At 36.9% G+C, this 576,716-nt stretch overlaps 2 protein-coding genes, 1 long non-coding RNA gene, 2 other non-coding genes and 2 pseudogenes across 10 annotated transcripts, besides 5 other annotated features; 1 reads left to right on the top strand and 6 right to left on the bottom strand.

The window, feature by feature from the left end:
* Positions 69,292 to 73,441: an enhancer, noted in NCBI's record as "VISTA enhancer hs1601". NCBI's record gives its function as "enhancer in: nose[7/9]" and the evidence as "EXISTENCE:transgenic organism evidence [ECO:0001131][PMID:17130149]".
* RN7SKP231 (RN7SK pseudogene 231) lies at positions 75,283 to 75,520 on the bottom strand (annotated as a pseudogene).
* Positions 142,628 to 143,196: an enhancer, noted in NCBI's record as "NANOG-H3K27ac-H3K4me1 hESC enhancer chr8:92539517-92540085 (GRCh37/hg19 assembly coordinates)". NCBI's record gives its function as "activates a minimal SCP1, AML or CMV promoter by ChIP-STARR-seq in naive H9 embryonic stem cells {active_cell/tissue: H9 hESC(naive)}" and the evidence as "EXISTENCE:reporter gene assay evidence [ECO:0000049][PMID:30033119]".
* On the top strand, positions 206,346 to 206,450 carry LOC124902088 (small nucleolar RNA U13). Its single transcript, XR_007061218.1, has one exon. It is a non-coding gene; the product is annotated as a small nucleolar RNA U13 (small nucleolar RNA).
* Positions 224,391 to 224,958: an enhancer, noted in NCBI's record as "NANOG hESC enhancer chr8:92457755-92458322 (GRCh37/hg19 assembly coordinates)". NCBI's record gives its function as "activates a minimal SCP1, AML or CMV promoter by ChIP-STARR-seq in naive H9 embryonic stem cells {active_cell/tissue: H9 hESC(naive)}" and the evidence as "EXISTENCE:reporter gene assay evidence [ECO:0000049][PMID:30033119]".
* Positions 272,330 to 460,989, bottom strand: SLC26A7 (solute carrier family 26 member 7). 4 transcript variants are annotated; one of them, NM_001282356.2, is made up of 20 exons: positions 460,943 to 460,989; positions 451,480 to 451,595; positions 420,641 to 420,946; positions 381,239 to 381,349; positions 374,782 to 374,954; positions 352,105 to 352,269; positions 336,038 to 336,190; positions 332,253 to 332,335; positions 329,934 to 330,081; positions 327,019 to 327,132; positions 318,598 to 318,675; positions 317,489 to 317,584; positions 308,026 to 308,132; positions 306,947 to 307,013; positions 303,768 to 303,905; positions 300,652 to 300,700; positions 281,047 to 281,147; positions 276,634 to 276,688; positions 276,446 to 276,549; positions 272,330 to 275,423 (listed from the first exon to the last, which is right to left on the bottom strand). In NM_001282356.2, the coding sequence occupies exons 3-20, from the start codon at positions 420,831 to 420,833 to the stop codon at positions 275,388 to 275,390; spliced, it is 1,971 nt and encodes a 656-aa protein (NP_001269285.1). In that variant the 5' UTR covers positions 420,834 to 420,946; positions 451,480 to 451,595; positions 460,943 to 460,989; the 3' UTR covers positions 272,330 to 275,387. The 4 variants fall into 4 exon arrangements, with proteins under 4 accessions (NP_001269285.1, NP_001269286.1, NP_439897.1 ...); NM_001282357.2 differs by lacking the exon at positions 332,253 to 332,335 and having other exon boundaries at positions 420,641 to 420,866; NM_052832.4 differs by lacking the exons at positions 451,480 to 451,595; positions 460,943 to 460,989 and adding an exon at positions 421,072 to 421,166.
* On the bottom strand, positions 406,536 to 410,080 carry LOC105375637 (uncharacterized). The gene is made up of 2 exons (XR_928403.2): positions 408,308 to 410,080; positions 406,536 to 408,040 (listed from the first exon to the last, which is right to left on the bottom strand). It is a non-coding gene; the product is annotated as an uncharacterized LOC105375637 (long non-coding RNA).
* On the bottom strand, positions 451,228 to 567,866 carry LRRC69 (leucine rich repeat containing 69). Of its 3 annotated transcripts, NR_148895.2 has the most exons (11): positions 567,641 to 567,866; positions 551,933 to 552,261; positions 543,325 to 543,397; positions 540,068 to 540,186; positions 539,649 to 539,726; positions 537,180 to 537,375; positions 534,746 to 534,817; positions 480,862 to 480,963; positions 469,693 to 469,872; positions 463,654 to 463,792; positions 451,228 to 451,595 (listed from the first exon to the last, which is right to left on the bottom strand). NR_148895.2 is itself a non-coding variant. In NM_001129890.2 (8 exons), exons 1-8 carry the CDS (start codon positions 567,821 to 567,823, stop codon positions 451,485 to 451,487), a joined length of 1,044 nt encoding a protein of 347 aa, NP_001123362.1. In that variant the 5' UTR covers positions 567,824 to 567,866; the 3' UTR covers positions 451,228 to 451,484. The 3 variants fall into 3 exon arrangements, 2 of the variants coding, with proteins under 2 accessions (NP_001123362.1, NP_001341399.1); NM_001129890.2 differs by lacking the exons at positions 463,654 to 463,792; positions 539,649 to 539,726; positions 540,068 to 540,186; positions 551,933 to 552,261 and adding an exon at positions 545,866 to 545,992; NM_001354470.2 differs by lacking the exons at positions 463,654 to 463,792; positions 534,746 to 534,817; positions 537,180 to 537,375; ... (2 more) ...; positions 543,325 to 543,397; positions 551,933 to 552,261.
* Positions 464,926 to 465,000, bottom strand: MIR4661 (microRNA 4661). Its single transcript, NR_039805.1, has one exon. It is a non-coding gene; the product is annotated as a microRNA 4661 (primary transcript).
* Positions 472,827 to 473,336: an enhancer, noted in NCBI's record as "H3K27ac-H3K4me1 hESC enhancer chr8:92209377-92209886 (GRCh37/hg19 assembly coordinates)". NCBI's record gives its function as "activates a minimal SCP1, AML or CMV promoter by ChIP-STARR-seq in naive and primed H9 embryonic stem cells {active_cell/tissue: H9 hESC(naive and primed)}" and the evidence as "EXISTENCE:reporter gene assay evidence [ECO:0000049][PMID:30033119]".
* CPP (ceruloplasmin pseudogene) lies at positions 510,563 to 513,207 on the bottom strand (annotated as a pseudogene).
* Positions 550,717 to 550,917: a silencer, noted in NCBI's record as "peak7106 fragment used in MPRA reporter construct". NCBI's record gives its function as "represses an SCP1 promoter by STARR-seq MPRAs in K562 erythroleukemia cells {active_cell/tissue: K562}" and the evidence as "EXISTENCE:reporter gene assay evidence [ECO:0000049][PMID:32103011]".
* Positions 567,867 to 576,716: the final 8,850 nt, after the last annotated feature.

Raw genomic sequence — 576,716 nt, 5'->3', positions numbered from 1 at the left:
CCTTGTGAGTTTTATAATTATTGTATTTCCAAATTGTTATATTGACTGGCACATATTAGGCAACAAGAAAAGATTGCTCATTGGATGAACAAAAGAAGAAACTAATGAAAATAATATCACCTTTCTGGTCTGAAAGGCCAGTATTTCTGTGGTGAAGAGCATTGGTTTTAGAGGGAGAGGACCCAGTTTCAAAACGTGGTTCTGCTATTTATTAGCTATGTGACCAAAGGCAAAGCCCTTAAACTCTCTCTCAGTTTCTTCATCTATAAAATGAGGATGATAATGGCTACCTCATATAGCTGTTATGAAGGTGAGATGAGGAAATGTAGGTATAGCAGGGTGGATTTCGTCTTCCTTCCTTCCATTTACCTATGCTACAGCTGTGAAGGGGGCCACTTTTTCATAATAGGATACAGGAATACGTTAGTCGGAGGCTAATCTTGACTATATTCAAGGTCTGGTTTTCTTTCACATAACAGGAAACCATCCTACATTGTGGGTTCTTCCCACTCTTTTCTTCCATTCTCAGGATCTATAGCCATATCTGGAGGGGAAGTCCAGAGAAACAAATGACCATCTTATTGAGGGTCCCTAAGACAATCCTTTTTAAGAGCCTCTTAAGCAGTAACTATATAGATAAAATTCTTTTCTTCCTTTGGTCAGAAGACTGTGACCCAAATTAAATAAAGTCTGTCAAAACTTATATTTGAAGAAAAATGATCCGGCATCTTTATAATACAGTGATAATGCAATGTCAGAAATAAAGAAGATTTGACTTTTTGCAAGATAGTTGTAAAGAATTGAAAGCCTAGCTGATGCCTGGTTGTTCTTGCAAAAATTTGGATTGTGATCAGGTAGCCCTATACGGGGAAGAATCCATGGCAGCTGAAGTGACAGGACACATATTCCAGTCTCTGTTCTTGCAGTTACACCTTCTGGTACCTGCTGAAAGAATTTTGTTCCTTATCTCCCTGGAGGAGAAAGATGTAGCACTTCTCAGAGACACACAGGGACTTGGATAATGTCCACTAACCTTCTGGTGGTATCAGCGCAACCTCAGGAAAACCTATACTCTTAGATGTAGGTATGAATTAGCTCCTTTTCTACATACTGAGTCTAGAGAAGATGGCTGGTAACATTCAGGCTAACATTTCTTCTCTTTTTATGGGTTATGTTTCCTGAGAAAAGACCCATATTCTTAGAAAGAATATAACCAGTTCTCAATTCCATCATCGGAACCAGGAAGTTAATCTTCAACAAGAGTATTACAATGACTGACAACTTATACAGTCAATTTAGCATAAGAGGAGAAGATCCTCCTGGGCGTGTGGAGGGAGGAAGGCAAAAGGAATATGGTAAATCAGCTCAATAGTTGCTGAATGAGGAGAAGTAGATGGTCCAAGACAGCGGGGGAAGTGGGAGTTCTGTATTGATTACAAGAAAGTGTAGGAAAACCATTCTGCAGTTTTTAAGCCACTGCGGACCCTATATGGTTAGAATATGCCACCTGAACTCTTGCAGTGCCGATATTTTGTGTAATATTTCTTCCTTTGTTGTCTTCTCTTTCTTCTCTCCTATCCTCTCTCTCTTTCCCATTCTCTCTTTTTTCTAACACATATCCACACAAAGACACACTCAAAACATTACTATACACAACAAATACATATCAATAATGACTAATTGCTTCAACAGGAGACCTTGCATCCTAGTGCTAAAGGCCTCCACCTGCTCCCTAGTTAAGCAAGGAGATGCTTGACACGAGCTATGTTCACTAAGAAACAACTTTTCTGGACATCTCAGCCAGCTGGAAGGATTTTTGTCCTGATAATTGATTTTAAACACCATTGCTTCTACTGGCAACAAGATTCCTCCCTACTGAAACACATGAAAAGAAAATCATGTATCTAATCACTTGTATTCGGGGCATTGCTTCTCCTTATCTCAACTATGAATACGTAGCCTGGAGAGAGATCTTGTAAGGGATGAGGGGAGGTGACTTAGAGTCTCCTCGGTGTACTCAGTTGTCCAGCATTTTAAAAAAATCTAGTGAAATGACTTAAGCTTTGCATCAATAACACATTTCTTAGACTTGGATTCTGTGGCATTGGAATCTGCTTTATGATGGAGATGTAGAAACTTGGTTAAAATTATCTCTTCATGTAGATAAGACAAGAAGCTATCTACCTCCCATCTACTGCTAAAATCAATGTTTAAAATTCAATAATTATATCTTTTCATTTTTAGCATTACCATATTTGCATTTTAAGCGTAACTTCCTGGTGATGCAATGAACATTCCTGAAGCAAGATGGAAATTTATAAGAATACAGACAGGTCCTTTGGATGCCTCAAACCCCACAGAAAAAGCTGTGAGCATTTCCTCAGAGAATACGTTCAGCTTTGTCATCCTCTTAGACCAGAGACATAATTAATTAATCAAACACATCTGAAAACATTTTCTGATTCAAATTAAAATAAGGGTAAAATTATTCCTATATTTTATGAATTCATTGAATTAGTAATGAAATAGGCTTAATTCTGACTTATGCAAACTGCTTTCTAACAGAATGCCTGTTTTGGTGCACTACAAGTTTTTTGGTTATTAAAAGCACTGTTGAAGAAAAGATCCACATTCAGCGTTGTGACTCTGGACTGAGAATTGGACCTGGAGTATTTCAGCATTCAGTCTCAGTGTGCCTTAGCAGGATCAATCAAAAAGAAAAACTGAGTGATAGAACTCACCATCTGAACAAAATGCTTCTCAGATTAAAAGATATTTTTTTTGCCTTGTCTCAATCTTGAAAATAACTTTGAGATTGGAAATTTGTACTTGCATGAAGTAAAACCAAATGTGCCATATGATCCTTTATGAATTAAAAAGTTCAGGATGAAATCTTGATAATGTAAAGCATCTTGAATGGCTTATGGACTCCTAAGTTTACTGAGAAAATATTACAGGAAGAGTAAGGATACCAGGTTCCAGAAACCCCTTCATGATTAGACTCTTTTCTGGTATGATGACAGACGTCCCTCTGCCACCAATTACATGGTGTAGGAAGTTCACGCCTGTGTTTGTTCACCTTGGTATCCCATCCCTCAGTAACTACACTGTGAATGGACAGAGTGATCCTCAATGTTTACTGAATGAATAAACAAATCAAAGTAGAGAACTGCACACAAATCGAGCTTCCTGCCCCCCATCTTTGCTTCTGAGATGTCAGACTGGAACAGTCTTCAAGTCATACTCAGTTTCAGCTCTCTGTGGCTTTGCTGCAGCTATTTTTCTTGTGAAAATATCCTTTCTCCCTTTCTCTCTGTAAAGCAAAATGCTAGTTATCTTCCATGATTTGACTGAAGTTTAAATTTCTCCATGAATATACACCCTTCCCCACTCTGTCAGTCAACTATGGCTCTTTCATTTATACATTTTATTGAAATTGTGATTAGAGGAACACATGATGTATCTGTCTTTAGTATTTTCCTAAACCAACTACATTGGAAGCTACTTATGATCACACATTGTCTTTAAAAAAAAAAAATCCTAATTGCCATACATAGCACCTTGAGGATGTTAGGACACATTTTAAGTGCTTGAATAATAAGCTCTTGCTGATTCATCTTTGATATATCTTGTACCTATAGAACTTTGTTCATTCATTTAATTTCTGCATCTATTTATTTATTCTTCCAGAATACAAGCACAATAAAGGCTGTATCTTTGTTCTGCTGTATTGCCAGATCCTAGGAAAGTGTTTGGCAAATTAGCAGATGCTCAATAAATATATATTGGTTAAATAAATTGTCAATAATTTCAACATGGTCCCATTTCCTACAGTTTACTGTCTAGTTGGGGATACAGGTAAGTAAACATGCATTTATAGTATAATATGTTGAGTGCTACCATGAGGAAGTAGGAGCTATGGGAAGATTGGAATGATACCTGAATAAGGGAAAGCAGGCATCAGGGAAGTCTTAAAATAGGGCCATGATCACTGCCACGAGATCTGAGCAAACACAAAGAATTATTATAGAAAGGGGAAAGGTAATATGAAAAGTATTCTGGGTGGAAAACACAGAATATGAAAAGGCAAGAGAGCACGCCTGATGCATTTGAGGAACTAGAAGCAGCTCATCGTGACTGATATAGAGAATGAGTAGAAGGAGGGTTGTAGAAGCAATGAGAAATGAAGCTGGAAGGTCAAGGAGACCAGATTATGAAGGGGCTTGTGAGACAATAAATTTGAGCTTCTTCTTCAGGGCAATGGAGAGGGCACCGAATAGTTTTAAACAACAAAAATAGATGGCTGCCATTTCCCTTTCCAGAAATACAGATATTGTAATTCTCTTGTTATTTCATGTAAATATATTACCATGGCATTTTTGTTTAACTGAATTTTCATATTGAAATTTAAACTCATTCTGTCTTCTGTGCATATCCTTAAAAATTACTCCTTTACATCACTCTAAATAAGTCCCATCAAATGCTACAACTCACTTATTGAGGCCTATGTTGTTATTAAAGACTTCGGTGTCTTACAAGTTTTGCTGTGCAACACATGCTGCTCTATTTTGGTCTCGAGTTGGACAAACTAAGCAGGTTGTGTGACAAGTATTCAACTTTCATGTCTTTCACTCCTAGCTCTCCTTTACATCAGATCCTTCCCACTAAGATATAGTCTTTCTATGAAGCTATTCTTTTTTAAATCTTTCCCACTTCTCTTTTCACAACTTAGCTCTCGAATGCCACCTTCTTGTAAATTCTTCCAGATTCTCAACAAATTCCTCCCTGTGAGAAAGAACTAAAACAAAAAAGCTGTTTACCATTAGTGATTTTATTGTTACTAAATCAAAAAAACAGTTGGGTCAACACACTTATAAAAACTGAAGAAGTTGTAAACAGAAAAATGCTCAAGCTTTTGGATGCTTCACCCTTTTTTGATTTAGTACTGGTGATGCCTTCTCATATTACATGAGTGGGGCAGACTCTCACACCCCACATCAGCCCTACTGAATTAGAACCTGAGTTTTTCCTGAGTTTTTGTGCGTGTGTTCTAAATTTATTTTTAGAGACAGTTACATTCTGTTACCCAGGCTGGAGTACAGTGGCACAGTCATAGCTCACTGCAGCCTGGACCCAAGCAATCCTCCTACCTCAACCTCTCAAATAGCTGAGACTAAAGGCATGCATCACCATGCCCAGCTAGTTTTTTGTTTGCTTTTTTTCGGAGATGCAGGTCTCACTCTGTTGCTTAGGTTGCTTTCCAACTCCTGGCTTCAAGCAATACTCCCTCATCAGTCTCTCAAAGTGCTGGGATTACGGGATGAGCCACTGTGCCCAGTCTAGAACCTAGGGTTTAACCAGATCTTCAGGTGACCTGCAGGAGTATTAACATCTGAGAAGCCCCACATCAGTTGTATCTGCAGTGGGCAGCAGCATTGGGTGAGGCTATTCCAGGTATAAATAGTATTTTGTTCTTCTTGACACTCTGGAATAGCCCTTGCTCCTGCCCATTTTAAGTTTGTCATGTCGATTCTGTGAGTTATTGATATTCTTCCAATAACGCTTTTTTTCTTTAGAGTTAGTTTCTATTACTTGCAATTGATCAAGTCCTAATTGAAGCACAGGTTATTTTAATTTTTTTAAAAAGTGTGTCTCTAACCTTTCTAAATTTTCCAAAAAGTGTATACATTCTACTTTTATAATTAGTAAAGCAAATAAGTCATTTTAAAATATATGCCTGCTTTTAACCAGAGAGCTCTGAATCTACATTGTATTGCTTTGGATCTTTATACTTAGATAATAATTTTAAAATAAACAAAACAACATTGTGTTTTGGTGCTATGCCCTCTGCCTACACTGAGATAAATCAGGAGCAGCTGTGGGACATTTATTATTGCTTTTGAATGGATGTGTTTGAGGATATTGTTCATGAATTTCATAGTATCTCCCTTCTGAGGACTGTTGGAAAATTTCTCTCATGCCTAAGTGCCAAGAAAAGCTAAACACCTCCTGAAAACTAATGTTTTACATTCAAATAAAATTGTGAATCCCAAAAATTGATTGCTCTTCCAAAACTTCTTAATCATTAGAATCACCTGAATTGCTTGTTTAATGACTTATGAGCACTAAATCAGAATATCCAAGGAAGGAACCTGGTAATTTTCATGATCAATCAGTTGTTTTTTCTTTGCTTTTAGTGGTTTGGTTTGAAATTCTGGCTGCCCTTTAGCCTCACCTGAGAATCTTTTGGAACCTACAATGCCCAGGCCTCACCCCAGTTCATTTACTTCAGAATCACTGAAAGTAGAATTAAAAAAGAAAGTATCTGGTAATCATAACTTGCAGTCAAGCTTGAAAAGCACTGTTTTGGCTGAATTGGTAGCCCACCCAATTTTCTTAGCCAAACAATATGCATTCTAAAATTAAGTTTATTCCATGGCTTCATTTCACTATTCTGCCACTTTTTTCCATTTTTTGTGACTATATATATATGTATAGGTATATATGTTTATATTTTAACATAGGAGGTAGATGAATGAGTGAATGAATGAATGAATGAATGAATGTACTGAGTAGCCAAAACCAATTATTAAACATTCTGTCACATATACCAGAACATCAGGAAATAAATACAACTGTTCCCAAGAAATTTCTCTCCTTGATAACTCTCTAGTTATCCAGTAGTAAATGCAGAGAATCGAGGAAATCTGGCAAGACGAAGAGGCAGAAGCCTAAGAAAAGCTGTGCCTGTAAGGGGATTCTGGGGTCCAGGGCAGGGTCTGGGTGCTGTGGGATGTGAGAAGAGAAAGCAAGGGTAGAGCTGGGGGATGGAGAGCATCCTTCTGCTGAAACAGCAGCTGTTCCTCCCTGTGGGGGAAACCCACACTCAGTGCTGCCACCTGACTCCTGATGTCCTGCATGATGCTTTCTGATACATCAGCATTTGTGACACATGTTCAGGCCAAGGGCACATTTAAGGGGCTTGAAGAACTTTCATGCCCATTTATAACCTTCAGATATTCATGGAACTCTCTCATGATGGCTCATTGCCAAGCCCTGCTAAGACCAGCACCCATTATTGTGATAATGGCTGCCCTCACAGGGCACAATTTATTTCTTGCCCGCACTCTGTCAACAAGCCCCTATCCTCCACTGATTAAGGATGCTTTCAACATGTCTTTTAACTAGCAACAGCATTTCTGAACATAGTCCAAGATCATGACCCAATTCTAGAAGTAGTTGAGTCATCCACCTCTGGTTTAATCTATCTGCTGCTTTACTTTCAAGCCAATAGCCATATGGAATGAATCAATAATAATAATAGTTAACATTTAAAGATGCTCCTCAGCTTATGATGGTTTGACTTATAATTTTTATTTTACAATGGTGCAGTATGAAAGGGATATGCATTTTTATGCTAAACGCACCTAATAGCAATAACTTAAGGACACCCTGAGAATCACCTTGTATGGCAGATGCACCTGAAAGTGTGTTCCGAGCTAGGGAATTCGGGAGTGGCCAACCTGGAGATTGGTTCCTTGTTTATGAGGAACATATGAGCCTCTGGCCTATCCCATGGAACACAGGCCTTACAGGGGATGGAGGCCCTGTGTTTGGGTTGAATGAAGGTTGCCAGGTGGAAGTGGTTAGGGAAAGGGTGCTAAGTGAAAATGTTATATAGAAACTTCATGCCTTTTCAAGTGGTTGTATCCTTCTGCCCAGCCCATCACCACATGGCTATGTGGTTATCCTGTCCAACTCACTGCCATTGAACCCTCTCTCCTGCCTGTAAGCCCCCAGTAAAACCCCCTGTCTCATTTGCAGGCTCTGGGTCTCTTCTTCGGCCTCTTAAACCTGATGCCATCCACACTGGAGTCAGTAGGGGTTTGGCACAACAGCATTCAGTAGAAACTATACTTCAAATTTTGAATTTTGATCTCTTCCCAAGCTAGAGATATGCTGTACCTTACTGTGTCACTATGCTAGGCAGCAGCAGGGAGCCACAGCTCCCAGTCAGCCATGCTGACACATTACCATGAGTTTATTGGGACATAATCCCATCACAAGTCGAGGAGCATCTGTACTGAGTACTTACCTTGTGGCAAGCATTTTGCATGTATTAACTCATTTGATCTTCACAAACCTAAAAGGGGTAGGTGCTAAGATGTTACATCCACTTTCAAATGAGGAACTGAGACACAGAAAGGCTAAGTAAATTGCCCAAGGTTGCACCATAGTGGTAAAATTGCTGTGAGTGGAGCCCCAAAGTCTGCATGCTTAATCACTTCCCTGTGATCATGTCATCGCTGCACATCACACAGACGACAGCATGGGTTTATCTAACTCACCACCTGGGAATTTGCTTGTTGCTTACTATACTACTTCCACTAAAATTTATCCTTGTGTCGTAACTACAGCACTTACTTACATCCGTTACCCAAACTGCCTCGTATCACCCTAGCAGAAGGCCAGCAAGATCCTGGGAGAGCCACTGGCTATTCAAGGAGTTCTTAAAATCTCCCTTTGGCTTGCCAAAGAGCAGTATAAAGCATACAACGACAGGCACCAGGTCTCAGGAGAGAAAATCTGACAGTGAGATGCCATCTGTTTCTACTCCTATCTACACAGACCATCTGCTCTTGCTCAAAATACTGCACAACTGCTACTTAGGGTCATTTAAGGTCAGAGGAATCATCAACCCTTCAACTGTGTCTATCCATACACCCACCTTGTCTTCTACTGCTGCCCGCCATGCCTGGTTCACCAAAGCCCCACACTTCACTGCCCAGGCCTGCATCCAACCCTGAAAGCTAAATGGAGAAATGAGAAATGAGAATGTGTGGTAGGGGAAATGTTAGATTCCCATTAGTCTGAAGGCTGACTCCAGCAGCAAGTAAAATTGGAAGTATGGGGTTGAAAATTAGTCAAGAAAACCTTCCTCCCACAACATGAACATGGGGTCAAAAACTTGAGATTCCTGTTTAGGCAAAGAAACACTAAAGCAAACAGGATGGAATTGTCTATCCTATGCCTGGCTGTATAAACCTGTCCTCCACCCATCACACATTTGCTGGCCCAGAAAAGCTAGCCTCAAAATTTAGCTAAAATTCAAAGCAATTCAACAGGAACCCTCTTGTTTCACACATCCCCTCCCCTTCATCTGCTTGTTCCCAGCCTCTCTTCATTCACTGCCTTTCTGCCATGTGTACAGATCTGCCCTCCAATACCAGGCACTGCCTCTGGCCCTGCCAGTATGTCAGGCCATCTCAGTTGGGTTCCCCAGAAGCACGTGCTGAGACAGAGTTTATGAGGGGTCAACACCTCTGAGAGGAAGGGGAGGAAATAGGATTAGGATGCAGGATAATTTAAAAAAATTTTTTTTTGAGACAGGGTCTGGCTCTGTCAGCCAGACTGGAGTGCAGTGGTATGATCTCGGCTCACTGCAGCCTCGACCTCCCAGGCTCAGTTGATCCTCCCACCTCAGCCTCCTGAGTAGTTGGGACCACAGATGCATGCCACCATGCCCAGCTAATTTTTGTGTTTGTTTTTTATTTATAGAGACAGTGTTTCTCTGTGTTGCCCAGGCTGGACTAAAACTCCTGGGCTCAAGGAATCCACCCGCCTCAGACTCCCAAAGTACTGGGATTACAGGCATGAGCCACTGTGCCTGGCTTGTAGGAGAAATTGAACTGTGTACAGGCCCCAAAAAGGCTCCACTAACTCAAAACTCTGGAAGGTATATTTCCCATCAGAATTGCTCTTATTGGGCCAAAGCGGTAGGCATTTGCTCCTGCCTGGCTCAGTCTGCAGATGAGGGCTGCCCTGCAAAGGATGTGGCTTTGGGCAAGGTGGCTGTCCTTAGCTGAGGCAGCCACTAAAGGAGCTGACAACTGAAGAGACATGCTGACTGCCCTCTCTGCATCTGGGCAGTGCATCTCCAAGTCTACCACAGTGGCCCTTTCTTAGGCTTCTCCTCAATGTGAACCATCAAGTCCCAGGTTGTGGAATTCTCACTCAGCTTGTTCCTCCAGCCCCATCTCACACTGTATCCAGTGAAGACTTCATGCTCTGGGTCCTAGCTTAGAGAATCTGGGCAGTGGAGGGACTGGAGAGTGGGAGATTCAAGCCTGAAGAGGATGAACTCTTTCAGAATGAGTTCTATTCTGCATTCAGGGATTCATCTTGCTGAGATTTTAGAAGGGGCTCTTGGGATTGGTTGTGGTTTCCTGTGCTTTCTCATTTCTCTCATCTTCACTTAGACTTTTCTTCATACCTACTTCCTTGAAGAATTCTGGGATGCTCCTCTTTCTAAAGCCTTTCTTTAGTTCTGTCATCTTAAATGGGCCTCTTTTTTAGTTTTGAGATGGCTCTTTTTTCAGAACTGGTTTAATGCATCTCAAACTCTTCCACCAAAGAATTCCTAACTTCAGAGAAAGAGTATGTATACTTCTGGGGGTCCCAAAAGGTTAGCTCAGAGCTGCTTTCTCTAGGCATAGAATTTCTTTGAAGTCTTTGTATTTTATCTTAAAAATTCATGTGAATTTTGCATTTTGCATTCTACTCTATAAACTGTATGTTAATATTAAAATACTGCTTTAAATTACTTACTAGTGAATAAATTTATTCAGGAAGATATATCAATTTATGCATGGTTTCTTGTACCTTATGAAATAACCTTGCATATATCAACTCTAAATTCATAGAACTAGGAGATCGTGCTTCTGAAGCTTGGATATAAATATGGCATACAATCTTAGAATATGAATTTAGAATATGTTTTTAATATCAACTTACATGTACTGAATTATGTTTACATAATAGTCTATATTTTAACGTGTATTCAACATGAAATTATATATGAAAAAGATCAACATATTTCTTCTAAAAGGAGAGAGTGAATTTTCCATCAAATCAAAAACTAGATGTTCAATTCGACTAAATATCAATAAATAATCTTTCCAGGTTATGCTATATAAGCTGAAAACATCATCTAAACACAATTTATTAAAGACATTTGTATGAGATAATAAACACTATATTTTAGAATTAGAGTTTTTTGATGACCTGCCTTAAGAATATAATTTATAAATCCTTCCTCTGCAGAAATATCTAAAATATCAAGACTTCAGACTCCACAGAAACAAATGAAAGTTATATTATTTAGGGTTATTTCTATTGTATTTTTTCAACAAATGAGTTTTTTTATAAGAATCAAACAGTGTTCATTTGTTTATTTAGCAACTGTTGCACATTATTGAGTACCTACTGTGTATCAGGTTTTACACTACGTGCTGGAAAAGAGTGAGGAACAAGGCAAACTGGGTCTTTCTTCCAGGTGGCACCTTTTGCTGGTGGGGAGGGGATATAGCTGAGAATTTCAAGGAGTAATCTTTGGCAAGGTTCAAGAGAGCAGGTGTTCTGAGATATTGATAAAAGACAGGCCTATGTGCTTTGAGGATCACACAGGTAGAGAGAAGACTTAAAACCCTCTTAAAAACACTGAAAAGCTTTAACAAAAAATATGCTTAAATGGATGACCCTCTAGTCCTTAATATGGATGATTCAAGGGCATATATAAAGGTGAACGTTTTTTAAAGTCTATTTTGCATATTTCAATTAAGTAAATACTCAGTGTGCATAATATGGTTTGGCTCTGTGTCCCCACCCAAATCTCATCTTCTAGCTCCCATAATTCCCATGTGTTGTGGGAGGGACCTGGTAGAATATGATTGAATCATGGGGGTGGGTCTTTCCTATGCTATTCTTGAGTGGGTCTCACGAGACCTGATGGTTTTAAAAATGAGAGTTTCTCCGCACAAGCCCTCTCTTTATGCCTGATGCCATCCATGTAAGATGTGACTTGCTCCTTCCACCATGATTGTGAGGCCTCCCCAGCCATGTGGAACTGTAAGTCCAATAAACCTCTTTTTTTTTTTTTTTTTTTTTTTTTTTTTTCTGGAAATTGCCAGGCTTGGGTATGTCTTCATCAGCAGCATGAAAACTGGCTAATGCAGTGCATTTATTGTGCAAGCTCTGGAGGATATAAAGAGCAAAATAATCTCAGGGGTTTTATGTTATTGTTCACACAGTTCCTTCCCCCACAAAAAGACTCACCACTAAGTGGAGCAAGAGTGCCCAAATTTTAATGCCTGAACAATGCCTGAAAATAATGTCTCTACTATTTTATGTGATTTATTTTATTTTTTTCAAACACATTGAACTAATGTTTGTTGAGAACCTACTCTGTGCAATGCACTCTCCTAGGTGCTGGATCTTCAGCAGAAAAACAAAACATTGTTTCTGCTTTCTCTGAAGCTTATCATTTACTAAAAAGAAAGGAAGAAATAATTACAAAATGCAAAAGGCCATGAGCAAGACAACAGTGTATTTTGATAGAGAACAATAGAATTGACCCTTTTAGATAGGATGTTCAGTGAAGGCCTTTCCACAGTGGAGATATTTTATCTGAGAACTAACAAAGGAAAAAGAGCTAGCCCTGAGAAGAACCCACACAAAAGCATTTCAGACATAGGAAACGGCATATACAAATACTCCCACATGAGAAGGCCCTTAAAGTGTTTGCGGTAGAGAAAGAAGGCCAGTGTGGCTGGACTACCATGGATGAGGGAACGAGTAGTACATAATTGGGGAAAATGAAATTGAAGACAAGATGAAATTAAGAAGTTCCTAATTCATTTTCAGTGTAACATTTAAGAGATTTAAGCAAGGAAAATGATGATATGACATATATTTTAAAAATATCAATATGGTATCTACATAGAAAAGAGATTTAGGGGAAAAATAAGGCCAGGAGAGACCCATTTGAAATATCATTGACATAGCTCCAGGAAAGGTGTGGTTATGATTTGGACCAGGATGGGGGAAGAAAGAATGAGTTTGGGGTCTATTTCAGTATAACTGGGACAATTTGAGCTGAGTAGGGGAGAGAAAAACTGGCTCTTACAACATATTTTATCTGGGAGTCCTTTTAGGTGGCACCAAATACTGTAATAGAAAAGACCAGGGAAAATTTTGGTTGAAGGAAACCCCTCAAATTGTTTTCAATCTGTGATGCTTGAAAAACTACCAAATAGAAATATCAGATAGAGAGATGTATGCACAAGACTAAGGAAAACTTGGATTGAGGATTAAATTTGGGAGTCAGAAGCATCAAGCTGGTATTTAAAGGAGTGGAGAAGGATGAGGTTCTCTAAGGATTGCAGAAAGAATGAGAAAGGACTCTGAGAAATAGCAATATTTAAGGGTCAGATAGAGCAGAAAAAGCCAGTAAATGAAGCATCCAAGGAAAAGCCAAAGATAGCCGTAAAGAAATAGAAGTTAACGTTATCACAAAAACCAGAGAGTCAACTACTTAAATAGAAGGGAGCGATCAACACCATTGAATGCTTCTGAGAGAGCTAATAAGGGGTGAATAGGAAGCGTCCATTGGGTATGTTAACTTGGAGTTCATTTGTACCTTGATAAGAGCAAACTCATTAGAGAGCACTGGCTGAAGTACACAGGAGCTGGCTGATGAGTGAATGGGAAGGGAGGAAGCAACAAGAACAAAGCCTGGAATGTACAGGAGATATCTATGAACAATGAAAGGCTGACCCGTCTGTTCAATGTCTATTGCAGAGTTGTTTAGGAGCAGGTGACAGACTGGGTAGGCAAGAGTGACACCAGATTGCAGGAGACTATAATTGCACAGCGGAACAATTAGTGTAAGTAATAGTAATTATCAACCTATAGTCCTCAGGTAGTTACAGATAACTCTTCTGCTATTTCCTAGGTTTGTGACTATGGGAAACTTACTTAGCTTCCCTGTGCCTCAGTTTTCTCATCTATAAATTAGGAATAATACTGAAATCTACCTCAAAGGCTTGTTATGAGGACTTAATCAAACAGTATATCCAAAAGCAAAGTCTTTCCCATATTAAATATTAATATTCACTAACTAGAATTACCATTATTATTAGTACACATAGGATATACAATTAAAAATAAAATATTTGTGATAGTGAAACAGAGTATTTCATTTTTAAAAAAAGTTATAGCCATTGAACAACTTAGCTCTGGGAAAGAAAGAATATTTGAGAGAGGTTCAAAGGTGTCAGTTTTTCCATTTTCTTCTGTTCTCAGCCCCTGGTAACCTCTATTCTATTTTCTGTCTCCATTTGTGTATTCTACAGGTAAAATTTTAAAGTAGCTAAAATTTATTTTTGGAAATCCCTCCCACTGACTCTTTACAATCCACAGAATCCAAAAATCTGGAAGTAGAGAGTGGTTGGTGATGGTTGCACAATGATGCACAACTATTTAAAAACCATTTGGTACTTAAATGTATATTTAAATAAAATCTATTTAATTCCACTGAATTGTTCACTTAAAATGGTCAAAATGTTAAATTTTATATTATATATATTTTCAGCAAAACAAAACAATATTTATCTAGAAAAATAAGTTAGTTGTATTTTTGGCATATAAAAAACTGTACATATTTAATGTATACAACTTGATGAGTTTGGAGATTAAGTACATACTCATGAAACCATCACCACAATCTATGCCATAAACCTAACCATCACCTACAAAATGTTCCTCCTGCCTCCCTATTTATTTATTGGTATTAATGTGATAAGAGCTCTTAACAGAAGATCTACCCTCCCAGCAAAAGTTTAAGTATATAATACAGTATTACTTACTATAGGCACAATGTTGTTCAGTAGATCGCTAGAACTTTTCAACTTGTGTCACCAAAACTTTGTACTTATTGACTAATACCTCCCACTTCTTCCTCCCACCAGCCCCTGCAACCACCATTTCACTCTCTGCTTCTAAATTTGACTATTTCAGATTCGACATATAGGTAGAATCATGTAGCATTTGTCCTTCTGTGTCTGAATTATTTCATTTAGCATAATGTCCTCCAGGTTCATCTATGTTTTTGCAAATGGCAGGATTTCCTTCAAAAAGATGTTAGTTTTAACCTTGCTTCTGACAAGGCCAGGTGACCTTAAGGAAGTCATTTCAGCGCTCTTTGGAAGTCATTTTACTCATATATGAAATGGAGTTAGGCTTTTTTTTTTTCTTTTGGTTTCATTCAACCTCCAAATTCTGTAACTATCACACTAATGTAACTTTTAAAAATGGGTGAAATAATAGGACAGAAAAGACTAGATATAACAATAACATACTTTATTGTGAGTAAAATTTAAAAAAAAACAAGCTCCTGTAATGTTTTCTTATATGCATTTTAAAAATTTGGCTTATTTGCTAATCTTAAACATTAAATTACTATTTATGATTGTTCATGGGATTAGAGCTTATTACATAGAGCTGGAAATACAGTAGCCACTAGGTACATATGGCTTTTTACATTTAAATTAAAGGGCTGGGGCCAGGGGTGGTGGCTCATGCCTGTAATCCCACCACTTTGGGAAGTGGGCAGATCACATGAGGTCAGGAGTTCAAGACCAGCCTGGCCAACATGGTGAAAACCCATCTCTACTAAAAATACAAAAATTAGCCAGGCATGCTGGTGGGCACCTGTAATCCCAGCTACTCAGGAGGCTGAGGCAGGAGAATTGCTTGAACACAGAAGGCAGAGGTTGCGGTGAGCCAAGATCGAGCCACTGCACTCCAGCCTGGGAGACAAAGTGAGACTGTGTTTCAAAAAAAAAAATACATAAATACATAAAATTAGGTAAATAGAAACAAGTTTAGTTCCTCAGTTATGCTAATAGTATTTAAGGTGTTCAATAGCCGCATGTGGCTACTGGCAGATATAAAGTATTTACATCGCAGAATGTTCTATTCGACAGTGCTGATTTAGCAGATCTCCCATTACTTATATACTTCTGGACATTTTTCATGAGACATTTCCTTTCTTAGCTTTATCTTTCAAATAGTATCAGCAAATGACCAAAGCTATAACAGATGCTCGGGTGTCCTCTGAGAAAAAAGGGCCACCACCAAGCTGTCATCTCCTTCTCATATTTGTTTAATCTTTCTTAGGATATGCACCTAAACAGTATATTTTTAAGCTGAAATATTCTATGGTAATTCTTCCAGAAATGTTATTCTTTAATTTGAAGCAGTTTTTCAATGACTTCTATTTCTTTTCATTTAATTGCATCTATAAAAACGTAACATAACATCGTGAAATTCTACAAGAGGAAATCAGAAGTTGAAGAACTATTGCTGTCATCCCATATGTGTTTGGAAGTAGACTTTGTAAGCACAGGGATAAGACATAATCTCATTTGTTTTATGATATGACAGAAGCCAGTCGTGGCTTAATTAATTCAGGGTTGTTTTCATTTTGGTTGGATGGGACAGATCTGTTAATAGAAATGATGTATAAATAAAGAAGATCCAGAAAAGGATGTTGAATATTGGCGGGGAAGGGGGAAAGGCTGACAAGAACTAAGGTCTGCAAAAAATCATCTTTCCATGAGAAACAAAAACTGGCTGCAGACAGATGCTTATAAGACCTCAGCTTTGTTGAAGAGAACAGCTTTATAAATAGATGCACAATAACAGCAGCCAGCTGTTCAAAATAATTGCCAGGCGATATTTGGTGATGACAACCTGAAGAAAGTCATCAATGCAATTATTTCACACCAGATCAGTCCAGCAGATCTGTTGAACCCTCCTGCCTATTTTGTGTGAGATACTCATTATTCTTGCAATGCCAATGTTACCTGCTCATTTTTTTTCTATAATAAACAATGACTTCAATGCAATTATATTGTTGTAGCATTATTAATGTTTTAATCAGGGGCAATGAACTTAGTGGGTTAGAGTTTCAAATATGTGACACTAAGGTTCAGCACACTAATGTCTAAAGAGAAATGCACTGTCCTAAAATAAAAGACTGTGTTCTTAACACCAGTTAGTCATTTCAGAAAAGCACACCAGCTGGTTGTTAAGGGCATCCTGGATTTAACATTAAAGAAAAGCAGGACAATACCCTGTTGTTAATGTCTTGACCACTTTATCATGATATATATAGAAGAATGTTTACATAATTGTATGTTACAATATAGTTTTATAAACCCAATCAGTAGTTCTCCAAGTGCATTTATTTTATAACTACTAATGTTCATCATTATTTGTTCATTGCCTTCCATTACCTCTCAAATGTTTAAACTTTCCTCCTCCCCGCTTTTCCAGCCCCACTCCTCTTTTCTCAACCCTTTTTTTTCGAAGACCCAGTAGTTACATAACTATCATTTTCTATGACTCAACCATAGTTTCATCAATTTCTCAGGTCTTCGTTGTCAGGGCTTCTGCGTTTAAATGTCATGTTCTTTGAGTAACATCCTCACGACACTATTCCTGAGATGTTTGCAGAATAGTGTTTCATGTGCAGTTTCAGCAAGCATTTGTAGAAGATCTGCTTCCTTCTTGAAAACAAATCAGGTTTAATGACACAACAGTGTGGGGCAGATATTCAAGAGTTAAGTGTAAAGGCTATTCATTCAACAAGTATTAATTCAGTGATAATTATATGTGTGGTGGAGATAAGATACGGAATTCCAGTGGGAGATTTGCTGGCTAAATAAAAATAAATGCTCTTTTGAACTTTAAATTGTGCAAAAGCAGTAGACCTTTAAACTTTAAATTGATGTTGGAACAATATATTTACCTGTATCTTTACCTATCTTTTTCTTACTCTCATCTCTACCTACAGATTTATTATTCCAGAATAAATATTTTGGTTTGGGGGACGTCGATTACATTGAGTAAATATTTCCTGGGTATCCATTATGAGCAAGACTGTGCTGGAGGGCGATAAAATATAAAGAAGTTAAAAAACAATTATTCTGATATTAAATTAAATCTAAATAATTGGCAAGATATACCATGCTGATAGGATAAAAGACAATATAGTTAAGATGTCCATTCTCCTCAATTTATCTATAAATTTAAAGCAGTCTAATAAATACTCCAGCAGACTTTTTTGTTGAAATTACCAAATTGATGATAAAACTTATATAGAAATGCAAGTGACCTAGAACATATCTATTCTAAATCCTTTGTATGTATGTAGATGTGTGTATTATGTATTTTATACACACACAAATCATATAATTCTTAAAAGATAAAACTCTAGAGTTAAAATATTAATCAAGTAAGAAATCATTATTTTAATTATATTTTCAGTTGGCAATAACATTTACTTATTTCCACTATAGCTGATAAAATAGATACTTATTTTTTTCCTATAATTTCTCCTTCAGAACTTCCGAATTTTGTTAGCAATATTACTATTTCTACATTGTCAAGATTTATAACATCTTTATTCTGTTCTTTGACCATAAGTCCACAGTTACTTAGTCTTTAGTTCTATATTTAATATGATTTAGTGCTCACTGCCAATATTTTCACCATGGAATCTTCCTACCTCAGCTTTTTATTTTGGTATATTACTTGGTTGGCTAGATTTCACCCGAGACTGATCCTCCCCTCCCGTCCCGTCCCCTCCCCTCTCTTTTCTTTTCTTTTCTTTTCTTTTCTTTTCTTTTCTTCTTTTTTGATGGAGTTTTGCTCTTGTTGCCCAGGCTGGAGTGCAATGGGGCAATCTCAGCTCACTGCAACCTCTGCCTCCCAGGTTCAGTGATTCTCTTGCCTCAGCCTCCCGAGTAGCTGGGATTACAGTTGCCCGCCACCATGCCCAGCTAATTTTTGCATTTTTAGTAGAGATGGGGTTTCACCATATTGGCCAGGCTGATCTCGAATTCCTGACCTCATGATCTGCCTGCCTCAGGTTCCCAAAGTGCTGGGATTACAGGCGTGAGCCACGGCGCCCGGCCAATTTTTTTTCTTCAATAAGGTTAGAGGTACAGTTTCCCCTGAACTTCTGCATGTGTCATAATATTAGTCTGTTGACCTTACATCTGGAAGAAAAGCTTTCAGAATTCTAAAATTCTTTGGTCATAATTGTACTCAGATATTTGTAGACATAGTTCCACTGTCTTCTGGAAATGGGTTTGTGAGAATTTGTAATGTTTTTCCTGTTTGTGACTTTTTTTAATCACTTTTCAAAAGTTATTTATTTATTCTCAAAATTTGGAAATTCACTGAATACTCAATAAGGTTAGTGTGCCTTTCAAGTTGCAGATTCAGTGCTTTATTTCATAAGTAAGTTTTCTTCTATTATATCTGTTACATTTAAAACATCCATTTTGTCTTTGGTTTTCAAGAAATGTAATCTCCTTTTAATTCATATTTATCATTTTCATCTTAATTCTTCTTAGTTTTTTATTTTGCATTTCATATTTTTATTTCTGTCTCTTCTTCATGTCTTATCGTTTAATCAATGTTTCTGTATTTCTGTTATCTTTTAATCATTACGTTCATTTCTTTTCTGAGTTTTACAAGCTTTTTTTTGCTTCCTGCTACTGATTTTTTAAATTTTCTTTTTTCTTTCCAATTGAACCATTTTTTGTTGTTGTTGTTAGAAAGATATGACTGAAATGTTGAATAACTTTTTCTCAACTCTTTCTCTATTTCTAGGTGAAATACTTATATTTGCTAATTTATTTGCTTTTTTAAAATTATACTTTAAGTTCTAGGATACATCTGCAGAATGTGCAGGTTTGTTACATAGGTATACACGTGCCATGGTGGCGTGCTGCACCCATCAGCCTGTCATCTACATTAGGTATTTCTCCTAATGCTATCCCTCCCCTAGCACCCCACTACCCAACAGGCCCCAGTGTGTGATGTTCCCCTCCTTGTGTCCATGTATTCTCATTGTTCAACTCCCACATATAGTGAGAACTTTGAGTCTTTGGTTTTCTGTTCCTGTGCTAGTTTGCTGAGGATGATGGTTTCCAGCTTCATTCATGTCACTGCAAATGAAATGAACTCATTCTTTCTTATGGCTGCATAGTATTCCATGGTATATATGTGCCACATTTTCTTTATCCAGTCTATCATTGATGGACATTTGGGTTGGTTCCAAGTCTTTGCTATTGTGAATAGTGCTGCAGTAAACATACATGTGCATGTGTCTTTATAGTAGAATGATTTATAATGCTTTGGGTATGTACCTAGTAATGCGACTGCTGGGTCAAATTTTTATTTCTAGTTCTAGATCCTTGAGGAATCTCCACACTGTCTTCCACAATGGTTGAACTAATTTACACTCCCACCAACAGTGTAAAAGCATTCCTATTTCTCCATATCCTTTCCAGCATCTGTTGTTTCCTGATTTTTAATGATCGTCATTCTAACTGGCATGAGATGGTATCTCACTGTGGTTTTGAGTTGCATTTCTATAATGACTAGTGATGATAAGCTTTTTTTGATATGTTTGTTGGCCACATAAATGTCTTCTTTTGAGAAGTGTCTGTTCATATTCTTCACCCACTTTTTGATGGGGTTGTTTTTTTCTTGTAAATTTGTTTAAGTTCCTTGTAGATTCTGGATATTAGCCCTTTGTCAGATGGATAGATCGCAAAAGTTTTTTCCCATTCTGTAGGTTGTCTGTTCACTCTGATGATAGTTTCTTTTGCTGTGCAGAAGCTCTCTAGTTTAATTAGATCCCATTTGTCAATTTTGGCTTTCGTTGCCATTGCTTTTGGTGTTTTGGTCATGAAGGCTTTACCCATGCCTATGTCCTAAATGGTATTGCCTCGGTTTTGTTCTAGGGTTTTTATGAATTTAGGTTTTATGTTTAAGTCCTTAATCCATCTTGAGTTAATTTTTGTATAAGGTGTAAGGAAGGGGTCCAGTTTCAGTTTTCTGAACATGGCTAGCCAGTTTTTCCAACACCATTTATTAAATAGGGACTCCTTTCCTCGTTGCTTGTTTTTGTCAGGTTTGTCAAAGATCAGATGGTTGTAGATGTGTGTTGTCATTTCTGAGGCCTCTGTTCTCTTCCATTGGTCTATATATCTGTTTTGATACTTGTACCATGCTGTTTTGGTTACCGTAGCCTTGTAGTATAGTTTGAAGTCAGGTAGCATAATGCCTCCAGGTTTGTTCTTTTTGCTTAGGATTGTCTTGGCTATATGGGTCTTTTTTGGTTCCATATGAAATTTAAAGTAGTTTTTTCTAATTCTGTGAATAAAGTCAATGGTAGCTTGATGGGAATAGCATTGAATCTATAAATTACTTTGGGCAGTGTGGCCATTTTCACGGTATTGATTCTTCCTGCCCATGAGCATGGGATGTTTTTCCATTTGTTTGTGTCCTCTCTTATTTCCTTGAGCAGTGGTTTGTAGTTCTCCTTGAAGCACTGCTTCATATCCCTTACAGGTTGTATTCCTAGATATTTTATTCTCTTTGAAGCAATTGTGAATGGGAGTTCACTCATGATTTGGCTCTCTGTTATTGGTGCATAGCAATGCTTGTGATTTTTGCACATTGATTTTGTATCCTGAGATTATTTGCTTTTTGCATATATTTATTTCCTCCTCTCTCCCCAACCTGGTATTTCTGCCATGCCTCCCACTATTGTTTCCTTTCTACCTACTAGGTAGTAGAAATGAATCTTTAAATGAGTACTGAACTCAGAACACTTATTTGCCAGTTAAAGTCAGAGGAAAATTCAATCGATTTAGCTTGGTTAATACCCAGATTTAAATTAAGTTTGTGTTATTCCATGCCCTGTAACCAAATTTGTCATTACTTTGTCCTGATTGCCTATCATCTTCAGTCTTTTCCCATTCAGGAAGTTGGAGTGGCTTATAGCCCTTAGGTAATATGCTCTCTGATTTATAGTCTTATTTTCACTGCTTACCCTTCTTCCTTTATTATACCTCCAGCAGATATTTTACGTAATTATAAATGTTATAATATTATATAATACATCGTAAAAAGATATATTAGTATGAGGTGTACTTTAATCCCATCTCTCCTGATAAACTGTTTATCAACTTGATTACTGTAGGAACATTCTCCTCTTTTTCTAAGACCTTTCTAAAACCCTCTATTTTATTGCCTTAATCAAAAGTTTAATATATGGGCTTTTAGGAACTTGGACACTTAATTTTAAGAAATCTCTTCCTGCCTAAAGAATATAGGAATAGATGTCAGTACTATTTCTCTTTTGGTCCAAGTTTCACAGTATTTGGCAAATATTCTTCATATTTCATAATTTATGGTTATGGATATGTTTTTGTTTCATTGATGATAAGCCACCATCCTTTTCATTATGTACCCACTGTACCCCCTAAATGCTTTTGCTATACCACTTTTAGCCCCTTGGTACACAGAAACTTTTATTCTTTTTTCCTTGGTTGAAAGGACAAGGCAATGTTTTACCCTAGAGCCTGCCTATTCTTACAAATAAGATAACAATCTTCATTTCTCATTATTCACTCATGTTAAAGACTAAATGCTACAAACATTTGAAGAAAAACACAATCTATTGCAATATTTGTACAATCATAGGGCTAGGGATTATTCTAAGAAATTAAAATAGCTGCCTTCTAATTGTTTTAAATAAATGTTACCACTATAACCTCCACCACCACCTTCGTCATCACTTCTAGCTAAATTTTCATTAACTCTTTGCTATGCACCGTGGACAAGGCTGTTATGTGTATCATCTCACTTAATCCTCACATAGATTTTATAAGTCTGGTTCTGTTATTACAGACTGCTCTAGTAACTTATATCAATTTTTGGTGTCTGACTCTAGAGCCTGAAATCCTAATCACTATATTATGCTGCCTTCTGAAAACCAAAATAAAGTAACATGAGACTCCACACTTTTCACAGAACTCTCACATTTATTCCCGCTATGCACTTGGTATTTAAAATATGAATTTTGCTTTGAAGAGGTGAAAGGCACTTTGAAATACTTTGGAAGATCTGGGAAATGCAAATCAAAACAACGAGATTACAACTCACACCTGTTAGGATGGCTACTATTAAGATAAAAAAAAGATAAAAAGTGATGGGGGCCAGGCGCAGTGGCTCATGCCTATAATCCTAACACTTTGGGAAACTGAGGCAGGTGGATCACTTGTGCTCAGGAGTTTGAGACCAGCCTGGCAACATGGCAAAACCTTATCTTTACTAAAAATACAAAAATTATTCAGGCGTGTTGGCACATGCCTCTATTCCCAGCTACTCAGAAAGATCACTTAAGCCTAGGATGTGTGATCATGGTGTGACCATGGCTCACTGCAGCCATAATCACATCACTGCACTCCAGCCTGGGTGTGCGCACACATATGCGTGCACACACACACATAAAGTGTTGGGGATGTGGACAAATTGAAACCCTTGTACACTGTTGGTGAAAATGCAAAATGGTACAGTCACTATGGAGAAGAGTATGGAGTTTTCTCAAATATTAATAATAGAACTACTGTATTATCCAGCAATCCCACTTCTGGGTATACATCCCAAAGAAAGGAAATCAGAATCCAGAAAAAATACCTGCACTCTTATGTTCATTGCAGCATTATTTACAATAGCCAAGATATATGGAACAACACAAGTGTCTATCAACAGATGAATAGATAAAGCAATGTGGTATTTACATAAAATGGAATATTACTCAGCCTAAAAAGGGAAAAAAGTCTGCCATTTGTGACAATATGGATGAAACTTTAGGGCATTTTGCTAAGCTAAATAGCATCACAGAAGCACAAATACCGCATTATTCCACTTATATGAAGTTTCTAAAATAGTCAAACTCAAAGAAGCAGAGAATACAATAGTGGTTTACAGAAACTAGAGGGAGAGGTAAATGGAGAGTTGTTGTTCAGTGGGTATAAAGCTTCAGTTATGCTAGATGAATAAGTTCTCAAGGTCTGCTGTACAACATAGTGTTTGAAGTTAACAATAGGGTATTGTGTACTTCAAAATATTTTAAGAGGATAGATCTTATATTAAGTGTTCTTACCACAAAACAAACAAACAACAAAAAAACAAAAGGACACAAGGAAACTTAGGAAGGTGTTAGATGTGTTACCTTGATTATGGTGATGGCATGTGAGTATTTGCATACGTCCAAACCTATCATATTGTACACATTACATATGTGCAGTTCTTTGTATATCAATTATATCTCAATAAAGCTGTTAAATAAATTTAAAAAATATACCCCTCATGGCATTTATGGGTTAACAGGATAAATCTATGTTAAATTTCTAAATAAAAAAGTAAATACCTAATTATAAATTTTGATTTGAAAAGAATAAAAAATGCATTGGAGTAACTAATTAATTATAATAATTATTTGTCAAACACCAGGCCCTGTAGTAAGCATTACAACCACATAGATGAAAACACAAGCATGATCTTTACTCATGTGGCACTCACAGCATTCATTTGTTTTTCTTTCCTCCCTCCTTCCTTTCTTCCAACAAAGAGCTAGGGCAGTGGATAACAGGGGACTGTGTGTGCCTGAGCAAGTAGGGGAAGGCTTCTCAGTGGAGAGACAAGCCTAGCTGGACTTTGAAGAACAAGTAGCTCTTCATTAGATAGAAGAAAAGAAAATGGCATTTCAGGCAACTAGCAAAGCGTGGTAAAAGACATGGATGCAGGGCCCTGCAAGAAATGGTAAGGGATCTGAGGAGGGTGATCATACGAGATGAAGCTGGTGATACCTGGAGGGCAGATTGCAAGGGCCTTGAAGGTCATGGTAAAAAGCACTATGAAGGGCTCGTTATCAGGTGGGATTTTCTGGAAAGAAAACTTGCTGAGATAAATATTCTTTCTTGGCTTCTCATAAGTGTCCAGGCACAGCAAAATCAATTCATAAAATAGCCTGAGATTAAAAACAAATGAGCCCTTGAACCAGGCACCCAACAAGCATCAATAATTTCAACTTTAGAGGAGAGATTACCTTTAAGCATGGACAGTCATCGTGGAATTTCATAAATCTCCACTAAACTTTTCTTAACTTAAAAACTAATGGTATTAGCAGTTGCACATAATAATGTCTTCCTAAACTACCAGGAAAAGAAACAACTAACTCCTAGGGAAGAAATCAAGATCTTATATTATCACAAAGAACTGTTTCTAATCCATTACTAACTAGAATGGCATGGGAAATGCAGTGGCCTTTAAGAAATCTGGTTTATGCCACTGTCTTTTCCAGGCTGAAATTTCTTGTTATCAGTTTTTTTTTAAATTTATTATAACTCTTTCATAATCACACTACTTTGGAAGCTGTGGAAATACCTAGGATTGCCACGAATTTTATCATTGACTTATTCTTGGCTCTTCATTTGAATTTTTAAAAAGCTGAGATAAAAATTTAATTGTATTTATGTGACAGTAACACAGGAATACATTCTCTTTCGGCAAAATGTTGAGTGGAATGCTGTGCTTCACTCCATTTTTATGCTTAGCAGCCTTGTCTGTGTGGGTGGAGGCTTCCTTCTCAGAGCTCATAGAGTCCACAGCTGTCCAAGGATGGACTTCGGGGGAGCAATAAACACCGTCAAATTGCACTCAAAGTATTGTGCATTTTTCCAGGGAGAGAGCCCATAGTTTTCATCAGACATTCAAAGGGATCTTGGCCACCCTCTGCCCCGCCACACACGCACACACACACACACACACACACACACATTTAAGTGCCATTAACAGAGAGGAAAAAAGTGCCTGGGCATTGTTCTTCCCCATCTCAAACACAGTGGAAAGTAGGCCGTTATCTGCCCATGCATTATGAATACCTTGTGTGAAAAAATGGTCCTTAAATAATGGCAAAACTTAGAGTTGTGAAAGGGTCCTGTGCACAGCTCAATAGCTGTAAGCCTCTCCCTCCAGCTGTGTAACAGATGCTCTTAAAGCCCTGAGGAACTACCTCTGGTAGAAGTAGTTGCTGTTTCAAAGAATATGACAACAGACAAGTATGCTTGCCTGATATTCTTTCTTAAAATTGGGTGGAGCAGTACATATGTGTATAAGAGGATAAATATGTCTGAAATGTGGTAGATATTGTCCATGTTACCTCTTTCTAGAGGAAAGAAAAGAAGTAGCACTGTTTTAACCTATTAAAGTATTTCACCACAAAGCTATGGTGTTAGTGACCAAAATAATCACTGTTCCTGAAAAGCAGGCTGGCACATCTTCTCTTTGGCATTGCCCTTATTAACATCTGTTTGGAGTTGTGTGAGCTCTGCTTCTCTGAATTCCAACTACATGAGTGATCCATTAATTTTATTTTGTTCTGGGAATGTCTAAATGTTTTTATTATAAACTCCTGCAGTTCACTTAACCTTTGTAGGATGGCTGTGCTCTTTTGTGAGGCTTTTTGTGTGTGTGGAAGCCCTAGTATGATAAACAGATTCAAATGTTACCATGATTCTCACTGAGACTAGTATAGACTTTTGAAAGACTGTGTGGGTACAAGCTCTGAATTTACTGAATTGTCTAAGGGTCATTCTAGATTCTGACATTGATGACAAATTGTAGGAATGTAATTATTGGTGTTTATTTGTAGAGAATACTTATTTTCAAGGCACTTATCTGATATTATATATAATATTAGATATTTCACTGTGGTTTAGCATATCAAATTTTTACTTTGCTTCCATATGATTTTGGCTATGACCAAACCAATATTCAACTAGCACTACTATTATTTTCCTTAAATATTAAATTTTGGCATGGTGGTAAGTTAAGAAACATCTTTCATAAATTTTGTAGCCTACCTTATAAATGTTAAAGTATGACATTTGATATTTTCTTGTAATTCAAGCTTTTAAATTTATAGTGGTGCTGGTACCTCTCCACTCTTTCTTTGTTTGCTTGTACATATCAGTACACCATGGGTATGGTCCAGGAGTCATGTCATTTTCTCTTTCTGTCTCCTTTATATGCTTATTTCTCATTGGTGGAGTGAAACAGAAAATTAGGTTATGATTCTGAACATCTTTCTTCTGATGGTTAGAACAGATTTCTGGAGTTAATGTATTTGTGTTACATTAGGCTTATTTTTGGAATGACCTGCCACGAATTATGGGCACAGTGTTCTTTTTTTTCATCTAAATATAAAAATTAGTATATTTTCTTGCTAAAATAATCCCGAGAAGAAAAGCTCAAAGGGAGTCTGAGCACCTTGTGCTCAGGAAGGAAACATGCAAAGTCTAATGTAGTTGTGTCAAAAGGAAACAGAAGCCAGCTTGAAGGAGGTCCTACTGGCCAAAATTCGAATAATTTGAAGAGGGATAAGAATCATGACTTTAATGATTATAATCATAGAATAAATAAAATCCATAAGGCTAAAAGGAAAGAAAGGAGGAGGAAGCTCATTAGCCTCAATTGGAGATGATGATTACAATAATCCTTTAAATACTGGTAATTAAAGAGAACTAATAAGTACCTATTCTGCCTTTTATTTAGATGAAGTATAGTTTTATCCTAGTTGATATAATAAGTTTTTCTTTATAGAGCAAGGCTAGGTACTAATTCTATCTAGAATGAATGACAGAATTAGAAAAATCAACATTTTCTAACCCTCAATACAGTAATTAATTCAGGAAAGATCACCAGTGGATGCTAAAATCATTATGGGAAAGGCAGTCAGGGGAATAGATAATTCACACTCTGCCAAAGTGTCACTTCACAGACTACTTGCCAATTGCAATGGGAAAAGTGCAACTTTACAATGGAGACATCTGGCTTTCCCCATCCTAACCAAGAGATCAAATAGTGGGACAGACCTAATATTATATGTCCCCTGATGTGAGGCAATTTGAAGTAAATATAATCATCTAGGAAATACTCTTTCAAAAAATGTTAGCAAGAACCTAATCAATACTTTAAACATAAGTTACAATTTACAGAAAATAAAGGGATGGAGAAAGAAATTACGTGACAACACAAGATCCAGAATGAGACGTATTTTACAAGGGAATCAGCCTTGTTTGGTCATGTCTAGACATAAAAAACAGGCAGGAAGACTATTACTGTAAATGAAAAGACACTAAAAAGACAACATACCCAAATGCACTATATGAAAGTTTATTGATCCTGAATTTTTTTTTTTTTTTTTTAGATGGCGTCTGCCTTTGTTGCCCAGGCTGGAGTGCAGTGGTGCCATTTCGGCTCACTGCAACCTCTGCCTCCAGGGTTCAAGGGATTCTTCTGCCTTAGCCTCCTGATTATGACTTTTTTAAAGTTATAGAATACACTTAAGAACAACTGGAAGAAATTTGAATATGTACCTCTATTTGATGTTACTAAGGAATTGTTGTTAACTCCTTACATATGATAATGGAATAGTATGGCTGTAAATGAACATGTCCTCATTCTTTAGGAGATACATCCTGAAGCATCTTGATGTCTTTCATTGATTTTCACATAGTTTATTTGAAAAATACAAACACATTTATAGCTACATTAAGCAAATGTGGCAAAAGTTAACAGTTATTGAATTTAGATGTTGGGCATATGGATGTTCATTGTTCATTTAAACATTTCAGTATTTACAAATGTATAATATAAATTTGGAAACAAAAGAAAAATGACATATGTGTTTTGTGTGTGTGATTCTATTTGTGTATATGTATGTGAGTTAATCTCCAGAAATTCAATAAAAATCTTTGTCTCAGAATTCTTTGTACATTCATATGATGCCACTTTGTAGGGGGTTGGTGGGCCCCCAAATCAACTTGTGAAGCAATGTCAGCTCATTTTGGATGAAAGTGTCCTCCTTCCTCTCAAATCTGAAATGTATGCACAGAATTTATATGGTGTCAGCAGAGTGATGGATGTTCCCAGTACTAGGAAGGAATTATAGACATATGTTGCAATCATAACTATATAGACTGCCATGAAATGAGAAAGAACAGGGCATGGCAGTGAAACCTGGGATGAAAGTAGAGATCAGAAATCCAAGAGCTGGGAGAAATTGTCAAAGTGCATATAAAGGGAATTAAGAGAATGAAGAGCATAAGGAGGCAGGATGTATGGAAGCCATGTGGCATAAGAATGTGCCATATGGTGTTGGAAGGTGGCAAAGAAAGGGCAAGTACCCTGAAGAGATAATGAAGGAAAAATCACATTGACGAGGACCAGACGGAGGTCAGCACAGCATAAGTGGGTGGCATTCCTATCACAAGATGATGGGAAGCCTAGAAACAATTCAACGCTAGCAGGATGATGAAAATAAAGGAATCAACTTGAGCTGGTGAGTGGGGGATTTTGAGGTCAGGAAAAGTCAAATGATTTGAAGCCAAGTCAGCTTGGAATAGTGAAACACTGTGAGTTTTGGAATTGGGTAAATCTAATTTTAAATTCTGGCTCTGCTGTTTTCTACCTGTGTGACCTTGGGTAGCTTACTTGGGGTCTCAATTTCACTTCTCAAAATTCACAAGTCAGAATTTTAATTAAAGATAGTGAGCAAATAAAAATAGGTGAACAATGAGCTTTTCATTTTAGCCATAGAATGAATCAATCAGATGTGATAACTTGATACATGTAAATTTGACTGTGAACATTACAATCACATTAACATAATAGCAATTTAGAGAGGATCATATCTATTAGGAGTTTTGATATTATTATTCCTCTCTGACCATGGGGGAGGGTATATTTCAGTAGAGCTGAGGACATTCATGAAACTAAGTTCTCATACTGGGTAAAGTCCCTTGAACTGACCTCACTCAGCATTCATTCATTCATTCAACCAATATCTATTGAAGACATGTTATATGCACCAATAATTATGCTAGGCACTGGAATTATACTAATTAGGCAAGATGCCTGTCCTCCAGGGATTTTTACTTATAAATTCCTTCAACAAACATTTATTGAGTGTTTTTCCTATCTATACCTTTATTGAGCAGCTTTTATGCACCACATTCCTAAAACTATTCACACATATTTCTTTGTTTCCTTCAAGTTTTGCTTTTGATAGAACCGAGGCTAAGAAAGTGCTAGAAATTCTGCTACATGAAAGAGATGACTGTGAATAAGTTATGTTAAAAATACCAAAAGTTTGCAGTCTGGTAAACAGAATACACATGACAAATGCAAGGTAAAATGTAATACTCTAGAAGAGTCACAAATAAAGGTCAGAGAAAGGAGAGATCACATACATCATTCAACTGTTAGTTGGGGCAAACCAGTAGGAAAAAAACTTGATGGAAAAAGTGGCATTTGAGAAAATTTTAATAACTAGATAGAATTGCAAGGAATTAAGACAGTATATTCGTTTATCTAGGCTGCTGAAACAAATTACCACAAACTCAGTGGTTTAAAACAACAGACAGACAGCAGTGGCTCATGCCTGTAATCCCAGCACTTTGGGAGGCCGAGGCAGGTGGATCACGAGGTCAGGAGTTTGAGACCAGCTTGGTCAACATAGTGAAACCCCATCTATCTCTACTAAAAATACAAAAAAAATTAGCTGGGCGTGGTGGCAGGTGCCTGTAATCCCAGCTACTTGGGAGGCTGAGGCAGGAGAATCGCTTGAAGCCAGGAGGCGGAGGTTGCAGTGAGCCAAGATCATGCAGCTGCAGCCCAGCCTAGGCAACAGTGCGAGAATCCATCTCAAAAAAAAAAAAAAAAAAAAAAAAAAAAAAAAAAAAAAAAAACAGACATTTTGTCTCACAGTTCAGGAGAGCAGAAGTCTGCCATCGAGGTGTGGGCAGGTTTGTTTCTTTCTGGAGGCCTTGAGGGAGAATCTGCTCATGCCTCTCTCCTTGGCATTCCAGGGCTGGGAGACATATTATTCCAATTTCTGCCTCTATTTTCACATGGCTGTATCCTTGATATGTCTCTAGGTGTCCTCTCCTCTTCTTCTAAGGATACCAGTCATTGAATTTAAAGCCCACACTAAATCCAGGATGATTTTATCTTGAGATGTCCCAATAAATTACTCCTGCAAAAACCCTATTTTCCATAAAGTCACATTCTCAGTTCCAGGTACATGAGTTTTTGGAGAACACCATTCAACTCACTACAGATGGGAAGGGAGACCTGGTTAAAACTAAAAAGCACGATCAAATGCACTTTTGGCATATGTTCACAGCAAGGAGAGTCTTCTGGTCTGTCTGGAAGGTACATAGAATATAGAAAAAGAGTAGGAGATGGGGCCACAGGGAACCCTTTCATTCATCAGTACTCAAAGTCAGTGTCACATTTTATGTGAACTCTTACCTGAACAATCTTTTTCCTGCCTCCCCGGAGTTAGTTGCTTCTTCCTTGGTGTTCTTGATCTCCTTTGTCCTTACCTCTGTTACAGCACTCACCACATCTTAATGTAATTCTGTGTACACATATCTGGTTTTACTAGGCTGACTGAGGTAAAACTCTATGTCATTTGACTTGGTGTTCCCAAGGCCTCACACAGTGCTGGACATACAGTAGTCACTCAGTGATTACTTGTGGAAGGGTGAAAGGAAGGAAAGAAGGAAGAACCAAGGAAAAAAGGAAGGAAAGAAGGAGAGGTAGGAGGGATGGACAGATGGTTAGGCTTGCATTGGCCTATAGAGGACACTGAATACCAGCTTAAGACTTCATGTGTTTTACTCTGTAGGTAAAGGACTGTCTCCACAGCTTTCTAAACAGAGGATAATAAATTAGAACTATACTTTAAAATGAAATATCTGATAGTGATATTTAATATGGATTGAAATTAAAAAAACCTCAAAAGAAGGAAGAAGTTTGGAGGAAATTGAAATAGAACAAAGAAAGGAATTGAGGACCTAAAATAGCCCCTCTACATTATAGATGTAAATAAATAAAATCGTGGTAAAATCAACATGCATGGTAATTGAACTGTTGTAGTTTCATTAACATAAAAATTAGATGGGGCTGGGATGGTGGCTCACACCTGTAATCCCAGCAATTTAGAAGGTCAAGGCAGAAAGATCGCTTGAGCCAGGAGTTCGAGACAAGCCTGGGCAACATGGTGAAACCCTGTCACTACAAAAATAAAAATACAAAATACAAAAAATTAGCTGGGCATGGTAGTGCATGCCTATGGTCCCAGCTACTCAGAAAGCTGAGGTGGGAGGATCATCTGAGTCCAGGAAGTCAAGGCTGCAGTGAGCCGTGATCCCACCACTGCACTCGAGCCTGGGCAATGAGAGTGAGACCCTGTTTCAGAGAAAAAAATAATCATAATAAAAGGTGGCAGAAAAACATAACTTTTGTGTGGTAATAATGAATTCACCTTGAAATGTTTTAAAAGTTAGAAAGAACATTCCAAAATCCACATTTTACCATTAAACTAGATATTCAGGAATAAATTTGAAGGCACCAAGTTTGAAGTTTTGGATTGGAAGTCATTTAAGGAGAGGAAAAACATTCAGGTGAGATTGAGCTGAGGATCCCTAGGAAGAGAATAAAAAGGAGAAGATAAATGGTTTGTGGAGAGAACATTAAATGTTGCCAATATGTAGGAAAGAAGAACTTGTAAAAGATTCAGAGGAGCAGTAAGAGAGTTTGGTTCATGCCCTGCTACTGCTCAGAGAACTTCAAGTATGTCCATTTATTTGTTTAATTAACTACAATATACTGATCTTGGCTTTTACTTTTTTTTTTTTTACAGTATGACCACCCTGAATTATGAACAAAAATCTACCTGTAGATTGGTCCCTGTAAAATTTTTTTTCTTGACTAATATGCTTTGAGAAATAGGTACTGCCCATGTCTATGTTGGTACTTTTCAATTTTGGTTTTATAATGAAAAGATTGCATTTTGAATAGATGTTTCAAAGTAGATATTGAAGGCTAGATCAGGGCACGAAAAGCAAAATTGTGGCACATAAGCACTTTGTATTTAGAACCCCACCTACTTTGGGATGTTCTCTTTTGGGAACTTCTTCACCCTATGTACTTAAAGAGCTCTCTTAACATGCAATAAGTAAAGGAGACTGGCCAATGCCCTTATACAAAGGAGTCAGCAGACGTAGCTAGCAAAAGTACAAGATGTTGACTAGCACTATCCCATCTTGTGCCCAGGGCATCATTAATCAGTTATGGCCAACATTCCCACTGAAGCCTCCTAGGAATGTGTTTTAACATAACGTTCCAGGCGATCAATAAGCAGAGAGATTAACCCAAAAGAAGAATGTGTTACTATCAAAATTTCAGAAATTAGAGAAAAATTTTACTGGACACTATCCCTCAAATCAAACAATGTGTATGAACTTAACCTGAAGAATAAGCTGTAAGGTGAGGGTGCAGGAAGAAACCATTAAAAGTAGAAAACATCGATTTGGTCTTCAGTCAAATTTAAGGTAAAAATGAGCCATGAAACTGTTTTGGAGTAAAAGAGTTTAGAAATACTGAAATCTAAAAGACAAAAAAAAGGGGAGAAATAGAAAGATCAGGTGGAAATGTTTGATACCAAAAGAGGTAAAAAAGGTGAAAAAGAAGCATAATCTTATGCTTTAAAAGAAAACAAACATCAAAATTTCTGAGTTTCAGAAAGTATACATTGGCATGTACTGGCCTTCTGATACTCAGCCCATTGAAAATGCTAAGGTGATCCTGACTTACAGCAACATTCATCTTGAAGGTCACTAAAATTTATTCATCCATCTGGCCACACATAGAACTGAAGATTAGTTTTGATGTTTAAAAAAAGCAAAAGTGTTTCTTTATTGCTTTCACTAAAGCTTTTACTTTTAAGTGAATTATTTATAGCTAATTCCTTATTGAAAATACTGTAAATTATGGCAGTCCTACAAATTGTGATATGGGTTATTTGTTTTATCATATGTTGGCTCTTCTTCATTAGTTATTGAGCTCTCACAACTTGTCAGGAATGTTAGCCACCCTCATCCCTTAACTGAAACAAAAAAAATGGCTGCTTGGTTTGGGATCCATTTACGTCAGGGAAAGGGAGGTAGGAAGGTTGAAAGTTCAAGGGAGCTCCTCACATTTCTCAGAAATCTTCTTTATTTCCTATTGCAAGAAAACCTACTAGGTTTTAATATACTCTAAAATTAATTTACTACTTTTTATAGCCTCCTTTACCACATGAAAAAAATCCAAAAACTGTGTCCTGATTGTAGCTAAAGAGTCAGTGTGACACAAAATCTTTCCCTTTTCTGACTGTGATGTCAACCTATCACTACTGAATCCAAGCAAAACTCCAAAGGCACTCTCTGCTCCTAGACTTAATGGAAGAATTTAACAATCCAGTCTGCCGTCCTGGTGTTTTCTAGTTGCTCAGGGCTGGTTGTCAGCAGCTCATTTGGCAACCCGGTAGGAGAGGTTAATTAGCAGGGAGAGTTGAAGAGTGCTACCCAGAGGGAGCAGGAGTGCTGTGCCCACTGAGAGCCTGGAAGACAAACAAAGAAGTCGGGAAGTATTTATTTTCTCTGTTGGGGAATCTTTTTCTCCATGGGACTTGAGTTCAAACAGGGGCCAGCACCTTGTTGCCTCCACATGAGAGACACAGAATCAAAGTGCCCTGAAAATGAATGATGGTTAGAAAGGGGATCAGAGGCTTGACTTGCACTCAGGAAGCCAAAAAGGTTTTGTTGCTCTCCATAGTAAAAGGCTATTGATTGCTGCAAGTAAGAGCTTGCTGTTTCCTGAAGTTTAAGTTTATTCAGTCTTTTGCCCTTTGAGAGTCCCTTGCTGTTAAGAACTACTATGGAATTTAGCACTTGTTTAATATAAAATGAATTATTTGTGATCAGCCATGACTGCTCTCTCAGGCTACAAATCTGTTGCCAAGGTCAAAGTGAAGGATGCTTTACATAATGTAGATTTTACTGAGTGGCCATCTTTGAAGTGATCTTAGCACAACACATCCTGGCATGCTCATTGCTGTCTTACCTTTAAACTGACAGACTGGGTGCCAGTACAGCAAAATCTTTTTTGAAATTTTCCACTATTGCTCAAAAGTTATCATGGTCATTTTAAGCTGGAAAATGGAGGCAAAAGTAACAGGGAACCAATGTCTTCTACACAGACAGTGTCAATTCTGTTTGCAATCATTGGTAAGTGTACCAGTGTGGTATCAGAGAAGAGCGTTTAATCATGCCTATAGCTACAATTTCTTTAGCAAGAATCTGGGCATTTAAAACATAACCAGAAAGAGCCACAGAGGCTTTTTGTAGCTTACTGTTCTCTGTTTCTAGTTTATTAGAGAGTAGTTTTTTTGAGATAGTAAGTTATTTTTATTTTTTCAGGTTACAAAAGTAATATCTAGTGATGAATATCATTAATATTTTGACAACATATGCCCTTTAAATATTTTTTCTCATTTTTAATGTTACTTTACCAAATTGGAATATATGTCCTATTTTTAGTCTATTAGTGGTTATGGTTATAATTTTTTAAATATTCAAGTTATTTTCATAATTATAATGAATTAGGTTTCCACTCTGGGAACCTAATTTTATCCCAATACCTTTTTCTTACATCTGATAACTCTCCATTTTTATTTATGCCAGATTATATAGATTCAGATTATAATTATAAAATTAATGATTTGATACTATGCATTGTCTTTTCTAGAATAATGTCTGGTGTTTATTTGCATTAAGCTTTAATACCATATTAGAAACAATCATTGGGACTTAACTATGTTTATCCAGTTTCACTGCTCACTCTTAATCTCATATAACAACTTTCCCATTTTCAAAATTCTTTATATTTTCTTCTATTAGTCAGCCAAAACTTATCTTCAATTAACTATTTCAGGAGAGGTGTACAGGTGATATGCTTTGGAAGTGTTTGCAGTCTGAGAATGCCTTTCTGCTGTCCCTACTACAGGAACCACTGGGCATAGAAGCCGTCTGTGCTCAGAGCTTGGAGGATTACTACCTCAAGGAATGTTCTAGAGAAAACTAACAGTAGCCTGTCTTTGGTGTTTAATAATATGTTAATTTTTCTCTGCTTGGATACTTGTAACATTTCAAGTTTTATTCTTGAGAAGAAATCAGCCAAAAAACAAACCAACAACAACAATGAAAAACCAGCACACACAGAGGCTCCTTTTGGTTCCATGAGTCCTTCTGATCTGTGACCTAATATTGTTTCCTCTCAGGAAGATTTTCTTCTACTCTTTCTTTTATTAATACCTTTGTATCATACAATCTGTTATTTATTTGTAAGATTATTATTTGTATGGATTAAGCCTCTTGAATCCGTATGTCAAGTTGTGTAGTTTTTATGCCTTTGTCTCTAATTTTTAGAAATACTTAAGTTCATTTTCTACTTCACTAATTGGATTTTCTTTAGTATTAATTCTGCTACTGTCTTCATTATGGAATTCAGGGAATATTAAATATGAACTCCTTCTGTATTTTAGATTTGGGTTTTTTTAAAAAATAGATTTGTTCCTCATTCTTATTGGGGGGATGGGGGTTGGTAGCATGAATACCCAGTATTGGCTCACAGCAATACATTGAGAGATTCTATCCTCTACTGGTGCAAGTGACTGTCTGAAACCTCTAGATCCAGATGAAAAGAGAAAAAGAGAATACATTTCCCGTAAAATTGCAATAACTGTTCAGAAAGCCTGCAGTCTTGGAGGAAAAGAGAGAGAGCTGAGGCAATAGGCAGCCTCAGCAGGGAGTCCCTCCTCTGTGCTGAAACATTGCTTCTTTGTTCTTTTCTGTTCCCATGTAGCCACCTGCTGAAGAACAAGCTGCAATACTGCCCATCTTCTGTTCATCACAGTTGCCAGGCCACAGCCCAGCCTGCAGCTCTTCCCAAAGCTTTGCATGTGGTAGCCCTGTGAGTAGCCTTGCCTGATTTAGCAAATAATATACATGCCTATGCCTACGCTACTGTATCTACAATCTTTAAGCAAGAGTCTGGGCATTTCCATGTAACCAGAAAGGGCCACAGAGGCTGTTTATGGCTTACTCTTCTCAGTTTCTAGCCTATTAGATAGTAGTATTTTTAAAAGTTTCTTTCGTATATCACAAATTTTTCACAAGACATACTTATTACCCTTGCTCCCTTCCCGCACCCCAAATATTGCATGGGACATACTTATTACCCCTGGTCCCTTGCCCCACCCACTAAAATCTATTGTTTACTGGAAAGTCAACTTTAACTAGGTGTCCTATACTTGATCTGGCAGCCTTACCCACGAACCATAGTATGCTCTTGTCTTTTTTGAATTAAGGAGGTGTTACAAGGGCTGTTCAAGGACTCCACCTAATTCCTTAGGATGCTGGCCTTTCAGAGGACTGCATGGCATTGCCCTTCAAGTCTCTCTTCAGCAGACCATTTCAGCACTCTATATGATGGAAATCCCTCAATATTTCATGCCGATATGGCATTGGCATTAGGATGTAACATATTATAGTTTCCAGAACTGATGCAGATTTCCCACTACTTTCGCATTCCAGTGGTAATTGCTATAGGATTCTGGAGGGATGTGTGAGTGTGTACATGAGGTGAGGAGACAGTTGTGATGAATAAAAGGAAGTTAAATTTCTGTTCATATGTTGTCATTGTACTAAAAAGTTTCACCAAGTCAATTTCAACTTTCTAGAGCTCGTGTGCCTAGCAGTGTAGTGCCTCGTTAAAAAATGATTCTTAAATCGAATTGGACAAAATTAGTTATGTGGTCGGACAAATAGGACCACCTTAGGCTGTAACTGATTTAATAGACTAGGACGAATAGCTTTCCCCAAACTATCTCCATAGAGATTTATTTTCCCATCCCATCACTCTTCTGTTTACTACCCTACTACTTGAGCTCATCTACTCCTCTGGGAAGTTAATAAGCCAAAAGAAGATAAATGCTCTATGTGAAACTGCCTGTCAATAGAAAGTGATCATACTAACATTTATTGAATATTTAATATATGCCAGGCACCAGGCTAAGTGTTTTATGTAGCTTACCTCATTTAGTCCTCTCTGTACTCTGTGGAATAGTTACTGACTCTCCCTTTCCAGACGAGAACGCACATAACCAGAGAGGTTGACAGACTCATCATAGGCCACACAGTGAGGTTTGAGTGCCCTTTTAAAAACTCTATTGTCCCATTTCAGAGCTCCTAATTCTCAATTGCCTCTTTTAGAAACAGATGGGACTTCATGTTGGCCTGCTTATTGATTCTTTTCTCCTCTAATTTCACAGAGAGAAACAACTGTGGGCTTAGGGACCAGTATGTGCTACTGATTTCCATTAGCCATATCATTATGCAAGTCACCCCTGCAACAAAGCACAGACAGCTATCAGAGGCAACTTTTCTTTTCCTGTAGTTGCTAGAGTTTTGCTTCCATCTGTAGAGGTTCTTTTATCCACTCACCAACTCACAGAGCATCAAATGACTTTATGACCTAGAAAAAGTACTAAAATGTAGAATGCAGAAGGGAATACAGAGACAGAGCATGGCAAGGAGCCAGTTCCCAAAGCAAAGTGGATGAAAGGAAAATCCCTAATACCTGCTTACAGCTGGAAAAATTATAATTATGTTGCTTATTTACTTTGTGCACTGGTGGCTCATGTTAATTACAGGAGATCCCCTGCAATTTCCCGTGAGGTGTATCAATGGCCCACAACGTCTTCAGTTATTTCTATTGGAAGTAATAACTTTCCAATGTCATAACCATGGGCACTATGCATTATTATTGACACATTAGCTGGTAATGAGACAGAGCACTTAACTCACACCACCACAGTGCATTCCCATGCATTCCTGCTTGTTATGAAAATTTCTGACCATACCTTCTGCTTGTTATTAAAATGAAGGATCATGAGTAGTGTTGCCCAGAGCCAATAAATGTCATATAAATATCTTCATATAATTTTATCAAATTATTTCGCTTTTGATACTTGTCATTAGGCTCCTTAATAGGCAAAACATCCTATGGACAAATATAGGCACATATGTGATTGTTTTGTGCAGAAGACAAAGTTTCAGAGAGGGTACATGAATGAGAAATAATTACTAATTGAGTGCCTATTACAGGCTTAATGTTTTCTGTGCACTATTTAATGCTTAAGCAACCATATGAATCATGTTCCATTGCTCCCTTTTTTCCAAATGCAGAAATGGGAGATCAGAGCAGCTCAGTTATTCACTCAAAGTAACTCAGCACTGTCTAATTCAGAGCTAATCTATCTCTAAAACTTCAAGTTTTTTTCTACTTGAGCCATGAACAACCTCCAGTTCATCATCTATAAAACTTCTCTTCACAAAAGTAAACTGTCAGTTGAGTCTACGATCACTTAGTGTTTTGCTTTTATATTAATCATTCATAATTTTAATTTAAAAATATTTATTGGTTAAGCTAACACTGGCATGGATGCATTTATAAATATAAAGAAAGGAACCACTTTCTGCAATTTACTGTTCGACTAGTCAAGCAAAAGTCAAACAAAAATATATATCACAAGGGCAGTTTGTTTTACTGCATTTTGTAAATGCTAAGTTACTTCGGCCCAAACTTTGTTTATTAGTAATGGAAATCTGAGTTAGAGCTAGATCAATAATCAACCACACACAAATGAGAATACCCAAGGGAAAAGAAACCATGAAGAATGTAAATAAAGGACAGAGGAAAAGCACAGATTATTTTTCTGTTCTATATCTGTGGTCAGAATTATTTCCCCTGTGGTCAAAAGAAGAAAGAAATTCAAGGTTCATCATTTTTTTTTTCTGCAGACCAGAGAGACCACAAGAGACTAAGATGAGCAGATGTCAATTCCTAAAACTCAAATGAACCTTCTTAGAAATTAAACTCATTGTCTTCAATGGGAGGATAAGAGCAGTTAGCCAAAGCTCAAAGCTGATGTAATAGAAATGCTACATGAAAATATACATTTGAAGAGACCTTGAAAGTACAATTTTAGGAGAAATTATTAAACTATAAACTGAAGTGGAACAAGTGCATAAACACATCAGTTTTACTTCCTATATTTTTCTTTGCTTTTCTTTGCTGATTTTTACCTCCCAGAGTCAGTCTGTATTCAAAGGGATAAAAGCTGTATATAGAAAGAGGTCCTACACTTACATTCATAAAATATTTATAACATAAATAGAAAAGAATGTCAATATAAAACTTTATAGTCTTTCACCTAAGGAAGTCTTTAAACACTTACATAATAATAGCAGCTGATATTTATTAAGCTCTTACAAAGGCCTGACCCAATGCAAAGTGCTTCACATGCATTTCATGACAATCATACTCTGGGCTAGCCACTATTTTGGGATTAATGGAGAGACAAAATTCTTCTCTTTAAGAGTAGCTGATTGAGCAGAGGTGGCCAGCACAGCTGGGGTCAGGAGGGCCACTCTGCATATGGAGTAGCATACAGCAGTCAACACCTGCCCTGGCGCATGACGCTCATGAAAGCTGGCTCAATGATAGCTAATTGTCCTATTCAGAAAGAAAGCACACTACAACAAGTCAGAGACAGTGAAACAGAATAGAACCAGAATGTTAGATTCCCTGATTCCTCATTAGAAACTCTGTTCATGTGCTAACGTGCTTATCCACTTATTCATATGTTCAATAGGTATTCACTGAGTGCCTTCTACATTCTAAGTGCTGAGCTTGGTGAGAAGGATGCAGAGATAAATAAGACATACTTCATATTCTTAAGGAGCCCCCGGTCTAGTTAGTTGAACAGGCAATGCTAGATCAAATAAGCCCAACAAAATATAGCTGTAAGAAGGTACAGAGGTATCAGGCCAGACGAAGCAATTCACACTGGTAGGTTATATTAAGAGAAGGGACAGCTAGGTTGAATAGGTAGGCAAAAGTGAAAATAATATTTCAGGAAAATGAAACAGCATTCACAAAGCTCTTGGGCATGAATCAGCACAGTGTATTTTGGGATCTCTAAATAATTCCGGTGGAGAGGGCAGTTTGAACTGATTGTGAAATGACTTACATGCATTTAAAGAGCTTAGATTTTTCTTGCAGAAGATTGTGAGTTAGTGAAAAACTAAGCAGAATAAAGCCATAATCCAATTTATACTCTTGGAAAGTTAATTATGGTGAAAATGTGGATAAAGGATTACACAAGGACACATGCAAGGTATTGCAATAATCATTAAATGAGTTACAGTGGCTTGGCCAGACATTGAAAGAAAAGTTTGCAACACTGCCTATAAATGAATTATGTCGTGAGACATCTTTACTTGATCTACTTTTGAGGTCTTAATTATGCTATGTACGTGTGTGCTTTTGTGTGTGAGGGTGCACTTTTTCTATAAATTTATTTTTTCAGAGAGCTTTAAATAAAAAAGTCTTTAGCATTATTGCCCTAAGCAGCAACAGAAAATTGGAACTAATGAATTCTTCTCTATCTGGTCTCTTAATCAAGGCATCTCAAGCTTAGCTGTTACTAAAATTATTCTGGATTTTTTACTCGTGTTAAATAAAGTAATTATCTCACTATGCAATATGATATATTTTTGAAGACATGCTGCTGATTTACAGTACAAGGAGCTGGCTCTTTGGGCATATTTTTACCCCTGGAATTGGCTACAGACTGCAACTCACTCATCCTTTCAGTGCCCAGTGGCAACTATTTGCCAACTGATTTGTTTGAGATGAGAAATAAATCTGGGCCCTTGGAATTGAATGTTTTTCTTTCTGAGTGAATTGGGCAGATTCATAAGAGACAGAGTGAAGACCTCAGGTCCAACAGGCCCATATTTTAACCCACTAAACTAACTGATCTACACCTAAGCTCAAAATTTCATATTAATATTGTACCTGATGCTTTCAAATGCCTAAAACCAAAATATTTTTATTCCTTTCTTGCACATGATTCCACAAATACTTTGTGCAAAAGATGCTGGTCTGAGTAGCATAACAAGTCCTGAGCATTGGGATGGAGAGTCTTGAAGACAGGCATTCTGCTGCCCTACCCTGACTTTGTATAGTCATAATGCCCTGTAAGGTATTTCTAGAAATATCATAGAGACTTGACAAATGCCTTTGTCCATGAGACTGTGTACATAATACAGAGGAAACAAAGCTTTATACCAACGTATTTCAAAGTACATAAACCACCTACCTCAACTCCATCAAAAATTGAGACATTATGAATACCTACTCTGCACATCTCCCAGCAATGCTTTGAATACAAAATGAGATAATAAATACAAAAAAGCTTTTAGTGTAAAAGGCTCTATTTAGCCAAGCCAATTGTTTTACTCTGGGAGAACAAGGTCTTAGGGAAAAATTGGTGTCTACTTCTCTGAATAGAAAAGTTCCTTGGTACAGGGTTTGGCACTTGTGAAGGAGTTGCTAGATAATTTGTGTTCACTTACACATGGCGGAGGACTCTGAACAGCATTACCACAGCGTTTCTCCCTTACCTTTGAGAGCAAGGTAAAAATGGGAGGCCCCCTGCATCAATGCTACCCTCTTCTACTGGGGAATACAACTGGTTGGGGAAAAAGAACATGTGTGGCTGGGCGCAGTGGCTCACGCCTGTAATCCCAACACTTTGGGAAGCTGAGGCATGTGGATCACTTGAGGCCAGGAGTTCAAGACCAGCCTGGACAACATGGTGAAACCTCCTCTCTACTAAAAATACAAAAATTACCCGGGTGCAGTGGTATGCGCCTGTAATCTCAGCTACTTGGGAAGCTGATGCAGGAGAAATGCTTGAACCTGGGAGGCAGAGGTTGCAGTGAGCCAAGATTGTGCCACTGCACTCCAACCTGGGTGATAGTGGGACTCCGTCTCAAAAAAAAAAAAGGGAAAGAAAGAAAGAAGAAAAGAACTTGTGGCCTTTGCCTTAGGCATCTTTATGAATGCAGAAAAGACTTGAGCACAAGGGCATCCATCACAAGACTAGGCATCCATTGTAAGACTAGGCATCCATCATAAGACTGAGCATCCTACCTGTTCAGCTCAGAACCATGTTCTCTGCAAGAAAGGTTCGAGGCAGTTTCCTCCCAAGTACAGGAGAACTTGTAGGAGTGTTTTTCTTAAACATGTAGAGTTTCAAGCCTAATCTCCTCATATTAAAAACAGCTGCGTGGCCTTGGGCAGTTACTGAACTTTTCTGTGTCAGTTTCTTCATCTGAAGATCCCAACAGTACCTGCTATGGAGTTGTTTGAGAATTACAAGGATTTCTCCTTTTTTGTGTTCCTCTGATTATTATTATTTGTATAAAGTTTTATTTATGAGCTATTACATTTAAAAACACATGGCTTTTTAAAATGCTATCGTCATATATGTCATTTAAATTTTGAGAAGTGGAGACTTTTCTACAGGATCGAGACTCTTGGTTTTCTTTCTCTGCCCAGGATTTTAAATCTTAAATATAAATCTCAGGTCCATCTTTAAAAGCTGTTTTAAGAAAATTCACAGTCAAGTTGCAGTTCCCTCAGGACTGGCATCCCTTCTCACTGCCATACCTCTGCTCCGTGCTGCCTTTCTAGCAAAGCCAGCCTCTGGGTAATCACCACTCAGGCCATGCAATTTGACCTGTGCCGGGCTGGAATGTATTCCTGAGAAGCAGTAGGTAATATGACCTAATTTGGCTTGAGCCTCTCATGAGCTGAGATGAGATTACCAACTGAGTACAATTATAGAGGGTGATTTGGTGCTTCTGACCTACAGTCAGCTGGAGACTGAAGTTGGATCATCTCACCTATGAAATTTCCCCCAGGGCTTCCAGATAATGATTTTAAATGCTAATTACTACATGTAGTCAATGCTCTGATAAAATTGAGAGCATTTTGATTTATGATGGATATTAAGTAAGAGTAAGAATGAAACCCAGTAGATATAAAGGATTTAAATATACTCATAAGGTTTTGGCACTAAAAGAAAACCACAAGACCCTTCCTTTTCAATAGTCATATTTATTTCAGTTCAGACACATGGTTTTTCTTATTACCGCTGCAGATGCCACCATAAAAATTGATGAAATTCTGTCCAAATCTACAGTCTTTGTTTAAATTTTAAAACAAGTGTCTTCTCCAGTTTGGCAGTAATTCTAGACACAGCCAGAGGCAGAGTTGGCTCCTATACAGAAGATTTTTGTTTTTAGAGAGATCCAGTCCTGGGCTAAATGGAATTTGAAAGGCAGCACCAATCTGTGGATACTTCTTCCTAGATCTGCATAGCTGAAAGCACACCAAGGATGATGCAGGGATAGGGACTGGGGTTTCTAGCCTCAGGTTCACCCAACTCTAGATTCTTAGATCATACATTCAGTTTTGTGATATACATTTTGGCATGGAGTGTTAAACTCAACAGTATTCAATAAAAACTCTGATTCTGGTCTTTATTTGTCCCGTAAATGTGGTCAATCACTTGACCTCTCTAAGTTTCAACTTCTGCAAAAATAGGGATTATAGCACTAATTTATCGTATAGTAGTGACATGCAGTAAATGAGTTAAGTGCCTAGCACAAAATGAGTGCTGAATGTATGCAAACAAATTAATTTAATATTATTTTGGGGACATGGGTTTGAGTTTCACTTTTGCCAATATGTACTCTTGGGCAATAACGTTTTATCCTCTAGGCCTCAATTTCCTCCTCTGCCAAATGAGATGATGAAGCTAGATTAGAAGTTCTCAAACTTTGTTTTAAGGAGCTGTCATATCCTACAAAAATGCCTCTAATGGTATGACTTGGGTCTCCTTTTAAAAATATATTTTAAAAACTTTAATAGAATAACATGCATCTATATGTGGGCTATACATCCATATGTATATGGATCCATATGGACATATGACATCCATATGCCAACTAAGTTGACAGAACCTAATAACCTAATAATCTGTAAATATTGTACTTGGAACTTGTAAAATGGATTTATCTAGTGTCCATATTAACTACTGGGGATTTTTCATCAGGTTGCCTTTGAAATAAAGGATTTGATTGCTAAAATATTTTCAAGCCATGGAGCTAATGATCTCTGAGGATCCATCCAGTCTAAAATTCTAAATAATTGATTTCATTAAATTCATGTGAATAAAGACAAATACAAATGTTCCTTGGCATTCCCTTGATGCACTAGATGTCTTGGAGTACTGAAGGCATTTGAAAGTCAACATCCTCCACATCTCTCCCAGATGTAAAACAAATGTTCTTGCAGATTTCTTTGGATGGTCGTTTAGCTATTTAGTCAGAGAGAATATATGTGGAATGGCAATTAATGCAGCAACACCTTCACAATTAGAATATGAGATAAATGCGGATGGCAACACTTTTGCCTACATTTTAAAAAACAAAAATCTGATGATGTCACCATTCTTATGGAAACCTCACCCTGAGCTTTGGAGCCAGATTGATTTTTAAGAACGCTCTGGCCCAGGCTTTGTGGATGAGAGGGATTGTTGTCCTTTTCCATGCTGAAATGAGGGACAAACAGTAAAGATCAGTATCAACTCTATTTCAGCAAGGTTTACATGTACCCAGCCAGTTGCTTAACTAGTACAAAAGGAAAAAGAATTGTCATTGTTTTTTAGTGGAAATTCTTTAAGAATGAAGTTAGTCTTTCTCTTAGGGACTATTTTTGTAAATCAATCTGTAGTTGAGTCCCTATGGAAAACATATTTCATTTATAAACTTTTTTCTGTGTCTTTCTGTTGGGAGACAAATGTGATTGATTTTACAAGACTGACGGTTTGATCAGATTAGTTTATTGCATTAGCCCTTTAAGATCACTATGATTTATTTGTTTTCCATGAAGTATTTATTTAAGTATTTTATTGTTGCTTATCCTTGTATAATTTTTGAAGATTGAAGAAAGAACTGTGAGTATACAAATCAACATTTAATTATGATATTGGGTGAAGGCTATATAAATTGTATGAGAAAGACTCCATTAATATTTACACTTAACCGGGCACACTATGGTCATTTTAAGGTAGTGAAGACTTAGGGGAAAACAAGATGAATTGTATTGTGTACTAACCTATATTTAACAAAGTAAAATTCATGGTGGGAGGGTATTGAGTCCCCCAATTTAAAAGCAATATGCAATTTTTTTCCTACTGCTTAGGTTTGCAGTTAAGTCAGCAAAGTCCTCCATTCACCTAAAAGGGAATAATTCTATAAAATATTCTGGTTCAAAGGTCAAGGAAATCAAATTTACTTTCAATCAGATACTCATTAAGATTAAGCTAATTACAGCATATATTGTGAAGGGCTTTTCCATATTGTCTTCAGAAGAAAAGATTAAACTGTTTAATATTTTTATTTCTCTGGGAAGAAAGCTCCCTTCCAAAATTTGGGTCTGACTTTTAAAAACATTTTAAGGATGCATCACATACAAACGTAGAAACTACATGTACTAAGCTTAAGCATTAAAAAGGCAGAAAGCAAGTCTGTCTTGTTCCTTGCTACTTTTTCTCTGCTTTGCATAGACCTCACACTTAGGATCCATAAATCCTTGTTGAATGAATGGTAGGCATTAGCTGAGAAGGGTAGCATTGCAGTAGAGCAGCTAAGGGCATGCAATTGGGAAACAGAGGCTCTGTAGAAATTCTCACTTTACGAGTAAAGCACATGGCTTAACTTTTCTGAGTTCAGTTTCCTCATTTGTAAAATGAGGGTGATAGTGCTTGTTTCAGAAGGTTGCTATGAGGATTAAATGAGATAACCCCAGTAAAGATGTTAGCCCATGTCTGGCAAGTGGCAAATGTTCAACAAATGCTAGCTCTGAGTATTCTCAGCAAAGCACAGAAAGTTTTCTAGGTAATGGATTTATCTTTATTTTTTATGTTTTCTAGTTTCATAGTGTATTTTGTATTATAAAATTATAAAATATATTAGTCAAATTCTCCCATGTCAAACAGAATTCTCTCATTTTCAAAATTCTGCTGATGGTACACATCTGATCATATAATTATATGATGCTAATGTGTAGTTAAATGCCAAGTACTCCTAATTCCATAGTCTTTCAAGTTTTCCCAAGATGTGAAGATCATTTGAAACAGTTACACATTCAAACCAATAAATGTTTCCAAAGATATATTGAATAAACTATGATCAGAATATACAAACAAACTTATGAATCTAGAATGCACTCATCATGAAAGGCTCAGAGTTAATACAAGCATATAATTTGAGACTGCAGAGCTGTGGATACAATACTAGATATTCTCTGCCCTTGGGTGTATGGTGAGTTCTGGAATAGAAGAGGAAAAGAGCTGGAGATTCTAGACATGTTCCACTAGAAAATCAGGTAGAAGAAATGCTTCTGCAAAAGGTGCTAGAGGATTTTGGCATTCTTTCCTGTTTTTTTTTTTTTCTACATTACACCATGCCAGGAAGTTTTCTCTGTGACTCATGTGAGATTACAATAGCCCCAGTTGTTGAGAAGACCTCCAACAATGACAGATAGAGCAACTGTGTCAGAATCTCCAATTAGAGCTATATAAGCCAGGCCGGGAAAAAGGATGAAGAGATTATTTTCATGACAAGTAACCTACTTGGGGTGACCATCCATCTCAGTTTTCCGAGGACCATCCTGGTTTTAACAACTAAAAGTTCTGCATTCCTAGAAACCCCTTATTGCCAGGAAAATAGGGGTAGTTGATCACTGCCCTCCACATGCTTCTGCCTACACCTGCCTTTCACCATGACCACGGAATGTCTGGCCTGCTTCTTCCCAATCTGTGCTTCCTCTTGGACTGATACTCTCTCACACACATGGATACATTGAGGCAGGGGAACACACACAGGATTCCAAGATGGAAGAAAGGCACTTATTTGGAATTTTCAGAAGGCAGACTCTTGCAGATTCAAAATATAGGTAGGACCCTGGTCTGAACTGTGCCCCCTTTCTCTTTCATAGGGAGCATAATTCAGAAACAGATTTAAGAACTGAAGATGAACACCTGTGTGTGTGTGTGCAGACACAGGCAACACTTCATCTAAAATACAATTTTACATCATAGATACACAATAATACATCATTGTACAAATGTGATACATAACGTACATTATTGTAAAAGTCTTACGATGTTCTAACCCTGAGCTCTGGCCCAATTTTCTGACTAAACATGTTACTTATTGCCACTTCAATAATTTAGTGACAAGGCCTTTGTCTTCTTGGATGAATTCTGTGCACAATTTCCTGGCAAAAAGGCCAGAGTTAGCTTGGAGATACATCTTTGAACAAAAAACATCTGGAGAAATTGAAGAGACTGGTGAGTAAACTAATTAGGCTGTTCTCAGATGTGGAGTCAAGGAACTAATGAATCAGATTTCTTAGTTGCACAATGATCAGACCCCATCCTGTGAATGGGGATAGGTAGACGTTGGCCCTGCTGGTAACAAACTGGACCCCATTTCAGTTTCACACCATTCTTTCTTGAGGTTGTCTTCATTCTCATATGCTTGCAATTTTATTACGTGTAATACCACTCAGAAGTGTTAATGGACTCTCATTACTAGAACCACATTTTAGAGATATGGTTTAACATTTAGCACTGAGCAGAAGAAATTTGATAAGGTAGCCAAGAATTATTCAGTCAATCAGTTACGCCTAAATAGTGTTCAGTATAAAGCTCTAAATTACATACAATGCATACCAATCATTTCCAGTAAGCTTTCTACAATTATATAATGATTTTGGTGCAAAGTTACCCACTTTCATATAGTGGAAACTTCTTGAAGAATATACACATCTATAGATGTTACACTCTTTAGTGGTGGTGTTTCTCAGAAAGTGGAGAATTTATTCAAGAAGACAGGACTCCAGGACTTTTCTGACCCAAATGCCAGGGGTATAAAACTCCTTTGGAAAGAAAATGTTAGCTACCATGCAATATTCATTTTGTACTTTCCAAAATGCTGAAAAACCTGTGTAACACCCAAGAAGCACAGGAAGTAACAGGAGGCAAATTTTGCAAAGCAAAAAGACCACATATAAAATAGACCATGGGATAATCATTCACTTGTTTATTAATTTTATGCATCTATTAAATGCTTGGTACAGTACAAGACACCAGGAAGACTGGGTTTTTTTTTTGTTGTTGTTCTAAAAATCTTATGTTCTAGTAGAGGAGATGAAATTTTTTTAAATAATAAATGATAAAAAGCATGACAATTACTATAAGGAAACAGAGATCAGAGAAAGATTTTCTTGTTCCTCCCTTTCTCTCTTCCTTCCTTTCTCTCCTCTTGCTTCTTTCCTTCACTTTCTTCCTCCTTTCCTTTCTTTTTTACACTGTTCAGAGTTTCATGGAAGGTTTCTAAAAAGAGCTTCAGTTTTGTGATCATAAAATAGTGTTTACGTATGTTAAAACATTCACGGTAAAAAAAGACATACAGTAAAAATCAGCCTTGAGTTTCTTTTCCTAGAAGCACCCCTTTTGCTAGTTTCTTGTGCATCCCTTTAGATATTCAGTGCATGTGCAAATATTTGTAAACATTCCCTCTTTTTCTTTTTACATAAATGGAAGTATCACAAATACGCTGTTTTGCCCTTGCTTTTTAAAAAATTTAATATATTTTAAGACTTTTAAGTATATTTAATTAATGTAATTTTAGTACAGGAAAATCAGTCTTTTGCCATATGTGCTGTAAATATTTTCTCAGTTTATCATCTGTCTTTTGACTTTGTTTAGGTATTTTTACCATGCAGAATTTAAAATATTGTATTTGGTCACATTTATCAATTTTTTTTATGACTTTTGTTTTTTGTCTTTTTTTTTTTTTTGGTAAGCCTGTCTCAAATCAGAGATGAAAAATAAATCCTTCCATGTGTTCTTCAAATGCTTTTATGGTCTTAACTATTTTTTGCGGTTAAATCTTTTCTCCATCTAGAATCTATTTTGGGGTAAGACTTCATTTTAATCCAATGGCTAGATGCTGAACCCCAAACCAATTTTGAAATAATTGATCTCTCTTTTCCCCTCTGATATGAAATGCCAAGAATGTCAGTTTCAGAACTTTTAGAGAAGGAAATAAAAAAATCCCCAGGTGATAGGGAAAACGTGAGACAAGGAAGTCTATACCAGTCTTCTGACTTCTTAACCTATGTCCACTGTTTTATCTCAACATTTTCTGAAAAATCTCCTCTGAAATTAGAAACCCCTCTCACCACTACTACCACCACAGCACTTACTCAGTCTTCACTGGGTATCTGACATAGTGTAAGTATTTTACAGGTATCACACTCAATCGTCACGTCAGCTGGGTAATGTAACTGTCTCCAGTTTTAAGGCGAGGAACCTGAGGGAGTGAGGCTAAGTAATCTTCCTAAGACCACAAATCTGGTAGATATTGCAGCATGAGCCTGAACTAATTAGGCTGTTTGATATTAGGTCCTGTGTTTTTAAACCCTGAGTTGCACCGTATCTCAATAGCCCCACTTGAACAAAAACCCAGGTTTCCTCTGAAAATATTCACTTCCATTATGTCCTTCTAAGTGATAGTTTATTATTTTCCAATACAGCAGGTAAAGAAAGATGGAATTCAAAACTGGAGGCTGAGAAACAACTTTGAAGGCTGTTCCAGAAGTTCAGGGAGACATGTGAAATGTCTGAATTAGTCTAATTAGAATGGAGAGGACAGGATAAGTTTCTGAAATATAGAGGAGATCTAATAGGCCAGATTTAATGGTGGAATGGTTACAGAAGGGAGAAAGAGAGTTCAAGGATGACTCTTACATTTTTAATTTGGGGACTGACCAGCTAAATGATGTTTGGCATTAATTGAGAGATAATTTAGAAGGATAAACTGGATTTGAAGGAGAGAATAAGATGAGTTTAGTTTTTGACTGAAAATACTAAGCTGTTGTATTACAGGCAGTCTATGTGACTCTGAAACCCAGAGATTCAGAAAGGAGAATTAAATTTGGGAAATGGTTAGTGCATGGGTCTAAGTTTAAATTTTGGAAGTGAGTGAGATCACCTGGAAAAAGAACAAAGCATGAGAAGAACTTCAGGACACTTCAGAACTTTGGTGAACATCAGCATTCAAAATGTGGGTGGCATGGAATACTACACAGCCATAAAAAGCAAAATCACAACTTTTACAGCAACATGGATATAGCTGGAGGCCGTTATCCAAAACAAACTAAGCAGGAAAAGAAAACCAAATACTGCATGCTTTCACTTATAAGAGAGCTAAACATCAGCTAAGCATGGACATAAAGATGGCAACAATAGACAATGGGGGCTACTGTGGCAAGAGGGAGAAGGCAAGGGTTGAAAACTAACTATTGGGTACTATGCTTACTACCTTCATGACAGGATCAATTGTACCCTACAACTCATCATTATACAATATACCTAGGTATATTGCACATATACCCCCTGAATCTAAAATACAAATTGACCAAAAATATAGGTAGCTCATTTCAAAAGGGATAGAGAAAAAAATGGAAGAAACTAGAGAATCTAGTGTCAACAAATAAAGTGACCAATAGAATAAAATGTAACTAAAATCAGCGATATCAATAGACAAACACTATTTAGATTGCAATGATGAGGTCATTGATGATTTTAATAAGAATACCTTCAATAGAGTGGAATACAGATGTACAGATGTAGTCATTAAACTCCAAAGAAGAGATTATGTTGAGGTGACCATCCAGCTTACTATTCTATGTAGTCTGGGAGAGAAACAATTGAATGGTAACTTGAAGAGAATGTGAAGTTTGGAGTTTTGTTTTTTTGTTGTTGTTGTTAATATGAAAGACTAGAGAATGTTTATTGGCTGAAAGGAGAGGAACTAGCATAGAGATGAATGAAAGACAATTTGTTTTCATGAAACACAAACAAAGAGCTCAAAGACACAAGTAGTATGAGCAGGATGGCTTCATCTTTTAAAGATGAAGGAAAAGATTTTTTGATGGATGCAAGGTAGGCAGATTTGTATATAGGGGAATTGGCAAATTGAGGGAGATTTGAAGAACTTTCTCTTAATGACCTTGATTTTTGTCATGTAATAGATAAACTTATTCACTGAGAATGAAGGAGCTGGAATGGTGTCAGATGCTTGAGAAGAGCAGTAAAAACTTGTTGATGCTTGATAAGGGCAATAAAAATGTTGGAATGATATATTTCTAAGAATATATAAAAATCATTTATTGGCAGTTCTGAGTACCTAGCTGACAACAGAGACTGATTTTTTTATCATGCCAATTCATAGTGGTATTGTTCTTTTCTTGGTATAGAAGAGAAGGCAGAGTTTGACAATATCGATTTTATGTTGTTTTGAGAAGCTAAAGATGTAAGGAAATTTAGCATATCTGCAAGATAATGAAGATGATAAACATTTTAGTTCAGGGTACAGAAGGAAAGTGATGAGCAACAGGGATAATAAGCTGGAAGACAGTAAAAAAATGATGTCTCTATGAGATGGAAGAGTGATGTAGTAGGAGTTTGAGGGTAAGGGTTACCGTCAGAAAGTGAGGTGGAGTAATTGTTAATGATAACTGAATTGAGAATTTGGTAATGGTTATAGGTGAATTTCAGTGGATTGGAGATGAGGATCACTTGATAAGAAAGGTTCAGGGATTTGAAGGCAAGTTTAAAGGGTAGGTTATTAAAAGAAACTGACTTTTCATAGATTACCATAGTAAAGGAGGAAGATTCTGAGTCAGAGGACTGACAGCGTCCAGGAGGTCAATAATGAGGATATAGCCTAATGGCATGAGTATTGAAGGTGATGGACATCTTTGCCTGTAAATAGAGGTGTAATTAAATGATAAGGAGAGAATCTTCAAGATAAATTGTTTAGTGAAATAAGCATTTCACTGGAGAAAGTTATGCAGATATAGATAGAATTAGACACATAGTGTAAGGACCATTGCCATTTTAACAAAAATATTTGAACTTATGTTGATGTTTTCCATCAACATTGATAATTCATTAACCCTTTTGACACTCCCTCCCAAATAAGACAAGGGTTTGAGTATGTTTCTACTTCTTTCTTGTTGCTCACCACCAGATTGTTAATTTTTTTGTTACATTGTGGCACTATTTTTTATGTATCCTTTCTTTGTGTAGTGGTTTTAAAATATGTCAGTCTAATTCCTTCCCTCTTAAATTTGGCCTGGTCTATAGCGACTTGCTTCTGGTGAATAGGAGCTGGTGGAAGCTATGCTGTATGACTTCTGAGGCCAAATCAGAAAAGAGATACAGCTTTCACCTGGTTTTCTCTTTCTTGGGATAGTTGCTCTTGGAACCTAGTTGCCGTCCTGAAAGGAAGCCCAGGCCACATAGAGAGGCTATATGAGGTGTTCCAGTCAACAGTCCCAATTTTTTAGGCAGTATCAAGTCTCAAAGATGAGTGAGGAAGCCATGGAGATGACTCCACCTCTAGCCATCACTTGACTGCAATCACATTAGCAACCCCAAATGAGAACCATCTAGTTGAGCTGAGTCAATTCCATAATTTTATAGATAATAAAAATAAGTGATAATTTTACATAACTAAGTTTGGGGTGGTTTTTCTGCAGCTATGATCAGAACACGCAACAATTGAGTTAATTCTCACAGTTCTGTTATCAATAAGTGTGTAGATGTAACCATGTATTTTATTGATTTATTTGTATTAATCCATCTCATGTTATCCATTTCTTTGTGTTCTTTTCTCATTCTGCTGAAATATTTATTAAAGGTTTTTTCCTCTCAGAATAAACTCTGTGTCCTTGCATGTCTAAAAAGTATTTGAATGGTAGTTTGACTTTTAATAACATCCTAGGCTTAAAATTATTTTCTTATTTTTGTGACATGTAGTTTTACAGATGAGAGTTCTGATTCCAGAGTCATTTTCACTCCAGGATGGTTGATGTTTCTTATGTATATATTTTTAAGCTGTGGCTTTTGGAAATTTCACCTGATATTCCCTCTGCTTGGCATGTTCTTCTCCCAGATCTTTTCATGGCTAGCATTTGCCTGCCATTCAGCTCTCACAGCAAATGCCAGTTCTTCAGAGGTACCTTCACTGATATCCCAGTATAAAGTAGCTCCACATGGTCATTATTTATTATTACCTATACTTCTTTCTTCAGAGAATTTATTTCTTTTAAACTTTTATTTGTTAATCAATATATTTTATCTCTGATCTTTACAATGTAAGATCCATAGAGGGAGAATTTGGTCCGTCCTGTTCATGGCAGTCCCTAATCCCTAGAATGGAGCCAGGCATATAGTAAATATTACATGAAATCTTTGATAAAGGATGAGTGAATGAATGTATTTGCTTGTATTTCATTTTACTAGATATCCAGCATGATTTTCAGTGTGAAAACTGAATCTTTCTCAGGTCATTCTTCTAAAAACTATCTTTTGATTATTTATTTTCTCATTCCTCTTCTCTCCTAGTATATGAATATTAGATACCGTGGAACTCTTCTCCATATCTCTGAAATGTTTTTATTTTTTATTTCTTTTACTTTTGAGTTTACATTCTTTGGTAATATCCTTTCACTTACTCAGCCCTTCTATTTTTTTTTTAATTTTGCCTAACATGCTTTATTTCCAAGAATCCTTTATTTTTTATTGCTATTTTATTGCATTTCGTTGGTTTTCTTTTGTAGATTCAGAGTCTTTTTTAATCACTCTGAAATTATTAAAAATAATTTAAGCTTTATTCTCTTTTCTGTATATCTCTGTTTCCCCCAATTGTTCATCTTTTGCATTCTTTTTTATTTTATTTGTGTTTCTTGAATGTCTGGTGATCTTCGTTTCCTGTGAAATGACAGGTGAAAGAATACATTGGTGAGTGTAATTTTCTGGGTTGTATTTTCTCTGAAGCTGTATCACTGTCTCCCAAGTAGTTCTCTCCCTTGAGTGAATCCTTGGTACAGTCCTGCTCCTGAGATTTAAGTTGCTAAGAAGTTTTGTTGGGACAAATGGGTTCTACTCAGTAGAATTTTCTGTGATTTGTGTTATTGTTTTATTCTGCTGAGCATATGTAATTCCATCTACTTTCCTCATATAACTCAAATTTATTTTGTCTGCTAATGGCACTCAATAATCTATATCAATAGATATAAATGTATAGATGCAGATATGGATTTGCAGTGAAATGACTATTAACATTTTAACAAACATATTCACACAACATTGATAATGTATTAACCCCTATAACTTTCAACCCAAATAAGACAAAAGTTTGAGTATACTTATTTTTTTTAGCACCGCCATAAATTCTACTTGTAAATATATTTCCTGTCATTTCAGTAAGAATGCTAGTGTAAGTAAAACATGCACAAGTCAACCATCTTTATGTAGACACTACAGCTTCCAGACTCACACGTATATTTTCAATTCACTCGGCACACATCTGTCCTAAACTTAATTCAATCTGGTTTGTGCCCCCAGCAGTCTACTGAGACTGCTCTCCCTACTGCCCCATTGACTGATTAATCTTCAAAACCTGTGTCAATTTGTTATTCTCCAATTGATGTTCAACACTATTGATCCCTTCCTACTTTTAAGATTCTTCTCTCTCGAAGATTTTGTGGCACTATTTTGTTTTGATTTTTTTCCTAGCCATTCTTTTTTTTTTCTATTTTACTGACTTCTCCTGGAAATTACTTAATTCTTTGATGCTACCATGGAATAAGTGGAAATTCCTCTGCTGATGAGTCATTGAACCTATTTAACTCTATTCACTGATCTGCAAATCCTGCCCTGTTCAGGATGGTCACTTTACCATCCCCTAAGCCTACCATGCTTATTTCAGACTCCAAGCATTGGCTTATATTATGCATCCTACATAAACTGCCTGCGACTTTGACTATATTTTCTAATCTTATCCATCCTTATTAAAGGTGCACAAGTCTCCATCTTCTATGAAGCATTCCATGTCAAGCCCAAAGCAGTTTCTTCTTTGAATAGTTATTTTTTGTCTACCATGAACTTCCACTTATCATTAATTCCCTCTAAATTTATATTCCATTTCTGTGGTTAATTTCTGCAAGAGCAGAGTCTGTGTCTTTTTTTTTTTTTTTTTTTTTTTTTCAGATGGAGTTTCACTCTTGTCGCCCAGGCTGGAGTGGAAAGTGGTGTGATTTCAGCTCACTGCAACCTCCACTTCCTGGGTTCAAGTGATTCTCCTGCCTCAGCCTCCCGAGTAGCTGGGATTATAGGCGCATGCCACCACACCTGGCTAATTTTTTGTATTTTTAGTAGAGATGGGGTTTCAACATGTTGGCCAAGATGTTCTGGATCTCCTGACCTCGTAATCCACTGGCCTTGGCCTCCCAAAGTGCTGGGACTACAGGCGCAAGCCACCACTCCTGGCCTGTGTCTTACATTTTTTAAATTTCCTCTCCCTGTATACATATTCTAGTAATGTGAACATAGAAAGCATTAACATTTCCATTGAATAAATAAACAAAAAGCTAAGTGATCTATAACTAGTACTGATTCTTCTTTTAGCTAGTGCAAAAGAGATAAAAAATTGGGAGTTAAGCATTAGATCTGCCTTCGAATAGCTACAGGTGAAAAGTGTAATAGCATTTTAATAATGACTTAATAGGGAAAGCACATTAGCCTGCTTAACAGAGTTTCAAACAACATCTGGGTGTTTTCTTTTTGTTTTTTGGTTTTTGTTTTTAGGTTCTCATTTTACTATGGAGCATTGGAATATCAAAAAATCCTTCTGCTTATTTGGCACAGCTGGTTCCAGGAGAGATGCCTATGACCTACAACTTAATGAAGATTTCATAGCTTCATAAAATTGTATAGAAAAGGAAGACACCTGTTAGGTCAGCTACCTCAAATAAGAATGCTTCCATGCTTGCTCTCCAGGAGATAAGCTGCTATGAGAACTCATTGATTCTGAGTGTAATGTTTCAAATAATTATGATTTTAAAAGAAACTTATTTTTAAAAAAATTTGGGCTTCTCAGCTCATGAAACAAAGAAATCTTTTGCAAAATAGCTATTTTATCTGTTTTATCTATTTTCCAAAATACAGCTTGCTAGAATTTAAGAATCTTAAAAGTGTGTGTAGATAATCAAGATAGATATTAAGTAAAGGAAAATTCATGTAGTATCTAGAAAATATCTTTGTAAGAAACAAAATTATATTGTCATGGAACTTAACTCCCTGATTTTTCAAGCTTTCTGAGATTCTATGATCTAGGTATCAGAAAAGTTTGGTTGACTATCTGGAAATCTGGACACATATGGTTAAATATGCCCAGTTGACTTTATGCACTGAGGGTTTTAAGGAATTTCCATAGAAGTAGGAATTTTCCAAACAACTTTTTGAACTTAATAATTTTTCCATATTTATTCTGTAGAATTGTTTTAAAAAGAAATTGTTTTCAATGAAAGAACATTTGAGTCAGTCTTCATGGTGTTCTCATAATGGTATTTGTTCTTGTTTATGTTCTTGAAATCTACCTAAACATTCATTGCCAAGAGTAAATAATTTAGAGAGATTATCACAAATTCTTTGAGGTAATATCTTTTTCTTTCTACAATTATAACAACTGAGAAAAAATGTCATTCACTAGCAAGGTGATATTACAGTGACTTACAGTGAGATATCATGATGCCAGTATTTGTTGCTGCCTCAGTTCTTTGCAATGAAATAAATGTAACTCCAACTGCCTTGAAGCTGACCTTTTTGAAGCTTAGCTAACAATATTAATATTAAAACCCCATTTTCATCTTGTGTTATAAGGGAATAAAGCATTCAATATTTGCTTTGTTGTCTGAAAAATTCAGGTAAAGCTTTAAGCAGTAAAATTCACTTCAGTAATTTTCTCTAGATTTTTCAAAGTATTTCAAATATTCATGGCTTTCATTCAGCAGAAAACACCAAACAAAATTAAATTTTTTTTTTTTTTGCATGATTTACTGCCATCAGTGTAAACAACAGCCTGTGTAATCACAGTGTTCATCAACTAAAACGAATGGGCAAAGTATGCCCCGGGGCCAAATCTGGCCCACTGCCTGCTTTTGTCAATAAAGTTTTATTGGAACACAGCCAAGCCTATTCATTTACATTTGCCTGTGGCTGCTTACACAGACAATTTTTCTTGCTATCCCAGAAAAGTTGAGTAGTTGTGACAGAGGCTGTATGCCCCCTTAAATCTTAAAATATTTACTATGTGGATGTTTATAGAAAAAATTTGCTAAGCTCTGACCTAAAGCATGGTTCTCTTTTTATTGTTCTATGAGATACTAGATAGTCCCTGGAAGTCAGTTTTGGTAATTTCCTTTAGTATACCCCATTTACAATCCAAAATAAAATGCTTCTGAATACCTCTTATTTACTTCCTGAATATTTACCTTATAACAGCTTTTTGAACTTTTTTACTTCTGTCCATTTCCACTACCAGAATTCTAGTCAAACCTTCACCATCTTTAGTTACTGTGTTATTGTAGTACACTTTTCACTGATTTTCCAGCAGCCAATCTTGCCCCATGAAAATCCATTCTTCATACTGAAAGGTGATATTTTAAAAGTACAGGCTTCATTATCTTGCTCCCTTTCAAAGCGCTCTTCAGTAGCTTCCCTGTATTTGCTGGGACACAAATGGAACCCATAGACCCTGCATCTATCAGTCATATAAACTCTGTATAACCCCAGCCTACTTCTCCAGCTCATCTCATTACTCTTCTTACGTCGTGATCTTTCTTTCTTTCTTTTTTTTTTTTTGTTTTTTGTTTTTTGTTTTTTTGAGACAGTCTTGCTCTGTCGCCCAGGCTGGAGTGCAGTGGCGTGATCTCGGCTCACTGCAAGCTCCGCCTCCCGGGTTCACGCCACTCTCCTGCCTCAGCCTCCCAAGTAGCTGGGACTAGAGGCGCCTGCCACCATGCCCAGCTAATTTTTTTTTTTTTGTATTTTTAGTAAAGACTGGATTTCACCATGTTAGCCAGGATGGTCTCGACCTCCTGACCTCATGATCTGCCCACCTCAGCCTCCAAAGTGCTGGGATTACAGGCGTGAGCCACTGCGCCCAGCCGTGATCTTTCTTTCATTTCCTCATGTTCCTCCCACCTCAGGGCCTTTGCACAAGCTATATTCTCTGTATGAAATATTTTTGTGCCCTCCATCTATACCCCATCTTCTAAAATATTAGTTTTCAAACATCTAGACATCCTTCAAATCTCAGATAAAGCGCTCTTTCCCAAGGAAGCCTTTTTTATATATATTTAAAACTTTTACAGAACCCAGTTTTTTCTTATTTATCACAATATTAAATGTTATTTGCATAAAATTTACATTAGAATGTGCACCCTTCTATAGGCTCTAAAGTTCAGGAGGGCAAGCACCAAGTTTGTTTTTCTCATTGTTTTATCTTCAGCAATCAGCAGGGAGTAGGGCCCTAATAAATATCTGCTGACTGAATTTAGGTTCTAGCAGTGCCTTCTGCAGTTGTTTTGATTCCTTGCCCCTCATGAGCAAGCATTTTGATTTGCCTGAATCCTTGCCATAGACTGCGTTTTCTATCTTGCCAAGGCTTTTAGAAACTGGCATTTAAATTTGAACTACTGTATCCGTATCTAAAGAAAGCATAGAGACGTTAATGATTACGTGAGAGGCACTTTTGTGAGGAAAATCCACAAATATTAGCAAATATATGACTTCTGTGGGAATTACCTACAGAACATTTTTATTTACAAGTTCTCTGGTGATTTCTCTATTGTTGAGTATTTTGGGTATGAGGCATCCAGTTGTCGTGTGCTGCTTTAGTATTATGCCATATATCACCTTTCGCCTACCTAACCCAAAGGGCAATGTAGAAATTTCTATGTCTTTTCATAATGTCTCTAAAAGAGAGAAGCCCACCCACAGGCTTACTTCCAAGGGCATGCATTTCCGAGAAGACACAATAATCCTGAGGGTGTTACACATGTGTTTCTACAGCAAATGAGGGAGTCCAAACATGTGTCTTCATAGTCCCTTGATAAATAGGACAAAGAACACAGGTTTTCTGTCATGCTCTCATCTCACTGTGGAAGCTGAAAAATTAGAATAATAAAGCTTAGAAGGAATCTGAAGAGGTCATTTAATCGATCTTTCTACCTTGAGGCATTTGTACTTAAACCAATAGTAAAAATATGTATGGAATTATCGGGCTGAGGCCAGAAAGAGTAAGAGAAACTGTGCTCTGGGCAAATAAAATATTTATCCAAAACTGAAGCATTCTCTTTTCATTTTGTCCACATTGATGGTATCTCCAGATATATTTGTAAGCAGAATCATCTAGAAACAATTTTTAATGCAAATATCCATTCTACCTACAAAAAATGACTGAAACTATCTGAGACAGAGAAAGGAAGGAGCCTGCTCCATTTTCAAACTTTTCACAATTCTATATTGAGGATTTTACACTGTCCTTCGATAATCCATCTTAGAGAATATCCCCCTAAAGCTACAGTGTTCTTCCTTATGTCTAACATAATCTCTCTGGTTATAATTTAATCCCATCCTTCTACTTTCAGCAGAGAGGAGAGCAGCTGGCAACATACTCTATCCTAATAATCTTTCACATAATTACAGATGGTCAGTTACCAACCCTTAGCTTTTCTTGTCTACACGAAATCAGCTCAGCATTTTTTTTAACCTTTCCCCAGAGGGCATTTGTTCTTTGATATTTTTACACGTTTGTCTGTTATAGATGTCTTTAGTATCTTTTTATTTTTCTTGGTGTTCCTTTTTGCTCAATATTCAACATTATGGAAAACAATCCTCATGCACACTGGAAAAACTGAGCCTGAAATTTTTAAATGGCAGATACTAGGTATAAAAAGCCTATTTTAGGCATACCCAGTCTAAAGGTCAACCTAACTGCATTGATAACAAAGGCAGAACCCAAAGAGAATTTAGCCTTGCTTTGAAAAGGGACTACTACTGGTTTGTTTAAAACCTAATCCACTGCAATTTTTCTCAGTACTAATAGTGACAGTGAAAACATTCAGAGAGTAATTGTCACCCTTTCTTTTAAGAGCTCTGGCAAAGAGAAAAATGTGAATATTGAGAGAAGGAGAGAAATACGGAAAATAAAAGATTATTTTAAATTTGAGAGGCTTGAGCAGAGTTTATGAGAAAAAGACAGGTAGAGAATAAGAAATGAAGAGAAAGTGGGCAACTGCTGAAGTGAACTCCTAATAAGGTACGGGGGAAGAGGGGAGAGGTGCAAAGGTGGAGTTTCACTAACGAAGGCGTCTTTTTAATAAGCAAAATTCTACTATGTCACGATGACTATATAACACTATATTATTTTGCATTTTATTCTCTGATTTTATAAGCAATTCATTTAGACTGCTAATTTCCTAGCAATCTGTTGGGGGAAAAAAAACACAGCTCTTTTTTTCATCTTGAAGCAATTATTTACTACATTTTTATGACAATGTATTTTAGATAATATCTGGACTAAGTAACAGACTCTTTTTCCTTATTGAATTCCTTGGTTAGCTTAGGCTTTAAGCTATTTTTTATTTTTGAATGTTTTTTAACTGTTCCATACTTAAATCATTGTATTTTAATTGTATTATCACTTTAAATATGTAAATGGTCTAATTAGCTTACAATTGTAATTTTCCCTTTCTGAGCATTTATAGTTTTCTTCATGATTTGTCTTTTTACAATTTCTATTTCTTTGCAATTCACATCTTTCTTTAAAACAATCAGGTGTCCCATGAATATAACAAAATACACCAACAATCCCAGAACACCCCCCCAATTTTTAGATCCCCCAAAATGCAACCTGCTATGTGAACAACAGCTTGTGGTGGCCTCTTCCCTCAGGGGTTCTCTTTTATGGGCGATATCAAAGCAAAGGATGTGATTTGGAGGCAACTGAAAGCAAATCCATTTTCTTAAGCTGGATTTTAATTAGTCAAATGGGACATGTTAATATTTTTCACTTGAGGTTCCAGGAGAAGGGACCAAAACACTGAGGAACTTAGCATAGAATCTCATTGGGAATCTCTAACTTCTCTAAAATGTGGGGTAGCACACCCTTTTATTTATTTATTTTTCAACAAAAGTATTAGAAAAGAAAGAAAATAATTGTGAGAGGCTAAATGTTACCCAAGAATATAGTAGCATATGTGGCACAAAGCTGCTAAAGGCTGAAGTACCAGGCTTAACAGCATTTCTCTGCAGCACAGTTGCTTATCAATGAAGCGTGTATGCAGTCTAATTAACATAATTGGAACTACTATAATTATGCTATCATTTTGTTTACTTTAGCACATTCTGTTGAGGTATATGGGTAGCAATATTTGCTATTGAAATATTGCCCCCTTGCTGCATGCTGGTTGTTTAATCATCCTGTTTATTCTACCTTCCTTGTGGTGCTGCCCTGCTACTCAAAGGTGAGTAAAGTGTTAAGTCCTTGTAGCCAGGAAAGCAGAAGAAGAAAAAAACAATTAAACTAATCAGGAGCTCACAGCCACAAAGCTCCAAGAGTGGGCAGTTTTGCAAAAGCACAATGGGAAAATAATACTTCCCAGTTCAGAGCATTCGATCTAATAAAATGATGAAGGAAATTGATTTCAAACAGAATGCATTCATCATATGTGGTTTGCCCCTGTGTTTTAAGCAATTGAAACAAGTTATATCCTATTTTGGAAAACTGAGAATAAAGTCATAAATGCTTCATAGAGCTTGTTCTAAGATATTCATTACTAAAATGGGACCAAAAGATTTTATTTGCTTTGACCTTTTAAGTGAGACTACAGTGAGGATGAGAGAGCTAGCTTCTCCTAGTTCTTGCATTTAGAGGCACTAAAGATTTTATTTTTCCTGATGTCTCAGCAGAACCAGGCAGGAGATAAGAACTTCACAGGGCATCAGGTCCTTGTATGACTGATCCTTTCCAGAATCTTCAAAGAGAGACAGAGAGCAGAAGGCTTGATTTTCAGAATCAGCTTACATGCCTGTTCTATGGCACAGAAGAGGTTACACAGGTGTTTTGGGCCTTTGAAGCTTTCTTTTTTCTCATGTTGTTTCCAAAGAGAAGGTATGGGCTAAAGCATTCCCGATGGTTCCTACCAGAGGCGTCAAGCCAAGGCAAGCAGATGTCAGTGTCACATTCACAGCCAATGAGTGTAATATCTGGGTTTTCATAACTACTCTTCTAAAGAACATAAACAGAACACAGTATAAAGATCAATAAAACTTGGGGAGATATGCTCAATGCCCTCTCATCCCACTGAGTTCTCCAAATGACTCCACATCCTCCTGCCTACATTTCCTGAGCTCCCTGTTAGACACCAAAAGTCACTGAAAGAGCTGTTACTGTGTATGCTCCACCTTAAAGGTACATCACATATTCTTCATCGAGGTTCAATATATAGATCTTAATCATCTACCAGATGTTTTTATTTACTAGTTGTTATTTAAAATAGCTTGTAGGGTTCCTTTTTTATTTCATTCTGATCTCGTTCCATTTGGAAGTCTTTAAATGCATGCAACACATGTATTCCTGAAGCAGAGATTCAGCAGCAATAATCAGGGTTGTAAAAATGGTTTGTGAAATCTACACAGAACTTGCATGAACAAGTTGAACCCTATTTCACACAAATCTTGAGGAATGAATAATGTGAGAACATTTTAATGGAGGATAAGTACAGTGGATGCTGTCAGTGTCTGGCAAGATCCCCTTTTCCTGACTAGTGTATCTACCCCACAGCTTCTGTGAGTGTTGCTGGTTAATAGCCTATAGTTGCCTCCTTCTCTGGAGAATTTCCCTAGGCTGAACTAAGTGTTCTCTGTGAAGGTTACACACACACATGCACACACATACATGCACACACACACAAACACACCCCAGGGCAGCCCAAATTCCAGTAATTGAGCAGCATGGGAGTATAAAGGGTCAGTACCCCTGACAATGGCAAGTCATGCTCCCAAAGCTCCCTGTAGGATTGGCCTAAAGCTGGACACCAATTGAGATGACATTCAGGTTTAAATAAATCTTTCCCCTGACCTATCCTCCCTCCCTCACTGTCTTTCTCTTAAGACTATTCCCTGATGTATACAAATTCTTGGTCTTCTACTTGGTAACCCAACCTAAGACAGTGGGGATATCTAAACAATTTGCACCATTAGCACTGAGGTTATAAATCAACCAAAACATGGTGTTTACTCTGAAGAGGGAACAGAGGTGGAAAAGCATAATACATATACAGAGTCTGGCACTGAGCAGCAATTATATTATTTCTTTTAAAATAGAGGAATAAAGAAACAAAAATTAGTCAAAGACTGTTATGGTTATGTTGAGAGGCAATAACATCCAACATTAAGAACTCAGGCTCTGCAGCAGACATCTGAATTCAAATATAGGTGCCTCCATTGTCTGGTGGGCTGTCCTTGAATAAGTCCCTGAACTTCTTTGTTCCTTAGTTTTCTCATTCAAATATTGAGGATAATAACAGAACCTACTTCACAGAGTTGTTACGAGTATTAAATGAGTTATAAATGTAAATTTTGGCATAGTGTATAGTACAAAGTAAGTACTCAACAAATGAAGTTTTTACAATATCATACACATCCAGAAAAGTCCTTATCAACCACCATTGTAAGTGTTGCATGTGGCACATTCCAAAGGCTCCAAAATGACAAAGTACTCTTCTCTGCTCTGAATCTTCAGGAAGCTGGCTGAGATTTGATATAATGGGTCCAGAAAGCCGCTCCAGGCTTCACAGGACACAGCAAAGTTTTATGCACTTACTTGACAAACATTCTGTATCAGGAACTGTTCTGGACATTGCACATGCAATGATGACCCAACTAGGTCCCTGCATTCATGGAACTCACATTTTAATAGTGGAGAAAAGGAATAAACAAATGAAAGTGGGATTGCCTCAGATAGTGAAGAGCTATGAAATTAGACAGTAATGATCTGGAGCAATGTTGTCCAACAGAACTTTCTGCATGATGGAAACGCTGTATCTGCACTGCCTTGGTGGCCACTAGCTATGTGTAGCTACTAAACACTTGAAATGTGGCTAATGTGACAGAACTAATTTCTAATTTTATTAAATTTAAAATTAAATTTAAGTAGCTTATGTACATTTGGATTTGCAGAAAGGCAAGTGGGAATGCGGAAGCAGACCTCCCTTGTGAGACCATTGGAGTTATGACAAAAGTGGCACTATTCGGAGAACACTTCTGAGTGAGGAATAGATGGATTTTTCAATAAATGGTATTGGGTCACTTGGATGTAAAAATGAAAATACAAAATTGAACTTGGCCCCTACCTCATCACATAAATAAACCAATTCTAGAGACTGTGTACGTGAATGTTAAAAGCAGAACAATAAAACTTCTAGAAGATAACACAGGAGGATGTCTTTGCAACTTTGGCATTTGTAAAGATTTTATAAACAGGACTTACAGATCACTAGCTATAAAGAAAACAATTGATAAACTGAAGTTCATTAAAATTAAAAAAGACCCATTCATTAAGATTCCATTATGAAAATTTTTTAAAAACAACCCATAGAATGTGAGAAGATATCTACATTACATATAATTGATAAAGCACTTGCATCCAGGATATATAAAGAAAACCTACAATCATATCAAAAATACTTTAATAGAAAAAAATGGGCAAGACTTAAGCAAGCACTTCACAAAAGGGGATATCCAATTAAGTGAATAAACGTGAAAAAATGCTCAATCTCATTCGTAGTCAAGGAAATGCAAATAAAAATGCAACATGAACTACCACTTACACATCCATCAGAATGGCTGAAATTAAGAAGACTGATGATTGTATTGGTGAGTATATGGAGTATTTAGACCCATCTATAAGGCTGTAGGAACTGTCAATTAGTATAATCAGTTTTAGAAACCATCTGTGGACTCTGTACCCCAATTCCACTCCTGAGAATACACCTAAGAGAAATGCTTACAAATATGCTCCAAATATGTATACAGTAACACTCACAGCAGCACTAATTACAACAGCCCCAAACAGAAAACAATGAAAATGTTCAGAAACAGAAGAATAAATCGTGGTAGATTCATCCTGTAAATTATTATACAGCAATGAAAAATGAATAAACCACTGCTATATTCAACAGCATGGCTGAAGTTCACAAACATAATGTGGAATGAAATAAACCAGTTGGAAAATAGTGCATACTGTGTGAACAATACATGTGCTGTTTACAGAGTTCAAAAAGAGACAAAACAAATCTATAGTGTTAGAATCAAGGAGTGATTACCATGGGGAAGAGGGAGGCTTCTGGGGAACAGAGGATATTTTATTTCTTCGTAGGTGTTGGTAACACTTAGCTGTGCAATTTTCTATATGTATTTTTTTAATAAAAAGATTATTTTTAAAAGCACATCATAAAACAGAATATACAGTTTGATCCCCTATTGTGAAAATAGATGTGTGTGTGCCCATGCAGAGAACTGAATCCTCTGTGGAGGTTTGGAGAGAATTACTTAGCATTTTTTCTTTTACTTCTCTGATCATATTTTCTAATTCATCTGTAATAAATATTTATCATTTGACAATAAAAACAAATTGTTTCTATTTATAACAACAGTTACAATATTAATAGGAATAACAAAAAAATAAAGTGAATCTTCAGCTTTGACACAGCTCAAGTTGAGAAAATCAAAAAAATTGTTGCTGAAAAGAACAGGCTTTGGGTAGCCGAAGAAAAGATTGGTAGGTCAAAGGAAACGTTTGTTTTTAGAAGATATGAGGGACCTGATTGTCTTTATATACTAAGTGGGAAGAGTTAAGGGAGGCAAGAGCTGACAGATCTTCATTTTCTTTTTGTCACTGTGCAAAATGAAACAACCATTTTTTCCATTGATAATACGTAAAGGACAGATTCAGTCCTAGTATATGCAATTGGCCAGAATCTGCCCTGCACAGCAGCTATTCTTCTTCTTCTTCTTCTTTTTTTTCTTTGAGATGGAGTCTCAGCCTAGGCTGTAGTGCAGTGGCACAGTCTCGGCACACTGCAACCTCTGCCTCCCAGTTCAAGTGATTCTCCTGTCTCAGCCTCCCAAGTAGCTGGGACTACAGGCATGTACCATCATGCCTGGCTAGTTTTTGTACTTCTAGTAGAGACAGGGTTTCACCATCTTGGCCAGGTTGATCTTGAACTCCTGACCTCAAGTGATTCATCATCCTCAGCCTCCCAAATTGCTGGGATTACAGGCATGAGGCACCATGCCTGGCCTTTATTTTTATTTATTTACTTTTTTTTGAGACTGCATCTTGCTCTGTTGCCGGGCTGGAGTACTATGGCGTGACCTCAGCTCACTGCAACCTCTGCCTCTGGGGTTCACACCATTCTCCTGCCTCAGCCTCCTGAGTAGCTGGGACTATAGGTGCCCACCACCACACCCAGCTAATTTTTATATTTTTAATAGAGACGGGGTTTCACTATGTTGGCCAGGATGGTATCAATCTCTTGACCTCGTGATCCGCCTGCTTTGGCCTCCCTAAGTGCTGGGATTACAGGCATGAGCCACCGCGCCCGGCTGCCTGGCCTCTTTTTATGAGCTTTCTTCTCATTTCCAGTATAGCCAGCTACTCCTAATTACCACCTTTGAAAAGCGGTTAATTCGCTGTAAAAAATAAATAAATAATAACCAACAACACCAAAACAACAAACACAACTACACAAAACACCTGTGTTTACTTTGCTTATAGCATAATCTTCAGATATTTTAGCATGATATTCAAGGCACTTCATAACGTGGCACCAACTTTGTTTTCTTGCCTTATTTCCTGCTGCTCACATCAGCCCTGCACTGCTCTAGGCATATTGAAATATGTGTATGCCTCTTGCTGTTTCATATTTGTGTTTTGATCTAGCCCCGTTTCCTACCTGGCAAAATTGTCCTAGTGTTTTCAGGCTCAGCTCTCATGACAACTTTTTAAGGAAATTGTATAAATTCCCCTAGTTGTAACAGCTAACATCTCCCTATGTGTTTTCTGAACACTTCTTAATAGTAAGAGCTTCCATTATGCATCAGGGACTGGGTTTGATACTGTTGAAAGAAAAACTTCAGCCAAATTAAATTTAAGGGAGTTTAATTGAGCAATGAATGATTCACGAATAGGGTAGCCCCCAGAATCACAACAGATTCAGAGAGACTCCAGGGATGCCTCGTGGTCTGAACAAACTTACAGGCAAAAAAGGGGAAATGACGTGTAGAAATAGGCAGTGAGGTACAGAAACAGCTGGATTGGTTATAGCTTGGCGTTTGTCTTATTTGAACACAGTTTGAACACTCAGCAGTGTATGAGTGGTTGAAGTATGGCTGCTGAGATTGGCCAAGACTCAACTATTATTACAGGAGCATACTCCTAAGTTAGGTTTCCAATCTTGTCTACCTATTAAGTTAGGATATGGTTTGTCCACAAGGTCTCAAATATAGAAGTATGGAGTCCTTCTCAGGTCATATTTAGTTCTCTTTAACAAGACCAGTATCACTAATCCCCAAGGCTACTCTACCAAGTAGATATGATTACACCTTTTTATCAAATATGATAACTGTCCAAGTTTACTTAGCCAGTAAGTGGATGGGCCAGGATTTTACCTCGACCTGTCGTCTCTATGTCACTAGTCTAGTGTATGTGTCTTGCTCCCCAACTATATTGTGCATTTGAGGACAACAATCATACCCTATTAGTTTCGTTTTCCCTACCCTGGCACCAAAAAAAAATCACCTATATTATAGTTAAAACTGCTTGTGGAACTTCACTGAAGTAATTTCAATTAGGCTCCTTAACAGGAAGCATAACATCACGTTATGAACTGAACTTCATCCCCACAAAATTCCTTAGCTGAAGTCCTAGCCCTTAGTACCTCAGAATGTGACTGCATTTGGAGATAGGCCCTTTCCAGAGTTAAGTGAGGTAAAGTGAGGTCATATAAGTGGGCCATAACCCAATATGTCTGGTGTCCTTCTATGAAGAGGAGATTGGGAGATAGACATGCACAGAGGGACAACCATGTGAACACACGAGAGAAAGATGTTCATCTACAAGTCAAGGAGAGAGGCCTCAGAAGAAATCAACCATGCCAACACCTTGACCTTGGAATTCTTGCTCTAGAATTTTGAGGAAATCAGTTTCTGTTGTGTAAGCCACTCGTTCTGGTGCTTTGCTATGACAGCCCCTAACAACTCATCCAGCTGCTCTGGCCTTTTCCCCCTAACATGTGCCCTCTCTGAGTCACTGTTCTGCTTTGAATTCCTTCTTCTGGTTCTGTAAATCGTTTCATTCCTGACTTTTTTTTTTTTTTAACCAACCATTCTCCCACTCCTCCCATCACTTTATCTTTCTTTAGAATTGGTATCTTCCTGTATTTTACCCACATATGTGATTTCTCTTTACAGCTTTGCTTTCTTATCAGTCCTGTTTTAGCCTTGCTTACCTGTTTCTGCCTGTGGCTTTTATTTTAGATTATTGTCTGACTACTATTGCCAGATTTAGTAAACAAAAATTAGTTCTTATTTATCTGAAATTCACATTTAACAAGGTGTGCTGTATTTTATCTGGCTGCCCTCTATCTAACCCTTTGCCTGTCCCCATAGTCATCAGTGTCTTTGTTGTGGTATAATTAATTTTTAAAAAAAGAAAATATTTTACTTGCAGTTTTAAAAAATTAGTATCAGGATTTAGAGCAAGGTATTCAGTTCAAATTCTGTCATCTCTGCTGACTTTCCAAGTAGCATGGAGCAATTAACTCATTGTATCATGTAAAGTCTTTCTTCATCTGGAAACGATTAGTGAGTTCCTTATCAGACCTAGCTGAGAAAGGAAAGACTTAATCCCATTCTATTTACAATCTTCAGCTACATAACAATGTGTCAGTCAACATGAACTGCATATACAAGGATTGTTTCATAAGATTGTAGTACCATATTTTTACTGTACCATTTCTATGTTAAGATATGTTTAGAAACACAAAAATATTTACTCTTGTGTTACAATTGCCTACAGTATTTGGTACAGTAACATGCTGAACATGCTGTACAGGCCTTGTAGCCTATAAGCAACAGGCTATGTATACTATATAACCTAGGTGAGTAGTAGGCTCTACCATCTAAGTTTTTGTAAGCATACTCTATGATGTTTGTTCACACAATGACAAAATCGCCTAATGACTCATTTCTCAGAATGTATCCCTGTCATTAAGGGACCCATGACTATGTCTGTCCACCCAGTTCCTCTAAATTGTTGGGCTCTTGGCTATGTTTCAAATTCTTCATCATGCTCCTTCCACCCAGAACTGAGGCAATGTCAAAATGCTAGTTTGTTTCATTTGCCATCTTTATAGCCCTCTCTCTCCCCACCCCCAATTCCAAGGAGTGTTTTTCCATTCATTCCTTTGCTATGAGCTGTTGGAAACATACCCACAAACCATTTACAAATCCCTCCTCATAACTCTGTTCCCCACCCCAGTATTGGCATCTTCTACAAACAATTCTTTTGGAAAAAGAGGCTCGATTGTTTACCAATTTCATAAAGCTATCCTGTAAATAAACCAGTTTAAGTTTTGCTTGTGATTTGCTTTTTATTCAAAGAGCTGAATCAATGGTATGTTTTGTGACTCTGCTTAAGGGAGACACAGTTAAGAAGTTTAATGGAGACAGCATGGGCCATACAGCCGTTGCCCAGCTCCATAGATGTCGATTAACTCCCCAACGTTCCCTTTTAGACAGATGTTCCCTAGGAAACTTGCCAAAACACATGCATGTTCTGTTAGCAGTGAAGAAGTTAAATAGAAAGCCACTTCCTCCCTTCCCTGAATGCATGCTTGAAAATCAGAAACTGTAATTAAATGCATATGTGGCATTTTTCACAATATGTTAGGTTGGTGGTTCTAATTATTATCATACGTACCATATTTGATCTGGTAGAACATGTGAAAATGTTTATATACTTTTACATTATGGTTTAACAACACTTATAAACATTTAGGTACAAAAGGATTATAAATTTTGTTAAAGGCATTGAATTACTGTCAAAAAGAGAGAAACTTTAGCAATTATCCCTGTATTTTTTGCAAACCTTTTGTCACAGAACAAACTGTTTCAGAAAGTAAAACTGTAGGAGAACACAAATTGAGGAAATGAGACAGAAATGTGTCAAATAAACAGAATATATTTTGTAGGAGCAGTCTTTTAGGGCTCTGCAATGATCAGAGAATTTAGGGACCAGGCCTGATTCTGAGCTCATCTGTCTCTTGCTTTACTCACGAAAGGGGAAGAAACAGAATAGAGGGGGTGGGAATTGACCAATGTCACAGAGCAGACTTCTGCCCATGAATGATCAAGAACCTACTATGTTTCAGGCACTATGATACATGAATTCTAATCTTTACAACAAACTGGCTCTCACATTACAAATGAGGAAACCAGTTTAAAAGTTTTAAGTAGCTTTGCCATTGTTGCTTAGCTGATTAAAGGCAGAACCTGGAGTGACAGCCAAATGCAGGTCTGAGAGTAAAAGCTCCTCCTTCTGCATGAGGGTAGGCTTAGTCTGAGATTCCCCTCCAAAGTGTTTGCATAAAGGGTCTTTTTTCCCCCTCCAAAGTGTTAGCATAAAGGGTCTCAATTGTTATGTCTGTGACTTGTGCTAACTTTGTATTGCTCATAGAAAGACGGCAAGTGGTATGCAAACTAGTGTTCGAGCAAATTTGCATCATCAATCCAGAAAATGTCAAAGCTAGAAAGGCCTTTGAAGGGCATCTGGTCTATTCCCTTCATTTTAAAGAGAGCTGAGGTCAATGAGCTGTGTGACTTGGGATGAGCAGCACTGTGCCAGGGTGTTTTGGAAACACTACCCTCTGGCATCATCATATCTCTGCTTCTAGCAGAGAGGAGTTAACAGATATAGGGTACTGTTGTGACTTCTATGGGAATGATCTGGGGAGGTAGCCCCATAACTACTGCACACATAGAGAAATACCTCCCTGGATGTTTAAGCATGTAGATAACCCAGCCAATTTGGGCAGTTTTTTCTATTTTTTTTTTCTTCTTAATGTACAACATCAGTTAATCAAACACAAACTGCTCCAGCTAATGCTGGCTATTTCCTACCTAATTGACAGGTCTGGAGTGCTTACCATAAGGAGTCTCTTCAATCCCCAGTTGTGGTAGCAGATGAGTTTTGTGGTTAGAAGGAAGTTAAGATGCCCTGAAGTCTAGACACAGAGACTCATCTTTAAAGGTGAAATAAGGAGCTGTGGAGAGGGACAGTTATAAAAGCACAGTTCAGGAGTCTGCTGGACTAATAATGACTTGAAGCGACTGCCTTAGTGCTCCCTTCTGACTCAGATTATTAGAGGTAACCACTGTGATTCACAGAGAAATGGGATTAGAGATCAGCCTCCTTCCTTGCTTCCTTCCTTCCTTCTTTCCATCCATCCATCCCCCTTCCTTCCTTCCTTCTTCCTGTTCTTCTAATGCATTTTGAAGTTTGGTGAGACCATAGGAGCCACTTTCATTCGTTTCTAACTGTGAAGCAGATCACAATTACCCATTATAACTGCAAAGTAGCTTTAAAAATCACATTTTAGAGAGTGTTTTAACACCATATGGTTGAGTACTGACAGGATACAGCACAAAGGCAACAGAAAGTGTTTAGTGACAGAAGCATTTTCATGAAATCCACCTTTTCCTTCTCTGGCTTCCCATTTCCAAGGCTGTTTTGGACAGGGATTAATGTGACCTCTCAGGACAGGACAACATTGCTACTAATCTCACAAAGAATGAGGCACGTGTGCTGAAGAGGCCGTGGGGTGACATCCAGACAGCCTGCTCTTTACGTTGTTCACACGCGGAGTGTTCCCTAGTCCATCTCTTTAGTTTAGCCACTCCCCAGGCTCTCACTCTCCATGGTCTTATTTCTTTTATTCTTTCCCCATTAAAGTGCATCCATGGGGGAAAAAGCTAATTAAAAACAGGATATGAGAAACTACTTCAGAAGATGATTCACTACATTCCCAAAGGCACCCAAATTTGGGTCCATCATAGTAGATTTAAGTATTTATTGAGAACCAACTAAGTTTAAGTGCTTACTAAGAGCTGTGCAAAATAAAAAAGTATCACACAAAATACAAAAGTAACTGTAAGGAAGAGGATGGATGTTGATTGGAGTGGTAGGTTGTGGGAATGTGTTGACAAGGATGCTCATAGGAATCTGGCTCACTAGGAAACCATACTGTGCTGCTGACTGGAGATCTTTCCACGGACTCACGTCAATGTCACAGAAGCCTCACAGCAGCCCTGCAGAGGAGAAAGTCATTTTCTCCAATTTACAGACTGGTAAACTGAGGATCAGAAAAATCAGATAATTTTTCAAAAGACGCATAGCCAGAAAGGTAGACCCAGGTTATCTGACTCCCAAGTCATATTTTATAATTTAATTTTTAAATGTGTGTACCACACATCTGAACTTCTGGCCAAGACACTGAGTTGAGTACAGTTGTTTATCCTATAGTGCAAGAGTACTAGAAAGTAGATAGAGGAGACCCAGGAATATGTGACTGGCATCCCTTAAATCAGAGAGGAAAGGGCTAGAGGCAAGAGCAGACCAAACACCACACAATGGAAAAACATGAATTCCACAATGCAACAGGACACCTGCTGGACAAACAGCTTCTGGGCAGGGTGCCCTTGGGCACCTTAGCAGTGGCCATAATGAACCTGCAATGCTACCTTGGAGGAGAGGCAAAGTTACCTATAATGATGGCCCAGTGCTCTGAGGCAAACTTCCTTTCCACTACGCCCAGACTCAGAATACCAAAGCCAGTCAAATAAAATTATGGTAAATCTAGTGTTTTTTTCCCCTTTTTCACTTGAAAATAAAAGAACTGGACAGAGACCCACATCAATCTCAACTCCAAACTTATTTTAGGTCAATCTTGAGTAAACATAGACTGCCCTATGCAAGGATGAGCAAGAAGAAACCAGCACGCTTTTGAAACTATATCACAGTTCTAAAGAAAGGGACAAGCCTGAGATGATTACAAACATCTTCCTTTGAAATAGATTTATTGCAAGGACAAGGATTTCTTTTCTTAAATTCTAACTTGGGTTCTCATATACCCACAAGAGAATAGTAAATCAAATAAAATGCAGTATTAAATCAGAAAGAGAAAATAATCTTGGTTAAGAAAATTTGTGCAATGTGAAAGACATGATTTTGTAATTAAAACTTAAAGTGTTTTCTTTCCATGGCATACTGGATATAAGAGAAAAGGATTTAAAAAAAAAAAAAAAGCAGAGGACAGATTTAATCTCTTAATATATTGATAAGAAAATGGTAAAGAGATATTTTGGATTAAAGATGAGAGGGTAGGAGATGAGATCCAGTGGAATACACAGAATATGTATTTAGCATTTACATTTCTGTGTGTAGGTACCCAATATTTCAGACATCCAAGAGGATCAGAAAATATAATATTTAAGTTATTCTTGAAAGTTGTTCCTGAAAACAACTATTTGAATATAAGCTCTAACCTTTTTATCAAGGTTAATACATAAAATAAATCACAAATCAAAATAAAAATTTGAGAATTAGGGACTATGGGTATAAAAGATCTGAGATGAGCAGTGCGATCAATTAAAAAGAGTCTGTGTAATTTCCACTGTGGCTGTAAGACAATGTAAATGTGAAAATGGTCTTTGAAGACTATATTTATAATACAAATTTGTAGCAATAGCAGTGAAGTAAAATATAATTTATACATGTTACATATGCAGATATGTGTTTTTTGATGTGTATGTAGTTATATGCTAAAAATTTGCATCAGGTAGACCTGGGTTTGGATCCTGGCTTTGCCACTAAGTAAGTTTCCTATGATCTTGCCTGCATACACCCAGACACCTACACATACATTTAACACACTTACAATAGGACAATCCAACAAAATGCTAAAAGTATTTATCTCTAATCAACAGGAATTATGTGAAAATTTTATTTCTTTATTTTTATCACTTCAATAATCAGAAAAATGTTATTAAATACAAGAAAAGTGATATTAAAAATTTAAACTATAATTCTAACTAAGGAACTTCTTTTCTGAAAATCAAATCTGCATAATTAGGAACCTGGGTTGAATTTTAGTTGAACTTGTATTGGTAAGCTTAATAACAACAGATGCCATTCTGTGTTGAGATAAGACTTGGAATTTCAACATCTTATCATTAGGATTACTGGCACTGCTGAATGGGCTGTTAGTTATTGACATCGTGGTCAGCTGGCCTGGGTCTGTCTCCTGCTCCATCCTCACTCAATCATACTATGTTACCCAGAGTGAGCTATGTAACCTCTCTGGACCTCACTTTTCTAACCTGTAAACTTTGAATAATTGGGGTGCTTATATTGCAGGTTGACTGTAAGAACGAAGTCAGATAATGGCTGGTGAGGAAGCTGAAGGTTAAGGAAGCAGAATCAGTCTTCAGAGGGAGAGCTCACCGACTCCAGAGCCCGGCCCTGCTGCTTTTGTTTCTCCCTAGCCCTGGAACCCAGTCATGAGGCTGAGCCCCCTGCCAATTTTTTGAGAGCTTGTTTGGAGGTTCTAGCAGGGGAGTGCAGCTACTCGTATACCCTTGACAGAACACCGGTCCTCCTCTATCAGGATGGTCGTCCTCTTCGACCAAGTGTGCAGCTTCAGGAGGGAGACACATGGAGCAGTGAGGTAGGAAGGGGACACTCGCCTAGTCAGCCGGATCAGATGAATCAACCCTGGCAATCAATGGGGTGACACATGTTGCAGCCAGATCGCCCTCACATCCAGCCGCCTGCCAATTTTTAACTTCATCTTCCTACTTAGACTGAGTTGTGTGTGACTAGTGTTTTAGTACTAACACCAGTATTCTTTCATTTATTGACAAATTATTTACTTGGTGTTTTTTGAAACTATGCATTTGTTGTTACCATATTCTGACCACCTGAAGTTTCTATATGATACAATATCTGTGTATTATGAATACAGTAGCAAAAAACAAATGTGATTTTCATTTTAACTCTGAAAAACCTATTACACAAACATCACAGCCAAGGGTGGTGTATACTTATGGCCTCTCAAGCTCATTTAAAATTCTTATGACAGCACTAAATACTCTCTGTGTAGTTACATGGATCTGTAGAGAAATGGAAGGCAGGTCAGAACTGCTGTGCCTAGAGACTTCAGAATTTGTTTTGCAGTGGTTATATTGAGAATAATCACTTTTCTCATTCTGCACTTGGCTGCTTTGTTTTGGTTTTTTTTTTGTTTGTTTGTTTTGTTTGTTTTTTCTGTCCCTCTTGACCAAGTAGAAGAAAGTCTGAATACTAATGGTTGGTCAATTCCAAGCTATCATTTTGAGGTAATTAATTTGGACAGAAAGCGTAAACCTAGCACTTGTGGGGCTAATTTGAGGTTCAGTTAATTCACCAGATGAATTATTTCATTTTTAAGTAGCTACTTTTCCAAAGACCTATTAATAAGATAGGTGTTTAACCTCTAGATCCACATTTGACTCAATCCTGGGATAGCACCAAGTTTCCTGAATATACCAATAGAATATTTTGGTGTCATTTTTTAAATTTAACGATCATGAGGTCAATTGTTTAATTAATTTTACCTTTTTTTTAGGTTAAAAAAAAACCTATCAGGAACTACCAAGTTAGAATAGAAGAGGACATTTTCAATTATTCTCACATCAAAAACTAGAAAATGCTGTGATTGTTCTTGCCTATGGAGCAATGATGAAACACATAACCTACATTCCAAAAGCATACATTTTATATCAGGGAGCTATATGACCAGTTCCCAAAAAGTACTCCCTCCGAGAAGTATGCAACCCTTAAAATGTTGTTCACAAAATGTTTGCAGCATTATATGAATACTCTTGAAAAACTGAAATTTGCAATCAGCAACTACAAATGTTTCAAGGACATCCTCACAAGGAGAACACCATATTTTCCAACCTGAAACAGCTGTGCAACTACTTGAGGCTGAGTTCCTTGAGGCCCTTTTTGTACTATGAAGTATCACCCAGATGTTGCTACCTGGAAGGCCTTCAGTGACTTGCATACTTTGTCTAACATAATAGGAGAATGACCCAGCTCCTTAGTTCAGAGCTGCAGCACAAATGTACCAGATAATGCAATCATGCAGCATGGTAGCCAGTCACTGGTCTCTGCTTTCACCTTGGTAAGAAATAGAATCATGTTGTCTGACTAAGGATTGGACTCTTGTGCTCCATTTACTTTTGTCATGCTCCACTACCATACGGTTAGTCAAATGGACAGAAGTTAACCTAAACCTCTCCATTCTCCAGAAACACTTAATTCTGTTTCATCTGATTTAATATCAGCACATATGTGCCTTACAAATCTTTGTTAAAGACCACTAACCTTAATGTTCTGAAAAGGGCACTGCTGAATCTGATAAACTTAAAACATGGAAAGATGAAAACCAAGAATTTTCACAAGATTTCTTTCTTTAAATATGGTTTATTAGTGAAGACTGCCAAATGAAGAATGTATCAAAGGTAATGTTACTACAAAGAAGGGAAGTACTCTTCTTCTCCAAACATATGCTTTGCAGCTGAGCCCTGCTCTCAGCTTTGAATCTTGTTTCATGTGGCAGTCTGACTCTCTTCTTTGGCCCGAAGTCCAAGCATCTCTGACCATACCCTCCCTATCTTTCCAGCCTATAGATTCAGATAAAGAAATATTAAACTAAACACACTAAAGTAATTAGCATGAGATTGAGTCTCCATGCAATACAGTGCTCAAATAACATGCTTATCCAAGGAAAAGGTAAAGCAAGTCATTTTTGCTATTTGGAAAAGCATTTGGGGATGTGTGTGTGTGTGTGTGTGTGTGTGTGTGTGTGTGTGTGTGTGTGTGTGTTTTCTTGTCATAAATATTCCTTCCTCATTACTTTGAAAAGTGAGTGAAGTGAGAAAGAAAATAGAAAGAATGAAAGAAGATGGAGAACTTTTGCAAATTGGCAGAATAAAATATGAAGATTCAAAAATGGCATTGACGGATACAGAAAGGAATGTCACAGTACAAGGAAGAGTGGTTAGTGTTTTTAACAGAATTCAATTGAAATAGATGTTACTGTTTCTAGAGGATGAAAAGGTTAAGGTTAGCTTCTATATGTTCTGCTAACCATAGGTCAGTGGTTTATGTCTAAAATAATTGCTGTAGTGTTTCCTCCCCTCAGAATGAGAAAAATATGGAGAAAAAGGAGCACATTTGCAGGCTTGCTCTTTCATGAGGTTTTATGATTCCTCAGCAAGACTAGCCCTGTTCTTCATGACAACGAATCCTATTTTTGCAAGTTGCTTCTCAATGTTCAGAATACTACTCCATTTTATGGAGGAGACGGACTTTTGCATTCTGAACATTCTCTTTATGAAACCCAAGTTTTCTTAGGCTTTGTTATCCTGTGGGTGACAAATGAGATCATACAAACACTTGTGCTGAAATTCCATTAAGCCACGATCCCCATCTGCTTCAACAGAACTTCAGCCCTTCCAGCTCCTCCCTGCTCCACTGTACCTCCATTTGTTCATGGGAGGGTCTGGTGGGTTCATGGACAAGTCTACTTCTGTGGTAGTCATGATACTATACAAGTCATCAGTGCTCCAAGAAGAAACAAAGTCTCTCTATACTTCTGTGGACACCACTCTGTGTGAACATTACTGCTTTCCTGGGACCTACAGGCACTAACCTGCTCCATGAGCCTCTACATCTGCTCTCTCTACTCTTTCCCTAAGTACTTAGAGATTTTTATTGCCTGGGTCCTTTCCTGAGCTCTTTTCTATGGCAGAATTATGAAGATGGTATGTTCCTCTCTGGGTCACTGTTGCAAACATTCTGAAAATAGAGTTGTTTAGGCCACAGTGGGCTATGGCTTTCAGTGAAAGTGCTATTTTAGTTTTATTTACTGAATTCTCTAAGGATTCAGATGTCTCAGAAAATTGGAGCTAGAAATACACTTATGTGGCAGACAATGTAATCAAAATCCATACTCTCTTCCAAATATCTACTCTGTATTCACAAGCTCATCCTACATGTTTTCTCCTTTCCTTTAAGAGAGTCCTCACCCCTCCTACCAATGGGCATCCCTTGAGTGATCCACCAGAGCACCAGATTTGTCAAGGAAATCCTGCACTCTGTTAGAAAATGGTCTTCTCTTCTATGCAACAGACATACTAAGTCCATATATATGTTACGATTCTCTTAAAACTGAGGCCAGTTTCACCTCTATTTTTTAATTGGGTATTTAAATGAGTTCTGAAGAGTCAATAGATTTGATATTCCTCAAACAGATACCATATCAAGATACAAATTTGCAAAGAAAAGTGTATGAAAACCAGTTTCATGGCTATTATTTCCTCACCTAGCTTGAGGTTTGGGTCAAGCATGGAGATGGAGAAAGGCATTTTAGAAAGGAATGCCTTGGAGAGAATTATGATGTGACATGGGCTCCACCATTCTGAGGCCTGGAGAGAGGCGCTTCCCAAGATCTCTCGAATAATGTGATTTGTGACTCCTACAACTGGAACATCTCCAGTGGATTCATGTTCATGCTTTCTTATTAAATATAAAAGTAGAGTGGCTGGATGGCTGCTCCAAGATTGAGAAATGGTTGCAGGGTCAGAAATGGCTTAAGTCCCTATGATTTGTCAAGGCCAAGTTTTCAAGGCCATATGAAATAGGGAGGTTCTGTCCAAGAGGGACACCTAAAGGCCCAAACTGACCTCAGAACAGAGAAGCTAAGAAGTTTGGCCAAACTGGGAAGGATCAAGACCAGCCTAAGGTAGTACCAGTGAAACAAAAACTCTCCTACTTTCCTTATCTGTCCTCCTTCCAGATCACCTCTTCCTACTCCTTCCACCCTCCAAAGTCAGTAGCTATCAAATGGGGAAGAAGGTAAACCAAAAAGAGGGAGGAAGCTGCCCATATATGTGTCCTCTAGGGCAGATTGCTCACTCTAAGAGCTGTACCTACTTGTGGAATAGAAAATAAGGCATGCTCTTGAATGAAGGACCTGAATGCTCTATTTTCTAAATTGAAACATATTTTATGACCTGAATAGACTATAAAGTCCCTGACTAGATAGTCATGGAACTTTCAAATTGTTTTTCAGAGTCATGGAAAACTAACCCCACTAAACAAAGATAAAAGGACAATGAGAATACAAAATAAAGTCACTTTATGAAAATATTCCATTAGTCCATGGAGTTTGCTCAATACACTAGGTATGTCGTTACAAATCCTACATGTTAAAAGGGAAAGTATCACACTCATTATCCTAATATCTGGTTGGATCCCTTTTCTTCTTCTTAATCATTTAAATCTATGTGTAATTCCACATTTCTAATTAAAGCAACTTCCATAATGTTTTCAATCTTACTGATTACACCAGGGTTTTAGAATTATATACATTTTAAGACTATAAATAACTTTAAGAGGATCAAATCCAATGGTTCCCAACATTTAATGTGCAAACAAGTCACCTAAGACCTTGCTAAGACATAAATTCTAATTCAGTGTGTCTGAAGAGGCCTGAGATTTTGCATTTCTAACCAGCTCCCAGTTGATGTTAATGCTGCTAGCCATGAACCATACTTTGCACAGCAAAACTCTATATACATCTGCCCCACTATTATAATATAACCAATAAACTTAAACCCTATAAATAAAGAATTGGAAATCCTCATATGAGGTAATGAAACAAGGAGCAGATTCTAGAACTGGGGCCTCTGACGTTTGCCTCCTTAGGCCATTCACTTCTTCACTGTCATTACTCTTGTCATATGTTATAACCAATCCAGGAGCTTTGTTTTCCAGGTATTACGTGACCTGTGAAACTCCTCATCCATATAAAAACATGATACAGGGTGTACTAGCCACCTGAGTCCAAAAACAATGATGGTAGTTACTGAAAGGTAGAAAAAACTATGAATGTACTCAACTAGACCCATGGAAAGAAAAATCTGACTGAAATCTGACCGCACTAAGAAATTTCACCTAGCTTTGCTGACATGCTTCTACTTGTGCCATTTTTCCCCACCAGGAATACCTTTCATTCTTACATATTCTAAAATGCTTTAATTTATGCATAATCCCTCTCAAGAAGCCTTACCTGAAAGTCCAGACTTAATCACATGACTATTCTCTGTTCTCCAAAGTATCTTGTGACTGCTTCAACTTTAACATTTACTATGTTATTTTGAAATCAGCCATATATATATATGTATATATATATGTGTGTGTATATATATAATATATATATACTTATATATTGACTTATCTATATATTGACTTATATATAATGACTTATCTTGCTTTTGATGGCTGGGACTATATATTATTATTTGTGCTCCTGAGCACCTAGCAAAATTCCTGGGACATATCAAGTGTTCAATAGATATTTTTAGACAAAAATAGACTTTAAGACAAGAAATTTTTCTGTAGACAAGGAGAGAAGTAGTGACTTAAAAATCCAACTGTATTAGGGAGATATAATAATTATAAATGTAGATGTGCCTAGACACTTAAAATATGTGATTAAAAAACTGACAGAACTGAAAGTAGAAATAGACAATTCAACAATAATAGTTGGAGATTTCCATAACCCATTCTGAATAATTGAAAGAGCAACTAAATAGAAAGTCAGCAAGATTATTGAAAACTTAAAATGATACTATTAACTAATTTGACTACCTAACTGAGATATAAAGAACTCTTCACACAACAACCATAGAACATACACCATTTTTAAGTGCACATGTAACATTCTTTAGGATAGATCATATGCTAGGCCACAAAGAAATCTCAATAAATTTAAAAGAATTATAAACATACAGAGATATCTCTGACCAGAGTGGAATTAAGTTAGAATCGATGACTAGAAGAAATATGGGAATCTCCAAATGTTTGAAAATTAGACAACATACTCTTAATCATTGGCCAAAGCAGAAATAACAAGAGAAATTAGAAAACATTTTGAGCTGAGTAAAAACAAACATATCAAAATTTATGTGATGCAACTAGAGAAATGTTTAGAGAAAAATACAGAGCTTTGAAATGACTTTGTCCAAATGGAGAGAATGACATAAGCAAGATAACAGAATAGGAGATGTTACCATCACCTCTCCATAGTGCACTGATTTTGACAACCACCCATTGACATTTGTGTGAGTTCGGTAGTCTAGTGTAGAAGTTCTAGCGCACTGTTGGAGCAAAATATTTGGGAATAGACACATTGAAGAGGGAAGAACAGCTTTGGTTTACCCACATTACCCCTCCTTCAAGGTGGCACAGCTCAGTACCAAGAGAGATCCCCCAAGCATGTGATTCTTCCTATGGGAGAAAGTGAGAGCATAATGAGTAAGCACCCAGGTCTCCGAGCTGTATGGGAATCTGCCCAAGAGGCTCACTACTTTTTTGCCCCATCCAAAATTCTGAGGAGATCAACATAACTGAGTAGCTGGGAGAGGCTGGTAGTAGGAAAGAGAGGTAGGAACTCACAGCAACTAGGGTGTGAAACCCAATAAAGACCCATGAATCCTACTAACTGCCTCATGAGCTTATGTCCCTCCCATGAACTACTTGGGACACTTTGTCTCCAGACCCCCCCAAAAAGAAACTGGCCCATGAGCTTCCCCAAATATCTTCTCTGTGGCTGACTCCCCATCTGCATCCCCTAGACATGGAGTGTGAGCCTTTACAGATGATTCATGAACAAGCACAGTCAGATTTAGCAGGATTGAGAGAAGGCGCACAAACTTGAGCATTTCAGAGCATCACCCTAGGAAAAACAAACAGGAGACTCTCAGCACCAGGCCTACTTTTGTGGGATCCAGACAAGGCGTACAATTTTAAGAATTCCCACCTAAGAGGGAACAAGAGGGATAGAGTGGCTGCATCCATAGAAAAAGTCTAAAAGAGCCTCAGAATCCCAAGCCCAGGTGATTGGTGAAGGTGTTTCTCTCTCAAAGCCAGTTAGTAAAATATGTCTTTACTTCTTCAAATATAAAGACAGCAATTCAAGACTTCAAGAAACATAAAAAAGGAAACATGATACTACCAAAGGACTATAGTAATTTCCCAGTTACCACTGCCCTCCAAATGGAGGGCTAAGAACTGCCTGACAAATAATTCAAAATTTTTTTTATGGAAGCTCAGTGAGAACACAGATTGACAACTCAGTGACATCAGAAAATGATTAACAAAGTGTGAATTTCAAGAAAGAAATTGTCTTAGTCCCTGCTATGTCAAAATACCATGGACTGGGTAATAATATATACATAGAGAAATATATATTGTTCACATTTCTGGAGGCTAGGAAGTCCAAGATCAAGGTACCAGTACATTGGGTGTCTGCTATAGGCTTTCTCTCTGCTTCCAAGATGGTGCCTTGTTGCTGAATCATCTGGAAGGGACAAATGCTGTGACTTCACATGGTGGAAGGACTAGGAGGGAAAAAGGATCAATGCTGTTGAAGGCTCTTTTACAAGGGCATTAAACTAATTCACAAGGGATAAGCCCATATGACCTATTCACATCCTAAAAGCCTCTCCCTTAATACGATTGCATTAGGGGTTATATTTCAACATAAATTTAGAGGGACACAAACATTAAAATCATAGCAGAGTTAGAAAACATTTTTAAATAACACAGAAATTCTGGAGCTGCATACAGTAAATTAAATGAAAACTGTAATAAAGAGATTTCAACAGGAGGCTTGATCAAGCAGAAGAATGAATCTGTGAACTTAAAGACAAGGTCAGTTGAAATTATCCATTGAAAGGATATTTAAAAAGAGTGAAATTGAATGAAGAAAGTTTATGGGGTTTATGTGACACCATCAAGAGAAATACTTTATGAATTACGGAATTCCAAAGAAGAGAGAGATGAGAGAGTGGGGTGGGTACCGAACGCTTATTACATACAAGGGACTCATTACATACAATGGGATCTTCATTAGACTGAGCAGATTTCTCAGCAGAAAACTTGAAGGCTAAAAGTGGGATAATATATTCAAAGTTCTGAAAAAAGAAATCCAACCAAAAATATTTTGCCCAAAAACGCTTTCCTTCAGAAATGAAGAAAAGATAAAGGCTTTTCCACACAAACAGAAGCTGAAGAAGCCTATCACCACCAGGCCTGTTAAAGAGAGTTCTTTACCAAGAACTAAAGTCTCTTGATCATTTAACAAAAACTCATTTAATAAGAGTTCATTTAATAAGAAATGCTAAAGGGAGTTTTTCAAGCTGAAACTAAATGACACTAATTAGCAACATGAAAACATATGAAAATATAAAACTCATTGGTAAAGGTAAATATATAGTCAAATTCAGAATATTCTAGTCTGTAATGGTGGCATATAAATCACTTTTACTCTAGTATAAAGGTTAAAAATATAGAAGTATTGAGAATGACTATAGCAATACTAATTTGTTAATGGATATACAATATTAAAAATACATTAAGAAATTAAAACTTAAAATGTTGGGAGAAGGGAGAGTGAAAGGTACAGTTTTTAATACGTAATTGTGGAAGGTTGTTATCAGCTTAAAACAGACTGTTATAAATATTAGAGGTTTTATGTACACCCCATGGTAATCACAAAGCCAAAACCTATAGAAGATACACAAAAGATAAACAGAAAGGAATCAAAGCATACCACAAAAAAAAAAAAAAAAAAAAAAAAAAAGTGCCCCTCTGGGACGAAGCTCCAGAGGAAGGATCAGGCAGCAATATTTGCTGTTCTGAAGCCTCCGCTGGTGATACCCAGGAAAACAGGGTTTGGAGTGAACCTCCAGCAAACTCCAACAGACCTGCAGCTGAGGGAACTGACTGTTAGAAGGAAAACTAACAAACAGAAAGGAATAGCAACATCAACAAAAAGGACATCCACACCAAAACCCCATGGGTAGGTCACCAACATCAAAGACCAAAGGTAGATAAAACCACAAAGATGGGGAGAAACCAGAGCAGAAAAGCTGAAAATTCTAAAAACAAGAGAGCCTCTTCTCCTCCAAAGGATCACAGCTCCTCACCAGCAATGGAACAAAGCTGGATGGAGAATGACTTTGACGAGTTGACAGAAGTGGTCTTCAGAAGGTCGGTAATAACAAACTTCTCCGAGCTAAAGGAAGATGTTCAAACCCATCGCAAGGAAGCTAAAAACCTTGAAAAAAGATTAGACAAATGGCTAACTAGAATAAACAGTGTAGAGAAGATTTTAAATGACCTGATGGAGCTGAAAACCATGGCACAAGAACTATGTAAGACAAGCACAAGCTTCAGTAGCCAATTTGATCAAGTGGAAGAAAGGTTATCAGTGATTGAAAATCAAATTAATGAAATAAAGTGAGAAGAGAAGCTTAGAGAATAAAAGAGTAAAAGAAATGAACAAAGCCTCCAAGAAATACGGGACTATGTGAAAAGACCAAATCTGTGTCTGATTGGTGTACCTGAAAGTGACGAGGAAAATGGAACCAAGTTAGAAAACACTCTTCAGGATATTATCCAGGACAACTTCCTCAACCTAGCAAGGCAGGCCAACATTCAAATTCAGGAAATACAGAGAACACCACAAAGATACTCCTCGAGAAGAGCAACCCCAAGACACATAATTGTCCAATTCACCAAGGTTGAAATGAAGGAAAAAATGTTAAGGGCAGCCAGAGAGAAAGGTCGGGTTACCCACGAAGGGAAGTCCATCAGACTAACAGTGGATCTATCGGCAGAAACTCTACAAGCCCAAGAGAGTGGGGGCCAATATTCAACATTCTTAAAGAAAAGAAATTTCAACCCAGAATTTCATATCCAGTCAAAATAATCTTCATTAAGTGAAGGAGAAATAAAATCCTTTACAAACAAGCAAATGCTGAGAGATTCTGTCACCACCAGGCCTGCCTTACAAGAGCTCCTGAAGGAAGCACTAAACATGAAAAGAAACAACTGGTACCAGCCACTGCAAAAACATGCCAAATTGTAAAGACCATCGATGCTAGAAGGAAACTGCATCAACTAACAGGCAAAATAAGCAGCTAACATCATAATGACAGGATCAAATTCACACATAACAATATTAACCTTAAATGTAAATGTACTAACTGCCCCACTTAAAAGACACAGACTGGCAAATTGGATAAAGAGTCAAGATCCATCAGTGTGCTGTATTCAGGAGACCCATCTCACGTGCAGAGACACACGTAGACTCAAAATAAAAGGATGGAGGAAGATCTACCAAGCAAATGGAAAGCAAAAAAAAGCAGGGGTTGCAACCGTAGTCTCTGATAAAACAGACTTTAAACCAACAAAGACCAAAAGAGACAAAGAAGGCCATTACATAATGGTAAAGGGATCAATTCAACCAGAAGAGCTAACTATCCTAAATATATATGCACTCAATACAGAAGCACCAAGATTCATAAAGCAAGTCCTTAGAGACCTACAATGAGACTCAGACTCCCACACAATAATAATGGCAGACTTTAACACCCCACTGTCAATATTAGACCGATCAACGAGACAGAAGGCAAACAAGGATATCCAGGAATTGAACTCAGCTCTGCACCAAGCAGATATAATAGACATCTACAGAACTCTCCACCCCAAATCAACAGAATATACATTCTGCTCAGCACCACATCACACTTATTCCAAAATTGACCACATAGTTGGAAGTAAAGCACTCCTCAGCAAATGTAAAAGAACAGAAATCACAACAAACTGTGGTCTCTCAGACCACAGTGCAATCAAATTAGAACTCAGGATTAAGAAACTCACCCAAAACCACACAACTACATGGTAACTGAACAACCTGCTCCTGAATGACTACAGGGTAAATAACAAAATAAAGGCAGAAATAAAGATGTTCTTTGAAACCAACGAGAACAAAGACACAACATACCAGAATCTCTGGGACACTTTTAAAGTAGTGCGTAGAGGGAAATTTATAGCAATAAATGCCCACAAGAGAAAGCAGGAAAGATCTAAAATGGACACCCTAACATCACAATTAAAAGAACTAGAGAAGCAAGAGCAAACAAATTCAAAAGCTAACAGAAGGCAAGAAATAACTAAGATCAGAGGAGAACTGAAGGAGACAGAGACACAAAAATCCCTTCAAAAAATCAATGACTCTGGGAGTTGGTTTTTTGAAAAGATCAACAAAACTGATAGACTGCTAGCAAGACTAATAAAGAAGAAAAGAAGGAAGAATCAAATAAATGCAATAAAAAATGATAAAGGGGATATCACCACCAATCCCACAGAAATACAAACCAACATCAAAGAATACTATAAACACCTCTACGCAAATAAACTCAAAAATCTAGAAGAAATGGATAAATTCCTGGACGCATACACCCTCCCAAGACTAAACCAGGAAGAAGTTGAATCTCTGAATAGACCAATAACAGGCTCTGAAATTGAGGCGATAATTAATAGCCTACAAACCAAAAAAAGTCCAGGACCAGATGGATTCACAGCCGAATTCTATCAGAGGTACAAAGAGGAGCTGGTAACATTCCGTCTGAAACTATTCCAATCAATGGAAAAAGAGGGAATCCTCCTTAACTCATTTTATGAGGCCAGCCTCATCCTGATACCAAAGCCTGGCAAAGACACAACAAAAAAAGAGAATTTTAGACAAATATCCCTGATGAACATCAATGTGAATATCCTTAATAAAATACTGGCAAACTGAATCCAGCAGCACATCAAAAAGCTTATCCACCACGATCAAGTTGGCTTCATTCCTGGGATGCAAGGCTGGCTCAACATATGCAAATCAATAAACATAATACATCACATAAACAGAACCAATGACAAAAAACACATGATTATCTCAATAGATGCAGAAAACGCCTTCATCGAAATTCAACACTGCTTCATGCTAAAAATTCTCAATAAACTAGGTATTGATGGAATGTATCTCAAAATAATAAGAGCTATTTATGACAAACCTACAGCCAATCTCATACTGAATGGGCAAAAACTGGAAGCATTCTCTTTGAAAACTGGCACAAGACAGGGATGCCCTCTCTCACCACTGCTATTCAACATAGTGTTGGAAATTCTGGCCAGGGCAATCAGGCAAGAGAAAAAAATAAAGGGTATTCAATTAGGAAAAGAGGAAGTCAAATTGTCCCTGTTTGCAGATGACATGATTGTATATTTAGAAAACCCCATCATCTCAGCCCAAAATCTCCTTAAGCTGATAAGCAACTTCAGCAAAGTTTCAGGATACAAAATCAATGTGCAAAAATCACAAGCATTCCTATATGCCAATAAGAGTCAGAGAGCCAAATCATGAGTGAACTCCCATTCACAATTGCTCCAAAGAGAGTAAAATACCTAGGAATCCAACTTACACAGGATTTGAAGGACCTCTTCAAGGAGAACTACAAACCACTGCTTAATGAAATAAAAGAGGCCACAAACAAATGGAAGAATATTCCATGCTCACAGATAGGAAGAATTAATATCCTGAAAATGGCCATACTGCCCAAGGTAATTTATAGATTCAATGCCATCCCCATCAAGTTACCAATGACTTTCTTCAAAGACTTGGAAAAAACTACTTTAAATTTCATATGGAACTGAAAAAGAGCCTGCATTGCCAAGACAAGCCTAAGCAAAAAGAACAAAGCTGGAGGCATCACGCTACCTGACTTCAAAGTATGCTACAAGGCTACAGTAACCAAAACAGCATGGTACTGGTACCAAAACAAGGATATAGACCAATGGAACAGAACAGAGGACTCATATATAACACCACACATCTACAACCATCTGATCTTTGACAAACCTGACAAAAACAAGAAATGGGGAAAGGATTCCCTATTTAATAAATGGTGCTGGAAAACTGGCTAGCCATATGTAGAAAGCTGAAACTGGATCCGTTCCTTACAACTTATACAAAAATTAATTCAAGATGGATTAAAGACTTAAATGTTAGACCTAAAACCATAAAAACCCTAGAAGAAAACCTAGGCAATACCATTCAGGGCATAAGCACGGCAAGGACTTCATGACTAAATACCAAAAGCAATGGCAACAAAAACCAAAATAGACAAATGGGATCCAGTTAAACTAAAGAGCTTCTGCACAGCAAAAGAAACTACCATCAGAGCGAACAGGCAACCTACAGAATGGGAGAAAATTTTTGCAATCTACCCATCTGACAAAGGGCTAATATCCAGAATCTACAAAGAACTTAAACAAATTTACAAGAAAAAAAACAATGCTATCAAAAAGTGAGTGAAGGATATGAACAGACGCTTCTCAAAAGAAGACATTTATGCAGCCAACAGACACATGAAAAAATGCTCATCACTGGTCATCAGAGAAATGCAAATCAAAACCACAATGAGATACCATCTCACACCAGTTAGAATGGCGATCATTAAAAAGTCAGGAAACAACAGATGCTGGAAAGGATGTGGAGAAATAGGAATGCTTTTACACTGTTTGTGGGACTCTAAACTAGTTCACCCATTGTGGAAGACAGTGTGGCGATTCCTCAAGGATCTAGAACTAGAAATACCATTTGACCCAGCGATCCCATTAATGGGTATGTACTCAAAGGATTATAAATCATGCCACTATAAAAATACATGCACATGTATGTTTATTGCAGCACTATTCACAATAGCAAAGACTTGGAACCAACCCAAATGTCCAACAATGATAGACTGGATTATGAAAATGTGGCACATATACACCATGGAATACTATGCAGCCATAAAAAACAATGAGTTCATGTCCTTTGTAGGCACATGGATGCAGCTGGAAACCATCATTCTGAACAAACTATCACAAGGACAGAAAACCAAACACCACATGTTCTCACTCATAGGTTGGAATTGAACAATGAGAACACATGGACACAAGGAGGGGAACATCACACCCTGGGGCCTGTCATAGGGTGGGAGGCAGGGGGTGGGATAGCATTAGGAGAAATACCTAATGTAAGTGATGAGTTAATGGGTGCAGCAAACCAACATGGCACATGTATACCTATGTAACAAACTTGCATGTTGTGCACATGTACCCTAGAACTTCAAGTATAATAAAAAAAAAGACATGTGGTATTGCACATAGATAAATGAAACAGAATCGAGTCCATGAACTCTTATATTTACAGTCAATTTGTTTTCAACAAAATGCTAATGCAATTTCAAAGGGGAAAGAATATCTTCAACAAATGGTGATGAAACAATTGGATGTCTACGTGCCAAAAAAAAAGAACGTTACCTCAAACTATAGCAAAAATTAACTCAAAATTTATGACTTAAATGTAAGAGCTGAATATTAATAAATAAATCAGAGGAGGAATTTTTTAATCTTGGAATAAGCAGAGAGTTTTAGAAATAGCATCGAAAACACAACCCATAAAAGAAAAATTGATAAATGGGAGCTTGTCTAAATGATAGACATTTGTATTTTTAGCAACACAATTAAAATAAAAAGAGAAGCCACAGTATGAGAGAAAATATTCACAGATCTAATAGCTGATATAAGTCTTATACACAGAATATTTAAGGAACCCTTAGAACTCGATAAATAAGGCAAACATCTCAATTAAAAATAGGCAGAATATGTGAATAGACATTTAACTATACACCCTTTAGAATGGTTATAATGAAAAAGACAAGTCAATGGCAAATACAATATTACCCCCACAAATTGTCAATTTCACTTTTTTCCAGATTTAAGTTACCCATGGACAGCCAAGGACTGAAAATATTAAATGGAAAAATTATAGAAATAAACAATTTATAAGTTTTAAATTGTGTACCACTCTGAGTAGTGTGATGAAATCTTGCACCTTCCTTCTCCTACCTGGGACATGAATTATCCCCCTGTCTAACATAGCCATGTTTGTTGCTTGGTCGTGGCTCAGTGATCCTCTTTCTGTCCAGTGTTCAAAAGGTCAATGGTAGAGTAATGCTATGTTACAATGCCTATGTCATTCATCTCACTTCGTCTCATCACATAGACATCTTATCATCTCACATCAACACAAGAAGGGTGAGTACAATAAATAAGAAATTTTGAGAGAGGGACCACATTCACATAACTTTTATTACAATATATTGTTATAATGGTTCTATTTTGGTATTTGTTATTGCTGTTAATCTCTTACTTGCCTAATCTATATATTAAACTTTAACACAAGTATGTGTAAATAGGGAAAAGCATAGTATATATAGGATTCAGTACTATCTACAATTTCAGGCACTGACTCAGGGTCCTGGAATGCATCCCCTGCAGGTAAGGTGGGGGACTACTGTATTGGAGATGGGTACTTTAAAATTGTACAGCCGGTTGGAAGACATTTGGTGGTATCGTTAAAAGTTAAACATAAAGCAATCATACAACCAACCAAGCAATTCTGCTCCTAGGACTCTACCCAAGAAAAGTGAAGACTTAGGTCCACACAAAAACATTATGAATGTTCATAATGGCATTATTCCTAGTAGCCCCAAACGGAAAAAAGTACAAATATCTAATTAGTTAATGGATAAATAAAATGCATACAAATGGAATACTATTCAGCAACATAAAGGAATGAACGACCCATGCTTCTACACTTAAGCCTTGAAAGCATTATTTTACATGAAATAATTCAGATACACAAAAAACTAGATATTATATTCTTCCATTTACATAAAATGTCTAGATAAGAAAAATGTGTAGAGACAGAAATCATATCAGTACCCAGGGCTAGAAATGAAAGTGTGGATAAATTGCAAATGGGCACAAGGGAAATTTAGGGGTTTATGAAAAGTTCTAAAATTGGATTGGGGTGATGCTTGCACAACTAAATCTACTAAAAAAACTCTAATAAAAAATATTATTTTAGAGGTTCAGGATAAGGATTATAAATAAGATTTCTTTCTTTTATTATTTTAGCACTTCACCCTACTTTGGTTTAACATACTTGTTAATAAAGACATTAACTGTCTAATCAGTCCAGGATAGCAGTCATTGTATATCCTCTTCAAAAAAAATATGTTGTTGCAACAGGCAAGCAGTTCAAACACTGTGATTGTTCTGTGGGGACCAGCTGAGCACCTGCTCTACATGAATTCCTCTCACCTAATATTTTTATGCTGTTTTAGACAAAGTGTGAAGCAGCAGCGCTTCTCATGCTCCACCTTTATCATGATTAAGTGACTTCTGGTCCTGCTCTTTCCTTCTTTTTAAAAGTGCCAAGGCTCCTTATGAGTGTTAAATTGTGCTCGGCTCCAGGAGTTTCCAGTATGTCATGGTGCTCACTGAGCCAAGAGTTTTAATCACCTCCTCTTCATCACATTGGTGAAGAAGAGACTCTCACCCTAGGTTTATGATGATGGCCAAACACATGAATGCCTGAAACTGGACAGGTAAGGGCAACAACAGTTAGTCACATATACTTATAACCTAGGGGAGAAGGATATCATGTGTCACACAGAGCCCATGGATGTTGCAATTGGGAATATAGTGAACAACCAGTGGCTGTGGGAGGCAGGCTTTGTAGTATCAAGACAACAGGGTGTGCCCAGGCTCCCTGGGAGAGTGTGATTGGCTTGTTTGAATAATTCCATGGGCCAGCAGGAAACTGAAACCTGCTATTCAGGGATAAGTAGGAAGTCCACCTGGTCTGTTTGGTAAGGATGGTTGTTTGGATAAGGGACTTTATTCACGGCAGGAGAGTGGTGAGGGAACTTGCAGTTAGACTGGTTGAAGCCCTCCCTGTTTAATCAGATGTCCAGGCAGCAAACAATATTGAGCTTTAATTTTAGGTCTTGTATCACACTAAGTTAAACACATGGAAAATTTTACTTTCTATAAGTGATTGTATATCCAGAAAAGTGAATCAACAGTCCTGTTCAAATTCTCTATTTAGCTTCTCCATGCCTGCATTTGTAATCACGGTATCTGTGAATTATATAAGTTAGAGAAAACAAACCCACAAGATTAATTACCAAAAAGTCATCTATAAGATGTTTTACATGCTTGCAAAGAAGAGCAATAAACATCGTTTTATATATTATAGGCCCTAAAATATAGGGGAAAAGTAGGTATTTTATATGGGTCTTAAATGTCCCCACTGAGCATTTTGTGCATCTCTATGACCCTACAATACTGTATTGGTGGTTTAATTTCCCTGAGGATGGATGGAGCCATGTTTTATTTGTCATGGTGCCTCCAGCACCAAGCCTAATACCTGGCAAAATACTTCTAATGATGCCTAACAGTTAATGAGAATGCACCATGTTCCAGACAATGTCCTAAACAGTATGTACACATTGTCCCATTTAATTGTCACAACCACCTGTCAGGTAGGTACTATCATTATTTAAGCTTATTATATCGGGGCCAGGAAAATTTTTCTGTGAGGGGTCAGACAGCAAATATTTTAGGCTTTGTGTACCACAGATTGTGTGTTAAGACCACCCTACTCTACTCTTAGACTATAAAAGCAGCCAGATGATATGCAAATGAGTGGGCATGGCTGCATTCCAGGCAGTGGGATGGATTTGGTTCACAGGTCAAAATTTGCCAACCCTGCCTTAGATCATGCTACTAATGCTTGGTGTGTTCAGTAATTGGCTCAAGGTCACACAGCTCATAAGAGGCAGAGCAGGATTTTGTACCCCAAATCCTGATTTGTTTCACTTCAAAATTCCTTTTACTAATTACTATTCTGTACTGTACCAACCTACTGCATTAGTCAATAAGGCTCCATACATATGTGTTGAATAAATAAAAAAGTCTATTATATTCACTTTACTATAGAAAAAGTTGAATCTAATTTTATTAAGTCAGCACATAATCAGGACTTGTGATTCCTATCCTAAACCAAATTTAAAATATAATGAAAAGTTAATCAGTCTGGGATATTTTCACTAGGCCTCTGTCTACTTGTTTAATGGTAAAACAAGTCTATATCTAGTAAGAAAGAGCAGCTGTTAACAGAAGAGACGGCCTACAGGCTTTATTTTCCATTATTTGGATTCTTATCTGTAGTGGCATCACCGTAGTTCACTATCATTTTCTTCAGGTTCTGTCTACGGACGAGCACATTTGACTTTCCTGGGCTGTTCAACCCTAATCCTACTCACATTCTCTTAAACTGGAAATTCAAGTACTCCATAAACTAGGTCTTTTTCTCTCTTAAATTAGTTACAAAATGCTAACATCTTTTTCACACTTTGTTGAAAAACATGCTTCCCAGCTAATACACTATTTTCTAATTTTTGAGCAAAAATACATAGGATGAAGAATAAAAAATTGCTGACACATCTTTAACTGACTATGCCTGAAATAATGGCATTTCTAAGATGGTTCAACTATTATTTTTTATAAACAGGAGGAATGAATAGCTACAGCATTTTTACTTATAATTCAGAGCGCGCTGTTATTAAAAAAAAAAAGACATGGCATCCAGAAAATGTAATTAATTTGATGGTATAAGCCTTCATAAATTATCAAGTATTCCCAGTAGCAGCCATGAAAAACTTAGAGAGAACATGAGCTGCCTTTAAATTGCTAGTTTTCTCACAGCCAGAATTATTTTAAGGTGGTTGTGTTGCTGTTGGCATTAAAAGATGTTTGAATTATTATTACCATTAATGGCTGACTCCACCTTTAAATAAGGTGATAGAGATTTGGAGTCACACACAAGCCAGCATCAATGTCTCAAGGCTGTCATTCTTCTCGCTAATGAACTGCTGCTTACAGAAATTAATTATGGGGGAAAGGTTGCTGTTACCCCCACCAGGAATGAAGTCTCCAGATTCCAAATCAAGTGTTGTTGAGGAGGAAGTGCAGAGCTTCCCGTGGCTCTACCTCCCAAAGCTCTGCTCACGTTGTGCTCCTTCTGCCAGGCACAAACAACATGCTTGACTGCACAGTGGGAAAAAAATGACTTTGGGAAGGAGTTTATCATATTTACAATCAGTATACAAAGCTGTCCCAGAAAGACAGGACAATCCAGTGACTAGAACAATTTATTGGGACCCCCGAAGAGTAGGTTCCAGGCTAGGAGCTCTGGGAGACAATGAATCTACTTTTGAATTTCTACATGGTATTTGCAAAATAAATAATGTTATATCTGACCTCTCCAACCTTTCTAGAAATATGCCAATTTCAATTATTAATAATGTAATGTGTTGCATAATTCTATCTTCTGAAATAATAGAAGACATTGATAGTTTGCAAAGTATTTAGGTAAGATCTGAAGACCATCTATATTACGTTTGCTATTCAGTCATGGGAGAAAAGCAACTGCATTATTTTCTCCATTTGACGGTGGAATAGCTAGCCTTCACAGGAAGTTAATTGATGTGTCATCCTAGAGATATTAAGGCCTAAACTGTGTACCCACTTTTTGTCAATTTGTATGGAAGTTTTGAGTGTATCTATAAGTTCAAGTATTGGGTAGTCTTGAAGTCCTTTTAAATCCTGTAATTTTTTTTTCATTATATAACAAGACATATGTGAAAGGAATGAGGAGTTAGAAAATTAGGAACTTAAATTATGTGACTTAGGGCAAAATAATCAAAATCATAAGACCATTTCCAATATCATTAAAAATATTTTCTAAGTGGGGATGAGAGAAGACGATCTAAGAATAAATCAGCCCACATTAGAGAAGGAATTTCGAGCCTTCAGAGTTAAACTGGCCATTTTCCCAGCAGCACAAGTGCCTACAGCTGATTTGCAAGCAACTTTATAGAGACACTCTTGTCCTCTCACTAGCTGGAAATAAGAGGGAAAAGATAAATGGGCTCTGTGGATCACTTATTTGAGATAGGGTTGCTAGGGGTGAAGAGCACTAATCTGAAGTCATTGATTATTAATATGCTTCCTATTCACGGGCAACGTCAGGGTGATGAGGCTGTAAAACTGAAAATTCTAAAGAATGTTGTTATGAAAATGCTATAACCACCAGCTCTTGAACATTGGATGAAAGAATTTTCATTCTTCTCTTTACGTGTTTACTTATAATTACAGGATATGTCAAATTAAACAGTGACAACAATCACTCAAGCACACACATGCACGCACACATGCACACTGAAATGTACAAAGAATGAATGTGCCCAATTGTATAATTGTATTTTTTTCTGCAAAAAGAAGATAAAACGAGGTCAGACTCTGCTTTCAGAAATCCATCTCTACTGTTGGTCAACAAAAATTTTGTGACTATGCACAGGTGCACCTTCCTGTGTCTCAGGATCTGAAAATCTGATGGCACTGGGTACAGTCATGACTTGTAGAGATATCTGCAGTAAACACAACCATTTATGTCTATCTATCTATCCATCTATCTCTATTTATCACAATATGTGGACCCAGCCCTGTCTGACATGGGTCACTCTCCAGTCAACTATACCGGTCTGATAGTTTTGCAGAAGTTCACTCTTAGCAGTTACAATAAAAGATCTTCCAATTTGCCACAGAAAGCTAGAGAAATGGTGAAGAAAATTTCTTAGCTCACTTCATTTTATTTAAATAAAAGCCACATGTGAAGTTTTCAGTTCTTTTTAAAAAAAATGTCCATTTAGAATCCAATGTACAGATTGTGAGACAAAGTAACAACAAAAGCTGTTTGCTCATTTCTGCTTGCCAACACAACTTCACTAAGTCCCTCACTCTGCAATGACATGCAGCTCTCCAGAAAGATGCTTCAAAGACAAAACAGGAGAGAGCACATAGGCCCCACCACGTCTCTTGCCTGAGTCACTATACTCCTTAAAAGATAAATGACCTGGTTCTTGCCTTGTCCTGCACGTAAGATAACGTCAGATGGGGCTGGTGATTATGCCTCAGTAATTTATAACCAGATGTACTCTTACACCCAAACCTTGATGTGATTCTGCTTTAATGTAACTTCTGAGGAAGTTTGATGTGATTTAGCATGTACGGAACCCCCATCCCCCTCCCTCCTCCACTTGTACATGAGCTATGAACTCAAACACTGCTTTGGAGCAGTCTGAAATAACTCCTAAGCTATAGACCACAGTAAGACTTCCGAAAAAAACTAACTTTATTTCTTTAAAAGCTTGGCTTCTTACTTTAGTCAATAAGATCAAGGAAAAGTGACAAAATAACATCTAAAGAATAGAAAATGAAAGTACCCTTCTTGGGTATTATGAGAAATGTGAAAGTAAAAAGGCCATTTGTATCCTGTGTTGAAGGAAGGAAGTACCTGCTAAATTGTCCTAAATAAAGCCACATTGACCTTGACAGAAGCATCTATAACTACAAAAGTACTTCCGATAAAAAGCACTCCCAATAAAAGTATAAAAAATGAATTGATCAATTTCTGTTTTTTAAATTATACTTTAAGTTCTGGGATACACAGGCAGAATGTGCAGGTTTGTTACATAGGTATACACATGCCATGGTGGTTTGCTGCACCCATCAACCCAACATCTACATTAGGTATTTCTCCTAATGCTATCCCTCCCCTAGCCCCTCACTACCCGATGGGCCCCAATGTGTCATGTTCCCTTCTCTGTGTCCATGTGTTCTCATTATTCAACTCCCACTTATGAGTGAGAACATGCAGTCTTTGGTTCCTGTGTTAGTTTGCTGAGAATGATGGTTTCCAGCTTCATCCATGTCCCTGCAAAGGACATGAACTCATTCTCTTTTATGGCTGCGTAGCATTCCATGGTGTGTATGTGCCACATTTTCTTTATCTAGTCTATCATGGATGGGCATTTGGGTTGGTTCCAAGTCTTTGCTATTGTGAACAGTGCTGCAATAAACATATATTTACATGTGTCTTTATAGGAGAATGATTTATAATCCTTTGGGTATACACCTAGTAAGGGAATAGCTGGGTCAAATGGTATTTCTGGTTCTAGATCCTTGAGGAATCACCACACTGTCTTCCACAATGGTTGAGCTAATGTACACTCCCACCAACAGTGTAAAAGCGTTCCTATTTCTCCACATCCTCTCCAGCATCTGTTGTTTCCTGACTTTTTAATGATCGCCATTCTAACTGGCATGAGAAGGTATCTCATTCTGGTTTTGATTTGCATTTCTCTAATGACCAGTGATGACAAGCTTTTTTTCATATGTTCGTTGGCTACAGAAATGTCTTCTTTTGAGAAGTGTCTGTTCATATCCTTCACCCACTTTTTGATAGCATTGTTTTTTTTCTTGTAAATTTGTTTAAGGTCCTTGTAGATTCTGGATATTAGCCCTTTGTCAGACGAATAAACTGCAAAAGTTTTCTCCCATTCTGTAGGTTGCCTGTTCACTCTGATGATAGCTTCTTTTGCTGTGCAGAAGCTCTTTAATTAGATCCCATTTGTCGATTTTGGCTTTTGTTGCCTTTGCTTTTGGTGTTTTAGTCATGAAGTCTTTGCCCATGCCTATGTCCCGAATGGTATTGCCTAGGTTTTGTTCTAGGATTTTTATGGTTTAAGGTCTTATGTTTAAATCTTTAATCTATCTTGAATTAAATTTTGTATGAGGCATAAGGAAAGGGTCCAGTTTCAGTTTTCTGCCTTCCCAACAGCATTTATTAAATAAAGAACCCTTTCCCTATTGTTGTTTTTGTCAGGTTTGTCAAAGATCAGATGGTTGTAGATGTGTGATGCTATTTCTGAGTCCTCTGTTTGGTTCCATTGGTCTATATATCTGTTTTGGTATGAGTACCACACTGCTTTAGTTACTGTAGACTTGTAGTATAGTTTAAAGTCAGGTAACGTGATGCCTCCAGCTTTATTCTTTTTGCTTAGGATTGTCTTGGCAATGTAGGCTCTTTTTCAGTTCCATATGAAATTTAAAATACTTTTTTCTACTGTGAAGAAAGTCAATAGTAGCTCCATGGGAATAGCACTGAATCTATAAATTACTTTTGGCAGCATGGCATTTTCATGATATTGATTCTTCCTGTCCATGAGCATGGAATATTTTTCCATTTGTTTGTGTCCTCTCTTATTTCCTTGAGCAGTGGTTTGTAGTTCTCCTTGAAGATGTTCTTCCCATTCCTTGTAAGTTGTATTCCTAGGTATTTTATTCTCTTTGTAGCAATTGTGAATGGGAGTTCACACATGATTTGGTTGGCTGTTTGTCTATTATCGGTGTATAGGAAAGCTTATGATTTTTGCAGATTGATTTTGTATCCTGAGACTTTGCTGAAGTAGCTTATCCACTTGAGGAGATTTTGGGCTGAGATGATGGAGTTTTCTAACTATACAATCATGTCATCTGCAAACAGAGACAATTTGACTTCCTCTCTTACTATCTGAATACACTTTATTTCTTTCTCTTGCCTGATTACTCTGGTCAGAACTTCCAACACTAAGTTGAATAGGAGTGGTGAGAGAGGGCATCCTTGTCTTGTGCCCATTTTCAAAGGGAATGTTTCCAGTTTTTGCCCATTCAGTATGATATTGGCTGTGGGTTTGTCATAAATAGCTCTTATTATTTTGAGATACATTCCATCAATACCTAGTTTATTAAGAGTTTTTAGCATAAAGCGGTGTTGAATTTTATTGAATGCCTTTTCTGCATCTATTGAGATAATCATGTGGTTTTTGTCATTGGTTCTTTTTATGTGATGGATTACATTTATTGATTTGCATATGTTGAACCAGGCTTGCATCCCAGGGATGAAGCCGACTTGATCGTGGTGGATAAGCTTTTTGATGTGTTGCTGGATTCGGTTTGCCAGTATTTTATTGAGGACTTTTACATCGATATTCATCAGGGATATCAGTCTGAAATTCTCTTCTTTTGTTGTGTCTCTGCCATGTTTTGGTATCAGGATGATGCTGGCCTCATAAAATGAGTTAGGGAGGATTCCTTCCTTTTCTATTGATTGGAATAGTTTCAGAAGGAATGGTACCAGCTCCTCTTTGTACCTCTGGTAGAATTCAGCTTTGAATCATCTGGTCCTGGGCTTTTTTTTGGTTGGTAGGCTATTAATTACTGACTCAATTTCAGAACTTGTTATTGGTCTACTCAGGGATTCAACTTCTTCCTATTTTAGTCTTGGGAGGGTGTACGTGTCCAGGAATGTATCCCTTTCTTCTAGATTTTCTAGTTTATTTGCATAGAGGTATTTATAGTATTCTCTGATGGTAGTTTGTATTTCTGTGGGATCAGTGGTGATATCCCCTTTATTATTTTTCACATCCAGCCAAACTAAGCTTCATAAGTGAAGGAGAAATAAAATCCTTTACAGACAAGCAAATGCTGAGAGATTTTGCCACCACCAAGCCTGCCTTACAAGAGCTCCTGAAGGGGCCAGGCATGGTGGCTCATGCCTGTAATCCCAGCACTTTGGGAGGCTAAGGTGGGCAGATCACAAGGTCAGGAGATTGAGACCATCCTGGCTAACACAGTGAAACCCTGTCTCTACTAAAAATACAAAAAAATTAGCTGGGCATGGTGGTGTGCACCTGTAGTCCCAGCTACTCAGGAGGCTGAGGCAGGAGAATGGCATGAACCTGGGAGGCGGAGCTTTCAGTGAGCCGAGATCACACTACTGCACTCCAGCCTGGGTGACAGAGTAAGACTCTGTCTCAAAAAAAAAAAGAAAAAAAAAGTCTCCTGAAGGAAGCACTAAATATGGAAAGGAAAAACTGGCACTAGCCACTGCAAAAACAAACCGAATTGTAAAGACCATTGACATTATGAAGAAACTGCATCAAATAACGAGCAAAATAATCAGCTAGCACTATAATGACAGAATCAAATTCACACATAACAATATTAACCTTAAATGTAAATGGGCCAAATGACCCAATTAAAAGACACAGACTGGCAAATTGGATAAAGAGTCAAGACCCATCAGTGTGCTGTATTCAGGAGACCCATCTCACATGCAGAGACACACATAGGCTCAAAATAAAGGGATGGAGGAATATTTACCAAGCAAATGGAAAGCAAAAAAAAAGCAGGGGTTGCAATCCTAGTCTCTGATAAAACAGACTTTAAACCGACAAGATCAAAAAAGGCAAAGAAGGGCATTAGATAATGGTAAAGGAATTAATGCAACAAGAAGAGCTAACTATCCTAAAGATAAATGCACCCAATACAGGAGCACCCAGATTCATAAAGCAAGCTCTTAGAGACCTACAAAGAGACTTAGACTCCCACACAATAATAGTGGGAGATTTTAACCCCCACTGTTGATATTAGACAGATCAACAAGTCAGAAAATTAACAAGGATATCCAGGACTTGAACTCAGTTCTGGACCAAGCAAACCTAACAGACATCTATAGAACTCGCCACCCCAAATCAACAGAATATACATTCTTCTCAGCACCACATAGCACTTCTTCTAAAATCGACCACGTAATTGGAAGTAAAACACTCCTCAGCAAATGCAAAAGAATGGAAATCATAACAGTCTCTCAGACCACAGTGCAATCAAATTACAATTCAGGATTAAGAAACTCACTCAAACGCACACAGCTACATGGAAACTGAACAACCTGCTCCTGAATAACTACTGGGTTAATAATAAAATTAAGGCAGAAATAAATAAGTTCTTTGAAACCAATGAGAACAAAGCCACACCATACAAAAGTCTCTGGAACACAGCTAAAGCAGTGTTAGAGGGAAATTTGTAGCACTAAATTGCCCACTGGAGAAAGCAGTAAAGATCTAAAATCAACACCCTAACATCACAATTAAAAGAACTAGAGAAGCAAGAGCAAACAAATTCAAAAGCTAGCAGAAGACAAGAAATAACTAAGAGCTGAGCAAAACTGAAGGATGTAGAGACATGAAAAACCCTTCAAAAAAGCAATGAATCCAGGAGCTGGTTTTTTGAAAAGATTAACAAAATAGACCACTAGCCAGACTAATACAGAAGAAAAGAGAGAAGAATCAAATAGATTATTATTTTTTAAAATCATGCAGATAGTAAGACAGGTAAAGAGTTTTCCTGAATTTTTCAATTTAGCAAAATACAAAGGATTTGCGATTGTTTTCTATTATTCCATAGAGAATAGCTTCATTTTTCTAGTTCTTCAAAAGAAGTATTTTAACGATTGATGCAGATGGAAGAGGGAGTGAATTTATCAGGCATGGAGAGTATGACTACCAACCAAGAGTGTAGACCACATACAAGCCCCAGAATGGAGTCAAGCAATCTCAAGTCCAAGGTCCTCATTTAAAAGATGAGGACATGTATGTTCAGAGAAGCAAAAGCAATATTTCTCAGACTTTAAGGTTCACAGAAAGCATCCTGAAATCTTATTCAAATGATATCTTCAATCTTGTAGTTCTGGTTAGGACTAGGATTCTGTGCTTCCTACAAGCTTCCAGGTGCTACTGATACTGTGCTTCACGACCCACACTGGAGTAGTGTAGAAAAAGATGCTTTTCCATTTTAGGTAATGGAACAAAAGAGACTTGGCTATACCCTGCTTACCTCTGATTAATTTTTTTAAGTTATACAGCTACTGCCTATATTTGGCAACTGAATTATTTATCCTAGTTATTCAGTAGTATGCTGGCTTTATTCCCATCAGCGAGAAGTAATATACACTTATTTGGTAACTGGATTCTGCAACAGGCTTTCTGAGTTCAATCCCAGTTTTTCCACTTACCATCTATGTGACCTTTATGAATTTTCTACCTTCTCTTTGTCTCAATTTCTTCTGTAAAATAATATTCTTAAGCTAGCCCTCAAAAAATGGTAGACTTATCAAAGAAGAGTGGAGTCTGACTGATTTTGATGGATCATCTCGCTTTATAGATATGAAACTTGAGACCTAGAAGAAAAGTGGGACAGAATCAGAATTAGCATTATTTATGACTGCTTGTGACAGTAGAAGAGAGAAAAGTTCAAGACACAACTTGTTCTGGAGTGGGAGGGAAAATTGCATGTGCTGAACACTGCTTTGGCCTCACATATCAAATAAATAGTATAATCTTCAGTTTTCTTAGCGGTCTTGTGGGGTTGTCTTGTCACCACCATGTTATATGGGAGGAAACCAAGGCACACATGTTAAGTGACTGGCCAGTGGTAGCTTAGCCACAAACACGGCAGTTCCAAGATTGGGACTGGCTTGGCTGACTCCAAAACTTGTGTGAGTCTACTAGGTGTGAGCCTTCTGATGTGGGAAACAGGGGTCTGTGTGAAACTAAGTAGGGCAAGGTTACCAGCACCTTGCAGGGTCATCCTCCTAATCCTTTAACAGGTGATCACACATTGGTGATTGCTCAGCCAACACATCCAAAGTCATAGCAATTATCTTGCTTACCAAGAAACAAGTCATTTTCCTCTGCCTGGATGAATCTTTTTTTCCGTTCTAGGCATCAGAGAAGGAAGAAAAGGGAAGTTTTGGTGTTTCTTTCTGCCCCCAAGCACCTCCAAAATTCTCTCTCTCTCTTTCCCCCTCTTTCTGTCCTCTCATACCTCTACTTTTCCATCTGCCTCTCAAAGGAATGTCACCATCATGTCCCCACATCCCCATATCAGTCTCCATTCTTGCCTAAACCAACATGGTTACAGAATTTAACCTTTCTCAGGATCACCATAAACAATAGAACCTCTCAAAAGTATTGGTGTGCAATTTACAATTTACCCATGACTTCACAGGGGCGATAAGGATTTATATTGGAAACACTTCAGCAAACTGCTTGAAATCATTCTTCTACAGGTTCCTTTTCTCCCACCTTGCAGAGATCCTTGGACCCCATTTCTTACCCCCATGGTAGCGCTCACATTTGCTGGTTTCTTTCTTTCCCCCACTGGCCTCCTCAACCTCTGCCACCTTCCTTAAACAACATCATTTAGGAGAATGCCAGTGGCTCTCTCTCAGACTTACATGTTCACTCCTACCCTGGAGTAAACTACAGCCATTCAATTACAAGGACCTGCCTTTCCTAGAAAGCAGTGAAGTGCCTGTACAAGAAGTTTTCTGGCCCGTCACAAAGTTGATAGGTAGCACCACTAGAATGGCAGGTGGAAACCATATGCAGCAAGAAGCCAGTCTTCCTGCCACCCCACAGCCTTTGCAGTCTGGTGGGAAAGAGCCATTCACTCAATGACTTCACAGTGCTGCAGGCATGGTAAAATGAAGGCCAAGCATCATCTGAAGGGAGAGCCTGTGTCAGGAAAGGCTTCCACAGGGAGGAACTACAGGCAGAAAACTAAAGGATGAGGCAGAATCATCTAGATGAAGATGAAGGAAGGAGGACTACAGAAAGTCCAAAATGTTCTCATTTCTTGATTCTCCATAGGAGGACACCCTTCTTTCCTATAACCCTTGCTCACCAGCTTGCAGGTGATATGTCCTAAGTGGTTTCAAAGCTCATTATAAGCCTTCAAAAGGCAGTTCAGCAAAATATTGATGACTCATCTTAATCCAGGAGGCGGTACCCTGGTATCTCTCTAAACATTATTATACGTCATCTTTAACCTAGAAAAATATTAGTATATATGCATGACTGCGTATGTCTAATAGTTTATTCTTGGAGGTTATGGGGAGCAATAACTATAAATGTCATCTGTTGTAAAACTATATGGAGCTATGCATGTATTTTGGTGATATGTATAATTTGCATAAATATATTTTTTAAAAGATTATTGTTCACAACAATTTTCCAACAATGCTCTATAAATGATTATAATTCTAAGTACTGATGGCATCAACAAATCTATCAGAAGTTTTACTTAAAGTTCCCTCTCCATGACTTCTGTCAGCCCTACATTCAATCAAAATTTTTAGAGGCCTGAACATTTGAGATTCTTCAAAATAATTTTCCAGGGTCACATCACTTTTGAATTCCAGTCTCTGCCCTTTTAGTCTTGATATTTGTTTCTTTACTAGGAAATAATGAGGAAGACCAATGACTTCTATTTCACTCAAGGACAAAGTCAAATTCTTATAAGGATTTGCCAGGTTGTGCTGTGATTCTCTGCTACCCCTCCAGATCCCTTGGACACTTTCTTGCCCTCTGCTTTGTGCCCATCTAGTATGAAAGCTTCATGAGGGCATGAGTTTTTGTCAGTTTTGGTCATTTTGGTATCCCCAGGTAGTACAAAAATGCCCGTAGATCATTACATGAAGAAAAGTTTTTTTAAAAACAACAGAGAATAGTAATTATCATACCTTGAGTCATTAGTGAATCTCAATCCATTGGCCCTTCTCCTCACCTCTTATAGTATCCTGAGACGTTATTAAATAAAAATAGCCTCAAGATTTTATTCATTTTTATATAAATATATATGCAAATAGACACACCTGTCTTGTATCATTATAACTTTATATTGCACTTATCTTCTTTCCTTTTACTGAATAGTAAACTCTTTGAGAGTAAGTGGCTATGTCTGTTCAATTCTGATTTTTCATATGACCTAGAACAGTGCCTGGAACATTACAGACAATGGATGTTTGTTGAATATGTGTGAAAGAACCAAAGTGAGAAAGCCTGAGACAGAGTTAACCTAAAATATAAACTGGGTTCACATTTTCCTGTTAGATAAGACAATCAATATCCTTCCTAAAACTGTAGTGTTGCAGGTCACTCTATGTACCTGGATCACTGCAGGGCTAGTAAAGATTTTCATTCTGATGGCTCAATAGTTGTCACTTCTATTCCCAGGTGGGAGGAGAGCAAGATGGCAGAAGTGACCGGGCTCTCTCTCCATTGATTACACTCTCCAGCAGCATGGCTGTTTTCCCCAGGATGGCAGGTGGCACAAGCGTTTTGCTACTCAGCAGGAGGTGTTGGCTTGATGCTCAGGACCTCTGTGACACCAGCGGGTGCAGCAGAAGGGGAGCTGACTTCCTGATGCAGATTTAACTGATTAAACTGTGAGTCCCCACAGCACCAGTGCCAGAGAGTCCCCTGGGACTGACTGCAGCCAAATTTCTCATTTATAGGTTTCCCTGTTTGTGATGCCTGACATTTTTTTTTTTTTTTAATGAATCAGACTTCTTTTAATAGTTCTATTATGTTATCAAATCGTGAGTATAAGACCCTATGACTTCATCACAAGGTTTAGCATGCTGGCTGAAAATGTTAACTAAACTTGCATTTTTTTTTTTTTTTTAAATTTTTTTTTTTTTATTATACTCTAAGTTTTAGGGTACATGTGCACATTGTGCAGGTTAGTTACATATGTATACATGTGCCATGCTGGTGCGCTGCACCCACTAACGTGTCATCTAGCATTAGGTATATCTCCCATGCTATCCCTCCCCCCTCCCCCCACCCCACAACAGTCCCCAGAGTGTGATATTCCCCTTCCTGTGTCCAAGTGATCTCATTGTTCAATTCCCACCTATGAGTGAGAATATGCGGTGTTTGGTTTTTTGTTCTTGTGATAGTTTACTGAGAATGATGGTTTCCAATTTCATCCATGTCCCTACAAAGGACATGAACTCATCATTTTTTATGGCTGCATAGTATTCCATGGTGTATATGTGCCACATTTTCTTAATCCAGTCTATCATTGTTGGACATTTGGGTTGGTTCCAAGTCCTTGCTATTGTGAATAGTGCCGCAATAAACATACATGTGCATGTGTCTTTATAGCAGCATGATTTATAGTCCTTTGGGTATATACCCAGTAATGGGATGGCTGGGTCAAATGGTATTTCTAGTTCTAGATCCCTGAGGAATCGCCACACTGACTTCCACAATGGTTGAACTAGTTTACAGTCCCACCAACAGTGTAAAAGTGTTCCTATTTCTCCACATCCTCTCCAGCACCTGTTGTTTCCTGACTTTTTAATGATTGCCATTCTAACTGGTGTGAGATGGTATCTCATTGTGGTTTTGATTTGCATTTCTCTGATGGCCAGTGATGGTGAGCATTTTTTCATGTGTTTTTTGGCTGCATAAATGTCTTCTTTTGAGAAGTGTCTGTTCATGTCCTTCGCCCACTTTTTGATGGGGTTGTTTGTTTTTTTCTTGTAAATTTGTTTGAGTTCATTGTAGATTCTGGATATTAGCCCTTTGTCAGATGAGTAGGTTGCGAAAATTTTCTCCCATGTTGTAGGTTGCCTGTTCTCTCTGATGGTAGTTTCTTTTGCTGTGCAGGAGCTCTTTAGTTTAATTAGATCCCATTTGTCAATTTTGGCTTTTGTTGCCATTGCTTTTGGTGTTTTAGACATGAAGTCCTTGCCCACGCCTATGTCCTGAATGGTAATGCCTAGGTTTTCTTCTAGGGTTTTTATGGTTTTAGGTCTAACGTTTAAATCTTTAATCCATCTTGAATTAATTTTTGTATAAGGTGTAAGGAAGGGATCCAGTTTCAGCTTTCTACATATGGCCAGCCAGTTTTCCCAGCACCATTTATTAAATAGGGAATCCTTTCCCCATTGCTTGTTTTTCTCAGGTTTGTCAAAGCTCAGATAGTTGTAGATATGTGGCATTATTTCTGAGGGCTCTGTTCTGTTCCATTGCTCTATATCTCTGTTTTGGTACCAGTACCATGCTGTTTTGGTTACTGTAGCCTTGTAGTATAGTTTGAAGTCAGGTAGTGTGATGCCTCCAGCTTTGTTCTTTTGGCTTAGGATTGACTTGGCGATGCGGGCTCTTTTTTGGTTCCATATGAACTTTAAAGTAGTTTTTTCCAATTCTGTGAAGAAAGTCATTGGTAGCTTGATGGGGATGGCATTGAATCTGTAAATTACCTTGGGCAGTATGGCCATTTTCACGATATTGATTCTTCCTACCCATGAGCATGGAATGTTCTTCCATTTGTTTGTGTCCTCTTTTATTTCCTTGAGCAGTGGTTTGTAGTTCTCCTTGAAGAGGTCCTTCACATCCCTTGTAAGTTGGATTCCTAGGTATTTTATTCTCTTTGAAGCAATTGTGAATGGGAGTTCACTCATGATTTGGCTCTCTGTTTGTCTGTTGTTGGTGTATAAGAATGCTTGTGATTTTTGTACATTGATTTTGTATCCTGAGACTTTGCTGAAGTTGCTTATCAGCTTAAGGAGATTTTGGGCTGAGACGATGGGGTTTTCTAGATAAACAATCATGTCGTCTGCAAACAGGGACAATTTGACTTCCTCTTTTTCTAATTGAATACCCTTTATTTCCTTCTCCTGCCTGATTGCCCTGGCCAGAACTTCCAACACTATGTTGAATAGGAGCGGTGAGAGAGGGCATCCCTGTCTTGTGCCAATTTTCAAAGGGAATGTTTCCGGTTTTTGCCCATTCAGAATGATATTGGCTGTGGGTTTGTCATAGATAGCTCTTATTATTTTGAAATACATCCCATCAATACCTAATTTATTGAGAGTTTTTAGCATGAAGGGTTGTTGAATTTTGTCAAAGGCTTTTTCTGCATCTATTGAGATAATCATGTGGTTTTTGTCTTTGGCTCTGTTTATATGCTGGATTACATTTATTGATTTGCGTATATTGAACCAGCCTTGCATCCCAGGGATGAAGCCCACTTGATCATGGTGGATAAGCTTTTTGATGTGCTGCTGGATTCGGTTTGCCAGTATTTTATTGAGGATTTTTGCATCAATGTTCATCAAGGATATTGTTCTAAAATTCTCTTTTTTGGTTGTGTCTCTGCCCGGCTTTGGTATCAGAATGATGCTGGCCTCATAAAATGAGTTAGGGAGGATTCCCTCTTTTTCTATTGATTGGAATAGTTTCAGAAGGAATGGTACCAGTTCCTCCATGTACCTCTGGTAGAATTCGGCTGTGAATCCATCTGGTCCTGGACTCTTTTTGGTTGGTAAACTATTGATTATTGCCACAATTTCAGAGCCTGTTATTGGTCTATTCAGAGATTCAACTTCTTCCTGGTTTAGTCTTGGGAGAGTGTATGTGTCGAGGAATGTATCCATCTCTTCTAGATTTTCTAGTTTATTTGCGTAGAGGTGTTTGTAGTATTCTCTGATGGTAGTTTGTATTTCTGTGGGATCGGTGGTGATATCCCCTTTATCATTTTTTATTGTGTCTATTTGATTCTTCTCTCTTTTTTTCTTTATTAGTCTTGCTAGCGGTCTATCAATTTTGTTGATCCTTTCAAAAAACCAGCTCCTGGATTCATTGATTTTTTGAAGGGTTTTTTGTGTCTCTATTTCCTTCAGTTCTGCTCTGATTTTAGTTATTTCTTGCCTTCTGCTAGCTTTTGAATGTGTTTGCTCTTGCTTTTCTAGTTCTTTTAATTGTGATGTTAGGGTGTCAATTTTGGATCTTTCCTGCTTTCTCTTGTGGGCATTTAGTGCTATAAATTTCCCTCTACACACTGCTTTGAATGCGTCCCAGAGATTCTGGTATGTGGTGTCTTTGTTCTCGTTGGTTTCAAAGAACATCTTTATTTCTGCCTTCATTTCGTTATGTACCCAGTAGTCATTCAGGAGCAGGTTGTTCAGTTTCCATGTAGTTGAGCGGCTTTGAGTGAGATTCTTAATCCTGAGTTCTAGTTTGATTGCACTGTGGTCTGAGAGATAGTTTGTTATAATTTCTGTTCTTTTACATTTGCTGAGGAGAGCTTTACTTCCAACTATGTGGTCAATTTTGGAATAGGTGTGGTGTGGTGCTGAAAAAAATGTATATTCTGTTGATTTGGGGTGGAGAGTTCTGTAGATGTCTATTAGGTCTGCTTGGTGCAGAGCTGAGTTCAATTCCTGGGTATCCTTGTTGACTTTCTGTCTCGTTGATCTGTCTAATGTTGACAGTGGGGTGTTAAAGTCTCCCATTATTAATGTGTGGGAGTCTAAGTCTCTTTGTAGGTCACTCAGGACTTGCTTTATGAATCTGGGTGCTCCTGTATTGGGTGCATAAATATTTAGGATAGTTAGCTCCTCTCGTTGAATTGATCCCTTTACCATTATGTAATGGCCTTCTTTGTCTCTTTTGATCTTTGTTGGTTTAAAGTCTGTTTTATCAGAGACTAGGATTGCAACCCCTGCCTTTTTTTGTTTTCCATTGGCTTGGTAGATCTTCCTCCATCCTTTTATTTTGAGCCTATGTGTGTCTCTGCACGCGAGATGGGTTTCCTGAATACAGCACACTGATGGGTCTTGACTCTTTATCCAACTTGCCAGTCTGTGTCTTTTAATTGCAGAATTTAGTCCATTTACATTTAAAGTTAATATTGTTATGTGTGAATTTGATCCTGTCATTATGATGTTAGCTGGTGATTTTGCTCATTAGTTGATGCAGTTTCTTCCTAGTCTTGATGGTCTTTACATTTTGGCATGATTTTGCAGCGGCTGGTACCGATTGTTCCTTTCCATGTTTAGCGCTTCCTTCAGGAGCTCTTTTAGGGCAGGCCTGGTGGTGACAAAATCTCTCAGCATTTGCTTGTCTATAAAGTATTTTATTTGTCCTTCACTTATGAAGCTTAGTTTGGCTGGATATGAAATTCTGGGTTGAAAATTCTTTTCTTTAAGAATGTTGAATATTGGCCCCCACTCTCTTCTGGCTTGTAGGGTTTCTGCCGAGAGATCCGCTGTTAGTCTGATGGGCTTTCCTTTGAGGGTAACCCGACCTTTCTCTCTGGCTGCCCTTAACATTTTTTCCTTCATTTCAACTTTGGTGAATCTGACAATTATGTGTCTTGGAGTTGCTCTTCTTGAGGAGTATCTTTGTGGCGTTCTCTGTATTTCCTGAATCTGAACGTTGGCCTGCCTTGCTAGATTGGGGAAGTTCTCCTGGATAATATCCTGCAGAGTGTTTTCCAACTTGGTTCCATTCTCCACATCACTTTCAGGTACACCAATCAGACGTAGATTTGGTCTTTTCACATAGTCCCATATTTCTTGGAGGCTTTGCTCATTTCTTTTTATTCTTTTTTCTCTAAACTTCCCTTCTCGCTTCATTTCATTCATTTCATCTTCCATTGCTGATACCCTTTCTTCCAGTTGATCGCATCGGCTCCTGAGGCTTCTGCATTCTTCACGTAGTTCTCGAGCCTTGGTTTTCAGCTCCATCAGCTCCTTTAAGCACTTCTCTGTATTGGTTATTCTAGTTATACATTCTTCTAAATTTTTTTCAAAGTTTTCAACTTCTTTGCCTTTGGTTTGAATGTCCTCCCGTAGCTCAGAGTAATTTGATCGTCTGAAGCCTTCTTCTCTCAGCTCGTCAAAATCATTCTCCATCCAGCTTTGTTCTGTTGCTGGTGAGGAACTGCGTTCCTTTGGAGGAGGAGAGGCGCTCTGTGTTTTAGAGTTTCCAGTTTTTCTGTTCTGTTTTTTCCCCATCTTTGTGGTTTTATCTACTTTTGGTCTTTGATGATGGTGATGTACAGATGGGTTTTCGGTGTAGATGTCCTTTCTGGTTGTTAGTTTTCCTTCTAACAGACAGGACCCTCAGCTGCAGGTCTGTTGGAATACCCTGCCGTGTGAGGTGTCAGTGTGCCCCTGCTGGGGGGTGCCTCCCAGTTAGGCTGCTCGGGGGTCAGGGGTCAGGGACCCACTTGAGGAGGCAGTCTGCCCGTTCTCAGATCTCCAGCTGCGTGCTGGGAGAACCACTGCTCTCTTCAAAGCTGTCAGACAGGGACATTTAAGTCTGCAGAGGTTACTGCTGTCTTTTTGTTTGTCTGTGCCCTGCCCCCAGAGGTGGAGCCTACAGAGGCAGGCAGGCCTCCTTGAGCTGTGGTGGGCTCCACCCAGTTCGAGCTTCCTGGCTGCTTTGTTTACCTAAGCAAGCCTGGGCAATGGCGGGCGCCCCTCCCCCAGCCTCGTTGCCGCCTTGCAGTTTGATCTCAGACTGCTGTGCTAGCAATCAGCGAGATTCCGTGGGCGTAGGACCCTCTGAGCCAGGTGTGGGATATAGTCTCGTGGTGCGCCGTTTCTTAAGCCGGTCTGAAAAGCGCAATATTCGGGTGGGAGTGACCCGATTTTCCAGGTGCGTCGGTCACCCCTTTCTTTGACTCGGAAAGGGAACTCCCTGACCCCTTGCGCTTCCCAGGTGAGGCAATGCCTCGCCCTGCTTCGGCTGGCACACGGTGCGCACACACACTGGCCTGCGCCCACTGTCTGGCACTCCCTAGTGAGATGAACCCGGTACCTCAGATGGAAATGCAGAAATCACCCGTCTTCTGCGTCGCTCACGCTGGGAGCTGTAGACGGGAGCTGTTGCTATTCGGCCATCTTCGATGCCTGACATTTTTAAGGCTAGGCTGGCAAACAATCCATGAAGACCGCCTCCAGAGAAGAGACTCATATTACGTAACTATAATAGCTTGGGTTTATGGAGAATATTTCTTAGCACTTAACAAGTTAACTCACTTTATCCTCTTCGTGGTCCATGTCTGTGAAACACACAGCAATTCCTGCCTGTTTTCCAGTAGGTGGAGACCAAATGTGCTTTTTATTTATTTATTTATTTCATTATTATTATTTTTGATGGAGTCTCGCTCTGTCGCCCAGTGCAATGGTGTGATCTTGGCTCACTGCAACCTCCGTTTCCTGGGCTTAAGTGATTCTCCTGCCTCAGCCTTCCAAGTACCTGAGACCACAGGCATGCAAGACCACACCTGGCTAATTTTTATATTTTTAGTAGAGATGGGGTTTTGCCATGTTGGCCAGGCTCATCTCGAACTCCTGACCACAGATTATCTGCCCACCTTGGCCTCCCAAAGTGCTGGGATTACAGTTGTGATCCACCATGCCTGGCTCCAAATACATTTTTGCCTAAATAAAAAGTAAAACCTAGGTGTTCTGATTTCCAGTTGAAGATGGTTTCCGTCTAAGGGTTGGAGATAAAATAAAAATTTTTTGAAAGCCAGTGAAAGCGTTTTCTGGAAAGAAGCCAATATAAATCAAAATGTGAAAAGTCAGGTACCATTGCCTCCTCTCTTTACATTTAAAATCTAAACTTCCTGTAGCTGGCGTGGCTCTTTAATGAATTCTCCTTCTTGCTTAGTAAACAATTTTGTGTGTGTGTTTTTAAAAATGTGTATATGCCAGGTTGTATAGTTTAAAGTTGGTTCTAAAACTGTTGAATTTCCTCAAAGAAGGAGGAATTATTATTGGCCATAACTATTGTGTGTTTTTTTTTTCCTTAATTCTAAGGGTCAGAGAAAATTCAGATGACTAAAACCATTCATTTACAGTGTCTTATAATTTTTATTATAGTTTTTTTTATTTTTAAAAAGTTTCTTATGGTACAAAGACATGGAGAGGGAGAATATTTGTAATATAAAAGAAAATTGAACAATGAGTCACACCTTAAAACAAAACAGTGAATAATGGTGGTTTCTTCTTGCATTTTTATGTTTCTTGATTTTATGTAGTTAACGTTCCATGAATGATAGATTTTAAAAATAGTCAAAATTATTCTAATTTTTTTTCTTACTTTCAACATAGATTGAGGGGTTGATTTTCAGTTTCTATCCACTGCAGAGTACAGAAATAAGTAGAAGTGAAGCCAGGATGAAATTGAAAATCCCACTAATATATAGAATCAGCTGCCCAGCGAATGCTCCTTCTTTCAGTACCAGTTTTGCCACCTTCCAGTTTAATTATGTCTCCACATCATAAGGAAGTGTTTGTTCTTTACATAGGTAGTAAGCATAACTGCCAGATATTCATTAGAAATTTTCAAACAAAAGGAGATCCATAGCCCAAACTACGTAAGCATCAATCTTATCTCATTATATGAAAGAAAAGGTTTTTTCTCCTTTATTACTAAGAAAAAAAGTCTCTTGAACACTTTGGAGAATTTATTGTTTGAAAACTTATAGGTAACCTATTTTAACCTTCCAAATAGCCAATACTCCTTTGCTTAGTGTAGGCTTCTCTCCATGGTACTGAGAAAGCAGACTCAATGGTGAGTATTTCCAACATCTTCAACTGCCACTGATTTTTCACAGTCTCCTCAATGCTCTTGTCATTCCAGCACCTCCATCACCTATGCAACTGCAGGCATATTCTTTATTTAACACTTTTTAAAAGCAATATCACTTCTAGTTGTCATCAAGTTTGTATATGTCATAAAAAGTGAGAGGCAATATTAGCATTTTCCTTCAAAAGAAACAAAAGCAGAAAAAAAGGGAAGGATACTGTGTGAGGTCTTATTTGTTTCACAGAGCAACTTGAAGTTACCAAGTCAGAATTTTCCTTAGAAGCATAGCCTCTCCGTATATGAGTCAATTTCCTTCTGGGCACACAGTCACAAAGAACCAGAAGGTCACAACCTTCTTACAGGAGGTTTCTAGAATCTCTAAGGAGTGTTAAAAACAACCGTGGAAAAAACATTTACTTAAGAGTTTTCTATTAACTTGGGCATTTGTAAATTTGTTATGGAGAGCGAAGCGTAGTAACAATGTGTGCTGAGCATACTGGAAAAGGGAATTTCACAGAACTTCTATCAAACAATTACAGAGAGCATTGACTGCCCAAGAGCTTTTAAGCAGTGGTGACATCCTCTGCAGCAGTGAATTAAGCCCCAAGAAAAGTGTTAGTGTTATTTTAAAAATAATCATCAAAAATAACAAAAATATTTATTCCTGGTGACTCATACAAAGCAACAAGAAGAAAAATCACAATTCCAATTTAGACTTCCTAGGAGGCCTCAGGCAATCCTTCATAAATTTCTAAAGATCAATATTTAAGCAGCAGCATGAAAACAAATCTCTACAAATATAGAGATTTTTCTTTTCTTTCCTATTTGTGAAATTGGTACAGGACTCCATAGAACAAAGTAGGAAATAAAATGAAAAATCATTTCCCAACATGAAGAGAAAATAAGGCAATGGGTAGGGGTGGAGGGAGGAAAGATATTTTTATAGATCAAACCAGTAAGCATTACTGAGATCTAAGAGCCAATTACTGTCAGTGCTATTTTCTAAGGGATTTAAAAATACATCTCCTCCTAATATGCCCTAGTACCAACTCTTGAGATGAGAGATTTGAGGCAGACACAGGTGCTATAAGCAGGAGGCCCAGAAACGAATAGAAGGAGCTCACTGGCCATGCCAAAGAGGTGAGTCTATGCCAGGAACATTCTGGATAGAGCCCCTCCCACTCCAGTGCTTAGCAAAGCAAATTAGAATAAGAATCCACAGAATAGGAGAAATTCTCTGCCTCAAATGAAAAACTAAACCAGAGAGGAGATGTCTTCTTTTACCTTTTGGGTCTTTTAAAATTTTTTGAGACAGGGTCTTGCTCTCTTGCCCAGGCTGGAGAAAAATGGCAGGGCTATACTCACTGCAGCCTTGACTTCCTGGGCTAAAGTGACCCTCCTGGCTCAATCTCCTGAGTAGCTGGGACCACAAGTGTGCTCCACCATGCCCAGCTAATTTTTTTATTTCATTTTTTTAGAGATGGAGTCTTGCTATGCTGCCCAGGCTGGCCTCAAATTCCTGGGCTCAAGCGATCCTCCCACCTTGGCCTTACAAAATGCTGGGATTACCAGCATGAGCCACTGGGCCCAGCTGATTTTTTCTTCTCAGTATGCTGTATTGACTCCTTCCTCTGCCCACTGCCGTGCTGAGCTCCCCCATGCCCAGCAGCATGCCAGAATCTCCCAGTGGGGACAGCATGTGTTATAGGGGGAAAAAAAGTCCCCTCAGTTGATTCTCATTCCTGTTCTCTCAGCCCACTCCTTTAAGAACTGTCCACTCAAATGTAGCAGTAAGCCCAGTATTCTAGTCTGTGCCTAGCCCTCTTTCCTTCCATGTACCACACCCTAACTGGATAATTCCATCCATTTCTGTGGTGGGGCATGTTAATGATTCTCTTATGATTATCTCTGACTCTGATGTGGACCTTTAACTTCAAATCAGACATTGCCTCTTTGAGAGACTCATGGGTCCATCAAACTCAGCATGTTCAAAAGGGAAATTAAGATGCTCTGCTGGAAGGGGTAGAAGCCTACTCCAGGTTATTTAAGTAAAAAGTGATTTACTAAAAGGATACAACAAAAAAATGGACAGGCAAGGACAAACATGACATCTACTCAGTCTTCCTTGCCACATTTGTTTAATCTCGGGCCACTTCCCTCATGGGAAGTCACAACATGGTGGCTGCAATTCCAGACATCCAGAGAAAGAAAGGAGATTCATTTAGTTCTTTTCAAAAGTGGGGGCAACTTCTGAAGAAGATCCAGATCAGACTTGACTTTACTACGCATTTGACCAAACCTATTTCCCTGTCCATTTCCAAGCCATGTACTTGCCAATACTTAGCTGTGATTAGAAGACAGTAAAGGAATTAGAGTGTCTACTGTGTATATAACCAACCGAGTACCTCTGTGAAAGCCAGGAACCAAATTTAGTCCCCGTTCTGAGGGACTGCCCTCCAGTTATCAACTGTATCCTCCCTATTCTTATTTTCTATTACCCGTTTCCTCCTTAACTATACATGAGTCATTCTCTTGCTCACACACATCAAACGAATTTCCATCTCAGAGCCTTCAAACACCTTTGCTCTTTAATTCACATCTCTGCCTATATCACCTCCTCAAATTTGTAACCACCCAATCTAAAAGCAGCACCCTACCATTTTCTAGCATTTTACTCTGGTTTATTTTTCTCCCCAGTACCTACCATTCTCAGACATTATTTATACATTTATCTTTTATCTAGTTTTCTACTAGAATATCATTCCATCAAGGTAGAGCTTTTTCTTCTTTGTTAAATGCTATATCAGCAGTGCTTGGGACCTTTCCCAGTACATAGTTAACGCTCAATAACTATTTTTTGACTAAACAAAGAATTTTTCAATTTATTAGTCTTAAATTCTAGGCAGAAAAGATATTGCAAAAGTCAGGGTGAGGCGTTTGCTCGCAGTCAACTGTAGACTGGCACAGGATCATGTGCTTCACAGGTGGGGGGACCATGTACCCCACTTTGCTCTGGAGAATCCTAACTCATTCCTGCTGTTTTGTAGTCATTATTGACAGCTTCTTATTCTCGCTCGCTAACATGCCTCCATTTAGATAATAAATTAGATGAGCACCCCATGCACAAGCAATGCCCCTTCCAGAAGCTATGGAAAGAGAGGCTGTTTTCTAAATAAAGGAGTGTGGGTAGGAAATGAATAGCATATTGAGTACTCTCCCCAATTCTGCTTCTTCACCGGGATTCTCTAAGCCAGAAACCTCACTATCATTCACCCAGATGGCAAACTAAAACTAGTCTCTGCTGGGATGTTCAGTTGTCTCTAAGGATATGTCATGCCCATTCAATCAGCAATTAAACTTTTTTAAAACATACCTCCTTATTATATCTCATAACTACCTCCCCTTTTTTATCCCTAGTGCTAAAATTCAGGCTCAGAAACCTTCTCCTGGACTGCCCTAATATTTTTATTTCTTTTTATTGATAAATGGTCATGTGTTTTAGGGGAAAAAAAAAAGTCCCGTCAGGTGATTCCTGAGCATAATCCCAGTATACCACCTTACTGTGTTGCAGATCCTGTTCAAAGGTGTTATGAATATTAATTCATTTAATCCTCATAGTAACTCCATGCAGTAGGCATTAATTATATTATCATTCTCCCCTTCTAAACATGGAAGAATTGAAGCACAGAGAGGTTGAACAATGCCACACAGCAGTGGCCGTGTGAGGAATCAAGCTGCAGAGTGGGACTCAGCCCTTAAACTGAGCTAACCTAACAGGGATCTCTGCCCATGATTCCACTCCATATCAAGGGAGCAAAGTATAGGTGAAACCTGCAGTGCCTTAGCATGGTATACAAGGGCTTCTGTAACCTAACTTTGCCTCCTCTGCAACCTTGCCTCACCATGACAACCTAGTTTCACCTTTCAGTAAACTTTTGCAGAACATGCTACCTTTCCCCAAATGGGTCATGCTCATGCCTTTTCATGTCTTTTTTTTATTTTGCTGGCAGACCTCATTATACCTAGAATGTCACAATGCCTGGGATACCCAATATAGTAAATCCCAGTAAAACCTTCAAGATTCGGACTTTGTCACTTCCTCTATGAAGCTTTCTTACTCTTCTAATTTATCTAGTTTCTACTATGTCCTATATCAATAACACATTTTTTCACTGTTCAAAGACAGGGCTCATACCTTGGTCATTTTTGAAAATATGCTTATTGCATAAAGCAAACAGATCAAAGAAGAGTAGTGAGATGTTCAAATTCCAGTCATGAAATAAAGCATCCAGAGAGGGGAAGAAAAATATTCCTCACTGGCCCACAGAGTAATAGTTACAAATATTAGGCAAAAGTAACTGTGGTTTCTTATATTAGTTTAATATATATTCACTTCTCCTTTCTACAACAGAGTTTAGCAAACTATGACCTATGGGCTAAATCCAGTCTGCCACCTTCTGTGTGAGTGTGTGCTCATGTGCATGTGCACCACCTGTTTTTTATAATAAGGCTTTAGAGAACACAGCCATGCCCATTCATTTCTGCATGGTCTATGGCTTCTCTCACACTACAATGGCAAAATTGAGTCATTGTGACAGAGATTATATGTCCTGCAAAGATGAAAATCTGTAATATTTGGTCCTTTATAGAAAAAAGTTTGTGACTCCAGTTCTACAATATAATGTTCAGTGACTGTCATGCAAATGCTATTTGATGATGCTCTTCCATTTGTCAATCTAGACTTGCTGTCACAGGATAAGGCTAGAGATCCATTCAGGAAGAGGAGCATGAATAACAACACAACTTCAAATCATAATTTCTATTCTCATTATGGCATAACAGGATTTATCTCCTGTTTTTCTGGGACATAGATGCCCCTTTTAGGTGTGTGGCCCAGACTAAACTAGAACACTCATGGAGAGATAGAGCTAATTAACTCCAAACACCTAAGTATGTTGAGATGATTTCTCTTATATGTCCTTCACTCTGATACTGGACCAGGAGGGGTGACTTTTCTTCATTCTTTCCTTATAGGTATAAGAGCTGAAATGAGCTCCTCACCCCACCCACCCAAGCTCCACTGAGGGGGGATTTGGAGGCAAATGAATGACTGAGAGCACTCATCTAAGGCCAAGAGAGAGAAGTGGAATCATAAAGGAGAGGCAGAGTGGTCCACAGTTTGAGGAAGGATGGTAGTGGTGGCGAAGAGAGGTGGGGACAGCAGGAAAGACTTCCTTATATTTTGAACTTACCTTAATAAGGATTCATAGTTTTCCTGAGGCGAGAAGCAAATTCTTGTTTTGTTCTCTGAAGCCTTGATGTGGGTTTGATTGTCTCACAGTAGGACATTTTCTGCAATGTATCATCCCTTTTCATTCTTCCCGAGGGTGTGGGCACAGCTAAGTGGCTTAACCTGCATCTTTCACTTCAGTACTGTGTTATTAAAATGGCAGTCAATTTATAGAGGGAAAATAATCTTCTGCAAATGGAATCAAAACACTAGATCCATACTACCATTCCTTTACCATTTTCCCAGGCCCCAGAACAAAACAACACTGAATTTGGCATCCCAGGAGAGTTTGTTCACTTTCAGTCCTACAGATATTTGTGTTTATCTGTGATAACATCTGGACATACGTGGGCAATGCTAGCAGGTCTTTAGAAAAGCAGATGTTGTGTGAACCATTTTGCACTACTCACCAGTAAAAGGGGCAGGCAAGCAGAACGGTGCCATTCTTTGCCTGGCATTTGGCAAAAAAGAGAAAACAAATGCATTTTTTACATCTGTTCATGTTCTTCTTTATAGCTTAGCTGTGCCAGCCAAGCAGGCCTGATCAGGCATAATTGATAAATTATTAAAGGCAACTGGACAAGGAGGGCAATGAAAACTAATAATGAAAAAAAGAGAAAAATGAATTGACTCATGTTTGTCAGTTGCTTTGAAAAAAAAACTAAACGGACAAGACAATCTCAAAAAAAAAAAAAAAAACAGTGTTGTTTCAGCAAAACTGCAGTGCCATGGTGACTGAAACATAAATAACTTTGTTCTTTTTCTTTTGCCTCCCACAAATTATTGGGAGCAGACTGAAAAGTTATATTCTTCATATCATGAAATAATAACAGCTACAAGTTATTGAGCACTCTGTAAGGCATTACATAATCTCAAAATCCATATCAGGAATTATCCTCATTTTAGAGATTGAGAAACTAATATCCAGAGAGTAAACAGTCACGTTCGTGATCAAATGGCAGCATCAGGATACAAAAACTGCCTTAAATGTGCATTCTTAGCTGACAGACTACTCCCATGTACACGTCTACTGAGACAGGCATAGCCTGGTAGCAAGAGTTTGGACTTCAGGGCCGGGCACAGTGGCTCACGCCTGTAATCCCAGCACTTTGGGAGACTGAGGCGAGCGGATCACAAGGTCAGGAGATCAAGACCATCCTGGCTAACATGGTGAAACCCCGTTTCTACTAACAATACAAAAAAATTAGCCAGGCGTGGTGGCGGGCGCCTGTAGTCCCAGCTACTCGGGAGGCTGAGGCAGGAGAATGGCGTGAACCCGGGAGGCAGAGGTTGCAGGTTGCAGTGAGCCGCAATAGCACCACTGCACTCCAGCCTGGGCGACAGTGCGAGACTCCGTCTCAAAAAAAAAAAAAGAACTTGGATTTTGGAGCTGGAGAGTTTTGAATCTTGCCTCGGCTACATTGTAGCTAATGGATTTGGTTTAGTTACTTCATATGAAGACTTCAGTTTTCATGGCTGTAAATGAGCAATACAATCCATCTCACTGGGTTTTTGTATGAATTAAATGAGGAAATATATATTTTAAATTCCTTGGATATAGTAAACCCCCAATAACAACTGTCTGTTGTTTTTTTTTTTCCTCGTTTAATCTCACCTTGCGTACCTAGCTTAAACTAGCATTCTGAAAAGACAAACTGTGATACTTAAATGTTCATAGTATAGTTAAAAAAATTGTCTCAAGCTGCTGTCCTTGATAGAGTTTCAAATAAAGTCTTGTTTCCTCTGGTTACGTTATCACATCTTACCACTGGTTACATTACCAATCTTACCAAGCATCTTGGTGCTATTAACCTGAAGTGGGTCAGGATTTCCAAACCATCTTTCTAAACAAATGCTTTAAGGTAAAGTTCTGGGGCAATGAAATGGGGGCTTCTCAGTGTTCTGATAAAGGTATGACTAGCAAATATATGAGAATCCATCCAGCATTTTTATCTTAATTTGGTAATTGAAAAGTCTCTATCACATGCTTTTTGTCTCTTAAAATCTGATAGGAAGTTATACCCTTGTTTTTACTACAATTCCATATATCAAATGGATGTTAAATAATTATTAGTTGACAATAAGAAGCAAAGGAAGAAGATTTGCAATAAATGACTTTAAGAAATTGCTTTCTGGCCGGACGTGTTGGCTCACGCCTGTAATCCCAGCACTTTGGGAGGCCGAGACGGTCAGATCAGGAGGTCAGGAGTTCGACACCAGCCTGGTCAACAGTGTGAAACCCCGTCTCTGCTAAAAATACAAAAAATTAGCCGGGCGCAGTGGCACGTACCTGTAGTCCCAGCTACTCAGGAGGCTGAGGCAGAAGAATCACTTGAACCCGGGAGGTGGAGGTTGCAGTGAGCCGAGATTGTGCCACTGTACTCCAGCCTGGGTGACAGAGTGGGACTCCGCCTCAAAAAAAAAAAAAAAGAAAGAAAGAAAGAAAAAAGAAAAAGAAAAAAAGACATTGTTTTCTGGGTGTGACATCTGTGAGCAATCAGGCAGGGAGTGAGATGAAGTGTCAAGAGTGGAATTCTTGCATTTGTAAGTTCTAAGATGACATTTACCCTTCAGTCTTTCTTTAAGTCCCGTGGGAAACACTTCAGTAGCACTTCCTGTTCACCTATGATAACACCTGAGATGATTAGACAAAGAACGAGGCATAGCTGTAAATGTTCAATAAGGTTACATTTTGTAATATTAATAGTAATAGAAAAGAATATAAGTGGAATCAATGTGCATAAGGAGACTGTAAATGAGACGCCAAGTAGTTCCTTTCTATTTGTATTTGCACTGTTTCTTTTTAGCAGCACTGCAGATAATTATCAGGTATTCAGCCTTTATTTTCAACGGAGTGTTGCCATAATTTAAGCAAATATTCTGAGGAATGAGGGCAAAAGAAGATCTAAACCAGATGAACTCATGAATGATGTGAAACTAGAAAACAGAAATTGCCTTATCACCTTGGTGGTCTGAAAATACTTTCTTCATTGTAAAAGCCATGGGAAACATCTTATCTATGAACTTGTAATTTCCCAATAGAGACATAAGCGTTAAATATTTGTAGGTGTATCTGAGAGGAAACCAAGACCACTGAAGACAGACTTTCCATTTCACCAAATAGTTACTCAGGAACAAACTTCAAAAGAACTCTATATAGAGAAAGTGAATAGAACTTGAGCTCAGTCTCTATAATTTAATAGTGCTGTGTTACTAGTTAAATCATATATCCACTATGAACTTCAGTTGCCCTATATACAAAATGGAGATAAGTCTTGTCCGTTAATTATTTACTGTGAAACATATCACCCCAATCATTAATTTTGTTCAGAAATCTCTAATGTAGGTGAGACCCATCAGGGAGAGCTTGAATTTGTTTTATGCAGCATTATTAGCTGTGGTGAGAGGAAAACTATGGATAACTTGACAGCCAAGGGCTGGAATTATCTGAAGACTCACCATTCATATCTGGTAGTTGCTGACTGATGGTTGGACCACACTCAGCTGGGGCCATAGAGTGTACAGTATTGGTTTCTCTCCACACAGTCCACTCCATCTGATACAGCTTCCTCATGGAAAAGAGACTGTGGTCCAAAAGCAAGCTCTTCTACAAAGCTGTGCTGAAGGTATATACTCTTTTATGACTAGCCTTGGAGGCCATACACTGTAACTTCTGCCACGGCCAGGAGTTTATCCAGTTATGAGGGAAGGGAACATAGACCCATCTCTCAATGGGAGGAATGGCACAGTTACATTATAAGTATGTGTAGGATGAAGGATGTCACTGTGTCCATTTTTGGAGCATACAATCTACCACAATAGTAAAATCTACCATATAACATACATTTCTATTCTACTTTTTTCTTCCAGAAAAGATTCTTTTTACGTGCCTTCCCACATACTTTTACAATTTTTATCAATTTCTCAAAATAAAAGACATTGAAACTTAACACTGAAAATTGTTTCTTTTTTTATTTCTTTCCTTCCTTTTTTTTTTTTCCCCAGAGTCTTGTTCTGTCACCCAGGCTGCAGTGCAGTGGCATGATCTCAGCTCACTGCAAGCTCTGCCCGCCAGGTTCAAGCAATCCTCCTGCTTCAGCCTCCCAAGTAACTGGAACTACAGGTGTGAGCCACCATGCTCAGCTAATTTTTATAATTTTAGTAGAAACAGGGTTTCATTATGTTGCCCAGGCTGGTCTCAAACTCCTGGACTCAGGTGATCCACCCACCTTGGCCTCCCAAAGTGCTGGAATTGCAGGTGTGAGGCACTGTGCCTGGCCTTATTTTCTATCTCATGTTTTTGCTTTTCAGGTAATGGTTTCTTGAGTAAGGATGTGCAGTGTTTTAGTGAACTAAAAGGAAGGAGAGTGACAGGTAGAGAAACTCTTTTGTTGTTGTTACCTTGAATTATGAGAACACACTTTTAGAGAGACTTTTGCTAGTGGGAGAGAGTACAGCACTTTTAACAAGACTAGGTTTGCCTTATGAAAACACCCTTTGTATTTCATACCAATTTGACAAACACTTCTTATGCCCTTTCATTTTTCATGATAGAAGAGCATCAAGCAAGGGCTAGAGTGTCTCTCATTTTGGATAGCAATTGTTATGGGTATTACAAATGACAATGTATATGAAGGTCTCTGACTATTGGTTGGATGAGCAGCTTTTTTTGACAAATGAAAACCAAATATCATCAAAAGAACTAGTTTACCAACTGTCAAGTTAGTATGCCTTATTAATTTTGAATCTCAGCATCCACAATTCTGATCAAGAAAATAACATATAAGACTACTTGGGAGAAATTAAAAGCTCTGGCAGAAGCTCTCCCTGAATGTCCCCAACTCTTCCTCAAATGTCATAGACAGCCTACAAAGAGAGTGTCTTAGATATTTGTCTTCCCATCAAAAAGCTGTTATAATACTCAATGCCAACTATTTAAACAAAATAAACCAGTAAAATTATGTATAATTCTATGACTTCCAAATTCCAAGATACATAATATCACAAAGACTCAATTAAAATCTGTTTACCTCCAAGTTTTATTTTGGCATTGATTTATTAGACAAGAAACTGAGAAAATTCATTGAGAATAGTAGCAAAATGAAGTGCATTATTGAACTGTCAACAAAACTGCCAGGTATATTTTCTAATTTGTGGGATAAGGAAAGAAAATAATGTAGAAAACAGTTTTCATTACTTCCATTAAACTGTTTCTTTTTTTTTGTTGCCAGACCATACTATCTGAATACAGTGCATTAAAGGAGGTGCAGAGACTGAAGATCTGCATTAAGCAGCAAGTACTTCAGCCCAGGTGCCTAGCTTACCCTCTTATATTCAGTTACTGTTTCTGCAGTAGTCATCTCCGAAGTGATAAAGTCAGTGATGATTTTTCTGCTGCTGTCAGCAGAAATAGCTCTAGAGGTTTCTGTTGGACCCTGGAAATCAAGTTTTACTTTGAAAAAAAAAAATGCATTTTAAACAATATAGAGGGAAAAACTTGTCAGTTACATCCTATACGTATGTTGTCCAGTTAAAACAGAAGGGCACGTTTTACCAGTGTAAACATAACCTCAGTAATAATAGGTAATTAGTTAATCCTTATAAATATTTTTAATTACTAATTTCATGACACAACTTAAATAAAGTGATTCTTATCCTGAAAGAAAATGAACATAAAGTAAAGTAGTTTTGAAAAGTGCAGCATCTGGGCTTTATGCAATTTGTTTGCTCTGAGACTTGAAGCTTTCAAATCTGTGGCTACACCCCTGGCACAAATTAAAGATGTAAGAAAATTTCTTCAGTTAATTCTCAGTTTTTCTTGAGGAAAGGAGAGCGTAGAAAAATGAAACCCCCAGATAATACAAAACGTCTTCTGTAGTCTTGCCTCTTGGAAAGAAGCTAGTGGACGTATTATAAGGTACCAGCTCAGCCTGAAATGGGCTATGCTAACTGGTGAGTCAGATGGCTGGGACTTCATTCACAAGCGGAACAGGAATTTTGGAAGGACTCTGTTGGGAGGTATATTAGTTTTCTATTATTGTGAAACAAATTATCACAGATTTAGTGGCTTACAACAATACACCTTTATTATCTCACAGTTTTTGTAGGTTGGAAATTTGGGCAGATCTTCTCTGGATCCACTGCTTCAGAGTTTCCCAAAAGGCTTCAATCAAAGTATCAGCCAGAGCTGTGGTGTAGTCTGAAGGCTCAACAGAGGAAAGATCTTTTTCCAAGTTCAGTGGTATTGGCAGGATTCAATTTCTTACAGGCTGTTAGGCTGAGGATCTCACTTTTTTGCAGGCTGTAAGCTGAGGGTCTTGGTTTCTTGCTGGCTATTGGCCAGAGGCCATCCCAGTTTCTTGCTATGTGGGTGTCTCCACATGGCAACTTGCTTTATCAGAGCATGAAAATCAAGGAAACAAAAGTCTGGAGGCAAAACAGAAGTCATAATATTTTGTAGCCTCATCATGGAAGTGACATCCATTACCTTTGCCATTTTCTATTGGTTAGACGCAAGTCACCATGTCCAGCCCTCACTCAAGGAGAGGGTATTACACATGGGCACGAATGCCAAGAGGCAAGGATTACTGGATACTATCTTAGTATCTGTCTATCCCCAGGTGGTTGAGTCCAAAGGGACTGGGTTGGGAGGAGCACTGTGTTTTCACTCTGGTATTGATCTCTGGACCTGTGCCCAAGTTCTGTGGTGAAAGCCTCAGCAGGCTAAACTAAGAGGAATCGTTTTCACCTGGAAGGATTCAGTGGCACCTCAGAAGTGTGGTGTCCTCTCCTATGTGATAACATGCAACATTGGATTGGGACAAACCATCTACTTCTCTCTTCTGCATGCAGCACAGCATTGCTTTCTCCTCCCAACACATGTGTTCTTTACAGCAGCTTTTCTGCTTCCACAGTGAATTATGGGGAATTCTGGGAGATTGTGTTCTTGGGTGTGGGTTCCATTTTTTGCTTGGCTTTTTTGTTTGTTTGTTTGTTTGTTTGTTTGTTTCTCTTCTTCCCCCACTGGGGAGAGAGAACAGAGAAAGGAAGGGTAAGAGGTTGTCCTTATGCTTTTATGCAACTATAAAAGAGAATGTTAAACATTATAGGAATGGATGACTTTGGTCTGTTTGGGCAGCTTTGTGCATACTGAATACATAGCTGAACACATAATTCTTTTAAGGAATGTATATTCTCTGCTGAGCAATTTCTCTATTTTCTCATCTTCCTTTCTTTCTTTGACTCAGTGACCAAGTTTGTTGGAGGCTTTAAGCATTCTAATTTGTATGCAAAACAATAAGGAAAGCCAAATGTAAATTAATTATCTAAGTTTCACAACAGAAGGTTGGTGGGGGATGGTGCCGCTAAACTGACCTCTACTCTATGTTCAAAGATATGTTTTGAACGATGCTCATGATATTCATATATTATTTTGGGTAAGTGGGAATCTCAGCATATTAATTCTATTCTAATTTGTGAGAAAATTTCTGGCCACTGAAGTGTGACTATTTATCCACACATGAGCATAATACACAAAGAGAATGCTGGTATTGATGTCCAGTAAGTAACAATAGGCTAAAGCAGAAGAATATAGAAAAGAAAAAGGAAGAGATGGAAGCAGAGGAAGAGAAATGTGAAGAAAGTATTTTTTCTTTAGTAATCCTTATCAGATCTCTTTTGAAAGATATACTCAAAGACCATTACAAAATGTTCATACATTTTGCTACTTTTGAACAGTATACTTCAGACTCTTCCTGGAATGAAGGAAAGGATAACAGGAGACCAAAGTCTCAGATTTGTTTATTGAATTGGCCCTACAATTTCTTTTGTATATAGTTTTATAATGAGCTTATGATGAACCATTTTTTCCTGAAAACCTAGAGATCTTGGGATGTTATTTCAGTACCACCTTATGTCTAATATTTATCAAAACAGGAGAGACTAAAGCATTAAAATGTCTAAACTTTATCACACATTTACGTCTGCTGGCAAGACTATAAAACAGTTGTTAATATTGAAAATGAGATGAAAGATGTTCTAAATTTATCTTATCAGCACTGTCTTCCAATGTAATGAGAGTTACTTGACACTATCAAAATGCTTTTCAGCCAGTTGAAATCAGGTCTGAAAAGATGTACATTCATTCAGAAGTCATGGCTCAGAAATACAGAATGATGCCAAATGAAACAGATAATTGTTCATTCACCTGGGAGCCATATTTTGACTGTATTATAGTGCAAGTTGAAAAAAAAATGATATTCACATCAATTTAAAAATCATACTTAAAAGACATCAGATGGAAACCATATATTTTTTTCAATATCCATATATAAATTAATATGTACCATCTGGGTTACATCTGGTGACATAAAAATGTTGTCTTATGAACGCTGAAGGTGTCAGAACCATCAAGCATATCCAAGTTGATTTTGACACATTTGTTCACAAAGGAGGTAATCCTTTATGTGGTAAGATTTAATCTAGAAAGTAAATAGAAATTTAAGAACCCATCTCAACATACACAATTTGATCAAAGATATAAAACACATTAATATCGATGAGATAAACAAATTGCATTTTACATTAGAAGACTGTAAAGCAGGAAAATGAATTTTGAAAAATAGAATCTGCCTTTGGATCTTTTTAGCAAGCATATTTTCACCCATTTTAGAAATAAAATACTGCGTACAGAAATTGTGATTCTCCTATATGGGAAAATCAATATTTAATTCTCGGTCTGTTTGTTTTCAGGTCCATGTTCTACGCTCTATGCAAATTTCAAAGCTACATTTCTGGGACCCTTGGCAGGGTGCTCAGGCCAAGCGAGGATACTGGGTAGAGTCACAAATTACCCATGTACTTCCTTTACATTTGCTTCCACCAGGACTTTAATTCAGTTTAAATCAGTTCAAGGTGAATATCAAGGGAAACACTGAAGAGTAAAAGAAGTAACAAGAGAGTGTGGTGGGAGTTGTGTACCAAAAGGTAACAAAGACTGCTCTACCCAATTGCCTTTGTGGAGTGATGATGCATCTGTTGTGTGTGTGTATGTGGGTTGTACTTTTTTCCTATACTATGTGTTGAAGAGGAGGGACTGGGCTGGCCATTGAGGGAGTGGCCCAATTGGCATATGCTGTGTGCACGGCCATTCAGCAGGAGAGGGAATAGCCAGTGATGGATCACCTTGACAACAGAGCCAGAAGGCTTCCAGGGTCTTCACAGGCTGGTGGCACCATGCTAAATATACTGTAATCTAATACCTGCAACATCTGTGCAGCCTCAGAAAACTGATTTTGGCTACAGCTTGAGGAGGACTACCTTCTGAGACACATTCACATTAAATAAATTCATAAGCCTGATGAAGATAATTTGAAGGCCAATTCATTCTCTTCAGTTCTCTTCAAAGGCTGACAATATTTGCTCTACTCCACATGATCTTTCTGAACTGACCTCCTGCTACCCACCTCATGCACCTTGCTTGAGCTACCCTGACCCCGTGCTCTTCCTCAAACACACCAGACATGCTCACTCTATCCAGGGTACTTTCCCTTATTTATCCTTACATCTTGCTCCCTCAGCTCCTTTTGGACTTCTCAGTGAAGCTTTATTCACATCCTTGTTTAAAATGCAACATCAGAGGAGTCACATCAGCAAGATGACTGAATCTGAGGTCCCAGGCTTCACTTTCTGCCACAGATATTTCAGCTAGCAATTATCCTCAGATGAAAAGAACTTTGTGAAAACCCAAAAACTTAGGACTAAGACTGAGTGTAAACCATAGAACTAAATAAAATTATATCATAAGATAAGAGGAATGATTTCACTTTGACTACATCATCATTTCCCTCCTTCAAGACAACACGACACATAGCGAAGATCCCCTGAATCGACAGTTTCCATAGTGAGTAAAGAGCTCTGGAGGTAGTCATCCAGCTTCTCAGTATTCAGAGACACTTCTCAGGGAGCTCGCCCCCATCTCACCTCAAAGGGAACACTAGGTGTAACAATGGGACTAGACCACCTGGGATCAGATAGAAACACCAAAAGGAGGCTCAAGGATCTTGATGATAGCCCTGTGTTTCTGCCGTTGATGGCATCCCAGCCAACAGCAGAGCTCACCCACAAAGCCAAGCTGGTGGATCCCAGAAGTATAGCAGGACGTTCAAGCTGGCTAGAGCCCTAGGCAGCCAGCCTCCATACCCAGCCTTGGAGCCTACACCAGATCCCCACCCAGGCAAGGAGACACCAGCCACAACACATTTCTGTTGAGCGTAGGGGCTAGTGCCTGGCCTGGGAGTCTAATCAGTAGCCTGGCCGAGACTCAGAGCCCACCCCAAAGCTCCACCCAAGCTAGGAGACACCTTCTATAGTTCCTTTCTGTAGAGCACAGGAATGAGTCCTGCCTAGACCCAGCAGTAGCTTGGCCCAGTTCCAAACCCTATTCCAAGGCCCCACCCAGGAAGGGAGATTCTTGTTACATGCATTTCTGCAGAGCTTAGGGGCTAGACCTGCCCAACCTCTGAGTTCAAACAGTGGCCTGACCCAGACTCAGAGACCATTTCAAAGCCCCACTCAGGCAAGGAGGAAAGCTTCAAATATGCATTGTCCAAAGCACAGCATTTGGACCCATATTTTGAGCAGTGACTCTGCCTAGCCTCAGAGTGCTTAACCTCTGCAAGTACAGCCTGCAGCCTTGCCCAACTGAAAAATGCAAATAGCAGTAATGCTCAGCCAGGGAATATACCCTGTGACCCTGAAGATTGATACCACAGAAATACAAAGGTTCATAAAAGATCACTATGAACAACTATACATCAACAAATTGGATAACCTAGAAGAAGTGGAAAGCTTTTTAGAAATAACCTATGGAGACTAAAGTATAAAGAAATAGAAAATTTGAATAGTCCAACAATGAGCAGGGAGATTGAATATGTAATAAAAAGTCTTCCGTCAAAGAAAAGCATAGGACTTAATAGCTTAACTGAATAATTCTACCAAATATTTCAGAACTAGTATCAATCCTTCTCAAATTATTTCAAAACATAAACGAGGAAAGAATACTTCCGAACTCATTATATGAGGCCACATTCCCTTGATATCAAAGCCAGACAAGGACATGAAAAGAAAAGAAAATTACATGCCAATATCCCTGTTGAATGTAGATGCAAAAATACTCAACAAAATATTAGTAAATTTAATTCAATATTACATTAAAAGGATCATTCACTATGATCAAGCAGGATTTATACTGGGGAGGCAAGGATCGCTCATCATATACAAATCAATAACTGTGATACATCACATTAACAAAATGAAGGACAAGAATGATATGATTATCTCATTTAGATACAGAAAAACCATTTGAAAAAATTCAATATTTTTTCATAATAAAAACTCTCAACAAATTATATATAGAAGGAATGTACCTCAACACATTTAAAGCTACATATGACATCCCATAACTAACATTATACTTAACATTGATGACAAGGATGTCCACTCTTGCCACTTCTATTCAACACAGTAGTGGAAGTCCTTGCCAGAACAATCAGGCAAGAGAAAGAAATAAAACACATCCAAATAGAAAAGAAAGAAGTGAAATTGTCTCTGTTTTCTGATGACATGATTTTACATGTAGATAATCCTAAAGATTCCACCATAAAACTGCTAGAATAAATGAATACAGTAAATTTGCAGGACACAAAACTAACAGACAAGAATTAGTAGTGTTTTTATATACAACAACAAACTATTTGAAACAGAAATCAAGAAAACCATTCCACTTACAATAGCTACCGAAAAAATACTTAGAATAAGTTTAACCAATGAGGTTGTATTAGTTTGTTCTCATGCTGCCTGGGTAATTTATGAAGAAGAAAGGTTTACCTGAGACTGAGACTGGGTAATTTATGAAGAGGAAAGGTTTAATTGACTCACAGTTCTGCAGGCGGCACAGGGAGCACAGTTGGGGAGGCCTCAAGAAACTTACAACCATGGTAGAAGGCAAAGGGGAAGCAAAGCAAGTCTTCACATGACCAGTGGAAGGGGGAAAAGAGAGATGAGGGAGGTGCCACACACTTTTAAACAAACAGCACTGGGGGATGGTGCTAAACCACTAGAAACTACCCCCCAATCCAATCACCTCCCACCAGGCCCCTCCTCTAATTCTAGGGATTACAACTTGACCTGAGATTTGGGTGGGACACAAAGCCAAACCACATCAGAAGTGAAAGACTGGTCCACTGAAAACTCTAAAACATTGATGAAAGAAATGAAAGAAGACACAAGAAATGGAAAGATATTCCATGTTTATGAGTTAGAATAATTAACATTGTTAAAATCTCCATACCACCCAAAGCAATCTACAGGTTCAATGCAATCCCTATCAAAATATCAATGTCATTTTTCTCAGAAGTAGAAAAAAGAATCTTAAATTTCAGATGGAATCACACACACACACACACATATACACAAACACACACACTCCTGAATAGACAAGCCAATCTTGAACAAAAAAATACAAAGGTGAAGGCACCACTCTACTTGATTTCAAACTATATTACAAAGCTATAATAATTAAAACAGCATAATATGGGCATACACATAGACACATTGAATAATGGAACAGAATAGAGAGTCCAGAAATGAACCAACACATTTACAATCAATTGATTTTTGACAAAAGTGCCAAGAACACAAGATGGAAAAAGGAGAGTCTCTTCAATAAAAGGTGCTGGGAAAATTGGATATCAACCTGTAGAAGAGTGAAATTAGACACTTATCTTACACAATATGCAAAAATTAACTCAAAATTGATTAAAAACATAAGTGTAAGACCTGAAACTGTAAAACTACTAGAAAAAATCATAGAGAAAATGTTACATGACATAGGTCTGGGCAATGATTTTTTTGGGATTTGACCCCAAAAGCTCAGTCAACAATGAGAAAAAAATAAACAAATGTGATTACATCAAACAAAAAAGCTTCTGCACAGCAAAGGAAAAAATTAATAGCATAAAGAGATAATCTAGGAATGGTAGAAAATATTTGCAAGCCATATATCTGATGAATGATTAATGTCCAAAATATATAAGGCACTTAAACAACTCAATAACAAGAAAACAAATAACAATTAAAATTTGGGCAAAGAACCTGAATAGACATTTCTCAGAAAGAAGACATACAAATGGCCAACAGATATATGAAAAAATGCTCACCATCACTAATAATTAGGGAAATGCAAATTATAACCACAATGAGCTATCACCTTATACTTGTCAGAGTGGCTGTTATCAAAATGACAAAAGATAACAAGTGTTGGTAAGGACATGGAGACAAGGGAATTCTTTTTTATTTCTTATTGAAAAAAATGGGATACATGTGCAGAACGTGCAGGGTTTGTTATATAGGTATACATGTGCCATGGTGGTTTGCTGCACCTATTGACCCATCTTCTAAGTTCCCTCCTCGCACCCCCCATCCCCTAACAGGTCCTGGTGTGTGTTGTTCCCCTCTCTGTGTCCATGTGTTCTCATTATTCAACTCCCACTTATGAGTGAGAACGTGCAGTATTTGGTTTTCTGCTCCTGTGTTGGTGTGCTGAGGATGATGGCTTCCAGCTTCATCCATGTGCCTGCAAAGGACATGATCTTAATCCTTTTTAATGGCTGCATAGTATTCCATGGTGTATATATACCACATTTTCTTTATCCAGTATATCACTGATGGGCATTTGGGTTGGTTCCATGTATTTGCTATTGTAAATAGTGCTGAAATAAACATACATGGGCATGTGTCTTTATAGTAGAATGATTTATATTCCTTTGGGTATATCCCCAGTAATGGGATTGCTGGGTCAAATGGTATTTCTGGTTCTAGATCCTTGAGGAATTGCCATACACAATTCCACAATGGTTGAAATAATTTACATTCCTGCCAACAGTGTAAAAGCATTCCTATTTCTCCACGGCCTCACCAGCATCTATTATTTCCTGACTTTTTAATAATCACCATTCTGACTGGTTTGAGATGGTATCTCATTATGGTATTGATTTGCATTTCTCTGATGATCAGTGATGTTGAGCTTTTTAAAAATGTTTCTTGGCCACATAAATGCCTTCTTTTAAGAAGTGTCTATTCATATCCTTTGTCCACTTTTTGATGGGATTTTTTCGTGTAAATTTAATTTCCTTGTAAATTCTGGATATTAGACCTTTGTCAGGTGGGTAGATTGCAAAAATTTTCTCCCATTCTGTAGTTTGCCTGTTCACTCTGATGATAGTTTCTTTTGCTGTGCAGAAGTTCTTTAGTTTAATTAGATCCCATCAAGACAAGGGAATTCTTGAGCACTGTTGGTGGAATGTAAATTAGTACAGCCATTTATGGAAAACTGTATAGAGGATCCTCTAAAAACTAAGGATTTGAAACCTGTATGTTGAAGAGATATCTGCATTCTCAATAATCAATATGGAATAAGCCTGTGTCTATCAACAGATGCATGGTTTAAAAAATATGATATGCATACACAATAAAATATTATTCAACTTTAAAAAAGAGGGAGGAAATTTTGTCATTTGTGACAACATGGATTAACCTGGAGGCCATTACGCTAAGTGAAATAAGCCAGGCACAGGAGGACAAATACCACACAATCTCACTTGTATGTGAAATCCAAAACAATTGAACACAAAAGTAGAGAGTAGAATGGTGGTTACCAGAGGCCAGGGGTTAGGGTTCCGAAGATGGGGTCAAAGGGGACAAAGTTTCAGTCAGATAAGAATGAGTTTTTTCAGATCTATTGCACAGCATGGTGACTATAGTTAATAATAATGTATTGTATATTTAAAAATTGCTAAGAGAGTAAATTTCGAATGTTCTCACCACAAAAAAAGTATTTGAGGTGATGAATATATATCAATTAGTTTGATTTAATCATCCACATTTATATTCATATATCATAACATCACTTTGTACCTCGTAAATATACACAATTATAATTTGTCAATTTATAATAAAATAAAAATTACATAGATAAAAAATAAATAAAATTCAATGTCTCCCTACCCTGACCCCATTACCCCTTACCTTCTCTGCTTTTTATTTTTTCTATAGCCCTTATCACCATATGATGTAACTTTATATTTTACTTACTTTGTCAACTTTCTTATTTATTAGAATGCAAATTCTCCTCATTTAATAGAGGGTAAATTCCTTGACGGCAGAGGCTTTTGTCTGTGTAACTCATTGCTGTATCTTCAGAATCTAGAACACCGCCGGACATATGGTAGTAATTGACTTAAACATCTTTTAAAATGTGGTTATTTAGTTAACTATTTTACACAGAGAAATATAACTATACATATGCAAACATATAAATATGATAACTTGTGTTACATGAAACTTTACATGATAAATATTACACTATGTATATCCCGACTACTGTATATATTCAGAGTAGACAATGAAGCTTGGTAAGAATATTAAAAACTAAAAATTTCTTGGAGAGTATGCAACCACACTAAGAAAATAGATTATACATGTAGTAGTGACTAAATCTCAGGCTATAATCTTGAATATGTTCCTCAAAAAAGTAACTTTATTTAATTGTCCTTAATTTCTAGCTTGAGTCTCATTATGCCTGGTAGCAGAATCCATTTCTGACAATTCAGAGTAAACATACTCAATTGAAGGTAGACTCAGAATGATCCAAAATTATTCTCCTTTTCTTTTTCCTTTTGCTTATTTCTAAACCTAAGGAAGTTGACTTATCTGGTCCTTGCTCATCATTTTCTACATTGCTGTCATCTGCTGAAATGGCCCCATTCCCACTTGTTCCCTTTGAATGGCTACTGGCAGCATTCCCTGGCTTCTTTTCATCTTTTATCCAGGACCTTGTCTCATTCTTTCCACTACATTTGTGCCTTTCTGGAGGAGGGTCGGTAGGTACACAGGAAAATTTTTGCAGGCTCTGCATGTCACTCTGAAGGCACAGGAAACTTCGGAGGAGGGTGGCGGGCAGGGGATGTCTTTGAACGCTCTCCCTAGATAAGCCAGATTGCCATTTCTTTTTGACTGCAACTACCTCATTTAGAATGGGGAATATCCCCAAATATCACCTTCCAGAGCCACAGATGGAAAGTGGGGTACATGTTGACTTTGTCTGAGGGCCCAAACCTACATGGTCATTAGTGGTAGAGATGCCAGCTGCCCACCAAAATATCATGTTTTTCTTGCCACAGTTTGGAATTATTGGTGGGATGAGGCTATATAACTGGGGGCTGAGTTTCCAAGTTCCCCTTACATCTAGTTGAGGGTATGTGACTAATTCTTGCCAATTGAATATTAATGGAAATGATGTATCTCATTTCTATGCCAGGATTTATAAGAAGCAGATAAGAATTTTTCAATTTCTGTTTTCCCTTTTAGCTACTGGATTCCAAAGCTCTAGGGAACTGAAGAGCCCCAAAATAGAAGAAGCCTGAGTACCTGAGTCACCACATAGAAAAAAGCTGCCCACCAATCAGACCCACCTCCTTGGACTATTTCATAAGAAATAAAATACTATTGCATTGTGTCTCCAAATTTGGTTGCTGCAGCAAGTATTACCTTAACAAATAGACTTCTGTGGCCCTCCCAAACTGGGTCTGGGAATGGAGAGCAAACACTTTCCTAGTATACACACTGGTGTATTGCTTCTTCTCTCATATACTCCAACCATAGCCCATGGATTATTCATCTAGTCTAAATGTATTTAAAAAAATACCCAGGTGATATTTATTCTTCTATGGGTATTGTTTAGCACAGGGCCAGCTCTGTTCTCTGAGGAAATCAAAGTCTTTGTCTTGTGTTTCAAAAGTATGCTTTGACATTTAAAATTGAGTATTGCCTAGAAAATTTTTCTTTGCATTCTCATTGCCATAATCCTTCTGAGGCAACTGGATGCTTCAGGCCAAATGGAAGTTAGGGAGGATATCTTGTAGTTATGGTAGTTTGAGTAGAGGAGGAGATAAACTTCAATGGAGATCATATCTTCTTACCTCCTCTAATAGAACATCAGGAGGGACTTGCTATGGAACTATACTAAAAGTCTAAGAATCAATATTTACTTTTCTTGAGAGAGTGCTTAGATGAGCTTTGCCGATATCTGCCTCGGTGACCTTCCTTTGTCCTTTTTTGTTTGATCTGCACTTCTGACCAACACATGATTTCTTTAGATTTATTCACCATTGCAATCAAATTATCTTCAATGTTTATAATGGGAATTTATTTGAATTTTTAAGGTGACTGTGTTTATCTGTGTTCTCGTGAACTGTACATTTATGTGATAAAGCATATATCCAAGGATAATCAAATGTCCACTAATTCCATGATTTTGGGAGCAGAAACTGTCTACCCACTCCCCATGTTCTTAAACAATGGCTTTTTTAGTAGGCATGCCTTTCTTTTGTGATTTGGCAACCAACCCACAGCTTCCAGGAGCCGAACTAAATCTATATCCCTAATCTAAATTCTAGGCAAAATCTCTGGAGTTATAGAAGGTCATCCATGATAGCTGTAGACATATATGGAAAGATTACCTTTTATACATTTTTAGTAAGCAAAGGAAAAGGCTCTGATGATGGATACAGAGGGCTGAAATCATATGCAGAGATGCGGAGAACCCTGGCTGTGGCAACTTGTAGGGCTAGGCTAATACAAATGTGATTACTATCACTCAGTACAAGGGTTCAGCTGAGATAGCAAAAATTCAGTTTAAATAATAATAGTCACTTAATTTTTTAGTTTAAATTGTAAAATTTTCTATAACCAGGGGTACCTGTACTTCCAGATTATTCTTTATAAGGAAATGAGCACTGTTAAATATTTATTAGGGAGTACTGAGCATTGTATTGGATTGTTCTGCTTGTTATGTCAACTAAAGTCTTCCTTTAACTTTGGAAATAGGAAATTAATTTAATATCAGTTCTAAGGATTATTCAAATATCTGCATGTTTAACAGGAACTTAAACATCGTTGACCTTATGAAAGTGGGATACATGTTTTTCTTCTAGAAGTGGAAGGGATTGCTTCATGCACTCTCTCTGCACTTCTCAGATAATGAAACTGAGACCCACAAAGGTAAAACACTTGCCTAAGGTTATTCTTTTTCTACAGAATGAAAAACAACCACAAAGAAATGCATATTATGAGAAAAAGAATCACTGACAATAATAGGGAATGTGTTTGTAATATAATCAAGATTGACCATATATATTTATGTATTTAGACACACATATTTATACACACATATATACATGCACACACACACATACATGAAGAATAGAGTGTGCTCTTGCTCTCTCTCTTTCTCTCTCTCTCTTCTCCCAAACCCATTTATGAATATTTGCTTCATTAGGCAAAAAGCATGGAATGTCAGCGTATTAAAATGCATGAAACAGCCTACTTAATTTTTTCTATTTTTAGAATAGTATTTGCCACAGACACATGTTCAGAGGCCTTGACAGTGGAACCACCTAATAAAATTGAAAATAAGTAAATAAAAGAGACACCCAAATATGCATACTGAAGCAGTTTGAATGTTCAGTTAAAACTCTGACACAACAATGAACTAAATTATGGCAATCATTGTTATTTTGCTAAGGACTTTGATGTTCATTGAATTCTCAAAACAACCTGATGACTAACATAAGGATTATCATTTTAAAGAGGCAGAAGCTGAGACTCAGTTTGATTAATGAAACTTTTTACATAACAATTAAATGGTAGACCAAAATTTGAACACAATTTTGTCTCATTCCAAACCCTTTCCCCAGTATAACATGTTACCTTCTTCACCATCCAAAGAAAAGTAAGTTCAGCTTTTTTTAAACTCACTTTCCTTTTTTTTTTTTTGTTTCAGATCCACTTTTTACTATAACAACTTTGCTGATGCACGTTTTGATGCACTTGTCCAGATGTTTGTTAGGTCCCTTGTACTCATGTTCTCTAGTGCACATCAAAGGCATTTGGACAAATAGGCCATCCGTTGCCCTAGTGACTAGAAAGTTAGCACCCAGACGAAGGGAATTTTCCATTAAAAAAACTTTCAAAATCCAACAGTCCATGAAGACAAAGTCTTCCTCAATCATCTCCTTAACTGATCGCCAAAAAGCCATCAAGTAAGAAGGGGTGATCAGCAGTAAAACATAGCAGTAACTTAAAGATGAAAATTATATTTTGAAACATAAATCATCAATGATGTTATTGCACCTACCATTTCTTTCTTTTTCTTTCTTTGAGTATGACACACACAACTATGTGGATGGCCTTAGAATCTAGGGTAGAGGTCACAAGGTGAAACCTGGCTGAGCAGAACAAGTGCTTCCCACCCTTGCTTGCTTTCACACAGCCTCCTAAGGAATCTTCTCAGGCAATGCCCATAAGTCCAATCAGCATCTTGAAGAAGGTTAGTGGACATGAAGAAGAACTGAAAAAATCCCCTTTCTTTCAGACACTTAGCACTTATTTGTAAAGCACAGACTAGGTGCTATTCCTTGTGCCAAGTCAGGGAAAAATCAGTCAAGGCTGCTGCACTCAGGGAGCCTACAGTCTAATAGTCTGTTATGCTCTTTTTCTTATCGACATTCCCATGGTTGAGGTTGGACTAGCACTTCCAACCTGGGATCAGCATTATGAACTAAGGTAGCTAATTGTATGAAATATATGGCAGCATGGCAATTCCAGCTAAGACACAGAAGACTCATGAACTCATGAAAAATAAATTCCAGCCCATTGACATATTAAGAATCACACACTAGTAGCCAATAGCACATTTCACTACAAACCTTAAGCTGCCTTCTAGATGCTGGTATATACTGGAGGATAGAATTCAAAGGTCAGACATTTATCTTTATCACACATTTGTACAAAGACTACTCCAGACAGGTAAACATTTCCAAGTTTAATTTGTTTCCTTCTGTCACCATCAGCTTTAATTATGCCTCTAGACCATTTACATGGTGTTTGTCATGCAAGTACCTTATTAGAAAATAGGATATTGCTTTAAGAACTCTTCCAGGTTTCTTCTCTGCCCATAGCCTATAGCTTTTGACTTCAGCCTGCACACTCTTTCCTCCACCCAAATGTCATAACCACCTCCCCCTAATCCATGAAATCAAATCTCTGAGTGCATGATGTCAAAACAATGTGCTAATGTGGAATCCAGCCACCCAAGTTTGCTCTAAGCACAGCTATTGCGAAATCCAATCTATTTTATCACTCTGTCTTCGCGCTGGATTTAGCAGCTTCATAATTCCACACCTCTGTCAACGAGACACTCATTATGCAGGCTTCTAAACATTTTACTTGGGGAAAGAATAAACAACATATTTAGCACTAATGAGGTGAGATACTGCTTTTACATTTGCATAACTGTTTAATGATTGTGATATCTTCAGCACTTTGGGCTCAGGAAGCTTGCTTTGATTGATGCAGTTTTTCAATGAGAAGCTCCTGCAGACAACCAGCTACTTGCAGAGTGCAGTTTGTCCCTTAATCTGGATGTGGGGCTTCAGAACTATTGCACAATAGAGCTCCATCTTCCATTCACCATGGCTGCTCTACAGGTTACAATATTATTCATGTTGTTTACATTTGAGCATAAACACTTAAAATGGAGTGTTTATCAACCAGAGAAATTTAATCATATTTTTTCTGTATTTTTCTCCCCCTTCCCTCTGCTGTACAATGACTGCAAAACACCAACAATTTTACATATTTTCTCGTGCCCTAATTCATCCCAATTCTTCCTGCCTGCATGAGTCTTTCAAAGATCATTTACTTAAACAAACATTATTTGGTATCATCTTGTAAAATAGAGTTATATATTCCAGACTAAGCATAACTGATAGCAGCAACTTTTGGTCTCTAAATGGGAATAATTTGGGATCAATAGAAGAACTGCAAAATTAATTTCAGAATAGGTCAAATGCAAAGGCAACACGAAAATAATAGAGCCTTGTGGCCAAGAAGAGCTAGATTTGAATCCCAGCTGGGCTACTTAGTAACTCAGTGAACTTGGGCTACTTACTTAATTAATTTGACACTTAAGTTCTTTACCCATAAATGGGTATTTAAAAATATCAACCTCATTTGTTCTAAGGACTGATGAGATAATGCATGTAAAAATGCTATTGTGTGGGGTCTGGTGCATATTAGGCACTCCATACACCTTTGTTCTAATCATTATTATTAAAACACTCACAGTAAGGAGGGTACATATATGACTGATAACCCTATATGGAAAAAAAGAAGCACTGATAGAGCTGACTGTTCACAAGAATACTAGAGAGAAGAGCAGCTTTTCTCTCTGTGTTTAATCCCTAAACTTTGAGAGCAAAGGCTACTCTCAATTCACATCCACACTTTTAACACACATAAAGGACCTTAAAGAGTTTCCAAATTATTCCCCTGCCAGTGGAGAAAGGACCTATTCAATTATGTGAGACAGTCCTCAAACAAGCAAAACAGTCAGTGCCTTGCAACATGATGAAGTTTTAAACCCTAAGTCTCTATGAAAGCCATGCTAGCCTACCAGAGATCACATCCAAAGGAAGACATGAGAGAAGTCTCAAATTAGGCTGGGAGACTCTAGGGAGATATGCAGGGTAGCCTAGCAGACTCTTCCTTCAACAGGTACTTTTTCTACCTCTACTCAGAATACCAGGTATAGAGCCTGTAGACCTACATGTAAATTCGGATTCTATCACTCACCAATCTACAAAAGAGAGCTCTGTCCTTTTTACTTCAAGTAGCTATTGTAAGAATCACATGGGATAATGTAATAAAGAGTGCTTAGTAAATTTTAAAACACTTTACATATACTTAGGCTGGGCACAGTGGCTCACGCCTGTAATCCCAGCACTTTGGGAGGCCGAGGTGGGCAGATCATGAGGTCAGGAGATCGAGACCATCCTGGCTAACACGGTGAAACCCCATCTCTACTAAAAATAGAAAAAATTAGCTGGGCGTGGTGGCGGGTGCCTGTAGTCCCAGTTACTCAGGAGGCCGAGGCAGGAGAATGGCTTGAACCTGGGAGGTGGAGCTTGCAGTGAACCAAGATCGCGCCACTGCACTCCAGCCTGGGCGACAGAGCGAGACTCCATCTCAAAAACAAACAAACAAACAAACAAAAAACACTTTACATATACTTGTTACTCTCTAGCTGAGATGAACAAATTAAGATACTATTTAATTAGATATTCAATTTAAATTTACTTTTGATTTTTCTTAACTAGTAAATGTGGGTCTTAAGAGTAGTAAATTTATTTTTCCTTTATAAATACCTGGGGTAAAATGTCAACATTAGCATTATTAGATAATCTCAGGGCAGAAGACAGAGCCTCAAGAGCCAACCATGCTTAAATACCTGCAGATCACTTTAGTTACTTTTATCCAGAATATATCTGTGGTCCATGAAATGATAAAATAGAGTTAACTATTATTATTATACTGTAAGCTAAAAAAAATACTGACAAAAGGTGGGTTTTACAATGAATGAGCAGAGTTTCTGAAATATTTTAAATTCTACATGGATTTAAATATTTTAAATTCCACATTCTACACGGATGAGATTTAATGAGTTTGACCTCAGTAGGACATCAGAGTCCTTCCCTCAGGGGAAGAAAATAAGTATGGTCCATTAGTACACAATAGGAAATAACATACATTTAAATTTATTACCTAGACTCATTTTACTTCTATTTGTATACGGTATATATTTTGCTAGATAATATTATAAAATCAAATATGCTAGCATAGAACTACAAAAGGCTCATTTTTTTACTTACCCTATCTTTATCATATCTTTCCTTCAAATTTATCTATGTGAATACATAAATCACAGTCAAGTGTCATGAAGCATAATCTGATTTGATTTTAAAATCTACACTGGAAATCATTATTCTGAGCACAATAAAAATTTCTTCCAAAAAATTTCTTTTTTTTTTTTTTTTTGGATTTATCAATCTCTTTTGAAAATAGCTTTTGGGCTCTGGACTGGAGCGCAGCATCCTTCGAGGCTGCAGCCGCCACGGCTGTTGCCGTAAGCAATCCTCCTGCCTCAGCCTCCCGAGTAGCTGGGACTCGGGACCAGCCTCCCGAGTATTGGTCAGATGACATTTACCATCACCGTTTTCTTCTTCTTTCATCATCATCATCATCACCATTGCCACTACCACCACCTCCAAGGCCACTACCACCACAGCATCTCTGTTCCTCCATCAGAGCTCTTCAAGTTCTGTAAAGGCAGATTCTCTAAAGGCATACATAAAATTGGTGGAGCTGTTCCCAGAGGAAGAGGAAGGGGGACAGACTGGAACTTGATGTGATGATGGCCTGGTGGCATCACGTTTTTCACATCTCCGCATCTGGACCCTGCCCAAGCGAAGGCTGATCTAGAGACGGGGTTACACCGTGTTAGCCTGGATAGTCTGGATCTCCTGACCTTGTGATCCGCCCGCCTCGGCCTCCGAAAGTGCTGAGATTACAGGCGTGTGCCACCATGCTCGGCCAACAACAGCTATTTAGGGAGGAGCCAAGATGGCCAAATAGGAACAGCTCCGGTCTACAGCTCCAAGCGTGAGCGACGCAGAAGACGGTGATTTCTGCATTTCCATCTGAGGTACCGGGTTCATCTCACTAGGGAGTGCCAGACAGTGGGCGCAGGCCAGTGTGTGTGCGCACCGTGCGCGAGCCGAAGCAGGGCGAGGCATTGCCTCACCTGGGAAGCGCAAGGGGTCAGGGAGTTCCCTTTCCGAGTCAAAGAAAGGGGTGACGGACGCACCTGGAAAATCGGGTCACTCTCACCCGAATATTGCGCTTTTCAGACCGGCTTAAGAAACGGCACACCACGAGACTATATCCCACACCTGGCTCAGAGGGTCCTACGCCCACGGAATCTCGCTGATTGCTAGCACAGCAGTCTGAGATCAAACTGCAAGGCGGCAACGAGGCTGGGGGAGGGGCGCCCGCCATTGCCCAGGCTTGCTTAGGTAAACAAAGCAGCCGGGAAGCTCGAACTGGGTGGAGCCCACCACAGCTCAAGGAGGCCTGCCTGCCTCTGTAGGCTCCACCTCTGGGGGCAGGGCACAGACAAACAAAAAGACAGCAGTAACCTCTGCAGACTTAAATGTCCCTGTCTGACAGCTTTGAAGAGAGCAGTGGTTCTCCCAGCACGCAGCTGGAGATCTGAGAACGGGCAGACTGCCTCCTCAAGTGGGTCCCTGACTCCTGACCCCCGAGCAGCCTAACTGGGAGGCACCCCCCAGCAGGGGCACACTGACACCTCACACGGCAGGGTATTCCAACAGACCTGCAGCTGAGGGCCCTGTCTGTTAGAAGGAAAACTAACAACCAGAAAGGACATCTACACCGAAAACCCATCTGTACATCACCATCATCAAAGACCAAAAGTAGATAAAACCACAAAGATGGGGAAAAAACAGAACAGAAAAACTGGAAACTCTAAAATGCAGAGCGCCTCTCCTCCTCCAAAGGAATGCAGTTCCTCACCAGCAACAGAACAAAGCTGGATGGAGAATGATTTTGACGAGCTGAGAGAAGAAGGCTTCAGACGATCAAATTACTCTGAGCTACGGGAGGACATTCAAACCAAAGGCAAAGAAGTTGAAAACTTTGAAAAAAATTTAGAAGAATGTATAACTAGAATAACCAATACAGAGAAGTGCTTAAAGGAGCTGATGGAGCTGAAAACCAAGGCTCGAGAACTAGGTGAAGAATGCAGAAGCCTCAGGAGCCGATGCGATCAACTGGAAGAAAGGGTATCAGCAATGGAAGATGAAATGAATGAAATGAAGCGAGAAGGGAAGTTTAGAGAAAAAAGAATAAAAAGAAATGAGCAAACCCTCCAAGAAATATGGGACTATGTGAAAAGACCAAATCTACGTCTGCTTGGTGTACCTGAAAGTGATGGGGAGAATGGAACCAAGTTGGAAAACACTCTGCAGGATATTATCCAGGAGAACTTCCCCAATCTAGCAAGGCAGGCCAACGTTCAGATTCAGGAAATACAGAGAACGCCACAAAGATACTCCTCGAGAAGAGCAACTCCAAGACACATAATTGTCAGATTCACCAAAGTTGAAATGAAGGAAAAAATGTTAAGGGCAGCCAGAGAGAAAGGTCGGGTTACCCTCAAAGGAAAGCCCATCAGACTAACAGCGGATCTCTCGGCAGAAACCCTACAAGCCAGAAGAGAGTGGGGGCCAATATTCAACATTCTTAAAGAAAAGAATTTTCAACCCAGAATTTCATATCCAGCCAAACTAAGCTTCATAAGTGAAGGAGAAATAAAATACTTTATAGACAAGCAAATGTTGAGAGATTTTGTCACCACCAGGCCTGCCCTAAAAGAGCTCCTGAAGGAAGCGCTAAACATGGAAAGGAACAACCGGTACCAGCCGCTGCAAAATCATGCCAAAATGTAAAGACCATCAAGACTAGGAAGAAACTGCATCAACTAATGAGCAAAATCACCAGCTAACATCATAATGACAGGATCAAATTCACACATAACAATATTAACTTTAAATATAAATGGACTAAATTCTGCAATTAAAAGACACAGACTGGCAAGTTGGATAAAGAGTCAAGACCCATCAGTGTGCTGTATTCAGGAAACCCATCTCGCGTGCAGAGACACACATAGGCTCAAAATAAAAGGATGGAGGAAGATCTACCAAGCCAATGGAAAACAAAAAAAGGCAGGGGTTGCAATCCTAGTCTCTGATAAAACAGACTTTAAACCAACAAAGATCAAAAGAGACAAAGAAGGCCATTACATAATGGTAAAGGGATCAATTCAACAAGAGGAGCTAACTATCCTAAATATTTATGCACCCAATACAGGAGCACCCAGATTCATAAAGCAAGTCCTGAGTGACCTACAAAGAGACTTAGACTCCCACACATTAATAATGGGAGACTTTAACACCCCACTGTCAACATTAGACAGATCAACGAGACAGAAAGTCAACAAGGATACCCAGGAATTGAACTCAGCTCTGCACCAAGCAGACCTAATAGACATCTACAGAACTCTCCACCCCAAATCAACAGAATATACATTTTTTTTCAGCACCACACCACACCTATTCCAAAATTGACCACATAGTTGGAAGTAAAGCTCCCCTCAGCAAATGTAAAAGAACAGAAATTATAACAAACTATCTCTCAGACCACAGTGCAATCAAACTAGAACTCAGGATTAAGAATCTCACTCAAAGCCGCTCAACTACATGGAAACTGAACAACCTGCTCCTGAATGACTACTGGGTACATAACGAAATGAAGGTAGAAATAAAGATGTTCTTTGAAACCAACGAGAACAAAGACACCACATACCAGAATCTCTGGGACGCATTCAAAGCAGTGTGTAGAGGGAAATTTATAGCACTAAATGCCTACAAGAGAAAGCAGGAAAGATCCAAAATTGACACCCTAACATCACAATTAAAAGAACTAGAAAAGCAAGAGCAAACACATTCAAAAGCTAGCAGAAGGCAAGAAATAACTAAAATCAGAGCAGAACTGAAGGAAATAGAGACACAAAAAACCCTTCAAAAAATCAATGAATCCAGGAGCTGGTTTTTTGAAAGGATCAACAAAATTGATAGACCGCTAGCAAGACTAATAAAGAAAAAAAGAGAGAAGAATCAAATAGACACAATAAAAAATGATAAAGGGGATATCACCACCGATCCCACAGAAATACAAACTACCATCAGAGAATACTACAAACACCTCTACGCAAATAAACTAGAAAATCTAGAAGAAATGGATAAATTCCTCGACACATACACTCTCCCAAGACTAAACCAGGAAGAAGTTGAATCTCTGAATAGACCAATAACAGGCTCTGAAATTGTGGCAATAATCAATAGTTTACCAACCAAAAAGAGTCCAGGACCAGATGGATTCACAGCCGAATTCTACCAGAGGTACATGGAGGAACTGGTACCATTCCTTCTGAAACTATTCCAATCAATAGAAAAAGAGGGAATCCTCCCTAACTCATTTTATGAGGCCAGCATCATTCTGATACCAAAGCCGGGCAGAGACACAACCAAAAAAGAGAATTTTAGAACAATATCCTTGATGAACATTGATGCAAAAATCCTCAATAAAATACTGGCAAACCGAATCCAGCAGCACATCAAAAAGCTTATCCACCATGATCAAGTGGGCTTCATCCCTGGGATGCAAGGCTGGTTCAATATACGCAAATCAATAAATGTAATCCAGCATATAAACAGAGCCAAAGACAAAAACCACATGATTATCTCAATAGATGCAGAAAAAGCCTTTGACAAAATTCAACAACCCTTCATGCTAAAAACTCTCAATAAATTAGGTATTGATGGGACGTATTTCAAAATAATAAGAGCTATCTATGACAAACCCACAGCCAATATCATACTGAATGGGCAAAAACTGGAAGCATTCCCTTTGAAATCTGGCACAAGACAGGGATGCCCTCTCTCACCGCTCCTATTCAACATAGTGTTGGAAGTTCTGGCCAGGGCAATCAGGCAGGAGAAGGAAATAAAGGGTATTTAATTAGGAAAAGAGGAAGTCAAATTGTCCCTGTTTGCAGACGACATGATTGTTTATCTAGAAAACCCCATCGTCTCAGCCCAAAATCTCCTTAAGCTGATAAGCAACTTCAGCAAAGTCTCAGGATACAAAATCAATGCACAAAAATCACAAGCATTCTTATACACCAACAACAGACAAACAGAGAGCCAAATCATGGGTGAACTCCCATTCACAATTGCTTCAAAGAGAATAAAATACCTAGGAATCCAACTTACAAGGGATGTGAAGGACCTCTTCAAGGAGAACTACAAACCACTGCTCAAGGAAATAAAAGAGGAGACAAACAAATGGAAGAACATTCCATGCTCATGGGTAGGAAGAATCAATATCGTGAAAATGGCCATACTGCCCAAGGTAATTTACAGATTCAATGCCATCCCCATCAAGCTACCAATGACTTTCTTCACAGAATTGGAAAAAACTACTTTAAAGTTCATATGGAACCAAAAAAGAGCCCGCATTGCCAAGTCAATCCTAAGCCAAAAGAACAAAGCTGGAGGCATCACACTACCTGACTTCAAACTATACTACAAGGCAACAGTAACCAAAACAGCATGGTACTGGTACCAAAACAGAGATATAGATCAATGGAACAGAACAGAGCCCTCAGAAATAATGCCACATATCTACAACTATCTGATCTTTGACAAACCTGAGAAAAACAAGCAATGGGGAAAGGATTCCCTATTTAATAAATGGTGCTGGGAAAACTGGCTAGCCATATGTAGAAAGCTGAAACTGGATCCCTTCCTTACACCTTATACAAAAATCAATTCAAGATGGATTAAAGATTTAAACGTTAAACCTAAAACCATAAAAACCCTAGAAGAAAACCTAGGCATTACCATTCAGGACATAGGCGTGGGCAAGGACTTCATGTCCAAAACACCAAAAGCAATGGCAACAAAAGCCAAAATTGACAAATGGGATCTAATTAAACTAAAGAGCTTCTGCACAGCAAAAGAAACTACCATCAGAGTGAACAGGCAACCTACAACATGGGAGAAAATTTTCGCAACCTACTCATCTGACAAAGGGCTAATATCCAGAATCTACAATGAACTCAAACAAATTTACAAGAAAAAAACAAACAACCCTATCAAAAAGTGGGCGAAGGACATGAACAGACACTTCTCAAAAGAAGACATTTATGCAGCCAAAAAACACATGAAGAAATGCTCATCATCACTGGCCATCAGAGAAATGCAAATCAAAACCACTATGAGATATCATCTCACACCAGTTAGAATGGCAATCATTAAAAAGTCAGGAAACAACAGGTGCTGGAGAGGATGTGGAGAAATAGGAACACTTTTACACTGTTGGTGGGACTGTAAACTAGTTCAACCATTGTGGAAGTCAGTGTGGCGATTCCTCAGGGATCTAGAACTAGAAATACCATTTGACCCAGCCATCCCATTACTGGGTATATACCCAAATGAGTATAAATCATGCTGCTATAAAGACACATGCACACGTATGTTTATTGCGGCACTATTCACAATAGCAAAGACTTGGAACCAACCCAAATGTCCAACAATGATAGACTGGATTAAGAAAATGTGGCACATATACACCATGGAATACTATGCAGCCATAAAAAATGATGAGTTCATATCCTTTGTAGGGACATGGATGAAAGTGGAAACCATCATTCTCAGTAAACTATCGCAAGAACAAAAAACCAAACACCGCATATTCTCACTCATAGGTGGGAATTGAACAATGAGATCACATGGACACAGGAAGGGGAATATCACACTCTGGGGACTGTGGTGGGGTCGGGGGAGGGGGGAGGGATAGCATTGGGAGATATACCTAATGCTAGATGACGAGCTAGTGGGTGCAGCGCACCAGCATGGCACATGTATACATATGTAACTAACCTGCACAATGTGCACATGTACCCTAAAACTTAGAGTATAATAAAAAAAAAAAAAAAGAAAAGAAAATAGCTTTTAACTTGGGTAGCATATTTTAAAATGCCCCCATGCCGCCTGCCCCCCTCTCTCTTTCTGTGTGTGTGTGTGTGTGTATGTGTGTGTGTGTGTGTGTGTGTATGTTTATTCACTCATGTTTTTTTGTAGTAGCCAATACAGTAATTTCATTTTTATTTATTTTTATTTTTTTTTTTAATTTTTTTTTTTTATTATACTCTAAGTTTTAGGGTACATGTGCACATTGTGCAGGTTAGTTACATATGTATACATGTGCCATGCTGGTGCGCTGCACCCACTAACATGTCATCTAGCATTAGGTATATCTCCCAATGCTATCCCTCCCCCCTCCCCCGACCCCACCACAGTCCCCAGAGTGTGATATTCCCCTTCCTGTGTCCATGTGATCTCATTGTTCAATTCCCACCTATGAGTGAGAATATGCGGTGTTTGGTTTTTTGTTCTTGCGATAGTTTACTAAGAATGATGGTTTCCAATTTCATCCATGTCCCTACAAAGGACATGAACTCATCATTTTTTATGGCTGCATAGTATTCCATGGTGTATATGTGCCACATTTTCTTAATCCAGTCTATCATTGTTGGACATTTGGGTTGGTTCCAAGTCTTTGCTATTGTGAATAGTGCCACAATAAACATACGTGTGCATGTGTCTTTATAGCAGCATGATTTATAGTCATTTGGGTATATACCCAGTTAATCCAACTTACAAGGGATGTGAAGGACCTCTTCAAGGAGAACTACAAACCACTGCTCAAGGAAATAAAAGAGGACACAAACAAATGGAAGAACATTCCATGCTCATGGGTAGGAAGAATCAATATCGTGAAAATGGCCATACTGCCCAAGGTAATTTACAGATTCAATGCCATCCCCATCAAGCTACCAATGACTTTCTTCACAGAATTGGAAAAAACTACTTTAAAGTTCATATGGAACCAAAAAAGAGCCCGCATCGCCAAGTCAATCCTAAGCCAAAAGAACAAAGCTGGAGGCATCACACTACCTGACTTCAAACTATACTACAAGCCTACAGTAACCAAAACAGCATGGTACTGGTACCAAAACAGAGATATAGATCAATGGAACAGAACAGAGCCCTCAGAAATAATGCCGCATATCTACAACTATCTGATCTTTGACAAACCTGAGAAAAACAAGCAATGGGGAAAGGATTCCCTATTTAATAAATGGTGCTGGGAAAACTGGCTAGCCATATGTAGAAAGCTGAAACTGGATCCCTTCCTTACACCTTATACAAAAATCAATTCAAGATGGATTAAAGATTTAAACGTTAGACCTAAAACCATAAAAACCCTAGAAGAAAACCTAGGCATTACCATTCAGGACATAGGCGTGGGCAAGGACTTCATGTCCAAAACACCAAAAGCAATGGCAACAAAAGACAAAATTGACAAATGGGATCTAATTAAACTAAAGAGCTTCTGCACAGCAAAAGAAACTACCATCAGAGTGAACAGGCAACCTACAACATGGGAGAAAATTTTCGCAACCTACTCATCTGACAAAGGGCTAATATCCAGAATCTACAATGAACTGAAACAAATTTACAAGAAAAAAACAAACAACCCCATCAAAAAGTGGGTGAAGGACATGAACAGACACTTCTCAAAAGAAGACATTTATGCAGCCAAAAAACACATGAAGAAATGCTCATCATCACTGGCCATCAGAGAAATGCAAATCAAAACCACTATGAGATATCATCTCACACCAGTTAGAATGGCAATCATTAAAAAGTCAGGAAACAACAGGTGCTGGAGAGGATGTGGAGAAATAGGAACACTTTTACACTGTTGGTGGGACTGTAAACTAGTTCAACCATTGTGGAAGTCAGTGTGGCGATTCCTCAGGGATCTAGAACTAGAAATACCATTTGACCCAGCCATCCCAAAAAATTTCTTGAATTGAGAAATTAAACAAGTACAGTTTAGGTTCTTTCTCTGGTTGAATTCCTTCTACATTTCAGGCACTGTGCTGGGGCATGGAGTAATGACACGAATCAAACATGGTGCTGCCTTTGCACACAGCTTGGCCTGCTAAGCCTGTGGCCTGGCTAGCACCGTCATAACCCTGGCGTGTGGTATGAAGAGAAAGCAGCAAGTGTGAGCATAAAGATTTGAGAATAAGTGGGAAAGTTGATTAAAAAAAAAACAAAAAACTGGAACTGAGAAAGAAGAAAGAGGAGAGGCTCTAGGCCTCCCAAAACTCTTATTGAGAAAGAATTTCAGCTGTCACTTACTTTTCGTAAATAATGTTTATAGGTGAGTTTTTAAATTTTATAGCTCCAACAAAATGCCAGGTTTAATGTTTCATATTACAGAATACACTGCGAATTGCTACATTAAAATAAGGATTGGCTAGAGACTTCAAACTGTAAAAGTCTGTTTTCATGTCTTTATTATGTTTTGGTATATAGTGATCATGCTGCAGTGAAAATAGGGTAAAACAAACCTTTTAATAAAGGGAGAATTAAATAAAAATTTGGTGCTCAAAACTGTAATAACAAATCATTAAGTGGGTATTTGAGCTTGGACACTATGGAGAATTATTTTCATTTACACTTGGTTAAATGCATGCAATGTTGCTGCAATTTGTTATCACTGAGATGGCTGGCATCCTACAAGCTAGAAATATGGGTTGAAGTACCACTTAACTTATATGTTAAATCTTTTCCAAATCAGTGGCAACGAGTTGCCAATTCTTATTTTAAAAAGGGGCATGAATTAGTTAAAAAAGATTACTCATGATTCATCTGAATGTTATTGTGTTAAAAACACATCTTGGAAATTTACTCATTTTATGGATTTCACTTTCCCCTACAATATTAATAAATAGCAGAGACAAAATCTGGGTTTCTTTAATAAAACATTATGTGCATATCTACAAAAGCATGGAAAAGGCATGGAAATCCACTTTTCTAAGAACTAATTCCTTTCATCCCCTCTAGCTTTCATGCATTGTCCTTTTATGAGCCATCTTCTGTCCCTGCCTGAGGCAGGGTCATAGGGAGTTGGTGACACTCTCATGGCAAGAATAGCACCACTGCTGTTAAGCAGAACATTTTTTATCTCATACATGAATCTTTAAAAATGTGACTACTTATTGGTCTAGTGCCTCTTGATTCTCTAACCTGCTTTCCATTTCTTTTGATGCCTACAATTATCCAGCCTTTATCCTTTTTAGCAACAGTGTCTACTAAGGCTTACTTAAACATACCCAAATTTGGACCTAAGTGCAAGATTGCAAGTTTCCATTCATCCCACTTTCTCTGTGATTTGACAAATACATGGGCAGTTACACCAAAATGTCTGTTACATTTTGCTTTTTGCAAAAAAATAACTAAATGGTGAAAGGCTCATACAGAAAATACAGGCTTCCACAGGAGTTAATACGAAGTCTATTTTCTATAGATGAATTAACTGCCTACCATAAATGGTAAGGAAAGTAACAGATTTGATGATAGCAGCAATCTTTTAGATATACTAAATGCACTATGCATGCGTTTCCACAAGTCAATATGATGTATTGGAAAGAGCAGTACACATTTTGCCTCAATTAAAAAAAAAATCAGTTTGTCCAGGAACACACAACTCATCACAAGTAAGCCATAAGAAAAGGAAAAAAGAGAGGAAAAAAAAAGAGAGAAAACACCCATTTTGTCCTAACTACAGTTGACAGGAGTACCAGAATGTGAAACCCAGAGAAATTCCATCTTCTCCCATCTCACAACTTTCCGAGGCAGGTGTCAGTGCTATTTACATGTGTCTTCTGTTCTTAATCACAGAAGTAAATATTTACAGTGGATGTTTATTTTCTGCAGAATTTGGGGGCTTAAGAAAAGTGTCTACACAGAAAATGTCTCTAAAAGCTGAATGTAGATTTGTGTTTGGTTGGTATTTTATTAATATATATCAGTAGACTTGACTCTAGCTTGAATTTTAAGGCTTTACATTGAGCTTAGTAGGTAATAATTATTCATCATTCTATGCTGTTTTCATGATCATGATGGTCTTTATGGCTAGGTAAGTTTATGCTGTTTTTTTATTTACACTGGCCTGGTCCGTCTCTTGCATGCGGTATTCTAATCATCTCCTGGTTTATGAGGGTGGGGTGGGAAGTGGGTTACTAACCATGAGTTTGCAGTCATAATCGACTGGCATTGGAATGGAGGATTCCTACTGCAGACAACATGAGTTGCTAGAATTCAGTCATAGGCAAAAGCCACTGGGAAGTGTCAACACTGGGACCTCAACATCGCCAAGTCCAAATGCTAGCAGACACAGGGGTCAAAGTAGAAAATTCAGTTTTTTGTCACTGAACCAGCAGTTTATATTGGGAGAACTGGGGCTCATATCATGAATAAAATGGGAAGAAATAAGAAAGTTCCCAAGGCAATTGACACTAACAGGGATGTAGGTAGAGGTAAAAGGTGAGTGTGCCAGGGAGGCTAAAATTGTTAAAACAAAGTAAACACATCTTTGGGCATATACTGATACTCCTGACATTTCTTGGCAGTGTAAATTGTAGCTATTATTTCTCCCAAATCATTAAGTTGTTTTTTTATCCATCACTATATACTTAGAAAATAGAACTGTAACAATTCTTGAACTACTCTAGCTTAGATTAATATGAAACAAGCAGCAAAAAATAAATGATGAATTTTAAGAACACCTATGAAAATTCAATTCCCTGATGCACATTAGATTTACCTAGAGAAGTGGGGTTTTGTTATTGTTGTTGTTGTTGGTTGGTTGGTTTTCATTTGGTTTTTAAATATTCCAATCCCTGGGCTCCACTCAAACCAATTTAGAATATCTGGAGGTTAGTCTCAAACACTAATGTGTATTTCAAAGCTTTCTAGGTGACTTAAATGCATAGGCAAATTTAAGAACCACTGGTTGAATTCTACCAGTCTGGAAGTCAAGTTCAGCATTTTAGGGAAAATTGAGACAAGTCGTTAACTAAATGTTTAAGTATGAAATATGAAATAGAGATGAGATAGTTAAGTTACTAGTCATTGAAAATTATCCTTCATTATATTGATTAATTCATTCAATAAACATTTATTGAATGCCAACTCATACCAAGTACAGTACCAAGGATATGAGCAAAAAGCAAAATCACAAGCATCTTATCATCTTGTATCTTTTAAGGAAACCCAAAACACACAACTCCTTTCTACCTGTGGACCATGAAAAGGGACTAGGGATAGCCCAAGGCCATTTAGGAATTTCTCTGGACCTCTTCATTTGTTTCTATCCTGGTCTTTCATGGATGTTCTCTACTTGACTTGATATCCTCCTCCCTGCAACCCTGATTGAATCTCTGGCCGTTTGAGCCTGCTATTTACATGTGACTGTCTCATCATTTTACTCTTAGATTTCCCTTATACCTTTGGTCTTTATGGTGCTCCCTGACTCTCTGTTCCAGGCTTCCTTGAATAGGTTTTTGCTCTTCAAAGAATTATCCTTTTGGTAATTCTAGTTTACTAGTTAAAAAAGGAGAATTCCATTCATATCTATTTACTCTTATACTTCAGGAAATAAGTTTTGATGAATCTGAGCAATAAATCCATTTTCTACAAGTTATTTATGCAGGAGATCAGTTAGGTAAATCATAACTAATAGGTATACATTGAATGCTTAGAAAACTCAGGCTCGTAAGAAGTGGGTCTCAAATTGGGTTATATGTCAGAATCAACTGGTGGTAGCAGGTGCAGGGGAGGGGTTTGAAAATAGGATTCTTTGGTACCACTTAGAGCAACTGAATTAGAAACTCAGGGTTGGGGGGATGCATGGAAGGTGAACAACCAGTTTTTAAAAAGCTTGCCAGCTAAGTTTCATGCAGGATGAGGGTTTAAAAGCAGTCATAAAAGAACATATGAAGGTGGAAAGAAACCCCATCTTCAGTAACTTTTAAAATTCACTGGAAACCTTAACATGGTCTACACTTCCTTCTCTTCAGCGCACACAGGAAGCTCATAAAATTAATTCCATTGTCCTTAATAGAGAAGAGAAGGAAAAAGAAACTCAACCAAAGGACACTGATTTTTCAAGGTGACCACGGCTTGGATTAATGCCTCACAGTTTCCTTTTGCCATGTATTTTGCCCACAGGCTTTTAAAATTTAATGACATGTTTTGATTGAATTATTTTAAAGATACTTTATTCTTCAAAACTATAACCATAGCTGTTCCATCAAAAATTGTTATTCTTCACAAACTTATATGGCTTTTGGAAAGAAAAAAGAAAACAAAGTAATATCAAAAACAGATCAAGCAGCAATCAATCAATCAGCACTTTTAGTCTGAAAAGAGAAATAAGTGTCATCAACCTCTAAAGATTAACAGGTACCCTTTAATTTATTTTGAAAACCTGGTGACTAGTTGTATAACTCTATCACATCTCCCTAAAAGTATCTGTATTCTTCGTGGACACAGTATGGGGTTTCTCAATCTTTCTAACATCCTCTTTAATTACACAGCAGGCCATTGTGTACTTCACATTCATCCACAGGCTCCCTCCCCAACTAGTAGTGCCATTGTGCTGACCACAGCATGAGGCCTCTCCATTTCTGCAAAATAGTTTTCTCATAGAAATTTCATCTGTAGACTAATGGTTTCACTTCAGATTTTCTTCCTCATGTGGAAATACCACACTTTTACTGTTAGACTTTTTCTTCTTCCCTTTACCTAACCACGGTCCTTTCCTCTGCAGGGAAATACATGGATAAAACAACAAACAAACCCTGCACTATTGGAGTAGTGTCCTTTCTTTGTAGGAAAAGCCTTAAGGTATGTTCATCTTTTATGTGTTGGGAATTCCACATCATTTTTTTCTATTTTGACATGAAAATTTCACATTTTATTCCTTTAAAATCTTTTTAATTAAAAAATAGGAATTCTATAGTTTTCCTAATTTATACATGGCTTTATATTTAGACTTATTCATGTTTGGAATCAACTCTAAGTCAATATTTTTGTCCTGAAATTATAGAAAGGAAATAATTTTATAAAAGCAATTAATAGGCTGGCTTGACTACAAGGTAGAATCCCATTTTCAAATTTTTATTCAAATCACTAATGCACATGGCCTCAATTTCTTAGCAGAAAGGTATTACCATATCAGAATAATTTACACCAATGATTTTGTCTGTATTTTTCATTCTTTCTTTTTTTTTCCTCAGTAATCATCAACTCTCTCAAGGCACTGTGCCATAGTTGCTTATAAACAATATAAACAGGAGTAAGACATTGTTTCTAGCCACAAAATAATTTGAAATTTAAATGGTGTGAAAGAGGTGGAAAATTGAATAAAATAATGACATCAGAATGTGATTAATATCACAAGAGACATACCAAGTGCTATGCAGTTTCTGAGAACCAGTAAAGTCATTTCACCAGAGTAGATAGACACAGGAAGTCTCTATTTATTTAAGATCATCAGCTCTACCATCCTTCATGACTATAGTGAACAAAACTCCTTCAAGATGCATAAGTACTCAGGTACACCAGGTTTGTTTTATAAGGTAAGGAAATTACCTTTCCTCCACAGAAGAATGAGGTACAAAAATCATAGCTGCCTGTATTTGTCTCCTCAGGTCCCTGAGGGTAGGACCTGAGTGGCTCTAGATAGCCTTTCCCTACTGGTCCAGTTGCACTGCCTTTTGATAGCAACACCTTTGTCAGCCCACTTAGCATACTGCCAGTTATTCCTACAGATTGAGGAGGGATAGGCAAAATTATTATCAAAACTGAATCTTAGCTTTGTTAAGGAGTTGGTAAATTTATCTTCAGAACTTCACACTATTCTTTTGGGATCTTTACCACTCTTATTTAGCACACTCATATCTACCAACTTGCCTCAGAAATCCTGGGGCATATCCTATTGAAATATACTTTTAGATCTTCAAATTCACATAAAGATGTGAATTATTGATATTACATAAATTTATGCTATTAGTAATGAAGAGAAATTACTGATGGTAATAAGAGAAACTCATTATCTTCATATATATTTTATAGTTTGCTATTATTTTCTAATTTGCTCCTTGCGATAGCTTTGTAAAGTAGTTATGAAGGTGTTATTATCTATATTTTATTGATGGTGAAATAACGGTAAAAAATTATGTCACTTATCAGAGTGACACAGTAAGCAAGTGTCATTGCTAGTACTAAAACAGTATGTTTTCTGACTCTAAATTCATTGATAAACACATAAGTAATGGTGAAATTTTAGGTGCCCATTCTGTTCTAAGAAAGCTATTTGGAAGCTTTTACAGTTCTTGAAATATTAGACATAAAGACAGTTATTTATTTTACCTTCATATTTAACCAGCACTGGTTATATTACCAGAGACATATAACCTTTCTGATAATGTTCCCTTTGTACTTTAAGTCTGCTGTTTGTCATTCAGAGAGCGTTAAACCAGGAGAAGAAGAAAAAAACACCCCACAGGAAATCAACATTTAAAATTCAAGACTGGAGCATGATTTGGACAAATTAAGGATGCCAAGTGGTATCTGCTGATACCGTAGCTGTCACTCAATAGCTTTCTCAGGATTCTCCTCCAGCAACAAGAAACAAAGTGTCTAAGCTTAGCCAAAGTAGGACCAATGATGATATGGAGTGACAGAGCTTTCATTGCACAAGAGACAGTTTAGCTAGTTCTTTCATTGGACTCGTATAAGACGCATATGGAGCATTCAGTCTATGAATGAAGCATGTGTGAGCTTCAGGGAGAGCTGGCCAAAGCGTTAAAGTGCATGGATTTTAGATAAGTCAGTGTGAACATGTGGTGCCGTGTGAATAAAATGTGATAGTGCCTATCAGAATGAGCCTACATCATATTCTTACTTGACACATTAAGCAAAGCTTTCAGTTCTGAGCCTACTGATGATAGGATTGTGTTCACAATTGTTTGATGATAGCTTGTTCTGGAATTTTATAACCAAAGATCCCATAAGGAAAGACTTAAAGGATGCACCATACACTTGTTAGTGTACTCTGCACCTCCAGGATTGAAGACTCATTTGTTCTTACCTTCAAGCTAAAAAAATCTCAGCTTGTGAAATCCCCCCACTAATATTATAATTTCCATAGAGAACATTTCCTTTCTATCGTCCAGTCAAAAGCACTGGACCTGAGAAACACAGCAACACCACATTCTTGAATTAAAATTTCTTTTCACATGAAATAAAGAGGTGATTGTGTGTACGTGTATGTATGCTACAATACGTTTGTTCATACATACTGAACTAGACAAATGTGGGTAGTATCTACGTTTTTGTTTATTTTTTGATTTGCATCTTATTCTAAACCTCTAATTTATACCAATATAATTCTTTAGTATATTATTCATGGATGATTTTAAAGTCAGGGTTCCTAGAATTGGATTCCCCAGAAATCAGAACCTGAAACAAAGTCTTAAGTGGATGTGCTTTCTTGGAAAATGTGATCCAGGAAATATAAAGGAGAGAGATGGGGGTGGGGGTGTGGGGCGAGGCAAGAAAGAAGGGAAAACCAATAGAAAGATACCTCCTTGAGTTGGCCGTTGCTATGGTGCAACTGCTTGGTAAATCCCATGAGACATTTTGAAGAACCTTATGAAGCACATTTCAGGACTTTATAGGGTAGGAAGGAAGGAAGCATCTATCCATGAGAGCTTTTGTGTCCAATCCATCAAACGTCCGTTCGTTGGAGTGCTTCTAAGCTGTATTTGGGTGAGCATTCAGAAGGTTACCCTACTTCAGCAGTCATGTCAGCAGAGGCCTTCATGGAGGGCATGAGGCAAAGTGTTATCAGAATATACCTGCACGAAACTGGCTGAAGCCACAGCAGAACCGGTTACTCCTCTGGCTCTATAAGAATCTGTGATGGCACATAAAAGGTGTCTGAAATGTGGGGGCTTCATGTTTTATAAATAAGTTAGGTTCCAAATGTTCATTTGTGAGCCTGTTATATGGATGTTTTATTCCTCACATGAACTATCTAAATCTCTATAGCCCTCTGCCTACATAGACATATGTAAAAGAATTCTCAGGGTAATCCACAGAGGCCCTTTTAACCCACGTAGATAAAAATATTTACTACAATGAAAAGTGGTGTTGGAAAATACAATTATACCTCTATAGTACATTGTTTAAGCTGAAGATACTATGTGGAATCTAGTAATTCCTGGGAAACAGCTACCAACAGTCTCATCCAGACCAGGCTGTGCTCTGGAATCACTCTTGCTAGAGTATTAGTGACTGATATCAACTCAGTATCACTGGTGGAGGAAGAAGAAAAAACTTTAGAGTGAAGGATTGAGGGAGAGGACTGGAAAAGATAAAAGTTTTCTAAATGGCTTTTAACAGTCTGCATCACAGCATCTTTTCTTCTCATATTGTTTTATAATACACATTGCTTTTATATTGTTTCCACTCTGACTATAGTCTTTAAGTTTGGATCTGCGAGTCACATTCAAAATAGCATGGCTTAAGACTTTTGTATGAGAACCTTGTGAATTCACAGTGAGTTCTTTATTTTTTTATTCATTAATTTTTAAATCATTACTTGAATGAGAAGTGAAAAATGGTGGACAGTGCCTTGTTATTCTATATTTTTATTGTATTTGTAAATCAGATTGTTTAAAATGTTTAAGATGGAGTAAATCCATTTTTATTATGGCCAAATTTTACTTTTTAATTCTATATATCTTTTGTTTTTATTTGTAAAGAAAATCTGGTTCACTACTTTTAAGTTCTTCTCTAAAAATAGTTTAAGAAGAGACGATTTTCTTAAGCACAGTTATCCCAAGAGGAAAACAATTTCTTTGAAATTTTGACTTCACATTTCACTATTAGATTATGAAAAGTTATAAAAGTTATATCAGTGAAAATGATAGAGTAAGAACATCTATAAGTCCATCCCTTCATAAAAACAATGAAAAGCCTGGCAAAAAAAATGCCAGGAACAACTTTTTTAGAGCTATGAAAACTAAGTAAAAACTTTCAGCAACCAGGATGAAAGTCTCTCAGGCAAAGCCAGCTGACTCTTAGTTAGAATAGCAAGATTTGTGGCATTGTAGCTTACCATGGTCCCAGCCCCTACTCTCCAGCTCAGTGGTGGCCGTGAGAGAAACAGCCTGCATTTGTGGTACAGGTACTTGTACAAGAGGGAAGAGAATTGATCTCATTTATAAAGAATTGTGATTGTTTGACCTGTCTTGTGGCTGTAGCAACTCACCTAACTCATTTTTCAAAAAAATTATTTATGGGCAGATGTATTAGTTACTGTGGTTTTTAGTTATAGATCATAGTTGGGACAAAGAATAGACTAACTGAAACTTGAAAGGAAAGTTTGGGAAATTAGATATGTTGGAAAATAAAGATTTGAAACAGTCTGACATATTCCTGGGAATCTAGAAGTCCATGTGCATGCCCAGGGTTGTGTGCATGCTCAGAAAAAAAAAAAGAAAGAAAGAAAAGAAAAGAAAAGAAGAAAGCCCTCAGCTCTCACCTCTGGCTGACCACTAAGCTCTGTTCATGTAGAAAGTGAAGTCTAGGGCAGAATTGTCAACTACCTAGCTGAATGTGGAAGATGTGTCACAACACACACACACACACACACACACACACACACACTCCATCTGTAAAGACTGGAGAATATGAAAAATGTTTTTTCCAGATGTTTAAGGTAATCTCTGTTCAACTACTAGCTAACCACTAAACTAACAAATAGAGATTTCAGTCACGCCTCACAGCCGTAATAGAGACCTCACCAAGTTATTTCAGAAAATTCAGTAAACATTCAATAACAACTACGACAAGCAGCAAAAACAAATCCAAAAGAGTCAGAAATCTGTTTTCCAAAGCTGCCCCTAATAATATTCAAAATGTCCAGTTTCCAAAAAAAAAGAAATATGAGACATGCAAAGAAATTAAAAAGTATGGCTCATACACAGAAAAAGATAGGGCAGAAGGAAACTGTCACACACAAAAAAAGAAAGGAAGAAACTGTCTCTGAAGGAGCCCATACACTGGACTTACTAGATAATGACTTTAAATCACATATTTTAAATATGTTCAAAGAACTAAAGAAAATCATGCCAAAATAACTAAAGGAACCACAAGAAAAATATATCTTTAAAAAGAGATAGTCAATAAATAGACAGAAATTATAAAAAGGAATCATTAAAATTCTGGAGTTGACAATCATGATAACTAAAATTGAAAATTCACTAGAGAGACTCTACAGCAAATTCGAGCAGAAAGAATTACCAGTGGACAATAACTTGGGTCAACTGAGATTATTCAATCTGAGAAACAGAAAAATAATTTTAAAAATTAAAAGAACCTACAAGACCCTATGTGATATTACCAAGTGTGTTAACATATGCGTAATGGGATTCCTAGGAGAGGAAAGATAGAAAGGGATGGAAAAATATTTGAAAAAATAATGGTCAAAAAGTTCCTGAATTTGAAAAACAGCAATAATCTACACATTCATAGACCTTAATAAACTAAAAGAGATCTAAACCAAGATACATTATAATCAAATTGTAGAAAAAAATAGACAAAGACAATACTTTGAAAGTAGTAAGAGAAAAGCAACTTATCACTTAAAAGAGATATTCTATATGATGATAGCTGATTTCTCATCAGAAACCATGGAGGCCAGAAAGCAGCAAAATGATGTGCTCAAAGTGCTGAAAGGAAAAAAAAAATCAATAGAAAATTCCATATCTGACAAAACTATCCTTCAAAAATAAAGGAGAAATTAAGCCCTTCCCAGATAAGCAAACACTGTGTTGTTTCTTGTTACCAGATCTTTCCTGCAAGAAATGGTAAATGGAGCTCTTCAGATGAAATGAAAGTATACTAGATGATAACTCAAATCCATATGAAAAAAAGAACACTAGTAAAAGTAACTATATAGGTAAATATGAAATTCAGTATTTATTTTTTTCTTGTAATCTAAAAAAAAATCTCATTTAAAATAAGACTTTATAAAACAATAATTATAAAGCTAAGTTGATGGGCACACAATGACTAGAGGCATGATTTGTGAAAAATATAAAGGGGAGGATGGAACTATATGGGAGCAAAGATTTTGTATATTATTAAAACTTAGTTGGCATTCATTCACACTAGAATGTTATAAATTAAGATGTTAAGCATCCTCTCCAGGGCAATTATTAAGAAAATAACTAAAAAATACATAGCAAAAGAAGAACAAGAGAATTAAAATTGTACAGTAAAAAAGATCTCTTTAACACAAAAGAAGGCAGTAATAGATGAATTTCAGGACACAAAAGATAAGACATATAGAAAAGAATAGCAAAATGGCAAAAGCAAGTGATTCTTTATAATTATATTAAATATAAATAGATTAAACTGTCCAAATTAGAGGCAGAGATTGGCAGAATAGATATTAAAAATATGATCCAGCTATGTGATGTCTACAAGAGACCCACTGTAGATTCAAAGACACACATAGGTTGAAAGTAAAAGGTTGGGAAAAAATATTTTATGCAAATAGTCAAGAGAGCCAGATAGTGAAACTAATATCAGAAAAAAGATATCTTAAGACAATTATTATTATGAGACATAAAGAAAGCTTTATTTAATGACAAAAGGGTCAATCCACCAAGATATAACAATTATAAATGTATATGACGTAAAAGTCAAGGCCCAAAATACATGAAGCAAATACTAATAGAGAGACTACTAAAGGAAGAAAAGAAGATTCAACAATAATTGTCAGAGGTTTCAGTACCTCATTTTCAAAAATAGACAACTAGAAAGAATATCAGAAATACTGGACTTGAATAATACTATAAGCCAACTAGACCTAACAAATATATATAGCACACTCCACCTCCAGATAGCAAAATATACTTTCTTTTCAAGTTCACATGGAACATTTTCTAAGATAGACCATCTGTTATACAACAACAAGACTCAATTTATTTAAAAGATTAAAATTATACAAAATATGTTCTCTGACAACAATGGAATGAAATTAGAAATCAATAACAAATGGAAATTTGGAAAGTTTCCAACTATGTGGGAATTAAACAATACATTTCTAAATAAAAGTAGGCCAAGGAAATCATAAGAAAAATTAGAAAATACTTTGAAGTGAATGAAAACAAAAATTAAAAAGAAAACAAAATTATGGGACATCAAAAAAAAAAACAGTTCTTTGAAGAAATTTTATAGCCATAGAAAGATGTCAAATTAACAGCCTAACCTAAATACCTTTTTAGAAAATGAAGGAAAAGAGCAAGCGAAACCCAAAACAAGGAGAAGAGGAAAATATAATTGTCCCTCAGGATACACAAAGGATTCATTTCAAGACTTCCACATATACAAAAGTCTGTGCATACTCAAGTTTGGCAGTTGGCCCTGTGTAACCCACGTATGCAAAAAGTTAGCCCTTGGAAATGTGTTTTTAATCCTGCACATGCTGTACTTTCAATCTATGTTAGTTGACAAAAATCCACATATAAGTGGGCCTACCTAGTTCAACCCAATGGTTTTCAAGGTTCAACTGTAGAAATGATTAGTGAAAAGATAAACAAAATAGATAATAGAAAAACAATGGAGAACATCAAGGAAACCAAAAGTATGTTCTTTGAAAAGATCAACAAAATTGACAAATTTTTGGGCAGACTGGCCAAAAATAAATAAATAAATAAATAAATAAATAAGAGGAATTGAATTACTAAAACCAAGAATAAAGTGGTGACATTACCACAGATCTTACTAATATAAAAAGGTTTCTAAGAGAATACTATGGATAATGGTATGTCAACAATTATATAACCTCAATGAAATGGACAAATTCCTAGAAATGCACAGTCTACCAAAACTGACTAATGAAGCAATTGAAAATATCAATAGACCTATAACAGGCAAGCAGATTAAACTGGTAAAAAAGAAACCTCCCAACAAAAATCTGAGAATCAGACAGTCTCATTAGTGAATTCTACAAAACAAATAAAGAAGGATTAACACAAATCCTTCTCAAACTCTTTTGAAAGATGGAGGAGGGGATACCCCTAACTTATTCTATAACTATTAGTATTACACTGGTTATAAAGCCAGACCAAAACCAAAGCAAAAGCAGGAAAGAAAAACATCACAAAAAAGATAAGAGGAGGAAGAAGGCAAAAAGAGACAGGGAGAGAAAGAAGAGAAGAAGGAGAAAGAGGAGGAAGATGAGGAGAAAAACGGAGAAGAAAACTCTAGACCAATATTCTTTATGAATACAGATTCAAATATCCTCAATAAAATAGTAGCAAACTGAATCCAGGAGCATATTAAAATAACTATACACTATATGTGGAATTTATCTCATGAATGAAGTGTGGTTCAACATATGAAAATCAATCAATGCAATAAATTATATTAATAAAGGTATTTATTATTAATAAATAATAAATTATATTATTAATAAAGGTATTTATTATTAATAAATAATAAATTATATTATTAATAAAGGTAAAGAAGATATGATCATCTCAATAGATGCAGAAAATGCATTTGAAAAAATATCCAACATTCTCTCATGATAAGAAGCCCTCAGCAAATTAGGAATAGAAGGATGTTTTCTCAACCTGATAAAGGGCCCCTATGAAAAATCCACCATTAATAACACACTTAACTAGTGAAAGACTAAAAATCTTACCTCCCTAAGATCAAGAAAAAGTCTGCTCTTGCCACTTCCTTTCAACATTGTACTGAAAATTCAAGCCAGAGCAATTAGGCAGAAGAAATAAACAAAATGCATTTGGATTGGGAATAAAGAAGAAAACTATACTCACAGATAACATGAACTTATATAGAGAAAACCCTAAAGAAATCACAAAAAAGCATGAGAGCTAATAAATGAGTTCAGCAAATTTGCAGAATACAACATCAATATACAAAAATCAATTGTATCTCCATTCACTTGCAATAACAATCTAAAAAAATGAAGTTAAGAATCCATTTACAATAGCATCCTAAAGAATAAAATACCTAGAAATAACCTAACAAAAGAGGTAAAAGACTTATACACTGAAAACTACAAAACATTGCTAAAAGAAATTGAAGAAGACACAAATAAGTGTAAAGACATCCTATGTTTGTATACTGCATTACTTAATATTAGGATATTAACACCTTCCAAAGCAATCTATAGATTTAATGTGATTCCTATCAAAATTCCAGATCCTTTGTTGCTTTAAGAAATGGACACCCTATTCTAAAATTTGTTTGGAATGCAAGAAACCCCATGTAACCAAAACAACCTTGAAAGAGAAAAAGGAGGACTCACTCTTTGAAATTTCAAAACTTAGTACAAAGCTATAGTAATCCAAACAATGTGATACTGGCAAAAGGATAGATCAGTGGAATAGGATTCAGGGTCTAGAAATAAACCCATACATATATCTATGGTAAATTGATTTTTGACAATATTTCCAAGACCATTCAATGAGGAAAAGGATAGACTCTTCAACAAATGGTGCTGTGACAACAACAAACCCACATTCAAAAGAATAAATTTGGATCCCTCCTTCATACAATGTATAAAAATTAATTTAATATGGATCAGAGACCTACACTTAAGAGCTTACACCATAAAACTCTTAGAAGAAAACATAGTATACATATTTTTGAGGTTGGATTAAGTAGTGGTTTCATAAACATGATTATAAAGAATAAGAAACCAAAAATAGACAAACTTGAACTTCATCAAAAGTAAACACTTTTGTGCATCAAAGTTCATTACTAAGAAAGGGAAAATATGGCTGCTTTGTCTATGGAGTAGCCACTCTTTGATTTCTTTACTTTCTTAATAAACTTGCTTTCACTTTACTGTATGGATTCACCTCAGATTCATTCTTGTGTGAGAGCCAAGAAAACTCTCTTGGGGGCTGGACTGAGACCCCTTTCTGGTAACATCCTTCCGCTGAACCACCAAGGAACTATACTAACGTCCTTCTGGTGACCACAGAAGGAACAATACTGAGGAAAACCCCAACCCAAAGCCTAATTTTGGGTATGTGGTGGGGTCCAGTAACATCTTTCTGGCACACCACTGAAGGGATGATACTAAAGAGACCCCCAACCCAAAGGAAAATTATCTGACTGGGCTGACTGGGTAAGAGGGGTGCATATACCTGGGTAAAGGATGGGATTGGGCTACAGGCCCAACTTAGGGGAGTTAGAGTCTCTCCTAAGACAGAGTTGGTTAAAGGTCCCCTGAGGCCCAACTTAGGAAGGTTAGAGTTCTTCCTAAGATTTAGGGGGTTAGAGGTCCCTTTCACTAAAGTCCCTCTTGGCTAAGAATGGATTTGGCACTGTGGGATGTTAACTGCTATTCTCTTTGGATTAACTTGTCTTGCACTCTTTGCTGATGGGTATGGATGACAGAATTAGGCATGTAGAGGACCATGGGACGTGAGGAGATTTTTCCTCCCCAAAAGAGAACACTTAAGAGCTAATGAGACTGCTGGAAAAGATCCTTTCCCAACTGGCAAGCAGCCACCTGAACTTTTGATTCAGTGTCACTGTGATGGGCAGGCCTTTCTCTGGCCTCCCTGAGGCTCCTTGCCTTCTCCACCCTGCCACAGGCAATACTTTTCTCCCTTTCTTTTTTCTAACTTTTCTGTTATTCAGGGTGAGCATCTTGCCCAGAAACCACAAGGTGAAATTCCTGGTCAGAGTTTGGATTAACAACAATGAGGCCCAACTGGAGGCAAGTTTGAGCCTTGCCAATTTGATATTGGGTGCTAAGCAGAGTGGCTAATGTCTAGGTTTTGTCACACATGTTTTGCTCTGGCCTGAATAGAAAATGATAATTTTCCTTTGTGTTGTGGCTTGGCCCCCAGGGCTGTAGTGCAGCCAGCTGGGTCACTACAGCTGCTCAGGGAAAGGGAACCCAGAAGCCTGGCATGCCTGCAAAAGGCTAAGAATTTCTTACCAGTCAGACTTCTGGCCCCTCTCGCTCTCTCCCTTTTTGTGCAAATCGGTTGAATAAATGCAGAAATCACTGTTTATCTCCTCTATAAAGTTTTGATTAATTGGAAAAAGGGTTTGTGAGGCTAACCTTAAATTGTAGTGAATCTGTTGTGTTTTGTGTCTTTCTGTAATGTTCTCTTATAAAGAGGGGTATCTTAGGATTGAACATGGACCTAGGACCCCATAAGCCCATTGTTCAGGATAGCCCAGCAAACTGGTCATTCATGTCCTTCGGAGCTTGACCTTGTAACCACATGGCAGTACTTTCTCTTGGCCTCTGCCATCATAATGGTGATCCACATTCAGGGTTCAATTCCTGGCTTAGGGAATAAGTCCTTTATCATCTGTCTTTCTGTGTGCTTATGTGTTGTGTGTATAATATAAAAGTGCTGTAATTAATTGGCTTAAAAAATAAGAGTTTAAATCAAATATTTTGTCAGAAAAGTAAAAAGTGTAATGCCTTTTAGTTCATGTGACTTTAGTAAACTTTGGGAATTAAAAATAGTTTTGAAAATTATTGGTAAAATAAAAATATCTTCAAAAATATAAACATTTCATCTAAATTATGCAGGTCAGCTAATAGGTTTGCTTAATACTTTAAGATCATAAACTGCTTCTTTGGCTTTTAAAAATTGTTAGCATTAGATTCTAGATAAGGCCTGGGGACATGTGGAATTAGCCATGCCCCCAGCTATGCAAAGAAGGTTATAAAGAAAAGAGATTTTATATAAGAAAGGATCCTGTATGGTAAATTCTTGTCCTAAAGTAAAACAACTGGTTATTTAAAAAGAGGGATGTTTAGGACAAGTCAGAAAGTCCAAGTGTGTCATAGATGGTCTGTGTAAGTCATAAAAGAATTCATGAAAGGGAATTTATGCAGGAAATGTTGCACAATGTAAAAGTTACTAGGCCTCCTAAATGTTTCATAAAATGGCACTATAAATTAACTGTACAACTTGCCTCGCTTTACAGCTAGGTAAGGCCTATGACACCTGGAGTTAGCTATAACCCCTAGCTACACTGGAAAGAATCAGACTATATTGGAACTTCTGTCTGGGTCCTAGGAGCCACACCTAGTACATAATTAAAATCTCTTACTTACCAAGGTTTTAACCAAAAGTAAAAGTCACTAAAAGTTAACAGTGTAACATATAATTGAGACTACTGAAGAAATCATTTTACATGCAAGGTATATAAAGATAGTGAAATGTGTTTTTGGTGAAAGATTATAAGAAGGCATGGAAATGTGTTGTTTCTTTTGTTTGTTTGTTTGTTTTTTTGCCTAGATCAAAAGGTTAAAAGACTGTTTTAAGTCAGAAAAAAGCTGAAGATTTAAGCAAGTTGTGGAAGGTTTCTGAAAAATTAATTGTAAAAGAAATTCTGTCTGTGAACATATTGGCTAAAGTAAAAGGGGCATTATTCAGTTTTCTGTAAGTTGAACACTGGAATAAAAAATTGGAATGAAACTCTTTAACAAAAACTGTAAAGGGTTTTAAAAGATTTCTCCAGAGTTTGGAAACTGTTTGTGAGTCTTAACTTGTGGCAATATAGTTATTTGCATAAGTGCAATTAGAATCTGTTTTCTGGCCGATATGGTGGCTCACGCCTGTAATCCCAGCACTTTGGCAGGCCAAGGAAGGTGGATCACCAGGTCAGCAGTTTGATACCAGGCCAACCAACATGGTGAAACTGCATCTCCACAAAAAATACAAAAATTAGCTGGGTGTGGTGGTGCATGCCTGTAATCCCAGCTATTCAGGAGGCTGAGGCAGGAGAATCACTTGAACCCAGGTGGCAGAGGTTGCAGTGAGCCGAGATCATGCCACTGCACTCTGGCCTGGGTGACAGAGTAAGACTCTGTTCCTACCCACCTCCCCCCTCCCACCCCCGCCGAAAAAAAAAGAATCTGTTTTCTTTTGCAACAGGACACAATTGGAAAAACTGGTTATTTTACCAAGGCTTTGACTAGAATGATGTGCCTTCCCCTAAGGAATCAAATTTGACTTACAAAGCCAATAAAAGCCCTTTGGGAAAACTGGCCTCATACCTTGTGTACACGGTTCTTGTACAGGGTTCTTGATCTGTGGTAAATAGAGAATGTTACATTCTGACAGGCCCAGGAGCCCCAAGCTATCTTGGGATCTCAAGATGAGAGGAATTATCCAACTGATAGGTATTTGAGGGTACAAACTGATGGCTGGGCTTTGCTTTTTTAAAAAAAAGTCTTATCTGAGATTCTTTCTATGGAACAGAGTTCCATCAAAGCCAATTTAAAAAGAGCTTATGTGAAAAATAATGATTATTACTGCACTTTAGACAAATAATGAGGCCAGATATAATAAAGCAAATTGGTCCTACCATGATTTGTTTTTAGTAAAAATGAGAAACTGGAGAGAGAAAAATTATGTTTCAAGAACTATGGTACACTTGTTGTTAGATGCTAGTCTCATCAGCTGTTTTTAAGTTTTTTTCTGCGTTTAGGCTAACCTTTTTTATTCCTGTGAACCAACGACTGATCTCTGACTGCTGCTCAGAAGAAACAAGAGTAATGGGTAATGTAAAAATTGGGGTCAATATCCTAATTCTGGGCACATGCTGGAACCAACTAGCAACCCCATATTGGCTTGGTTCCAGCAGTTACCCAGTTCATGGAAAGCCTTCTTATTTAGTTTACTTGGGATAATTTTACTTATTTTGCTTTACTCTTGTGGAATATATTGCTGTTGTACTTTGTGTAGGAATGCAGAATAAGCTTACTAAATGTTTTCTTAAATTGAACACTTATTAATCTTCCAGGTATCACCTTTTGTGGAACTTGGAGTTATGAATGGCTCTCAGCGTACTGACGTTTTGTGACTGAGCTCTTCTCTCCCCTGAATACAAGAAACCCTAATAGTTAGGCAGGAATATCATCTCATTTATCCAACATGAATAAGTTACAGAAGATGAATCTTCATTCCTCTATAACCTGTAAGGTTAAGGATTCCTTATAAAATGGAGGGGGGGGGATATGTCAGAAGCATCTGAACCAGAGCAGCTCCACCTCAAATAGAGGCTGGGTAAAATAAGGCTGAGACCTACTCAGCAGCATTCCCAGATGGTTAGGCATTCTAAGTCACAGGAAGAAAGAGAAGGTAGGCACAAAATAAAGGTCATAAAGACCTTGCTGATAATACAGGTTGCAGTATAGAAGCCAGCTAAAACCCACCAAAACCAAGATGGCAATGAGAGTAACCTCTGGTTGTCCTCACTACTACACTTCCACCAGTGCCATGACAGTTTACAAATGCCATGACAATGTCAGGAAGTTACCCTATGTGGGCTAAAAAGGGGAGACATGAATAATTCACCCCTTGTTTAGTGTATAATCAAGAAATAATCACAAAAAGGGACAGCCAGCAGCCCTTGGGGTTGCTCTGTCTATGAAGTAGGCATTTTTTTATTCATTTACTTTCTAAATAAACTTGCATTCACTTTACTTAAAAAAAAAAAAGTGAAAATACAGTTACCAAAATGGGAAAAAATATTTGCAAATCATATATCTCAAATTATCCAACTGATAATTTTATCAGTCATGTATCTGATAAAAATATTTCTATAATAAAACAAATAATATAATAAAATTCTTTTCAATTTTACAACACCTGTTCAGAAAAAATAACTTTAACAACTCAACAAGAGCAGCAAAAAAGAATACATTTCAAAATGGACAAGAATTGAATAGCCATTTCTTCAAAGAAGCTACACAAATGGTGAGTAAGCACATGAAAAGATGCTCAACGGATCTGGCAAGATGGTCATATAGGAACAGATCTAGTCTGCAGCTCCAAATGAGATCAACACAGAAGGTGGGTGATTTCTGCATGTTCAACTGAGGTAACCTGTTCATCTCATCGGGACTGGTTAGAGTGAGTGCAGCCCATGGAAGGCAAGCAGAAGCAGGGCAGGGTTTTGCCTCACCCAGGAAGTGCAAGGGGCCAGAGACCTCCCTCCCCTAGCCAAGGGAAGCTGTAAGGAACTGTGCTATCTGGCCCAGATAATTATGCTTTTCCCACAGTTTTTGCACATGGGACAGAGCACCTGGGGACAAGGATGGCAGTGGGCACAACATAAATAGACTTAAATGTCCCAGCCTGCCAGCTCTGAAGACACCAGCAGATCTCCCAGCACAGTGCTCAAGCTCTGCTAAGAGACAGACTGCCTCCTAAGTGAGTCCCTGACCCCCATGCCTCTTGACTGGGAGACACCTCCCAACATGGGTCGACAGACACCTCATACAGGAGAGCTCCGACAGGCATCAGGTGGGTGCCCCTCTGGGACAAAGCTTCCAGAGGAAAGAGCAGGCAGGAATCTTTGCTGTTCTGCAGCCTCCACTAGTGACACCCAGGCAAACAGGGTCTGGAGTGGACCTCTAGCAAACCCTAGCAGACCTACAGAAGAGGGGCCTGACTGTTAGAAGGAAAACTAGCAAACAGAAAGCAATAACACCAACATGAACAAAAAGCATGCCCACACAAAAACCCCATCCAAAGGTCATCAGCATCAAATATCAAAGGTAGATAAATCCATGAAGATGAGGAAAAACCAGCACAAAAATGCTGAAAATTCTAAAAACCAGAATGCCTCTCCTCATCCAAATGATCACCGCTCCCCTCCAGCAAGGGCAAAAAACTGGATGGAGAATAATTTTGATGAATTGACAGAAGTAGGCTTCAGAAAGTGGGTAATAACAAACTCCTCTGAGCTAAAGGAGCATGTTGCAACCCAATGCAAAGAAGCTAAAAACCTTGATAAAAGGTTACAGGATCTGCTTACTAGAATAACCAGTTTAGAGAAGAACAAAAATGACCTGATGGAGCTGAAAAACAAAGCAAGAGAACTTCATGAAGCATACACAGGTATCAATAGCAGAATTGATCAAGTGGAAGAAAGGATATCAGAGATTGAAGATCAACTTAATTAAATAAAGTGTGAAGACAAGATTAGGAAAAAAAAAGAATGAAAAGGAACAAACAAAGCCTCCAAGAAATATGGGGCTATGTGAAAAGACCAAGCCTATGATTTATTGGTGTACCTGAAAGTGATGGGGAGAACGGAAGCAAGTTGGAAAACACATTTCGAGATATTATCCAGGAGAACTTGCCCAACCTAGCAAGACAGGCCAACATTCAAACTCAGGAAATACAGAGAACACCACTCAGATACTCCATGAGAAGAGCAACTCAAAGACACATAATCATCAGATTCTCCAAGGTTGAAATGAAGGAAAAAATGTTAAGGGCAGCCAGAGAGAAAGGTCAGGTCACCTACAAAGGAAAGTTCATCAGACTAACAGTGGATCTCTCTGCAGAAACCCACAACCCAGAAGAGTGTGGGGGCCAATATTCAACATTTTTAAAGAAAATAATTTTCAACCCACAACTTCATATCCAGCCAAAGTTAGCTTCATAAGTGAAGGAGAAATAAAATCCTTTCCAGACAAGCAAATGCTGAGGGATTTTGTCACCACCAGGCCTGTCTTACAAGAACTCCTGAAGATGCACTAATTATGGAAAAGAAAAACTGGTACCAGCCACTGCAAAAACATATCAAAATATAAAGACCAACTACACTATGAAGAAACTACATTAACTAATGTGCAAAATAGCCACCTAGCATCATGATGACGGGATCAAATTCACACATTACAATATAAATGTAAATAGGCTAAATGCCCCAATTAAAAGACACAGACTGGCAAATTGGATAAAGAGTCAAGACCCAACAGTGTGCTGTATTCAGGAGACCCATCTCATGTGCAAAGACACACATAGGCTCAAAATAAAGGGATGGAGGAATATTTACCAAGCAAATGGACAGCAAAGAAAAGCAGGAGTTGCAATTCTAGTCTCTGATAAAACAGACTTTAAACCAACAAGGATCAAAAAAGACAAAGAAGGGCATTACATAATGGTAAAGGGGCAATGCAACAAAAGAGCTAACTATCCTAAATATATATGCACCCAATACAGGAACACCTAGATTCATAAAGCAAGTTCTTAAAGACCTACAAAGAGACTTAGACTCCCACACAATAATAGTGGGAGACTTTAACACCCCACTGTCAATATTAGAAAGATCAACAAGACAGAAAATTAACAAGGATATTCAGGACTTGAATTCAGCTCTAGACCAAGAGGACCTAATACACATGTACAGAACTCCCCACCCAAAATCAACAGAATATACATTCTTCTCAGCACCACATAACACTTATTCTAAAATCGACCACATAATTGGAAGTAAAACACTCCTCAGCAAATGCAAAAGAAAGATAATCACAACAAACAGTCTCTCAGACCACAGTTCAATCAAATTAGATCTCAGGATTAAGAAACTCACTCAAAACCACACACCTACATGGAAATTGAACAACCTGCTCCACAATGACTACTGGGTAAATACGAAATTAAGGCAGAAATAAATAAGTTCTTTGAAACCAACAAGAACAAAGAGACAACATACCAGAAACTCTGAAACACAGCTAAAGCAGTGTTTAGAGGGAAATTTATAGTACTAAATGCCCACTTCATAAAGTGGGAAAGATCTAAAATCTACACCTTAACATCACAATTAAAAGAACTAGAGAAGCAAGAGCAAACAAAATCAAAAGCTAGCAGAAGACAGGAAATAACTAAGATCAGAGCAGAACTAAAGGAGGTAGACACACAAAAAAACCTTCAAAAAATCAATGAATCCAGGAGCTGGTTTTTTGAAAAGAGTAACAAAATAGGTAGACTGCTAGCCAGACTAATAAAGAAGAAAAGACAGAAGAATCAAATAGACACAATAAAAAATGATAAAGAGGATATCACCACTGATCCCACAGAAATACAAACTACTATCAGATAACACTATAAACACTTCTAAGCAAATAAACTAGAAAGTCTAGAAGAAATGGATAAATTCCTGGACACATACACCCTCCCAGGACTAAACCGGGAAGAAGTCAAATCCCTGAATAGACCAATAACAAGTTCTGAAATTGAGGCAGTAATTAATAGCCTACCAAACAAACAAACAAACAAAAAGCCCAGGACCAGATGGATTCACAGCCAAATTCTATCAGAGGTACAAAGAGGAGCTGGTACCATTCCTACTGAAACTAATCCAAACAATAGAAAAAGAGGGACTCCTCCCTAACTCATTTTATGAGGTGAGCATCATCCTGATACCAAAACCTGGCAGAGACACAACAACAAAAAAATTTCAGGCCAACATCCCTGATGAACACCAGTGCAAAAATCCTTAATAAAATACTGGCAAACTGAATCCAGCAGCACATCAAAAAGCTTATCCACCACGATCAAGTAGGCTTCATCCCTGGGATGCAAGGCTGGGTCAACATACAAAAGTCAATAAAGGTAATCTATCACAAAAACAGAACAAATAAAAAAACAAATTATTATCTCAATAGATGCAGAAAAGGCATTTGATAAAATTTGACACCCCTTTATGCTAAAAGCACTCAAAAACTAGGTATTGATGGAATATATCTCAAAATAATAAGAGCTATTTATGACAAACTCATAGCCAATGTCATACTGAATGGGCAAAAGCTGGAAAACCAGCACAAGACAAGGATGCCCTCTCTCACCACTCGTATTCAACATAGTATTGCAAGTACTGGCCAGTGAAATCATGCAAGAGAATGAAATAAAGGGTTTTCAAATAGGAACAGAGGAAGTCAGATTGTCCCTGTTTGCAGATGACATGATTGTATATTTAGAAAACCCCATCATCTCAGCTCCGAAATTCCTTAAGCTGTTAAGCAACTTCAGCAAAGTCACAGGATACAAAATCAATGTGCAAAAATCACAAACATTCTTATACACCAAAAACAGACTAACAGCGAGCCAAATAATGAGTGAACTCCTATTCACAATTGCTACAAAGGAATAAAATACCTAGGAATGCAACTTACAAGGGAAGTGAAGGACCTCTTCAAGGAGAACTACAAACCACTGCTCAACAAAATAAAAGAGGACACCAACAAATGGAAAAACATTCCATGTTCATGGATAGGAAGAATCAATATCATGAAAATGGCCATACTGCCAAAGTAATTTACAGATTCAATGCTATTGCCATCAAGCTACCACTGACTTTCTTCACAGAATTAGAAAAAGCTACTTTAAATTTCATATGGAACCAAAAAAGAGCCCGTATAGCCAAGACAATCCTAAGCAAACAGAACAAAGCTGGAGGCATCGTGCTACCTGACTTCAAACTATAGTACAAGGCTACGGTAACCAAAACAGCATGGTACTGGTACCAAAACAGATATATAGACCAATGGAACAGAACAGAAGCCTCAGAAATAACACCACACATCCACAGCCATCTGATCTTTGACAAACCTGACAAAAACAGTCAATGGGGAAAGGATTCTCTATTTCATAAATGGTGCTGGTAAAACTGGATTCCCATATGCAGAAAACTGAAACTGGACCCCTTCCTTACACCTTATACAAAAATTAACTCAAGATGGATTAAAGACTTGAATGTAAAACATAAAATTATTAAAAACCCTAGGAGAAAACCTAAGTAATACCATTCAGGACATAGGCATGGGCAAAGACTTCATGACTAAAACACCAAAAGCAATTTTTCCAAAATTGACAAATGGGATCTAATTAAACTAAAGAGCTTCTGCACAGCAAAAGAAACTATCATCAGAGTGAACAGGCAACCTACAGAATGGGAGAAAATTTTTGCAATCTATCTATCTGACAAAGGTCTAATATCCAGAATCTACAAGGTACTTAAACAAATTTACAAGATAAAACCAAACAACCCCATCAAAATGTGGGTGAATGATATGAACAGACACTTCACAAAAGAAGACATTTATGTGGCCAACAAAAGTATGAAAAAAAGCTCATCATCTCTGATCAGTAGAGAAATGCAAATCAAAACTACAATGAGATACCATCTCAGCCAGGCGCGGTGGCTCACGCCTGTAATCCCAGCACTTTGGGAGGCCGAGGTGGGTGGATCACAAGGTCAGGAGATCGAGATCATCCTGGCTAACACAGTGAAACACCATCTCTACTAAAAATACAAAAAATTAGCCGGGCCTGGTGGCGGGTGCCTGTAGTCCCGGCTACCCGGGAGGCTGAGGCAGGAGAATGGCGTGAACCCAGGAGGCGGAGCTGGCAGTGAGCCAAGATGGTGCCACTGCACTCCAGCCTGGGTGACAAAGCAAGACTCTGTCTCAAAGAAAAAAAAAATTGAGATACCATCTCATGCCAATTAGAATGGCGATCATTAAAAAGTCAGGAAATGGCCGGGCGCAGAGGCTCATGGCTGTAATCCCAACACTTTGGGAGGCCAAGGTGGGTAGATCACGAGGTCGGGAGATCGAGACCATCCTGGCTAACACAGTGAAACCCCGTCTCTACTAAAAATACAAAAAATTAGCCTGGCATGGTGGCAGGTGCCTGTAGTCCCAGCTACTTGGGAGGCTGAGGCAGGAGAATGGCATGAACCCAGGAGGCAGAACTTGCAGTGAGCTGAGATCACACCACTGCACTCCAGCCTGGGTGACAGAGTGAGACTCATCTCAAAAAAAAAAAAAAAAAAAAAAGTCAGGAAACAACAGATGCCTGAGAGGATGTGGAGAAATAGGAATTATTTTACACTGTTGGTGGGAGTATATATTCGTTCAACCATTGTGGAAGACAGTGTGGTTATTCCTCAAGGACCTAGAACCAGAAATACCATTTGACTCAGCAATCCCATTACTGGGGACATACCCAAAGGATTATAAATCATTCTACTATAAAGACACATGCACACATATGTCTATTGCAGCACTATTTACAATAGCAAAGACTTAGAACCAACCCAAATGCCTATCAAAGACAGACTGGATAAAGAAAATGTGGCACATATACACCATGGAATACTACACAGCCATAAAAAGAATGAGTTAATGTCCTTTGCAGGGACACGGATGAAGTTGGAAACCATCATACTCAGCAAACTAACACAGGAAAAGAAAACCAAACACCACATGTTCTCACTCATAAGTGGGAGTTGAACAATGAGAACACATGGACACAGGGAGGGGAACATCACACACTGTGGCCCATCGGGTTTTGGAAGCAAGGGGAGGGAGATCATTAGGACAAATACCTAATGCATGTGGGGCTAAAAACCTATATGATGGGTTGATGGGTGCAGCAAACCACCATGGCACATGTATACCTATGTAACCTGCACATTCTACACATGTATCCCATAACTTAAATTATAATAATAAAAAAAGATGCTCAACAACACTAGTCAAGAACATTAGTCAGCAAAACAGAAATTATAAACATAATGGGATACCACTTCTTACCCACTAGGATGGCTATAATTTTTTTAAAATCAGAAAATATCAGGTGTTGGCAAGGATATCAAGAAACTGGAAGCCTCGTACATTGCTGGTAGGAATGTAAAATGTTGAAGCCACTGTAGAAAAACATTTGGTAGTTACTTAAAAGTCAAACATTGAGTTCCTATGTGAGTTTTCTTCTAGGTATATATCAAGGAGAAATAAAAGGTATGGCCATATAAAATCGTGTAGATGAATGGTCTTATCACAATTATTCGTAATAGCCAATTACACTAAGTGAAAGAAGCCAGTCACTGAGTGAAAAAGTCACAAATTATATGATACCTTTTATATAAAATGCCATAATACTCAAATTCATTGAGACAAATAGTAGCTTGTTGCCAGGGCCTTGAAAGAAAGGATGGAGTATAACTGCTCAATGAATATGAGGTGCCTTCTGGGGTGATGAAAATGTTCTGAAATTAGATAGTGGTGTTGATTGCACAACATTGCAAATATACAAAAAAAATCACTGAATTGTACATTTAAAGTGATTAAAATGGTAAATTCATATGAATTTTTTCTCAACAAAAATTTAAACTAATAAAGAAACTATCTCAATATTTACAAGTTCTTATTTGTCAGAATTAAAATAAATTATAATAAATAATGAATGTATACAAATTTCTGTAAGTAAAACAAATAATATAAATATAATTCTTCCCAATTTTACAACACCTAGGATATTTTACTCATTAAAAGTGAAGAAATGGATTGGAAGGTTGTATGAAAATCCCTCTGAGACAGCTGCCTGAAGAGAAAGAAAAAGTGGGTTTGCTGTTTAGCATGAGAACTAGGCTATTCCTTTGAATTGAACAAATGTAAACATTTTTATCTCAAATCATTGAATTCTCAGGAATAATGGACTTTAACTATAGCTTCCAGTTATATTCATTTAAATTCAAATTTGTGGCTAAAATCAAAATTCTTTCAAGTAAATTAAATAGAAACACAAATTTATGTCTATATCTCTAGCACTGGAGGTAGAGCTCCTCATGTAATTAAATCCTTCATCATTTGGAGCCATTCTAAGAGTGCACTAATTGTACTCACATTGGAAATTTTCAGGCAATAAATCATGAGCTAGGACTCTTCCTTTTTTATAATTACAACTCTGCTTCAAATATGCTTTCTCTCCGGGCACGCTAATACCTTCAGTTGTTATAGTACACCAAACTCCTTCCAAACTAAATCATAATGGAATGCATGGTACATCCTTCAAGATGTATTTGTTTTAAGGTGTTTGGGAGAGGCTGGATGAAAAAAAAAGAAAGAGCATTAAACCTATTAGAACTGGTAGGGTCTAATACTAACCATTGGTTCATTCATTCATTCACCTGACAAACATTTATTTTGTGATTGCTCACTTTTTAGCTAGCCATTGCTCTTGACAAAGAATTAATGGCTAACATTTCCTGCTTTTAAGGAGACCACAGTATTTTGGGGGACAGAGAAAAAATAGAATTAGTGATAATTTAATGTAGCAAGTACACTAACAGATATATGCCATCGTGAGAACACAGGAGACACACATTGCATAACCTGGATGATGGCAGGAAGGCTTCCTAGAGCAGTAAAGGCTGTTTCTATAGGTAAGACAGGCAACTGGAGGAAGAGCAAAAGGGAAAGGAATTCTAGGCACAGCATACAGAATTAACAAAAACACACAGGCAAGAAATAACACAGAGATCAGTTAAACTGCAAGACGTTTCACATAGAAAGGCCAGATGAAGAAAGGACTTCTCTGCCATACGAAAGGGTTTGGATCCTACTATGTTGATAAAGGAAAGCTACTAAAGATTTTTAAGGCACAACAAAGTACAGACTGATTTGTACTTTACATAGTACACTTTTGAAGGGATATGGAATTTCAGGAGATATACTAAAAAATAGTGGTTTGCATTCTTTTTTATCTCATTGCAAACATCATAAAGACCACAATGCATTGTAAAGACTACAGTGTACCACCATTTGCCAAAGCCATCAATTACTCTGCAATAAATCGTAATATAGATATGGCCAGAGGACAAAGCAGAAAAGAGTCGAGACAAATCTTGGGTAAAGCATAAAAGCATAGACTCTTCTTTTTTTCTCTCTTTGAAAACTTTCATCTCACAAATTGAAACAGTGTCTTATTGTCCTGAACAAAATCCCTCCTTTCTCAGAGGAAAACACCATGAAAATTAATGTCCACTAACATCAGTGTTTGTTTGAAGTAAAGAGTCTATTATAACTCCATTAGGACAGAATTGCTTGTGGCACCAAATTACTGTGGGAAACCAGTTCATGCTCCGCCTTCCCATACACACATTGCTAAGACCCCATAGAGAGTCCATTAGTGGGACCCAGAGTCACACTAGCCTGTAATTTTTCTTTGCCTTAGGAAAACAGTAGCCTGTAATTTTTCTTTGCCTGAGGTTTTAAAAGGGCTGTCCCTGGCTGGGTCTCATGTATGCTATTGTATCCCCAAATCCAACTCATATACCAGTTACCGTCTGTATACTTTCTGAAGAAAAGAAGACTCAATGGAAACAGCCTTTCTTGCTTTGTAGTTTGTCTGTGAGCAAAGACATTCTTTTTATCTGAGCTCTCTTTCTTGATTTTTCATTGTAAGTTTTATTTTAAGCTTATAGAGAATCTCAATTACAGTCAACCCTCACTATCCATAGGGATTGGTTCCAGGACTCTCCAAGTATACCAAAATCCACAGATATCAAGTCTCTGAGCTAAAGTGGCATAGTATTTGCATATAATTGACACACATCTTTCTGCATACTTTAAATCATCTCTAAATTACTTATAATCAGTAATACAATGTAAATGCTATGTAAATAGTTATACTGTATTGTTTAGGGAATAATGTCAAGAAAAAAGTTGCACATGTTCAGTACAGATGCAATTTTTTGTCTAAATATTTTTATCTGAGGTTGATTGAATCTACAGATGTGGCACCCAAAGATACAGAGAGCTGAAAGCACTTGAGTTTAGTTTAATATTAGATATTTTCTGTCATCAAAACTTTTTATGTTATTTTGTAAGCTTTATGCCAATGATATAGAAATTTAACTACAGTGTGTTAAAACAGGTTCTATGCCATTATAGAAAGCCATGTTTTAGTGATCGTGTTATAATGTTCAAATACATTATATTGAAGTACATAAGTCTGATGTTACTTTAAAAGACAGCATTTATCTATTATATTTATGAACACAAAAGGTTAAAATGATGACTAGACTAGGTCAAACATGGATTATGTTTACTCAAATACACAATAATTTTTTGATTATTAGCGGAAAAAATAGATACACATCGTAGACAAGGAAAGTCTATATATTTAAAGGCACACTTTTAATTCAATAACACTTACTTCCCTAAAATCTAAGTTCAAGTTCATGAGTAGAATATCTGAATGTCATGTTCAAGTTCATGAGTAGAGTAACTGAACTCTCCTCTGGGTTAATTTTTGAAGAGCATTGGACTAATGATAAAGCAGCAAAGTCTTCCCAAGTGGAATTTTTAACATATTTTTGGATACTTTAATTTTCCACAATGTTCCTTTTTTTCTTCTCTAATGACTCATTCTTTGAGAGGATAGGAGTTTGTTATAAAAAAGGAGGAAGTATCACAAAATACACTGTTTTGTGTATAGAAGTAGAACTTGTTATGTAAATCAGATTTCACCTCCTGGGACCTTTAAATGTTGGATAACTGACTCTTTTGACCAATTGGTATTGCCACCCAGGAGGGAAGTCCTGATATATAGCAAGAGGCTGTCATGACGAATCAGCAAAGAAAAGAGGCAATGAATAGCGACTGTATCTGATTAGCCATCTGCCAATGAATAGTTAATAATCGGTAGCATTTGGCATAGCTTATCACTCCATTCTGCTTCAACTACACCTTTCTCTTGATTCTAACTCTAGGTTCTCATCCTTTGCTCACTTATTCACAGCATGCTTTCCTATCTCCATCTCAGATTTCCAATCTGTAAACAACAGGACATTTTAGAACTCAGTTATGGGATCATTTCTTTTCTCTATATACCAACAAAGTCTTCCCATGGTTTTAAATGTCATCTTTATGCTAATAACTTTCAGGTTCAAAATCCACTGTTACTTCTCCTTGAAATATATCCACTGTCTACTCATATCCAATTCTGTTTTTGACACCAATTCTTGAATGCCTAAAAGACATCTCAGAATTAACTTTGAAAAACTAAACTCTTGATTCTTCTCCCCTTATTCTTGTTTTTCCCTTATTTGCCCTGTATCAATAAATAGAATTCCATTCTTCCAACAGTTTAGGCCAAAAGTCTTTAAGTCTTCCTTGTTACCTCCCCTTCTTTCACACCCCAGATTTGATCTATTAACAAATCACAGTGGTTTTTACTTCAAAATACTTTGAGAATCTAACCATTTTCACCAATATCAGCCCCTAGTCCAAGCTGAAATTGGTTTTTGCCTGGATATTGAAGTTATCTGCAATTATCCTTCTTGCTTACCTTACTACTGTCTATTTCCCACAACAAAGCTCAGATTATCACTTTTCAGCTCAAATATTTCCCAGATCATTCCATCTTACTCAGAATAAATTCCGAAGTTTTTATTATTGCTTACAGCTGCCTACATGTTCTGGCCCCTTTTCCTTTCTCTGGACCTATCTCCTACCACCCGATTACACCCTGCCCTGGGGCATTGCTGTGTTGTCTTTCTTGCTGTTTTTTGAATGCACCAGGTACTCTTCCACTCTAAGGCCTTTGCAATTGCTATATCTTCTACCTGGAGAATTATCTATACCTAAATCTATGTATCTATGCATCTATAAGATAAATATCATTGGATCTCTGCATCGCTTCATTCAAGTTTATGTTCAAATATAACCTTAAAAGAGATACCTTCCCTGACCACTCTAACTAAATAGCTCACCCCATCCATTCTCTGTCCATATCTCTTTACTTTGATTATTTAACCTATTAGTACTTCAGAGCACTAACATGACAGAGCCTTTTTTGTTTATTGTCTCTCTCCAGCCACCATCATGTATTCCCCTTGGCAACAGAGACTTGAATTACCTGAGAATCTTCAATGACTAGGGCAGTAAATACTAGGTCCTTTAACAACATTTAAGAGTCAATGAATTTGTTATACTTCAACTAGGGAATCTGTTCTACTGGCTTCATGTTAAAAAGTAATTTTAAAAGTTTTGTCTGTTTTGAACAAAAAAGCACCAGCTTTCCAAGCTGTCTTTCAATTTCTCAGAAACCTGCTTAAAATATAAATGGTTATATAAGCTTAAAAACAAGCCTGCTACTTTGGCAAAGAGACAACCGTGGAGTCTCTTGCCATTTATTTGCTGGTGCTGAATTTCATTTCTTCAAACTATTAACTCCTTTACTGGTAAAACTATTCTCACAGAATGCCTCTCAGAAAATATGTTTAATTTTCTGGTCTATGAATATAGCCATATATACATATTACTACTTGCTTTTGAATAATATTATAATAACTTTTAAATCTTGATTAACTAGCCAGATTATTTAGTAGCACTATTTAAGCTTCAGGCTTCTATATATTAAATAAATATCTTGATCCTGTAATTTTTAAGAAATATCTTATTTGTGTGGGCATTAATTAAGACTGAACAGACATTGATTCTCATCCAATGTTATGGTTCTTGAATTAAAAGTTTCAACATCCACTTGTGCACTTCACTTAAGGCAAATTGTATCACTTATTACAAGTGAATAAGGCAAATGCACAGACATGTCCTTGCGGAATATGCATTCTCTGAAATCCCACTTTGACTTGCTTGCAAGAATTTCCCAAATCCATCCAGAGGGTCAAAGGGATAAAAGTATGTGAAGAATCCTACATTATTACACACACGGAAAAAAAGATTCCATAACATATTTGGGATTTTCTGGTGCAGAAATTCAAGGAAACTCTCCTAGAAGTCTCCTGCCCCTGGATATTGTTTGTTACAGATACTCTTCTCACTTGTTGATGACACCTTCCTGGCATTCATCCCCTTGATAAAATTTTATTCTGTTTTCTTTTGTTATGTGTGGGAAAAAGCAAACTTTGACTTCCTTTTCAGGATTCAAATATTATATTATTGTTTGTCAAGTATCCATATTTAGCACCAATTATTCCCCAGGTATGTTTTAATCAAACACAATATACCTGCTTAGTGTTATCCATCACAAGAATAATAATACACTTGGGTTTTTCCCCCATATATATATTTCAGAATCAAACTTAATTCATCTTTGGCAAATAGTGAGTGGTATATGATCCAGATTTTTTTACAGTACCTACTTCTGACAGTAGAGGACCTAAGAAAATCTTCATATAGAATACTTCCAAATAATAATATCCTTTAGACATTTTTATTTAGATACCCTTTTCTGGAATCATTTCTTTGGCATGCCACAGATTTATGTACAATGTACAAACATTAAAACATTATACTTCAATTTCTGCCTTCCTGTCCTTTGTGCTATTCTTGTCAATAATTTTACATCTACATACATGCAGCCAACAAATATATGAAAAATGCTCATCATCATTAATCATTAGAGGAATGCAAATCAAAACCACAATGAAATATAATCTAACTCCAGTCAGAATGACTATTATCAAAAAGTAAAGAAAACAACAGACGCTGACAAGGTTGCAGTGAAAAGGGAAGACTTATGCACTGCTGGTGGGAATTTGTATTAGTTCAGCTGCTGTGAAGGACAATGTGGAAATTTCTCAAAGAACTTAAAAACAGAACTACCATTTGATTCTGCAATCTCACTATTGGGTATACACCCAAAGGAAAACAAATCTTTTCATCAACAAGGCACATGCACTTGTATGTTCACTGTAGCACTATTCACAATAGCAAATACATGGAATCAACCTCAATGCCCATCGATGGAGGACTGGATAAAGAAAATGTGGTACATATACACCATGGAACACTACACAGCCATTAAAAATGAAACTATGTCTTTTGCAGCAACATGGATGCAGGTCGGGGGCCATTATCCTAAGTGAAGTAACAGAGGAATAGAAAACCAAATACTGCCTGTTCTCACTTATACATGGGAGCTAAACACTGAATACACATGGACACAAAGATGCAAACCATAGACACTGGAGACTGCTTGAAATGGGGTGTAGGTCGGAAGATACCTATTAGGTATCATGCTCATTACCTGGGTGACGGGATCATTGTACACCAATCCTCAGTGACATGCAATGTATCCCATGTAAGAAACCTGCACATGTATCCCTGGAACCTAAAATAAAAGAAGAAGAAGAAGAAAGCGTATATTCTCTTTAAAACCTAGATTACTTAATTCCACTGAAAAAATAAATAGTAATTTTACTTCCACATATTATATACCCCATTATACATTGTTACTATTTTTTCTTTAATCAAATATAGTTCAATACAATTTTAATGAGAAATAAGTTTTTATATTTATTCACATATTTACTATTAAAGAAACTCTTCTTTCCCTTGTGCAAATATTTCTATCCAATATCCTTTTCCTTAAGCCTGAAGAACTTTCTTGAACATATCTTTCAGTGCAAGTTCCCAGTGACAAATTCTCTCAGTTTTTGTTATTCTAAAAAGGTCTCATTTAACTTCCATTTTTGAAGGATACTTTTGCTAGATATAGATTCTAGATTAACTTTTTTCTCAACTCTAAGAATATCATCCCATCGCCTTTTGGTTTGCATTATATATAATGAGAAGTCAATTAAATTTGTTACCTTGTATGTAATATATCATTTTCCTCTGAAGACTTTCACTTCGTTACTGGGTTTTACTAGTTAGACTATGATACGTCTAGATGTGGTTTCATTTATTTAATTTATATTCAGTTTAGGTTTCACTGAGCTTTTTGAACCTGTAGATGTATGTATATGACCAAATTTAAGAAATTTTCAACCTTATTTATTCAATATTATGTTATGCCCTACCTTCCTCACCATTAAGGACTTCAATTGTATGTGTGCTAGAGAGTTTATTAATGTCCAACAAGTCACTAAATCTCTGTTCATTTTTTAAATCACTTTTTTTTTAGGTTCCAGTGCTCTGATTCATTGTCAATAAACATTTTCTTCTATGGTATCTATCACGCACTTAAAACTCATTTAGTGACTTTTTTGTTTCAGATATTCTATTTTTCATCTCAAGAAGTTCCATTTGCTTCTTTAATAGGTTTTATTTTTTTCTTCTAATTATGTTCATATTGTCTTTTAAATTCTTAAACATATTTATACTAATTTAAATTCCTTTTCATTCTATCAGTATGTAACAGCTCAGAAACTATCATCCATGGAACTTTTTTGGTACAATCCATGAGTTAAGAATGGTTTACATATTTTAAAGTAGTGTTAAATGCACACACACATACAAATACACAGCAAAACAAAACAGAAAAACATATGATAAAGACCACAGGCAACCTTCAAAGCCTAAAATATTTACATTATGGCCTTTTATATAACAAAATATTGTCCCTTAATTTATACCATTTCTGAGTTCAATTCTGGTGACCAATGTATCTACTGACTATGAGTTTATTGCCCTACTTTTTTTTTTCTTCTTTTTGAGACAGAGTCTTGCTCTGTTGCCCAGGCTGCAGTGCAGTGGCACAAGCTTGGCTCACTGCAATCTCCACCTCCCGGGTTCAAGAGATTCTCCTGCCTCAGCCTCCCAAGTAGCTGGGACTACAGGTACATGCCACCACGCCTGGCTAATTGTTTATATTTTTAGTAGAGATGGGGTTTCACCGTGTTAGCCAGGATGGTCTCGATCTCCTGACCTCGTGATCCACCCACCTCGGCCTCCCAAAGTGCTGGAATTACAGGCGTGAGCCACCACGCCTGCCTGCCCTACTTCTTTACATGTAATTTTTGAATGGATGATGAGAATTGTAATATGGCATTGTTGGTTGTATAAATTTTGTTGTCTTTTATAAAAGAATGTTTTATTCTAGAAGACAGTTTTTTAAATGATCATTCTAAGGATTGCTAGGGCAGGTTTACAGTAACTTTTATTCTAGATTTTGTTCCGTTCTACTCCTAAGGTGTGGCTTTCTGAGGTCTCTCCTGCATGTCCCAATTACTCAAGGAGGTCTCTCTATTTCAGATCATCAAATTGTGAATGTCTCCCAACCCACTGTAATATCTGATTGTTTTTAAATTTACACTCTACCTAGTTCTTCTTTTACTACTAGTTGTTTTTTGCCCAACCTCATTGACACCAGTGTAGAATTCAACCACAGACTTTGCCCAACATATGCATACCAATTTTGTATGTAGCTCATTGTTGATATAGCTTTTATTCACCCATACTCTACAATAATAAACCACTCTCTTGTCAGTTTGAATAATGCATTTTCTTGAAAAACAGCTATGTTGGCCGGGCGTGGCATATATCAGTCATTCATTTCTTTTGATGACTCATATTCCATTGTATGGCTATGCCACATTTTATTTACCTATTCATCATTTGAAGGACATCTGGACTGTTTCCACATTTTCTTTCCATAAATAATGTTAATATAAACATTCTTACATAAGTTTTGTGTGGACATATGTTTTTCTCTTGGGCATATACCTAAGAGAGGCATTTCTGGGTCATATAACTACTTTAGAAATTACCACACTATTTTCCACAGCAGTGACACCATTTTACTTTCCAACGAGCAGTGTATGAAAGTACTGACTTCTCCACAACTTTGACAACACTTGTTATTATTACTTTTTTTTAATCATAGCTATCCTAGTAGATGTGAAATTACAACTAATTGTGATTTTGACTTGTATTTTCCTGATGTTTAACGATGAACATCATTTTATGTACTTACTGGTTATTTGTGTATCTTTGGAGAACTATCTATTCAGATCCTTTGCCCATTTGTTAAACGGGTTATTTGTAATTTAATTATTGAGTTTTATTAGTTCTTTATATAGTTGACCCCTGAAGAACAGAAGTTGTGGTGCTGACTCCTTGCACAGTCAAAAATTCTCATGTAGCTTTTAACTCTTCAAAAACTTAACTACTAATAGCCTATTATTGACTGGAGGCCTTACTGATTACATAAACAGTTAACATACATTTTGTATGTTATATGTATTATATATTGTATATATACAGCTTAATATAAACTAGAGAAGCAAAAATATTTAAAAATAAGAAAAAGAAAATACTATTCATTAGGCGAAAGTGGATTATCATAAAGGTCTTCATCCTTGTCATCTTCACATTGAGTAGGCTGAGGAGGGGGAAAAGGATGGGTTGGTCTGGCTGTTTCAGGAGTGGCAGAGGTGAAAGAAGTGGAGGAGACAGAAGGGGAGGCAGAAGAAGCAGGCACACTCAGTGTAACATTTATTGAAAGAATCCACACATAAGTAGACCCGCACAGTTTAAATCTGTGTTGTTCAAGGGTCAACTGTATATTCTAGATACAAGTCCCTTTTCAGATATAAGATTTGTAAAAAATTTTCTCCCATACCGTGGATTATCTTTTCACTTTCTTTATGATGTCTTTTGAAGCCCAGAAGGTTTTAACTATGATGATGTCAAACTTACCTATTTATTTTTTGTCACTTTAGTGTCATATCTAAAAAACCATTACCTAATTACAGGTTATAAAAATTTATACCTGGCTTTATCTAGGAAGTATAGAGTTTTAGCTTTCAGCTAAAATAAATAAATTTAGGTATTTAATCCATTTTGCATTAACTTTGTATATAGCATGAGGTAGAGGTATATTTTCCTTATTTAGCATGTGAATATCCAGTTGTCCCAGCACCATTTGTTAAAAAAAAAAAAATTCCCCATTGGAATTCTCTTGTTATTCCAATATTATTATTTTTACTTTGGATTTAAAGAAATAATTTCAGGGACCCTCTCTGTCTCCAGACAACACTTAGAGAATTGCTATAGAGAATGGACAGACATATATATTTGTATTTGATATAGAAAGCTCTCAGAAGCCATTTAAAAAGCAAATTTCCAATGTGTCCTAAATCTTCATCCTCCTGAGAGAAACAGGTTATGTAGATAGAATAGCATGACTGTAATTGAACAAAATGTGCTTTCTGTCCCAATGAATGACTTCTGATTTCTCTAAAACATTTAAGCATGTCTTCATCACCTATTGGCCACTTATAGGCTAGGATAATATAATATGACTCTGTAGGATCTAAGTACTGTTTTATATTTGGAGTTTTTACTTACCTAAATAAAGATAAACTGAAAGATACATTATGAAATCCTCGGAGTTATGAGTTTAGATTCTCAAGATAGATAAGACCTCTGGATTTAAATTTTGGTCTCAAAACTTGCTGTGTGGCCTCAGCGTAATTTCCAAAATTTTCTAAGCCTCCGATTCCTCATTCATAAAATAAAGACAATAATATTATTTTATTATTAATATTAATAATCTTAAAAACTCTCTAAGTCTCTGTTTCCACATTCGTAAAATAAATACGAATTTTATTATAAATATTAATAATATCAATATTCATAATAAAACCTTATATTATCAATGTAAGGTATAAAGCAGAGACTGTATAAAGCACTTGGCACAGATTTGGTCATATATTAAGAACTTAATACATATCAGCTGTAATTAATCAACAAACATTCTTTAATTATCTATGCAAAGCACTGTGTTAAATACTGGAAATAATAAGATAAATAAGAATCAGTTCTTGACTCTAAAGCAAGGATTAACATATGCCATCTTCAGCAGCTTCCTATACATTTGCTTAAAGACTCCCTTTTACGGTATGTTTTTATGCTTAGATTCATCCTCTTTGATCTTCAGATACTCCAATGGCTTGTTTTTATCTACCCTCCCAAACTATAACTTTCAAGAAATAACACAAAGTGATCAAGTGTCATTTACACTTTGATATGAACTTATTTACACCAAAGTATATGTTGAGGTTCATTCAGTCATTCATTTCTCCATTTATTCATAAACCCAGTAATCAGACTTTATTGAGCACTTACTAGTCCTAGACACTAAGCAAGTTGGAAATATAAATAAGATCATTTCCAAACTGTAAAAAAGAATATAGTTTAATTCATGAACATGAACCATGAGAATACAAAACAATTTTATAATTAATAATAATTATAAACAAATACCTTAAACGTCCAAAGGAAAATAAGGGAAAATTTGTTTGAATGTATCATATCTGCCCTAGATTATGATCTTTAAGAATTAAAAAAAAATCAATAAGAATGAGTGAAGAATTTCTAACTGGAGGAAACTACAATCGTAGAGTAGGATTTCTATTAGATGAGAAGAAAGAAATGGTACAGGTATTTCTCCCTGCTCCAGAAAAATATTATATCCTAAGCATGCCATTAAGGAAAATCATTTTTATTACATTTAAGATATCTGAGGACTGCTCTTAAATGCCTGTCTTTCCCTTCCCTTCTCTATTCTCTTCCTTTTACCTAACCTTTGCTTGCTCTCAAGTCTACTTTAAAGCATTGAGATAACAGGATTTAAGATCCTCTTCTTTTTTTTCTTAATGTTGTATCTTCACTTTAACACAACTGGTGAAATTGGATTTATTGATATGATAAAGATGACCATGAAGTCATTATCTTAGACACATAATGCACAGCTTTAGGATCAGTTTCTGCTGTCTTAAGTGTTCTAGCACCTACTACACATAGCCTATGAGAAACATGAAAGTGTTCAAGGAATTTGCAGTCCTAGTGAAAGGAACCATATGAGGAGACCAAAAGAAATCTCAGGATCAGATATGTCTTCAAGGTAGAGTAAGATTCAAAGTCCTGACAACCTGAATACTTGACCAGTCACACAAACTAGGTCCTGAACAGATGGGTACAAAGGAAAAGTCTAAGAAAATGTCATATATTTATCACTACTATTAATACGTTTTATTGCAAATTTATATATGGAATACTTGGCCATTAGAAAGTAGGCAGGACTTTATATGATATATAAGGACATATTTTTTCCAAACAAGAAAAATGTACCTTGCCCAGGACAATTTCTTCTTCCCCTTGGTTTTTTTTTCTGTTTTTTACTAAAGCCCATTATGCCACATCAGATATATTAAAGATAAAATACTCCAAATATAAAAATAAAATCAAGGAGTTAAGAATACCAAAATTCCATTTCATATGGAGACAAAGGCTTCTTGTTCTTAGCACGTAAAGATGCAACTCCAGAACTAGGTCTGGGTCTAGATCCTAGGTCTCCTTAGCCATGACCCAGTCAGCACATTGCTTCAAGGAATGAAAAAGCTTGAGCTTCTTTTAAGGTTTAGATTGTGCATCCAACACTCAGCACAAAGTGGCAGACAGTGTTTGTGTTATAGAATCCTAACCATTGACAAGGCTCTGGGATTCAATGAAAGTGTATGGTATTATGCACTGCATATATTCTTGAATTGTCAAGGATGATGGTAATATAATAGTGAGGATAAATAAATGCTAAAACAGAAAAAATATAGCCACTTATGTATCCATTCATGAAATGCAAGCCATCCATTAAATGCAAGTCACTGGAGAACTAGAAAACTGAAAGGGAAAATTTTAGGTTTTACATGAGCTGTGTATAAATAAAAATAATTGAAACAAGTAATTGAATTGCTATATTTCTATTTACTACTGAATTATGTTATAGATATTAAATATATCATATTTTCTTTTTATACATGTTTCTTGATTAAAGAGTCCATCTATGTCTATGTATAGTTATCATAGTTTGTGTCTCATTTAGAAAGTAAGTTGCTTCTAGGCCAGGCGCAGTGGCTCATGCCTGTAATCCCATCACTCTGGGAGGCCGAGGAGGGCAGATCACCTGAGGTCAGGAGTTCGAGACCAGCCTGTCCAACATGGCGAAACCCTGTCTCTACTAAGAATACAAAAATTAGCCAGGCATGGTAGCGGGAGCCTGTAATCCCAGCTACTCGGGAGACTGAGGCAGGAGACTCGCTTAACCCGGGAGGTGGAGGTTGCAGTAAGTTGAGATCGTGCCACTGCACTCCAGCCTGGGCAACAGAGTGAGAATCTTTCTCAAAAAAAAAGGAAAAAAAAAAAGTAAGTTGCTTCTAATATTTTTAATTTAAAAAAGTACCTCTCAACGTTAAAATGTAACTATAAAATATTTGAATAACTATAATTTATAGTTGAGACTGTATGCCAACTTTGAACTATTTTGCTTAATGAATTATGTGATTATGTGATTACTGCCTGACATGTCATGTCTTTGAATCATTATAACCATTTGAAAACAAGTATTTCATGTCATATAGAAGAAGCCTATGAATTAGTTTCTGTTGATCACCCATAGGTTAACGATCACTCCAAGCCTATTAATAAGATTCCTACAACTTTGCCAGATAACCTGCAATTTTATGCATTAATTTTTTATAATAAGCACATGTGTTTATTATGATATCATCTTCAGCAAGGCTTTTATATCAGTTTTTCATTCTTTTAAGTTGAGTTATGCCAAGTTGCTTCCTGAAACCAGAACTGATTCTACTTTGTCCAACAAGAATAAAAAAATCTCAGAATATAAATAGTTTAAAGATACTTTTTTTCCTACTGTAAATGGCACACAGATGGTGCTTAACTGTTCTCTGAATCAATTCCAAAAATGTGCAACATCCTCAATAGGGAGAACTAAAGATGGCTGAGGTTCTATGAAAATCTTTAGAACTTGTGAAGTCTTTTCTAGATTTTAGATTGAAAATTTATTACCTACAAAGTTGTTTGGAGGAAACAACATTTTCCTAGAAAATGACTTTCAATGACATTTAACAATGTCTAATAAAATATTTTAGTTTACTTTGTACATTATTTCATGGATAGGAAGACTTTAAAAACCCAAATACTTCCAACTTCAACCCCACCCTCTGGCTAGCTTGTATGTTCACAGATGGAGCTTTTAACAATTTTATTTGGATTTCGCTCTTCCTTGAAAGATTTATCATTCTGTTTCCAGAATTCTATGTATCTACATGTTTTATTCTCTTGCATTTAATTATTCTCTTCTCTTTCATTTCCCTTCTCATATTTCGCACCTTGTCTTTCTTCCTATCCTTATAAAATAGGAAGGTGATCAAAACAAGGTAGAAGCAAGTAAGTGAATGGGAGAATAAAAGAAAGAAAAAGGAGCAAGAGCAGGATCTGTAAATCGCATGATTCCCACAGAAGGCCTGGAACCCACCTAATGACTCTCATACACAAGTCCATGTCCACATCCAAAACACGACCTAGGTGATATGCCAGTATTTTCCATCGTGAAGTCAAGGATGACTTAGAAAAACATTCCTGGAAATTTGGAGAGCTCAAGAAGCCATAGAAATACATGTCATTCAAATAGAGTAATATTTTGTTAGAGAGTGTCCCAATTGTCAAATGAATATAGAAATTCTGAATTTCCAGAATCAAATTAGGGGCCTATGCTTCCAACATGCAAAAGTTTATGAAGGTTCTAGGCAAGAGGCCAGCATAATTGAGGGTTCATACTACTCGAATCAGCTTTCAAAACTTTCTGAAAATGTGTTTATATACTGAGTATGTTTCTCTTCAATATTACTATGTATCAGTCACTCTACAGGGTTCTATCCTACAAAGATGTGACAAATGGTCCTTGATACCAAGAAATCATTGGCTAACAGAGTCACAAAGAGCTTCTCTTGTCTTCCCCTAAAAGTTTTACAGCTTTCGTTCTTATGTTTAGGTCTATCATTCATAATGTTAATTTTTTTAATTGTCGAAGTTTATATTTTATATAGATATCAAATTATGCCAACACTGTTTGTTGAATAGACTATTCTTTTCCCATTGAATTATTTTATCAAGTTAATTTGAACATAATTAACACATGTGAGTCTATTTCTGTAGTCTATTCTGTTCCATTGATCTATATGATTGTTCTTATGTCAATACCACATTGTCTTTATTAACGTAGATTTGTACTAAGTAAAGCTAACTGCTAACTCACCGATAATTCAAGCAGTGTAAGTGCCCAGATATTTTTTCTCTTTTTCTAAATTGTATAGGCTATTCTAAATTCTTGATGTTTTCATACAAATTTAAGAATAAACTTGTCAGTTCCCCAAAGTAGTCCTGATTTGAATTTGAATGAAAATGCATTAGATCTGCAGATCAATTTGGGAAGTAATATTTTAACAATATTGAGTCAATCAATAAATGCATTATATAGTTCTGTTACTTTAGATATTCTTTAATTTCAGAAATGTTTAATAATTTTCAAAGCGCATGTCTTGCATATATTTCATTGAAGTGATGAGAAGAATTTCATATTTTTTGATGCTGTTGGATATTCTTTTTAAATTTTCATTTTAAATTATTTATCACTAGTATATAAATAAATCAATTGAGTATTAAAATATTAACTTTAAATTTTATGGCCTTGGTAGCTGACACTTTTTAGTGTTAGGTTTTCATAAATTTACATTTGGGATTTTTTTATATTAACAATCATATCATCAGTGAGTGAAGAGCTCACAGTATTTCTTTACAATCAGTATGCATTCTCTTGACTTACTGAAGTGACTATGACCTCTAACAATGTTGACTAGATATGGTCGTATAGGTTTTTACTATTAAGTAAAAGTACAATATTAACTGTAGGTTTAAATATTTTTTGCCTATTTATTCTATCTATTATTGAGAGGAGAGTGTTGAAAATCTCAAACTATAATTGTGCATTTGTCCGTTTGTCCTTGCAGTTCTATCATTTTTCTGCTTTATGTATTTTGAAGTACCATTATTAGGTGATTCAAATCTTACCTTTAGGATTGTTAGGATTGTTATGCTTTCCCGATTAATGGACCTTTTTTCACCATGCAATTTCTTTCTTTATCTCTGTTAATATCCATTTTTCTTTGGATTAGTGCTTCATGGTACACATTTTCCATCCTTTTACTTTTGACCTATTTCATTATATTAAAATAATTTTCTTATAAATAGTATATATTTGAGCCTTTTTAAAATCCAATTTGGCCAGTTCTACATGTAAGTTGTAGTATTTAGACCATTTGTATCAAATATACTTTTTGATAGGGTTGGGCTTAAATCTATAATATGGTTGGGATTACATCTTGCCATTTCTTATCTAGTATTCCATCTGTTCTTCGTTTCATTCTTGCTCTTTTTCTGCCATATTTTGAATTGAGCACTTTAATAATTTTATTTTATCTCCACTATCAGCTTATTAGCTATATATCTTTGTTTTATTTTTTCAATTGTTGCTCTGCATTTTACAATATGCTTTGTTAACTTATCATAGCTTACCTTCACATAATAGCATACCACTTTTTGCACAACACACGACCCTTACAACAGTATACTTCTATTTCTTCCTTCCTATCATTTGTACTACTGTCATATATTTTGCTTTTACATAGGTTATTAACCTCACAATATTTTACTATTCTTTTTGTTATAAAGTGTCATTTATCTTTTAAAAAGGTCAAAAGTAAGGGAAAATAATCTTTAATATATTTATCTACATTTTTACCATTTCTGGGGCATATCCATTCCTTTCCGACGACACAGATTTCCAACTGACCTCATATTATTTCTGTCTATAAGACTTATTTTAAATAACATAGCTTGTGGTGCAGTTAAGCTGGTGATAAATTCTCTATTTTTGTTTTTAATGTGAAAAAATACATATTTTTTATTTATTTTTAAAAGGGACTTAGTTGGGTATAGAATTATTGGTTGACAAGTTGTTTTATTTCTTTACCCAGTTGACATGTCACTTCATTGTTTTTCTCTTTTCTTCTTTTTGTTTGTCTTACTAGCTTTCTGATGAAAAGTCTACTGCCATTGTTAACTTTGTTCTCCTCTATATTTTTCTTTTTTCTTTGGGTATTTTCAAGATTTTTTGTTTATTTTTGTTTCTAAGCAGTTTGATTATGATGTGCCTAGGTATATTCAGCCTGCTAGGGGTTCTTTGAGATTTTTGGAACTGTTGCTTGTTGACTTCAGTAAATTTTGGTGAATTCCTGGCCTGTAACTCTACATGAATTGTTGGGTTCTCACTATTCCCTGTTCTCATTCTGGGATGCCAAGTCTAGGTATTTTGTAGAGTTTGATAGTGTCCCACATTCCTGGATGTTTAATTCTGTTTTCTTCTCCTTTTTCCTATTTGTGTTTCGAGTTGAATTATTTTAAATGACTTACCTTCAAGTTCATTGATTCTTTCCTCTTCTCTGTCTAGTTTACAGATAAGTGTATCAAAGGAATTATTTGTTTGTTAAGCATTTTCAATTTACTACTTTTTTTATACTTCCCAGCCTTCTACTGAAATTCTGTTAATATTTTGTCTACATTTTTGCTGGATATTTACAATATTAATCATAGTTATTTCAAAGACTGCTGAAAATTTTCAATGTCTGGGATATCTCTATTTCCATTTCTACTATTTTGTTTTCTTGCCAATGGGTCATTTTTTTTTTTTTGTCTGACACACACACCAGGAAAAAACAAAAACAGGAATGAAAGTAGATACGAATAAACATCAAACATTGTGTGTCAAGAAACAGTAGAGACTGAGATACTATTATTTGTACCCTGAAATTGATATATCTTTTCTTATCTAAGACTGTTAGTGTCAGTAGTTGAGTCAGTCTCACCAGTAATTGAAATGGATGAGAGTTTTGTAGCTGCTGTAGTTATCTCAGTGCACTACCAACCTCAAATTTCTCCAATGATGGACCACAGTTTCCTTGTGGTTAGTGTGACATGTGGAGTACTGAAGGTTTTATTTGGTGATTTGATGTTCCTGCTCCATCTTCAGCTTCTCTCAAGCCCTACTCACGACATAAAGTCTCTTTCTGAACTCTCGCCTCTTCCCAAGTGAAGATTGCTGATGCTTGCTACTCTCTTCTGATATTTCTAGTATGTATATTGTTTATTTCTTATTGCATGTAGTAGAATACTTGAATAATAAAGATCCAACAAAAAGTGGATTTTATAGCCACTGAATATATGATTAGCTACTGGAATTTAAAGTAGATGCTGAATATTTAAAATATATAATTAAACCCAGAACCAGTATAAACTAGAGACAAAGCCTAAACTAAGATTCTTTTTTTAATGCCTGATATTTATTTCTTTAGAGTTAATATGCTATTTGTCCAGAAATTACCTCATTAAAGATTATGATTTATTAAATTTACCAATAGGCATTTGCATGATAAAATCAATTCAGGTATTAGACTATTAAATCTAAGTCTAGAAAAAAACCCAGAATTTCACATTTGCTTCACATTGGAGGCTGAAATAACCTATCTTGGGCATTCTCTGTGAAAGAGAATATAATCCCCTGAAGTTTACACAAATTCCTTTATTATAGATAGTGGCACAAGAAAAATTCAAACTGGATTACTGCCAAGTAGAAAGAAAATTAAGGATGGGTTTTTTTGTGTTTTTTTTTTACCCAAATGACTCTAATTTGCTTTTAGACATTTGGTGTTTTAACAAACAAAATGTCCATTAAGTCAGGCCATCTGGGAAGTGATTCTGTGCTTGGGACATAAAGTCAAGGATTTTTCTGCCCTGCTATCTTTAACTGGACTATTTGTAATAATGAGGTTCAGATATTCAACATTAGACAAGCTAGTCCCAACAAATGACTTACTGAATATTTTGATAAAGGATCTTCCACATGCTTCTTACTGATATATGTTAGTTGACATTAAACCCCATTTCCTTCCTTCTTTCTTTCATTATTTTTCCTCATTTTCTTATTTGTTCTTCACTGTAATTTCTGCCAAGCCACAGTTTTTACAATACTACAAAGGAGAGCACTATTTTTAACTTCAGTAACTCAAATACTACTTTCATTATATTTATCTTTTTAAACTACGACTTATATACCAAAATTTATTTTTAAATTAAATTTAAATAGATTTTTAATTTAGCCTTACCCTAAGCAATTATATATTCATCAAATTAGTGGTTCTCAAACTTTAGTACACATTAGAATCACCTGGAGGGATTGCTGGGCTTCACCTGCAAAGTTTCTGATTCAGTCTATCTGCGGTGGTGCTTGACGATTTGCATTTCTAAGCTCCCAGGTGATACTGTTTGGGAACCACACTGTAAAAACTACACACTATTTTGTGGTTTTCTTGTGCTTATTACACACACACACACACACACACCACTCACTTTGTAGTATACTAATGTATATTCAACATATAACTATTAAAAGTGAAAGGTTGCTTTGTGAACTACCAAAAAATATTCTCACCTATTGCCCTGTTTTTGAAGGAATTTTCCAGCAGATCTCACTCTATTCTCCTGATAAATCATTCTCTATTTAGTTATTTCTACTTCTTCCCTACTTTTTTCCTTTGATTATAAAGCTCTGAATGCCTGTAATGTTATGTATTAGTTTGTTTTCACACTGCTATAAAGAACTGCCCGAGGCTGGGTAATTTATAAAGGAAAGGGGTACAATTGACTCACAGTTCCACATAGCTGGGGAGGCCTCACGAAACTTACAGTCATGGCGGAAAGGGAAGCAGGTACGTATTAACACGGCAGCAGGCAAGAGAGAAGTGCAAGCAGGGGGAAATGCCAGATGCTTATAAAACCATCAGATCTCGTGAGAACTCACTATAATGAGAACAGTAAGAGGAAAACTGCCTCCATGATCCTATCATTTCCCACCAGGTTGCTCCCTCAACACCTGGGGATTACAATTCAAGATGAGATTCAGGTGGGGGCTACAAAGCCTAACCATATCATTTTATCTGCATGCAGATAAAATGTCTCTTGTCATACCCACACATACAGCATTAATATATCGGGGTTTGGGGTTGCTCATTAGTTGTTTCATAAATATACAGGGGTTTGGAGTTGCCCGTTAGTTGTTAAAAAAAAAAAGGCTTTGTCTCAAGAAACGTAGAGAAAAGCTTAAAAGTACCCAATGGGAAGACTAGAGTTCATCATGCTATTTTGCACAGCCCTTCCTTCTCCACCTCTGCCTCAAAATCTAGCTGAATTACATCATTATTTTGAATCTCAAGACCATAGTCTCTTCAACATATTACTTGTAAAGCACTATTTAAGTAATGGATTTGGAGAACAGCATTTAAGGCTGGTTGCTTATTAATATATGTTGGCAGTGAGGACTATAAGTGCAGATTACACAAATAATATGACAGGGGGATTACTGAGATATCATTCTTCTTTTCATTATTGTCTAATAAACATTACTAGTACTGTTCCAACACTTCAATAAAGCCAAGGTCTGCAAAATCAGAAAGGAGATGGAAAATTCAAGATATTTTCTAGAACCATGTCTAAAATAAAGGCACTCAGTATTATATTTTCACATACAATGTGGAAATGCTCACCCTGCTTACTTTCACCCTTAGGATTTTCCTCACGTTGCCTCACGTTGCCCTTCTCATCTAGAATGTCTTCTTTTCTCACCTCTATCAATTCAAACTTGACCTTTGCTTTCAGGCTCAGCTGGAACACCACTTCTTTAACACAGCCTTCATCAATCTTTTATTCCTTGGTACCCCTAAAGCAATTATAGAATGTATTTTAGCACTTGAATTCTGTTGTATATTTTCAACATTGTTTAATAAATATTACGTTTTCCTCAACCAAAGCAGGGTGTCCCTCACAGCCCCTATAACTGCACTAAGTATATGCTAAGTGATTCATCTTTGTGTTTATATATTCTAGTGACTCCTAAAGAAATATCTAATTATATTGTTTTCCCTATTATTTAACTATATTTCTTATTTGATTCATGAATAAAAATAGTCTGAGCCAAAATTCTACTATTCATTCTATGATCATAGATATGTTTTATATATGTATATTTTACTTATTGTCTTAATTTTTATTTAATTTACTATGACCAGCATAATTTTATAGAAAATTTGTATTTTAAGTCAGTCTTTAATATGAAGTCAATTTTTAGATTAGCTACCTAAATGAGTAAATAGGCTCTTAATAATTCTGACTCCTTCTAAAATCAAGAAAAATATTCCAAATTTTATATCCATAAGAAATTATAAAACATCATATAATTATACTGCTTTAGAAAAAAATACATAACATCAGGAAAAATACAGTTGTACCTATAAAACATTATATAACTAGTTTTTTGCATTTTTCTTTTGTCAACACGTCATTTTGGCATCATGTGGACAACGTTAATGTCTATACAGTGCCAAAACATTTACCATAACAGCCAACTGACATGTGGGGAAAAAAATCAACATAATTTCTTTTGTACACTTGATGCTAAACAACTGATTCAATTTATTTTTTAACATAGAAACAACCATATTAATCAATATTTTGGAAAACATCTATATTCTAGTCCCTCAAATTTAGCCTAACAAAAGATGGGGAGGAAGATGACATATACTTTGTCTCTGCCAAAAGGCACCTTGCCTCTTCATAGAAGCTACAGAGGACTCTCTGGCATAGGGAGACAGTTTTTACCACTGTCAGGTCCAGTGGTAGTCTGTTGAGGAGGAGGGGAAAATGCTTTATCGACCACAAAAAGAAATCGTCTCAAGAAGCTTCTACCTTTACAAATAAAAGCTCAACTGAAAACTGTTGTGATACTGAAAGCATGGTAAATTGATTCAGAGAAGGAAACAGAAAACTTTTTTTTTTAATCAGAAAAGGACACCATTAAGCATTTTTCCTTTATTTAAAGCTACAGAAATAATATAAAGCTAAGCAATCATACATTATATTCTGCTATATTCTAGTTATACCATAACTGTTTTCCTTGCATTTGATAATTCTGATTCGAACCGTTTTCCAATGAGGTGTAAAAACATTAAGGCATAGGCTGGGCGCAGTGGCTCACGCCTGTAATCCCAGCACTTTGGGAGGCCGAGGTGGGCGGATCACGAGGTCAGGAGATAGAGACCATCCTGGTCAACATGGTGAAACCCTGTCTCTACTAAAAATACAAAAATTAACTGGACGTTGTGGCACGTGCCTGGAATCCCAGCTACTTGGGAGGCTGAGGCAGGAGAATCGCTTGAACCAGGGGGTCAGAGGTTGCAGTGAGCTGAGATCGTGCCACTGAACTCCAGCTTGCCAACAGAGACTCCATCTCAAGATAAGATAAGATAAGATAAGATAAGATAAGATAAGATAAAATAAAATAATTAAGGTATAAGCTCTAAAACCTATTTTCCAGAAAAGTAAAACCAGTATCTGATGCTAAAGGAAAATAAATTCTGAAGTCAGAAGACTTGAATTCAAGTCTCTGCTTCCTCATTAACCAGTTCTCCTTCATCATTAACTACTTAGGTCACCTTGGGCTAGCTGCTTTAATCACCTAAGCCTCAATTCTCCTGTCTATAAAATGAGATTATTGATACCAATTTTATCCTTCTATGATGAGGTCAAACGAAATAAAAGAAATATTTTTGTAAGCCATAGAAACTAAAAACTAAACAAGAAATTGGCAGCCCAGATCACCGACTTCTTTGTTGTTGTTATTCATATCCTCAAAGATTAAATGAATCACAGGGCTGCCATGTGCTTTCACATATTTGATATAGCTACAACTCAGTGTCCCCTAAAATATGAATGTTTGGAATCCCACCTTTTTGCAAATGTTTAGTGTCATGTTGGATAAAGCACCTGCATGATTAAGTATGTATTTTCTTTTGATTGTTACTGATGTGTAGGCAGAATCTAAGCACATGTATTTGCATTTGGTCAAGTAAAAGAAAGGTTTAAAAATGCACGAGGAATGAAGGGTGCTAAGCAAAGATGGCAGTCACATTAATAACTAAACAAACAAACCTACTCCAGTGTAATTCAGCAAGTAATGGTGGACAAGAGTGTCAAATTCATAGAATCTTAAGTGCTGAAAGGAAGCTTAGAAATGAAATCCTTCACTTCCCATCTCATGAGAGAATCCCTCCTGCAATTTCTATGACCAGCCAGATCATTTTCATTACATCCCTACATTCAAGCATTTTCTTCTCCACTCTTTGTTTTGGCTGGCCTCACAGCCATTCCTTAAACTGCATGACAAGTTTTTCTAGGTTCCTTCTGATTTTTTTCTTGGAGGAGATATCAAAGAATCTTTTAGGGAAGGAAGAAAGGAATGGATGGTACGAAATAAACCTCTTCTGCCTGCTATTTAGATTACTTTTCTCATATTGAATATTTTCAAAAGTTATCTCAATCTAAGGTAGATGTACACAATCCCAAATCAAATAAATTTATGCTTGTGAACATATGTGTATATTCATAATAATTTTTAATTAAATAGAGATTTTTAGTTGATATTGTGATAGTTTTACTATATTAGGTATTTTCAAACTGTTTAGGATTCTGATAGGTATTCGTAAGTACAGCTGGATTTGTTTTATACATAAAATTAACACACGTAATGTATATGTTGAGAAATTAATTTATAAAAATAAGTATTTCCAGTTTTAAGTTATTATTATTCTTTGGATGCTGTAACATCACTGTTCTTCCTCTTGTTCTATTGCCTTTTACTCAAGTGTAATCAAGGCCTTCACTGGAAAGATAAAACTGTAAATGTTTCTATCTACAGGTAGGAAATTTAACACATTTGCTTTGTCAGGAACTGGATAAAGAACAAGAAAAGCTGAACAAAGGAAAACTGTTTTAATGCATATGCTCCAGGCCTCAGAAGACTTTGAAATAAAGTAGCACTTCCTTTTTACTTTTTTTGTTACGAAGGTACTTTTGTACAGGCACTCTTTTATGAGGTTTCCTTCTCCCAGTACCTCTGGGAATCCTGATACCATTTGTTACATGCTCTCAAATAATATTTTGGAACTCACCGGTCACTTGGAATACCCCACATCTATTGCTGGACCATGCCCCCCAATTCTGAGTTGAGCTTCATTTCATGTATGTCTCAGGGTGCGGGTGGTTCTCCCCTATAGAAGCTTTACTGCAAGTGTAATGGTAAGCTCATCCCTCAATTCTCTAAAGCACAACTGCGCTGTGTAATGCTTAATAAGACTTCACTAAAAGAAACCAGGGACGGGAACTGTATCACACAGAAAACTTGAAATTGGTTGTGGTTGCGTTTAGAATCCAAAGTCCCAAGCCACATGTCAGTCATCTCCTGACACCTTTTCCTGTTTAGATCTTGACCTGCCTCACTGTGGTGAAAATCAACCTTCCTGCCATTCCTTGTCTCCTCCATTTTATAGAGTCCAGCTTACCTTCTGGCAAAAACCAAGGAGAGCTTCCTAAGTACAGTATACATCTTCTCCTGCAGTCTAGACACCAACTCCCTGAGGTCAGAAAGAAAAGAAACAGCTTTTCCTTCCTTCTGACTCCCCCAGGAGTCCCCAATCTCTTGACTGATTTCCAATCAAGTTTCTGCCCTTGATTGACCTCTCCCCAGCTTGCTTCATGGGGATCATGCATTCTTCTTAGGGAGAACTCCACCCCCTACCCACAGGCATTGGTCTCACCCTAGGCTCCTTTCAGGACAATCCCAAAATACAAAATTACCTGTGTTTTTCCCATAGTGTAGCATGTTAAGCATTGGAAAGCTTCCATGTTGTCAAGGAACCAAGATAGGCAACAAAGCTTCGTTTCTGTTTTCAGAATTTTATGAGTAAATGCTTGCATAGAAAAACTCACAAACATAGACATTCCCTAAGCACAAATGAAGAAAGAGTAATGCTAACAAAGGCAATCTTAATCAAAACAAAATGACCAAGGACAGCATTATTATCTCCATCTCAAGTGTCTGCACATGGGTTACTTTCTGGAGTTTAACACTTTCTCAAGAAGAAAATGTAGGTGCTTTTCTCTAAGTCTGAATAAAAGCCCACAAACGCAGACATTCCCAGGGTACAGTGGGGGATGACCACAAAGAGGAGAAGAGAAAATTCCACCCTAGAAATCAGAAATGAAGTTCCAGTAAATTTTTAAATGGCAGATTCTCCAGTTTTAACAGCAACACGGCAAATATAATAATTACTATATCTGCTATATTAATATCAAACATCAATAGAATACTTTGTTTCCATTATTCTTTTTATTACTACTACTACTACTATTAGAAATACTTGGGATACTAGTATCTATAGAAGACTATCTCTGAGCATGAATTTTTAATTATAATTTAGTAAAAGTGTATCTTATTAGAATATTCTTACAGTAGTATGAATATGTTTCTATGTAAATATATTATAATGTTTACTCTGGGTTCATAAAAATGTAAGACAGTTGAATATTTATCACTTGTTCATAACTTTACTAATTTCTTAAAATCATTTGCTAAATTTAAACCTTTAAAAATACTGGATTTTTATTATACCAAGCTTACAAGTAGTCATCATCTCTATTTTATAATAATGTTCTAGGCTGGGTGCAGTGGCTCACGCCTGTAATCTCAGCACTTTCAGAGGCTACAGCAAGTGAATCAACTTGAGGTCAGGAGTTCAAGACCAGCCTGGCCAATATGGTGAAACTCCATCTCTACTAAAAATACAAGAAATTAGCTGTGGTGTTGCATCCCTGTAATCCCAGCTACTTGGGAGGCTGAGGCAGGAGAATCCCTTGAACCAGGAGGCAGAGTTTGCGGTGAGCCGAGATAATGCCACTGCACTCCAGCCTGGGTAACAGAGCAAGATTCTGTCTCAAAAATAAATAAATAAAATAATGTTCTATATCCATATTTTAAAGTATAAGCATATTTTCAGAATATTTTGTCCTTTGAGGTAGGCAGAATTCTAAAATAACTCACAATGAGTAAAACCCTTGTATAATAACCTCCTTTAAATATGGACAGAACCTAGAACTTGCTTCTAAGTTCCATATTCTAAAAACATGGAAAAGGTGTTAGAATAGTCACTACTTTGATTAGCTTACATTTTATGACAAGAATACAATGGCTTTTCAGATGTAATTAAGGTCTATAATCAGTTTTCTGTAAGTTAATTAAAGAGATGTTTACTTGGTGAGCCTAACCTAAACCAGCTCATCTAGTAAAAATCCCATCGAAAAGAGGGTCTAGAGGTAAGGAACTCTCTTTCCCACAGGCTTTGAAGAAGTAAGCTACCACAGATTCTACTGCTCTGAGAAAATTAATACTGCCAACATGAGTTTGGAAGAGGTCATTGAGCCTCAGATGAGAGACACTAGCTGCAGCTGATACCTTGATTACAGCTTTGTGAGATCCTGAGCAAAGGACCAAGCTATAGCAGCCATTCTCAGACTCCTGACCCATGGAAACTGTGAAATAATTAATGTGTGTTGCTTAAGCCACTATGATGGTAGTAATCTGTCATGCAGCAATTAAAAAACACTACTACATCAATAATCAACAAATATTTACTGAGCACCTACTATGTGCCAGTAGCTGTTCTAATATTTGGGATACAATGTTGAAAAGAACAGGGAAAGTCTCTGCCTTCAGGAAGTTTCTATTATGTGTTGAGGAAGAAGATCATTGCTATTGTCAATTTAATGCAATCACTTTTTTCTTTTCTCTGAGTGATATCTGTTATGTGGATTTTTCCAGTTTCATTAGGTTAACACTAGCTGCTGTCAGCAGATGAATACCCAAACACTGGTGACTTAATAATAAAGCATAATTTTTTCTTTACACAACAATTCAGTGAGAATGTTTGCCACATAACATTCCACGTGATGACTCAGGGTGTAGCGCTGCCAGCACCTAAAGGTTCCATGACTTTTGCTTCCAACCGAGGGAAAGGAAAAGCAAAAATAGAGAAGGCACATCTGCTTCTTAATCAACTTGGCTTGGGAGTGGAACACCCCTATTCATATTCCATTTACAGGAGCTAATCTCATGGTGGGAACTGCAGTGGCTGAGCAGCAGCATCTTAGCAGATACTGTGCTTTATGAAAGGTGGGTGGGGGTGTAGATATTTACTAGACATCCACCTGTGTCTGCTGCAATCCTGAATAGCTGGACATTTGTCTCAGGTAGACAAGACCATATTATAGTCATTGAATCAATGAATGAGTATATTTATGTAAATGTTCACATACTGGGGGGACATATTATGTCAACTGAACCTATAGAGACTATAGTGAATATCAATTGTTTTGGTTAGTGCAACAGCCCTTCCCACTTCTGGTAACACACTGTTTTCACTTTGATTATAGCCACAAAACCCACTGCCTACCACCAACTGGAAAACACATTGACCAGGCCTAGTCATTCAGAGTGGACTGGACCATTCTTCCAACAGCAGCAATAGTCTCATGAACCAATCGGAGTCAATTAGGGTTCTCCATGGGGTTTAACACCTTGAAGGATGTAAACAGAGGGCTGCCAGCAGTCATAATGCCTTTCATAAGAACAAGAAGGCCTCGTTCGTTAGAAAGGAAGCCTCAGAGACCATAGGAAAAGACCTAGCTCAATGTTACTTTATTTTATTTTCTCATCTTCATCTATCACACATTGACCTAGCCCAATATTACCTTATTTTATTTTCTCATCTTCATCTATCACACTCATTCTTACTTATAATTTCCCCTGTCAGATTCCTAAAGAATGGGCAGCAAGAAGAGAAAGGAGCTAATTAACAATGAGGAAAGTGTATGAACAATGGAGCAAGCATGTGACAGAAGACATTGGCATGGCTGGGTGACAGGGAGGACCAAGGGAGGGAAGGCAAAATTGCTCAAAAAAATGTAGCTAAATTAGGAAATGTCTTTAAAGCTGGACTTTAAGATTTTTGGCAAAAGTAGTAATGTGGACTCCTAAAACAAACAAGAATCATAAAACTTTTGAGTTAAAATGTCACATAGAGATCATTTTATCACCCAAATGTCGATCAATCAATGAGTGGTTAAAGAAACTGTGGTATATATGTAGCTATATAGCTATGGTGTGTATATATATATGTGTGTGTGTGTGTGTGTGTGTGTATAATTTTATATATATATATATAATGCAATACTACTCAGCCATAAAAAGGAATGAATTCACAGCATTCACGGCAACCTGGATGGGATTAGAGACTATTATTCTAAGTGAAGTAACTCAGGAATGGACAACCAAATATCATATGTTCTCACTCATAGGTGGGAGCTAAGCTAAAAGGATACAAAAGCATAAGAATGATACAATGGACTTTGAAGACTTGGAGGGCGGAAATGGTGGGAAGGGGATGAGGGATAAAAGGCTACAAATCGGGTTCATTGTATACTGCTTGGGTGATGGGTGCACCAAGATGTTACAAATCACCACTCAAAAACCTACTCATGTAACCAACTACCACCTGTTCCCCCAAAACCTATGGAAATTAAAACTTTTTAAAAATGAAATTTAAAAAGAGTTCATTTTGTTAAACACCTTTATTCTCTGGAAAATTAATTCCAAGTTCAGAGGTCAACACTGGGTAGCTGGATAGTAACCTGGCACCCTTGTGGGAAAATGAAAAAGCAAAAAATGGAGTAGTGATCTTTTTTCTAGTTAATAAGTGTGATGAATGGGTTGTCACGCACATGTATGAGTTGTGCCTTCCTCAAACCTTGTTACGACATCGGTACATTACCTATCTGGCATGAAAAAAAACAAAAAGGAATAGTTCAGGTGATGTCAGAGTGGGCTTGGAAAGCAGCCCTGAAGAAAAGGAGGTGGCTATGAAAAGCATTCCATATGGAGTACTGACGTGAGGGAAAGCCACATGCACTGAGATTTCAGGTGAGGAAATGGAAGGAGGTGATACCACTAACTAAAACAGAGACTTGAGTGAGGGTGCCAGTTCTAGGGAAATATCATACATTCTATTTTAGATGTATACATTTAGAGTATGTTGAGTTTCTGAATATAGCATATCACACAGGATAACTTTCATATCGTATATCACCCAGGAGAACAAGTTATAGAGGATATATTCTGGGCTAAGAATTATAATAAGTGATTTACAGATATCATCAAATTTAATCCTCACAACAGCCCTTGGAGGGCTTAATAGGCTGGTTTGGCAGCTTTGCCTTAAGACACAACTACCAAGGGCCAGGTCTGGGAGTAAAGCCAAGGTTCAGGTAACTACCAAGCTCATTCTCTCAACAATGATGTCTCCCATCATTCTGCCTTCCTGAAGATATTTTGGAGGCGTAACAAACATGATTCAGCGGGTAACTTCATATGAGGCCTAAAGAAAGCAGAAGAGTCAAATACTTCCAAAGTAGGGGTAGACATATGAATTTTTAAATCACTCATACAGAAGTGATCATGGATGGTTTGAAAAAGACATTGATCATTTCTCATGTTGCAACAATGTGGTGGAAAAGAGTATGAGGCAAAAACAAGGTCCTGAGCACCCATATCCGTAATTAGATTCTACACAGACAAAAGGGGCTAATCAGGCAGAACAAGGAAACTCAGAAATAGAGGATTCAGACATAGCAGGTATTAAAATATACTGTATCTTAGAAACACAAATTTAAAGAAGATGGATTTGATGACTCAGGTCAAATGCAACAGAAAGATCAAGCTAAAATGGTGAAAAAAATTATTTGGTCATTACTATGCTGTGGTGACTATGGAGGAGGCAGTTCTACTAGTAACATGGAGCCAGTTTGTGATGGCTAAATAGAAAGAGAAATGGAAACAGGGACTCTGGGTCTAACCCTGCATTTCACGTGGATTTTTTCTACCTACTTCTGTATCATCTAATAACTGCATACAATATGTATGTCTACATTTGACACTCTCATCAAAATATTCACTTCATTTAGCGTTTGATTTCTCGCGAGGTTCCGCTTGCTATTCTTAGGTCATGTTAGTCCACAGGCATCTGCATGCTCTAAAAAGGCCAGACATTGCTGTCTATGTTCTAAATCACAGCGACTTAGGCAGAAATCCATTACCAGGGAAAACAGTGGGAAAGAGCTGTGTAGCGATAAAGGAAAGAGGACAGAGTCAATAGTTTTTTAAAGGAATTCCTTCCTTTCCTCACTGTTACCTGTCTGGCCACAAATCACTCACAGTCAGACTGAACTGAGCTTACATGATCTGGCTTTCTGGCAGAGTCCAGATTTGTGCCCCTTCTCAAAGGGGGAATAACTGGGCCAGCTGCAGAAGCAGCTCTCCTTTGGAATTTCAACATGGAATTTTTATGCAGTTCTGCTCGCTCCTCTTTGGTGTTATAAAACAGTCAAGCAAGATGAATATGGCTGGTAATTTATACTAGGAACTTGCATTGAATTATACTTGGATGACTTATTAAATGAAGGATATTATCAATATTACATCTGTCATAAATGAAAAACTCCACGTTTGAATAGATCTGATCCATTCATTGTTTTATGGGCACACTGGCCTCCAGAGAGAGTCACAAATCCAAATGATGTCCCTGAGTGATGGATTTTATGTTCTCTTCCTCAGGCATTGCTAAAAGACATGTGAAATCCTTATGTGAAGTGAGGGTTCCCCTTTGGCCAAGGATCAAAAGAGACTTTCATAGAAAAGTTTCATGAGACTACCTGGAAATGTTCCTATCCAGCTGCAAAGAGCATGAAAGACAAGGTGGTAAATGGCAGCTAGATAAATGTGACTTCATATAAACAAAAGTACATGAAGCCTCTTTTTTCCTTACTAGTCCATATCAAATTGTTTGCTAAAAGAGCCTGGATTTGGAAGTCTAGGCTTCGTCCACTCAGTGAATATTGGTTAACTCATCCATTGTGCTTTGAAACAAAGCCCAGGAAATTAAAAACTGCAACAGTTTCCTCATTTCCTTAGCCAAATTCCCTATTATATATTATATTTCTCTTTGATTTGTCATGCTTAATCTCTCTTTGGTGAACTATAATATCTTCCATACAAAACACAATCCACTATGTTCAAACTCAAGTCTAAAATAAAAAATGGATGACTATCATTATTCTAAGGGCTTTACACATCCTCTTTTATTTAATCCAGAGAACCTCTATGAAGTAGGTTATATTATTATACTAATTTTTAGATAAGAAGTTGAGTAGCAGAAAAAGATTTTTAAACTACCTAATGTAAATGCTTCAGAACTCTAGAACCCTCATTCTTAAATATTATATGTAATTCACCATAAAAGCACTCATACAAGAACATTTCCCAGAGTGCATGTGCATTATGCTACTGATTGAAATGGCTCATCAAGTGCCCAGTGCAACCCATGGAAAGGGAATCTCGCCAAGGCATATTTTTTTGTGAAATTTCACAAGAGGGGTAAGGAGGAGTAACTAAAATTTCAGAGAAAATAAACATCACCTTACAAAGGAATGGAGAGGCATATGACATATCGCATTTTAACAGCAAGTTTCAATGCTAGAAGCTCATAAAGAATATTCTCAAATTTTGGAGAGGAAGTAAATTTTAACCTAGAATTATATGCCTAGCCAGACCATTGATCAGCAGACAGCAGGATTAAAAGCATTTACAGACAGGGCGCAGTGGCTCATGCCTGTAATTCTAGCACTTTGGGAGGCCGAGGCAGATCGCCTGAGGTCAAGAATTCGAGACCAGCCTGGCCAACATGGAGAAACCCTGTCTCTACTAAAACTACAAAAAAAAAAAAAAAAATTAGCTGGCTGTGGTGGTGCATGCCTGTAATTCCAGCTACTTGGGAGGCTGAGGCAGGATAATTGCTTGAACCCGGGAGCCAGAGGTAGCAGTGAGCCGAGATTGTGGCACTGCACTCCAGCCTGGGCGACAGAGTGAGACTCTCTCTCTCACACACACACACACAGACGACAAGCATTTACAGACAAGCGCTGTCTCTGATATTTTACTTATGTATTCTTTCTTAGGAAGCTACTTGAGGGTAAACTGCAACAACGTTTTGTTGTTAATGATTAAACCCAGAGAGAGGAAGGCACAGGATTAAGGAAATAATAACTGCAACAACTGAGAGCACCAACAGGGCATTCTTGGATGATATTGCAGGGATGTCCTTGCCACAGGCCTGGGGAACACTCAGCCAGGACTTGGAGCAAGGATAACAAAGAGCTTCGGCAGAAAGTTCACTAAGGAGAACAGCAACTCATTAGAATATTTTAAAATGAAGCCATATTTGTAAAGAAACAAATTAGCTGTGGTGTTGCATGCCTGTAATCCCAGCTACTCGGGAGGCTGAGGCAGGAGAATGGCGTGAACCCAGGAGGCGGAGCTTGCAGTGAGCCGAGATAGCGCCACTGCACTCCAGCCTGGGCGACAGAGCGAGACTCCGTCTCAAAAAAAAAAAAAAAAGAAAGAAAGAAATACAACAGGAACGTCTCTTAACTGGCAATTACAGCTGTTTCAAAATTACTTTTGGATTCCTTCCCCAGTGCACTCATCATCAAATCATTCATTCCTCTTTCTGAAACACCCCTTCTTTTGTGTTCTCCGAGCCATTGGCTTAAAATATCTCCTTTTACTTTTGTTTCTTTACAAATATGCCTTCATTTTACTCTGATTTTCTGACTAGGCCACCTTCAAAGTATCTTTCTTGTAATCACCTTTTTTTCTGGCTGAGAAGGGTCCTCCTTGTGGGTACTGCACGGAGGAGGAGGAAAGACCTCCTTCCTGCACCCATCTCCACCTTTGGGAGGTCACCTCCAGCCCCACCAGCCAGAGGAGAAAGAGTCTAGATTCCTAAAAAGGATCAGCCAAACTGGCCCAGATATAGAGAAACTCTTTCTGGAAGTTTCTAAGTCTATGTTGTGTATTTTTGGAGGGACTTGGAGAGAGAGAGGAATGGGGAGAGACAGCTTTAACAAAGGAACCAACATTAAAACTTAAGAATAGGAGTTAGGCCAAGTGAGAAGTAGGGAAAAATTTTCAGGCTGAGGGAACGGGTTGGCAAGAAATGAGGAGACCATATCACATTCCAGAAACTGATAAAAAGTTCTGTGTGATTAGATTGGGAAAGATCTCAATTCATGTGTGAAAAACACACCGAAAAGGAGAAGAGCAATTCAGAAAATCTTTGCTGGAGGAACGGACGTTCCAAACCTGAAGTATTCATTCCATGTGAAATAGTTCTGAATCCTTGCCCAAATATTTAGATGTTCCAATATAAAACAAAATAAGAAAACAGAACAAAAACACATGAACAGAGAAACAAGAATGTATGTAGAAATCCACAAAGCAAAAAAAAGGGTGGAAAGCAAATGTGATCACACTGAGTAAGGACAATTTCCATTGTGTTCAAACATGATAAAAATTAGCTGTAGATTTGGAAGACTGAAATCACATTTAGAGCTTTTATAAATTCATTTCGTATTATAAAAGTTATGACTGTTGTATATTCATATTTAAAATCAATCATGGTAGAATTGGTGACCCACAGGGTACCCAGGGCTGTGGCTTCAGGTAATATTCAGTGGAGAGAGTGTATACTGGGGTCATGTCAGAAAATGGATGGCCCCTTCACAATCACGGTCCATAAAACAATGGCTGGGCCGATACATAGAGACCCAAAGTGAGGTTCACTATACTAAGGCAGATAATTTGAGTTACAGTCAAAATAATAAAATCTTAAAAATCGTTCAAAGAAAATTATAACTGCCTTCTGAAATTTGAAGAATGAGAGCCAGGAAACAAAATATGGATTAATTTGGGACATTGTCCAATCTTCACCAGTATTGCATCAAATGAACTGTGTTTCTTAGTTGAGTGGTGTGTGAGCATGTTAGTTTTTCACATGGAAGTTGCATTGCTGGTAATATTTTTCTTATTAATCATGTACCGTATATTTTGGCTGCCTTTGTACTCTGCTACTCTTCTATAATCATGAGATGTGAGATTAAACTTATCAGAGAAGTGCGACAGCCACCACTGTTGACAAGGTAGGCTCAAACACTTTACAGGAGGTCCTATACCCTCCAGAAGGAGACACAAGGGACTTCAATTAATATCAAAGTCACAGTCATAGAGAGTGTAGCTTTCAGTAAGAATAAGTGACAGAGACCTAGAGAAAAGAAGGCCAGGAGGAGGCAGTTTAGAGTTTAAGTAGCATTAGAAGCTTTTGAGAAGCACCTACAGGGAATGGATTTTACTGTGCTGGAGGTTTTGGGACAAACATTAGTATGAAAAATAAAACGTGCGTCCAATCTCGGCATTTATTCCTCGAAAATGTAAGTACTTGATAATTCAGTGACTTGAGGCCTCAGGCATTTTTCCTTCCCTTAGGAATATAATTAACAATTGTTATCACTGAAATAAAATGACTACTAAATGCTTTTATGGTACTCACGAGATAACTATATACAAAGGCTCTAGGATAGAGTGTCTCCCTTTGAAATAATGACAGAACGAAAAATAAGCAGACTAAAGAGCAGTTATATCTTAAAAAGAAAAAAGAGAAGACACACAAACACCAGTTCTACTACTTTTTTCTTATTTCAAGTATATGATAAATTACTTCTACAAAATTAAAGAAGTACAGATTAGCAAAACAGTACATAGGGTTTCTAAAACACAAATTTGAATCATATAATAATTAGCTTTATAATGTGATTTTTCATTTAAAGCATACCATAAATATACTTATTTTATTAACTATACTTACACAAAATAATTTTTTACAATAGCATACTACTCCGTTCTATGTACAACCCATAATTAATATTACCAGTATCTAGAGTAGAAAATTTGGCTTCCTCTTGCTTCCTGCTCCTCTTTATTTATTCGTTTTATAACTAAGCCAGAAGACTTCTCATATTTTCTATCAGTTTTTGAAACTACCAAAGATTTAAAGGAGAACTCTAATCTGTGTATATCAACTATGCTAAACTTTAAAATAAAAACCGTCCTCTCTGGCCGGGCGCCTGTAATCCCAGCACTTTGGGAGGCCGTGGCGGGTGGATCACGAGGTCAGCAGTTCCAGACCAGCCTGACCAATGTGGTGAAACCCCGTCTCTACTAAAAATACAAAAACTAGCTGGGCATGGTGGCGCGTGCCTGTGGCCCCAGCTACTTGGGAAGCTGAAGCAAGAGAATCATTTGAACCTGGGAGGCAGAGGTTGCAGTGAGCTGAGCTCACTCCACTGTACTCCAGCCTGAGGGACAGAGAGAGACTCTGTCTCAAAAACAACAACAACAACAACAACAAAGTCCTCTCCTTAGCCAAAAATTAAAACACTTTTTACTTTCTGAAGACAAGAATTGTCATTTCTTTTGATTAAAATGCTAATCAATCTATGCAATTATCCAGAAGAGATGCAAGTTCAGTGAGATGACCAATAATTCTATTTTATAAAACACTCTATATTAAGACCTATTAGGCATCTACAAAGGACAAGAAGCCTCAACATACTGTCTTTGCTCACAGTTTGTTTCTCTAATGAAACATTAATATTTATGTTATTGAAATAAATAGATTACTTAAGGTAGAGAACATAAAGTCATGTGTTTCCAATCTCAATCTGAGATGGAAGGTTTAAGCCTAAGAATTTATTAGAAAAACATCTAAAAAGAATGATGTCCTCATTTCTGCTTGAATAAAACATTATTTTGAAATAAATATCTTAGATGTGCAAACGTATATGTATGTGCCTTGTAATCTATCTATTTAAAGTATGTCCTTCATTGAGTGGTTTATTCTAATGTTAGGTGAACTGTCACGAGTAAAACTACTAACTCAATGAGCAACTAGGGCTTCTTGAACATGAGCTGCAGACCCTCACTTTCACTGTGACCCTACTGCACTTATAGCCTATGAATACATCTGCCATTGCCCTGAGAGTATATTACACTTCCTTGTTTGTCTTTCTTCCACATTAGACTGGAAGCTCCTTGAGGACTGGTACCTTATCTTTCGTGTGTTCACGTCTTCACTCCCTATCAAAACAATGGAATTGTAACAAAGCTCAACAAGTTTTTGCTGGATGAATTAATCTATGTCATCCTTTCACATCAGGCTACCAAATTGCATTTTTATTGAGTTAACAGAAGTCTTCAAACATGTCTAGTAGAAACAATATGGGCTTCTGAAAAATGTAAAGTTATTCTAAATGTTCTATTTTGAGTTTTATTATACCATTCCGTTTATTTTCTCTCAAGGATTTATGGCTAAGGTAGTCTAGACAGCGCTGTGGACTGAATATTTGCGCCCCTCCAAACTTTATATGTTGAAGCCTGATTCCTAATATGATAGTGTTTGGAGATGGGGCCTTTGAGAGATCTTGAAGGTGGAGCCTCTGAATAGGATCTCCCTCTCTCTCTGTCTGCTCCCTGCCATACACTGAGAACACGGCCACCTGCAAGCCAAAAGAGGGCTCCCACCAGATGTCAAATCTGCCAGCACCCTGATCTTGGACTTCCCAGCCTCCAGAACTGTGAGAAATAAATTTCTGTTGTTTAAGCCACCCAGTCTGTGGGACCTTGTACACAGCCTGAATAGATTAAGACAGGAAAATAGAACACGACATGAGAATGAAAGTGGTTTGAGGTAAAACTAGCCCTTATACTTATTCTATGCAAAATCAAATTGATCCTTCCATATTTGATCTAGTTATTGAAATGGAGGGGGAACAGTAAATTCCTCTAAATCCATTCTCCAGTGTTTTTAGAACTTAATCTTCTATACTTGGGTCAATAAAGCTGTGAAGGTTCAATGATTCTAGGAATAAAGAAGCAAGTAATAAGGTAGTTGTGAGGCTTTGTAGACTATAATTGAAACCCTTACTTTTTAATAGGAAAATTACTTTTACCCACATTTTTCTTTGGAGCTAAACAGACCATTGAACTGTACTTGGATCCTGCTCTTTAAAGTATGCATCAATACTGTACACACCAGGTTTTTGCTAAGATGGCTACACTGCACCAGTATCTAAATTGACATGTAAGGTTGGGTTTTATATTTGAATGTTTCTTTGTAGATAATATGTTATACTGGTTGACTGACCCATACAAAAGGAAATTATTTACTTTATTTCTATTTATTTAAAATATCTTAGATACAATTTGATGGCAAACCATTTCCACTGAAAGGGAAATAGTGACATCTTGTGGAATCATCTAATTTTATCCTAAAGTCTAGTCATTAACATTTTTATTCCTCAAAATAAGTGAAATACATATTCTCTCCTTAGAGAACAAATGAACTTTTGTAAAACTAGCATATGTTATATATCACGATGTTACTTTATGGTACTAATACTAATATTTTATTCCCTTTTTAGACTAATGAGTGATGGATGAGAAATTACCTCATGAGTACAATGCACACTATTTGGGTGATGGTTACACTAAAAGCCCAGATTTCTGCACTACACAATATATCCATGTACCAAAACTGCATTTTTACCCCCTAAATCTATAAAAAAAATTTAATTGAGATTTTTCAGTGAATGTCCAGAGCATTAAATATAGAAAAAAGCAAAACAAAATGAAGCAAAAACTGATTACAGGATTTCAGTCTTTTTACCATTCTAGCCATTTAAACAATGCAACCTGAATGTAGCAAGCCATATGCTATACACAGAAGTAAACATAGATATGTTTATACATAGGTGTTTATAAACCTGTGGGGTCAGACATCATGGAGGAAAGTACAACTTCATTTTATAATGTTCAAGACTTGCCCCAGATCCTCATGAATTTCAAATTTTCAAATACCTGTATAGTGTATTATTTTTTAAGTTAAATTATATACAAATATGAATAGTGACTCACAAAGTGGCCATAAATTGCAGTGCTGAATGGTGGGCCGGCCTGGAGCCTGCACAGCAGCCAGTATTAATGCTCTAAGATTACTAATTGTACTATATATCCTGGAATGTGGATTATGTGAAATTAATGTGAACTGCAAATGCTAAATCAAATAAAGCCAAGGGTCTCTCCTAGATTACATGGAAGGCAGTCTTGAGAAGCAGTTCTGATCTTAGGTTTGGATTCTCACAGATCTGAGCTAGAATCCTGGTTTCACCAGCTGGGTAAAACAGGACAAGTGACTTAGTTTCATCTCAGGGACAGAATTGAAATAGAGTTGTTGTATTAGTTGAAAAACATGGGTAAAGCATTTTAGCAGAGTGACTAAAAAATATCACTTATTTGTTTTAGATATGGTTGTGTTACTTCCTCTCTGTGTTACTATTGTGAACTTTATTGCTGTGTCAGTTTCTTGGAGGGCATTGTTTTATATTAGTAAGAAAGGTCAGAACCACACAGCAGTTGAGAGCTTGGGGTCTAGAGTCAGTTCAAAATGTGGTTCAAATCCTGGCTCAGTCACTCACTAACTGATCTTGGACAAGTGATTTAATTTCTCTGTAAGTCAGTTTCATCATTTATAAAATGGGGTCAAAATTTTCTCTTACCTCATGTGATTTTATTATGAGGATTAAATGTATTAATGCATGTAAAGCCCTTAGAGCACTGTCTGGCACAAGGCAAGATCATATAAATGTTAGCTCTTAGTATTGTGTTATTTATAATAAAATAACACGAAAACAAACAGCACTTTTGACCTACTCATCCAAATACTCTTAAGGGGTGTAGGGGGGAAAGTTGATCTAAGTTTGACTCCTAAATTATGAATAACTCAGAACAGATTATCAGAGCATTTGCTTATTCCATGGCCCCTGATCAATTTGTCTTGCTTATCCATTTATGAATACATATACTCAACTGGAATATGTAATTCATTTTTTCTTCTTATATAGATATGATCACAGCTTGAGTCTAAATTATGTTCACTGCTGGGATTCAAACATGGTTGGGTATTTCTAGCCGACTGGAAGAACAGGCCCAGCTTGAGCTTATTTGTGTAAGGGATTGAAAAGTTTCTTAGGAAATAACCCATCCTAAGAGAAAAAGAAAATTTCACAGACAAATTTGCCCAGTAACAAAGCCTGAGGCGGGTAGGTCTCTGCCACTTGAGTTTGCCCCTAGTTCAACTCGTATAGACTTATATGACTTATGTGAATCCTGAGAAGGAGGGTGCATGATTAGTCATATTTTAAAACTCCACAAGATAATGGGGTTCAAAGAAATCTTTATTTTAGAACAAATATGATGATATATAACAAAAAGCAAGGAGAAACAATAAGGAACGACAGGCTTGTCACAGACATCAAGATTCTCATGCAAACCCTTATCATCAGGACAGTAACAAGTGACAGAATGGCTTTAAAGGCAAGAGAGGCCAAAGCATGGAGTCTTCCTGAAGGAGGGAAGAGATGAGATGACATAAATGGGAGATAAAAAGTAGTGATGAAAAGGACTTAATCTTGAGTAAATGTGAGACACTCTAGAAATAATAGATACAGCTTTGAGAAAGACTAGAGATCTGTAACAGAGAAATGGAGTTAGAGCCAGAGAAATGAAATTTGTGTTTGTATTTTCCAAACTTACCAAAAAGAGGATAGTTAATACATTTTGAACGAAGTAGATTAAAACAGAGAAAAAAAGGAAAAGGAGGAAGAAAAGAGACAGGTCATCTCATACCTGAATATGTGGGTAGAAAATTATGTGAGGTTTTTACAGAATGGGAGAAAATGTTTGCAATCTATCCACCTGACAAAGGGCTAATATCCAGAATCTACAAAGAACTTAAACAAATGTACAAGAACATCAAAACAACCCCATCAAAAAGTGAGCAAAGGATATGAACAGATATTTCTCAGAAGATATTTATGCAGCCAACAGACATATGAAAAAATGCTCATCATCACTGGTCATTAAAGATGTGCAAATCAAAACCACAATGAGATACCATCTCACACCAGTTAGAATGAAGACCATTAAAAAGTCAGGAAACAACAGATGCTGGAGAGGATGTGGAGAAATAGGAATGCTTTTATGCTGTTGGTGGGATTGTAAATTAGTTCAACCATTGTGGAAGACTGTGTGGCGATTCCTCAAGGATCTAGAACTAGAAATACCATTTGGCCTGGCAATCCCATTACTGGGTATATACCCAAAGGATTATAAATCATTCTACTATAAAGACACATGCACATGTGTGTTTATTGAAGCAGTATCCACAATAGCAAAGACTTAGAACCAACCCAAATGTCCATCAGTAATAGACTGGATAAAGAAAATGTGGCACATATACACCATGGAATACTATGCAGCCATGAAAAAGGATGAGTTCATGTCCTTTGCAGGGACATGGATGAAGCTGGAAACCCTCATTCTCAGCAAACTATCACAAGAAGAGAAAGCCAAACATCACATGTTCTCTCTCAGAAGTGGGAGTTGAACAATGAAAACACATGGATATAGGGAGGGGAACATCACACACTGGGGCCTGTCGGGTGTTGGGAGCCTAGGAGAGGGATAACATTAGGAGAAATGCCTAATGTAGATGACGGGATGATGGGTGCAGCAAACCACCATGTCACATGTATACCTATGTAGCAAAACTGCACGTTCTGCACATGTATCCCAGAACTTAAAGTATAATTTAAAAAAAAAGAAAATGAAAATTATGTGAGGTTTTGTGGTTAAAGGGACATGTTAGAGGAAATTTGAAAGCCCTTCTTATGTTTCCAACTAACTCTGTCAATGATCAACTCTATCGTTGGTTAAGTCACTTAAAATTTCTCAGACTCAATTTTCTTATTCATTCATCACTCATGCATTCATTCGACCATGATTTATTGAGCTGTTATTATTCACTAAGTTCTGTGCTAGCCCTAGAAGTGCATATGAATATTTCCTCTATTCAAGGCACTTACATTGTAGTGGAGAACACATGGAAATGAAGCAACTAAATAAGAGATGGAGCAGGCACTGAGGGAAGTTTTTGTGTAGGATGATATGCTTGGGTTAAGTTTTTGAAGGACAAGTAGGAGTAGTTTTGACAAAAAAAGGAAAAGAGCTCTCTAGGTGTGAGCAGCATGTGGAAACACAAGGAGGCATGAAATACCATCACACATTTGGGAAACTGCCAGAAATTCTGTATAGCTGAATCCAAGGGTATGTTGGGGTAATGTCGTGAGTTTGGAACGAAAGTAGTAAATGGAAGCTAAGTCAAAAAAGACCTTGAGTATTAAGCCCATCTACAAAATGAGGAAGTTGTACTACATGGACTTCTGTTCTGACCTCCATGGAACATTTTTCTCTCATGGACATAAAGCCCTTTCTCCTACAACATATGGAACCATTGACACTCAAGATTGGATAAAATTAGCTCCTAATTCCAATGTGACACAGGAATCTTGTCAACATACGTCTTGAGTGATCGTTTGTTCTCTGCTCGAACACCTCCAGTGATTGAGAATTCATCACCTCTTGAGATAGCGCAGACAGCGCATTTTGCTTTTTAGAAGGTAATTACTGGAACTTAAAGTCAAACATGGAAGATTGAACAATTCATTTATCTCCTCTCTTCATTTCCAAAATCCAGGTAAAATGAGTAAAAATTGCTAAACATCTACCAAGAATCTCAATGAAACTTTGGAAGCTGATTTGGAGGAATAGAGAAACTTGAAATTTAAGCCTGCCAGGGGAAATACTAACCATGGAAAAGCTCAGGTACATCTGTAATGTCAGTCTGAATATGGGAGAATTTATTAAGGAGAATTATTTATTAAGAAGAGTCTGACACACAGATTCCCTCCCTCACCCCACGAAGCCAGGAAGCTGTTCTTCCCACCCAGGCAGAAGCGCATTGGTTTACTTTCTAAAGATATTAAGTCGTGAAGATTGTGGACACTCAGACACAAGAAACAGTGGATGGTGGAGGTGAAGCACCTTTGGAAAACAAGGGGACTAAGCCAAGGTCTGTACAGTGAATACTGAGCTCCTTGAATGGCCTTCTAGTACACTGGCCACTATCTACCTCCTTCCCCAATTTCATCTGTGGAAATTTACCAGCCCAAGAGAAATACCTCTGATACTGACATTTGAGGCTGTCTCATAGTATTCCCTCTCCTGAAATAACTTTGTAGTGAGATCTACCATTTGCTTAACCTCATCTGCATGATAGCATTTTAGTGCCTTGCTATAGAAGATACTGTAGTGTATCACCCTGAGTCCTCTTCAGGACTGAGGTGTTACTGTCAACTGTGTGAGTGTTAGTGGCTTATGGATTATAGCTGATTCCCTCTTAGAGAATCGCTTGCAGGTGAAGAGAGATGGCTCTCATAAGATCACACCTCTTCCCTGGAAACAGCCGAAATCTAATGACTTATAGGTATGGGATAAATAAGTCTAGCCCACTTGCTTAATTTGTACCTCTGTGAGGAGACATCCAAACCCCAGTGCTTTCCATGTGATTGTCTGTGAACTGGTTGCAACCATATTCCAATTCAGTTTCTCAACACTTTCCCCCTTAGGTGTTGATTTCAAGGGAATTCCCAGTAAACTTGCTGCACAAACTCTATTTCCCAGAAAACCAAATCTAACACACTCACTCAAGAATATGAAAGGATATTCCAGCATTTTTAATAAAAAACTCTCTAACATGAAAGACAGTCCAAATCAATGCATGGAGAATAAAGGAACTTGAAAGAGACACATAGTGTAGAGAATATTAACATTAATTGTTTAAAGAGGTAAAAATTCTGTATTCATAAAATAAAAAGCAGGATGTTATAAGAACAGAACTTTCAGAAGACAAAAAAGAGGCCCTTGGAATTCAAACTACAGTAATGAAAATGAAAACTCTGATAGACTGATTAAAAGACACATTTGTGGCACTCTCCAAAACATAGAACAAAATGAAAAGAAAGAGAATATGAAAAACAATATGAGAAAATTAGAAGATTGAGAAAGTACAACATTTGACTAATAGGAATTCTAGAAAGAGAACAAAAAAACAAAACAGAAGGGCAAAATTTGCTTTCAAAAAAATTAATAAAGAAGATGAAAGGGCCGGGCTGGTGACTCACGCCTGTAATCCCAGCACTTTGGGAGGCCGAGGTGGGTGGATTGTGAGGTTAGGAGTTCGAGACCACCCTGGCCAACATAGTGAAACCCCGTCTACTAAAAATACAAAAAAATAGCCAGGTGTGGTGGTGTGCACCTGTAATCCCAGCTACTTGGGAGGCTGAGGCAGGAGAATCGTGTGAACCCGGGAGGCGGAGCTTGCAGTGAGCCGAGATCGCGCCATTGCACTCCAGCCCAGGCAACAGTGTGAGACTCCATCTCAAAAAAAAAAAAAAAAAAAAAAAGATGATGAAAGACTTTCTAAGAACTGAAAACCAAGAGTTTCCCAAGTGCCTTGCAAAATGAATGAAAAAGTTCTACACCAATGGAAATCATTGAGAAATTTCAGACTAACAAGAAAAAAAGAGAAGTTACTGAAATCTTCTCAGAAGTGGGTAAAAAAGCAGCATGCATGTAAGGGCTTCGGGTTCTTAACAAAGATCCTGAAAGCTGGAAAACAATAGCATAAATCAATGTCTTCAAAATTTAGAAGTAATGTAATTTCAAATCTAGAATTCTAAGCCCAGGAATATTATCAATCAAACTTAAAGAGGAATAGATGCCCATTTGAAAAATTTAGTTCTCATACATTTATTCTGAAGAAACTACTGCAGAAAAAATGTTCCACCAAATGGAGGAATAAAACAAGAAAGAGGATACTGTAAAAGTCAAAACGGAAGTAAAGGGAATCAGACGGACCACAGCTACATCAGGATGGAAGCCACTGAGCTGAGGACTTCAGAGAGAATTTTGCTGGGAAAAAATAGTGCTAAGAGATGGACCAGTGCATTTTATTGTATTGATTTAAGTTATGCAGCTCTCCTAGAGAGTTTGGGGATGAAATAACACAAATTACATAAGGGAAAAAACAAACAAAAAACTGTTATTAATTCTAAGGAAGACAAATCATTCTATAAGAAAATATAGTCGGCCAGGCGCGGTGGCTCACGCCTGTAATCCTAGCACTTTGGGAGGCCAAGGCAGGTGGGTCACGAGGTCAGGAGATCGAGACCATCTTGGTTAACATGGTGAAACCCCGTCTCTACTAAAAATATTTAAAGAATTAGCCGGGCGTGGTGGCAGGTGCCTGTAGTCCCAGCTACTTGGGAGGCTGAGGCAGGGGAATGGCGTGAACCCGTGAGACAGAGCTTGCAGTGAGCCGAGATCGTGCCACTGCACTCCAGCCCGGGCGACAGAGCGAGACTCCATCTCAAAAAAAAAAAAAAAGAAAGAAAATATACTCATAATACTTTATATGTCTCAATCATAAACTATTTACATAAAGTACATCCTGGTTATTGATTTAAGCAGAAACAGTTATTTAACTAAATTGGGAGAATGGAGAAGGAGAAGGGAGAATAATAGAGAACCAAAATCTCATTTTCTATAGAAGTCATTAGATTTAATTTTTTAAACTAGAATATGCATGACATTTGGAAAATAGAGGGAGTACCAGGAAAGTACGTAAAATAACTCCCTAGAGGTTGCCTGCGGGGAGCAAGGATTAGGGTGGAGAGGGAGAAGATAACCGTAGTTTTTAATTACATGTTTGGCAGCATTTTTTGCCTCTGTAACCAATGTATCATTTTGGTAAGCATTTTTTAAAAGAAAGAATTTCTTTCTTATGCTGACCTAAAATTTGCCTCCCTAAGTTCTGGTTCTAATTATATTCTCCAGGGTTCTACATACAAAAATAAATAATAGTTTCTCTTCACCATGACTATAGTTTTAAGTAATTTAAATCAGAGCTCTAATTGTCCTTTTAGTTTTCATGTATAAGGGCTAAAATATTTCTGTTCATTCAACCATGCTTCATGTGAAATCTTTCCCTTCCCCCACCTGGTTGCTTTTCTCTGTACTCAAAAAATGTTGTCCAGAAATGTGGATGATGCTCAGGATATAATCTGGCTAATTTACAGCAAACTATCACTTCAGTCATTCTGTATAATTCATTAAAGGCAACAAAAAATCACACTGACTTTCTTAGAAGCTAAATCTCATAAACGCTTAATATTAAAAGCAAGTCTTTTCCATGCATATAACGTTTAAGTCACCTATCCTATTGGTAGGATTTGCTTTCTGGGTCATTTTTTGTCTTGGTGAAGGACCTTATATTTTTCTCTGTTAAAGTATGTTTTATTAAAGTCACTTTATTACCAAGTTGAAAAGAAAATATATTTCACTGTTAATTTATTCACAGAAGATATTAGCTGTCTCCTCCAAATTTGTGTCACTCATAAATTTGATAACTATGCTTTCAATTTGTTATTGAATAAAAATAGCGAACAACACCAATCCTAGCAAGGCCGAGCCCTTCAGCCACCAGAACACACGTTTCAAGTTAACAACCATCTGTTAGCCAGCTTTATGTTGCAGGTTGTTCAACCGTTATAAGTTCATCAAATCTGGCCCTGAGCCAGATACACCAAACAGATGACAGTCCTCTATTTTAACCATTTTTTAACCTAGTCATTCAGAAGATAAAATAATATAATTAAATCCATTACTTTCTTTACTGATATGCATTATTATAAAACAAGCAGTTATCAGCCTTCCTACTTCACTAGATGTTCAAAGGGATGTCATTTGGCTTGTCTTATAGTGACAGACCTGGGATGCAAATGTGGATTTTGGCTCCTGACTTCTAGCCCTATTCTTCATTCTTCAGAAGTAGGTGAGCGTCTTGAGATTTATCATCATCATCATCTTAATGTGAGGCTGTAAACTAACCATTTTTAGCCTTCTTTTCCTCTTTTCCTTTCTTTCTTTCTTTCTTTTTTTTTTTTTTTTTTTTTGAGACGGAGTCACTCTTGTCACCCAGGCTCAAGTCCAATGGCGCAACCTCCACCTTCTGGGTTCAAGCGATTCTCCTGCCTCAGCCTCCCAAGTAGCTGGGATTACAGGCACCCGCCACCATGCCCAGCTAATTTTTGAATTTTTAGTAGAGACGAGGTTTCACCATGTTGGCCAGGCTGGTCTAGAACTCCTGACCTCTGGCGATCTGCCCACCTCAGCCTCCCAAAGTGCTGAGATTATAGGCGTGAGCCACAGCACCTGGCCTTTAGTCTTATTTTCATACCCTGGATATGTGAGAGCTCAGTCCTGGAGGTCATGCCATGGATTTTTAAATTGCAGTGGGCAAACCCTGCCCTCCTCAGGCCCAGCCATTCCCATTGCTTTCTGACAACTGACTGAGGGTACAGCTTTAAGCCTTCTGATATTCCTAGGCAAAGAGTCTGTGCTTTGACATTTGCATTTATCTCATTATGTTTGATTGGCATATTGAGATCCATAAACTTGTGGTTAATATATTGCCACGGATTCTTAATTAAGCTGGTTGTGCAAAAAATGCATTAGAGTCTCCAGAGAAATGTATCATCTTTGCCAGTCGTTCGCTTTGAATTTGCCTTGCTGCCCCAGTGGCATAGCATTGGTGCTACAGGGAGGGTTGGGGTCTTGACATAACAGCCATAGGCTTCTAAAACCTGGTGCTGCTATTTCAGTTAGGAGTAGGGAGATGGTTACAACAGAAAGGGGAGACAAGCAGAATATCTAAGTTCATATTCCCCATGGGCAAATGAAACCAAAGAACAAAATATGTGACAGGCAAAGCTGCCAGTTGTCATACTCCAAGGAATTACTAAACATTAATATGCTTACTTTCTACTTATTTTTTTCTATTAGTATTTTAATGAAATTGATACTTTAGGAAGCTGAGACAGAAAGATCTTTACTGAATCAAAGTTATTTATAAACACACCCCAGATCCCTGTGTGCTAGAAGCAGTGGTTTTCAGTTTCATTGCGCAAACCAGCACCATCAGCATCACCTTTGAACCTAATAGAAATGCAAATTTTCAAGTCCTACCCCAGAAATATTTAATCAGAAACTTTAAATACAGAGCCCTGGAAGTTTGTGCTTTACTAAGCCTTCCAGGTGATTGTCATGGACAGATAAGTTTGAGAACCACTGCTGTAAAGAAACTACTCAGCTTTTTGAAGGTGGGAACCTTTCAAAGGTGATTGAGTTTCAAAGCAAAGCAAAAACAACTCGTTAACACTGGTGAGCATACTTACTGGCTCACTTTTCCCCATTCTGCCTGCTTGTCTGTCATCGTGTTAGCATCCCCTGCATGAACAATGCCACAAGGACTCCAGTGTTCATCAGATGTCCTCAGGAGTTCCCTTCAGGAATCAGCATTCCTACAGGAGAAGCATGATGCATTCCCCCTCACCCATGATTCTTACCTGCCCAGGAACACCTACCTTTGCCTTCAGCCTTCTTCTTTCTACCCCATGGCCATGAGCCTTAGGAGGAAATGAAGTTTATTAACTCCAGACACTGTGTATTCATCTCTTTCCCACCTTTCCTCCCTGTCCTGTTCAGGATTCCTTCAGGCATCCCTTTATGGCCTGACTTCAGCAGGAAGCTGCTGTTTAAATGTGGGTCATGCAGCGAGTAGTGTGCCGCTGGGAGCTATGCTACTCTGCTTACTTTGTACCCTGTTGATTTCAAATGATCCTACTCTCAATTTTGCTCCAAACCTCTAGGTGATGCTTCCCTGGCACACAATGGCTGAGACAGCTCAACTCTGCCATGCCTTCTGAGAATCTGTTAAATACAGAGAATGGGTATCGGGCTTTAGTCCAAGAAGGATTTAGGAACATTTTCCTTATTTGTCATATACACAAAATATCCCTATGGCATGCACCCCTGCACAGTAATTTCTTTAGTAGGTATTTGGGTACTTGCTGTAACAAATGTATTTAAATCTTTTCGATCTGTGGATTCCTAGGTTGTTTTCCTTTTGTTACTCACTCAGTGTGCCTAACCTTTGCCAAACAACTGCAGAGCTATGTCCTGGCCACAGGTTTTATTTGCTGCCTTTAGTCATTTTCAATTGCTTCATAGAAGAAAATATGAGGGTAGAAGTCAATGGAAAGCAGGTTTAGGTAAGCTCCATTTGGTCTATATATATTGCCAAGAATACAGCATGTACTTGAAGCAAGGAAGGGATTTCTGTTCTGATTTGGAACACTATAAATCAAATAACTAAGGTTCAGCCACCCCCAAGACTGCAGACATGGTTCCCTCCCAATATTTATTGCTAAATGTCAGAACTTACAAATGCCAACTTGAGTATGCTGCCTGCATCTGGAAAATTATTTCTGGTTTGTCAGAAAATCCAGGGGCTGCTTTTGTTTGATGTTAGTGCTGTTCAGTTCTTGTTTCTGGGCTGTTTGAATGACAATCTTCTCATAGCATATCCTGTCAGAAAGGGTGAGAGTCACCTGGAGAAGCTGTAGACCTCATATTGCATGACACTTGTCTCCATAAATGCCAACTGACAAGCATCTCTTCAGAGGTGCCAACATTTAAATATTTCAAAGAAAGAGGTAGTGAGTGAGGAGATGTTTTCACAGCTATCTGGTATTGTTACTTGAGTTGTTACTTTCTGTGAGTGAGAAAATGATGCATTTGATGCCTACTTAGTGAACATCCCCTATGCAACAGATAATCTGATGGGCACAGCAGACACCAACCCTGCCCTCAAGAAGCTTATATCTTTTAGTACCCTTTGGGAATAATAAAGGCAGACTCCTTTTTTAGTCACTTTGATTCTACCCTCTCCTTCCGGGTATCAAAGCAGCTTAACACTGTGCTTGTTGACAAACACACTGAAGTACTCAGAGGTGATAGAGCTTCTCTAAGCAGCTCCACTTTGCACTGAGCTCTATGGGAAGGAATTATATTGTCATAGCAGCACAGCTATTGGCAAGGCACCTAGAACTCTTAATTGATCATGACGAATACAATCACTAAAGTTAAGGATATACTTTTCAGTAGACTAAGACTTTTCTAAAAATTTTATAACAACAGATCATCAATTTAGATTAGAGCAATATAAACATAATGCAGAACCACATATAACCTCCTTCCCCAGAAAAGCATTATACTTTTGTGTAACTGTATAAATATAACCATTTACAAACATGAAATACGAACTATTATAAGTATATGCTTTTGAATCCAGTTTCTTTTTTTTCTGAGAAAAAAGAAACTAGATTCAAAACCATTTTATATTGTTGTATAATATACCATTATTTGGACATGCTATCATTTTTTTAACCATTCTCCTAGATTAGGACATTTAATCTGTTCCTAATTTTCTTTTCTGTTTTTTTCTTGAGACAGAGTCTCGCTCTCTCACCCAGGCTGGAGTGCAGTGGCACCATCTTGGCTTACTGCAACCTCCACCTCCCAGGTTCAAGCGATTCTCCTGCCTCAGCCTCCTGAGCAGCTGGGACTACAGGAGCGTGCCACCAAGCCTGGCTAATTTTTGTATTTTTAGTAGAGACCGGGTTTCATGTTGTCCAGGCTGGTCTCAAACTCCTGACTTCAGGTGATCCACATGCCTCGGCCTCCCAAAGTGCTGGGATTACAGGCGTGAGCCACTGTGCCCGGCCTCTAACTTTCATTAGTTTGAATACCCCTATAACTTACATTCTTCTACATGATCTTTATCTTCGTTCCTTATTATTTCTTTAGGATAATTACCTTGAAGCAGTTAAATACTTAGGTCAAATCTCAAGAAGACTTTTAAGTCTTTTGGTTACACAATGGAAAAATATTTTCTATAAATGTTATATCAATTTATATTTTCATCAGAAATGTTTAAGAGCACCTATGGAGACTAAGATTTTTTATATTTAAATGAAATACTAAAACATCTTGTAAGTCAAAGAATATATAGGTTTTCTAAGCATGCTTCCTTCCAAATGACATTTTTAACATTATTCTTTGTGCATGTATAGAATATATGATATATGAGCTGCACTACAATAAGACAAATGATTTCCAGAACAGTAATTTTGACCTTATAGATGGACTATGAAAGCTATGATTTTAGTCATAGCAATATGTTCCTTGATTCCCCTTCTTTGCTTTTAAAGCACCCTGTTTCTCCTTTGGAGAATAAGGTCTCTGGTCCTTATAATCCCAACAGGCTTTCATTCAAACTACCATACCTTCGTCTACACACAAGAGGTAGAGAATATTACCCAAGGCCGGCCATTTCCAATATGGTCACATGATTCTGCTAAAGCCAATTAGAGTATTTTCTATAGCTTTTCACTGGAGCTGACAGGGACTCCAAAAAATATGTGTCTGGGCTGAGAGAAGCCATCTTGACTGGCACATTGTGAGAGTTCACCTGCAGAATGAGGTCAAATAGGGACAAGTAGAACAGTGAGCGAGTACCCTAATAATAATGTCTGATTTCCAGGATGAGCTACACCTGAAGTTGGCTTCCTTCCTGGAGTTCTAAGTTTCATGAGACAATAATTAATATTTAGTTCAAATTGGCTGTGAATTTTTTTGATACTCTCAAGCAAAAGAACCCATTTGAATAGGCAGCTATAAACTGTTCCATAGAGATTAAGGAGATATAAAATCTTAAGCCAAGTCAGAACTATATTGAGTAAAATGTGGTTCAGGGGGTTGGTGAAAGAATATATAGTATCATTTTGAACAAAACTACTTATCTAAAGAGTGGAACCAATTCTCAGGTTGAAGAAAATGAAAGGCCTTGTAGAAATGTACTCATTAGGTCTTACACACTACATCCATGCTTCTCTATAGATATGAAGTAAGGAAACTCCTACAGATACTATATCACGTTAGTTACTAAAGAGGGAAGGATCAAATGAGTAGAAAGCAACCTTCACTTCACTAAGTTAGCTTAGTTAGATGAAATTAATATATGTATGTTTCTTGTTGCTTGACTACAATCTTCAAAAGTGATTAAAGTAGCCTGCTTCTCTGTAGCATGTTAAATGGGCCTCTTTAGGACATAAATTATATATAGAACTATATAAGGTCAACATGTTTACCCCATTTAGACTCCATTTGATGTTGTGATGCATTCTTTGAAGGTATGCAATAGTTAAAACATCACAGGGTAATGGAAATAGCACTGAACTGAAAGCCAGAAGACCTTGTATAAGTCCAGCCTTTAGCCACAGCTAGTAGTCATGTAACCTTGATCTAATAATTTACCTCTCTGAGTTCCATTTTATTTATTGATACAACAAGAAATTTAAACTTCACAGGCTATAGCACTAACAGTCAAAGATTCATATGTTCAAAATATAACATTTCAAAATTAGGAATTAGTGTTTTCTCTGGTATATTAGTCCATTATCATGCTGCTATGAAGAACTGCCTGAGACTGGACAGTTTATAAAGAAAAGAGGTTTAATTGACTCACAGTTCTGCAGGGCAAAGGAGGCCTCAGGAAATTTACATTCAAGGCGGAAGGAAAAGCAAACACATCCTTCTTCACATGGCAGCAGGAAACAGAAGAATGGGTGCCGAGCAAAGAGAGAAGCCCCTTATAAAACCATCAGATCTTGTGGGAACTCACTCACTATCACAAGAATAGCATGGGGGAAACAGCCCTCATGATTCAGTTACCCTGCACTGGGTCCTTTCCACCACACATGGGGATTATGGAAACTACAATTCAAGATGAGATTTGGGTGGGGACACAGCCAAACCACCATATCATGTGAAAACTATTCTTTCTTCAATCACCACTTTGGTAAATCCCCTGAGCTCTCTAGACAGAAATATGACACATCTAAATACTCAAGATGGTTGAAAGTAAAAACTAGAAAAAGATATTCCAGACAAACACAGGAAACTGGTGTACCTATATTAATAACATTATTTAACATATAAGTATAATTTAACACATTGTGATAAAGTACATGTATTATACCCACTATAGAGATCAAGAAAGAGAATTTCAGGTGGCACAATCAGGCCCCACCTGAAACACACCAAGTGTCTTTAACTGCTCACAGCGTTTTTCCTCCCTCTCTGGAATATGACAGTGACTTTATGGCAATTATGTTCTTACTATACTTTATAAATTCACTGCCGTTTTTTTCAACTTGGTATAAAACAGAGTCATAGTATAATCATTCTTCTGTGATTTTTCTCCTTTAAGTTAACATTATATTTGAAAGATATTACTGGCACCTACAATTTGCATACTTATATTATCACATAATATTTCATGTTTGCCAGTTACTGATCTCTTATCCTTCATCACCCTACCTCTATAGTACTGGAGCTAGACCTTGTACATATTTCTCCTTTGTCAGCTAGCACAATGTTAAACTAGGTCAGTAGAGAGCACTAGAAGAAAGCTGTAAGAAGGGGCTTTTCTTTCTGGTTCCAGTGAGTTTTCTTCTCACTTCTGTGGTTTACAGCAGCCAGCAGCATCAGAAACTCCCAGTGACACACTCTTCAGTGATTTCAGCAGCACCTCAGTGAATGGTTTTCCAGGGTGTTTCAATGCACCCAGCAGGCAGCTTCCTAGTGAGTTTTGGTGTCACCCCCAGAAGATGATTTCCTGTTCCCCAGGTCTGGCCTGTGGCATTTAGCAAATTCTCTTCACAGGCAGCGGGCCACAGCCACACCCTCTCCATGAGATGTGAAGCTCATCCTTGCCAGGGTCCCTCTTCCAAGATTCTTCCTTCCTTGGGTACTTTCTCTCAGCTCAAAGCTGCCCCTATATCTGCTATTTCCAGGTTGGTTACAGTTTACCTCCCTTGGTAAACTATTCCCTGCTACTAGCTAATAATCTCTTAAAATTAGCAATATAGCTTCTGTCCCCTGATGGAATACTGACTTACAAGTATTTTAGAATAGCCAGATATTCATAATTTGTGTAAGTTTTTACAAAAAACCAACTCTTGGTTTTGTTAATCTTTACGATTGTACATTTCTATACCACTAATCTCTGGTGATATAAATATGAATACTGCATCCTTTCTTCTACTTTGCTTGGATTTCTTTTGTTGTCCTTTTCTAACTGCTAAGATAGATGTTTATTTTGTTATTTTTAACCTTTCTTATTTTCTAATATAGGTATTTAAGTCTATAAACCGCTCTGTAAGTACAACTGCAGTTCCATCATGCATTTTCTATATGTAATATTTTGCTATCATTCAGTCAAAAATGTTACTTTCATTTTCATTTCTTTTTAACTCACAACAGTTAATGTCCAAATACTTAACAATTTTCTAGTTCTGCTTTTTATATTGACTTTTAGCTTTTATTTGCCTTTTATCAGATAATAGTCCCTGTATGGTGGCAATTCTTTAAAATTTTTGAGCTTTTATGGTTCAGTGAATGGGCAATTTTTGTTTTATATATTCGAAGCAATGTTAAGTGAAATTTAAGATTTAAATTGGTATATTTTCCTTATTGAAGTAATCCTTTTTACCTCCCTTAATGTCTCTGCCTAAAATCTAATTTGTCTATTGTTATACCTACAAAATATTTCAGTTGGTTAATAATTTCCTACTATATATTTCCTATTTCCACTTTTTCAACTTTTCCTTATCTTTAGGTTTTAGCTGTTTCTCTTTTAAATAATGTGATTGGAATTTTTAAAATTCATTCAGAAAATATTTATATTTTAATTTAACCTTTATGTTATTATTATTTGTATAAATACTGTTATGTTCAGGTTTAAATCTATCATCCATTGGTACTGCTCGGCCAATATTGTTTCTCTTCTTTATTGCTTACTTTTGTATTGCTTGATATTTTTAGCATTTTCCTCTGTTCCATCTGGCTGTGTTCTTTTAGTGGTTATCCTAGCAATTACAACATTCATATAAAACTAAATTAATCAAAACATTTACTGTCCTCTCAGATAACACAAGGGCCTGAGAATATTTAACTCTATCCCTCTTGATTGATATTTTTGATATTTTTTCATATATTTCAATTCAATAATTGTTGACTCTATTAGATATTATTATAAGTATCTTATATAATCAATGTTTATTTGCATTTGCTCACACTATTACCCTTTTTCCCCCTTAATTCCCTTTTGCATTTCACGACTTCCATCTGGGATCACTATCATTCTTCTTAAGCACCTTTAAAATATCCTTCAGTGAGAGACTTCTATTAATAATTTTTTTCAGATTCATTGCTTTGAAAATATCTTTATTTTACTCTTACCTTTGAAAAATATTTTTGATGGGTGTGAAATTCTAGGTGGACAATTTCTCCCTGGAAAATTAGCAATATCATTCTACTTACAGAAACTTCTCCCACTTTTACAGTTGAGTAAAACTTACAGTTTTCAGTACTTCAAGCAGAATTTGGGTTTGGTCTCTTCAAGTTTTTAAAGGTATTTCCTCTTTTTGGTTTGCCATAATTTTGTTATATTATGGCTAGGCATGGATTTTTAAATTTTATTATAGTTGGAATCTTCTGGGTAACTTGATTCTGTAAATTGAAGAATTTCTCACTTCTGGAAGTTTCTTGTCTGGAAGTTTCTCGGCCTTTATGTTTTTGAATATTATCTCTGCCCCTCCTACTGGGGCTCTAATCAAATATTGCAAAGTCCTATAGTGTCCTCTCACCTTTCTCACTCTGTTTTTCTTCTACTTGTCTCTCCAGGTGTTGTTTAAATTATGGCCAATTTACCAGTTTATTCATTCTCAGTTTCTTCATCCTTTCTGCTGAAAAACATTTCCATCGAGTTTTCTTTAATTATTTACCCACAAGCAGATACAGTAATTGAATACACTCAAAACTCACACAGCTTAAATAATTAGCTCCTCATAGCCAGTCTTGCTTCATTTATATCTCATCTAACTTCTCCCATACCCATAAAAGTGGAAGCAATTCCTATTATGTATCATTTTATCTATAAATATTTTAATGTAATTTTCTGAAATAAATAATTTCTTCAAAAATAATTACAATAATATTATCATGAATTAAATTATAAAACTATTTATATCACCAACTATTCAGAATTAGATTTCCAATTGTCTTATAAATATATTTGGCTTTGGTACCTTCTTACTACTTTCCTTCAAATTCTGGAGCACATTGAGCATATTTATAAGAACGCTTTTAAAATCCTTGTCTGCTAATTTCATCATTTCTGTCATTTCAGGGTCTGTTTCTATTAACTGCTTTTTCTCCTAGTTAGTAGGAGTTATTATTTTCTGCTTCCTTGCATGTTTAGTAACTTTTATTACATTCTAAACAGCATAAATTTTACATAATTGAAACTGGATTTTACTGTATTACTTTAGAGTTGTGAGCTATTCTGGCAGGCAATTAGAGCACTTGTGAATCAGCTTGATCTTTTATAGGCCTTGTTTTAGGATTTTGTAGGGCCTGAGTAGATTGGCTTTTACTCTAACCTAAGTTTAGTCCTGCTACTAACATGTGACCCTTTCACAGTCTCCACTTAATATACTCAACATGGTCTCTTCCATCTACTGGAAACGCAAATGATTTCCAGCCTTTGTGAACTCTTAATATTGGTCAATTTACTCTTCCCTAGTAATTGTTCTTTTTATGATCATTGTTATTTGCGCAGTCATTGGGTTTTACCCTATGTTTGTAAAGGTGGATGTTAAGACAAAGCTTCAAGAAAATCATTATGTAGATTTCCACAGCTCTTGCTTGCATAGCTCTTTCTTCCACGCAGAAGTTCTCTTGCAGAATTTGCTTGAAAATTATTTGACTCTTCATGTTGGTAAAATTTCTGAGCTCTGTTTGGGCTTCCAAACTCTGTACCAATTCAGAAACTGCCACAAGACAAACAGCTGTTGTGATAGCATGGCTTACTGTCTTTGTTTCCATTCACTCAGAGCACATCAGCTTGCACTGATGTCTTTTCAACATCTAAGAAAAGTTATTTTGTACTTTTTTCTAGTTTTCTAGTTATTTACAAAGGTAGGGGAAGTCCTGTAGAGGTTAACCTTTCATAATCAGAAGCAGACATCTTCTTTTCTTTCAACATAGAAATCACAGAAGTTTTATAATATTTAAATAATTCTAATATGTGAAATCTGTTTCTGCTGCTATTACCTCTTCTGCTTCTCGCTCATAGTGCCTTGTTTATGCCTTTTTACATTTGGCAGAATGGTAGGCATTGTATTTTTTTTTTATTGCATAGAAACTTCCTAAAGCCCAGGACAAATATGCCCTATACCAGAGACATCTGATGGCACTACCAGCTGGGAAACATCTCAAACCTGGGGACAAAACTAAAGGGGAATATTGGTCTCCTGTCACACTTTTTTAGATATTTTCTCTTTTTTCTTTCTATTTTCCTACTTCACTGCCCCCCAAGGTATATTTTTCATGTTTGGGGAGATAAACAACGACAGCTTTAGTTATAGGTTACCCTCACCTCCTCAGAGTGAGACATTTTAGGTCCTACTTGAATGTGAGAGGAAGTCTTTAAACTATAGACAATTTTTTTTTTTTTTTTTTTTATGGAGTCTTGCTCTGTTGCCAGGCTGGAGTGCAGTGGCATGATCTTGGCTCACTGCAGCCTTTACCTTCCGGATTCAAGCAATTCTCCTGCCTCAGCCTCCTGAGTAGCTGGGACTACAGGTGCACGCCGCCACGCCCAGCTAATTTGTTTGTATTTTTAGTAGAGACAGGGTTTCACCATGTTGGCCAGAATGGTCTTGATCTCCTGACCTCGTGATCCGCCCGCCTTGGTCTCCCAAAGTGCTGGGATTACAGACATGAGCCACCGCGCCTGGCCAAGAAAATCTTTTATGAAACACAAAATCTTGGGTTTTAACTTCTGTTTTTCTTGTTCCAAGAGGTCCAAGAGTCTGTCACGTTTACCCTCAGCATGAAATAAACTAACAAAAAAACAATTTTAGTGCTCTCATAGTCTGTTTATTCTGCTTATTTCTTTAAGTTTTAACTTTTCCAAAATATTTAATATTTGTTATGGCAGTCTCCCATATATATGTGCTCATTCCACTATATCTTACCATTTTTAGCAAGAGGCAGTAAGCCAAATAATCGAACACACCATTCCTACAAAAACTCTTTCAAACTAATTTTCTAAAAAGCTGAAATCATAGAGGATGAGAGGATTGTTTTCTTTCTTCTTGGCTTTGATCCAATGTGAAGCAGTATTCTAGGTGTGACTGCTCTGAAGACAAAACCCTCCTTCATGTGGGCTGTTCTAAAGTCTAGGTTTAGAGAGAGAGAAAGCATTATCAGGTTTATTTGATTGCAGATCTATAGCCATGTTCTTCAATCACATTTTTCTAAATAAAGCTTATACTTGACCTCTAGCTCTCTATTTCCTACATCTGATTTCTCAACTGCTTCCCAAACTTGGAAAAAAATAGTTATTTATCTACCAAACCCTACCCTCCGAAAGAAAAACACAACTATATATATGTAAAAAAAATTTTTCCATTTAATTTCCAGCTAATTTTATATGAGAAATTATGAAGAGATAGGAAAGAAACAACGCAAGAAATCACAAACAAATCCTGCCTCCTAGCTGTGATAATTTAGGTGGGACAGAGGACTAGTTACATCCTCTTCCTCCTCTCGTATCCAGAAAAAAAAATTGACAATCCCAACTACAAAGTCATATGGTGCACCAAAAATGACTCACTGCACTTTGTGGCTTTACAGTTTGTATGTCCTCAAGATAAGTAGGTTACTTTTTAAAAAATTTCTCAAAACAACTAAGGTCATTATACACAGCAGTATCTCCTTCTAGCACTTTTATTCAGTGATTGCTCTAAACCTCACAAGTTAAATACGCATTTGAGGGGCCATTGCATTCTTTTTTTATTTTTACCTTTTTTGGAAAGAAGATAAGAAAAAAAACACTTTAAAAATAACCAAAGGCATCTCAAGAAGGTAAGGTGATAATTAAGTAAAATTATTAATCCTTAAATACATCTAAAATTATTCACCACAAAATTTCTCCTCTCTATGCACCCTTCAAATCATTCTGGTTTTTGGAGCCTGGGACAGGCTGAAACCAGTCTGAATGATAACTCAGTTACCAATCCACTCTACCAGTTATGCTCTACATGACAACATCATATTGGATAAGTGAAGAGTCTGTGTTAAAGTTTAAAAATGTTTAAAAGTCAGAAAAGTAAACAGAATTAGGGCCATTGATAGCTCTATAGGTCATTAAAAGGATTCTTAAAAACCCTATGCTGTCCAAGAGGCAGCCAACATAAAGACTGTAAGATAGGAGAAATATGATCTATAGACCACGTCTTAGTAACAATGCCGGCAGCAGCCACATTCAAAACCATCTGCAGCCAGTTTAGCAAACAATCTGGAATGCCACCAGGAACAAATTAAAATAGTCAGTCCTAGAAGAAATGAAAGCCTAGTATGGGTGAGTGAAATGTTGCTTGCCGGAGAATGCAAAGCCCGTAATCTTACAATATTCTAGAAGTCATAAAAAGAATTTTTCAACACAAACGTTATATGGAGATTGAAAGTTAAATTGAGGGCCATGAAGAGAAACGTGCATGGCAAAACCGCCATGGCAAGGCAATGAACTCGAATCCCAATCCCAGTGGCTTTGCTGACATAAAGTGCAATTCAACCAGGAAGAGAATGTGTTTAACGCTGCTATGATCTGTAAGGGACACTGCTCACCTGGCCAGCGCTGGAAGCACAATAATGTCAAGGACAATCATCTGCTTGAAGCCAGCAACTGAAATAATGCCCCCTGATAATACCTGAAGTGGACTTTGGTATCAGAACTTCACAAAGATAGCACGATTTGCATTTGTTAAGAATGAACATATTATTTAGTAAATTTATGTTGTTTCTTAAATAGTAATTAAAATTAGACGGGAACAAATATAATCTGCTGAATATTCTGATTTGATCATTACACAATGTATACATTTATCGAAATATTACACTGTATCCACAAATATACACAATTATGTTTTAATTAAAAATAAAACTTAAAAAAACAGGAAAGGGTAAATATGATCACTAACATTTAGTAAATGCTTACTTTGTGTCAATAGGGTTCTATGTGCTTTATATAAAGTCTAAGGTAATTCTGACACCATGAAGTGTTATTATTGTCTTGTTTTCTTTCAACTAAGTGCCAGGATATCCTGTATAATTTCTTTTCCTAACCCCTCAGTGATGCTGCTCAGAGAGAAAATACTATGCCCTGTCATTTGCAATAGCTGGAGCAAGCAATTATTAAGGATGATTGTAAGAATTCTAGCATTGCAGGGAAATGTGTAGAAACTGATGGAATCAAATATCTTGATGACATAACTTTTCTGATGAAGTAATGTCATCATCTCCATTTTACACAAAATGTAAAGAATGCTAAGGCACCATGAAATTTAGTAGCTTATACTTTGCTATTGTAATAGAGACATAATGTGAACTCCACTGCTTTAAAATCATATACAAATCTAACAGAGTGGTTCTGGATTTAGTGCCAGAATCCTAGTCCCAACTCACTCTGGCAGTGATGAAACCCTCCAGTAGGAGTGGCTGATAGAATTCATCTATCCTGAGCTTGCCTTGGTCTCCTTCTGAGTTCATCAAATTCTGTACTAGTCACTGAATAACTCTTGAGTCAACTCTATTCCAAGCCCTCCTCCCTCTTTTGCCACCCCCCATTATTTGTTGTATCTGCAGAAACTAGGGATGCATTTCACTATATACCTGAAATTTTTCACAATTTTTAAGTTTTAAGGATAGAGTCTTCTGCAGAAGAATTTAACATCTCCCACTGATTTCTGCAATACCAGAACCCCCATGCTCATTCTCAGAAGTTGCATCCCCCAATGGCTTGCAGAGTACAGCCTTTTCTTTCATGGCAATGCCACTGGGAAATTAACAAAAGAAGTTACAGGATAAATGTAGCCCAAATAACTTTCTGGTTGAGCTCAACTTCTCCAAGACTTAGCTCATGGCATTGACTTTTTTAGCATTCTACAGGTACTTTCTGTGTTTTCATAAAGTTTATCTCCCTATACTGTAGGAGTTACAAGTGTTGACCAGTGGCCCCATCCTGCTATTTGACATTTTATTTGCACTGTTTGTTGGCTTTACTTGTAAGCCCCAAAAGAATATCAACTGTGAATCATGGTATATTTGGAAGTTACTTAAACCACTTCAGAACACCCATCCGAGCACGGATGGGGAGAGACACACTAACTACAAAATAGTGGTATTTGATTATACTGCACAGGAACCACTGGAAAGGTTAGATGAATATTTAAAGGTTTTTGTTTGTTTTATCATGATTCTCTGAAGAGGAACAGTAACAGGAATAACTCATTGCAAGGAAAAGAGGTTTTTAATGTGAATTTTGAGAATGATTCAAAAGTCAGATAGGATTTAGATATTTTTAAGAAGGATGGGTGCTTTTTAGCTTTGCTCTAAAATACATTTTAAAAGATTGTTTTCAATTTTGAAGAGTACTATTAGAGCTGCATTTTGAGGGGTGGTCTAATTTATGCACACAGAAGGACATTCTGATATTCTCAAAATTTAAGGAATCAAATTTATATAGAGAGATGTTATTAGTGATAATGATAGCAATTTATCTTTGGAATAAAGTTTACAACCGACGTAAAGTTATTTTTTGTCTTTATTGCCTCTTTACACATCAGGCATAATATGAATTAGAATTAAGTGCTTTAAAAGCTAATTCAACAAAATGCCTTTGATGATTATTCCATTTAAACTGAATACCAACTGCTGGTTTTCCAATTTATACAAAATTTCATAGCAAAGGAAGAAACTCAGGAATTAGGCTGAAATATACTGAAGAATAAGGGTTTATGCCATATATTCAAAGCTTAAGGTTTCCTAGGCACATCGTGGATTCTTTACATTCAGTATTTATTTAATTGACTCTATCCTATTAACAGCCCTTTAGAGATGAGGACTTTAACTATGGTAGCCAATAGGCTCATGAAGTTACCATGATAAAGCATAAAGGTAGGTTGAATCCATAAATGTTCAAGTTAGTGTTTCAGGATCCAAGATTCTAGCATAATCCATAGATGACATTGTTGTGGGTACAGGGGATATCTAAATATTTATTTCAGTAACTTAAGTATTCACTTTCATAAAGATGTGAAATTGTATATATAAATACACACTCATAGATTATATATCTATATATATATAAGTGTAAAGGCACACGTATACACTCTGAAAACAACTGACATTTATATTAATCATACACAAAGTTGGGTAAATTTGAAGAAATAAAAAAATCCTTCCCATAACCCAATAATTTCACTTCTAGCTATGTACCTAAAAGAAATAAAAACATATGTCCACACAAAATTGCATATGCGTGTTCATAGCAGCATTGTGTTTAATAGCCCAAAAGTGGAAATAATCCAACTGTATATCAATAGGAAAGAATAAATGAAATATAGTATGTTCATACAATAGAATATTACTTGGCAATAAAACATAATGAAGTATTAATACATGCCACAATATAAATGAACAATAAAAACTTTCAGATAAGTGAAGAAGCTAGTTTGAAAAGACATACTATGTGTTTCCATCTATATAAAATGTCTAGAATAGGCAAATCCATACTGACAGAAAGTAGGATAGTGACTCTAGGCACTAGGGAATACACAGTGATTGCTATTGGGTATTGGGGGTGATAAAACCACCTAAAATCAAAAAGTGACGATGATTGCATAACTATGAATATATCAAAGACCTCTGTATTGTCTACTTTAAAAACGCAATTTTATGGCATATGAATTTTATCTCAATAAAGCTATTATTAAAATATATAATGATCACATGTAGACTAATATTACAAATTTGTGAATTCATGAGAACAAAGTACATCATCAAGAGAAAACCATTGGCTAGAGACATATGACAAATAAGATTAGGGCAACAAGAGCAAAACTACTTCTCAAATAAATAAATAAATAAAATTGTGATGCATATCCAGTCTAGAGGTTATTAACTTTTAAGGATAGATAACTGCTTTTCAAAAGAGAAAATATCATGTGACCAAATAAGCTGTCATGGCAAATGATTGCAAATCTAGCTGAAATTTGATGGTCATTCTAGCAAGCAATTTAAAAATAGTATTATTATATTCATTAAACATGACCAGCCTTTCATGGTAAATGAAGAGAAATTCACTCCATCCAAAAATTCATTAGTTTTTTTTCCTATAGGTAAGTATATTTCAAAGAGGCACACATAAAATTTTTTGTGACTCTTGAAAAAGTCATGATGCACAAGAAGGGAATTGATATTTAGGTGGTATCACTAGTTTTAAAAATAATAAAATTGTCTGTAAGTACCTGGTGAATAGCCTTTTCCTCTAGCTTCTTAGTGCCTTCTCATCTTGTGGACCTAGAACTTACCTTGAGACCCCAACCTTAGACCTCTGTATAAAGTAACTATAGGGTTCAAAACATGGTGTCCACATAATGTCAATTGTAAGTATTCTAAATATAGCCCCTGATAGATGGAACCTGAAGACATTAAGCTAAGTGAAATAAGCCAGTCACAAAAGGATAAATATTGTATAATTCCACTTGTAGCAGGTATCTACAGTAGTCAAATTCATAGAGACAGAACACAGAAGCATGATGTATTAGTCCATTCTTGTATTGCTATAAAGAACTACCTGAGACTGAGTAATTTATGAAGAAAAGAGGTGTAATTGACTCACAATTCTTTAGGCTCTACAGGAGGCATAGCTAGAGAGGCCTTAGGAAACTTACAATCATGGCAGAAGGCATAAGGGAAGCAGGCACATATTCACATGGCCAGTAGGAGAGACAGGGAGCGAAGAGAGAGGTGCTACATACTTTCAAACAATAAGATCTCATGAAAACTCTACCACAAAAACAGCAAGGGGGAAGTCTGCCCCCATGATTTAATCATCTCTCACCAGTCCCCTCTCTAATACTGAAGATTACAATTCAACATGAGATTTGGATGGAGACATAGAGCCAGACCATATCAGGTGGTCACCAGTGTTTGAGTGAACAGAGAATGCGGAGTTATTTAATGGGTATAGAGTTTCACTTAAGGAAAATGAAAACATTCTGGAGATGTCTGGTGGTGATAGTTGCACAATATTGTCAATGTATTTAATACCACAGAACTGCACACTTAAAAATGATTAAAATTGTAAATTTTATGTTATGTATATTTTATTACAATAAAACACATTTTAGACTGGGTGCGGTGACTCACACCTGTAATACCAGCACTTTGGGAGGCTGAGGCAGGTGAATCACGAGGTCAGGAGATAGAGACCATGCTGGCTAACACAGTGAAACCCCATCTCTACTAAAAATACAAAAACTTAGCCAGGCATGGTGGCAGGCACCTGTGGTCCCAGCTGCTTGGGAGGCTGAGACAGGAGAATGGCGTGAACCCGGGAGGCAGAGCTTGCAGTGAGCCGAGATTGCGCCACTGTACTCCAGCCTGGGCAACAGAGTGAGATTCCGTCTCCAAAAAAACCACACACACATTTTAAAGTAGGTAACAAGCACAGAACTTGCTAACTCAAAGACAGCACTGAAAATATTTAAACTATCCATTTTAAATATGTAAAACCCTAAGTTCAAGAAGCATCTTGATAAACAAGCTTGTGATAGGTCCATAACTAGTCACTTAGGAGAACTAAGAAGAGTTGAAGCTTTAGGCAGCACTCGGAAGTTGATATCCTACAAGATCCTGTATTCGTCTGTTAAGGCTACCGTAACAGAATACCACATACTGGGAACCTTCAACAACAGAAATGTATTTTCTCATAGTTCTGGAGGCTGGAAGTCCAACATCAAGATGTCAGAGACTTGGTTTCTGGTGAGGACTTTCTTCTGGCTTGCAGAGGGCTGCCTTTGTGTTGTTTGCTCACGTGACCTGTCCTCTATGCGTGCACATTCCTGGTATTGCTCCTTTTCTTATAGAGATGTCTGTCCTATTGAATAGCATCCTTGCCTTATACCCTCACTTAACCTTACCTCTTTAAAGGCCCCATCTCCAAATACATTGAGAGTTAGGGCTTCAGCACATGAATTTGGGCAGAAGAATACAACTCGATCTATAACAGATCCCTATGTACTTTTACAGACCACTCCACAGTGCTATCATCAAAGGCAAATTGCTGACCAAATTCTAAAAATTCTTTTATGATCAATCTTATGACATTCTTATTTGATAATAAAGCAGTAATGATTGTCTTGTGAACTGAATGGAAATTTTAAAGATAGCAAATTATTTGAAAATGTAGTATATAGTTGTTCTCTGGGGGAAAAGTGTAAGCTCAATTATTAAACAAGGAAGCACAGAGCACTACACCTTTGCCTAGTATCACATCCATCAGACCAGATAAGTGCATCTTCATCCACCATTTGATACATTAGAAATGAAATTGTTATAATAGAACATCAATGTAGACTGCTTTGAAACTAAATTTCAATAAATGTCTTGGCTGCTCCTATGATTCCAACTTACAATGTAATAACATTATGTGTGATCCACATTCTATCCCTCTCATATTCTCTCTTAATTAAAGTTTAAGAAGATTTGATTAGATAGACAAAACAAAAGCTTCTTCAAACCCATAGACTCCATACTTCAAGCATTTTTTGAGTCTTTGCCAGTATTAAATTGTCCAACTTTCAAAAAGCGGTAGGTTGCTAGCTTCCTGGTCATATTGTGGCTCATCTGAACCACCTAGATCTGAGATTAATAGAAACTGACTTGCTCTTGTCACTTAGGATCTGTCCAGTTTTTTCAGTTCGTTTTATTTTATTTTACTTTTTATTTATTTATTTTTTGAGACAGAGTCTCACTTTGTTACCCAGCCTGGAGTGTAATGGCATGATCTCAGTTCACTGCAACCTTCACCTCCTGGGTTCAAGTGATTGGCCTCACCCTTCCAAGACTACAGGTGTGTGCCACCATGCCTGGCTAATTTTTGTATTTTTAGTAGAGATGGGGTTTCACCCTGTTGGCCAGGTTGGTCTTGAACTCCTGAACTCAGGTGATCCATCCACCCTCGGCCTCCCAAAGTACTGGGATTACAGGTGTGAGTCACCGCACCTGGCTCAGTTCATTTTAAATATTTTAAAACCCTAAACTCATATATATCTTATCCGTCATTATAATATCCTAAAAAAGAGGATTTGCCAGTTGAGGTTAATAATTTATATTAAGAAAGCAAAGTTTCTGAATTTACTTATAGGAAGAAACACAATATAGAAAATACTACATTGTCTAATTTCCTTCTCACTACTGCAGCAAACAAAATATTTCTCTCTAAAAGGTGAAGATTTTAGTGAAAATTTTAGAATCTTTTCTAGTGTTTATCTTATTTTATATGTGTATATTTTACAAAGATAAATACTACCACAAGTAAAACATCTTTTTTTATCAAATTTTAGAGTATTGATAACAGATGTCTGCTGATCAAATAGCTGATTTATCTGGTTTCTAAGAAATTAATTGAGCCATCTGGAAAGTTCTCTTACCTCAGAGAAATACCTAGTAATATATGTATATTTCAATGGCAGGCAAATTAAAGGTACTCAGTAGATAATAATAATCATAAAATAATTATTGCTGCATCATTTATTGTTTTGTGATTAATATTCAAGTAAAAATGAGGTGTTCATATAAAATTGATGCAATTCCTGTCCTGAATCAAAAATAATTTAACCCATAATTATTGAATGCCTACAATGTGCAAATCTCAATAAGCACCTCTGAGGAAAAGTTAGTGCATCAAATAATACTTTTAGAAGGGTTAATACCAAAATAAGACTTCTTTTTTTGTTTACTGATTCTTTGGAACTTTTTTTTCTCTCATAAAACTTAAATCCAATTTGCATAACTTGCAAGCGTAATATTTTGAGAGGGTTTTTTGTTCCCTCCAGTGCCCCATAACCAGCACCAAAACCAAATTACTACTGCTATCTCTTTCTTTCTTATTTGGTTCTATCACTGCTGAAAAATATTAAAGACAAAAAGAAATCTGTTCTAAGTTTCTCCAGGAATGTTCTTAAATTTGTCTCACTATTCCTCATCTACCCCTTTTGAGCTTACTGAAAGTGAAAAATAGAAATGGTTGGCCAAAGGCAAGAATATCAAGTTAGGAAGAAGTTGTGCTCAGTTAACTCTTTTTAGCTTATTAGCATTTTACATACATCAGAAGAGGGAGGAGGAAGAGGGAAAGGCAATAAGAGGGAAAGAAAAAGTCTACCTCCTCTGAGCTGTGGTGTCTAGTTTAAAAGAGTCAGCTCTGTTATAGCTCTTCTTTGAAAAATTGCAGTTGGAGATAAGGAAAATCAAAACATCTCCATTCAACATTATGTTTTGTAAAGGATTTCCCCCAAAGATTTTCAGCTTTCATATAGGAAAGAATCAGAGTTCATTGACTCAGATAAACATCTTTGCCTATAGGATTAAAATCAGATGGACTTAGCCCTTTTTCTTGGTTGAAAACCTCAAAAGATTAGAGAAGCGATGTGGTGGTTGACTACTGATGAGATCAAGTGCTGTTTGAGTCCGAGTTTTCCTGCAGTCAATGAAGAAGATATTCTATTATACTTCCATCAAATTTAGCACTGTATTGTATTATTATGCCAAAAAATATCTTCAGATGTGCTAAAAATACAAGAATATTGTTATTGGAATTAAAATGTACCATCTATAATTATTTGATCCCAATCTAGTTGGCTAGACTTATACACATATATTTATCATTTTCAAGTATGGTAAAATAGTGTTAAATCCTGACTTTTCGACCAGGCATGGATATTTTGCTCCATAATGAGGACTCCAGCTTCTGCATAATACCTTTATCATCAAGGTCAGAGGAAACAAGAATGGACTCGGGTTGCAGTCCCTCATATAAGTGGAATTATGTAGTATTAGTCTTTTTGTTACTGGCTTATTGCACTTAGCATAATGTCTTCAAGGTTTATCCATGTTGTAGCATATAAAGGATTTCCTTCTTTTTTTTTTTTTTTTTTTTTTTTTTTTGAGACGGAGTCTTGCTCTGTTGCTCAGGCTAGATAGAGTACAGTGGTGCGATCTCGGTTCACTGCAAGCTCCGCCTCCTGGTTCACGTCATTCTCCTGGCTCAGCCTTCGGAGTAGCTGAGACTACAGGTGCCCGCCATCACGCCTGGTTAATTTTTGTGTTTTTAGTACAGACGGGGTTTCACCGTGTTAGCCAGGATGGTCTCGATCTCCTGACCTTGTGATCCGCCCACCTCGGCCTCCCAAAGTGCTGGGATTACAGGTGTGAGCCACCGGGCCTGGCCAGGATTTCCTTCTTTTTTAAAGCTGAATAGTATTACATGGGGTGTATGTGATATATGTATGTGATATATGTTATATATGTGAGATATATATGTGATATATATAACATGATATATATATATCACTTTTTTTTATCCTTCACCTGTTGATGAACATTTAGGTTGCTACCATCTAGGTTGCTTCTTGGCTACTGTGAATAATGCTGCCATGAACACGGGTGTGCAAATATCTGTATGAGATCCTGTTTTTGATTCTTTTGGATATATTCTCAAAAGTGGAATTTCTGGATCATATAGTAATTCTGTTTTTAATTTCTCGGGAATCACCACACTGTTTTCCACAGTAACTTCACCATTTTATTATACATTTCCACCAATAGTACACAAGGATTCAATTTTCTCTACATCTTCACTAACACTTATTATTTTTCATTTTTGTTTTTTTTTAAAATAGCGTCTATCATAACAACTATTAGTTGATATCTTATTGTGGACTTGATTTGCATTTCCCTAATGATTAGAGATGCTGGTCATATTTTCATATGCTTTTTGGCCTTTTATATACCTTCTTTTAAGAAATGTCTATTCAAGTCCATTTGTCATTTGTCCATTTTTCTTTCCTTTTTTTTTTTTTTTTTTTTTTTTGAGATGAAGTCTCACTCTTGACCCGAGGCTGGAGTGCAATGGTGCGATCTCGGCTCACTGCAACCTCCGCCTCCTGGGTTCAAGTGATTCTCCTGCCTCAGCCTCCCTAGTAGCTGGGATTACAGGTGTGTACCACCACGCCCAGATAATTTTTTGTATTTTAAGTAGAGACAGGGTTTCACCATGTTGGCCAGGCTGGTCTTGAACTCCTGACCTCAGGTGATCCACCCACCTTGGCCTCCCAAAGTGCTGGGATTACAGGCATGAGCCACCACGCCCATCCATTTGTCCATTTTTCAATCAGACTGTCTGTTTATTGTTGAGTTGTGGGAGTTCTTTATACATTCCGGTTGTTAACCCCGTATCAGATATATGGTTTGCAAATATATTCTCTCATTTCATAGGTTGCCATTTTACTGTGTTGATTATTTCCTTTGCTGTGCAGAAGTTTTAAAATTTGATATAGTTCAGTTTATCTATTTTTTACTTTATCCTCTATGCTTTTGGTGTCATCTCTAAGAAATTATTGCCTAGAGCAATATCATAAAAGTATTTCCTTTATGTGTTTTTCTAGGAGTTGTATAGTTTCAAGTCCTGTATTTAGGTATTTAATTCATTTTCAGTTAATTTTTGTATATGGGGCAGATAGGGATTTGAATCCATTCTTTTGCATGAGGCTATCTAGTTTGCCCAACAACATTTATGGATGAGATCATTTTTTCCCCATTGTGTAGCCTTACAATCTTTTTTCAACAATCATTTGACCATATATACAAGGGTTTATTTCTGGACTATTTATTTTATTTCATTGGTCTATATATCTGACTTTATGCCAGTACCACACTGTTTTGACTGTATCATTGCAGTACAATAACATAACCTATAGAAATGATAGTGACAGAACAAGAACTTTGTAGTCTCCTAACATTGTCCAGGAGAATGAGACCTGCTTTTATGAGACTAAAAATTATAGGTCTCTGTATAGAATTTTATAGTGTAAGACAAAAAGATCAAAACAGTCCTCAAAAATATTGGCTTCCACTTTTTCAGATTCTTTGCTCCCCGTGCACCATTCTGAATATAATTTGACATTACATATAGGTTATGCTATTATAAAAGAGAATGTACTAACCAAAAGGTGAAACTCCTAATCTCCCTGTTTGTTAGCTTTCTCATTGTAAATTAACTAATACAGTATGTTAGCATTTTTTTTTTTTTTGAGACAGAGTCTCACTCTGTCACCCAGGCTGGAGTGCAGTGCCACGATCTCAGCTCACTGCAACCTCCACCTCCCAGGTTCAAGCGATTCTCCTTCCTCAGCCTCCCAAATAGCTGGGATTACAGGTGCCTGGCACCATGCCTTGTTAATTTTGTATTTTTAGTAGAGACAGGGTTTCACCATGTGGGCCAGGCTAGCCTCAAACTCCCAACCTCAGATGATCCACCAGCCTCGGCCTCCCAAACTGCTGAGATTACAGGCATGAGCAACTGTGCCCGGCCTATATTAGCATTCTGGTTAATGTATTATCTCATGAGTTTGTCTTCCTGCATCACATTATCTTGGGATACACTGACAAATGGAACTCCTAGATTTACAAACCCAAAATCCAGATAATAGTTTCCTTATCAATTTACTGCTTTGGGAAACTCTCTCTTTGCAGTGACCTGTGAGCTCCTTGAGAGTGTCCGTCTTTCCTTTAGCTAACTTAGTTACTTCTCAGTCAGTGTTTATTAAATGAATGAATGAGTGAATGAGTGGTCAGTCATCACCTTTAAATGATCATCCTATAGTCTGATTAGACAACATGAATTATATTTGGAAGTTCTGCAACTTCTTTGAAGGAGGAATTATTTGAACCGAGAGAGTATAATGAAATGAGGTATAAATAATATTAATCTTTTTATTGTCTTGAAACATTTTCCTAGCATCTTGCTTACTCTATGAAGACAATTCTCACAATAACTTAGGCTTTGATATTGGTATGATTTGGCTCTGTCCCCACCCAATCTCATCTTGAATTATGGTTCCCATAATCTCCATGGGAGGAACCCGGTGGGAGGTAATTGAATCACCGGGGCAGTTCACCCCATGCTGTTTTCGTGATAGTGAGTAAGTTCTCATGAGATCTGATGGTTTTATAAAGGGCTTCCCCCTTAGCTCGATTTTCGTTCTTTGTCCTGCCGCCCTGTGAAGAGGTGTCTTCCACCAAAATTGTTAGTTTCCTGAGACCTCGCTAGCCGTGCACTACTGTGAGTCAATGAAACCTCTTTCCTTTATGTGTTACCCAGTCTCCGGTATTTCCTCATAGCAGCGTGAGAATAGACTAATATAGATACTGTTGCCTTGCTACATTGATCTGAGAGGGAAGGCACTGAAGCAGAAGATAGTTATAGCTATTATTGTAGGCTACGATGACACCCTCTTGAAGTGCTATTGACTCTAATCCCCCATAGGTTGTTGAAGAGAGTGATGAATTGATGGGTTAGGCATATGAGGAAAAGATGTTTACCTAAGATTGAATATTGTGGGGATTGATTGATTTCCAGACAATAAAATAGCTCACTCTTATCATTTTCCTCCATCACAAATAATATTGATTACTAATTGTTCAAAATGTCTTCCCAACTACTACCTTGAATTTTCAATATATTTCAGAGTAATATCAAGTTACATTTTTGAGTAGCTAAAATAATAACCCACTTATTGAGTAAGCTTCCTTAGGTATCATGACCATAGGCAAGAGAATTTTTAATTTAACTTTTAAAAGTAACAATAGAAAACAGTGGCTTTATGGTGATAAAATCTATTTAATATACTCAATTTTTACATTTTTAATACAAAACTAGTGTTAACTAGGATTATGAATGCATTTTCCAACTCTTTAGAAAAAATTTCAAATGCACACACATTTTAGAAACCTTGGTCAACTTGAATTGAATGAAGTATGTTTATTAGACTATCTAAATTTCTCTGTTTTAGTGTATGAAAACTAAGTTGGTGCAGCTGAATTAATCACAAATTCAAGCTAATTCTTTTTGCATCCTTATTAAACAGGCTAGAGTTTCTGTTTTATGAATGTAAACAGAGAAAGGTCAACAATTTCGCTAGGGGCAAGTTCCAGGGCATGGGAATTAAGTGAAAAGTCATCCTTCATTCCCTTGCTGAACTGAAAACAGCCTCAGTCCTCAATTCTGAGTTTTAGATAATGTAGAATGTGCTGTATTCACAAAGCATATTGTTTCTGAGCAGCAATGAAGGTCATTCATTACAGCATTGTCAGCCGACTCTGCAATGATTCTTTGATTAGTGAAAAGTGCTTTTGCATGTTATGCCTTAGGATGTTTCTTTACTGGTTGTTTTTGTTTTGGGTTTTTTTGTTTGTTTGCTTGTTTGTTTCCTCCAAAAGAATTTTGTGGATTGTGTTCACTCCATGAGAATTTTTGGCAAGAGATTTGCTACATAATGTGCCAAAGGTGGTCCACAATAAAGCATAAAGCTTAAATTAATATACAACGTTTGTGTGTTTCTCTATGGGAGAACTGTTATATTCCTTTAGGAGCCTTCATAAAAGACAGCAGAGTAAGTTGTATAGAGCTCTTATTCACTCTTAACTTTTAGGCTGGGCGCGGTGGCTCACGCCTGTAATCCCAGCACTTTGGGAGGCCAAGGCGGGCGGATCACGAGGTCAGGAGATCGAGACCACGGTGAAACCCCGCCTCTACTAAAAAATACCAAAAAAAAAAAAATTAGCCGGGCGTAGTGGCGGGCGCCTGTAGTTCCAGCTACTCTGGAGGCTGAGGCAGGAGAATGGCGTGAACCCGGGAGGCGGAGCTTTCAGTGAGCCGAGATTGCGCCACTGCACTCCAGCCTGGGTGACAGAGCGAGACACCGTCTCAAAAAAGAAAAAAAAAAATTAAGAATGTAACCATTTTGGAAAAAAGTTGCAAGACAGTGGGTGAGTTTGTTATATTTTAAACTTAAACCACTGAAAGCACAATATACGACCCATCCTGCTCTCTAACATACAACAAAACACCAGTTATTTCTTTTTTCTTGCAAGGAACACAGGGCTTCATAGGATCAGACAAAAGGATTTCAAGTGAAGGCACTCCTTAGCTCCAAATCTGTGCAGTAGCTTTAGACGATATGTTTCATTGGATCAAATAATTAAGTGTGGCAAATAAGAAATACTCTCTGCCTCTTGAACTAGGTTGTGATTGATATCCTTCTAATTTCTAAAATTTGGTGTTTGTACTCAATTTTCTGATATTCCAGTTATTTAGCAGATTCCGGGATGGAGATACAATACCTAAGGTCTTCTAGGGCATGTGAAGCCCAGGGTTCTCACTTGTTCATTAATTTATTTGGTCAACCATTGAACCAAAATTTATTGACCCCTTCTTCAAGCTAGTCACCATGCTAGATATTTGAGGTAGGGCTATGGATACAGAAAACAAGCCAGAAATTGTTCCTATCCTCTTGAAGCTTATAAATTAACAGGTTAACAATGAGAAGACATAGACACAGGGAGGGGAACAACACACACTGGGGCCTGTTGTGGGGCAGGGGAAGGTAGAGCATCAGGATAAATAGCTAATCCATGTGGGACTTAATACCTAGGTGATGGGTTGATAGGTGCAGCAAACCACTATGGCACATGATGCTCTTCCAGATCCCAGAATAGTTTCCACAATTGAAACAAAGACTTTAACCCTTCTCTAAATAAATCTTGTGGATCCCTGAGTATTTACTATCCCCAACTATTACATGAAGCCAATAATCCAAAAGAAGTTAGGTCCTGTTCTTTCCCCAGCTTCTTAAAGATTATTGCTAACCTTTCAGCTTACAGCAGCAGCAGCAGCAGCAGCAGCAGCAAACAGCTATTGGCCCCTTGTGATGGAATTGTCACTGATGGGATATAGAAACAGAAACCATCACTTCTCTCCTAGAGCGGCTTATAGCTGAGCTGTCCCTGCAGTGTCACCTACCATTGTTCTTGCTTTATGCCCTCTCACATACTGAGGTCTAGAGCTTATGAATGCTCTAGCTGCCACTCCCACTAGGGTCTTATAGTTCAACAGATTACTGGAATTTAGACTCTTTATCCCAGGTTTCTACTTTAGGGACGTATCTGAACTCAGAAATTTTAGCAGTCAGATTGGCAATAGAGAATACATGAACTCATGTGCAACTGGCTGACAGTGATCCCTGCAGGTCTCATATTAAGACACTTGGGTTATTGATTCACTTGTCAGGGGTTTTAGGAGTGGCACACTAGGCTGAGGGTATGTCATCTGTATCACCCTTCTACCAAAGGCAAGTCTGAAGTACTTACTTATTCAGTGTCTACCAAGAGCCAGGCTCAGTGCTAAGAATTCAACATTAGTACTAATTTCCGTAAACAAATTTCTCTACAGGACAGGTATAGAAAAGCTTTTGTTGCCCAAGGAAATGAATCTAAGATTCCAACCTGCTTCAGCTTTCTGACTGTGGCTCTAATTCCCTAATGGGTCAGATCGGCTACCCTGAAACCAACTCATTTGGCTGGGACTTGTCTAATCTGCCTGGTTCTTGTCTAATCTTCCTGGTTCTTACCAGTTCCCTAGTTCAAGACTGAATACTGTTCCGCAATATTCCAAGACATTCTCAAAGACCCTACTTTCATTAGTACAGACTCTATGAGCCCTGTTGCTGTAGTTTACCTGGCTGAAAATATCACTATCACCTGGAAACCACTGCTGACTCCACCCAACTGCTCTAACTCCTTGAATGATGATGATGTGAATAATATTGATGAGATCCATCAGTTTTGAACTCCTGTTACATATCAGACTATATACTTGGATCTTTAAATTTAGCAGGTAATTTATTCCTTACAGAAATTATATGATATGAGCATTGTCATCTCTAGTTTACAAATGAGGAAAATGAGACTCAGAAAGATTAAGCCATTTGCTCATGGTCTATGACTAGAAACTCAGTTTAGCTTACCCAAAGTCTATTTTCTCACCTATAGGAAATATTGTGATATAGGTCTCCATTGAGGGAATTGGCTTCTCTGATTTAGGGTAAACTATCAACCCAGTTCTCCTGGGTCTCTGACAGTTTTTAACTGAGACATGCATCCTGGGAAACCTCTTATTCTCACAAAAACCGGGAGTGTTGGCCACTCTTTCCATGTCAGAAGCCTTATCTCTGGCCCCTTCTCTCTTTGTGGTACAACATGGCCAGAAGTGGAGCAGTCCCAGTGTAGCAATGGACCTCCCTGGTGTAACCTAGGAAAGATTAGAGGCTTCTAGCCCTCCAATCTCAAGAGTTATACAATTTTGAGACTACTTTCAGAAATGAACTTTAGGCTGCCTCAGTAAGAAAATAGAGAAGTATTGGGAAGCAACGTCCATTTACTTCCTTTTTTATTTCTTTGCACTGTTGATTTGTTTCTTTAGTAATGAACAGAAGAGAATGCAATATTCAGAGGAGCACTAGTTGTCACTCTTGTCAGCCTTCACATCTGAATCAGTTCTTGATGAAATGGCCCACCTTACCTTTCCTAGCCCTTGTTTTGCACCCTGCAAGGAAAGGTTTCTGGAATGCTTTACCATGGATGCCATCTACACTACAGCTTCAGAGCTCACCTGCTCCTGGTAGTGTTCAGGGATCGATGTGTCATCTGGTTGGCAGCAGAGCTTTTTCCAGAAAACAATGAAAGCTTAAGCCTCAGAGTCCCTCACCTACCTGAGTCTTTTCAAAGTCCCAGAGAAAGATTTCAACAATGTGTTCACATGACAGAACATTTCTTTTTTTAAGATTTATAAAAGTAAGACATTTTAACCTCAGTCGATTAAGACTGGTGTCTCCTTCTAGACCTACTACTCTTCCATCATGCTTCATCTTCAGTGCTTGGCTTTAGCAAAGGTCTGGCTATCTTTTGGGATCTGGCGAAGGAGCCTAAGTTGAAAATGTGCCATATTATGTAAAATTTGGAAGGGTGTTTTGGAAAGTTTCAATAAAACAAATAGAAATTATAGATAGCTTATTTGGCTTTATATTTCATCTCTTTCAAGATTTATATATTAATCAAATTTTTAAAACAGATAAAAGTTAATGGAGTCAAAAATATAGGCAAGGAAATCAAGAAGAAATTATGCTGCAATGAGAAATAAATTGTAGCAAAACAAAAACTTACATACTATCAAAAGCAGTAATTCCTTATACAAAAAGATTATTTCAAAATGGAAATCATGAATAGGTATTTGGTTTGTTTGAGAATCCCATTTATGAAAAAGAGCAAGTCACATTAAAACACTGGAAAAAAAGGATTTAAATTACCTGTTAATTTGCCAAACATGAATAGAGACAATGATGATAAAATAATTACTACACCAAAGACATTGACAAACTGGTTAATACCATTTGTCAATTCAAAGATCATTGAAGAGCAGTCATTGCACAAGAAAACTTGAAATGCTCTGAAATAGCCAAGCTAATTACATGGAAGAAATTTTAATGGAGGTTTTCACAATTTTGACAAGCATCTTAAGTGTTCATATGATATTACAAATGCCAAATTAGGAATCTAAAAGATTTTCAAAATTACCAATAAAAAATACAAATTTATACAGCCATGCTAAAGGAAATAGTTTTTTTTAATTTTCCTTTTAACAAATGTTATATAATTGTTATATGAAGAAGTGAACAAAGAGTATGCAGGGAAAAAAAACATGTTTCTAAAAATAGTATGGAAGTGAATCTAGAAGTTAATTCATTAAAAATAATTATTTTTCTGAATTTGGGGGCATTTGTGATACTTGTCAGCTTTTTGAAATATAATTTATTTAACATTTTCTTCATTCTAAATATTTATTTTGCTACATAATTTCATAATCTCTTTCTGACTTAAAGAGGGTATTCTCAATAGTCTAAGCTCCAGATCTCAAAGAGCCTAGACCTGCTTTTCCCTTACTCAAATTGTAAGGGAAAGTATTCACTTACTGAGCTCAGTAAATTCAATCAACCAGGCTGGCCCGGGGTACCACTGTGTGCACAGTCAGAATTTATCTCATATCATTAAAACTCCTACTTCCTATTTTAGGCAGTAACTTGTAATTGAAGTGCTCAGAACTTTCCTGTTTTCAGCACAGAAATTAGAGATTCTCCAAAACCAATCTGAAAATATCCTTATTGGTTCAGAGGAATCCACCATTGCTTTTTCCCACAGTACATTTTAGTACCTGGTTTTTGTTTTTCTGTAAATTTGTAGCCTAAATATAACAGAGCCCCAATAGATGTTCATTCACATATTAATCATTTGCATATATTTAGAAGATTTGATGGTAAGTAAAGTTTCATGAATTTAATCAGAATGATTTTGTAGAACCACCTGGTTTTCTTTATTTACTGTAGTGATTTTATTGTTGTCGAGCCAGCCAGCAGCATTAAAACTCAAAAACTCTAAACATAACATATCAAATAGGCTCAACAGGACTACTGCATTTCTTCCATCTCAGGCCAACTGGTTCTTCATTTAGCCTAGATTCTACTCATTTATCTACAGCGTCAAGGATTGTGACAAACTACATTCTATTGTATAAAAAAGTGAAGCAAATCAAAGACACCATGAATCAGTTTATTTGAAATAATTTCAACCTTTTCTGGAGTTATCAGGTTATTCACTGGTAGGAACAATCAAGTTTACTTGAAGCATCTTATTTATTAGATATAGCACAAGTCTCACAACATTCAAGCTATGTTCAAGTTATGACTTAAAATCCTGATTTTTATCCCAAATGTATGACTGATGATTTCAGACAGATAATGTGGTGGAATGAAAAGGGTAGAGGAGTCATACCTCAGGAGAGAAGACTATACTTCCAAGAATAAATGTTTTAGTACACAAAATTTATATCAGGAAATAAAGCCAATCATAAGATATTTAAAGCAGTCATTGGTCTTAAGGTGGCTGAATTTAGACATTGGAAGCACTGGACTGAGAATCAGACAGACCTCAGTTCAGAAGTCATCTGACATGGGCAGATTATTGAACCAGCTCAGTGTAACTTTCTTCATGTGTAAAAATGGCATAATAATACTGACCTCATAAGGCTATTGAGACAATAAATGGAAAAAATGTATTTAATACTTGCCAGTAACTGGAAGATATTTTTAACTTGCTCAAATAAGATTTAGACAATGATTTTTTACAAATAAAGGTAGTGTCTATACTGTTATCTATGTAAAATACCTTCTATTGTGTATTATATTTTGTTTGCCAATATACAGTTTTAAAATAATTAGGATAAAAGTTAACTTTTTAGAGGATCTTTCCAAATATATTTGTCAGGGAACAACGTGAACCTCATAGAGGAAGAAAAGAAATAAGTTACAACCGTTGCATAAATGCCCAAAGTAGACAAGACAGTTTATTACTCATAGCACAGCCAACAGCAGGGACATCAGCACAGTGGTCCAGATTCCTGTCTCCAAACCCCATGGGCCCAGATGGATGCCACACACACAGTGGGTTGTACTGCAGCTGAGGAACCCAGAGCCAGGGGTCCAGTAGTTACTGAATTAACAGCAAACAAACCAGTCCCTCTTCACTAGGCAGTGAGCAGTTACATTGCAGTGACGCTGTGGTAACCCTGACTTGCTTAGGGGTCTTTGTGACTATGAAGATTACGTACTATCAGGAGATGAATACAGCTTGCAGTTTACACACATGGCAAGAACATGCAGGGATGCTCAGGGCCCATGTCCAGCTGCTTCCCCTAACGAGGTTAATGTCAATGAAGAAAAATAATCTTCCTTTGAAGTTAAACAGTAACTGAAGATGCTGTTATTCACATACTCTGATTCTGATTTTGATTCAATGACCTGAATTCTCTCCAAAATCTACAACATTCCACTTTACAAATTGAAGTTTCCAAAATGGTGAAGAAACTACTTCTTCCCTTCCCACCTATCCAGAATTATCTAGCTAATAAGCTTTTACAATTTAGTGCAATATTTCAAACTGGAATAAAATTATGTGATACAAACCAAGCATTTCATTTGGGGTGTCATGTTACTCTTTAGCATCTACATATATTTTTTACAGATATTCCCGCCTCCATCTTCTACTCAGCCACAGGAGGACATGCTGAGAGATAACACAAAAATACAAAAATCTAGTAACAACATACAAAGTATTAGCAGTTCTAAAATAAGTAGGTTGATTTTAGGTTCTCCCATCGCCTGAGACTTGTAAGTTGTTAACAACCAGAAAATATAGTTTTGTTTGTTTGTTTGTTTCTGCAAAGGTACAAGATAACATAATTTTAAACTTCTACAAAGCAAAAAATTAAAGAGTTTGTAGGATTATGCTAAATACCATTTAACACCATAGATTTTCAAAAGATTAACTGCTTGATACGATGTTAAATATACTTGAATGTGGTCCCACATCTCTGTGCCACTTTGCCAAGTTTCCGTCGGATGTGATTTGCAACAAGCAACATATTAAACCCCCATAAATAGTCATTATAATGTAAACACTGAACACTCCTTATTGTAGCGTGAAAGCGCCTCTCCAAAATATATAAAACAGAAAACAAATCCTTGAATTCCATGTCAGGGCAGAAGGTGGATTTGAATTTGAAGAGATGCCAAATGGTAATTTCGGGCACAAATATTTCAGACAAAGCTGATCTATTATGAGTAATAACAGCATATGTTACTTTATAAGTCAGTTTGCATATGTCACAGGAAGCACACCCAATTAGCATGTGAGGCCATTTGCACTTCAGCTAAGTTATTAACAGTAAATCATAACAAAGTAGGTAGTTAGAATTATACATACTATTTGAAATATACATGAAAATCTCACACAAAAGCAGTAAAAGAGAGAAAAAGAGACTCTTGAATGAATTAAATCAGCAAATTAGCTTTACTTCTATTCGTTCCCACTCTTATTATTATTATTATTTCTGCTTTCTTTTCACATAGGCAGTTGCTATGGCTTTTGACAGTTTCCTTTTAGCTAGCTAAGCCTGGGAGGATTAAAGAAGACATTTGGCCTTTATGGTTTTCTGTGTCTGAATGTGTATGTCCCGAGGAGAAAAGGAACTGTGCAAGAAGCTATTAAGCACCGATGAGCGAGCACCGATTTGGAATGTCTGAGTTATGTTCACTGAAACAGATGTTGTGTCCCAGAATTCCCTGAGCTGCCTCAGGGTTTTGCTGGTGTCAACCCTGTGGTAAATGGGTTTTCATAATGAATTTACTGTTAATTCTCTCTCACACACACAAACCATTAGAATCACATTAAAGAGCTGACTAAATGCCACCAAGACTCAGAGCATGACTGTCTTTTGTTCACTTCTGAAGAAGCTCTGAGAGTCCAGAATCTCAAATCAATCATTCATGATCATTTGGGGAGAGTAACGCCTCCCAGTGGCTGGAGAGGGGCAGACACATTTGTGGGGGCGGTTCCCAGACCCCACTCACTAGGGCAAGACTCCGATGTTCTTCTAGATAATCGTAGTAAAAATTATTGCTCTTGATACCAAATGTGGAGTATTTTAGTGAACTGACCCAATTTTTAAATTATTTTATTTAAACATTTCTCTTTTAAAAAATGTTTTAGTAAATAAAAGGATCAGAAAGCTTTGAAGTAAATGAAGTAAATATATTCAAGATACAAGTATTCCAGATGAACCACTAGTCATGGGTGGAATATCTAGAGAATACAACAGCTGAATATTTGTGCTCTGAAAGTAAGAATAAAAGCAACAGGGAGAGTCCTGAAGACTGTGACAGAAACAAAGATGGAACAGAGCACTAACAGGAGGCACCTGAAGTGTGATCTGCTTTTCAAAAAATAGCAGTGCCACTAGTACTGCTAAAATAACAATAAAAATAATAGGAGATACTATTGGTTGACATCTACTATGTTTCAAGCACTATATTAAATTTTTTACATATTACCTCATCTCATCTCTTCCTCATATAAATCACCAGAATAAAAGCCACTGCCTTTTGTAAATGGTTCCTCTGTACCAATCCCTGTTCTCACCCTTCTGTTCCCCTGTAGTACTCACTGTCCCCAAGCCATGCTGTGGTCCTTTCAGCATTTGAACACCTGAGTTCTTTCCTGCTTCTGAAATTTTGTGCATGAAATTTCCTCTCTTGGAGTCCTCTCATGCCTGCTTCCTCTACCCTAACATGGCTTTTTTGTTTGGGTGTCTTCCTCTTATCCATAGTGTCTCACTTTTAAACTTCCTGCTCCAAGAAGGCTTCCTGAGCAGCTTACCCAGAGTTAGTTCCCAACTGTCTCACCCAGTCTCTCCTCTACTCTCCTATTGGCTGTGTTATTCTCTACCATGGTGGTACCTTGCTTATTTCTTCAGGGCACTTTCTCAATTGGTAAGCATTTATTTGCATGTCTATTTACTTTGTTTTGTCTCTCCATTTTTATATTAAAACATCAAATGCCAGTTTCCAGTTCCTTTTCATTTAGTTATCTATACTAAGCACATAGAAAAGTAGTAGGTACTCAATAAATATTTATTAAACAAAAGAATGCGCTAAGTGCCTTGCATCAATTCTCTTATTTAACAAATAATCCTCCCATGAGTTTTCTGAGGTCAATGGGCTCTTAGCCATACAGGTAGGAAATGCCTAAGGTAAGATCCAAAACCAATTTAGTAGGACTTCAGAGCTGTGATTAGAACCATTATACTCCCACTTTACAGATCCGATATTTATTTAATTTTTTTTAAGACAGAGTCTCACTCTGTTGCCCAGGCTGGAGTGCAATGGCTCAATACCGGCTCACTGCAATCTCTGCCTCCTGGGTTAAAGTGATTCTTCTGCCTAAGTCTCCTGAGTAGCTGGGACTACAGGCCTGTGCCATCACTCCTGGCTAATTTTTGTATTTTTAGTAGAGATGAGGTTTCACCATGTTGGCCAGGCTGGTCTCAAACTCCAGACCTCAAGGGATCTGCCAGCCTCGCCCTCCCAAAGTGCTGGGATTACATGCATGAGCCACCGTGCCCGGCCCTTAATAGATTCTTAATATCAGTTTGATATAGACTTCTTGGGACTAGTTTTTTAGGAATCCATCATGATCTTGGCCAATGCACATCCTTTTGTGCAGCTTCAGTACTACTTTTCTCAAGCATCTATCAGCTACCTTCAGTTTAGCAGCTCTGCAATTTACAGCCAAGTAGATTAAGAAAATAAAAGGCAAAGCCCTCCCCCTAGATATAGAGCTCTCACTGTACACAAGCTTAGGGAATAAAAATCTCACCCTGTTCTAATTTCATTGCTATGGGAAAAGTGTGAAGAAGAAATTCTTAAACAGATTATGATTAAGAATCCTCTGATGATCCAAGATTTTTCTCTCTATATTTGCCATTGTGCTTTGAAACCCAATTATTTCTAGCCTTACGAATCATGACTTTTAGTAATTGGCCTCAGATATAAACCAGTTATATGGATGGGAAAAAGCACACACTATTTTGCTTTAGTAAAATTGTTTATACATTCAACTATTTTGCCTACAGAATAGGTAGGTATATATAGAGATACATATAGAAAAGAAAATGTGGATTTTCCTGCAATGTTAAAAAAAGTGTGCCTAGATGCTTGGACATCTTAAGCAATGTTTAAGACAAACTAAGAGTTATACTTTCTACCTATTTAGTGGCTTTAAGCATAAAATTATACAACTAGAAAAGCACTTAAAATAGTGCTGACACACAGTAAATAACCAAGAATGATAATTTATTATATTTTACTTTTAAATATTTTACGTATTTTGCTATAAAATGTATCAATCACATTACCTAATAACCTAGAAATATGTTCATTTTGTTATATTTTCAATTACTTATGACTTTCAATATTTATTTTGCCTTCTCTTGGAGTTGGTTAAGGTGAAGGAGATAATTGTCTCTAGTCAAATTAAATTGCTAATTTAACAATGCCTTGAATAAGCTGTTTCCCTTTTTAAAATTGTTTTTCTTTAATATATCTTTTAATTAAGTATCATAAAAGGAGTGGGATGCAGTATAGATATCCTGGACAAATAATTTTGCTAAGAAATCCGTGAGATAGGGCAGAGACAACTAATTGTTTAGGTCATAGATTGGGAAGTGGAAGTTATCAGGTAGAGAAAGAAGGCAGGAAAAGACACTTCCGGGCAGTGAGCAAGCTCCTTCACTTACACTTCCCTCCCTCCAGTTTTGCGTCAGCACCTGCTTCACCCAACTCTGAATTGAAGTCAGGGGCTGCAAATGGCTGAAATAAGAAGTTGATGTTTGGGTTGCTGAGATATATCTGTATATGAAGACTTTATCTATATTTATAGCTTTCATCCATTTAACAGGCATGAAGGACAAACTGCTATGTTCCAGGAACAGCTATTTTAGGAACTGACAATAAAGCATTGCACATAGCGGATCTGCCTTCATAGAACTTGCATTTTGATAGGAAAGATCCATGATAAAGATACAGAGGTGTTAGATAGATAATGAATGGAGAGGTAGGTAGATAGATTAGATAGAGACATATAGAATGATTATGTCATTAATAATATCACATTGAATAACCATTATGAAAGCATCAGGAAAATGGATAAAGAGAGTCTGGATATGATTCTGGATATAAGATTGTCTATTAAGCGTTCTCTAGCAGAGTGACAGAAGAAATCTAACTGAAGTTTGGGACCAAGCCATGTGACTTTCTCAGGGAAGAGCTGCTGCTCTGGACCAGATACTTTCATGAAGGAGAAATAAAGACCCATCTTGTTTAAGTCATTTTTTTTCTGGGGCAGTAGAGAGAGGGACTTTTACTTAGAGCTAAACCTGCTCCTAACTGAAAGAATTTTTCCTCCTAACCGTGGATATGCAGTAGGTTAATGGCCACAAACTCCTCCCATTCTAATAAGCATGTTCCTTTAACTGCAACTTTGCAATTCTTCCCATCCAGAGAAGTCCATCCCTGTGTCCCCTTAAATAACTGGGCTGGTGTGTAACTTGGTTTGATCAATAGAATGTGGCAGAAATGACATTCATGAGTGCCAGACGGTGGGCCTCAAAATGCTTTCCAGCTTCTCCATTATGGTGAAAAACCTAAGATAAAATGTCACATGGAGAGAAAGTTCCAGCAACCTTCACCATTACAGCTGAGCCCATCTCTAGCCAATGCTTCAGCTGCATGTAGCTACAAGAATGTGCACGAGTGAGATTACGGAAGATCAAGTCGGCCAAACTACAGAATTCTGAAAGATAATACATTGCCAATTTTAAAGCTACTAAGTTTTGGGGTGGTTTATTACATAGCCATAGATAAGTGATACAGAAACTGGTATTGGTGTGGGGGGCTGACATAAAAACTAGAAACAATGTGGCATTAGTTTTGCTATTGGGCAGCAAGCAGAGGCTGGAAGAGCAGTGAAGAAGTGCTATTGCAGACAACCAGAAAAGCAACTCAGTTATAGCCGGGCGCAGTGGCTCACGCCTGTAATCCCAGCACTTTGGGAGGCCGAGGCAGGCGGATCACCAGGTCAGGAGATCAAGACCATCTTGGCTAACACGATGAAACCCCGTCTCTACTAAAGAAATACAAAAAATCAGCCGGGCGTGGTGGTGGGTGCCTGTATTCCCAGCTACTCGAGAGGCTGAGGCAGGAGAAAGGCGTGAACCCGGGAGGCGGAGCTTGCAGTGAGCCGAGATCGCGACACTCCAGCGTGGGAGACAGAGCGAGACTCCATCTCAAGAAAAAAAAAGAAAAGAAAAGAAAAGCAACTCAGTTATGTGGTGGCAGAACAACAAAGAAAATATAGCCTGCGGCAATTTGAAATACAGAAAATGAATGTGTGGATCTGTAAGGAGAGTGCCAGGCAGTGTTGAAGGTGCTTTTTAAGCTGCATCTGCTAAGTTGAGAGGAGAGAGATGAGCTGAAGAGAGAACTGTTCAGTTTGAAAGCAGAATTTAGAAGAAATATAGACGAGCTAGAAATTGCTGTGCTGAAAGATAAAATTCATTCACATGTCTGTCCTGTAGAATATTCCCAGTGTGATAAATGATCTTAGGAAAGATCATTTATCATAAGTACCTATTTAACTATGTTGTTATAAACCCCTTTAAAATCTGAGAAAGACTTAAAAGTGGTGTCTGGCTAGTAGCCTTTTGATCTCACCACTCTTAAGAGTCAAAAAAAGCTTCTAAGAATCAAAAGTATGTTGGCTAACAGCAGTTTTATATGCCCAAAGTAGACACAGAACAGTCCTAAAAAGAATTGTGGATGCCACTTTAGGGCATGGCATCAACTTCAGTAAAATTTGCAACAATTTTCAGAGGATGGTTCTGACAGGCACTGCCTCTTTGGGTCAAAAAAAGAGAAACGGGGAAAAAAAAGGCCTCTGAGTCTGAACTTCCTATGAAAAAGAAGCAGACTGAGGCGCAGCTGCAAAGACCAGCTATTTCTGACCAAAAAGTGAAGATGTCTTTAGAGAACAGAACCAAAAGACCAGACAGTGTAGCCAGATCCAAGATCTGTTATTTGTTACAAGATCCAGTAACAATGGAAGCACGAATCACTCCCAGGTTGTAGAACTGGGCTTTAACCAAATAACTTCTTTTGCCCACAGAAAAGGGGAAATGGGTGACATGTGCCCTACTGTTTTTCAGAATTGCTACAAAATTGAGACTGCTTCTCTTTTTATTCTTTTTTTAATTTATTATTATTTTAGGGTAGTTTTATATTTACAGAAAAGCTGCAAAGTTAATACAGAGAGTTCCCTTACGTAGACTCTTCATCTAGTTTCTCTATTAACATTTTACATAATCATGAAGCATTTGTCACAACTAAGGAACTAACATTGATACCTTACAATAAATCAAACCCTACAGTCTATTTCAATTTCACTACATTTTCTCTAATTTTTTTTTTCTGTTTCAGGATACCCTGTAGAATATGACAATACCTTTAGTCATCATGTCTCTTAGCCTCCTCCAGTCTGTGACAATATTTTAGTCTTTTTAAATTTTTTTGCATTTGATAACCTTGACGGTTTTGAGGTGTATCTGCCAAGCATTTGGGACACATTAAAGGTATTTGTCTCTCAACCTGGGTTTTCTTTATTTTTTTTTTTTTTATGGTTAGACTGCTCCAGCCCTAGAATCATCTTTTTCTCCAAGGAGTCCTGCTTCCTTCTCTTGGGTAATAGTGTTAGAAACCAAAATCCAGGAGCTGGGTGTGCTTATTGCTCCATTCTTAATATTTTAAAGGGAGTGTCTACTGTGGTGATTCTGTTCTTGTCTCACCAAGGTATGTTGAAGGTAGTTCAACAGGTAGTTCAGGTAGTTCTTTAGAACAATGGGAGAATTAACTAATACATGTTTCTAGTTCACATATCTCATCATCAAGAGAAGCTACATCTGAGGAGCCTCATCCATACCCAACCAGATGCTGATCATGAGGTCCTAGACTTAAAGCCTGGTGCTGTAATTGGGATGAAACTTTGAAGGTCCTGGATGGGATAAGCATACTTTACATATCGAAGGAATGTTAATAATTTGTGTAACCAAAGGTAGAGAACTCTAGAAGGTCATTTAATGGAAGCTTATGTCTGTGCCTTTGCAAAGTGGCTTTGCTGCTTCTCCCACACAAAGGTGGAATCTAATTCTCTACCCCCTTGAAACTGGGCTGGCCTGTGGTGGAAGAAATGTGGTCAAAGTGACATCCTTAAGTTTTTGAGCTTAGGCCTCAAGAGGCCTTGCAACTTCACCTTCATTCTCTCACAATTCTGTGGCTTCCAGGCTTTTGAAGAAGTTCCCCCAAAAAAGACCACATAGACAAAGGGGACTCAATCATCTCTGCTGTCCCAGATGAGCCCAGATCCCAGCTAACTCAGCAGCTGAGTGCAGCAACATGAGCCCAGGAAGAACAGCAGAATCCAGTAAACCTCAAAATCATGAGAAATGATGAATAAGTTTTAGAGTAGTTTGTTAAGAAGAAATGGATAATTAACACAGTATATTAATTGACTGTAATAAAGGCAACTCTTCTATTAATCCAAGTCTACTTTTCCATAAGTCCCATTTACCCAAGTCTGGGTTCTTGATACGCAATAATGTACGGTAAATTGCGATGATGAGTTAATAAGCTTTATTTTCCTTTATCATATTATACTGTCCTTATTGATGACATATTGAATTAATGCTTTAACTATGAAAGAGAGTTTTTATCAGTAGAAATTTTGAGAGCTGTCACAAATTGACAACAGATTTGGAGAATCGAAGCTTCTCATTAATCTTCAGATGGCATCTTAGAAATGCCTGCTTACTTTATCTGAAAGTAGTGATTAGTTCTCTAGGAGTCAAGTTAGGTAACTGCAGTGTAACTGTGATTTAAAACTGGTGGTTTAAAGTGATCAATAGGGGCAGCAGCTTTTTCATAGTCAAGTTCTATTTACCTTTTCAGATTTGCCTCAAGCCTTTGACTGTTTCCTGCTGTTCCAATCACACTCACCTTCTGGGTCTCTTGAAAATGCTAACCTCTTTTCTTTAGTTGATTTCTAGGTTTTTAATATCGTTAAATATTTTTTATTTTGATTGATTGATCATTTCATTCATCCCTTCAACAAATACATAATAAACGTAACATTTAAAGGGCCAGGAACACACCAATGATTACTAGATTGCCAGTATGTTTGGAAGTATAAAGTGAATAATTATGATAAAATACGGTGAATATATAACATTAGAAGAAAGAATAACATGTTAGCAAAACATATGTGTGCATCTAACATTAACTGAGTCAATTTTAATAAAGAATTTGACTCCATTTTTTGAAGTTTGACTACTCCTGACAACATTTAAGCTTCACATCTCTCTCTTTCCTTTCTGCCCCACATTTGAGCAAGCTGATAAGAAAGCTTTTTCCTTTGGTGCAAGAAAGTTCAAAACACTTTAGGGACTTTCCTTCAAGCTTCACCCCTTAACCACCATAAGAAGTTTAAGCTAGTCTCTTTTGCTTGTTTTTCAAGTAACTTTTAGACTAGCTTAAGCAGCCTGCCCTGCTCTTATCAGAAGGCCAAATTATGTAAGTTAATGAACATTTCCATACCCTTTTCGTGCCTTTGTGGCATCATCAGTCTCAAACCAAACTTTGGGTGGAGGTACCTGTCTCATCTCTAAAAAGTGACCACAAAATAGGTGATCATAGACAGTAGCTTGAATGGCATCTTAAACTGTGAGCACATAATATGTGGGATTATAGTTCTTCTTTTTTTTTTTTTTCCTGTTTTGCCCACAGGTATCTAAAATCCTTAAGGGCAAATAATTATTCAACCTTGTGCCTGTATCAACCAGCATGGTGCCTGGCTCATAATAGATGTTCAATTTTTTTTGATACATAAGTGATTTCTAGAAGCCAAAGGAGTACGATGTTATGAAAAAGAGTGGTCAAGAGTATAAAAGCAAACAAAATTAATAAGAAGAGGACTGAAAAGAGGAGCCACTGACTTTGGAAATTTGAAGTGAATGGCTATCTGTGCAGAACCCTTTAAAAGTGTAGTAGAGGCAAAGTTTAGACTGCAAAAGCCAGAGATGAGCAAGTAGAGACAGCAAATGTCTACTCTTTCAGCACATTGGAATTGAAATTATTCAGGGGGGACTGAAGAAAATCAGAGATAAAGGGCAGAAAAGGAAGCATGGCCAAATGAAGATTTTTGTTTTAAGAGAGAGGATAAATAACTTATTTTTAATATACTATAGTTACATCCAGTCTAGTAAAAGAGATCAAAGACACTTGGAAAATTAACTGATAGAGATGTGCCTGGGAAAACACAGTGGAAGTTTTTGTTTTTTTTTTTTTTAACACAAGTGAAACTAAATTAACAAGCAAGGTTAAGAGAAATTCAGAGTAGCACATTTGACCTTGATTAGAAAAAAAGGACGGTTCCACCAATTGCTTCAAAAAATACAAGTACATATGGATTTTGATGTACATATCTTTAGGTTACCAGGCAATGAATAGAAAGTTGAGGAAGAAAACGCATAATGGCTTCCTGAAGATAGAGGCAAGATAATCTGTGGAAGGCCCTTAGGAACAGGATTTAGAAGGGAGATTAAAGATGTAGTTGCATCTTGGAATACTGGAAAGTGGGAATGGTAAAGTTACTAAGCACAGAGAAGTGAAAGCATTGACAGCACTAAAGGTTCACTCTAGGATAGAGAGAAGGAATTTTCAGGAACACCAAACTGCAGAAATGGGATTACCTTCCAGCCACCTCATCTGGATACCAAACAATTGAGTCTCTATATACCACAAGAGTTGGAATCCTGAGTCTCAAGAACAGAAATATCAAATTCTCCCCCATTTTTACTCAGGCTGCTAGTAATTTTTCTAATTGTTGTGTCCTATTTTCCTTTATTCTCTCTCTTTCCTTCACATTGCCGGTGCTCTGGGCAAGTGTGGTATGAGATGCACAGTGAAGTGCCCCACACAGCTCCTCTGCAACTCGGGCTACAGAACATTGTTACCTAACATACACTTTAGATCAGTTTCTGATTTCTGTTTTGGATTGTGAGACGGAGTCCAAATATATATTTTATTAATTTTTGGATGTTCTGAACATTTAATGCCACTAAATCTATTACCCATGGAATGAGAATCACTTCAAAAGTGGATAAGAAATAAACTACAGTAAGCATATTCCAGAAAATGAAACTTGAAGACATACATTCACACATCTGGCAGTGATTCATAATTGAATATCATTTTCTCTCTAGTTATGATAGTTTACATCAGCCTCAATCCCCAAAATGAAAGTAGCTGAGTAATATTGCTGGCACCATCTCTTTATTCCAGCTCCATATGTGCAGAATAAAAGGTTTAACTATAATTCACTCTGGTAGCATTACACAGGGAATTTCAATGAAGGTGTTGAAAGAAAATAATTACCCATATAGCCTCAGGCTGGAAGGGAAATATCTCCTTTTCTTTTACGATGTATTTTTAGTGGATGTGTATGAGAGGCAACTCGGAGGATGGGATCATTTTCTTATATGACTACATCAATATGTGTTGGAAAAGTATAAATTTGTGAAACAAGGAGAAGATTTAAATTTTCCATGATAAGGGATATTACATCCCAACTTCCAGTCTTAGGAAAACTATTGTAAGTCACCCAAGAATATATGAATAGGGATAATATGTTTCAGATACTTTCTGGCCTGACATAATCATATTGAGCAAAGGCTTTGGTTAATCTGACATTGTCCTTTGCAATGTGACATAACTATGTACCCAGTTTTTGTTACCTAAGAATAACACTATAGGGATACTATACAGCAACAATACATTATGACTGATGCACAAGCTGAAACAGATGAAGTGATGAAAACATAAGTACCTAAGAATTATAGTACAGGGCTTCTTTTAAATACCAGACTAAAGAAAGTGTTTGTGACTGTGATCCTAAACTTTAGGGTCTAAAACTAAAGGGATTATCATTTTAAGATACATATTCCCAAGGCCACCCCAAATAAATCCTGATTCACTAAGTCTTGTGTAGGCCATTGGAATCTGTTTGCATTTAGCAAACAAACACTCATGACAATTCTGGTGTAGATGTTATAAGGTTCGCATTTCAAACAAGATTCAGGAGGACTCTAGCAACATCATTTGATTGATTTTAATTGATTAAACCTCTACTCTCTTAAGCTAGACTCTTACTACTTCAATGTTTTCATTGGCTAGGTGAAGAGGGACAATTGGAAAAACAAAAGGTTTCCATGAGACAGAAATTAGATGCCAATCCCATTTAGGGCAATCACACTGTTATTCTCAAATTTGAATTCCCGAGGCAAAGCAAAAGGCATAGATCCGAGCCCCAGAAAGAGTTGCAGTGTGGGAAGAATTGTGTTTGGCTTTATGAAACCCAGTTCTGCCATGTCTGTGTCACCAGGGGTTGGGGGCAAGGGAAGAACCGGTCATCCAAAAATGCCTGAGGCCTGTCACTCAGCCTGCCTCCCCTCCCCCATCCATTCCCCCTCACCACCCATCTTGCCTCCCAGCACCATGCTACCACCCCAAACCCTGTCCTCTGCAGCACCCAAAATATTCTTAACCATGCTTCTTCATCAAAATTTATTGTATGCTTTGTTATTTCAGGTCTTTGGGGACAATGTCTTATAAGCTCTTTAGATGAACTGGTTCTTTATAAGGCTAACACAATGTGTTACAATGGCTTCCATGTGTTTTTCCTTTCACATACTATTTACTCCAGCCCAAGTGAATGACTAATGATGAGAACTTCAAGCCTCTTGGAAGACTGTGAAGTAGATATTTGGACTTAGGAGACATTTAGATACTCCTGAAATCATACCACCACAGGGTCAATCATACCTACTAACTTTCTCCTGAAATATCTTTTGTAAGCCTGGCCTTATCTTCAGCCTTTATTTCTCCCCACAAAATCCATTCAATGCCTAGAAATTGCGTTCACTTCTCTCCCTTTCCTCCTCTCTCAGGCTTTGTTAGCATAAATTAAGGCACCCCTATTTAAACAATAGGTCCCTAACTACAAATTTAAGAAAATAGGGAGCATGGAAGCTTGAGAAGCCTGTAAGATATAAATCAAGGTGAATGGAAGTATAGAAAGAGAGGCGTTTAAATATGAAATTTGATCTGGAAGACACATGCTAGTCCAAAAGAGGTTCTGTATTTCCTCACTTTTCTAGCCTTATGAGTCCATAAATTGCTTCAAAACCAAGAAGATTTTAAAAAGTAGCTCTAGTAGTAAAGGAAATAAAGATAGATTTCTAGTTTTATTTTTATTTACTTGATTATCAAAGTATTTTATTTTTTAATGTAACAACTGTTCTTGTAATTTACGGATACTTATAGGACTTATTAATGAGCCAATTTCTAAATGACTCTTTAAAACAAGAGGCTCCAAATAAAAAAAAATTCTGAAAAACTTCCTACACTTACTATAGGGAATAGTCTTTATTATATAGAAGAGAAAGGAGATAAGTTTGATCAAAATGAATTTCTGGCCAGGTGCAGTAGCTCACGTCTGTAATCCCAGGACTCTGAGAGGTCGAGGCAGGCTTATCATCTGAGGTCAGGAGCTCAAGACCAGCCTGGCCAACATGGGGAAACCTCATCTCTACTGAAAAATACAAAAATTAGCCAAGTGTGGTGGTGCACATCTGTAGTCCCAGCTACATGGGAGGCTGAGGTGGGAGAATTGCTTGAACTCAGGAGGCGGAGGTTGTAGTGAGCTGAGATCACACTACCACATGCACTCCAGCCTGGGTAACAGAAAGAAACCCTGTCTAAAAAAAAAAAAAAAAAAAAAAATCCTGTTGCTGAATCAATTAAAAAAAAAAAGTAAGGATTTTTGAATAGGAAGTACTTTAAAAGAGATTGTTTCCAACAACTTAATCAACTTGGAGTAACTGAGCATTCTTCTTTAAAAAAAAAAAAAGCAAAACAAAAGAAAGCAAAAACTCAAAGTGGAAAGTTATCAGCAAGACTGTGCTCTGTGCCTATCTCTGAGACAACTGGTGAAATTAAGCAAGTCTATGCTGTTATTTTTGTTAAAACAGTATGATAACTTAGAGAAAACTAGACGAGCTACTTCAATTCTATCTTCTTTAATGAGATAGCTAATCATTAGGAACCATCACCAGAATATCATATGCCTCAGCTTCTGAATCACCATTGGCATGTTGCAAATCCATTCCTGAACACATCACTGTTTCATGGCCACAGCCTCATCTGAGTAGCCAGGTATTACTAGTTATGTCTATGCTAACCTACTGTCTCTAGCAGCAGAATGTTTTAACCAGACCATGATCAATTATTATGTTTTTAATACAAAAGCATGACATACAGTAAATGAAAATACAATTCTAGTACGGCCGGTTTTCAGATTGAAAAAAAAGAGAAAATTGTTAAAATTCTAGGAAATTCATAACTCCCTGCTTTTGCCTGAATTGTGTCCCTGCACAATTCATATATTGAAGCCCTAATCTCCAATGTGACTATATTTGGAGATAGGACTTATAAGGAGGTAATTAAAGGTAAATGAGGCCATAAGTGTCAGGCTCCGATCTCATAAAATTAGTGTTTGTATAAAAGAGACAGCAGAGAGCTTACTCTTTCTTTCTCTCTCCTCCCTGAGGACCCAGAGAGAAGGCATCCTTCTACTAGCCAGGAAGAGAGCCTTCATTAGAAACCAAATTGGCCGGCACCTTGGTCTTGGACTTGTAGCCTCTGAAACTGAGAGAAGTACACTCCTGTTGTTTAAGCCTCCAGTCTATGGTATTTTGTTGTAACAGCCCAAATAGACTAATACAGATTTTGGTACTGAGAAGTGAGGTACTACTGTAACAAATAACTAAAAATGTGGAAGAAGCGTTTTGAGGTGCATGCTAGAAAGAGCCTGGATTGCTGTGAAAGGACTGTCATGAACTTAAAGGCGATTGTGGTGAGGGCTCAAAAAGAAAAGGAAAGAGAAAGCCTCCATCTTCTTGGAGAAAAAATAAGTAATCCTAAATGGAGGGTTAGTAGAAATACGGTCATAACAGGCCATTCTGCTGAGGTCTCAGATAGAAATGAGGAACATGTTATTGGAAACTGGAGGAAAGGCGACTCCTGTTGTAAAGTGGTCAAGAACTTGGCTGCACCATGTTCTAGTGTTTTTTTGGAAAGTAGGAACACAAGTGATAAAACTGGATGTTTAGCTGAGGATATTTCTAGGCAAAACATTGTAACGAGTGACTTGGTTGCTCCTGACTGCTTTTAGTAAAATATGAGGGGAAAGGGGAATTGAACAAGGAGTTGTTAAGCAGAAAGTAACAAGAAGTTGAACATGTGGTAAGTTATAAGTCTGTTCATATTGCATAAAATGAGAAATCTTGTTCTGAAGAGAACACTAAGGGTGTGGCTAAACAACCATTTAATAAGTAGATTAATGTGGTTATGAACCATGAATCTGCTTATTAGCCACCTCAGCAGGAGCCAGAAATAGAGATAAAATTACGTCAGCAAACCACTGCCAGTTTGAACTGAAGGGGACAGAGATGGAACAAAATGAAGGACAGCGATCAGATTTTTTAGGTTCTACAGCACACCACCATAGAGCTACTCAGCTGTAACATGTGCTGTTCTTCAAAAAAAGAAAGAATGACACCACAAGCAACTCAGAGATCATCCATGCTGCCTCCTTGGTTTCAAAGGGTGGGATCATTGCCTCAATTTTAATAGGGCAGACAGCCTCAAATTGAAGTTCTAGGGGTGGGAAGACCCTGCAAAGCGATCGGGTGGAACCACCTGGTGGAACCACCCTGTGGAACTCTGGAGGCAGGACTGCTACCCCAGAGGGTCAAAGAGGTGGGGGATCAAAGCAAAAGGAATTATTTTTGTTTCTGGGTCTGATGGAATTTTCCTTGGTAGGTTTTGGACTTGCTTGGGACCTGTCACTACTTCCTTCTTTCTTATTTCTCCTGTTTGGCATGGGGATATCATTTCTATGACAATGCCACCATTGTATTTTGGAAGCCTATAGCTTTTCTGGCTTCACAGGTTCACAGTTGGAGAGGAATTTTGCATAAGAGTTAATCTTGTTTCTATTCTCATCTATGTATGATTTAGATGATATTTTATGAAACTTTGAACTTTAGACTTGTGGGTGGATGCTGGAATGAGTCAGGACCTTTGGGGCTCTTAGGATGTAATGAAAGTATTTTGCATATGATAAGGACATGAATTTGGTGAAGGCTAGAATGTTGTGGACTGAATTGTGTTTCCCCAAAATTTAATCCCTCACCCTCAAAGTGACTGCATTTGAACACAGGACCTATAAGAAGGTAATTAAGGTTAAACATCATAAGAATGGGTCCTGATCCAATAAGATTAGTGTCCTTATAAGAAGAGTGCTCTCTCTCTCTCACTCTTTCTCTCTCCCCCATATGAGGACATAGTTTGAAGGTGGCCATCTACAACCCAAGAAGAGAGCCCCCACCAGAAACCAAATTGACTAGCACCTTCAAGTTGGACTCCTCAGACTCCAGAACTAAGAATTAACTTTTGATTGTTTAAGCGCTGTAGTCTGGTATTCTGTTATAGCAGCCAGAACTAAGACACTACCATTTATCACCTTACTGCCACCCTATGTAGGAAGGCAACACTTTATCCTCTGCCATACTTCCTGTCATCTTTCCTTAATGTATTTTCATTTTGGCACATATTATCATCTAACTTACAATAAATGCATTTTAAACGTATTCTATTTTGTCTTCCCTTGTTAGAACAAAGTTTGTGAGGGCTTTTATTCTTTTTCTGTTTTATTATCTGCCATATCTCTAACACCTAGAAGACTTCCTTCGCTTCTTGTCTTTGGAAAAGTAGCCTTTAATAGACTGAAGAATATTGAATTCAGCCTAGGAAGTCAGGAAAGACAAACAACAGTATATAATGAAGAGCCAAAGCAAATAAAAAATTAAAATGTATATATTAATTAAAATTGAAATGCAAAGGATGTAAATCTGGTAAAAGAGTATGTCTAAATGTAGTTTTGTAGCAAAAAGTATTCTTATCAGCAGTCCATAAATTAAGGCACAGTATCTTACAGTCCTAGGTTGAGATTTTGTAAGAACAAATTACCAAGAATAATGGATACTTCCAGGAATATTCAACACATAATACTCTGCGGTCATTCCAAGAAACAGTATGTATTATTTGCTTTGCAGGAGAGTAAATACTATGAAATAATAGACGCAAATCCATTTAAGCATAATAGTTATCATATTTCGATTTATTTCCATGTAAATTGGTTGTTACATGCTGAGTTAGTACAAAGAATTATAAAAAAGATAATTAAATGCATTGAAAAATATAAAAAAATAACTGCAGCATATTAGACTACATGATTTTTAACTAAAAATCTTTGGATTGTGAAAGTACCACTTAACTCCCTATTTGAAATCTGGCCACAAACTCATTGCCAAACAGCATATTCTATACTGAATTAGATTATCATCCCACAAAATACAGAATGTGCATTTCTAAGGCATAATGTATGTTCAACAATATACTAATATATTTTGGAAACCACTAAATGTCAAGCATTATCCATACAGGGTATTAACACATTAATGTTTTCATTAAAAAAGAAAGATCTCTTTCTTCATCACATTACACATTTATAGAATAGAGATCTGTCAAATAAATTACTGCAAAGTAGTTCAAGCTAAAACTTATAACACTTGAATCATATAATCGGGAGCAAATAACCTTTAAAATGAAAGACAAATGGTGAAATTTAAGGGCATTTAATTTGCATAAATGTAATGTTAACAGTCTTTTCCTGGTTACATATTTTATGCTTAATTTATATATGTCACTCTATTAGGTCCTTAACACTCTTATAGGTCAGTTTTAATTTTTTCCAATTTTATTTTACCATAATAAGCATTATAGAAGTAGTTTGTCATATATAAAAATAAGGTAATCTCATAAAAATAATTCATTGTGACTCTAGAAACAATCCAGCATCAAGACCACTACACAGTTTTTGTGTTGTCAATGCCTGCTTCAAAATAAACATTTGCATTTTAGAATCTTGTGTGTCTAAACTCATGTTTAGCTCTTAAGCTCTCAGAACTCCATACCAGAGACTTCCTCCAGGTTAACAGTCATTGTAGCCTTGGTGTGTGGAAGTCTTAAAACAAAGGTCTTCATAAGGTACATGGTTTGGTCTTCCTTTACATTGAATAAAACATTAGCATTTGACCCCCAAGTTATTGGACTTAAAGTTTTATCCACTAAACTTCTACTATAAACACTGAAATGCATTAAAATATAACTGCTCAGACAATACTGTGTCCACTTTATCAACAAACTATAAAAACCATCCATCAATTAACTATGATTTTAATGTCAGAACTGATCCATAATCTCTAATAAATTAGAAAGTGCCTGCATTATACAAATTCAATTACAGGAGTTGCATAGCAAAATATCAATTTATACACAGCAAAATATATTTTCATTTTTGACTTTCCTTAACTCATGCTTACCTACCAGTGACCAATGAATTAGAGATGGTGAATATTACCATCCGCCATTGGAATAATTTAATTGGACAAAGCAGAATAAAATTATTTTCTCTAAGGAAACTTTACCTCCAATTATTACTTCTGCTTTTCCTTGGAAGAGTGTTTGATGGGAATGTGAGTTGGCCTCACTCATTTCAATCCAAGTTAGTGATAAAGAGACTGAGGCTACCATAGGGACAAACACTATTCTTTGTAGTTCATTTCAATCAAAATTGAAATGGCTGGATATGTTATAAGAATTCAAAACCTTTCTTAATTCTCTTTCATTTTACTACATTGCCCTACCTACGATTTAATGTTAAAATTAATGGCCATATGAATGTTTACCACACATTTGCTAGAGACCATTATAATCCATCACTTGGCAGGCACTAGAATTTACTTTTATAGATGCCAGAGAAAGCACCTAAATGGCTGGTATTTTAATTTTAGTTTCAACTTGTTTCTCAAACTCACTTTAAAGTACCTAGCTTTTTCTTACTCTGGTAATTTTTAGAGCGGTTAAAATGCTGTTAAAAGCTTAAGCATAATTATGTGTCTATGCCTATCTTTGAAGGTGATAATTTTTTCCTAGGTAAATCAATTTGCTAAATTAAAATGTGAAATTCTATGTACTTGTATGTGATTGAAAATATATGTATAAGCATGAAAACAGTAACATACAGTTCAGCCTAGCCTATGGCGTTTATTTGTCAATTATCCTGTTGGTTTGGTGGGTTTGAAGATAATCACATCAAGCTCTCCTCTAACAAAAGAAAAAAAAATCTATGAAGATCTACCTACCTATCCATCCATATGGATATAGATAAACATATTATATTGACTATCTCTGAAATAGGGAAGTCAAAAATTATTACAGTTCATCTTATACTGGAATAGCACAAAGCTATTCTGCTAGTGGTATTTTCTCATCTAAAAATTATAAAATGTGTAATTTTCATATTCTCTTTCTCCAACAAAGCTTCAGTGGAAAACAGAGCCTCTTATTGGGTAGAAATGTTAAAATTAGAGCTATTGGGTCTGAAGATCCTAAGCATTTCCAATATTCACAGCAAAACAGACCAATGTCAAGAACTTGGTTTTATTTGGATACCCGTTTCTTTCGATTATGAAAACATTCCTGAATACTTCAGAAATGGATGTATGGAAAGATATGGAAACGAATTATTTCCAGTTTTTCATTCGTTTTGTTTGGTTTACTTTTTGTGAATTTCACATCTTACTGTGTAAAGTAATATTTAGCCTTATTGATATTTCAGAGGCCTATACAGAGAGAAGTTGTGTGAAAATGGCACATTTGCTAAGTTGTTTTTATGTATTAGTTACAGATTATCTTAAAATTTTACAAATGGCTTGTAAATGTTCCAAATTACCTATGACAAAAGTATTTCTCAATTTTAAACATCAACTTACAGCACAATAGAAATAAAACAACACAAAATAATATGGTAAAATAAAATAAAACCATGTTTACCCTTCAGTACACTAAAACTAAACACATACTGATTTTTACATAAAATAACTAAGCGAATCTTCTTACTAACAAAAATGAGAAAAAAAAGTTGGCAGTTCTTTCCAACTGCTATGCAGTTACTAAGTCACATCGTACTTATTGTAGCAGAGGTCATCTGTAGGATCTAAACAACCAAAAAGTTGTGCAAAATGCCAGCATATGGCCTCTTCAGGCAGTTGGTAAAGACAAGAGCTGTACTGTGACAAAAGGGTCTCAGACTTCACTGTGGTCACTGAGTTTGCTCAAATTCTGAAATACCAGAGGAAGAAGTAAGTATGTGCTATTTACTCAACTCTTAAATTGGTACCAAAGTAAAAGAACAGTAGTAACTGAAGCAAGCTGTCCAGCTAAGCCAAAGAAAATGAACCTTTTATGAGGCATCAGAGTAGAGCAGTTCAAAGCTCCAGGTCCAAACTCAAACTGCTGACTCTGCAACCAGCTCTACCACTTACAGATGGTGTAATTTCCCTGGTCAGTTTCCTTGTTTCTAAAAATGGGTTAAATTATCATATCTACCTCATAAGGTCATGGCAAATTCAGTTAAACAACATAGTAAAGCTTTTAGAATATTCCTGGAATATAATGAGGGCACTCAATATATGTTAGATTTAATAATAATAGTGTTATTATTATTTTGTAAATACATACTGTTCTGATTGTATACAATAGGGATGACTCTGCGAGGCACCAAATGTTATTCTAGGGGTGAGGAAAGGCAAAACAATTCAAAACTCAAGGAAAAATTGCAGGAAATTAAAGCTCTAAGAACAGTTGTAAAACTAAACCATAAGCCCAGCATTTGTAAAATAACTTTGACACTTCAGATCATGTGAGCACTAGATTCTACAAATAGTATTTCCAAAGATGGCAATATAAGCTTAGAGGCAAGATATCAGAGCAGAAAAAACTTAAAAGGCCATATTTAGAGTTTTTATATTTGAGAAAGGTGGATTCAAGTCCCCAGGACAGTAGATCCTGGAAGAAGCATTTGTTGTACAAGTAAGCAGTTTGCAAATGATAGGCAACCACCCAATCCTCAGAGCGGTGGCATTGTTGGAAGATCCAAGTTATCAAACAACAGTTTATAACTGGCCTAAAAAAAGAATGGAAACATTCTTTTACCTGTAATAGAAAGTCTGAGGTGGGGTGGGGTGGGGGGCTAACAGATTTTAGATGCCAATGGAGTAATAAGCTAATATAAAAGATGCAAAGCTTCGATTCTATATTCTGAATATTCTTATAACTCCTTCAGCCCAACTTAATCAACTCACCTTATTTGAATGGATATGACTTATTGCAGCAGATACCGATTCAAAAAAAATTGGTTTCTCTGAGTCTAGGTTTCCATAATACGTCATTGCTTTTATCAAGGAAGCTTCAAGAAAGCACAAGTGATATAAGAATACATGTGGAAGTGCAGAAAAATCACATTCAACGTTAGTCAGGGACATTCTCTTACCTGTACAATGGGCTAACAATACATCCACACTCCTGCCTTTACAGTCCATGTAAACCTGGAAGAATTAAAATAGGATACCCACAATTAATTCAGAATAGCCAGCAGGAGGAAATAAGATGGGCTTCAGAAGAAATCAAACTTTCTTTAAAGCCGATGTTTACGAAGTCAAACCACCAGAGGGAGGCATTGTTACACAGTCAGGCATAATCTGGCAAGCGTCTAAAAGACTAAGATTAATACAGCAGGGCATCTACCTTTATTGCAACTAAATTTGACTGCTTACCTTTTCCACATCATTTAATAAAAGTAAAAACAGTGCCTCTGCTGCCCTATAAGAATGATATAAAATTGTTTTCAACCTCTTTTAATAGAAGACAAGGACCCATTTGTGAAAGTGAAGAAAGCTGCAGACCTACTGCTTGCTTTAATATTTTACAATAATTTGGATATATTCACGGGCTCTACAAACCCGGTGCATGAATGTTAAATTGAGAACCTCACTATAATCCAAGCCAAGTTTGATTACCCAACTTCCATTTTAAAAGGAATGCAAGATGAGAGATCCTAATTCATTTGTTTGGCCTCTTTTAAGAGTTTTGCCTCTTTTAAGTCCTAGAAAATCTCAAGCAGAAACAACTTATTAAAGGCTCTGATCTTAAATTCACCCAAATCAAAGTCAGTCTATGAACTTCTGTAAAAGTAAATTTAGGCGTTTTAGTTACCAGAGGATGGATTTCGTTATATAACAGTGATGTATCTGACACATAAAATATAGAAAGGTGCATTTACAATATATTCTAATAGTGTGCATTGTACATTCAAAATTTCATTCATATTCTTCCAGCAGTAAGAAGTTCTATGTGAGAAGAATTGTGAAATAATGGGAGATATATTACTAAGCATAAATGAGAAAACAGCAAAAAGCATGGACTGCATCTTTGCCATTGAATAAATGGCTCCCATTTTTGCAAGTTAAAATGATTAATTCAAGGTGACCTCCCAGTGTTTCACTCTTTCTTAAACTCAGTGAAACATAAACACATTGCTATGGGTGGTTTGTTGATGCTGATAAATATAATCTCCAGTTCACTGACCTCCTCAATGTCCCAAGTAAAAGAACAAAGAGAAGTCAGCCTACTTCCTTCAACCTACAACTCCCAAGAGAACGTTTCTTATGCTAAAGCAACTAAGAAAACAATGCAAGGAGTGTTGTTAGAAAGCATGAAGGCATGCAGGGCTGAAGAGTCCTTGTGGCTGTTTACTCTGAACCTTCTTCCATGGTGGCTGGAACTAAGAAATAATATGCAATGATATTATTTACACTTTCAGAAATGACATTTTTAAAATGAGAAAAAATAACAGAAACTAGCATTATTGAGTTCTTCCTAACTGCTAGACACTTTCTTAGGTGTTTTATATGCAATACATCATTTTTAAGCCTCACAACAACTTGATGAAGTGGGTATTTCCACTTCCAGTTTACCGAAAAGCAAGTAAACACTTAAGTCCAGATCACAGAACTAGTACATAGATGATATTTGGAACCAGGCTTAGTCTATCTTTAAAGTCTATGTTCTTAACATAGATCACGCTGTTACTGTAACCATAATGAAATAAAGAAAATAGGAATAATAAGGAAATTTAAAAGGGCAAACTGATACAAAACTGCTGGTTTTGTATATATAGATAAAACACACCTGGCTAAGGGAATGTCATTTTATGCCAATTTAAAAATAAATTGCATCAGTTGATTGATCCTGTCATTCCAGTGTACAGATCTTTAAAACCACTAAGATGAATGATGAAAAATAAGTCTTTTTTCAACATGTCCAGTGCCAAGATTGTTTGAATTTCTCTGAATTGTCAGCCATGGATCCTAAACTCAGTGGGAGTAGGTAACCATTTCTCCTTCTTTCTTTATTAACCCTAAGTCCTGTTTGTAATATCTAGAGAAGGAAGCTAATAATTTCAGAAACCAATTTAAAATGGAATTGAACAACAACAACAACAAAAACCATACTGGCCTTTCCCAGTTTAAAAAAAAAAAAATCCTAGTGTTTCTCAAAATAGGATCCTTGAGCCCCCTGCATCAGAATCACCTATGGGTGTTTAAAATGAAGCTCCTAGGTCAGAACCAGAACCCAGAAGACTGCATTTTCAATGAGCACCTCAGAAGAGCCTTAAACACACAATTATAAGAGACTCTTGTAGACTTTAGGAACATAGAGTAAATAAAAATGCCGAATACAAGAGGCCCTCCTGTGAAGAGGAACCATGTGTTTACAATTTAGGTTCAGCTAGAAGAAAACACGAAGTATTCAGGTTGAATCCTAAGTCCAACCGTGAAAAGGTTTTATAGTGAACCACAAGCAAATAAAAATATATTCGGTGGGGAGAAAGGGCGACTTGCTAAAAATAGCCACTAGATTTCAGGCCTCTGATACTTAAACTTCAATTGTTTTAAGCTATTTCTTTATTTTCGAAATATCTGCCAATTCTGAAACAAAATCGCTGCCTCATTTTTACAAAATGAATAAACTGAGATCCAGAGAAGTGAGATGATGTCCCCCACACCTTAGCTAGTGTGATGCAGCTGGGACTATGCTGTGACTTCCACATACTAAGCAATTCCCCTACACACACTCCCACCCGTATCTTCACAGGAAAGCAACACTAATGTTGACCTTTGTACTATCCTGAGTTTGAAAGGCTGGACATTTCAAAGTAAATTTAAGATATAAATGAATAGAGACACAAGGTATGCTACACCACAAGAAAACAATCCCAGTCCACAACATGAGACCTTTTCAAGGATTCTGATCTGAATCCTTTAAAAGTCAATGTCTGGTTTCCACTTTCTGACCATGCTGTGTAACTAATACAAGACTATCCCCTCCTCCACAAAGAAGTACACAACTGGACAAAAATATACAACAACCATGTTTAGACAATCGGCACCAGGCAGGGCAGCACAGGGTGGCTGAGTTTCCTGAGAAAGGTGGACAAATGGGGTGAGCCCTCCGATCATGGCAGCTTTCTGCCGCAAAGCAGTTTCTGGGTCCTGGCATGATGAGGGGGACCCATTAAAAATGTGGCAGCTTCCCTGAGCTGCACAGACACAACCAGAGCTCAGGGAGAGATCAATGGTGAGGAAAGAACTCTAGAAATTTCCATAAGGTTTTAATTATTTGGCTCAATGTCAAGCCACGCAGGGAGGCTCTAGGTGGTCTGAGTAAGAAAACCTCTGGGAAGTAAACACCTGAAGATGAGGTGAGCCGATTCACAGGCTCAGAAGCTGGCAGAAGACTGGGGAAACCAAAGAACAGATGCTGCCCCACCCTCAAGACGTCCCACCACCACCAATTCAGGGTATTGAGGGAAAGAACAAAAAGAAATAAGAAAGAAGGTGAATTCCCTGTTGACTTAGTATTTACTAAAAAAAGAAGGAGGTTCACGCCTGTAATCCCAGCACTTTGGGAGGCCAAGGCGGGTAGATCACGAGGTCAGGAGATGGAGACCATCCTGGATAGCATGGTGAAACCCCGTCTCTACTAAAAATACAAAAAAAATAGCCGGGCGTGGTGGCAGGTGCCTGTAGTCCCAGCTACTCGGGAGGCTGAGGCAGGAGAATGGCGTGATCCCAGGAGGCAGAGTTTGTATTTGCAGTGAGCCGAGATCGCGCCACTGCACTCCAGCCTGGGCGATAGAGCGAGACTCCGTCTCAGAAAAAAAAAAAAAAAAGGCGGGTGGGGAGGTAAAAAAATCTTAGAAGTGCCTGAGTTTTCTGTGAATTGGCAAAATTAGGTGTTCTTCCATCTGTGGAAATGAGGTTTGGAAGCTATGTCAGTTTTAAAGCCATAAGTGGAGTGTTATTTTTTGCATACCTGGATCATGGAAACCACATGCAGATCACAGGGTAGAGAAAGAAGCACCATTGCCTGAGAGAACAGAGAAAAGCCCCTGCATTGGGCACTACTTGTGAGACCAGAAATGATATTAGGCCAAACTGTACCCAACCGTGATGTAAGAGAAAACCTCCTGCCATCATCAAGGCACTTACTTATGCAGCCTGTGCTCTAGAATGGGCTTTTCTCCTTCCTAGAATCCTTGTAAATTGACTGCCTAGGAGCTCCTATGCCCACTGTATCTCAAGTCTATGTACTGTTCTCTCTGACTACCCCATGCAAATATTCTGATCCCTGACCCTCACACATACATACAACTAGAAGCTGAATAGGATCTCCTGAAAACAAATCTACAGTGATGGTAGGCAAAGTTCTACGTCCTTTGTAAATAATGGGGTGAGATGAGTATTGCAACAAGCAGGCTCAAGACTATGGAGAGAAGGTGGTGAAAACCCCTGTTACTGAACAAAAGGGAAGAAACAGTTCTAAACACAAGTTCCATAAATACCTCAACAAGCATGGAGACTCCAGAATAGTCAAAAAAGGTAAATCCACTGCAATCCAGGATTAAATAACACTTCTCATTAGGGCAGGACTGTGAAGCTTCTTCTGTAGGAGAAACAGAGACTTGAGTTAGGGAGAGTTTTAAGAGACTTCTGCTGCTGGCTTTGTTGACTGGTGGGAGGGTAACAGTGGCCTCATGTTTAACAACAGTAATTCTAAACACTTTTAATTTTTACATTTTTCAGTAAATTATTAATTATTCCTGAACTCTCTGATTTTGTATTACTGGAATGCAATTTCAGGTGATTATGACATGACTCAAAGAAGAAGACAAAATAGGTTAATTACCAGTATCATTTCATACATGGACAAACTGAGGTTCAGTTTAAAAGTTTAAATAATTTTTAAAGAATATCTGGCAAGTTAGTGCTAAACACAGACAGAAGCAAAGTCTCTAGACATTCTGAATAGTACCTTTTCCACAATATCACAATGTTTCCTTAGTAGGTATGCCCGGAGTAGAGCCCCGTTTTGTGGTGCCTGAAGCGTATACAATTTTGGAATCACTCTAAAAAAAAAAAACTCCATTGCTAGGGCTTGTCCCACAGCCTTGGAAGGGATCTGTATGACAGGCCCTGAAAATTAAGCTTCATTCGGTTCATAGTAAATCGGCCTCTGAATCTACCTGATGAAAACAACAAGATTTTACTTAGGAGTTCATGACCTCTTTTTGACTGATATTCTTAGGGCCACGATTTCCTTACATGATATGACCTATTTCTTAACAGTGACAGGCCACATTTGGGGTCCCTCCGAGGAGTGATGTGGCTTTCAGAGCAAATCACATATGCTGATTCCCCCACCACTGTAGGCAAAGTCTATCACTTAAATTCAAATTCATTAATTATTATGAAATTCTCTGAAAAAATTAATTCTTAATTTAAATAGCGTTGCCATTTAAAATGTTCAAGGTTTTTCTGTATAGTGGCTACATAAAAGTGGGACTGTGGTTCTTTCTCAAGTTGGGAGAAAATATGAGGGAAATAGTGCAACTAAAAAAAAATCCCGCTCGGGAGGCTGAGGCAGGAAGATGGCGTTAACCCGGGAGGCGGAGCTTGCAGTGAGCCGAGATCCCGCCACTGCACTCCAGCCTGGGCAACAGAGCGAGACTAAAAAAAATCCCGCTCGGGAGGCTGAGGCAGGAGAACGGCGTGAACCCGGGAGGTGGAGCTTGCAGTGAGTCGAGATCGTGCCACTGCACTCCAGTCTGGGCAACAGAGCAAGACTCCGTCTCTAAAAAAAACAAAAATCCTGCTTACAGATTTAAAAAAAGCAGTAAAATAAAAAATGAACACTGAAAATTTATATATGACAGTAACTGTTAGGAAAAGGAGAAATGCTACAAAGTAATTTCTATGTATTTGAAAAGTGGTAGTCAGGTATAAGACTTGGTTTTCAGTTTCATCTTTAGATCTGTATTTATATTAATCCAATAACATGCTTTAACTGAATAATAACTATGTTATGTTTGTACTATGTTCAAGAAGGAGTGGATAATAACACTAAATAATCAGTAACTTTTAAGGAGTAATTTTTTTAAGGAGTGGGTGATAACAAATATGAGTGAGGTCTTATTCCTTTCTTTAGGAGCTTATAATACTTTTGAGTGTCAAGGATAGCAATGGTATATAAATGACATGATTAAAATGATAAAATGAATAAAAATGTGAATTTACAAAACAGAGTAGTCTCTTTGGAGTAATCAGGGAAGACTTAATGCAAAAAGCAGCCTTGCAGGATATATCAGATTGATTCCAAAAAGGAGAAGTAATGTAGACGTGTATGCATTCTAACCATGTGGACAGCCTTAATCAAACACTAATGACAGCTTAAGATCTCAAACTCCCTCTGCTCCCATTCAACCATTTAATGAGGACCAACTATATGCCAGGTACTCCAGTAGTGCCTTCTGTTCTGCTGTTCCCAGGGCAAGGGGGGCTAAGTGGTTAGTGGACATTCAGGCTATGTTTCCTTCGGCCTGAAATGGTAAACTAGAACCTCAAGCAAAATTGAAAATAGCCACAACATAGCTCATCTACTGACCACTCAACTGTAATCACTATCATTCATTATTTGCCTAATTAAACATAAGATTTATCTCTACTAATGCAGAGGCTTTTATTTATATTTTCAGGTATAATATGCCCTGGCTTATTATCACAGATAGGAAAGTATTAAGATTGCAGGAAATAGAAAAATACTCTATGCAGAGAGTACTTCTTCTAATCAACAGTGGAATGTTGACTGGTCATAAATGCATTTTTGGAAATGTTCTATTAAATTTTCACAGTATAAAAATCTCTAACAATTAAATATTAGGTAAACTTTCTGAGAAAACATAAAAAATTTATATAATATACATAGGTAAAATATATATAATGGAGTTAGATGTTTTCTTACAAAGTAAGATTTAAAAATTAGTAAGACTAATCATGTTTACAATGTATATTGGAGCTTAATATTTGAAGATTTCTTACACTGACTTTTTCAAACTTTTTTTAGAAAATAAAATTTATATGGTTTCTTTAAAGTCAGTAATGAGTTGGGGCCAGATGATGCCAGTTCTTGAAAGTCAGTTGTGTATATATCTTCCATGCTTAATGACAGCATGTTGGTAGCTTAAAATCAGTGATAGTAGAAATATTTACACCATGGAAATTGGCAAATGCTACAGATCAGAACTTCTCCACCATCCGACCTTATATCCCCACTCCAAGAATCATTTGTTATTCACCAGCATATCACTGCTTAAACGTGGGTACTCTTATTAAATATAAAGAAAATCATCAGTAAGTTTTAAAAATCCAATGGCTTTGATTAAATGAAAGACTTAAACCACTGACATATTTGACAATACATCTTAAAATAACAATGATGACACAAATTGATGTCAAATTTTGTCCTTTTTTATCCACTTACTTGTTTTTACCAAATGATACCTCTTTTATAAAATAGTACATATTTCAAAATAATCTGCAATCTAAAATTTGTTCAAAAATTTCCGTAGAAAAAATTAGCATTCATATTTAACTTAAATATTAAGAATTAATAGATTATGAATTTTTCTAAGATATTTAAGCCTTATTATTTATTTACTACCAAACATAATAGTAATGTCTATAAGACAGGCTTGCTAGAAAGAAACTGTAATCTGAAAGAATATTAGCAGTTGTTTTATTTGGAAAATATTTCAATGCATTGCTTTTCCTGGAAGATGCTCCATAAATTATTATCTATAACTGTCTGACATGAGTTCAATCATCCCTATCCACAGCCATGGCAAACATGGCTAATGAATTTTGATATTTTTTTCCACTGAGTTCAAACAAGACCTTACAATTTCCATCAATTCAGTGCTTCAGGAAGCCACTACTAGCTGATCAAAAACTTATTTGTCATTCTGAACTTAAAAAAAATTACAGTGAAAAACAATCTGTGTATATGTTACTTAGAGAGATTGATAACTGCATTTAATTGACTAGAAAATGGTGATTAAAAGGTATTGAAAATTCTTAAACAAGTTTTTGTTCCTTTTCTATCCTACCATATTTCACTTCTAAATTGTACTTGCAATTTCCTTTATTTTCTTGTAATTATCTCATAATGTACATGATGATAGATTATTAACTCTGAAAGTGTTTGGGGCTTTATCAATAGTGATTTTAAAATGTCCCTTCCATTGTCTGAGAGTGTGTTCATGCCATGTTTGCTTCGTCTTTATTTTTTTATCCAACTTCCTCTGTGCTATCCCTTTAATTGAAGTATTTGTATATTTTCAGGCCATCCAAAAATAAAAATAAAGTAAAGCAAAACAACAGGCTTATGCCTTATAGTTGTGGATAATAATTTAAGTAAGCTATTTGAAGAGAGGCAATTCATGATTTTCTTCTAAATGAGAAAACACAGTCTTAATGGTAAAGTTACCCATTCACCCAAATGAAAATTTAAATACAATGGACATTTCTAACATTTTTCCAAAAATAAGTGAAGTTTTCTTTTACACAGTATCCTTTCAGTTCTGCCATTGCACTAATTTTATGGCTATAACCTTGTGTTCTATACTCCTAAGGAAATCAACCAGAGCAATAAAAATCATATAATCCTAGAAAAGAGTAAAGTGAATGTACAGCTAATATCCTGCCTTAAGCAAAATGAGGTAAGCTTGGAGCATGTGCAAAGGAGACAACTAATCTATACCCATGTGGAATGTGGTAAATGATGGGCTTTATCTACACAAAAACAACATTTCAGAAAGAAATTAACCATCAGGTGTGGGTGGGTAATTAACTCCAGACTGTGGAAGCCAGCTCTCTCCTGTGGAATATTCATTAACTTCTTTAATTAAAAAATATTCATAGTTGCATAATTTAAGAGTGCTTTTTATATACTTCAAAGATTCTTGACAGTCTGTGAGTAACTCATAATTTTTTAAAAGAAAGTATTTTCTGTTGATATCAATTAACTATTGAAAAGCAGATTTATATCTTGAATTTCTCAAGAAAATAAGAAGATAAATATTGAAGACAAACCACAGCATTGCCTTTGGAAAACACGTGCACATATTATTGAACATTTCTTTCCTTCTTTCCTTCCTTCCTTCCTTCCTTCCTTCCTTCCTCCCAGCAGTCAGCTAATATAGATGTATTGAGTGCCTACTCTAAGCACTGTCCTAGAAAATCTAAGTACAATGATGAACAAGGAAGACAGTAATCACTGCCCTCAACAGACTCACAATCAGGTAGGGAAACTAGTCAGTTGAACTAGTAAATTAAAGTGTGATGAGGGCTGGAGATGGGCAGAAAATGCTATGGAGATGAAGGAGACCTTGTGTGATGGACAGAATAATGCCCCTTAAGGATGCACGCATTTTAATCTCCAGAAACTGCGAATATGTTGCTTACATGGCAAAAGGGACTTTGTAGATTTGATTAATTTAAGGATGTTGAGATGGGCAGGTTATCCTAGATTTTTCAGGTAGGCCCAGTGTCATACAAGGAGACAGGAGGTTCGAGGTCAGAGAAGATGTGGTGACAGAAGAGACCACATCTCTTCTGAGATTTGAAGATGAGAGAGGAGAGATTTGACGATGTCACACTGGCAGCTTGCAAATGGAGGACAGGGCCATGACCCAAGGAATACAGATGGCCTCTGAAAGTTGGAAAGGGCAAGGATATGAGTTCTCCTCTAGACCCTCCAGAAGGAATGCAGCCCTGCCAAAACTTGATTTTATCTCCAGACTCATTTCAGTGACTTCTGTCATCTAGAACTGTAAAATAACAAATCCGTGCTGTTTTAAGCCACTAAATTCATGGCAATTTATTACAGCAGCAACAGGAAACTAATATACCTGCATTGTTTATTTGGGAAATGAGTAATAAGGGTGGGAACTTGTTTAGATTTCAAGGTCTATGATGGCAGAATTCATGTCTACTTTCTTCATCCTTGAATATCCAGCATTCATTGTTGTGCCCAGGATTTATTAGATGTTCAATATGTACAAGAAAGATTAACTGAGTGAACAAGAGCATGAATTAATGCAGGAGTGAATGGAAGAATGTGATGTGTGAGCTGAGACTTGATAATGATTGGAAGTTAAGTAGATGACTAGGCAGTGGAGGTAGACCCAGCAAGTCATAATGCTCAGAAAGACCTCAACAGAGTGCCTCTTCGTATTGACATAAACTGACTGAAGTGTTTTGGAGACTCAAACTACTAAAAGTGGTAATGGAAGATGTCTCTAAAAATTGAGAAATTTGTATTTTTACTAAGAGAAATAGCATGATTTCCACTTCATAATTGATGTAACCCTGCTTCATATATTTTGATTATTCTATCATGCGCTCAACTACAAATCTTTTCCTTCTGAAACGATTTTTAGGGGAGAGGGCTATTTTTAAATCTCTTCCTTCTTGCCCATTCCCTTACTCAGTTTATGTCTTTTCTTCCTTTAATCACTTCTAGATCTATTCTGTAGTCCCCAAAACCCACTTGATGTCTCCTGGATGACTTTATTTAGCTTAAGTTTACCATTGTCCTACCTAAACTCACTTTTCCTTTTAGCTGTTTTCCTGGCTTCCCTATTATTCCCAGTTTGAGAGTTTCAAAGTTTCAGAATCATCATTTGTATTGTTCTCTCCCTTACTCCAACTTCCAAACAGTTCCAGCTGGTGTTCATTACACTGCTGAAATCTCTTCTGAGTCCTTCATCTCCATTTTCATAACCTGGTGACCAAAGAAGAGGAAGATAGAAACTTCACTCCTCTTCTCTAGATTATTATTGCCCTATCATTCTTGCTTCCTTCCATGCAGGCTGCATTTAGACCAATCCTCTTGAATCTCAATTTTAAGTATCCCCTTTCATGTATATAGCCTACTTTCAACAGGGACTTAAGTCCTGCCTCTACTACCCCTAACTAGCTGCATGATCCAGAGCAAGTTAAGTCTCCCATACGGGCCTCAACTTCATCAGTAAAATGAAGAGTGTTCTTGTAATTATTTTAATTATTTTAAAATGAAGAGTAGAGCGTTTGCCTATTACCTATTTTAGTTATTGAGAATAATGTCCTGTGAATTGCTATACAAACATTTTGTTCATTGGACAATGAAGGATAATACAATGGAAATTAAAAATGCATTATTTACCTTAAAATCTAGTTAGGAGGAAAATATGCATAAATAAAATGACTCTATAACCATATAGGCAATATGTGATTGATTAAAGCATGTGGTAATTTCTCTGTTTCACTATTACTATGAATTCCACTTTATAGGTGAAGATACTGAATCCCAGTCTGCACTTGACTGAGAATTCTTCCATACAGATCTAGTTGACTTTTTTCTCCCTAACAAGATTGAAAAGAAGTGTGTACCTTCAATATATTTTACTTCTCTATTAAACCTCAGAAAAAGTATAAAATTTGGATTGGAAGAAAAGGGAGATAGTTCTAGTTATGAGAATCCAAATAGAGGCTTAGACCCAGAAATGATTAAGTTAGATGTTGGAGCCATAAATGGATTTGTCTGGCTGGGATGGAGAGCTTGTATAATGTGTGGTAAGAAGGAAAGCAATTTGAAAGGATAAGGAAGCCTTTTAGGTGCCATGCTAGGGAGTAGTACTTGATCCTCAGAAGGAAACCATTATAATTTATTAAGAACAGGATGGATTTTTTAAAGTAGAAGTGATTTAACATTAATCTGTTATTATGTCACAGAATGAAATAAAGCTGGAATGGCAATTAGATCTCAGCTGCATGTAAACTCCATTTGTAGTAGCTTCTTACAACAACATGTTGAGAGGATTCTGAGGCTACTTTGACTCATAGGAAAAAAATGCCCTGATCTATTATTGTGTCTGGTATGCACATACATACTGGGTATTTTCTATCTATAGAATACAACAAAGCCTATCTCATAGCATAAGATAAAAAACAATATGAAGATAATACTAATTTCAAACATAATTAAGGACAGAATCAGAGTCACAGAAGTAAAAATGTAAAGGTAATGAAACAAAGTTACAGGTTTTAGGGATTAAATTAAGAAGTGAAATAAAAAATAAGCACAGTGCACATAACCTCAGCATTTAAAGCATAGGAGAGTACAGCAGGGCGTTACTTGAACAAGAGAGAGAGATAAGAGGACTGAGGAAACTTTGGAGGGGAGAGAAGAAGGATGTCAGAAGTGTTCTGATAAACTATGTCTGGCAAGTATCGAAGGGCCACTGGGTACCAAAGAGTTTCACGAGGACCCAGCAAAGGTGATCATGCCCATCAGCTACTGTTCTGTGCAAAGTGGGCCTGGTCAGGATGCAGAAGTAAGAAACTCCCTTAAAAATTTTTCAGTTCAGAAAGAGAGCAAGGCACTCAAGAAGTTAAGTAAGTATTATTCTAGTATTACATAAGTGTTCTCTGAGAGCACAAGGCAGGTAAAAGTAAATTTGCCACAATAAACTAGAAAAGACCAGAAAAGCTGACATCTGAGATGCATCCATGTTAATGTGGGTCCATGCAGTTCATTCATATATTTATATTCTATTTTATTATGTTGTATATTGATTTACAACATATTATATGTTGTAATTCAATTGATATTATACTATGTATTTTATCCTCTTACAAAAACATTCTACATATTATTTGTCCATTGTACTGCTAATGGGTGTTTTGCTTATTTCCAGTTTTGGGGAATTAATAAACAATTTTATGAAAAATCTTGTAACTCCTCCAGATACAAATATTAAGAGATTCTTTTTGTAATTGTCTTAGAAGTGCAGAAATTAATATAATTCAGCTTTTTTATTCATCTAAGTTTATATGAATGAAATTAGAACCTTACTATATGTTTTCATTTGTCTTGCTTTTTTCCCCAACATTGTTTATAAGATGTATATAATTTTCATTATTATGTCAGTATAACATATAACAAATATATTAAGTAAAAACTCAATTGTATAAATATGTCACAATTTATACATACCTGCTGCTTTAGTTGGACACCTGAGTTATTTCCAGGTTTGGACAGTTACAAACAATATTATTGTGAATATTCTTGTGTGTGTACTTGGCTGCACATAAATTATCATTTCTTCAGGATGTACAACTAAGAGCAGAATTGCTGATCACAGGATATGTGTATCTTCAACTTTATAAGACATTGCCAAACCGTTTTCCAAGGTGGATGCACAGATGGTAATCAGAAAATGCAAAATCCGAAATGCTCCAAAATCCAAAACTTTCTGAATGTCAACATGACATCATAAGTTACCTTGAACACATCATTTTACTATCTTAATGGTATGTCATAATTGTTACTGTTCAGTACTTACATGGGAATAAATGTAAGAAAATGATAGCTTATTAGTAGCATATAAATTCAGTCAGGAGTGATGGTAATGCCAAACAACCGGAGATGATTGTCCACATCATTTGCTTTCTGATGGTTAAATGCACACAAACTTTGTTTTATGCCCAAAATTATTTAAAATATTGTATAAAATTACCTTCAGACTATGTGTATAGGGTGTATATAAAACATAAATTAATTTCGTGTTTAGAGTTGGGTACCATTACTAAGATACCTTATAATGCATAAATAAATATTCCAAAATCCAAAGAAATTCAAAATATAAAACACTGCCGGTCATAAACATTTCAGATGAGTGATACTCAACTTGTAAGAGTTTATACTACCACCGACTTTGTAGGAGACTTCTTGTTGCCCTATATCCTCACCAATCCTTGGTATTGTCAGATTTTTCCATTTTGACCAATATCATACATATAGAGTTATTTAATTTGCATTTCCCCAATAATAGCTGTGAATAATAATAGTGAAGTCAAGCATATTCCTATATGTATATATTTTGGTAACTTAGAAAATGTCCCTTTATGTGAAATGCCTGTTCATGTTTTTTGCTTATTTTTCTACTGAGTTGTTTGCCTTTTTTTACTCGTTGATTTGTAGTAGAAAGCAGTCCTTTCTGCATTTTATAAGTTACATCTATCTTCTTCCACTCTGACTTATTTTTTCATGTTTTATATAGTACCTTCTGGTAAACAAAAGTTCTTAAAAATAATATAGTGAAGTTTAATAATCATTTTCTTTATGCTTAATGCTTTATATTTCTTGTTTTAAGGAAATTTATTTATTCCAAGGTCTTTTAAGATATTTTCCTATATGCTCTTCTAAGTTTACATTTTGTCTACTATATTGAGATTGATCTACCTCATACATATGTGTGGTATGGTGTGGATTAGGGGCCTAATTTCATTCATATAGATACATAATTGTCTCTGCATTATTTATCATCAAGACTGTCCTTTCCCATTGCTCTATAGTGCCATTTTTGTCATAAATAAAACTGCAATACATGTGAGGGTTTTCCCCCTCTGAACTCTCTACTCTGTCATATTGACCTATTTATTTCTGATCCAATACTACACTGCAGTGATTATTAGAGCTTTATAATACATCTTGATGCTAAGAGGACATACCCTTCATTTGTTCATATTTTTCAAGTGTCTTGACTATTCTTGGCCATTTGCATTTTTATTTAAAAATTTAAATAAGCTTGTAAAAAGCCATTAAAATATTCTATTGTAACTTTACTTGATATTAAATATAAATCTATAAATCAGTTTTAGAAATTATGCTTTTTGATATCAAGTATTCTAATCAATGGGCATTGTGCTTCCCTCCATTTATTTATAAATATTTACTTGCTACAGGTATTTTTAATGTCTCATAATAAAGTTGTACACCTTCATCCTGTGTAGGTCTATACATTTTTATTTAAATTCACTTCTAAGATTTGATTTTTTTTAAAGATACTGTAAATGGTAGCTTTTATGTATTTTCTCTTTGATGCTAGTATATTGAAACCAATTGATTTTATATTGATTATGAATTACAGGAAACTTTTAACTTCTTATTAATTCAAATATAGTGTATTATTTTTATATTTTAAATAAACAATTATTTCATGTGTGAATGATACGAGTTTTCCTCTTTTCCTTTTAATTGTTACAGATTTCCAAATATATGGTAGTTTTGGGGTTATATTTTTGTTGTAAATTTCCTTCTGTTAAATATTTCCAACTTAACTGAATTTTGGACAGAAACCTGCCTGTATAATTTTCATTATTTGAAATGTGTTGAAACTTGTATAATGACCCAGTGTATGGTCATGAGAGAGACAGTAAGACTCGGGGCTCTCCTAGCTGGTATCTGAGAGAGAACACAACAGCCCAAGTTTAATGTCCAACCAGATCTTCAGCCAAAGATGATAGTCCTAATTAAGTTCTTCAGACTAGTTTCCCCTTTTCCCAGACCTTTAGCAAGATGCTTCTGAATCATTCTCACATTTATTACAACATATATATACCTAATAAATATATCAATTTAATATATAAATACATATAAAATTATATATTTATATATACTTTATATTATATATAATATATATTATTTATATATACTTTATATTATATATAATATATATTATTTATATAAATATATAATTATACATTATAATGTAATTATATATTTCATTTATTTCTTGTTTCTTTTTCTCTCTTACCAAGGAGTGATGTTAATATTATATACCATATGACCTTATATAATCCTAACAAGTGTTTAGGTAATGATTTGGACCTCAGTGATTCTGCCTTCATTTTTCCTGCTCTCCCTCCCTTGTTTGCTCCCTTTTTTCCATTTATTCATTAATTGACCATCTATTAAGTTTTTGTGCCTAGTGATAAAGCCATAATAGTAACAAATACCAAATTCTTTGGGAAATAATGTTAAATGAAAGAGACAGTCAATGGGAAAAGAATAATAGTGAAGACTTGAGAAATAAGGCAGTAACCATGCCATTCTTGCTTTCTAAAAATATTTGTAATTCGTTTTTTTCAAGATGGCTAACTAGGAACATCAGATACCAGTTCTCTTCAAAAACTACGTCAAAGTTTTTGGTGAATGGGCATGTCCTAAATGGAATATTGAGGGAAGAGAGCCAGTACCTGTCAAAAATCCTAATGGAGGAAGCAGGGTTGCACACACTTAAAAAGCAGCAAAGTCTGAGAGACTGGCAGCCGAGGAACTCAGAGTTCACGGAAAACATAGGTGGGGGTGCTTCTCTGTTCCCCTCACCCCTGTGACAATCGACAATCTGCAGACCACCAAACTCTTAGGGTGTCCCTCTGCTCTTGTGACTGTGCAATGCTGTTGGTGGCAACTTGAGAACTTCTCAGGGTCAAAGAACCAGGTGACCAGCTCACACATGTGTGCCCTCACTATCCTCAGATCTAAGCTAAGATGGCACCATACTAATTCTGCACCTATGGTGGACTTCTGCCCTGCCAGAAGATTCTCTGTCCTTGAGTCACTGCGCCACCAGACTGCCCGCAAACATCTCCTACAACCCGCTCTGACTTTGGCAGGTGCAGAGGACCAGTGGGTCCCAGGGGAGCTTTCAGACCTCTGGAGATCTAACTTTCCGCCACTTCTATGGGTGGGCACTCAGCTCACCAAAGCCCCCCTGGGACAAAGGAAACGTAGATGTGGTACCAATCACTGAAAGGGGGCAGCACCAGCAGCCAGGAATAGACATGGAGAGGTGATCATGTCCCACTCCCCTCATCCACTATTGCAGACTCAGAAGAGGTTCTCCCTGATGGGGGCTGGTATGTGTGAAGGAAAGCACTTGGAGAAAGTGCTTTTCATGGCAGCTCCACCACTATTGAAAGTGAACCCTCCCTGCTTGGGATTGCACAATGAGCAGGGACCACCTTCTCCTTCCTATACAGAACAGCAGCAGCCCTGCAATGGAGGACATAAGCTACAGAGTTGTCTGCTCTGGACTGGGGAAGGTGGCTCTGCCCTGAGTTGGTTTTAGTGGGAGTGGACAGAGGGCTTCATCCACAGTCTGCAGCCACTTTGCAGCCATGAGCCAAAGGACAAAGTCTATATAAACTGAAGGTCATGAGTCCTGAGGCAGGGGTGCGATAGGGAGGTAAACTGCATTCCTGCCAGCTCAGCTTGAGAATCTGGTGCTCGCCCCACTGCCCCTTCCCTGGAGACCTACTCACAGCCCAACATGATCTCCCCTTGCCATCCTCCCGTGAGACTGAGTGCTTCCACTCATCAGCCTCCTGGGAAGTGAGCCAGCTCTTAGTCTTAAATACCACCTACTGGACTGGAGCCTGAACTGCCCCACAAAATAAAAACTTGCTGCCAGAAGGACACAGTGATAGTGCAGAAGAAAAGCTACCTGAGATCTCTGCACCCTCAGCCCTGCAGAAGATACTGTTTTGGCTCTTACATTCGATATATCACTACAACAGGCAGCATCTGAGAAAGCCAGTGCACAGAAGCTGTCCACAACCAAGGAACTCATGCAGAAACTTGCCCTGAAAGCACCCAGAAATGAAGCCAAAAGATTGTAAAACACATACACTGCAGTATACCCTCAAGGGAAAAAAGAGTGAAAAATGTAAAAGTCCCATCCAAATTATATAAAATTCAAAAATAAGCAAGAGCTCCTTCAGATGAGAAGGAATCAGTGAAAGAACTACTGCAGTACAAAAAGACAGAGTGTCTTGACACCTCCAAAGGATCAAGCTAACTTTCTAGCAATTGATTCTAACCAAAAGGAAAAGTCAGAAATGGCAGATAAGGAATTCAAAATGTGGATTCCAAAGAAACTCAGTGAGATCCAGAAGAAAGTTGAAAACCTGCACAAAGAAACCAGAAAACAATTCAGGATTTGAAAGATAGCTATATTTTTATAAAAGCCAAATAGAACACCTAGAATTAAACAACTCGCTAAAGGAATTTCAAAACACATTTGAAAGCTTTAATAATATACTAGAAAAAAAAGAATAATTTTAGGCCTTGAAGACTAGTCTTTCAAATTAACCCAGACAGAAAAATAAAGAAAAAGATATTTTAAAAATCAAACAAAGCCTTTAAGAAATTTGAAATTATGTAATACAACTAAACCTATAACTTATAGGCATACCTGAGAGAAGAAGAAGAAAAAGTAAGCAATTTGAAAAACACATTTTAGCAAATAATTCAGAGAAATGTCTTTTATCTTGCATGTGAGGTAATTATCCAGATACAAGAAATTAAGAAAACACATGTGAGATACTGTAGAAGAAGACATCACTGAAGCAGAGTCATCAGACTACCCAAGGCCAACATGAAGAAAAAAAAAAAAAACAACTTAAAGGCAGCTAGAGAAAAGGGCTAAATTACCTATAAAGGAAATCCCATTACACTAACAGTAGACTTCTCAGCAAAAATATTACAAGCCAGAAGAGTTTGGGGGTCTGTTTTTAGCCTTCTTGAAGAAAAAAAAAATGCCAGCCAAGAATTTTATATTCTATCAAACTAAGCTTCATAAAAGAAGGAGAAATAGTCTTTCTCAGACAAGGAAATGCTAAGGACAACCAGACCAACCCTACAAGAAATGTTCAAAAGAGTTCTAAACATGAAAATGAAAGGACAATACTTGCTACCATGAAAGCATATTGTGTACAAAGTTCACAGATTTTATAAAGCAATTACACATTTGAGACTACAAAGCAACTAGGTAACAACACTATGACAGAAACAAAACCTCACAAATCAATATTAACCTTGAATATAAAAGGCATAAATGCTCCACTTAAAAGATATGGCTTGGCAAAATGGATTTTTTTTTAAAGACCCAACCATCTGCTGCCTCCATAGCCTCATTTTTTGTGTAACAACACTCACAGGCTCAAAGTAAGGGGGTGGAGAAAGATCTATCTCACAAATGAAAAACATAAAAGAACAGGAGTTTCTATTCTTGTATCAAATAAAACAGACTTTAAACCAACAATGGCAAAAAAAAAGAAAGAAAGACAAAGAAGGGCCTTATATAATGATAAAGGTTTCAATTCAACAAGATTTAACTACCCCTAAATATATATGCATCAAACAGTGAAGCACCCAGATTTATAAAATGAATACTACTAGACCTAAGAAAAGGGACAGTGGCCAGATGATAATAGTGGGGGACTTCAATATCACACTGGCAGCACTAGAAGGATCACTGAGGCAGAAAACTAACAAAGGAACTCTGGATTTAAATTGGATTCTTGACTGGATTGACCTAATAGACAGCTACAGAACATTTCACATAACAAGCACAGAATATACATTTTTCTCATCTGCAAATGGAACATTCTGTAAAATTGACCACATGCTTGATCATAAAGCAAATCTAAATAAATTCCAAAAAAAAATCAAATCATATCAAGCATCTTTTTGGAATACAGTGGGATAAAAGTGTAAATCAATACTAAGAGAAACTCTCAAAATCACACAAGTACATGGAAATTAAGCAACTTGCTCCTGAATGGCTTTTGAGTAAACAATGAAATTGAGGTAGAAATCAAAAGTATTTTTGAAACAAATCAGTATAGAGATACAACATAACAAACCTCTAAGATACAGCAAAAAAAAAAACAGTGTTAAGAGGTAAGTTTATAGCATTAAGTATCTACATCAGAAAGATAGGAAGCTCTCAAGTTAACAACCTAACATCATACCCAAAGGAACTAGACAAATAAGAACAAATCAAACCCAAAGCTAGCAGATGAAAAGAAATAACAAAAATGAGAGTACAACTAAATGAAATTGAGACAAAAAAAATACCAAGGAGAAATGAAACAATAGTTCTTTGAAAGGCTAAACAAAATTAATAGACTATTAGCTAGATAAACCAAAAGAAAAAAAAGAGAGAAGATTCAAATAAGCACAATGAGAAATGGTAAAGGTGACATCACAACTGATAGCACAGAAATCCAGGAGATCTTCAGAGACTACTGTGACCATCTCCATGCACACAAACTAGAAAACAAAGAGGAAATGGATAAATTCCTGGAAACATACAACCTCCCAAGATTGAACCAGGAAGACATTGAAATCCTAATCAGACCAATAAAGAATTATGAGATTTATTCATAATAAAAAAAACTACCAACCAAAAAGAAGTCCAGGACCAGATGGATTCACAGGCTAATTCTACCAGACATACAATGAAGAGCTAGTGCCAAGCTCATTGAAACTATTCCAAAAAGTTGAGGAAGAGAGAGTCCTCTCTAACTCATTCTTTGAAACCAGTGTCATCCTGATGCCAAAATCTGGTAAGGACACAATAAAAAAGTAGTACTAAAGGCCAATATCCCTGATGAACAAAGACACAAAAATTTTCAACAAAATACTAGCAAAGTGAATGCAGCAGCACATCAAAAACAAAAATTCATTATGATCAAGTGGGTTTTATTCCAGGGACACAAGGATGGTTCAACATTTATAAATCAATAAATGTGGTTCACCACATAGACAGAATTAAAAACAAAAGCCATGTGATTATCTTAATAAATTCAGAAAAAATATTCAGTAAAATCCAACATCCCTTCACGACACAAACCCTCAACAAATTAGGTATTAAAGGAACATACATCAAAATAATAAAAGCAATCTACAACAAACCCATCTCCAAAATCATACTGAATGGCAAAGACTGACAGTATTCCCCTTAAGAACTGGAACAACACAAGGATGCCCACTCTCACCACTCCTATTCAACATAGTACTGGAAGTGCTAGCCAGAGAAATAAGGCAGGAGAAAGAAATAAAAAATATCCAAATAGGAAGAGAAGAAGTCAAACTATCTGTCTTCACAAATGATACAATTCTATACCTAGAAAACTCTGAAGACTCTACCAAAAGGTTTCTGGAACTAATGAATGACTCAGTAAAGTTTCAGGATACAAAATTAATGCACAGAATCTGTTGCATTTATGTACACCAACAAAGCTGAAGCTGAAAGACCAAATCAAGAACTCAATCCTATTTACAACTGCCACAAAAAAATAAAATACCTAGGAACACATTTACACAAGGACGTGAAAGGCCTCTACAAGTAGAACTACAAAACACTGATGAAAGAAATTGCAGATGACACAAACAAATGGAAAAACATCCCATGGTCATGGAAATGAAGAATCCATGTCATTAAAATTACTACCACTCAAAACAATCTACAGATCCAATACAATTCCTAACACATTATATCACTTTTCACAAAAATAGAAAAAATAATTCAAAACTTCATATGGAACCAAAATAGAGCTAAAATAGGCAAGCAACCCTAAAGGGAAAAGAATAAAGCTGGAAGCTTCACATTATCCAACTTCAAACTATACTTCAAGGCTATAGTAACCAAAAAAGCATGGTACTGGTACAAAAACAGATACATAGATCAATGGAACAGAATAGAGAATCCAGAAATAAATCCACATACCTATAACCAATTGATCCTCAATGATATTAACAAATATTAAAAATGAAGAAAGGATTGCTTATTCAAAAATGGTGCTGGGAAAACTGGCTAGCCACATGCAGGCAAATGAAACTACACCCTTACTTCCATCATATACAAAAATTAACTCAAGATGGATTAACGACTTAAATATAAGACGTGAAACTATAAAAATTCTAGAAGAAAACCTAGGAAAAACTCTTCTGGACATTGGTGTAAGCAAAAGATTTATGACTATGATCTCAAAACAAATGCAACAAAAACAAAAGTAGACAAATGGGGCTTAGTTAAACTAGAGGCCTTCTGCACAGCAAAAGAAACAACCAACAGATTAAACAGACAACCTAGAGAATGGGAAAAGATATGTACAAACCATGCATCCAACAAAGGACTAATATTTAGAATCTATAAGGAATTTGAACTTCAATGAGAAAAAGAAAATAACCCCACTAAAAAGTGAGCAAAGGACATTAACAGACACTTCTCAAAAGAAGACATACATGCGACCAACAAACATGAAAAATGCTCAACATCATTAATCATCAGAGAAATGCAAATCAAAATCAAATCAGATACCATCTCACACCAGTCAGAAAGGCTATTATTAGAAAGTCAAAAACTAACAGATGTTGGTAAGTATATGGAGAAAAGGAAATGGTTACACACTGTAGGTGGGAATGTAAATTAGTTCAAACCCTGCCCTCCACCATGGAAAACGGTATGGAGATTTCTCAAAGAACTAAAAATAGAACTACCATTCAACCTAGCAATCCCACTACTGGGTATCTACCCAAAGGAAAAGAAATCATTTTATCAAAGAAAATCCTGCAGTCTTATGTTTATCACAGTACTATTCACAATAGAAAAGTCATAGAATCAACCTAGATGGACTGGATAAAGAAAATGTACTATATATACACGATGGAATATTACACAGCCATAGAAAAGAATGAAATTATGTCTTTTGCAGCAACATGGATGGAGCTGGAGGTCATTATTTTAAGTGAATTAATTCAGAAATAGAAAACCAAATACCAGATGTTCTCACTTATAAGTGGGAGCTAAGCAATAAGTACACATGGACATATAAATAGAAATAATAGACACTGGGAACTCCAAAAGTAGGGAGGGTAGGAAATGAGGAGAAAGTTGAAAAACTACTTATTGGGTACTATTTTCAATATACCAGTGTAATCATCCTGCACGTCTCCCCTGAATCTACAATAAAATAAAAATTATTTAAAGTAAATTTAAAAAATAGATCCATAATTGACTTCCTCTTATTAATAAGAAAAAGGGAAGTTAAAAAATCCAGTTTTCACCCTGAATTTTCAGCATCAACCTATTTCTTCAAACTTGTGATCTAATAACAGAAAAATGTATAATGCTATTTCATTCTTTTAAAAATCATGTTATTTCTTTAGCTCCATGCTAAAAAGAACATAGTTATTTTGAAGCATATGTTTAAAGTAATAGATGTCATTCCATTAGTAACATTTTTAAAAATCTAACACATTTGTAACTAAAATTATTTCCAAAAATTCAAAATAAAAAGTAATACAACTAGATATCTGTCAAAGATTTCCAATAAAAATCACTGTTATCTCTACCTACTTAGAAGAAATTGGCTAAGCAAATATTGCATGACACAAAAAATAAGAGATTTTTGTATAACCTTTTATATTAAATAAAAGTCACAATTATGAATAATTTAACTACACTGATGCTTTAATCTTAGTAAATATCAAAAGATAAATATACAAATCTGTTTCAATTCAACTCTTTTATCATTTAGTTATAATATCACAACACTTCTCATTCATATTTTCTTGTATATCTTTTAATTTTCTCTATACTGAGACAACGGTCACATCAATTGATGAGTTTGCAAAGAAAGATAATTAAACTTCTAGAGAATATTGACCTGGTAATTTAACAAGCATCCGCCATCAAAATATTTGTTCTTGTCACCTGATTTTTCAGGTAAATCTGAACATGTAATAGCTTTAAAGTGCTAGTTTGTTTTGGGTGGAGATCCAAAATGTATTCAAAGATATATTTCATGATAAATCCTCATCCATATTAAAACTACACTAATGCCATGAATTTCAATTTGTGGTTCAAATGTTTAAGTAAATGAAAAGAAGAAGGAGAGGAAAGAGGAGAGAAAAGGAAAAGAGGTGGGAGAGGAGGAAGAAGAAAGAGAGGGAAAAGGAGAGAGGAGGGAAGAAGAAAAGAAAGAAAATGGGAGGAGGAGATTGAAGAGAGAACAGGGAAGAGGAAGAAGTAAAGAGAAAAAGGAAGAAAAGAATAAAGAGAGAAAGGAGGAGAAAATAGAAAAAAAAAGAAGGAAAGAAGAAGAGAGAGGAGGAAGAGAAAGAAGACTAGAAGTGAAGGAGAGAGGGAGAAGACAGGAGAAGAAGTGGGAGAAAGAAAGAGAAGGGAGAAGGAGCCAAATGGCTAAATCTGTTTTCTGCAGATAAAAGTATTAGTGCTTATTTGGTAACATAAGCTCAAGCTAACGCCAGTAGAAGGGAGGAGGAGAGTAGAGGGAAGAGGACAATTAGGAGAGAAAAAGAAGAAGAACAGAAGAGGGAGGCAGATGAGGAGGAGAAGGGGAAGAAGATTTTATTCTCTGGTCTATCTTCAAGGTAAACACTTAGATTTTCTTTTTCCTTAAAGCTAACTCACCATTGCAGTTGCCATTGGATAGGGAATTAAGCAATGTGTTTTGTTCACACTAAAATAAAAACAAACATAAAGAAGAAAAATGTTATAAAATTTTACTTCTGTCTGAAAAAAATCACATAATTCTTTTACTTATAAAGAATAACAAAAAAACTCATCTCCAAAATTGTTTTTCACTAGCATTCTTTTCAGAATAATGTATAAAACAAACTATGAAATAATAAAATAATTAATTCTAAGTATACAGCAATTCATTAAATAATTTATGTTATCAGACTGTCTTCTTTAGAATATTTTCTGCAAAACTAAGTTTGTTTTGATTTTGGATTAGAAATTAAACATTTGCACATTTTTTAAGTAGCATATTCAATCAGAAATCATCTTTATTAACATTGCATTTTAAGAGAGAGAACCACTGATCATATATACTACCACTACATGAAAATGCTGGATTAAAAAAAAAAAAACAGCTCTGTATCCTACAGTTAATCTTGTCTGACAATAATTGATGCCTCTAAGGAGATCATCTGCTATTTCTCAAATAATGTATTATTGCTATTTTTGTTAATCATATTAATAGCAGTTGATATTTCTTCACTCGTCACTATATGCCAAGGACTTCACACTAACCATTTAATCCTCAGAACAAGCATATGAAGTTATAAATTTTATTTTTTATATGAAAGAGTCAAAGATTAGAAAGGTTAAATAACTTCAGCAAAGTCACAAAACTAGTAAGAGCATGGGTTAAAACCAAAGTTCATGCCCTTCCAATTCCAAGCCTCTTGTTCCCAGCCACTACATTACTCTGCTTCTCTCACGAGATCAGTTTTTATCTTAAAGGCTGACTAGAGAGCCCGTGTTTTCTCTTCTTTATAGCCAGTGCTACAGCGTATGTATTTTAAGCCTGACTTACAGTTATCAGCTATACAATTTCCATCTGGTTATTTTATCTCTCTCTATTTCTACCTCCCTTTTTATGTAACATTCAGGTAATGCCACTTACATCTCAGGGCTGGTGATGATTAAGTTAGCCTGATTAAAGGGACTGGCCCCTGAGAGATATTCAGTGAACCTGAGTTTCCTTTCCCTCCTCTTAAAAATACCTCATCTGGGCCGGGCGTGGTGGCTCACGCCTGTAATCCCAGCACTTTGGGAGGCCGAGGTGGGCGGATCACGAGGTCAGGAGATCGAGACCATCCTGGCTAACACGGTGAAACCCCGTCTCTACTAAAAATACAAAAAAAAAAATTAGCCAGGCGTGGTGGCGGGCGCCTGTAGTCCCAGCTACTCTGGAGGCTGAGGCAGGAGAATGGCGTGAACCCTGGAGGTGGAGCTTGCAGTGAGCCAAGATCGGGCCACTGCACTCCAGCCTAGGTGACAGTATGAGACTCCGTCTCAAAAAAAAAAACAAAAAAAAAAACCTCATCTGAAATCTCCCTTGCAAAAGAATTTCAAAATAATTTATGTAGATATTCGACCCTTAAGGTGGTGGATCATAATTCCACGCTTCTTAAGTGTAGGCTGCACACAGTGACTTTCTTCCAGAGAGCACAGAATAGAGACAATGGAATCACTTTACAGTGTAGAAACCTGGCAAACACTCCCTTATCCAGGTGATCAAGGTAGAGTAAACATGTTGATAAATCATGTTGATTGTAGGTACCCTTGATACAGTGTGATGAGAAGGGCACTTTACCTCTATAGTTTTTCTCACAAAAGGGGCCCACTCTTAGAAGGATCTCCCATCTGGCTTAATGATCTTCTGTCACCATCTTGAAATCCTTAATAATTGTTGAACAGGAGACCTCACATTTTCATTTTGCACTGAGCCCCTGTAAATTACGTATCTGATCCTGTATATAAGGTTTCTATGGTACAAATTAGGGTAAGGCCCAAAGGCAGAAGTGTGAAGCTGTAAGGGACAGGAATGTGGCTCAGGACAGCTCCTAAGACATCAGAAATGGGAGGGTCAAGATCTTCTGTGTACCTAAATGACTGGGGGATAAGTAGCTCGAGGACACAAGAAAAAGAAGAGATCCTGTGATCTAGAGGAGTCAAGGAAAGCTTCATGGAGACAGTAGTCAACCAAACTAATAATGCTAACTAAGATGTTATAGTGTTGAGTAGGCCAAACACTATTCTAAGTGCTTTGCCTTTATTAACTCATTTAATCATCTCAATTACATGTGAGAAAACTGAAGAACAAAGATTCAACAAGTCAAAGTTCCACAGCTAGTAAGTGGCATACCCAGGCAGTTGGCCTCAAAGTCCACACTCCTAACATTACAGAGGCTTAAGGATTCAAATGATAATAGATAGCTTATTTATATTAAATCATATTGATGCACATTTGATTCAATATCACTGTTAATTGACAGTATAAATGGAGATAAAGAATTCTGGAACATTATAATAAAATTATTAAAATGATTGCAACAGTTTATGCGTCTCTGAAGTCATTTATCATATTCTATCACGTTTAGAGTTAAATCTAATGCCTTTTTTGTTTAAAGAAAAGATCCTTTCGACTGGGCGCAGTGGCTCACGCCTGTAATCCCAGCACTTTGGAAGGCCGAGGCGGGTGGATCACGAGGTCAGGAAATCGAGACCATCCTGGCTAACACCATGAAACCCCGTCTCCACTAAAAATACAAACAAATTAGCCGAGCGTGGTGGCGGGTACCTGTGGTCCCAGCTACTCAGGAGGCTGAGGCAGAAGAATGGCGTGAACCCGGGAGGCGGAGCTTGCAGTGAGCCGAGATGGCACCACTGCACTCCAGCCTGGGTGACACAGCGAGACTCCATCTCAAAAAAAAAAAAATCCTTTGGAGGTTGGTTAAGAGATCCATTAAATTGGATCATTTGTCTTATTTATTCTTTTTAGTGCTGTAGTACCTGCAACACATGTCCATTAAATATATACTGAATAAATGAAGAATGAACAAGAGAGTGATTACCTAAAAATTAACTAAAATAATCAAATAATCATAGGTTTTGCTGAAGGGAGAGGTCTCGAAATACTCGTGTGATGTATTATTATTTACTTGATACATGTTTTATTGTCATGATATAAGGCTACATGTAGTATGACATTCTAATCAAACCATTGATCCTACCTTGCTGATATCATCAAGTGGCTGATTACAGGCATTTTCCTTTTGGATCATGTTCATTAAATCAGTATAAAATTTTTTTGCATTCAGGAAAACAAGCGGGTTGTTTATTGAGATAATTTTCACCTGCTGCAGGGTTTCCTTTTGGAGGAGAAAAACAGATTCAGAACTCTAAATAGAAAATTATAGCCAATAAACAATCAGATCTAAATGTCACTCAATTTTATAAGCAATCTCTCAATTAACATTTTTATTACTAAAATGTATTTAGAGGCCTTAATGTACTATCACACTTCCTTAGGGGAAATATATACTTCCTGCTTACTAAGAAACATTAATAATGGCAAGAAAGGTTGGCAGCTTTTCAGAAAGTGGCCCTTATTCCTCCTAGCTGGTTTTTCAGGAGGCAGTAGCCTAGACTATCCAAAGAGTTCCAGGAAGTCCTATCCTTTCAAAAGTATCTCTTTCATTCAATCTACCAATTAAAAATTAATTTACTTAACCATCAGTATTTTTTTAATGAAAATGTGTTATAAAGGGTCAACCATGAGTCATTTGCTTCATAATGACATAGCTTTCCTTCAGCTGAAATATAACTTTACAAGTGATTAACAGTCCTAATTTGAAGACAGAGACCTAGAGGTAGTATTAGGAATATAATTTCACTTTGGGCAGGCCTAGGAACTGGATTGCCAGGATGTGGTGAGCAATATAGAAAGGAAGAAGGAAAAGTTTTGACACAAAACATGTCCGCTTTGGCCATTTTCCCGTCACTTGGTGATGTGCAACTAAAACAGTCTTCTCTATGACCTTTGGGGCAAGTGGCTGGCCTAGAAATAGACAGGAGGGTAAATTCTACAAAATGACAACTCCTTACCAACTAAGTAAAGCAATATTCTTTCAGGCTTTACTTCCATAGAAGAGGAGATGCAAAGAATAGCGATGCATACAGACAGAGGATAGAAGTATGAAAGAAAGAAAATATTAAGTATGCTAATTTGGACAATTCATTTAACTTCTCTCAGTTCCCTCATTTCCAAAAATGAGATAAATGTTTAAACTAGAAAATCTCAAAAAGTTCCTATAGTTACAAAACTGATTGAACTTTGCAAAGTGAGGAGATTTGCAACAAATAACTCAAGAAAACAAACAAACCTTAAGTTGCCAAACTAATGTTCAGACAAGAGTAAACCTCTTAGAAACAAAAAATAACAATGAACTCTTAGGCCTGTCATATTAGTCATCCCAAAGCACCAAAGCTTAGCCTGACCCTCTAATCACACTATGTCAAACTTGTCCAACCCATGGCCTGTGAGCCACATGCCACCTAGGATGGCTTTGAATGCAGCCCAATACAAATTCATAAACTTTCTTAAAACATTATGAGACTTTTTTGCAATTTTTGTTTAGTTTATCAACTATCATTAGTGTTAGTGTATTTTATGTGTGGCCCAAGACAATTCTTCTTCCAGTGTGGCCCAGGGAAGCCAAAAGATTGGACAACCCTGCACTACATAATTGTGCCAATGTGTTGTTTTAAGTTAATATGAAAAAAAATGTATTTGTTAAAGAATAGATATTCAAATTGTTCTAGAAAAGAAATTATCAGTGGGGTTGAATTCACTGAGTGGGAAGAGATCTCTCAAATCAGGAAGGGTCATTTCACATGAAGAGATGGAAGAGTGCATAAATGGAAAAGATAAATGACAGATTATTTTAATTTAGCTGAAAATTCCACCTAAGAACTTATATTCAAATCTTGCTTTATCTTAGTTTTCTCCCTCTTATTTTTTATACAAAACATTGAATAATTAGAGAGATGTAATATTATAGTAAAATTAAAATCTCCATGTGAAACAGTTATTATTCAGGTCAGTGAATAGACAGAAACCAATCAAGACTTAAACATGTGGAGAAATTTCTAGCATTTTCATCTTCCTACAAATCCCCTCATTCACTTCTGTACATGTTTAGCCCAAGAAGAAGTTAAGGATTAGATAGAATTTATTAAACAGTGATTTTTAAGCTGAAAATAGTCAAATCCAAAGCCAAATTCAGTCTCAAAGCTAAGGAGATCAGGGCTAATACATGTGTACTTGTGGTGTGGATACACAGGGGACTTCAGGGGCCCAAAAGTCAGTCTGGGGCTTTGCACAAGCACTAAATTCCCATGGAAAAAATAAGGAAAGAAAAGAAAGGCAAAGTTGGTGGAAAACTTGAGCCTAGAACACCCTGGAAGGCTCTGAACCCAAATAGCATTCTGTGAAACAAATCTGTCCATAGTATTAAAAACATAAGCCATTCCCTTGGGTGCCGCAGAGGGTTCCTGATGCTACTTTCTACTTCCAGTCTATTTGGAAATACCCTGACTCTGGTCCTTCTGGTGGGAGGCCAGTTTACTCTGTCCTTAGGGAAATTATGAGATACTGAAACCAAGTGTATGTGAAAAATAAACGGAAAAAGGTTAGCCAAACATTTACAAAGCAGGTTCAAAATGAGGGCAATTTTCTTTAATTGGCAAAAATATTTCAAGTCAACAATTTTACCCTCACTTTAAACTGTTATAGTCATCCCTTAGAACAACAAACTACAATTAAGACATAATCAATTGGCTTTCCTAAGCATGAGCAGAGCAAAACTGTTTATACAAGTTGTGTCCTTAAAAAGGTACCCACTGTGTAAGAAACCAATTCTATTGGCATTCTGTAGCCATTGGACTGAATTACCCTCTGCTAACATACAGTCTCATTGACTGAGTTAAGAAAAAAAAAAAAAAAAACAATACCATGAACCAAATTTGCTTCATTCCCTTTCCTATTTCCTATCTTCCTCCATGATTTAATTCAGAATAGACTATCAGTTTAGTTTGATTACTTTATGCAACTCAGTAATGGAAAAGAGGTGTCCAAATGCCATGATTCTACAGTGAACTGTAGTTCTAGGTACCATGCTATGCTTTTGTCTGAATGCTGAATCCAAAGAGATTTTCTTTTGTTCTATTGATTTGTTGCATGTAGTTTGCCACATATATTGTGATCACATATGTACCACTGGAAGTTTATACTAATTAAAAAGTTATATTTTTAACTATCATAATTTATCTAATTTTTGTGATGTCTTAAAATTATCTCACCCACAAAATGATTAACAATTGCATAAAGGAAAAATAAAACTAAACTTACACTGTCCATTTCTGTCTTCACTTTAAATTCCATTTCTTTCATATTTTTTATACTTACAGTCATTGCTCTGAAATTAAAGCAGATAGAAAATAAAACAAGTCATTTCCTAATCATTATATAAACAATGAAGAAACCAAAAGTAGTCATTTAATAACTAGAATGTGTCTGAGATGATTTATATCCTATAACTCATTTGTTCATAAGAGGACATTGGTGAATCTATATATCTCTGGGATATTCGGGGATAGAGGTTAACAACAGAGGCATATAAATAGAGCCCCATCTCTCCAAGCTACTAGATGTGGATTAGTAAAGAAGAATTTTAAAAGAGAAAAGGCAAGAGATTATGCAGTATTGATAAAATATTGTTTTAATGAAAAGCAAGAAAAGAAAGAATCAATGGCAAGATAGGACTGGATAGTATTGAATCTGAATATATAAATTCTATAAAGAAAGACTCTATAGAGATAAAACAACATTTTTTAGAATACATTATTTCACAAACAGCTTTAAGGGAAAGATGGATGTGAAGTAAATAGAAACATTATTCCCACAAGAATACTTTGTAAAGCAGAAAAAGAATTGGTCAGACTAGGGAAATGATTTATAAATTTATAGTAAAATGACAAAAAGAGACAGTGTGTTTCTCAATAAATTATCTAGAAAATAGATTAATCTGACTTCTGAAAAATAAAATTTTCTGAAGTTATTTAATTTTCTAAATATATTGTGAAATGGTTTGTGATCATTAGCTACTAACTCTTTTCACTTAATTTAAAGAAATCTCTCTCTGATGCAGTATAAGGCCAAGGGGTTTATTTATTTTAAGAGTTTATATATTCTATTTTATCACGTTGATAAGCTATTTATCTTCATTAAGATCAGCATTGTTAAATATCATATGCAGATAAAACATTTTCTTATCTGTTTGTCTCTAGTTTTCTGACAGCAAGAAAAACATGAGATTGTAGTACTATATGTTACAGAGAAATAAAAGTAACTAGCAAGTACCATATGGCAAGTAACCATGTATTTTGCTGCTGTGCAAAAATAAACAGAGCATTTACATAGGATCCTACCTTGGGAAGCGTCCTATCACTATAGCTATGGTACAAACAACACCAAACAGCAGTCCCACATTGGCAGCAAAGCATATTGTAAATACATATGTACTGACCCATATTCCCTGAAAGAGAAACAAGAAACAGAAGTTGTGAATCCTTTGGAATTCACTTCTTCTCATTATTGCTAAGTTCCTCACAATCATATTCTTAACACTCTTGTGACCAAATCTTTCAGCAAGAAAATATTATTTAACAAGTGGTAAACAGAAGCTCAGAAATACAGAAACAAATCCTGCTCCATCAGACTCTCAGCAGCAAAGGTGGGAAAAAGTTTCTTCTTTTATTTCCAGACACTGCCAACCCTTAGTTCAATCCCCAACAAACACTGTATTTAAGATCTGTAAATACTTGGTTGATGTGTATGGTTCAAAAGCATGCCATGATTTCCCACTGCTTTCTCATTTAATGTAATATTATTACAAGCAATTGTGTACAGATTTTTGGTCATTCCCAACAATATTTTGTCTTCTAGGACTGCTATAAAAATAACTAAGGTTGTTTATTAATACATAAGGCTCAGGAAGCCTAATTTTAAAATGACTGAGTCAAACAACACTGCCAGTGCCACTTTTAGATCAATCACTATGAAGATCATTATAGTTTTATTTGTAAGGGGCCATTCATTATGAAAGCTAAAATATCAGGGCCAACTTAGTTTTGGGGAACATTTCAAAAGATTACACGAAGCTCTAATTGTCTTCTAGTTGGAATACCAAAGTTATTGCAGTTTTGTTCACCACTTAAAATTATAATTTGCAACAAGATATTGTATTATAGTTGGCGTTTCTAAGCTTAGTGCTGAAAAAATATCTTTAAAAGCAAAATAATTTGTGAAATCCAGGTTATATTTTCTTAACACTAAATCCTGCATTTATCAAACAGTAAACTAACGTTTTTAACCTCTCTCTTGTCCTCCCAAAACTTGCAGCACTTTGCCTCTGACTGCAATTCTACATTTATTTATTTCTGTCCTAATAGCTATATTATCACTTTAAAACATCTTTGAAAACATATTTCAATTCCATACACAAATGACAAAGTTAGAAATGTTTGTGTATTCTAAAAATAGCATACAATCTTGGGGAGGGAAGGAGTGCAACTGTTTTTCAGACAAGTCTGAAATAAATATTTCTAAAGGGCTCTTTTTGTTGTTATTGTTGTTTTTGAAATACTTCTCCTTTGTCTGGATTATTTATCTACACTGAGTTTGAGTGATTCTTAACAGACTGTTTTGAAAAGCTGAGCCCTTGGAAGCAAATGGAGGGAATTTTATCCTTAAAATTCCTTTTGATGTAGGACAAACACACATTATGGAGTAAAAGAGAGAATACAATTTAAATGAATCTCATGTTAAGATCCATCATCTACAAATGTAATGCTAGGTTATTACTTATTATGAGATCATTCCCAGCTGAGATGGTTTTTCTTTATTCAGGTGAACACACAGTCAGTCATTTGAGTCTTCTGTTTATATAGTGTGTGTTTTTTTCTTCCTGGTGTATTATGCTGTACTTAATCATATACAAAACAAGGCTGCAAGTTTTTGACTATTATTTTAGCTTCCCATGATGACTCTGAGTCTCACTCATTTTCAAATCCTAACTGAATCTGCCCGAGTGTGGCAGAATAATACCTCACCAAAAGCTTTATAAGTCTAATTCCTCTGGGCCATCCTCCGTGATTCAATATGGCATAGGGAACTAAGGATCCTGGTCCCTGCCACTTAAAAAACCATAGAGCCTGGAGGCCAGAATTCTTCAGAGCAACCAGAAATTTTGGTACCATCTGGTTCTATTTTTAAAGCATATTTACTCTCCCACAACGTCATCTATTATAAGTTGGGCTTTCCAAATGCTTACTTATTTCCTGGGGCTACATTTATAGCTTTGAAAAAATATCAAATGGAAATTAATAACATAGACCAATAAATAATTCCATTGGTTAGAATAAATCCCAACAGCATTCTGTAATAATTCCTGTTAAAGACCCAAATGCTAGTTGTCACAGTTATCAAGAATTAGTTGGCTCTCGGGCCCCTATTTTTTATTTTTTGTTATGTGTTCCTACTTGCTCTCTTCCTATTTGGCACTCACAGTCCCAAAACACAAACTAACCCCAGTGTTAACCTTAAGTAGGGGACACAATCCTTTGTCCTTGTAGAAAATACATCAGCATAAAGCACAGTTTAACAGCTACTAAATTACCTCATTTCCCCCAGCCTATCTGTTGTACTATCTGTTTTTGTGGCAGATCCCTATTACTAAATGTTTATATATCTGAATTCTGTATCCAATGTTCAGCTGTTCAAACTTAGTTCTGAGCCAATGAGTTGAGCCTCCATTTGGACCCCTATTTTCTCATTACTTCAAAGAGAGTTTTGACCAACAACTCAAAATAGAATCAATATTAAACTGTTAATAGATGTAAAGAGGTGCAACAGTTTCTAATTTTCCATGTGATGACTATGTACATGATATTTTAAACTTTAAACCTTCAAATTAGTTTACACACACATGCGCACACACACACACACACACATATCTTGGATAATTTTACTTCCATGATACTCTAGGCACAGTCCATCTATTTAGTAATCTAGACATTATACGTATTGGGTATATAGCCTATATCCACAAAAGTCTGTGCAATATTCATACTTTGAATGCTGTGCCCAATAGTCCAATAATCCTTTGAATGCTGTGCCCAATAACCCAATAATCCATGGCTTTTCTCTGCTGAATCCCTTAGCAGCTAAGAGATATCTATCCACTCCAACCACAGAAGGCTATTTTCAAGCTAAACCCAATGTCCCACTGAATCATCATGCGCCTGCTATATCCATGTCACCTTTCTCACACCATATCTTTGCACACACCACATTGCTTACTTACTCCAAGTATTCAACTATCACGTCTAAGTAGGAGACTACAAATTCTAAGCTCTTAAGCAATTTTTCAGCTATCAAACACCTTGAAACTTAACATGTCCAAATGCAAACTCATTAACTTCACCCCAGAATCTGTCCTTCCTCCAATGTTCTCCTTCAGTTGTAACACTAATATCCTTCAATACACTATAATCGGAAACTATGGAATTATATTTTACTTTCTCTCCTCTTTAATCTACTTATCCAATCATTTCACAAGTTCTATAAATTGTTAAGAAAAAAATCTTAAGCCGTATCCTTTTCTCAAATTATTAATGATATCTCAGTTCACACTGTTCCTTTCCTCAACTCTTTTGACAGTGTCCTACTTAACTGTCTGCTTTTGTTATCTGCATTGTAAACCATTTGCCATACTGCTGCTAGAATTAATGTTCTTTTTTATATTTTTATTATACTTTAAGTTCTAGGGTACATGTGCACAACGTGCAGGTTTGTTACATATGTAAACATGTGCCATGTTGGTGTGCTGCAGCCATTAACTCGTCATTTATATTAGGTATATCTCCTAATTCTATCCCTCCCCCGTCCCCCCAACCCACAACCGGCCCTGGTGTTGATGTTCCGCTTCCTGTGTCCGAGTGTTCTCATTGTTCAATTCCCACCTATGAGTGAGAACATGTGGTGTTTGGTTTTTTGTCCTTGTGATAGTTTGCTGCGAATGATGGTTTCCAGCTTCATCCATGTCCCTACAAAGGACATGAACTCATCATTGTTTATGGCTGCATAGTATTCCATGGTGTGTATGTGCCACATTTTCTTAATCCAGTCTATGTTGGACATTAGGGTTGGTTCCAAGTCTTTGCTATTGTGAGTAGTGCCGCAACAAACATATGTGTGCGGCCAGGTGCGGTGACTCACACCTGTAATTCCAGCACTTTGGGAGGCCAAGATGGGTGGATCATGATGTCAGCAGATCGAGACCATCCTGACTAACATGGAGAAACCCCGTCTCTACTAAAAATACAAAAAAATTAGCCAGGCCTGGTGGCGGGCACCTGTAGTCCCAGCTACTTGGGAGCCTGAGGCAGGAGAATGGCATGAACCCAAGGAGGTGGAGCTTGCAGTGAGCCAAGATTGTGCCACTGCACTCCAGCCTGGGGGACGGAGTGAGACTATGCCTCAAAAAAAAAAAAAAAAAGAAAAAGAAAAAAACATATGTGTGCCTGTGTCTTTATAGCAGCATGATTTATATTCCTTTGGGTATATACCCAGTAATGGGATGGCTGGGTCAAATGGTATTTCCAGTTCTAGATCCCTGAAGAATTGCCACACGGTCTTCCACAATGGTTGAACTAGTTTACAGTCCCACCAACAGTGTAAAAGTGTTTCTGTTTCTCCACATCCTCTCCAGCACCTGTTGTTTCCTGACTTTTTAATGATCGCCATTCTAACTGGTGGGAGATGATATCTCATTGTGGTTTTGATTTGTATTTCTCTGATGGCCAGTGATGATGAGTATTTTTTCATGTGTCTGTTGGCTGCATAAATGTCTTCTTTTGAGAAGTGTCTATTCATGTCCTTTGCCCACTTTTTGATGGTGTTGTTTTCTTTTTCTTGTAAATTTGTTTGAGTTCATTGTAGATTCTGGATATTAGCCCTTTGTCAGATGAGTAGGTTGCAAAAATTTTCTCCCATTTTTGTAGGTTGCCTGTTCACTCTGATGGTAGTTTCTTTTGCTGTGCAGAAGCTCTTTAGTTTAGTTAGATCCCATTTGTCAATTTTGGCTTTTGTTGCCATTGCTTTTGGTGTTTTGGACATGAAGTCCTTGCCCATGCCTATGTCCTGAATGGTACTGCCTAGGTTTTCTTCTAGGGTTTTCATGGTTTTAGGTCTAACATTTAAGTCTTTAATCCATCTTGAATTAGTTTTTGTATACGGTGTAAGGAAGGGATTAGTTTCAGCTTTCTACCTATGGCTAGCCAGTTTTCCCAGCACCATTTGTTAAATAGTAGAATTAATGTTCTAAGTATAGATTTGGATATCAGATTTAGAGAGTATATTAAAGGCATTTTTACTCAACCCTCCTCTATTAAAATCCACCCAAAACAATATAAAATGTGAACATAGAAGGGAAAAAATCAGCATCAATGAAGCCAGAACATGGTCAAAACTTCTCACTACAAAATATGATATAGACTTGCCAAATACTGTGAAATTTGGATGATAATCAAGGAGGACACTAGAAGCCAACAAACTTATCCTCAGAGCTCAATCAAGTATAGATTTTTGCAGAAATGCCAGAATCCTGAAAATTCTATGCAATAATCTGGTAAGAGCTTTTAGGGGCAACAGCTTCTAAGTTCTAAGGTCAAACATGGGCTACCAGAGAAAAAGGAAATGTACTCATAGAGATTTATTTGATACCAGATGACTGTAGAGTGAAAGGCCATTTGTATCACTTACAATCTGACCTCCTAAGTAAAGGTAACTGCAGGAAGTAAAACAAGATGAAGAATGGAGAGATGACAACAGCATGAGATCTCCAGTGAACCTGATTTCTGAGGCTTTGCTTCCATGATCTAAATAAGAACTGCGGGCTGCTCTACCTCATTTACGACCTCCTGCTCTCCTATGTTGTTTTCCAGCAAATAGGTCCCCTAAAAATGCATTACAATTCTAAATAAATCATCAAGGGCCCTATTCATGGAAATGAGGAAAATAAAGAAATAAAATAATGAATAAAAAACACCAAAAGCAATGGCAACAAAAGCCAAAATTGACAAATGGGATCTAATTAAACTAAAAAGCTTCTGCACAGCAAAAGAAACTACCATCAGAGTGAACAGACAACCTACAAAATGGGAGAAAATTTTCACAACCTACTCATCTGACAAAGGGCTAATATCCAGAATCTACAATGAACTCAAACAAATTTACAAGAAAACAACTAACAACCCCATCAAAAAGTGGGTGAAGGATATGAACAGACATTTCTCAAAAGAAGACATTTATGCAGCCAAAAAACACATGAAAAAATGCTCATCATCACTGGCCATCAGAGAAATGCAAATCAAAACCACAATGAGATACCATCTCACACCAGTTAGAATGGCGATCATTAAAAAGTCAGGAAACAACAGGTGCTGGAGAGGATGTGGAGAAACAGGAACACTTTTACACTGTTGGTGGGACTGTAAACTAGTTCAACCATTGTGGAAGTCAGTGTGGAGATTCCTCAGAGATCTAGAACTAGAAATACCATTTGACCCAGCCATCCCATTACTGGGTATATACCAAAAGGATTATAAATTATGCTGCTATAAAGACACATGCACACGTATGTTTATTGCGGCACTATTCACAATAGCAAAGACTTGGAACCAACCCAAATGTCCAACAATGATAGACTGGATTAAGAAAATGTGGCACATGTACACCATGGAATACTATGCAGCCATAAAAAAGGATGAGTTCATGTCCTTTGTAGGGACATGGATGAAACTGGAAACCATCATTCTCAGCAAACTATCGCAAGGACAAAAAAATCAAACACTGTATGTTCTCACTCATAGGTGGGAATTGAACAATGAGAACACATGGACACAGGAAGGGGAACATCACACTCCGGGGACTGTTCTGGGGTTGGGGGAGAGGGGAGGGATAGCATTTGGAGACATACCTAATGCTAAATGACGAGTTAATGGGCGCAGCACACCAACATGGCACATGTATACATATGTAATAAACCTGCATATTGTGCACATGTACCCTAAAACTTAAAGTATAATAATAATAAAATTTAAAAAAAAGAGGCAAAAGATAGATTTGGATATGTAATAGGCAATATAATCTCAGGAAAAAAAACCTTAAATATAAAAATTCAAAGAAGGAATGATCAACAAAAACCAGAAAAACAGAAGGAGATAAAAAGCAAGCAGCCTAGAATAATTCAGGAAAGAAAATGAATGAAAATAAAAGCCATGTTTAAAATTAAAAAGTAAGAAAATCACAACTAGAAATACATAATCAGAGATATGTGTCTAGTCCAAAGAAATCACTTATACAGAAAAACAAAATAATCATGGGAAAATATATAGATATGAAGAAGAACAAAGTAAAAACAAACAAAATTCACTGAGAAGAGAGCAGAACACAGATTTGAAAAAATATTCAAAGATATATTAGAAGAAAAAATTTGTAAATAATTCCTGATTATGCGATCAAAAGATTATGTCATGCTCAGAAATTTGAGACTGAGTGCTCAACCACAGTGATATTCTGATAATAGTACCAAACTTCAGTAGTAAGAAGAAAAAACTTCATTGAGCATCCATTTAGAAAAACAAGCTTACTTAAAATAACAACAAAAAAATTACGTTGACCTGTGATTTCTCTACTTTACCCCTCAATGCCTAAAGATAATGTTAGATTTAAAAAGACCTGAGAGAAAGCATTTTACACTCAGTCAAAAACTTCCTTCTAGTATGAAAACAAGCAGATATTGTCACCATGAAATAGCTCAAGGAATACAAAACACATGAGTTCTGGGAAAACTACTTGGTGATGTACAGAAAACAGAGATGAAATAAATAACGAGTATGAGAATCCTTTTTTTAAAAAAAAAGATTAAAGGTAACCACTAAATGCATCTAAATAATAGAATTTTCTATATCTTATAACTCAATGAATGATATAATCTTCCTCCAATGATGCTCCTAAATAGAAACTCAGAAGTCATTCCAACTGATCCACATTATATAATGAACTGGTGGTGAGGACTAACAAATACAATATCTTTAATATTTTTCATCTGATTCTTTCTTGTACTTCATGGTCTCAGCCTTGGTCTAGGTCTTCCTCATTTATATGCCTGAAGGGCTAAAGCAGTGCTCCAGTTCCTGTATACTTCACCAGTTTGATCCATCTTCCTCAAACTACTCAAGTGACCTTTCTAATACATACATTTTATTCTTATTTCACCTTTCAGTGATGTTTCACTGCCTTCATAATGAAATCAAGTCATCTTTGTAAAACTTGAGTTGCCTTGCCCAATCCAACCCATTCTTAACTTTTCCACATCATCTGTCACTACTCCCATCCTCACATTATATGTTCTACCCATGCCAAATACCTTGATTTTTTCAGAGACAGACATGTTCACACTCATCTCTGTATCTTTGCATATGAGATTCTCTTTGTTTCTTCTCCAGGTAATGCAATTCTTCAATTCTCAACTTCCTAATAGAAATCTTACTTGACATCTTCTCTACCCTTTCCAATATGGTAACATGCTGCCTCCTATATGATCAATGAGTTCCTTAGAAATAACTTAACCATAGGGTTATCAAGTAGCTTGTTGAGTAAGTTTGCATCTTCTCATTTCTTTGTTTTCATGAGCCACCTAACATGTATCACCTTTAAAAGGTCATGGTTAATTTTGGCCTTTTGTTCTGCCTACAAAATACTGTTCCTTCAAGTCTCAGTTCATATTTCAGCTCTTCTGTGAGAGTCTTTCATGTTAATCAGTCCAAATTAAATGCTTCTGCCTCTATTTTCCCCAAAACTAAGCTCTTACTTTTCCTTCCAGGTCATGTTGTATCCTGTCTTGCATGATAATTTAGTGTTTCTATGTCCACTGCCTCCACAAATAACTGTCTAGAGAGACTGGATAGTTCTTTTTTCATCTGCACATTCCTCATGGTGCCCAGCATTATACTTTGGTGGGAGCTCAGTAATATTGAGCCCCAGGAGGAATATTACAAAAGTAGGCACCAGCATAAATAATATCCCAAAACCTCTCAGAGAAAATGATCTGAAGAAGAGAAAATATGTATTTCATATTAATAATTATATTCCAATATGGTGACTGTCATAATAGAGCTAAACAGAGGGTACTCATGAAGTACTTCTCCCATATTGGAGAGGGAGAGAATTCTGGATTGCTCTTGCATAGATAGGTTTCTCTAGAATCAGTGTGCTATTTATGTTCGTAGAAATCACACTTTATCATGGTTCAATATATTTTAATCTGTTTCAAGCATGGTCCTCTTAATGTAACCCATTTAAAAGGCAATTCATGAGACCTTTTGTATTTAGAATGACAGTGGTCACCATTAAGAGGTTCACCCTATATGCGCGCAGCGTGCATTCTTAGTGATTCATGATAGTTTTTCATAAAGGTTATAAATTGCCATATTTCTATTAGTGTCTATTTCCCTGGTAAGTCTTACTTCCAAAATTAATTCATATTGTAAATTGGGCATCCCAAATCCACTGAAATTATTAGCATTTCTTTAAAAGTTCTCAAACTATACATTCATCAAAATTTGACCAAACTCTTATTTCTGTTTCATATGAAGACAATTTATATTTTAATGCTTTTATTAAGATTTTGGAAAAAAAATGGTAGTTTGTAAAGTGTACAAGTCTCAAATGACAATATCTATTTTCTGCAAATAAAAGTATTAGTGCATATTTGGTAACATAAGCTTAAGCTAAAAAGGGATTGTTTTAGGTCAAATTTCTACTTACCCAATCGATTTTATCCACATTCCAATATTTTTTTAAATCTCGGAACTGTATTAGCATTCCCTTCAGTCCCACAACAATAATGCTTGCAAGGACACACTAGAAATAAAACGTAAGTTGAAGAAGAAGCAACATAAAAATTTTAACTTAAATTTAAAAGGGCTAAGGTATTTTTATTTTTTTGTTTTTAAAGTACTTAATAGAGAAAAGCAATCACCGATTAGAAGACAAAAGCAATATTTATTTTGTTTAAAACTAACCTATTATTGCACTTTAGGAATATAATATATATTCTAGAATTCATAAGGTAATATTTGTACAATTCTAAACAACAAGAGCAAAAAGAAAATAAGTAAATGGTAAGGGTGAACATCATGAAGCTAAATGCCCTCTTAACTAAACGTATTCACGGTCATTTGTTTGAAAAGTATTTGTTGCATGAAATTAAATATGTATATCATATATTTTCTTATAATTGCCTTAAATGTCAATTATCTGATTTCACCTGAAGATATTTATAACTCTCTTGAAAAGCGAACTTGATTATTGGAAGATCCTACCATGGAAATGGTTTATTCTCACTACACACATGAAAAATTAGAATAACAAAGGATGGAGACTGGCTCTCATAAGCCCAGTGTTTTGCATTCCTTTAGTGCCTCAGGCTTATGAAGAAGAAGGTGAAGCACTGGCACTAATGTTCTGAATCACTTTGTGTAACAGATATATCAACAGCAGGAAGCTGTATTTTGTTTCCTATTTCCTTGCCCCAGCACATATGTTTTTCTAACAGTCAAAGTTTTAGTAAAATTTATACTTCTTATAACAGAATATGCCTAGTTCCACTCTCCAGATGAGCACAGAATGAATCTAGTTCCACAATACCATTCTTATGTGAGAGCCAAAAACGTAAAAAAAAACAGCCACGGTACCCCCTCCCACGCCTGCCTCAAATGTGGTAGCTTTCCACACCTCCCCCATTCAAACTTTACTTCTGTAACATGGTTTCTACATTTAGGATTGTTGAGGTTATACTTCCAAGAAATTTTATATGCAATGATTCTCATGAAAAGTTAAATTAAAAAGTAGATAGTGAAAAAGCACTACCGTACCATGGGCAGCCAGTAAAGCAAAGGTCCTATTGCATAGATGACTATAAGGACGAAAATGCAAGATATTAGACAAGCCACCTGTAAAATACAAGACAGACAAAAAGGAAAAAGAAAGCCTTGAACTTTTTTATTATGTCAAAGTTATGGGGTGGGGGGGATAATTCTTAGTTTATCTTGATTAGAAGAAGTAAAATGTTGACACATAACTGTTAAATTGCTTAGACTGTCATTATCTATATTTTGCAACTGAGGGAAGCCAAATGTGACAGCTGACAAACTGGTGCAATCAAATTAAGTCAGTGATGAGAGAAAAGCAATTTCACACAAAGAAACAGGACACCATCAACTTTTATCACAATCACAGTGATGGCTTTTTTGTTTAATAGTGAAAGTGACATTTCAATTAAAATTTCTTTAGCCTGTTGTTGTTTAGCCTGACTCCCCTCCTTATTTTGTAGGAGGTTGTTTGAGCAATAACTGAATATGTGGCTTAGGATTTTTCTGTGCTGATAATTTCCACTGAAGCATTTACCTTGTTCTTTGGATTTCTTTGTTAGTAAAGGCTCAAGTTGTGGAGTAGTTATATGGGATATGGGAGTGATCTCTGGCTGTGGAACAGACTTAATTTTACTAAACCTGAAAAGCCATTAGTATCATGTTCTAACCAACCAGCCTGCTGACAAAAGGCAGTTCAATTCACCTGACTCCTATAGTCATGTTCCACTTGATGGAGAACTTGATTTCACAGAAGCAAATGTTCAGGACCTAATAAAACATTTGGCCAAACTGCCTTCCTAACAAGAGAAAAGAAGGCTTTCACAGGCCATGGAGATGCCTAGAACATCATTATGGAGATATCAAAGGGAATTTGGACCTAGTAGAATGGCTTAAATTAAAAATAAATATATAAACAAACAATCAATATCAAAGGCTGGCAAAAACTCAGCACAACTGGAATTCTCAGGCATTGCTGGTGGGAATACAATATGGTACAGCTACTCTGAAACAGTTTGGCAGTGTCTTATAAAGTTACACATACACTTACCTTATGACTCAGGACTGGCTAAGAGAAATGAAACATATGTCCACGTGAAACCTAAATATATATTTGTAGAACCTTTATTCATAAATGCCAAAATCATAAATAACTAAAATATCAACTAATTGGTGAATAAAGTGTGGTACATCCATACATTAAAATACAACTCAGCAATTTAAAAAAATGGATGAAATTCAAAATCATTAAACTAATGAAAGAACCTAAACACAAAAGGCTACATACTATAAGATTTCATATATATGACTTTCTGAAAAAAAGATAAATTATAGGATGCTAGAGGCTGGAGGTGGAGGCAAAGAATTGACTACAAAAGAGTATGAGAAAACTTTTTAGGGTGATAGAAATATTCTATATCTTGATTTTACTTGTTATACAACAATTTTTTTTTCAAAAAAAGTGAACCGTATACCTTAAAAGAATAAATTTTACTATATCTAAATTATACCTCCATAAACCTTACTTTTAATTTAAAAAAAAAAAGAAACCTGGGAAGAGATCTCTAACAATTGCTTACATGCATATGTCCACACCCACAACACTTGTCCTAACCTGGTACTATTAAAAGGTGTGTGTATATGGGAAGAAGGAGAGTGGAGTGGCAGTAGCTATAATTATTCTGCTAAGCAAGCAGTCATTCAAGGCCTTTCCCTGTTGGCAGAGGCTGAGGGAGTCTGTTCTCCCTTCCATAGTTTGTGTAACTCATCACAAACACTCGTCAGCATACAAAGGGGAAAAACAATTCTTACTTGGGAATTAAATCAGTAGGGGAACTAATGATTGCCCATAAAAAAAGTTATAGTACACCAAATTGTCACTATCCTGATCATTTAGGAGCAATTGGTGATTTTACATAAGAATTTTTAAACAATAAAATATGATGCCTGACATTCTACTATACTGCAACGAGGTAGGTGTCAGAGTGCAGCTCACAGGATCCAGTCAGAGAGCTCAGTCAGTGATTCAGTAATTCCATGTTTACATGAAAAGAAAAAAATACCAACAGCTAAGGTTTATTTTAAGACAAAAGACAATGGCATGTACCCTTTTTGTGGGACTCTTCACTCATATCTTTACAATGTACCTGAAACCAAAACCCTAAATCTTAGGAGCTGGAATGAACTTTGTACACATGCAGTTGCAATTACTTGGAAGGATCTGAGACACAGAGAGGCAAAGTGACTATGCCAAGGTCATAGAGCTAGGGAATTAGAAAGCACGAAGGTAATATAAAATATGTACTGAATTGGGATCCAAAAACGCCAAATATATTTTAAGGTTCCCAAATTTATTATAGTACACTAAAGCTGTTATAGAAATTACAACCTAACTAAATAATTCTATTTAAAAACAGTAAATCACAACTACATTTGGGCTTTTCTCTAAATAATATTTAATTTATCTTTTATTTACATGGTGCTTTGTATGTTCATTAACAACAATTGAATTACAATTTCAGTCTTGTAGTAAAAATAAGTCAAGAGTTAAATGGATCTTATTTGGTAAAGGGTGACAAACTGTGGGTGAAAAAGACTATTTGTTTACCTTAAATGGTAAGTCATGTAATGAAATAGACCATAAGCAAATGGGTTATGTTAGCTCCCTTGACGCACTTGCCTTATCATTGTTGATGCCCTTGGTCAAAAGATAAGTTCATCTAATCAGACAAGAAACTCTTAAGCTCTGTCCAGTGTATATACTCCCCAGTCATGGAAATTAATATTATAGTGTCTGCCCTCAAAGCTCTCAAAATACTGGTATTCATTCTCTTCATAAAGAAGAAGCCAGGACACTGAAATTTGGATTCGTAAAAAATCTTTGAGATTATGCAGTGAAAGCCATCATTCCCTAACTGGCCAACTCAGTAAATTCAAAAAGAGCTCAAATTAAGATCAAATATTTGCAGTGTATAAAATAGAATTCTCTAATTTCAGGATTCTATAATAACCCACTTAAGCTATATTTCAAATATCATCTACTTTCTTCGTATATTTTACTTTGCATATGAGGTAATATTTTCTTGCCTTTCTCTGACCTACCTTGAGAAAAATTTGAAAAACAAGTTAAAACCAGAACAAAAGAGATGAGCTTGTTCCTTTTTTAATCTCAGGAAAAAAAAAACAAAACTAGCTCCTTCTTAATAAGTTTCAGGTTGGCTTCTATTGCACTTATTAAAGTGTTCACACAATTACCCACTGGGCAAACACTGGCTAGGATTTTACTCTTTAACTCCTTCTTTCCACATCATACTAACTAAATGACCAAATATATTTTTGCTTCAAAATCATAACTACTGATATTTAAGAGTTAATTCTGCATAAAAGATAATGAAATAATCTATATTTTATTCTTGTTATGTTCTCAAACAATTATTTTATATGCTCTATGTTAGTTACAAAGATGACCATACATGCATTTTTATTATCCATACCTAGATATTTCGTTGGGAGTAGAGGGAGAAACCAGCCATTTACTTCCTAAGCAGTTGTCAAAGAAGGCATAAGTAGTTCTCGAACTCACTGCATGTGCAGTCTTGTGGAAAGTAGTGAAATGGCAAAAGAGATGGGAAAGGGCAGAAAGAAAAAAAGAGAGAGATGACATTAGATAACTAAAGCTAGATTAAGAAGGTTTTAAAGGAGATGAAAGCAATTAGCCAAATTTCAAAAGAATAAAGGAATACAGTTTGGCAAATTAGAATGCGGAGACAATCTCAGTGTTGCAGAAAAACATGCCAGCTGTTGTTTTCAGTTGTGGCTGAGCTGCCTGTGCAGCAGACACAGTCTCTCATCCCTCCTGGGTATACCTCCCGAGCTCCCTGCAGAGCACCAGCGGATCTCCTCTGTTGGAAGTGAAGAGAAGCATGCAAGGAAGAAAGCCAGGGGACACTGAGCTCCCTCCCATACTTACCGTTCTTTACAGGGAAGGAGAAAAGGAAGAAATGTAATTTTTTTGTGCTATTTGTCTAAGCTGTGCCACAAATTTCTTATTCCCCTAAAGACCTTTCTTAGATATGCATGCTTTGGGTGTCACATCTAAAGGGGGTCACTGTAAAAAGGGTTTCTTCATATGGAAGATAGAAATGAGTCTGATGACCATGGCACTTGGTGTTAAATGATCAGTAACTCTTGTTGTTCCAATCCAAACATTTGGTTTCATTTTCTAAAGCACTGAAAGTCTTTACCATCAACTCACTTCTATATAAAATTGTCCCAAATTCACTGTCAAAACAGCCTCATATGGCTCTTGAGGACTTGAAATTTGGCTAGTTCATATTAAGGTATGCTGAAATCTAAAATACCAGATTTTGAAGCCTTGTACCAAGAAGAAAATAATGTTAAAATATCATTAATAACTTTTAAATTATTAACTTTGAAATATTAACATTAAAATGATAATATTTTGACTCCATTAGGGAAATTAAAATATAAAATTAAAATTATCAATTTCTTCTACTTCTAAAAATGTGGCTACTGGAAAATTTAAATTATCTGTGTAGCTCATATTATGTTTCTGTTCAATAGTGCTTCTCTGAAGTGCATGATCCTAAGCCTGGTTTTAAATGGGATTTTCTGTAAATGTGCAACATTAAGCAGTAATTAAAAAGAACTGTCCAGCCTGACCAGTCTCTTCTAATGTCAGCAAAACTGGTAGTTTTCTTTTATAGTTATTGGAAGCTCTCATTTCTCATTCATTCTTTTCTGTAGTAGTTACCTAACACCTACCACATGCCAGGTCCTGGGCTAGCCACTGAGGATACACTGAACCAAACCAGACAAGGTTTTGTGTTCTCCAGTAGCTTTAAGTCAAGGATAGAAGGGTAACATCAATCATATAATCACAATAATGAACATTTAATGTCAAATAGCACTAAGGACGCTGACAAAGAGGAACATGACAGACCCAGAAGTGGCAGTGAGATACGAAGGATGGGAGGAATTCACATAGAGAGGAAGGGAAAGGCAGCCTCAAAGACAAAGGGAACAGACACTGGAACCCACAAGGGCTGGAGAAGGACTAGGTCTGAGAATGAGGTGGAGAACAGGCCAAGAGGAGGCTGTGCCAGGACGCACTCAGCGCCTGGTAGACAGCAGAAATGTCTGAATTCTAAGACCCACGCAAAGCCTTTTAAGGACTTTAAGCAAAAATAACATGACCACATTTGCATTTTGTAAAGATAACTTTCCACAGAAATACCATTTCTGCAGAAATACCAGAAATGTTTCTGAATAAAAGTCAGTTGGTAAATTCATTAACAAGTGTAAGATGATTATCACTGATCCTTTGATTGGTTGTCATTAGCCTAAAAAATGAAGATTGTTTATCATCTACATCAATTTATGGGATATAAATTTAGTACCTAAGAGAATCAGAGCCATTTAAGGGGTTGTTTTGTGAAGTCATGTCACATAGAAAGTTGCTTTCACAAATAGCCTATTTAGAACAAAACTTTTAAGGCTTGGCTTACATAGTGCTTCCTCGGAACCATGTCAGTTATCAGTTTTACCCACATAAACTTAACACTTGCAATGTTAAAGGTCTGAAATGACTACCATGGGAAAGCATCCTCAATTTGAGTATGCACATTAAATTAGATTCTTTCCCTGTGCAATTTAATGGAAGTTGTTGAAAAGATTAGTGACCATCTCAACAAGCAGAGGAGCATGAAAATATTCTGCCACTGAGCTTTGTTTTCCTGGAATAGCATTTTGACAGATTTCTTTCATTTCTTTTGGAGGCTGATGAATAGAATACCATGCAGAAAAAAAATTCCTATTAAATAAAAAGTCCTTAGAAACGTTCTGTTGTTCTAGCCATTCAAATGTGTGGCCTCCAGAACAGAGAAGAGAAGGGGCGCTGCTTTATCCCAACCATATTAATCAAACATCTGTACACCCAACTCAAGTGAAAAAAAATCCCAAATTTAAAATAAGTATAATCTTTCTCAAATTATTATCTTTCAGACACTCGATATTAAAGGTTACAAAGATGAATCAGATAGACTGATTATTACGAAAATAGCAATTAGAAAAGCAGGGAAATGCCTAAGGAAACCCCAGTTATGGAACACATTGAAACTGGAAACACTTCGAAGATACTATTTCAACCTTTTCTGCCCATGTGATAAGTGAGTATGTTAACTTGCTCAAGATCCTGCCGCACAGTGGGCATCTTGGACTAGAAAACTGTCTCATTGCATCTTGACCATACCAGGATGTTTTAATATTAAATGTTAAAATAAGGTTCTAAACATATTTAATTATTTTCTAAATAACAATAGTAATAATAAAATCAATGATCATTTTTAACATTTTAAGGACATTTAGTGCTCAAGCATTGTGCTAAATAAGCATTATTAACTCCTTTAGTTGTTGTAATAATTCTACTTTAATAGGCAAGTCTACTTATGCCAGAGAGGTCAAGTTACTTGTGCAAAGTCACTTCACTAGTGGTGAAGCCAGGGTACAAGCCCAGGCTCTGGAGCCCAACGCTGAACCACTCACTATGTTTATTGAGCCTGACAATGAAGAGAGAAACCTAATACATTCACTCTGGTAAGAAACCAGGAAGAAAGTACTATAGAATCCAGCTGGCACAATAGCTCATACCTGTAATCCCAACACTGGGAGTCAGAGGTTGGAGGATTTCTCAAAGCCAGGAGTTCAAAATAAGCCTGGTCAACAAAGCAAGACCATTATCTGTACTAAAATTTGAAAAAAAAAAAATAGCAAGGTGTGGTGGTGCACGCCTGTTATTCCAGCTACTCTGGATACTGAGGTGAAAGGATACTTCAGACCACAAGTTTGAGGCTACAGTGAGCTATAGTGGTGCCACTGCACTCCAGCCTGAGCAACAGAGCAAGACTCTGCCAAAAAAAAAAGAAAAAAAGAAAAAAAAAACTGCTATAGGATCCTAGGATTTTACAGATAGAAGAGTCATCAGAGTAGGGAATAATATTAAAGTTCACTGCATATTAAACCTTCAAATTTAGATCACAAAGATTTGAGAGTACAGTTTGCAAAAATGTTTACGCCACTACAGAAGATGACCCTACACTTGAAAATCAAAGCTGTGTAAAAATCTGTCAGATTACTTGTGTCATATAAACCAAGGTCGGAGGAGGATTTTACTTCTTAGCTGATGAGCTGTGGCAATTATTTGTCAAATTACAATAGATTCAGAATTGGTTACTGCTTCCTTTCATGTACTCTATGATACATTGATATGAACTTGATTAGCTAGTTTTATGTTAAATTTTAAGATCTGTTGATCACTTTCCCACAAGGTCAACAAACACATACTTTTCAAACTTAATTATTCTACAACCTAAAATAGTATTTAATAAGGAAGACTCCCAATGAATGTTTGAGTTAGCCCAAATAGTGTTTTAAAAGTTCTCATTTGATTCCTATCTTAAACATAAATTGTTTGAATAATGGTTTGCTGTTAATGTTAATTTTTTATACTAAGATACACATGATTTTTCTTGTGTATCCAAGTTTTGAAGTAAATCTATCTGGGTTCCAATCCCGGCTCTGCCATTTACTACCTCTATGACCTGGGTAAGTTACTTTAACCTTCTTTCCCTCAACTTTCTCATGTAGAAACTGAGGATAATAATTACACCTCCTTCTTAAGGTTGCCTAGATCATCAAAGGTTTAGTTTTTCATAGGATTAAACAAGTTCATTTATAACAAAAGTATGACAGCCAATGCCTGGCACACAACTCAATATCTTTTCCACCACTACCACCATCATCATCAATAGCAACATCTTCATCATTATGATTGTCATCATCAACATCGTCATCATCATCATCATCTTACCAGTACCCAGCAGAATGCCTGGTATATCACAGGCCCTCAATAGATGTCAAATTGATTTGAGTTCCTAAAAAATATAATTGTTTAACTTAAAATATGTGCAGATATCTTATTATTCATTTATATACTTGTACATATCTATAGATAGAACTTTCAGTGTCAAAGATTGATTTCTTTTTCATATAATCGATTTTATATATTTAAAGGAAGTTAACAAAAATGGGAAAACGTCATGTTGACCATTTAGATTAGAAAGAAAGAGAGAGGCACCACTAGAGGGAGCTTTGGCCTCTAAGGTTGCTAACCATAAAGCTTCAATTTGTACAGAATTTTTTAGTTTCCTTGTTGAATCCTTAGCTTTCGTAAGTGTCATTTATGGGATAGAGATGAGAGAGAGAAGGACTTTCTTAAAACAACTTAGAAAAAAAATTAAATAAGTGAAAATAGTTTCAGGGCTTTAAAGAGAAGCTAGCTCTTCCCACTCTCCTAGAATGGGAGTGAAGGCCCAGCAGTGCTTTGTCCCTGTGGAACAATTCAGTTACCTGTGTCTTCGCTCCTGTGCTGTACAGGCCAGCCGTCCTTCCCATGGCAGCAGCACTTGGTATGCAGAAGAAAAATGAAGAAACTATATTGCTGAGGCCATGGGCCAAAAATTCCTGCAAGATTCATGAGAGAATATATAATATCTTAATCACAATAGACTTTTAGAGACCACAGGTACAATTTGTCACATAATGAGGCTTGTTTGTATTCAGATTTTGTTCTCCCCACCAGTTGGGATTTAACAATTACAATACAAATAGCTAACATTTATTGGGTGCTTACAATGAGCAAGAAATTGTTCTCAAGCACTTTACTCATTTAATCCTCAGAACAACCTTATAGGGAAATACTATTTTTTTTTAATGCTCTCTGTCATCAATTTCTCCTCCATCTTTAGGTCACATCAGTCAGGTTTTTCTTCTCATCACTGCACAAATGACCTTCACAATGCTAAACCAATGATTCATTTTTGGCTTCCCTTGCCTAAAAGAGGCATTTGGCATAGTTGCTCATTTCTTCCTCCCTAAAGTCTCCTTCACTTGGCTTCTAGGATGTCCCTGATTTCCTCCTACCTCCCTGGCCATCACATTTTAATGCCTTTTGTGGTTCTTTCCCATCTAACCAATTGCAAATATTGGAGGACTGCTTCTCTTCTCTATCTACATATAAGCTACTCAAATACACATTGACAACTCTAAAATTTTTATCTACAACTTGGACCATTCTTCTGAATGTCAGACTGTATACCCAATCTGCTACTCAGTATCTCCCTCTGGATGGCTAACAGATATCTCCAACTTCCTAAATTGGGCTACAGCTTTCTACCACCCAACCTGGTTCTCCCATGTTCTTCCCTATTTGAAGTTCCAATTGCTTAGATTGAAAGCTTTAGGGTTATTCTTGATTTTTCTGCTCCTTCTTTTCCCGAATGGCACCCATATCCAATCCAGAATCCATATACTTCCATCTCATCCATCACTACATCATGGTCCAAGTCATCAAATATCACTTGGATTATTGCAAATTCCCCTTAACAGTATTTTTGCATCTGCTGTTTCTAGTAAGCACAACAAATATCCCTGCCCCATAGAGCTGTGGTGGTGGAAAGCAAATGCTGGCAATAAACAAGATAAATACAGAAAGCAAAACAGAGGAAAGCATGGGCAAATCTTGAGTTTAAGATTTTAGATTACCAAAGAAGGCCTCCCTGAGAAAGGAGCATTTGATAAAGAAGCTGGCTGAGCACGGTGGCTCATGCCTGCAATCCCAGCACTTTGGGAGGCAGAGGCGGGGGATCTCTTGAAGCCGGGAGTTTGAGACCAGCCTGAGCAACACAGCAAGACCCCCATGTTTAAAAAATGAAAAAAAAAAGTAGCCAGGCATGGTGGTGCATGCCTGAAGTCTCAGCTACTGGGGAGGCTAAGGCGGGAGGATGATTTGAGCCCAGGAGGTTGAGGCCGCAGTGAGCCATGATCATGCCACTCACTCCAGCCTGGCCAACAGAGTGAGGTTTGTCTCTAGAAAACAAAAATTAAAATAAATAAACAAATAAATGGAGGAGCTAAGCAGGTATTGGAGAGAACAGAATTCCCAGAAAGGGGAACAGCAAGTGCAAATATCCATAGCCAGAAGCATGACTAATGGGTTCAAGAAGAAGCAAGGTGGTGGTGTTAGCACAGAGTATAAAAGGGTATGAGACCAAAGAGGAAAAGGGTATTAGCAGGTTATGTAGAGCCTTATAAGCCATGAGAGAGGCTCTTACTCTGAGTGTGACCAGAAGCAACTGGGAAGTTTCGAGTAAAAGAAAGACATGGTCTGCATTGCTCACCATTTTATCACTTGTACCTAGACCAGTGCCTGCTATGTATTAGGGTTCAACATATATCTGTGGAATGAATAAATCTACTTTTGTGAAGATGAGAAAATTGGTGCACAGAGAAGATTAAGGTCACATAGTGTGAGAATGAGATTTACACACAGGTAGTTCGATATTCGTAAACCACGGCACTGCAACTTCTCTGCAGACCAGCACAGCTCTGTAGGACCATGACAGGACTTGAAACAGGACATATGCAATCGTGATAGACTGGATCAAGAAAATGTGGCACATATACACCATGGAATACTATGCAGCCATAAAAAATGATGAGTTCATGTCCTTTGTAGGGACATGGATGAAATTGGAAATCATCATTCTCAGTAAACTATCGCAAGAACAAAAAACCAAACACCGCATATTCTCACTCATAGGTGGGAATTGAACAATGAGATCACATGGACACAGGAAGCGGAATATCACACTCTGGGGACTGTTGTGGGGTGGGGGGAGGAGGGAGGGATAGCATTGGGAGATATACCTAACGCTAGATGACGAGTTAGTGGGTGTAGCGCACCAGCATGGCACATGTATACATATGTAACTAACCTGCACAATGTGCACATGTACCCTAAAACTTAAAAGTATAAAAAAAAAAAAAGAAACAGGACATATGCAAAAGTATTTTCAGAAATATGATCAGTATAATCTACATCCCTTGGTATTCTAAGAATAGACGCTCACATTCTTTAGTTTTTTTACTAAGAGTAATACTAATGTTATTTGTACTTAGAAATCCATAATTATTAAACATTAGCATGCAATAATAAATCTGTTTGGATTCTCTCCTAAAAACAAATCAAAAAGAACATCATGATGCCTTCTATTTTAACCAAAATAAAAAGCATTGTGAACAATCAATGTCAGGTTTTTAGCTTCCTATGAATGATTTTGATATTTTTCTTTTTTTTTGTTCAACCCACTCTTGCTGTACAGTTAGGAAAGTTTTATTTTTCATAAGTTCATCATTTTTAGGATCTGGGAGTGCACAGTGCAATGATACAACTGGAGTGGAGAGGGACTGGGGGCACACTCCACCTGGTTGTCATCAATTGAATATTTGAATTTTTTGGCAGATCCTTGAGCAAGAGCCAGTGAGGCCACATAGCCTACAAGTGCCACTCCGAAAGCTTCAGTGATCACCGCAGAGAGGATGTTCATCGGGGGAGCTCTAGGTGAGGGAATTCTGTGGAAAGAAGGACCATATTGAAGTCATCAAACTTCATGTAATTTCTGTAACAACTTGCAATGAATTTAACTGTGGCAATGACTCTGAAGTTTACATAGACTAAGTGAAATACCCATGAGAAAACCAAGCAGCCTTGCCCTTAGAAGCCCTTCGTTTTCAACATTATTTAGCAGAATAGCAAAATTACAAGGAACACCACAGGGACAGCTCCATGCATTTAACTGGCATTTACGCCCAGAGAATTCAGATTACACCACAGAAACTCTGACTCGACAGAAATTTCCTGTATCAGAACAAAAGCAAATCTGGAGCATTCTTTCATTCGAACCTTTCCAAATATTTATTTGGCTGGTGTTGAAGACTACATTTCCTCCTTTGAATACTACAGTGCTGTATGCAAACACTGGTTTACTGTGAGCTACAATTCTTGAGTTCATCCCTAAATTTGCCATTGAGTTCGTTATCTTAATTATGTTTTTAACTCAATCCTTTCACAGTACACTTAACTGTGCCTTACATCCATTAAGAAAAATATGTATAAAGGCTCCATCTAACTAACCCTCTGCTTCAAAATATAGGACCATAGTTGTTTTTCCATTTCAAAGAACTGTTCAAAATATTTCTCTCAAATAATACCCAGCCCTTGTCTAATTGTCTTTTGAAAACAACTTGAGCCAAAGTGTCATTATTTATTCATCCCTGATGATTCTTTGGGAGACTTACCCAAAAAATAAATTAAATAAATAAATAAATAAATAAATAAATAAATAAATCCCTCAGGCAGTAGAAGAAAACAGGAAGAGAATTCATGTTGATTTTTAAAACCCAGTATGTAAGTAGAATGCTTGGCCCTTTCATAATAGCTATTTTATTTAATTCTCCCAACAACCTCCAAACCAAGCATCATTATACCCACTGTATAGAGGAGAAAACATTTTGAGAAAGGTTAGGTAATTTATTTAACATCACAAGGTGAATGGCAGAGCTGGAATGCAATCTCAGCTCCACTTCTGTTCAAAGCCATGTTCTTGTTATAATTCCTTTAGCGGATGGGTCTGGAAAGGTCACTCAAAATAAAGGAGAATTAGAGGTGATAGAGGAGTGGCGTGACTTTTTTTTTTAACCCACCTCCTTAAGTTTACCATTAAGACAAATTGATTTGTATCATTACAGGTTATTATGCTACACAAAACCATTTCAAAGTAAAAGAACTTTGTTTCATGAAGACTGAGTGAACCTAATTACTAATAACAACAAATTGGCATAAAAGGAATAATAAGCTGACTTTCAAAGGTAGAAAAGCAGGAATCTTTGAGAAAATTCAATTTGATTCATATAATCAGCATTAGCCTATATCTATATGTGCTAAAGATAGGATTTTTAACATTCCCTTTTTAATTCCTGAGAATTTTTCTACTGTTTCTCCATTTTCATGTAATTAGAAACAAAAATTTGGGATTGGAAGATAAAAATTTATAGGATTCAACAATTGTAACTTTGCCCCAAATTTACAATTATCAGTGTACATGTAATGCAGCCCATTCAAAGTGAATAACCCATAAGACACTGTCCTCCTTCCCTCATATATTTTTATTTTCTTTCAGCCCATATGTGGTACGAACTTTTGCTCATTTTAGGGTGAACATCTCTTTTGTTAAACTCCTTCTTAGTGGCCAGAGGAAGGCTATAGGCCAGCTAGGGAACAATGCCTTCTTCTCCACTTCCACTCTCTCATTATTATATACTACCCAGGCCTAGGGTTTGCTATTTCAGATTATGCTTGTCTACTTTTACTATGATTTAAGTGAAATGAAAATAGTCATAGAATATGTGTGGTGGGGAAGAGATAGGGCTGACTAAATCCCAGATCATAACTCTCATTTGCAAAGTCAATGCCCTCTATTTTGTTAATAATATATTTGCAAATATTTCCCAAACCTTTTACCTGAAGCAATGCTGCATAAAGCAATTATCAACATCCTTAGTAAGAGGTGAAGTCTAGGAAGTTACTCTTTCTCTACACATGAAGTGTGTATTTCTATCATTTTGTAATAGAAATTAATTAGAATTAAGAAATGAAATATCCATACCCACTCACTCCCTGTCCCTTTCTCCATCAAAAATAAACAAACAAACAAATAATATGTTTTTAAAAAGGACTACATTACCCTTGTGGAATATGACCAACTACTTCTAATCCATATGTGTTTTCCATATTGGTGCAATAACAAGCAAATGATGCAGCAATAATCTGTGTGGTTCCATTTGAAAAAAGAAAAAATATATACATTACTGACCTCTCAAACACCTTAAAACAATTTTTAAAAGTAAACATTGTTCTCATGTCCCATAAACATCAAGAATAATCTAGCAGTTGCACAGACTTTCAAAAATAAATAAAATATTAAAAGTCAAAAAGTCCCTCAGTTTTGAGAGCACTGACAAGTCTCCAAATTAGATGACATCCCAATCATATGGCTTTTCTAATATCCTACCGTGGTCAACCCAATTATGTCCAATTTTGAAGAGGAAAAACTACAGGATACAGGAGTGTGTGTGTGCATGAAGACAGCACAATCCAACCTAAATACTTGCCTCCCATGATACAAAGGGATGCTTCGTAAGACAGCACATTTTCTCTCCATGACAGCAGCCTTTCAAGAGTTTGAGATATTGCATCGATATTCCTAATCCATGTTAGTAATCAATGATGATTTACAGTCTCCTTGAATATTTTCAAATTTTTAGCTTTTACTATTTCTTGTAGTGAAACATGCTGCTTCACAGCCTGCTGGGCTCAATGCTTTTAAAATGACCCCTATGGAGTTTCAGATACCCTATCCTTCTGTTACTGACATATGCTAAGCAAGGTTACATGTTCCCTGCCTATACCCATAATCATCTTTAACATACATATCAGAGCCCAGTTCACCAGCCACTGCATTCTACTGTTTTCCATCGATTTTCATTTTTCTGATAATTTTAATAGATATTAAAAATTTCACATGATTATGGTATCAGTTTGGAGTAATTCATCTTGTAAAAGAGGCACATCAATTATCCACTTAAAGTACAAATTTACAATATACATGGCCAGAAAAAAAGGATAACAAATTCAAACTAGCAAAATAAGGAATATCTAATAATCAATGGCCAATAATATAATTGTATAGGTTTTTTTCCCCTATTCCTGTTGTTCTCTTCTCTGTGATGATATTTAGCTGAATTTGCAGAGGTTTTATAAAACATCAAATAGGCTTAAAAAGCAAAACACCTGAAGACTTAAAGAAAAAGATAAAAAGGAACAAAAACCATAAAGGTGATATTGTTAAAATTTATAAATATTGTAATACGATAGTAGCATTTTCTAAAGAAACTAGTAGTAGCTAAAGATTCAGGCTATTAAGTTAGAATCAGACATATTAACATACTTAAAAATTCCTACGCCAATTAATAAATTATAATTGTTCATAATCATCATGAAACATCTATACTAGGTCAGAAAATATTGAGAGCTATAAAGAAAATATGCCATAGCTACTAGATACTGGATTCTTATTGAAAATGGAAGTATGCAGGGTATTTGATACACAGTTAATATTAAAATTAAGTGCTCTAACTCACTGAATTAGCCTTTCAGTGTTTTACCTCCTCCCTGTATTTCTTTACCAAAATTAAACTTTCCTTATCAGTTGAGTAATTGGTCCTTCTTCAATATTAATTCAATATGCGTGTATAAGGCCAATACTGCCCTTAGACCTGGGCAAGGGGGGGATTGCACCCCAGGTGTGACTAGTGCTTTAGAGCAGCAGTCCCCAACCTTTTTGGCACCGGGGATCAGCTTTGTGGAAGACAATTTTTTCACGAACAGGGTTGGGGGAGGAGGGGGGAGATGGTTTGGGGATGATGAAGCTGTTCCACCTCAGTCTATCAGGCACTAGATTATCATAAGAAGCACGCAACCTAGATTTCTCACGTGTGAAGTTCACAACAGGGTTCGTGTTCCTATGAGAATCTAATGCTGCCACTGATCTGACAGGAGGCAGAGCTCAGGCAATAATGCTCACCTTCTGCTGTGTGGCCAGGTTCCTAACAGACCATGAACTGGTACCAGTCCATGGCCCAGAGATTGAGGACCCCTGCTTCAGAGGGTTCTAATCTGGCTTCTTCCAACTGTAGACTTCCCCACAAGAAGGGAGCTCTGTGGGAGTAGGGGGTTTGTGCCCAACTCAAACCTGTACCCTTCTTTCTGAACCACACTCTGGATACTTAAGAATCTAACATTTCCTGCCCAAATGTCCTTCTGCCTGCTTGCAGGGCACCTTCTGGAAGTCCATCCTCCCAGGGTGGCTCAAGAAAGTTGGCAAAGAGACAGTCGTAGTGGTGATGGAGTGGCGATGTGTTTGGAGCCTGGAAGTGAGGACGGAGGTGTCCACACATACACATATGAATCCCCTGGCAGGTGGGATAGAGCTGGAAAGTGAAGAGAGGGAGCAGAGCAAGAGGCTGGGTCTCCCCACGCTGCCACATACTGGCAGAACATAAACGACTAGGAAAATTCTCTGTTCTAACCCGGCTTTTAAAGTCATCACTAAGGGATGTTTGTCAACATAAGAAAACAGAATCTGTTATATTTAACATTTTGATCTATAACTTGTAAGTATTTGGGCTTGCATTGGTACTTTTTCCTTGGGTCTTAGAAATGTTAGGGATAACACGTATAAAGAATACCTTTAATCTTATTGTAAGAATAATCGTAACTGGTTTTGCAGAGAATAAGCAACTGGTTTACTACCAGCTCAACAGCCTTCATCCCTAAGGCTATTTTCAATTTTTAGTTTTATGAAACATGCGATATAGCTTCCCAAGATATAATAAGTATTTCTTAATATCTACAGGACTTCAAGATAAGATGGTATGTTTCACAGTTGTTGCTGTGAAAACTAATAATCATAGTACTCTGTATTTTTATGGCTTATTTGAAATATACACACATACATATTATATAAATCACATATGTTATATAAATCTCAAATTATCAAGAGTATAGGATCATACATGGCCTAGTTATGGAGAGAAGCCTTTCTTATTAGTTGTATAGAAATGAGTCGTAGCCTTAATAGTCAATTGCAATGTGCTAGCCTTATAATTGTACATAAACCTACATAATTTCAACAATTAGAAGGAATATTTTATTAGATGAAGTTATTTAGACAACATTTATCATATACATGTATAACTCAAAGATCATTGAAAGACTAAAGCCAATTTTTAGTAAATTAGTAGACTGTGGTTATATGTTAAGATTTTATTTTCAACTTAATGCTTTGTATAGTTAAGAGTTCCTATTAGAGGTTCTTGAAATTTCAAAACATATTTTCTAATGCCACAAGCCTTAGGAGCAAAATGTAATGTATTGCTTTTCCAGGTACAACAAAAAAATATTTTAGAGAACCAACTTTGGCCAATGAAAATCATGAGCATCCTTTCAATGAAGCAAAATTAGGTAAGTAACAAAACCTTTCAATCATGAATGAACATTTATCAATTGATAATATTTCTATACATATCTTATAGGTGCCATATAAATAGGAAATGATACCATATTTTATTAATTTACAGAAGATCATGCCAGAGACATTTTGAGCCTCACCCTTATAAGTACCTCCTTATTTAAGATCTTAAGCTATATGTTCTCTTATTTATATAAACAATTATAAGCATATGAGAAATGTTTTATAAATTGAAAACATGTGTGCCTTCTTTTTTAAATTATTAACTCAAAATGTTTCCTGTTCTTACATTAATGTGTAGCCATGCAAATTAGCCCTGCTTTAATGAGAGACAGGAGTAGCTGAGGGTTACTACAGACAATATAGTAAGCATCTGCAGATCTCCCCAAGAACTGGAAAGCTTTGCATGGCAAAAAGCTAAATGTTGATTTTATACTTACCAAAACTAAATCTACAGGAAGAACAACTTTAATTTTCCTTTTAAACTGTTCATTCAGCTCTTTAACAAGAACAAGGACCACAATGCTCAGCAAGGATAAAAGCAATGCTTCCAGTCGCACAGACTTGATGTTTTCAAAAACATATGCATAAATCTACAGTAATGAGAAAAAATACAAACAAAATTCAGGGTCACCTATAATATACCAACATGAAAATATGGCCCCAATAAACTCAATGATGTTTTATAAAACTATCTTAATGGCTAGGGAGAGGAAAGATATAGGTAGGCGGGTAGTCAGTGCTAATGCTATGTATTTATTTACATCTACAAAATTTCTGTACCCTTGATTCTTTCATCAAACTCAGGTTTTGCACCTTCCTACATAAGAACACTGCTAAAGAGAATGACTCTTCTGGCTTCATCCCTGACACTCTGAGGGGCAGAGATGCTTAACTCATTATTTATATGCAGATTCATCATTAACAGCGGTCAGGGGACCATGGGTTCCCCAACTTTGGGGCCCTCCTCAAACCCCAGAAGCAAACAAGAACACAGATAGAACACACACAAAAGAGTTAAGAGCTGGCATTTAACTGACATCAGATATTTGGCTTCATATAAAATATTAACATGTTCTCAGTCATTCAGCATTAACTTACTTGTTTATTGTCACTTACTTTATACCAAGCACCATGCCCATTGCGAGGTCTACATAGTAAAAAATTGAGACGTTGCTCAGTATTCACAGAGCTCATGGTCTAGTGTAGGAATTGCTAAGTAAAACAATACATTAATGCAAGCAGTGCTATGGACATGGAAAGGGCACCTGAAGTATATGACTTAGGGTTTTGAGTGGTGGTGGGGTGGGTCCTTCTCAAAGAAGATAAATGGGAACTGGCCAGGTTATAGATGATAGAGGGGGTAAATGAAGAAACCTGGGAAAATGTTCTGCCTAAAGGGCATATTTGTAAAACTTACAGCATAAAATGTGAGGGGAGGGGTGCATGACTTCCTGAAAAGTATGGTCAAGAAATCAATACAACTATTTGTCTTTAAAAGTGTGCAGCCCTGCTTGAAGTTATACTTACCTCAAAGAATTTGCCTGAAACTAGGAAGAAAGTATAATACATTAATATCAAACACTCAATCTTGGTAATTTGGGATAATCTGATGTGGCAGAAAAGGTAGGATCAATGTAAGAGTAAAGTCAACCAAAAGAACAACATTAAAGCCCTTTTTAAAATCAAAGGCTATGTTTCAGTTAAGTGCCAATAACACTTTGTTCAACAACTTAGAATGTTGTTGATAGTTATGTAAGCATCTAAATCGACTAGCACAAAAAAGATAGGGTGAGATTTTAAAGAACCCTAAATTAGGTGCTGAAATATAATAACCAGCCAAATGCAATCCATCCTCTACATGAATGTTTGATATAAGGAAACTCACCTGGAATTTTGTTGTCTGGAAATTTAACATAGTGGTTCTCAAATTCATACAGAATATTAAATGCACAGAATATATTAGAAAATGTTGAAAGAAAATATGGGTTTATACTAACAAACATAAAAGTATATTTATAATAAGTCAAAACATGTTACTAATAATAAAATATATAAGAAAAAGCTGGGTGTGGTGGCTCACCACCCAGAACTGTGGGAAGCTGAGGCAGAAGGATCGCTTGAAGCCAGCAGTTTGAAACCAGCCTGGGCAATACAGCAAGACTCTTTCCCTATGAAAAATTTAAAAAATTAGCTGGGTATGGTGGCATGCACCTGCAGTCCTAGCTACTCAAGAGACTGCTGGCGGTGGGGAATCCCTTAAGCCCAGGAGTTCTAGGTTACAGTGAGCTATGATTGCACCACTACACTCCAGCCTGGGCAACAGAAAGAGATCCTGTCTCTAGCTTAAATATGTGTGTGTGTGTGTGTGTGTGTGTGTGTGTGTGTGTGTGTGTATTAAATATATATACAGAATATATATTTAATTTATATATTCAATATATATTAATTAAATATATATTGATTAAATATATATTGAATAATTAAATATAATATATTTTTAAATTATTATATAATTTTATATATAATTATAAATTTATATATATTATATATAATATATAAATTATATAATTATATAATTTATCTATATAATTATACATTTATAATTTATAACTATATATAATTATAAATTTAATATATAATTAAATATTAATTAAATATATATTGAATATATATAGAAAGAGGTAGGGTCTCTAACTTAAAAACATATTATATATATATGTGTGTGTATATATATATATATGAAAAATTTAAAACAGTAAGAACCCAGAAATATAACAGTTGCATTATCCAATATTAAAGATTATCCAATATATCATGTTTGAACAAAAACTAAGCAGAACAAAATAAATTCTAGATCAAAAGAGGTTAAATATAAAACCTGAAGTCATAGAAAATAAATATTTTAAAATTAGCAGAGGACATAAACAGATAACAGAAGAAATACAAATGGTCAATAAACATATGAACAAAGAGCTCAATTACACTATTAATCAAAGAGATGTAAATTCAAACTATAAGAAAGCATTCTTTCTTTTATCAAATTATTAGTGATGCTTAAATAATAATTTAAATAGTCTAATCTGGGGGAAGTAATGGGAACTCTTTTACATGCCCTTGTGAGTATAAATTGTTGCAATACTTTGGTGATCTGATAAAATGTATGGAAAACCTTTGAAGGCAATAGATATGTTAATTAGCTTGAGTTTGGAAATCATTTCACAATGTGTATATATATATCAAAACATCACATTGTACATTTTGAATATATACAATTTTTATGTGGCAATTATATCTCAATAAAGCTGAAAAATAAACACTTTTGAACTGCTCTATTGTTTGCCTTAGCAATTCTACTTCAAAACATTAAGCTAGGAACATAATTAAGCTCGTGTGAAAAGACCTTGTTACAAAGATATTCACTGAAACATTGTTTAAAACAGCATTGAAAATGGAATCCATTTAAAGAGTAAAATAAAAGAGAACTGGTTGAATTCTCTAGGTTACATGTATACATATAGTAGTCTACATCCATTAAATTCATTATTTTAGACAAAATGTACATTTATTGACATGGAAAGACCTTCCTGTTATAATGCTAAGTCGGAAAAGAAAAGTTTCAGATAAATGCATATGGTTTGACATTGTTATGGGCTCAGTTGTGTGGCCCCCTCTGAGTTCATATGTTGAAGTCCTAACCCCCAGTGCCTCAGAATGTGACTATACTGGAGACAGGGCCTTTAAAGAGGTGATTAAGGTAAAATGAGATCATATGGGTGGGCCCTAATCCAAAATGACTGAGAAGAGATTAGAACACAGACATGCACCTTGTACAGGAGAAATACCATGTCAGGACACAAGGAGAAGGCCACCATCTGCAAGCCAAGGAGAGAGGCTTTAAGAAGAGACCAAAACTGCCATCACCTTGATCTAGACTTCTTGATTACAGTCTCCAGGACTGTAAGAAATAAAGTTCTGTTGTTTAAACCACCCAGTCTGTGATATTTGTTTTGAAAGCCCTAGAAAGCTAATTTAGATATTACTTTTGATGAAATAAAATTTCATGCTTCTATATATGTATGAATGTATCTGGAATGTTAACAGCTCTGCATAAGAGCTTATTTGTATCTTCCATGTTTTCTCTTATGAAAATATATCACTTTGATAACTTTAGGGTTTTGAATTGTCCTTATATGATTATTTCCAAAATGTCTCTTAACTTCTCCTTCTCTTGAACATGCTGAATCCAGTTTTTATAACCTCATTTCTATTTGTCCACAGCGGATTGCTCAAGTCTAGTTTCAGGTGATAAAGATTAGTTTTATTCTGGCACACAGGCTATTCTTATAGTAGCCTAACTTTTTGTGTTCTTTGTCCTTTCTATTTAGCATCTTAAATATAATTTGACCACAACTCAAAATATTGAGTCAAAACATTATATAGACAATGGATCAAAAGAATTTATATGGACTATATTTCTTAGAATATCATAAAATTCTGCTTAGTAGGTTTCCTCATCAAAGGACTCAGCCCATCTGGCCCAAGGATCAAATGCACCTGGTATAAAGGCAGTGCATCAGGTTGAGCCTGAATTCTGCATATTGAATTTTATCATTAACATGTTAAATCTTTTGAGCAAAGAAAATGTACTCAATTAAGTGGAGCCTCACTGGGTGAAAAGAATTAGCATAACGCAGGCTATCCAGACCCCCTTTTATCCATACAGTTAAAATGACAATAACAAAAGAACCCACTAGTTATGTAATCAGATACATTAATAAACGTATTAGGGGTCAGGTAGCTTTGCTTTTTATCTTTTTCACATAATTCTATTTTATTCCATGCTACTTCAAAAGAAAAGTAGGTACTACAATGTCATCATTATCTTAGATGCAGATGACATTTTTCCTCTCTGTCTCTATGTTGTGGATGATAACTGTTCACAGGATTTCTCTAGAAGGAACAGGGTTCATTGCTTAAAGTTGCCCACTACTCAATCAATCCCAGGATAAAAATCCAAAATGCTACTCAGTGAGAAATATTCTACAGGGAAAGGGGATAGAGACGATGTAAAATAACAAATTGTCCAAATGCTTTCTGATGATTTTTCATGATCTCAGGATAAAATTGAGAATATTATTTAGATGATCTGTCAGGAAGAAGACAAATATCCAAGTATTTTAAAGCATTTAGAGAATATCTTTTCTGCTGTTTTATGTGGTATTAAAAGTATGCCATGACAATGTCTGTATAAGAAAGAGTAGAAATATGCAAAACTTCCAAGCCATACCAAATTTGCTGTAGTGTGCATTTTGAGAACATGTGTTTGCAGTAATAAAAATGACCACCCCAGAATGAATGGAATGAGAAAACCCCCCAGGGTTTTTATTGTCTGTCTGGATTAAACTATAGCTCATTAAGCAAAGCACATCTCACAAGATGCTCCAGAAGAACAAGGGGGTGGATAGCTCATTACAACCAGCATGAAGAACAGAATAGGAAAGGAGGCTGGTGAGGAATGTCATTCTAATGACTGTCATGTGGACCCACAGAGAGAATCACAGGCTAAAACAGGCTCATGATACATGGGTGGCATATGGAAAAAGAGACAGGAATGGGGCTAAGGATAGACATGCACACATGCACACACACATATTTACATATGCTTATTTAATAGAGTTCCAGGCATCCTAAGCACATATTAAATTTCTAATTTCTGGTATAAATCCAGTCATCTGAATACACTATCATGCACTAAGCTCCAGTAGATAAAAATTCCTATTGAGGATCAGCATTTTCTCCCCAGATCTCAGAGAAGCAAAGATAATATTTATATCTGTATGGATAAATAAGTAAGCTATCTAACCAGAACTGCCTAGTCAGTTTAATAAAACTGTAATATTAGTTCATTATATATTGAGAGTTCAGCTCATTTTGAGACTGTAATATTGGTTGTTTAAATTTACCATTTATTATAATGATATAAAATGAAAAATATCAATATGCATAAACAATCCATCTTGAGGTAAATCACCTATCCACAGCACATGTACTGCTTCTCATTATTTTCTTTAGATGTGAGGCTTTTTTCTAAAGTACTTCACAGACATTTACACACACACATACACACACATATACAATATATTTATATAATGTGTTTTTGTCTAATTTGCCTTTCTTTATAAGCTTTTATTTTCACTGATAGATTCTCAACTTCTAGAATGGTGTCTGGGAAAAAAGTAGATACTCAATAAATTTTGTTGAATGAATGAATACTTGGGTCTAGCATAGTAATAGTAACAATAAGTCTGTAAGTAGGCATAGATTTTACCTTGAATAAGTAGAATAGCAAGAAGAGAAAGGATCCAGACTCTTCTCACTACCAATACTTGGACTATATCATATTAGGGGGATTTGCAGTTATCAAGTTTCATTTATTCAACTTGTTTATTGAGGTTATATTATGTGCAAGGCATTGAGCCAAATATTAAAGCTACCATTGCAGTAATTTTAAGTAATCCATCTTTGATATAGTCAAATTTTAATTTTATAAAAATGAAGCAACATCAAGGCTGAAAAAGTTTAGTATTTAGTGAAGAAAAGATAAATAAAGATCTCTCTGGGACCATAGCTATTGAATTCTCATTGCACAACTGCCGTGAATTTCTAAAAAAGGCACTGTAAAGAAATACCTATGCAGGAAGAAAAATCCAAAGTTTATCCACTCTTAAATTTCATAACACAAATAGAAAGATCTTATATGTTTAGAAAATATTAACAAGTATTAAAAATTAAATAAACTTTCTGCTCAATACTTTATTAACCAGAAAATTCTATTAATCAAAACATTACTTTCCTCTGCATTCTGGTTGGTTTAGGTTTTGTTGTAATAAAATATACATGAGAAAAAATGATTTAAACATTTTTAGAGCATAATGATATTATTGATAATAATTCTTCACTAGTAATGATGAATACATCTTTGAATTATCCATAAAGGGACCACAAAGATTATTTGAATAAATATTTCTACACTAAAAACAACACATAACCCTTTAGTAGCATTTTTTATCATTCCTGCACTATCTTGGCTCTAAAGATCTGTGATAAATAAGTTAGTGTTTGACTAGAGAAACAACAGAGCATTAGTAAAATTAGCACACTGTAATAAATCTATCAGCACACTATTTTAATAGTAGGTATAAACTACTAATCTGCAATCTACAATTCTTAATTCCCAATAAATTATTTTGAGTCAGTCATCAACCACAAAACCATAACTATCTCCAGAAACAATGGTAACATCCATATATGCCAGCTACCACATGTGCAAACTTTGGTTTGAAAGTGCATTTGGCATAATCAGCATATAGATAGGTGTCTAAAAATATGGACTGTTTTCTATGTCTCAAAGAGTATATATTAAAATAAGACAACAGTAGCACCACCGAATAAACTATTTTACTCATTGTATCTACTGTAAAGTCCTATGTTGAATAAAATTTATTAATAATCTATTCATTTAGATGGTACTTCTATCAGAAGCCTCATCTCACAACACAGAGCGCTCAGTGGTAGTCACGGCCCTGAAATAGCTTTGAAATTATATTAATTATATTTACTGATTGCATCACATGGATAACTTCAGTCACATTCTAATTTTAAAACCAACAAACAAACAAAAAACAAGCAAAAACATAAAACCTCCTCACCATACATGGTTGGGTTACTGCAGTGAGTGAATTGTAGTCCCCTATCTCCCCTCCCCACCAAAAAAAAGTCTACATTCTAAACTCCAGTGCCTGTGACTGTCACCTTATATGGAAAAATAAGGTCTTTGCAGATGTAATTAAGTAAAGGATCGACCACAAGATGAGATCACCTAAAATTACCTGGGTGGGCCCTAAATCCCATGATCAGTATCCTTGTAAGAGACAGGAGAGAAGAACAAACAGCAGGGAAGGCCATGTGAAGACAGAGGCAGAAGTTGGCGTGATGCAGCCACAAGCCAAGGAATGCCAGGAGCCAGAAGAAGCTGAAAAGGCAAGGATGGTTTCTCCCCTAGAACCTGCAGAGGGAGCATGGACCAGAAGAGACCTTGATTTTGAAGTGTCTTCCAGAAATGTGGGAATAAATTTGTTTTGTTAAACCACCAGATTTGTGGTAACAAGTTACAGTAGCCATTAAGACGCCAGCACCAAATCTAATGCTGCTCACTTCTGAGACAACTCAAAGAAAGTATTATGGGCTGACTTGTGTTCCTTCAATATTCATATGTTCAAATCCTAACCCCCAGTACTTCAGAATGTGACTGTATTTGGAAACAGGGTCTCTAAAGAAGTAATTAAGTTAAAAGGAAGCCATTAGGGTGGGCCCTAATCCAATATGATTGGCGTCCTCCTAAGAATCAGGACACAGAGACACAGGGGCTGTGCATGCACAGGGGTTCCACCATGTGAGGAAGCAGCAAGAGGGAGGCCGTTTGCAAGCCAAGCGGGGAGGCCTCAAAAGAAACCAGTCCTGTCAGCACATGGATTGTGAATCTCCAGCCTCCAGAACTGGGAGAAATTAAATTTATGTTGTTTAAGCCACCTCGTCTGTGATAGTTTATTGTGGCAGCCCTAGGAAGCTAATAGAGAGGGCAGAGGGGATTCCAAGCTTTTGTTCTTAGAATCACAGATAGACCCTAGCAAATTCCCCTCTTTTCATGTTAGCTGAGATAGAAGTATTCTAAAACACAAAAAGAAACAAAACAGAACATTTTCAATAATAATTACCAAGTGATCAGTACCATTAAGAGAGATGGCCAACTGAATGACCATCTACCAAAGATCAATCAGGCATAGTTGATATCTGCAGTGAGGATTACAACTAAAATGCCTATCAAAGGAAATGTTCAGAAGACACTTGTCAGCATCAGAAAAAAACCTCAGAAATCAACCAGTTCCACACACTTATTCTGTAGAAATAGAAACCAAGGCTCCAGAGACTTGTGTCCTGCCCCAGGTGACTTGGCTTGTGAATGAGAAAATCAGGATTTTGACACAGGTCCCCTCAACCCTAGACAAACACGTGCACATTTTACCAATGACTATCTCATGATTTTTTCAGTCCAGCAAAGAATTTTTCCAAATCTCCCTGCTGCTTCCTTTTCCCTTGGGTTATGGAGGGAAGATGCTACCTCTTTGAAGAGGAGACTATTACAGAGCATGAAGTCTTAGATTTGGGGTTTTAGTGGTGGTATTCAATGGCACCTGGCTGCTTCTCAGGCATACGAGCTCTTCTCACCCTCCAGTCTTATGCCTTCAACATCAGCAGCAGAGTCACATTAGTACAAGGGAAGCAATACGCCTTTCAACTTGATTCTGAAAGCTGTTAATACACAGATTATGGCCTTTTCTTAACATAAGCATATTTGGTGAAAGCCTACCTGTATCTATACAGTGCCTTCACCCTCCGTTCCTGAAGGGAGAGGAATTTTCATATTTTCCCTATCATAGGCAGATGGGGGTGGTGCAGGGGGTACTCAGGAAGAAAGAATGGGGAAACTGTTTAAACTTAGTCACTTCCTAGAAGAGTAGGGGAATTAACACTTTCAGGCTCTATGCTGGCCATCTTATACACAGTGATTCATTTAATGTCTTAATTAATTCAAGGTGAGCATTATTATTTCCATTTAACACATGAGGAAAATAAGACTTGGAGAGGTTAGCTAAATTGCTTAAGACCACACAGAAATTGAACAATGGAGCTGGCATGTAGTTCTTGGTCTTGTCTCACTATTAAACCTATATTCTGCCAGCTACACATATAAAACAAGAGTAGGGTCTGGTCTTGTAGCCAAACCTCAGGAGTTAATGAAATAGAATCACAAAATTTCTGAAATTCCACTGGAAAGAATCTTAGAAGCAAACCCATTCTGTCTTTCCAACATGCCAACCTTATATCTACCTTAGGGAATTAGCATTTGCTGCTCTTTCTTCATAGAATACTCTTAACTGAAATCATTCTATGGCTGGGTCTCTCTCATCTTTCTAGCCTCCATTCAAAAGCCATGTCCTCAGAAAAGGTTTCCCAGGCCATCTTATCTAAGCAGACCCACCCCTGTCACTTGACCACGTTACCCACCTTCAATCACACCGCCTTGTTTCCTTCATTAACACTATCTGAGATTACTTCATTTGCCAATTTGTTTGTCTCCTCTCTCCATACTTTGCGTCCCTCCTCAGTGTTTCAATAAAATTCCACGGGAACAAAAATGTTATTGTTCAACTGTATCCTCAATGCCTGTGAGGTGGTCAATTTGTTGAGTAAATCTGTTCTAGTGGTTCTTTAATCAAGGATGCATGTTTATCTCTTCCTACTCATGTGTAGCTTGTAAAATCCCCCCAGATTATTCTGATTATTCTGTTGGACAATTAAGGCAGCTTTCACATCCTTGGAACCTTTAAACATGAGTCATGATTGCCCAGGCATGCCCTCTCCCCACCCCAACTTGCTTTCAAGCTCATTGCATTTGAATCCTACCTCCAAGCAGATCTAAATTCCTGCTCAGGGACACCTAAAGCCAACTCTGATCCTTTAGAACCTGATGTTAGCACAAGTTCTCTCTATTCATAAGAATTTGATGTCTCTTGTCAACTTTGCCTATATCATTATACATCATTAAACATTTTAGAATATGTATTGATAAGATCAAGCCCCTCAAATCCCACCTCCCTCTACAGTAGTGAACATAAATACAAAAACAAGAAAAATATAAGCTGAGTGCAGTGGCTCATGCCTGTAATCCCAGCACTTTGGGAGGCCAAGGTGGGCAGATCACATGACGACAGGAGTTCAAGACCAGCCTGGCTGATAAGGCAAGACACCAGCTCTACTAAAAATACAAAAATTACCCAGGCGTGGTTATGCACATCTGCAATCCAAACTACTCCAGAGGCTGAGGCACGAGAATTGCTTGAACCATTGAACCCGGGAGGTGGAGGTTGCAGTGAGCCGAGATGGCACCACTGCACTCCAGCCTCAGTGGCAGAGTGAGACTATGTCTCAAAAAAAAAAAAAAAAAAGATAAGAAAAAAGAGAAAGGGAAAGATTAAGTTGGATATTAACCACAGGCTGTATTTTTATCAGTACAAACAAAATCCCAAAAGAAAGAGGGAAAACCAACATTCTGGTAGTTTTTTACATCATTATACCCCAATTTCTAATCAATAACTATATGATACAGTTGGAATAAATCCATTTGCTATTACTTCAAGGGATAAAATAAGTCTCAGAACAAATGTGGTCTAAGGGAAGTATGGTATGTTAAATAGCTAAAGACATCATGAGTATACAAAAGTCACTTGGACCAAACATACAACCAAGCATTCCAAGGTCCAGGTGGCATCCAGCCATCTCTTGTTTGGTAAATTAGTTTAATTTGAATTACTTGAGCACTGGATTTTGTGTTGATGCATTTTTCAGTGAATTGTGAGGGATGGAGAGAGTTTGGCCTACGATGGTTGAGTTGCAAAAATATTTGCTCTCTGATTTAGAATCCTAAAGTAACATTGGCTACAAATTTACATATAGTTGTTTCATATCCAAATTAAACCTGCCACATCTTCTATCCCCTGCATCACTGATTGAATCAAGTTACAGATGAACATTCTTTTTCTCTCCCCTTTAATTTATTCTGTCCATTTTTCAGGGTATACTGAACATTCCCACAATTCACAATAGAGATGTCACAATATCTGCAGAGAAACTGTGAGCTTTCATAAACCATCAAAGCATGTTCTTGATTCAGAAATCCCACAGAGCCTAGGTCTACAAAGTAGATTTGTTCTCCACGTATAAACCCCACTTATACATATTTAATTGTGATCTCATTCCCTATAAAAGAAAATGTTTCATTGGTTCTGACTTCCTTCTGACATTTCTATCCCATTTTATTAACATTCTTGGTTCCCCTTTGCAGTCTTTGCAGTCCAAACTAGAAAAGTACTTTGCTTGTACTTCAGGGGTGGGGGGTGAGAATTAAACTGCTTTCCAGTTCTGAAACTACCCATTTTTAGGGCAGAAAATAAAAACTTCCAAGAAGGATGGCTGAATATATTGCCAAGCTCGCCTTTTGCTCTTGGGTTTAATATATATAACTGTACATAATTATTTAGAGCAGTGCTCATATAAAGCCATGCCAATGAAAGTATCCTTGCCAAATTTATCATAGGCTGCTGCAGGCTGAGACACTGGCACCATCTCAAAGAAACCCACATGTGCTAATACGAACTAGGAATTTTTGTAATTTTTATTGTGCCTTTTGGGGGAAAACATCCTTTCTGATAAAAAGATACTTCATCATTCCTCAATTTAAAAATTTTTTTTGTAAATAAGAATTAAACTTTTTCTTCTTATCTGTGTGAGGAACCAACTTACTGGTCAAATATTTGAATTTAAAGGAAGCCAAGAATAGAACAATTTAACTTCTGAGCCAGGATCCCAAGACACAAGTGACCCTTATAACATTATTGTTTCTTCTTATTTTAAAATATATTGCAACACTGTTTATAATTTATTAAATGGGTTTATAACTGCTGAGGGAGATTTGAGTTGAACTGTTGAAAACCTTTATAAATAAAAATAAACTAAAAAACATAGCTTTTTTAATTTTAATGATCAACCCCCATTAACAGAAGATATATTTGTTTCTAAAGGTTTTATAAATTTTCAAGCCATTCTAAAGTCATTAAAATACACATAAGTTTGTTTTGTTATTTAGTCTTTTTTAAAATCTGATTAAGAGTCCTCTATAGAGGAAAAGCATTAGTATCTATTACTTAAATGACACTTAAAAAATGCATAATTTTTTACATTGAACTATTCACTACTAGTAAGAAAGACAATGGCTTCCACTTAATGAACACCTATGTTCCATGCTTTTCATTTTGGAAATGAATTCCAAGAAGTATAATTATCATCAGTGCACAAAACAGACAAGACAACTGGAAATCAAAGACACTCGGTCATTAGCTCAAGTTATGGTAACTAACAAGAGCTAAAAGTTACCTCAGAGAAAAAATAATAATTTTTTCCCAATATATACCTGAAAAAGAACACATTGATGTAATCTTTAAAGTTTACAAAGAACTAGCCATAATACTAAAAGAAAGATAGTTTAATCAGAAGTATATGAATCTAGAGATAAAACTCTTAAGAACAAATTTAAAAAGTAAAGAGTTATCTGTGAAGGAATTTAGGAAGGCTAAATAAAAGGATAAGTTAGGCCTAATTATACCCACTCTTCTTAGGGATATAGTAGGGTCATGACAGTTATTCTGGAGGCTCCCTTTGAATATGTGGACCCTAGAAATTCTCGAAGGGCATTCAAAGTTCTAGGGGAAAGCCTTAGTAATGTTTCACACTCGGGAAGAACTCCTCCCCTGAGGAAACTCTTTAACAACTTTCAGCTAGAAGAGAAAGAGCGGCCCAACCACCTGAGCTTCGCTGGAGTCGGGGCGTGTTTTCCTCATGCCAGAAGTAGAAAAGGGGAAGGCATTATGCCATGTCTATCCCTCAAGCCTATGAGAAGTCTGTTATCTATCATCTAAGAGGGCAGAACTGAGCACAAACCCCTACATGTATCTGATTCAAATTGCTCCCTAAAAATATTTCATTGTGGCAAGAACACCTGCCACCCCAGAGCAACCAAAGAGATGGAAATATTAGCTGTTCATACTCATCCAACTCAACTAGGGAATGAGATTCTCTGAATAGCACAGAATCAGACATCCCCTGTGAGGAAGGCACTGTAGAAACCACACAGTGGCAGAATAAATAGACCCCAGTCTACAGAACTCAACCTAAGAATAATTAATTAATCAATGGACATTTTGATTGGCTAAAACTGGACTCTTTTGACAAAAATGAGTAGCCCACCTGGGACTATTAGGAATCATGACTGGCTCATTGTGCAAGAGTCTTAAATATTCTAGATATCCAATTTATGTTCCAAGAATATCAGTAACATGGGCTTTATCTCTCATCAGCCTGAATTACTTTCTGAAAGGATATAACAATTGTGAAAACTCAGAGGCAGGATACATGTCAAAGAGTGAAAAGTCTTACAAATGTGTCAATTCATTCTGCTGTAGGTTCTTTGACATGCTAGCCAAGGCCTGTATGATGTCTTCTGCTCTACATCCTTGCTGAGTTCAGCTCTGCTTCTTTATGTAACACTTAAATGATCCAGTGGCAAGTGTAGCCATCATGAGATTCTCTCAGCCTAAGTACCCCAAAGCACACTTCCCAATATCCCACTGCAACCTGTGCATGATGTAAGATTTATTTCTTAATCTAACACTCAGATCACCAGAATTTTTGGCATTGCAATATCAACATCCATTTGAAACCATGGCAAAGAACCAAAGCACCATTCCCACCTAACAGCCTCACAGTACAGGACTCTGTGATAATTGAAAAGCAAGAGCAACTCTTTTTTTCCATTTTCCATCAACACAAAGCATAGCAATTTCCATCAACTGAGTAATGTGAATTTAAAGCCAGCAGTCCAAAAACATTCCCAAATCTGATTCCGTTTCACCGTAAAGTTTTTAAGAAAGACCTCCACCTGGCCAATATGGTGAAACCCCGTCTCTACTAAAAATACAAAAATTAGCTGGGCACAGTGGCACGCACTGGTAGTCCCAGCTACTCAGGGGGCTGAGGCAGGAGAATTGCTTGAACCCAGGAGGCGGAGGTTGCAGTGAGCCAAGATCATGCCACTGTACTCCAGCCTGGTGACAAGTGAGACTCGTCCCAAGAAAAAAAAGAAACACCTCCAAAAAGTCCCACAGTGTTGATCTACAAGACTAGGGTAAAGTAGCTTGCAGTTTCCCTCAAAAATACAAAATGAAAAACAAAATCACACACAAAACCTTTAACCGAAGTGTTTAATAGAAGTTTATACACATTCCCACCAGAGAAACAAGCTGAAAGACCAATGTCATTCTCACAGCAGGCTACCCTGCTTCTTTAACACAACTAGAAAAAAGAAAGATGATCGTTTGTGTATGCAGATATGATTCAAGAGGCCAAGTGGTAATGGACAGTCATTTCCTTAAACTGCACATGTGCCGACAAGCAGGCCAGGCCATTTCCAGGTGAGAGGTCAAGACAGAAACTATCACTGCTTTGGTTCTGTCGTGTAGACCTGCTGTCACTGAAAGTCTTAAACTTTCAACCAGTCACCTGACAGCTTACAGCTACTTTGGTCTGCTTTTGTTTGAGCTGGAGCTTGGAATTATGTTGCTTCCAGGCCCAGTTCCAGTGTTCTTGTTTCAGTGTTAATCATTCTTACAATGAATGAATCATTGAGCAGGAAATTATCTAAGAAATACGAATTCAGATCCAGCTTCCAGCTCTGTGTTGCTAATTGCTTTTTATTAACTTCTTTACCAACTAATCAGAGAAACACACTTAGACAAGTGATACCATTTTTTTCACATATCAAATGGTCACTTAAAAAATAGCCATAACCAGAGTTGACAGTGATAAGGTCAGAGTAAAATATTAATGGATACATCTTTTCAGATTGAAATTTATACCCCTTTGATCTAATAATTCTATCATAGGAACTTATCCTACTGAAACAATCAATGTTTGTTTGGTGCAGAGAATAATATGCAAATAAAGAGGATCCTCACGGGGCCATGTATAATACAGAAATGACAGAAACCACCTCAATAACAGATAGATAAATTACCATACTCCATTCATTGAGTTACTTCGAGCCATTAATATTTAAGAAAATTAAGAATGGCAATACTCTCATTATGAAACAAAAAATTAATGTTATTTAGTATACAGCAATGCATAAAGTTAAACAAAACAAAGTTTGGTTGTCAGCAAATTCATTAACAAGGCTTTTTAAAAAATAAACCTCTAATAGGATCTGAGTTCTTGAGCGGTTATAGATTTTAGGTCCACTTCGAAAACAAACCCAAGAACAAAAAAGTGTTGTTAGAAAAATATGTTGCAAATGGCCAGGTGCTACTCTCTTTCTTGGGTTCAGGTGGTTTTTAATAGCTGATTGTCTGCTACTGAGGCTTCAGCCACCAATTTCAACCAGGCCTCTGATTTAATCCACCCCAGGATTTGTAATACTGAAAGAATGTGGGGGAGTGCACTATTGTTAAACTTGGCCATAATCCCAGTGGATGACTTCCATTAGAAGCTGGCAACAATACCTGGCTCACAAAAAATTCAGGTTTTTTTTTTCTAATTATGCCCCCAAATTAGCTCATATTCCATTGTTCATTACAAGGAATCATTTCCAAAATTAGTAGAAATTACTCACTAAATTAGTTGCATACCTTAAGTCACACTCAAAATATCCTATAAGATTTTATTTAAACCCAAGTTGCTTTAATACAGAAAAATCTCAGTACTATAATTAATCAAATTCTACTTTGTGAAACCTGCACATTCAAAAGATATGTATGAAAGCATACGAAAAACTCACATAAAAGAATCCAAGTGGTCCGGATATATATGGCATTTTCATTCCCAAGAGATATTTGACTTGTGAAGTCACCACATGGGTGGCAGCCCCAGTTGTCATTGCGCTGATCACAGGCTCTGTGACCACAAATGTGGCACTGCCCAGTTGCAGCACAAACATGGCCACCTAAGAGGAGAAGGGAGAAGTGAGATGAACTTCAGATGAAACTCCCCAAAGTTCCCAGAGGGCTTAATATTTGACACATTCTCATTTTCATTTGATAGAATCATAGAGAACTGACATGTAACAAGTTTGTTACATTGTATATATACAATATCTTGGGTTTCCCTGAGCACATTGTTAGGTTCTAAGAGGTTTCAAAGGTTTCTTTTTTTTTTAATTTAATTTTATTTTATTTTTTTTGTTTATTTTTATTTTTATTTTATATATATATATATATATCTTATTATAGTTTAAGTTCTAGAAAACGTTATTAGGTACAATGTGAGTATCTCAGTTAAAATTAACACAGTATTTTTTCTAAATTTAGACTTTTCTCTTTTCCTAATCCTACATGTTTCAAAAAAGGGAAATACACTCAAATCAGTTTAATGTATGGGTCTATGTGGAAGAAAAATTGAATTTGCCTTGCTATATCTGTAATTTAAAATTTTAAAAAGGAAAAGACATGATTCACTACTTTATACCCAGTAGGCATAAAACCTCAAAACCGTTGAAGAAAGAAAGCCATTCCTCAAGATTCTCCCAGATTCTGAGAAATGGGAACATACTCTTTGACCAGATACTTGGTCAAGAAGTAACCCATTTATGCCAGAGGTTGTAAATTTATTTTGTGAAAAATCATACCTTGGCGATGACCTTGAGCAGTAGGATATAAATAATTCCCACAAGCTTAGCATTCCAATAGTGGAACACTAGGCATAATTATTAAGGGCTAATATTTAATAAGAATACATTAGGACTTATTTGTATATGTGGCACCGCAAAAGACAGATAGGGTAGAGACATATGTGTTGAGAAGCCCACAAATCAGTACAAAAATCATTGTCCTTCAACATTCCTTACTTTTCATAGCAACATCCTCCATCTCAAAACCATTTCATGACCAGGCAGAATCATCATCTCTATGTAGAAGCTGTGCATTGAACTCTGCTGGGCAAAAGGTGACAGGAATGACAGGAAGCAGCAAAACTCTTCTCTTTTTTCCTTTTTCTTTTTTTTTAGATAAGGTCTCACTCTGTCTCCCAGGCTGGAGTACAGTGCCATGACCATGTCTCACTGCAACCTCCACCCCCCAGGCTCAAGTGATCCTCCCATTTTAGCCTCCTGAATAGCTGTGACTACAGACAAATGCCTGGCTTTTTTTTTTTTTTTTTTTTTTTTTTTTTTTTTAGAGACAGGGTCTCACTGTGTTGCCCAAGCTAGTTTCAAAATCTTGGGCTCAAACAATCCTCCTGCTCTGGTCTCCCAAAGTGCTGAGATTACAGATGAGAGCCACCATACCTGGCCTCTTCTAACTCCTGATACTTCAATGACTAATGTTCTTCCTTTACCAGAGAGCTTTGAGAAGATGGCCCACACTTTGGCATAATGCATCTGTGTAAACTCAGTCACAGAAACTGCAAAAAGTAAAATTTACTATTTTGAAAGTAATGTTAAATTACATTCACAAGTATAAGCACTAGAAAATGGAAACAAAAGAGGTCATGCTGATATAACTTCTTAATGTGTTCATTATAATATTTACACCAAGTCTTAAAATTCTTGTTGGCAAGCCCAGCACAGTGGCTCATTTCTGTAATCCCAGCACTTTGGGAGGTCGAGGCAGGAGGATCACTTGAGCCCAGAAATTTGAGAGAAGCCTGGGCAACATGTGAAACCATGTCTCCTAAAAAAAAAAAAAAAAAAAAAAAAAAAAAAAAAAAAAAATTAGTGTTGAGTGTGGCAGCGAGTTCCTGTAGTCCCAGGTACTCAGAAGGCTGAGGTGGAAGGATGGCCTGAGCCCAGGAGGCAGAGGTTGCAGTAAGCTGTGGTCACGCTACTGCAGGCCAGCCTGGGCAACAGAGTGAGACCCTGTCTCAAAAAAATAATAAAAATAAGAAACTATTGTTGGCAAATGAGATTAACTCTTAAAGAAATCGGAGGGAAGGATAACAACGAGATCTCCTTTATCAAGAGGGCACAGTGATGAAAATGAGAAATATAAAGTGATATCTGGTACCACTAGAGCATAAATCGCAAAATATATTATTTCTTTATTCTGATCATAATACAATAACCCCTTGGCCAAAAGCAATAATGCTCTGAGCCTGAATTACAGTGGATTTTCATGGGCTCAAATCTGAAAATTTGAACCTATATTCTGACCCAGGTTCTACCACATCCTAGGTTTGTGATGATAGAAAACCTACTGAAATTCTCCAAGCCTCATTATCATCTATAAATTATTAGAGTGATATTTGCCTTATTTTGTAGAGTTGTGTAAGGTGAGTGTGAAATAATACATGCAAGGTATTCGAAACCTGTAAAATGTTTAACCTATGATGTAGCAGGAACAACAGGGGGTGTCACACATATTTACCTAGTATGGAAAACCAGTCACCAGTTTCGAAAATGTAGGAAGGGCCACACTACATTTTCTAACTCTGTAAAACTTAAAAGAATGTAATGAAGAAGGAAATGTATTTAAATTGTTTGCAGTTTAGCAGCCACCTTTTATTTAATACATAATAAAGAAAAGAATATGGGGGGCCAATGTGGAAATCAGGCAATCTGTTACAGTAAACTCAGGACGCCAAAGCAGCAGCTTCTGCTACTAACATTTTTTTAGCGACTGTATTTGTCAAAGAGAGACGTTCTGGGGGAAATACCCAAGCAATCAATTGTGTGGGCACAAGTGGAACATGGTGTTTTTTTTTTTTTTTGGCAGCTCTTGATTCGTGGTCAGTTGGTTTTCATCCTGAAAACACAATCAGCTATGAAAAACATTGAACCAATTATTCCCATGTATTTCTCTATTAGTAAGTTAGTTCCAACTTATGACATTAACTCTTACAGGCCATGAGGATGAAATTAGCATATTACTGAGGTATGATGAAAACCAGAGTTGAATTTTCATTTCAGCTAAATGTAGAATACAAGTAATCCAAATCTTTGAAGTGGCAAAACCAGTGTGCATACATGGAATTTATGCATACTTGGAATGTTGGAAAGTTTGCATCAGTATGCCAAGTAATCTTGAGGCCTTGTATAGACCATCATCATTTTACCTTCTGTTTTCCACTTGTTTCCTAAATTCCAGTGCCTACTGAGAGGGTTAAATGATTTGCCCTGCCTGGGAAAAAAAGGTTACCTAACCTTAAGTGTCACCTACCATACCACTTCAAGCTAAACCACCATCTTCTAGTAGCAGCTTCTTTGTCATTTCCACAATTTAACAGTTACAAACAAAAGAGTCCAGAAGAAGTTCAAGATATAAAAAGAATTCAACCATTTCAAGTATTAAAAAACATGGGAACCTACCTTGCAACACAAATGAGAAAAGATGAATTATCCTCTCTTAAAATGTCTAAAGACTCAAAATATTATTGTAACATTCTACTTGTATACATTATTATACTTTTAAAAAAATCCTCCTACCAAAAGATAAATCTTTAACATGGAGAGTTCTTGACTCTGAAAGGTCAAGTTCCTTAAAGACCTAATTTCTGATACAAACCACTGGGCATATGAAGGATGATTAAAAACATATGAGGTTTAACTGAGGAGAAATTTCTGTCTTCTGAATGACAAACTTCTTCAAGACCCAAGACAATGGCAGACATGTTAAGAGGGAAGAGGAAGAAGAGAAGTAGGAAAGGAAGGGGAACTAGTGGAGGATGGGGAGGAGAGATTTAAGAACTCCCTCTTTCCCACCACTCAAATTTTAATAGCTAATTCACACTGACATTAGGAATCTGGCATACAGATGCTGGTGTACACAGCTCAAAGGTAGCAAGTACACAAGCAACACAGGCTTTGCAAGAGGGGCCCACAGATTGAACCATGTTTATCTTCAAACTGAAGTAGGTGAAATGGGGCTCTCCTGGAATATTGTGCTTGGAGACCCAGTATTTAAATTTGATATCAATGTCAAGGATTTTTAAAGCTAATTACTTAATAAACAGCCACATCATCTCCTTTTACCAATAATACGGATGATAACATTTCTAATCTAGCTAGCCAACTCCCAAAATCCTGGCCATGCCATATTTCATGAGGAAATTAATTTCATACAATATAGTTCAGCTGTTTGTAGTAATGCTGATGTTCTGGGCTAATACTGAAATCCTCTGACATACATGATCAAGATTCACTAGCATGATACTATTTGATAATGCTTCTATAAACACCATATGTTCCACATTAATTGAATGTATCTCAGATTTCAGTCCATTTTTCTTGCAAGTAGCTTTCAAATATTTAAAAATAACAAAGAGTACATAGGAAACAATTATATTAGCCAAGCGGATAGAATATAGAATGTATTTTAGGTTATGTTGGTTAGTCTGCTATCTGGCTTTTACATTATACCAAATCACTTATTGTTCCATTCAATTAATATTTATTGAATATCTACTAAGAGTTAGGCACAGCACTGTTGCAGATTACACAGCTAAAGATACAGTTCACACCCTAAATGATCGTGTAAAGAGATGTGAAATGATGATGTTGGGAAAGGGGACTGTTAACCAGGACCATGAAGAAGAATGATATAGGTGACTGGATGGTAAAGTCTGAAAAGCTGTTTGGGTGGGGCCTGAAATGTTAAAGAGCCCTGTGTTGTATGCTGAGTAATGTATTCAGGTTTGGGGGAAAGAGTTAAATTGCTAATAACATTAGGAAAACAATTTAGTGCTGTTCAGAGATATGGGAGAAAAAAACCTCTATGTGACCAGAGGTCTTGAGAAGAACAAAGCTGAAGGATTCATACTTCCTGATTTCAAAACTTATTAAAAAGCTATAGTAATCAAAGCAGTGTGGTACTGGCATAAAAAGATATATAGACCAATAGATAAAATAGCCCAGAAATGAACCCATACATACATGGTCACATGATTTTTGACAAGTGTACAAGACCATTCAATGAAGGAAAGGACAGTCTTTTCAACAAATGGTGCAGGGAAAATTGTATATCCACAAGCAAATGAATGAAGTTGGACCCTTACCTAACACCATATACAAAAATTAATCAAAATGGTTCAAAGATCTAAATATGAGACCTGAAACTATAAAACTCTTAGAAGAAAACATGGAGCAAAAGCATCATAACATCAGATTAGGCAGTGCTATTTTTAATATGACATGAAAAGCATGGGCACCAAAAACTAAACAAATTGGGCTTCGTGAAAACTTTAAAAATCTGTGCATCTAAAGACTCTATCAACAGAATAAAACAGAAACCCACAAAATGGGAGAAAACATTTGCAAATCATATATCTGATAAGTGTTAATATCCAGAATATATAGAGAACTCCTAAAACTCAACAAAAACAAATATCTGATTCAAAAACGGGCAAAGGATGTGTATAGACATCTCTCCAAAGAAGGTGTACAAATGTCCAATAAGCACATGAAAACATGTTCAACATCACTTATCATTAAGAAAATGCAAATCAAAACTACAATGAGAGAGCACCTCACATCCGTTAGGATGACTACTATCAAACACACACACACACACACACACACACACACACAGACACACCTACATACACACACAGAAAATAAGTTTTGGCAAGCATATGTAGGAATTGCAACACTTGTGCTCTGTTGCTGGGAATGTAAAATGGTATAGCCACTACAAAAAGCAGTGTGATGTTTCCTCAAAATATTAAAAATAGAATTACCATATGGTCCAACAATTCCATTTTGGGGTATACATGCAAATAAACATTGAAAGCAAGATCTCAAAGACATATGTTTACACTGATATTTATAGCAGCATTATTCAGAGTAACTATAATGGATAACCAAGTGTCCATCAGTGGATGAATGGATAAACAAAATGTAGTATATAAATACAATAAAATATTATTGAACCTTATAAAGGAAGGAAATTCCAAAAATGTAACAACATGGATGAGCCTTGAGGACATTATGCTAAATAAAATAAGCCAGTCTCAAAATGGCAAATACTGTATGATTCCACTGACATGAAATACTTAGTCAAAATCACAGAGACATAAAGTAGAATGATGGTTTCCAAGGGCTAGAGGAAGTGAGGAACGGCAGTTATTATCTAATGAGTATAGAGTTTCAGTTTTACAAGTTGAAAAAAGTTATGGAGACATATGTGTGAAAGAAAAATAAAAATTTGGGACCTCAATACAATAAGCCAAAAGGAAAAGAAATAAGCTGAAAACTGAGTCATGCAAGAAACTGCCTTTCCTTTTGTTCCTAAGCAGATACCTACAGATGAAGGTGAAATATCTCCACAGGTAGCCACTCTATTTTTACCTTATCTTATGTAAAGTGCTGATATACTGAGAGCAAGAGGAATACATAGTTAATAATTCCCCTACCTGCTCCTATTCCCCTGCTACATGTGGATTACCACATCCTCCCTCTTCCTCCCCTAGCCTGCTTTTCCCCTTTAAATATTGAAGCCCACAGAATCCTCTGGAGAAAAGCACAGACCATAGACCATTTTTTTGTGATGCCATGTTCGTTTCCGCTGGGCATGTCCTTAACCTTGGCAAAATAAACTTCTAAATTGATTGAGAACTGTCTCAGATACTACTTGGTTTACAAATGGTGGAGGTGGTTGGTGGTTACATAACATTGTAAATGTATTTAATACTGCTGAATTATATACTTAAAAATGGCTAAGATGGTAAATTGTGTGCTTGTATATTTTTCCACATTATATATATGTATGTGTGTGTGTGAGTGTGTGTATATATATATAAATATATATCTAACTAATCATTTAGGAGGTCAGGAGTTCTCAGAATGGAATGTAGAATATGATAAAGAATCTAATTGACAATGATTGTGCTCTTTACTGTCTCTATAGACTTTATAAGTTCTGCCTTTTACAGAAGGTTATTTAAATGGAATCATATAATATGTAGTCTTTTCAGACAGGCTAAATGGATGCAACAACCTCACTGAAGTGGGTGGCAAAAGAATGTGCTAACATAAATAATTTTGAAAATGACTAGAGTCTGGAAGACTAAAGGCAAAAAGAAACACTAGACTCTAACTGCTGAAGTTGTTTCCCATGGGGGTAGGGGTTAATAATTCTGAAACCACTGTTGCAACAAATCCATATGGGTATAGCTCTGCAGCAACCTCAACTCTTGCCTCCTCGGAAGAAAGAATTCAACTGAGGGACATAAGGCAGAAGGAGAGACTGAGACAAGTTTTACAGCAGGATTGAAAGTTTATTAGAAAGCTTTAGAGCAGGAATGGAAAAAAAAAAGTAAAGTGCACTTAGAAGGGGCCAAGCAGGCAGCTTGAGAGACCAAGTGCACTGTTTGACCTTTGACTTGGGGTTTTATATGTCGGCATGCTTCCGGGTCTTGTGTTCCCTCTCCTGTGATTCTTCCCTTGGAGTGGGCTGTCTGCATGCACACTGGCCTGCTAGCACTTGGGAGGGGAGCATGTGCGGTGTGTTTACTGGAGTCATATGCATGCTCACTTGAGGCATTCCTCCCTTCCCAGTTGAATTTTCCTGGAAGGTCATATACCAGTTAAACTCTGCCATTTTGCCCCTTAATACGCGTTCTTGAGCCCACTCGCTTAACTCTTGAGATCTTATTGGGAAGCTGTCCTCACCCCCTTATTTCGTTTTAACATTCTTCTAAATCTAGTAACCTGATTTGTCTCCTCTTGCTTTCAGGCCATCAAGCTCCAGATCCTCAGTGAGGGATACCATCCTGCCAAATCACCCTTCTACAGGGGACCCATAAACTGCCCATCAGTGGGACACAACAGAGGAAAAGTCCTGTCCCTGTCCCCCTTGGACTTGGCAGGATACCACTTTTACCAACCAATGGAGCCAACCCTGCCTTGACAGCTAGCTAAAGGCCAAGACCCACAGAACCACCGGACTTTTCTCCATTTTCTCCAAAAAAATTGGGGTCTTTGACGCCTGTTGGCGGAAATGTTATAGTAGGTAGCTAGTCAGACATGAGCAGGGCAGTAGAGGGCCCTCCTCCACCCCAACCTAGAATGTCAGGCGACCATCAAGTGATGGTCAGGCAGTTATTAAACTGTTTCTCTAAAATAATAATTGGTCCCAGCCAGAACCAGGGAAAGGAAGTCTCCCAACAGATAGAAGCACCTGACACTGGTGATCAGCAGCTTCTCGCTAATATCTTAAGAGTTGAGCAAGTGGGCCCAACCATGCATATTCAGAGGCAAAATGGCAGAGTTTAACTGGCTTATGACCTCCCAGGGACATTCGAGTGGGTAGGGAAAAACACCTCGAGTTAGCATGCATATGACTCCAGTAAACACACTATACATGCTCCCCTCCTAACCAAGTGCTAGCAAGCCACCGTACATGCAGACAGCCCACCTCAAGGGAAAAATCAGGGGAGAGGGAACGCAAGACTCCAGAAGTATGCCAGCATATAAAACCCCAAGTCAAAAGGTCAAATAGTGCACTTGGTCTCTCAGTTGGCCCTCTTGACCCCCTCCCAAGTGTACTTTATTTTCTTTTCGTTCATGCTCTAATACTTGCCTTGGTCTCTCCTTCTGCCTTATGCACCTTAGTTGAATTATTTCTTCTGAGAAGGCAAGAATTGAGGTTGCTGCAGACCTGTACCCACACAGATCCACTGCTGGCAAATATACTGGAATTGCAATATGTATTATATTGCAATATATTATTATATATTATATATACTGGAATTGCTAACTTAAACAAATGGATGGTGAGTGTTAGGAGCCAGGTTCTCACTGCTGGAGGGGGAGGTTTCAGACAAACAAGGCCAGAAAGCTAGAATGATCATTCTGGTAATGCATTAGGGTTGAAGACCTAAGTATATGCTCATGTTTAACTTAATATAGGCATAGATGGATATATAAATACATATAGATATGATTACATACATATAAATTATACATAATATAATTAATATACATAACGTATATTTTATTATGATCTCAAGAGTTGGGCAGTGGGCTCAAGCATGTGTATTAAGAGGCAAAATTACTGGAATTCTGCACAGATTTGCCTTATAAGATTTGCTGTATAATTAAACATAATTATATTATGTTTAACATACATAAAAATATTCCCTTGCTCTGTCAGATAAAAAGGCTTACAAGCAATAACACCCCAGTAGCAATAAGCATACCTACCATCTAAATCTTAAAGTCTAACAGCTTTCTCTAATAAAACAAACCAGAGATCCTTAGAGAAATGGCTGATTCTAGGACTGAGCAGGGCATATAAAATATGAACCTGGATTATCTTGTAGTGCCAGAAAGGAAGGAAGTGTTAAACAAGTAAATAAACAAATAAGGGTGTCAAAGACAGACACAGAGCCAACTGAAAGAACTCCCAATGTCCAAAGCCAGGACAATTTGAAGAGCAAAATAAATAAAGTAGTATTGGATTATAACCAAAGAATAGAACAAATATCCTAGAGTCCATACTAATATAAATGATTGACTAAATAAATAAATAGGGGAGAATAGGCAAATATGTTCAGAATTCCAGTAATTTATGCAGACAATATCCACTCATTAACTCCCCACTTGACATAACCTCCACTCCTTAAGTGTGGGCTATTCATAATGACTTATTTCCACAGAATACAGTATGGAAAGGGAGAAAATAGAGTAACTGACAAGTACTACCTCAGCCAGGTGATCAAGTTAACATCAACAATGATAAGTGTTGTTATAGTTTATGATGTGGTGAGACTGTCACTTGTTTAATGAGTATAGAGTTTCAGTTTTACAAGATGAAAGGGTTGCATAGACAGATGACGGTGATGGCTGCTCAGCATTATGAATGTATTCAATGCTACTGAACTACACACTGAAAAATGGTTAAGATGGTAAATTTTATGTTATGTGTATTTTATCACAATTATATGTAGACACACACACACACACACACACACACACACACACCTCTTCCTCCTAAAAACATATAACGCCAATCTAATCATGGTAAAAACATCAAACATATCCCGATTGAGGGGCATTCTGTAGACTACCTGACCAGTACTCCTCAAAAGTGTCAAGATAATTAAAAATTTAAAAAGTCTCAGCAATGTTCAGTAATAAGGAAACTGAAGAAAGACAGGACAACTAAATGTAATGTGGTATCCTGGATGGGATCCTGGAACACAAAAAAAGGACATTAGGTAATAATTAACAGCCAGGCATGGTGGCTCATGCTTATAATCCCAGTGCTTTGGAAGGCCAAGATGAAAGGATGGCTTGAGGCCAGAAGTTTGAGAACAGCCTAGGCAACATAGTGAGACCCCATTTCTACAAAAAAATTTAAAAATTGGTCTAGCATTTTATTTTATTTTATTTTAAGAAATTTATTTTTTTTATTTATTTATTTTTATTATTATACTTTAAGTTTTAGGGTACATGTGCACATTGTGCAGGTTAGTTACATATGTATACATGTGCCATGCTGGTGCGCTGCACCCACTAACTCGTCATCTAGCATTAGGTATATCTCCCAATGCTATCCCTCCCCCCTCCCCCCACCCCACAACAGTCCCCAGAGTGTGATGTTCCCCTTCCTGTGTCCATGTGATCTCATTGTTCAATTCCCACCTATGAGTGAGAATATGCGGTGTTTGGTTTTTTGTTCTTGCGATAGTTTACTGAAAATGATGATTTCCAATTTCATCCATGTCCCTACAAAGGACATGAACTCATCATTTTTTATGGCTGCATAGTATTCCATGGTGTATATGTGCCACATTTTCTTAATCCAATCTATCATTGTTGGACATTTGGGTTGGTTCCAAGTCTTTGCTATTGTGAATAATGCCACAATAAACATACGTGTGCATGTGTCTTTATAGCAGCATGATTTATAGTCCTTTGGGTATATACCCAGTAATGGGATGGCTGGGTCAAATGGTATTTCCAGTTCTAGATCCCTGAGGAATCGCCACACTGACTTCCACAATGGTTGAACTAGTTTACAGTCCCACCAACAGTGTAAAAGTGTTCCTATTTCTCCACATCCTCTCCAGCACCTGTTGTTTCCTGACTTTTTAATGATCGCCATTCTAACTGGTGTGAGATGGTATCTCATTGTGGTTTTGATTTGCATTTCTCTGATGGCCAGTGATGATGAGCATTTTTTCATGTGTTTTTTGGCTGCATAAATGTCTTCTTTTGAGAAGTGTCTGTTCATGTCCTTCGCCCACTTTTTGATGGGGTTGTTTGTTTTTTTCTTGTAAATTTGTTTGAGTTCATTGTAGATTCTGGATATTAGCCCTTTGTCAGATGAGTAGGTTGCAAAAATTTTCTCCCATTTTTAGCGTGGCAAGTCCCTGTAGTCTTAGCTGCTTGTGAGGCTGAGGTGAAAGGATAACTTGAGCCCTGGAGTTCCAGGTTACTGTGAGTTATGATTGCATCACTGTACTCCAGCCTGAGCAACAGAGTGAGACTCTGTCTCAAAAAAAAAAAAATAAGGAAATCTGGATACAACATATAGACTTTAGTTAATAACAAAATATCAATCTGGTTCATTAATTGTGACAAATATACCTTCCTAATGTAAGATGTTAGTAACAGGGGAAACTGTGTGGGTTATATGTCAACTCTGGGTACTATTTTTGTGCTTTTCTGCAAATCTAAAATCATCCTAAAGTGAAAGTTATTAAAAGTGAAAAAAAGAAAAGAAAATCCTCTCCACCTGTTCCACAGAATCTTCAGGTAAGTCTAAATTTCTCACCAAAGTGTGTGCTATTCATGAAGAGTTCCCGAATCCTGCATACATCAGCACAGGGAAAAAGAAGGACTCTAAGAAAAGCACCAAACAGCTGGGTTTTAGAAGTATGGCATGTGTGCAAATAACCACACCAAGACAAAAATATAAACCACGCATACAAAAGAGAGAAATAGAACATGTGCCACTGGATTTCAGAGGGAAAAGGGAGTATTGCTGGATAGGGTTAAAATTGTTAACTTGACACTTAAGGAGGAAAACCATTAGAAAGCATTCAAAAAGGAGGGAAGAGTATGAGGATCAAACAGGACAGCATGGATATGTTCACAGCAAGTCTGGAAGTAACAAAACTAGCCAAAAGTGAGTAACAGAAAATAAAGCAAGACATTTTGAGGTCAGAATATAGTCCACTGTAAAAGTAGTGAAAAGGGAGTTTTACAGGAGTGAGTGACATCACTTTTCCATACATTCATTAAACATCTGATCTTGCCAAGAACTATGGTGCACACTGGCTCAAACATGAGAGCTGTGCTTTGGTAGGATTGATCTCATGATAGAATGGCCATTTAAAGTGTTGGTATAACAGGAATAGTAAAGGAAAAAGGAAAAAGTCACCTAAACTAGACAGAGCAGGAATGGAGAGCAGAGAGATGAGCCAAGTACACATTACTCCACAGACAAACTAATCATATGTTCAGGAAATGTCTATCTAAGTTTTGTGTAATATATCAGAAATTCACTGGAATTTAGAATCATCTTTATTTGGAATTACATGGTTGAAGGCAGAACCATAATCTTTTCAGTTCTCAGACACTTCAAGAAGAAACTAGCCTCTGATGCTAGACATTATGAAAGTCAGAACTGCTAGGGATAGACAATTTGACTCCTCTGGTTTCATATTTGTCTAAGAAATATGAGCTCAATAAAACAATAGTCATACAGTCGGATGATTGGAAGCATGATATTATTAAAATACACAAGTGTAAGGAGTTGTAGAGTAGTTGTGTTTTTGTTTTTCATCAGATGTGGGAGTATTCATAAGAAAAGGTGGGAGATTTTATTGACTAGGTCTGCACACTTGAGCTAGATGGATCTAACAAAATAACCATGAGCAAATTAGAGAAGTATAAGTTTATTACTATTTGTTTATCAAGAACTGTTTTACAATTTAAACAGATACAGACACATTCCCTATCTTCCGGTGAAGGATGAAAAAAAAAACTCAATTTAATTTTGGTTATTTAACATAGTGATGCCACTAACATTTAACTGACCTTTTTCCTCTTCAATTTAATCAACTCACATTTATTAAGTACCAGCTGTTGGAATTATAGAGACAAATAGTCTCTGTTCTATAGAGACTCACAGTCTAGAAAAGGAGGGAAATGTGTAAAAAATATTTCCTGGTAGATTCAGAAGCCCTATGAGGTAGGACATGAGCAATGTCTTACAGGAACAGTAAGAGGAATCACATATAAGTATGTCCAGAGATCCAGGGAAGGCTTCTCTGAGATGATTATGTTTGAGCTGAACCTTGAAAGACACAGAGGAGTCATACAAGCAGCATGAGAAGGGGCCTGGCATGCCTAGAGAATGACAGGCACACTGTTGTGGAGCCAAGAACATTGTTCTGCCACATGACACATGCCCAGTACACATGCTGCCACTATTATTAATGAGGTAAAATGTGGGAAAGAGCTAGAACAATGCCTGGCCCTAGAAGTAGATGGATTAAGTTTCCTTGCTTCCTTTGTCAACACTAGTTTAGAAAGCTGCATAGCAGCAGTTAAGGAAGTGTATACTGGAGTCTGACTCCTACTGTGTTAATTCCTAATTACAAGATTCTAAATAAGTCACTCTATTAGTCTGTTCTCACATTGCTATAAAGAACTACCTGAGACTGGGTAATTTATAAAGAAAAGAAGTTTAGTTGACTCACAGTTCCACAGGCTGCACAGGTAGTATGGCTGAGGATGCCTCAGGAAACTGACAATCATGGCAAAAGGGCAAAGGGGAAGCAAGCATGTCTTCACATGGTGGCAGGAGAGAGATAGAAAGAAGGAGGAAGTGCCACACACTTTTAAACAATCAAATCTCATGGGAACTCACTATCACAGGAACAGCAAGGGAATAACCCACCCCCATGATCCAATCACTTCCCACCAGGTTCCTCTCCTAACACTGGGGATTATAATAATCCAACATGAGATTTGGGTGGCAACACAGAGCCAAACTATATCAGTCAGTTTATCTTCAGTATCTTTATCTGTATAATAGGGAATTATTCCTAAATAATTTTTCCTAAAATGTCAATGAGGATTGAATATATGAATACATGTAGTAAGCTTAGAACAGAGCTTGTCAAATACTAGGCTAATAAATATAATTATTTTTGTACATAAGGAAAGTTTTTTATAATTTTAAGAATGTTATAATTCTAACTTGGTTAAGTTTATTACTTCTTAGCTTTGCCAGGTACAAACACAGATGGAAAGATTTAGATTAAACAGAGTAATGACTTTCTGCTGTAATGGTTGTAAAACAGTGAAACATTATCAAAAGAGATTTCAGATTGTCCTCCTCCTGCATTACAAAAGAAGAAAGTTGATGATGTTTCTGAGAAGAGTAAGTACGATGTGTTGAATAGGCAGTATAAACTAGTTTTATATCTTGTGTCCCTTCTATACTCCTGATCCTCTTATTTAAAACTTGCAAGAAAATGTTTAGCACAACACCAAAAGTAATTGAAGAATCTCCTATTTAGCTTACAGTTGTCTTTTTATCATCCTTGAAGACATAAGACCATGTGTCTCCAGAATGCACTAGTATCATAATACAAGGCTTTGTCACTAAACACCCACACTTTTATAATTGTTGAATATATATTTATGACACAAACATATATAACTTAACTAAAAGATACTCAAACCACTACAATGGCATTATTCTAGTGAAGGCAGCCTACAGTAATGAATACACCTTTCTCAGTGCAAGAAAGATCAAAAAGACAAACTAGATTTCCCCATGGCAGAAATCTTGTCCTATGGCTTCTTCAGAAAAGTAGAGCTTGGGAAAATTTCCAGAGGTGAATGGGCAAGGGACAATCCCAGACCCCTCTTGGAAAAGCTCTTGGAAAAACAAATATGCAAATTGTCCATCACAGGGAATAATAAAAGCTACAGGGAGAAGATAACAATGGTTTTTAAAGTGCATTGGCTTTTATTATGTGTTTGTGTCCCCAGCAGAAATGCTAATTGATACTGGCATTTTAAAACTAGCATTTCATTACTGTGAGTGTGCTAGCAATTCCTTTCTTGGCTGCTACTGTTTTTACTGTTTTTAGCTAGAAAAATTGTCTTTTCCTTGTGTAAAGTAATACTAATAGTACAAAACTGCATCAATTCCACTAAAAGACTTTCTTATGAGACAACGTGCCTTAGAAATAGATGGTAGAACTGGAAACAATAAGATTATCATACCAGTCAATTCAGTCACTGCATTATCAACTGTCAGAAATTGCATGAGTCCTAATCACAAGAGTTCCTACTGTTATAAAACCATGGCAATAAATCTACAATATAAACAGCAATAAAGTTTTGCTGAGTGAAAGAAACCAGACCAAAAAAAAAAAAAAAAGAGAAGGGGAAGGGACATTACATTCATTTTTATAAAATTCTAGAAAATGCAAACTAACTCATAGTGACAAAAAGCAGATCAGTGTGTGAGGAGGGGAGCTAACGGAGTGGGATTACAATGGTCAAGAAAAAATTTTGTGAAATTACAGATATTTTTATTGTCTTGATGATGGGTTCATGAATATATACATCTGTCAAAAGATCAAATTGTACATTCTAAATATGTAAAATTTATTGCATGGCAATTATACCTCAATAATGCTGTTGTTAAAAAGCCCGTATTCTAATGTACAACACAGAAACTATCACATTACATTATTATGGTTGTATAAGTGCACTTTGTTTATACTAGCAATATAAATCAAATGGTAACAGAGAAGAGAAACAGAAATTATTTATTTTGTCTGAAGGCCAATGAGTGAGAGACATTGGATGGTCTTATGTTTATGACACAAACATATATAGCTTACCTAAAAGATAATTAAACCACTACAATTCCATTATTCTAGTTAAGGCAGCCTACAGTAATGAACACACCTTTCTCAGTCAGTGCAAAAAAAATCAAAAAGGCAAAAAAGTGAATAATCATAATCAACAAGGAAGAACCTAATAGCTATATACTGATCTTTACACTCTGATAATCAAGGCTATATATTTTTTCTCAAGTGCTCATGAAACACTCACAAAAAAATGATTATACAGTAGGTTAGAAGGAAAATGTTAGTAAATTAGGTAACATAAACTATTATAAACAATACTCCCTGACTGCAATGAAATAACACTAGAAATTATTGACAAAACTGAAAAGCAAAAAGACTCACCCACCTAAAATTAAAAACTCTTCTCTTAATCTTTGGGTAAAGGAGGAAATACAAACTGAAATCACAGAATTTTTATTCCTAAAAAATATTGAAGCAAAACACAGTATATATAAAAATCAACAGAATACATTTCAAACAATTAGCATAGGAAAATTCATAGCACTATGTGCTTTTATCAATAAAAATGAAAAAAAAATAACAAGTAAATTGAATTCCTAGATGGAAAAAATAGAAGAAGAGCAACAACCAAACAATAAAATAATGGTAAATTGAAGGAAATAATAAAGATAAAAGCAGAGATAGAAATAGGAAAAAAGTAGACATACTATTTCAAAATCCTGGTTTTCTTAAAAAAGTAACAAAATAGAAAAACCACTAGCTGCCTGGATCAAGAACAAAGGAAAAAGCACAAATATAAAAATAGAAAATATCAAAGGGTAAAACATTGAAACAATAAATTTTTTTAAAATTACAACAGACTACTTTAAAGACCTACATGTAAATACATTTGAAAAGATAGATAAAAATATAATTTTCCAAGAAAATAAAGATTTCCAATTCTGGTTGTTTTAGAGCTAGGCTGCTTAAACTGACCAATTTTTGTAAAAGAAACTGCAGAGGATCATCAAGAAATTATCTTACAAAAGAGCACCAGGCAACATTATTTTAAAGAGGAATTCTACAAAACCTCCAGTACTAGATGCTCCAGAAGTGCTATACATGCTGAAAAGCATTGAGAAGGGACGTTAAGAAGAAAGTAAAACATTGAGACTTAGACCTGATAAAGACAGCACAAGAAAGAAAACTACAGTCCAGTACCACTAAAGAAAAATGATGCAAAATACTAAAGAAGAAAATTAATCAACAGAATCCAGTACCACATTAAGAATAAAATAGACCGTGACCAACTGGAATTTATTCTTGCAATTTAAAGTTGGTTCAATATTAGGGAATCTATTAACATAATAAATGATAGTTTTGAGAGAATAAAAGTAAGATTATTTCTATAGATGCTGAAGAGGCTTCAGCAATATTCAACATTTTTTCTAGTTTCTATTAAAAACACAAAATAGGACACAATTTATAATTTCTTAACATGACAAGACATATAAACTTTATTCATGAGGACTGCATTATAATTTGTGGAGATGTTAATAGCATTATAAGTAAGCTCATGAAAGGGCAAGAATGCCCACTGTTTTCACAATTACCTAATGTTATAATAGAGGTTGCAAAACCCAAAGCAATTGGATTAGAGAAATCACCAGTCATATGATTTTGTAAAGAAGTAAAAACATCTCTGGCCGGGCGCGGTGGCTCACGCCTGTAATCCCAGCACTTTGGGAGGCCGAGGCGGGCGGATCACGAGGTCAGGAGATCGAGACCATCCCGGCTATAACGGTGAAACCCCGTCTCTACTAAAAATACAAAAAATTAGCCGGGCGTAGTGGCGGGCGCCTGTAGTCCCAGCTACTTGGGAGGCTGAGGCAGGAGAATGGCGTGAACCCGGGAGGCGGAGCTTGCAGTGAGCCGAGATCGCGCCCCTGCACTCCAGCCTGGGTGACAGAGCAAGACTCCGTCTCAAAAAAAAAAAAAAATTCTAGCAAATTAATGAACAATAAAACTAATTCAAATACTAAAAGAATTCAGTAAGATATCAGGATTCAAAATTAACACGCAAAAATCAATAGCTTTCAAAGACACAAACAATAGCCAGCCAGAGGACATAATGGTAAAGAAAACTCCACTTATAATAGCAACAAAGAAGATTAAATCCTTGGGAATAAACTTGACAAAAATGTGCAAAACCTGTAGGAGGAAAATTTTAAAACACTCTGAAAAACACAAAATTAGATTTGAACAAAATGAAAGGCATCCTCTGTTCTTGGACAGGACAAATCAACATCATAAAGATGTCAGTTTAACACAATCCCAATAAAAGTATCAGCAAGTTTCTTTTTATACAAGGAAGTTTCTCCCCCTGAAGTGTAGCTTGTATTTGTCTAATGTTCCCCACACACAACTCTTTCTCCACTTCTTTACTTGACTTATATTTTTTAACATTATTTTAATGATTCTAGTATGTCTATCTCTTTAATTTTAACTTACGCACTTTTTAGAAGAAAGCATAGCATAGAACAATAAATTTCTGATTTTAGTTTGCTCTTTGCCTTTTTTTGCTTTTCCTCCAATGCAAGTTGGTGCTGAAATTCATAAGGAAAACAAACATGCAAGAATAGCCAAGAATACACACAAAAATTAAAAATACAAAGCTTGACTAGTCCTACCCTACATTAAACCATTCTATAAAGTCTCCATAAAACAGGGTGCTACAGTCACAAGAATAGAGTTAAAGGGCAGTAGAATAGCAAAGAAAGTCCCAAAATTGATATAAGTACATATGGAAATGATAATGGTGGCATCTTAAGTTATAGAGGTAAAGATGGGCTTTTTAATAAATGTTGTTGGCACAAGTAGGCAGCAACTTAGAAAAAAATAAAATTACATCCATATCACACACCACTCACAAGCATAAACTCCACAATTATCAGGAATGTATATATAAAAAGAAAAAAAATAAATCATGGAAGTCTAGAAAAAAAATATGGTGACTTCCTCCATAAACTCAGTGTTGAAAAAAGCTAACAATGACTCAAAATAATGGGCAGTAAAAGAAACGACTGATAAATTTGACAACACAATTTTTTAAATTTGCATAGTAAAATAAAGTCAAAGTACAACTGCCAAATTAGAAGGAAATACTTTCAACATCTATCACAGAAAAAGGGCTAATATCCATAATATATAAAGAACTCTTAAAATTTGAAGAGAAAAAAATCTAAAACTCTGATGGAAAAATGAGACAAATATAAATAGACAATTCACAAAATTAGCACAAAATGATCTTAAACATATGAAAAGATGTTGAACCTCACTCATAATTAAAGAAACTCAAATTACCTTGAATACTACTTTTCACCTGCTTGGCTAAAGTTCAAAAGGCTGAGAACACATTCTGTTGGTAAGGCTGAGGCACTCTCATACACTGCTATGGGAATGTAAACTGACACAACCCCTTCGGAAGGGAATTTAACAATGTCTAACATAACTACATTTGTTTTTGTTTTGAATTTACCTTTTGACCCAGTAATCTCATTCTAGGAATTCATCTTGAAGAGATGTTCCTAACAAAATGAAAATCCAGATATACACATACATAGCAGCATTAGGGAAGGGAAGTGACAGTTCTGAGTGTGCCTTTCTTTTACAGTCCCATCTTGCTATAATAATTATTAAAATTAACAAACATCAGACTCAGTTTATATTTTAAAATCATTATTACCTAGCATTATGTTTCTTGGTTTTCAAGTTCCTGAATAGATAATTCATTTTTTAATTCAACAAGTTTTCTGAGAATCTACCATGTAGAGTTCTATGCTAGGTACAATGATGACTTTAACATGCTTGAAGATCGTATTAATACCCTCAAGAACTTTGTTCTCTAAGTAATGTCTTACATAGAAAACAAACTAAAATATTATAGACATACAAGACATTGGAGGAAAAGCAAAAAAAGGCAAAGAGCAAACTAAAATCAGAAATTTATTGTTCTATGCTATACTTTCTTCTAAAAAATGCATAAGTTAAAATTGAAGAGATAGACATACTAGAATCATTAAAATAATGTTAAAAATATAAGTCAAGTAAAGAAGTGGAGAAAGAGTTGTGTGTAGGGAACATTTAGACAAATACAAGCTACACTTTAGTGGGGGAAACTTACTTATCAGTTACAAGAAGAGAAGGCAAAAAGAAAACACACCTAATAAGTCATGGAGCCCTTATTATGTAATAACAGAAAGCTGATTAGTTCATCAATTGAATGTGTTGCCAGACACCAAAGCCCCCCCAGAACTTACTTCTATAACTTCCTGTAATACAAGAAGCAATAAATATCTTTATGGTGTAAGCCTCCGATAGGAGGGTTCTCTGTTCCTTGCAGGTGAGAGCATTTCTAACTGTGAATCAGATCAGACATGATTGTTTCAGACACTTTAACAATACAATCTTATTAACCTAAATAATTCTGTCAGCTGGATCTTCAGAGAGAAAAAAATCAACCTGAAACTAAATAATATGCAAGCAAGAGCAAAACAATACACAAATAAATAAATAAAACAAGACAAACACACACTTCATATGTTTGTAGAAACTGGATACTTTGATTCAGTGGGTTTCAAATCTGAAGGAATAAAAGGAAAAATGACTGAGCAGCTAAATCCTAAAGATGCAGAACTCTTGAAGTTTCTAGTTGACAATGGAAAGAAGAGTTTGGAGGTCAAATAAAGTCCAGCCATCTGCTTAAAAATTGGCTAAAACGTAAGTCACATATCCAAGATCAGAGCTAAAGAGGAAGAAAAGCAGATGCTTGATGAAGTTATAAGAGAAAATATGCAACTCTCTGAATCAGATTTTACATGTAATAAAAGGCCATGAAAACAAAATTATTTTTATTATCTTTAATAATATTCTGCTTTGCTCTTATAATTCTAGGGAGTTTCATTCGGGGAAATGAGACATATATTTTTTATGTTGTTAGAATCCTGGCTTTGACTTTTATATGTTATCATTTTAAGTCATAATCCAAATATACTAGATAATAACAGAATACCTGATGATTGTTTCAAACTTTCAGAAGATGGTTAAAATGAGACTAAGCAGAAGGTTGCCAGGTCTTACCGCTAATTATGTATACTCTTAGATTTTTACTATACTAATATATACCTAAAACTAATACTACACTATTAAACAACCTAAAACTACTTGTTTCATGCTTTGTAGAGTAAGAGAATATCCAACTCTAGTAAAAACCATGAATTCAAAAAGAAATATGAATGAAAAAATAATGGGACAGAAAACAGACACAATATTATCTTTGCAATGTTAATACAAAGATTTTTTATTTTAAATGAATAGAAATTAAGGAAAACCTATGCCAAATCCAAGGCAATATATCCATGTTTGATCTACCAGTTCACAGGGCTGATTATTTCTGAGATGGGGATAGATGACAGATCTCAGAGAGCCTCATACAGGCCAGGCAAGGAGGAAAAGCCACTAAGCCTGTCTGTGCAAGCCTCAGAATAGGCTGACATCCATGGTTGGAAAAATAAACTGAAAGTTACAGGGTACCCAGGCAACTAATTTTTATTTTATGATAGCTCAGATACAAGCCATAGAAAATACTGATTGGTCCACCAGTCTGGTCAGTCTCCTAAGCAAATGAGCTGCCACTCAAATGGTCTATTTCTTTCAAGGACTATGAAGACATGAGTTCTTATTCTCATTTCATTTTACATCCTTAATTCTTTCGGCCGTTTCACCTAGCTAGAAGGCAATGTAACTCTAAGAATTTTAATGCTTCCTTTCTTTTAGGTCACATGTTTTCTCTTACCATCATTCCAGCCAATCATCAACTATTTTTCGCCCTTCTTGGTGTTTACAAGATCTTTGACCTTGTAAATAATGTTACGGTGTAAAATAGAGCCTCCCAACCCAAAACACAGCCACCCAAGAAGTTTATGCACACATAATTCAGTTGACCATGAGAGACTAAGCAAAAATGGCTATCAAACAGGCAATTCCATGTCTAATATTCAGTGCCTGTCTACATTTATTTTATAGTCACCTCTGAGCTTTCAAATTTTGACGACTGATTAGAAACATCAAATTACATATTCTGATATTTTGAAGAAATAGACTGTAGCAATCTTGGCAGCAACATGATGCTGGTGGTACAGATCTGAGTCCAGTGACCTCAGATCAGCAAACCTATAGCATAAACCAAGCACCATTTGTTACTGATGTAAGCAATAACATCATAAAATCTGAAAACTGGGAAGGACACTAGAGATCTGGTCACATCTCCTTCCTATTGCAGGAGTTTTTCCTATAACATTCCCTTACAGTGACGACCTAGTCACTGTGTGGACACAGGGATTGCCTCATTGCCTTACAAGGAAGCTCATTCCATTTTCTGAAACATTTTTTAGAAAGTTCATTCTTAAAAGACCAAAAACTGTTTCTGTGTAACTTCAATTTATTGATTCTAGTTCATTCATTCAACCAGCATTTATAGAGTAATGACTCTAAACAGCATTTCCATAATGATAAAACACATCAGGCCTTTATCCACCTATAAAGACAAATTCATGAACAAGAATAAAAATAAAACACCAGCTGCCTTCCCTGTGCCGCTGTGTCCCTTTCTTTGTGCTCAAGTGTCAGTATCACTTACCTGAATCACACCTCCCAAGAAGGAAACTGCTGCAGCAACGTGGATCCTTTGCATTTCAAAGTCGGATAAGCCCAGCACGCTTGTGTTACTCTGTGTGGTGAGATTCTGCATGTTCTGAGGGACAATCCGTTCCACGGCGTTGGCTGATATTAAGGATGTCAAGGCAAAGGTGCCTGAAACCAAGTGGTGTGGGGAATCTTCTATTAGTAATTTGATTTAAAGGCTCAATAAAAATTGTGGGATTCTGTCGAAGCTACATTGTGAAACCAAACAGATCTATTAGAAACACTGTCCCCTCCTCTGTGGCCTTGCTTCTCCACTCTTCACCTCTCTCCATGGATGAAATGGAAACTTACCTCCATATATGCTTATTCATTCAACGTACAGCCACTCATCTATTTGCTATTCCCTCCTGGTTCAGACATTTTCCCACCTCTCTGCAGATTGGCATAAAGAATGTCCTGGTACAGGAAATAAGATTACGGCCTGGATTTAAATTCAACCACTCAATTTACCAATAATGTGACCTAAAGCACATTACACTGGATATAAATGGTCTTATCCATAAAATGGGAGTAATAATGCCTACATTTCAGTATTTAAGGGGAGTATAAATGAGATGATAGGTATGAAGACCTCAGTAAATTCAGCTTTTTCCCTGAAATGCTTGCTTCTTCATTCTACCTGTGCAAATCCTATTTGTTTTTCAAGGTCTGGCTCAAATCCCATATCTAATAAGGGTCCATCCCAGATCCTCCCAACTAGGCTTAATCTTTCCACCCTCTGTGGTCTCATAGCAGAGTATATTTTTATTATTGTATAACAACATATTGTGGCCCATAAAATAATTAAACATACCATTTCTGTCTACTGTTGTTAGATAAGGCTTGGTGTTATTTTCCAAGAATTGCCATGGCCTTGCACATTTGTGGGACCATTTTCAGTGTGTTCCCCTCTTCCTGTCAAGAGTTCTGAAGCCTCTCATCTTGGCACAGCATGCCTGAGAATGCAGCCTGGTGAACATGGAAATGCTGATTCTCTCAAAGAGGCGTTGGCAAATTTGGGTTATAGAAACAAACTGCAGCATTGTGCAAACATTTGCTCTCATTACTTGAAGATCTTACTTTGCTTCTGGTCATAAGTGAGATTTCATGAAAAGGGCCTTTTCAACATGTAGACAACCCAACACAAACCATGCACAAAGCAGCATAAGGCAAGAGAGACATGAGTCAAACAGAAACAGGTCTCAATGGAAATTCAACACAGCCAATACTTGGTCTTACTAGATAAGAGAGGCAGTACATGCTATGGATTCAGAAAAACATGATGATTGTAGCCTCCAAAAAACCTGGCCTAAAATCCCAGAACTGTCACCTCAATGTTTTTGTCTATAAACAGCATTCCTCACCCAATGGGATTGTTATGAGGCTTAAATAATGTAATATAGCACATATCATAGAAGATGACATGTAGTTAACACCTGATAAATGGTAGCTATTCATATAATTTTTAATAAGACTAAAGTCAGAATGCTCTGTTATGGTCTATCATTGTATGTTTTTCTCTGTTCCATAGAGTTGGTGGTACATAAATACAGACAGCAGATTGAATAACATTCTTTTAGTGAGATAAGTCATTCTCAATAAATCATCAATAAATCATGACCACTGTCCTTATCACAAAATACTAAATTAAGAGTACATCAAGAAACTAATGTAATATAACTGATTATTAGAAATGAGATTCTAGCACCCAGGATGGGAAACACCAAGTAGAGAATATTCACCATAGAATCTGGTCTTGATAGGACATATTTCCGAGGTTATATTACAACACGATGCTCGGGAGATCAAATCAGATACTTCTGAGAGTAAAGAGGTTTGTCTTTTGGTGTCTAAATCTCCTAGAGCACAGAGCAAAATGTTTTGTACAAAAGCCACTGAACAAATTGACTACAGAATTTTTTAAAAACATATAGATGAGTTAATTTTTTAATTTAGGCCTGTTTTTCCTGGGATTTGGAGGAAGATGGGAAGGAATCGAACAGTAAAAGAGAAAGCCATCTAAAAGGCTTTGTTAGGGGAACAAAAGGAAGCTTCACCTGCGTGTGAGTCATATTTCAAGAACACCTCCAGAGAGAGGACTTGCCAGCAATGGGTACAGGCATATCCACCACGCCAATGTGGACATGGGAGTACTGCTTCTTTAGCAAGGATAATGCTTTGCTGTTTCTGAGATAATGAAGGCCAATCAAGGGAAGTGGGACTGCCAGTGAATATGTGTGGCTGTTGTGGATGACATTCTATATTATCTATTTATAGGTCTCTTCTTTGTCTTTGTCTCCTCTCTACTAATTCTCTATCTTTGCCTCATTTGCTCAACATTTTACCCTGGTTAGGCTTTCAGCCTATTAGTGGTACCCTTATATACCACTACTTCTACCTGATAGCTCAACAGTACTGTGGGTCACAGGGTCTCATAGGAAGTGAATATGAGCCCTAGAGTTAAACAGACCCAAGTTCGAATCCCAGCTCTACTTAATATGAACCTCTGATCTTGGTCAAGTTACCTAACCTCTCTCAGCTTCCTTATTTGTAAAATGATGATAAAATACCTATTACAAAATTTTGATAGAGAATAAATGAGATTTCATATTTTAAAAAAACACTGTCTCAAGTCCTATCATATTATAATCCATCAGTAAATAATTGTTTATTTTTGCTTCTGAAAAGTGCCTTATATAGTCTCCACAATATCCTCTCTAAATTGTTAAACTTTGCTCTTTAAATAAATTTCCCTAATTTAGAGAAAAATTAAGATTATCCAATTGTCTCACATTGGTTCCTACAACAATGCTGTTGCCATTGGATTAATACCCAGGTTTTTTACTGTTGTGTATTTATTCCAATATATGTTCTTTGCAAGCCACAAAAAGTAATCAACTGATTTATTCCTTTTTTTAAAAAAAAAACCTATTTTAAATTAAAATAAGAAAGTTCACATTGTTGAGCAAAACAGCATGTTTCATGTCTTTATACTCTGATTTTATGAATTGTTTACTTTTAAAGATGCCTCTAACATAATTTATTATTGTATTTAGTAAGTCAGCATTGCATTCCAGCCATCTAAATTGAAGGCAAAATCCCAAATAAAGTAATTTTTCTTCATGAAAGTAACATCAATATCTTAATAATACTGTGGAAGTGGGATGCATATGCATCAAAATTAAATTATTTTAAAGAGAAGTAAGTTCTGTATATTAATTTGCAGGAACTTATTGGTGACACTCAGTCCCTATGTCCAAGATTAAAGGAAGGTCAAAACATAATTAGTCTATTTTCCCTGACATATATATGTTGCAAAATAAGGGAAAATTATCTTCTTTTTTTTTTTTTTTTGAGACAGAGTCTCGCACTCTCGCCCAGGCTGGAGTGCAGTGGCGCCATCTCGGCTCACTGCAAGCTCTGCCTCCCGGGTTCACACCATTCTCCCCGCCTCAGCCTCCTGAGTAGCTGGGACTACAGGTGCCCGCCACCACGTCCAGCTAATTTTTTGTATTTTTAGTACAGACAGGGTTTCACCGTGTTAGCCAGGATGATCTTGATCTCCTGACCTTGTGATCTGCCTGCTTCGGCCTCCCAAAGGGCTGGGACTACAGGTGTGAGCCACCGCACCCAGCCTATCATTTATTTTTTAATGACCCAAAGAATCCTAAATACTGGGATAAAAAACTAATAGGAAAGCCCAGCTGACTGTCTTTGGTGAAGTACAAATGCAGAAATAAAATGTCTCTAGCATTTATTGTGTGGTAGCTCATTCGACTTAACAGAAGGGAAATCAGAATTAGTCTCCGGCTTTAATGTTGAATGACTACAGTTAAGGCTGTAAATTATGTGTATTTTGAAATGCATATTATTTATCAAGTAGACTATAAGATTCTGACAGCTGTTAAAAATTTGTTAAATATAGAGTCTTATGTAAATGGTAATTTCAAAGTAATTCAGTTAAATATCTGTAAAATGTTTACAGTGATTCCTTAGGACATCAAATATTTTGTGTAAGTACGTATTTAAGTATGTTCAAATTGTGTATTTTTGTTTTCTTAAAGCAATTATGGTATATTGGACAAACTTGTTTTGCCTTTTTCTTTTATCTTGGGTTTAACAGAGAAAATGTTTTTAGAGGTTAGTATTAAAACAACTTTTTTATTGCTAAGGATATGTTTAAATGTTTTGAAAAATGAAAAGAAATCGTTAGGAAATTAGGAAGCAAGATAATTGAAAAAATAGGCTTTAATAATTTATAATTAATTATTGTGCTTTTCTCTTTTTTGCATCAATACAAAAGAAAAGCTTATTCTTGAACAGTGAGTTGTAAAGTTAAAAGCTTGTGCTTTAGATTTGGTCGCACCTGGGTTGCAATCCATGCACCTGTGACTTTTAATCTGTGATCTCACAGAAACTTTCTGAATTTTAGTGTTTTCTTTTCACGTGCAATGTAAAGGTAATAATATCTATTTAAAAGGCTTATGCTAGAACAAAATAAAATAACATATGTAAAGCTCTTAATAAATTACCTAATAAATAGAACATCCATGGTTCTCAAACTTAAATATATATACGTACACAAATATGCATAAACATATAAACACATATATATACTATATTACCTACAGATTAAATAAAAACAGAGATCTTATGAAAGTGCTGACTCTAATTCAGTAGGCCTGAGATGGAAATAAAGGCTTTGCACTTTTAACAAGCTCCTACATAATGCTGAACCTGCTGGTTCATGAGCCACACTTTAGGCAGAAATGTTGTAAGTGATTGATAAGTGTTGTTCCTTCCCTCATAACAAAATTAATTGATTTAAAAAGCCAAATCTACATAAATAAAATGTTATGTTAACAGAAAATATGTGTATCAATGTAGTAGGCAGAATTATGACCTCTCAAATATGTTCCCATCCTAATCCCCAGAACCTGTGAGTATGTTATGCTATATGGTAAGAGAGAATTAACATTGCAGATGAAATTAAAGTTGCCAAGCAGCTGATCTTAAAATAAGAAGAGCAGCCTGGATTATCCAGGTGTGCCCAATGTAATCACAAGTGTCCTTTAAACATGGAAAATGGAGGCAAAAGATCAGAGTCAAAGAGAATTTGAAGATGCGATACTGCATGTTTACATATCGCATGGTTGAAAGGTCCATGAGCCAAAGAATGCAGGAAGCCTCTAGAAACTAGAAAAGTCAAGAAAATGGATTGCCCCTAGAGCCCCCAAGAAAGAAACACAGCCCTGCTGACACCTTAGTTTTAGTCCTGTGAATATCATTTCAGACTTCTGAGCTGCAGAACTGTAGAATAATACCTTTATCTTGTTCTAAGCACCAAACTTATGGTAATTTGTTACAGCAGCAACAGAAAACTGATACAATCAATAACACAAAATGACCATTGAAGAAATGGTCAAGAAATATTATTACTTAGAGGCTGAGATCATGTAATCCCCAAATAAATAGAAATGTCTCTATAGATATTTTTAGTTAAAATTATTTTATTATTTCCTTAATAGTTAAGACTAAGATACCATTTTTGTAATAATAATAATAGCTAACTTTATTAAATCTTATTATGTAGCAAGTATTAAATTAGGCACTGTATATCAATTATCTAGTTCTCACTATAATCATTAGAATTTGGAAGGTAATTTTGCTATCAAGAAAGCAGCAATGGAGCTTAAAATTTTGCCTAAGACCATGTAAATAGCAAACAACAAATAAGATATGCACCCAGGTTTATCTAATACCAAATCACCCCTCATATTTTCTTTGGTAATATAGAGGTAGGTAAGGTAAGAGTTACACCAAGTAAAGAGCATTGTATAAACTAGCCTGGAATAAACCTAAAGATCATCATTTAGTCCACATATCAAATACATGTAAAATATTTTTCACTGTTTTTTGAGTAGCTATATTTTATGTAGTCTTACCTCCCAAGTACTTACTTTCTCTCATTTCATTGTAAATTCAGAACATTTCCCTTCCTTTTTTTTTTTTCTTGAGACAGAGTCTCGCTCTGTCACTCAGGCTGCAGCGCAGTGGCGCAATTTCAGCTCACTGCAACCTCCACCTCCCAGGTTCAAGCGATTCTCCTGCCTCAGCCTCCCGAGTAGCTGGGACTACAGGCGTGTACTACCACGCCCCATCTCCCTTCTTTTGTGGAATCTTTGCAACTCAAAAATGCAAAGAATCCTTAGCAATTACCTTGGCTACACAGTAATATAGCAATAAACCACAGTGTATATTGACTATCTGATGCATGGAGAGTAAATATCTTCCTCTAATATTTGCTGTGGTTTTCAGCAGTGACATTAACACTGCTAAGGAGATGTAATCAGTAATAATCACTAAGTCTTTTTTGCGAGTAACATTAGAAGCATAAACATAGGAATTATTACCTGTGGCAACATGATGTCCCATTCCAAATATGGCATAAATTATGGCAGGAAACAGAGACCCATATAAACCAAACACTGGGTGCACAGATGAGAGAACAGCAAAGGCCAATCCTGTGAAGAAGACTAGGGTAATTAAAACCACCTTATAACCCCAAGACACAGTCTGTTACACAAAAGAATAGGTATTGGTTTACTTATAGACAAAATGAATCATACTTTATTCTACTTGCTCAACAAGAGTCTAGCATTATTGCCCTAAATAAAAGAAAATTCACGCTTTAGTTCATTGTTATGATTCCAAAAACCATTATTTTTGGACTAATGCTTTTTCCTTTGATTGCAGAGATGTCTACAAAAAACAGTGGTTCAGAGAGTCTTCCTGTTGAATGGTAGGTTGGACAGTAACATTGTAAAATATCTCCAGGCACACTAAAATTTTAGAAGCATTTCACATGTATAATTTTATGTGCACAATAGCATCTGTAAGATAGGCGAGACTAGAAGATTTACCCCTGACAGATGAGAAGCCTGAAATGGAAGGGGAACTAGGGCTGGACAAAAAGGACGCATACTCAACATTGGCTGGTTGGCCAGCTGCACAGCCAGCTTGAGACTGTGTGTCACAGCAGTAGGGCCGATGAATAAACCCATGTGCTTCCCAACTAATGGGACCTTGGCTTATATTTCAGGTACAGTGTCTTAGAGTGGAAAAAGAAATCAACTTTTCTTACTCAAGGAGTAAGAAATAATTCATAACTGTTAATTTTTATTCCTTGTAAAGACTATTGCCTACATAGTTGGTATGATACATGCACATGGAAAATTTTCTTAGACATGTCTAAATGACCACTGGTGGTTTCAACGTGACCAAAATATCTACAAGTAAGGGTTCATAAAATTATCTTGATTGTGGCTGATCCTTGGAACGACAAATTCATTCAAATGTTTCAATTAAATTGGGCATAAAGGACTTTACATGTTACAAAGAGACTTGAGAATGGAGGAGGCATTAGATTCTGGAGTCTCTGAATATGAGGCAGGTAATTATTCACACTATAAAGCCTGGCTGTCTGATTCTAATATCAATAATATTTACTGTTGAGCTTTTACCATTTTTAAATTAAATGAAATTCCCTTCTTAATAAGCTCCGTAGTTATCTTTCAGATATTTTTCAAGCAGTAGAAGCCACTTTTGCTGCATTTAAAATACATGAAAAGTTAACCAATGACCACTCCTTTCTTCTTTTTAAAAACCATCTGGGTTGCTTGTTTGCTGGTAATGTATCCCTACAGTCTGGTGAAAATACGATAAAAGTGATTATAGAAGAGTCAGTGGCAGAGGCTGTTCTAGAATTTCATAAAGGCATGGTGAGAGGTAGAAAGGATGGTGTTAAGGGGCAGGTCTTGAAGCTTCATTAGTATTGGCAGGCTAAATATTTCCCCACCTCTACCAAGAAGCACCTTTTGGCATTTTTAGTGTAAGCAACTTTGTAAAATATACTGTTTACATCAGCCATATGAAAAGCTAGAAAACAACTTTTTCTCATCCATTTTTCAGAATAAGTTACCTGATAAAAATTATCTATTAAGAGACAGAAATGCAGAGTGTTCCTAAGCAAGAAAAAAATGTAGCTCGCACTTTATAAGATCACAGATTGACTAAATCAGTGGTGGAGAAGAAAGGCATATTTAGCAAAAGCTCCTGGATTAATCATATGGACACAACATTCTGATAAATGTGGTCAATACTGACAGGATCAAAATTGTTCAGAGGTAGACCCATTTGGCTGCTCTGCTTGCAACAGGCAAACGTAACATAAAGCTGGAAGCAGCTGGACCCTCTTATCTTACCATATGAATAGCGTGAATAGCTACCTCCTGCTTATCTGTCTGCCTTATTACAATAACAGTCATCTCTCTCTGTGTTTATCCCAAATAAAATCTATAACAAACTTAGTTTAAAAACTGGATTTTCCCAGATCTCATGTTCCTATCAAATTAAAGTGGGAATAATCAAGTAAAATATGTTTAATTTTTCAATGGTCTCTAGACCTGTAAATTAAATACAAAATATCATGTCAGGAGATTCTTCTACAACAATCTCCAAGACCAGAAATCATGTAGACATTTCCTTTATCTCATATTACACTGATATTGAAATTTTACTTTAAACAACAATATCATTCGCCCTCAATGGAAACCCATTTCTCTCTTAATGTGGCAATGAACAATGGCCAAAACACAGGAGGAATGAACTAATTCAGATATACAGTACTGTAAAACATCAAGTATCCTTTCCACAAATAAGAACTACAAGGCCCAAGACCAGCCCCCACACACGTACCTCAAAAAAAGGAGAGACAGCTGGATAAAGTTTCCTTTTTCTGATTCATTTATTATTCTGGTTCATAATATAAACTGGTTACATAGTCTCATACATGAGCATATGCACACACATACACACACATTCACACAAGCTAAAATATGTTAAGTCCCCCCAAAATAGTGAATATCTTAATAAGTCGCTAACAAATTAGCAGAATTATCTCTACTTTCTCTGTAATAAAACATGGCTTTCAATTCAAATAAGAGCAAAATTACCACTCTCTAATGCTACTATTTCGGGGAAAAATATTGCAAATGCCGACAGATACTTATGTAACTTAATCTAATTTAGATAAGAGCAAAAGCAACAACAACAAAAGTATCAAGGAATAGACACAGTGTTAGGCTAATGGGTCTCAAAAGAGGATGGCTGAGGGGATGGATGAAATCTTTACATGGCTGATTATTTTTAGAGGGACAATTATTTAATGGTAATGTAAGGCTGATTCAGCCACAAAAGAATGGTCACGAGAAGACTTTGAAAGATGAAATTTTTAAGAAAACATGCTTTGTAGGTATGATAATGGTTACAGGAGAAGAAATTCTAGATTCCCATATCAAAATCACCAATAGTCTCAGGGTTTGTGAACACTACCAACCTTTCGAGAAGCCCTTAGTGTGAAACTGAACATTTGCCACCAGTATGCCTTGTCCCTCCAACCCACGCTGTGCTGAGATTGGCTTCCCTAGGCACAGTGCCTGACCCCAGACCAAGAAGGGCCATGAAAGCATGTAAGTAGCTCAATCTCTGGCTCTGCTCCTACTATAATCTTTTGGCTGAGATCACTAGAAAGTGACTCAATCACTAGTGATGAGAAAGTGAACTATTTATCACAGAGAAGATTTATATATTAAAATTCAGATTTTTATTTCAGTTTCAGACTAGTTTATTTAGATTTATATGACATTATAGCAAGTATTCAGAAAACCAAAGAAACACATGGAGTTTAGAAATTGAGTAATGTACCTGAATTAGAAATTGGTGCTACAATTACACATAGAAAACCCCTCTGTTAGATACTCTATGTTTTGTTGGCCTAGCAGCCTTACCTTTTTATTGTAAGATCAGACAGCTAGGACTTAGAAGCACTAGTTTTGTTCCTCTCAGATATGAATACAAGACCAACAATATTTTATAGACCATAGCCATTGGTTATGGAGCTTCAAATATGACCCAGAAAACTAGAGCTAACACAATTCAAAGGAGCAGCTATTACAGTAGAATTTACTGCCCCAGAAATGTCTATCATCTTCATAAAGCACTTCTTTATGCTTTATGGGTTGAATTGTGTTCCCCTAAAATTTATATGTTGAACTCCTAACCCTGAGTACCTCAGAATGTGATCTTATTTGGAAAAAGGTCATATCTTACATAGTTAGTTAAGATGAGCTCATCGTGGAATAGGGTAGGACCTTAATGCAATATGACTGGTGTCCTTATAAAAGAAGACCATGTGAAGAGACATGCAAGCACACAGGAAGAACATCATGTGACAATGAAGGCGTGTGAACGCCATGTGAAGATGAAGGCATGTGAAAACACATGTGATGAAGGCATGTGAATGCCACATGAAGATGAAGGCGTGTGAACGCCACATGACGATGAAGGCATGTGAACACCACATGACAAGGAAGTCGTGTGAATGCCACGTGAAAATGAAGGCGTGTGAACATCATGTGAAGATTGAAGTGCTGTTTCCAGATGCAAAAGAATGTCAAAGCTTGCCAGCAAACCACCAGAAGCTAGAGAAGAGGCATGGAACAGATTCTCCCATCATGGCCTTCAGAAGAAACCAAACCTGTCAACACCTTAATTTTGGGCTTCTAGCCTCAAGAATAAATTCCTGTGGTGTAAGCCACCCTGTTTGGCACTTTATTATGGTCACCCTACACAACTAATTCAGGTGACAATTTTTAGAGGGAGACAGAAAGTAAGAGGTCACTTGATGCTGGAGAGTTCAACCTCACTTTCTGCACAGGATCAAATCACTTGTGCTTAATAAATATTAAATAATATTACAACCTTTGTACTTCTAATTCATAATCCCCAAATCTCTATAATATCATTTAAATTTTGTATTAGGAATCATAAAAGTAGCACCAATGAAATTTAGTTTCTAAAGAAGGTTATGAGGTTATGTTGCTAAATGTAAAGATAGTCTTTTAAGGAACTGCTTGCTTAATACTCAGATGTAAGAGTTAAAGTTTCATCCAATCTCTGCTATACATGGTACCAACACTAGAAATTGTGTTAGCAGGATTCTCAAGGCAATATTCTCAGGACTCAATATCTGTAACTTTTAGGAGACGAAGCCTGTTCAATGTCTAAAAACAAATGTGAATAAAGATAGGCCAATCATATTTGGAACTGTGGTTAGTCTTTTAAAGCTTTGTAGAATTAAGTTTCCACAAAAAGAAACACAATTTAATTGTCTCCTTCGTCTCTCCAATCTCTGGTGCACAAGAAAGAAAATATTTGCAAAATATCAAGATGACTGACTAGGCTGACTAGCTCATGTAAAACCCTAAAGGCTCCTGGCCTATACTCCCAGCCTGCTTCTAACCAGAGTTGCTGTTAGGGTATTCACCACATTTTTGGGGAATAAGAACACAGTGCCTCTTCCCAGATGATCTAACCCACCTTATTTGTGACCAATGACAGAGAAATTACCACTCAGAAAAACAATTATAAATTTCCGCTATCTTCTACAAAAATAGAAAACTAAATATCTTCTACAAAAACGGAAAACTTTTAGTTTGGCTAGTTTCTATCTATATGTATCTATCTATATATGTATATACACATATTTCTCAAAATCATGTTAAAGTACTGTATTCATTTTTTTTAAGTTGCCAAACCAAAACCAAGCAATGCTTTTCAGTTAGTTATAAGTATTGGGCTCACAGATGGATTACTGCATTCGGCGATGGTAGAAAAGGAACTCTAGGATTTGAGAAATTTATTTTAAAAGCAAAGCCAAAATTCTTGTCCTAATAAGTCTTACCACTCAATAATTCATAGTATTATCCAACTAACACCCCCTCAGTAAAGATATTTCATATGAATAAAAGCAAGCCAATGACAAAAGCTTAAGTATTTCTTCTAAATACCTGAGAGTTGGGAGTGGAGATGGCAGAGTGATGTCGTGAATATTGAGCTTCAGAGTTATTTTTGCTTGCATTTAAAAACTTAAGCCTAGAATGGCTAAGGAGAGAAGCACTTTAAAGTTCTCATCCCAAAGAATAAAGGCTAAGTACCAATAATTTCCATAAGAGAAAGAGTAAGAGTTATGAATTTGGAGAAAATACCAACAAGAAGACCGAAAGAAAAGAAATGAAAGATTCAATCCTGTGCTACATTCTTTGATCACCCAGTTAAGGTCCTGATGAGTAGCCTTTTCAATGAAAATGAAAGGACATCTTTTATGAACAAGAGGAATGGAAAAGAAGGTGAACCTGAGGCACTTTTCTAGGTAACAATTAGAAAATAGGAATAGCTACCTCAGGAAACATGAAGGTGTTGTACAAATTCTGTTCTCCCTCTCCCTATTCCTCTCTCCCTTCCCCATCTTTCACTTCCTCCCTCTCTCCCCTCCTGGACTTCTCCCCTTCTCTTTCTGTATTTTTAAGTTTATCTCATATATTCTCTGGCTCTGAAAAAGGTGGTGGAAATATCTTGAATCCCTTAACATTAGGAGAGTGGAAAGATAAAAATCTTGAGTCAGATACCCTTCTTCTAAAAGTCGAGTTTTCCTTACACAAAAGTTCTAGAATGTTTTTAGCTCACATTTATGGTTTCATGGAAACATGAATGATTTTTTTAAATTTTTTGCTACTAAAAATAACTAAACAATAAAGGGGGAATTACTGACTGGATCCCAGTTAGTCTTACAAAAAGGAGAAATGCTTATGCTGAGTGCTGAATGAGGAGTAACAGATGAACAAAAAAGCATGAAGAGTAGATGCCTGAGGAGGGGACAAATTTAGGTAGAAGAAATGTGTTCAAAGGCACAGCATTCTGAAAATGTTTGCTTAGCTCACCTGGAATGTAAAGCCATTTGGTATGCTCAGCAAAAAGGACACATGTGACAAAGTGCCAGGTGATGAAATTAGATGGTAAAGAGTCTTCAGTATTAAGTGGTAAGAACTTACCTGAGATTCAGGGTGATAGGACCTGGAACCTACGAGACCTTCTGTTTCCCTCAACTTCCTCTGTGTTGTAAGACTACAATCAGGTTAGAGTTGGCAGGGCTAGGAAGGAGCATCTGAAGTCAAAGTTGATGCCACAATCACAAGTGCTTAGCTGCATTCTCTTTGGTGCCAGAGGAAATCCAACAGACCTAATGACAGAGGAAAGAGCTTGCACCTCCTCAAGCTCAGCAAAAACTAGGATTTTGCCATTGATTAGGGAGAAAGGAGGAGGATTTTGGCCAGCAGAAGCATAGAAGTTTCCTCTATGAACCTTCTGTCTCATCAGCCTGCTGTTGCCTGGGAGGGGTTGTTCCATCCTGTGGCTCTAGAGAAGAACTGCAGCAACACGTAGAAATTCCGTAGTCAGAGAAGCCTTCTACTCAATCCTAGAAATGTCTTCTCAAACCTCAGCTGACTGGCCTCTGCCCACAAAGACAGAATCTGCCTTCCCTTGAACAGCTTCTTGTTCATTCCTGCTTGAGAGAGCCTAATGGCCAGGTTGATGTAGGTGCTGAGAGAACACATACCCTGATTAGAACTAACTTAAGTGGTTAGTTCTATTTTGGTTCTCAAAATAACCAAAGGGAGGAGATCAAACTGAATCTAACAGTGAGTACACCTGAACGAAAAATGATGGCCTCAGTTAGCTGAGAAGCTGAAAAAAGTAATCATGTGCAAATTTTACCTCAATAAGTGTGACTAAAAAATAAGAACTCCCAAAGAGATATCAGCTAGCAAATACCAACAAAAGATGTACAACTTTCCAATGTAAAACATCAATAAACAGCTGAAAAGGTATGCTTAATATTCTGAAAAGCACAATACTACTATCATTGTGGCCAGAGAGATGCAGTCTCTAGTTAGGCCAGAGTCACTTCCTATCCCTCATGGCAGATAATGTTGGCTTATAGGAACCAATGGCCCGAGAGTGGGAGGGAGATGATTCTCCAAGGTACCAGAAGAAGAAAGAAAAGATGTGGGTAAGAAACACCTCCACATACATATATACCTTGATCCAGTGGCTTGGGAAACTTTCACATCCTATAAGAATGCATACCTAATATTGTGAATTTAAAACAGTTTATGTACTGGTTGAACATGAAAATACAGGCAGACTTTTGTATTTGCTGGCAATTGGTTCTAGGACACCCCGGGATACCAAAATCTGCAGATTTTCAAGTCATTTATAGAAAATGGCATAGTATATCCAGCCCTCCATATTCCAGGGTTTTGATGCTTCTGGATATGGAGGGCTGATTGTAATTTCAATGCCTGTATCAATATAAAGATCGTTAGACACACTTCTGCACAATTGTACTATGGAATATTATACAGCTCTTTAAGAGACTAAGAACTACACCCTTTAACCGGGAGACATGACCATTATATGTGGTTACACACGAAAAACAAGTCTCAGACTTATGTTTTGTATGATACTCTTATGTAAAAATCCAAAAAGAGGGCTACTGGTGTTTTTTTATATATCTTTGAATCTTTATCACTTTGTACAATGAATTCATAAAACCTATGCAATTTAAACATTTTTGATTAAGACTTTTTAAAGCAATCTGAACATTATCCTGAATTTTAAGGAAGCCATTAGGAAATTTTTTTCTAATGGGAGAAATTGTGATGAGGTTTACTTTTAGGTGATAACTACAGAAGTTATACAGAAGAAAAACAAAATTGACAGAAAGAGCAGTTAGGAAACTACCACAGATATCCAGGTTGTGGCAGTGAAGAAAGGGACAGCATTTCCCAAAGAAATATAGCTCATCATATATAAACAGGTGTTACACATACATATTTTAAAAACTAATCAGTTTCACTGCCTGAGGCTTGAGCACAGAACACTTTCTTTTGGAATACACCACAGGGCCAAAGGTGGCTGACTGGATCCAAAGTACTGAATTAGTCATGTGAAAAGACTGATCAGATGAAAAGACGGAAAAATAAACCAATAGGAATTGCCAGATGCAGAGAAAAAAAAAGTAGGGGAAAAGAGCACAAAGGAAGCCATGGCCAAGAATCTGTGGTAATTCCACTGAAATGGCACTCCTGGCAAATAATAGAAATGTCCTTTTGACTTTGACAAGAGAGAGAGCACTGGTGGCCTTGGCAAGAGGGCTTCCTGGGGAATAGAGCACGAGGGGAACAAGGAGGAGCAAATGGATCTTGGTGGAAGCAGAAGAGGCAGACAATAGGAATTCATCTTTGGAAAGTGCCGTTCCGAAGAGGAGAGAAAGGCTTGGTGCTAAATGGGAACGTGAGATCAAGAAAAGTTGAGTTTGTTTTCTTACAAGTTTTGAGATACGAGAAACTTGAGCCAAGAGACAGATCCAGGTCTCGTAAGTCCTAAATCTTACATATGTTGGGAGGCTTCCCACAGGAAAGATAAAATTGCACATAGAATTAGTTACCTTCCACATAAAAGGTGAAACTATAAAACAACTGGAAGAAAATATTGTGGAAAAGCTCCATGACATTGGTCTGGGCACTGATTTATTTTTTATATGATGCCAAAAAACATAGGCAACAAAAGAAAAAATAGACTAATGGGATTACATCAAACTAAAAAGCTTCTGCACAGCAAAGGAAAAGAGTGAAGAGACAACCTACAGAATGGGGATAAAATATCTGCCAACCATACATCGAATGAGAGGTTAATATCCAAAATATGTAAGGAACTCAAACAACTCAAGAGCAAGAAAATAAGTAACCTGATTTTTTTAAATGGGCAAAGGACATGAATAGAAGTTTCTCAGAAGAAGACATACAAAGGACCAATAGGTATATTAAAATAAAAAATACACGGCTGGGCGCGGTGGCTCACGCCTGTAATTCCAGCACTTTGGGAGGCCGAGGCGGGTGCACACGAGGTCAGGAGATCGAGACCATCCTGGCTAACACAGTGAAACCCCGTCTCTACTAAAAATACAAAAAATTAGCCGGGCGTGGTGGTGGACGCCTATAGTCCCAGCTACTAGGGAGGCTGAGGCAGGAGAATGGCGTGAACCCGGGAGGCGGAGCTTGCAGTGAGCCGAGACTACACCACTGCAGTCCAGCCTGGGCAACAGCGAGACTCCGTCTCAAAAAAATAAAATAAAATAAAATACACAACAACACTAATCATTAGGGAAATACAAATTAAAACCACAATGTGATATAGCCTCACCTCCGTTAGAATGACTATTACCAAAAAGACAAAAGATAAGTGTTGATGAGGATATGAAGAAAAGGAAAGCCATGTATGCTGTTGGTGGTAATGTAAATTAGTATAGTCATTATGGAAAACAGTATGGAGGTTCCCCAAAAAATTAAACATAGAACTTCCATATGAATCAGCAACTCCACTACTGGGCATATATCCAAAGAAAATGAAATCAGTATATCGAAAAGATACCTGCACTCCCACATTCATTGCAGCACTATTCACAATAGCCAAGATAGGGAATCAACTTAAGTGTCCATCAAAGGATAACTGGATTTCTTAAAATGTGATACATATATATATATATATATATATATATATATATATATATATACACACACACACACATACTATGAAATACTGTTCAGCCTTAAAATAAGGGGATCCTATCATTTGTGACATTGTAGATGAATTTGAAGGACATATTAAATGACATAAGCTAGGCACAGAAAGACAATTACTACCTAATCTTACTTACACAGGGAATCTAAAGAAGCTTAACTAATAGAAAGAGTGAAATGATAGTTACCAGAAGCTAAGGTGGGTCGGGATTTGGAGGAGAATTGGAGATATGTTGGTCAAAAGGCAAAAAATTCCAGTTAGGAGAAATAAGTTCAAAAGACCTATTGTATACTATGATGACTATAGTTAATAACAATATATTGTATACTTGAAAATTGCTAAGAGAATAGATTTTAAGTGTTCTTACAACAAAAAAAGTGTGAGGTAATGCGTATGTTAATTAGCTTGATTTAGCCATTTCATACTGCATACATATATCAAAACATCATGTTGTACTTCATAAGCATATACAGTTTTTGTTAATTAAAAAAAGGCAAATATTTATTTAGAATGAGAAATCACACCAAATTATAAATTGTAAGAAGCTGACAAATTCCATGATCCAGAAAAAAATAACATCTTTGCATTAATTTCGTGATATACTTCTATAATACTTTTACTCTATGATACCTCTGTATACATATATAGTATATACTTCTATATATTATGATTTTAGGCTGTATAGTCTTTGAACACTTCTACATATGACAATGATTTGTGTAACATTTTCTATAGAGAGCATAGAAGGATAATTTTGGATTTTCTCTTGTATGTCAGACATCTCTTATGCATCAATTCAGATGTTCTTGGCCTCACCCGTCTCTTGCAGCTCTGCAAGAGCTCTGTCTGACTTCCTGTGATGCAATCTGACAGGTCCTTTTTTTTTTCTGGAGCCGTGGGGCTTCCCTGTTGACACCTGCTCTGGGATTCTGTTAATGCCCACTCATACATGCCAACTCAGAGGAGCACCCAAGGAATAAAACTTTGACCAATAAGAGAGTGAGCTAGAGAATAAATATTTCCACTTCCCTCCTCCCCCTGCCACTGAAAGATGGTCTAGAAGTGACATTGATAGCTTTGCAGGGGGCATGGTCCCAACGATATGGCAGTCAGCCACTCTTGAAGGTAGTCAGCTCTGTAACAAGCATCCTCTCATCTCTCCCTCCTAGTCTCTAGCTCCTGCCCTCTTGGTTTACACTCCCTAATGATATATGGTAGTAGCACATAAATCCTGACTCAGTCACTAATTTGGGGGGGAATAAGCCTAAGATAGCATTGTTTATTTAAGTTTGTTTTTTAATATTGATACATTAAAATATTTTATTTTAGCTTTGTACCAAGTTAATAATATGTGAAGTTTAAACTATAAAATTGAAAAAGCCTCCATTAAAATTCTTGATAGCTGTAAAGTTTTAGGGAATTTTAAGTTTTCTTATACAGAAACATAAATATTTGAATTGCAGACATTAACAAGTTTATTGATAATGTTCTGGTTATAGGGCCATATTATGAGTTCTATTTTATGTCCATCAATGTCAGTATTTTGTGGCAACTTTCTCTTAGCCAGATTGTAAACATATTGCAGCCACTTTGATGCCACTGGACATAAGATGTGTGACCCAAATGAGGTTGAGTTGGGAAGAGACATTGTTCTCAATTTATGTTAAAATATCTTACTTTTAAAATTTTACAAAAATATATGAGCATGAAAAAATATTGACTTTGAAAGGAGCATATGCAAATGGGGATGCAGTATTGAACAGGGCAGATAATGAGCATACAAATAGCAGTTTTATGCACGAATTACCAAAGGCAGTGGGAGAATGATTAGCCTCCACTCGAGAGAGATGTTCAGGAGATAATGCCTTTGTATAAGAGAGCCAGGTTTTAAGAAAGGCAAACAGGTAGAGAGAATATTTTGTGAACATTTTGAAAGTGTGCAGTTTATTCCCAAAGAAAGAGGGGTTCCTGAGGGTGCATTAGTAAAGGCTGGCAATGAAGAAATCACTGGAAGTTCAAGCCAGGGAGAAGGACACACATCTCAGTATTCGAAGGAAAGCAAGGGAAAAGAGGGCTCATTGAGAAAGGACTTGAGGCCATGTCAAGAATTCCAAGGATGACAGGAACCAGAGGCATGTATGTGTGTTGAAACACAAATATACATGAAATATACCATTTCTTTGTTTCTTCTTACCATTTTTACTTCAGACTCTGAGACCCCCAGGTTAGGAAGAGAAAGTGACAGCAACAGTGGTTTCTGGTTTTCTGGGTCTCAATGTTAAATGGAATAAAACGAAAAGTTTCTGTGATATGGAAGGAAGCACGTGATAAGATGAAGTGCATTTTAAAAAATCAGCAGTTTATGGCTTTGTCTGAGATTGCTGGCCAAGGAATTTTTTCTGCTTCAGCAAATTTTAACCCAAGTAGAAAGAGGGACAGTCCAGTGTGAATCCTGATGAGAGTCCCAACATAGCTTCTAACCCCCATAAAACCCAATTATTACAGGAAGGAAATGAGAATGGTCAGTTCAGGTCCAGTTCAGCACAGAAAGAAGAAATAATCTTGGCTACAAGGGGGCTTGATTTGGAGAAGAATTTTGATGAACACCATCTCCTACTCCTATATCTGCTAGAATTTTCATTGTAGTTATATTTAATGGAATCCAGGATTTATAAACAAAAATGAGGCTCATAGCGCCACACTAAAAATCAATGACTTCTTTGAAAAGTAAAAAAATGTCAAATGAATGCAAGATAATAGTAATAATAAAATAATATACAAATGCAAGTTAGTAGTGAATTTGTTTTCTTAAACTTGATTTTGAAATTCTATGAATTATTTTTTCAAGATCACTAATAAAAAATGGCATGTCTTTCTTTTTATGATTTCTATCTTTTGATATTTTAGTAGAAGATATGTTACTTAGCTATATTCAAAATTTTAGAAAAAAAAAGAAGTAATCCCTTGGCCATAAAGTGACAGAATTATGTAAGTAAACATCACACCATGCATGTGGGATGATATCACTTTTCAGATTGTGATTGTTTAATTAATTCAAAAATTTATTATATACAGCCATCATGCTCTGAAAGGGTTAATTTACTACTTAAAGATAATCCAGTTATTTTCAGAGAGGATTAGTTAGCTCACTGGCTTCAAGAGGATAAGTGTGCAATAGCAAACATTAAGGCCCACATGAAAATGTGGAAATACCAAGCAAGGGAAAAGGCACACAACGCTAATCCCTGACTCTAAGCAAGACTGAGAAGCGATTGTCTGGTCAGACCAGTGCATACAGTCATGGTCCAGGCCAGCACTCCCTTCTCACACAATTTACCCTTAGAGGAGGAAGTGGCTTGGACACCCGATATCATACCAAAGCAGTAATGATGTTTCTCTTTGCACAGTGCCATTCCCCAGCAATTCCCCCAAAGTTTATGCACAATAAGCTAAAAGAGAAGGATCATGGATCCACATGTATCATGTAAGGATGCAAAACGTCATTAAAATATTCTTTTAGGCCAGGCATGGTGGCTCACAACCATAGTCCCAGCTCTTGAGAGACCAAGGAGGGTGGATCACTTGAGCCCAGGTTTTCAAGACCAGCCTGAGAAATACAATGAGACCCTGTCTCCACAAAAAATTTTAAAGAAAAAAATCAGTGAAAGATGCATGCCTGTAGTCCCAGCTACTCAGGAGACGGAAGTGGGAGGATCATTTGAGACTGGGAGGTCAAGGCTGCAGTGAACTGTGAACATGCCTCTGCACTCCAGCCTGGGCAACAAAGCAAGACACTGTCTCAAAAAAATAAAATAAATAATCTTTTACCCAGTTATTGTGAAAGTGCTGGCTACATGCCCAGAGACCCAAAATTCTATATTCTATGTTGTTATATATTACAATTATATATTCTATATACATTCTACATATAGAGAGTGAGTCTAAAATGTTAATTAAGCTATATGGTATCTTTTCCTATGCCGTTTTGGATTTGTTTGTTTTCTTTTTCTGTTTCTGTTTTTTAACCAGATAGATGAGGGTGAGGGAGATAAGAGAAGTGGAAGAGAGACGGAATATATGCGCATTTATGCATAGAGTACCTGCAGATGTTGAATGGTATCTATCCAATGACTGATATCAGTGATATATGGAAGTGAATTTCAAAGTACCCATCCTTGGCAAATTTGAGGTAAGAGACTGCCCTTAAAAAAGATGTCTAGAATTTGTCTAACCGAATTGTTTTTGAAAGATTTCTTGCAAAGCTAATGTTCTCCACCTCCTTATCTTCTTACCTTCAGGTAGCAAAGCTAAAATCTAGAAGTATAAAAAATTCTAGAAGTGTCTAGAATTAAGCACTTTGTATGCTTAATTCACCTATCTATGTGCCAGGCACTGGAGATATATCAATTAACAACTCTGCTATGGTTTGAATGTTTGCTTCTTCCAAATTCATGTTGAAATTTAGTTGTCAGTATAAGAGTATTAAGAGGTGAGACCTTTAAGAATTAAGTTATGAGGGCTCCACTCTTGTGAATGGACTAATGCCATTATTGAGGGAGTGAGGTCACCCTCTCTTGCACACACTCTTGCATTCCTTGGTGCTCTCTATCTCTCTTTCTTCCTCTCTCTCTTTCTCATTCTCTTGCTCTCTGTTTCTCTCTCTCTCTCTGTCTACCACTATGTTATAAGACAGAAAGAAGGCCCTTGCCAGATGACAGCTGTTCAGACTTGGACTTCCCAGCCTCCAGATCTATGAGCCAATAAATTTCTGTCCATTACAATTTATCCAGCCTCAGCATTTTATTATAGCAGCACAAAATAGACTAAGACAAATCCAAATAAAAATCTTTGTCTTTGTGGAGTTGATGTTTATAAATGTCATATCCTAGTTTATGTTCTAGTGGGGAATAGATGATAATAATAAGGTTACAATAATAGCATTTATTGAACATTTCCTTTGTACTAGATTCTGCCCTGAGCACCTTATATTCTCTCATTTGTTTTTCAAAGTAACTCTGTGTACTAGGTATTATTGTCCCTATTTTACATACTGGAACACTAAATCTTAGAGCAGCTGAAGAACTTGTTCAAGTGATACATCCAAAGTTAAAAACCGAGATCTTCCTGACAGTTCTTAATTATTTATAAAGCTCTTATGGTGTCTCCAAATCCATATTAAATTCCATGAGAGATACAAAGGGACATAAGATATGAATTACAAGGTCCTCAACTAACACAAAGTTTCATCCAACATTCAACAATTATATGTGCAATTTATAGGATAATTAATGTAACCAAAATTCAGAGAAAGTAGAAAAATTATGAGAAACATAATCACAAAAAAGTGTTATCGGAAGATAAGACTTGAAGTGGGGGTTGAAGGATGAACAAACTTTCACAAATGATGGCCTTTCCAAGTTGCCTACCTTCCTGAAAAGTCACGAAGTTATTTGGTTGTATCTGATTTTGTCACTAAGCATATTTTCCAGTGTTATATTCTTATTGAATTTCACTCTTTGAGTTTCTAATCATTAATTTTTTCTGTCCTGAGAACTGTATGTCTCATATATACATTTTAAGTTTGCTACATTTGGCCCTGTCAATACCTTTGTTTAAACTATTTTAGCACTTGCCTCCCAGAGCACCCTGATATTCACAGACCATATCTTCTCACCTCGCTCTTCTAGCTCTTACCACTCTTAAATGTCAGCATTCCCAAGGTTACTTCCATCCTAATTTCTCTTTCTATTCTACAAACTATCCATTAATTATCTGATCCAATCCCATACCATGACCACAATATATACATCTTTATGATATCCTTCCTAAGGTCTAGACCCAAATGGATAACAAGAGGTCCTGTAGGCACTTATATAACAAATACAAAATGGAAATTGTTTATTTTGGTCCCTCTCACCACCAACCCCTCCATAACAACAAAACAATATGCATTAAAAACAAAACAAAAACAAACACTGGTTGTTTTGTTTATTTATGCTCTATCTCAGAAAATGGCATCACCACCCATCCAGTCACCCAATTAAGAAACCTGGAAGTCATCAAAATAGACTCTTTTTTTCACCCTTATATTACATAAAACACTGATCTAAACTTATCTATTCCACTTAATATGGATGGAATTTGTCCCTCTTTTCTATTCCTACTGCCACTATTTCTGCCTTTGTCTGTTCAGATAACATGCTTTATTTTCCAGAGATAATTTCTCCTAACTAGTCTCTCCTAACTAGCCTCTTGCCTCTTCCAAGCATGTAATGTAAGCTGCTGCCACAGAAATTATTGTAAAACACATGTCCCTCCATAGCCCTCCTTAAGATCCACCAATGGCTCTCCATCGCCTTCTAAAATCAACCCAAACTCTTTTTCTGTGTCATACAAGCCTTTTATGACCTAGACTATGTTAAATTCTCCAGTTTCAATTCTCACCAAATTATATTATTAGAAAGTATTTAAACAAACTTTCATTCTTCTTGTCACTGCATACGTTTTTCCTTTGTCTATAGTGCCCTTCGTCAGTGGTATCTAGTAAACTTTTATGTAGCCTTCAAGATCAGGTAAAAACGTAATTTTCTCTTGAAACTTTTGCTGACTAACAACTTCATCCCCATTCCAGGAAGAGTTGATCGTGCTTTTAATGATGTTAGTTCATGCTATATGTTCTGCATTTGCAGTATCTACCAAAATGATTTTAATTGGTTGCTTTTGTGTCCAGGGGTCCATTTAGATTGCAAACATCTATTATTAAGGAATATTATACTAAGAATTACTTCAATTTATCAGTAAACTATTGTATATCAAGCAAAGTACCAGGGTCTCTTCCATGAAGCCCAGGTGAACACAGAAAGGATTCTGAAAATTATATATTCACCTAGAGTAACAGATAATATGAGGAGAGAAGCAAAGGATCAAAGACAAAAGGAAGGTCCTGACTATCAGGTAGATGAAAGGGTAAGCAAGGCCAAGCAGTCATCATCAATAGGACTGTGAATGAGACATAGAATCAAACTAAGAAGTTCATTACAGAGGCCAGTAACAACCCAACAGTGTTAAAGGCTAGTTTTTTAGGAAGTACTAAGCACAAAAGCTTCTTGTAGATCCTGACACTCTTTCCCCATGAACACCCATAACTAGGTAAAGGTAAACAGTAATTATCCCCTGGCATGTTTCAGTGTTTTTGTGAAGGACTAACTTTCTATAAGATTTCTCGGCCGGGCGCTGTGGCTCACGCCTGTAATCCCAACACTTTGAGAGGCCGAGGCAGGCGGATCACAAGGTCAGGAGATCGAGACCATCCTGGCTAATACGGTGAAACCCCAGCTCTACTAAAAATACAAAAAATTAGCCGGGCATGGTGGCAGGCGCCTGTAGTCCCAGCTACTCGGGAGGCTGAGGAAGGAGAATGGGGTGAACCCGGGAGGCAGAACTTCCAGTGAGCCAAGATCACGCCACTGCATTCCAGCCTGGGCGACAGAGCGAGACTCCGTCTCAAAAAAAAAAAAAAAAAAAAAAGATTTCTCTAGACCACCCCCGAGCCTGGAAGCAGCAGAGGACAAGAATTTTCCTCCCCACATACTTTGGTTCTTTATCTCTAACTTTGCATTCAGATGAAGAAAGTATATAAGAAAATGGTGGTCTCCAAGTTGTCTGAGCTTAGTAAGAAGCAGCTAAAATAATATTTATTCATTTAACAAGCATTAGTAGAATTATCTACTATTTTCCAGCACTGCTCTAGCCACTTAGGATAAATCTTTTTTAAAAAATAGGCTACAATCCCTGCTTTCATGGTGTATACAAGAGAATATGCAGCATACAACAATAAACAATTGACATAAAATATATAAATTATTTAGTGCTATAAAAACGACAAATCAGAGCAGAATAAAAGACATTAGGAAAGTTTGGAGAGCATGGAAGGGAGGAAATGTGAAATGGAATGGTTGGGGTAGGCTCCAGTGAGAAAAATAATATTTGGGCATTGTCTTAAAGATGAGAAGTACACATGCAAGAACAGGTAAAGCTACTAGTATAAAGCAAGATAAATTATAATACCTTAGTTATAGTGGACTGGGGAAACAGTCATTATGACTACAGCAGAATTGAGTGGTTCAGATCTTGACAGAGAAGAGCCATTATCAGATTTTCTTCTTGATGGTACTTGCAGACAGTGGTGCTGGTTAGCAGAAACCTTACCAAGATCCTTGGTACTTTAGAAACCTCTTGGATAACCAGTAATACAGTCCTATTTTAACCTACTACCAAGTTAAGATGATGCTGGTAAATTCAGGGGGATCTTGAGGGTAAAAGTCCTAAAAACTAGCGAAAAGAACAATTTATTTGACCAAGGAAAAGAACTCAATTCATAGAAATTTGAATTTCTCAGAATGTTCCTAGTAACTTCCTCTGTAAGAGATATCCCTTAGAGAGACACCTGAAGTACTCAGCTTACCTATTTCACTTGGTCAATGGCTGCCAGAGATTGGTGGGTGGCAAGAGTATGTGTTCATTGAGAGCTTTAAAAAATAACCACCTGAGGCCTGAAACCCTGGCTGGATTTATCACAAATCTCTGGTGCTCAAGTGGAGCTGTCCCCTGTCCTGGAAACAACTAAAACCCTGGCAATTAAGTGCTGGTGCTCCTTTAAGTCTTTCCCAGGCCTGGAAAGCACTGCAGCTCTGTGTTTTGGTTCTAGTGCAGTGTTTAAGTTCCAATGATCACAGTAAATTTTCCCCAGACCAGGAAACAACGGCAAGCAGTGATTTAGTTTGGGTGCAGCATTTAAGTTCTGGTGCTCACTACAAGTTCTCCCCAGAATGGAAAGGAATAGCAGGCCTGCGATTAAGTTCCAATATTAAGTAGTAAAGGTCTAGTACCACCAAAGAGTACCTCCAAAAGCTGGAAGAAGTGGTTATCTTCTCAAATGTGCAGGAATCAGTGTAAAGATACAAGGATTGTGAAAACTCACAGAAATATAAGACCACAAAAAGAAACCAACAGAGCTCCAATAATGGACCAAGAAGAATTGACAATCTATGAAATGGCTGACAAAGAATTCAGAATAATACTTTTTTAAGATTTTAGAAAAATCACAAAAAAGTATAAAAAATTAAATTTATAAAACAATCCAGGAAGAAAATGAGAAATTTGGCAAATAAATACAAACAATTTAAAAAAAGAGAAATCCTTGAAATAAAAATACAATAACTAAGCTGAAAATCTCAGTACAAAGCTTCCACAGTAGATTTGATGAAACAGAGGAAAGACTAAGCGAGCTCAAACATAGAACATATGAAATCACCCAATCAAAAGAGAAAAAGGAAAATGGGACACCATTAAGTGAACTAATCTCCACTTACTAGGAACACTTAAAAAAGAGAGAAAAAGGACTGGAAGGCATATTTAAGAAATTAATGGCTGAAAATTTCTCAATTCAGGAGAAAGATGGCAGCATCCAGGAACGGGAACCTTGGAAGTAACCAATAAAATTCAATCCAAAGAGAAAATTCCCAAGGCGAATTATGGTCAAATTAGCAAAAACCAAATACAAATAAAGAATACTCAAAGTAGCAAAAGAAATATATCACATTGAACAGAGTCTCAATATGGCTTTCAAAAAATTTATTAGCAGAAACCCTACAAGGCAGGAGACAGTAGAATGGTATATTCAAAGTGCTAAGGGAAAACAACAACAACAACAAAAACTGTTATCCAAGAACACTATGTCTAAGAATACCACACCAATATATGTACTAAGCGAAGTTAACCTTCAAATGTGAAGGAGAGATCAAGACTACCACACAAACAAGATGAGGAAATTCATCAGTACCAAACCTGCCTTACATAAAATGCTAAAGAAAGTTCTTTAAGCTAAAAGAAAAGTATGCTGACATGTAACAAAAAAACTTCAAAAAGTATAAAACTCACTGGTAAAAGTGAGCATACAAAAAATTTTAGAATACTCTAATACTGTAATTGTGGTGTATAAACCACTTATATCTTTAGTATGAAAACTAAAAAACAAAACTATTAAAGACAATAATGACTACAACAATGGGTTAAGAAATGGGCAACATAAAATACGTAAGTTGAAACATCAAAAAGTCAAAATGGGAGGAATTGGTATAAAAGTACAAAGTTTGTTTTTGTTAGTTTTTTTTTTGTTTTGTGATCAAGATTAAGTTGGTATCAGTTTAAAATAGCCTGTTATAACTATAAAAATTTTTGTAAGCCTCATAATAACCACAAAAAAATCTATAATGGATACACTAAAAATAAATAGCACAGAAGCAGAACAGACTTTCTCTTTACTAGAGAAAGTCACTTAACCACAAATGAAGACAGTAAGAGAGGAAAAAGGGAAAAAAGAAACTACAAAACAACCAGAAACAAGAAACAAAATGACAGTAGTAAATCCTTACCTATCAATAATAACATTAAATGCAAATGGATTAAATTATTCAATGAAAAGACACACAGACAGTGTGTCACTATCAGTGACACTTTGAATATGGCTGAATGAATTAAAATAAAATAAGGTCCAACTATATCCTGCCTACAAAAAACCCACTTCATCTCTAAAGGGACACATAGACTGAAAGCGAAGAGATAGAAAAAGATTCTATGCAAATGGAAACCAAAACCAAGCAGGAGTAGCTATACTTATTTTAAATAAAATAGGCATTATGTCAAGAATGGTTTAAAAAAGACAAATAAGGACATTATACAATGATAAACGGGTCAATATACCAAGAGGCTATAACCTTTTCAAATATATATACACCCAATACTGGAGCACCCAAATATATAAATCAAATATTAATAAATCTAAAGGGAGAGATCAGTTGCAATACAGTAATAGTAGGGGACTTTAACACCTCACTTTTAGCAATGGACAGATCTTCTCAACAGAAAATGGAACATTCTCCAGGAAAGACCATATATTAGTTCAGAAAACAAGTCTTCATAAAATTTTAAAAATGAAATCATATCAAGTACCTTTTCTGACCTAAATGAAATAAAAATAGAAGTCAGTGTCAGAAGGAATATTGGAAACTGTAGAAATACATGGAAATTAAACAACATTCTCCTGAATAATAATGCATCAATGAAGAAATTTAAAAGGTAATTAAAAATTCCTTAACACAAATGAAAATGGAAGCACAACATACCAAAACCTGTAGGATACAGCAAAAGCAGTTCTAAGAGAGAAGTTTATAGCAATAAATCCCTACATTCAAGAAGTAAAAAGATCTCTAGTAAACAACCTAATGTTATACCTCAACAAACTAGAAAAACAGCTAACCCACTAATTAGTAAAAGGAAATAACAAAGATCAGAACAGAAATATTTTTTTAAAATAGATTTTTTAAAATATGAAAGATCAAGAAAAAAAGGGTTGGGTATTTCTTAAAGATAGACAAAATTAACAAACCTTTAGCTAGATTAACCAAGCAGAAAGGAGAAACAACTCAAATAAAATCAGATATTAAAAAGGAGATATTACAATTGATACCACAGAAATACAAAAGGTCATAAAAGACTATTGTGAACAACTATTGACCAATGAATTGGGAAATCTGGAAGAAATGGATAAATGTCTGAACACATAGGACCTACCAAGATTGAATCATGAAGAAATAGAAAACCTGAACAGACCAATAATTAGTAATGGAATTAAGGCAATAATAAAAACTCTTCTCATCAAAGAAAAGCCAAGAATCTGATGGCTTCACTGCTGAATTCTATCGAACATTTAAAGAAAAACTAATGTCAATTCTTCTCAAAGTCTTCCAAAACAGTTGAAGAGGAGAGAATACTGCCAAACTCATTCTATGAGGCTAGCATTACCCTGATACCAAAATAAGATAAAGACACAACAACAACAACAACAAAAAGAGGTGGGGGGAATGTCAATATGCCTAATGGAGTTAAGTACGAAAAATCCTCAACAAAATATTAGTAAACTGAATTCAACAACACACACAAAAAAGAAAAATCATTCACGATGATCAGTTAGGATTCATCCCAGGGACACAAGGAAGGTTGAGAATACACCAACCAGTAGACATAATACATCACATTAAGAGAATCAAGAAAAATATCCATATGATCGTTTCAAAGATGAAGAAAAAGTATTTGATAAAATTCAATGTCGCTTCATGACAAAAACTCTCAACAATTTAGATATGGAAGGAATATACCTCAACACAATAAAGGCCATATATCACAGGCCCACAACTAACATCACACTGAATGGGCAAAAGTTGAAAACTTTTCCTCAAAAATCTGGAACAAGACAAGGATGTCCATTTTCACTTTTATTCAACACAGTACTGATAGCCCTAGCTAGAGCAATGAGGCAAGAGAAACAAATAAAGGGCATTCAAATTGGAAAGGAGGGAGTCAAATTGCCCCTATTTGCACATGACATGATTATATATCTAGAAAATCCTAAAGTCTCCACCACAAAATTGTTAGAACTAATAAATGAATTCAGGGAAGTTTCAGGATACAAAATCAATATACATCAATCAAAAAAACCAAAAGCATTTTATATGCTACAAATGAATTACACAAAAAAGAATTCAAGAAGGCAATCTCATTTACAATGGCTACAAAAATAAAATAAAATACCTAGGAATAAATATAACCAAGGATGGGAAAGATCTCTACAACAAAAACTATAGAACATAGATTAAATAAATTGAAGAAGACCCAAATAAAAGGCATCCCATGTTCATAAATTGGAATAATTAATATCATTAAAATGTCCATACTATCCAAAGAAATCTACAGATTAAATGCAATCCCTATCAAAATATCAATGACATTCTTCACATAAATAGAAAAAAAAGCCTAAAATGTGTATGGAATCATAAAAGACCTTGAATAGCCAAAGCAATCTTGAGCAAAAAGAACAAAGCTGGAGGCATTACACTACCTAACTTCAAAATATACTACAGAGCCATACTAACCAAAACAACATAATATACAAAAATCAACTCAAAATGAATTAACGACTTAAATGTAATACCCAAAACTACGTAACCACTAAAAAAAATCATAAATAAAATGCTTCAGGACATTGGTCTGAGCAAGGACTTTTTGGATAGGATCTCAAAAGCACAGGCAACAAAAGCAAAAATAGATTAATGGGATTCTATCAAACTAAAAAGCTTCTGCATAGCAAAGGAAACAACCAACAGAGTGAAGAGACAACCTACAGAATGGGAGAATTTGCAAAGTATGCATCTAACTAGAAGTTAATATTCGGAATATAGAAGGAACTCAAACAACTCAATAGCAAAAACCAAAAAAACTAGAAAGGCGCGTGCGCACACACACACCCCACAAAGAAAATCCAAATAATCCCATCAATAAATAAGCAAAAAGCCTAAATAAACATTTTTTCAAAGACATACAAATGGCCAGCAGGTATATGACAAAATGCTCAACATCAGTGATTTTCAGGGAAATGTAAATCAAAACCACAATGATGCACCTCACCTGAATTAGGATGTCTATCATCAAAATGACAAAAAATAAATCAATAACAAATGCTAGTGAGGATGCAGAAAGAGGGAAATTCTTATATACTGTTGGTGGGAAAGTAAATTAGCATAGCCATTATGGAAAATTGTATGGAGCTTCCTCAGAAAATTAAAAATAGAACTACCATATGATCCACCAATTCCACTACTGGGTATATATCCAAAGGAATTGAAAGCAGTATGTTGAAGAGAGATCTGCATTCCCATGTTTATTGTAGCACTATCCACAATAGCCAAGAGATGAAATCAATCTAAGTATTTATCAACAGACAAATGAATAAAGAAACTGCAGTATAAACCATGGAATTCTATTCAGCTATAAAACTAGAATAAAATCCTGTCATTTGTACAAACATGGATGAACCTGGAGGACATTACGTTAAGTAAAATAAGCCAGACACAGAAAGACAAATACCGCATAATCTCACTTACATGCAGAATCTAAAAAGGTTTATCTCATAGAAGTAGAGAGTAAAATAGTGGTTAGTAGAGGCTGTGAAGGGGATGGGGGAGAGGGAGTGGGGAGAAATTACCCAATGGGCACAAAGTTACAGTTAGATAGGAGAATAAATTTTGGTGTTCAATTACATAGTAGCATGCAGCTAATAAAATATATTGTATATTTCAAGACAGCTAGAAAAGAAGATTCTGAAAGTTATTACCACAAAAAAATGATGAAGATCTGAAGTGATAGACATGATAACTACCTTGATTTGATCATTATTCAATGTTTATATATATTAAAACCTCACACTGTACTGCATAAACATGTACAATTATGTGTCAATTATAAACAAAAAAAAATTTTTGGCAAGTAACCTCCTGAACATCTGTACTTAATGAGGTTTGGGAAACCATGAAAGTAAACACTCTTAAAGAAGCAATTTGGAAGTGTCTGAATCCAAGAGTGGGCTAGTCTGGGAGATTAAGTGACCTGTAATACAGAGCTATCAACAATAGAAACAACATCATGGGGAGGACTGGGGAGAGACTGGAGGCAAATCTAGTGTGGTGACCTTCCAGGAGGCTCAGGTATAAGGAGTGGATTGAGTAGCATTTTGGTTTTCCAGGTTTATTCTTTTTCCCTAGCTTCTATTCTGCAGGTTCCCATGAAGTTCCTATTTTGTTTTGAAGTGTCAGGCTGGCAAGGCCATCGTCTATCCAGGGATACATCTGTGCTGACACCATAGCCTCCCTCCTTGTATGTAGCATTTAGGAGTGCTTCAATTAAATGATTCTGATTTTTCTCCCAGTGATTCTGGGGGACAATGTTAGAATTAGTTTGCTTGAGCTTGTTGGAGACATGTGTTTCAATTCCAAGGAAAGCTGTAGATGCATGAGTCTCAGCAGGCAGGAACTTTTCCTGTGATAGGTGGATTCCTATATGTTATTTTACTTGGTCTTGCAGCGCAAAGCCCAATGCATCTGGCACTAACTAGCTGTCCTCTGGACCAGCCTTAGAGGTAGTAACATTTAGGAAAGCGGAGCAACATGGATTTGGATCTCAATTTCATCTCTTTTTGGCTGAGACCTTATACAAGTTATTTAACCTCTCTGAACTTCAGTCTTCTACTGTTAAAAAAAAATGGAATGATAATCCCTATCAATATGATTCTTTTATTCAACTAATATTTATTGAACAACTCCTTTGTGCTCATCACTTAACCAGTTACAAGAAATTAAGTGATAAATGAAGTAGACACGATATTATCCCTGCACCTACAGATCTCAGAGTTTAACATGAAAAACCCAGAGTAAATAAATATTTACATGTGAAGTTTTTAGAAAGAAAGAAGTATTGGAAGTTACAGGATCACATAAGAGACTTAATCCATTTCAGAAGGATTAGGGTAGTGTTGTTTAAGTCTTACACGAGGAACCTTGCAAAGGTGATAGGAAGGAAAGAAGGGAACTAAGAGAATATTCCAGGCAAAGCCCAGAAGAAAGGGAGCTTATGGCCCAACACAGGGCAAGCACAAAGAAAGAGTTAAATAAATGTCAGCATTTGTATAGGTTTGGATATAATTATCATTCTCTTAAGATGGCATCTTCAAGATTTAAATGCCATAGTAAAGGGAGAAATTTGCACTTATAGTTGCTTTCAGTCAAGAAGGATAAACTGAAATTCCCTATTCAGTTTTCTAAATTAAATGATACAATGTTGCAAGTGCTTGTATCTATGATTAATATAAAGAACCAAGGCTATAAAGTCAAGGCAGCATGGTCATAAATAGCAGCAAAAATGATGAGTACAAAAAAAACCATTATAACAGATTTCCAATATCTGCCTTCCAATATCATCCATATCTGCCTGATGGTTGTCCCTTTATAGTTCAGTTTTTACTTCAGAGACTTGCAGAACTGAAATAACTTTTAGCTGAGATGCATATATTATGAATCTAATTAGGACCAGAGAATTACCTTTCAGAGCCAATTTCCTTTCTGTAAAATTGTAGTCCTAAAATTACTACCAATCACTTTGTTGCAATTGAAAAACCTTGAGATAGAATTGGTTTTAATACAGATAATGTTTGTAAGTTAAAGAGATTCACAGCACACAAGGTAAGATTTATGCATAGTGGTACATGGTTACATTATTAACAATTATTTAGAATTATCCTAAATAATGGTTTGTTTACTTATTAAATGCTGAAATATTGATTTTATATTAATAATTGTTAAAATATTTATGAAATTAAGCACTTTATTCAACAACCTTCAAGATTTATGAGTGCATTACCAAAATATTAAACATTTTATAGTCCACAAATTTTTAATAGAGGTAATTCTTAAAGTCAATATCAATAAAACTCCCTCTTCAAAACTAAAGAGCATAAAAAGCTGAGATTGTGGTAATCACTTGACCCTCCATATTCAGGAGAAAAAAAAAAGTCAAATAACTCCTATTCTTGTGGGCCTACAATAGTCCACAAGAGGCCAAGAGGCCAACCTGATATTCTAATGCGAGGACGGGGGACACCAACACATGACCTTCCATGATGCTGGCTGATGCCTTCTTCCCTTACTTCTCTTGTCAGCCAGGTGCATCTTCTCACTGTCTTCCATGGGCTCAGGTTTACCCACCAAAATCTGAAGACTGCTCAGACGCTGGGTAGAAAATTAGAAAACACAGATCTATCATTGCTGTTGGCTTCCTAGATTGTAATTCAGACTCCTTTCTACCCAGAACTTTGGCCCCAGGTTCTAATCCTGACTAGTTTCTCCATTTTGCCTAAACGTCAGATACTTGATTCCCCAGTTTTACTTTTTGTGTCAACCAGTCCTACAGGTTGACATTCAAGTGCTAAACTTTACCCTCACCAGGCTGAGTTTATATGTCTTAGCTAAACTCCTCAAACCGGACCTAAATCCTACCTTTGGCAATGTCTTGATTCTATCCAGCCATCTCCAGGCGCAGTGCCACAACCTCAGCTCAAGCTGTAGAGCAGAAATTCTCAGACCTCTTCTGTCTACCACCTCCTCCAAGAGGAATGCTGCTAAGTGGAAGGGTCAAAGTTGAACACTCTGAAGAGGATACATTTCCTGGTAGGAGGAGTTCACGTCCAATGGTACGTTTTACTCTCTTCTACTATTTCCTAATCCATGCTACTGGCTAATAAAAGGACCAGGGCCTGCCTCAAGGTAAGCTCTAAGTTTCTCTTTCTTTTCCCCACAAGTCCATCCAAACCTTAGCTTTAAAAGAAAGAAAGAAACTCCTCTTGGATATCAGGTCAAAACTGCTTTGTTCCACTCCAGTTTTGCTGGAGCTATGCTTTGCACACTAACTCAGCTGATTAAGTGGGACAATGGTTGCCCTTCCCTAGATGTTACCTGTGTGTACAGTTCCCTTGAGATCCTTTCCAGGGAAGGAGTGATTAGCAGAACCTGATTTCTTAAAATTCTACATCATATAATATAGATCAGTAGCAAATCAAACCTTGATAGCTTTTTAAGACTGCCAGTTTGTTGATCCAATTTTTACCACCAAATCATCATTTCATGTTATGTTATATAGATGGGATTGTACTAATCTTCATGTTCCTAAATAAAAACACAGAATTCTTTGGCGACTCCCTGGGTTATACAATCTACTCAAGGCAAAAAGTGGCTGAAACCAATACTCCACAAACTTTCATTAAGAAAATGTTCCCACCCTTAAATACCCACACCAGAATGATATATTCAAGGTTAAAATAACAAGATCATATTCTCATATACTTTTGTACGCATTTCTGAAGACAGAAAAAATAATAAGCCCCTTGTGGGCTGGATTGTTGTCTTATACTCCTCTATCGCTTTCCAAGAACATAGCAAAAGGCTGTATTCTTTCAAATATTTTTTGAATAGAAATGAATAAAGAATCCTAGCAAGATGGATTAGTATTCTTAAAAACAAAATAATTAGGTGGTGGTAAGCACTTCCAAGAATTACACATAAAAAATCCAACCCAAATTGTGTGGGCAACGATGAAAGTTATTTCCCTGTGGTAACTGGTTTGTGGTGGTCTTAGAATAGTTATTAGCAAACCACAGTATAACCAGCTGTCTAGTTTACAATATCAGCAGGATTAGGGTTAAGCGTTATTACAAGTGAGTCTCCTGGGGTAAATTTACATATATTCAACAACCATAATTGTGTGAAAACAAATTTCTATAAACACACATTCTTTTGGTCCACAGACAACCATTATTACTCTAAGGTCAGTATTTCTAATCATTAGAGAGGTTGAGGCCAATCACATCATACCTTCCTCCTGTGACTTGCTACACAGGTGAGGTCTCACAAGCATGAACACGAAGAATCACTATGATCAAGAAACCCCAAGTCCAACAGACCTAAGAGCTTAAATAATAGAAACAGAAAGACAAAGTTCCCATGAAGAGAGGAGCCACCAGAAGGAGCATGGGCCTAGGAAAACCCCATCCATCTATCTCAATTATGATTGTTCACTGTCAACAAATATTTTAGTACTTACACTGTGCCAAATACTGGGGATAGGAGCTGAAAGTGTTTCCTGGAACTCAGGACTTTCAGTGCTAAAGCCAAGGTGATTGGTCTTCCTAGGCTGTAAATAATCTCTGCCCTCAAGGAACGTATGGCTTAGGCAATTGATATGGTTTAGCTCTGTGTCCCCACCTAAATCTCATCTCAAATTGTAATCTCCATAATCGACATGTGTCAAGGGAGGGATATGGTAGGAGGTGATTAGATCACGGTGGTGGTTTGTCCCATGACGTTCTCGTGATAGTGAGTGAGTTCTCACAAGATCTGATGGTTTTATAAATAGCAGTTTCCCTTGCTCTCTTCTCTCTCCTGCTGCCTTGTGAAGAAGGTGCTTGTTTTACCTTCTGCCATGACTATAAGTTTTCTGAGGCCTCCCCAGCCATATGGAACTGTGAGTCAATTAAACCTCTTTCCTTTATAAATTACCCAGTCTCAGGTATTTCTTTACAGCAGTGTTAAAATGGACTAATACAGTGCTCAATCAAATATGAATCAAAAATAAATGCTATAAAGTTAGTAAAGGATATAAGTACCATGGAAAAACAAAATAGAGGTATCAACAGTGCTTTCTGAAAGCCTATAGTTCTCAACCCTGGCTGCTCATTTTTATTTATTTTTTCATTAGTTGAGTAAGCCAAGACACAGAACATAAAATTATTTGCCCTAAATTATCCAGAGATTCTGATTTAATTAATCTAGGGTGGAGATTGGACATGAGTATTCTTTTCAGTGCCACAAGAGACTGTAATATGTAGCCATGGTTGAGAATTACTGAACTAAACCCATTCCTGAAATATGGTAGGTTATAATCAGGTGAAAGGGACAAGGCAGGGGAATATTATTCATTTTAGAGGAAATACCATGTGCAAATGTCCTGAGGCAAAGAAGCATGATCCTTTAGAATACTAAGTGCGGTCCAATATAGGCAGAGCATATGATGCTGAAGGGAACATAAAAAAGGTGTGGCTGGAAAGGTGAGATTCAGATATTGAAGGGCCTTGAAAAGCATTCTCAGAAGTCTAATCCTGTGCAATGAGAGGAAAGTTGGCAATTTATAGCCATAACTGCCTTCTAGGTGTTGTTTACTTTTATATTAAATACCTTGTTATTCTAAATGCTTTGATGACCTTGGCCAGTCATGTTGTCCTTGAGCTGAGTTTGAGAACATCTGTTCTAGAGCTGAGCAGAATAAAACAGCAGGTGTTAAGTAGTGATGATGTACAAAAGAACAGGAGTGTGGAAGGGTATGGCAAATTAGAAAGTCCATGTCCATATAAAGGGTGCAGGCAAAAGTCAACTTCAGCCTATTGTTGCCATTTGGGAATATGGAACCTGTGTGATTAGATGACTATATTTGAATGAAAGGAGGGAAAGCCTTCCATTTTAAAATTAAGTCTTCTGGTATTTAAACATTGATTCCCAATGCTGTAGAGGCCAATCAATGCACGCCTGTGGTTTCAGTCCCAGGGGTAGTATTTGGAGTTTCAGGAAGGAGCTAGAAATAGAAAGGGATGAGAAAAGACAGTAAGGAAAGTGAGAGAGGCCAAGGAGATCATGTGAAGCAAGGGAACAACACAGAGCGAACGAGCAGGTAAAAAGGTATTTGCAGTGTTGCTGAAGGAATTTTAAGAACAAGGTTTCCACTACCTAACTCAAAATTTAGTTTTGTTGGAGTTTAAGATAGAGAATAGAGGGACAAAACTGTATGTGAGAGACATCCTAACTAGCAGGGTAAATTTTGGTGGCTCTTAAGGTAGAAGCACGGGCTCAGGAGTCAGAAAGATCTGCATTTAAACACTCCTTCTGCCTTATGCTAACTGGATTACCTTAGCAAATTAATCTACTTTCCTTCATCTGTTAAATACAGATAACAGTATCAAACTCTTAGGGTCATTATGAAGATTAATTGATATAATAGACAATGAATCCTTAGCACAGTTTATGGCACACTTTAAACATTTAGCAATTGTTGGTTGTATCTAGTACTGTCAGGGAAGTGGCCATGAGGACAATGGGCATCAGGTGTATTAGACAGACATTAAGAGGGAAGAATTTACAGAACTTGGTTAATTGAATATAGTTGTTGAGGGGACAGGGGAAGAAGGATCACTCCCAGGTTTCTGGCATGAAAAACTGTGTAGATGGGGGGGTGACTTGCATTATAAAAAAGAATGGAGGATAAGGATTACTTTTGGTAGGAAAAATGCTGTGTTCAGTTATAAAATTTGTCCCTGGGAGACATTGAGATTGTGCCCAATAGGCAGCTGGCGATTTATCTCTAGAGCTAGGAAGGAAGAGTTAAGATGGAAATATATTCCTACAATTAACCAATAGAGCAGTGGCAAGTAAAGCCATGAAAATGGATTAGCTTAATACCTGGGTGATATAGTGTGGCTCTGTGACCCCCCAAAATCTCACCTTAATTGTAATCCCCATAATCCCCATGTGGAGTGGGGACCAAGTGGAGGTAATTGAATCATGGGGGCAGTTTCCCCCATGCTGTTCTCATGATAATGAGTGAGTCTCATGAGATCTTATGGTTTTATAAGTGTCTGGCATTTCCCCTGCTTGCACTCATTCTCTCTCCTGCCACCCTGTGAAGAGGCACCTTCCGCCATGATTGTAAGTTTCCCGAGGCCTCCCAGCCATGTGGAACTGTTGAGTCAATCAAACCTCTTTTCTAAATAAATTACCCAGTCTCAGGTATTTCTTCATAGCAGCGTGAGAATGGACTAATACACTGGGTGATATAATATGCACAACAAACCCCCATGACACATGTTTATCTATGGAACAAAACTTCACATGTACCTCCAAACCTAAAATAAAAAATAAAATGGATTAGCTCATGAAAAACAAACTGTATAGAAGGAAAAGACAGTCAAGCACAAAGAATGAAGGGGAAAAAATGTGTTTTTTTTTTATTTTTTTATTTTGAGAAATGGTGTTAAATGAGAAGAAACTATGCTGTCTGAGGCTCATGGCTATGAATAGGAGTCAAGTCTTGCCTTTGTGCAGATATCTCCAATGTTAAAATGGTTAGGAGAGCCCAAAGCAGTCCTTCCTCTTGGACTCAGAATGGGAGAAGTTAAATGTCCACAGTAGTGCTCTGAGCTGGGGGTGGTAAATGTTAGAGATGGCATCTGTCCTGATAGAGGAAACAGAGCTGAGACAAGAGGGATCAAACCAAGCGGACAGCAGTAAGCCTCGTTATTTTCCCTTTTCGTTGCTCTCTAGCCTTTAGTAAAATTTCATTCAAACATTTCATCTGTGTGTCACCTCTGCTACATGGTAAAATCTATTATTCATGGATGCTCAGGCCAGTATTAAAGCATGTCTCCCCTCCATCTCTCCTAAGCTACTCTATGTAGCAGGGGGCAGTGAGAGAACCTCAGGGGAAAGAGCAATAGCTCATTGTATTGCTTCTCACCAGCAAAGCTCTCTTCTGGTGGGAAATCCAGGGTTTTATTTTATCAAGGCAGGTGACATGTCATCATGGGAAGGGGCAGCCTGAGGGGTAGATGTGAAGGGAGGCTCAGAGTCAGCCCCGGTCCCACCCAGGCTATGTCTGTCATGCTAGAAGCAAGCTGGGCAACAGATACCAGTGAAGAATGAGGAATGGAGCAGGGCAGTTTTAGGTTTTAATCCATCTTAGCAGTCCTAGAAGTGGGCCAATTCACCTAATGTTCAGAGCTCATATTTTCATGAGATGCTCTTCAGTAGAATAATATCAATCTTTCTGGGTTTCATAATATTTGAAATAATTTATGTAACACATTTATACTATAATAGCACTCAAATGTGTCATTAAGGTGACTAGAAGAAACCCAACTTAAATCTACATAAACAAAGCAAAAAAGTGTTTGCACATGCAAATGGAGAGTCAGGGCTATAGTAGTTGTCATCAGGACTCGGTTTCTCTCTGCTATGCATTTTGCTGGATTGGCTTCATTGTCAGGCTGTGGAGGTCCTGGGAAACTGTAGAGGCACATTATCTCTACTGTCATCATTTCAGCATGAAGGAAGTTTTGGCTTCCTAAAAGGTCTCATACATGTACTGAGACCCAGACTGACCACTCAGGTCATTTAGATTGCCATTACCATTTTAATAATAAATAGCTGGCCCCTTGTATAGTAAACTCATATCCTTATGCCTAGAGGTCAGACCTTATTCTTGAATCAGTCACTGGCCAGGTGTATGGAACTGTGCTAATTATCACATCTTGGCCGACAAACCTTCACCTGGTCCAATAACTATGGCTAGATCCTGCTCTCACCTGTTTCACATTAGAAACCGCAACATTTTTTTAAAAGAATAGAAGGAAGACAATGCCTCAATGCCGGGGCACAATTTCCAGAAAATCTGGTTTCGTTGCTAGATATGGAACCCTTGTATTAGCATTCTTTTAATCCCCAAGATGGTTCCAATAGGCCTCCAGTTTGAGAATCCTGGTCTAGAGGCATTCAGTCCCCTGATCAGCCTGGACACCATCTGCTGTGCCAGCAATAGAACCTCACCTAAATCATTTGTACTATATATGGAACAGGGGTTATTCACCCAAACTAATCTGAGATACAGTTACTGAAAAGAGCAGGGATGGTTCATAGCAGGTAAAAACAGAAGATAGACCACGTATCTCATCCTGACACTCACTGCCAATGTATTTTGTTGCAAACCTTGCCATGTTTTCAACACTCTAAAATTAAAGGTCATGGTTCTTCAATATGGACAGCTCTAAATGTTATAGGGAGCATTATGCTAAGTGCATAAATAAATACAGGGTCCTTTAATATCTAAACCATCATTGTTTTGCATTAAAGAAAAATAAAACAGGAGTCAAAAGTACCGAATGAAGCTTGGAGCTATAGTGAGGGATTGGGTCATGGGATGAGGGGAAATAGAGAAGGAAAAGACAGGAATGTGTCACAGCTCTTCTATATTTTCATGGGGTAAGGAAAATATACTTTAGACTCATTTAGGAATATTTGGATGCCATTGCTCCTGGAGAAAAGTTACTAGCAGGAAGATACAGTGATTAAGGGAGCTAAGTTAGAGATACGTGGCTAATGCTAGGATTCTGTATCGCCAAAGCTGAGACCATGCAGGGAAACATTCCCAGACAAGTCTTTAATCTGTGCAATGCAGTATGCCTCAGGAATTTCCACTTATTGTTCTGCATGTCACTAAGCTGCCCTCAGGAGTGCAATGAAGCTCAGCTTCCACACACAAGTTTTGGTGCCAGTAATGCCACACATTCTGCATAATTATAAGGAACATCCATCTTTTGTTTGCAGCCCAAAACCTTGTGGTTTGAACATCAGGCAACCCTATGGCAGCTAAAAGTTGCATGGTTTGGGAAAAAAAAAGTCTAGGTGAGCCCTTGGAAATGCAAGGCCAAACATTCTCATATTCCACCCCAGTGCATTAGGTTCTTATATGGCAAGTCATGCATTTCAGGTCTCCACTCTGTCTCAATGCTTGAGTTTTCATGTTGGAAACAGAGAATCTCTTTCCCCCAGATGGTCATTCAGGCTGTAATGTGCACAAAATGCTTTAGAAACCAGAGTCTTATACTGCTTAGCTTGCCATCCATGTTGGTGACATGTTTTAAGTCAATGTCATTCTCTACAAATGTTTGCTTATCTATAAAACATATTTGACAGTGAAGGTCTTCAAGATGTCAGTTAAAGAACATCATGGCAGATACTAAATATAAAGGCTCTTACATGATGTTACTAATGAGAACTGCCAAATGTTAAAAATATTTTTAAAAAATACAAGTGGTTTCTAGGAAATATTTGAACTTAGTAAAAGAAGGACCTGAAGTTTCTTTTATCTTTCTTTCTTTGAAATTAATACATCTACATGTTATTTTATACATCTCTATATTATACCTATTTATTCTGAAGAGGGGTAACCACCCCTTTGGCAGTCTAATAAAGCTGCTGGACTCCTTCCCAGAACACATTGTAAAAATCAGTAACAGACAATGCATATGATTATAAAGAAGTGAAGTATATTGAAACATATGAGTCCAGGTTCACAGACCTGAAGGTTCTGTGGTCTTAGGTGAAGAAGCTAATATTATGTCATCTCCCTATGAAGGTTTTATTCAAGGGCAAATTTGAGGCATTTCAACAAAATATGTTAGAAAGTGTCTTGGCAGGGGAAACAAATTTAGTCATTCATAGAGCTAGGTAGGTAATGGTCATACCAGCAGGAAGAGTGGCAGTGAACCTGTGAATGGTGGGTGCTGTGGCAAACAAGGAGGCTCTCTTAAGGGCCTGCAGATTTTGCCGCATGGAGATGTGGGCCCTGCGTGACCATGTCTCCCTAGATTTTTCAAGAGAAGCTGGGCATCTGGACTTTTATATAAACTATTCATATTTGTTACTGTTGGCTGAAGAAAAAATTAACATTGGGACAAAGAAAACATATCTTTTACCAGATTTGTCAGGAGGCCTGCAAATTTGTAACTTCAAGAAAGTAAGAGAAGTTGGAAAAAATCAATTACTTGTATTTTAATGTATTTTTTTACTATCAGTATCTTTATTACATTTATTTATATAATAAAACATAAGAATTAGTTTAAATTCAGTTTCCTCTCTAGAGTGATAGCATGCTGCAATGGAACAATTGTTGGCTTCTAGAATGTTTTAATTCTTCCAACAAACATTTATGTGCCAAGCAATTCACAAGCTGGTAAGAATATATAGATTAAGACATTGTCTTGTTTCCAGAGCTTACAGACTAGTGTGGAAAGAGTTGTAGCAAGATATTATAATACAATATGTTAAGGCCTATCAAAGAGATATGTAAAAAGTACAAAGGGAGTAAGAGGGAAGAAAACATCTTCCCAGGAGATTGGGAGGGATTCTTAGAGGAGAGATCTCTTTGAGTAGAGCTTTGTATCAAGAGGCTCAGATTATTAATGATCTAATAGGACATGCTGAAGAAATGGACTTTTACTCTAGAGAAAATATAGGTTCATTAAATAATTCTGAACAGGATCAATGCATTCAGATTTTTGTGATTATTCTGGCTGCAGTATGGAATATGGCCTACAGGTGGAGACAGAATAAGGAATGAAGACCCACAAGATGATGACTTCAATAGTTCAGACAGAATTACAGCGACTGCAGGGCCCATGAAACAAGACTACTTAGTTAAAATGAGAGGGGATAGAAACAAAAGAACCTGGCAGCTGGTCGTATGCTAGTGGGCAGGGTGGCAAAAGAGAGGAAAGAGTTGAGAATGATGTGCAGGACTTTCTAAGAGAAGAAGTCTAGTATAAAAGTGAGGGCATAGTCTCAGGAGCCAGATTACCTGAGTTCAAATCCTACCTCTTCCACTCATTTGCTGTGTGACTTTAGGCAAGTTGTTTGTCCTCTCCCAACTTCAGTTTTGTATATATGTCAAGTGTTCTTACAATACTGCTTGCATCTGTGCCTAAAAATTACTGTTGTTATTATTATAGTTCTGGTTCGAATGGAGGTTACATTCAGTTTGTTTTGAAGACACAGCATTTGAAGTACATTTAGAACATTCTAGGTTAGCATATTTAAATATGTGGATCTCCAAGGTCACTCAGGAACCAAGGCTGCTGATAGAGTCAATGCTACCTCCAATACATAGCTTCCAAATTTGCCTTGGGCATTAATACCTGCCAGCATATAGGGGACATGAGGATCATACATGACTTTTACAGGCTAGGACTGGAAGAAGTATACTTCTGCTCATTTTCCCTTGGCCAAAATATAATCACAGGGCAACACCTAACCTCAAAGAAAGCTGGAAAAGGTAGTCTTGCAGTGTATACATCACATTTTAATGATAATCTGGCTGGTTTTTAAAAATTAATAAATAAATATGTAGATCTCAAGTTGAGAAGAAAGTTTCATTAGCATGAAGGGGGTGATTAGCATCTTTTATGCTTTTAGTGAAGGCCAGGGTTTGAATCTCCAGGACACCAGTGTTTGGTGGGAGGCAAAAAATCTGCAGAGAATCATAAGAAGAGAAGGACAGACAGGTAGCAGGAGAAAAACAAGAGTGGTGTCTAAAAACCAAGAGAATAAGGGATTTCAGAAAGACTGTAGTCAACACAGAAAATGCTACTGATAATAGAAAAGCATCTATATTTAACAATTAGGAAATCTTTAATAAAGTAAAGATTTACTTTATTAAAATAATTTAAAACAGCTTCTTGCTATTTGACATATAGAAAACACTCAAATGAATTTCCATTATCCTTAATTTAAATGCACTCCTTGAGAAAGAAGAACGAAAAACAACTACTAGATTGAAACATAAACATTCTATCTTTGTAGGTCAAGAAACAGTAAATTGGACAATTTTATATAATTCAACTATGCTGAGTAACTGAAAAGCTGCTACAAAAATGGGTAAAGCTAAAAAAAGGTGCTTGAGCCTATTGTTTGCGTTATGATGCAAGAACAAAAATTATCCCTCTTTCTTCTAATTTTCCTTAGAAAATTGAGCTGATAATAATTGCCAATATTGTATTCAGACAAACAAGAGGTAATGATATCTAAATGCCTTCCTTACTCTGTATCCTATTCTAGTTATTTTTCTTGTCACTTTGCCTTTGAATCTAAAAACTGCAGGGATGAAACCTGAATGCAAAAGCAATTTGAAGGGAAGGATAGTCACACCTTTCCAAAGAAATGTCTTCTATTACTAATAACATTGGTGTTATGAAAAGTCTTGTTATTTTGGCAGTGTAGACTATAAAGTGAAAATGTTGAGTGTTGGCTTTGGAATCAAGTCCTGACTCCACTACTTATCAGGTATGACGTCCAGGGAAAATTTCTAACTCTTCTAAACCTCCATTTTCTCCTGTGGAAAATGGAGAGGAGACTGCTGTGTCTTGGGATTCTGTTAGGATAGGGGGAGATAATGTATGTAAGGGTTTAGGGCATTGCCTCTTACAACAAATGGTAGCTTATGGCATTTCACTTTTTAACTGTCTATACGTAGTAGATGAGCATGAAAAAGTTTGAGAAAATTGTTTTTAAAAGAATAGACATTTTAAAAATAATTAGTCTTAAATTTCACAAACAAAAACGTTTTTGTAGTGCAGCCTTATCCATTCACTGGTAGCCTTCCAAGAGAATCAGCAGCCAGATTCATAACTTCCCAAGACACAAGGGCTGAGTATGTGTTGTGCTTCTCATCAGTCTTGGGGCTGGCCAATGTGTCCCTTCATAACCAGTGAAATACATGACTCGTAAAACAAAATCCCTCAAAATCTATACCCAAATAAAAGCCATATAATTAACTACTGAAACTTATACATAAATAGTATCACTAATGATACACCATAGATAACTTTATCTTATCCTCAAATTGTCTTATTAACTTGATATTTTCCAAAGGTAAAAAAAGAAATTATTTTTAAAAACATAATTCTCTTTCATTTTACATTAAATTAAAGCAAAATAAATTTATAGCATGCTGAAACTATCTGGTTAAAAAAAAAATTCATCACTTAAGTTTTCAAAGTACATTGGTATTGTTTCATTTGGAATTTAAAACTGAATAAAAGCAAGTCCAAAAATGCCCAAAGCTGTTATTTACTTTGCATTTTTCTGAAAGATTACTATGCATTTCTATTGGCAAAATGGTCATTAAAAATATAAGACTATTCAGTAAAATGGAATCCTATAAAGTATGACAGTATTATGGATCTTAAAGTCACTAGTGCAGATGTTCCTAATTATACCAAAAACACAAATACACAAACCAGTTTGTTCCAGCTACAGAATAATTTAATTAAAAGAGTGCTTATAATTTAACAGTGTAAATAATAGTTAAAGCCAAGGAGGTAGTGAAACTGCAAGGAAATATAAGCCTGCAGTGTCTATGCCAAGGAAACTGCTCTAAATTCTCAAGGTTCAGAAATTAGTTCCTTTCCTTGCTACAGGTAGAAAATTATTTGAATTAGCCAAGAACTGCAATGGATATATCTTTAAGGCAAACAAATACACACACATGCACACTAGGTCGGTAGCTTTTGCCAATAGAAACACCTATCTAAATCCAGAATATCATTTAGTCTGTTTTGGGGAAAGTTAAAATCAGACTTCTCACCAGTTTAAATATCTTACTGAGAAATAGATGTAGTAGGTAATGTGATACAGAAGTAAATCAGCATAGACAGTAAAACATAAGCTCTCAGGACACACAGGATTCTCTTTGCAAATACCAATCTTGGCAAAGAGCCTCCTTTATGTACAGAAAGCTTTGTTCCTTGTTTATAGCAACTCTCAAGGCTACAACAGGTAATTGTGTGCTGCTAATTAGGTTCCAAAACGATTGTGTTCAAGCCAGGAGTATTTTATAGCTTGATTCAGTGAAAGTAGGCAACTATATCCATAAGATCATGTTATAAAAACTCACACTCCCATAATTACTAATCTTTCACTCTAAAACAGTGTGAATTTTAACAGTGAAAAAATGTAATGTCATTCAAAAGTTTATTCAATGCTTAATAGCTATCAAAATACAGAGGAAAAAAGACAATTAGGAAAACTCTTCTCCAAATATATCCAATATGCTTGTTTCCCCACAGCTAATATCCATTTATTTAGCTAAATTGTTTATTCTAGGTCATAGTATTATTCCAAGGAAGCAAAGTGACATCTACTCTGCATAATACAGGAAACTCAAATGCAATACATTACCTTGGGTCACCTGTTGAACTGCCAACATTATCCCAGACACAGTGTCTGGAAGCAAGTTTTCTTTCAGATTGTAATGTGGTGCCCAATCCAAAATGGGCAGTCGCCTTCTACACCACTGTATAATGTCTTCACACTGGGGGGTATGCATCTTGCTCCAAAGCATGCTTTTCTTTTTCCTCTTTGCTCCTGTCATTTTTCAGATTTCTTCTTGTAGAAGTAAACTTCTCTAAACAAGAAAAAAAATCATTGCAGAACACCTCCTTTCAATGCCAAGCTCCAATTCGTCTGTGGTTTACAATGTCAAAGCTGCCCAGAAAATAAGTAAATAAAAGAGAGAGAGAGAGAGAGATTAACAGAAGCACTTCAATATATGCAGCTGTCTTTTTATGATACAGCTAATTATTCTAGATTTAAAAACTATAGATTAAAACCTTGAATTCTTATCTGAAGGAGAAGTAGTTCCTGTTCATGTAATATTTTTTTCTGGTCTTGGAAAAGTAATGGGTTCAGTGTTAAGTTGGTCTACAGCTCTCTCGCCAGTAATTCCCCTTATATTCACTGTAGTCTTATGTTTTTGGCTGCAATCCCAATGGTTAATGAGGTAGTTCTGGGCGTGTGTTGGAAGTGGGCTGGGCTATGCTAATGAAACCAGGAAATATCCAGCTAGTCCAGTCTCTCTCTACAAGCTGTGCAAAATCATAAAACTGCCAGAGGGATCTATTGTGCAAAATATATTCAGAGAATCCAGCCCTATTTCTTTGAGAGCTATATATTTTCAACATTATCAGATGACTGCCAGTTCTACAAAATTCAGAAACATAACAGGGCATTGCTAAAGGTCCTTACCATTTTTATTCCCTGGCAGATGAGGTTTTCATTCATACAGAAACATTCAGATAGCTACTGCCCAGTCTGGGAAAGGAGTAACTAGTTCTCATAAACAAACTGAAATTTCATCTCATGGGCTAAGAGAATAAGTATCACAATGAGCACATATTTGTGACAGGAGATCTTCCCTGTCTCTGAAACTGTTCATTCAGTTTTCTCTGATGGTTTCTCTAAGTCCTATAATTCATTCTACTGTAACTGAAATTTACTGAGGAATGTTATATGGTTCAAACTATTGTTTGAAGTATCCTTAGCTTTTTTTATGGTGCTGCCTTCTTTTTGTATAACTTTTGGGGGTAGGTGTTCTCTTTTTAATAAGGGGTGTTACATTTTATAATAGAACAGACTGTCAAAGATTTTTATTTTATGATCATTTTGCTTAGCCTCCAAAAGAAAAAGAAAAACTTAAATCTATGAACTGTGCCATTGGAATTAAACCAAAAAGGCAACATACTAACTAAAATTGTGTAGCCAAGGAAAAGAATACCATGTATATAGTTTGCTGAGTCCTTTTTAATGCCCATTTGTTTGGAGAATAGAAATCTGATTTCTGGAAGCCTTTATAATAACAAAGTACTTGGATCCCTCCTGCTGCACTTTTTCCCTTTGTTTTTAAATTAAAGTGAAGAGTTGCTCTCCATCTTCTAAAGATGACATCTCTAGCTTTGTGTCTGTGCAAAAATACCTTTCTTTTTAAATCCAACGAAGAGACGCAGCGGGGTGGGGGGGAATTTATTTATACTTACAAAATAGAAACTGCTTTGTTTGTCCAACTGTTTTTACATTATATTAAATTTCTAAACCATTCAATAGTTCAGGTTTGGGGCCTGTAGAGAGAGCCCCATTTAGAGACCAAGTTGTAGCATTTTAATCCTATCCTCTTGGTATGAGAGATGAACTCACCAAATAATTGTAAATTCATGCTTGAAACATTACATTGGTTTTCCTTCACAAAAAGCAATCTTTACTTTTGTTTTATATACTCCATTTATTATATACGCAAAGAAATTCAGAAGCTATACATACACTGATTATGTATTACCTTTATAATAAAAATAAACACAAGATTTTTTTTCAAATCCTATCTAGGTCATAAATTCTAACGTATGTTAACAATATGAGAAAAATAATTGAAAGCTTAACTGAAATCACCAATCAACATCTATCATTTGTGTAATTTCAATCATTTTTAAATTTGTGTTAAATTCCATAACAAAAAATTCACATGAACAGGATTTTATGAATTGAAGGTAAATAGAAGTACCTAAATCATATAGCACCAGCAATTGTTCTAAAACATTTCAAGACCAAGAGAGGGTAGAAATTAACAAAATAGTTCTGAAATCTCTCAATTTAAAAATTTCTTAAAATTAGAATGAATCTTTCCTAAAAATCTTTTTTGAAGCTTAAATCTGGAATTCCAATTCCAGATGTTTTTTTTCAATTTCCATGTGCATACATATTATTTAAAACATGTCAAACCAGAGCATGGATCATGCCTATTTATAATCAGCAATGCCAGAAAGAAAGAAAAACATTATGAGGAAATTTATTCACACACATAAGATTCTCAGAGTAACTTGAACAGCCTGCAAAATTCAAGAATGCTAAGTGTATTCATTCAAAAGTTTCAATGACTAAAAGTAGCTTACAGTTCAACAGTATGTACCATCTATATGGAATATCTCTTCCTAAACATCTGGGATAATACCTATACAAATAAAAAGATGAAATTGTTATCTTCTACTTCATACATGGATTAACAGAAAGATTTTTTGTAAAATCTCATTTTGATTACATCACTGATATGTTTGAATTTCAGTTATCTCCAATATCAAACTTAAACTCATTAGTGGAAGCAATGCAGTCCTTCTCTGCTCCCCTTCCCACCTTCTACTCACTAGCTTCTCATTAACTCTAATTCAGCAAGTTTTTATTAAACAATGATAATTTGCTAGACTCTGTGTGAAGTGCTACAGAAAAGGGAAGGAAAAGGAGTAGATACTACCTCTGTATTCTAGGAGTTACTATTTAATGAAGAAAATCAAAACATGTATAACTAACTCAAGGCAGAATGTGATAAATAACAGTCAAATCACCCAATAAGTCATACGGGAGCTCAGAGGATGGAGAGTGGCATTCCCTTTGCGGGGAAAAACAAAAGTATTTCAGCCTGCTGAGACTCTCTGTTGTAGCAGGTAATTATACTCATGATGTCCTGGCCATTACTTTTCCGTTTTGTTTTTTTTTTTTTTTAAGACAGAGTCTCGCTCTTAACTCCCAGGCCGGAGTGCGATGGCACAATCTCCACCCACTGCAACCTCCACCTTCCAGGTTCAAGCGATTCTCCTGCTTCAGCCTCCGGAATAGCTGGGATTACAGGTGCACTAGTCTATTTCTATATTAATGGCCCTAGTTACATGGTATTTTACATCTTCTAAACATTTACTCAATGTTTACCTCTTCCACGAAACTTTCCCTGGTTTCTCCACAATTTTATTTATGCTGTGTAATGAACATTCAGGTAACTCTCAGTGTATTTGTGTGTATAGAGCTGTAGTCATTTTCACTGTTTATTGGTTTTCCTCCTTTAAATCTATTTCATGTGATTTTTATCCAGTCTGACTCATGAGATTGTACATTCCTTTTGAGTAGGGATTATTCACATAAATTGCTTTGCTTCTTTTTTAGAATTTAGCAGAAGGAGCTGCAGACATTGGATTCACACAGTAAGTATTAACATACAAATGTTCATCCAAAAGTACCCAAAAATCATTTAGTCTATCTCATCCTGGTTTCCAGGTTGTGCTCTTAAAAAATCAGATAACCAGGTGGAGAGAAAATGAGAATAAAGGTTCTAGGAGAAAAATAAGATGAGATTTTATCTTTGTTTGCTCAGCTTCTCCCAGTTCTCTCACAATCTATGGAAAGTTCTTTTTTCAACACAGTTATTTTTTCTAATATTATAAAATCTGGAGCACAAAGAGAAGAAAAACCAGATGGGAAATGCGGAAGAAATAAAGGAGACAAAGGATAGACAGACACCCTCATGGGTTGGGGCTTCAGAGAGAATTTGTAGAGGGTTGGCATGTGAGGATCTCTGCGGCAATTATGAAGTGTGAGGGAATTTGGCCAGGCTCAAGTGAAGAAACAGACTTTTGAGAAATGCTGTGCAGGTTATAAACTGAATCACATTTAATGGTTTCTGAGAGACATTAGTAAAGAGTGAAATTCTCTCGCAGTATTTTTGGTTTTGACATGAGGCTTCTTTGAATGTGGTCTCTGTGGAGATTGGGACACCTAAGACACTGATTTATATCGAGGTTACAATGAAAAGTATAGATCAGACATTGGAAGTTATCAACCCCAAACTCATACCTACCTCAGGAAGTTGATCTACAGCATTTCTAAGAAGACACTGTAAAAGGCTCCCATCTGAGAGGGAAAACGAAGGCTGATACTAAGGAAGGCCATACTCTACCCACCAAGCCACATAGCTGGCATGGGGATACGTCCACACAATTGCGTAATTTGTATCAAGTCTACCAAAGTACTTTTTTTCTTAATTTACCCAAAGTTTCATACAGGCACATCCCTGAATCCAACCTCTGCTTTAATTCTTCCGATTTCTAAAATTAAAAGGCCTAGAAAAATAACCGATTCCAATTTTCTAACATTGTGATTGTTAGAACTTTTTTTCCCCAATTATTGAGGCAAAATCTGCTACTTAAGAGCCCAATCCCAATGACACATAACACATAATTAGTTCCTCAGCTTCAGGCCTAATTAATTTAGTGTAAACCTCTAAAGAGTTCTGATATTCTATGGTGCTGTTTATTTAAAAAATACTCTTACATTCAAATATGGACGCACATATATAAGTTAATTACAGTCCTGAACAGTGCCGTTAATATTTTTCTCATGATAGGCCAACCAGTACAGTAGAGTGAGCAAAGTTCTATGTTCTCAACAATGATTGCCAACATGTCTTACTTTGCTTTCTTTGGATTAAACTTTCCAATAGTTTCTTTAGTGTGTTTTTTTCTTTCTGCTATTATTTCATATTCTGTGATCTATTTTGATACATAATAGGAGCCAAAAGAATATAAATCAAGTGAAGTCACAAAATGCCTAGGGGCCAGGTGCAGTGGCTCATACCTATAATCCTAGCACTTTGGGAGGCAGGGGTGGGAGGATAACTTGAGCACAGGAGTTTGAGACCAGTCTGGGAAACATAGTGAGACCTCATCTCTACAAAATAATAATAATAATAATAATTGAAAAATTTAGCTGGGCATGGTGGCTCATGCCTGTGGTCCCAGCTACTCAAGAGGCTGAGGCAGGAGGATCACTTGAACTCAGGAGGTCGGGGCTGCAGTGAGCTGTGATCATGCCACTGCATTCCAGCCTGGGCAACAGAGCAAGATCCTCTCTCAAAAACAAACACAAAAAAGCAGCAAGAAAAAAAAAAATGCCTAGGGAAAGAATCACTTATATATTCAAACACATTTTACAATAATATAAGACATTTTCAAAGAAATCATAAAAAAAGAATGAAAAGAGGGAAAGAGGGGAGGAGAAAAAGGAAGAAGAAAATGAGAAAGAAGAAAAAGGAAAAGAAGAAGAAAAGGAAGAGGAGAAAGGAAGAGAAGAAAAGGCAAGGCAAAGGAGAAAGCAGTAAAAAATAATTAATTGAGGATTAATAAAAGCCTTGTCTCATTTCTGACTAACAACTGATAAAAAATAAGTAAAATAAACTATGGCCGTATCATGGCTTAAGAAGAATTGAAGATGCTTAAAAAGAGATTTACCCAATACACATTTAGGAAATTCACCTCCCTAAGGACTACATAATTGTGTGTCTGTAACTTGCTTTAGCAATCCTATTTCTAGAAACATTAACCTCTATGCTAAAGGAAATATGTATATATTGGAAGATTATGATTCTGTCTCTCTTTTGTATCTCATTTTGCAACTACACATACTAAGTTCCTTCAGTTATTCATAATATGATATATTTTCATCTTTTTACTTTTATTTATGTCTTTATATTTAATGCAGGTTTCTTTTAAGTGGTATACAGTTGGCTCTTGCTGTTTTAGTCCAATGTGATGACCTGTGCTTTATTTAGACCATTTACACTTAATGTAATTATTTATGTGGTTGGGTTTAAATCTACCGTCTTGCTGCTTCTTTGTTTGTGGATTGTGAGATTTTTTTTTACTCTGGCTAATGAAAACATGAACTGTGATGAAAACATGGAAACTATGTGAGTTCCTAAGATTACTCATTTTAATCATTCCCCAGTGTCGGTAGGTTCCTCCCATTCATGTGCTGATCATTACTTAGTTGAATATTCTGCATGTGCAGATTTCTGAGTCAGTGTGTCTCTCCTCTCTCTGGTACTCTGCCATGTGAAATCTAGCTGCTTTGGAGTCTCCAGACTCAGCTCCTTCTCTTCAGCCTATGAAGACTGCCAGCCTCCTCCTGAGTTATCCTCCACCCCCACTCTTTGGCACCATGGTTGCAAACTTTTCTAAAAGAAGATGGGACGGGACAATCTTAATGCTTGTTTTGTTTACTTTCCATCTTTCCAAGATCAGTCCTCTACTGACTGATGTCCAAAATCTTGACACCATCGTTTTATATATTGTATCAGGTTATTTTTATTTGTTTCAAGCAGGAGGGTAAATCTAGTCCCAATTACTCAAAACTGGCTAGAGATGGAAGTTATCTATTATGTAATATGGCTTTTAAACTGTCCAACATTATGATCACCCTCCCTATGACCTGCTACAGCTTGCCAATTTTCACTTTAGAATGTGATACAAAAATTTAACACAATTTTTAGCTGCGTTCTGACTTTAAAAGCATAAACATTACCGCACAATTAAATTTTAACTTTTTGCAAATCCACCGCTGTTTAAGTGATATATTCTCTATATTTTTTTATGTAGGAGGTTTTTATAAAAATTTAAGCACAATATTTGGTATTAAACCTTGTTTGATATCTTGAATCTAGTCAATTAGTTCATTGTATCAAAATCTTTTTAATATGATTCTGTTATTATCAATACTGATAGTTATGCTTTTCACTTATAATGTTAGCTATTCCTCCAAATTTTGTTATCTGTACTAATGAGCTGAGGTCGTTATAACAAAACACTATAGACTGGGTGGCTTAAACAAGAATTTATCACTCATAGTTTTGGAGGCTGAGAAGTTCCAGATCAAAATGTCACCTGATTCAGCTCCCTGGTGAAAGCTCTCTTACTGGCTTGCAGATGGCCACTGTTTCTCTGCATTCTCACATGGCAGAGAGAAACAGGAAGAAAGCTCTCTGGTGCTTCCTTTATAAGGGTATCATTGCCACCATGATGACCCTACTCTCATGACCTTATCCAAACCTAACTGCCTCCCAGAGGCCCTGTCTCTAGATTCCATCACACTGGGGGCTAGGGCTTTAACATATGAATTTTGAAGGAATACAATTTACTCCATGGCATTACTAAAAAATTGATTAAGAATGCTGTATATAGGCCTTTATTAAAATCATTCATGAAAAATAAAAGCCAGACATAGTTACAAGTCCCTGTACTTCATATCAAAATTTATTCCTTAGTAGGCATTATTTGAGAACAATCAAATGGAATTTTTTCATGCTGTCCAAAAAGATATGGAGAGCTCATATCAAAGTAATTACTGAAATCAAATATGTTATGTTTTCAGCAGTCATGTAACTTTTCAATATAGTACTTCTATTAAAAGATATTGAAGTTTGTCTAAAAACTTCATTAGACTCTGTCCCTGGATAGAGAGTTCCCACCTGGAAGGGATAATAATAGCAGAGAAAAAAAATGAAATATTCAAAACTATTGTGTTACTCAGAAGAAAAATGGCTAAAATACTCCATACAGCCTATATTGTTCCAAAGGGATAAGTCTAAAAAATATTTACTGAACACTGCCAAATAGTGTTTGACATGTAGGGGAAAATTTCAAAACTAGGGAAAATTCAGAACTAGCCTCTATCTTGCAATGTTAGCCTCATTAAATCTCTTAAAGTTGAAATAGTACCAAAAGATCATTCCTAATTAAAAGGACACAAGCAATGTGAAAATCATTTTTATAGCATTTCTAAGATACGGTCACGCAGCTTTTTATGTGCGAAGTAGGGGATTATTCTAAGATGGAGGGCTTATAATTATTTTTAGGGTTCCCTCTTCCTTGCAACAAAGAATGTTTTTCAAGACAATTATTGTGTCCATAGAAATATGAGTAAGTGTGCAAAGTTCAAAAATAACCAAACAACTCTCATGTATATTATTTAGAAATTAAAACTCAACTTTTAAAGTTGACTTTAAAAATTTGCTTTTACTGTCAAGCTTCATGGCTTTGTATTCTTTGTGTTAAGGATCAATAGAGCAAAATGCACAACACACTTTGATAAGAATTCAGAAGCTATTTATATTTCTCAATATTTTTCTTCATTTTTCTGATTATTAAATAATCAAATTACTGTTATAAAGTAGATGATTTCAGAAAGTATAGAAAAGTGTTTTAAAAGATAAAGAAAATATGTTCCATAATCACACTGTTGATTTAAATTTTGGTATAGTTTGTTCAGCTTTTTAATGTGAAATATCTTTCTTTACGTAGTTGAGGCATTACTATACATGTAATTTTTTATTTCATTGAGATTTATATCATAAGCCTTTGTCATATCATCAAAAACTCTTAGAGAATATCATTTTTAATGACTGTACAATATTTCTTCACAAAAATGTACCATAGTTCACTTACCCAAGAAGTAGAAACTGGTTACTTACAATTTTTATTATTATTACAGATAACACTAGGGTAGACATCTCTGAGAATAAATCTTTATCCAGATTTCTGATTGTTTCCTTAGAAGCAGAATTATTAGGGTCCAAGTGTCAAAGAATCATTGCTAATGATGTCATTTTTATTGGACAGTATTTTTTTCTATGTGCCAGTGAGGCTCTTCTGGGTCACCATTTTACATGGCCCTGGACCTATAATAAACTCATCTTTTGAGGGTCTCACTCAACACTGTTGTGTGTTGACTTCCACAACACTTACTGATGTCTAGTTTTCTGGATCAATTGAATTTCCAGCAAGAATTTAGAGCATTCATGCTTTCCCAGGATCTTAAAGCCAGGGAATATATTTTTCTTTTGTGCTTGTTTTCACTTGCTAGTTTTCATTCCACAACTGAAAACCTAATTTAAATATAGGCTACCACTAATGACTTGTTCACAAACAACACATAATAATATTCAGAAATTTGCTGTGCTCAAGCTTATTTGTCTCAGGAAGTCAAATTGAATGCCCAAGTATAACTCAGACAGTGGAGATTAAAGTACTATAATAAGAAAAGGGACAGTGAATAATTATAAGTTTCTCATTTATTGGAAGATGCAGAATAAGTTTATAAGCCATTTTAGTTTGTTGAAAATGCAAAATTTTAAGAAACTTTTTAGACCTTCCACAAAGAATTTCTTTCACTTCAAGAAATAGCACATAGGGAAGAGTTCCAGAGTTCTCATTCTCCCCATTAATTAGTAACACTATTGAAATTTACTCTAGATGTTTCAAAGTTTACATTGCACACAGATTGGGATGATATTGTGTACCATATTCACTATATTACTAGCAGTAAAATACATATACTAGAATAGATAAACCAATCCTTATGGAACTTTACTTTTTATTCATGTCAAAAGGAGCATAACAAAAAATAAATATTTGAAGTGCTGTAATATGGAAGCAGACAACCAACCAGAACATTGGCAAGCAAAGCTGAAATTCAATCCCACCAAAGCCAAAACTCAATGCCAACTTTTCAAGGTCTTTGAGGGAAGAATTTAGATAAGTAGAGTACCAAGGACAATGCTTGGCACACAGGAGAGGTGCTGATAGATGTTAGTTGTTAGCTTCCATAAATTTCATTAGTTGCTAAGATAATTTGGATAATGTTTAAGTCTTTCAGTAGTTTTGAGTTGTTTTTAATATGTCTTAATACATTAAAAACGTAAAGGAATAATACCATGTATGTCTTACTTCCCACCATTATTCAATTTGAATGAAATGTTTTCCTTTTCTCCTGTGATGGACAATCTTACCCAGTTTGTAGTCCCTTTCAAACCTGTCTACTTAGCCCCTTGAAAAACAACTCAAATCCATCTGTGTCAATCCTATGTCAACAAAGATGAATTAGTTCTTGAATTGAAATACTGAAATGCAGAGTGGAGAGGATTTCTGAAGCATTATGTTCAGTAAGAAAGTTTGTATAGACCCATACCTGCTGCAGGCATTAGGGGATGTAACAACAACATAGTGTGTGTGAATCTGTCATTACTGATCTAGGAACTTTTAATCTAAGGCAATTTCTTATGAGAGCTAGCAGAAATATTTTCTCATATATATGTGTATATATATGTACACATACACATATATATACATATATACACATATATATACGTATATACACATATACACATATATACATATATATACATATACATATATATATATATATTTTTTTTTTTTTTTTTTTTTGAGACGGAGTCTCGCTCTGTCGCCCAGGCTGGAGTGCAGTGGGGCGAACGCGATCTCGGCTCACTGTGAGCTCCGCCTCCCGGGCTCACGCCATTCTCCTGCCTCAGCCTCAAAAGTAGCTGGGACTACAGGCACCTGCCACCATGCCCGGCTAATTTTTTGTATTTTTAGTAGAGACGGGGTTTCATGGTGTTAGCCAGGATAGTCTCGATATCCAGACCTCGTGATCCGCCCGTCTTGGCCTCCCAAAGTGCTGGGATTACAGGCGTAAGCCACCACACCCGGCCTCATCTATATATCATTTTTAAGAGACTGACTCTGGGTATATATGATCTATAAAAACAAGATTTTATTGCACTTAAAACTAGGGCCAAAATAAAGTAATAAATATGCTTAGTAGCACATAGTACTTACGCCTATCAATCCTTATAGATGTCCATAGAGAAGGAATTGTTTTTATGGTCTCTCTACTAACTGGTATTTAAAATAAAATATCCATCTAATTAAATATATACGTCCAACGTCTTCTACCCTATAAACGTTCTTATTATTTGGAGTCACTGTCTTAATAGGTTGCTTTAAAAATTATGCAGGATGATCAGAATTTTTTGACATAGCTTCCATACCCAAGGAAGACTCAAGAATGAGGGAGAGATATACTTCAAGATACTTAACATAACCGGGATTGTAGGAGTCTTTAAAACCAAGGACCAAAGACTTAAGAGCTCAAGGTCTAAAGTGCCCTTTTTGAATGTATTCTTGATATTAGTAATAAGGCAAATTATATGTATATATATATATGTGTGTGTGTATATATATATGTATATATAAATATATATATATAAAACCTTTCTCATGTTCTAATCAAGTCTTGTGTAGATAATGCACAAAAAAGTGAATGTAACAGAAGTGGCTATATCATATACATCAATAAAGCAATTTCTGAACCTGATGAGCCACTTTAGCTATAGAATAAAAAGTTATTTTCATATCCCACCTCCATTCTCATGAGCACTGTCAAATGACAACCAGTGGAAGGCAGGGAGCTCATCAACTTATTCATAATGAAGAAAAATAAAGAATAAAGAATCCCACCCAAGGATATGCCTTTTATTCCTGCCAGCCCCAGGATGATCATCAGATGAGGAAAGTGAAATAGAAAATAAAAAAGGAATATAATGTTTCTCCTATGAATTTTTAATTCCTTTACAGGCTCCTTTTACTTTTGTTTATAATGTTATTAGATTGAAAATCAAAAGGAAAGATTCAAGAATACAGCAGTGGTAAAAGCAACATCATATAGCAAAAATCTGGGGGTCCAAAAATGTCAAAGAGAAATGTTTGCATGTGACTACATATATGGTGATACTATGAACACTATTACAGGAGAGATGAGAATGGGAATCTTGGAATCCACCACAATAAGGTGATGATTAAACCCTAGGAAATAATACCAATAGAGTGAAGTATGGGATTAGAGATGGAACAATATCAAATACAGAGAAAACAAAGAAAGATGAGGGCTTAGAAAAGTCTGGAATTTAGCAATTAGAAATTTGCTGAGTGATCTTTGGAAGAGGAGCTTTATTACAATGTTGGGTGCAGAAACCAGATTGCAGTTGAAGAGTGAATGAGTGATAAGGAAATAGGGGATATGAGTTTAAGAAGTATAATCAAATAGAGTGCAGTTAAAGCTTGAGGTTTTTAAAGGTAGAAATCTCTAATCATGTTTATAGAGGAGGAAAAGACACGGTAGAGAGAAAAAGAGTGAAAATGAGGCAGGCATGCTGATGCCAGATGGAGCAAGTCTGGAAAGAGGTAAGAAGTAAAGGGATAAAGGGCACTGATTACAGGAGCATCCTTTAAAAAGACAAATATATATTTCTCAGGGAGAAGTATCGACAAAGGAGAGAATCTGAAATAGAGAGGAAAGAAATTGAGTTTTTTGTTAAACTGCCCCAACTTAACTGGAGTAATAGCTAAGCATTGCCAGATTTAGCGAATAAAAATACAGGAAATCTAGTTGAATTTGAATTTCAGATACACAAGAAAAAATTATAGCGTAGCTATGTCCCACACGATATTTGGAATATACTTACACAAAAAATAAATGATGTTGTTTATCTGAAATTCACTGTTTTGCATGAGACATACAGTAAAAAAGTCATTTATCAGACACACAAATTTAAATGGGCATCCTGTGGATTTTGGTGTAGTGAATTGGATTGGAAATACTATAACAGAGTTCAGGGTATGTTCTACCCCTGGCCACCAGCTTGCTGTGTTACCAGGGAGCACATCTGTCAATGATAGCGGGTAGTAGTAACAGTCAAATTGGGTTTGAATTCCAGTTCTGTCACTTCTTAGCTTTGTAATCTTCTGCAAGTTCGGTTGACAGAAGGATTAAATGAAATAATTTACCTAAAGTACAAAGCACAAATGTTGTTACAGAGTAAGCAATTGATAAATATTAGACATTAGTGTGGTGATAAATGGCCCTGGGAGTAGAGGTTGTAGTTGTTTGTTTTATTCTGCACATATATAAATTTTATGTAGTAAATAATAATGTCAGAACTATTTGTAATAATAATGACAATCAGTATTAGTTGAGTTTCAGAACTGGGAAATCAGACACTCACATTTAAACTATAAATGATATGTTTATTACAATAGTGCTTCCTGTATAACTTTAACAATATTAATGGCTCTTCTTGCACTAACTCTTAAAGCAACAGTGTCATCTAGTGGCCATGAAGTCAATAATGAACAATTAAGAACACCTGGATAAAATTTGTGAGTTTTTTTTTTATCTGCACAGAAGTTATTGAATTTATATCAGTGATGAATGTTGATGGTAATATTTTCTGTAACCTATTACATCAGCTCATCTCATTTTGTCTCATTAAAATGATGCACACTTGACAACATGAGGGCATTGGGTATCTGCTGTTCTTACCTACTTTTATTAAAGAAACATACCAGAAGGGTTTAATTATGAAATTACTCAGAGGGACTTTGGACTTCCCAGACCTTCTCCTAACTCTATTATTCCCTGAAAACTTTGGCAGAAGGGGAGGGATAAGTGAACAAAGCTGGAAATACGAAGCTTGAGACTTTCTCAATTACCAGCCTCAAATTGCTTTTCATTCTATTTAGGTTAGAGGTTTCTATTTTCTTTTTCATGCAGTTAAGAATATCTATGCTTTTCTTTTGGAAAAGAAATTTTCCCAAAACACAAATTAAGATATAAATATTTGGTTACAAATTTTGTATCTGTATTAATTGGGGACCAGTGTCTGTTCCAGATACATTATTTAGCTTCTGTCTTGAGGGCTTTTCGAAGAGATGAGAGATTTATAGTTCATAAAGTTATGCATCTAAGTAAAATTTTCAGAAAGTAATGAATAGGGCAGCTTTTGTTCACTTCCAGAAATGTCAAGAGAAATTAAGTTAAGAATCCCAAGTAGCTTTTAGGAGAGATTTTACTCTGACCCCATTTAATCTATTTGTTATATGAGCATATTATAGAAGTCACAAACTAGAGTCCCATGGCCTAATGGTCAAAAGATGGTTAAATTAAGTAAACTTGGCATTAAAACTGGTAATATATCAACTCAGATATGGCTCAAGAGTTATTAATCAATGATTGTTGGAAGTATTTCCTGAGTTTGTGAGAAATACATATATTTTAAACATCAGTTTGAAATCAGTCCTTTTAAAGAACTAATCTTTTTTAGGTATACTTTTGAAATCCCCAGACAATAATTTTCAATTACCAAATATTTCTGTGGCTCCCAGACATTTTGCAGTTTTCTCTTCCCCCAGACTCCCCTTCACCCAAAATCTCTCATAAATATTTCATGGCTTACACTGTTTCACAGTGTTCCTAGACTGGTGGGAATTCTGATTTTTCTCTTTTCGTCTTGATCTAAATGAGTAAAGATATGAACATGGATAATTTATTAGAAACTGCATACCAGATTCTTTAAAGTCAGTCCTAAATATGAGTGAGAATGTACCTCCAGTAATATTTCTTTCCATCTCCTCTAGTTCTCCTTTTTCTTTTGCTGTTTATTTTTAGGACTTTAGGGACTAAGCCCTCAATGACCAGAGTTGAGACATAATTCTACCCTGCAGAAATTCAGGCACTTGGGCTGGGCATGGTGGCTCATGCCAGTAATCCCAGCACTTTAGGAGGCTGAGGTGAAAGGATTGCTTGAGCCCAGGAGTTCAAGGCCAACCTGGGCAACATGTCAAAACCCACTTTCCACAAAAAAATTTTTAAAAAATTAGCCTCGCGTGGTCACTCATGCCTGTAATCTCAGCTAGTCAGGAGGCTGAGGTGGGAGGATAACTTGAGCCCAGGAGGTAGAGGTTGCAGTGAGCCACGATCACACCACTGCACTCCAGCCTAGGTGACAGAGGAAAACCCTGCCTCAAAAAAAGAAAAAGAAAGAAAGAAAGAAACAGAGAGAGAGAGAGAGAGAGAAAGGAAGGAGGGAAGAAGGGAAGGAAGGAAGGAAGGAAGGAAGGAAGGAAGGAAGGAAGTAGGTAGGTAGGTAGGTAGGTAGGTAGGTAGGTAGGGAGGGAGGGAAGGAAGGAAGGAAGGAAGGAGAGAGAGAAAGAGAAAGAAACAATGACTGTTTTGCAACAATGACAAGCCTATTCATTGAATGAGAAGATTATTTTCAATTTTCCCATTTGAAAAAAATATAGGGTTTTCATTTGGGCTTGTCTGTTTTATTTAACAGCATCACATACTTCAACATTTAATTTCGGAATTCCCTTATGGGACTTGAGAATGGAGCAAGTATTTTATGAAGCTGAAAAGAAGGCAAAGACAGGTGTCTTTCACTACCAAGTCTCTGTGCCCCACTTCTATTAAAAAAAAAAAAACAGAAGGGCCACCCAATTTTAATGAATGCAATAACAATGACTATGTGTCATTGCTTTAGTAATGGCTAACTGGTAGGCAACTACTCTACTTCTTAAGAGACCTAGAAGAGTTTCCTAATGCACACACTAATTAATGAAGGGTTTGGTGGGACACCCTGAAAAATAACAGCTTTAACATTTTGAAAAGAATTAAAAAGTTTGTGATATGTCCAATAGACTTGCTTAAAGCCAATTAAGTTATAGAACTCGTGAGCTCCAAAATGTATTCCTAACCAACATTTAACACACAGAAAGATGGTAGTCATCCATCAAAGGGCATGAAAAAAACAGATACCAGAACTTTCAGAGAATTGAGGATTATACTAGTGAAAAAGAAATTAAACTAAGTTGATTAGGAAAATTATTTCAAGATTCACATAAACCAGTGTTAAATCTATTCTTGTTTCAGTTTTCTACCTCTGCCCCGATCAATTTGGAATAAGCAGATGTTTCTGGAAACCCAGATTAGAATATCATCCTTAAGATTTTTGGAGAAGAGAGGAGCCCAAGGACAGAGTGAAGGCAGTAAAAGAGAATGGAAGGTTGTTCTGGGGGCTGGAAGACAGTAACTCATTCACATGTCTAAAAATAGCATGTCTATAGCAACAAGGAAATTCAAAAGATTGTTGTAGCAATTCTGGCTTTCTGGAGGACTCTATGACCAAAGCATAGGTGAACTGAAAATAAAACACATTGAACTAAAACAGAGGTAGCTGAGAGTTTTAGTGTAGTTTGGGACAAGTTGCTTGGGGCCTTTACCTTTTCAGCTTTCAAGAACATATTTGTCTGAAAGGTGAGATTTCAGGTTCCACACCCCTCTCCTACGTTTTCTTTTTCTTTTTCTTTTTTTTCTTTTTCTTTTTTTTCTTTTTTTGACACAGAATCCCGCTCTGTTGCCCAGGCTGGAGTGCAGTGGCACAATCTCCACTCACTACAACCTCCGCCTCCCAGGTTCAAGTGATTCTCCTGTCTCAGCCTCCCAAGTAGCTAGGATTACAGGTGTGTGCCGCCATGCCCAGCTAATTTTTGAATTTTTAGTAGAGACTGCGTTTTGCCATGTTAGTCAGGCTGGTCTCGAACTCCTGACCTCAGGTGATCCACCTGCCTCGGCCTCCCAAAGTGCTGGGATTACAGGCATGAGCCACTGCGCCCTGCCCCTCTCCCACATTTTCTAAGGGAAAAGCTGTCTACTTCTCTGCTTTTTCTCCTGATGTTTCCTCTTCTCCTCTTCTGCACTTATCCTGTTTTGCATTATTGCAAGCCTCAATCCAATGAATCTTAACTAGGCTGAAATAAATTATCCTCTGTTTGATGGTTTCTTTTTCATTAGGGTCTCACCAGGATATCAAAAAGCACAATTTAAATACAATCAAGCAGGACTGTGGCAGCATCTTGAAAACCCAAGGCATTCTCCACCAACTTGGAAGTATTCCCAATATAATTCAATTCTCCTGATGAACATTAAGCACATTCTTAGCTAGAATTGTCAAGTCTTAATTTGTCAGTAATCACCAGCTTTCACAAATGCATAGCCTTTCTTGGAATCACAGGAGCCCCAAGAGATCAACTCATTCAATCATCTGTATTCTCTAAATGCTTTTCCCCCAGTAAAAGCAACATTTTGTTTAGATTGAAGCTTCATAGAGGTGTATTACAAGCCTGTTAGGCATAGGCAGTGCCTGATTCTTTTATACAATGCTTTGAGCCTTGTGGATGTTCTGTCAACAAACACTAACTCCATGACATAGGCCAATTTATGATGTCTGAAAACATCATCACTAAGTCTCCCCACTCCTTGCCACCTATTCAAGCATTCTGGCACTCTGATTTCCCCAAATCAAACCAATGTGATTTTTTTAGATGCCTCTGAAATTCAGCAAGACATGTTCAACCCAAAACACTGGTTATGGGGCACATGCCCTGGAAAATCTACTGGTAAAATATAAAAGGGAATATACTTAATATTGTAAGGAACGTAGTATGTTGCAGTGGAAAAGGACTTTTTTTGTTTTTAACAATAAAGTATCCCTTTCATGGAAAGTGAAGTGTGGAATCAGCAGTAAAATACTTGATATCTTTTCATCACAGATTCTCTGAGTTTCTCTAAATATTGCTCTAAAAACATAGTGTATTAGAATTCTCATTCATAATACAGACCCTATATTATGGGAAATAAAAATAGCATATTTTGGTTAGAAATAAATGTATTTGATTAGAAATAAATCTGAAAATGCTTACATTGAAAGACTTGAGTTCCATGAAAATTTCTATCAGGAAAGTAGTCCTTTATTTATTGCATATGTACTTTAAAAATACATTCAGGAAAAACTTAATTTCAGATTCATTTTGTTTTTCTTAATTAGTCATTCTGGTCCTAAAAGAACTTGTGAGCTTGAAAATCTTAGGTAGTCTTTGTTATATTACACACTAACAAAATTATACAAAATAATAGATGAAGATTTCATATACCTACTATTCTAAAAAATGACACAAAGACCCATCACTATGACTATGAAGTTGTTATTATATCAAAGGAAAAGCCATTGTAGTAATGTCAGATAATTCTCTGACCTCCAGTTCCTGCCTAGCCGTGGTAAAGAAACAAAACAGGGAAAAAAGACAATGCTCACATGTGCACACACACACATACACACACATACACACATACACACAGAGTTCCCTATGTCATACAGTATTTGCCTCCTGCCTGGAGATCAGAAACCAAACCTACTGGCTCCATTTTTTTTCTTACAGTTTTAGAATTTAAAATAATCCACCAGAAGCTGCAAGTTGAAACACAGTGATTCAAAGTGTCAGACTCTTAATCCTTCAGAAGAAACAGAAAAAGAAAAGAAAAGAAAAGAAAAAGAAAAAAGAAAAGAAAAGGAAAGAAAGGAAAAGAAAAGTATTTCATCGCTGACACAGCCAGACCTTATTAAGTGGTCCCTTTCCAAGAGTGTGCCTTCTGACTTTGCAACAGGCTCCCCGTGTGTGATTTTGGCCTTCTCGCCATTACAAGAGCCTTCTGTACATGTCCCTGTATTTTTGCTATCTGAGACTACAACATCTAAGGAAATAAGTTAATTGTTCACTTGTTAAAACTCCATATAAGACTAGTCTAAAACAGGACTTAAATTTGTAGAACAGCAATGAAATCATAGTCATCTGATGATATAAGGATATAATTCATTCCTCATCAGAATCCATGCCTTTGCTTATATTTTTCTTTCCAATGGCCTGCTGAGCATTTCCACTAATGTCCAGTTAGCATCCTTAATTTCCCACGTCTATCATAAAATCAAACTCATCCTTTTCTACCATATCCAGGCCCCCTTTCCAAATCTCTTACCTTGCTACTTGGCACCCACATTCTTATAAATACCCAGATAAAACCCAGATAAGATGGAAAGTTTCCAGCTATTCATGTCTCCACCCACTTTGCTCTTTGATGCATAGTAAGTTGATTCTCTCTCTAAAATAAAGGTCTTCTAAATCTATCTCATGGTCAGTTCCCCCTGCCATAAACTCAACTGTCATTTAGTGTACTCATGCAGACTAGTCTTATAAATTCAATTTGGTCTTTTTCCTCCTTGCTTGATTATACCCTCTTAATTCATCTTCCGTGTTGTTGCCATCACTTTTAGCCATTCCCTGTTCCGTAGTATTCAGTATACATAAAGCATAAGCTTCTAGAAATTCAAGGTCCTCCATGACATCTATTACAAACATTGACTGAACACATACTGTGATGCTAGGCTATGTGCTTTTCATAAATTGATTCATTTAATCTTTATAGTAACCCCCTGAAAAGGGACTATTTTTTATGTTACAGGTAGAGAGGTCACTGATAGAGGTCCTGAGAAGTGAGAAAACTTGCTTCTGGTCCCACTGTGGTAAATACAGGAATAGGACCAAAATGTGCCAGGAACCATCTGGGAGAAACTGTTTTCCGATTAGAGGGAATTGCATAGAGAAAGTCCCCAGGTGGGAATAGCATGGGAGCTTCAGAGCACTGAAAGGAAGACAGTTGGGAGGAAAGTGAGCCTAAGGAAAGAGTGGCAAGAGGTGAGACCAGAGAAGAGGTAAGAAAAGCTAAACCACAAAGTGCCTGTGAGAGATGTCAAGGAGTTTGGACTTTGTCTAGAACATAACTGGCAGCTAACCAATGTTTCTATGTATGCTTTGGTTCATAGCAGCTTACTCATATTAAACAAAAATTGGACAAGCCCAAATTGGAGAATGGATGAGCAAAGTGTATTACAGTTACGTTATGGAATACTATTCAGTAACAAAAAGGAACACACTCGTGATATATGCAACAATATGGATGAATCTTGAAACCATTATACTAAGTGAAAAAAAAGCCTTGCAGAAAAGAATACATATTGTATGATTCCTTTTATAGGAAGTTCTACAACAGGCAAAAATCTATGGTGGAAAAAAATATCAGAAAAATGGTTGTTTGCCGGGGGTGAAGGGGCAGCATGGAATTTACCAGAAAGCAGCGTTGCCAGATTAATTTTGAATTTCAGATAAACGAATTTTTTAGTACAAATGTGCCCTGTGCAATGTTTATGACATTACTATATAAACGGGTATCCATTGTTTGCTAACATTCATATTTACCAGGGCATTCTATATTTTTATTTGTAAAATCCAGCAACCTTACAGGGAAGGGACATGAGAACATTTTTTGGGGTGGTGGCAATGCTCCATATCTTTATAAAGGTTTGGGAATGTATTTGCCAAAGTCTTGTAAATTTGTGTATAAGAATGTTCATGTAAAAAAGATAAAAAGATAAGTATTTAACTCTAGTTAGTGATATGCACACTGAAATGCTAGAAGGGAAATATACTGATGTTTACAACTTACGTCAAAATGCATAAAAAATAAGATAGACTGATGACTGAATAGAGGAATAAATAGATATTTAATAAGGCAAATATAGTAAATGTTAATTTTAGAATCTAGGTGATGAGTATATGGGTGTTCATTGCAAAGTTCTTCCAACTTTTCTTTATGTTTGAGAATTTTCATAATAAAATGTTAGAGGGAAAAATTCATGCCCTGCCCTCATGGAATTTACACTATAGTGGAGCAAGACAGACAATAAATAAATGAGTAAGTAAACAGTAGAGTGAAATAGAAGGTGATGAGGGAGAAAGATAAGGGAAAGGCCTTTGTGCATGTTGGGGTTGGCATCATAACTTTAAATAGGGTGGCCAGGGAGGGACTTCCTAAAGGTTGTGGGGAAATGAGCCAGAACATCTGAGGGAACAGTGATCCAGACAGAGGAAATAACATATGGAGAGAGAGACTGGCAGGATTCGAGCAGGGAAGAGCTTGGTCTGACATTTTAAAGGAATCCCTTTCTGGTCATTGTGCTAAGGACAGAAAAAAGCTCTCTGAGGCTTTGTCCGTCCACTCCTAAGTTTGGATAATGTCTTCCTTATGAGAAGTAGCAATAAATATTTGTTGGATGAGCACTTAGAAACATAAAATGAAAATCTTTTGGTGAGATATGGATATTTTATTCTTTGAAGTAGTACTTTCTTTTTCAAACCAATGTTACTTGAATGAGGCATTTTAATTGGTCGGTTTTAAAACATTTTAAACGCACTTTTTTGTCCTCTATTTGGAAAGATAAAATAATAAACCACAAGAAACCCCTGGTTTCTTCAGTCACACCAGAAAGAAATCACAGGCTTTAGTTATAATTAAAGTGACTGGAGGCTTTTTCTAATTTTACTAGGGGAGTGATGGCCGTGATCCAGCTTCCCTACTTTCCAATACACTCACTTTCTTCCTCTCTCTCCAAATATGTATCAAATTACTTACAAGAATAAAAGCCAGTAACTTCCCATAAAGTGGCCGTTGTGAAGCTCCTGGCCCATGCAGCCCCTGCCCCAGGCTGTCTGCCTGAAACTCATGATCCAGGCTTAATGCTGACCAGCTTGCTCACCTTTAGTCTGCAGTGATATTAATAAGCCCCATCTCACTTCTTAAGGCCCAAACACTTACCTTTGAATGTGTCAGAACTCTCAGCTGCCCGTGGATGGCCTGAATCTATGATTATATATCCTTTGCCTTCCGCATCCCACCTTCTAAAGCAGGCTTGCTCTTTTAGTTTTCATAGCTCATTTCCTCACTCGCCAACACCTATGTTTACTACCGTGCTGTCGTATTAACCATCTTCACTCACTCCAACCATGCATCTAGAAACAAGGCACATGTCTCCCATCACCTCAGGTGATTTCTCTGGCCCCTCAGGGCACTGACTCTAATGAGACAAGGACCTTTTAAAAGTCCCTTCTTTAATTCTGGTGTGCCATGGCTGCTCTATGAGTCTCCAGATCCCTTTTGGACTTCAGATCAGGAGGCTTCATGCCATTTGGAGCCTTGTGGCCTACAGAAGGCTCCCAAAGTACCAGCAGTAAATTTGCATCTTAAGCTGCCTAGGGACATTCTCAAGGCCACGAGGGAAAACAGTTCTTTAGCAAGAGCAAGTGACTTCCAGCCACTTATTTTCTAATAGCTGCAGTCTAGAAAATAACTTAGACAAGAAGGAACATGCAGAGATATTTTATGAAGAAATACCAACGAGAGTTTCAAATGTTATTCTGGAGATGTAAGAAGCTTCAAAATAAAAAAATTAAGTCCAGCTTCATTAAAAACTTTCTTGGTAATCTCCATTAATAAATATGTTAAGAAAGAAAACAATGCTTTTTAACATAAAAGTCCTAAAATAGCTAATATACATAATGGTTTATTGCTTTGATTATAGAAAAATAATATCAATACTTTAGCTAGATGTAGCAACTCTTTATCCACTGAATCCAACTAATACCATTGTGAAAAGTTGTTCGTAATATTGAGTAATTAAATGGAGAAAATCAATTTGGATTGCATTTACAAATAAGATACACAAATATAAAGAATCAGAGACCACATTTGAATTACTCTTAATAACTGAGGACATAAATAGAATTCATTAATAATCCTAAAATAATATATATTCTTCTGTTTGAAACTACTCCCCCACAACATAGATGTTAAGAGTTTATAACAAACAGTGAAAGAAACTTGAGTTTCTCTTTTTTATTCTCTGAGGCAAATGTGAGTGAAAAACAAAAATTCCAAAGGCCAGCCACAGAAGAGACAAAACAGGAGAAAAATTGAAGCTAGATAATTCACAAGAAGTTATTTCTCCAGTTGCTTTAACTTCATCAGAATAAAAGAAAGTTGGTTGTAATTGTTAGAAAATATTTTGCAGTTCCAGATCCCAAAAAGAGAGTTTCAGATGGATTACAGATTGACAAGATAACCACATTCTCAAACACATACACATACATGTATATGTGGAGTGAGATTGATTAAGTTTCTAATTTAATTAATCAGTGATTCAGAACATTAGTTGACCCCACAGGGCAGAAGCAGATGCATTCTTCCAGAATCTGGTTACTATGGTAACACTTGATATATGACCATGCAACCAGTAACAGTAAATTTCCTGACATCAGAGTCATGAATTTTTTTAGCACACATTTAGCCTAAGCTTTCAGCTTTTCAAATATTCAACTGGTTCCTATCCATTATATCCATAGGACTCACTCATTCACTTGCTTCAGATCTCTGATCAAATACTACCTTGTCTGATTCAGGCCCTCCATAAAAAGTATTCCCATAATTCTCTATCTTCTGGATCCCCTTTTACTTCACCAAAGTACTTATCATTATATTGTTAGCCCATTGTTTATTGTTTGTCTCCCTACATTAGCAAGTAAGTTTCATGAAAGCAAGGGCCCTGCCAGTTTTGTTCATGCCATATCATTAGAACAGTGCCTGGTAGATAGTAGCTCCTCATTAATATTTATCTAATAAGTGAATAAATGGGAAAAGAACAATTTGTGAAGAAGAGGTAATCATAAGAAGCCATTATTATATATTAGCTTTTTTAAGACTTTCATGTTAAAAACCATTGTTTTCATCCTTAACGTATTTATTAGTGGAGATTACTGAGAAAATTTTAAATGAAGCTGGACTCCATTTTTTCATTTAATAAAGCTTCTAAAATCTCCAAAATAACATTAGAAACTCTCATTAGTTTTTCTTCAGAAAATACCTCTTTGCATGTTCCTTGTTGTCTAGGTTATTTTCAGGACTACCACTGTTAGAAAATAAATGTCTGGAAGTCATTTGAGGTTCTATTTTAGATGTCTTGAAATTGAGAAGCTTGGAAACATAGGTTAAAATGGAGAAACAGATTTAGATACTACCCACCGAGGTGTGGTAAATGAAGCTAAATGAAACTGGTGAGAGTAGAGATTCATTTGATAAAGAAAAAGCACTCAAAGAGAAGAAAATGAGACTGAGTAGAGAATCCTCTGCAACACATGGTTTTGAGAGAAATACAGAAGAGGATTCTGTTAAAGGGATGGGGAAAAGGAATGGACCTCAGGGATGTAGTTCCAAGAGGCAGGAGACAGCCAATTAAGCCCAACCTTCCATGGAGTACCAGCCAGAGGAGGAGCAGCTGGACTGGGAGTAAGTCACTGATGACCTCTGAAATGCCAGTTGCCATGACATGGAGGAACAGAAACCAGGTTGCAGTACCTTGGAATCTGACAAGGACAGGAGTAGAAAGGAGAAGTTAGGGAGCCAACATTTTCTTTTGTGTCACCTGAGATAGATGGATGGATAAAATTTTCTCCCCACAACCAAGACAGCAAATACATTGTAGCTGAGATCATGGGGTTAAAATGGTAAAAAAAAAAAAAAAAAAAAAAAAAAAAAAAACACTTTTCTAGGGGGCAGGGCCAAGATGGCTTACTAGAAGCAGCATTGTTCAGAAGCTCCCATCAAAAAAAAAAAAAAAAAATCATAATAAGCATGTGAATCCTTCACCGGCAACCAAGGTATCCAGGTTCCCTCATCAAAATTGACTAGAAGGCTGGCAAGACCCACGAGAGAAGGAAGAGCAGTGTGCTGCAGCAGCCCACCTGATAGCCACACAGGGAAGGGCAATCCCCTCCCACCAGAGAAGGGAGGCAGTGAGTGAGCATGCTACTCAGCTGGGGAAACTGTGCTTTTTCCACGGAACTGTGCAACCCACAGATCAGAAGATCCCACTTGCAAACCCATGCCACTGGGATCTAGCATCCCAACCCCAGAACTCGCAGATTCTTATAGCCTCTCAGCTGGAATCTGTTCAAGCCTAATGAACTCCCAGAAGGAGGAGCAACCAGCACCTGCTGCCACTGCCTGCTGTCTAAGCCATTTGAGCTCCTTGGGGAAGAGGCAGCAGCCAGCACTGGGACTCACAACTGCCTAACACGCAAAGCTCCCTAGGCAAGGGAAAGGCGGCACCCATTTCTATAGCTCCAGGCTGCGCTTTTTCCCCTGCTGGGGCCAGGGAGGCTGGATGGCTTGGTCCCAATTCTTGTCCCCACAGCCCAACGCATTGGCTGTGTCAGTCGGTGGCCAGAGTGCCTCTTCAGGTCTAACCCTGACCCATCCTTCAGTGGGTAGGGCTTCCCTGCAGGATCTCCAATAACTCCAGCCAGAGGCTCAGGGACAGAATTCAGATCTCCCTGGGCCTGAGCTCCTCGGGAGGGGTGGCTGCAGTCTCTAAGGACCAGCAGACTTAGCCTCTCCTCCTGGTCGTTCTGAGGAATCCAGGCAACCTAGAGAAGTGGGTTTCCCCCCAGCACAACACACCCTCTCCACCAAGGGACAAAGTGCTTTGTTAAATTAGTCCTGCTCCCTGTGCCACCCAACTGGGTGAGACCTTCCAACAGGGTTTGTCAGACACCCTATACAGGAGCAATCCTACTGGCATCAGGGGTTGGGGCCTCTCAAGGTCAGAGGTCCCAGAAGAAGGAGGAGACACCCATCTTTGCTGCTGTCCAGCCTCCTTGAGTGACATCTCCAGGCATGGGAGCAAATCAGATGAATAAGGCCTGAAGTGAACCCCCAGCCAACTGCAGCAGCCCTACAGAAGAGGGTCCTGACTATTGAAAGAAAACAAACATGCAGAAAGTGACCACAACAGCATCAACAACAACAGTAAGTCCCCACAAAAAAACCCCATCCAAGGATCAGCAGCCTCAAAGATTGAAACTAGACAAACTCATGAAGATGAGAATTGATGAAAAAATGCTGAAAACCCAAAAGGCCAGAGTATGCCTTCTCCTTCAAATGATTGCAACATCTCTCCATCAAGGGCACAGAACTAGACGGAGGATCAGATAGACGAACTGACAGAAGTAGACTTCAGAAGATGGGTAATAAAAAAACAACAATGAGCTAAACAAGCATGTTCTAACCCAATGCAAAGAAGCTAAGAACCTTGATAAAAGGTTAGAGTAATTACTAGCTAGAATAACCAGTTTACAGAGGAACATAAAGGACCTGATGGAGCTAAAAAAACACAGCACAAGAACTTCTTAAAGCATACACAAGTATCAACAGCCAAATCAACCAAGCAGAAGAAAGGATATCAGAGTCTGAAGACCACCTTACTGAAATAAGACATGCAGGCAAGAACAGAGAAAAAAAGAATAAAAAGGAATGAACAAAGCCTCCAAGAAATATGAGATTTCTTTAAAAGACCGAACCTACGATTGATTGGAGTACCAGAAGGAGACAGGGAGAATAGAAACAAGCTGGGAAACACACTGCAGAATATTATCCAGGAGAACTTCCCCAACCTAGCAAGACAGGCCAACTTGCAAATTCAGCAAATACAGAGAAAACCATTGGATACACCATGAGAAGATTAACCCAAAGACACATAATCATCAGATTCTCCAAGGTCAAAGGAAAAACTGTTAAGGGCAGCCATAGAGAAAGGTCAGGGCACCTTACAAAGGGAAGCCCTTCAGTTCTTTGAAACCAATGAGAATGAGGAGACAATGTACCAGAATCTCTGGGACACAGCTAAAGCAGTGTTAAGAGGGAAATTTATAACACTAAATGCCCACACCAGAAAGCTGGAAAGATCTCAAATCAGCATCCTAACATCACAAGTAAAAGAGCTAGAGAAGCAAGAGCAAACTAATCCAAAAGCTAGCATAAGACAAGAAAAAACTAAGATCAGAGCAGAATTGAAGGAATTAGAGACATGAAAAACCCTCCAAAAAATAAATGAATCCAGGAGCTGGTTTTTTGAAAAAATTAAAAAAACAAATAGACTGCTAGCTAGACTAATGAAGAAGAGAGAGAAGAATCAAATAGACACAATAAAAACGATAAAGGGGATATCACCACTGACCCCACAGAAATACAAACTACCATCAGAGAATACTATAAATACCTCTATGCAAATAAACTAGAAAATCTAGAAGAAATGAATAAATTCCTGAACATACACACCCTACTAAGACTAAACCAGAAAGAAGTCGAATCCCTGAATAGACCAATAGCAAGTTCTGAAATTGAAGCAGTAATTAATAGTCTACTGGCAAAAAAAAAGTCCAGGACCAGATGGATTCACAGCTGAATTCTACCATAAATACAAAGGAGCTGGTACCATTCCTTCTGAAACTATTCCAAATAATTCAAAAGGAGGGACTCCTCGCTCATTTTATGAAGCCAGCATCATCCTGATACCAAAACAGGGAAGAGACACAACAAAAAAAGAAAACTGATGAACATGGATGCGAAAATCCTCAGTAAAACACTGGCAAACTGAATCCAATAGGACATCAAAAAATTTATCCACCACGATCAAGTCAGCTTCATTCCTGGGATGCAAGGCTGGTTCAACATAACAAATCAATAAATGTAATCCATCACATAAACAGAACCAATGACAAAAAACACATGATTATCTCAATATATGCAGAAAAGGCCTTTGATAAAATTCAATATCCTTCATGTTAAAAATTTTCAATAAACTAGGTATTGATGGAACATATCTAAAAATAATAAGACAAATCCACAGCAAATATCATATTGAATGGGCAAGAGCTGGAAGCATTCCCTTTGAAAACTGGTACAAGACAAGGATGCCTTCTCTCACCCCTCCTATTCAACATAGTATTGGAAGTTCTGGCCAGGGCAATCAGGCAAGAGAAAAAAATAAAGGGTATTCAAATAGGAAGAGAGGAAGTCAAGTTGTTTCTGTTTGCAGAAGACATGATTTTATATTTAGAAAACCCCATCATCTCAGCCCAACTTCTTGAACTGATAAGCAACTTCAGCAGTCTCAGGATACAAAATCAATGTGCAAAAATCACAAGCATTCCTATACACCAATAATAGACAAGCAGAGAACCAAATCATGAGTGAACTCCCATTCACAATTGCTACAAAGAAAATAAAATACCTTGGAATACAACTTACAAGGGACATGAAAGCCCTCTTCAAGGAGAACTACAAACCATTGTTCAAGGAAATAAGAGAGGACACAAACAAATGGAAAAACATTCCATCCTCATGAATAGGAAGAATCAATATCATGAAAATGGCCATACTGCCCAAAGTAATTTATAGATTTGATGCTATTCCCATCAAACTACCATTGACATTCTTCACAGAAATAAAAAAAAACTATTTTAAATTTCATATGGAATCACAGAAGACCCTGTACAGCCAAGACAATCCTAAGCAAAAAGAACAAAGCTACAGGCATCATGCTACCTGACTTCAAACTATACTACAAGGACACAGTAATCAAAACAGCATTGTACTGGTACCAAAACAGACAGATAGACCAATGGAGCAGAACAGAGGCCTCAGAAATAATACCACACATCTACAACCATCTGATCTTTGACAAACCTGAAAAAAACAAGCAATGGGGCAAGATCTCCTATTCAGTAAATGGTGCTGGGAGAACTGGCTAGCCATATGCAGAACACTGAAACTGGACCCCTTCCTTACACCTTATACAAAAACTAACTCAAGATGGATTAAAGACTTAATGTAAGACTTAAAACCATAAAAACCCCAGAAGAAAACCTAGGCAATACTATTCAGGACATAGGCATGGGCAAAGATTTCATGACAAAATGACATAAGCTACTGCAACAAAAGGCAAAATTGACAAACAGGATCTAATTAAACTAAAGAGCTTCTAGAAGCACAGCAAAAGAAATTATTATCAGAGTGAACAGGCAACCAACAGAATGGGACCAAAATTTTGCAATCGACCCATCTGACAAAGGTCTAATATCCAGAATTTACAAGGAACTTAAACAAATTTACAAGAAAAAGACCAACAACCCCATCAAAAAGTGGGCAAAGGATATGAACAGATGCTTCTCAAAAGAAGACATTTATGTGGCCAACAAACATATGAAGAAAAGCTCAACATCACTGATCATCAGAGAAATGCAAATCAAAACCACAATGAGATAATCTCACTCCACTTAGAATGGTGATTATTAAAAAGTCAGGGAACAATAGATGCTGGTGAGGCTGTGGAGAAATAGGAATGCTTTTACACTGTTGGTGAGCGTTCCACTGTTGCTGGGAGTGTAAATTAGTTCAACCATTCTGGAAGACAGTGTGGCTATTCCTCAAAGATCTAGAACCAGAAATACCATTTGACCCAGCAATCCCATTACTGGGTATATACCCAAAGGATTATAAATCATTCTACTATAAAGACACATGCACACGTATGTTTATTGTAGCACTATTTACAATAGCAAAGACATGGAACCAACCAAAATGCCCATCAATGATAGAATGGATAAAGAAAATATGGTACATATACACCATGGAATACTATGCAGCCATAAAAAATGAATGAGATCATGTCCTTTGCAGGCACTTGTGTAAAGCTAGAAGCCATCATCCTCAGCAAACCAGCACGGGAACAGAAAACCAAACACCACATGTTCTCACTCATAAGTGGGAGTTGAACGTTGAGAACACATGGACACAGAAAGGGGAACATTACATGCCAGAACCTGCTGGGGGATAGGGGATGAGGGGAGGGGACTTATAGGATGGATCAATAGGGGCGGCAAACCACCATGGCACCCGTATACCTATGTAACAAACCTGCATGGTCTGCACATGTATCCCAGTTTTTTTTTTTTAGAAGAAATAAAGAAAAAAAACAAAAACACTTTTTCAACAGCTTAGGTTATAAGAAATTATTTCCCTAATCAAAATCAATCTACTGAGCAATTTTCCCTCAAAATAAGCACACATACTTTACCCCTGTAACGCATTTTTGATGAGCTCATTTGTACTTGGTTTTTTATTTTTGTTTAAAATGCATTCTTGGTTAATGGAGCCTTTAGAAAGTTACCTTGAGGCCCCATCTCTGTCTCAGTGGGGCCTGAACTTTGCTCTCTGGTTTGAGGATCTCTTTGCTGTGCTCCATTGATTTCATTTCTCAGTTATGCCAGAGGCAACTCTGATGCATAAAGAACCTGAATTAAACTCATAAAAGGCCTTGCTAGGAAGGTAACCTGATAATAACTACCTGGAAGATGAGAGACTCCACTCAGCTTTCCACCAGAAGGACCATACGTAGTGACAAGAAGAAATAGATTTCTGGTGGGGTTTAAATATGAAATTATAATGACATTTCTCACTTTTCTGAACATGCAGCAGCTTTATCTAAGTCTATCCTGTGGTTCTCAAACTAGAGCATGCAAAGAGATCACGTGGAGGGTTTGTTAAAATAGCGATTTCTGGGCCACACTCCCAAAGTTTCTAATTCAGTGCTTCTGGAGTGGAGCCAGATAATTTGTATTTCTAACACGTTCTCAACTGATGTGGATGGTGCTGAGTAGAACACAATTCCAAGAACCACTGGTCTGTGCAAAGCACACCACATATTTTCATAACTTATTTTTCTACTTTTCTGTTGTCCTTAAAGAAAATGAGCACAATTCTCATTTCTGAACTACTGCCTCGGCAGTTTGTCGTGTAAAAAGTTTTTTTAAAACGAGAAAAAAAAATTAAAAACAGTCACAAAGTGATATTAGGGGTTATCAAACCTGAGTTTCCAGGCTTCTACTCATTTTTTCTGTGAAGGTCAGTAGATATTAGTGCCTCAAATGAAATCACACAAATATAATACGACTATCTAGCACAAAACAGTGATTCCTTTTCAATTGCAAAACATTCATAAAATAAATACTTTTCCCCGTCAAAGTCTCTTAATACTCACCTAGAAAAAGGGGAGTGGTAGTCATAAAACAGCAGGAAAAAATAACTCACTTGCCACACAAATCTTTATTTTTCAATTTTTTTTTGTACTTTTTTAAGCCAAAAAAAGCACACCTAGAATCTAAGCAAGCTGAAGGCAGATTGTAGTGCTTAGATTGGGAACGTTATAATGGAATTATTTTTCTTCCTTTATTTAATGTGTTGACAAAGAGAACAGGCATGGTATCTTAAGTAGGGCATAATCTGTGTATGCAGAGCTGACAGGGCAAGTGGAGTGAGGCTATGAATGAGCACCTCACCTGTTCTACACCTGAGCAATTCCAAAGAGGTTAGGGTCACGTTGAGTAAAACATTTGTAAGAACAAATTAATACTTGGAGAGGCACCAGCTTCAGATTCTTGCTTATCTTCCAGTCCTAAAAAGTAAAGATTAAAAATAAAATTTAGGCAGTGTTCAATAAGTATTTTTCATTAAAATAAATATTTGCTTTCTCAGAGGTTTCAGAACATTGACTTCTAAAGACGCACTATTCTATTTATGCTTGATTTGCTCTTTTCTCACACATAAAAACACAAACTTAACTAGCTAAGAAAATCATACTCAAATGCTAAACAAAATCCAAATGATGAAAGATTATGTGTGCTTTTATTCAAACATATCATTATGTAGTCTAACCATAAAGTGTTTGAAATGAAGGTGAAAAAATGATACAGAATCTACATGAACCTGACTTTTGTCCTTCAGGGGTATTAAATTGATCAATCAGCAAATACGTACTGAACTTCTTAATGGGTATCTTGGTTTTACCTGCCCAGCATGCAGTTGCCATGGAAATTAATCTTCCTAAAATTCTTTGTTCACTGTCTGTACTATTCATTAAGATCTTCACTGGCTGGGTCTCAGGCAAGTTGCCTAATACATGAATTAAATTTTTGTACTTCAAAATAATTTGTACAAAATAAGCAGTCAAAATCCTGTTAGCCAATTTAGTGCACATATATTGACCATTTATGTTTGAAATAATGGTAACCTCAAAAGCTTACCATTTCTATGTTTTATAATCATGTCCTGAAATCAACACAGCTCTCAGTGAGAGAATCCAAAAGATTTCCACAACTGGTAACTGGGAAATATTTAATTGGTTGATAACGCTGCTTAGTTTTACCATGAAACCATTTGGCCAACACCATCACAACCCACAATGAGAGATTTGATTGCTGTTCTGTTCACTCTTCCACAAAAGAACTCTGAGATCCTATTGAAAGGTTCAGACAGGTAAGCACAGTTATTGATCCACCCTTGAGAGAGTAACAGCCTTCTAACCCTGGTGATGTATCAGCAGGGAGCCAAAGTCATAAGTCACATCCCCTTCACACAGACCTCCAACAGTGGCTGTGAAGCACTTAGAGGATACACAGCACTATCCTAACTGTAAAATATTTTGGATGAAGGTGAAAAATGGTATAGAATATCTACAAACCTGACTTTTTTCCTACAAAGATATTAATTCATCAATCAGCAAACAGGTTCTGAACTCCTCAGTGGACGTCTTGGTTTTTCCTGTCTGGGATCCATTTCCCATTGTGCTGGCACAAAAGCCCTGTTTTTCCTTTGGGCAACTACCACTCCTCCAATCTCAGTGCATATGCTGGGGGAGTGAGAGAGCAACTTTTCTCACTCCCTGGCTCAATATATGACCATGTAACTGCGGCCCAGGCAATGACTCAATTGCTTCCCTCTGACAATGGTGATTAGTCTGGGGTAAGCACATAAGGCAAGACAGTTCAAGGAAGCCAATGAACATCAGCCCCAGGACATTCTCTGCATCTATTGGGAGAAGGAAGCTCTCCCTTTACTCCCAAAAGACACAATTTAGGCAGCAGCCACTGGAAAACAAAGCCAAAACAAAGGAATGCAGAGATAATAAATAAAGGACAGATTCCTAATGATAAATTTGGAAACCTAATTTAGACATGACAAAATCTTCAGCCAGATTCATCCCTGGACCTTCTTCATTGCTTAAGTTGGTATATGAGTTGGGTTTCTTTAATTTGCAACCACGAGTCCTGACAAATTATAAGTTACCTAAAATCTGCACATTAGGCAAAGTGTCAGGCTACAAAGATATACAGCAAACAATCCCTGCCTCTAAGAATCTTAGCATCTAGTTGGAAAGACAATAATCATACACACACACACAAATAGAAACATATGGCTCAGCCCAAGGATAGGTTCTATATGAGTGCAGAGACAGGAGACACCATAGGCTGCATATTAAGCAAGATTTCACAATATAAGAAAAAGGTGAGCTGGGTTTTGAAGGTTGACTAGAATGTGTCTGCCTGGGGAGAAACCAAAAGGACATTTCGGGGAGGGTGAACTATGAGAGCATAAATTCAAGAATGTGCACATTGTATTGGGGAAACAATACAGTATAAACTATAAATAGACCATAAAATGTTAAATCATGGGATATCAACAATACATTAGTCCAGAAATAAAAAGATTTCATAAGTATTTTTGAATGACAGACACATATAATATTTTAAATCTACTATATAAGATATAATATTGATTCCCTAACTAGATTATAATGATTAAGTGATGAAATTGTGGTTGGAGAACAAATGGCAAAAGACAGGCTAAATATGGTCTTTTCCTTTTCCATATACTAGACAACCGTCTCACCCAACCAGTTAATCCTGCCTACTTCTGTAACATATCTCAGCTAGAATTAAAGAACTATTGAAAATAAAACATGCTACATACATTTTCCTCAGCTCCTCTTTAAGAAACCTGAACAATTAATAGAGCCAAGAACCAAGAGGAGGAAGTTAGAGAAAGAAACAAATATAAACTAAGGAAACAAGTTCGACATCTGATTTGCTTTGTCCAGTTTCTTCATGAGGTGAAAAGTTTATAATAGAAAGTATTAAAGGCATTTTCTATTTCCAGTGTGGTTTTAGCCATTTCCCTTGTGTCATTAGGACATCGCATGGGCAGAGTTTAGGTTGGCTCTTATTGCAAGCAGGAATGCAAAGTGTCTGTGTCCCTCTTTCCCCTTCTTGGGGGAAACATTGTTTAGTTAATTATAATAAAATGAATATTTTGGTGAGATTTTTAGAAGTCTATTAAATGCCCGTTGTTAGTTTTATAGTGAACATGAAACTTTGAAGGTGATTATTCTCCAACTTAATAATTTCTATTTCTTATACAATATTTTTCAGGGCTATGAATTGTTTTCTAGAAATTTAACTTAGAAAAACAACTCAGCATAATTTCTTGGTATTACACTTTTCCATCTAGATTCATCATCTCTAGTAATGTTTGCATAACATGAAATTCTCGTACCACCTTAACACTTGCTGCCCTTTTAAATTTGTATTTCTATTTGTGGCATTATTGCAACTGTTTCTACTGGTACGACATATGTCCATTTGAAATGAGCATGTTACAAAGGAATAAGACACTCCCTGTTATAGAGGACCTCTCTTCACAAACCTCAATTAACAAAACCTCATGATTTTGTCAAAGACAAATACTGCTTTTGTCATTGTTTATAGATAGAGATCAAAGCACTCAATGAAATATCCTTTCTGTCAAGCCAAGGTCAGTGAATAGGAAAAGGAGTTGGTCTGTGATTATATATGCTTTTATTTTGAAAAAATATCATTTTAGCAAAAAGCTTTAAAAAGTAAAATGCTATAATACAGTTTACTTTTTCACCATTAATATTTGCATTATTTTCTAAAGCAAACAAACACATGATTATATTCTCTACGTGTTTTTTAAAAAGTAGTTTTCCACTTTAAATTCAAATATTACTCTTTGCTAAGTTTTATGTTTGTTGAATGGTAGAATTGAGAAATTTTTAAAAATCATTCAACATAATTGGTAACCATCACTGCCATATTTTAAACTTTGAGAAATTAAAAATTATTGCAATATATATTTATATGGCACAGTAAAAAGTTTGGATAAGATTTCAATATTATATGAAGCACAAGGAATAGAAAAAGAGCATAAGATGGTTTCCTGTTTTCTCAGGAAAATGTATCTCAGTAGGCAAAATAATGTCCCCCCAAAGATGTCCACATCCTAATTCCTGAAATTCATGAATATGCATGTCACCTCACATAGCAAAAGGGACATTGCAAGTTGGGTTAAATTAAGGACCTTGAGATAAGGAAGTTACCCTGGACTACCTAGGTGGGCGCCATGTAATCACAAGAGTTGTTAAAGTGGAAGAAGGAGATAAAAGAGAAGGTCCAAGTGAGGTGATATGAGAAGGCCTAGATCAGCCAATACTGACTTTGAAGATGGAAGAAAGGAACCATGAGCCAATGGATATGGGGAGCCTCTAGAAGCTGTCAAGGGCCAGAAAATGGTTCCCCCCAGGAGCCTCCAGATGGAAACCCAGCCTGCAAAATCTTGATTTTTGCCCAGTGAGACCCATGTTGAATTTCTGATCTACTTGACTGTAAAAAAAAAAAAAAAATTTCTGTCAAGTCACCAAGCTTTGGGAAATTTGTTAACAGCTTCAATGGAAAACTAATACTGTTATCATGTTCCAAATTAGCAGGACTTGAAAAGCATAACAATGGCAGCCCTCCCTGCTTATGGAATCAATGCATTTTCATGCTAGAAGAGACTGGTCTAATCCCTTCATTGTCCAAATGAGGAAATTAGTCCTGATATAGTAAGGTAGATGACTTACCTTAGGCCTCATATTTCAAGGTAGAGACAAGATTAGAATCTAAGTTCACTAAATTATAGCTTAGTGTTAGTCATTGTATGATTCCCAGGCTCTTTCATTAATGAGGGTTTCTATTATAGCTTAATAGCAACTACAGAATGGTTTAGAAGAATGAACAGTTGTTGGAAAGTGCACATGTTTTCAAATAACATACTGAAGAAGTATATTTCTTTTCCATGCCAGTCTGTCTCCAACTGAGGGTTAAACGTATTCACTTGAATTATCCAGGCATCACTTGAAACTCAACATGTCTAAGATACAACTTGGGGTCTTGCCTCCCAAACCAGCTCCCTTCTGGACTCTTTCTCCTTCACACCCCTCAGAGGTTTCCCATGCTCAATCAATCAACAATTTATATTGTCCTTCCTTCCTTATGATACTTTCCTTGCTTTTCCACCACCACACCTTACACCCACAGTAGGAAACCACTCTAACTAGCCTCTTATCTTCAGCTTCTCTTCTCTTCAAACTTCAACTAAGCCAGCACACTATTGCCAAGTGACTCTTTCTAAAACACACACACACGAACACATATATATCTCACCGGTTTTCCCCCACATGTTCAGTAGGGTTTCATTTCCAAACAAGATCAAGTTCAAACCCCTTACTTAATCTAATCCTTTGACAGGTTCATGGCATGTGACCTCAACTTTTTAATAATGTCTCCTCCTGCCACTCCTATCCACAAACCAACCTAACTGATTCACTGCCCTATGAACATGATTTATTCTCCTCCTTACCATTCTCTTCTCCTAAAACATTCTGTTTACTTTCTTCTCCATGTATCTGAATTCCACCTATTTCAAGGCTATATACAAGTCCTGTGTTTCTAGGCACTTCCCAAACCAGACAACCTACAGTGATCTCATCTTCCACTTTGAATCCTAAAGCAATTGGTCTCTATCACTCATTTAATATCTAGATTTTATTGCTAATATCTTTTACCTCTTTAGCATTTAAACTCAAATTTTAAACCATTTGGAACAGACTAGGTCTCCTACTTATTCGCATTGTACTTAGCATTCAGTTCCCTGCTTAAAGCAGGCCCTCAAAAATTTATGGAATGACTAAATATAATTTATCACTGCCATGCCACAGTGATAAGTGACATGAGTACTGCTCTGAAGTTAACTACTCCATTTAGCAAGGGTAACCATACATTGGGATTTGCCAAGGACAGTCCTGGTTTCCTGTTGTTTTTACAGCTATTAATAAAATCCACTTTTACTCTCAAAAGCATCTTGGCTTAGACGACACATTATATGGTCATTCCACCCTTAGGGCAATTTGGACTGTGATAAGAACAGAAACGACAAAGAAAATCCCATCATGTTCCAGCCAGCCACCCAGCTAAGCAGCATTCCCTTCCCCACACAGTGGTCCTGCTCTCCCACAGCACCCCCTGCATAATCAATATCCTCTGAATTTCACAAGGAATTTTCAACATTTTGATGATACACAGCTTCAGAAAACTAAACTAAAGCTCAATAAAATGTAAGATTATTTAGAAGAAAAAAAATTATAGATACAGAATACTACTGTGACTGTATCCAGCAGTTTGAGAACAAAAGGGAGAGTTCTCCGAAAGGGTAAGAGTATTCGAGGAGTTCTCACAGGAGTAAAAGTAATCAAGACACAGTGTATGAGCTCATGTTTATACTCTAATTGTTTTGTTATTTTTGGAATAAAACAATAAGAAATATATATCCATTTTAATATTTCTAAATAAATACTTATGACTTTCATGGCTGTTTAGAATTAGAAATGTGATGCTTTCTGATCCTCTTAGTACCTAATGTACATTAAATTGACTAACCACGGCATAAATGTTTTAAAACCTACATTCATTTTCACAGTTGACTGGTTGAAATGATCAGTTTCATAAATGAATGTCAGTGGTATCTTAACAGTAATAACTTTTTACTACAAAGTAAGATTTTACTTTATAAGTAATGAGTAAAATTATTAAATGTAATCTTATGTTTCATTACTGGCAGCTTGTCATAAAAAAGGAATTAAAGTTACAAATTTTCATTTATTTTCATAAAGTAAATGAACGTTTTCACTCATTTATAGGGAGACCTACGCAGTCTAATCTCTTTTGAGGGTAGTTTTAATTACATTACATCATTTAATACAGGGTTGAGAGTTCATGTTCCAAACCATTCCCTCCCTAAACTATTCAACTTTAAAGGAATCTGGGGAAATGTTAAGTTCAACTAACGAAACTATAAGAAATGAAAACTATTAAATGCATATCTTGGGCACAGGATCACTCAAGTGTTTGGAAAGAATTTTATGAGACTATTTAGGTTAGGTCTAAGTCATTGTTCAAATACAGACAAAGTTAGTAGTAACTAAAAAGGATAATTTGTGTTGCTGTTTCAAAGATTTATATCATTAGTAGCTAATATTGAAATATCAACTACATTGAAATTATTGATCATTTTGTAATTGCTAAGGACTAATTCAACTTTGATGGCAGAACTATAGCATTTAGAAAAAGACAAAAGCATCTGGATTAATTATGATCAAGATTGATATTTGAGACTGAATAAAATTGTTTTGACTATTTTCCAATCCTCATCTCATTATTTCATTAAAGCAAGCATGACATAATTTTACATTCACCTGAATAGAAGCAATTACAACTTGATATTTGATTGTTCTGTGTTTTATGTTGAGAATAAAGACCCATTTATCATCCAGTGTCTCCCTCCTTTGAGTGTAAACCCCATAAGAAGCAGAACATTGTGTAAAGCACAACAGGGGCAACTAGACTTTGGCATTATCAAATATGTTCTCCCTTCCTGATAAAGTATTTGCTCTAAAGGTCAGCAGTCTCTAAGTTTAGTTTCTGAAGAGATAATTAACAAATTAAAAAAAATTTAACAGAAAGAGAGGCTTCCAAGCAAAAAAAATAAAAAAAAAATATATATATATATATATATATTTGTATAATTGCTGTCTACTTAACATAAAAATCTAGAGATATATAAAAGCAATTCCTTACCAGTGTGGTTAATCTGATTATCATCCCCAAGTATTCTGTGCATGTTTTCACTCTGTTTCAACTCTGGAAACAAGGAACTTATGAACGGCATTTAAATTTTTTTTAACTGCTAACATCTAGTAATATATATTCAAATCTCAATTTTCTTTATCAATCTTTAAATATTTTAAGCATCCTTAAATTTATTTAGCATGATTAACAAGCTGTATACACTTATTCTAATTCCATTGTGATATACTTTTTTACTATCATATACTTACTAGATATTATTAGCTTAATGATTTTAATAACGCTAGAATCCATGGTTTTTATAAAGCAAAACAATTTTCCTTTAAAAATTTTTTCTTCTTATAATTTTCTGACACTCCCATGGCTTTTGCCTATCAATGTATCTACACATATAAGTCTACATTTTGAGTTATTTTCCCTTAGTGCTTTGAAAATAGTATGCCATTGTTTTTTCTGGCATCTATTACTGTCACTGAGAAATCTGATGTCAGTTCATTGCTGCTGCTTTGTAGGTGATCTCTCTTTTCTTAACATTTCATCTTTAGCTCTCAATAGTTCAACTTTGGTGGTATATAGTTTTACCAAAATGTGTCTATGTATGGATTTGTTCTTGTTTGTTCTGCTTGGAACTCAATGTGCTTTTTCAATCTGAAATTGTCTTCTTTCAATATTTGAACATTTTCTGCCATTAGCTAGAACATTCAAAGGGTGTAGATCCTAGCTAATGGGTTTCTCTTTTAACCATTATGTTTTTAATCCATGCTATATTCTTATGCCATTATGTTGCTGTTTTTATAATGCCCTGACATATTTAATTCATAAAAATGTATTCTCTTTTAATTTTTAAAGTGAAATTATATAGATATCAAATCTCCTTATTTTCCTACTCTTGCTTCCAAGCTTGTTTCCTCAGTGATGATTGATGTTAACCTGTGTGTGTGTGTGTGTGTGTGTGTGTGTGTGTCTGTGTGTGTGTGTGTCTGTGTTTAAAATCCTGTAAGAAAGTTCTATCTATCTGACCTGAATGGTCAGTGGTTCTATTTTCTTACTCTGCAAGTCAACAGAAGGAAAGCCTCATCTCTCTTTCACATGACAGTGTTTCAAATATACAAAGATAGCTATTGGGAGTAATGGTATCATCATCAATCAATAAATTTATTTGCACTTTCTCTTATGATTCAAAATGAAATTGTGCATGTTCTAGTGCAGGAAAAAAGAGACAGAAGGTGGTATCAGGAGGTGTCAGGTAAGCTAAAGTCCTAATTCTATTATTTGATAGATTTGAAATTTGTGAACAAACTACTTAACTTTGCTTAGTCTTAGTTACCTCAACTGTGAATAGAGACAATGAAAACCAAGTCACAAAGTTAATATGAGGGCCAGAAACTCTATTACTTAAATGTCACCCCCTGGGAAATTTACCTTTTAGCCTCCACCAAAGTCGTTGTTGGTTCTGTCTATGACTCCATAGTATGGGTATATAATGCTTTATGACAATGCTTCTAACGTTACATTTTAATAGTCTGTGATCTCCTCAATAGCATGAACTGCATCTTATTCATCTTTGGATCCAGAGAGCTTAGCATAGTACCTTGCATATAGTAAGAACTCAGTAAAGATGTTGAAAGAAAAAAATATGTAAAAAGCATTTTGTAAGTGGAAAAGCACTACCATTACCCATCTTCTAGTTGTTTAAAACCTTTCATATCTCCTCTTCTTGGCTTACTCATTCCCTTAACATGATGGAATAGATAAGGTTCATCATGCAGTAACAAAATTCTATTAAAAATTCTACTAATTTTTTAAAGTAGCAGTACCTAATCACAGCATTAAACTCTTCCTGAATTGGTGTACAAGACAGACTAATTTTACATCCTCCTTACTAGCTCTTTCCACAGCCTACAACCATGCACATATCTTCCCATTTTCAAAATTTTTCTTCAAGCCTTCCTCACGTCCAAAGAATATTCTATAGCACTCCTACCTTTTACAGCTACATTGCTTGGAGATTAGTCAAGACTTGCTGGCTTCACTTCCGTATTCTTACCAGGCTTTTTTATTTATTTATTTATTTATTTATTTATTTATTGAGACATAGTTTCACTCTTGTTGCCAGGCTGCAGTGCAAGTGCAATGGCGTGATCTCGGCTCACTACAACCTCTGCCTGCTGGCTTCAAGTGCTTCTCCTGCCTCCTCAGTCTCCCGAGTAGCTGGGATTACAGGTGCCCACCACCATGTCTGGCTAATTTTTTTGTGTTTTTAGTAGAGACGAGGTTTCACCATGTTGGTCAGGCTGGTCTCAAATTCCTGACCTCAGGTGATCCGCCCGCCTCGGCCTCGCAGAATGCTGGGATTACAGGCATGAGCCACCACGCCTGGCCCCATCAGGCTTCTTATCGATGCAACCTGCTTCCAGCCCTGCCACTTAATGACACAAAGGACACCACCTTCCTCTTTTGATTTTTCAGTGCTGTTTCTTCTCCTCAGCCCTGGATCTGTCAACTTGGTGTCTTTAGTCAGCTCATTCTTGAGCCCATATTAGAGTAAGAGAGCAGCCAAAATTTTCTTATGCCCAGAGAATAGTGTAGAAGTGGTTGAAAGAGAACCAGCAAACAAAAGGGACTTCAACATCAGAACAAGAAGACACAGGGTACATGGAAGAAGAAGCATGACCAATGGGAAGTAGACACTACCACGGAGCTTCGATCTAGATAGGAAGATCACACACCAGAGGATGCCCACATGAAACAGGACATTGGCAGAACATATGGCTCCTACCTCCTAATACCATGACACTACTTAAAAACTCCAAGAATTAGATAATATAGGCAGAAAGGAAGGGAAGGAAATTCTAAGTGATCAAGATAAAATCTGAAATGACTTAGGAAATCCTAAAATTACCACATAAGCCTTGAATTAACTAGGTAAACTTTCCAGTAGAATGGGGCCCAAATAAAAGCTAAGTTCAGTGGAAGAAAAAGCAAGAAAGCCCTGTTTATTGTGCATCTGTGTTTTATAGCTGAAGAATTTGTGCCACTCTCCCTGTTTTGCCCTTCTGTCCCTGAATGTTTCTTTTCATTCTCATTTGCTGACTCCTGCTTTTGCCACCTTTTAATAATATTGCCCTCCAAGGTTCTGTCCTTCTGGTCTTCTCACCCTACTGAGTAGATCTCCTTAGGTAATCTTCATTCCCAGGGCTTCGAGTGTCTCACTTATATAAACAATTTTTAAATCCACATCACCAGGTCTAGCCTCTCTTTGTCAAGCAAAAATGTCATCATACCCCACTACTTCAACAACTCTAAGTAGCTGTTACGGGCTAAACTGTGTCACCCAAAAATCCATATGTCTTAAACCCCAGTATCTCCGAATGTCACTGTATTTGGAGATAGGGTCTTTAAAGTGTTACTTAGGTTAAAATGAAGTCAAATAAAGTGAGCTCTAATCCAATATGACTGACATCCTTATGAGAAGAGGAAATTTGGACACAGACATGTACCAAAGGAAGACCATGTGAAGACACAGGAAAGAGCCAGCCATGTAGAGGCCGAAAAGAGAGGCTGCAGGAGAAGCCAACCCCTCCTGGCACCTTGCTCTCAGACTTCTAGCCTCCAGAATTGTTAATAAATCAATTCCTGTTGTGTAAGCCACCCAGTCTGTGATACTTTGTTATACAGCCCTAGCAACTTATACACTAGCTTTTGAAATTAAGCTCAAACTTCACATAAAAGAGTCACTGTAACCCACACTGCTGTTTTCTCCAACTTCATCTCTCATACCTCACCTTCCGTGACTTCACTGTACACATTGTGCAATTTATATTTGCACAATATTAACTCTGCACAGGCAACTGCCTAGCCTGAAATGCTTATCCACTAGTTCTTTATCTATTCTAAATGCCTCCCTAGCCTTCAAAGCACATTTCTAAGAAATGCCTCTTAAAGTAACTTAACATTTATTATGGATTCGCCAAACACAATCACTGTGGTAGGCACCAGGGTTAAACCAGGGACTATCCCATTTACTGGAGATGCCTTCTTCTCACAGCATCCTGTGCAGCTTCACATCTGCTTATCACAAGAATGCAATCATTCTCTCTTTCTTGTCTGAAAGCCTTGGTTTACAAAACACACACATAAAAAAAAATACTTATTAAGCACCTACTATATGCTACCTTTGTTGAACACCCACTGTACTAAGCACTGTTTATGCATTACCTCATGATCCCTAGCCACAGTTCTGTGTGATGGGTATTATTATTATTGCCATTTGACAGGATGAGGAAGCTTAGCCTTGAAGAGGGAAGTAACAGGACACAGGTGGCAAGTGGTAGGGCTGGACATCAAACCTAACTTGTCAGATTCCAATCCTTATTATCCCACTTCTCCTGGGAACATGTGAGTTTCTCAAGGATCAGGGTTCTGTATTCCCAGCCCTGGCAAATAATCTGACACACAGTTAGAAAAAAATAAATAAGTTTCAGTGGATAAATAAATGAGGACAGAAGAAGGATCTTTAACATAAATGTCTTAAGTTCAGCTGAAGTAAATGGGGAATAACTAGGTTGGAAAAGCATAGGAAACATAGCCCAGACTCTCTGGTTAAGGATCAGGAATAACATGTATGAGTTCCCTGCCCATATCCTCTACTTGGCAGCTTTCTGAAATTGGCAAAATTACTTGGTTTCTCCTTGCCTTGGATTTCTTACTGGTGTCATGGGGTTATTTTGGACATTAATTGAGGTATTCCAGGTGACATATTTAGCAGAGCACCAGATGCACACTCAGTACCAAATAAATTCTGGCTGTTGTTGCTTGTATTAGGTTGTAGTTTCTGAAAGAGAGACATGAAATAAGAGTAGCAGCACATCAGATGGTTTTGAGAGGGAATCTGTCAGAGCACAATTAAACATGGCAACTTGTCTAAGGTGTTCAGAACATCACCAGTGGAAAGCAGGATGTTTTGAAAACTGTTTCCGAGTAATCTGACACGCTGTACTCATTAAATGTCTCTTGAATATAACAATCCATTCCAGATGATAATGTGAACAATTCACAGATAGCTACATATGTGATCAAGATTACATATTTACTCCCATCTTGAGGACCAACATACATTTCTATCCTCATTTTCCCACCGATGAGCTGTCTTTTCTCTTTGTATTTAAGGTCCAGCTGGTTTTAACTTTCAAATTCCTGCTCAACCACTATTTTAATGTTCTCTTTGGCTATCTGTTTAGTTCTAGATTCTGGGCTTTTAAAAATTTTAACATTAGCCTTCCTTGGCAGCACCTTTGCCAGATTTTTCTTATGATACATAGAGATGTAATATGTTGACAAACTAATTAAAGGAGGAGCTGGTATTCAAATCCAGATCTGATTTATCATTCTGTAGAAATAAAATTTTATCAGGTATTGTCCGAAGCTCTCTCTCTATAAAGGTGAACAAAACCAAAATGGTTCTTAAATTCCTTGAGCTTAGTATTCAGTGGTAGAGACAGACACCAACACCAAGTAAATCGATTACTACAAATTTTGCTAAATGCCATGAAGACTTCAAAGCTTTCTGATATAAACACCAACTCAACTTTGACAAAGACATTTCCATAGCAAGAGCATCAAGGTATTGAAAAACTGAACAACTTAAATCACTGTTTCTTATTCATAGAGAACTTTTATAGGCAACCACTACACTAAAGCCCAATATACATGTAACTGAGATGAGAATGATTTCTCTGATTAGATTCTTCCACTTTTATTTTTTTGTCTTAAGCACACATGGTTATGTCTAGTAAGACATAATTTGTACATGACTGGATCAAGAGGAAAACACTTCTAGCCTTCCTTTTAGTCTCCCAATTCACATGCAACATTTTACAATACTTGGCAGTGTCAAAAACTCTGGTAAAGGACATTGTGAGAAAAATTGTAGTAGCTCTACACCACAACCACAGCTGATTTAGGTCTTTTACTCTGGACTAGCTCTGTGGATCCTGTCTATCAGGCTGTCTGTCAGGATCCACAGAGCTAGTTCAGAGTAAATACCTGATATCAGGTGACGTGAATACCTGGCATCAGGTGATGTGTAAATACCTGACATCAGGTGATGTGAACTCTGATGACTGTTCCTGGATTTCATTCTACAGGATTATAAATGAACTACGTAAAGCAGCTGTTGTAAAATCTGTACTCTGCTTCTTGGAAAGTAAACAGGCCAGTAACGTGAGCCTCCATGTCCTAAGCGTGGGTTAGTATAGCTAAAATAACCTACATATTTTCTGGCTCATATATTGTGTTATCCACTGTAACTCTTGATAAAATCTCTCTACTTGGTATGAAGGATAGCTTTATTTATCCATTCATTCATTCATTCATATTTTTTATAATTCGAATCTATTCTTCTATTTTTGCCCTGAAAAGTAATAATACAATCTTTCTAGGTAGGCTACATTCTTGGCTTGTGTCAATATCAAATTTGTTTTGGACAAGATGCATCCTGAAAGGCAAAAAACAGTAACAGATAAGGCCAATGGAAAAAAATATTAAAAATCGGCAACTCTAGGTAAAGGGTATACAAATGTTCATTGTATTATTCATTCAAGTTATGTGTTGTTTTCCAATTTCTCAAACTAAAAAGTTGGTGGAAAAAAAGTTGTCCTTGTTGAACCTCATGATGAACAACACATATAGTGAAGTTCATGAAAGAAAGTTTCACAATTACAGTTTTGAGAAAGATAATGTATCTCTGAACCTAAGTAGTGATGATCTCATCCAGGAGTTAGAAATGTAAGCTTATGAAACAACTAATAATGCTAGTAAGAATACATTATCAGCATTCACATGCACTCATCGATTGTCCCTGGGGAGGCCATGGGCTGTGAAAGGCGAAAGGCCTAATCCAGGCTCTGGAGATCCTTGGGAACATAGCATACTTGTATGCAGGAGCCTTTGTTCTGCTTACAGTGGAGTAAAGTGAAAGACTTTCAGCATAGGGTCCAAGAAGCAGACTGACAGAGCAAACTCTACAGTGTGCCTGAAGGCAGCCATAGTAAGAATTCTCCCCAGCATAGAGGCCATATTAAGGTGTTTGTCATCTTCCAGTGCTCCACAGTGGATTTACTCCTTCACCAACACCTCCTTTTCTTTTTTCACTATTAGCTGTACTACACCTTTGTCACTAACAATTCATTAATTCATATATTCAACCAATGAATATTCATTCAACTTTTTTTATATTCAACTTTTTGTTATGTGTGAGAAACCACATAGGCCTTGCTTAGTAAGGTGTGTAAGACACAACCATTTCCCTGTGGTACTGGGACAGCCCTAAACAGGGAGAGCAGAGATTCTCAGCCCTGACTGCACATGAAAATCAACTAGAAATCTTTTTTTTTTTTTTTTTTTTGAGATGGAGTCTTTCTCTGTTGCCCAGGCTGGAGTGCAGTGGCACGATCTCGGCTCACTGCAAGCTGCTCCTCCTGGGTTCACACCATTTTCCTGCCTCAGCATCCCAAGTAGCTGGGACTATAGGTGCCCGCCACCACACCCGGCTAATTTTTTGTATTTTTTTTAGTAGAGACGGGGTTTCACTGTGTTAGCCAGGATGGTCTCGATCTCCTGACCTCGTGATCTGCCCGCCTCAGCCTCCGAAAGTGCTGGGATTACAGGCGTGAGCCACCGTGCCCGGCTAGAAATCTTCATAAAAATGTGGATGCTCAGGATCCTACTGCTACAGACTCTGATTTAGTAGTTCTAGGGTAGGATAATCTGTATTTTTTAAAAGATTCTTTGGTAAATTTGGTGAGTGGCTAGTGATAAGATACACTGAGGCTGGGCGCAGTGGCTTACGCTTGTAATCCCAGCACTTTGGGAGGCCAAGGCAGGCAGATCACCTGAGATCAGGAGTTCGAGACAAGCCTGGCCAACATGGTAAAACCCCATCTCTACTAAAAATACACACACAAAAAAAAGCCAGGTGTGGTGGTGGCCACCTGTAATCCCAGCTACTTGAGAGGCCGAGGCAGGAGAATTGCTTGAACACAGGAGATGGAGGTTGCAGTGAACCAAGATCACCACCACTGCACTTTAGGCTGGGTGACAGAGCCAGACTTTGTCTCGGAAAGAAAAAAAAAAAAAGATAGGTATAAGCATATTCACAACTCAGATCCTTTATTGGCACAAAGACTACTGGAGCATAATGATACCCTAAATCACTTGAACAACAGGATTTAGAATCAAACTCTTTAGAGATAGAGATGATGTTAGAGGTCACATATCTAGTTCCCTACCAAAATCTTCCCACCCACCCACACACACACTCACAGCTAACAATGAGTCCTAGACTTCCCAGCATGCCTAACAGACTAGATAGGAGTCTATAGCTTCCAGGTTGCTCAGGCTCCCAGATTTTGCAGGAGTCTCATACTTAACCATGTGCAAAAACAGAACTTCTATCTCTCCCCAACAAGCCTACTTCTCCCTTAGTCTTCCCTATTTTAGTAATAAAAAAAAAATCTGCTTTACACAGTTCTGTAGGCCAAAAAAACCTGGAAATCTAAGTCTTATCACTTCTTTCTCCAAGATGCATCTTCAATCCATAATTTCCCTCCATTGCCACTGCGATCATCATCTCTCAGCTGGTCTAGTGCAAATAGCCTACTGCCTAATCTCACTTCCTTGCCCTCTAATTCATTCTCTATGCAGATGTTATATTGTTAAAATGTAAATTAGGATATACCACTCTTTTACTTAAAATTCCTCAAATGTGTCTCATCACATATTAAATAGAAGCCAAATTCCTAATGTAAACTACGTGGTATTTTGTGATCTCACTCCTGCCTATCTCAACTCTCCTAGTCAATTAATACTTTCTAATCACACTGAACCATTTTTCAGTTCCTCGAATCAAAAAGTGATTTCCCATTAATACACACTGTTCCTACTGGAACAGTTTCCTGGAAACACTCTTCCACAATTCTACCTGACCTTCTTTACCTTTGAGGTGTCATTTAAAATATCATTTCCTCTGTGAAGACTTCCCTTATCCCAGATTTAAAGAAGGGCTTCCCTGATACTCTTCCTTGTGAAACCCATTGGTTATGGGCTGAATTGTGTTTCTGCCAAAATTCATATGTTGAAGTCCTAACATCCAGTGCCCCCAAAAGTCACCTTGTTTGGAAATAGGGCCTTTACCAAGATGATCAAATTAAATGACACCTGATTTTAAACTTCTAGCCTCTACAACTGTGAGACAATACATTTCTCTTGTTTTCTTTTGTTTGTTTGTTTGTTGTGTTTTTGTTTTTGTTTTTGTTTTTGTTTTAGACAGAGTCTCGCTCTGTTGCCTAGGCTGGAGTGCAGTGGTGCAATCTCGGTTAACTACAACCTCTGCCTCCCAGATTCAAGTGATTCTCCTGTCTCAGTCTCCCAAGAAGCTGGGATTACAGGCGCCCATCACCACACCCAGGTAATTTTTGTATTTTTAGTAGAGATGTGATTTTATCATATTGGCCAGACTGGTCTCAAACTCCTGACCTCAGGTGATCCACCCACCTCGACTTCACAAAGTGCTGGGATTACAGGTGTGAGCCACCGCACCCAGCCTAAATTTCTCTTGTTTTAAGCCACCTAGTTTGTAGTACTTCGTTAGGTCAGCCCTAGCAAACTAATATACCATTCTTTTATGTCATGTTAGTCACAATTTATGTTACATTTGTGTTTACTTATTTGTTTGTCTCCTTCACTAGATGACAATTTTCAGAATGGCAGAAACTGCAGCTGTTTTTATTAATTTATTTAAAATTATCCCCCAATATTATACTATGCTAGCCCAAGGAAGGCCAAGGGCTCACCAAGAGCAGAAAGGAATTCTGGTATTAAAAGCAAACATTAGACAGTCTAGAACAAGTGTGGGAAAACTATGGTCCCCAGGCCAAATTTGACCCACCTCCTGTTTTCATAAGACTTGTAAGCTAAGAAAGGTTTTCACATTTTTAAATGGTTGAAAAAAAAATCAAAATAAAATAATATTTCATGATATGTTAACATTATATGAAATTTAAATTCACAAGTAAAGTTTTATTAGAACACAGCTACACTCATGTACATATTATCTAGAGCTGCATTCATGCTACAAAGGAGAGTCAAGTAGTAGTCACACAGATCACACTGTCTATAAGGCCTAAAATATTTACTATCTGGCCGCTTAGAGAAAAAGGAGTTTGCTGAGCTCTGGTCTAGAACACGCCTTATGGGCTATGTGAACTGCCCTGGGATTCACAACTCCTGGGTAACATAATGTTGCAGGTGCACATTCATGCGTATTTAGTGTTCTAGAACACCATCATGATATAAACTAGCCAGCACATTCACCTTTTCTACACCAAGAATTCCATGACAGACTACTGACCAATTCTTCTTCTGAGAAGAATTTAGTTCTGGTTTTATTATTAATATTCATGAACAAAAGGGATTTACTGATTAAAAACTTTCAACTTTCATGAAATTTTGCTAGAATCCATGTATTTTGATAAATTTGGGAGTCTATGAATGTAAATAGAATGGGTGATGATGATTATTACCGACACTTATCCAAATTTGTCTATCCAAAATTTACAGTATACTATCCTATAAGCCAATCATAGGTACAAATCTAGTTAGTATTAACTGATTTAGATAAGAACAAAGGATAGGAATCAGTATTATGCTCATATTCGCATAAAAAGCATCATTTACCTTTGGTGGAGGAACAAATCGAACACATTCCAGCCATACGGTTATAAAGTACTGTCCACATATTGCACATGTTTTTCCCTGAGAGATCATGCTCCTGACTTGTGGGTACCGTTCTATGTCATCCATTAGGAAAGGGTTATTTTCTGCTAGCTGATTCATTACAAATCTTGATGTTATTTCCTAAATTGAAAAAAAAAATACAGTTCCTCAGATTGTTTTCAAAACTATTTTACATTACATTGATTTCCATTTCATTAGATAAAGTGTATGGCTTATTATCTAGATTCTGTTAAATTAAGATTCTGCAGTGTATCTAATGAATTGTGTTGTAAATGACTGGCATTGCAAATAAGTTTGGTTTTCATCAATATAAGAACAATAAGTTTCTTACATTGTCGTATTTCTACATCTCTTACATATAGGAATCCAAGTCGTAATACATTTGCATTACACATTTTATAAAGTTAGATACAGTTTAGGTTTAAATCTGGCACCTCTCATTACAATAAGCAAAAACTGTACAAACATTCAGACTGGATTCAAAAATGAATTTTGTCATGTTCACTAAGGTCTAAATCCTAACTACTTGAACTGTGGTTCACAGACTGCATCACATGGGAGCTTATTAGATATGCAGAATGTCAGACACACTCCAGACCTACTGAATCAAAATCTGCAATTTAACTAGTTCCTCAGGTAATCTATACGCATATTGAAATTTGAGAAGCACTGGTCTAAATTCCTTGCTGCACTGAGAACCTGAATAGTGCCATCAAAAAAGCAATGATTTCTAGGAACCAAATATGTGAATTTAATCTCAGTTAAACCTATCTACCTAGATATGTTCAGAAAATTGACTTGCAATAATAATAATAAAATACTAAATAATAAAGGGAGGAAGTAAGAAAATGGAAGTTGCCTTTCATTAGGGCTATCATCTTAATAAAAATATATTACATAATGCATAAAATTAAATCTTCACTGACCAAGCAAAGAAAATAAATAAACATTTGCCTGAATCCATTAAATTTTCTCCATTGTTTTTGTCAGTAGCATGGAAGTCCTGTATAAATGTTACACAAACACTGCTTGAAATTTTAACAGTGTTTGGGGATGATTTATTTGGTACTTTTTTTTCCCAACAAAAGTGAAAGATTTCCCAGTAGTATTGAAATAGTCCACATAAAGCTTGGATAGGAATTTTTGAAAATACATATATACACACATAATCTTTCATGCATTCTCCCCATGCATGAAATTAATTTAATTTTAAAGAAATTAAATTATTTAAAAACTTAAAAAATAACAGCAAAATCTTATAAATTGCTGTGTCCATTTCCTATTATCCTATCCCTCCCAATAAACAAGCACCCGAGAAAGCTGCCTTTATACAGTAAACAGCCCTGAGCATGGATTCTTTATTTGTCTGATCGTTCAACAGCACAACCTCCTACCCACTTAAGCTCATTCTCCTGGGTGGTTGCATGACTGAGGTCATGCTTTCACACTAATATTACAAGGGTGCCTAAATCAGATGTTTATTTTCACCCTTTCTCCAACTACTTAAGCAGATCATAGCTTGTGATTCTTAAATAAATACTGATTTTATAGGTGGGCTTTTAGCTACACGAATTCAATGGCCAAGTCTTATTATAAAGCTGTAGAAAACTCATGGATAAGGATTCACTACCCAAAATAGCAGATGACAGAAGCATTTGCTGAAATACCAGGGACCTAAAAATAGGTTCATATAGATCACTTTTTCCATTTATGATTTCTGGACCCAAACATGTTTGTTGCACTCAGTATATCTGACAGCTCTTACATCAACTATTATTTATATTTTTCTTTTACTTATTGCCAATGTGTTATTTTGGAAGGATAGCATACACCATTAAAATATAAAGTTCTTACTTGGAAATGTGAGTATATATAAAATAAAATACTATTGGCATGACCAATAGTATCTTTTAGGACATCTCTTAGAGATGCATTCAGTGCAATTTTTGAGAGTATACAATTTAATGATGGTCTAATTCCAGTGTTATTTAAAAGTCAAGAAATCTTTTATAGACCAAAGTGGTCTATAAAAATATTTCAAAATACTCAAATTGCTCCTTTTAGATAGCTTATATGCTATTTTCTTAGAATATTTGTAAGTTAATTATAATTCATCATAAATGAAATTGATTTTATATGTCCTACATTTTCCTTATAATTTTTGAGTTATTAAATTATACACATAAAAATTATATAATATGAAAAACATAAAATGTAAAAACAAATATGAATCCTTAGGAGTGATACATTTTGGAACTATTGTATACTCAGGTGTTACTATGTGTATGATAAGCACTAAAACGTAGCATCAAGAGCAAAAATTCAAAGTCTGAGACAAATACATGCATAGGTGTAAATTCTGGCTCTATGACTTATTTGCTGTGTGGTCATATTTGGATGAACCCTTAACTTCCCTGGTCTTGAACACCTCATCTGTAAAGTTGGGATTTTTTTCCAATACTATCACAAAGAGTTTGGAGAATTAAATTACATAAAAACGGTAAACCATTTAGCCTGGCATCTACTAATGCAGTATATTCCCGCTAATATTTTTCTATAATATAGTTATTAGCAATAAATTTTACTTCATAAATCTCTGAGGTGAGGTAAAGTTTCTAAAATCTTTACCAAGGCATAACCCATATCATAGTTCCTAGAATTCTTTGACACAGCAAGTACTTTAATCAGTAACATTGACTAAATGCCCAGTAGAAATAACTCTTACTTTAAGTACAAATCAATTTAAGTCACTTTTCTGAGAAGAATTCTTAGGGATACTCTTAAAACTACACACATCATTTACATATTACAGGCATAGATAGCTACTTCCACTAAACACATTGTAAAAATTAACTTTTGGAGACGGGAGGAGCCAAGATGGCCGAATAGGAACAGCTCCAGTCTACAGCTCCCACCGTGAGCGACACAGAAGACGGGTGATTTCTGCATTTCCATCTGAGGTACCGGGTTCATCTCACTAGGGAGTGCCAGACAGTGGGCGCCGGTCAGTGGGTGCGCGCACCGTGCGCGAGCCGAAGCAGGGTGAGGCATTGCCTCACTCGGGAAGCGCAAGGGGTCAGGGAGTTCCCTTTCCTAGTCAAAGAAAGGGGTGTCGGACGGCATCTGGAAAATCGGGTCACTCCCACCCTAATACTGCGCTTTTCCGACGGGCTTAAAAAACGGCGCACCACGAGATAATATCCCGCACCTGGCTCGGAGGGTCCTACGCCCACGGAGTCTCGCTGATTGCTAGCACAGCAGTCTGAGATCAAACTGCGAGGCGGCAGCGAGGCTGGGGGAGGGGCGCCCGCCATTGGCCAGGCTTGATTAGGTAAACAAAGCAGCCGGGGAAGCTCGAACTGGGTGGAGCCCACCACAGCTCCAGGAGGCCTGCCTGCCTCTGTAGGCTCCACCTCTGGGGGCAGGGCACAGACAAACAAAAAGACAGCAGTAACCTCTGCAGACTTAAATGTCCCTGTCTGACAGCTTTGAAGAGAGCAGTGGTTCTCCCAGCACGCGGCTGGAGATCTGAGAATGGGCGGACTGCCTCCTCAAGTGGGTCCCTGACCCCTGACCCCCGAGTAGCCTAACTGGGAGGCACCCCCCAGCAGGGGCACACTGACACCTCACACCGCAGGGTACTCCAACAGACCTGCAGCTGAGGGTCCTGTCTGTTAGAAGGAAAACTAACAAACAGAAAGGACATCCACACCAAAAACCCATCTGTACATCACCATCATCAAAGACCAAAAGTAGATAAAACCACAAAGATGGGGAAAAAACAGAACAGAAAAACTGGAAACTCTAAAACGCAGAGCGCCTCTCCTCCTCCAAAGGAACGCAGTGCCTCACCAGCAATGGAACAAAGCTGGACGGAGAACAACTTTGACAAGCTGAGAGAAGGCTTCAGACGATCAAATTACTCTGAGCTACGGGAGGACATTCAAACCAAAGGCAAAGAAGTTGAAAACTTTGAAAAAAATTTAGAAGAATGTATAACTAGAATAACCAATACAGAGAAGTGCTTAAAGGAGCTGATGGAGCTGAAAACCAAGGCTCGAGAACTACGGGAAGAATGCAGAAGCCTCAGGAGCTGATGCGATCAACTGGAAGAAAGGGTATCAGCGATGGAAGATGAAATGAATGAAATGAAGCAAGAAGGGAAGTTTAGAGAAAAAAGAATAAAAAGAAATGAGCAAACCCTCCAAGAAATATGGGACTATGTGAAAAGACCAAATCTACGTCTGCTTGGTGTACCTGAAAGTGATGGGGAGAATGGAACCAAGTTGGAAAACACTCTGCAGGATATTATCCAGGAGAACTTCCCCAATCTAGCAAGGCAGGCCAACGTTCAGATTCAGGAAATACAGAGAACACAACAAAGATACTCCTCGAGAAGAGCAACTCCAAGACACATAATTGTCAGATTCACCAAACTTGAAATGAAGGAAAAAATGTTAAGGGCAGCCAGAGAGAAAGGTCGGGTTACCCTCAAAGGGAAGCCCATCAGACTAACAGCAGATCTCTCGGGAGAAACCCTACAAGCCAGAAGAGAGTGGGGGCCAATATTCAACATTCTTAAAGAAAAGAATTTTCAACCCAGAATTTCATATCCAGCCAAACTAAGCTTCATAAGTGAAGGAGAAATAAAATACTTTACAGACAAGCAAATGCTGAGAGATTTTGTCACTACAAGGCCTGCCCTAAAAGAGCTCCTGAAGGAAGCGCTAAACATGGAAAGGAACAACTGGTACCAGCCGCTGCAAAATCATGCCAAAATGTAAAGACCATCAGGACTAGGAAGAAACTGCATCAACTAATGAGCAAAATAACCAGCTAACATCATCATGACAGGATCAAATTCACACATAACAATATTAACTTTAAATGTAAATGGACTAAATGCTCCAATTAAAAGACACAGACTGGCAAATTGGATAAAGAGTCAAGACCCATCAGTGTGCTGTATTCAGGAAACCCATCTCACGTGCAGAGACACACATAGGCTCAAAATAAAAGGATGCAGGAAGATCTTCCAAGCAAATGGAAAACAGAAAAAGGCAGGGGTTGCAATCCTAGTCTCTGATAAAACAGACTTTAAACCAATAAAGATCAAAAGAGACAAAGAAGGCCATTACATAATGGTAAAGGGATCAATTCAACAAGAAGAGCTAACTATCCTAAATATATATGCACCCAATACAGGAGCACCCAGATTCATAAAGCAAGTCCTGAGTGACCTACAAAGAGACTTAGACTCCTACACATTAATAATGGGAGACTTTAACACCCCACTGTCAACATTAGACAGATCAACAAGACAGAAAGTCAACAAGGATACCCAGGAATTGAACTCAGCTCTGCACCAAGCGGACCTAATAGACATCTACAGAACTCTCCACCCCAAATCAACAGAATATACATTTTTTTCAGCACCACACCACACCTATTCCAAAATTGACCACACACTTGGAAGTAAAGCTCTCCTCAGCAAATGTAAAAGAACAGAAATTATAACAAACTATCTCTCAGACCACAGTGCAATCAAACTAGAACTCAGGATTAAGAATCTCACTCAAAACCGCTCAACTACATGGAAACTGAACAACCTGCTCTTGAATGACTACTGGGTACATAACAAAATGAAGGCAGAAATAAAGATGTTCTTTGAAACCAATGAGAACAAAGACACAACATACCAGAATCTCTGGGACACATGCAAAGCACTGTGTAGAGGGAAATTTATAGCAATAAATGCCCACAAGACAAAGCAGGAAAGATCCAAAATTGACACCCTAACATCACAATTAAAAGAACTAGAAAAGCAAGAGCAAACACATTCAAAAGCTAGCAGAAGGCAAGAAATAACTAAAATCAGAGCAGAACTGAAGGAAATACAGACACAAAAAACCCTTCAAAAAATTAATGAATCCAGGAGCTGGTTTTTTGAAAGGATCAACAAAATAGATAGACCACTAGCAAGACTAATAAAGAAAAAAAGAAGAATCAAATAGACGCAATAAAAAATGATAAAGGGGATATCATCACCGATCCCACAGAAATACAAACTACCATCAGAGAATACTACAAACACCTCTACGCAAATAAACTAGAAAATCTAGAAGAAATGGATAAATTCCTCGACACATACACTCTCCCAAGACTAAACCAGGAAGAAGTTGAATCTCTGAATAGACCAATAACAGGATCTGAAATTGTGGCAATAATCAATAGCTTACTAACCAAAAAGAGTCCAGGACCAGATGGATTCACAGCCGAATTCTACCAGAGGTACAAGGAGGAACTGGTACCATTCCTTCTGAAACTATTCCAATCAATAAAACAATAGAGAATCCTCCCTAACTCATTTTATGAGGCCAGCATCATTCTGATACCAAAGCCTGGCAGAGACACAACCAAAAAAGAGAATTTTAGACCAATATCCTTGATGAACATTGATGCAAAAATCCTCAATAAAATACTGGCAAACCGAATCCAGCAGCACATCAAAAAGCTTATCCCCCATGATCAAGTGGGCTTCATCCCTGGGATGCAAGGCTGGTTCAATATACGCAAATCAATAAATGTAATCCAGCATATAAACAGAGCCAAAGACAAAAACCACGATTATCTCAATAGATGCAGAAAAGGCCTTTGACAAAATTCAACAACCTTTCATGCTAAAAACTCTCAATAAATTAGGTATTGATGGGACGTATTTCAAAATAATAAGAGCTATCTATGACAAACCCACAGCCAATATCATACTGAATGGGCAAAAACTGGAAGCATTCCCTTTGAAAACTGGCACAAGACAGGGGTGCCCTCTCTCACCACTCCTATTCAACATAGTGTTGGAAGTTCTGGCCAGGGCAATTAGGCAGGAGAAGGAAATAAAGGGTATTCAATTAGGAAAAGAGGAAGTCAAATTGTCCCTGTTTGCAGACGACATGATTGTATAACTAGAAAACCCCATTGTCTCAGCCCAAAATCTCCTTAAGCTGATAAGCAACTTCAGCAAAGTCTCAGGATACAAAATCAATGTACAAAAATCACAAGCATTCTTATACACCAACAACAGACAAACAGAGAGCCAAATCATGAGTGAACTCCCATTCACAATTGCTTCAAAGAGAATAAAATACCTAGGAATCCAACTTACAAGGGATGTGAAGGACCTCTTCAAGGAGAACTACAAACCACTGCTCAAGGAAATAAAAGAGGATACAAACAAATGGAAGAACATTCCATGCTCATGGGTAGGAAGAATCAATATCGTGAAAATGGCCATACTACCCAAGGTAATTTACAGATTCAATGCCATCCCCATCAAGCTACCAATGCCTTTCTTCACAGAATTGGAAAAAACTACTTTAAAGTTCATATGGAACCAAAAAAGAGCCCGCATGGCCAAGTCAATCCTAAGCCAAAAGAACAAAGCTGGAGGCATCACACTACCTGACTTCAAACTATACTACAAGGCTACAGTAACCAAAACAGCATGGTACTGGTACCAAAACAGAGATATAGATCAATGGAACAGAACAGAGCCCTCAGAAATAACGCCGCATATCTACAACTATCTGATCTTTGACAAACCTGAGAAAAACAAGCAATGGGGAAAGGATTCCCTATTTAATAAATGGTGCTGGGAAAACTGGCTAGCCATATGTAGAAAGCTGAAACTGGATCCCTTCCTTACACCTTATACAAAAATCAATTCAAGATGGATTAAAGACTTAAACGTTAGATCTAAAACCGTAAAAAACCCTAGAAGAAAACCTAGGCAATACCATTCAGGACATAGGCTTGGGCAAGGACTTCATGTCTAAAACACCAAAAGCAATGGCAACAAAAGCCAAAATTGACAAATGGGATCTAATTAAACTAAAGAGCTTCTGCACAGCAAAAGAAACTACTATCAGAGTGAACAGGCAACCTAGAAAATGGGAGAAAATTTTTGCAACCTACTCATCTAACAAAGGGCTAATATCCAGAATCTACAAAGAACTCAAACAAATTTACAAGAAAAAAACAAACAACCCCATCAAAAATTCGGCAAAGGACATGAATAGACACTTCTCAAAAGAAGACATTTATGCAGCCAAAAAACACATGAAAAAATGCTCATCATCACTGGCCATCAGAGAAATGCAAATCAAAACCACAATGAGATACCATCTCACACCAGTTAGAATGGCAATCATTAAAAAGTCAGGAAACAACAGGTGCTGGAGAGGATGTGGAGAAATAGGAACACTTTTACACTGTTGGTGGGACTGTAAACTAGTTCAACCATTGTGGAAGTCAGTGTGGCGATTCCTCAGGGATCTAGAACTAGAAATACCATTTGACCCAGCCATCCCATTACTGAGTATGTACCCAAAGGACTATAAATCATGCTGCTGTAAAGACACATGCACACGTATGTTTATTGCAGCACTATTCACAATAGCAAAGACTTGGAACCAACCCAAATGTCCAACAATGATAGACTGGATAAAGAAAATGTGGCACATATACACCATGGAATACTATGCATTCATAAAAAAGGATGAGTTCATGTCCTTTGTAGGGACATGGATGAAATTGGAAATCATCATTTTCAGTAAACTATCGCAAGAACAAAAAACCAAACACCGCATATTCTCACTCATAGGTGGGAATTGAACAATGAGATCACATGGACACAGGAAGGGGAATATCACACTCTGGGGACTGTTGTGGGGTGGGGGGAGGGGGGAGGGATAGCATTGGGAGATATACCTAATGCTAGATGACGAGTTAGTGGGTGCAGCGCACCAGCATGGCACATGTGTGCATATGTAACTAACCTGCACAATGTGCACATGTACCCTAAAACTTTAAGTATAATAATAAAAGAAAAAAAAAATTAACTTTTGTGCTCCTGGACCCAACAGTTCTGAAAATTAGAACAATTTCTCTCTCATTCACCACCCTCACAGACAAGGTTCTTGTCCTTGAAGGCTCTCTGTAAGACAGCTACCAGATTGGGTTAACTGCTAATTCAGCCTCCTCCACAAACCAGAACCTCCTCCAACCCAGGATGACCCTGTCTCCATTTCCCTCAGCTCCCTATATCCCCTTTCTGAACCAATATTGCAGCTGGGAGTCTGGAACCCAACTGCTTAAGTTGGCGTCATTGTCCCAACACTTAGTAGCTCTGTGACCTCAGATAAGTTATTTGACCTCCCTGAATCTCCATTTCTATATCTATAAAAAGTGGTCAATAATGATACCTATCTTTTTAGGGTTAGTAGAGGACTAAATTAGTTTATTCCTGTTAAGTGCTTAGAACAGTACCTTGTCCATAATAGGCATAAAATAAGTGTTAGCTGCTATTATTATACTGAAATGATTGATGAAAGGAGAAAAAATAAGTTATAAGGGAATAAAAAATTAAATACAACTGTTACTCAAATTATTTACTATTAAATTTCAAATGAGATGTTTTTCTGTTACAGAAGAGTAAGAAATAATGCTGTTTGTGAAAATATTCTGTGAAAGGGAATCTGAAAAAAATAAATCAAACTTTACAAGATGTCAGTTCTTTGGCCCAGCAGTTACATTTTTAGGGATAATATGCACAGGAACTAAAAATGTACTATGAGAATGGTCACTGTCCCTTTGCTTTTTGTTGTTGTTGCTTTTTGACTTGGGGGGGGGGGGGTTTGAGACAGGATCCTGCTCTGTCACCCAGGCTGGAGTGCAGTAGCATGAACCCAACTCATTGCAGACTCAACCTACTGGGCTCAAGCCTCCTGAGTAGCTGAGACCACAGGCACACACTGCCATGCCTGGCTAAGGTTTTTAAAATTTTGTAGAGATGGGGTCTCACTCTGTTGGCCAGGCTGGTCTCAAACTCCTGGGCTCAAGCAATCATCCTGCCATGACCTCTCAAATTGCTGGGGCCTCAGGCATGAGACACTGTGCCCAGCCTTGTATCTTTGTTTATAAAGGCTAAAAAGCCAGAAAATTATTAATAATTTAAACATCCAACAGTGGGGAAGTAGTTAAAAATATTATGATATCATCATATACAGAATACCATGTATTCATCAAAAAAGATGTCATGGTCTGGTTTTATTTTGTTTTGTTTTACTGATTGGAAAGCTATTCACAATAATTGAGTGGAAAAACAACTCTATATAGTGTATAGAGTTTGAACTCATCTTTAATTACAAAAATATTTTGAATGCATAAAAAGTTCTAAAAGAATAAATGTCATAGAGCATTAATTTGATTTCTTAGTATTTTTATTAACTTCTATTGGCTTTTTTTTGCCCTAATTTCTCTACGGGAGCTTGTATTACTTTTGTAGTAAGAAACTTTTTAAAAGTCAGTATAAGAAATTTTGATTTTCTCCATTGCTCATCTGTATGTTATTGTTTTCTGCAATAAACAGGTATTATTCATACAATAATTTAATTAAAAAAAAAAAAACAAAGTAAGCCACTGGACAAGACTGGATGTTTCCTGCAGCCAGGAAAGTTGATCCCATACAAATCCTAAAAGTCTTATGACAATCCTGCACATTAGCTACAGACCCAAATGGATCTCAGAAATCTAAATTCTTGATGGAGAATCATAGCCAAATGTGGGAGGACCTGTGATCTCTGACTTGTCTATTACCAAAGAGTTCTGTAATATGCTTTCCTGTTCCTTCTTTTAATACCATTAACTTGTTTTGCTGAAGTGAACACAGTTTCTGGATCATATTCATTCATCCACTAGGGATAGAGACGAGTAAAAAGGGAGTGAAAGAGGTAAAGACTACACTAAGAACAAATCAATACATCTTTAAATAACACTGAAAAGGCTAAAGTGAAAATAAATTTCTCTCTTTTATTCATCCTACAAAATATTTCCATTTCTCTGAATTAAGTCACTCTGGGAATCAGAGTGACTTAGGATTTCACTGGATTCTATAAGCAAGTCAAAAAGATTATGTATAGGATCCACATTGCCAATGGACTAGGATTACATTAATCATTTGCTGGCTTGGCAAGAATGTTTTAAAAGAAAACGCTTTAAAATTTAAATTGTGGCTTTAGTTTGAAGACTTAAGTTAATGAGGTAAGTCTTCACCTGTAGACTCCAGACGTTCTCCTGCTGTGTAGAAATCACTGGCTGCTGCAGGAACAGTGGGTTTCCCTCACAGTAGAATTCCCTCAGCTTCAGATCCTGAAACTTTTCAAACAAAATAAAAACCTTATTGCACAACAAAATAATGAAACTACCTCTAAAGCTACATTTTTAATAAAATTAAACTGAAATTACTTTATTTAGGACTAAAAATCCACAGTAAATACTAATGTGGATTTAAGTCCTAAATAAAGTAATTTAGGGGCACACTGGGGCATACTCTACTTATCAGAAGCATAAGAATTTTAATGGTGGCATGAATGGCCATGACCTTAGGGGTCACTGGTCATATCCCCATCCTGAACAACTAAGAAAACTTGTTTAGGGTTATAGAACTGGTTAGTAATAGAATAAGCATTAATAAATTGAGTGTTGGGAACATTTTGCAAATATATTTATTAGAAAACCAAGCATAACAAAAAATAACATCCTAACATACACCAACCTCTAGATCTCAAAGACTGTCTTATGATCCATTTATGTTTAATGAGGAAAGTAAAAGAAATAAAAGAACATCAAAATGTTCACATTATAACTTATTAGGGACCAAGAAAATATTACTAAAAATACAAAAATTAGCCAGGTGTGGTGGTACATGCCCATAATCCCAGCTACTCGGGAGGCTGAGGCAAGAGAATCCTTTGAACCCAGAGGTGGAGGTTGCACTGAGCCGAGATTGTGCCACTGCACTCCAGCCTGGGCAACAGAGTGAGGGGAAAAAAAAAAAAAAACAGAAGACGGAAGATATACAGTTCACAAGGATATATAAACTTCTATGGAGAAAGTCTAAATCCAATTGCAGTCTACAACTTCAGTAGAAAAAGAAAAGATTAAGAAGAGAATAAGAAGAGAAAAGAAGAGAAAAGACAATGTCTTACTCTCTTACAGAATATCTTGCCTTGCCTCCCAAAAACCCATGTAGCTTTCACAGTTAACCTAATTTAGGGAGTTATTTCTCTGAACCTAAATTTCAGCTGTAAAATGGGGACATATGACCTATCTTAAGTAGTATGCTGGTAAACCAGGTCCTTGAAATGAAGAAATAAAAAGCCTCAATTTGCAGTGAGTGTTGATTCCACAGTGTAAATCCTCCTGCTATAGCTGATTCAAGTCACTGAACACAGAGTTTGGGAAGGGATGTGCAAAATTAGCTCTTGTGAGCCTGGGTGAAGTGGCTCCACACCACTGCATCTCACAACATTTATAGGAAAATTAGAGATATTTCCATAATTTGAGACCAGAATTTGAAACGTAGCAAGCATGCAATGAATTAAAAATAATTGATTTTAAACATCTGGGATATCATGTCATTAGGTTTCAAAAGTACAGGAAATCTTACACAACATAGGCAGATGTTTAAATAAAATACAAAGCTCAAGTCTATGTTGGTATCACCTTGAGTCCTGGTCTCAAAACAGACATTCTAACTTTCTTAATTCAGTTCCTATGTTAACAATCTCATGGGTACAACCTAGAGTTGAACCCAATGGCAGCTCTAAGTCAGTACTCAGTGTGCTGAAATGAGAAGGGTTATTCCTTGTGCTTCATTCTATGTAACCACCATTCTTTCCTTTTTTGTCCTAAAGGATATCATTCCATAATTTATACTAAACTCACAGTCCTCTAAGAAAAAACCAATACAGAGAGATCAATGTAAAGGAGAAAGAAGGAATAAGTAAAACAGAAATAAGCAAGTGAAGGACACAGAATGATCTTAGAATATTAACATCTTTTAATTATCTTCTCCTTTGTGACCAGAGGAAAAGGCATTTAAGTGAACCCCTGAATAAGTCTGAAGACACTGGATGGTTGAAGGAGTCAGACATAGTCCCTTCAACTGTTTGAAGCAGAGAATAAGACCGTATGTCAGTTGAGTTTGGAGGCAGGGTATCAGTATGAATGAAGACAGGAAGAAAGCAGTGAAGGTTTGAAATGTCCCACAGTTTTCAGTAAAGGAACCTGGACAGAAATATATTATACAGAAGTGCTGAGGGAACCACTGTAATCTACATATTAGTGGTGGCCCCTGTCTGTACAATAATGTGCTTCCCTTTAGCATTCAGCTTCCCAGATCCAACATAAAGAGTCTGCAACATAAGTATGTCAGAAAGTAAAAGAATGAGCATGTTGTGTGTACTAAATATTAAAGGGCAGGACTGCTCCTTTTCAGTCTAGACTGGTTACAGGAAGGAATAACAAGACCAACTCTGATGGACTAGGAGAAAAGAAGATGTGGCAAGACATGAAGTCTCAATGACTTTGACTTAATGACTCATTGAGTGACTTCATGTCATTGAGTCATTAAGTGAAAAGATATGGATATAAAGCAATAAGATAGCTTGAACATACAAGGAACCAGTGGTCACATTGCCATACCAGACCTTAATTCTTCAAATTTAGAGCATGTGAAGGTGATGTCAGGATCTAGACTTGACTGTAGATATGGTTTGCTGAAGTGAAGACTGAGGAAGCTCCTTAAAGTGAAGGATTCAAGGAACTTTGAGGCTAAGATGTCTGTGTCAACTGCCTTCTTGAGTAATGGTCTCAAATATTTGGCTGTCCAATGAACCACTCCAACTGGAAGTTCCATTGGCACCTAAAGTTCTAAATTCTAAGCCTAAATTCATATTTCCCCTAAATTATGCTTTTTCCTTTTTCTCATCACCCACTTCAAGTCTCTCACCATGTCCTGTCAATTCTACCTTCTTAAAACTTTTGGAAACCTCTCTTTCCATCCTCCATCCCATCCACCTCCTCACCACCCCCACACAATCTTCTCCTACTCCTGGCCACACCCACTACCCACCCCACCTTCATTGGAGGCCTTTGTCTTATGTGAGTTGTTGCAATGGTACTTGAATTCATCTCAGCGCAAAATTTTGCTGAAGAAATGGTTTTCTGAAAGGAAAATTTGGTCATATAACAACCTTGCTTAGAACCTTTCAAAGCTCTCTTTTGTCCATAGGATAAATCCAAAGCCCTCATATGTCATACTTGGCTCTCCTTGGCTGACTCTCCAACCATATATCCTAGTAAGCCCCATCTTTACCCTTTTAAGCTTTCAGAGATACTTAGAGATCTCATGACAGGCCTGTATCTTATCTCACAGTTATGACTCATGCCATACCCTTTTAACTCATCCTACAACTGGGTCATCTCTTCAAAACTAAAATGTCACCCCTCTAAGCTTCTCCAGCCTCTATCGAATGTTTCCTTGTCTCCTCATTGGGCCTGGTATATAAATTAATCATATTACCTATAAATACTCTGAGACAATCATTGTTGAAAAGTCTATCTTCATCTATCAGGCTTTGGTCTCTTTAAACACTATGACTTACGTGACTAATGCAAGCTCAAAATTCAATGCCTAGTACAGAGCTGATGTTCAATAAATGATTTATGAATAAACAAATATCTTCTCAGAAACGCCAGACACATTCGCTTCTCCCTGCGCACTCAAGATTTGCGAAGGCCTTCTTCTCCAGACTTGGTAAATTTTTATAATTGTTCCCACAAAGCCCCAGGACTCAGGAAGAATATACAAATTTAGCAAGTCCTTCTGTTGCTTCAGACTAGCCCAAAGCAATGAGGGAGATCAGAAGGGGGCTAGATTAGCAGGAGCATTTATAAAGTAAACTGGGGGTGAGGGAGGAAGCTGAGATTTCACATGGACTCAAAAATAGAACCAATAAGTAGGGTATGACAAATCCCTGTGCATTCTTCAAAGCATCTCAAAATTCATAGCGTTACTCTTTAGTGAGAACTGGGATTTCTAAATAGGCTTAAGGTCAAGTTTCAAGGAGGGGGGAAAAGATTCAAGTGTGGGGGCTAAGGCATCCAAAAATTAGATTTAATTAGTAACTCTAAAGGATATTAATACTATTTGTGACCAATGGGAAATTCAAGAAACTGTATGATAAATTTGATATCTAATCAGAATTGTGGAGAAATTAGGCTGATGATATCATTTGAACATAAGAAAGAAAAAATATCTGTGCTGGGAACCCATGTCTCACACACCCTGCATGAAAGGGAGGGAAAATAGTCAGAAAGTGACCTAGAGTCATAATCCTTCAGTATCTGCTGAATACTTCTCCCAAGAGAAGATCCTTAGAGGGAGGTGAAGAAAAGAGGCTAAGAGCCAAGCCTGGAAAGAAATAGATAACTAAACTCCCAGGCTATAAACACACACACACACACACAGATAGAGAGAGAGAGAGACAGACAGACAGACAGACAGACACTGAGACCTTCCTCATTCTAGTCAGGGAGAAGCAGATGAAGGCCCCCAAGCCCAGGCCCTGCCCTGCCTTTTGTACCCTAGGCCTTAAAGCCGAAGGGAGAGTCCTCTTCAGGCTTTTCCATTTAGACATCAGCATAGAAATAACTGATCTGGGAGGGCTTATTTGTGTCACCGCACAGTCCCCACCCCATACCTGCTTTAGACCCCATTTCTGCCCTTGAACTACCTGAGAACCAGTAGCCCGAAGAGGCCTCTACTTCCACCCTGCCTGTGTGTGCCAACCCTAACCATGCAATTGCTTTACAATGCAAATCATACCACTTCACTCCCCCTCTTACAACCACCCAGTGGTTTCTCATCTCACTCAAAATGAAATGCACACTCCTCACCCTGCCTTCAGGACTTGGTTATGATTTGGATTCTGCACTATCTCTTTGGCCTCATCTCCCAGTACCTGCTCTCTCACTCTTTCTCCACTTCTCTCTTGTCTCTCTCCACTGTGGTAACACTGGCTTTCTTCCCAAGCATTCTCCACCTTGGGGCCTTTGCATTTCCCTCTTCTTGGAACAATTTGGCCTCAGTTTTGTCCATATCATAAAACATCACAACAAAATGGAGTAAGATCTTTAGTGGTTGAGAGGGAAAGTGCTTATGACCCAAAGATTCAATAACCAGAAGGTTTTCTTTGTTGTTCCAAAGCAACATGAAGACCTTCTCACATGTGCATGAGATATGCACCTTAACCAAAGAAAATTACTCATGACACAGCAGCTGAAAGAGAGTAAGAAAGAAGAATTTGAAGGATACATTCTTTTAGCCTGTCAAAACACAAAGAATAAAAATTAGAACAGCCACTGCCCCCATGCAAACAAGATTAGAGGAATCTGGAAACAAATTGGCAATGTCATTTAAAAGGCTGAAAGTTATTCTTACTCTTTGAGTAATTCTTATAGGAATTTCTCCAAAAGAAATATTTAAAAGAGACAAATGTTTATGCATAAAAGGTATTTCTCAGAATTATTTAAATTCGGGGTGGGGGGATGAGTGGGTGGGGTTTTACTCTGTCACCCAGGCTGGAGTGCAGTGGTACGATCTCAGCTCACTGTAGCCTCCACCTCCTGGGCTCAAGCTATCCTCCCACCTCAGCCTCCCAAGTAGCTGGGACTACAGGCATGTGCCACCATGCCCAGCTAATTTTTTGTATTTTTGGCAGAGATGGGGTTTCACCATATTGCCCAGGTCTCGAACTCCTGAGCTCAAGCGATTCACCCAATTCGACCTCCGAAAGTGCTGAGGTTGCAGGTATGTGAGACACGTGCCAAGCCTCAATTTTTTTTTAAGAAACCCTTTTCTATGTTTAAAAAAAATGAATGGTAAATTATGCTATCTCATGCCTGAATCCTCTGACACTCAACCTTCTCGTTTCACATATCTTACAAAACCTTTCTGGGTCATTCTTGCCACCAGGCTTCCTTGCCTCTGTGGTGCTGTTTGCAGAGTCACACCTCAGGGGAGACAAGAATCACCATAAATTCATCATCACCAACTTCCAGTATACCCTCAGTTGTTGCCAACAATTCCAACCTAGTTAACATGCTCTTCTAACTAAATTTTCCTTGATAACTCATAATTCTTTGCCCAGTCATGAAATAGTGCTCCCCAGAGCCCACTACATTCTCTTTGCACTTTATCTTCTTCTTTTTTTTTTTACCCATATTCATCAAATTGATTAAATCTCTATGGCAAAGACTCTGGTTCCACACTCAGTACGCAACTGCATACTCAAAATATTCACATGTCAAACTCACTGTTTCCAAGATTGAACTCATGATCTGCCCTCCTAAATTTTGGTCTTCTAGTATTGTCTATCTCAGCCCATAGAAAACATACTAACTCCATCACCATTTTCAAATTTACCTGTTAAATATCTCTTAAATATGTTCAGGTCTTTCCACCTTTCCTGCCACTACCTTAGACCGAGTTATCTTCATTTCTTATTCGACTTCAGCAAAAGTCTACCAGAAATCCACCCCACATTCCCTCTAGCCTCCCTCCAGTATGTCTGTCATTCTTCAGATGGAAAGATCCTTTCAAAATAAATCTGATTATGTCACCACCTACATAAAACTCTGAGATTTCCATTGTCCTTAAAGTTCAAAATCCTCAGCATGCCCTACATTCCTGGGCCACAGCCTGCTCCCATACAATCTGTGAGCCCCAGTCACACTGAATTTCTTCCAGTTTTCTGAACATTCATGTTCCCTCTCACTCTAGGGCCTTTCTGCATGCTATTCCTTCTGTCTGGAATGTATCTTTCCCCTTTACCTCACTGATTGTTGTTCGTTCTTCAGCTGTCAGCTTGTGTCACCTCCTCCAGGAAGCCTTCCCTAGTTTACTCACTTAGTCAGGCTCCTGTTGTCTATTGTCGATCTATGTTCCTTTCATTTAGTGTGCTGATTTCAGTTTGTAATTATACATTTAAAATGTTAATTATTTGGTAATAACTGTTTCTCTACACGCTACAGCTCAGCAAGAGCAGACCCTCTATGGTTTCCTTATCATTCTATCTCCAGTTCCTAATGCAAGGCTTAAACATATAATGCAAAATGTATAGATTTAGAAAGATGGACTTGGGAGTCAAATTGCCTTGTTTGGATTTCAGCTCCATACTTACTAGCTGTGAGAACTTGAGCCACATTACTAAACCTCTTTAAGTAAAACGGGAATAATAATTATAGGTTCCTCATAGTGGCTAATATGATTGTTAAATGATGTAATCCATACAAAGTACTTAGAACAGTTCCTGTGGCAGAGTAAATAATTAGTATTACCTGTTATTATCACAGTACGTAGTCAACAGTTTCAACCATTAATAATTTAAACATGTATCATTTATTTTCTATTTTGTATTATAATGTTTTAGTAAATATTAGGATTAACTATCTTATGCCCCTTAAAATTTATTCAAAAATTAAAAGGTAATAAATTTAATGATGTTTACAAGAGATTTTTAATGACAAAATTGTCCTGATATGATACTGAGTAAAGTAAGCAGTATGCAAAACTGTTTTTAAAAAAATCTTTTAAATCATAAATATTAAAACAAAACATAGAAATGTGCTAAAATATTAACAGTTGTCAATGGGTTGTATAGTTGTAATTTATTTTTATGCACTTTTATATTTTCCTAAATTTTCCAATTCAGAAAACTATGTTTATAACCAAAAGAAATACTAGAAAACCCTTTCTTCATTTAAATGTTGGAAAATAGACCAAAAATAGGCCCCCTGATGTGAAGAAAAATGTGCCTGTCAATATCAAAGCTGATAGTCTTTTATTTTTCCATATTTTATGTAAAAGATCATCATCATTGTTCCCTCTTAGGTGAGTTAATGCTTAAGAGTAAGACAAAAATCCCCATTTTGGGCCTCCACTGACTATCTTTAAAGTCTGTACTCTGCTTTTTAACAGTCTAGTTACATCCCTTGAACTTTACTTATTTTGGACACTCCCTTCTCATGGGGACCATTGCTGCCAAGTTAAATCATATGCCTAATTCCATTCATCAATTGCTTCTTTCTCCTATTGATGTTTCTAAGATACTCCTCTTCCTATTAACTCTGCATTGTCTAAACTCTACAATGTCTCTCTTGATACTTAACTAGGTCTTGCCAGTTTATTTGCATGGGTCTTATCTCTTTTCCTTCTAAATAATATCCTGGTCATATAAATTGTCTTTGTGTAATTGACCTACACAACTAAAGCAGTAAATCTATCTGACCACTTAGTTTGCATGTATGTTATGTCAGTTCCACATGTTGTATCTCTGATATCTAAACATGCCACAAGATTATAATGAAATTTCTCTATATCTGTATGTGAAAAAGATGAAATGACTTCAATACTTTCTCTCTCCCCACTAAGTAATTAGGAGGGGAATGAGGAAGGATGGAATTTTAATTCCACCTTGCCTTGGTTTCATCACACATTTATATTTCACTTTTCATAGCCTAAATGTGTTCATAATGTGCCCAGCAATGACTCTTCAGTTATATAATTATTGTCTCTGATAACAACTTTATTTCTAAATCTTTTATACAAAAAAACTTCTACCAATTCTTATCTTTTTTTCTCCATATATTTTCTTTAAAATAATTATAAATTGTTCTACTCTTGAATCTTAATTCATTCTTTTCAGCATTGGCACCTAAATCACCATAAAAATGTCTCAAACAGTTATACTCAGATACTATACAATAAAGATTTTAGAAAATAGCCCCTTTGGACAGTTCCAATGGGCTTATTTGCTTCACAACTGGGCAACAGCTTTTGACTGATTCCAGAGATTTTTTCCTAGAGGTATTTTATTTTATTTTCTTCTCTTGCCCTTTCACTTTCTACACAATTATCCTTGTTTTCTCTCAGTTATTTTGTTCTTCTTCATTCTTTCCCCACTTCCATCTCTCACTGTCATTCTCTTTAGCCCCCTTCTTATGAATACCTAAGACATCAGAACATAACATTCCCAGGTTGTGTAGATTCTTTGCCCTATGCCAGACCCTCATTCCCTCTAAACTACCCTGTGCATTCTCCCAGTCCCTCTTTATTTTCCCTGCCTTCATCTTCCTATTTTCTGAAGTTTTGCCCTCAGCCTACAGAGCTCAAAAAGAAAATAATGATAGAGTACATTTTGTGCTGTTAGTGTACTGTGGTAACTTTAAGATATATCCACAAATTATTTGTTACTGCTCCTTTAAGAGGTAGAGCCTAATTCTCCTCCCCTTGAGTGCGTACTGGACTTAGTGACTCACTTCTAATGAATAGAATAAAGCAGAAGTGATGTGCACAACTTCAGAGATTAGACCATAAAAGGTATTGCAATTCCTGCTTATTCTCTCTTCTTTGTGAGTCACTTACTCTGGGGGAAGCCAGCTGCCATGATGTAAGAATATTCAGGTAGCTCTGTTGAGAAGCCCACATGCTAAGCATCTGGGGTTTTCTGCCAAAAGCCATGTGAGTAAGCCATCTTGGAAGCAGATCCTCCAGCTCCAGTCAAGCCTTCAGATGACTGCAATTCCAGCTGACAACTTGATTACAACTCATGAGAGACCCTGAGCTAGAACCAACCAGTTCAGATACTCTCAGATTCCTAATCCTCAGAACCTGTGTGAAATAACAAATCTCTGATGCTTTAAGCAGCTAAATTTTGGGGTAATGTGTTATACAGCTACAAGTAACTAATATGTAATAGAGAGCTTCTATTTTACTAAAGCAAATCAATAAATATATGGATAAATCCCAACACCTACTAAGAACAGGACACTAGGCTAAAAATAATGAAAAGTTGAATGAAATAGAAGACTGGTTCCTGCTTTCAAAAGCTTAACATTCTGTTGGAAACAGAAAACCCTAGTTTCAAGCTGTAGACCTACACATACGACGTTTCATTGTAATATCCCAATTTACAATTCAATGTAACTTTTTACAAGACCATGTCACATTGTCTTTCAGTCCCTTCATAAGAACGATTTCTTATTCTTTGTATCTCCTGATCTAGCATACGTTTAATACATAAATGTGGTTCAATAAATATTTTTCAATAAATGCTTGATTATCCATACCAAAAAATAATATTTATCAATAAAAGGTAGTGAATGCCTAGGGTCAAAAGACCAATGCAGATAATAAAGGTATCTTTAGAAAGAATGTTTGCTATATAAATGGTAGACTAGGAAAAAATAAAGTGGGTAGTTGCTTAAAATATCTTGAGCATTATATTTTATATGTTATGAATCTGTGTCTCTGCCCCAATCTCATGTAGAATTGTAATCTCCAATGTTGGAGGTGGGACTTGGTGGGAGGTGACTGGATCATGGAGATGTTTCTCATGAACAGTTTAGCACCATCTCCCTTGGTGCTGTTCTCATGATGGTGAGTTCTCATGACACTGGTTCTTTAAAAGTATGTTGCACTTTCCCTCTTGCTCTCTCTCTCTTGCTTCTGCTCCTGCCATGTGAGACAACCCGCTCCCCCTTTGCTTTCCACCACAATTGAAAGCTTTCTGAGGCCTCTCCAGAAGCAGAAGCCACTATGCTTCCTGTACAACCTGCTGAACTGCAAGTCAATAAAACCGCTTTTCTTTATAAATTACCCAGGTTCAGGTATTTATTTATAGCAATGCAAGAATGGCCTAATACACTGTTTAAGTGCAATGACTTTGGAGTTAGCTAGACCTGGGTTCAATCCCATGTCTCATTTAATCCTCAGTGAAAAGGATATTATTAGCTTCTATTTACAGATGCAGAATATAAAACCTAGGTGAATTACAAGAACTCTGCCAAGTTTACATGGGGAAAATATTTCATCTGAACCTTAAAAGTCAAGGCGAAATCATACAGGAGAAGAAAAAGCATTCAGGGTAGTGAAAATTGTGTACACATAAACATCCAGGAATGAAACTGCCATGGCCCCCTGCCAATCTTGTCCCAGGGTCACCTCTCAGGTAGTCCTGCTTCCTAGGGACACCAGTTAAGGAAAGATTTGTTGCTAGAAGCCAGTTCCTAAGGTCCCTTCAAATAATGTGAAAGGACTGAGCTGCCAAACCTCTCATGTCTTGAATCACATACACCCTGAAATTTCTGAATGTTCCTTGAAATGTAAAGACTTACATCAGAGGATACCATTTTGCAAACATTTTTCAGGGACTTTCATCATCTTTACCAGGAGTCTGAAAACTTGTGAGCACCAGCCTAATGTTGTCTAGTACATGACAAAGGGAAACAGAAGATAAAAGCAAAAAGCTAACAAAATATTTGCCTCAATTTTACATAGTAATTGTACTGTCTGAAAATTTAGGAAAATTTTCCTTTTTATTGGATTGCCCCTGAAGCTCTTCCTTCTATTAGGAAGAAAGTCATCTAAGTTAATTACATAGAATAAAAGGTAACTCAGAACAAGTTATCAAAGCTGTTGTTTTAAGTGGCCCAGAAAGAGGAGGGGCCATATCAATTGTAGCACACAAGTTTTCAGCTGTTGCAAACAGAAATGAAATAGGCCTCTAGGCCTGGACTCTTTCCAACTACTACTCTGTCATCTATCATATATCATCATATTTTATCCATCGCAGAAATCCGATAAACATAAAGCACAAGAATTGGAGTTGAAAAGCAGAAAACAGGCCGGGCGCAGTGGCTCACGCCTGTAATCCCAGCACTTTGGGAGGCCAAGGCAGGCGGATCACAAGGTCAGGAGATCGAGACCATCCTGGCTAACACGGTGAAACCCCGTCTCTACTAAAAACACAAAAAATTAGCCGGGTGTGGTGGCGGGCCCCAGTAGTCCCAGCTACTAGGGAGGCTGAGGCAGGGGAATGGCATGAACCCGGGAGGCGGAGCGTACCGTGAGCCGAGATCATGCCACTGTACTCCAGCCTGGGCAACACAGCAAGACTCTGTCTCAAAAAAAAAAAAAAAAGAAAAGCAGAAAACATTTAGTATTAGAGAATAAAACCTAGGAGGTCTGGAAAGAGACTGAGATAAAAAGAGAAAGAAATACAGGTTTTTAACCCTACAATTCTACTGCTAGAACCTACAGACTTTTATTTCTCCAGAATAGCTGATACTATTCATTTCCATTTCCCCTTGTTCACTTTCTGCTTTTGAAAAGAAAATTTTCCACATTCCAAATAGATTTGTTATCATTTGTTGAGTACCATGTGCAGCAGTGTTTCAGAACAGTGTTCATTCATACCTATATAGGAGCCTAATACTATTGGCAGCAAGAGTCATTTTTGCTTATTATATTAAAGTGAATGTATATAATTATGTAGAACTATAATTCTTCTTAAACATATTTCAATATATATATAGTTGATGCTTATCATATTTGATACAAATAAAGTAAAATAGAATGAATAGTCTATTGAATATTTGCCTGAGATCATATCTAAGAATCAGATGAGATGAAAAAGTACAGTAATTGATTGTCAGATCTTTCCTAGAATATCTTCACAAATAAATTAATAGAGAATACCAAAATTTCTCTTAAAACTCTGATAACATTTACCCTTTTTAGAATTAATACTATTCCTGAATGACTTGATGTTCAAATACACATAAACATGTGCAGCATAATTTTGAGATGATCCATTTAAAATTGCCATCTATGGTTCTAAACTGTACATTCTTTATGTGCTAATCAATCAGTCCTTGATTAAAGGATATTGTAATTACAAATAAAGTAATTCAGATCTGATTCCTCCCCCCAAAAAAGACTATAATTACCTATTTTTAATAAAATGACCACACAGTTAACTAAACATTAGTAAATAAATTAAACAGAACATATAATAATATTTCAAATATATTTAAACTTATTTACTGTAATGATTAATTTTATGTGTCAACTTCACTGGGCCATGGCGTATCCAGATATTTGGCTTAACATTATTTCTTGGTGTGCCTTGAGGGTGTTTCTAGATGAAATTAAGCAATTGATGAACTGAATGAAGCAGATTGCCCTCCCCATTGTGACTGGGCATTATCCAATCTGTTGAGGGCATGACTAGAACAAAAAGGTGGAGGGAGGGAGAATTCACTCTGTCTGACTGAACTAGGACATCAGTTTTCTCCTGTACTGGGACTGAGGCTTATGCCATCAGCTCTCCTGCTTCTGAGGCCTTCATGATTGAACTGGAAGGATACCACTGGCTTTCCTGGGCCTTCAGCTTGTATACAGCAGTTAGTGAAGTGAGACTGCTCAAACCCATAATCATGTAAGCCAATTTATTATAATAAATATGTTGAGAAAGAGAGAGAGATATCCTGTTGGTTCTGTTTCTCTGGCAGACCCTAATACATCTATTTAAAATATATCCTAGAGGCCGGGCACAGTGGCTCATGCCTGTAATTCCAGCACTTTGGGAGGCCTAGGCAGGCAGATCACAAGGTCAGGAGATTGAGAACATCCTGGCCAACATGGTGAAACCCCATCTCTACTAAAATACAAAAAATAAAATAAAAAACTAAATGGGCATGGTGGCACATGCCTGTAGTCCCAGCTACTCAGGAGGCTGAGGCAGGGGAATCGCTTGAACCCAGGAGGCGGAGGTTGTAGTGAACTGAGATTGCACCACTGCACTCCAGCCTGGTGACAGAGTGAGACTGTCTCAAAAAAAAGAAAAAAAAAAAATATATATATATATATATATGAGGGATGGTGCCTGAAACCATAAGCCAAAGAAACTACTAAGGAAAGAGGCAATGGAAATGTGACAGCAATTGCAGCTGAAATAGAGGATGCCATGAAATAAATTCTGTAATAGAGATACCTACAAAATGTTAAGTAATCATACATGAAAGAAAAGAAAAGATTCAGTAAAAGAAATATTGTTACACTGGAGAAGAAGGAAATACGCCAAAATGTGAATAGTGATCATCTCCAGAGAGCATCTAAAGTAGTCCTTTAAAGCATGTCCAATTATATCACTCCCCTGCTCAAAAAAAAAAAACTCCGGTGGTGTCACGTCTTACTCAGAACTTAGTCCTTTTCAAGATAGTTAAAAATTAGTCAAGAATACCATTCAACATACAATAGGACCACCAAACGTTTCCTACTCTGTTGATGCCCCCCTTTCGAAGTGCAACCACCCACCCAGAGACCCTGTCATATGCAGATTTTACACCATATAATTCTACTGCTTGGGAACTGAACTAACTGAACAAGAGCTTGACTCTTGAGCCAAAGAAAGCCAATATAGCCTGGCCACAAACTCTGATTCAATCACCTAGCCGCAAAAGGGTTGGCCTAATCATACACTCTTCAGGAATTCAAACCAAGAAATATGGAAATAATTTGACATTTAGTTCTGGAAGCTGAAATAGAACAGGTATTATGTCAGGGACTGGAGAGTTTACAGTGGGCTATGTGCACGTTGAAGTTATAAAGGAGTAGAAAAAAGGTATAAGCAGAAGAAGCATTTGGAACATGGCTAAGATATGCTGCATTTAAGTGTAACAGGTATGATGACTTAAATGTTCATGCAGCTGAGGATTCCAGCTCCTCCTTGAACTGAGAATCACATGCTAACTCCAGTACCTCTGAGCTCTGCCCAGCCTTACCGTATCTCCTGTTTGAGTCCCCATGAGATTTTCCCTACTCCTCCCTGTGTAACTTTAATTAAACTCCATTTATGTTCCAACCAAAGAACCAAAAGAAAACATGCACAGCAATTTCAACATGTCATAGAATTCTCCTGCTCTACCTTTGGCAGATAGATAAGTCCCTCCAATATTTCTAAATTGCTCCAAATAACCTTCATGGGTATTTTTAGTGAATTATCCTTTGCAAAATGTCAAACTCTACTTCTCTCTTCTCTCAATCTAAGACTCCCAATCCTTAGTCATTTATTCCTTAAAAACAGTCTTTTCAGGTTTTAAAAGCCAGTTATACAGTTAGCACCTCTCCACTGGATAGGAGAGCCGTATACCTAGTGATGTTCTTTCAACCATACTTGTAAACCTTGCAGCACTAGTTACAAAGAAAAGCTGGAATGAGCAGTAACCAGACTCTACAAAAGGCACTTTCCTTAGGGAATACCACAGATGTGAAAGCTCCCAACTTCTGCCCTGGAATAGTCTACAATTTAAACTAAGGAATTCCATTTTAAAATGTATTCAGACCAAGCAACAACTCATAGCAGTGAACTAGACGAAATATATTCAAAGATTTCATGAAGGCTGTTTATAGTTTGAAACCTAATTGTGAGATCTTGTCTTCCATTTATCTTATCTGACAGGAAATTAAAACTTGAGTGGTCAGATTCATGATGGAGACTGCAGAAAGAATGTCAGTTGAAGCTTATGGCTTGGTTTCCATACAAGGCCCAGTGTGGTTTTAAATAAAGCCTCTCAAAGGCATAGCGCCTTTAATTTCACTTAGTATATTTTTGTTCTTCTGTATTAGACTATATGTTTTAAGGGGTTCTTGAATGCTTTTCTTCACCTTCCTTTAAGTCACTATTTTAACCAAAAGAATACTGTTTTTTAGCTTTTCATATAACTTTATCTGTACTTAATAGTAGACTAGACAAAGCACTGGACTTACAGGCTGGGGAAAGGATTTAATTCATTTCTTCCACACAGCCTCTATGAACATATTATTTAGAGTACCTCAGCCTGTTTCTCATCTTATAAATAGAAGTAATAATATCCATCTCATTGAATTGTGAAGATCAAATGAGGGATGTTTAAATAACTTCAAGGCATTGTAGAAAAATAAGGTACTACACTAACATGTAGTTCATTGTCTAAAGTAGGCAAGTCATGTTTCTTGCTCTCTTTCAATAAAAAGTCCTTGTTAGGATCAGCTTTTGTTTTTTCTTCTTTTTTTTTCATTATTGCTATGGTCTGAATGTTTGTGTCCCCCAAAAATTCGTTATGTTGAAACAATCCCCAGTATGATAGTATCGAGGTAGGGCCTTCGGGAGATCATTAGTTTGTGAGGGTTGAGCCCTTATAAAAGATTCCCAAGGAATCTTGTCTACCCTTCTACCACATAAGGACATAGCTAGAAGGTACTATCTTTGAAGCAGAGTGCAAGCCCCGAACAGACACCAAATCTGCTGGCATCTTGATCTTGAACATCCCAAATTTATAAACAATTCCTGTTGTTTATAAATTACTCAGTCTAAGGTATTTTGTTATAGCAGCCCAGATGGATTAAGACAATTACTTTGCTTCCATTAATCTCTACCTGACAATATACTGCAAGTGTATTAGTAAATTGATACAAGTACTTTCAGTTTTAAGACGGTAAAAATAGGCATACATAGTGTCCCTCCTTCCCATGCCAAAACTTAGAAATGATAAGAGGATAACTTTTAAAATAATACATAAATAGCCACTTAAATACAGGAAGATAAATTCTTACAGGAACAGAAACCACATGTAGATAGTATCAAATGAGGAAGGAAGCATTGACCCAGGATGAATATGGAAGCCCAAGGAAGAGCTTTTACCAAAAATAATTAAGGCAATTCAAAACACAGAGGTAGTAGAGTCCTTCAGAGAATAATGGGATCAGGGAACAATAGACAGAGGGATTACTATACTCTCTCAGGACCAAGCAGCTCTGTGGACTAGACTACCTACTCTACCCCATAGCCACACTATTCCTCCTATCCCTCACCCTCTTCCCCTACATCCTACGCAACTATAGCCTAGTTAGGAGATGTGCTTTGAACAGAGAGAAATAAAATGGAGCCGTGAGTAGCTGGCAACACCAGAGAAGAATCAGAATGCATTATACTTGCTTCCACACACTCACTGACCAAAGCAATCTCCTGTCAGACATTTTTCCTCTCTGTAAAGTGAACTGAAAAAACAGTCATAAGTCTTTCAGGGAATCTCCTGTGCCCAGAATTCAAAAATAAGCTGAAATTTAAAAAATTATTCAAGGAGCTGATAATCACTGAATGCCAACACCATTCAGGCTAATAGATGAAAGAGTTTATGGCCAGGAACAGTGGCTCATGCCTGTAATTCCAGCACTTTGGGAGGCTGAGGCGGGCTGATCACGAGGTCAGGAATTCGAGACCAGCCTGAGCAACATGGAGAAACGCTGTCTCTACTAAAAATACAAAATTAGCCGAGTGTGGTGGTGCATGACTGTAGTCCCAGCTACTCGGGAGGCTGAGGCAGGATAATTGCTTGAACCCAGGAGGTGGAGGTTGCGGTGAGCTGAGATCTTGCCATTGCACTCTAGCCTGGGCAACAAGAGTGAAACTCAGTCTCAAAAAATAAAAATAAATAAAGAGTTTATACCAGAGGAAATAGAGCTGATAAAACAGGACTATAAAATAATTAGTATAATTACTATCTTCAAAGAAATATGTAAAGAATTGCTTACATAAAGCAAGAAAAAGAAGTGATAATAACCAATTAGAAAACTTGGAAATGTTGACTCATAGAAGTTTCCTGAAGCATAATTTAACAATATTTATCAAATCAGTAGAAGTGTGCATAATTTTTGAGATAGCATTTACACTTCTAGATATATTTCCTAAGGGAATAACTAATGGTATGTACAAAGAGTAGCCACACTGAACTTTATAGAAGCATTTTTATTGTGGTAAGAAGTGTGAAGAATCCTACCTGTCAAAAAATAGGGGACTGTTTAATTATATACATATATCAAGGCTAAATAGCCAGTAGAAATAGTGATGTAGGAAAATACTCTAAACCATGGGGAAATGTTTACAATAAAATGTAAAAGATACATTACAAAGCATGTATGAATAATACATTAATATGTATGATAATACTAATAATACAAACACATTAACATGTCTGAATATTCCATTTTTTAAAAAAAAAACCTCCATGTGCATGTGGATACATGCCCTCACACTCACATACACATTTTTAAAATGGAAAAATAGTAAAGAAATAAGCCAATATGTTGTTCACACCTCCTTGGTCAGACCATGGGTAATTTGGCTTTTATTGTTTGCTTATCTATATTTTCCAAATAATCTACAGTGAAAAGACATTTTTAAAAGTTTTTCCAGGAATCATTAAATTTACATCACTCTGATTCTGATTACCAATGTGTAAATTTTCCAAAGACACATTTGGGAATGAGAATACTAGGAGATAGATTCCTCCTATACTTGCTCAAAAGACTGAAAACACAGCTTCCCAACGTGGATATGATCTTCCCAGGGCTAAAAATATTTCAAGACTTTCAAGAAAGCTGTATCAACATCTGTGCTGATTCTAAGATTTTCTCAGAAGTTTGAAAACTCTCCCACATATCTGGCCCATGAGGTAAAAAAGTAAGAAATATTTTTTCAAGTTCAGTGCTGGTTCAGCTTACGCATTTTAATCAGGGAGCAGGAGGGGGTGATATCATCCCCAAGGACGTAAAAATCGGTTTATGGGGGAGGTGAAAAAATCTTAGATATTATAATTGTTTATGATCCTCCGAAGCTCAACTCTGACAATATAAATGTATACATGGAATAACTAATACTAAAATTTCATGGGGGGTAAGAGGAGGTTATTAGAGGAATAAAGTCAAACAATTGTCCTGGGTGAAGGGAAACAATAATGTAAAAATGGTTGAGAAACACGATTCAGCCTTAGGAACATAAAACCCAAATTCTTTTTTTCATACATTCTGTTTTTGTTACATTCCTTAGAGCCTCAGAATTGACTATTTTAAAAAAATTATATACACCCACTTTTTGATGGGGTTGTTTGTTTTTTTCTTGTAAATTTGTTTGAGTTCATTGTAGATTCTGGATATTAGCCCTTTGTCAGATGAGTAGGTTGCGAAAATTTTCTCCCATTTTGTAGGTTGCCTGTTCACTCTGATGGTAGTTTCTTTTGCTGTGCAGAAGCTCTTTAGTTTAATTAGATCCCATTTGTCAATTTTGGCTTTTGTTGCCATTGCTTTTGGTGTTTTAGACATGAAGTCCTTGCCCACGCCTATGTCCTGAATGGTAATGCCTAGGTTTTCTTCTAGGGTTTTTATGGTTTTAGGTCTAACGTTTAAGTCTTTAATCCATCTTGAATTGATTTTTGTATAAGGTGTAAGGAAGGGATCCAGTTTCAGCTTTCTACATATGGCTAGCCAGTTTTCCCAGCACCATTTATTAAATAGGGAATCCTTTCCCCATTGCTTGTTTTTCTCAGGTTTGTCAAAGATCAGATAGTTGTAGATACGCGGCGTTATTTCTGAGGGCTCTGTTCTGTTCCATTGACTATATCTCTGTTTTGGTACCAGTACCATGCTGTTTGGTTACTGTAGCCTTGTAGTATAGTTTGAAGTCAGGTAGTGTGATGCCTCCAGCTTTGTTCTTTTGGCTTAGGATTGGCTTGGCGATGTGGGCTCTTTTTTGGTTCCATATGAACTTTAAAGTAGTTTTTTCCAATTCTGTGAAGAAAGGCATTGGTAGCTTGATGGGGATGGCATTGAATCTGTAAATTACCTTGGGCAGTATGGCCATTTATGCAGCAAAAAACACATGAAAAAATGCTCATCATCACTGGCCATCAGAGAAATGCAAATCAAAACCACAATGAGATACCATCTCACACCAGTTAGAATGGCGATCATTAAAAAGTCAGGAAACAACAGGTGCTGGAGAGGATGTGGAGAAATAGGAACACTTTTACACTGTTGGTGGGACTGTAAACTAGTTCAACCATTGTGGAAGTCAGTGTGGCGATTCCTCAGGGATCTAGAACTGGAAATACCATTTGACCCAGCCATCCCATTACTGGGTATATACCCAAAGGACTATAAATCATGCTGCTGTAAAGACACATGCACACGTATGTTTATTGTGGCATTATTCACAATAGCAAAGACTTGGAACCAACCCAAATGTCCAACAATGATAGACTGGATTAAGAAAATGTGGCACATATACACCATGGAATACTATGCAGCCATAAAAAAGGATGAGTTCATGTCCTTTGTAGGGACATGGATGAAATTGGAAATCATCATTTTCAGTAAACTATCGCAAGAACAAAAAACCAAACACTGCATGTTCTCACTCATAGGTGGGAATTGAACAATGAGATCACATGGACACAGGAAGGGGAATATCACACTCTGGGGACTGTTGTGGGGTGGGGGTAGGGGGGGAGGGGATAGCATTGGGAGATATACCTAATGCTAGATGATGAGTTAGTGGGTGCAGCGCACCAGCATGGCACATGTATACATATGTAACTAAGCTGCACAATGTGCACATGTACCCTAAAACTTAAGGTATAATAAAAAAAAAATTATATACACACATATGTACATGTACTCATGCTCCTTTGTGTCAGGAAACTCTTCAGTAATTTGCTTCTATATTGAAATTTCTATACCAAAAAGATAATATTTTCTAAATTTAACTTTTATTTTAGGTTCAAGGGTACATGTGCAGGTTTGTTATATAGGTAAATTGTATTTCATGGAGGTTGGTATACAGATTATTTCATCACCCAGGTAATAATCATAGTACTTGATAGAGAGTTTTTTAATCCTCTCCCTCCTCCCACTTTCTACCCTCAAATAGGCCGCTGTGTCTGTTGTTCCCTATTTTGGTCCATGTGTATTCAGTGTTTAGCTCCTACTTATAAGTAAGAACATGCAGTATTTAGTTTTCTGTTCCTGGGTTAGTTTGCTTAGGATTATGGCCTCCAGCTCTAAAAAGGACAATATTTTATAAAGTCCTGGATCTTTTTCCAAGCATTTTGTTGCTTCCTGTTTTGAAATATAAGTGTCTGAATTGTTGATGAAGTGTCAACTGACAGCTATTAACGTTAGTCCCAAGATTTTAAATTCAGTTTGTTTTTTGTATTTGACTCTGGAATCACTCACATTATTATGATTCCTATTATAAAGCACAGAATAAGGGCTCAAAAGTATGTAATGATTCTTTATTACTTGAGTCATTATGATATTAAGAGCAACATTTTTTGAGCAATGTTTCTTAAATTCTACTGTTTTATATGACTTATTTAGTATTCATTATTCTTTCTATATTTTTATGGCCTGGCTTGCTATATTAATTGCAAAAAAAAACACAAAACACAAAAAAACAGACAACACATAGAGTGTCATTTATCTCATGTAACAAGTGTCACAAGTTGAGCAGGCCAGGAGTAGTAAGGCTGTGCAATGCTGCTGCCAGAGGTCCATCCTGCTTAGCAGGTAGGTTGTTGTCTTCGTGCTTGCACTTTACAGTCCCAAATGGCTGCTAATTCTCAATCAAATTCAGGCAACACAAACAAGAAAAGACCAAGGGGCAAGAGATAAAGTCTGTCCAATTTATAGGAAAAACAAAAGCTTTCCTGGAAATCCCACCCAAAAGATTTCCATTTATTTTTCCCTAGCCAGAACTGTGACACATGACCACTCCCACTGGAAGTAGTTCAGGAGAGGAGGGCTGGAGATGGGGGTGTCAGCAGCTACCCAACAGCACCTGCCACATTTGTTCTTGTATATCAATCACATATTTCTGGTCATCTTTCGGCCCCTCAGTCTTTTCCAAAAGCCCTAATTAGAGTACCAGAGCCTTCATTTATACTCTGAATCATTCTTACAATGTCGTAAGCACTGAGGACACAGCAGTGCCCAAAACAGACAAAATTTCCCCTCCTGGGCTTACAATGCCCTAAGCGTTTTCTTCATGACACTACCTTAAATTTGTTTACCTGTGTATTATCAGTCTTCCCTACTAGATTATAAGCTCCAAGAGGGCAGGGAATTTGTATTATTCACCTCTGTATCCAGATGTCTACAAAAGTTCCTGGCATACAAAAGACACTCAGAAAATGTATATCGAATACATATATTAATAAATAAGGAAATTGAGACTTGGGGAATTTAAGGATCTCTACAGAAAGTCATACAGTTAATAAAGCAGTAAAGCTAATATTTTAAGAATTTCTATCACCAAAAAGGGAACATCGTCTCTTAAAATTCTCTACCATATCCTCCCTGTCTCAGTCAGTGGTGCTAAGGCTACTATCACTGGTGTGCTGACTGGCACCAACACAGAAGAGCCAGTTCTGAGCATCAATGTCCAACATGGCTTTTAGTGACATTATATTGGTAGCTTGAAACAGGCCATGGTGGGAGTATTTACATTATGGGAATTAGCAGATGCTACAAACGAGGGTTCCGCTCTGGCGCCCCAGGGAGCTGATTGTGTTAAACATTTACTAGCAAAACACTGGATGTTTCACATCTCACTTCCTTGTATATATTAGTGCTGAAAGCATTCCGTTGAGCTTTCCAGTTTCTCCCCTTGATATGGTTTGGCTGTGTCTCCATACAAATCCAATCTTGAATTGTAGCTCCCACAATTTCCATGTGTTGTCGGAGGGAGCCAGTGGAAGGATATTGAATCATAGGGGCGGGTCTTTCCCGGGCTGTTCTCGTGATAGTGAATAAGTCTCACTAGATCTGATGGTTTTATAAAAAGGAGTACCCCTGCACAAGTTCTCCCTTCCCTGCAGCCATATAAAATATGACTTGTTCCTACTTCCTTCCGCCATGATTGTGAGGCCTCCCCAACCATATGGAACTGTGAAGCAATTAAACTTCTTTCCTTTATAATTACCCAGTCTCGGGTATGTCTTTATTAACAGCATAACAACAGACTACTACAGCCTTCCCTAGAAGCAGTCCTTATTTTGCTGCTCCTGTAGTACTCACTGAGTTTTCAGCATGGTGCCCTCCTCTTGCTTTCTTTACCCTCCAAATCTCTGAATCTTTGAAGAAGTATCACAGCCCAACAGGGAGTGGGGCAAAAACTGTAACTAAAAACTGTGACTATCCAGCAAAGTGGGCAAAGGCACCGGAGTGTAGGTGGGGAAAAGAACAACAGAATCTATAACCAGCTCTGTGTCTGAAAACGACCAGGGGCAGAACCTTTGTTAAATAACAGCGTTTGGTTGGCAGTCTTGAGCTTCCTCTGTGGAGGCATAAATCTTGTTCTTTTTATATGAGGACGGGTAGTACTGGACTGACTCTACTTGCCATTCCCCAGGGCACTTTCAGTGGAACTTGCACTCTAAAATAGTGAATAATTGAGTAACAATTGTATATGTATCCCATAAAACAATTTCGTAAAGTGCCCTTTTCCACGCTAATATTTAACACAAGCTATATGTTTGATTTTGTTTTCTTCTTGCTTTACAGAGCATATCTTTGATCAAGGAATATAAATTATAATTCCTCTTCCTGCCATAAAGTTTTTCAAAATTGCTAATATTAGGATTTTCAGGTATTCATAGGTTTTTTTTTTTTTTTTTTTTTTTTCAGTTTATTTTACAACCCCCTCTTCCCATCTGTTCTCTCATTGTCCAGGTTAGATTGCCCCAGAGGACTCCCATATATGTAGGGTAGCCTAAGGAAAAATGAGTGGCAAGAAAGCAATAATACCACCTTCTAGCACAATTTGTCTAAGGTTCTGACATTATGGTGGCAGTCCTACACTACTGTAATAGTGTGTATGAGGTGGAGGAACATGCTGGAGCTTTGATGGTGACAAGGGAAGACAGGAATTAGAACTAATGTAATATTCAAAGTACTTGCTATGTTCCTGGTGATTTATATTTGTTAGCTCAGTCAATCCTCATGGTAGACAGTATCATTTGTATTATTATCCCATTTTTTAGATAAAGGAATTAAAGTTCAAGTTCAATTAAAATTTTCCCGAAGTCACACAGTTAGAAAGTTGCAAAACTGGAATTCATATGCAGTGCATGAAAGTTCATGTGTTTTCTACTACACAATGCTGCCCCAACCAAGTCAGCACTCTGGCTGCCCTTCACTCTATTATGACCTAAAAAAGAGGTTACTACCAAAATCTTGCTCACTAGATTTCCCTGGGAAAGCTAATTTGTAAAGAAATATACCAAGAAAAACCTGCATTCTTCTACAGCCAACTCAGGGATCTCTTGCAATAGCTGTTATCTGCAGGAATCATAAAACGTCAACCATAAGTATTGTCAGAATTAAAACCCAAGTTTGTCTGATTCCAGACTCTGTCTGATGTTTTCACCCATCATACTTCTTCCATTAATGAAAAAAATTAAAATATATCTACTACACAAAAACAGAAAACCCATTAACTGCATGTCTTTATTAGAGTTGTACATGTGACTTGAATCAGCTATAATTCTCATGACAGAGATGCACATAGAAAAAAATCTGAGGTCCAAATACGCACCAAACCACCTGAGAAATCTTGCCACCAGATTATTTTAATATATTAGCACTAACTCCCTTCTTACAAGTATAAGAAAGAGAAAGGAAGCAAAACTTTTGCATTCTGAAACAAGCAACTACAGTAACAAAAACCTCATGGTCTCCCCACAGTGACACGATCAGCTTTTCTGAGGGTCACCTAGTGTGTCACCCTTTGTGATTCAGTTGCATGGCATCCCCTGCACAGCTAAGTTGCCTAAGTCTTTTACTAACCCAGTGCCTTCTGTTTGGAATTATTTCCTTGACTTTCAGCTCTGCTTTTTCTTTAATGTACCCTCCTATAAAACCGCACCTGAAATTTCTTTGACATTCCCATTTTATCCTGGACTACAGGAATGCCAGCAAAGACTCTAAGATATGGTGCCAGAGAATATCCTTTCTTCCTCTCAAAAATTAGGCAAAATTTTCCTTTTGTGGGGGAACTACAGATGTTGCCAATTGTTCCTCCTAATTACCAGGCACAAAATGTCTATTCACCAACCTTCCCATCTCAAATGAACCTTCGTAGGAGTCTTGACTTCTATTTTCTAAAGTGAGCCTATAGGAGTTAGGGAGGTATGTAGCAGCAAGGAAGGAATTCACAGATCAGTCCCTTCTCTGGCTAGTTCAACTCAGTCAAGTCTTCCTCAACAATTAAAAGAACATGCAATATTAACGAACAGTCAAGAACAATACATGATAATCAGGCATAATATGTTTATATAAATCACTACTAGTAATTAAGAGTATTTTTGGTTTTGAAGCAACCTAGGTTTGAGTTTCAGCTCTGAAATTGAGAAAAGTACCTTAATCTTTTCTGAAAGCCTCAGTTTTATCATCTGTAAAATGGAAATGGTAATAGTTCCTAGCTCATGAAACTATAATGAAAATTAAATAAAAGGATACTATTTAAAGTGTTTAGCACAAAACCAGCATAGTTTTCAAAAAATATTATTAACCATTGTTTGTTTTTATATAGCAACTTTACATATCCTTTCTTGGCATATTACTGTTTCCAGAAAGCATCTGTGACCTAGATAGATGAAACCATAGCTAACCATTCTGAGTATACCCCAGACTGAAGAGTAGCCTTCTACGATGGACTTTGGCCATCTTTGAAGGTTCTGACCTTAATCTTCAGACTTCTAGGCCATGGAATTTCCTTGCCAGCTTTTCCTAAAGGAAAGCAGTCCTGGCTCTAACAAAAGAATGAGCTATTTTCTGAGCCTAGTTTCCTGACACCTTTGGGTAGTTGTCTTCTTGACAGAGAAGTTAGTTTTTAACCCTCATTATATTCTAGAACCTTCCATATTTACTGCCTCTAATCACTATACCTATCTCACAATACCTTCTCCACAATCCCAATTTACAATGTGATTTTCTGTATATGGGCACTTGGAGAAAAAACAAGAGAAAGCTAACATTTATAAAGTTGTAGGAACTTTTCTATAAATTTATTTGATCCCACTTCATAAAAATCTTAAGAATAATGAAAAAATTGATTGCCTTGCCTCATACTCTCACTCCTGACAACAAATAAAATATTCTGAAATTCCCTGAAATTTTATATAGGGAGCTTTGGAAGTCTCTTGAGATACCTTCTCAGTCAAGAGCTGAATTTTTATTTTTGATTTGGCTTGTATTTTAATATATATTCCATTATCCTCTAAGAACTTTGTAATTTATAATAGAAGATATGAAAAGTGTGGCCAATAAAATTAGAGCTCAAAATATAGAAAAAAATATTGATTTTAAAACTATAATCTTTTAATTTTTTTCTAAACTTGGCAGCCATAGCAGTAAGAATTTTTAGGGGTTTATATAATTTTAACTACCTGATAAAATTTAAAAGGAAATATAACTATAATAGAAATGTAATGCAGCTATTAAAGAGATTTACCTTAAAGTGGTCTTAGAAGAAAGAACACAAAGTCTTCTGAAAAATAAGTGGAACAGGAAAGCAATATAAAAGCAAGCAAATAAAGTGGAAGTTGAGAGAAGTAGGATCAAGATGGAGACAAGTTCTGACATCAAGGTCAGAGAAGATTTTTGAGACCCTCCCAAAGTTTGTGACTTGTGAACATTAGATGAAGTGTAGGGAAATCAGACAAAGGCTATGATAAAGCTATTCAGTCATTCATTCATTCAACAATGTGTATTGTTGCTTATTATGTATGCTTATTATTTGCCAAGGACTGCTCTTGGCAATAAAATACAGCAATGAATAAACAGGCAAAGATGCTGTTTTCATGGAAATTTGCATTCTATGGAGGCTAAAAAAATGGAGGGTGGGTACATAAAAACAATAAGCAAGTAAACAAATCTAAACATGTATTTATTACAGTGGTAAGTGCCATAAAGAAAAATTTAAAATTTGATGTCATAGAGTAGAGGCTACTTTGACTGAGTTGTGAGGAAAAGCTCTCCTGAGGAGTTGATATCTGAGCTGAGATCTATATAATACAAAAAAGACAACCATGGGAATATAAGATAGAAATAACTACACTTAACATGATCTGGAAAATAAAAGCCAAGTTTAAGATTTTCAGGAGATAAATGAAAAGTGTAAAAAGTAACATAGTAGATTTGAAAAAGAACCAACAAGAAATTGTAACAATAAATAAAACTGAAATACATAATCTAATGGGTAGGTTTGACAACATGTAGACAAAGCTGAAAAAAAAAGTATTAATTTGTAAAATATATCAGGAGAACATATCTAGAACTAAACACAGGGAGACAAAAGAATGGAAAGCAGAGGTGGAGGGAGGCAAAAAGATAAGTAAGTACTCACCATCAATAACAATATTGAATATAAACAGTTTAAATTTTCCCAACTATAAGATTTAAACAGGCTGAATGGATAAAAACATAAGACCCAACTATATTCTGCCTACAAAAAACTCACTTACCTGCAACAACACACATAGACTGAAAGTTAAGGGATGGGAAAAGATGTTCCATACAAATGGAAAACAAAAGTGAGCAGGAGTAACTATACTTACATTAGATGAAACAGACTTCAAGTCAAAAAATATAAAAAGGAACAAAGAAGGTCATTATATAATGATAAAGGGATTAATTCAGTAAGAGGATATAACATATGTAAATGTATATGCACCCAACACTGGAACAGCCAGATATATAAAGCAAGTATCAGTAGAACTAAAGGGAGAGATAGACCCTAGTACAATAATAGTTGGGGACTCAACGCTCCACTCTCAGCACTGGACAGAGTATCCAGACAGAAAATCAATGAAGAAACATCAGACTTAAACTGCACTACAAAATCAAATGGACCTAACAGACATTTATAAAACATGTCATCCAACAGCTGCAGAATACACATTCTTCTTTCCAGCACATGGAACATTCTCCAGGATAAACCATATGTTAGGACATAAAACAAGTCTCAACAAATTTTTAAAAATCAAAATCATAAGTATCTTTCAGATCACAATGGAATAAAACTATGAATCAATAACAAGAGGAACTGTGGAAACTGTACAAACACATAAAAGTGTAACAATGTGCTCCTGAGTCACCAAAGGTGAATAAAGAAATTAAGAAGAAAACTTTTAAGTTTCTTGAAACAAATGAAAACAGAAACACTGCATACCAAAACCTATTAAATATAGTAAAAGCATTACTAAGAGGGAAGTTTATAGCAATGAACACCTACAACAAAAATTAGAAAGATTTTAAATAAACAATCTGACAATGCACCTCAAGGATCTAGAAAAGCAAGAACAAATTAAACCCAAAATTAGTAGAAAGAAAGAAAGAAAATTAGCGCAGAAATAAACAAAATAGAGAATAAAAAGCAAATTTAAAAAGTTGTTTGAAAAGATAAACAAAATCAACATGGCATTAGACTAAAAAGAGACAGAAGATTCCAATACATAAAATTAGAAATGAAAAAGGAGACACATTAATATCACAGAACGCAAAGGATCATTAGAGATTATTATGAACAACTATATGCCAAAAAATTGGAAAACCTAGAGAAAACAGATAAATTTCTGCACACATATAATTTAACAAGGTTGAACCAGGAAGAAATAGAAAACCTAAACAGATCAGTAATGAGTAATGAGATTGAAACAGTAATAAGTCTCCCAAAATAAACAAACAAAAAAGCCCAGGACTGCATAACTTCACTGCTAAATTCTATCAAACTTTTAAGAAACTAACATCCACTTTTCTCAAACCATTCCGAAAAGAAAGAAGGAAATTCTTCCTAACTCATTCTTCAAGGCCAGCATTTCCCTTATACCAAAACCACAAAAGGACACAACAACAACAAGAAAAACTACAAATGAATAACCTTGATGAACACAGATGCAAAAACCTTAAAAAAATAGTAGCAAATGGAATCCAACAGTATATCAAAATGATTACACACCATGATCAAGTGGATTTAGGCCATGGATTCAAGGATGGTTCAATATATGCTAATAAGTAAATATATAATACATCATATCAACAGAATGAAGGGTAGAAATCATATGATCATCCCAATAGAGGCAGAAAACGGATTTGATAAAATTCTACACCTTGTCATGATAAAAACTCTCAACAAATTAGGTATTAAAGGAATATGACTAAACAAAGTAAAGGCCGTATGTGATAAACCCACAGTAAAATCATAGTGAGTATGGAAAAGCTTTCAGCAGGGAAAAGAAAAATGCTTTTCCTCTGAAATCTGGAGCAAGACAAGGATGCCTATTTTTTACCACTCTTATTCAACATAGTATAATACTTGTATTACTCCATTCTCACACTGCTATAAAGAACTGCCTGAGACTGGGTAGTTTATGAAGAAAAGAGGTTTAATTGACTCATGGTTCCACAGGCTGTACATGAGGCATGGCTGGAGAGGCCTCAGTAAACTTACAATCATGGAAGAAGATAAAGGGGAAGCAAGGCACATCTTCACATGGTCAGCAGGAGAGAGAAGGGGGAAGTGCTGTGCATTTTTAAACAACCAGATCTCATAAGAACTCACTATCACAAGAACAGTAGGGGGTAAATCTGCACCCATAATCCAATCACCTCCCACCAGGTCCCTCCCCCAACATTGGAGATTACAATTCAACATGAGATTTGGGTGGGGACACAGAGCCAAACCATGTCAGTACTGGAGTTCCTAAGAGAGTAATTAGGCAAGACAAAGAAATAGTAAGGAATGAAATTAAGAAACAAGAAGTCAAATTGTCCCTATTTGCAGATGACATTATCTTATATATTTAAAAAAAAAAACAAAAAACTAAAGATTCCGCCAAAAAACCTGTTTGAACTAATTAACAAATTCAATAAAGTTGCAGGATACAAAATCAACCAAACAAAAATCAGTAGTGATTCTATAAACCAGTAATAAATAATTCATCAAGAAAAAATTATCCCATTTACAGTAGCTACAAAAGATTTTTAAAGCTAAAAATAAATTTATCCAAAAAGGTGAAAGATTTCCACAATGATACCTACAAAATACTGCTAAAAGAAATTAAAGAGGGCAAACACAAAAATGGAAAGACATCTCATGTTCATGGATTGGAAGAATTCATATTTTTGTTGTTGTTGTTGTTGTTTTGTTTTTTTTAAGGTGGGGATTGACTTTTATTCCAAGGAACAACATCAGTTCACTGTTGTTGGAGACATGACAATCATTTTCATCCCAAGAACACTCTAAGGAAACATTTTACAAGTATGCTTGAAAGAATGTCACTAACTGGTCCAGAATTTTATCTTCTTGATTTTTCCAGATTTCTCTATGTTTTTGAGAAAGATGTTAATATTTTGCCATGGTAAAAAATTTCAAACCTCATTTTCTTTGTTCCTTTTCTTTTTACTTTAAGAAAACTCATGCTCTATTTCTCTGAATCAAATGAAGTAGTTTACAAAGCTAACTTTCTTCTTGTCTAGCTATTAACATGATTTGTCAAATGCATGTTTTTTTCAGCCAAAGCCTTGTTCCCATTTTTTTGTTGATGTGTACTCTTGCTCTTTCAGCTAGAGTGTATGTGAAAATAAAGAAATATGTCATTGTATTCACAACCATGTGTCTTCATTTATAACTTTTTGTTTAAAAAATTTTTAGTTCAAGTTTAGTTCATTGATATTATCCTCTGAATGCAGTTAAGGCTTGGCAGAAATTCTACTTATGTGACATCTGCCACAGGTCTATTTTGAAGCTTTTCTTCTAATGGCAATGTTTATCCTTACCAGGATTTAATCTATAGAATTGTATCTCAACTCTGCTTTTCTCCAGTTCCAGATAACGTCCTTTAGACCATCCCTTCAGGGGTTCACAAAACTCAGATTTGTGTCATTCTATTTTATTTATTTTATGTTTTATTTCCTTCCCTCATACCTTGCCCATTCCCTCTGAATATTAGGTGTGATGTCAACAGCATGTTAGAAGGATCAATGGGAAGGCAATGATTGAAAACATTTCAATGAACCTTAATAGTGTTCCTTTGAGGAGCACACAGGAGAATATCTGGTCATAGATCTTTTTTTAAATGCAGTTTTATAAAACCCTAATAGTGGTGATATGATTAGACTGTAGGAATCAATTTTATTACCTAGTGTACAAGTGTCAGTCATGTATCATTATATAGTCTGTTGATGTTTCCATTTGCAAAAAATTAATAGTTTTCCCCCACAAATGCACAAAGTTGTATGTTTCCAGTCTTCTTTCAATGTTTATAGTCATTCCAAAGTAACATTCTATTTTACACTTTCACATACATTGTTATGAATCATTGGTTTTTCTCTTTTTTCCACTTATCACCAATGTATTTCATTCAGCCAGACTTGGTGTCTTCATTTTGTAGAACAATGTAAGTGGTTTCCATTCCAGCATGAATGTGGTCAGTCACATGGCAGTGGAGTAACCAAATTCCAGGTGTTCTTGGAAACATTTCTAGGGTTTGGTATGTTCCAGGGAAAATGTCAAAGACATCAGAACTATAAACACCCCTGTGCTTGTATTAGAAGCTATGGCCGTGAAAATGTACAGTGTGTAAGTCTATTTCATCGCCCATTGGCTTCATCTCCCATGTGCATTGTGAGGCCTTGTGGGTTTCCAAACATTCTTCCATTAACAGCATGCATTTTATTGCTTTCTATGAATTCCTCATCATCTTTGTTTACTTTCTTGGGGTGATCAGAGTTTGTTTTGATGTTGTCATCTAAATACCAAGATTCATTCTCATCAAAAACTAGAAACAGAAGGGTAAATTCCAGTTTCTTTCTGGGATTGAATACTTTCAAGTAATGTCTTCGACAAACAATCAGGGGGCCAATTAATCCACTGTAGAGATCCTTAACTTGATCCACAGTTGAATAGTAAGCCCATGGAATACAAGCAGAATCCTCTGTTCCAGCTCCAGATCTTTCTGGGATTTTCCATAGGTAAGTGAGAGTTTCACCTGGTAATGCTGGAATAAATGTAGAACTCTCCGTTTGTACCCCATGGGCATGTATTGAGTAGGGCCTTGTGGTCATGTTTTTAAAGATAATTTTGACTTTGTCTCCAACATCTGCATGAAGTTGTAGACCTAGAATTCCCAGATGTTCTTCTTCAGCTTTTCTCTCCACTGGAATACGGAACGTGCAATCAGTATACTGCCGATACACAACTTTCTTGTACTTTGAGCCTATGTAAAACTCTCCCTTATCTAAAAATGCATTTGAAACATTCTGCTCTTGTAAATGATGCAGCTCCTTTTCCCACTCCCTTTGTGGGGAATAATCCCATTCCACTTCCACTGCTGCGATATAGTATGTCCTCTCTCCCAGGTAGAAGGTGGAATCCTCAGACTGCCACCTGCATTGGTTCACAGTATATTTTTGCTTCATGCCGCCTGTGTAATGATCAGCTAGCTGTAAGGCATTCAACATTAAAAGTCCAGTGCATTTTATTAGATTCCTGAAAGTCTTCATCTGCCTTATCCACCTGATCAGGTGCAGTTGTAAACATTCTGATATTATCTTCCAGGAGTAAACCCTCATTCTCATTAAATACTATAGGAAACAAATAGAACTCCTTGTCTACATCTTTCTGTCTCCAATTTGCATGTAAACTTCCTTTCTTGCATATTTTCATTGGCCCAATAAGCCCAGTGAATATATCTTTAGTGGGATCCACAGCAGAATAATACATCTTAGCTAGACATACAGGATCTGCATTAGTGGGTCCTACTTCTTTGGGGACAGTCCATTCATAGGTGAATGTTTCTGTGGGTGCCACATGGGAAGCTGAAGGAGGCACACCTGTGAGAAAGGTCACATTAGAGAGGTGAAGTGTGCTTTCTAATGTCAGAATTCATAATGTTAAAGTGATTATATTACACAAAGCAATCTACAGATTCGAAGCAATCCCTATCAAAATACCAATGACACTCTTCACAGAAACAGAGAAAGCAATTCTAAAATTTATATGGAACCACAGAAGACCCCCAAGAACCAAAGCAATTCTGAGCAAAAAGAACAAACCTAGAGTCATCAAACTACCTGACTTCAAAATATACCACAAAGCTATAGTAACCAAAACAGCATAGAACTGGTTTAAAAAAGACACTTAGACCAATGGAACAGAATAGAGAACCCAGAAATAAATCCATATATTTACAGTCAACTGATTTTTGACAAAGGTGCCAGGAACATACACTGAAAGGAGAGCCTCTTCAAAAAACGGTGCTGGGAAAATTGAATATCCATACACAGAAGATTGAAACTAGACTCATATCTCCCACCATAAACAAAAATCAACTCAAGATGAATTAAAGACTTAAATGTAAGACCTGAAACTATAGAATTGCTACAAGAAAACATAAGGGAAACACTTCAGGAATTAGTGTGGGCAAAGATTTTGTGGGTAAGACTCAAAATCAAAATAGAAAGAATATTTTTTTTAAAAAGAGAATTAAAAAATACTCCAAACCACGGACAACAAAAGCAAAAATAGACATGATTATATCAAACTTAAAAGTTTCTGCATATTAAAGGAAACAATCAACTGAGTGAAGAGATAACTTGTAGAAAGGCAGAAAACATTTCCAAGCCATTCATCCTACAAGTGATTAATATACAGAATAAAAAAGAACCCAACTCAAGAGCAAAAGGAAACCCCAAATAATTTGATTTAAAAATTGGTGAAGGATCTGAATAGACATTTCTCAAATGAAGACACACAAATGGCCAACAAGTATCTGAAAAACAGGTCCAACATCACTAATCATCCAGGAAAATGCAAATCTAAACCACAGTAAGACATATCTCATCCCAGTTGGAATGGCTCTTGTCCAAAAGTTTGAATTTGTTGTAACAAATAGAAACAAATAAAAATAAATAAATGCTGGTGAGAACACAAAGAAAACTCATACACTGTAAATGGGAACATAAATTAGTACATCCATTATGAAAAACAGTATGAAGTTTCCTCAAAAATCTATGAATAGAACTACCATATGATCTAGCACTACCACTACTATTTCCAAAGGAAATCAGTATATCAAAGAAACATCTGCACCCCCATGTTTACAGTAGTACAATATGTAGTCAACCTAAGTATCCAGCAAAAGATTAAGGAATAAGGAAAATGTTTCATATATATATATGGTGTGTGTATATATATATGTTGTATATATATATGTTGTATATATATATGTTGTGTATATATATATATACACACACATACATATTCACAAAAAGAATATTATTTAGTCATAAAAAGAATGAAATCCTGTCATTCGAGGCAATATGGATGAACCTGGAGGACATTATATTAAGTAAAATAAGTCAGGCACAGAAAGATAAATACCGCATGTTATCACTCATGTGTGAGATAAAAATGTTGAGTTCATAGAAGTAGAGAGTAGAATAGTGGTTATTAGAGGCTGGGAAGAGTAGGGAAGAGGTGAGGAAAACGTTAGTTAACAAATACAAAATTACAGCTAGAGAGGAGAAATAAGTTCTAGTGTTCTAGTATTCTATAGCACTGTAGGGTGACTATAGTTAGTAATTTATTGTATGTTTTCAAATAGATGAATTTCAAATAGATAGGTTGTTGAATGTTTCCAGCACAAAGAAATGATGAATATTTGAGGTAATGGATATGCTAATTACTCTGATTCAATCATTACTCATTGTATATATGTATAAAAATCTCACTCTGCACCCCCACAAATATGTACAATTATTATGTGTTGCTTAAAAATTTTTTAAAAAGATGGAGGTATGTAATAGAAAGTTTTAAATTGTCTAAGAGGAGAGAATAAGTATCAAATAAATACTTTTCATAAAGCACACAATAATTTTTTTTAATTTTTAGGGTAGTCAGTTAAAATAATAGACAAATGGTTCTCCTTGAAGAGGTCCTTCACATCCTTTGTTAGCTGTATTCCTACATATTTTAATCTCTTTGTAGCAATTGTGAATGGAAGTTCATTCATGATTTGGCTCTCTGCTTGTCTCCTGTTGGTGTATAGGAATGCTTGTAACTTTTTGCACATTGATTTTCTATCCTGAGACTTTGCTGAAGTTGCTTATCAGCTTAAGGATCTCTTGGGTTGAGACGACGGGGTTTTCTGGATATAGGATCGTGTCATCTGCAAACAGAGACAATTTGATTTCCTTTTTCATATTTGAAAACCCTTTATTTCTTTCTCTTACCTGATTGACCTGGCCAGAATTTCCAATACTACATTGAATACGAGTGGTGAGAGAATGCATGATTGTCTTGTGCCAGTTTCCAAAGGAAATGCTTCCAGCTTTTCCCCATTCCATGTGATATTGGCTGTGGGTTTGTCATAAATAGTTCTTATTATTTTGAGATATGTTCCATTAATACCTAGTTTATTGAGAGTTTTTAACATGAAGGGATGTTGAATTTTATCGAAGACTGTCTGCATCTATTGAGATAATCATGGGGTTTTTGTCCTTGGTTCTATTTATATGATGAATTATATTTATTGATTTGCATATGTTGAACCAGCCTTGCATCCCATGAATGAAGACCACTTGACCATGGTGGATAAACTTTGTGATGTGCTGTTGAATTCAGTTTGCCAGTATTTTATTGGGGATTTTTGCATCAATACTCATCAGAGATATTGGCCTGAAGTTTTTTTTGTTGTGTGTCTGCCAGGCTTTGGTATCAGAATGATGCTGGCCTCACAAAATGAGTTAGGGAGGAGTGTCTCCTTTTGAATTATTTGGAATAGTTTCAGAAGGAATGGGGAATGGTACCAACTCCTCTTTGTACTTCTGGTAGCATTCAGCTGTGAATCCATCTGATCCTGGGCTTTTTTTTTTCTTTGGTTGGTAGGTTATTTATTCCTGCCTCAATTTCAGAACTTGTTATTGGTCTATTCAAGAATTTGACTTCTTCCTGGTTTAGTCTTGGGAGGGTGTATGTGTCCAGGAATTGATCCATTTCTTCTAGATTTTCTAGTTTATTTGCAAAGAGGTATTTATAGTATTCTCTGATGGTTGTTTCTATTTCTTTGGGGTCAGTGGTGATATGCCCTTTGTAGTTTTCATTGAGCCTATTTGATTCTTCTCCCTTTTCTTCTTTATTAGTGTAGCTAGCAGTCTATCTATTTTATTAATTTTTTCAAAAAACCAGCTCCTGGATTCATTGATTTTTTTTGAAGGATTTTTCATGTCTCTATCTCCTTCAGTTCTGCTCTGATCTTAGTTATTTCCTGTCTTCTCCTAGCTTTTGGATTTGTTTGCTCTTGCTTCTCTAGTTCTTTTAGTTGTGATGTTAGGGTGTCAATTTGAGATCTTTCTAGCTTTCTTATGTGGGCATTTAGTACTATAATTTCCCTCTTATCACTGCTTTAGCTGCATCCCAGAGATTCTGGTACATTGTCTCTTTGTTCTCACTGTTTCCAAAGAACATTTTGATTTCTGCCTTAATTTCATTATTTACTCAGGAGTCATTCAGGAGCAGGTTGTTCAATTTCCATGTAGTTGTGTGGTTTTGAGTAAGTTTCTTAATCTTGAGTTCTAATTTGATTGCACAGCGGTCTGAGAGACTGTTTGTTATTATTTCAGTTGTTTTGCAATTTGCTGAGGAGTGCTTTACTTCCAATTATTTCATCAATTTTAGAGTAAGTACCACGTGGCACTGAGAAGACTGTATATTCTGTTGTTTGGGGGTGGAAAGTTTTGTAGATATCTATCAGGTCCACTTGATCCAGAGTTGAGTTCAAGTCCTGAATATCCTTGTTAATTTTCTGTCTCAATGATCTAATATTGACAGTGGGGCGTTAAAGTCTCCTACTATTATTGTGTGGGAGTCTAAGTCTCCTTGTAGTTCTCTAAGAACTTGCGTTACAAATCTGGGTCCTCCTGTATTGGGTGCATATATATTTAGGATAGTTAGCTCTTCTTGTTGATCCCTTTACCATTATATACTGCCCTTTTCTTTTTTGATTTTTGTTGGTTTAAAGTCTGTTTGTTAGAAACTACAATTGCAACCTCTGCTTTTATCTGCTTGCCATTTGCTTGGTAAATTTTCTTCCATCCCTTTATTTTGAGCCTATGTGTATCTTGGCACATGAGATGGGTCTCTTGAATACAGCACACTGATGGGTCTTGACACTTTATCCAATTTGTCAGTCTGTGTCTTTTAATTGGGGTATTTAGCCCATTTACTTTTAAGGTAAATATTGTTATGTGTGAATTTGATAATGTCATCATGATGCTAGCTGGTTATTGTGTACACTCACAAACCACTGCTCAAGGAAATAAGAGAGAAAACAAACAAATGGAAAAACACTACATTCTTGTGGATAGGAAGAATCAATATTGTGAAAATGGCCATAATGTCCAAAGTAATTTATAGATTCAATGCTATACCCATCAAATTACCATTGACATTCTTCACAGAATTAGAGAAAACTACTTTAAAATTTGTATGGAAACAAAAAAGAACTCTAACAGCCAAGACAATCCTAAGCAAAAAGAACAAAACTGTAGGCATCATGCTACCTGACTTCAAACTATACTACAAGGCTACAGTAACCAAAACAGCATGGTACTGGTAACAAAACAGACACTTAGACCAAGGGAACAGAATAGACATCTCAGAAATAAGACCTCAAATCTACAACCATCTGATCTTCAACAAACCTGACAAAACAAGCAATGGGGAAAGTATTCCCTATTTAATAAATGGTGCTAGGAAAACTGGCTAGCCATATGTGGAAAACTGAAACTGCACCCCTTCCTTACACCTTATGCAAAAATTAACTCAAGATTGAAGACTTAAATATAAAACCAAAAACCATAAAAACCCTAGAAGAAAACGCAGGCAATACTACTCAGAAAATAGGCATGCGCAAAGATATTATGATGAAATCACCAAAAGCAATGGCAACAAAAGCAAAAATAGACAAATGGGATCTAATTAAAGAGTGTATGCACAGCAAAAGAAACTATCACCAGAGCGAACAGGCAACCTACAGAATAGGAGAAAATTTTTGCAAACTACCCATCTGACAAAGGTCTAATATTCAGAATTTACAAGGAACTTAAACAAATTTGCAAGAAAAATAAACATCAAAAAGTGGGCAAAGGACACGAACACACTTCTCAAAAGAAGACATTTATGCGGCCAAGAAACATATGAAAAAAAAAGCTCAACATCACTGATCATTAGAGAAATGCAAATTAAAACCACAATGAGATACCATCCCACAAAAGTCAGAATGGCAATTATTAAAAAGTCAAGAAACAACAGATCCTGGCAAGGCTGCAGAGAAATAAGAACACTTTTACACTGTTGGTGGGAATGTAAATTAGTTCAACCACTGTGGAAGACAGTGTGGTGATTCCTCAATGATCTAGAACCAGAAATACCATTTGACCCAGCAATCCCATTACTGGGTATAATACCCAAAGGGATATAAATCATTCTATTATAAAGATACATGTACACATATGCTTACTGCAGCACTATTCACAATAGCAAAGACTTGGAACAAACCCAAATGCCCATCAATGACAGACTGGATTAAAAAAATGTGGTACATACATAGTTGGAAGTAAAGCACTCCTCAGCAAATGTAAAAGAACAGAAATTATAACAAACTGTCCCTCAGACCACAGTGCAATCAAACTAGAACTCAGGATTAAGAAACTCACTCAAAACCACTCAACTACATGGAAACGGAACAACCTGCTCCTGAATGACTACTGGGTACATAATGAAACGAAGGCAGAAATAAAGATGTTCTTTGAAACCACCGAGAACAAAGACACAACATACCAGAATCTCTGGGACACATGCAAAGCACTGTGTAGAGGGAAATTTATAGCACTAAATGCCCACAAGACAAAGCAGGAAAGATCCAAAATTGACACCCTCACATCACAATTAAAAGAACTAGAGAAGCAAGAGCAAACACATTCAAAAGCTAGCAGAAGGCAAGAAATAACTAAGATCAGAGCAGAACTGAAGGAAATAGAGACACAAAAAACCCTTCAAAAAATCAATGAATCCAGGAGCTGGTTTTTTGAAAAGATCAACAAAATTGATAGACCACTAGCAAGACTAATAAAGAAAAAAAGAGAGAAGAATGAAACAGACACAATAAAAAATGATAAAGAGGATATCACCAACGATCCCACAGAAATACAAACTACCATCAGAGAATACTATAAACACCTCTATGCAAACAAACTAGAAAGTCTAGAAGAAATGGATAAATTCCTCGACACATACACTCTCCCAAGACTAAACCAGGAAGAAGTTGAATCTCTGAATAGACCAATAACAGGCTCTGAAATTGAGGCAATAATTAATAGCTTACCAACCAAAAAAAATCCAGGACCAGATGGATTCACAGCCGAATTCTACCAGAGGTACAAAGAGGAGCTGGTACCATTCCTTCTGAAACTATTCCAATCAGTAGAAAAAGAGAGAATCCTCCCTAACTCATTTTATGAGGCCAGCATTATCCTGATACCAAAGCCTGGCAGAGACACAACAAAAAAAGAGAATTTTAGACCAATATCCCTGATGAACATTGACGCAAAAATCCTCAATAAAATACTGGCAAACTGAATCCAGCAGCACATCAAAAAGCTTATCCACCATGATCAAATGGGCTTCATCTCTGGGATGCAAGGCTGGTTCAATATACGCAAATCAATAAACGTAATCCAGCACATAAACAGAACCAATGACAAAAACCACATGATTATCTCAATAGATGCAGAAAAGGCCTTTGACAAAATTCAACAACGCTTCATGCTAAAAACTCTCAATAAATTAGGTATTGATGGGATGTATCTCAAAATAATAAGAGCTATCTATGACAAACCCACAGCCAATATCATACTGAATGGGCAAAAACTGGAAGCATTCCATTTGAAAATTGGCACAAGACAGGGATGCCCTCTCTCACCACTCCTATTCAACATAGTGTTGGAAGTTCTGGCCAGGGCAATCAGGCAGGAGAAGGAAATAAAGGGTATTCAATTAGGAAAAGAGGAAGTCAAATTGTCCCTGTTTGCAGATGACATGATTATATATCTAGAAAACCCCATTGTCTCAGCCCAAAATCTCCTTAAGCTGATAGGCAACTTCAGCAAAGTCTCAGGATACAAAATCAATGTGCAAACATCACAGCATTCTTATACACCAATAATAGACAAACAGAGAGCCAAATCATGAGTGAACTCCCATTGACAACTGCTTCAAAGAGAATAAAATACCTAGGAATCCAACTTACAAGGGACGTGAAGGACCTCTTCAAGGAGAACTACAAACCACTGCTCAATGAAGTAAAAGAGGATACAAACAAATGGAAGAACATTCCATGCTCATGGGTAGGAAGAATCAATATCATGAAAATGGCCATACTGCCCAAGGTAATTTATAGATTCAATGCCATCCCCATCAAGCTAACAATGACTTTCTTCACAGAATTGGAAAAAACTACTTTAAAGTTCATATGGAACCAAAAAAGAGCCCACAGTGCCAAGTCGATCCAAAACCAAAAGAACAAAGCTGGAGGCATCACGCTACCTGACTTCAAACTATACTACAAGGCTACAGTAACCAAAACAGCATGGTACTGGTACCAAAACAGAGATATAGACCAATGGAACAGAACAGAGCCCTCAGAAATAATGCCGCATATGTACAACCACCTGATCTTTGACAAACCTGACAAAAACAAGAAATGGAGAAAGGATTCCCTATTTAATAAATGGTGCTGGGAAAACTGGCTAGCCATATGTAGAAAGCTGAAACTGGATCCCTTCCTTACACCTTATACAAAAATTAATTCAAGAATGGATTAAAGACTTAAATGTTAGACCTAAAACCATAAAAACCCTAGAAGAAAACCTAGGCAATACCATTCAGGACATGGGCATGGGCAAGGACTCCATGTCTAAAACACCAAAAGCAATGGCAACAAAAGCCAAAATTGACAAATGGGATCTAATTAAACTAAAGAGCTTCTGCACAGCAAAACAAAGTACCATCAGAGTGAACAGGCAACCTACAAAATGGGAGAAAATTTTTGCAATCTACTCATTTGACAAAGGGCTAATATCCAGAATCTACAAAGAACTCAAACAAATTTACAAGAAAAAAACAAACAACCCCATCAAAAAGTGGGTGAACGATATGAACAGACATTTCTCAAAAGAAGACATTTATGCCGCCAAAAGACACATGAAAAAATGCTCATCATCACTGACCATCAGAGAAATGCAAATCAAAACCACAATGAGATAACATCTCACACCAGTTAGAATGGCAATCATTAAAAAGTCAGGAAACAACAGGTGCTGGAGAGGATGTGGAGAAATAGGAACGCTTTTACACTGTTGGTGGGACTGTAAACTAGTTCAACCCTTGTGGAAGTCAGTGTGGTGATTCGTCAGGGATCTAGAACTAGAAATACCATTTGACCCAGCCATCCCATTACTGGTTATATACCCAAAGGATTATAAATCATGCTGCTATAAAGACACATGCACATGTATGTTTATTGCGGCACTATTCACGATAGCAAAGACTTGGAACCAAGCCAAATGTCCAACAATGATAGACTGGATTAAGAAAATGTGGCACATATACACCATGGAATACTATGCAGCCATAAAAAATGATGAGTTCATGTCCTTTGTAGGGACATGGATGAAGCTGGAAACCATCATTCTCAGCAGACTATCACAAGGACAAAAAACCAAACACTGCATGTTCTTACTCATAGGTGGGAATTGAACAATGAGAACACATGGACACAGGAAGGGGAACATCACACACTGGGGCCTGATGTGGGGTGGGGGGAGCGGGGAGGTATAGCATTAGGAGATATACCTAATGTTAAATGACAAGTTAATGGGTGCAGCACACCAACATGGCACATGTATACATATGTAACTAACCTGCACGTTGTGTACATGTACCCTAAAACTTAAAGTATAATAAAAAAAATTGGTACACATACACCATGGAATAGTATGCAGCCATAAAAAGGCATGAGATCATGTCCTTTGCAGGGACATGGATGAAGCTGGAAGCCATCATACTCAGCAAATTAACCCAGGAACAGAAAACCAAACACCGCATGTTCTCACTCATATGTGGGAGCTGAACAATGAGAATACATGGACACAGGGAAGGGAACAATACACACCAAGGCCTGTTGGGGGGGCCAGGTGGGGAGAAAATCAGAACAAATAGCTAATGCAGGCAGGTTTTAATACCTAGGTGATGGGTTGATAGGTACAGCAAACCACCATGGCACAGGTTTACCTATGTAACAAACCTGCACATTCTGCACATGTACCCCAGAACCTAAAATAAAATAAATTTTAAAATAGGAATAGTAAAATGATATAAAACTTCGTAAGATTTTTTAAAATGTGTCATTAAGAAGTATCCAATTATTTCAAAAGAAAAAACAGAAAAGGAGTACAGAACAAGTAGAACAAATTAAATATACACAGCAGGCTGGGCAAAGTGGCACATGCCTGCAGTCCCAACTACTCAGGAGGCTGAAGTGGGAAGATAGCTTAAGCTCAGGAGTTCAAGACCAGCCTGGGCAAAATAGTGAGACCTCGTCTCAAACAAAGAGAAAAAAAGAATAGTCAGATGGATTTTTTTAAATGAAGTATTATATGGTACTTATAAAAGATACATCTAAAATATAAGGATATAAAAAGGTTGAAAGTAGGCAGTGAAAATAGATATATCATGTAAACGTGAATCAAAATATATATAATATATAATATGTTTATATATAATATATGTTTATATATAATATATATTATATGTTTATATATAATATAGCTATATTCATATGAGAAAAAAATAAACTTTAAAGCCAAAGCATTATTAGCAATAATTTACAATATATGAGCATGGGGCCCAGGGATCAACATTTTAACAGGCATATTGCTGATTCTTATAGACTCTAAAATCTACTTGATAAAGATATATTTTATTAGGATTAAAGCCTGGAGAACACAAAGAAATAGTCAATCCCTTAAATCAACTTGGTAGGAATGTAAACTAGTTTCTCAATCTCAACATGGACATTTTGGGCCAGGTAATACTTTGTTATGGGGGGACTGTCCTATGCATTACAGAACATTTAGCAGGATTTCTGGCTTCTACTCACTAGATGCCAGCAGTATCACTCCTCAGTTTTCACAACCAAAAATATCTCCAGACATTGTCAAATATCCCTGGGACATGGAGGGAGGGCTAAATCTTCCCTGGTTGAAATCCACTGCCTTAAAACAACTTTATTATTAATTGTGACAAATTAGTTTTGATTTTTCAGAGGAGCAAAGCAATCATGTTTGTTATGTAAAATCCATATCTACCCACCCATCAATCTATCCATCTACCCATCCTTTCTGTAATTATTTATTGGGTGCCTACTCTGTGCCAAGCACTGTTATAAGCTTGGAATACATCAGTGAAAGGGACAAAAACCCCGAACTCCATAGAGATTACTTGGAGATGTAAGGGAGAGAGAAATCATCTAAATGAAAATCAATGCTTAAACAGTCTGTACAAGAGCCACATTTGATTTCAATCAGACTCTCTTTATAATATTTTTAATTTTTTAAAGTTTACTTTCTCAAAAATATTGGCCCTGATTTTGAAATCATTTTAACTCCACTTTTACTGCAAGACTAAAAACACAGAAGTTCCAGCTCTCTGACTTTATGATCCTGTCCTTCTGGCCTCTCAACAAGAGAGATGAGAGGTGAATGTTGCTGAAATTTGAGGATCTCCATTTTGAAGGTAAGCAAGGCATCCCCTTTATCTCCTGAATTACTTTCATTAGGTACTTGGTTAGAAGAATAAAATTTCCAAGGGTAGCTAGCGATAGTGGTTGGTGAAATGCTGTTCACCAACCACTATACCATGTGAAACAGGGTCCTCTGCAGCACTTACATTTTATAGGCATTCAGGACCAGCCTATCTTTAATTCTAATAAAATCACATATAGAAGTAGAAAGTCAGAACTCAAATTATGTAAGTTAACTAAAAAGAGAAAGATAGTTGTATTCCCTAACTTAATTGGGCCCTCAATTTTTAAAACAAGAATTTGAACAAAATCACCATTGCATCAAGGATAATATTTCATAATTTTTTCTCTCTGCTTTTCATTTCAAAAAGTCTACCCCATGAAATTTTAGAATTACAATGGTGAAAGAAGCAATAACATATAATTCAACACCCTCTTCTTCACCCACCCCCATATAAGAAACAGCAGAAAATATGATCTCATTCTCATAAAAGTAGTGACAGGGAAAGCATTTAGTCAAGTTTTGGAACTCACTAATTCTATATTAGCTAAGCTTACATCACTTACATAAAACCACAGAACCCACAAGGGGTTTCCATTAGAATAGCATTGGCTTGTTTCCCATTTTTTAAAAGGTCAGTGAATGTTGTTTTAAATGTATGGCTCCTAATAAACTGAGCCACTGAAAGCAGCACTGACAACCAAAGAAAATTATACTATTTTAAAATCAAGGTCAAATTTTAGAGAGGCATTTAAAGAGCTTCAAGAATAGGGTATACTTTTCCTTAACATTAAACAGAGAAAATAAACTATTCATATGGGAACAAGAATAAAGTGGATCTCTAATGCTGCTAATCAAAAGAGGCAGAACAACAATGGGGATGAGGCAGCCAACTGGAATTTCTCATGGCTATTTGAGCAAAGTGGATAGTTCCAAGGAAATCACTATATTGTGGAGATATTCAGGGATGTTCTTGACCACAGCTTTATGGACCTTTCCCTGTGTATCACTTTTAAACTTTTAGGCTATTTTCTACCATCTTGCAAAAGAGTTTCAAAAGTTTTGATAGGAGTTTTGATACAAGGCAAACCACAATTTCACTTTCCCAAGGAGTTTCTTTCCCACAATTGTATTGCACTTTCTGGACCACTTAAGGACATTTTTGATCATGGACATGTTTAAATTTGAAATAGACATTCTCCAAGTGTTCAATCAATTTCACAGAAATATTTCTGTTAATGCAAAACTAAATGGTCTCCCTAGGAATGCTTGTCTGTATGTGCACATATTTGTGTTACTGCTCATATATGGAAATCATTCTATTGAAGGCAGATGAATTCATTTGGAAATGAGAATCATCCAAAAATAAAATGGTTTTCTTCACTTGATTTTGTATTAAGCACAAAAAATATTTATGTACTAACAAAAGATACCGGTAGTATTTGAATTAGACAAGTAACAGACAGAGAGTGACAGTAAACCAGGGTATGTACCATGCTAGATATCAGGCATGTGTCTGGAACCAAGGACACCATAGCAAGATATGCTTAGACTGGTGTGGATCAAAATCATTCATCATTGGGTATAAAAAGAGAAATCCTTTTAAATTAAAAATATCCAAGAAAAGAAGAGACGTCAGGATAAGTAGTAGGCAACGAGTTAAGTGAAGTGTCTAAGAAAAAGGGAATTCAGTAATGAGAGGTCCTATTTCCAGAGGAATCTGGTCTGGCAAACAAACCAAATGAGCCACAAGGGAGAGGGAAAGGGTAAGACAGAAATAAACAGAAAACCAAAGGCAAGGAGCCAGGGAAAGGAGACCCCCTTCAGGGAGATAGTTTATTGGTTCTGTTTTGTTGCCCAAGGAAGGTAAGCCTAAAGAATGTAAAGGAATCTGCAGAGGAAAATAACCTGGAACAGGGGCAAAGACAACATGGGGAATAGAAAGCAGAGTGCACTGCTGAAACCAGCCACCCTTGTACACCCTTGGGTACAGATCAGTTGGTTACAGTAACAGTTACGAATTAGAACCATTCAGGTGATCTCATGGCTTTGAAAGCCTTCAGAGACACCCCAAAATTTGGGGTGGATTGAGGGGCAGGTATCTCAGACCAAACCTTAAAATGACAAGAAAATAACATTCAATATCTGTCATGTGCCAAACACTAATAAGAATTCATATACATTATCTCATTTAATTATTCATTCATTCTATCATTACTGACCACCAAATGTTATGTGAGACACTTTCCTAACAATGTGATGTATACAAGTGTTATTAATATCCCCAACTTAAAGAGGAAAAAAGTGAGACATAGAGTAATGGAGTTACCTCTCCAAGGTCACACAATGGGTACATTGTTAAGCTAGGCAAATTTAATTTTTGTTTGGGAAAAATGGATTCAAACCTTCTCCTCACTATTCAAATGATTTGTATTTCTGGGAAAGTTGCTTCCATTTTTTTTTCCTCCTGTGTTTCTCATACTGTAAAAGAGGAAACTGCTTTCAGTATTCTCAAATTTTATTTATGATAACTCTAAAGAATTCTTGAAGGAAAAAAGGGGCATTGATGAAACGGAATAGGTGCTATAACTATGATTTCCCATAAATAGTCCAAGCATACTTTTTCTCATGACAACATTGTATGAGGCTTTCCCGCTTTATGTTTTTTTTCTTATAAAAACAGTATGTGCCTACAAACCTTAGGGATATACAAATACTTAAGATTCTTAACTCTGACACAGAATGTGTTTATGGAAGCTACAGATTCACATGAATGTTAAATCATGAATTTGAAACTGAAAGAAAGCAGTGACTGTGGAAAATGTAGCATTGGGTATAATTTACATCTTTTTAAGCACATTTCTTAAGTGTCTACTCTTAGCAAAGCACTTTCTCATAAGTTGTCACATTTATTTGTATCCTTGTAAATGTTTTAGCTACACTTGAGTTTCACTCCCAAACTATAACCACCCAAGGCAAAGGGTGAACTTTAAAAAGACAAAACTCAGAAACGAAAGTAACATGGTAAAGATTTGGCCTTCCCCAAATTTCTCCAAAATAAAATTTAGTGTTAAATTCACATGCTAAAAAATCTCTCCAATTTTAGATTGGCTGATGAATAAATGTTTAAGAAGTTTTGTCCGTGGCATATATGCACCGAGTACATCCACAGTGTGGCTAAAAAGAAGTAAGGCTAACCGAATTAAACAACATATAAAACTCAGCCTCCAACTATATAGGCATTCCTTGTGTTCACATACCAAAATCCTAGTTTCTATGTGAAATATTTTTCAGAGTATACAAGAATTCTATTGTCCAAAGAATGTTCCTTGAGTATCATTTTAGTCAAGGACACAGTGAAATTCTCAGAACCCAAACTCCCAGTGAGCTCAAAGAAATGCCTTATTTGTATAGCATGACAGAGACTGCCCCAACCTGGGACAAAGAATGGATTCCTCAGAGGCAGAAGGAGTCCTGACAGTGTAGCCAAAAGTCTTGAGTGCAAGTTCAACCTCTGCCACTGTTCCATCATTTAGGCCAATGGTTTTCCAAGTGTAGTTCCTGGACTTACAGCATCAGCATTACCAAAGAACATAACAGAAATGCAAACCTGTGGGATCCCCAGCCTACTGACTCAGAAATCCTAGAAGGAGGGCCTAGCCTTCTGGGTTTTAAGAAGGCATCCAGGGGATTCTGATGCACATTCAAGTTTGAGGGTCACTGCTGCGGACAAACTACTCTGGAGCCTCAATATCCTCAGCTCCAAACAGGAATAATGATACCAAATCTGTCTTCTTCAAGGAATTATTCAATAACAAATAGATTTGATAACTTGCAAATTTTTAGATAACAGCAAAGTATTCATCCAGAAAGATAACTTTTTGTGAATTTGAAAAGTAGTCATAATAGTACAGGTTGTTAGATAGATTGCTAACGGAGGATTCTAAGAGCTTATTTAAATGTGAAGTTTTCTATTTGGTCTGCAATATTTTATATATGATATTTTGTTATGAACTTCACATCAAACACAAAACTCATGATGCTCCCTGGTGATGATCATTAAAACTTTTTCTTGCTTTTGTCAGGTCATCTTTTTCTTCAAATGATTGCAGTTTGAAAAATAACGGGGCTCCTGAGGGAAAGAGGAGCTAGAGAAAGAAGACCTGTGACTAAAAGATTAAAATAAAAACTGTTTCAAAGGAAATATAAAATTTCAATAATTTACTTTTTTTTCTGTTGAAAAGACTGAATCACAACTACTTCATAGACTGAGTTTTCTGACCTAAAGAAAGATATTAGTAATCCTTTCTTCCCAGAAATCCCACGATGATAGCCTATCCAAAACCCTTCAGCAGCAAATAATAATGTTTTTTCTTTCCCCATCATCAAAAGTTATGAAGGCAACAGGTCACTTTCCCCTTATTATTTTGAACTCAACAATGAAATTACCACCTAGCTGACTTGCATCTTTGTTCAAGCTAATTCATGCCAGTTTCTTTGATTTTTCTCATTTTAAATTTCTGTACATCATTAAAAATCACATATTTATCTTGTTCTTATGATATCTCCAGGTTCCACTTCAATGTTTAGAGATTTCTTCAAACACAAATTCCAAAGTTTCTATACAGCAACATCCATATTTCTTCATTTACTTCCCCAGATTAGAAGAGAGCTTGGCAACAGAGAAGGTACTCAGTAATTGTTTATGGAATTGGAAAGTCATATAAACCTCATCAAGGAGGTTTATATCAATTGCCCTTGCAGATGCCAAATAGAGTAATAAACTCAATGTTCTATCAAGTATAATGGGTTAAATAGTGTCCTCCAAGATTCATATCCACCCTGAACCTCAGAATGTGACTTTATTTGGAAACAGAGTCTTTGCAGATGTAACTAGTTAAAATGAGGTCATATGGATTAGAGTGGGCCACAATCCAAGGACTGGTATCCTTCTAAGAAGAGAAAACAAAGACATGTCCTTTAAGCCCCAGTTTGTGATATTTTGCTATAGCAGCCTCAGGAAACTAATAAAACAAGCATCACTGTTTCCTGCACTAACTGAACAACCGACAGTGTTGCCATAAATTGTCCAGTGTCCACTAAAGGCCATACTTCAGATATGTTATTCTCTGAAAGACAGATACAAATAAAAGACATTTTATTTCAGATCATCCTTGTTCTCAAAGGCTTGTTCATTCAAAATCCAATTCTAATTCCAGCAATAAATAAAAATGTCAGAAAAAGTGAACACACGATAAAGAAAAGGTAGAAGAACACCCAATGATTAAAAATCACATATTGAGGCCGGGCGCGGTGGCTCACGCCTGTAATCCCAGCACTTTGGGAGGCCGAGGCGGGCGGATCACGAGGTCAGGAGATCGAGACCATCCCGGCTAAAACGGTGAAACCCCGTCTCTACTAAAAATACAAAAAATTAGCCGGGCGTAGTGGCGGGCGCCTGTAGTCCCAGCTACTTGGGAGGCTGAGGCAGGAGAATGGCGTGAACCCGGGAGGCGGAGCTTGCAGTGAGCCGAGATCGCGCCACTGCACTCCAGCCTGGGCGACAGAGCGAGACTCCGTCTCAAAAAAAAAAAAAAAAAAAAAAAAAAAAAAAATCACATATTGAAGAATATTCATTTAAGGAAAGTGCTTAATATATAATGTTAAATGAAAATGACAAAGCAAGACACGTATTTCTTTATGCAGTATACATTGAATTTTTTTAATGAGAATATAAAAATGAGATTCTTGAAGAAAACAATAAAGTGTAGTCTCTGGAAGGTAAACTTAAAGACACCTTACATTTTACTCTTTCTATACTTATTTACTTATTTTCTACAATGAATGAATTACCAGAAAAATGCTACTTACAAAAGGATAAATGAAGACAACATCTTAAATCTTAATACCCATTCATTCAAGAAGCAGAGGACACTTGCAAACTAATACAATAAATAATTTGGTATGTCTCAGACAGGAATTAGGTATCAAAAAATTGTATGTGAGAAAACTGAGAATGTTCTAAAATTGTGCAATGATAGATAGATCAGATCAAAATAGCCCCCAGAGTTTTGCTTTCTCTCGCTGATCTTTCTGCTATTGATACATTGATAATGCCTTATGGAGAATACTTGGATAGTACTTTTTTTTTTTTTTTTTTTTTGAGACGGAGTTTCGCTTTTGCTGCCGAAGCTGGAGTGCAATGGTGCAATGATGTTGGCTCACCGCAACCTCTGCCTTCTGGGTTCAAGCAATTCTCTGGCCTCAGCCTCCCGAGTAACTGAGATTACAGGCATGAGCCACCACGCCCAGCTAATTTTGTATTTTTAGTAGAGACGGAGTTTCTCCATGTTGGTCAGGCTGGTTGCGAACTCCTGACCTGAGGTGATCCGCCCACTTCGGCCTCTCAAAGTGCTAGGATTACAGGCGTAAGCCACCGCGCCTGGCCAGATGGTACTTTTTTAGAAAGAAAAATCATACTGGGAAATTAAATATAATGAAACCAATCCAGACATAGTATCGTGTGAAAAAAATGTTTTAACAGGCTTTTCTAAAAACACACATGAAGAGGTCCTGGAACGGAAACTTTCTTTTTTTGAGACGGAGTCTTACTCTGTCGCCCAGGCTGGAGTGCAGTGGTGCAATCTCGGCTCACTGCAAGCTCCGCCTCCCGGGTTCACACCATTCTCCTGTACATACGCCTGTAATCCTAGCACTTTGAGAGGGCCGAAGTGGGCGGATCACCTCAGGTCAGGAGTTCGCAACCAGCCTGACCAACATGGAGAAACTCCGTCTCTACTAAAAATACAAAATTAGCTGGGAGTAGCTGGGACTGCAGGCACCCGCCACCACGCCCTGCTAATTTTTTTGTATTTTTAGTAGAGATGGGGTTTAACTGTGTTAGCCAGGATGGTCTCGATCTCCTGACCTCGTGATCCACCCGCCTCGGCCTCCCAAAGTGCTGGGATTACAGGCGTGAGCCACTGCACCCGGCCGAAACTTTTATTTTTATTCCATACTTTTGTTTTGCTTCACATTTTAAGAAACATGCAGAAGTTGTACAACTTACAAAATTTTTAAGTTTTATTTTTTTAAGTTAAAATAAAAGAAAGGAAAAAAGAGGTAAGGAAAGAAACTAAAGTCTCTCTGTAGCAGATCTGACTACATGTTCATAAAAGAACCAAGATATTTCTTTTTTTTTTTTTCAAGACAGGGTCTCACTGTGTTGCCCAGGCTGGAGTATGATCTCAGCTTACTGCAACCTCTACCTCCCAGGCTTGAGTGATACTTTCACCTCAAGTAACTGGGACCACAGGGTGTACCACTAAACCCAGCTAATTTTTTTGGTGGTTTGTTTGTTTTGTAGAGATAGGGGTTTCACCATGTTGTCCAGGCTGATCTTGAACTCATGGAATCAAAAGCAATCCTCCCGCCACAGCCTCCCGAAATGCTGGGATTGCAGCCGTGAGCCACCATATCTGGCCATTTCTGAAACAATTAATTCACTATGTGGTCATGCCAGATTTTTTCTTAGGAACTAAATAACACAGAAACTCTTTTGATCCAACACATATGAACAAATATTTATAATAGTCCAATTTTTTACTGTAAATTTACATTTAATGTATATTCGTATACAAAAGTCCTAGTGCAAATACAGTTTCAAATGTTCAAATGCCATGTGAATTTCAAAAAAAAAAAAATACTGCTCTGAAAAAAATTGCATTTTCTAAATTGCACACCAAATTTATTTAAATCATAAAATAGCAAAACACTCTTAAATAAATACCTATTTTAAAAAGTAGTTATAAGGCAGTAAAATAAACTATTCAAAGGCACTTATGCACAATGCAGTTTCAAATCTTTGAGTTAAGAGTACACTTAAAAGTAATGGGTACACAGAGCTTTATTTTGCTTTTCTGTCTGTTTTTATATATGTTTGAATATTCTCATAGTTAAAAAAGGTTTTTAAAAATGTACTTCACAAGGTTAATGCTTCCTATCATCACCAGTAGAGAGTAGATGATTGCTATAATTATATATTACTTATTAGTATTTCATTATTGGTATATATTTTATACACAACATATAATAGTTTCTATTCCTGGAAACCAACTATGCACAAAATGCTTCATAATCACTATTTGACATAACAACCTTATGAGGTTAGTGGTTTTAATATTGTCGTTATATAGATGAAGAAATAGCAACTCTGAGAAATGAAGCAACTTGTTTGAGATTACGAATTTAGAAAATAGGAAATTAATGCTTTAAATCCATGTGTATATGACTCCAAAGTCTATGTTATTCATGTCTACACTACTGTGTTTCACAAAAAGCATGGCTTGTTTTGAATGTTCTCTACCATTATTTTGAAACTTACTCTCTTTCACTGATAATCATTGTGTGACCTAGAGTCGGTCATTTCTCCTCTAGGTCCACCAGTTGTGCCATATTTTTAATGTGGGAAACTTTGATTTTGAATCAGTTGAACCAAAATAATTTGAAATGGTTGGACCAAAGCTCAGATGAGTTTGCAGATCATCTTATGTGAGAGTGTTTATAGAAATTCCTGAAATAGGTACTACACAGATGAAACCAACTCAGACCTGTCAAAATTACTCCAAATTATTGGGACCTAAGTAATTATGTTTTATCAAAATTGTTAAGTACAGAATCACTTCATAGAAGAAACGGTCAATTAACAGACTACGAAGGTGAAAGGTGAATAATAAATGAAGTTTAAGAACATCAGTTAGATTTATTCATTTAACAAACACTTATTGAGTTAAAATTCAAGACACTGCAGGTATAGAGGAAAAAAAGAGTATTCTTTCTCTGGAAGTTTACCATCCAAAAGCAAGAAAGACTTGAAATGAATTACTCCATTATGTTGCTCAAGCATACCATAGAAATACCGTAGAAAACGTGGCACCAGAAGATACCATAGAAGTAGCAGTGGCACCAGGGGTACCATAGAAGAAGTGGCACCAGAAGGCATCGCAGGACATAGAGAGTTAAATTAAGACACAGAGGGTAAATAAAACCATGTCACATTTTCAAGGTCAATATTAACAATATCCAATTTTTACTAAACATTCAAATCTACACATTTTTGGAAACACTGTGGTGATTCCTTAAAAAATTAAACATAGAATTACCATATGATTCAACAATTTCATCTAAGGATATTCCCAGAGGAACTGAAAGCAGATAAAGAACAAATATTTGTATACCCATGCTCATTGCAGTAATAGCCAAAATGAGAAAACAGCCCAAGGTCCCACAGGTGGGCAGATACCTGTGGATAGACAAAATGTGGTATATACATACAACTGAATATTATTCAGCCTTAAAAAGGAAAGAAACTCTGACACATGGTATAAGATAAATTAATGTTAGTCATATTTTACTAAGTGAAATAAGTCAGTGGTAAAAGGACAAATATCTGGTTCCACTTATCTGGTACCTAGAGTACCTAGAGTAGTCAAATTCAGAGATATATAGTAGATATGTGGTTGCCATGAAGGGGGGAAAGATCTTATTTCAAAGTATTTATAGGAACTTCTAAAATAGGTGTACAAAGGGAATGGGGAGTTGGAGTTGAATGGATACAGAGTTTCAGCTGGAGAAGATGAACAGGTTCTAGAGATGGATAATGCTGATGGTTGTGCAACAATGTGAAAGTACTTAGTACCGTGGACTATACAAGTAGAAATGATTAAAATGGTAAATTTTATGTTGTGTATATTTTGCCACAATTTAAAAACTATACTTTTTTCTAAAACATAGACTTTACACTCATTTTTTTATATTTGAATTACCTTCAGTATAAAATATTGCTCTAGGAGGTAAAAAAAGACTGAAACCTCAATTTAGAGGGGATAAATCAGGAAAAATAATTAATGGGTCAACAACTATTCATTGAATACCTTCTGGATAGATGGACTTCTCATTATTACCATGAATGTTTAAGCATGTTCAATTGGATATAAAAATGCAATAGGAAAAACTGACATTTCTTTCTCAAAAGTTAGGAGTTGCCAAGACAAACGGTTTCTCCATATTTGAAATAAAATGAGGTCAAAATTCATTTTCAAATGAGAAAAAAGTGCATTTTTCATTGTTTATGGCCTAAAAATGACTAACAAAAGTGTCACCTTTGGATTAATTACAAGGGATAAAAATTTATGCTCCAGAAAGTAATATTTTCAAAAAGCCAGAGGTGACCAAAAGCAGTGTGTAATAACCAAAAAATTTAATCATAGCTGATATATTAAAATATTTGTGATAGCAATCAGAGTTAACTTAGTTCAAACAAGTTCAGCAGGCACAGAACACAAAGAAAAAAACAGGAGAGAACAGGTTTTGAAATTCTAAAAGCAAATCTTTGAGTCATTTGTATAATTTAAGGTTTCAATTACTACAGGTTTTACTGTCTGCCCATATTTTTTCTATTCCCAATAGCATAAACAAAATTATTTTTCAATTATAATGGAAGTTGACTCTACTTACTCCTGATGGAAATATCTGAATAATATTTCCAGCTATGTCTAGGATTCTTAGTTTTTTAAGATCACAAAGTTCCTGTGTCAGAAAACAGAAGAGAGAGATTTTTTAAATCTAATATTTAAAATCATAAGGAAAATCATAAATTTTTTTAAAGCTCCAACATGATGAAGGTGGCCATCTTTTCTAATCACTGTACTGACCAATTCTTCAGCACATCTTCCCGAGCAGACCCCCATATCCTGGACTGCCAGCTCTTTGAATTCTTCATTTCCTCTGACCACTCCAGGGCAACATAACATGGCCACTGTGAGTTACACTACATCTAGGTTGAAATCTCACCTCTGGCAGGTACTATAACTATGGGCAAATTTCTTAATTGCTTTGTACTTCAATTTCTTTATTTGTAAAATGAAAATGCTAATAGAAGCCCTTAAGTCATACGGTTGTTGAATGGATTACTTAAGTTACTGAAAGAGCTAACAGCTAGAGGCTGTCTGCAATCCCCATTCCCTACAGCTAGGCAGCAAATCCTTGAAGGGAGTCCTCTTCTTAAGTCCTACATAGTCTTCCATTGCCATGATACTCTCCTTTGTATTGTTTTAGCTGCAGAGATTTTCAGACTCCAATGTGTTCCTTCAGTATCTCATGTTATGATATAAGGGCTTCCACCCTACTTGAAAACACTTCATAGCATTACTTCCGTTGCTGTCGACTCTTGCATTTTCATTTGTTTGTTTTTGCTGCCATGACTGCCACTATTATTGCTGTTGATATTTGTTGCTGTCTTTTTCAAATCTTTGCATGTGTATACCCCTCACAAGTATTCAATGAAGGTTTAAAAACTCACAAATAGGCAAGGACAAAGTTGTGCTATGAGAATGAGAAGTGTTACGAAGGGTTAAGGAAACAGTGATATATGGAAAATTTGGTATTAGGAGGTCAGGAAAGGCTTCCTGGAAAAAGTGAAGTTTAAGCTGAGATTCTCTGAGTTATTTGGAACAAATGATGTTCCATTAAGAGCAAACAGTTGTTTGGGATAGAACTATAAGAAGTCTAGTGTGATGGTTAATTTTAGGTGTCAACTTGACTGGATTAAGGAATACCTACAATGCTGGTAAAGCTTTATTTTGGGTGTGTCTGTGTGAGGTTGTTTCTAGAGGAGATGGGTGTGTGAGTCAGTAGAAGGGGTGGGAAAGATACATGTTCACTGTTGCTGGGCACCATCCTATCAGTTAGTGACTTGATGAAAAAAAAAATGTAATTTCCTCTCTCTCCTGGAGCTAGGACACTTCTTCTTCTGCCCTTGGACCTCAGAACGCTGGGCTCTCCAGCCTTTAGACTCTAAGATTTACACCAGTACCCCTCCCCTCCAGCCACCACCACAACCTCCCAGTAATCAGGCCTTTGACCTCCAACTGAGAATTACACCGTTTGCTTCCCTGGTTCTGAGGCTTTCAGAGTTGGACTCAGCCACATTACCAGCACTCCAGGGTCTTCAGCTTGCAGATAGCCTGCTGTAGGACTTCTCAGTCTCCATAATTATGAATACCATCAACTACTTGCTATCCTCCTGCCCTGTCACTTCCTGCTAGTGCCTCTCATCTGCCATATCCAAGAGGAAACCAGAGGACAAAGAAGTTCACTGCTGCCCACACAGGTCAGTCTCCCAAGCAGAAGGCAGGACAGAAAGTGAATATGAAGGAAAAAAGGAGAGCCAGTACATATTCCAAAGCCAAAATGAACTTGTATTTTGTTCTGTATACATCGTTACCAGATAAAATATATAATGCTCACTTAAATTGAAATATCAAGGCTGGGTGCGGTGGCTCACGCCTATAATCCCAGCACTTTGGGAGGCCGAGGTGGGCGGATCACGAGATCAGGAGTTTGAGACCAGCCTGACCAGCATGGTGAAGCCCCGTCTCTACTAAATTATAAAAATCAGCCGGGCATGGTGGTGTCTGCCTGTAATCCCAGCTACTCAGGAGGCTGAGGCAGGAGAATCACCTGAACCCGGGATGTGGAGGTTGCAGTGAGCCAAGATTGTGCCACTGCACTCCAGCCTAGGCAACAGAGCAAGACTCTGTCTCAAAAAGAAGAAAGAAAGAAATACCAAACAATAAATAGGTTTTTTAGTCTATTCCATGCAATATTTGCAACATACTTATAGTAAAAAATTTAATCATTGCTTATCTGGAATTCAAATTTCAGTGAGCATTCTATATTTGTATTTACTAAATCTGGCAGCCCTAGCTATGTGGGATAATTCAAATTATAGCCTTCTTCTGTCATAGGGATTTGGGAACTGACTACATTTAATCTGAGAGAAAGCAAGTGGTGGCTTATACTCAGATACCCAAATCTAATCTATAACCACCTCCCATCATGTTGAGTTCTTCTCCAACAGCAAACTACTGTGGTTCCATGTTTTGCTTACCTCCGGCAAAACTCCAATGTTGTTTCTGGCTAGCAAAAGCTTCTGAAGCTTCTTCAAGAATTTAATCTCTTCAGGTATGCATATCAGCTGATTGTAGTTAAGTTGAAGTTCAACAAGATTCTCAAGAAAACAAAGTTCTCTAGGAATGCTGGCTAGTTGGTTATAATTTATACTCATATAAGTAAGACTTTTTAATCTAAAAAAAAAAAAACACCAAAGTATATGAATGAAACTCACAAGAATAAGAGTCCACTATATAGGCCCAACTTAGCAGAAGCCATGTGTCAATTTATTTTTTGTAGCTCTTCTGAGCTTACTTCAGTCAAGTGTTTACAACTATTGTGATCATGAGTATAAAAAGTTTTTGCTGAAATTTAATTTTTAAAGATCTTTTGTAATCAGATGGCTTATGTTAAAAGTATGTTAGGTAATCAAAACCTAGATTTCAGAAAAAGAAAATTATATTTCCTTTCTTTATACATATACATTGGCCATACCCAAGAGAAAGCTAGAGGACAAGGAGAACACGGACATACCTATGTATATAGATCAATACAGGAACAGGCATAAGCATACATAGACATAAATATACCTAGTACCAAATAGATATGAGTACTGCTCAATTGCTGTGGAAGTTCAAAGATGAATCAGCCACAAATTCTGCCCTTTTGGATGCCCTGGTTTAGGAGATATTAAATAGAGCCACAAACTGAGAACAGCAAATGCCATTGGCTAAGGAGAAAAAGGTTAAGGAAATTTGAGTCTGTAATTGCAGATATGGTTCCTGAAGCATATTGCAAGTTTTTCTAAAGAACTGACATTTTGAATTTGGCCCTGAATAAAAGAACTTATAAAATAGGGCAATAAGAGGGAATAGTAAGCTAAGAAAAATATTATGAATAAGGAAGCAGAAGGGAATTAACATTACTAAGCACAACTACATGCCTGTGCATTAAATTTAATAATCATCAACATGACTCTGAGGTTGGAATTACTACTCTTATTTTAAAAGTGAGGAAAATAAAGCATTAGAGGCAGTAAATAAATTCCCCAAGTTACCTATCTAGTAGGTAACAATGTCAAAATTCTAATGCAGGTGTGTCTGTTTGCAAAGCTAAGAGTGAAAACATGTAATGATCTCAAGGTTGAAGTGTGTTAAGATTGAAGTAATGTAAGAATGAGGGAACTAAATTTTTAGGCAGTTGAAAATGGGAGACTGGAGGTTAGGAAGTCATCAGTGCTAGCAAAGGGAATTTTGAGGATTCTACAGATCTCTCCGTACATAGTAGAAGCCATATGAATACCTGGGATTGATAGGAAAAACAACAAAAGAAAATGGGCAGAGAGAAGAGAGAGGAAGCCAACAGAAAGATTCTTGAGAAATATAAACAACTGACCATTAAAAATTAAAGGCACCCAGCAAAGTTATGAACACAGAAGTAGAAGAAGAACCAGATTAGCAAGGAATCTCTGAAGGTGTGAGAAAAGAAAATTTCAAAATTAAAGAGATGGTCAAAAGTTTAAATGTTAAAGAGAGATAATCCAAACTAACAAACAAAACTAGTAGAAATAATGCCGAGTCACAAACTACAAAGTCAATATTTAAAAAATCTATTGTATCTCCATATTGTAGCCACAAACAATTGGAAAATAAAAAGTTTAAGATTTCCATTTATAGTAATGTATAAAAAAACCTTCATGAAATAGTTAAGAGTACATATAACAAAAGACATGAGGGACCTCTACACTGAAAACTATAAATTATGAATGAGAGAATGTAAAGGGGCTTTAAATAAAAGTAGAGATATATTATATTCAGGTATAGAAAAGCAAAATATTGCTAAGATATCAACTTTTTAATATTGATCTATAGATTCAATAATAGATTCAAATACAAATTTTGACAGCTTTTTTTGTATAAGACTTGACTTGGGCTGGGTGCTGTGGCTCATGGCTGTAAACCCATAACTTTGGGAGGCCAAGGTGGAAGGATTGCTTGAGCCCAGGAGTGTAAGACCAGCCTGGAAAACATAGTGAGACCCCATCTTAAACAAAACAAAAAAAAAAAAAGACAAATCAATTTTAAAATTTATATGGAAATTGAAAGGACCTAGAATAGCCAAACTATTATAAAGAATAAAATCAAAAGACTCACTTTACCTGATTTCAAAACTTACAATGCAGCTACAGCAATCAAGATAATCAAGATCATATGGTATTGGAGAAATGACAGTGCTATGGTCTGAATATTTGTGTCTCTTCAAAATTCATATGTTAAAATCTAATCTCCAATGTGATGGTATTATGAGATGGGGCCTTTGGGAGATGATTAGGTCATGATGATGGGGTAAACCTCATAAATGTAATTAATGTCCTTACAAAAGGCCCCAGAGAGCTCCTTGCCCCTTCTACCATGTGAGGACACAGTGAGAAAGGTGCCACTCTAAGAACCAGGAAGTAGACCCTCACCAGACATCACATCTGCCAGCACCTTGGTCTTCACTTCCCAACTTCCAGAACTATGAGAAATAAATTTCTGTTTTACTCCTAGAAATTTAAATGAAAATGAAATTAAACATGTTTACAAAAAGATTTGTACAATAATGTTTATTGTAGCTTAATTCATAATAGCCCTAAACTGGAAATAACCCAAATGTACATCAATAGGAGAAAAGACAAATGATTTAGGGCATATTCACGCAATGAAATGCTACTCAGAATAAACAAAAACTGCCAGGCATGGTGGCTCACGCCTACAATCCCAACATTTTGGGAGGCCGAGGCAGGCAGATCACTTGAGGTCAGGAGTTCGAGACCAGCCTGGCAGACATGGCGAAACCCCATCTCTACTAAAAATATGAAAATTAACTGGGTGTGGTGGCAGGCACCTGTAATACCAGCTACTCGGGAGGCTGAGGCAGGAGAATCATTTGAACCTGGAAGGCGGAGGTTGCAGTGAGCCGAGATCATGCCATTGCACTCCAGCCTGGGTGAGTAGGGCCAGACTCTGTCTCAATAAAAAACAAAAACAAAAACAAAAAACAAACCAATGAACTACTAATAAATGCAACAGTTATATGAGTCTCAAAAAATATGCTAAGCAAAAGAAGACAGACACAAAAATGTATATACCATATTCCATTTATTTAGTTCTAGGATTGGTAAAACTAATTTGTAAAGAACACAGAAATCAGAATATTGATTGCTTATGAGAGGTAAGAATTCACTGGAAGGGTGTATGAGGAAATTTCTGGGCTGAAGAAAATGTTCTACATCTTATTGGTGTGCGTACATTTGTCAAAATGCATTGAATAGTACAAAATGCATTGAATAGTTTTATGTAATTTTTATTCAGCAGAAAAAAAAGGCCATTATATTTGACTATGTAAAGGACAGTAACGACTTTTGAAAATGATCTAAGGTAGAATGGAGAAGACAGAAGAGAATTTACAATGTGTTACACAGGAAGCAAAAGCAAAAGACACGGGACTTCAGAGAGAGATGACAAGGAAGCAAGAGCGAGAGGAAGGAAAGAAATAGAACAATGGAGAGAAAGATGCTGAAAAGAAGGAAATTGAGGGAGCTCAAATTTCTCAGGATAATAGGAAGTGAAGTTCTTTGCAGTATAAAGGGTCAAAGAAGGACAACTCAGCACTGAAATGGAGTAAAAATGTGTGGAGCAGGTCCTGTGGGGAAAGGGATGGGGAATTTTCTTCATTAATCATTTTTATAATCATTTTTATTATCATTTTTATTGATTCTACTCTGATTTACTATATCATGGGAGTTGGTTTTAACTTTTTTGTTCTTTCAAGGCAATAAAATGAGCTCAGATCCTATTGTTCATTTGTCCATCATTCATTTGTGTGAGTAAAGAGCAGGGAGAGAAACAAATATCTGCCATTGTTCCCGATTCCACAAAGCAGGGAGATGTCCTACTTTTCCAAAGAAAATCTATAGGAGATACACTTGTAGATTCTCCCTGACATCTGTCTTCCCCAGGAGATTGAAGAACAACTTCACTGACTGACGAATTTGGAGAAAGAACTGAGCCTGCTGACTTAGTCCCTTGCTCTCTCTCTCTGTCTTCCAGACTCATTCTGTCACCAGGATGCCCATGCTGTCCTCTTCCTGTGCCTGTGCAGCGCTGTCCATGACAGAGCTGTTTAGGTGTAAAACTCTTACCTGCCCAAATTTGACTCCAAGTCCATGAACTGATATTCTGTAGTTTAAATGAGCCAAAAACAAAACTCCTTTTCCCTCTCCTAAGTTCTAAATAAATTGAGAAATAAGATATGGAATTTAGAGAGAAGGAAATCAAACATCAGCACAGAGCTGACATGATCACTCTGAGTCCCTGCTAGCCCTCCTCTGCATTAAATATACCACCCCATTCACAGCCTTTCCTGCTGAGGCTGCTGCTTACTTCATGGCAGGGCAAGAGGAGAATGCCAAACTACATATGCTCAATGCTTTGCCCAAATCCACTGAGAAGTCATTCCTTTGTCTCTGGAAATCAGTGAACAAAGGGAACAGAAAGAAGCTAGAATAAAAATAACAACCAATAATAATAAAAGCTAACATCCATTGAGCACTTACTCAACCCTAATACCTTTTATGTCCAAGGCTCAACCCTAAATATATTGTATGAATTTGCTTAACTGTCAAAACAATCCGATTTATTTTCTGAAAATACTATCATCATCCTCATTTTGCAGGTGAAGATGTTAAGATATAGGAAAGTGAAGAAACTTTCCCAGGCTCAGAAATGGAATTCTACTTAGAGAGATGACCAATTAATTGATATCTAGTAGGATATGGCCAGAATATAGACAATCCAGAGTTAACTATAAGACAGAATAGACCTATACACTCTGCAATCCTACTTTCTTCAGTGAAAGCATTCTTTCATCTTTCTAACATATTCCCTTAGATTTACGATTCCTTGAATACTGTAATTTGTATTCCAAACAGAGATAAGTGTATGAAATTGTGAAATCATAACGTGTTATAGCTGCAAAAACTTTGAGGTTCATCTATTCAAAATTCTTTCTTTAGAGATGAGAAGGCAGCAGTTCAAAGTAGTTAAATTACTGGTCCAAAGGCATAAATCTAGTTGCACAGAGATATGCCCTGAACCTCATTCATGAGATCTCCCAAGGGATTTTTAAAATTATATCATCATCAATATATACATCGATTGATAAGCTGAATTTGTAAAAAAGCAAGCAGACAACTATTAGCATGGCATTTTCATTGCTGCAAATATTTATCTTTTATAGAAATTAGATTGATTCAATTCTTTTCTAGTTGCTCTGACTTAAAATATTGCTTTCCTTATAAAAATATATTTGGAAAAAATAATACATTGGCCAGAGGTATAGACAAGTAAATTGGAATAGATGTTAGGTGCTGCAGAAAGCACTGTGTTGAGGACTGTTCAAAGTTTTGTATTCTCTTTTAAAACCCTGGATGCTGCTCTTGCTCTGTGACACATCTGTTTCTGCTCAACAGGCAATAAAGGGAGTCTCCAAAGTAAACCTGAACAGAGTTCTCTCTCCATCTGTCAGAGGAAAAGCCCAAGAGCGTGTTTTGCCTACAGAAGGACAAGGCTCTCAGCTGGCTCCAGAAAGGCATTCTGCCTGTGCAGATATGCAGGATAAGGAAAAACAGCCTTTTTTTTTTTTTTTTTTTTTTTTTTTTTGGTTAATGACAATAAAATGTGGGGTTTTTAAAAACGAAAATGACATTGCAGTTTTAAATCCTTAGTTTTTACATTACCTTTTCCATCAAGCTCAAAATGGTTTACAATACACATGCGAAATAACATTTAATGTGCCCAATTCTGTGGCTAACCAAGCTCCAAGAACCTCAGAGTTGGGAAATCAATGAGACCATCAGTTTTAGAACTTTATGTTTCAAAGCCCAATGTTTACACTAAGATTATCATGCTGTTTCTCATTTCTCCAAAGTGTTTAAGGAATCATCTGCTTAAAATTAGTGGCTTGCCTCAGTCCTTCAGATCCCTCTTTGCTATGTATAAATCTCACAGGGACTTATGCTAGGCATAATGCTTTCAAATGACCAGGGTGGGGATAGAGGAGGGGCACGATTGTTAACCAAGTCTTGCTATAAACAAAATTACCTGCTGACTTCTTGAGGAAGCTGCGTAAGATGATTGTTGTTCAGATTAAGCAGGATTAAATTTTGTAAGCCATCTGTTAGAAAATAATTTTAGTCACTTTAGCCATCTGTTAGATAATTTTTAGTCACTTTTCTACTTTTCTACATACCTTTGTTTTCCTTCTGGTTCTTGCCTTGGCCAAGGCTCTTTTGGTGGTGGTAACAGAAACCCTCTTAAACTAGCTCAAGCAAAAAGGAGTAATTTATCACAAAGTTACAAATCTAAGTCACTGTGCCTGTGGAATGAGGATGCAACCAGGCTCATCAAAAACTGGAATCAGAAGCTAAAAGCACCCAGAACCTGAGAATGTACTGTCTGAATATCTCTGCAGAAAATATAATTTAGTTCTTCATTACAGCTTCTCTCATTTTCGTATTTATAATATCTTACCCGCTCTCTCTTTCCTCCCTCCATTCTCTCTTTTGAACATGTTTGCTCTATTTTTCTATGTACTCATAACCATATCACAACTTCTGAATTTGAATGTTCATTGACAGGGAAGACAGAGCTTTCAAACTCACATGTCCACAGGAATCAAAATGATAATCCCATGCCATGTCAGACAGGGCCACCACCATTCAGCCAGCTCTGGCAATTGTCATATGGGAACGCAACTGCAGTGTTGCTAAATCTTTCTTTTTTAAAACAGATTTTTAAAAAGAGCCAGAGATCCAGACTTCTTTGTGAACTCTCCTGATTTGAAAACATGGGCACCTAATTCAAAGATTTTTAAAGGCAAAAAAAATAGAATCAACTTATTTATGAACCAGCTTCAGCCCATGGGCCACCAGTTTGCAATCTCTGCCTCAGGTCATGTAATTATCTCAAACCAATTAAACTGTTTTAGACTCTATCACAATTCCCAAGAAAGAGAAAATATGACAAGCTTAGCTTGGGACCCAACTCCAGCCCTGATCAATCTGCTCTGGTCAGGGAAATAGGGTCATGTAATGCAACAAGGTTATTCTACCCATGCTGGGCAGCATTAAACTCCCTGACATCAAACTACTTCTGACCTTGAATCATCAGGACCTGACATAGAACATAACTTAGGTCAATCACATGGGATTTTCAAAGTTCAATAACCCCAAGTCAAGAATGTTCCCAACTCGAAGAAATGATAAGTGTTTGAGATGATGGCTATGCCAATTACCCTGATCTGATCACTATATATTATAGGTATCAAAATATCACTATGTACTCCATGAGTATGTACAATTGTTATCTGTCAATTAAAAAAATAATTATTTTTAAAAAGAAATATAGAAACTAAAGACATTCAAGAGCACTCCAAACAAATTTTATATACATATATAAAATATATCTAAACAGATATAGATACAGATATATATATACCTAACTTACCTCAAATTTAAAGGCAACATGATACAAAATTCCTTATAGAGCCTTAATTAGTATAAATTAGTATGTTCAATATTGTTTATGTATATCAGGTTGCACTTAAATTTGTCCCCTCAGTATAGGTCATAAAATATTATTATCTATTGATTTGCATGACCTTAACTTTTTTAGTGTAAACTGTTTTCTTCCAAGGTAAATTGTAACTGAACTCTGGTCTGTGGCTTTGCATATATAAGGTGTTCAAGTTCAATAATTGTTTGTTACATCTATTATTTTGGAAAAGAATATTGTTCCAAGATACATGACCTAAGATTTTAAAGTACCTTTAAAAAGACAGTACTAGAGTCTACTTGTGCTATTTGCCAAATATAACCCCTAATTTATTGCTGCATGCAGTAATGCCATTAATAAACTCTGTGTGAAGATGACAATGATTATATATAGCACCCATGCCTCAAAAGTTCATAGAAATTTATAAATTTTATAATATTTCTCTCATTTTACTACTAAGGACCAACACAGAAAGTGGTGAAGTACCTTACATTAGTTGATAAAGCTATAAAAGCCATGTAGATCTCTTTGTCATACATTTGTCCTTAAGCCCACTCTAGGAATATTAAATAAGAATAGCATCATCTTGAATGGAGAAATTATTAGTTAATGGGAAAAAGAAAGAAAAAAATGCTTATTGGATCTCATATCTTTTCTTTAAAATTCTCCCCAAATTGATTTAAGTTTAGCATCTTGATCAAAAAGTGTGACTTAATATCTAAGACAGAATAAAAAGTGAAAAGAACAAAGCTACAGTATAGCTTTACTTGATTTGATTTCCCAATAGAATTATCTCTGGCTTAGGAAAAGGGTCCCCAGATTCACAATCTGACTTTATACTGATTCTACAAAGAGGAAAATTCATTAACACTGATGCTTACTTATTTTCTTAGGTCTACATGTAAATAAACATATGATACAATACTTTTTTAAAAGTGTTGTCTCCTCCTATATTTCAAGAGTAGTATGTAAATATCTCCAACAAAAAAAGATTAAACATGCAAAATTCTTTTTCATTTCAGTCTCATATTATTAAATATGAGAGATTAAATTTGATGCTATAATGTTGTTCCTTGTTGATTAAATTACCACAGGCTCCAGGTGCAAATCTACAGATCCTATTTCCAGATAAATGGAGATTCTTCAGAGATGTAAGATATTTCATCTCTTCCGGAACTTCTTCTAAAAGGTTGTTTCCCAGATTTAGTGTTGTCAACTGCAAACATATAGAGGTTTAATGGACTCATATATCATCCAACTTCAAATGAAAAAAAGAAATAATTTAAGCTCCCTTGCTCACATCTATGTAACCTAAGAAAACTTCAAAATATTTTTAAACAATTATTTCAGTTATACCTAAAGTTATCTTTACAAACAAAGTTCATTTGAGCTTCATGCTCACTTTATGTTAATTAAAGCACAATTTAATTTTTAATTAGAGCACTTAAGTTCATTAAAATTATATTACTAACCATCCCAAGGATATGTAAAACCACAACCGATGATCCATTTATAAATCATTTGAACAATTTAAGAGTATCTGAACCTTGTGACCTATAGAATCAAACTATTAAACACTCAGCAAAGGAGCTAAGTTACTGAAAACAGAAACATAGCCAAAGATCTGAGGTCCTCCTGACATACTACTCCCAAATGAGCTAGGCCATAAGACCACTCTATTACATGTACACAGCCTGGTACTGCAGGCTGTGTGGGCTCTGTGGGTGATGTCACTCTGTGGGATCACAAAATTTAGAAAACAAACTATTGAAATGGTATAATGAGCGTAGAAAAGATCTACCCTACAGTTATCTGTCCTACAGAGAACAGATTGGTCAGGCCTAGGAAGAACTGCACATAACGGGAGTTAAAAAGTTCCTCCTTGATGTTGTAATCCAATAAATAAGTGATACAGATTGTTCCCAAAAATATAGTAATATTCTTTGTTGTAAAATCTAATTATACTTTCCAAAATACAAAGAGTCTTTTACTTTACTCCTAAACATAATTTACTATTCAGGTTTAATTACCAATTGCATACTTTAGAATTTTAATAGTAAGGGCCAAATAAAAGGAATCTTGGAAGTTTTAACAAACTAATGAATTTACATAAAACCAAAAAAATTAAGAAGAAAACTGAAGCCATTCACAATTTATATTTAAATGTCACTTAGTACTTGTTATGGATGTAAGACAATGATTTAAATTAACACAAAGAAATATACATTGATATTAAAATGAAATTTCTCATCCTAAGAATTCATGGTAAAGGTTTTACTTGCATATGTGCTTTTGTCTAAGAATTACCATTATCCTAATTTATAACAGTATAATACATCTACTACCATGTTTGAGGCCTTCTTCTATTGTAAATGTGAAGTTAAAATACATTCATGTAGCTATTTTATCCAGAGTCTGTAATTGTATTGGTTTCCTATAACTGCTATAAAAAATTACCACAAACTTTGTGGCTTAGAACGACACAAATTTATCTTATATTTCTGGAGATCAGAAATCAGAAACAGTCTCACTGACTAAAATCAAGCTGGTGTTCCTTTCCGGAAACTCCAGGGGATGATCTGTTTGCCTGCCTTTCCTAACTTTCAGAGTCAGCCTCCATTCCTTGGCTTATATGCCCCACTTTCCCCTTTAAAGCCAGCAATGGCTGGTTAAGTCTTTTTCAAATCATATCACACTAATGCTGACTCTTCCACATTTAAAAACCTCATAATTACACTGGGTCCACCTGGATAATCTAGGGTAACCTCCCATTCTCCAGGTTAGCTGACTATCCACCTTACTTCTGGCTGCACCCTTAATTTCCCTTTGTCATATAACCTAACACATTCAGAGGATTGGGGGATTAGGTGTGGGCATCTTTGGGGGTCCATTATTTGCCTATCAAAGTGACTATTTGCAGTCTCTTCCAAAACAAGGTAGATTTCATTCTTTTGCCTAAATTTAGTGAAACATGCACAGCAGTCTAGCAGTACTGACAGCCCAAGAAAATCTCCCTGAGGACTGGCGAGATACGCAAGAATGTGTCAGGCATTGTGAAAGGTCCAAGATTTTACCCAGTTTACAAGCTAACAAGTGAACCTGCCACAGTTTCATGAATGCTGGTAGAAAACATGAGACCCCTGGGAAAGATACAAGGGACCGTTTACTACTTAGAGCAATAGAAGTGTCCAGAATATTACTATTTTTGCACTGAAAATGCAAAGAACACAAAGAGATACCTAGATGTGAAGTAGGCTGTGTTACTGAACAGGAACAATGAGTTTTTTTTGATGGGCAAATCTTTTATGATGAATCTTTTATGATGGGCAGTAACCATGCCTGCCCTTCGGTCCAGAGGGAGACACTATTTCTAATTTCCAAGCTTGTCTGCTATGTAATTATACTGGAAAAATTGGTCCAAAACAAAGCCAGCCAGTGCCTCTGTTAACAGAATGTGCAGAAGTGTGAGACTCATGGTGAATTATCACCTAAAAAAAGGGATGGTAACATGTATTTTTAAAGTAAACAAGAAACAGCTTGTAATGTCCCACACTATCAATGCTCTTCTGTGTATTTCTGAGGGCATATACTGTACAGTGCTCATTTTGTATGTTATGTGGTAAGTTCTTACATAAGAGTTAGATATATTTTTGTCATTGTGTTTTACAGAATATAAGGGTCTGGCCCAGATATATGAAGATACATAGTAACTAGATTTCATCATATGTCAAAGGGAAATCACAGATTATAATCAATCTTGACTGTAAAGCAGGGTGGGTTTCAGTTTTGGTTTAGTTTTTGTTTTTTTGTGGGTTTTTTGATGCTTAGAAATATATCCATAAACAAACAGCTTAAAAATGCAGTCTAAACTGCACATATTCTAAGTGAATACATATCTCTTAAAGCAGGTGGGTCACCATTCATTTATTCACTCATTAAAAAATATTCATTGCATGCATAAGACATGTAACATCTTTGCCCTCAAGGCACTTACACAGTAAGAAAGCAACCATCCAATGACTAAATGGCTAAACAAATTAATACAAAAATAACAGACAGTATTAAGTGTTCTAGAGACAATTTAAAGAGTGAGGAGAAAGTGATTTGTTGATCAGGAGAACCTGTCTTAGAAGTTGATATATAGACTGAGATCTGAGTGACAATAAGGAAGAAGAAATTGTCAAAATAAAGACCCCAATGGAGGCACATTCTTGGTGTGGTTGAGGAGCCCCAGGAGATGCAGCTAATGTGGCTGAGCACTGCAGGTAGAGGAACACTCAGCGAAAAAGAGGTTGGAAAGGTATACTTGGGCCAGATTACATATGGTTTCATAAACTAGGGTAAGGGGTTGGGATTTTACTCTAAGTTCAGTGAGAAATGACTGTAGGGTTTTAAGCATATGTGTAACATTATTTGACATGTGTTTTAACAGGATCATCCTGGCATCTGTACAGCAGAATCTGCAGGGGTAGCAAGAAGTGAAACACAAAGAGAACACAGAGGCAATACTGCAGTGGTGCAGGCAAGAGGCAATGGCTTTAGCTAGGTAGTGGATGGTGGACCTGGAGAGACGTGGATGGGTTTGGGATATGCTTTGGATGAAGAGCCAGAATGTTGTATGATGTAAGATAAATAGAAGAATCATGAGTAGCACCTAACTTTGGAACTTGAGCACCTGAGATGGGGAAACTGGGACAAGGGCAGGTTTGGAGGAGGGACAAGGAATCAAGAGTTTAGTTTTATCCCTGTTAAAATTAAGAAGCCTTTTAGATCTTTAAATGAAAATGTCAAGTAGGAGCTGTAAATGTAATTCTAGGGTTCTCCGGAGTAATCAAGAGCACAGAATAAATTTGTGAGCTTTCAGTAAGTAAAAGGCATCATGTGGAATTTTAAGAGATGAGAATGCAAGCCCAGCAGAGGAACTGACTGAGGAGTGGCTGAAGTAGAAGGCAAAGATAGGCCACTTAAAGCATCTGGTACACCACATCCCACAGCTGAGTCGTGCTCCATCCGCAGCTACCATGAATTTATCCCGTGAGGACTTTCTCCTGCGCCCTTCTTGGAAGAATTTCCCTTAACTGCAAGGAAGGGCTTTACCTGGAAGGTTGTGCCTCTGCTCCATCCTTCCAGACAGCTGCTACACCATGGCAGATGCCAGGACATAACAGCCCAACCCCTTTGCCTCTGTGCTGCAGGGCATGCCCCAAAGCTCTGAAGGGATTGGGCTGAGACTACATTTCTCCTGGAACCACCTCTTTATCCAGGTTCTTTCCCTGCCCTGTCCAGATTCCCTCACTCCTGGGAAGGTTTCTTCTGAGAGAAATGCCTCAATATTACAAAAATCTATGTTTCAGGATTTCCCAGATATATAGTGTAACAGAATCCAAGGCAAAAGCAAAAGAAACAAAAAGTATTTTAAAAAGGAAAATTTGGGACATATCCCAGGGGAAGGCTAAACAAAATTAAAGCATCAAAATAACCACTGGATTTAGCAATTGGAAAGTGATTAGTGACCTTGAAAATAGGGGTGAAGTGTTGGGGAAGAAAGTCTAATTGAAGTGGGCTGTGCAGAAAATGTGAGAAAGCAAAGACAACAACTAATAGACAATTCTTGTAAGAACTTTTGCTATGAAGGGAAACTAGAAAATGAAGAAGAAGCTGGAGTTCCCCCCCACCCCCAAGATAAATGATAGTATAGCTTATTTATGTGCTGATGGAAATAACCCTGTAGGGATTAGAAACTCATGCCTTAAATATGGGGACACTCACAGAATCAAAATCCTTTAGAAGATGAGACAGGTACAAAGTACAAGTGGGTGCTGGCCTTAGATAAGTGAAAGGGCTCTTCATCAAGGGTAGTAGGAAGGAAGGTAGGAAAGGGTGAGTGAGGATCAGATAAGTAGATGAATTCGTGATGAAAAGATGAGAGAGTTCCTGAAGGATGATGTCTGTTTTCTCACGGAAATATGAAACAAAGTCATCTGCTGAGAGGAGGAGATTAGGAGGTTTGAGGAAAAGGAAAAAGTCACTTTGAAAGGCAATCTAGGGGAATGTAGTAGGGTGAACGACAACCACAGTTGATTATCTCATCCAAGTTAGCTCCCAAGATATTATAAAATGGATAGATGACCTAGGAAAAGACATTTTATCTGGATAACCACATGGTCCTTTGACTGGAAGAAGCTACCATGTGAAATTCTGAGCTCTGCAACCAAGAATGTAGCTTGGAGAAGAGGAAGAGAGTTCACATAAAAACCTCAACTTGTAAAGGATTTCAAAGTCAAAACTAAGATGAAGTGAGTGCGACTGGGAATATTCTTCATAGCATAGGATAACCAAAGGAAGATTCACTGATTGCCTTTAAATTCATAAATGTCTCTTAAAGACTAGGTAGTAGCATTTATACTCTGTCACCATGGCAAATACATCAGAGCTTCAGTGTAGATTACTTAAATTATACAGAAAGGTCCAGAAACACTGTAGCAAGGATAGAGTTACCTTTGAGAAATACCTCAAGCCCCAACCTAGATGTTTCATTAATTCAATTATGTTTAAGATATGTCTATGATGGTACTATTTCTGAATGCTAGAGGAAGAGTGAACAAGACACACAAGATCCCTCTCTACAATGCTTCTATGTTGGGAAGTGAGTCAGACAACAAATAAGTAAACAAATGAATAGTGTGTTAGTAGTTAGTCTTAAATATGAAAAAAAGACAACAAGATAATGCAATGGAAAGTAACTCAGGACTAGATTGAGTCATTAGAGAAGTACTCTCTGAGAAGATGACACTTGATGTAAGATATTTGGAATGCTTTGACAACATTGTTTCAAATGGTGTTTTACTAACAAAGAACTGCAGAAATAGCAGATATACAGAAAGAATGTAGGCAGTGTTTCATTAGTAACATTCTCTACGGTTATGTGTAGTTCCTGAAGGAAGGCTTTAGTCATATGACAGACAACTATTTGATAAGCTTTAAAGCTTGCATCTCTTCAGTAATTAAATGTAGAATGAAGTTCTATTGGTATTCTCTCTCCCTTGGAAATTGATATGGTTATAGATGGAAAGACACCATTGCTACTGATTGCTATAGATTGAAAGACACCATTGCTACTCATAGACCCATGAGCCACGGAATTATAGCAACTTACAATTAGAAGAATTTTTTTTTCCTTTTGAGACAGTCTCACTCTGTCACCCAGGCTGGCGTGCATTGGCATGATCTCGGCTCACTGCAACCTCTGCCTCCTGGGTTGAAGTGATTCTCATTCAGCTTCCCAAGTAGTAGGTATGTGCCACCACGCCTGGCTTTTTTTTTTTTTTTTTTTTTTTTTTTTTTTTTTTTTTTTTTTGCATTTTTAGTAGAGATGGGATTTTTGCCATGTTGGCCAGGCTGGTCTCGAACTCCTGGTTTCAAGTGATCCGCCTGCCTCAGCCTCCCAAAGTGCTGGGATTACAGGCATGAGCCACCGCACCCGGCCTAGAAGGAAATTTTACAAGTCACCTAGACCAACATACAGAATGCAGGTGGGCAATTATATACCTTCCCCATGAGCACACCCAGTAATGGGTAGCACTTTTATCTTGTTAGGAAGATCTAGCTATCTATATTTAATTTTTTAGTATTTAGGCTCTCTGAAATTTCTACCCAATTCTTCTCACAGCAATCATAATAAATATTTGCACTCCTTCTCTCTCACATAATCTTTCAAATTTTTGAAGATTGCTATCATATTCCCTCTAAATTTTTTCCATTTTCCCTTAACTATTTCCCTCAGGACATAATTTCCAGACCCCTGACCATACTGACCACTCTCTAATTTTTGTGAGCACCCCTCTCTGAAAAGATGGAGCCTATGGTGAGACAGGAAATCAGCTCTCATAGCACATATGTTAGTGGGACCACGGGTCTCCCTCTGGCGGATGACAACACTTCTATTATGCAGCCTAACATGGCATGTACTCTTTCAGCAACAAGGCACATTGTTGGTGCATAATTAGTTTTGTCTGTGGCCAATAAAAACCCCTAAGCTAACTGTCAAGCAGATATCCCACATCCTGGACTTGTGCAATTGAATTCATTTCTTAACCTAAATGTAGGAATTTACAGTTATCCCTGTAAAAAAAAAAAAAAAAAAAAAAAAGTGGATCTTGTTAGTTTCGGCTTCTAAGATAACTCCAGTGGATCACTCTAAATTCAAAGTATAAAACTGGACAATGCCCCCTGGACAAACTAGATCTGCTTCTCCCACTTCTCATAAACCTATGGCGGCCAAACATTGGAGCTACCTAGAACATCTTTCTCTCCCTCCACCTAAATTCAATCTGCCACCAAGTTTTAGTCTTAAAAATCCTTTTAGATGTACCTTTTTCAGTTCTATCTCATTGCAATGAACCTAGTACTCATTACTGCCTGCCTGTAGCATTACATAGCAAAAGATGTAAAGAATGGATGTATTGTGACTTAAATTCCCTTTATTCAATCCTACTAGATTGTATCTAAACAGCTGCCCAAAAGATGAACCTATAATTTCTCTACCCAGTATATCCTAAATGTTTCCAACCTCCCTGTAGATAGTCTTTTCTATGTCTTTGTATACTTGCTCCAAATACTGTCTGTCTATGCTCTTACTAAATTTTATCTGATTTGTTTGATTGTATTGACCCACTCATACCTGAAAGTTATAGCCTATCTGTGGCCTGCCTTAAAATAGGCATGTGCACTTTCTCTTACATCTTGGATATGAGGCAAGCATCTCAATGTCCATTGATGCCTTTGGATTATAGAATCTAGGTTCAATGTATAGTGATATTTTTAATAAGTAAGAGAGAAGACAAGAAATTTAAGGAGAAAACATACAGATTATTAATGACAATACTGACCAATACTTAAATTAAATTTAAATTAAGTGCCAAATATATGAAACACTGTGCCAAGCTGAATTTTGTCTAATGTGGACCTCGCAATAACCCTGATCTTACAGAAAAGGGATCTGAAGTCCAGGCTATGATTTATGGTGAAATGACCTAGGTTCATTCTACGGCCTATATTCCTAACTCCTACCCTCCACTGTCTTCAGTAATACACTGCGCATCTTTAAAAGGAATTTACTATTGCTCAGAATGATCATACATATGCACATGATACAAATATATATATATATGTATACAGACACATATGCTCACACACATACACATGCTCACAAAATGAAATGGAATACAATACATGAAATTCTCATTTTAAATATCCTTGTCCTATCATGTGCACATTCTTGAGTCTGTATTGTGCAGTAGGCAAAGCACAGGCTGTTTGCTATGCAATGTACTGAATATGTGATCTTGGGCAAGTCACTCAAATTCCTAAGCCTCTATTTCTTTATAAAAATGGGGATACTAGCATTTACTTCTTAGGGTTGTCTTAAGGATTAGAGACAGTTTAATAAAGTGCCAGGCAAATAGCAGATATTATTAAATGGTAATCTTTTAGGCCCAGGAAAATACTGTGGGGTAAAATGTTAGCCATACCTGGTGCTAGAAATGCAGTAAACACCTGATACACACACACATACACACATACATACATATTGACACTTTACTAGTTTTCAAATTTAAAACCTGCTTATTTTCTTAATTTCTAACTCATTTTTTCAAACATTTCTAAATTCACAAGCACTCTTTTATTAGGCATAGGTTATAAACCATGATTAAATTACACATATATATTCATTACCTGGCTCACGGTGAAGAGACATGTATGTTAGGCTTACCTGCAGGAGTGATACCTGTAAATATGAGTGGGATTGGCAGGATCTCCATGTGCAGGGTCAACCACAGGCAAGGAACCTGAAGCAGCCTTGCTGGAAGTGCCAAGGAACAACTCCAGGGTCAGCTTTGTTTCACCCTCAGAACTCACTAACCATAGTTAGGAGCCACAGTCACCAACAGCAATTCTATTTTCCTCTCCTACTTGACTGAATTTAGAAAATCGCTTTGATTTACAAATTGCAAAAAGGGAGATATCTGATAGAAACTAAGAGATCTTCCCAGATGTTTGGGCAAAAATTTAAGAAACATTTAGACTGGAAAAGTTTAAAGAAATATTCCTGCATACTTTAGTACATAGAGAACAATGCATCCCATTTGCTGAATTAAGCCTAAACTCTTAGCTCAGAAACTGGTATGACTAATAGACACAGTATTTTAAAAAATAGTATTTCTTTCCACAGAACCTTTAAATACACAATCCTGCTGTGACAAAAATCCACCAGTGCTGGGGACTGGCTGGACTGTCACTACTGACTATGCATGTATGAGCTACCAGTTAGCCACAGTTCCTTCCTAGTCCCTTTTTCTCATATGTTACCTGCCTGGAGGCATGTGTTTTCAACCTCTGAATAAAATAGATGGCCTGCAAAAGAAAATCTCATCCTATTATTTAACAGCTTTCTCCACCCATTTATCTCAAACTGTTTCTTGTAACTTCTTCTCTGTGTGCGTATGTATGATCAGAACACTTCAGATCTACCCCTTGAGCAAATTTCAAGTATACTATACAATATTAACTATAGTCACATCATTGTGCATTAGCTCTCCAAAACTTATTTATCTTACATAACTGAAACTTTGTGCCCTTTGACCTACATCTCCCCTTATCTCCCTCTCCCTAGACCCTTGTAGCCACCATTCTACTCTCTGATTCTGAGTCTGACATTTTTATATTCCATGTATAAATGAAATCATGTAGTATTTGTCTTTCTGCATCTGGTTTATTTCACTTAGTATAATGTCTGCCAGGCTCATCCATGTTGCTGCAAATGATAGAATTTTCTTTTCTAAATCTAAGTAATATTCCAATGCATATACAGTCATGTGTCACTTTACTATGGGGACACATTCTAAGAAATGCATCGTTAGGCAATTTTGTCATTGTGTGAACATCATAGTACTTACACTAACCTAGATGGTATAAGCCTACTATGCACCTGCTATAAGCCTACTATGCTATGTGGTATAGTCTATTGCTCTTAGGCTAAAAACCTATGCAATACAGCATGTTACTGTACTGAATACTAAAGGCAATTGTAGCATAATGGTAAGTATTTGTGTATCAAAAAGTATCTAAACATAGAAAAGGTACAGTAAGAATACCGTATAATCTTATGGGACCACTGTCATATATGTGGTTCACTGTTAACTGAAATGCTGTTAGGCATCACATGACATATGTGCATACATACATATATATATACACACACACACATACACAAACATTTTCTTTATTCATTTGTCCATTGATGGACATTTTGGTTGTTCCCATATCTTGGCTATTGTGAATAACGCTGCAATGAACATGTGAGTGCGGATACCTCTTCAACATACTGATTTCATTTGCTTTGGATATATACCCAGAGTAGGATTGCTGGATCATACTACTATTAATTTTTTGAGGAATCTTCATACTCTTTCCATAATGACTGTACCAACTTACATTCCTACCAACAATGTACGAACATTTCCTTTTCTCCACATCCTTGTGAATACTTACTTTTTGTCTTTCTGATAACAGCCATTCTAACATGTGTAAAATAATACTTCACTTTTGTTTTGCTTTGTGTTTCATTGATGATTAGTGAAGTTGAGTACCTTTTCATATACCTATTGGCTATTTACATGTCTTCTTTTGAAAAATGGCTATTCAGGTCCTTTACCTTTTTTTTTTTTTTTTTTTTTTGAGACAAGTCTCGCAATGTTGTGGAGGTTGGTCTTGAACTCCTGGTCTCAAATGATCCTCCTATTGGCCCCTTTACCCATTTTTAAATCAGGTTATTTGTTTGTTTGTTTCTTGCTATTGAGTTGCACGAGTTCCTTATATATTTTGTATTTTAACCACATCATATATATGCTTTGCAAATATTTTCTCCCATTCTGTAGAATGCCTTTTTATTCTGATGATTGTTTCCTTTGCTGTGCAGGTTTTTAGTTTTAAATTATCCATTTGTCCATTTTTGCTATTGTTGCTTTTGTTTTTGGCACCATATCCAAAAAATCATTGTCCAGACCAATGTCAAGAAGTTTTTCCCTATGTTTCCTTTTAGTAGTTTCACAGTTTCAAGTGTTACATTAAAGTCTTTAATCCATTTTAAGTTGATTTTTGTATACCATATGAGATAAGGGTCCAATTTAATTATTTTCCATATGGATATCTAATTTTCCCAACATTTATTGAAGACACTATCCTTTCCCCAATGTGTGCTCTTCGCACCCTTTCAAACATTAGTTGATCATACATACGTGGATTTATTTCTGGGCTCTCTATTCTGTCCCATTGGTCTATGTGTCTGTTTTTATGCCTAAGACACACTGTTTTGATTACTGTGGCTTTGTAATATATTTTGAAATCAGGAGGTATAATGCCTCTAGCTTTCATGTCTTTGCTCAATATTGTTTTGGCTATTCAGGTTGCTTTGTAGTTCCATATGCATTTTAAAATTGTTTTTTCTATTTTTGTGAAGAATACCATTAGGATTTTGATAGGAATTGCATTGAATATGTAGATCACTTCCAGTAATATGGACATTTTAATAATATTAATTCTTCCTATCTATGAAGGGATGTCTTTCCATTTACATGTATCTTTTTCAACTTCCTTTATTAATGTCTTATAATTTTTCATGTATAAATCTTTGACCTGTTTGGTTGTTTGTGAGTACTTTATTATTTTTATTGCTATTGTAAATGGATTGATTTTTTAATTCCCTTTTCAGATACTTTATTCCTTGTATATAGAAATATGATTGATTTTTAGTATGTTGATTTTATAACCTGCAACTTGACTGAATTCATTTATTAGTTCTAACGGTTTTTTATTGAGTCTTTAGACTTTTCTATGTACATGATCATGTCATTTGCAAACAGAGATAACATTATTTATTTTCTGATTTGGTTGCCTTTCTTTTTCCTTATTTAATTGTTGACTAGGACTTCCAGTACTATGTTGAAAAGTAGAGAAAGTAAGTATTCTTTCCTTGTACCAGATATTACAGAAAAAGCTTGCAGCTTTTCCCCACTGATGATGATGTTAGTTGTGGGAGTCTCATATATAGCCTATATTGTGTTAAGGTAAATTGCTTCTATACCTATTTTGTTGAGAGCTTTAATCATGAATGGATGCTGAACTTTGTCAAATGCTTTCTCTGCATCTATTGTGATGATCTGGGTTTTTTTCTTTCGTTTTGTTAATGTGTTATATCACATTGATTGATTTGCATATATTGGGGTCCTTGGCAGTAAAAGGTGCTGCAGTGCTGCTGATCTCTTTTCCTTCTATCAGGGGTAGTTGTGGCCAAGGGGATGCCCCTTGGTGGTAGGTCCAGCACATGGGCATGTTTGGGCCACAGAGATGCCACTGTCAGAAGTGCAAGTGCATGCAGAGCAGCCGCAGAGCTGGGTCTGGAGCACAGGTACATGCAGAGTGATCACGGCTTTGAGGTCCCAGGTCACAGCCACTTCTGAATGACATTTTCATGGAATGAGAAAAATGGCCACAGAAGGACTGTTAATTTTGCTGGATAAAAATTCTTTATTGTTTCTGCAGTAATGATGTGTTTCAGGATTCTGTTTTCATTAAATACTAACAATATCTTGGTTCTCCAATAATTATAACAGATTTTCGTGCTTAATGCTTCCCCTTGAGATTTACCATCTTCCCCATGAAGGCATCCTCCTTTTGCATTTGCATAGCACGGTGTACTTTCTATTATCAATTATTATTATTTATATTATAATGACTTGTGTATATATATTTTTTATTTTTTTCACTTTTAAGTTCAGGGGTACATACATGTTCAGGTTTGTTACATAGGTAAACTTGTGTCATGGGGGTTTGTTGCACAGACTATTTCGTCACCCAGGTACCAAACCTAGTAGCCATTAGGTATTTTTCCTGCTCCTCTCTCTCCTCCCAGCTTCCACTCTCTGATAGGCCCCAGTGTGTGTTATTCCCCTCTATGTGTCCATGCGTTCTTATCATTTAGCTGCCACTTATAAGTGACAACATGTGGTATTTGGTTTTCCATTCCTGCATTAGTTTGCTAAGAATAATGGCCTTCAGCTCCATCCATGTCCCTGGAAAGGACATAATCTCATTTTTATTTTTCTATTTATTTTTTTTGAGATGGAGTCTCACTTTGTCACCCAGGCTGGAGTGCAGTGGCACGATCTCAGCTCACTACAACCTCCACCCTCTGAGTTCAAGCGATTCTCCCGCCTCAGCCTCCCGAGTAGCTGGGATTACATGCGCCTGCCACTGTGCCCAACTAATTTTTTGTATTTTTAATAGAGACGGGGTTTCACCATCTTGGCCAGGCTGGTCTTGAACTTCTGACCTCGTGATCCACCCACCTTGGACTCCCAAAGTGCTGGGATTACAGGCATGAGCCACTGTGCCTGGCCCATAATCTCATTTTTTATGACTGCATAGTATTCCATGGTATATATGTACCACATTTTCTTTATCCAGCATATCACTGATGGGCATTTATGTTGATTCTATGATTCACATGTATATTTTACCTCTACTATTAAATAGGAAACTTTCCAATGACAGGGTCTGTGTGTGAATCATCTAGCATTCAAAGAACAATATCTGGAATATAATAGTTGCTCAATAAATATTAGTTGAATGATGCCTGCTTAGATCATCTCTGTAAAGACTCAAACTATGGAATAGTCATTATGGCTCCACATCAGTTTTTATTTTCAAAATCAAGTATCTTTTGAGCTTAATCTGTTCTAATTTGCCCAGCTTTATTTATTTCCTTCTAATGAGCTGCATGCTTTCTTTATTCTAGCCTGCTCATTCTCACTAGCCCCTATATTCAGTTCAATGTAGTGCATATCATATGTAGGCCTAGAACTTGGACCAGACAGCCTCTCTTAATATTTAATTATTCCATGCTTGTAGCTATTAATTATCACTAGAAAACTCTATGCTACTTATTATATATTTTAATTACTTGGTTTTGACTAACTTAGATAAACTCCCCCACTCCCTGGCCTTTTATTTGAGACAGAGTTTTGCTCTTATTACCCAGGCTGGTGTGCAATGGCATGATCTCGGCTCACTGCAACCTCCACCTCCCAGGTTCAAGTGATTCTCTTGCCTCAGCCTCCCAAGTAGCTGGGATTACAGTTATGCATCACCACACCCAGCTAATTTTGTATTTTTAGTAGAGATGGGGTTTCACCATGTTGGTAAGGCTGGTCTCAAACTTCTGACCTCAGGTGATCCCCACCACCTCAGCCTCCCAAAGTGCTTGGATTACAGGCGTGAGCCACTGCACCTGGCCAGATAAAACCTTTTTAAGTATTAAAAAAATTCTCAAATGTCCATCTTTATCTGGAAGACTGTCTTCCTAAACTAAATCATGGTTATACCATTTTGGAATAAACTATTTGATTATTTGCCTATAAGATGTATAAATATGTTTGAACTACTTAACTTCCTTAAGAAGAGTGAATCTTTAACTTCCTTAAGAAGAGTAAATATTCACATTTATTATAATCAAATAGTATATAATATACATGTCAGGTTCTGTAAACTATTTTGTAAAGGTAATCGAATCAAATTAATGAGGGAATAATAACGATTTTACATTTTTGAATTAGCATATGTATGGCCAACGTATGGAAGGAGGTTCAATTTATGGTTCAATCTGCTAATTCTTATCAATGCCTTTTTTTAAAGAAATCTGTGGCATCCTTAAAACCGCTGTTTAATACAACTGCCAAACTGCTTCTGAATCCAGCTCTTCCTGAAGGAATTTATTTATATGAATAACTGCCAATTTCAAAGCTACTATTTAATTTTGCAGTAACTTCCTAACAAAGTCATATTTCTCAAAACAATTATAATTTCACTAGAAATTGAGGGGAAGTTTCCATGGCCAGCATGTTATCTCATCTCTAGATATTTCATGGAGATCCCACAACCTCTTACTGCTGGCCCCTTAAATCCCAAAGTTAAGCTCAATGTCAAGAAATATAAGAAGGATTCTCTACTGGCATTAACATAAAAAGATTATCAAGCCATTGCCTTTTAATATGCCATCAAAAGCTTCATAAGGAAAGAATAAGAAGGAAGGACAAGAGTTTCAAATTATTAGAATTCAATTAAAATGTAAAATTTTAACATTCAATTAAAATGACATTCAATTAAAATGTAAAATCTTAAGTGTTTGGAAGTTTGAAGGTTCGGCTAAAATTTTCTATGTAAACAATATGGATAAGGCATCCTATATTAGGTAGATAACAGTGATGGCAACTTTAGGAGCTAAGAATGACGAGGCCCACTTTTCAGATGAGTCAAGGCAGGTCTACAGATAGAGTATATCAGTTTTTCCACATCACTAGTGAAGGAAAGAAGAGGGCTGTGTCTTTTCTAGACACCTGCCAGCAGAGAGAGAAGCTGCATTTCCAGCAGGGGTTCAAGAGACCTTAATATATGCCTTGGCATGAAAGCAGAGGCAAAGGAGACATGAACGGTTCCTGGAGAGAAGGTACTATGTGCCCTTGTACCAGGACAGGACACAACAAAACAGGATAATGAATCCCTGTTTTGATAGCCAGGCTTAGGAAATAGGAGGCATTACCTAATTGATGGAGAAAGAAGAGATTTTCAGTGGATGGAACAGGAGAAGAGAAAGGCTTGATGCTGACAAACAGTATAAATGACATGGATCTTCTCTGTTCTGCTTGGGTTAGAAAGTGAGACCAGAATGCCCAAGGAGGAAGAGTTACGGGAAGTCTCTGCTCATGGTCATTCCTTTCCTCTTCCTCTGCATAATTTTTTCTTTATCAGGGATGTCCAATTCTTTGGCTTCCCTGGGCCACATTGGAAGAAGAATTATCTTGGGCCACACATGAAATACACTAATACTAATGATAGCTGATGAGCTTAAAAATAAATAAATAAATAACAAAAACATCTCATAATATTTTAGAAACATTTATGAATTTGAGTTGGGCCACATTCAAAGCCGTCCTGGGCCGCATGTGGCCCGCGGGCCACGGGTTAGACAAGCTTGCTTTAGATCTTAACTCAGTTGCACGTTTTCACAATCACCTTCTCTGACTTCTCTGACTAGAGACTCTCATAGCACAAGACTTGTCTGACTAGAGACTCATAGTACAACACAATTCTCCTTTACAGCACTTTTCACAATTCTCCTACATCACGAGTGTAATATTTCACAATTGTAATAATACACTTATTTGTATGTTTCATTAACTTTCCCCACTAAACCTATTAGGGACATATGAATGATTTTGTTCCTTTTTGTACTGCTGCCACCTAGGAGAGTGCCTACTCCACTGCAGACACACATAACTAGTTGTTTAATGTATGAATGAATGAAGTTGATTGGGTTAAAGGGTCATTAAGGACAGCAAAAGTATGAAAAGGAGAGATTAAGGACACAATTAGTAAGTTTATAAACTACTCAAATCTGGTTAGAGTTGGTCTTATTTACTGTCAATTGTTTATGGCCAAATAAAAAGCTATGGCAGACCATATCTTTGTCCTGGTCAGCTGCACATGTGAGCAGCTTAAGGGGAACTTTGCCACACTGCCGTTGGACTTTATGATACATGTCAACAATGCTGCACACAATTAGAGATGATGGCTATTTGTTTTACCTGTGAGGAACCTTTGTTCCTACGTGTGTTTGGTTAGGCAGGACTTTGAAAATTACTTCCATTTCACTCATGTTGACATTATATGAGTTAGTAAGTAAAAAGCAATAGGGATGAGACAAGATCTTTGCCCTTAAAATTCATAAAGTGCTTCTCTGAAAATTGTTGACATCCCCATATTTCAAGAGCCACAGTCCAAATGCATTCACCATAAATTATAGGACATTAACCCATTTTGTTCATTGTCATTAGAAGTGACTGAAATTTTCCAGAGCTTCACTAGTTAAATTAGCAAAGAAAAATGGAAGTAGGATCTAAAGTAGGTTCTTTACTAAAGAACCCCTACCCCCTCATTTTATCATTGTTGCTAGTCATATCATAATGGTAACACTAATCATAATAGCTAAACTGTATTTAAAGCTTCTACATGCCAGCCATGGAGCTTTAAATATATAAACATTTAATTTAATCACCAAACATGAAGGCAGGGACCACACTTTGTACACATCTATATCCTTGGGAACAGCATAGATGCAAGAAAATGAATGGTAAATATTTGTTAAAAGAATCACTATGGGCCGGGCGTGGTGGCTCATGCCTGTAATCCCAGCACTTTGGGAGGCCAAGTGGGCAGATCATCTGAGGTCAGGAGTTCAAGACCAGCCTGGCTAACATGGCGAAACCCCGTCTCTACTAAAAATACAAAAAAAATTAGCCAGGCATGGTGGCAGGTGCCTGTAATCCCAGCCACTCGGGAGGCTGAGGAAGGAAAATCACTTGAACCTGGGAGGCGGAGGTTGCAGTGAGCCGAGATCACGCCACTGCACTCCAGCCTGGGTGACAGAGCAAGACTCTGTCTCAAAAATAATAATAATAACAATAATAATAATAATAATACAAGAATCACTATGGGCTAGGTGGGGTGGCTTACACATGTAATCCCAGCACTTTGGGAGGCTGAGGTGGGAGGATTGCTTGAAGCCAGGAGTTCAAGACCAGCCTGGGTGACAAAGTGAGACCCGGTCTCCAAACAAAAAAAAAAAATTTTTTTAATTAGCCAGGGGTAGTGGCACACGCCTGTAGCCCCAACTACTTGGGAAGCTGAAGTAGGAGGATCACTTGAGCACAGGAGTTCGAGCCTGCAGTGAGCTATGATCACACCAGTACACTCCAGCTTGGGTGACAGAGCAGGACCTGTCTCTTAAAAGAAAAAAAAATATGCAAACAAATGGGAGGAGAGGACAATGCATGTAGTGTTCAGAGCAGCCGTCTTTAGGCAACTCAGTTTTTAAGAACTATAAATTGAACACCATACCCTGATAAATTTCACACTAAATATATAGAATAATAATACAATAGAGCCGAAAGCAACCTCCAAGGAGACCTCATTTTATATTTACTGGTTGAGTGACCTTTGACAAATGATTTAACCTCTTCCTGAACCATAAATTTTATTAACAGTATGAGGGTAATAACTTCCTTGCAAGTTGTAGAAAATGATGAGCTCCTGATACTATGCTTGGCTCCCAGTGAATGGTTGATGTTGTTATTCTATTAGCATTTTATGAGTACAGAAATTTAAAAGTAGTGTTTTTGTTTTAGGAACTTAAAAACAAATCAAGACTATGTTAATACTTTGCATTCTGTGGGAAATATGACCAAAAAATCAGTATATTGGGGCAAACTGGACTTCATATGATGATAAAAGGCTACTTCAAAAGATAAACACTGTAGACATAAAACAAAATGAAACAAAAGTCATAGGTAGATGGGTAGCTTTAAACATTACTGATAAACGGTATGACTATAGCCACATAAGAAAGAGTTCAAATTAACTTTAAAAGTACACGGGAATTTTAGAGAAAACTGTTAGAATAAGAATTATAATCACTGAATTTTGACATACACATCACCAAGTTATAAAGCCCACAAGAGACACTCTGTGGCATCAGTCAGGTCAGCTGAATGTCACAATACACCCTGCCCCTTCTCTCTGCTTTATTTTTCCCCTTAACACTAATCACCGCCTCACGCCCTATTTTGCTTATTTGTTTCTTACATCATTCCTGACTAAAACATAAACTCTATGAGGGCAGAGATTTCCACCTGTTTTGCTCATCACTGAATCACCAGTTCTGAGTGCCTGAGACACAGATGGTCCTCATTGCTTATTTGTGGATTAAATAAATGAAGGCAGAAATTGAGGCCCAAAGAAACTAAGTGCCTTGTATATAGCTGGTAACTGCTGAACCAGTTAAGTTGTGCCAGCACTTCTAAACTCTCCTTTTCAATTCTCTAAGCTGTCTCTTTCTTTGAAACCTTCATCTGCCTTTCCTTTTTTTTTTTTTTTTTTGAGACAGAATCACTCTGCAGCCCAGGCTGGAGTGCAGTGGTGCAATCTCAGCTCACTGCAACCTCCCACATTCCGGGCTCAGGCAATCCTCTGGGACCAGAGGCACGTGCCACTGTGCCTGGCTAATTTTTATTTTTTTGTAGAGATGAGGTCTCACTATGTTGCCCAGGCCAGTTTCAAACTACTGAGCCCAATCAATCTGCCCACCTTGGCCTCCCATACTGCTGGGATTACAGGTGTGAGCCACTGCACCGGGCCATCTGCCCTTTACTACCAACTGTGAGACGGATGGAGCTGTATATCTGAACTCTATGATAATCTACAACCATTCTTTGAGGGTTTCTAGCACATTTTATCTAGCATGCTTCTAGAACTCCCATTACATAGGGAAAATTGTGTTTTTTTTTCCAAAATTCCACAATTTCTCCAAGACCCTATATAAGAAAAACTACTAGTTCATGAACAGCTAAACATAATACCATTGGCCTGAATCTGACTTTTAAAGTACTTTAAAGACAGAATAGACTATAAGCAGCCTAGTTGCAAATCAGTTGAATTCTTAGTGGTGTAATTTCTTCTTTAAAAGTAAGCACTGGGCTGAGACAGCTCCCTGGTGAAGGAACTAAGAGTGAACAAACAGAAGTCAACACGTAGGTTACCCCTAAATAGAAGAATGAGAGGGCAAGTAACAAAGGGAGCCACAAGAAGAAGACAATGTAATGATAATCAGACTCTTGGGGCTTTTTCCTATGGAAATATATCTTGGAATGTGTAACTTTTTACTAAACAACTATTAACCAAGTGTGAGACAAGAATACAGAAATTTTCAGATATGCAAGGGATCAAACAATTTAACTACCACATACCCAGACTAGGATGATTTCTCGAGACTCCTGAAAAACTAAGAGAGCAAGCCAAGAAAGGAAAATACAGGATACAGGAAACAGTGGGTCCAATTTAAGAGAGCAACAAAGGGAATGTCCTTGGCTGACAGTATCTAGCAAACCTAGATAGCAGTCAACATAGAGTGGGGCAGAGGATGGAGGGTCTTAGAGGGAAGTCTCTCAAGGAAAAGTACATTTGACAGAAAAAAATTATACAGTTTGAAATAAAATGAGGCTACCATAAAACTAAGGCACAAGAACAAAGGAAAGGTTATTAGAAACTCCAAGGGAACAAAAATGGCATATAAGAAAGAAAATATAATCATAGATTAATTGACTCCATGTGAATATTTATTTATTAGTAATATATATTTTTAGAAGTTTAGAGTTACCCAAGACACAAAACAAATATTTAATTATGGTTATAACTGAATAGGATATAAAAGCTGTAAGTGTTATAAAAGTAAAAACTTCAGAGTTTGTGAGGGGGGAGAGGAAAGGACAGCTGAAGGTGGATTACAAAGGCTGACACTGTCATCTTACGAAGTGGGGAGTCAAAAGAGACTGCAGTTGATGAAGGAAGAAATAAAGGTGTAGTAACATTACATGTAAAAGATACCTGTAGACCTAATCCCCTGATTCCAGATGTGGATCAATACACAATAGATACATTAATATAACTGTATCTAGAAGATGAAGAAAAATGATGCCAAAAATAGACAAATCAATAAAATAGATGAGTTAAAAGTGGTTATATATGGAGATCGGGATTGAGGATGAGGGGAAGTGGGATAGAAGATAGCTTCTTGCTATAAGCTTTTTGTAATATTTAATTCTCGGTAACCAATGGTTAGTACTACTTTAATGGAAATAAATTCAAATAGAGGGAGAGAATAGGTTCATGACTCAGTCAAGTCCCAAATTCTTTTGCAAAGAAACTCCTCTTTCCTATTAAAAAATTCCAAGTCCTTGTTGTCTTGTAACTACAAGTATACCTTCTGCAATTACTAATGAAGGGGGACTTTGTAAAAGTTACCCTATTTCTTATAAAGATACAACTACAGATTACAAACTCAATTTCTTAAACGTAAAAGGAAATGAGGTAGGGTGAAAGTAAGAAAATACAGATTTATTTTTTGGAACTGTAAATTCAAAATTAATGAGCTATAACGCCTTAGCTGCTTCTAGGTTCTTCCTGTGCTGATGACAATTCAGCAGTGAACAAAAAGAAAATTACAAAGTTAATATCCCTTGCCTTCTCTCAACCTCAAGATTTTTGGCAGCTAGAGTTTCACATTGTTAGGCAGAAAGGTTTAACACAAGCATATGGGATTCATTCATGTCAACTATTCCTCTTTAAAAAAGAATATTTTTTATTTAAAATATTAAACTTCCTTTAAAGACTATTTCAGGAGAAATAAATGTCCCCTCCTTCCTATTCCCTGCCAACACTCCATTTCAAAGTTTCAGCCTGCCCTAGGAAATTGAAAAGGAACTCCCTTGCTGCATCCTAAATGTCTCTTCATTCTAAATGCAAAAGCTTCAGGACAGTCCCCAGGGTGAACAGCATCTCCTGGATCCTCAAAACTACTTCCAGATGTAAGCCCCCAAGATAGACGACCAGATCCAGGTTTCCAACCCCTTTCCAGATGACAGCCTCTAAAAAGATGAGTGTGGCAGAGACCTAGTCCCCTGACTCCAGATGTGGGCCAAAGAGCACATGAATAAATTGAAACATCTCTCCCTACCACATGGAATTCCCTAAGGGAGAAAGCCTTCTGATGCCTCTCCAGCAACACTCCACATTAAGTCTCCAGATACCTAAGTCTCCATAGATCGAAGTGTTATTGTTCTGTCTCTTACCCCTTTTTTCTCTCTTCCTGTTTTCCATCTTCAATACCAAACCACAACAGCAAAACACTGTTCCTCACCTGGGTCAAGTTGCATAACTCTGGACACACTTTGGGGATTAGGTTATTCTGAAGGACTAGAGTCTTCAGGCCAGGCAGTTTTCCTAATGCTGAGGGCATCTTTGTCATCTTCTTCCCATTCAAAGTAATGATCTTCGTATTTTTACCACCACTCAATGCTTTTATTAACAATCTCTCAGTCATGATCTTGGAAAAGAAGTAGAAAACAAGGTAACCATTAGAGTTCTTTATTATACAGCTTTAGAACCTCTAATTACAGAATTGGTGTGTCATAGAAACAAGAACATTCTGAGATCCACCATGTTGAAGGGGGGAAGCATTAGATTATTTTCCTATGTGAAAGATACGAAAGGAAAGTAGATGGTCCAGGTTTGGGGCAGGAAATGTATAATGTAAGCCTAAAATAGCTTATGCCTGCGATATTAAAGCTATCAGAGATTAATGAGGACACAGAAGTGAACTTCTAGGAGCTCCCACTAGTCTAAGATGGAAAATATTAAGGATCAGAAAGAAATAATCTAGAATAGACTGAAACATATCAAAACACATTAAAATCTGAGTTCATAATGGCATTTTTTAAAAAGAAACATTACTCACCCTGGGAATTACTAGCGCACCAACTCAGTCTGAAAATTGATAAAGGAAAAAATATAAGCATTTATTCTGCTTTTCCAGTACAAACTGCACTTAAATATAACTTAATAGTTAATAAAGTTCTTATTCACAAGAATTGAAACTAATAAATGAGAAAGACAAAATAACTAGAATAATCACAATTTTTGCAAATTCTAATAAAATAATGGAGCTATGCAAAAATCATAATTGGAGACTGAAAGTATTAGATGAAAGGTTGATGAGGAACTTTATAATCAAGTGATCAGGTTAATAACCCACTAATCATTTTAGCATCAATAAAATTGAGACAATCACATTATAAGCCTTATGAAGTAATGAATTAAAAAGTACACAGCAGCACCACCTATGAAATGTTCCTGTCCAAAAATTAAATCTGAATCTAATCATGGCTTCAAGATCTAACTACCATTTACAAAAAAACAGAACTAGAGAATAAGTTAAGTTCATTATAGGGAAACAGTCAAATCTATAACATGGAAGATTCTACAGGACTGGTCCCTGGTCCAATGTCACAAGGTTTCACCAACAAATGAAAGACATTAATAAAAAGGAGGGAAAACTGTTACGATGTAAGTGAAACTTAGGGCAAATAACAGCTAAATGCAATGTCTGGACTGTATTTGAATCCTCAGTTGAATACAAACATCTCAGGGAAATTTGTTCATCGGCTATTAGATGAGAGAAATTAATTCTGTTACATGTGAAAATGGTATGGTGGTAGTATTTATTTTAAATGTGCTTAACATTCAGAAATGCATACTGAAATTTTCAAGTGAAATAAAATGATATCTTGAGTTTTTTTAAAAATAATCTAGGGGGGAAAGTGGGTGGAAGAAACTGATCAAACAAGATTGACAAAATGTTGATAATTATTAATGCTGAGTAATAGACACATAGGGGTTTGTATTTGTCCATTCTCGCACTGCTATAAATACCTGAGACTAGGTAATTTATAAAGAAAAGAGGGTTAATTGGCTCACAGTTCTGCAGGCTATACAGGAAGCATGGTGCTGGCATCTGCTCAGCTTCTGGGGAGCCCTAAGGAAGCCTACAATAATGGTGGAAGGCAAAGGGAGAGCCAGCACTTCACATGGCCAGAGCTGGAGGAAGATAGGAAGGAGGTGCTACACACATAAACAACTAGATCTCAGGATAACTCACTCACTCACTAGCAGGAAAACAGCACTGAGAGGATGCTAATGCATTCATGAGAACTCCACCCCCAGGATCTAATCACCTCCCACCAGGCCCAGTCTCCAACACTGGGGATTATAATTGAACATGAGATTTTGGAGGGAACACAAATCCAAACCATATCAGCATTCATTATATTAGTCTTGTTATTTTTGCATATGTTTAAAAATTTCCAAATAAAAGATTTAAACGGTGACAAAAAGGAGAGGGAGGGGAGTTGTGGCCAGTAACATTTGATTATTATCACAAGCCCACTAGCACCCAGATAGGATGAGTCTTAGAGGCATTAGGATTACACATGTATGTGACACACTTAGATGTGGGTTTCCAAAAACTTGAACATTATAAAATACATTCTGCACTGAAAGTGATCTGAACAGAAATCAATCCTTCCTTTGGCATTCAGAAATCACTTTATTTATTTATTCAACAAATATTTACTGACCACCTACTACATAGTCAACACTGTTGCAGGAGTGAATGAAAAAGATAAAAATTTCTGTTCTCAAGGAAATTCCATTCTAGTAGGGGAAGAAAAGCAATCAGATAAGTAAATCTATTATGTTAGATGGTGATTTGATGCCAAGGGGGAAAATCTAAGCAGAAAAGAGAAATAGGGAGTGTGGGAAATGAGAAGTTTACAATTTTAAATAGGATGACCAGGAAAGGCCTCACTGAGAGAATGCTATTAGAGACAAGACCTCTTCCAGTAAGAGAGTAAAATCAAGTGCCAGAATTCTAAAAAAGGATCATTAAATTTTTAAAGGGATTATAATGAATATCAATATCATAACAGTAAATCAAGAGATGCTAATAGTGACTTTCAGTTGCTAGAAAGATAATTTTTCAGCTTCTTAATCACTGCTGTTTGCCTTCCCTCTTCCAAACCTATGCTTCGTCTTCTTTACTTTGATATTATTTGTTTCCTAAGAATAATAAAGCTGTTACTATCAAAACAAACTGATCACAAGGCTTTGTTTAAAAAAAAAAAATCCATGACAATCACCACCTCTTAAGTAAATATCGGGTGGCTAGCATCCCAGATGACACTGTCCAAACCCTGGAAATTTGTTACTGCTTTAAGTAGGTAAACAAACCAATACAATCTGACACTGCTTTCTGTTAATCTGCTGAACCTAGAAAACCTGGTTAACATTCTTGAGTCTTTCTTCTCCCTTACTTCCAATATATAATCAATCCTATTCATACTGTCTATTCCAGTTATCTATCACTGGGAAACAAACCACCACACATCTTAATGGCCTAAAACATTTATTTTATTGACAAATCTTTTTTTTTTTTTTGAGACAGAGTCTCACTCTGTCGCCCAGGCTGGAGTGCAGTGGTGTGATCTCAGCTCACTGCAAACTCTGCCTCCCAGGTTCATGCCATTCTCCTGCCTCAGCCTCCCAAGTAGCTGGGACTACAGGCACCCACCACCACACCCAGCTAATTTTTTGTATTTTTAGGAGACAGGGTTTCACTGTGCTAGCCAGGATGGTCTTGATCTCCTGACCTCGTGATCCGCCTGCCTCGGCCTCTCAAAGTGCTGGGATTACAGGTGTGAGCCACCACACCTGGCCTTTATTGACAAATCTTAATCTGGGCAGGGCTTGCCTATAGTTCTCTTAGTGACAGCTATAGCAGCTCAAAGTCTGCAGCAGAAACCATCTAAAGGTTCACTAATCCACATCTGGTGGTAGATACTTCTTGTTGGCTAGGGCCTCAGGGTGGTCAGCCTCTACATGTAGCCTCTCCAATGTAGCTTGGACTCCCTCCCAACATGGTGGCTTGGTTTGAAGGTTGAGCATCCCAAGAGAGAAAGTGGAGTGGAAGCTGTATTACTTTCATGACCTTGCTTCAGAAGTCATACAGAATCACCTCTACCACATTTTATTCATTAGAACCAAGTGACAGAAACGAGCTCATATTCAAAGGAAGACAAATTAGACTCTGCCTCTTGAAGGCAAGTGACCAAAAATTTGTGGACATGTTTTAAAACCCACCACAATCCACCCTGTAGCCATGAGCTGTTTACATTCCTCCCATATGCAAAACAGAGGCACTCTTCCTGGAAAGCCCCTTTCCCCAAAAGTTTCATCTATTTAGAACCTCAGGTTCAAAGATCTTATCATCAAAGTTAGGTACAAAGGTAGATGAAGCTCCTCTGAGGCAGTTCCTTGAGTTCAGCTTGAGTGCAGTTCATCCTGACCTGAAGACCTATCAACTAAAGAGACAAGTTATCTGTCCACACATACCTAGAATACAACATAGGTAAAACAAAGGGCAGGCAATAGTTAGTCCCATTCAAAAAAAAAAAAAAAAAAAAGGGAAAAATCAGAGGAACAAAGTAGCCACCGGTTCATAGCAATTCTGAAATCAAATGAGGCACAAGGTTGTCATTATTTTTGTTTCTTGTTTGTTGTTTTTGAGATGGAGTCTCGCTCTTTCACCCAGACTGGAGGGCAGTGGCACAATCTCCGCTCACTGCAACCTCCGCCTCCTGGTTCAAGCAATTCTCCTGCCTCAGCCTCCCGAGTAGCTGAGATTACAGAAACGTGCCGCCATGCCTGGCTAATTTTTGTATTTTTAGTAGAGACAAGCTTTCGCCATGTTGGCCAGGCTGGTCTTGAACTCCTGACCTCAGGTGATCCACCCGCCTCAGCCTCCCAAAGTGCTGGGATTACAGGAGTGAGCCACTGCACCCAGCCCACATGTACTGCCTGGGATTAGCTTTTGGTTCCCGTTTGGGCTCTTGATTCCATCCTCTTGAATTTCTTTCCTTTTCCATAAAATGTAGCCCATGTTTGCCAAGTAGTTTCCTCAGTCTGCTTCCTGTCCATAGAAGTTCAAGGTGCCAAGGGCCTCTCATTTTAATTCTTTTTTGATAACAGCTTTATTGAGATAGAATTCACATACCATTAATTCAATCATTTAAAGTATACAAGTCGATGGTCCTTAGGATATTCACCAACTTGTGTAACTACCACCATAATCCATTTTCGAATATTTTCATCATCCCCAAAAGAAAGCCTGAAGCCTTTAACAATCACTTTCCTTTCCTCCCATCCACCCCAACCCTAGGCCACTACAAATCTACTTTTTATCTGTATAGAGTTGCCTATTCTGGGGATTTTATATAGATGAATTTATATAACATGTGGACTTCTGTGACTGGCTTACTTTACTTAGCATGTTTTCAAGGCTGAGATGCTTTGGATATGTGTCCCCACCCAAATCTCATATCAAATTGTAATCCCCAGTGTTGGAGGTGGGACCTGTTGAGAGGTGATTGGATCATGGGGGCAGATTTCCCTCGTGGTACTGTCCTCATGATAGTGAGTTATTGTGAAATCTGTTTGTTTAAAAGTGGTGGCACCTCCCCCCACTCCCTCCTGCTCCAGCCATGTGAAATGTGCCTTGCTCCTCTTTTGCCTTGCACCATGACTGGAAGCTTTCTGAGGCCTCCGCAGAACCAGAAGCTGCTACACTTACTTTACAACCTGCAGAACTCTGAGCCAATTAAACCTCTTTTATTTATAAATTACCCAGTCTCAGGTATTTCTTTAAAGAACTGCCAAAACAGACTAATACAAAGGCTTATCCATGTTATAGCATGTACTGGCACTCCACTTATTTTTATTGTCAAATAATATTCCATTGTATGAATACATCAGAGTTTACATTTCCACTCATCAGCTGATGGGCATTTGCATTGTTTCTACTTTTTGGTTATTACAAATAATGCTGCTACAAACACCATCTGTGTACAATTTTTTATGTGGACATGTTTTCATTCTCTTGGGTATATACTTAGGGGTGGAATTGTTGGGTCATACGGTACCTTTATGTTTAGTCTTTTGAGGCACTGTCAGACTTTTCCATAGTGGCTGCACCATTTTATACTCCTACTAACAGTGCATGAAGGTTTATCTTTTCGTTTTATCGTCCTTCTCAATCCAACCTGATGCAAATCCTTTAAAAATTTCATGGGTTTCTTTTAAAACAGTTTATAATTCACTCCATCAGACACAAACCACACCCACAAATCTCTTTCAGATGGCCCACCTCTATCTTGGGTTCCCATGTGAAACTGCCGTGAGACATTAAGATTTTTAGGGGCCCTATTGTTTGTTGGTAACACAGTGTATTTAACCTTCCTGTTCTTAACAAAGCCTTTTATAGCCATGCCTTTTCATCTTCATCATTTTGCTGAGAGTTCCCTGGATTGGCTCTGTCTGGAACAGATTGCTTAATTTTGGCATCATTCACTGTCTGGAGAGGTTAGGAATGAAAAAAAGTATTTTTCAAACCCAAAAAGTTGTGGCTCCTTTATATCGAACAATTTTTTATCTTGCTTGCCTTTCTCCTTTTGTCTTTTGCTATAGGGGCTAGAAGAATCCAGATAGCACCTTTGACATTGCCTAGAAATCTCTTTAGTGAGATCATCCAGTTGAGCTATACTTATTTTCCACTGTTTCATGGAAAATAAATTTCCAGCATTGCTAAAATTTCTGCTACTATGTCACAAGAGTCACCTTTCTTCCAGCTTCCAATAATATCTCTCACCTTGTTTAAACCTTCACCAATAGCTTCCTGAAGTGACATTAGGCTCCTGTTAACAGTCTCTTCAAGGCCCTTCTAACTTACACTCAAGCTCAGTCCCAAAGCTCCTACTACATGGCTTAGTAGCAGCAAATTGTATATCAAGATTTAATAAAAAATAATAACAATACAAACCATTAGGAATTGTATAGAACATGGGTTTTATTACAGGAATTTGACCTTATATAACTATGGGAGCTGGTTAAGCCCTCTATATATGGTTGTTACTTTTGTGCCCAGTGTTATGCCTTCCCTAAAATCCAGAGAAGCCAAAGGAGAAGATCTAGCAGAAGTGACAGTACACAAAGTGGCAAAGAGTCTGATCTGTTGGTTCAAGGAAAATTTCCTGCTGTTGACTGCTGGGTCCAGTCATAACGGATTAAAAAGAGCTAACCAGATGATGAAATAAATGTGAAGTGGAAAAGCATTTAAATAAAAGCATGAAGAAAAGGTTCAGGGACATGAAATACACAGGACCATGGGGAGTATAAATAATTGATTCTAGTGCATATATCTAAAGAAAGGAGTGATGGGAGGTGACACTGGCGGAGTAAATAGGACCTGTCAAGAAAGACCTCTTTTAAATGCCGTAATAAGGAGACTTCATCCTATGGGAATAGGAAGCCATCATAAGGATTAGGTTAGAAAGTATATTAAAATATACCCAGAATTTGTTTTAATCAAGTGATTAAGAAGTGATTGTTATGAAGGAAATTTATACTCGAATCCCTAGAAACAGAAGGCAGGGCCACGTGGGAAAGGACTGGGGACTGTCAGGAGGTAGAAGAGAGTAGCAAGGGTAGAAAGTCTAGGCCAGAGGGCTAGGCGCGGTGGCTCACACCTGTAATCCCGGCACTTTGGGAGGCCAAGGCGGGCAGATCACGAGGTCAGGAGATCGAGACCATCTTGGCTAGCACGGTGAAACCCCGCCTCTACTAAAAATACAAAAAAATTAGCTGGACATGATGGCAGACGCCCATAGTCCCAGCTACTCAGGAGGCTGAGGCAGGAGAATGGCGTGAACCCGGGAGCTTGCAGTGAGCCGAGATTGCACCACTGCACTCCAGCCTAGGCGACAGAGCAAGACTCTGTCTCAAAAAAAAAAAAAAAAAAAAGAAAGTCTAGGCCAGAGCCTTTATTGGAGTTCTTGTGGAAAATACAAAGCAGGAAAGGGTAAACAGTTTAGGACTGGCTAGTGTGAATAATTCTGGTGGGTTTTGGGATTTAGAGGTGGTTCCAGAGTACCTGGCCCTAGGATGATTAAAGCAAAGGAATATTGTCTCCTGGGGTGTATGGGTCAGACAGAGGAGGTCTGGCTTAGGACTGGTTAGTTTGCATATCAAACCCATGCTCCTGGCTGCACCTGCCCTTTGCTATCTCTAAGAACCAACTAACCCCAGTAGGAGCACCCCCTCCTCAGCCAGAAAGGTTTTTTAAGATGTCAAAACATCAGAATATACAAAAAATAAAAATCAAAAACATAAACGATACAGGAAAGTGGTAGTCAGATTTGCATTTGTGGCAGTTCACTTTAGTAGCATAAAAGAACGGTTTAAGGGAATAAGACTGGAGGCAGGGATGGCTTCTGTACTATTCCAGGTGATGGAGATAAAGTGATAGGTATAACCTGGGGAAGACTGTGACTAGAATCTGGTCTCTTTGTAGGAACATTAGATAAGCCACAATTTAGGATGTGGAGAGAGGAGAGTTGTGTAATATTTAGCAGGGTACAGCTGTGACACAGGTCTAGGTTTATTAAGACACTGAGAATCTAGGAAAGACAGATTCAGAAAAAGAGATGGAGTTTGCTCTTTCAAACTTTTCAGTTTTCACCTGCATCTTAAACACACTCCTTATGGACACCAGCTGAAAATGAAAGGGTTGCTGATCTCTGTGCCGTATAGGCTAGCCTCATGGAATGTCAGAATCTAGAGCTTTCCCAGCAACCTGAAATCAATCCATTTGGCAGGCAAATCGAAAAAATCACCAGCTTTTTGAGACAGCATCAGCCTGTGAACTCAGCAAAAAACTAGGAATCTAAAGTTGAATGTTAATCCAGACGGTTACTGACTTATTGTGTAAATTTAGAAAGTCAGTCAAATTGCCTGTATCTATCTCTCTTCTCATCAGTAAAACAACAAGAAAGAATGCCAATCTATTCCACAGAGATTGTGTGGGAAACAGCTAACTAATGATTACAAACTATTCTGGAAGTATAAAGTGCTGTAAGAATGCTAAAATATATAGCATCCTAGGAACTCAAGGACCCTAAAGTTGAAACAATCATTAATTTTATTAACAGAGAAGGGTTGTTTCATTTATTAACACTTTATAATACAAAATAATCTGGCTAATTCTTAATATGACAAGGGCCCATGACAAATTAAAAATTTTGGAAGTTGGAAAAATGCATAAAAAACAGGAGTTCATAAACACAGGTTATGGCAGAAACCAATGCACTTACTTGATTTGTTTTGGCAAGCTTATTTTGTGATTTAAAATGTGGTCTGAGACTTGGGGTAAAAGTTTCAAACATGATCAGATGCTTCATGTACTTGAAAACTGCTATGGAAATTCTGTCCTGTAATAAAGAAGGGTACTGGGTTTCTCTTGGTTAGTTTTCTTTTTAAATATGGAAATG

This window comes from Homo sapiens, chromosome 8, assembly GCF_000001405.40.
Source record: "Homo sapiens chromosome 8, GRCh38.p14 Primary Assembly".
In the NCBI taxonomy this organism is placed as follows: domain Eukaryota; kingdom Metazoa; phylum Chordata; class Mammalia; order Primates; family Hominidae; genus Homo; species Homo sapiens.
The sequence above is the reverse complement of the archived record's forward strand: the minus strand, read 5'-3'. Positions and strand labels throughout refer to the sequence as shown.

Coding starts and splice junctions, on each gene's coding strand:
- SLC26A7 (NM_134266.2), bottom strand. CDS start 420,833: ATGACAGGAGCAAAGAGGAAAAAGAAAAGCATGCTTTGGAGCAAGATG. Junction 303,906..306,946: donor TGAAGACAGAAATGGACAGT/GTAAGTTTAGTT, acceptor CTCCTCCAAAAG/GAAACCCTGCAGCAGGTGAA. Junction 276,268..276,445: donor GTCATATCCATTCAAATAAG/GTGAGTTGATTA, acceptor TTCTTTTTTTAG/GCCAGTTATAAACTGTTGTT.
- LRRC69 (NM_001129890.2), bottom strand. CDS start 567,823: ATGACTGAGAGATTGTTAATAAAAGCATTGAGTGGTGGTAAAAATACG. Junction 537,376..543,324: donor CTTCCTCAAGAAGTCAGCAG/GTAATTTTGTTT, acceptor TTTTTTTTTTAG/ATTAAAAAGTCTTACTTATA. Junction 451,596..469,692: donor GATTTGTTCCTCCACCAAAG/GTAAATGATGCT, acceptor TTTACTTTTTAG/GACTGGAAGATAAGCAAGAA.